This window comes from Canis aureus, chromosome 19, assembly GCF_053574225.1.
Source record: "Canis aureus isolate CA01 chromosome 19, VMU_Caureus_v.1.0, whole genome shotgun sequence".
Lineage (NCBI taxonomy): Eukaryota > Metazoa > Chordata > Mammalia > Carnivora > Canidae > Canis > Canis aureus.
Window position 1 is genome coordinate 28,493,344 of NC_135629.1, and position 478,372 is coordinate 28,971,715.

The 478,372-nt window shown below is 39.5% G+C and overlaps 2 protein-coding genes, 2 long non-coding RNA genes and 3 pseudogenes across 15 annotated transcripts; 3 read left to right on the forward strand and 4 right to left on the reverse strand.

Annotated features, from left to right (window-relative positions):
- Positions 1-94,335: 94,335 nt before the first annotated feature.
- LOC144289806 (uncharacterized) lies at positions 94,336-223,218 on the forward strand. 11 transcript variants are annotated; one of them, XR_013357774.1, is made up of 12 exons: positions 131,729-131,797; positions 144,315-144,558; positions 145,353-145,443; positions 146,761-146,951; positions 158,141-158,299; positions 158,670-158,732; positions 190,824-190,896; positions 192,375-192,544; positions 215,126-215,310; positions 219,718-219,829; positions 221,023-221,090; positions 223,089-223,218. It is a non-coding gene; the product is annotated as an uncharacterized LOC144289806 (long non-coding RNA). The 11 variants fall into 11 exon arrangements; XR_013357776.1 differs by lacking the exon at positions 215,126-215,310 and having other exon boundaries at positions 223,089-223,215; XR_013357777.1 differs by lacking the exons at positions 215,126-215,310; positions 219,718-219,829; positions 221,023-221,090; positions 223,089-223,218 and adding an exon at positions 141,351-141,402 and having other exon boundaries at positions 131,738-131,797; positions 192,375-192,796.
- On the reverse strand, positions 128,091-143,142 carry SNTN (sentan, cilia apical structure protein). Its single transcript, XM_077858231.1, has 4 exons — positions 143,033-143,142; positions 140,866-140,900; positions 134,048-134,187; positions 128,091-129,059 (listed from the first exon to the last, which is right to left on the reverse strand). The coding sequence occupies exons 1-4, from the start codon at positions 143,140-143,142 to the stop codon at positions 128,901-128,903; spliced, it is 444 nt and encodes a 147-aa protein (XP_077714357.1). The 3' UTR covers positions 128,091-128,900.
- On the reverse strand, positions 168,042-459,211 carry SYNPR (synaptoporin). 2 transcript variants are annotated; one of them, XM_077858229.1, is made up of 6 exons: positions 459,028-459,211; positions 458,821-458,886; positions 275,827-275,951; positions 213,618-213,816; positions 175,356-175,547; positions 168,042-169,756 (listed from the first exon to the last, which is right to left on the reverse strand). In XM_077858229.1, exons 1-6 carry the CDS (start codon positions 459,043-459,045, stop codon positions 169,499-169,501), a joined length of 858 nt encoding a protein of 285 aa, XP_077714355.1. In that variant the 5' UTR covers positions 459,046-459,211; the 3' UTR covers positions 168,042-169,498. The 2 variants fall into 2 exon arrangements, with proteins under 2 accessions (XP_077714355.1, XP_077714356.1); XM_077858230.1 differs by lacking the exons at positions 458,821-458,886; positions 459,028-459,211 and adding an exon at positions 311,703-312,149.
- Positions 194,842-194,906, reverse strand: LOC144291282 (U4 spliceosomal RNA; annotated as a pseudogene).
- LOC144291312 (U6 spliceosomal RNA) lies at positions 246,777-246,875 on the forward strand (annotated as a pseudogene).
- Positions 351,479-351,950, reverse strand: LOC144291227 (small ribosomal subunit protein eS25 pseudogene; annotated as a pseudogene).
- A 152-nt stretch (positions 459,212-459,363) lies between the features above and the next one.
- On the forward strand, positions 459,364-477,243 carry LOC144291228 (uncharacterized). Its single transcript, XR_013358550.1, has 5 exons — positions 459,364-459,488; positions 467,249-467,352; positions 469,420-469,530; positions 476,276-476,373; positions 477,150-477,243. It is a non-coding gene; the product is annotated as an uncharacterized LOC144291228 (long non-coding RNA).
- The last annotated feature ends 1,129 nt before the right edge of the window (positions 477,244-478,372 follow it).

Genomic DNA, 478,372 nt, shown 5'->3' on the forward strand with positions numbered 1-478,372 from the left:
TTTTGTAGTGGTCTTTCAAAGTACATGGCTAAAAAGTTGAGGGGTCCATCCTTCCCTTCTAACATTTCCCCATTTCCGGGAAGAGCAAATTCTGCCTGGAAATTTTTCTCACCACAAGGTGGCAGCAGACACTAGGATTTATTCTCCTTAAGCTAAATGGCGTTTTGAGTTTTTCAGAATTTTCTAAGAAAATTCTAGAAAAGTATGTGTGTGAGAGAGAGACAAGGATTACTCTGCTGTTTGTGTTTGTACTCATCAGTAATCTGAAGCATAACTTCTCGAACTTTGATGTGCACACGAATTCCCTGGAGATTTTATTTTATTTTAAAAATATTTTTATTTATTTATTCATGAGAGACACATAGAGAGAGGCAGAGACACAGGCAGAGGGAGAAGCAGGCTCCCCGCAAGGAGCCTGATGTGGGACTCAATCCTGGATCCCGGGATCACGCCCTGGGCCAAGGGCAGATGCTCAACCCCTGAGCCACCCAGGCGTCCCTGGAGATTTTATTAAAATGCAGATTTTGATATAGGAGGTCTGGCATGGGATCCAAGAGTTTGCATTTCTAATAAATTCTGAGGTGATGCTGATGATGCTGGTCCACACCTGGAGTAGTGAGGGTCTTGTATGTTCCATCACTGTGAGAAAGAGCTTAAAAATACTCAAGAATGAAGTGTATTACCTTGAGGAATTAAGACAGTTCTCGTTTTAGCCCTACTGTCGATTCACTTGCCCTCTCTATGCTTGTTTTCTCCTCTGTAAACTAGGGTTACCTAAGCCATTGGAGAGTGAGTGCAGGTGGTCCTTTGAGAAGCAACGTAATGCAGCATACCTGATGTGCCTTAGCCAAAAGGGCCTGTGGGTCTCCCTGGTCTGTTCTTCTTCAGTTGTTGGCATTCCCAGAGTGCAATAAATAATAGGCACTCTGGGATGAATGAATAAATGAATGAGCTTTTTCTTTAACCACAAGCCAATTATTTTCAATCAATCACTGGAATAGTTGTCTTAAATCTGTTGTGTTTTGTCAAATATCTGGATGAATGAGATTTATTCTACATTAAGAAAAGAGAGTTGGTTTTTGCTTATGTATGTATGTGTCTGGTGTTTGTGCATGTCCACGAGTGTGCAAGTCTGTGCGTGCGTGTGTAACAGAACCATTTGCTGCTTCAGCTTCTGTGACAAATTGCAGTTTCTCCAAGGCGTACTTAGAACAGATGATGGAGAGTGGAATAGAAGAGCTAGGGTACAGATAGATGCAGAAATCTGTATCTACCCTACAGATTTAAGCCAAATCAGTTTTTCAGTTCTAGCTCTGCCTCTTTCAGCATGTAGGTTACAAAACCTTCCTGGGCCTCCATTTTCTCATCTGTAAAATAGAAGTAGTAACTGCTGCCTTCCAAGAATGCTTTATTCATTCAGCTATATGACAATTACTTGAATGCCTATGGGTGCTGGTGCTATTCTAGATGCCTGGGATACTGGGATACAACACACACAGAATCTCCGAACTAATAGAACTTATAATTATTTTTGTTTTGTTTTGTTTTCGAACTAATAGAACTTATAGTGCTGTGGGTGAGGCTGGCAACAGAGAAGAAACCAAATAAACTAACTTCAGCTAGTGATAAGTGCCATGAGGATGATAGAACAGGGTGGTAGGACAGTGAGTCTCCACTTCAGATGAGGAGTTGGGGAAGGCAAGCCAGCTAGTGAGTCATTGAGCCTTAGAAAGGGACAAAGAGGGATGCCTGGGTGGCTCAATTGTTGAGCGTCTGCCTTTGGCTCAGGCTGTGATCCCAGGGTCCTGGGATCAAGTACCACATCAGGGTCCCTACAGGGAGCTGCTTCTCCCTCTGCCTATGTCTTTGCCTCTCTCTGTGTCTCTCATGAATTTATTTATTTATTTTTTAAAAGATGTTACTTATTTATTCTTGAGAGACACAGAGAGAGAGGCAGAGACACAGGCAGAGGGGGCAGCAGGCTCCATGCAGGGAGCCCGATGTGAGACTTGATCCCTGGTCTCCAGGATCACACCCTGGGCTGCAGGCAGTGCTAAACCCCTGAGCCACCTGGGCTGCCCTCTCATGAATTTAAAAACAAAAAAGAACTGAACAAGGAAACAGATATAGTTGTATGAAGATCTGATTGTCGGAGGTAAATGAATCGGCAGACACCAAAACCCTGGGGAGGAGGAAGTCTGATGGCTTTGAAAATGTCTAAGGTATAGGGCCTGCAGCAAAGATAGGCAGGGCCAAACCCGCTGGATCCTACAGAACAAAGTAGAAAGTTTGGTCTTGATCTTCAGAGCAATGGAGAAGTATTAAGTGTTTTTTAAAAAATCATTTAAAGAAAAATTTAATTGTGGGAAAATATACATAATATAAAATTCACCATCTTGCCAGTTTTAAGTGTACAGTTCAGTGGCATTACATATATTCACATTGTTGTGCAAAAATTGCCACTATCTATCTCCTGAACTTTTTCATCTTGCAATACAGAAACTCTGAACCATTAAACAATAACTCCTCATTCCTGCCTCCCTGCCTTCCCCCAGCCCCTGGAAATCATCATTCTGCTTTTATGTCTCTATGACCTTGATAAAGGTTTTTAAGGAGCTAATCAATGCATATTTATTCTGTGCAATGGGGATTCAGCCTTGAACAAAACAACTATAATCTCTGCCCTGGAATTACATCCTGGTGGAGGAGATAGATGCCAAACATGTTAACAAATAGATAAAACATTGCCAGCACTGAAAAAGAATGCTCTGAAAAATCTAGGAAAAGATGGTGGAAAGTGAGCAGAAGCAGGCGTTTCTGCCACAGTGATCAAGATGTCTTACCAAAGATTTCTTAAAGAAGTGACACGGACATTGAAAAGGAGGCAAACTAGAATAAATTCTGGGAGGAAAAGTATTCTAGAGGTGGAAAGCTCCCAGAGCAAAGGTTCTCAGATGGGCAGAGACCGGGTCATGCTTGAGGGCAGAAAGGAGACCAGTGTGGTGGGAGCATAGGTGACAAGGGAAGGCAGCATTATGCTTGTGTTTTCAAGAGATTGCTGTGTGCAGCATGGGAAGTGCGTTGGAAAGACAAAGTATGGTTGCCAAAAAGCTGTTAGGCAGGCATTTGATCCAGGCTGGAGATGATGGTGCACAGGAGCAGATTGAGGTAGGAGTGTGTGGATTCAGGAAAGAGCTAGAAGGTACAATGCTGATGTGAATGGAGTCTGGGAATGCGTGAGGAGGGAGTGGGATACATGAACCTGGGCAGTCAGGCTGTTGCAGTGGTTCAAGTGTGAGACTGCAGTGGTTCAATGGAGTAGAGGTTCCCAGAAGCTAGAGAGAAAGGCATCAGGGCAAGAGTCCCTGATAAATCTTTTCAACCATCCTGAATGGGTTTGGGCAGGGCTTGGAGTCACATCCATACTCTCATTCCCTGGACGTCTGCAAATGTTCCTCTGGAAAAAAAACAAAAAGACGGAGCTGGGCAAAATCTAGTCAAAACACCGTCTTTATGGTTCCCAACATAATCCTTCTATTGAACGTGTCTGAGGTTGCATAATCCTATTTAGGTAACCATAACAACAGTCGACTCCTCTTGAGGTAGCAATGGATTGAAACCACTAAGTCAGAGACCGCCACCACGAGTGCCTGCAGGCACCAGGCCGGCAAATGTGAGAAGCTGCAGGATGCAGCAGGAAGGGGTCGGAGCTGTGGCAAACTGTAGGGTGCTGGGCCCGTCAAATGCTACTGAACTCCAAAGTTCTAAGAATCCTTTTGCATTTAGAAATGTTATCTGCAGGTTGTATTTAGCCCGTGGGTCACCTATTTGCTGCCCCCAGATATTTTTCTATGTCAACTCTCCATTCACTCAGCTAGGTCCTTCCCATCAGTGGTCCTAAAGCGGATTTCCATCCCAAATTGTAGCTTAAATGTTTTGGTGTGCATTCTATTAGCTTTTAGCCAATTACTACTATTTTTTTTTTTTACATTTTTATTTATTTATTTATTTATAGAGAGAGACACACACACACAGAGAGGCAGAGGCACAGGCAGAGGGAGAAGCAGGCTCCATGCAGGGAGCCCGATGTGGGACTCGATCCAGGGTCTCCAGGATCATGCCCTGGGCTGAAGGCAGTGCTAAACCGCTGAGCCACCGGGGCTGCCCAATTACTACTATTTTTTAAAGAATATTTTATTTATTCATGAAAGACACAGAGAGAGGCAAAGACACAGACAGAGGGAGAAGCAGGCTCCTTGCAGGGAGCCCGAGGTAGGACTCGAACTCCGAACCCTCTCTAGACCTAGATCACGCCCTTAGCAAAAGGCAGATGCTCCACCCCCGAGCCACCCAGGTGTCCTGAGATTCTGGGCCTTATTCCGAGGCAGGAAGGGTAAATACATGGAACAGGGCTAGACAACATACCTTAGTGACCTGAGGTCATGTTTAAACTGAATCCTTTTGAAAATAGGTGAGTATAGCAAGCTAAGAATTTTTTGAAGAGTTTTCACTAATTCTGGCCACCCCAGATATGAGAGCTTGGGAGGCCTTTGCATGTAGGGGAATATGAAATGGGGACTTCTCCTCCTTGCTCAAGCAAATCTCCTTATTGGAACTTGTGTCCTTTTGAGAGAAGAAGGTGTCACTTTACTGACCAGTTAGCAGGAATTATGTCATGAGGAAGTGGACACAGGATGCCAAGAGACAGAATGTTTTCACAGAGAACACTTATCCAGATAGTTCCACTCTTTAGCAGTCAGCGAAGATGCAGCATGGAGCAAAGTGTCTCTGAAGAGGCAACAGGCTCAAGTATATGATCCCTTTTATTCATTTGCATTTTGTGTTGGCAGCTGCCCCGGGTTGGTGTCTCAAATCATATAGCTTTGAACTGATCATTTGCTTTGCTCTTATTCTCCTTAGCAACTTCTCAGTATTGGTCTTAGAAGTTTTGTCAAGTGCTCTGGGTTGTGCCATGTTGGAAAGTCTACATTTTAATCAAAATGTCCTCTCAGATGCAGTTAATATGAGTATAAATAGGTGTAAGCTCTCTAGGTGGTGATTTGGCAATATTCACTAGCATTTGAAATTACGACGTCAGAACCAGCATTCCACCTCTGGGAACCTATTTTATTGAAATACCCACATAATAATATAGGTTTATTTGTAGTAGCAAAAACTAGTGGCAACCTACATGTTCATCAAGAGAAGATTGAATAAGTCTTTTAAAAAATAAATAAATAAATAAATTCATGAGAGACACAGAGAGAGAGGCAAAGACATAGGCAGAGGGAGAAGCAGCTCCCTGTGGGGACCCTGATGTGGTACTTGATCCCAGGACCCTGGGATCACAACCTGAGCCAAAGGCAGACGCTCAACAATTGAGCCACCCAGGCATCCCTCTTTGTCCCATTCTAAGGCTCAATGACTCACTAGCTGGCTTGCCTTCCCCAACTCCTCATCTGAAGTGGAGACTTACTGTCCTACCACCCTGTTCTATCATCCTCATGGCACTTATCACTAGCTGAAGTTAGTTTATTTGGTTTCTTCTCTGTTGCCAGCCTCACCCACAGCACTATAAGTTCCTATAGACTTCCTACAGACATTGGAGCCATTAAAGACGAAGGACAGATCTATGTGTTCTGATATGTGGGAAAAAATGTCATTTATGGTATGCGTGGAGTGGAGGAGACAGGATGTCCTAAAACTATGAACACAAAAGCAGTCCCTTAAAAAATGCTCTATATTCACATGCAAACAGGCATAGAAGATTCTGGAAGGATATGTACCAAAGATTTAACAGTGGTTATTTGATATTATTATTTGATTGATAGTGGAAGTAGTGGTAAAGTAGCAAAGATAGAAATGAAGAGATCAAAATTTTTTTACCTTATATACTTTACTGTCTGATTTAAAAAAAAAAAATGAGTATGCATTACATCATATCAAACCCCAAAATTAAAAAAAACAGTTACCCAAATATTGAATGCATAATACCAAGACATTGGCCTAAGTGATTTTTTTTTCACTGTTGCATGGATGGATTTCATAAAATAACTCAATAGATGAACTTTACCATTTATTTTAGAATCACTTACTTCGAGCAATGGGTAAAAACCAAACTGTCATTATTGTCCAAAAAAGACATGCAAAATATGCTTAATTTTCTAAGAAAAATGATGGATATCTTTTTTTAAAAAAGATTTTATTCATTTATTCATGAGAGACATACACAGAGAGAGAGAGGCAGAGACACAGGCAGAAGGAGAAGCAGGCTCCATGCAGGGACTCCAGGATCACACCCTGGGCTGAAGGCAGGCGCCTAACCACTGAACCACCCGGGGATCCCCAATGATGGCTATCTTAAAACTGAAAAAAACTCTCTGAGATCATTTCCAATTTCTTAGCTAGACATAATTAAATTTGGTATTTCCAATAAAAATAAATAAGAATATTTGCAAAACAACAACTAACTTCTACAGCTGTGCTGCCCAACATGGTGACTGCCAACCACTTATGGTTATTACCCACTTGAACATGGCTAGTCCGAATTAAGATATGCTATATGTGTTAAACACACACTAGATTTTGAAGATTTCATAACTATAAGGTAATATAAAATACCTTATTAACATTTTAAAATGTTGATTATGTGTTGAAATGATAATACTTTGAATGCATTAATTTAAATAATATGATATTAAAATTAATTTCAACTTCTTTAAAAAATTTTTTTAAATGTGGTTACTAGAGGGGTATCTGGCTGGCTCAGTCAGTAGAGCATGCAACTCTTAATCTCGAGGTTGTAAATTTGAGCTTCACTTTGGATGTAGAGATTACTTAAAAATAAAATCTTTTTTAAAAAATATTTTATTTATTTATTTATGAGAAACAGAGAGAGGCAGAGGGAGAAGCAGGCTCCATGTACGGAGCCCGACATGGGACTCGATCCTGCGTCTCCAGGATCACGCCCTGGGCCGAAGTCAGCGCCAAACCACTGAGCCACCCGGGCTGCCCTAAAAATAAAATCTTAAAAAAATATATAGTTACTAGAAAATATAAAATTATATATTTTATGGTTCTCTAGTTACAGAAATTCTGTAAACAAAATTTTTCTTAAGGTGTGAAATACTTGAAGCCATTGCTTCTGTTTTGTATATACATCTGTCTTTTTGAAATTAAAGTAATAGGTGAATTCCTCACATCAACTCAGCAGGTGGGATATTTAGTAAAATAGGATATAATGAAGTCTAAGATTTTATTTTAGTTTAATTTGTTCTATTTTGATTTTTTGGTGTTTGGGTGAAGATTTTTGTTTTAAATCAAGGATCACAAACTGGAGACTCTTGGTTTCACTTGGCCTATAAGATGTTTTGAATATCAGATTTCGCATAAAAATATTCCTCTTAGGACTCTCACAGTAAACAATAATATCTGACAACTGAGTCTTCATTCTCATGTGGGCTGAGTGTGGATTCCCCCACTTAGATGACAGCAAATTTTCTTTTTAACCACAGTCCCCACTACTCCCAGATGTCTTCTACCCAGCACTTGGCCATTATTTTACAATCTCCATTAAAGAAATTCAACCAGTTTTTTCAAATATCTTCTTGTTCTTGGGTGAGAAGATATAACCTCTCAATTTCCATTATTTGGTGAAGTCATGTCAGCATTTTAACATAGCTTTAAGTACTTTTTCACTTTTTCTCCCTGTGATCCACCATGGGGACTATCATCGTTTTTATCTTTTCTCTTTTGATTTATCGATTTAATCACGCTAAGTGGAGAGTTTATTCTGGTACTATTCTGACCGGAAATGCAAAATAAAATGCCAAATCTACTCATTTAAATAGCAACGTGGTGGATGGATTGGTATATTCTGAAAATTATTCTTTTCTAGAGATTATTGTATGTTCAAAGTATTGAGCTGTTTTTCAGAAAATACCTTTAGTGAAAAGCTAAGTATTCCCAAGTTTCCCAGTACATTAGAGAAAGCTTAAAATCAATTCGTTCTTTAATGTGATAACAGTGAGGCATCATAGAATGTAGAACCCATTGGTGACATGGCTCAAACTGTAGAACTGAATAGAAAATTTGAACTAATGAAATAACACATATTTAGCTGTAAGTTTTCAAATGCATATTGTGTCAGAGAATAATGAAGTCTTGATGAAAAGGTCAATAGGACCTAAACAATCTCCCTCAAATAGCAAAAAAAGAATAATTTTCTTCATTCATTTATTCACTTATTCACTCAACAAATATTTGTTAAATGCCCACTGTGGTCAGATACTGTCCTTGTTGCTGGGGATACAGCAGGGAGCAAACAGATGAAAGTCCTCAATTTCATGAGGCTGGTATTTGAGGGAGGAGGGAAGAAGTAGAAATAAATAAATAATTAATGACATTTCAAGAACTTGGATGTGCCTGTAGGAGTGGCAGATGTTGCTATTTTTTTGTAAGGGTGGCCTGGGAAGACCTCTCTCATACAGAGACATTATATCAGAGTTCCAAGAAAGTGACTAAATGAAACATGTGGATATCCAGGGAGAAGTGCTATTTGAACAGAGTATAGTAAGGGCAAAGGCCCTGAGGCAGCACCTGCTTGCTGTGTTTAAGGAACAGAACAGCTTGTATGGTTGAAACAAAAGGAGTAAGCACAAGAGAGGTAGAATGTGAGCCAGGTAGATCACAGGGGACTTACCTATCAGGTGGGGCCTGAAGGCCAAGCGCATGAACATGGCTTTCACTCTGTGTGCGATGAAAAACTGTTAGGTTTTGAGAAAAGCAGTGATGTCATGTCACTTTTTTCCCCAAGATTTTATTTATTTATTCATGAGAGACACACAGAGAGAGAGGCAGAGACACAGGCAGAGGGAGAAGGAGGCTCCATGTAGGGAGCCTGATGCAGGACTCGAACCCAGGATCCCGGGATCATGACCTGAGCTGAAGGCAGATGCTCAACCTCTGAGTCACCCAGGTGCCCCAGCAGAGATATCACTTGATTGAAGTCTTACCACATCATCACCCCCACTATGGGTAGCTCAATCGTGTCAAACATGCTAATTAATATGTTCTTACATAATATGTTCTGTAACAAATGAACACAAACTTGGTAGTGCCTTCAGACAGCAGAAGTATTTTACCTCACAGCTCTACAGTTAGGAGTCTGACATGTCTCCCTGGGCTAAAATCAAAGCATTGGCATGGCTGCCTTTTCTTTGGAGTCTCTAGAGTACATCTGTTTCCTTAATCTTTCCCAGCATCTAGAAGCTACTCACATTCCTTGGCTTGCCGTTTCCTTCCTCCACCTCAAAAGCCAGCAAAGGTGCATCTCTCTGACCATTCTTCACATCCTCTTCTAACGCTTTTCTTCTACCTCCCTCTTCCATGTTTAAGGACCCTTGTGATTACCTTGGGCTCATCCAGATAACCCAGGATCATGTCCCATCTCAAGACTCTAAACCACCTTTGCAAAGAAAGTCCCACATACCATGTAAGGTAACATATTCAGAAGCCCTGGAGATTAGGAAGTGGGCATCCTTGGGGTGGGGCTGTTATTCTATCTTTGCTAAATAACCACAACCCCCAGCCACCCCAACACACCCACCTAACACCTAACAGTATGCAAATTTCAGCTATGGAGAACAAATCCTGAATAGGATTCTGAAATGCTGTTCCAGAGAGAAATGGATGAGCAGAAATAGAAATTTTCTATTTCTAAATTTCATGGTTCAGAAACGGTCAGATCACTTCCTTTTTTTCTTTAAAGATTTATTTATTTATTGGGGGGGGGCAGAGGAGAAGCAGATTCCACTCTGAGTGGGGAGTCCAACACAGGGCTCCACACCAGGCTCCGCACGGGCTGGATCCCATGACCCTGAGATCATGACCGGAGCCAAAACCAAGAGCTGGACGCTTAACCAACTGAGCGACCCAGGTGCTCATCAGATCACTTCTTTTTTTTTTTTTTTTTTTTAATTTATTTATGATAGTCACAGAGAGAGAGAGAGAGAGGCAGAGACATAGGCAGAGGGAGAAGCAGGCTCCATGCACCGGGAGCCCGATGTGGGATTCGATCCCGGGTCTCCAGGATCGCGCCCTGGGCCAAAGGCAGGCGCTAAACCACTGTGCCACCCAGGGATCCCTCATCAGATCACTTCTTAAATGAAAGGGCTACATTGTGACGTAAAGTACAGTTTTGGAAGCAGAAGAGAATTTGTTGGCACAGGAAAGAGGATGGTGAAAATACCTATGACCAGAAAGAGGCTTGCAACCATCTTTAGAAACGGGTTCACGAAATAACTGAGAGTCAAAAAGAAGCAGCAGGGACGCCTGGGTATCTCAGTGGTTTGAGCACCTGCCTTCAGCCCAGCACGTGATCCTGGAGATCCAGGATCGTGTCCCACACCAGGCTCCCCGCAGGGAGCCTGCTTCTCCCTCTGCCTGTGTCTCTGCCTCTCTCCCTCTGTGTCTCTCATGAATAAATAAATAAAATCTTTAAAAAAACAAAAACAAAAAGAAGCAGCAGCAGCAAGAACATCATTAATTCTCTAGCACTTCAGTGCTAGAAGATGCCATCAGGCAAAAAGTGCGGATGCTGGTAGATGGATGTTGAGCTTAAACACACTGAATGGTAAGAGCTGGCAGGCAGGCTATGGCAGGGCACCGACTGCTTCTTGGCTACATCACTCCTCCCTATTAGATGGGGAGTGGCTGGGCTGAGGGAGAAGAAGCAGGCACCGGCCCTATTCATCACCTGTGTGAGAGCTTATACACCTTCTCTTACTGTGCATGATCATTGCAACATTTGCTACATTTTGTCATATATCGCAAAAAAAATGATTACCTAAAGATTGCTGGCCTACCTTATAAGCACTCAATATTTGCTTGACCAACTAAATCAGAACAGTTTTAATTGGGGATGGAAAAGCAATAGGACCTGAATTTGGGCACTATTTTAATCTTTGATTTTCCAAAGAGGTTTTGGTACTCTAGCCTTACTCCTTCTTAGGTAAACCATCACTTTTACCAACAGGAGAAGGCCCAGCTGAAATGAAGGGGAGCAGGGAACAAATAAAAAAGAGGGAAAGATAGAAAAACAGAGTCAGAGTAGTCCAGCTCAGAGGAGCATGTAATGACTTGTCTCTGAATGTGTTGTGACTTTGAGCATTGAATCATTTCCTGGCACTGCAGAGTTAGACACAAATTGTATGATCACTGTCATTTAGGGAGCCATTTTTACCCAGAATTTTATGCATTGTGTCTAGTAGAACTTATAATGACTTTATGTAAAAAGAAATCTCAAATTTCTTATGAGAGTGAATGGCAAATATTTATTAAAATAATGATCAATGATCCAGATCACTTATCTCTGCTCCCTACTTGGCTGCCCCCGGGAGGCTTCTTATCAAGCCATAGTTGACATCTACCTTATGAGAAGATGAGTTGCTTGCCCAAGTGGTCATGTTGCCAGTAAGATGCAGAACTGGTATCTAAGTCAAAGTCCGCTTGATTCAAAAGTTCATTCCTGATGTGTCCCTCTCATTTCTTCCTAGAGCTATTGCCAGTAGTTTGGTGAGGGCTTTCTCAAAATTTGAAATTCTGAGGACTTTTGCTTTTTCCAGTTTTTACCCCAAGGAACTTTATACTGAATCATAAGCTTATCTTCGTCATTTAAAAATATCCAGCAAGTTTGAGGTCAAGTAGTATCTACACCCAACATGGGGCCTGAACCTACAACCCTGAGATCAAGAGTTGCATGCTCTACTGACTGAGCTCCTCAGTGAGTGGTATTTTAAAGGCAACTAAAGGATGGACAGAATTTGGGAAAGCAAAATGAATTTTAGAAACAGTATATATAATTGTCCAGAGGAGGCATAGAGAAAGTGGAAACAAGTTCAGGATAAAGAGGGGAGAAAGGAGAGATGAACCCAGAGAAGTGAGCAGGGATCCAAGGCCGACTAGAAGACTTTTCCAAAGTTTAGTGTGAACCAAAGATGACTGCCTGATTTCCCTGATGGCTTTCTCTTACTGTGAGTGGCCCCTGCAATATTCTTTGTTTCGTTGGACCTTGCAAAAAACCCAGAATGATGCTATCATGTCATCTTACTTTGAATTCACCTGGAACCAGAACCCAAAAGGCAGGTTCAAGTGCAAGTAATTTATTTGGGATGGTCGTCCGGGGAAACACCAGAGGAAAATGAGGAAATTAGAGGGATGGAAGGCAGGTGGTGAAGAGTGTTAGCACCGAGAGCAGCATGTTAGCACCGAGGGCAGCCGGAGCCCAGTCCTGCTGGGAGACAACAGGGATCCCAGGTAGAAGCACCTTTCCAGTTCCTGACTTACCGACAGTGAAAGAGAGGAAGCCAAGGTATTTAACCACCACGCCCCTGCTGGTCATGAGTTGAGGGATGCCTCCTGGGGCATGAACTCTCTGGCACTCTGGCTTGCCCTGTGTGCAGGCTGAGCTGCCACCCAGGTTGAGCTGCAAATGCTTGCAGTGGCCTTCTGCACGTAGTAGAAGGGAGTACGGATGGGATGGGGGCAGACTCCTGAGCATCTGCTGCACATTCCTAAACATGTTAAAAAGAAAAGTAAGGGCCCCACCCTGTACCTTCATTTAACCTTAATTATCTCCGAAAGATCCCATCCCCAGATACTGTCACATTGGAGGTTAGTTTCATCATATGGAATTGGGCGGACACGATCAGTCCATAGTGTTCTGCCTTAATTCACGGGCCCTGACTTAAATGTGGATCTCGTTCAGATGTGCCCTCACAGACACATCCAGAATAATATTTGGGCAAATGTCTGGTCCCAGTCATGGACATAAAATTATCCCCCAAGGTCTCTGGCTCAGATGCCTTGTGTCTCTGCCAGCATCCACAAAACCACAGCAGGTTGACTTGTTAGCTTGTTAGGGCGGGAAGGGGTTGGATCCTTCACGGTTCTTGATGATCCTACCAAGCCAACTCAACTGATTTTAAGACTTTTATTTTTTATTTTTATTTTTTTATTTTAAGACTTTTAATAAAAAAAGAGCTGCAAATATCTTATTGTGCTTTTCCTTTGTGTGGGTAGAATACGAAAGGGGTTGGGAAACGTTGCAGAAATCCTTATAAAAGTAAAATTCTGTGCTTCCTCCAAGATGTTTTAGCCTTCCCAAATTTTGCCGTTGCAAATGCCAGCCCTCTTCTGAAAAATGCCTCTGAACATACAGGGGTTGCCGTAATCACTGTGTCCGTCTCACCTCATGCTTCTCTGTTACCGTTAATGCAAATCCTCTAATCTACCCATTTGTACTGTCACATAGATCTGCACGTCAGTGGGTAGTAATACATAGGCAAACAGTATTATTACTTGGTAACATAATGGTTTTCTTTTTAAAGATTTTATTTATTTATTCATGAGAGATACACAGAGAGAGAGAGAGAGAGAGGCAGAGACACAGAGAGAGAGAGAGGCAGAGACACAGAGAGAGAGAGAGGCAGAGAGAGAGGCAGAGGGAGAAGCAGGCTCCATGCAGGGAGCCCAACATGGTACTCGATCCCAGGACTCCAGGATCACACCCTGGGCTGCAGGTGGCGCTGAACTGCTGAGCCACCCAGGGATCCCCTCAACACAATGGTTTTAAAATGAAATTATCATTCCCTCCCTTTTTATCTTCCACCATATGTTATTTTTTAAAATTTTATTTATTTATTTGAGAGAGAGAGAGAGAGCATGAGTGAGAGGGATGGGCAGAGGAGAGAGAGAATCAGACTCCCTGCTAACCAGGGCTTGATCCCAGGACCCTGAGGTCATGACCTGAACCGAAGGCAGACACTTAATCAACTGAGCCACCCTGGCACCCCTCACTGTATGTTATTAGTTTAGTACCCACTCATTGGGATACCATTATGTAACAGACACTCTAAAGTCTTTGGGGACATCACGATCCATTTATTTTACAGGTATCTCTTGGGGCACACGGCAAGGCACTGGGACTCTCATGGTGGTGATACATGGTCTTTGCCCTCATGGTGTTTACTGGTTCATAGGGAATTATATTAGTCAAGTGAATACATACAAATATAAAATTGTAGATATAATAAAAGCCAGGAAAGAGAGGTCCATGGGTGTGTGAAAGCACCTAAAGAAGACATTTGACTTGATAAGTCTTCCCTGAGGAAGAGCTACATAAGAAGCAACCTTCAAAATTAATAGAAATTAAATAAATGAAAGGAAAGAGAGAACTTTAGGTAGAAGGAACAGCATATGCAAAGGCCCTGTGGCAAGAGGGCGTATGGTGAGGAGAAGGGACTGAGAGAAAGCCAAAGCAGCAGGAGTTGAAGGGGAAGTGTTGCAAGAGATTAGACTGTGACAGAGGTGGGGGGACAGAGCCTGAAAGGCCTATGAGTCATATTAGGAAGTTTTATTTAGCACCTCTCATAACAAAGCTATTTTCTCCCACTGGGGCAGTGTTCAGGTAGCCTAACTGGTCATTTTAGAAGATTTGGTCTTCCTAAGGTCAGGGTTTCTCAAATGTGATGCAAACCTGCTGTGTGACAGCATTCACCTGGGCCCATTTGCATGGCCCTTCCAGGACTTGAGAGCCAAGAGAACCAGGATGAATGTGAAGCTTAGACTGTGTTGCTGTGTTGAGTAATAAAGTCCGTAAGAGCAATATGTGATTCCCACCAAAGGGTCTTTTTTTTTTTTTTTGCTATTTTTTTTATTTTTATTTTTTTGTATTTTTTTATTGGAGTTCGATTTGCCAACATATAGCATAACACCCAGTGCTCATCCCGTCAAGTGCTCCCCCTTCAGTGCCTCACCAAAGGTCTTATGTAGGTGAATTGGCTCCCAGCTTTAAGAGATTCCAAAACTTATAGGTTGAACATATATCTCCATGATCAGTCATGGTGAATCACAACAGGTAGTATGAAATCATGGTTCAGAGCGTGAACTCTGGAGCCAGACTGCCTGGGTTCAGAACCTGGTTTTGTATGTATTACTTTTGGGAGATGACTTAACCTCTCTGTTCTAATTTCTGTCACCTGTGAAATGGGAGTAAGAACAAAAACTGCCTCATGGGCAGTATTAAGTATGTTAAGTACATAAAGTGCTCAAAAGAGTCCACAGTATCCAGTCACTATTAAAGCAATGTTAGTTCTATTATTATAATGGTGATACGGGCTAGACAAAGCCTGGCCCCAAAGGGCAGCTGTAACCCAGAGGTGGAATCCAAACTCAGAAAGCTTGGAAAGGCTCTGCCAACGAGCTAACATTCCTTCAAGAGGCCTCAAGGGCAAGGGCATTATGTTGAAGGAAACATGACCAGCAAAAACCTAGAAGTTAGGACATCGGCATGTCATAAAACCAAGTACTGGTGTGGCTGGGAGAGTGTGAGGCAGGAAGCAGCCAGAGGTGAGTGGAGGAAAGGGGTCTGTGCATCACAAAATCTACCTTCCAGCGAGCACTTTTCCTGATACACTGTCTCCTTGGCTGGAATTGTCTGGTCTTCTTTGCCTCCCATAATTTAGATTCAGTTTAATGTGCAGTTTGTATGTGGAGATACAGTGCTTCCCCTCCTTAATTTTTCAAACCCATCATTTAGAATACAGTTTTACAAACTTTGAAACAGCTAATAGGAAAATAGATAAAACCCTATTGATAAACCTTATAGATAAAACTTACGAAACTACCTGAATAGATGATAAAGAATTAGAACAAAGAGGGGTTAAGGCACTTGTCCAAACAGCATCTAAAGTCTCACCAAGGTTAGTGGACAGCACTGCTGACCCCAATGCTATCATTAAGTAGTTGCAGCTCCTTTTGCAAGGTTTGGATCTGCAGTGTTGAAGTCTGCAACATGGGGTCATAATTTCCTATTCCCTAATAATTTTATCCAGTTATTAAGGACATCAAATGATATCAGATACTTTGTAAAGCACATTAAGATGCTTTGAAAAAAACAAGAAGTTTCTGTGGCCGAGAGGAATGAGCAAGAAGGAATGGCAAGAGAAGTGGTCACAGAGGGAGGCCTTGTAAAACATGTGGGGGAAATAGCTAGAATTGGATGTATTCTGAGGAAGGTAAAACATTATTTACCATTAGTTGCAACAATGCTGTATAACAAACCACCTCAAAACTCAGTGGCAGGGACTCCAGGGTGGCTCAGTCGGTTAAGCGTCTGCCTTCAGCTCAGGTCATGATTTCAGAGTCCTGGAATCAAACCCTGCATCAGGCTCCCTGTTCAGCAGCGAGTCTGCTTCTCCCTCTCCCTCTGTGCTCATGCTTGCTCTCTCTCTCTTAAAAAAAATAAATAAAATCTTAAAAAACCCCACAACTCAGTGGCATACAACGATAAGCCTTTTTTTCTTGCTCACGAATCTGTGGATGGACTGGTATGTAGCTGCTCTGGCCTGGTTTGGCTCCAGGCTTTGGGTGGGGAGCAGATCTGTTTCTCCTACCTCTCATCCTCCTTTAACACTGAGAACACGCACAACTGCATGAGCACATTTCAAGAACTCTGCTCAAATCTCACTGGTAGAAGCAAGTCACACGTCCACATTCCGGGGTGGATATACAGACACCGCTTTTAATGGAAGGAACTGCAATACCACATGGCAAAGAGCACAAATATAGGGAGGAGTAAAGAACTGAGGACATTAAATCCAGCTCCCAGATCTAAGAAACCATTGGGGAGCTTTGTGAAAAAAGGATATGATTTGTGACATTTTAAAAGAACCTCTTAAAATGCTCTGGGGAGAACAGGCTCTAGGGCACAAAGAATATCCCTTAGGAGGCTATTGCTAAACCTTGATATAGTTAGATTTTAATTTTGCTTTCAGCCTCAGGCACAAAATGCTCTCATGCTTGTTCTTTTTAAAATTTTTTTTAAAGGTTTTATTTTTGAGAGAGAGAGAGAGAGAGAACATGAGTGAGGGAGGGGCAGAGGGAGAAGCAGGCTCCCCGTTGAGCAGGAAGCCTGATGCGAGACTTGATTCCAAGACCCTGAGATCATGACCTGAGCTGAAGGCAGATGCTTAACCAACTGAGCCACCCAGGAGCCCTCTCACCCTTGTTCTTAATTTGATATTTGTTATACACCTAAATAGCAAAAGGCAGCATAGATTGTTCAACTTACGCTTATTGGTTGCTATTGTTGTGTTTTATTTTTGGTGAGGTAGAGAATCATAGACGTTCTAAGCACAGGTTTTGAGGTCTGACATACCTAGATTGTGAATCACAGCTCTCCCAGTTAGTAGCAGCAAGATCTTGGGTAAACTACTTGACTTTTCTACACTTTGGTTTTCTTTTCTATACAGAGATTAATAATAATAACAATACCACCTCACTCAGTGGTTGGTAAGAAGATCCAGTGAGATAATGTATGCAAAGTACCATCTCAGTGCTTGGCCCATAACAAGCAATTAACACAAAGTAGTTGTTACCATAATAAATGTATTTATACTTCAACATTTGGCACTTCTGTCAAATTACAGACAATAAAAAACTATAGGAAAGATGGTCACATTATCATAACTGTATCACAGACCAGTTCCAGAGAGTTTTAGAAACTGTTCAATTATGAAATCGTTTCAGAGCATAGAAATAAATCTGCAGATAAAGGCAAAACAAAATGAGTTAATATCTGTCTCTACAATATTATAGTATAAAAGGGAATATACTTTTCCATTTGAGGCTGAGACTATCATTATTCTTTGTTGAAATTCCTTTCTTGCAGGATATATGCTTGTTTGGTTTGCAAAAGAATGAGCTTCGGAGGGGTGACTGGGCAGGCATCAAACCGAAAAAGAAAAAAGGAAAGGAAGGAAGGAAGGAAGAAAGAAGGAAAGAGGAAAACATGGCTCAAACCAAACTAGTTTCCTGGAGAAATCATATTGAAGCTTGAAGTGATCTGATTATATGGATAAATCAAGGGAAATGAGACAAGGTGCGCTCCGGTTATGTAATCTTCAAATTGCTACCTGTCACTGAGCAACATAAATGGGGTTGCACAAGTAGAATGGGAATGGGAATCAAAGTTACCCTTTTCGGTATGCACTTTCTGTTCCCTGGATGGGAAATCAGCCAAAGAGGGATTTCAACCAATCTTCCTGTCTTCTTCTATTGTAAAGTGTAAAGAATAAGCATTTGCATTTTTAAAAACTTTCACCCATTTATTTTAGAGGGGAGCGGGTGCAGAGGGAAAGAAAGAATCTCAAGCAGGCTCCCCACTGAGTGCAGAGCCCATGTGGGGTTTGATGTGGGGCTCAATCCCAGGACCCTGAGATCAGGACCTGAGCTGAAACCAAGAGCCAGCCACTCAATGGACTGAGCCACCCAGGCACCCCAAGCATTTGCATTTTTAAAACTTTAATAATTGGGGCGCCTGGGTGGCTCAGTGGTTGAGCGTCTGCCTTCAGCTTGGGTAGTGATCGTGGAGTCCTGGGATTGAGTCCTGCATGGGGCTCCCCACAGGGAGCTTGCTTCTCCCTCTGCCTATGTCTCTGTCTTTTGCTGTGTCTCTCATGAATAAATAAATAAAATCTTGAAAAAAATAAAACTTCAATAATTATTTGTTGAAAAGCCTGATACTGTGTAAGGTGCTATGAAGTAAGAAGGACAAGGTTACTGCCTCTGTGGGGTTCCCAGGGCAGAGGGAACCACAAACGGGAAGGTCAGCCTGAGCCAAGGTTGTGCTTTTTGGGTAGGGGAGTCTGTGAGTAGATACTGCTTGCTTACAGCTTGAAAATCCCATATATCTTCAAATCAGGTTATAGTATTAAATCAACTTATCAGGAAGCTTCAGGGTGTGATGAAAGGAAAACAGGTTTTAAAATCAGGAAGACCTGGCTTTAAATCTCATCTCTGTCACTTACTGGTTACATGGGCATGTAACTTCTGTGCCCCAGTTTCCTCATTGCTAGCATGAGGCCAATAACAGCATTTGCTGTATAAGATGCTTATGAAAATTGAAGAGATACAACATCCAGCCTATGATAAGTGTTCAGTAGAGGAGAGCTGTCAAATATGAATCCTTACTGACTTACGATACTGGGAAAACAACACTAGGTGTTACTGCCAGCCATAGCGTTGGTCAGTGCAAGGGCCCTGGGGCAGACTGGCAGGCACCAGAACCAGATTCTGCTTCTTTCTGCAGCGTAAGTTTCCTGTATTATATAATCTAAGCTTCAGTTGCCTCATCTGTGAAATGGGGCAAATATTACCTTCCTCACAGGCTTGTTTGATGTTAAATGAGGTAAAGAACTGACAGCAATACGTGGTATGTAGCAGGTGCTCAATAAATTTTAGCTCTCCTTAATATGAGGTTGGCAGGATGGCATGATGATCTTTCCTTCTGAGAGTCAGTGATTCCACTGCTGGGAAGACATGCACATCTGTGGTGTAGCAGTGCGGTTAACAGCATGGATTTGGTGTTGAAACCTGGATTTATATCTTGTTTCTTTTCCTCAGTCAGTGATCTCTCTCAGCCTCTGTTTCTTTATTTGTAAAATAAGCATACTAACAGTACTGATCACACTTTTTCTTTCTTTTCAGGGATAAATAATGTAATTTGTATTAAACACTTGTATTTAGCTCATAGTACGTGTTTAGTACACATAAGCTATCGGTGTTGCCCTAGAACCCATCGTGTTAGGGACAAGGGCTTCACAGTTTGACATAGAACACCCAAAGGCCAGTGGGCAACCCTTTCCAATGGGTTCTGTTACTCAATATAATCTTTGTTTTCCGTTACTTTACTAATGAGAAAGCTCGAGAAACCAGCATTTCCTAACTTACCTGCATCATGCTAGACATGGAAAGAACATCAGCAACAGAACTTTCCATGCTTTTGTGCAAGGGCAAAGAAATCCAAGCCAGAGACCTGAAGGCCTGGCCAAAGTCTTGGAGCCATTTCATTCTAGAGGTGGAGCTTGGATCCAGTTCTCTTGATGCTTGGCCTGGGGGATCCCTGAAGAGAGCTCCCTCAAACCCAGAGCGACACCACAGAAGCAACCCAGAACAAGAGATGTGCAGTGACTGAATGGAGGAGGGAAGAGGCCCTTATGCTTCCTTTTTTTTTTCTTCTTTTTTAGACTGAGAGAGAAAGGGCGAGAGAAAGCATGCACAGTGGGGGAGGGACATAGCGATAGGGAGAGAGGATCTTAAGCATATGCCATGCCTAGCATGGAGCCCCATGTGAGGCTCGATCTCACAACCCTGAGATCATGACCTGAGTCAAAATCAGAAGTCGATTGCTTAACCAACTGAGTCACCCAGCTGCTGCAACTTTTCATCCATTGTTAGGTGCAAGGTAGGTTAGGCCTGTGATTAATAGCATGAGTGTGAGTTCAGATGGAGTTTTGAGTCACTGTATTTCTGCCTGTGAAAACTTGGCTAAGCTACTTAATCTCTACAAGCCTTGAGTCACTTACTTAATGTTTCTTTTTTATTTTTTTAAAGATTTATTTATTTATTTGAGAGAGAGAGAGAGAGAGCATGTGAGCAGGGGGAGGGGCAGAGGGAACGGGAGAGAAAGAGTATCTAGCAGGCTCCCTGCTGAAGGCAGAGCCTGAGGACCCTGAGATCATGACCTGAGCTGAAACCCAGACTCGGAGCTCAACCAACTGAGCCAGTCAAGGGCTTCAGTTACCTAATCTTTCTAAATCTTAGTAAAATGGAAATAATAATAAAATCACCAATGAGAGGAAGTGCCTAGTAATTAATAAGTGGTCAGAAAATGTTCGATATTGGGATCCCTGGGTGGCGCAGCGGTTTAGTGCCTGTCTTTGGCCCAGGGCGCGATCCTGGAGACCTGGGATCAAATCCCACATCGGGCTCCCGGTGCATGGAGCCTGCTTCTCCCTCTGCCTGTGTCTCTGCCTCTCTCTCTCTCTCTCTCTCTGACTATCATAAATAAATAAAAAAATTATTAAAAAAAGAAAATGTTCGATATTGTTATTGTTTAAATTTGCAAACCTCTGCCTGTGTCTCTGCCTTTCTCTCTCTCTCTCTCTCTCTCTCTGTCTCTCATGAATAAATGAATAAAATCTTTTAAAAAAATTTGCAGGGCAGCCGGCTGGCTCAGGGTTTTAGCGCCGCCTTCAGCCAAGGGCGTGATCCTGGAGACCTGGGATCGAGTCCCAAGTCAGGCTCCCTGCATGGAGCCTGCTTCTCCCTCTGCCTTGTGTCTCTGCCTCTCTTTCTCTTTGTGTGTGTGTGTTTCTCTCATGAATAAATAAATAAAATCTTTAAAAAAATAAAAAAAAATGCAAACCTTTTTGCTTTACACCTGACACATGATGGTATCTATTTAACGATTATTAATATAATTATTATGGTTAATGGGAATCACCCTATAAGAACATCTGTGCTAAGGGAGCACAATGCCTTTTATCTCAAATCCTGCGTTGGATGAGGGCTTTTGAGCTTGTCATGGTGACACTCATTCAAGCATATCTATTACACATTTTCCGACAGTTACTAGAAGACACTGACTCCGGGCACAGTCACTTACAAAACAGTGGCCAAGGATCTGGAGGATGCTGTTTTGGAGGTAATTTATGGGTTGGAGCAGAGGGTATCAGTACCTGGTGTTTTTATGTGTAACTGCATTCACATATAAAGCCATAGGGATAATCAGGTCAATTATACCCACAATTTAAGTTCCAAACATATCTTTTGCTTCAATTATCAGGACATTTCAGATGAAAATGATTGAGGGCCAGGTTGTCTAGGTAATTGCTTCTTTTTTTAGTGTATTCCACCTTATGAAGACAGGCCCAGCCTAATCCTTTGGCAACTTTTGACAAAAGATGCTAAGTTATTTCATTCCATTCTTGGGGTCTTGGCTACACACATTGTCAAGAAACAATACAGCTCTCTCCTGGAATTAATTTGTAATTCAAAGCTCTGGGTGTCATCTTCAGGCTTTATAATGCCCCAGGAATGCACTTATTTTCAGAATAGGTGTCTTCCCATTGTAGATCCCATGGGGATGGTGAGGTAGGAAACTATGGACTTGGTTTCAGGAGGCTTGGATTTAATTCTTAACTTTATGGCTGCAAGTCATTTAACATTTCTGCTTTTCAGTTTTAACTATAAAATTAGGAAAAGAATATCTGCTTTGTCTTCTTTCATATTATAAGGAATGTGAAAGAAGATTTTAACTGTAAAATATCTTGCAAATGGCAGGATTTATATTAATGTCTTCATTTTTTATGCCATATGGAATGGCTGTGGCATTGTTAGGCCATAACATTTTTAGCTAATGGGTTTGGTTTCTAGAAGTATTGAATGCATACAAGTAATTACACAAGGAAACACTGCTGTTGTCAAGCTCCCCCACACACATTTGTCTCATTCTCCTCCCAAGAGCATAATATCACATCTAGGATGGGACTGGAAAGGTCACAGCTTCCTTTACAATGTGCAATTAAACCACCTAATCATGCATATTGCTCCAAATCAACATGTTCAAGATTATAGTATTGGATCCAGCACTGAGCAACTCCAACCATATGGGAATCAGATATCATATCACAATTGTTTCCTTGGCGTTCTCCATGGCAGCTCACCCACCATGTTGACATTTTAGGGTGGAAAACACGTCACAGTCCGATAGGATTTAGCTGTGACTCTAACATGCAATCACGATGACTTACTAGCCAATTAACAGAAGTAATTCATTTCAAATGAAGGACACCCAAATGCCTGCTCTTACAGATTAAATACTTCTGGCCCTGGCCCTATACTTTTTTTGTGGAAGGGAACTGGCTCCTGGGCCATATTTGGAAGGCTCATGAAATGTTCTTTGTGAATTTTACCAAACATGGAATGACATTTTGGTGTTGACATGGTCTGTGTTAACTTACATTTAGATATACTCCTACACACATCCTTCTGACACAGTAGATTGGACCAGATGTGTTATTCAAGTACTCACGACTGGGCAACAATTTTCATTTGTTTGAGCCTTCCTATTGATTCTTCCTGTTTTCTAGAGAAAAGCTGGTTCTCCTCTAGGGAAGAGCTCACCACTGTTTTAGAGCCTATGATAATAACAGTGACAGTAATGACTGTTAAGTGTTGTCATATGGCACGCACATACTTTATACCATGGAATTCCCATGTTAATCCCTGAGCTGGATGCTATTGTGTTCTATGGCATTAATTCATGGATCAATTAACTAGATTATTATGTCTTAATTCATAGGTGAGGAACAGGAAGCTAACAGGATTAAGCAATTTGCCTAAAGGATATGTTATGGAATTGAGGTTCAAACCCATGACCATGTTACTCTAAAACCTGTGTGTTTCCTATCACACCAACAAAGCCATACCAAAGAGTAACCCAACAAAATACAAGTTCCACCAGAGACTCCATGAGGAAAATAAAAGAATCTCTGATCAAATGATTTTGGGGAATGATGGTTACCTATCTCCTCTGAATTCACAATACACAGTGTATTCAATGCCTGTAAGAGTTCTCTAATAGAGAGATGTTTGTTTAATCAGATTTGTTATAATTATTTGTCCATAACACTTTAATTAAAATGTAACACCTGTTAACATTTCATGTAATGCCTAATTAGCTTAGCACAGAGTGGAAAGATTATACTAGATCCCACTGTATGATTGACATTAAATGTGGCATATCTGGGGTCGTTATAATAAGCAAAAATGAAATTTCAAGTGAGGACCTGGCTCATAGTAATCAATATGTCAAGAGTGGATTTACTTTATCTTTAGAGTCACCTAAATTCCAGGATTGGGATTTTTCAAGCTGCATCACCATTGCTACTGTATATATTTAAAGATCCCTGACTCTGGGGCATGGGGTGTTTCAATGTGTAGAAAAAGTGAGACTTCTCATCCTGAACAAACTGAAAATCAATGACTTTTCTTGGACTCATCAGGGCAAACCAGCATTCCAAAATGTAGAGGCACAGGTGAATTTGGAAAAATCATAGCCAATTTCCGCTTACCTGGAGCAGAAGCTGATAGAACCATAACTGGTATAAAGACACAGTAATTTTGATGAATTGCTGGAGGCTGCTTGTGGAGTAGCATAAGAGTGAGCCACTTTTGGGTGCCACAGTATTGTGGGGGCACTTGTTCATAGGCTTTACTAGCAGGAACTCCATTAGGTTCTCACAGTGTAGATCCAAAAAAGATCCAGAAAAGATCCATCCTAGTGCCTTTAGGATAGAAAGGAGAAGAGAATCATGAAATCAACCCAAAGCCTTTTTCATAACAATGGCTTGCTCTCCAGGAGAAAAGACTTTTCCGGAGCCTTATCTCCTCTGATATATATATATATATATAATGTAATTTATATAAATTTATATATAAATATATTTATATATAAATAAATTTATATATAAAAATTTATATGTATACATATATACATACACATTACTATATATATGTAATATATGTAAATATCTATATACAACACACACATGCACCCATGGGCAAGTCTTATTAAAGGTTCAAAAAACCAAAGACCAAGAGACAATATTAAGAAAAGCCACAGGGGGTATAAAACATTTTACCTATAGAGGAAAAAGAATAAGAAATATAATATACTTTTTGTTAGAAATCATGCAAGTCAAAAGAGAATGGAACAAAATATTTAAAATGTTGAAGGGAAAAAATCAACTAAGGAGTCTATATCCAGTGAAATTTTCTCTCAAAAGCAAAGGAGAAATTAAGACTTTCTAAGACAAAATCTGTGGAAATTAATTTCTAGCCTACCTGACCTACAAGAAATATTAAAGGAAGTTCATCAGCAAGAAGGAAAATAATATAGGTCAGAAATATGAATCTCCATAAAGAAAGGAAAAGAATGAGAGAAGAAATAAATGATGGTAAAAATAATTTGTCTGTTTTTGATTGATCTAAGAGATAACTTTATTTATTTTTAAAGATTTTATTTATTCATGAGAGACACAGAGAGAGAGAGAGAGAGGCTGAGACACAGACAGGGGGAGAAGCAGGCTCCATGCAGGGAGCCCAAAGAGGGATTCGATCCCAGGTCTCCAGGATCATGCCCTGGGCTGAAGGTGGCGCTGAACCGCTGAGCCACCTGGGCTCCCCTGTCTTCCTTTCTTAATGGGAAAAAAACCACATTCCCTAAAAGTTATCTGTCAGAAGTGTGTTGTGCCTTATTCTGTCTATGGAAACAGTTAATTAGCATCTTGTGAAAATAAGCCCAGGCTTTGAGGACAAGGAGCATGATGAGACAGTAGGGAGGCAAGAAAGTCAAGTGGAAGGTAGGAAAGAAGGGATTGGGATGTCATTGGGCTATTTTAATGAAAAAAAAATTTTTTTTAAGATTTTATTTATTTGTTCATGAGAGACAGGGAGAGAGAGAGGCAGAGGGAGAAACAGGCTCCATGCAGGGAGCTCCACGTGGGACTCGATCCTGAGACTCAGGATTATACCCTGGACTGAAGGCAGCACTAAATGGCTAAGCCACCCGGACTGCCCTGAAACATTAATGTCTCCATCTCAAGGTATAATATTTCTTTCAAGTTACCCCCAAATTAATGAAAAACCTCAGAATATAGATCTTAACTATATATTGTCATTCCAATAGTAAATTTTTATTTCCTTTTGGGAATTTTATAGCAGGCTAAGGAAGTGATCAGCTAAATCAACATTCTAACAACTTATTGGAAAGATATTTTTGAATTCCAATAAAAGAGAATTTCTAAAAATTTCATACTAGCCCTTGGGGGGAAAAAGATACACCATTTTAATGACAAATCAAAATCTATTTCTACACTTTTATTATTTTTCCTTCTTGATTAAAATAAGTGCAATGAATCAATGTAGGCCACAGATTTTGTATGGAAATAAGTAATATTTACCAGTCAAGTATATTGGCTGAAGGCTAACGATGATCAGATTTTTATGGTGAAGTGGTATTTGGAAATTCTAAGAGGCACAGTTGGTGATGGAATCATCAAAGACTCAACAATTATACTGGAGTAGAGCTTATAATTATGGATCTGAGGATTTTAATTATACGCTCCTATTTTTTAACTCAGCTGTAAAACAAACATTAAAGGGAAGAAAAAGATGAGTCTATTGAGTTAGAAACCAGAATCGGTAAATTTTGCTTTGCAATTTGAGGTGACAATTCTGGTATTAACGGATTGTTTTTAAGTGTAATCACTTTAGGGAATGGGCCCATGTTTGTCTTTTGAATAGAAACTACATTTTCAGTATTTTTAGGTTTCATGTGTGGGGAGAAAATGCATCAAATAGATAAAATGTATGCAACCATTGAAAGGATCATGGTTTTTGTTTTAATTTTTTTTAAGATTTTATTTATTTTTTCATGAGAGACACAGAGAGAGAGGCAGGCAGAGACATAGGCAGACGGAGAAGCAGGCTCCACACAGGGAGCCTGATGTGGGACTTGATTCTGGGTCTCCAGGATCACACCCTGGGCCAAAAGCAGACACTCAACCGCTGAGCCACCCAGGCGTCCTGAAAGGATCATGTTTTGTCATTTCTGTACCTATTCTGCAGATGGAATTAATAACTAGGAGCCCATTTCTTCCTTTCATGAGGCATAATCACTCAGAAAGTATAGTAGGATTCTTGTGGTTGCAACCAGGAGAAATCCTTTTTTTTTTTTTTTAAGATTTTATTTATTTATTCATGAGACACACACACACACACACACACACACACACACAGAATGAGAGAGAGAGAGGCAGAGACACAGGCAGAGATGCAGGCTCCATGCAGGGAGCCCGATGTGAGACTCGATCCTGGGTCTCCAGGATCAGGCTGCAACCAGGAGAAATGTTAACTCTAATGACATTTGTGACTACAATAATCCTAGATCTTTGGTCTTTTCTGTCTTCCATTTGCTAACAAGTTCATGGTAGGAATTTGAGTCCCTACAAGTTAATTGTTTTAATTTTCCTAAAACTCATCTGAAACTGGACTACTGTCCAAACCCAAATGCTCACTATAATGAGACTGTTTATATTGAATCAGCCTATCACAATGTGCCAAATCTTTCTTAACTTGACTCTGTTCCAGACAGAACCTATTTATAATTGGAAAATTTCAAAACCCCTTCTCATTTTGCCCATTGTCAATATTAAAACTGTCCATATTTCCCTAAAAATATTTATAGAAATAGAAATAGTTCAAAATAATTAACCTTGGTGTGGGTTATTGTTTGGCACAGAGATACTTTTTTTTCTTGCCTATTCATAACACTGATCACACTCAGATTTAAAAAGTGCCTCTTTCGTAGAACTATGCATTCCATAAAAGCAGGGATTGGGTTTCCCCTATTCACAACAGTAATCCAATGTCTGTGAAGCATTTAGTAAATATAACTTCAAATCAATGAGAAAAGACATAAAAACATGTTTTCCAGGAAAATAGCTTAAAATATTTTGTACAAAATCGAATTTTTAAACATTTTGAAAACTTAACTTAGTGCAAAGCAGCTAGAATTGTTTTTTTTTTTTTTGGAAGATTTTATTTATTTATTCATGAGACACAGAGAGAGAGAGGTAGAGACAAAGGCAGAGGGAGAAGCAGGCTCCATGCAGGGAGCCCAATATGGGATGCAGGACCCGATCTCAGGACTCCAGGATCACACCCTGAGCTGAAGGCAGACGCTCAACTGCTGAGCCACCCATGCATCCCAGTTAGAATCATTTTGAAATCTCAGTGTATCCACTGTATGAATAGTCCTTGAGGGCTTTTTCTGGGTATACTGTTCTAGGTGCTGAGAATACAACATTAAATAAACATTGAATGAGGCATGTTTACTCATGGAGTTTATAGTCTAGCGAGGAAAACTGATAATAATCCAAATTACAAATAACTAAAATAATGTCAAATAGTAAGGTGTGGGAAAAAAAATAACGTAGGGCAAAGGTGAAGAGAACTGTAAGGAGAAGGGGCGATGGTGTGCATTATTTTGTATAGGGCAGTTAGGTAAGTTCTCTCTGAGCAGATGATATTTACTCAGAGACCTGAATGAACTAAGGGAGGGAACCATGCATATATCTTGGGGTAGAATATTTCAGACTAAGGCAACTGTATGACCAAAGGCCCTGAGGCAGAAACAGGCTTAGAATATGTTTAAAGAACTACAAAATCCCACTTTGACTGAGAAGCAGAGTAAGGACAGTTACAAAGATGATGTTAGAATGTAGCCAGCAACCAGATTACTTCGGTCCTTTTAAACTCAGTAAGGTCTGAAGATCTTACTTTGATTAATGTGGAGTTTCCTTGAAAGTTTTGGGGTAGGGGAATAAATGGTGTTATTTACATTTAAAAGATTGTGCTGGCTTTTGTGAAATGATCAACTGAAAAGAGTCAAGAGTAGAAGCAGGGAGACCATTTAGAGATGACAATAGTCCAGGTGAGAGATGATAGTGGCTTGCTTTACAATTTCAGTAGTGAGAAATTGGATTTTACAGGGTTTTTTTTTCCCCTCTGACATTTTATTATGAAAAATCTCAAACATATAGGAGAGTTGAAAAGCTGGAAAATTGAAAAAGTGAACAGCCATATACCCATCACTAGGTTCTATTGTTAGTATCTTACCGTATCTGCATTATCATACAGCTAGCCATCCTCGTATTTATCCATCAGTCGCTCCTCTTTTCTTTATCCATTTCTTGTTTTTAAAGATTTTATTTATTTATTCATGAGCGACACACACACAGAGAGGCAGAGACATAGGCAGCGGGAGAAGCAGGCTCCCTCTGGGGTACTCGATCCGAGAATCCCGGGATCATGTCCTGAGGCAAAGGAAGATGCTCCACCGCTGAGCCACCCAGGTGCCCTTCTTCAAAGTAAGTTATCCACTTCAAAGTGAGTTACAGACACAATATCCTTCACTACTAAACACTTAGGCAATGTGTATATATTTTAGAAGTGCTGTTGTCAGACTTTGTAGATCAATTGGATGTAGGTTGTTAAGGAAAAAAAAAGGAATCAAGATGTTTTCTAGGCTTTTGGTTGAAGCAAAATCCCATTGAAGAGGAATGGGGTTCAGGAGGAAAACTAAGTGCTTTGCTGTGCACTGTTGAGACTGAGAAGCCAATTTGACATCCAGGAATAGAACGCAACTAAAATATTTGGAGATCGGCAAAGACATGGGCGCTGGTGAATCAGTTTGAACAAGGAGGGCACTGACCTCTGAGCGCAGTCAAAATTCCACGTCTAACCTTGACTCCCCAAAAACTTCACTACTAATAGCCCATTGTTGACTGGAAGCCTTACTGATAACATTCACAGTCGATTAACACATAATCTTTGTGCTATATGTATTATATACTGTATTCTTACAACAAAGTAAACTAGAGAAGAGAAGATGTTAAGAAAAGCATAAGGGAGAGAAAATATGTTTATAATCCTGTACTGTATTTGTTAAAAAAAAAACTGCTTATAAGTGGACCCATGCAGTTCAAGCCCACGTTGTTCAAGGGTCCACTGTATTTCCAGCTCGGGACTCAATGAGATTACCTAGGGAATAAGTGTGGATATACTAGAGAAGAGAAAAAGTTCAAGGCCTGACCTGTGGGTGCCCCAACATTTGGGAGTTAGAAAGAGGAAATAGACTGAGAAAATGAGACTGAGCAAGACTGAGTAAGGTAAAAGGAAAATCAGGAGAGTGGCAGGTCTTCAGGATCATAGGAAAATATATTTCAAGGAGGAGGGATGGAAAGAGTGCTGCCAAGCTATTGAGGTGATGAGGGCTAGGATTACTGATCACGGAAGCTGGCAACCTGTCAATTGTGAGAACTCAGATGGCTAAGTGCCTGGCTCGCACCAGGTGTTCCATGAGTGAATCAATGGAGATCTTTGGTGATCTTGATAAGTGGAATAGTTCAGTGCAATAGTGGGAATCAAAGTCTAATTGGAGAAGCTTCAAGAGAATCAGAGGTAGGTACAGTGAGCAAAGACAATACTCAAAAGAGTTTCTCAAGAAGCAGAGTAGTGTCTGGACAGTGTCTGGACAGCGTCTGGAAGAGGTTGTAAAATCCAGGGAAATTTTTATTTTCAAATAATGAAAAAAATTTTTTTAAATAATGAAAAATATTATAGCATGTTTTATGCATATGGTAATAATCCAGCAGAGAGGGGAATATTAACAGGGTGGGAGATAGTAGCAAAAATCACAGAACGATGTCCTTGTGCAAGCAGTGGTATGATAGTATCCAGTGCAAGGGTAAAGAGCTTGACATTAAAAGCACAGTTTGGGGGCACTTAGGTGGCTCCATTGGTGTCTGACTGCTGATCTCAGCTCAGGTCTTGAGCTCAGGGTCATGAGTTCAAGCCCAGCACTGGGCTCTGCTGCACTGTGTGTGGAGTCTACTTAAAAAAAAAAAAAAAAAAAAAAAAGCACAGTTTGTTCTACAGAAACAGGGAGGAATACAGAGTATAAAGGGACATATGTAGATAGGTTAATAGAAATAGTGGTTGCATGTTCCTTCTCTTGCCCATCCAACAACTATTTATTGAGCATTTCCTTGTGCCAAGCAGTGTTTTAGGAAGTGAGACTTCAGCAGTGAAGAAACAGACAAAAGCTTCTGCCTCCATAGGACTTAAATTCTAGTGAGAGGAACATAGACTATGTATCTGAGTAAATCAGATGCTGCCAAAGAGATGGAGCAAAATAAAGCAGGGAAAAGGTTAAGAAATTCTACAAGAGAATTTTAAATTTGTAATTTAAAAAATGATAATCAATGATTTCAAATTGACTACCCAGTGGATATTTTCTTTTGATTGCTTCTACTTTTCTCAGTGAAATAGAAAATGGGATAAGCAGCAGAGATTGGTGACTGGGAAGAGGCCATCAGGAGTGCTGGAAATTTGAGGAAAGAGGAGCTGTGTACTTGCTTCCTCCAAGAGAGGGAGCCTAATGGTCCAGAGAAATGTGAAAGGTGAAGGGAACGTTTAGAGAAGGAGTGGAGGACATTACAAGACCTTCTTGATGAGAGATTGAATTCTTGAGAACACATTGGGAGGGTTTGAGATACTAGGTGGAATGAGCAATTTTCCCAGTGATAAAGACTGACTTCTCAGGGTGACTAGAGTATGTGAACTATGGTGGGAGGTGTCCTGATGGTAAATGGAGAAGGGTGTGGATAATGTACACTGATCATCACTACTGCCTGAGATTGGTCTCTAGCAGTTTCTATCATTGATGCAGTCACTGCTGCTGAGGAGACAATAGGAGTGTCCATCCTATTGGAAGCAGGAAGAGCTCTTTGTGGTTCTCTTAAAACCCACTGTGATCAGCGTCACAGGGTTCAAGTGGGGCCACCATCCCAGGAACCACCACTACATAGGAATCCATAAGTTGAGTCTATTTTCCAGAAACAAAATGAAGATTCAGCAATGGTTATCCTGTTCAAAGTCAATACCTTTATCGAAGGCACAACAAAGCAAGACAAAACAAATGAAAATGGTCTACTGTTCACATTTGAAAAGTTAATCAGAAATTACCAGCGCTGGGTGACTGCCTGGCTCAGTCGGTGGAGCCTGCAACTCTTAATCCCAGGGTTGTGAGTTCAAGCCCCATTTGGGGGTAGAGATTACTTTATTTATTTATTTATTTATTTATTTATTTATTTATTTATTCTATTTATTTTTTTTATTTTTTTAGAGATTACTTAAAAAAAAAAAAAGGTCAGAGTAAGGACTTGAACGTACATTTCTCCGAAGAAGACACATAAATGGCCAAAAGGTTTGTGAAAAAAATGCTCCATGTCACTAATTATCAGGGAACTGCAAATCAAAACCAAAACAGATATCACCTCACACTTGTCAGGATGGTTACTATACCCCCCTCCAAAAAAAAAAGCACAGTAAGTGCTGGAAGGATGTGGAGAAACTGGAAATCTTTGTGCACTGTTAATCAGAATACACAATAGTGCAGTCACTGTGGAGAAGGTGCAGTCACTGCGCAGTATGAAGGTTCCTCAAAAAGTTAAAAATAGAACTACCATATGACTCAGCAGTTTCACTTTTGGGTATTTAGCTGAAAGATTCACTTTTGAGTTGTCCCCAGGGGCCTGGTCTTCTGCCCTAAACTCGCCTTAAAATCTCATCTCTTTGTAACACCAGAAGAAAGAGAGGAGAGGTTTGAATCATTCAATATGACATTCTTAGAATATTCTAGTGTGTGATGAAATATTTGGTGTAGGCTTCTACTGGTCAAATGAATTTGAGAATTGAGGCAATTATCTGGGTTATTCTAGCTAAAGAACAATTTTACTTCAAATAGTGTCTAATTGGGGAAAAATGATTTTAAGAAAAGCTTTAATTATCTAGAAAAAATCTTTAATTCTTCACATGAAAGGCAGATGTTTGGAGAAAACCACAGTCATATTTTTTAATAAGTATTTTTTTGTGTGTGTGGGATATTTACTTCATCATTGTACAACTTGCACCATCCTCCACAAGATGGCATGCAAGTTTGTAACATACTTTAGCCAGTAGTCCTGCTGTCAGCTGCTACATCATCTTGTAACAAGCAGGGACACTGAATAATCATACAATAAATTATTTTTTTGGCCTCACAAATTGCAGATGTATTCATTCTAGCTATGTTTTCTATAGGTAAATGCAAAGAGATGCATATTCAAGTGTAATTCTTTGAAAGCTGTGTGCATGGATCCACAATTGAAGCCGATTTACACGAGGCAAATGAAGATTTGGCAATGACCAGCCTGTTCGAAGTCCACACTGTATTGAAGATGCAGCAAGACAACAAAACAAACAAAAATGTTCTGCTGTTCATGTTGAAAAGAAATTTTTAGGAGATGAAGACAGGAATTAGAAAAAAAACATTTGTTTTTTTTTGGAGGACTTATTTCATTATTTTTAAATATTCCTGAAAACATTTCTGGGGAAAACTGTCAACTAGCATGGTGGTTCATCCTGAATATGACTGTGGTTCTTTAACTTTGCTGTGATAATAGAATCACCTGGTTTGCTTTTCACAAACCACAGGTGCCAGGGTCTCTCCTCAGACTGACTAAATCAGAATTTCTGAAGGTGGCACTTGATGTGATGAGCCCTGAGTGTAATACTATATGTTGGCAAATAAAACTTAAATAAAGGGCAGCCCCGGGGGCTCAGCGGTTTAGCGCCGCCTTCGGCCCGGGGTGTGATCCTGGAGACCCAGGATTGAGTCCCATGTCGGGTTCCCTGCATGGAGCCTGCTTCTCCCTCTGCCTGTGTCTCTTCTTCTCTCTCTGTTTCTCATGAATAAATAAATAAAATGTTAAAAAAAAACTTAAATAAAACTTAAAGACAAATGAAAAAAATTTTTCTGAAGGTGGAGCCCAGGCATCAGTGCTTTTAAAAAGTTCTACCGACATTTTAGTGGCACTTTGGACACTGGCATTCTGTGACAGCGCTGTGATTGCCTTCTCATTAGCTAGTGGCAGGGGTCACTAATAGAATGTGGCACTTAACCAACTTGAGCTCACAGCCTTCTCAGTGTAATGCCGTCCAGGTACCCTTTACCAATCAATTGAGAGTTGCAATGAAGCCTATTTGCTATCAGAATTATCAAAGAATTTGGGACAGGATTAAATTAAAACTCATCCATCAGGTGGCTGGTTTCTTAATGTGCTAGCTAACACTGCTTTCTGGTGATTCCATAGAAGCAACTGCTTCAATGCTACAATGAGGAGGCTGGAGTGGATAATATCCATGCTTTTCCTGGCTACCTCTGTACCATTTCTGAGTGGTGCTCCCCATGACTGCCAAATTCCCATGTGCCCTGGGTTCCTTCAGCAAGAGGAGGAGCACTGGTCTTGGACTTTTTTTCACTTCATAGGGCAGGAAGTACCTGGAAATTAAGGTCTCCCTAGGGTGGCCTTTCACCAGGGCTGAGAGGTGAGGAGTACAGAAGCCCCGCCTCCTCTTCATTGGGTGGGGACAACTCTGAGGAATGAGGGCCACTACTGGGTCCCTTGCAGAATCAGGCTGAACTCGTTCTGAGGACCTCAGATGTCACACTTTTGCTTGCCTTCCTCCCCTTCTCTGTCCTGATTCTCCCCGCTTCCACCCTAGTTTTCCTGGAGCATTTAATCAGTAAACCACTTGCCCTACAAATTTTCATCTCAGGATTCGTTTCTAAGGGACCCCTCAGATGGATGCCAAAACCTAAGGCCAGTGGGCTGCAGGAACATCTGTATAAACCGGGTTCTAAATCATGCAGAGTTAGCCCCTCTGGAGGGAACTCGTGAGAGACCTTAGACTTGGAATCACTGTGAAATTAACCAAAGAACTTAAAAAAATACAGATGCCCAGGTTAGACCCCCAGGGATTCTGATTTCATTAGTCTGGCATGTGGTATGACCACTGGAACATTTAAAGCTCCCTAAGTGAACCTATTGCACAGCCCAAGGTGGGAAATCACTCTAAAAGAACCAACTTTAGAAGACCTAAAAATCACTCTGGTTAGCTTATGAAAAATTTTATTCCCAGGCCTCTGGACCCATGTATTCTGAATCAAATAGGTCTGCATATCAAATAAATATTTTAGGAAATTTTCATATATATATATAAAACTAGAGATAGCAGTATGATGAGTTCCCATTGAATTGTCAGTTTTAATAACTCATAGATGAAGATTTTTTATATGTATTTGGTCCATGAGCCACATCCTGAAAAACATTGCAAAATCATTTGTAAAGTTAGCTTTTTCAGATGCTGTAATGACTACCGGCCGAACATTAAATACATGGGTAAGTCCAACATCTGGCTTGGTTCAGGATGGCAGATCAGTTTCAACTTGTGTATCCTCTGTGATTGAAGGATGGAAGCTCTAAGGAGTGCTGAGAAGGATTTTGAGGCTGAATCTAGGTTCAGCGAGCTGAGAAGATACAGTGAATGCTTGCACAGAGGTCCCTAACTTCAGCTAGCCATTGGGACAGTGTATTGCATGTGGTTATTAAGACTTTGTTCCAGGAAGAATGAGGACTCTAATAGTCCAGTTTGAGCGTGTAGGTAGCAAGCTATTCTTATTGCTTATAAAGTGAATATAAGAGAGAGCTCTAATACTCTAGAGGAAAGTAAAAGTGATCTCGTGTGAAACTCCAAGGCTTTCAAGGGCAGACATTAGTCCCATGATACTTCTGCTGAAGACAATGCCCATAGTGAGGTGCTATTACTTTCTGCATAGTTCTTGGATGAAAATACAAGGTTACTCTAACATAATTAATGATTAGTCTAGAATGACATCTGTGCTTATAGTTTGAAAATATTTTCTTGAAAATATATCTCTTCTATAAAAAGTCTTGTAGTTGATCACTGGTTAGCCAATACTTGTGCTTTAGGGAAAAAATAAAAACCTAGAATTTTTTTTAAAAGATTTTATTTATTTATTCATGAGAGACACACAGAGAGAGAGAGGCACAGACACAGGCAGAGGGAGAAGCAGGCTCCATGCAGGGAGCCTGACGTGGGACTCGATCCCAGGTCTCCAGGATCACACCCTAGGCTGCAGGCGGCACTAAACTGCTGTGCCACCGGGGCTGCCCAAAACCTAGAATATCTTGTATAGAAAAAATTGAACTCAGATCATATTTCTATACTAATTTCCTTCAAGAAGGCATTATCTTGGGCCAAACTACAAAAGTAGACACTGTGTCTACTGAGCTCAGATTCTGCTGTTAGGAAATCTAGGCTAAAATATTTACATTTTACCACTTTCTGGGGTTGTGACCTTGGGTAAATCTTAACCTCTCTGCGCCTCAGTTTCTTTGGCTGCAATGGAGTCAATAATAACATTTACATCAAGGCTATATGAAGTTTAAATGAAGTAATACATGAAAGGGCCTAGAATAGTTCTTGGCAGGTAGGACTTAATAAATATTAGATCATGTCATTAGTCTTATTCTGTGATGATAAACTCTGTTATTCTCCCCTACCCCCCCCACCCCGCACCTTACTGACTACTCTTTTTTTTTTTTTTTTTTAAAGGTTTTGTGTATTTATTCATGAGAGACACAGAGAGAGAGGCAGAGACACAGGCAGAGGGAGAAGCAGGCCCCATGCAGGGAGCCGGACGCAGGACTTGATCCTGGGTCTCCAAGATCCCACCCTAGGCTGAAGGCGGCGCTAAACCGCTGAGCCACCTGGGCTGCCCTTGACTACTCTTTCTTATTTTCTTTTCTGCTTCATCCTCTTCTGTTGAACCTTCAAATTTCTTAAAAATAAGAAATTCTCAATTTCTCAGAGCTCTATCTTCTCTCTCCTCCCCTCCACTCTTTCCTTTTCCTCTGCAAACAGTTATCACCAAATTGTTGTCACTATGTCCTCACTCTACTGGATTCTTTACCCACAGACCCCCAAATTTAAAAACAAACTTAAATATAATGTGTTAAAAATAGAAATATATACTGCCTTTCTCCCAGGAAGACAATGAGGCAAGCAGCAGAGCCTAATGGTTCTGGAGTCAGCAAGATCTGGGTTTGAGTTTCATTTTATCCAGTTTAATTCTCAAACCATTTCCTTAGCATCTGTAAGCCTCAGCCTCCCTCCCTGTCAGATGGGGCTGAGCAGAGGACATACCTCACAGCATCATTTTAAGGATTAAATGAGATAATTCATGAAAAATGCCAAGCACAGAATCTGGGTCATCACAGTGGTTGTTTTATTAGCACTGATGCTAACAACACAGAAGAATCTAGCTGTGCTCCCCGTGTGGCCATCTTAAAGCACTGAGGTCCTAATTCTTCTCATTGGGTTTGGCCTGCAATTCGGTCTCTGACATTTCCAATTCCCTAGCTTCTCCGAGAACAAATAGTCACGAACAAGCCGTTCAGAGAAGGGAATAAAGTGGATTTTGAAGATAAGTCCATCCAGAAGGACAGAAGCCTCCCCCTGCTACCCATTCTCCCCTGTAAGCTTTCATCACATCTCTGAGCCTGGGAGTGGAGCCACCATTGTTATTCTTATGCTGAGGTATTTCTTTACTAGTCGACAGATAAAACAGGGGAACAATCTAAGTTGCCTGGCCCCACAGAGAGTTAATTTCTCATCCCTTGGACCGCCTTCCTGTTCAGGGGATCGTTCATTTGGGTGGTTTTCCCAGTGATGGCCCTGGCTGCCTAGCAACCAGCAGCTCCAACCTTCCCCAAACAGGCAGGAGTTGTTCATATCAGTACTATCAGTTTTTTTGAAAGACTATTTCATTTTATGAAAAATTAAACCTCATAAAAATACAGCTTCTCAATGTATGCTGATCCCAAACAATTGTTGACAACTGTGTCATACTGAAATTGCATTGGGAACTGTAAATTCTTGAGTGGCTACACATATAAATGTGGGTGTCTTTAAAAAAGATCACATATATTCATGTCTAACCAGACCTAGTGCTTGCAAGCACTCTCAGGCAGTATAACCACCAACCATTCTCTGACCTCCTGCCATGAAACAGGTATCATTATTCCTGCGTTTACCTTAAAACTAAATATGTGATGGATTTTTCTACAGTTCTATGCTACTATTCTACAACAGCACCGTTGAACAGAAAAAGCAGAAATCAATTCTGACTTAGTTAGATGTGTAGAAATGGATGGTATGAATCTAAATTAATCAGAACATGATTCATCAGAAAATTGATAGATTAAAAGGTCACTAATTTTTCCAAATGATTTTTAGGCTGCTTTGCAATCCTTCTGGGTTTAATCTTCTCGATTAAATTATCTCTGGGTCTACACAATTATTAAGTCAATAGGCTCAGTATAATTAACTCCTGATATGAATACCCTCTTGGATTTTTATCCCAGCTTTTTCTAATCATTTGATTTTCACCTAGTCTAGAGACCTTGACCTCACCTGCCTTCATTGGCAAAAAAAAAAAAAAAAAAAAAAAAAAAAAAAAGTCTTAGGGAGGCTGGGCAGAGAGGCACTATATAAAGCACGGCTCTCAGACTGAGAGCGAGCCACTTGAACTTTCTAAGCCTCAGTATTCCTTTCTGTGAAATGGGGATGATATCAGTACCTATGACAGAGTTGTGAGAACTAAAAAAAAAAATGTATTTGAATCATGTAACAGAATAATTAGGAGGTAGTATGAATCAAAGTCAATGAGATGCTAAGACAAACTTCTTTAAAGATTTTATGTATTTATTTGAAAGAGAGACAGAGAACTTGAGCAGGAGGAAGAGAGAATCTGAAGCAGACTCTGCACTGAGAGCAGAGCCCAACTCGGGGCTTGATCCCATGACCATGAGATCATGACCTGAGCTAAAACCAAGTCGGCTGCTCAACCTACTGAGCCACCTAGGTGACCCCTCTAAGGAAAAAAAAAATCTTGATGAAGCATTGCCTGTACTCATGCACATAAAATAAGATGAACAGATGCTCCAGTATTTCAGTTTTTATCTTCTACAGCTCTGCCCTCCAGCCCCCACAAACAAGCATATCTTCAGTACCACCAAACAAAATAATCTCTAAATTTTCATTAAACAGCATGTTTCTCTCCATGTAATTCCTTTTTATTTAATTGTAGCTTAGGCTGAAGTAAGCAAGAAATGTTCAGGTAACATACTGAATGTAAGAGATTCGGAAAATCCATTTTTCATATCAAGGGCAAATTGTCTGGCCTGAAGTCAGTTGGATGGAGTATCATTGCATCAACATCATCATTGGTTAACATTTAATGAGCACCTACCACACAAGGGAAGGGAAGGATGTGGGTGGCCCAGAACACAAGGGGATTCCAGGCCTGCTTCTTGAAGGCGTGCATAATCTCTCTAGGGAACTAGTCGGTGTCTCTGTAATATTTTGCTTTTTCTTTCCTGTCCAATAAACAGCACTTCCTTTCCCCAGAAGGCTCTGGCTTCACAATCAATAATATTGGAACAATTTCTATAGCGGAGGTTTTTGATTTTGAAAGTGAAACTAGAAGGTAAATATGACTACTGGCTTTTCATTTGTACAAAACACCTTGCTTTGTTTCCTGGTTCCCTATTTGAGAATATTACCCCCCCTCCCCCCAATCTGGCCTTTATGTGCAATGCTTCTGGCATTGTCTCTGATAGGAAATCACCTTAACCATGATTGCCCAATTGCTTGCTTGGGTAATAGATGTGGCTCTTCGGGTCCCTCTCTGCATCATCCCCTTTCTACTGAGCCAAAGCACCAGAATGATTTCTGTGGTGGTGTTCGCCACCTGCTGTGAAAGTGGGTTGGGATTTTCATCTGGGCACCTGGGACACAGAATTCATCCACAGTGTAATCCACCAACTTTGAAAAGTTAACGGATGGACATTTTCTCTTATTTCCTCCATATCTGCCAAATGGGTAGCCATTGGGCTCATAGTTATCAGTCCTATTTTTATAATGGTTTTTATGACCACCTTTTTCAGCCACATGGTCTGCATCAAAGCACTTTGTAGGAAGAGGAAATTTCCTAAGTGTTAGCCTCTTCAGTAAAACAGATTCAGGATTCAAAAATGGAACATACTTTCCCTGCCCACACCATAAAGTTAGCAGAAGAACACGCTCCTAAATTGGAACTATCTTTTTGTATTTTAAGGTAGGAAAACTGAAAAATCTTTATCCATTTTCTCTTACTCCCAAATTCCTCTGCTCCCTGTTGAGCTGATCTCATCAATATCGCTGGGGATAATAGACAATGCCCATCACAGTTTTCTTTTTATTTTGGATGGTATACCTCCTGGAAAAATGGTTATGCAAGTTCTTTTCTTTTTTTTTTTTTTTAAAGATTCCATTTATTTATTCATGAGAGACACACAGAGAGAGGCAGAGACACAGGCAGAGGGAGAAAGAGGCTCCATGCAGGGAGCCCCATGTGGGACTCGATCCAGTCGATCCAGTCGATCCAGTCGATCCAGTCAATCCAGTCGATCCAGTCGATCCAGCATCTCCAGGATCTCGCCCTGGGCCGAAGGCAGGCACTAAACCGCTGAGCCACCTAGGGATCCCCGGTTATGCAAGTTCTAAGATAATTATCAATCTTAGGATTTGTTAACAAATGGGAGGAAAGATCAATAGTGGAGTTTAAGAAATTAACATTTTCCCTGACAAGTGAAAACTAAAGCTTTCCCTTTCTTTGTATGTTTGGAATCAGAGCAGCTGATGCTGAATGGAAGCTCTGCTTGCAGAACTAGAATAAATAATTATTTGGCTAAAGTTTCACATAGATTCTTACCAAAGTCCTACAGAGAGCACATCTTTCTTCGATTTTCTTCTTAACACCAGAGTTTCCAGGGTCACTAGTGAGAACAAAAGAAATTTTGGAATGCCTTGCTGATTTTATCTATTCCTTCTCTTCAAAGGAGATCCCGGGGTTGTGGAAATGGTTGTCCAAATCCTGATAGAAGAGTTTTCGGAAAGGCTCATTTCTTCCTTACTTTTTTTAGTCAACTCTCCAGCACTCAGCTAGACCAAACATTAATTTGAAGTCCTCCTGGCTGCAGGATCTTGCTCACATCTTATTCCTTCCATTTTCTTGTACTTGAGACTTTTGAGAGTTGTTAAAGAAACACCTTTATTCTTGAAAGTGGACTGGCTTTTTGATTATTGTCAAAAGCTATCTCGTAAGTAATCATCTTCTTGTAGGAAAAGTTACAAAATAAGAGGAAAATTGAGAACTGGTCTAAGTTTTAGGATAAATAGAAGGAGAATAAGTGATTTTGGTCTCAATGATCAGGACATTTTAAGTTAAAATAGCGAGTTTTTTTTTTTTTTTTTTTTCTGAAAGTGTCACCAACTGTCTTGGTTTGCCCAGGATTGTGAAGTTTCCTGGAATGTGCGTGGGACTTTTGGTGCTAAACCTGACAGTTCTGGGCAAATTGGGATTGTTGGTGACTCCAGGTCACAGTCTATGGATATGGACATTTATCTTTCCGTTTGGGTACATTTGCTTTCCCCATTTCAAGCACTATCCTTCTTCAAACTCACAAGCATCCCTGCTAAAATGAAAGCCCTCTAATCACCTAATCATCCTATATTCCATGTAGCCATTAAGCTGTTTGGAAATGTTCTTACACCTCTTCCTTCAGATTTGTCAATCAGTTGTCAATATAGAAGAGTAGATGTTTGAGCATAGGAACCCACATCCGCTGCTGTTTGCTCTTCCATGCTAAGGAATTCCCTTCCCATTTTTATTATGATGGGGATTAACAGATTTTTCTGAGCTCCTTTCAATTAATTTGACTAATTTGGTTCCTAGCAAAGTGTCAGCTATAAGAATAACTGGTTTGACTGACATTTTAACTAAATGAATCAATTGTTTTAACTGGTAGGTGAGCCCCAGAGATTCTGTTTCTGTGAGTGTGAAGTCCTAGGTGTCTTTCTGCACTGCCTTCTCAGCTTCTCCCTAGTTATTCAAGGGGTTGATCCTGGAGGACTGTTTACTTCTGGGAATCTAAAGATTTTCCTCATCAATGTCAACAATAAGGACCCTGTTCATAGCTGCAAGTAGAGATATAGAACAAATTCCTTTCACTTGACCTTGAACATGGAATATGAAAATCTAGTCTCTGTACCTCATTAGCGAAACTTCAATTGGAAGTGGTTTACTTTTCTTTCTCTTTCTTTTTTTTGCTGAAAAGGAAAGTAAGCAAGGTGTAAACAACCACTTAACATATAAGATTCCAAAGAAAAGACTTTCTTAAAAATGGAAAGGAAAATTGTTTTAATAGTTTCAATAAAATGTACGGAGATTGAAATAGAATTAGGTGCTATTAGTGCAAAATGTTCCTAGTGTCTGATGTGATGGATTATCTCTCACTAACTCCAAGGAAAATTCTGGTGAAAATGATCACCAGCTAGTTTATAAAGTCATATTAGGGGTTGGCAATTTTAAGAAATCGGTTCTTAAAATAGGGAGATAAGAGCACAGTGCTTAAGCATATAGTTTCTAGAGCCAGATAGCCTTGGGATCAAATCCTCTCAGCCATCTTGATACTTACTTCTGAAGGTTACTTTCTTAAAAATCTCAGTGTCCATATCTGGAAAATGGGGACGAAAGTGATACATACTTCTGGGGGCTGCCATGAGGAATAAATGACAAAACATATGAGAACTGCTTAGCATTGTGTCTAAACTATAATCAAGTGCTCAATAAATGGGCTGGCTATTAACATCGTTACCTTAGTTTATTCAGTATTGAAAATGCTGCGTGGAACATTATTTCCTTTTTTATTTTTTTTAGATTTTTAACTTGTTTATTCATGAGAGACACAGAGAAAGAGAGAGGGAGAGAGAGAGAGAGATGCAGAGACACAGGCAGAGGGAGAAGCAGGCTCCATGCAGGGAGCCCGATGTGGGACTTGATCCCGGGACTCCAGGATCAGGCCCTGAATGCTAAACTGCTGAGCTACCCGGGCTGCCCTGGAATATTACTTCTATAGACTCAACTCTGTACCATAAAGCTGACATCACACCAGATGAAGAAATTCCAACTGGGAAAATCATTGGAGCATGCCAGGCAACTGATGAAGATAACTCAGGAGATTTAACTTGTGAACTAGATCCATGGAATGTTTACTTTGCAGTTTGACAAAGGTAGGTGGAGAATTGTTCTCTGCAAGTTATGTCTCCTATTCTATGCTATTATTATCATCTACTTATATTGTCTTCTCTGCAAGACTGAGTTTCTTGAGGGCATATATCAAATTGTCTTCATTTGTAGGACCCCTATAAGAAGCACCGAGTAGATGCTTGATAACTACCTGTTACATAACTGTTGCAAGAGCAACACTGCAAGAGCAACACTGTTCACTTGGGGCTGCTACAGAATGACCACCTTAGCTTTGTCCATGCAGAGCCAACCTCTAAATGTAAGAAATGGAGTTTTGTTCAAGCCCAAGTAAAGTCAGCTGTCCGGGAAACACACTCTTCACAGGGAAGAAAGTGTTTCAGAGAATAAACAGTTTTCACAGGGTTATATACTGTTTTTACACTTTGTGAAAGCTCAGAAAATAATAGATTAGCGTGTAGGCAGGAATCAACAAGTTTTAACGTTAAGGAGTACAGGCAGTAGGAGCGTTGATCAATATCTTAAGGACAAGATGGTTCTCCTTTAGGCTACTCATTTACAAAGCAGGTGCACAGTGTATGCTTGGTGGGCCATAAATCAGGCTTTTGGTTTAAGCAAAGTTCACGTACTTAGAAAGAAATCTAGAGTGGCTGGCTTCCCGTGTGTCTCAGGGCTTTAAAGTTTTTCTTCTTGTCAGCTCTCTACACTGCATGATCTTCTAGCTCATCTTCTCAGATCTAAAGCACTCTTCTTCCTGCTTCAGGTCCAGATTTTTGCAGGAGAGAATTCAATTGGACTTTCTGGAGTCAGTCATTCACTTCTTCTCCAATCAGATTCTGTGGAATGTAAGGCTTCTTGGGGGGCTGCATAGAGAAGAAACGTGGTCATCTTCAGCACATCTGCAGGTTTAAGCCCTTATGGTAGAGGCTGTCAATGTCCCATCTATACATTGTCCGGCCTTACAATTTCAGTGGCCTGATTTCCTTTTTTTTTTTTTTTAAGATTTTATTTATTTATTTATTCATGAGAGAGAGAGAGAGAGAGGCAGAGACACAGGAGGAGGGAGAAGCAGGCTCCATGCAGGGAGCCCGACTCAGGACTTGATCCTGGGACTCCAGGATCACGTCCTGGGCCAAAGGCAGGCGCTAAACCGCTGAGCCACTCAGGGTTCCCCAGTGGCCTGACTTCCAACTGCTAATATCTACATTTTTTGCTTGAGGAGTTATTTGGGGTCTGACACTGCCTCGCACTACCCCCATCCCTTCCCAGTACATTAAAAGTGTTGAGGAGAATGCTGTCCACCCCCACAAACCCCCAACCAATGATTGAAGAGAATTGAGTAGTATGACTACTCCAGCTATTTACCCTGCTGTGAGTAAGTTTTGAGTACATGTTATGCCCTGGCTTCTGGGTTCCCTAGTGATAGAAAGCTCTTGTTGCCCCCACTGGTAACAAGTTTAATAAGCACTTTTTCACCAGCAACATTCCCTTCCCTGTCTTCCTCCCCACCATGCCACGTTGCTCTGGATTATGTCCCCAAAAAACCACTTGCACTCAAATCCTCATCTTGGCTTCTGCTCCTGGGGGAGCCCCAGTCAAGACAGCTGTCATCCTCTTATATATGAATTACCACCCAGACCACTTAACTGGGCTTCTGCCTTCAATCTTACTCCTCCAACAGTCAGCAGAGCCGCTAGAATGAATTAAAAAAAAAAAAAAAAGAAAAGAAAAGAAAAGAAAGAATGTCAGATTGGATCATTTTCCTTTCCCAGCTAACATCCTCCTGTGATTTTTCCTTTGCACTTGGAATGCAATCCAGACTTTTCACCTCATCTCCAAGACCCTGTTTCCTATGGCCCCTTTCTCTCTCTCTCTCTCCAATCCTATCCCGTTCCTTAGCTCCTGTGGTCTATGACACTGCAGCTGAATGACTAAGCGGCCTGCTGCACTCAGGACCTCTGTCCTTGCCCATTTCAGGACTGGCCATTAGACATTATTTTTCATCATATCCATCTTCATTTCCTTAAGACTATATCTGTTTGAATTTTTTTCTTTTCCACTTCTTTAGTATTGTGTCCCAGCTCTGACTAAATTCTGTTAAGGCAAGGACTTCACTGTGGTATGTATAGTACTCAGCACACTTCTTGGCACATAGTTGGCACTCAGTAAATGTTTGTTGAATGAAAGGATGGATGGAATACGTACAAGGAAATACAGTGAGTCATGATCTCATGACAATGTTTTCACTGAATGATGTTTTCTCTGTTGAGAATGCTGTCCCACTCCCCACCATTTTCTTATCCTACATATTCTTTTTTAAAATTAATTAATTAATTTATTTATTTATGATAGTCACAGAGAGAGAGAGAGAGGCAGAGACACAGGCAGAGGGAGAAGCAGGCTCCATGCACCGGGAGCCCGATGTGGGATTTGATCCCGGGTCTCCAGGATTGCGCCCTGGGCCAAAGGCAGGCGCTAAACTGCTGCGCCATCCAGGGATCCCCTTATCCTACATATTCTTAAGGACCTAAAGTAAGGACCTCATTTTCTAGAAAATGTTCCCTGTTCCCCTAAACCAGAAACAGTTTTGTTTTGGCTACCAGCCAACTTAATATGATTAATGAAGGTGTTTTGGTGATAAACAATTACACACTGTACCTACATTTTGAATCAGTTTCTTAATTCTAACGAATTGGGCATAATTTGTACTTTCCCTTTTTCATGCCTATATAATAAAATAATTTTGAAAATGACGGCATGAGTTAGTTTGCATTGAGCTGCACTGTTTTGTTACAGAGCACGTGATGGTGTTTCCTGCTGGCCTCCTTGATGGGGAGACAGCTGGGTTTGCACATGCTCAGTCGTCCTCCATGAAGAGTTGTGAATGTGACCAGAGTGCACAGCAACTCCAGTGACTGCCTGTATCCGTGGCATTAATGACAGCCCCCCTTGCTGTGATCAGTATCTATTTAGGTGAGCTGCACTGGGGTGGGGTGGGGCAGGGTTACGCATTCAAGTGTGTAGAGAGCAGAGTTATTGTTATATTCATAGGCTCACTTGGGTAGGCATGTGGCTGATCATCACCTTCACTCTTATCCAGCCTCATACTCTGGTCCTCAGAAGTGACCTATTGAAAGCAGAGTTTCCCAGATTGGACAGTAAGTTGTTAAGAGTCATAGGGGAAAGGAGAGAAAATGAGTGGGAAAAATCAGAGAGGGTGACAAACCATGAGAGACTCCTAACTCTGGGAAGCGAACAAGGGGTAGTGGAAGGGGAGGTGGGCAGGGGGACGGGGGGACTGGGTGACGGCACTGAGGGTGACACTTGACGGGATGAGCACTGGGTGTTATGCTATATGTTGGCAAATTGAACTGCAATAAAAAAATACAAAAAAAAAAAAAAGAGTCTGTGCTTTAGAGGGGCACCTGGGTGGCTTGGTCGGTTAAGCATCTAACTCTTGATCTAAGCTCAAATCTTTATCTCAGGATTGTGTGTTCAAGCCCCCAGTTGGTTTCCATGATGGGCATGGAACCTACTTAAAGAGACAGAGAGAGAGAGAGAGAGAGAGAGAGAAAGAGAGAGAGAAAGACACTGTGTTTTGGAGTCACAGACCTGATTTGGAATTCTGATTCTATCACTTATTAACTGTGTGATCTAGGGTAACTTACTTAAGTCCTTCAATCTGCAGTTTCTTTCTTTTTTTTTTTTTTTAAGATTTTATTTTTTCATTCATGAAAGACACACAGAGAGAGGCAGAGGGAGAAGCTGGCTCCCTATAGGGAGCCTGAAGCAGAACTCGATCCCAGGACCCTGGGATCATGGCCTGAGCCAAAGGCAGATGCTCAACCACTGAGACACCCAGGTGCACCTAGTTTCTTCCTTTATAAAATGGGATGACAGTAGTCCTTAGGGTAGTCATGAAGAATAAATACGATAATTTCTGTAACATTCTGATCACAGTGCTAAATATGTGGTGTGAGTTCCATAAATGCTATTTACCATAGTGTTATAATCCCTTATCTGAAAGCCTTAGTATTGAACGTTTCAGGATAAAATTTTTTTCTGATTTTAGAAAGGTAGGAATATGATATGTATATGATATATATTCCATTCACTATGCACATATCCCAAATTCAAATCCCTGTGTATCTCTGCAGTGAAATATATGAAAAATCACATCAGATGAGATGAAGAAAGTTCTGACCCTTCAGGTAACGTGTGAACATCAAAAATTTAAGGTCAGATCAGGTTTTGGTGCCAAATATATTATGAGGAAATTCTGAGTTTCAGAGCTTTTGGATTTTGGAATTTGGGTAAGGGATTATGGGATTGTGTTTCTGTCAGTATGGCTATTTTTTAAAAAGATTTACTTATTTATTTTAGAGAGAGTGAGCATGAGTGGGAGGGGCAGAGGGAGAGGAGGTGGGAATCCAAAACACACTCCATGCTGAGTGCAGAGCCAGACATGGGGCTCCAACCCACAACCCTGAAATCACAACCCGAGCTGAAACCTGAGCCCAAACCACCCATGTGCTGCCAGTATGACTACTTTTATTATTTGAAGCTCAGTCTCCAAACCTACAGGTCTGCTACTCTTCTGTCTCCCCTCCCCTCCAATCTTTCAGCTACACATAGGATAGGTGCCTCCCCTTGTTTCCTAAGCTTTATTCTTGACTGCCTAATGAAAAATAAAACCTAGCTTCTGCTAATTACTGCCCACGTGATCTGGTTTGGGCCCCAATTACTCTACCTTTCAAATGGAGATGACAGTTGAACTTACCTGGGACACCGCTACAAAGATCAAATACAACAAATGCAGGGAATTTGCTCTGTGTAAGGGTTGGCATACACTCAGTAATTGTTAGCCTTTCTTCTTCTCCCTCTTCCTCTCCTTTTTCTTCCCCCAGGGGGGATCACAGTTAATGAACCAAACACCTACCACATGCTGCACCCAGTGCTACAGCTCTGGAGGTGGCAGGAGTGTTTGTTATGCCCATTTGCTGTAGGGAGGTTTGTATATTGTCAGGGTGAGAAGACGAATACTTCTAAAACAACAGTAAAGAACATGAGATAGGGATCCCTGGGTGGCGCAGCGGTTTGGCGCCTGCCTTTGGCCCAGGGCGCGATCCTGGAGACGCGGGATCGAATCCCACATCGGGCTCCCAGTGCATGGAGCCTGCTTCTCCCTCTGACTGTGTCTCTGCCTCTCTCTCTCTCTCTGTGACTATCATAAATAAATAAAAATTTAAAAAAAGAACACGAGATAATTAGAAATTAAGTTATATGGGTCTGCTTTAGTTGTTAAGAGGGAAAACATGTAGGATTGAAGGGGAGCTTCCCAAAGGAGTTTTCTCTATGCTAATCTTTGAAGAAGGAGTAGGTTTTAGAGGCTGAAGAATTAAGACTGAGCATTTGAGGTGAGAGATTCTAGTGAAGAAATGCATGAAAACACAGAGGAGGTCCACTGTGACTATGGAATAGTAAGGATTGTCTCTTGGCCACACCATACATTGGACCACACCATGCTCTACATTGGAACAATCTCAGAGAATTAGCTGACTCCCATTCAATATTTCTCCATTAAGGTGATGTATTTGGTAGACTTCCAAATAAGTACCCAGCTGGGTACAGAAAAGAAATATTTCCAGGTAATGAGGAAAATCTTACCAAATTCATAGCAACTTTGGGGAAATGACTTCCCAGATGTCTGCCCTAGGATAGAGCAGTTGCACATGCATTATCCAAACTAGTGGATATTTATGGGGAAAGGACTATTCACCTAAAGTGAATAAATTTTTAATTTTTAAAAAATAAAACAGGTACACACAGGCATGGAGATGACTGCAAAAGTTACAGAAGTTGCAAAACTTTTGTGCCATGATCTTGACGAGATCTTCTGACACAATCCATTATGCTTTGAGCTCAGGGCCAATAGGTTCTGGACAACTCTGAGCAAGTGCCAAATGTTGAAAATTTCATGCAGGTGAGCACCAGTTGCTGTATCTCCAAAGAGTTTGGCCACCAAGATAGAATCATCACATGGCCACAGCTGGAACAGCATTGGTAGATTCAGCAATGGGAGCTCTGACACAGCAGAGAGGAAGGAGTCTGGCCTTCTCTGCTGTCTTGCTGGAAGGCATTTGGGCAAGTCCTTCATTACCTTGCTGCCAGCTGTCATTTTTCTCCTTCTTGTAATGAGCACAAAATAACTTACTTCCTATTTAGCTGGAAAAATGAATCAGAGGCTAAAAATCATGTTGATTTCCTGAGAGATAAGTCTGTGTGACTACACATATGACGATGGCTCATTCTGCTGGCATTGGGGTTTGGTCAGATCAGCCTCTCTCTCCATCCTCTTGGGGTTGTAACCTTTCCATTGGCAAAAGATGGACACAGTAAGCTTTTTTTTCCCCTCCCCCTTCCCAAGATGGGATTCTGTCTTGGAAAAAATGCCTTCTCTAACTTCAGATTTCCATAAGTGTTTATTTCAAGGTATCAATCCCTGTTAGGTGGGCTTAATTGTTCTTTAACCCAAACATCACCAAACACCCCCCTTAGCCAAAAGGTATGGCTGAAAAAGACACTGAGGACCTCTTTCTTTCTTTGGTCCAAATCCTAAATTTTCTTGACAAACTCTACAAGCTAGAAGCTGAGCTTTTGCATATGTTATGAGTTTTGGAAGCTTAGGCACTGAGCCAGCAGATTTCCTGGGTTGACGTTCATTTTAAATGCTATGCCAAACTGCCATTTAAAAAAATGGAGTTTGGATAAAGATGGAAGTTTTGTAAACATAAGACTGAATAACATTTGGGCTGTCACATATGCTTGCTCTATTTCTGAAGAAATCCCTCCACCCATCACCCAACTCTAATAAATTTCTACATTTTCATAATTATCCTTTGGGTCTTAAATGTCACTTATTTCTAGTTTTCTTTTACTACCTACCATAACTGGACGAGTTCTCTTTGCTACAAGCTCACGTTTTAAGTTCTACTTCCCCTATCAAAACACTTACTGCAGTCTGTTATAACTGCCTATTTAATTGTTGGTCTTTTCTCATTAGACTGTAGCTTTATGTGTTTTTGAGTAGTTCATTTTTGTGTGTCAACACCTCCTACAGTGCCCGGTCATAGTGGTTACTCAATATACTTTAATGAATAAATGAAGTGAATGAATGAGCTACTAAATTTAAGAAAATGTAGGTTTTTTTTTCCCCCAAACACCTAGGTACTTGGTTCCATATTGATCCATTCCAATTAATATCAACTGAGATTCTTGCCAGTACTATTGTAGGAAGATGGTCTTCAAATCTCTACTATAAGATCATATATTTTTATTGTTATATCCCTAATGCCTACAATTAGATCTTGCACTTAATTAGGACTCAATAAATATTATTAAAATGGCAAGAGACTTGTCATAATCAGAGTAACTGCATTTATTATGGTGCTTTGTCACTTACAAAGTCCTTTCAAAATATTTCCTCTTTTTAAATATTTTGCCTGAGGTCATATAATTAGTGTGCAACGAAGACAGGATATGACCTATGCTTTTCTTCTGCTATGCCAGGATGCTTTGTCCAAGAATAAGCTGCTCTGGAAGAAGATCAAAGTGTCCCTTTGTTGCATCAAATTGCTTACTTCTGTGTGTGTCTTTGACCAGTCTCAGGCGTATTCTGATGCCATCTTTATTAAAAGACGTGGGCATACACTTGCTTTTTCCAGAATAATTACCTAAAACACGCACATTTTCTTAAAAAATCAGTCCTTTTTTTCCTGACATACTCTTATTCTACAAGGTTGCCAAAGTATTGGTTTATGAAAACCCAGAGGTGGTTGTAGCTGGATATATCTATGAAATGACAGTTTCAGTATTTGATGACCTATATCCTTCTGATACAGGTAAGCTTGGTGAGCTTTCAAAGGATCAGTAAGTGCTTTTTCCTTAGACTCTTCACTTTAGATTTTAGAATGTAAAGATTCATTCTATTGGGAACAGTTTTGTTAAGTTAGGCCAAAGAGGAAGGAAGGAATTAGATAGACTTATTTTGGAAGTTGTCATTAGGTCTGGGAAGTCTTTTTTCACCTTAAGCAATACATAATTCTTAACATAGCTCCGACTAGAGCTCCTTGGAGTTGGGAGTGGCAGGGACATGGAGATCCCAGGCTTATTCATGATACTTAAACAACTTTATGACTAGCGTCTGAGTTCATTCAGGCTGCAATAATAAATAGACTGTGTGGTTTATAAACAGCAGAAATTTCTTTCCCACAGTACTGGAGAACGGAAAGTCCAAGATCAAAGCACTGGCAGATTTCTGTTGAGGGCCTGCTTCCTGGTCCTTAGATGTTTGTCTTCTTACTATAACCCCACATGGCAGAAGGACCAAAGGACACTCTCTTTATAAGGACTCTAATCTCATTCATGAGGGTTTCACCCTTATGACCTAATTACCTCCCACAGGCCCTCACTTCCTAATACCATCACATTGGAGAAATAGGTTTCAATTTATACATTTTAAAAGGACACAAATATTCAGCCCATAGCATTTAGTAATGCCAAACATCTCTTATCTGGAAAGAGCCAGATATTGGGTAACATATAGTTCAAACATATAGGTGATTGGATGCTTTTTTATTATCATTTTATTTGAATTACTTCATATAGTATAGGTGGATCCATTATTAATTCAAACTATGGGACATTTGCCAAATTCCATAACTTATTCCCTTCATGAAAGTACAAAGAGTAGCCACCCCCTCTGCCATTCAGCCTTCTCATAATTATCCCACAATTTGGGGTCAGCTTGTACTAGAATGAGTACACTAGTATGCTGACGTTAAGTCCCCTAGACTGCATGCTCATAAGTCCTTTGGGATTTGTGGATTAAACAGCCATGATTTCCTTAATTACAAAACACTCTGAGGTATGATTTGAATTGTATACTGTGGAGCCAGATCAGGTGCCTAACTAGTGAGTGAGCTTAGCCAACCACCTGACAACTGCCTCTTTCTGGCTATTGTTTTGCAAATGAAAATACAATTAAGTGCCCCAAAGTGTCATTTACATGTTTGACTGCATATTACATTTTAGGAATGAATTTGTTGCTGTAGGGGTATTTGTGAAAATAAAGATTCACAAACGCTTCTAGATACAACTATTATTAGTGCCAAAGTCTATTATATCTGGAAAGTATGATAATAAGTGATCTAGCAGGTAGTCAACATCAAAGATGTCCAAGAAGATGTGGGTGTTTGAGCTTAGAAGAGGAATGTTAATGCTTGGTGAGAGAGAGCCTAGAATAGGGGTGGCATTTGGGTTTTATCTTTTATGCCAGCTCTAATTCATTGGTAGTGATTGCCTGATTATTGAGTTGAGAAGGATTCTGAGGCCGCATCTGGTAACAGTGGGAAAGAGTACTTTGTCATGGATATAGGAGGGTGAAATGATGATATGCATCTATATGTTTTCACCTAAAGGGAACTTAATGCTGAACTTTAAGCAAGAGATCAGGGGCTCATTGAATCCTTTTTGACTCACTGATATAAGAGTTTTCTTGGGGCTAAGTTTCCAAATCTGATTTGTAGACTTCAGTGATCCAACTTGGTGAAGAAGTAATGTGTGAAGGACCAGTGCATAACAATACGCCCAGAAATGTTCTTACTATATTTTCTCTGTTCCTTACTGGTAGAGTTTCACTGTTTCATGCAAAAACCCATTATTTAGCCCAAGTGACCTTTCAGGAAGAATGTTTTGCTTGCAGCCTCTCATCCTGATGGCCAAATGAAATCCACCCCTCTCATCAGACTTGAGCCATTCTCCAAAATGGAGGAAAAAAAATCTCTCACAGTAATAAATCCACATCCTCTCTGGTCCTCACACCCCAACATATTTACAGCAACTGCTCATAAAGGATGCTTGTAACACTCTACACGTGATTTGGTCTATTTTTATAAGCCAGCTAATTAGCACAATTTGAGTCTTTATGGCTGCAATAAAAATCATAGTATGGCAAAGCTATAAATGGCAACTACCCTTGTAGCAGATAAATGGAATTTATTAAAGGAAATATAGAGGCTTTCCCATAAATCACCTGTCTTCATGGAACAGTGCTTCTTAACCTTTCTTGAGGTTGTGGAATACCTTTGAAATGCTGATGAAAGCTAGAGACCCTATTCCTAAGAAAATACACAAAATAATATATAGCAGAATATAAAAATGCCACAGATTCTTTAAAGTTTCTATGGATCCCAGATTAAATTTTCTTGTTTGACAAATGTGGCATAGATTTGTAGGACAGACAATAAACAAGCATTCTTCAAAACATGATTTCTACAAATAATCCATGAAAAAAAGAATTCCATGGTTAAATAAGTTTGGAGAGCAATGCATAGCTGGGGATTAAAAATATGTGATGACATATCAGAAACCCTAAGAAGTCTTGCCATAAAGAACTCTTTATCTTTGTTTAACTTAATGTTTTGCATTTGACGTATTAGTGTCTCAGAGGAGACATTTTGGGAGGTGTTGACAGGCACAACATGATCCAATATCCCCTCAACAGACTTACTAGCTTGTGGCAGAAAACTTAAATCTGTGAACATCCGTTTTCTCATCTGTAAAATGGGGATAGTAATACTAATACTGAATCAGTACCTTGCATAGTGAAGTTGTTTATTATTTTATTTTTATTATGAAAACTTTCCTTATTTACAATTTGCTTGCTTTTATGTCTAATGGTCAAATTCCTTCTTTCTGTCAACTTTCTGATATGCTAGCTTGGGCTTGTTGGTCTGAAGTATAGAATTCCTTTTCTATAATTAACAATATACAAACATCTGTCTGAAATGAATAAAATGTAATAAGTACTTTTTTACTTAACCTTTTATGGTGTGGGAAAACCTTCTTGGGCATGATCTCATTTTATACTCATATATGCACTGTGAAGTAAGAGTTGAAACTGATGCTATTCCTTTTGTATTGATGAGGAAACTAGGTCTCTGAGAAGTTAAGCTAGTTCAAGGCCACAGAGCATATATCAAAGCCAGTTCTTGAACATGGGTTTTCTGAGTTTCTTTCCTTTTTCTCTCCTAGGATATGTGTGTGTGTATGTTTAAAGATTTATTTCTTTATTTTAGAGAGAGAGAGAGAACACGAGCAGTAGGAGGGGTAGAGGGAGGAGAGAGAATCTCAAGCAGACTCTCTGCTGAGTGGAGCACTGAGCCTGATGACAACCTGGGGCTTGATCCCAGAACTCTGAGATCATGACCTGAGCTGAAATCAAGTCAGACAGTTAACTGACCAAGCCAACCAGGTGCCCCTCTTCTAGGGAATATTTTAAAAGCAGAATGTAGGGGATCCCTGGGTGGCTCAGCAGTTTAGCGCCTGCCTTTGGCCCTGGGCATGGTCCTGAGGACCTGGAATCGAGTCCCGCGTCGGGCTCCCTACGTGGAGCCTGTGCCTCTGCCTCTCTCTCTCTGTCTGTCTTTCATGAATAAATGAATAAAATCTTTAAAAAAATAAAGAATAAAAGCAGAATGTAGAATATAATAAGCTGAATCAAGAATGACACCCAACAAATTCTCTAATAGAAGAGATTGAACTCATAAAAAATACAATAAACTCCTTTGTGTATGATATATAATTATACATTTATTTATCACCTGTGTAAGATAAAATCTGACATGCAGTACATTATGTATCTGACTGCTTGCTTTGGCTAGCACCAGAATTCACCTGTGTTCCTTGAGAATGCAGAGTCTGGGAACAAGGATCATTTGGGAGCAAAGAGAATCTCACTATAGTTTCAAAATCGTCCACTAAGCCTGTTCTTGGGGGCACATTTAGCTCGTTTATAGAATAAAACCACCACAACGAAGTGTTTATTTACTCTTCAGTTTTATAGTAACTGTAACTATCACTGCAGAGATTGCCCCTGCCAATGACTTCAGGCCTGTATTTAAAGCTACACACGATTGATTCTCTGTTCTTTTTCTTTTTCTTTTTTTTAAAGATTTTATTTATTTATTCATGAGACACGTATATAGAGAGGCAGAGACATAGGCAGAGGGAGAAGCAGGCTCCCTGTGGGGAGCAAGATGCAGGACTCGAATCCATGACCCCGGGGATCACGATTTGAGCCAAAGGAGGCACTCAACTGTTGAGCCACCCAGGTGCCTCTGATTCTCTGTTCTGGAAACCTCAGGAGATAAGAGATTTCTTATCTCTATGGTGTTAAAGCATATGCAAGGCAACTCCTATCATAGCTCAAATGAGTGACCAATGGAAAAGAGCATGTAAATTGACAAAACATTAGTAGGTGAGGGAATAATGTGGAACTCCAGTCCTTCAGAGAAGTTCATTTTCATTAATAATGTCCTTAGTGCATCATCCTGATGGTTTCTCAAAGGCTCTCTTGAAATTTGATGTCAGATCTAGGATTTTTATTTTTATTTTTATTTTTTTTTAAATTTTTTTTCTTAATTTTTATTTATTTATGATAGTCACACAGAGAGAGAGAGAGAGAGAGAGGCAGAGACACAGGCAGAGGGAGAAGCAGGCTCCATGCACCGGGAACCCGATGTGGGATTCGATCCCGGGTCTCCGGGATCGCGCCCTGGGCCAAAGGCAGGCGCCAAACCGCTGCGCCACCCAGGGATCCCAGATCTAGGATTTTTATAATGGGCAAAAATATATAATAATTTTATTTCCTTTCTCTTCCCTCTTGCCTCTGAATTAGGTCCAAATGTAAAGAAAGTAAGGGTAATGTGGGCAATCATCCATACAATTTAGATCCTGTGAACATCTGAAATTTGACTTCAGGCTTAGAGTCAAGGTCTTGGTCAAGGTCCTATCTTAGCCATGAATTGGGTATGAATCAGGACATGTTTGCCACTATAAACCAAGGAACATTAGATTTGGAAGGGACTGTAGAGATAATACTTGTATTTTCTGTCATCCAGAAGAGGGGGCCTATCCCTTCTACAGCATCTATTGAAAGTGAGTCTTCCAGGCAGGCCTGGCTTGACTACTTTAAGGGATGTATGGAACTAATTGTGTGCTAGAGTCCAATCTTACTGGCTTACAAGAGCCAATTATTAAATTTTCACAAATTTTATGACCTAATTATTAATAATTGTCATTAAAAATAAAATTATATAGAGTTAGTTACATAAACATATCACATTAAAAAACAAAATTAGTAAAAACTCAAAACTCAGCATTTCTTACTTATGTTATTACATTTTACTATTACCTATACCCTTAAGGTTATTTATGTTTATTGAGTCTACATGGTGAAGTTCTGTGTATAGAATGGTAGGCTACTGTACCTCTTTTCTGACTTAATGTCATTATGTTGATAGCTTAAAATTGGCAACGGTGGGAGTATTTACACCATGGAAATAGGCAAACACTGCATATTGGGGCTTGATTTATTATTATTTTTTTATTTTCTAGACTTAAGCAAAGGATAGAGAAAATGTTAATAATACAGATTGAGCTTAAAAGTCTGTTGTGTCTGAAGCTATATCACAAAAATTGTGGAAATATTTTTCTAGCAATCAAAAACCATGATCCAATTCAGCAAAGAAGTCATTCCCATTCATTGATGAACTAGTAAAGATCTGACATTGTTTCACTTTTGCCTTACTTTTTAACATAAAGAAAAACATCAACTACTATTCATTTGTTGATTCAATCATACAGTATGGCTGTGGATAGAGAATTTGGCAAAAATTAATAAAAGCACTTCTTAAGAATCAATGTCTACGTGGAAATTCACAACACAGAGTATTGTGTATTTTATTATTATTTGTAAAATTTATGCTATACATCTTAGTATCAGTAAAATTTATAATAAACTTTAGTATTTATATCGATATATATTCATATGCTGACACTCTCTCTCTCTCTTTTTTTTTTTTTAGAGAGCTGATTTTTAAACATTTGCCAGGGCATCATTTGGTGGAAGCTAAACTACTTCAACCCAGCTATGCATTAGACAATTGTTGCGTGGAAAGACTAGGAAATACAAAATCCATATATTTAGATTTCAGTCCTTTGTTTGCTTCGCCATGCAGTTTTAGACAAGTTCTGAACTTCTCTGTAAATTTCATGCATACCTATTTATATCTTAGTTCTGGAACATAATAGAGTTGAATCTTACAATATATGACCAGACAACTACAAAAAATGGAATGTAAGTTATTATTATAAATAATTATAAACAGGATCCTGGTTGTTTCCTCTCATGGATTTTTGTTACCATTTCAGAAGTACTCAGTATTGATTTCTGACTAATCTTTTGTTGATAAAGCCCATTACCATAATTATTTCCTCCCTTTGTATTCTCTTAATTCTGTGGTGGTCTTCTAGCTCTAGGGAGTTCTAGAGTTAAAGGGGCATTATAATGAGGCTTTATACAGAAGTTAAATAGTTCACAATTTCCCAATTATCTCCTCATTTATAAATTGTAAATCTGGAGCAGAGAGTCTGAGCAACAGCTTCGAGGGTCCCTGAAGGAGAAGACCCAGAGCATTTGTCCCTTTATCAAAGGGATTCCATGACTTTCCAAAGCTAGCGACAACCAGTCTAGATTTTAAAATAGAAACACAAGTATCCAACATTATAGTAGCATAAAGAATAGTTTTACTGTCCTAAATATCTTTTGTGTTCTGTCTATTCATCCTTTCCTTGCCCCTAACCTCTGAGAACCCCTTATCTTTTCACTATCTCCACAGTTTGGACTTTTGACACTTTTAGTGTTTTATGGGAATCAATGTTTGGTGTCAGTTTCTTTTCCATCTACCCAAATTTATCCTGAAATATAACTTCATGCTTTGAAGGTAAAACTCTCAAAATGTACTGAACACATCTATGTTTTTTTAAGCATAATTTAGTACTTTCTTGATGGCTGAGAAGAAAGATTTTTAATTACAGCTGTTGATTTGGAAGAACTGGAAAGAGTCAACCTTTTTATTTACTATAAGAAAATTGGGGCTGGTGATAGTGGTGGGCTGCACAGCTAGCGAGTGGCAGAGATGGTGGCTGAATGCAGACATGCAAACTCCAAAGAGCAGTTCTTTGTTAAGTAGTACAGGCTGTTTTCCTTGAGTGGATTTTGATGACTGAAGTCACCAGAAGTCTGAAAACAGGTTCTGAGACTACAGAGATGAGTGGGTCATCCCTATGTGTACTATTTTCCAAATAGAAGGCTGGTGACCTTCTGTCCCAGAAAGAAGACTTTTAGGTCTTCATAAGGGAGCAACATGATATAGCAGAGAACCCATGAGTGTTGGCCTCAAATAGAAGTAGGTTCAAATTCTGTCTCTGCCACTGTTAGTCAAATGACCTCAGGCAGGTCACATAACCTCTGCATGCCTTCAAGCTCTCAATTGTAGAATGGAGATACAACAACTATGTCACCAAGTTGAGATGAGATTTAACTGCTGATTGTATGTGTGTAAACTACACGATACACACCAATAACTTTGCAGCATTGAGTCGTAGTAATCATAATAATCAATAATAACCACTAACATTTATTCTATACCTACAATGTGCCACAACTTTCCCTTGTTTTTTCTTCTCTTTTTCTTTTCTTTCCCTTTCTTTCTTTCTTTCTTTCTTTCTTTCTTTCTTTCTTTCTTTCTTTCTTTCTTTCTTTCTTTCTCTTTCTTTCTTTCTTTCTTTCTTTCTTTCTTTCTTTCTTTCCTTTCTTTTCTTTCTCTTTCTTTCCTTCCTTTGAACCATTCCTACCTACTAAGGATGAAATTAGGGAAGGGTTAGTGTTTTGAGGCCATATCCATCAGAGGACAAAAATCTTTACAACTCAGTGGCAATTTGCTTTATTTATTTATTTATAATTTTTGTTTTTGTTTTTGGCTATTTGCTTTAAAGGAGAAAATTGGAAAATTAAAACTACTCTGAAAACTAACACTCCTCAGAATTTCAAACATTTAGCCTATAGACCTTCAGAACATTAAGAAATCATTATTGTGGAAGTCCTTTTTCACACTGTTGATTAGCACGAGGATTTGAGTATGCCTTGAGGAGCACATGAGGTGCTTTATCTTAACAAAATTATGGGATGTATAATCTTTAAAGTAAAAATGAATGTTTTCTGATGGTATGTGATGAAGAACTCAATCTCTCATTGACAACAGGGTCTGGAAGGAGGTAGGTAGGCTTAGGCAAAAAAAAAAAAAAAAAAAAACCAAAACAACAATAAGCAAAAAAAACCCTTTTTAGAAATGATTTAGAAGAAAACACAAGAAAATTAAATCATGCAGGGTTGCCAGTCACAAGGGAAAACATATTTCATTTCCAAGAGATTTTGATGAGGAAGTTTGGCAGAATTGCAGAGTTTCATAATTACTCTATTTTAAACTTAGCTAACGATGTTCCAAATAGCTTTTAGTTTTATCAAAAGGTTAATTTTACACCTACAGAAGAATGAGATTCCCACTATATTTCACCCAGGTTTTCAATGTGAAAATGACACCATCTTTGCCCAGGAACGTGTAACAGAGATGATTAGCTTACCCTTAATCTCTTTTGTGTGGCCCTGTGTCAGTTGTGATAACTTCCACTTAATAACGATGCTTTTCTAGAAGCAATAGTTTGGGTTTTTTGCATTCTGTATTTGCCATAATGAAATAGTAACCCTTTTTTTTTTAAGATTTTATTATTTATTCCTGAGACACACACACACAGAGAGAGAGAGAGAGAGAGAGAGGCAGAGAGAGAAACAGGCTCCATGCAGGGAGCCTGATGCGGGACTCGACCCTGGGACTCCAGGATTATGCCCTGCGCCAAAGGCAGGCCTAAACCACTGAGCCACCCAAGGTTCCCTGAAATAGTAACCTCTTTTTACAAATGTGTCTTCTTTGTTCTTGGTATTATGAATTGTGTTCAACTCATTGTCAGAGACATGAGAGGATCAAACAGAGAAAGAAATGGTATGAGACTGAGGTGGTAGGAACAGCCCAGGAGTAAACCTGTTGTATCATTTATCTATCACTATATGTATGCTATGTAATGAAACCCACAAAACATTAGAGTAATACAGTAATAGGCATTTATTTAGCATGAGTCTGAGAGTTGGCTGAGCTTGCTCAAAATTATGGGGATTGGCTGGCTTTTTGCTGGTCTAGCCTGGCTTTGTTTGGGTTGACAATGGTTTGGCTCCTTTATCCCTCCAACAGGTTAGTCTAAGTATGTTCTCAGGTCAGAGGGAGAGGTGCAGTAGAAAGGCAAGCCTAATCACACAAATACTTTTCAGGCCTGTTTGTGTCAGCTATGCCAGTATCCCATTGGACAAAACAAATCACGTGAGAGGACATTAAAGTTCAGGGAAAAGAGCATGGACATGGGAAGGGTAAGGAGAATTTGGGCTTATTAATGCAATCATTCTATCATACCTATCTTCCTTCTAAAAGATTATTTGAGGAAACTACACATGGGAATTATAGCCAAGTGACTAAAAAAATATAGGCTATGGATTCAGCAGACACAGATTTGAATCCTAGCTCTGTGACCTTAGGCATGTTGCTTAACACCACTGGGCTGTAATTCCCTTGTCTGTGAAATGGGGACAGTAACAGTGCATATATCATAAGACTGTTGAGAAGATTCAATAAGATAAAGTCTGTAAATAATAGCTAATTCTTACATAGTGTTAACTATGTATTAGGCACTATTTTACATGCTTTAGATATTTTAACTCATTTAATCCTCACAAGTCTATATGGTAGATAAGTTATTATTCCTTGTTTGTAGATAAAGAATATTAGACCCATGGAGGTTATAGAATTTTCCATGAATTAAAGCTAATAAGTGGCAGTGCTGAGAAGTGGAACCTAGGCAGCCTGGCTTCAGAGTCCATGCTGTGAACCATTATCTGATCCTATTCTTAGCATAATATCTGTTATAAAAAAATAAGCATGCAAAACACATAAGCTAATTGTTATTATTAAAAAGTTATTGCTAAAGCATATCATTTGACTCATGCCGTACCATTTAAAGTGAAAGAGAACTGTCTGTAAATACAGCTTCCATCATATAGAGTTGGGCTTTTCAAACACATTTCATTGTCCAAAATGGATTCAGATGATCCCTTTGAGAAACTATAATATTATTTGGAAGATAAAGACATGGTAAACCTATTAAAGTAGTGTATCTGCATGACGAGAATGAACCTTAATGTATGTTATTAGCAGTTTTTGATGAAGCACCCACCAAACTGTGTGGTACATGCAAAATAATCAGTGGAGACATCCAGTTTATACAAAAGTTCTGGATCCACCCTTTCTCCAGAATGATTGAACTCACCACACAGCCTGACTATGAAACCCTGAAGCAATATAACCCCACTGTGGAAGATGTGGATTGCCGCAGATTTCATCCTCGCATGGCAATAACCGTGGTAAATAAAGAGCCCTGGGTTTTGATATATTAGAGAGGATTTATTAAATTCTAATTCATTACAATTGAAATGGGCAAACAAGGGCAATATGGAATGGTCATGTAATAACAACAACTCTCATGAGATTAAAAAATATATAATAGCAAATATGCATCTACCACTTACCATGTTCCTGTTTCAGGTACATTTTATATATTGATATAGTTCATCTTCACCTTAAATCTTCAAGGTAGGCAATATTGTCATCATTTCCATTAGACAGATGATGAAACTCAGGCATGGAGTGTAGGGTTTGTAGAACTGGACTCGAACCCAGGCTGCCTCTCACTGTGCAATGATAATTCCAATGAATGTGAGGTTAACCAGGTTAGATTCTTTTGACATCTTAATGGGGAAAAGTGTAAATTATTTTAGCAACAACAAAGGATTCTTGAAAGACATCAAAGTGACCAGTGCTGTAATGATGATGTAGTATGTGCTATTAATGATTACAAGATTTTGTCATTGATATAGAGACAGAAGTAGGATTGAAGAATTGTAAGGTGTCCATCCAGTCTGATGACTCGCTGTACATTTCTTCTTATTGTATAGAGCCCCTGGCTTGGTGCTTATGTGGTGATTAGGTTTCCTGAGTGTGTCATTGTGAGGCAAACGCTAGGTCCATTTACATCAACAGAATGACTTTCACGGGGACTGAACTACAGTCATGTGGACAGGATTATGTGGCTTGGTTGTCTCAGGAGGATACCTCTGAGAGTGATCTTTATACCTATGTATCTGTGGCAGTTTTTTCTGTAGACATTTATGAACTCCCAAAATTGTATAGGATGACACCACTTGCAATTATCATTCACTTATTACAGTAATAATAAGAAGAGGGGAAGCAGATAATAAAAAAAACTTCAAGTGACTCTGTTCTTATGCAAAGAATTTGTGATTAATCTAAAGATGAGGCAGGAAACTGCTCATTCCCTCTTTCTTTTTTTCCTTATTTTTTAAGATTTTGCTTATCTGTTTCTTTGAGAGAGTGAGAGAAAGAGAAAGAGAGACAGCACAAGCAGGGGTAGGGGCAGAAGGAGAGGAGAGGCAGAGAATCCCAAACAGATTCTGCGCTGAGCATGGAGCTTAGCATGGGGCTCGATCTTGCAATCTGTGAGATCGTGACCTGAGTTGAAATCAAGAGTCAGATACTTAACTGATTGAGCCAGGGGCCCCTACCCTCTTTCCTTTAAAAGTATTTATTAGATGTTTACTCTGTGTACGACATCCTGGCTTACAAAGAAGTGTAAGACACCATATATGCCTTCAGAGAGCTTAAAGTTTTTAACATGTGAAAAGTTAAACAGCATACAGCAAGTAAATTGATGATATAGATTTAAATGACTTTCAAGTTCAGAAAAGGGAGATAGTTCTTTAGACTCCAAAGTTGGGGAATCCATCGTTTTTTTGTCATCACCAGCATCATCATCACCCACCCTCTGGGAACCTAATAAAGGCCACATACTGTGATAACTCATTTAATCTTCAATGCCATCCCATGAGGTAGTCACTGATACTCGCTTTTACAAGTAGAAGAATATCTTTTCTAAGGCTTAAAAGTTAAGTGACATATTCAAGTTTATCCCACTAAAAGAGGTAGAAGGATTAACTCTGGGGGCTTAATCACTATCATATATCCTAATTTATGTTTCTAATCTATCAGCAAATTCTGTTGTCTCTACTTTTAAAATATATCCAAAATACTTCCACTCTTCAGCCATCTACAGCTAACTCTCTGGTTGTGCCACCGTCATCCCATCACATTCTGTAAGAAAAGAGTTGCTTGAAGTTGTTACCTGGTCTAGTACAGCAGCCTCTTAACAAGAATCTCCACTTGTGGCCTTCACAGTCAACACTCTACATAGTAGCAGGAGTGATTCTCTAAAAGAGACAAGTCAGCCTCTTCCTCAAAGCTCAACAGTGGATTCCCATCACACTTAGCTCAAGCTCCAGTGTCATCTCCAAGGCCTGCAGTGCCCTGTGCGGTCTGCACCCTATCTCTTCTCGTTGAGCTCCTAGTTCTCTCTCTCTCTCTCTTACTTCAATACAGCCACATGGACTTCCCACTGTTTCTTCAACACACCAAGAATGTTTGCCCCTCCGAGCCTTTGCTCAAGGCTATAATGCTTCTCCTCCAGATAGCCACATGCCTCACGTTCTCTCTTTCATTATATTTCTGCCTCAAGGAAACCCACAAAACCCCAAAACCCATCTGTTGTGTGTGATGATGAAATTTTGAAGCTACCACCTGTTCATCCTTAAGAGAGTAAGTAAAATACGGTAGATGAATACCACGGAATGCGGAGGATCAAGAAGAAATAGAAAACTAGTTCTGCACACAGCAACATGGAAAAGGCGAGAAAATATGGTGCTGTGTTGAGAAAAGTAGGAAAGAGGAACACTTTATAACACAATATCATTTATGCAAATCAAAATTCTTGGACCTATGGGGATACATACCTGCTTAAGGACATGGTTCCACATGGGGAGGGAGGAAGGAAATAGAAGGGAGTAAAAGAAGAAAGACTTTCTCTGAACACCCCATTAGAACAGTTCCATCAGCTACTCTTTACCCCCCTAACCCATGGAGTGACAATTTCTGTGTGATAATGTGTAATATATGAATTTGTTGATTTATTTATTGCTCTGCCTCTTCCTTTAGAATTTATTTTTTATTTTTTTTTTAATTTTTATTTATTTATGATAGTCACACACAGGGAGAGAGAGAGGCAGAGACATAGGCAGAGGGAGAAGCAGGCTCCATGCACTGGGAGCCCGACGTGGGATTCGATCCCGGGTCTCCAGGATCGCGCCCTGGGCCAAAGGCAGGCGCCAAACCGCTGCGCCACCCAGGGATCCCTCCTTTAGAATTTAAATTGCTATAGCACAGGGACTCTGTTTGGTTTGGTATCTTCTGTGTCTACATCAGTGTTTAGCACAGAGCCCGTGTCAAATAAATATTCATTGGGATTAATATATCCTCCCAACAATTGTAGGAAAGGAAAGATTGAGATCTCCTTTTTACAGACGAGGAAAACAAAGTTAAGTCATTTGTATCAAACAGAGGATCTGGCAAGTGGAAGGCCCAAGGTTTTAGTAAAGATTTCACAGGATTCTAAGTCCTATGCGGTTTCCATTATATCACGCTTTCCCTAAAATCACATGAAAACACCTCACATATTAAGTAGAACACATAGCTATGTTCAATCTATGGAAGTAGTGTTAGAGAATCATTTCACAAAAATTTAGCTGTGTTGTTACATTACAAAAAACATTTAAAGAAGCTAATACTTGCAAAATATGAGCACCCCAGGGATTCTTCTATGCATGTTATTGAGGAAGCTGTTACTCATCAAAGAGGGAGGCAGATAAACTTTCTGGGCTGACTGGCATTCCATCACTAACATTTTAAAATCCTTGATATTTTGATCTTTTTCCATGTAGATTAGTTTCCTGGTTTATGGTATTTTAATTAAGAAAAAGTTGATAGCAGCCCCTAATTAAGGTCAGAGCATACTTTGAAGTAATCATATTGTTACTAAAAAAATATTGTGCTTGAGAGAATGATGCAGAGGGGGTTCCAACGTTACAAAAGAGGAAGCAGACTCAGAGTCTGTTCACCATTAAGCATAGATTTTTTAAAGGGCTCAAGGGAGGGATCCCTGGGTGGTGCAGCGGTTTGGCGCCTGCCTTTGGCCCAGGGCGCGATCCTGGAGACCCGGGATCAAATCCCACATCGGGCTCCCGGTGGGAAGCATGGAGCCTGCTTCTCCCTCTGCCTATGTCTCTGTCTCTCTCTCTCTCTCTCTGTGTGACTATCATAAATAAATAAAGGGCTCAAGGGATTATGGTTTTTAGATGTATCATTTTTTCAGTTTTGCTTTTCTTACCGTTTATGTAGTTTGTGAGCTGTCTACTGTTCTAATGAACCCGAAGTTCTCCATAATGGCCACACTGAATGTCACTGCCTACCCAGGAATAATAAGCTGACTAACTTACTGATTGACAGCCAGAACCCAGATCTGCAGGAACATTTCTTCAAACTCAAAATTCCAGACTTTTTATTTAATAATTCTAAATGATCTGTCTCTACCCAGATGCTTATTTCTGATTTTGTGTATAAATAGTCACATGATGTGAATGTGATGTTTCTTCTTCCCTCATTGCTGACAGGTCACCGTTGACATCGAAGACAAGGATGATGAAGCACCTGTCTGCGCACCCTCTCTGTATAAGGCAGTCATTTTTGACAATGTTGTTGCTGGCACAAACGTCAATGGCTTCAACCTAAACTGCCACAACAGAGATTCACAGGGTTTTGAAATGCGCTTTCAGATGGTTTCTGGTGGATAATTTTATTATTTATTTTAATCATGAGCTTGAGTAAAATTGACATTAGTTATACCCTCTTCAACATGATATAATCTTACAAATAAGTATGTTTATGAAGTTTAAGCTGTTTCCATACTATGGCATTAGGTTTCCTCAAGGAACTCTTTCCACTTCAACATGTCCAATCTCATTCCTCCTATGGCCAAGCTATCAGTGATTTCAAGGATGCTTGACAATCAAGAATCTTTGGGCCTCACGGGAAATATTGAAGTTATAGGAACGGAGTCTGCTGTCCATGGCACCGGCAGGAAACTGCAGCACCATTCCACGTGATGCTAATACAGATTCACTAGGATAGATGTGTTTGACTGCATTATTTTTGGATTCACATTGATTCATATCAACTTCAGTCATCATCTTGTGACATATGGAAGAAATTTATTGGAGACTAAATCTGTGCTAGAGCATGGGTACATGGTAGTACATGAGACAGATCTGGATCTTCTATTCATGGAACTTGTTCACTAAACTAGTAGTAATGTAAATAACTATAAAAATCACTACAGATGACAAGTTCTATAAAGGAAAACTCTGGATATCATAAAGCAGTGTGACAAGAAGTATCTAAAGTATGAAGGTAGGCCTGCTGTCATGTATCTGAAAAAATGGGAGCATGATCAGTAAACACATTGCCTATTGATTATAGACTACTTCAATGTTTGCTTCTCTTGCTAGATGGTTAAGTTTCATGAAGGTGGGAACTATGTGTATCTTGTTTATGATAGTATCTCTAGGGCCCTCGAGACTTGACTTAAAGCTCAGTAGAGGCTTAGGAGATATTTGTGGTCTGACTAGCCTATTTGATACGAATCTAGACTAAGCTGAATGTGGTAATAAAATTGCTCTAAATGGAAAATAAAGGAAGGAAACTCAGATAGAATAGCTTAATAATAGTATGAAGTTTGCTGAACACATATGGAGATCAGACTCATGATCTTAACTTTTAAGACAATTTTTTCCCTAACCAACTGAATTAATTGCTTACAATATATAATTTAATAAATTTATGATGCTGTATTTATTGATTTCAATGTTACTATAAGCTTTGTATAGATATAGAAATTCAGAGGACAATAGAAGTTCTACTTATTTATACATACTGTGTTTCCAAAGCGATGTAAGATAGCTTGAGGAAACTTTTTTTTTTTTAAGATTTTATTTATTTATTTATGAGAGACAGAGAGAGAGAGGCAGAGACACAGGCAGAGGGAGAAGCAGTCTCCATGCAGGGAGCCCAATACGGGATTCGATCCTGGGACTCCAGGATCATGCCCTGAGCCAAAGGCAGGCGCTAAACCACTGAGCCACCCAGGCGTCCCTTGAGAAAAGTTTTTAACGTATCTTAAAATAATTATAATTTTTGGATTATCCCTTTTAAATGAAATGAGAACCATCATTGAGGATTTGACCCAACTAGAGGTTTGAGTGCTCCAAAATTAATTGTGAAATTAAGTTAAAAAAATTTTAAATTAAATTAAATTCTAATTGTGAAGAATCCTTTTAACTTTGAATCTGGGGCTCACCTGCAGTGGCAGTACCATCTTGTGGTGCCCATAATTGATGATAACATGAAACTTGGCAAAGCCAACAAACTCAGGAAAGGCTATCTATCTATTATAGATATTTATGTGAAGAGGGCCAACGTGTCACCTCCTCCAACCATCAGTTCTGAAGTAAAGTTATAGAATTTAATTTGGGTTTGTGCATGGGGAATATTTTACTGTAAATTTGAGCTTCTTCTAGCAAGGCTAAAAGGCTACTCAGGGCAGCACCTACACCCATATGACTTCCCACTTGGGCGCTACCCCATCCAGCCACCAGGCCATATTTTGGAGTGTGACTCCATAAGTATAAAGTGTGTGGGTGAGAAAGAATTTGTGATAATTGCAGGTGGAACCTAGAGGAGCCTCAAGCAACTGATTATATCTGAATGATCTGAAAGTCCTGCCCATCAGAAAGACCTAGTAGCCAATGAATTCTATCTGTTAAAAATCTCCACAAATGGGCACTTTTAAACATTATTCTCTTGTGATCATATTACTCATAGTAATAGGCACCTACAATGTGCCAGGCACTGTGCTACACAGGTTGTATTTGTCAGCTCATCTAATCTTTGATCTAATCCCTTGAAGTTTAACAGACCCTTTGGTATTTTGTTATTTAAAAAGTAAATATGCAAAAACTCCGAAGAACTCTAGAATGGCTTCTATGTCACCCAGGGATAAAGTCTAATCTGTAGATTTTATGGTTAGTGTATTTCATTATTTCCTATCCTTTGAAATAAAGGCATTTTTTTTTTACAACATGGATGATAAATCTTTCCACCAGAGTATTTGATTTTCAAGAACACACTGTTCTCTCAAGCTGCACAAAAGGTTTTATCCTGTGTAGAGCAGATAATAGAGGCATAGAAGCCTAAAAGAACCTCAGGTGCCACCTAGTTCAACCCCTTGATTTTATAGATGACAAAACGGAGGTCAAAGCAGAGAAATTGTTTTGTTCAAGTTCACAGAGTGGTCAGTGCATACAATTCAAGTCTTTACATCCTTAAATTGGTGGCTTTTCTAGGCTCAGGTGTTCCTCAGTATCACCTATGGTGTTGAAAAACATCTGTGCGTCGTGAATCGATACTTCACTGTGTGTCTAGGACCACGGTTCTATGCTGACGCTATTATGTGCAAACAGATGCTCTCTGAAAACATAAAATAATGCTCTGCTTGCTCTGAAATAATATCTCCCAGCCAGGAAAAGGCCGGACTATTGTGTACACAGCTATCAACACATACAAATCCAGTGACTGGTATATCCTTCTCATCTTTGCCCTGATGACTGTTTTCTTTGTTGGCTCCATTTCTTGGGTATGTTTCCTGCTCTGGAGATATAGAAATACTATAGAATGCTGCTATGAAATGGCCAATGAAGGCCCCAAGCCCAAATCCAAATATGTGGCTTTTCTTTCCAAGCCTCTGATGTAAAGAATGGTAATCAGTTGGGTTTGGTGATCATACTCCGAGGGCTTCTGCCTCAGTTTGCTTTTGAGGGGCACAGGGAAAGGTACTTGGTATGTGAAACTCAATGGTCCTCTTTACCATTGCTCCAAACCTACTCTATCTTGGAAATGGCTGGAGACCTTTCTTTAAAAAACAGCAGGGGCACTTGGGTGGCTCAGTGGTTGAGTGTGTGTCTTTGGCTCAGGTTGTGATCCTGGGGCCCTAGGATTGCATGAGGCTCTCAGAGGGATCCTGCTTCCCCCTCTGCCTGTGTTTCTGCCTCTTTCTTTGTGTCTCTCATGAATAAATAAACAAAATCTTTAAAAAAACAACAAAACCCCCAGCAACAACGTATTCTTGGGTTCTACCTTTGAACATCTGAAACAGATTTTCTGTAAGGTTATATTTTAAACAAATCAGTTTGTAAGCAGATAAGCCAAATAACTCCCTACATTATTTTAATGCAAGCAGTTCACGGGCAGGTGTTTGACAACCACTGGGAACTAGGCTGGAGATAGGTGATAAATCCAGGTACCCTCTCCATACTTGTTTTGAGTCTATGTGAGGCTAAGCAGAGGGGCCAAGGAAATGAATAGGAAAAGGCAGCTGCTTTCATCATGGTCCAAAAATAATTCTTCAGGGTGCAGAATACTATGGCTTCCAAAATAGAGTTGGATATGAATTTGTATTAATGAAGTAGAGATAATTTATGATTTAGTGAGGAGGGTGCTAATGGTTAATGAGACCAGTTTATTATTCCCCATAAAGCATTTAAAAAAAACTGGGAGTGGGAGAGATGTGATAATAGTCATGTGCTGCAAAAAAAAAATGAAATTATTTTCTGCCATGTGTTCGCATAACGAAGCTGATATTTCATCAACTTTTCTTTTGATGCAAAGGAAGAAAGTATATTGCAGGTAAGACACAGATTGCTAATTGTCACATGATTATTACGAATTGTGTGATCTTAAAACACCACTTTAAAAAGTAGTAGATACCTGCTTTTATTCATTTATTTTTTTCAACAGATAACAGAAATCAAAAGGAAAACAATGTTACTGGAAATAGAAATAGAAAACTGGAGGTATTAACAGTAAGTTTAATTTTGAGATCCTACTGCAGTAGAAGAAAGAGGAGTACATTTTCTCCATAATTGTTGCTCAATAGAAAGTTCTTTCATATGAACATATGGTAAATCTGCTCAAGCATCATAGAAAGGAAATAAAGTCATTTCACCTTACCTGCCTCTGTTGAATTCCTGTGCATTACAAAACTGGGACTTCGGATCCAGTCTTAGAATTTGGATTAGGTAAAAATTCGCCTCAAATATTCTATATATATTAGTGAAATCAACTCTAGACAAATGGAAATCCAGCCTTATCCACCATTACTTAACAATAAGATTTGAAAAATAGATTATCTATGCTGTAGAGCTAAGTTCTTGAACCCTGGAGTTTGTTAGCAGATGGTAAAATCTACACTCTGGCATATGTAATCCATCTTGAAATTGGCTGAGGCTTATTCATTAAACGAGCCACATAAACAACGGTAAGGGGTGAGGCTGGTTTCAGGAAGGATAAATGTGGAGTGGAATAAGAAAGATTTTCAATCTTTCTCCTTTTTTCTCTCCGCCTGTTACTGAGAACCTTCCTGTCTGAGTCCTGATTGACCATGTCATCGTTTCATGAGCTGGTTCTCTTTTAATGTTTTTTTTCCCCTATCTCTTCCTTCAGGGAACTGAGGCCAGCTAATCTCCTGCCCTAGTTTGCTAGGGCTGCTATAGCAAAATACCACAGACCAGGCGGCTTAAACAACAGAAATATATTTTCTCCCAGTTGTGAAAGTTAGAAGTCCAAGGTGGAGGTGTTGGCAGGTTTGGTGTCTTCTGAAGTCTCTCTCATTGGCTTCCCCATGGCCACCTTCCCTCCGTGCACATCACATCACATCCTTATCCATCATCAGTGTTGCCTGGGTCCTAATCTCTTGCTCTGATAATGTCACCAGTATTGGATTAAGTCCCACCCATGTGACCTCATTTTACTTTACCCCTTGAAAGGCTCTTATCTCCAAATATAGTTACACTCTGAGGTACTAGGAGTTAGGGCTTCACCATATGGATTTTGGGGAAACACAATGCAGCCCTATAACACCTGCCATCCAGGAGACTTTGCATCAATTAAAAGATCTGAGCCAGGCTTGGTGAGCAGATGGATGTGAGGATGAAGCTAGGAGAAGGTAAGAATAGCTGGAAGTTTCTGGAACCTAGGCTGCAAGCCCTCTCTACACTGGAAGTCATCTGCGTAAAGTATTCGATACATGTTAAAGCAAATTTTATCAAGCAACTTTTATTCATATTTTGTGCTTTTAAAAAATTTTATTTATTTATTTGACAGAGAGAGAGAGAGAGAGGGAGAGAGACAACAAGCAGGCAGAGCAGCAGGCAGAGGGAAAAGAGAAGTAGGTTCCCCGATGAGCAGAGAGCCCGACATGGGGGTTAATTCTAAGACCCTGGGATCAAGGCCTGCGCTGAAGGCAGATGCTTAACTGACTGAGCCACCCAGGTGTCCCCATTTTGTGCTTTTGAAAGTAAACTATTGTGTATAAGACTGATTTTGATGGAGAAGCCATTGATCCAGGTATGAAGCTTAAATATCTTTTGATTAAGTCCATTTTGCACATTGGGTGCTAAACCATGTGAATGAATTACTTATTATGTTTTGCATAATAAGTCATAAAACAAACCATTCAAGAGCCAGGGAGATAAGACCAATAACTGAATCACTTTTTGCTCATTCAGCGTTTGACTGGTATTCATTAGCTTAGGTCTTCTTAATACAGAGGACATAGTTACTGTATATTTAGACCAATGCATTCAGCTTATTTTGAAACTGGATATTTGATGTGTGACTCAACAATTACCTGTCAAGTTCCAACATGCACTATTGAGTGATGACACAGATTTTTTGGGTGGAGGGAGGGGTTTCTCAGGGGAGTGCATTCCAATATAGCTCAATGGCCTTGGCAGAAGAATCACTTTTCATAAATTCATGGATTTTTGAGAGTGGACTCAGCACATTGAAATGTTACATGACACTTAGAGAAGAGAACTATTTTATTTTATTTTATTTTATTTTATTTATTTTATTTATTTTTTTAAGTATTTATTTTAAAATAAAAACAAGTTTAGCCAAATATGTTGGAACACACCAGCATTCATCACAGATCCTGTGGACCCCAGAATGTGATGTATAATAAGCATTGCTTTATTTATAGAGCCTAATCAAAGTAAAAGAAGACATTGATCCCCTACCCTAGTGGTTGGTATTTAGAGCTCCATAGCTGGACAAATCTAGGTCTGTCACTTACAAATGGTGTGGCACTGGCAAGTTACTTAGTATCTCTGTGCCTCAGGTTCTTTATCCTTAAAATGTAGCTCAGAACATGTATCTCACAAGGATGTTGAGTGGATTCAATGACTCAACTGTATGAAAAGAGTCTGCATATAGTAAATACTCAGCTATTATTATTGTTATTATTATTTTGTATTTATTAATTCTATTCTAGTCACCTAAGAAACAACAATTGGTTGACTTCCTACTATATCAGGACCTATTTACCTTGTTTCTTTCCTCTTGTATATTACTCTCATTTTGTTCCTATTTCCATGAAGGGTTGGTTGTTGAAAACTCAGATACTGTGTACGCCACAACCAAATTTAGGGGCAATTAAAAAATAGTTTGACGTGTTCTTTTTTAAACATCTGATTTTAAATCATTACAGACTCACACGAAAATGCAAAAAATAGTACAGAGAGGTACTATGAACCCATTACCTAGCTCCCCCAAAAGGCAACATGTTTCATAATGACAGCACCAAAACTAGGAAAATTGACATTGGTACAATACAATTAAGCAGACTATATAGACTTTACTCAGATTTGACCAGTTTTTGCATGCACTTATTTTCTTATATATATGTGTGTGTGTATAGTTCTATAACATTTGGTCACCTCTATAGCTTCATGTAACCACTACCACAGTCAAGAAAAAGAACTCTTCCTGTACCACGAAAGAGCTCTCATGTGCTAAAGAGGCAATTTTTAATGCATGTGAAATTGCAAGCTGCTTCAAGTTTTGCTTCTAATTTTTCCTTTGGTAACAAAGTAAGATTTGAGAAGACAAGCAACTCATCACTACGCTGGCTATATAGCAAATGCTCAGTAAACACTTCATGGGATGAATAAATGTTTTGCAAGTTCATTATAATTCACTTTCTCTGTGTTTTCTGTTCTTTTCCCCACAGTCTCTGGGAATGTGTATAAATATAACAGCAGAACCGGTGCAAAAAAGTGGAAAAGACCCCCCAGGCACCAGGAAGAGTCCTTGGCAAGCATATACACCTTCCCGGAGGCCCACCTTTCTGAGGAGTCTATATCCTTAAAAATTCCCATGCAAGGATAGAATTTTCCTGTGTCTCTGAATGACAGCTTTTTGGGTCTGTATTTCCCCATCATGGCATTTTTTTTTACTTGGCTATCTAAAATTAAATTGTAGATGCGAGACTCGCTGCTTTGTGTTTATAACTTTCCATAATCTTCTAATTCAGGCTGTTTCGGTCAAGGCAGCAGGAGTGGTCAGCCTACAGTCTCTAGGTTTTGTGGAAAACTAGGGAGTGAACTGATTGATACACGTTCATTGACTTTGTCCAGTGGAACATATGCTTGTTACAGCTGAAGATTTTGCTTGCTCACTGCTATAGCCCCAACACGCTCGGCACACAGTGGGCTCTCCACACATATTTGGTGAATAAATGAATTTGAATATAGGACTTTAGATTTCTTGCCTTTAATTCAAATTGCTTGTTACTCCTCTGACCCACAGAACAGAAATGGGAATTATCTTAGAAAATAATATTTTTGGGTTTTGGTAGTCATAAAAAATGCAGGGATTTTTTCCCCAGCATTTTTAAAAAGCACAGTTGATCTTGCTTTTAATTTTCTCTTTATGGCACCATGGAGAATGACCACCTGAAAACTTTACTTATTAATGACCTGCCAAAGAAATGTCTAATTCCAGTCTTTCCAGATCTATGCACTTAGACCAATAAATTTATAAATAAGTATGAGATCTCTGATGATCTCCCTGCTTGGATGTCAGAAGACACATGATAGCAGGAAAACAGAGGTTTTTGATGGTAGAGGCTAAATTCACGTTTAACTCCAAATAGAATTCAACTTAGGATATGTATATAATTCTAAATATAAATATATTATCCTAAATATATATATTTTATCCTAAATATATATTTTATCCTATATATGTATAGGATAAAATGTATATATATATATACACATACTTTTTTTTTAACGAATCTTATTAAAAGTAAAACACATCATGAGCAATGAACTAACATTTGAGTCAGAGGATAACAGGGGTTTAGGTGATAAGAAATGCCTTGATATTTATCCTCCTTTGCATGTGTGCACAAAGATGATTCCTTTTCAGTCCAGAGGTAGATACTTCCCAACAAGAGAGGGCACCTGAAAATAAACAGGCTCATTTTTAATTTATGCCTAAGCTTGGAGGGGTCCATCCTCAGGAGGCATTACAGTGTGGAGAACATCAGTGAATTTGAAGTCTGGAGCTTGGACAAGTCATGTAGCCTCTCTGAGGTTGAAGTCTCCTCTTCTAGAGAACATATATGATCATTCCTGCCCTATTTCTATCTCATAGCTTTGTTGTGAGCAAGAATATAAAAGTGTGGAGCTTCTGCACTTGGCAGTGCTTTTTGAACTGTGAGCACTAATTAAGTGTAAAATAGGAGTAGTTTCATTAAGTCAAAATTGGACACTGAGAGAGCAGTAGCTTGGAATACGGAGGGGGTCATGCCATGGTTCTAAGCCAACATGCACTAGAATGGTTGGTAATTAGCTCTACGACTTCTGTGAAAGGAGTGTACTGTTTTGTTCCAGATGGCATAATTCCTCACCAGGGGAGAGACCAAAGACTGTCTGGGAAAATGCTCTTCCCTCTCCAGCAAGGCTCTCGCTGGATCAATTATGATTAGATGGATGTAGATATGTGGCTTTCCATCTGCCACCACCTGTGCTTTTAAGGGAAAAAAAATGCATTTATAAACTTCTTTTTCAAAGTCTGGATCGGATCAATTAGTATTAAATCTGCCTTTGCCCAAACCAAGAAAACTTGGTAAGTGGATGTTTGCTTTCCTGTGATTGGTTGTTTGAGGTCTCAGTTCCACGCATGGCCAAGGGCAAACAGATGAGCTAGAGGCAGCAACTGGGGAGGTGGGTAGAATGGGAAATTTGACCTCTCTATTGGGTCATGATCAATTTGCCTCCAAACTCCAGATATTCTTTTCTGTTGTATCAACAGTCTCCAACTTAATAATAATGATGGGATGAGCTTCCTGAGGCTGCCGTTCCAAATTACTGTAAACAGTTCTGAAAACTAGAATTCTCCAGTTAAAGGGCTCTCCAGGGCCACACTGCCTCTGAATGCTCTGGGGAAGAATCCATTCCTTGACTCTTCCAGCTTCTGGGAGCTGTCTTGGCGTTCTTGCGCCTGTGGCTGTGTGCTCATAATCTGCCTCTGCCTTCACATCGTGTCCTCCTCCAGGTGTCTGATCGATTTTCCTCTGCCTCGTTCTTAGAAGGACAATTCTTCCTGGGTAGTCCACGATGCTCTCCTCATCTCAAGATCCTTCACTTAATCATACCTGGAAAGACTTTCTTCAAATAAGATTATCTTCACAGGTTCTGGGGTGAAGAAAACAGACATATCTTTGAGGGGGGCACCATTTTACAAACTACACATGATGTAAAAAGCCTTTAATATGGAATATAAATCAATGCAATTTTTCTGATGAATATATGACCGTTTTAGTTTATTTTAGTTTACTCATTGAGTGCCTACTGTGTGCTGGGAATGTTTTAAGGCTTTTAATCAATAAAAATGCAAATACCTTTGGTCTGGTAATTTCACTGCTTGGAATTTTTCCCTGTATATATTAAAAATAATTTTTTTTAGATGGCTGATGATGGTAGCCTTGTTTGCAAGAGCAAAATAATGGATAAAACCAAAGAGCCCACGAATAAGGGTTTTGTTAGGACATAACATCATGTCCACGTTATTAAAAAGAACTGGTTATTGTAAAGAATTAGGCATATACTGATATGGAAGTGATACATTAAGTGGTAAAGTTTGGTAAACTACATAATTTTTATTAACATAAATAGGTAAAGATAAGCATCTCTACAGATATATGCATGCATAAACTGTGGGGTGTGAGAGATCTCTGGGAACTGGTAATGGGGATTACCTTTTTAGAGAAAGTCTGGAGGAGATAGGGGAATGCAGAGGATGAAGAGAGATCTTACTTTTTTCACAGTTTTATGGCCCATTGAATTTTCTATCTTTGCACATAGCCATTTTCTTTTCTTTTTTTTTTTTAATAATGTAAGTAGGGATTATCTGGTGGTGGGAATGTAGGACATTCATTTCCTTCTTTAATACTTTATTCTGGAATTTTATAAGATTTCTGAGGCTTTTCTTTCAAATCAACTTGAAACTAGGCTCAGCTCTTTCCACTGCTGGGGATATTTTCCTCCTTGATTTGTATAATTATTGTTGCTCTTCTGCCTCTCGTTTTCTCCTCGTGAAATCGATTATTCTCAAGTTAGGTCTCCAGGACTTAGCAGCTAAATCTCTTATCTATTCTCTCAAGTTTTCTACCCTCCTGAATGATTGTTCCGTCTTTTCAGAGAGTTCTTCCTCCTGGTCTTTCGGGTCATGAATTTGAGTTTCAACAGTGATCACCCTCAGTTTTAGCCCACGAACTGATTTTTTTAAGATTATATTTTTAGGGATGCCTGGGTGGCCCAGCGGTTTAGCACATCTGCCTCCAGCCCAGGGCGTGATCCTGGAGACCCGAGATCGAGTCCTATGTTGGGCTCCCTACATGGAGCCTGCTTCCCCCTCTGCTTATGTCTGCCTCTCTCTGTGTCTCTCATGCATAAATAAAAAAAAATATTAAAAAAAAAAAGAGGGGACGCCTGGGTGGCTCAGTGCTTGAGCATCTGCCTTTGGCCTAGGGCGTGATCCTGGAGACCCGAGATCGAGTCCCACGTCGGGCTCCCTGCATGGAGCCTGCTTCTCTCTCTGCCTATGTCTCTGCCTCTCTCTCTCTCTCTCTCTCTCTGTCTCTGTCTTTCATGAATAAATAAATAAAATTTTTTAAAAAAGATTATATTTTTAGTTTCAGGAAGGTGTGTGTGTGTGTGTGCATGTGTGCGCCCGCAGGCGGGCTTAGGGAAGGTGTGCACAGGTGCACATTGCGCACAATTCTAAGCACCTTGGTCGTGCTGGTGTTGGGGTGGCGTCTGTCTCATCGCAGTAGAGGTCTGTCCTGAGTATCTTATTCTTCCTCACACTCCTGGGTCCCTTGGACCCTCGGGCCCCTGGTGCTTCTTGTCCTTTCCCTCTGCCCTGGGGCCGGGGCCGCGGTGCAGGGGCTGCGGGGCCTCCCGGGGCCGGAGGGACAGGGCTGCAGGCCGCCCCTCTCTGGGGACACCGGGGCCTCTGCAGGCCGCCGGGCCCAGATCGAGGAGCCGTAGCCCGCCCGCTCGCTGTGCTGCGCAGCTCTCCGGGCGTCAGGGAGACGGGACATCCCCGCGTGGGGTGGCGTCCTGCTGAGTCCGCGAACCTGGTGTCCAGGCAGGTCTCCCGGGAGCCTGCCTCTCGGCCTGGTGCAGCCCGCCCCTCCGAGGGTCTGCGGTTCTCTGGCGGCTCCGAAGGAAGCCCGTTCTTGGCAGCTTTTCAGTCGCTCTCTCATGCCCGGTCTACAGCCCATCGGAAGCTGCACAGGCCAAGAGCCCAGGCAGCCTGGAGGTGCAGGAGTGGAGCCTCCAGAGCAGAACCGCGGGGGCTGCCCGCCTCCAGCCGGCTGCAGCAGTAGGTGGTGTTCCAAGCTCCTAGTGTTACACAGCCATAGCCCATACCAGAAAGAGGGTGGGATAATATTTTTTTGTATTTCCCTATATGCTTATTTATTTATGCTCAAGATTTTATCTATTTATTTTAGAGAGAGAGAGAGAGAGAGAGCAAGTGAGCCAGGGGAGGGGCAAAGGGAGAGGGAGAGAGAATCTTTTTTTTTTTTTTTTTTTAAGATTTTATTTATTTATTCATGAGAGACACAGAGAGAGCGAGAGGCAGAGACACAGGCAGAGGGAGAAGCAGGCTCCATGCAGGGAGCCCGATGTGGGACTCAATCCTGGGTCTCCAGGATCATGCCCTGGGCTGAAGGTGGAGCTAAATCGCTGGGCCACCTGGGCTGCCCGGGATAGAGAATCTTAAGCCGACTTCCTGCTGAGCGGGAATCCCCTTGGAGCTGGATCTCACCCCCCTGAGATTGTGACCTGAGCTGAAATCGGGAGTCAGAAGCTTAACCCACAGAGCCACCCAGGTGTCCTTACTTCTCTCTATATTTATTTATTTATTTTTAAAGATTTTATTTATTTATTTATTCATGAGAATACACAGGAGAGAGAGGGGCAGAGACACAGGCAGAGGGAGAAGCAGGCTCCATGCAGGGAGCCCAAGGTGGGACTCGATCCTGATGGATCATGCCCTGGGCTGAAGGTGGAGCTAAACCGCTGAGCCACCTGCGCTGCCCCATCTCTATATTTTAAAAAAGTACACAAGTAAGTGTTATTTAAAAATTGAGACTAGGAGTACCTGCTTAAGATTCCTTCTCTCCCTCTGCCTCTGCCCCACCCTGCCTTGCTCACCTGCGTGCACACATGCACTCTCTCTCTAAAAAAAATTGAGACCAAAGAAAATATTGAAAAGGTGAGAAAGAGAGATCTGATACAAAGTTCACGAAGATCAAGTTGTAGAACCTGAGAGTTAAAAAGGATTACTGGACTGTATTTTGCTTGAAGGTAGGAGCTGACCCAACTAGAGTTCCATTACATTGCACCTGGCCCAAGAGAGGGGCCAACAAACACTTATTAAATAAATTGCTCTCAGAATCTTCCAGTCAAATCCTTATCTGGTGGATCAATTGGGAAGAATTTCCCCTAGGACATGTTCAGTGTTGACCATGGGTCTGCTTAAATATCTTCATGAAGGAGAAGTCACTACCTACCGTGCAACTCTTTCCTTTGTGGAACAACAATAATTATTAGAACTATTTTATTGCAGCAAAGAGGAAATCTAGTTGACAGTGGGAAGTCTAAACTAAATAATTCAGAAACATGTTTTTTCCTCATTAAAAAATCCCCTTAGAGGAAACAGGCATATTCTCACTAGCTGATAAAGAAAGTACTATGGACGGCGGTATTTGCATAATTGCTTCCATTCATTATTGTTACCTTATATTTTATCCGCCTCCAAAATTATGCTCCTTCATCTATAATAAATGATTTACTTTCAGTTGGAAAAAGCAAAATGATCCCTTTTGGATCAAAATTACCTAGGAATGTAATTAACTGTATCTCATTGTTGTAGCTCATCGTATAAACTCTCTGTGGATGGCTTTAAATAAGAAAAATTGGCAGTTTCATTGTGTTCTTGATGTATTGCAAACACTGCTTAGTAGGACACATGACTATAGGGCCAGGCTAGAGACTCCATTGGATCTAAAACAAATTTAATTTGTGTTTATTGTAATGAACAATAACATTAGATTTAAACAGCTCCTATTTAGCATTATGCAGTGTCTTAACAGACACCAACCTACCTCATCAGAGGTAAGACTTGAGGACAAATACTGTCAGTTGCGTTCTTTACTCACTCACGCTTTTAGATTTAAGAAGTCAGTTTGGAAGTCTCTACTCCATTTATATAAAATGATTATTAAAACGTCTAATGCATAGTGTTTGAGACAAATCATCAATTATATTTATTATAATTATAACTATTATGACTGGCACTATTTCTAGTCAGTAGTGCTATTGCTGTTACTAGCTGTGTGAGCTTTCTGGCTCACACGATATGCTGGATCCTCAAACTCTTCCCTACCGGCACATTTATTTTCTCCTTCCAAGAAAGAATTCAGCTGTTTTCATCTTGTCTAAGAAATGCAGCCGCTGTGGCAGTAAACCCTTCTTACCTGGCTTCCAAGGTCAAAGCTAATAGAGGCTTAGTGGAGAGGCTTAGGTGGAACCCCAAAGGCTTCATTATTGTAGTACTGGGCTCCCCTGGTTCAGCTGTAGAGACTGAAAGAGCCCATGGGTTGGTGGCACAAACGTAATTAATTGGGTAAAAGCCAAATCCATCAGGCAAGAAGGGCAAACTCAACAATTTCAGGACCGAAATTCTCCTTCACTTATGGCTCCCTCTTCTCTTTTGGGTCCCAACATCTAGCTCTGTACTTGGCACGTAGTGGGCACTTAATAAGTGGATGTGGAATAAACAAAGGAAGGTGAGATTTCATATCAGAAACCAAAGGAATGTTTCCCTTCTCAATCCAGCCCAATGGATAGCTAACTAGATGGCAGGCAGGTTCCATTCCCCGTTTGACTTCTATGCTTTTTGGTTTTCTTCCAGACCCAGTTTATTTTCGAGTATCACCATGATATTGCAATTATAAGCCTTAGCCACCGGTCCCTGTTTATGGTGCAGGATTGCCAAGCACCTGGCACAGATGCTGTGATTCTGCACGTGGACCATGGTGGACTTTGTTAACAGATTGCAGGATGCCTTTCTGCTGAGTGTGGATGTACCCTGTGGTGGACGTGGAAATGTACTCGCCCCTGCCCCCCTCCCCCCCAGATTCCCTTCCAAGGGAGGATTTGCTGTCCAGCTGCAGGGAGTGTGGTGAGCAAACAGTCCAGCTGTTAGCATCTTTGAGGTCAGCCTCAGCAGCAGAGCACCCCTTGCTTGAAAGTCATGCCCTTCCCAGGGCAGCCTTTACTTAGTTGCCATGCCAGGTGGGGGGCTGAGGGAGTGGGTGCTCATAAAGGCCCAGCCATTCCCATAAACTGTCAGATGGCTGTGATGGGAAATACCAGCTGCAGAGCCTTCCATCCTGGTACCCACAGGTTGGTTGAGGTTTCGTCAGGCTTGTTTTGTGCTTTGCCTTCTCCCTCTGCCTCATCCTGCTTCTTCTTCCTACTTGTCATAGGTCTTGATCCCCAATAAACATCTCGTACCCAAAACCCCATCTCAAGATCTGTTTCTAGAGAATCCAACCTGGCAGTCGCTATCAGTATATTGGAGCTGGCATGTGGAATTAAGCTCATTTTCCATGCCTATTTTTTTGTAAGGCCAGTGCTCACTGACAGGTGGTATAATCAAGATACTCAAAGCATTATAATAATTTCTAAAGATAAACAAGCCCACATTCTCCTTCGGCCTGCAGGCTGTGGAGAAGATAGCCGGGTGTCAGTGGGTGATCTGCCTCACTTCAGCAAAAACATGCAGTCTTCAAATCAAGTCAAATAATTTCCTTCATTGTCTGAGACAGGGTTTCTCGACCTTGGCACTACTGACATTCAGAGGCTGAGTGACTCTTGGTTGTAGAGAGCTGTCCTGTGCATTGTAGGATGTTGAGCAGCATCCCTGGACTCAACCACTAAATGCCAGCAGCCCCACCTCCCACCAGTTTTGACCTCTGAAGACAGCTCCCGATGTTGCCAGACATCTCCTCGAGGGCAAAACCTACCTGGTTGAGAACCAGTGGTCTAAGAGTTTGCCTGGGGAGGCAGCCTTCAGGTAGGGAAAGGAAGCTCTTAGCATGTTTTAAAACACCCTCCCCTGCGGGCCTTGATCGCCATTCTGCCATTGGGCAATGGCTCTTTGATGAATCATCATGAAAACAGATGAAAAGTGGACGGCTCCCCTGTTTCCTAGCAAATAAGGCTGAATTCCTGAGAAGGCTTCTGGCATCTGTGCCAAATCTCTCAGGATCAGCCTCCCTCTCCCACACCCTGATCTTTGCAGGCAACGGCCAACCCCCAGGCAGCCCTAAGTGGGTGCTGGTTTCTGTTTACACACCAGGGGAGGCTGCATTCCTCGGCCATTTGGAGCATGGAGGACTGGCTTTCTGTCCCTGGCACTAATCTGAGCACTAAAGGGGCAAAGTCATTTACTTAAAAAGCTAAAGCAATGATGGGTCTCATGGGAATTTCCAAAAATAATTAGCACTTAAATACCATTGAAATATTTCAGATCAGATGTGAGTGTATATATGTGTGCATAGACTTACTTACTTTAAATTTTAATTTTCTCCCTTTTTACACATCTAATGCATCCACTGAAGACTATTCAAAACTGTAGATCAGCCATGAGTAGAGAAAAATAAAACATCATTCATACTTTCTACTCCCTAATGAGAACTATAATATTTCAGAAATTAATCTTCTGGATCTCTTTCTTTTTATTTATTTATTTATTTATTTATTTATTTATTTATTTATTTATTTATGATAGACACACAGAGAGAGAGAGGCAGAGAGAGAAGCAGGCTCCATGCACCGGGAGCCCGACGTGGGTCTCGATCCTGGGTCTCCAGGATCGCACCCTGGGCCAAAGGCAGGCACCAAACCGCTGTGCCACCCAGGGATCCCCTTCTGGATCTCTTTCTTATAACACATGTAAGTGAAATATAAATTTTATAATGTAAATAGGATATTATGATATCATTGCATCAGTCTTTATTCTACTTATAAATACAGGCCGAGCCTGTAAATTTTTGCTTCTGTACTTCCCCTTTCTTTGGTGAGGACTGTTCCTTTACTTACAAGGCACGGTCTGAAGGAGAAAGACTTCTCAGAGCTACCCTAACTCTGATTTTTCAGAGGAACAAGGTTGGGATTGTGAGCTATGCCAGCGGCTCCCAAGCCACCCCTGCCTGCCCACAGATCCCCACGCCTGCACCACCCCCACCAGCCTGGGGAGGTGATGGTTACTCTGACTCACGTTGCAGCCTCATCTAGAGAAATTGAAGGCTGAATCCTGAAGGAAATCTCTGGTGATAATACAGTAGCTGCACAGAGAGCTTCAAAATAACATCTGCGGCGGTAAGTGCATAGCACGTTAATGCCCCTTACATAATGCTTATCCATCTGTAGGATTTACAAGGTAATAGAAAACTTTTCTCACAAAAATCAAACTTTTCCTGACTTTCAAGGTGAAGTTTTTAATAAAGACGCTTTGGGCTGACCTTTGGGAATGCATTTGCACCTAGAGACTTAAAGATGCCTACAGTTTCCAGGAGGCACTGGGGCCATATGGCTCCAGCTAGAGGCCAGCAATAGATTATTATTAATGAGTCCTGTGACCTTGGGCCAGTCACTTCCTCTCTCTGGGCCTCCACTTCTTCCTCTGCATAAATATTCTTCTTCTTCTTTTTTAACTAAATACTTATTTGGCTCTTACTTTGAGCCAAGCATATAGTCTGGTGCTGTGGATACTGCAATAAGATTGCTGTGTTCTGGGCCCTCAAGGGGTTTACAGTCTAGAGCCGAGATGTCCACTGTGATAGCCACAAGCCACATGTGGCTATTGAGCACCTGTAATGTGGCTGGCCAAAACTGAGTTGTGCTGTAAATATAAACTACATACTGGATTTTGAAGACTTAGTATAAAAAAACCCTAAACAAACCCTTAATAACTTTTTAAAAAAAGATTTTATTTATTTATTCATGAGAGACACACAGAGAGAGGCAGAGGGAGAAGTAGCCTCCCCACAAGGAGCCTGATTTGGGACTTGATCCTGGACCCCAGGATCACATCCTGAGCCAAAGGCAGATGCTCAACCACTGAGCCACCCAGGCGTCCCCCCTTAATAACTTTTTATATCAATAAAAATGTTGAAATGATAATATTTTGGATATTGGTTAAATAGACTATATGAGTAAAAGTAATTTCATCTGCATCTTTTCATTTTTAAAAATATGGCTGCAACAATATTTAAGATGACATTTGTGACTTGCATTTTAGTTCTCTTGGGCAGTGTCGATCTAAAGGAGAGACAGGCAAGAGATGCCATGAACACATGCCATCATGCAGGTGTATTGGTGCCAGTGCTTAGGAAGAAGTACAGGTGCTATGAGGGCAGCCAGTGGGGGCAGGTGACCTTGTCATAGGGGTTCCCTGAAGGATGTGAAAGCTTGAGTCAGGTGAAGAGTAAGGAGAGGCCAAAGGAATAACAAACATGAATTGGCAAGTTTGAGGAAGAGAAAGAGGGCTGGCATGGCTGGAGCTGAGAGGTAGGGCTGGTGGAGAGAAGTAGGGGAGGCCCGCTGGCCTATGTGATCCTGAGGACTCGTTAGAGCCGTTGAGCAGAGGGAGAGCATGATCCGTGCCTTAAAAAATCAAGCTGTTCTGGTTGCAGAATCCTTAGGGAACTGGAGAGATCCAGTTATCTCCCTGGTGGTACCTTCAGGTGAGATCTTGCTAACTTCCATCAGAGGCAAGGCGTCATCACCATTGACCTCAGGAATTCACTGGAGTCAGGGAGACAAGAGTCATACCTAGCGCCCTCAGTAATACAAAGGAGGGAGAATTCTAACAAGGGGCCCATAAGAATTTGAAGAAGGGGATTGAGTTGGGCCTGGAAGAAGGAGCAGGATTTCATGAGCAGAGAAGGCAGGGCAGGCCATTCTAGGTAATAAATGAGATGGTGTGAGTTACCATATTCCAGATTCTCTACAGATGCTCCGCAGGCATTGTCTCATTTAAGTAACACCATAGGGTAGGCACCATTATTTTCATTTTACAGAAGACATTGACATTTGGGGGTGAAATAACAGGCCTGGTCTACACATAAATATTCACTGGTTCCAGCTAGAAAACAGTGGGCCAGGAATTGAAGTGTAAGTAGGTCTGATTCCAGAGGCCCCTGCCTTTCATACACGTATCAAAAACAAAGAGTAATAACATGTATTTTTATTGTTTTTTGAATTTTAAGTGGCATTTGAAAATTGAAATTTATCCAATGTTCGACATGTGCCAGCCTGTGTGTGTACAATGGTTATTGGCACAGAGGCTCTGACCAGACTTTCTGGGTTTATTTTATTTTTTATTTATAAGATTCATTTATTTGAAAGGGAGAGTGCAGTGTAAGCATACAAGTAGAAGGCAGATGATGAGGGACTCTCCAGAAGACTCCCCACTGAGCGAGAAGCACGATGTGGTTCTTGATCCCACCACCCTGAGATTGTGACCTGAGCTGAAAGCAAGAGTTGGATGCTTAACTCAAGGGCCCCCAAATTTTCTGGATTTAAATCCGGAGTCTAACAGTTCACCTCTCTTTCTCAGTCTTCCCATCTATAAAATAGGGACGATAATCATGGTTTCTTCTTCAGGGTGGTGGTGAGGATTCAGAAACTTAATTCTTGTAATGATGTTTATTAAATAAAAACTGTCTTACTTAACTTTCACTATGACTCTATTTTGTCCATTTCTCAGATGACTTAAGTCTGTTGTGTAAGGTTACATGGAATTTAAGTGGCAGGGCTGGAATTCAAGCCATGCTCCTTCTGAGTTTTCTGACTCCAGTGCCCTGTGTTGCTTCTTCTGTTTGGGTTATAGCAATGAGGTTTCACATTCCGGGTCTTTTCTCAGTGGGTTGACTTCCATTTCCTTCCAGCAGAATGTTCACATCAAAAGTGCCTCTACTCATCTTTCCTTCTCTGGCCTATGTTTATCCTTTACCTTCCCCAAAAATGGTGGGTGATGCTTTTACAAGCCTAATGTCCTAGCCAAAGCCTTCCACTCTTTACAGTCTCCCTTACCCCCCAGGCTTTCCTTTCTTCTCTTATTCCTGACATTGCCACCTGAGTTTCACTGTCTGGAAAATAGTCCTGCGGAGCAAAGTGGGGACAATTTGAAGCACAAGAGAGACCTAGAATTGGAGCAGTTGCTTAGCTCAAGTCAGTGCTCAGCTACAGCAGACATCAGAAAAGAGAAGATCATTAAGACCAATAAAAAAAATGAGACCTTATTCTGGAAGCAGTTATAACCTTGGTCATCACAGAAAATGTGATGGCTTGGTATGGAGAGTGGCAAGAATAGACTTCCATTCCTTTGCACAATTTAATTGTCTGCTCCAGAGGTCTACAAATCTTTCCTTTAAAGGACCAGAGGGTTAAGTATTTTAGGTTCAGTATTTCCCATAAGAGGCCAAAGGGTTAAATATTTTAGGCTTTCTAGGCCATTGTGATCTTTGTCACAATTCCTCAACTTGGTCATTGTAATTCAAAAGTCATAGGATATACACAAATAAGTCGTTGTGACAGTGTTTCAAAAAACACGTTTTTATGGATACTGGAATTTGAACTTCATATAACTTTCACATGTCATGAAGTAATAGTTTTTGATTTTTTTTAAACCACTTAAAATGTAAAAACCATACTTAGCTCAAGAGCTGGAGTTGGCCGTGTTTGCCAGTCTCTAGTTTACTCTGTGCCAGGTGCAGTGTAAACAAACAGGCACAGCCTTGACCCTCACAGACCTTACAGACAGTTGTTCAGTTTTCTCAAAATGTGTTCCAAGGAACACACTTCAATGTTTCACCAAAAGTGGTGTCTATGCTCCAGAATGTTTGGGAAGTACTGAGATTAAGCAAAATTTATTTACTATAGGATTTCTCAGAGCCTTTAGTACACTAATGTATGCTATGAATTTCCAAGAGGGGAATATGGCAAGGGAAACTTGCAAGGACAGACTTATTTGACAACAGAACCCTTTTATACACAGAACACTTTCCACAATGGACGTTCCATGGAATACACTGGGAGGAAAGCCTCCTCTCTTCTCTGTTTAAATGGGAAGTTAAAGTTATTTGTCCAGACACTCCCCTCTCCCCAGCCTCCCCTGAACTGAAAGATGATCCTGAAATTGATGTCCTCTTCTTTCTAGGGTCATTGTCTCTCTTCCAGGGACCAGAAATTTTAGAATTATATCCACTTTTTTGCCAAATAGGTGGAAACAAAAAAAAAAAAAGAGAGACTTTTTTATTTTCTAAAGCACACTGTTACTTCTCATTTGGTTATGTAAACCCCTGGTTGAATTGCTTGGTAGTGTTCATGTCTGGGTCCTTCCAGTCCCCATGACTCCTCTTGAGCTCACCTCACCATCAGATGCTGGATTTATTTCCAATTTTACTCTCTGCAGTTGTATAATTGCTGCTTTAATAATTAAACTTCAAAACTCATCTGACCCTAAGCTCCTTGGGGCCAGGGCCCATATGCTAAAAGAGGCTGAGATGAGCCTAGGAAAACTCCTACACATTAAACCAAGGTATGAGTTGTTTAAAAGCAAACATGAATACTAGGATTTAGTGAGACAAGTTTCGATTAGAATCAGAGAGCCTTTCAAGAAACTCATATAATATGAATGATCTTTGAGGCCTCAGGTGCTAAGGGACTTAAGAGTAGAGTCATATCCTACATGGGAGTTAGTGTTTAGACTCAGCACATTAGGCAAAAATTGTGTAGAGGCAAAATTACCCTGGAAAATCCTTTAAATCATCAAAAAAGCACAAAAAACCCCCATGACTTTGTGTATATTCTGTAGCCTCTCAGAAAGTCTAAAAAGCTAGAAAGTTATTTTCCTCTCTAGTGTTGTATGAGTTCCATGTTTCTTTTTCTTTTTTTTTTTTTTTTTTTTATCTATTTATGATAGTCACAGACAGAGAGAGAGAGAGGCAGAGACACAGGCAGAGACAGAAGCAGGCTCCATGCACCGGGAGCCCGACATGGGATTTGATCCCGGGTCTCCAGGATCACGCCCTGGGCCAAAGGCAGGTGCCAAACCGCTGCACCACCCAGGGATCCCCCCAGTTCCGTGTTTCTTAGTTTAGTACTAGAAGAGGTAGTTGACTTGCATTTAGGGGCCTTGCTGTGCCAAAACCATCTTGCCCTTATCGGTGTTGAATTGTGAGAGATATGCCCCTCTGATATGGCCCATTTGCCCTGTAATGTCTTATCATAAATGGCTTTAGATAAATTACACTGGAAAGTGTGTTTTTATTTTTCATCTCTCCTCCTTGGAGGATCCCAGATTTCCTTTGAGTTTATGTGCATTTATCACTATCATAATGTCCTTGGCATTGTTGTGACACTACCTTGAGTTCACAGACCCTGGCTGGATGCTCTACCCACCACCCAAGAAAGATCCTGAAAGGGACATGGTAAAACAAACATAAGGATGAGGAGTATTGGTAAGGTCTATTTCAGCTAGAAGGGCAAAAAGAAGGAAATAATCAAGGTGAAATGAAGCAAAATAAATATCTAACTATTCTCATTGACCCTAGCTTTTATCCCTTCCTCCACACATATACACAGAGTAGAGGGAAGGAGAAAGATGTTCTGTTCTCAGAAGATAAATCCACTTCTTGTGGATTTTAACCCCTGGCTTCTGGCTTCAGAGTCCATAACCTCATCTGCACTCTATAGCATGAACACACCCTGCCTCTTGGAATCACCAGAGGGGATGCTTAATTGTGGCTGGAAATATCTTTGGGGCTGTGTCCAAAAGCTCCATCACCAACCTATTATCACCAGCTAATATCTGGAGTGATCTCAGGCATTGTCTCATGGACAAGGCAGTGTTTGAATAGGATTTTTAGAATAAGTAGAAGTTAGGTGTGCTTAAACTGCACTGTAGGTGGGACTTTAAAATACATTTCAAAGAAGAAACATTTTAAAGCAAAGGCATGGCTGGAGAAGTCCTCTAGGTAGGGAACTGCTCTAAATCAACTTTATTTCCCTGAGATTGAAGAGCATAGAAGAACTTTAATCATATTTATTGGGATGAATGGCATTTCTAGGGGAGGGTGGACATTTTTGCGTGGCTAGAGCACAAGGTATATAAAGACGATTCAAGGGAAAGAAGGGTCAGTTCATGGCGGGCCTTGAATGCTGTTTCTGGGAGACAGAATAATGGCCCTCAAAGATATTCACATCCTAATCCCTAGAACCTGTGGATGTGTTAGGTGGCAAAGGGGAATTAACAGATGGAATCAGAGTTACTAATCAACTGACCTAAGAAGGAGATTTTATCCTTAATTATCTAGGTGGACCCATTAAAAACACCCATTCTTATGAGTGGAAAAGAGAGGCCAAAGAGAGAGAGAACCAGAGAGATGGCAGTGTGAGGAAGACTCAGCCTAATGTTGTTGGCTCTAAAGATGGTGAAAGGGGCTACGTGTCAGGGAATGGAGTGACCTCTTGAAGATTGCCCATCTCAAAATGCTTTCTCTCCCAGAGCCTCCAGAAATGCAGCTCTGTGAACACCTTGATTTTAGTCCAATGAGATCCATGTCAGATGCCTAATCTCTAGAACTTTAAGATAATAAATTTGTGCTGGTGTAAGCCACCTAGTTTGTGGTAATTTATTACAACAGTAGTAGGAAATTGATGTCCTTTCTCAAGAAGAGGTTGTATGTCCTGGCAGGTAGAGCCTAGGATAAGCTCCGATTCTTACTATCATAGAATCTACTTTGCCAAGTAGAGCAACTTCACTTATTGGAACTTTCTGTGATGATGAAAATATTCCAAATCTCTGCTAACAGGGAAGCCACCAGCCACATGTATCTGTTGGGCATTTAAATCAAGGCTAGTGTGACTGAGAAACTAAAATTATAATTTAATTTTAACTGATTTAAATTCAAATAACCTCATGTATTTAGTGGCTGCCATACTAGACAGTACAGTCTCAGGGTCTTGATTTCCTCATATAAAAAGGATGTAATAATAGAACTCACAGGGCTGCTATTTATTAATCAATACATGTTAGAGAATATAAAATAATGTTTGGTCTATGTTCAGTAGGAATGAAAGTATTTGCATCCAGCATTTGCATGAGGATGTCTCGGTTTTTGGCAGGCTGGAGTAGGTGCGACTCATCAGAGCAATTTGTCATGATCCTCCATCATCTTACTCTTTAGTAGGCTGAAAAATTTTGGTACTTTATGGACGTTTTTCATACACTTCCCTCTCTAACCTTTTAAATAACACTTGAGCTTCTCTTCTAACCACGTGTAACATTTCCACATTTCTCTAAGCTGGCATCAAGATCCAAGTGAGTTAGTATTTATGTTTGGCTCCCTGTAACAGGAGGCGGGCATCTACGGCTGGTGCACCAGCTCCATGATGTTTATAGCCTTCCAGGCTCTTTGTCTTGTCTGTCCCTTCATATCTCACCCTTCCTTCTCCTACTCCTGAGTTCCTGCTGTGCCTCTGGCCTTATATCCCTATTCCAGGCAGGTGGGAAGAAGATAAGCATTTCATCTTGAGACTTTGCTTTTTTATTTTGAGAGAAAAGCCTTCCTTAGCAGTTTTTATTTCTTTGGCCGAACAACATGTTACATGGATACCACTAGGTGCTAATGATTCTGGGAAAGCTTGCCTTGTACTTTCTAGCCTCTAGAGCAAAGAGAAGATAGCTGGGTTGGATAATCAGTTCATCAACCAACTGGGCAAGGTGTTTAAACAATTAGTTTAAGAATAGCTACCAAATATTTACTATATACCTGAATATGCTGAGGCTAGTTTGCCCATCTCAGAAAGGGAAGGGCAATGCTCACGTGTCTGAGATACATGTGAAAGATTCTTGCAAACTATACAGCAAAGGAAAATGAAGGGATGATCATGATGCTGATCAATGGTCCAAAATTTTCTCTTTTTCTGTGCTTTGGTCCATCCATTATCCTCATGCACTGTGACTGAAACCCCTTTTGCAATGGCCTCATTAATCTATTAACAGCTAGTTTGGTCAGGGGTCAGTATCTTAGTTTGAGTTCTTTAAAAACAGAGCCTACATAGGGATTCTTGTGAAAATGTTCATTGAGGAGGTACCTCAGCCAAGACCTGCAAGGGAGGGAAGGGATGATGAGGAAGGAAAATAGGTGAGTGGAGATGGGTTTATCAGGTGGAGGTTCAGTCTGACTCCAAGAGCAGCTCTGGAGTGTGAGATGCACCTCAGAGTGGCTCCTGCCCAGAGGCCAGGGGGCTGGGCTTTTTCTATTCCTTCATCAATCAGTTGCTGAACACAGGCTGTCCTTGGCTCATAACTCCCAGGCCTCTTTAGATGAAACAGGTCACCTGCCAAAGGCAAGTCTCTGGAGACAGGAACAGGTTGAGCACCAAAAGCCAATCCCTGCAGAAGCAGGCCTGCACAGGAAGATATGGGTAGGGGGTCAATAGCATCTATTACAAATGATCTGGAAATGAAAACATGGTTTAAGGGAGCCAATCTCATCCTCATCCGTCAGAGAGCCATCTTCATCTTTTTCCCTGTGGTTAAAAACAACAACAACTCAAGATTCCATTAATAGAAATTTTGGAACAGGGGTGCCTGCGTGGCTCAGTGGTTGAGCATCTGCCTTTGGCTCAGGTCTTGATTCCAGGGTCTGGGGATTGAGTCCCACATCAGGCTCCCTGTAGTCTCCCTCTGCCTATGTCTCTGCCTTTCTCTCTGTGTCTCTTATGAATAAATAGATAAAATCTTTAAAAAAAAAAGAAATTTTGGAACAAAGTTGAGGAAGACAGTTGAATTATATCAGTAAATATATCATGTGCCCCAGGCAATCATCCTCCCTTCCCACTTTGGCTTTTCCCCTGAACTAAAGGATCATGTGAGACTCAGGGAAACATTTCTTTTTCTACCAATACATTTTTAGAGAATTGTCCGCACTTGGTATTTAAAAGAGCTGGAGAAAATGAGAGTGAAAGTCAGGGAAGGTTTTCCTATAAATACAGTGGATCTGTGAGGAAGGGGGAGCGATGAATTCTTTTCACTGAGAGTATAATTGGAATCGAATACAAAGAACCTCATGATAATATTGGTAGTAGTTAACTCATCTGGAACACTTAGCTAATTCAGGCCTTGGGCAAAGAACTTTACACACTGGTTCTTACTTGATTTTCACAGCTCCACATGGTGGGAAGCATTATTACTCCTATTTTATAAAGAAATTAAAGCTCAGAGAGGTGAAGTTGTCTGCCCCAGGTCACACAGCTGGTAAGAGGCAGAGCTGCAACTTTAATCCATGATCTGAATAATCTTGTAGCAGAAGCATCTGAGAGCCTGAAAATGAGACACGTGTGTGTTTGTGTGTGTGTGTGTGTGTGTGTGTGTCCCCCTGGGGCCCTTGGTTAGTGTTTCTTCACTAAGAAAACAGCCAGGAAATAACAATAGAGAGTAGGACTTTCTTTGTATTTGGTAGGGGGAGGAACATTCGGAATAAGTTTGCAAACAATACTTTAAATACCATCATACTGTTCTTTATTCCACAATTATTTATCAAGTTCTAGTTTCTTGCCAAGCCCTAAATGAAGCACTGGGGATGTGATCATATAATGGTTCCCGCCTTCACGGAGTTTAGAGATTAATTTGGGGAGCTGAACATTAAAAGATTTAACATTTTTTTCTCTCTCCACAAACATATATGTGTATATGATAATTACATAATATATTTTTATATATGATAATATATACATTAAATATATTTATTTAAATATATAAATTTATTTATATATAATAATATAATATTAATATAATAATATATAAATAATATATACATTAAATATATTTATATAAATGTATAAATAAATTATTTATATATACATATACACACATATAAATACATTTGTGATGATGATACAAAAATGAAGCCAGAGTATCAGCGCAAAGATTCCTCACCTGGTGTGGGGCTGGGGATTCCAGGGTGAGCTGCCAAGAGGAAGTAAGCTTAAAACTGTGGCTTGGAGGGTGAGTGAGGAAGGAGAAATGTCAGCGAGAAGGGATAGAGAAGGTTACCAATGCCTGAAATGACTGCCTTGTAGCGTGGGAGCACGATAATTTAAGAGAGGCTTAGACCACCTGAATCCATTCGGAGACGAATAACTCAGATGCTCAGTATGCATATTGACTTTGTAGTCAATAATAACATAAAGACACCACGGACTAAAATATATAGAGAACACCTGCACGTGCCGGACTCCATGCCAAGTACCCTACATAGAGGATTGAAGTCCTGTAATTCTATGAGGTAGATTTTTGTTATCATCTCATTTTATAGATGAAGGAATGAGACACAGAAATGCTTACTAATATATCCAAGGGCACAGAGCCAACAAATAGCAGAGTCATGACTTGAAGCCAGAACCTCAAGGTTTCAAAACCACACTGGGAACCTTGGTTCTGAAACCATTTGGAAATCACTTGACCTGAAAAATCGTTGAAGGCTGTGGGTCATGAAGCCTGAATTTTCCAACCAATGCACCACTTCTGTGTTTCACATCTTAGTAAATGGCACTGCGATCTTCTCATTTGCCCAAACAACTTAGATGTCACCTACAATGTCTCCAATCACTTCTCAACTCAAAGTCAACTCTTGCCATGACCTGGCAGTCTTACCTCCTATATTCACCTGAGGGGTTCTCTTCCTCTCCGTCTTGAACATAGCCAGCGAGTGCAGGCCACCACCATCCTTCCCCAGGATTCCTGTCACAATTTCCTAGAGGATCTTCCTGTCTTTATGTTCAATCCTCCAGTTCACCCGCCCCCCCCCCCCATTTACCCCATTGCCCAAATGGTCTTATTAAAATGGAAAAATCCATTATCCCTAATATATAACACCTGCCAGGTGACAGGGACTCCTTTAAGGATTTTATACATAGTAACTCATTTGATTTCCACAACCTCACTATGATACAGGGCCCCTCTTTTTTTCCCCACGGGGTTGATCTATGCTGGAATTTAGTCAGAAGCTCTGGAGGCAAAGATTTTTCTCTCAAGAGAAAAAGAATTTTAACTTTTTTGAAGACTTGCCTGTAGTTAAGTTCTATGCTGTGCATTTCAGGGGATATAAGCATCAAGTCTAACCTAATTTTGTCTCTTCATTTCTTGTTCCCTAGATGTCCCAGAAAGGAGTTCTTTCCTCTTGATAACAAACTGACAGCTCCAAAGGCTCTTTGTCTTTGCAGATTCAGTGTTCTACCTTCATTTCTCATCATCTGCCTGGTTTTCTTTTTAGGTTTTAAAAGGGGCTGGGTAGAGAAATGCACATTTTGGGGATAGCACTGGAGTGGTTCTCTGGCCTAATATAAATTGAGAGAGGAGTTTTTCCCAAGTAAAATTTCTCTCTCTGTGTCCATACACACATGGGTATATATGTGTGTCTACGGTTGTCTATATGTGTGTACACACACAGATGTATATATGTGCATAGACACACACGAATGTATATACACGTGTAAACATACACATATATGTATATACACACATTCTGACCTTCCACCTCTTCTTAGTTTTCTCCCATATTAGTTCCTTCAACTTATTAAATATTTACTTATTTTTCTTTGTTGGATGTCATTTGTAATTGCCTAGGTATTTCCCTTCATGTATCCTCTTCAGAAATATTAATCTTTACACTTCCCAAGATCAATAGCCTCAGTGTTTGGAGATTTGAAATGAAACATGAGTCTATTGCTCACTCTTTAAAAAAGACTCACCTTCAAGAAAGGTGGAATTTAATTTCATTTGACTGGGCTTGTGGGTTGGAGGATTGTTGGAAATATTTTGGAAATTAGTTTTTGCTGATTTTCTGGGGAGAGAATATGTATTCTCTAGGGCCGTGTGCCGCAGGCAGGAAGCAATGCTTTTTGAAATGAAGACAAGCAGAGCCATTCATCCTGGGCAAATCACAAGCAATCATACAGCTTCCAGGATTCAATTAGATTTGTCACAACTTTAGTCTAGTAGGAGAAGAATTTGTTATCCACTGAAAGCCCTCAAATTCCATTGGGTTTGTTGAGTTCTGAGTATTCCTGAACTTTGGGCTTATAGACTGGTTGACAACCTCCTGTCACATAGTGGTGATCAACTGAACACCCTGGCAAAGGCCTGGGGGTTTTATATCATATCCTTTTGTGATGAAACAGAAGAGCTCTAGACCCAGCTGGCCTGGGTTCAATCCCCAGCTTCCCCATGGGTGGTGTGACCTGATGTGAGTAAGTTAGCCCCTCAAATCCTGGCTGTCTAATGAGGAGGACAAAAGGACCAACTTCATAGAGATGTGGTGAGGATATTAAATGAGGTAGTATATATAAAGCACTTGGAATCGAAGCTGATCTATAGGAAATAATAGATGCTTTATTATTACCCGTGTTACTGTTAGTCCGTAAACACCTGTCTTACATTCTATTGTGTTTTCTGGGCCTCCTCTGGTACCTGGCACTGAGTCAGCACCCAATGCGTATTGATTGAGTGAATGAATAAATAATTTGAGCAGAGGGAACATCATGAGAGAATTAAAAGCCAAATAAGGAAGACCATAGCAACGGTGGAGGACTCCTTGTGAGGCCCAGTAGAAGCATTTCCTCACTCACTAACTCATTCATTCCTCAAAATAATCATGGGAGGAGGGGACAAATCCCATCATTCCCAGTTTTACGAACGAGGAAACGAGGAAACAGAGACTTACTCCCCCAAGGCCACCTCAGAAAGGCCGAAGGATCTTTTCAGCTCTGGTTTGTCTGATTGCCGGGCTGGGCTCCATTTCCAAGACGATCGGTGAGGGAAGATTGAGTCTCAAGTGTAAATAGGCCACATTTATCCTCCAGGTCTCCTTGACCTTCCCTTTCTTTTTGTCATCCTCTTATTTTTTGGGTAAATTCCAGTATAAGATGCCCAGTTTTGTATCCTTCCCTTGCATTATCCCATCTGTATTGGGCTGCAGAGAAATGACATTTTGTAAAAACTGGTGCTGGTTATGGACCAGCAGCACCTGCTTCATATGCAAGAACAAACCATGAGTTGAGATTATGCCTGCAGCACACACGAGGTGCCTGTATTTGAGGCCACAGGTGTGTGTGTGTGTGGGGGGGTGCACACCCTGTCCTGACTCCTGTACACACCATATATCTTATATAATGTTGCAACAACAGGAACAACAATAAAGAGCCAAGGACAAGAATCACGATAGTTATCAATGTATTCAACAATATTTGCTGAGCATCTCCTCTATGCTGGGCACTGTTTATGCTCAGTGTAGTTGCAGAGAGCTGGAAACGGTGCCCAAAGCCAACCACTTGGGCTGTGAAAGCCCAGATCCTTTACTTTTAGCAGGACAAACTCTGAGGTATAATTTGCACCCTGCCCCCCAGTGCTTCCTAAGGAATCAGGCTGAGATGGCACCTTTGCAGGATATTGCACTTCCGTGAGTCTCTCCCCCTTCCCTCTCTCGCTTCCTCTGTTCCTCAGCAGCTTCTCCGGGGAGCACTTCCTTAATAAGTCACTTGCAAGCGATTCCTCGTCGCAGGGTTTTCTTGCGGGGAACTTGACCCAAGACATCGCCAGGGTCTGGCATCATCTCATAGTTGGGTTTACGCTGTTGCTGGTGACAAAAAAATTCTTGAGGCAAGGAAATTGCAAGGGCCAGACTGCCTGCTTGAAGCTGAGGAGAAAATGCACGGTGGTCTTTTCACATCAATAAATTATCCAGTCTCTCCCAAACTGCTGAAGCCAACCATCTTCCAAGCAAAGTGTCAGGGAGAAGCTGCTCATTTTGACCTTGAGTCTGGAGGAGAGCATGACATCCCAGCTTTCTCAGCTTTGCCATAGAGTCATAAAGTCATCAGATGTGGAGGCGTGACTTTTCAAGCAGGAAGGGGCCGAGCTAGGAGCTGCATGGGCTTCCAGGAGTTCCCCCAGAGCCCAGATTTACCCCACAATGTGGAACAGGAGGCCACAGACCTTTCAGGGAGGGAGATGAGCCCGTGAACCCTTCAGAAGAGGGCTATTTCCCTCTGGAGAGGAGGAACTTCAGAAGGATAATGATGATATGATTCCAGGCCTTGCAATGCTTTCTTGCATATCCCTATACTGCCTGAAGGGCTTTTCTTCCTCCCAAAATAGCTTCTCACTCTTGAGCTGGTGAAGTAGATCACAGGCAGGAAGAGAGGGGAAAAGAGCCAAACTTCACTTCTCAATACAGCAACTTAACTAGAGCTAAGATACTCTTGGAATTGAAAATATCACTGGTAACTCCCAGGAACTCATCCTGCCTTAGGTCTTGATCTCTCCTGCCCCAGGGCTTGTTGTTCCATAAATCATCATGTTTTCTAGGAGTTGGCCCCTGGTTACAGGAGGCAGAGTAAGAGTCCCCCAGAGATGTGCACACCCCATCCCCAGAACTCATGAATATGTGAGCTTACATAGCAAAAGAGTCTTTGCTGTTGTGATTAAGTTACGGATGTGAATCAGGGAGATTTTCCTGAATTATCTAAGTGGACTTGATGTAATCACAGGGGTCCTTACAATTGTCAGGGAGAGGTAAAAAGGTCAGAATTGCAGCAGAACAAAGTAGGGTGATAGAGAAGGAGATTGGAGCAGGGTCATTGCTGGGAGCTAAGGGACACAGGCAGCCTCTAGAAGAGCAAAGTCAAGGGACAGACGTACCCCTAGAGCTACAGAGCTGCCAAGGTGCAGCTCTGCTGACACTTTGATTTTAGCCCCAAAAGCCCTTTTTGTACTTCTGACCTCAAAAACTGTAAGTTACAATAATACAGTTGTGTTGTTTTAAGTCACCATGATTGTGATCATTTGTTACAGCAGCCCTAGGGAACGAATCCACTGGCCTCCCGTCCTTCCTGAGTGTGCACACCCTGTTAGAGCCCCACGGCTTACAGTTCTACCGGTACGCTAAGCACTCCTTGGCCATGTCCAGCCCCGATCTCTCCTATGATTGAGGCAGAGCTCCCCAGGAGCTCTGCACCTCCACATTCCCCAGACACATCAAACCGCACAGGCTCTCCACTGTCTGACTGTTTGGCCAGCTTGCTGGTTCAACAAACCACATTTCTAGCAATGTGTGCTGCACGGGATGATTTCAATGGCTATGGGGGATTTGGGGGAGTTCTTTTGGGAAATGACAACCTTATTTGTGTTTCTAAATTTCATGCAAGTTGTAAGTTGTGAATGTCATGGAACTTAATGAGCAGTGGTGGTGGGCTTCTGTGCGATGGTCTCCTCTCCTCTCCTCTCCTCTCTTCTCCTCTCCTCTCCTCTCCTTTTGTTCCCAGGGCACTTGTCTGCTTCTATACAACAGGCTGCTTCCTTTATTTATTTATTTATTTATTTATTTATTTATTTATTTATTTATTTATTTATTTATTTATTTATTTATGATAGTCACAGAGAGAGAGAGAGAGAGAGAGAGAGAGAGGCAGAGACACAGGCAGAGGGAGAAGCAGGCTCCATGCACCGGGAGCCCGACGTGGGATTCGATCCTGGGTCTCCAGGATCGCGCCCTGGGCCAACGGCAGGCGCCAAACCGCTGCGCCACCCAGGGATCCCTAACAGGCTGCTTCCAATAGAAACCTGGGTAGCCTACCTTCTGTCTTTCCTGCATCACCTTTACCCTCCCCTGTTCGGGCTCTGTGATCACTCCCCTGAATTCCTGCAAGTGCCCTGCTCTCCTCTAATCCATCTTCCCTTGCCACCGAAGCCACGCAGACCTGATTTTGTTACTCTTTTCCCTAAAGCTCTCCAAAGCCTTCCTGTTTTCTCCGGACAAAGTCTAAACTCCCTAACGAGTCCTGGATGGTCAGACTCAGATCCCTATCTAATGCACCCTTTAGGTCAGGAACGAATTCCCCCTCCACACATTTCTTCCCTGCCCGACTAGGTAACAGACACCCTTCCGTTGGCCCAGTCCTTTCACCGAGCAGGACTAGCTTCTTGCTGCCTCCTCGCCAGTGCTCGTGCCTTCCCCCTGCTTGGTGTGCGGGTTCTGGCTTTCCTTGCCTACCTAACTGCTACTTCTCCTTCAAGACATTTAGTCTGGGTTTTCTGTGAAGCAAATGCCAACACAGGATTAAGCGTGCAAGGATTTTTTCCTTTTTTTTCTTTTTTTTTCAGAGACTATGTCTGTGTGTAAAGACATTGGGAGGGACCCAGAAGGCTGGGAGAACCATCAACTACCATGCAGAGACAGGCAAGGTTAAACAGAAGCATCCGGATTGCTCTGCAGTCTAAGAAAGGTTCAGCAACACCGTCAGGGAGTCCTTGAGCCAAAGCCGGCTCCCAGGAACAGGCCTGTCCCAGTGTGTTTGACACACTCAATGTCACAGCCCATGGGTGAGGTGTGGTGCTAGTCGAGGCGGTCATGCTAAGATGGAGCCCAGAGCCCCAGCAGCTGGGGGCAGGGGGGGGACCCTCAGCCAGTGATACCCCGGGCAATGGGAGGTCTGCAAGGGGCATCCTCATGGCCACCCAAAGCTCAAGATGAGTCACCTCATTCAAATGCTCTTTCTCTTCCAACCATTTCCTTCTGTGCTCTCAGGCTTGTGGGATTTGCGTCTCTTCTCCTCATAGTTTTCACTACATGATTATTGTTGGCTTCCTTCTTTGTCTTCTACATTAGATAGCAAGATCTTTTAAAGCAAGGACCTCCTCTCAGTTATCTTTCGATTTCTAATTGTACAGGGTGTGGCACATAGTAGAGGCTTAGAAAAAGCATTATGCTCAGAAAGGGAGATGGTGTGAAGGCATCATTCCCACTTCACAGGGAAGGAAACTGAGACCTCCGGGGATGCGTGACTAGGCCAGAGTTAGTCTGGGGAGCACCAGGGATTTGAATGCAGATTGCCTGATTCTACTTCAGGCACAAAGCCTTCAAGGGTGACCTGGAGGCAGACACCAATGGATGGTTTTCTTCACCAGATCCTTCTGCTCTGGGGCCCAGGGAAAAAAACTCATGACTGGAAATATTTGACAAGGAAATCTACTGGTTCAAAAGTGAAGTTGACCTAAGGTTGATCTAGATGTTCTAGACTCAGAATGAAATTTTAAAAATAACATGTAGGATGCTTGGGTGGCTCAGCGGTGGAGCGCCTGCCTTCGGCCCAAGGCAAGGTCCTGGTGCTCTGGGATAGAGTCTTATGTTGGGCTCCCTGCATGGAGCCTGCTTCTCCCTCTCCCTCTGCCTCTGCCTCTCTCTCTGTGTGTGTCTCATGAATACATAAATAAAATAATCTTAAAAAAAAACATGCAAGCTTCTTCTCTTTGTTTCCCTCTGTGTCTCAGAATCCTGAGCTTCCCTCAGAGTTGTAGGAGATGCTGCTGGTGCCTGGTCTCAGCCCTTGACTCTACACATAGAAAGATCCTCAATGTGAGTGTCTGCAGATCTTTGCCTGAGGGCTTTTTCCTGGTGGTGGGAGCTTGCTTGGCCCTGAGCTAACCAACAGCACCATCACACTCAAGGTGTTAGGAGCAGGTCCCAGTGTTGGACAGATAGCTGGTGGGTGAACCCTGTGGCTTCCTCAACCTTAGCTGGGGCAACTGAGGCACACGTCACATTCTCTCATAGCTCCCCAGCAGATTCAAACCCCAGTCCCCCAAAGCGGTATCTGCTTGAGGACACATCCTTTACTGGCTGCCTTCCATTCTGGCTTACTTCCTCACTCCTCTACCCACATTGGTGGGACTATTTCCCAAATAAATGACTTGCCCTCAAATCTTTGTCACGAGGTCTGTTTCTGAGCACAAACCAAGATGAAACCCTAGCTCCACTCTCATCATGTTTCAACCTCCTCTCTCTTTTGTCTGAATCCCCCTTTGAAACTGAAGGCTAGGTGTCCTTATTCCCATTTGTAGGTAAAGAAATCGATGCTCAGACAAGTAAGTAACCTGCCCAACCTGTCCATGCTTCTGAGGGGCTGGGCTGGAATGCAAGTATTGTGCAGTTTTGTGTATATATCATGAATTATCTTTCAAAATATGATTTTTAAACAGTTGTGTAATAATCTATCTTATGAATATATCCTCACTTAGTTAACCATGGCTCTACTGTTTGACCCTTTTGCCTTTCTTTGCTCATCTGTAAAATGGGCATACTAATAGCAATGCTACCGGATAGTTGTAAGAATAAAACAAAACATAATCTCTATAGCTTCTAGCAGAATTTCAGACACATGATAGATACCATAAATGTTAATTCCCCTGTCCACCAAGCAGAATGGTTCATGTCAAGCCTCAATCCCTCCTCACTCTTCCCTTTGCAGGCTCCTGGTCTTCCCCACAGGGCTCAAGATAATTCCATTGCCTGGAGAAGTAGTCTGGGGGTCGCAGATCAGATTTCTAAGCTTTTCCCACTGCTAAGAGCTATTCAGACAGAGAACATGGAGATGAGTAAACAAAATCCCATAGGGTCTCTTCCTGTTGACATGGCAACCTGACTACCAGCTGTCAGGCAAGGTTTCCGGGGCTGCTCATTTAGGGGACTTCACCACAGGTATCTGATTAACAATCCTCAGCTGGGGGAGGGGGAATGGTGGATGTATAAAAGCATTTATTCTAGAAAAAAAAAAAAAAGGCATTTATTCTAGAGTCACCCTGAACCACCCCCCTCAACCTAACCAGACAAGACCCTCTTTGAAGCTTGAATTAGGGTGCACTTTTTATTATCCTCTCCCACCCCTAGCAGCTGCTTAACCCAGAGTTGCAAATAATATCTGTTTGAAGACCTTTTGTCTTCAAGTTTCCGGCTGGCTGACTTTCAAAAGCTTTCCCAGCCCTGGTTTCAGCCCATCCTTTGCAGACACATTCTGCAAGGAGAACTACAGGCAAGAAACAGCCAGTTGTCAAAAACATAAGTGATTGGGAGACAGAAATCACTTCCTTATGAAGCAAGTTACTGCTCTGGGGTCAGAATCAAGTAGTTTGGATCCCATTTACCCTGAACATATGATACAGTAGGGCCTAAGCTGTCTGATGCAATTAGATTCATCCTCCCTTTTGTTTCTTCAGCTCCAGACAAAGGGTATGATTTCTTTCCTGAAGGGCCAGACAAAGCTGTCTCAGGATGGCTTTGTATGGTGGTGTAGGTTGTACACTGCACAAAGCCACCTGACAGAGAGGCCCGATTGGGAGTGAGATCCAGTCTGGGCATCACTCACCACTCTGGCATGTGGTCCCAGAGTGGGAAACTTTCCTAATTAAATAAAAGCCCTGAATAGGCTCCTAGGGCTCTAATGGACTGTATTACTTTATCAAATTCTATCATGGGGGACAATAAAGGAAAGGTGGGTGGGTGGGTGACAAGGGAAGAGATGAGAGTTCACACCTGGACCACACTTTTCCAAAGTGTGGAAATCGATACTTTTCCCATGAAATCCAATTAAGCTTCAAAATGTAACATGGAATTAGACAAATAGGATTTCATAAGTAAGATAGTATACAATTTTTTTAAACGTAATCTCTACTCCAATGTGAGACTCAAACTCACAACCCTGAGATCAAGAGTTACATGCTCTTCTGATTAAGCCAGCCAGGCTCCCTAGTCTGTGATTTTTATAAAGTGATTTTGGGATGTGCTCATTTATTAGGACAACAGGAGTCTAGGTATGAAAGGTGCTTGGACCACTCTGGAAGCCTGGGTAGATGTGTGGTTAGGGGTTGGTTCACTTACCTTGCATTGAGGGAACTCTTCCTTATTCATACTTGTTGCTCTTCCTTTGACCCTTAGAACCAATACTACTGTTAAAAATAAGACAAGCCCCAACTGGAGTTGCTTATGCTAAGCCCCTTGTCACCAAAATGAAGCTTAGCTTAATTATAATTTTGGGTTTCCCAGAGATGGAATCACCTGATCAGCTGTAGTTAGGTAATCTGCCTTGACGGACACTATAAGGAAAGTCACCTTGCAATGACCCATTTGTTTTATTTCCTAGTAAAACTTCCTGTACCTGCTTCCTTCTGTCTGTAAAATCTCCTGCCTTGTGTAGCTCTTGCGAGCTTCTTTCCATCCACTAGAGTGGATGCTGCTAGATTTATGAATTGCCAAATATAGCCATCAGATCTTTAAAATTTACTCAGCTGGATTTTTTTTTTTAAAACACTAACTACTTCACTGTGTGGTCAGACAGTCTGTTGAGATGATAACGTGGGTTTTTTCCTCCAAGCATTTTCCCTCAATCCCCTGTCCTGGAGTGGGCATGGAGGTGGATGGGAAGAGGTGTGGATCCCAAACCGAGAACAGGAGTTGTGAGCAAAGGCCTTTGCCTTCCTGAAGATCCATCAGAGTCACAAAGATGACGACAGTGTCTTCTTCATTCCTGAACTTTCATTACCTGACACCTAATAGGTTGGGCAATTAACTATCCTAGTTTGCTGGGGATTTTCCAAATTGCTGTACTGAAAATCCCACATCCCGAGAAAGTCCTCAACTCAGGCAATCTGGGACTGTTGGTTACCCTACGAGGCTTTGTTAAACAAGTGAATGAATGAATGACTTTTGTTTTCCAAAAGTCTGCCTGCACTGAAGAGATGATGCTGGATTGCTCCAAGGCCCAGGAGAGGGTAGAGCAGGGGTTGGCTAGCTATTGGCTATGTGCCAAATCTGGCCTGCCATCTGCTTTTTCCTTATAACCCGAACATTATGAAAGTCAAATGAAGAATAAAAGCTTGTGACATCTTAAAATTTTATGAAAATGACATTTTAGAGTCCATAAGTAAATGACCATTGGGAAAAAGCCACACTTGTTCATTTATGTATTGTCTGCAGCTTCTTTGGTGCTCCAGCAGGAATGCTGAGTAGTTGTGACAGAGATTATAGAGCCTGCAAAGCCTAAAATATTTGCTATCTGGCCCTTTACAGAAAATGTTTGCAAAGCTCTGTGATAGAAGGAGCCTGCTGGATTCAGAAAGAGATCACACTTTGGAGGAGGAGAAATGGTGGGACGCTCACATTGCAGAGTGACTGTACCCATCAGGCTGGCAAGACACCAAAGGGTGGCTGAAGACACCAGAGTTCTCTGCTTTCCCAAGATCTATGCACCCATAGAAGCTCAGAGAGTGGGGAAGACCACTGCCAGCCTGGACAGTGAGGGGGTTGGTGACAGCCTTGGGGGATGGGAAGTTAGGGGCTCTTTCCTTGTCTTCTGGATACCATAAAATTCTCCTGGATTCTAAAGTGACTCCCAAGAGAGGTAAATGCTCAACAGTGACTAAGATGGCATTTCCACCTAGCTTGGAGGGGATTACATTTGGAAACTGATTTAAATTGAGTTTAATGAAAATGAAGAGATACCAATTTCTTGTACATTTGAGTGTGGGGACTAAGACTCATGATTACATGTTCTGTGGAGGACCCTGTTGCAGGAGTTGCAGCGTTGGGGTGCTCCAGAATCTGAGGACCTTTGTAACCTAATGAGTGCATCTAAGCCAAGGAGGCCTGGACTGTGAGAAACAGGAGCCTGGTGAGAGAGAATAATTTTCAATGTCCACAGGCTTGTCATCCCTCCATTCCTGAGATTGATACAAACCTGGCACATCAGTGCTCAATAAATGCTTACTTCGAGGGATTAGGCAAATGTTTTCTTTCTCTGGGGACAAAGCCCTTCAGAACCCGCTATGATCTGACATGGATCATTTCTTTTTTTTTTTTTTTAAGATTTTATTTATTTATTCATGATAGACATAGAGAGAGAGAGACAGAGACACAGGCAGAGGGAGAAGCAGGCCCCATGCAGGGAGCCTGATGTGGGACTCGATCCCGGGACTCCAGGATCACACCCTGGGCCAAAGGCAGGTGCCAAACCGCTGAGTCACCCAGGGATCCCCAACATGGATCATTTCTAACTCAGGTGAGTTAAACTCACTTAAGTGAGTTGCTACTCTTTCTAGATATTTTGTAGCTAAGCCTTATGTATGGTAGTGGAGAAAGACTATTCTCTCTACTTAAAGGAAATCAAAGATCAGCAAATAAGTTGGAGTAGCAGGTGACCCAGATACCCTTCTAAGACTCTTGAAATCAAAACCTCAGTGATTATGCTAATAGTTACAGTGCACCCATCAGGTATCAGGTTCTAAGGTAAGTACTTTATTTTTGAAATTTAAAAATTCCTGTTAATAAACATATAGAATAATATTAGTTTCAAGTGTACAGTGTAATGATTCAACACTTCCATACACCACCTGGTGCTCATCATGACAAGTGCCCTCCTTAATCCTCATCATCTACTTCACGCAGTCCCCCACCCATCTCCCCTCTGGTTTGTTCTCTGTAGTTAAGAGTCTGTTTCTTGGTTTGCCTCTCTCTCTCTCTCTCTCTCTCTTTTTCCCCTTTGCTCCTTTGTTTTGTTTCTTAAATTCCACATATGAGATCATATAGTGTCTGTCCTTCTCTGACTTATTTCACTTAGCATAATACTCTGTAGCTCCATCTGTGTCCTTACAAATGGCAAGATTTCAGTCTTTTTTATGGTTGAGTGATAATCCACTATATATATAGATATATATAGATATATCTTTATCCCATCACTAATCAATTGATACTTGGGCTATTTCCATAATTTAGCTATTGTAGATAATGTTGTGATACACATCAGGGTGCATATATCCCTTTGAATTAGTATTTTTGTATTCTTTGGGTAATTACCTAGTAGTGCAATTGCTGAATCAAAGGGTAGTTCTATTTTTAACTTTTTGAAAAAACTCTATACTGTTTTCCAAAGTGGCTACAACAGTTTGCATTCCTACCAACAGTGTAAGAGGATCCCCCTTTCTCTGCATCCTTGACAACACCTGTTGTTTCTTGTTTTGTTGATTTTGGACATTCTGACAGGTGTGAGGTGATATTTCATTGTAGTCTGATTTGCATTTCCCTGATGATGAGTGATATTGAGCATCTTTTCATGTGTCTGTTGGCCATTTGTATGTCTTCTTTGAAAAAATGTTCATGTCTTCTGCCCAATTAAAAATGGGATTATTCATTTTTTAGGTGTTGAGTTGTATAAATTCTTTATATATTTGAATACTAATCTCTTATTGAATTATTGAATCTCCCATTTGGTAGATTGTCTGTTTTTTGTTGATTGCTTCCTTCGCTGTGGAAAGGCTCCTTTTTTTTTTTTTTTTTAAAGATTATTTATTTATTTATTTATTTATTTATTTATTTATTTATTCATGAGAGACACAGAGAGAGGCAGAGACACAGGCAGAGGGAGAAGCAGGCGCCCTCCAGGGAGCTGGACACGGGACTCGATCTGGGGACCCTGGGATCACACCCTGAGCCGAAGGCAGATACTTCACCACTGAGCCACCAGGTGTCTCAGCCAAAAGTTTGTTTTTGCTTTTGTTTCCCTTGCCTCAGGAGACAAATCTAGAAAGAAGTTGCTACAGCCAATATCAAAGAAGTTATTGCCTGTGTTTTCCTCTAGGATTTTTACAGTTTCAGGTCTTAAATTTAGGTCTTTAATTCATGTTGAATTTTTGTGTATAGTGTAAGAAAGTGGTTTAGTTTCATTTTCTTGTGTGTTGTTTAGTTTTCCCAACATCATCTGTTGAAGAGATTGTCTTTTCCCATTGGATATGCTTTTCCTGCTTTGTCAAATTTTAATTGACCATAAAATTGTGGGTTCATTTCTGGGTTTTCCATTCTATTCTATTGATCTATATGTCTGTTTTTGTGGCAATATCATATTGTTTTGATTACTACAGCTTTGTAATATAATGTGAAGTCTGGAATTGTGATGCCTCCAGCATTGCTTTTCTTTTTCAAGATTGCTTTGGCTATTTGGGTTTTTTTGTGGTGCCATACAAATTTTAGAATTGTTTGGTCTAGCTCTATGAAAAATATTGTTGGTATTTTGGTATAGATTACACTGAATGTATAAATTGCTTTGGGTAGTATAGACATTTTAACAATATTTGTTAAATGAACAAGGTATACATGAACATGGAATGTCTTTCCATTTCTTTGTGTCATCTTTTATTTCTTTCATCAGTGTTTTATAGTTTTCATAGTACACGTTCTTCACCTATCTGGTTAGGTTTATTTCTAGATGTCTTACTGTTTTTGTGCAATTGTAAATGAGATTGATTCCTTAATTTTTCTTTCTGCTACTTCATTATTAGTGTATAGAGATGCAACAGATTTCTATACATTGATTTTGTATCCTGCTGCTTTACTGAATTTGTTCATCAGTTCTTGGTGGAGTCTTTCAGGTTTTCTATGTAGAGCATCATGTTGCCTGCAGATAGAGAAAGTTTTACTTCTTCCTTGCTGATTTGTATGCCTTTTATTTCTTTCTGTTGTCCAATTGCTGTGGTTAAGACTTCAGTACTGTGTTGAAGAACAGTGGTGAGAGTAGACATCTCTGTTTTGTTTCTGACCATAGAGAAGCTCCCAGCTTTTGTGCATTAAGGATGATGTTAGCTTGGGATTTTCATATGTGGCCTTTATTATGTTTAGATATGCTCCCTCTAAACCCACTTTATTAAGGGTTGTTTTTTAAAAATCATGAATAGATGTTGTACTTTGTCAACTACTTTTTCTGCATCTATTGAAGCTATCATATGGTTCTTATCCTTTCTTTTATTAACGTGGTGTATCACATTGATTGATTTGTGAATATTGAACCACTTTTGCAACCCAGGAATAAATCCCACTTGATTGTGGTGAATGATTTTTATAATGTATTGTTGGATTTGGTTTGCTAGTATTTTGTTGAGGATTTTCACATCCATGTTCATCAGGGATATTGGCCTGTAGTTCTCTTCTGTGGTGTCTTCATCTGGTTTTGGTATCAGGGTAATGCTGGCCTCATAGAATGAATTTGGAAGTTTTCCTTCCTTTTTTATTTTTATTTTTTGGAATAGTTTGAGAAGAATACATATTAACTCTTCTTTAAATGTTTGGTAGAATTACCCTGTGAAGCCATCTGGTCTTGGACTTTTGTTTGTTGGGAGTTTTTTGATTACTGGTTCAATTTCTTTGCTGGTTATTGGTCTCTTCAAGTTTTCTATTTCTTCCTGTTTCAGTTTTGGTAATTTATATGTTTCTAGAAATTTATCCACTTCTATGTTGTCCAATTAGTTAGTATATAGTTTTTCATAATATTCTCTTAATAATTGTTTGCATTTCTGTGCTGTTGGTCATTATTTAAGGTAAGCACTTTGAATGGCTTGTCTGGAACCCTCACAGAACAGCTGCAAGGTAGGTATTCTTACTGGACAGATGGTGAAAATGAAGTTCAGAGAGGTCAAGAAACAAGCATGAAGTCACACAGCTACTGTTTTCATTTCTCAGCCTTCTGAGTCTGAAGTGGAAACAGGGGTGCCTAGGAGGAAATGTTTAACCATTATTTCCCAGAAGAGTACCGAGTTGCCAAGACTAGTATCTTAGCTTTCCTTCCACGTGCTGAATCTCTGAACACTAGTAATTACATGGCCATGACAGACTCATGGCTGGAGGAAACGTATTAAGCTTTTCTCCCAGTTGTTTCCCCAGATATTTGCAGCTGATTTTTTTCATCAATCATCTCAGAAGAAACACAGATAAATCTCTGCTTCATTAGCTTTATCCAAAGCCTGGGGAAGTTTAGCAAGAGAACTGCATTATTTTGAATAATCAGCTTTTCCTACCTCAGCATTTCCCTACATGTAAGAGTACCTGGATTAGAGTCCCAGGGGCTTGTCTGTCTCATGTGGAGTCCAGTTCTGTGATATTTCCGGTGATGTAACGAGGTGTGAACTGAGGATTAATTCTCACTCCTGTTACTAGACCTATTACTGAAGAGACTTCAAGATCCAATTATAAATTGTAATGCGGTAGAAAATATTCCCGATTCTCACAACACCTCGGGGACTTGAGATGATTTACCTGGGAGTTATTTACATTTATTGCTTCTTGTTTTCATAATGCCAAAAAGTTCCAATTTATTATTTAAAGATTCTATTTTTTTTCCTTTTTTACCAAATCCTTGCTCTAATGCTCGAGTGTTATCAGCTTATGGAAATGAGCAGCTTGTTTTCTGTGAGGGAGACAAGAGAGTTTTCTCAGCAAAGGCACATCTCACAAGGGAGTTGGTAAGGGGGATTTTTGGTATCAGAGTCTTTCGGCATTAGTGGAACACTTAAGACCAGACTTTTAAAAAAGTAATATTTTTTTCCTGAGTGTAATAAGCAAAGCAAATCAAACAAATAACTATAGACAACCTGAAAAAATTAAAGTGCATATCATTACACTATACAGTTTTAACAACTGTAAATATATTTGACATATTTATATGTGCAGTGTTTTTAAAGTGCCAAATGTTTTGCATGGATCAACTTTTTAAATCCTGTTAGCCACCTCAGGTAATAGCATTATTATCACCCTCATTTTATAGATGAGAGATAGGGCACAGAGAAGTTAAGTAGTTTGCAGGCGGCTGCCCAGAGGGAGTAAGAGGTAAATGTAGGATTTAGACCCACCCAAGCAGTCTGATGCAAGTTCTCAGACTCTTTAGCAGTACCCAGGATTATATTTCTATGTAGCTCTTCAAAAGATATCATATCAATGGTTCTATATGTATCATCTACATTACTATAGATATATCATCATATATATTACTTACACTATGTATTCAGATTAGTGTTCCTCCATTCTTGCCATATGACATATGTCATAAACGTTTCCTTTTGTCATTTACTTATTTAAAATTAAGTAACATTTTAAGGTATAAGGCCGATTGGTTACATTTGTAGAACACAAAATATTGATTTCTCATTTCACATCATGTTTCAAAATAAATCCAAAATAGATTATAGATTTTTTTAAATTCTAAAAAGAAAAAAATTAAGAAAATAGAAGTAAAGCAGCCTCAACAGAGCTTGAATCAAAATCCAGCCCTTTACCTGCTCTGTGACCTGGGCAAATCGCTTAACTTTTCTGAGTCTCTACTTCTTAATCTGTAAAAATGGAAATGGTACAATTTCTAAATCAGAGAGCTGATAAAGGATTAGTGGAGGATTTAGGGCTGTGCCTGGCATATAATGCACTTTTAATAAATGTTAGATATTTTTATTTTATGTAGGGATAGAAACATCTTGTCCAAAATTTCAGAAGATAAGCAGCCTGGCTTTCTCTCAGCTTATTTTTTTCTTTGTTAAAAAATTACAAATGAAAGTTTTGGAGTATGTGTCTGCATATTTAGAAGAGGCACAAATCTGATTTCCATAACCAGTCTCCATTCTCCACAGAAAAAAGTTGGCATAATTGTTAATCAGAAAGGGTGGGTGAATTCTATTCCAGAACTCCAGGTTAGATTTAGCTTGACCTACCCACCCAAACGATGTCATAGTCGTTTACAATTTATTGGGAAGATATTGACACACATTTTTAATTTATTTGACATCCTGGATGGCAAGTCTGCATGTAAGCCCAGCTCTGCATGTATATGTTTAGGCCTGGATGATTAAGTTGGATGCAGGGTTTCTTTACTTTTACTTTTTTTTTTTTTTAGGATTTATTTATTTATTTATTTATTTATTTGAATGAGAGGGAGAGCGCAAAGCAAGAAAGAAGAGAAAGAAGTAGACTCCCTGTTCAGCAGGGAGCTGGACACGGGGCTCCATCCCAGGACCCTGAGATCATGACCTGAACTGAAGGCAGATCCTCAACTGACTGAGCCACGCAGGTGCCCCCAGACTGCAGCATTTCATCAGAAAGTGTGGAAGAGTATGTGAGGGACTACTGAGGCCGGCGGCTTCCCAAGAAGTTCCAGAGCGACTGTTCTAGCAACTGTGAAGAGCAGTGTCCCAGGGTAAAAAATTACCTTTGAGAAATGCACACTTTGCACAACAGATTCTTCCCCAGTCTGTTGAAATCCTAACAGAGTATTGAAAAAGTCGGAAAGGCATTGTTCAGAACAGAATAATATAAGAACAATCTAAAATTATTTGAATATTAGTGTGACAAGATATATATAAAACAACCCTAAACAAATTGGGATAGGTTTTGTTAAAAGCTGCTATTAGCTCAAACATTTGATTGAAAAAATATATATATATTTTGATTTCTTTGATACATATATATTCTCTCCATATATATGTATATATGGAGAGAAAATATAGGAGGAAGTATAATGTACACACATATGTGTGTATATATTTTTACATATTTATGAACATACATTTTAATTTATATATTAATTAATTTTATTAATATATAAACCACAATATTTATATACTAATATATACATAAATTAATATCATATATAAAAACATATCTCTCATCCTGATGTTTTAGTTGTTGGTTTTAATTTGGCATCCTTGCTTCCTTGTCTTATCTGGGGAGTTGTGTGGGTCCTATAGGAATTTTGTGGTTTTCCCATGCACAGATTTCTGTACAATTTTCACACTCCTAGTGAGTGTGCAATTTCCTGCTTGGGAACGATGCAAGTCCTCCCTGTCACCTTTTCCTGAAGAGGCTTGTTCTTTGGTTATTATGTAATCTGCAGTTTTACAAAATGGTGCTTGTTGCTTCAACAGTTACAAACATCAAGTATAATGGAAGGATATTAGAAAAATAGCTAGGTGAGTAAAAAGACAAAAACTCCCAAAGCAAATACCTAGTTTGTGCATCTGCCCCAGTCTTGTGGGAGCTGTCACCCAGCACCCATTCATCCCAGTGCTTTAGTGATAGAACGCCCCGATCTTTAATTGGGCTCATCAGTTCCTGCAATCTCTATTGCATTACAACATCCTTTGCAATTCAGTGTGGCCATGTGATAAGTTCTGTCTGATGGATGCAAGCAGATGTCTTGAGCATGGCTCCCGGGATAGTCATTCAAGGGAGGGGCATGACTTTCTCCTTCCTGCTGGTGGGAATGAGGATAGGATGGTTGGAGCTCAAGTTACCAACTTGGATGATGAAAAGAACACATGGGGCCAATGGCAGATCAACAAGACAGACTCTGGCTTCCTGATGATTGTAGAGCTGTCGTGTCAGCCCTGGATTTCTCAACAGGGTGCTTTCTAGAAAAATATACAGTGATCTTGTTTAAGTCATCTTTATTTTGGGTTTTCTCTTCTTGTACTTGAACCTAATCCCAACTGATCTGCCCTTCCTCCTATTCTTGTCTTTTCCATCCTTCCTCTCCAATTGAACAGCTCCAAGTTTTTGGACTATTTCGGGGTTTCTCAGGGTCTGTACTCTTGATATTTGGGGCTAGGAAATTCTTTGATTTGTGCACTGTAGGATGTTTAACAGAATCCCTGGACTTTACCCACTAAATATCAGTAGCTCTTTCTCCCCTGAGTTATTTTTTTTTTAAGATTATTTTTTATTTATTCATGAGAGACAGAGACACAGGCAGAGGGAGAAGCAGGCTCCATGCCGGAAGCCTGATGTGGGACTCGATCCCAGGACTCTAGGATCACGCCCTGGGCTGAAGGCAGGCACCAAACCGCTGAGCCACCCAGGGATCCCTCTCTCCTGAGTTATTAACCAAAAATGTCTCTAGACATCACCAAATCTAATCAATTTTGGATGGCTTTCCTTCCTTGTCACTAAAATAAGCTCCTTGAAGACAGGACTCTATCTTATTGTATTTGTGGCACTAGTGCCAGGCAGTAGGACATCTTTCAATATAATCATTTAGTGGGGATCCCTGGGTGGCGCAGCGGTTTAGCGCCTGCCTTTGGCCCGGGGCGCGATCCTGGAGACCCGGGATCGAATCCCACGTCGGGCTCCCGGTGCATGGAGCCTGCTTCTCCCTCTGCCTATGTCTCTGCCTCTCTCTCTCTCTCTCTCTCTCTGTGTGACTATCATAAATAAATAAAAAAACAAAAAAACTTAAAAAAAAATCATTTAGTGAATGTTCATGGAATGAATGGATGGAAGAGGGGGTGTGTCAATCAATGAAAGGTCATCTCTCCAATCACATTTTTGGTCTTTGATATGTTCCTCCTGTACTCTTTAAAATGTTTTTAGGGGATCCCTGAGTGGCTCACCGGTTTAGCGCCTGCCTTCCGCCCAGGGCCTGATCCTGGAGTCCCGGGATCGAGTCCCATATCGCGCTCCCTGCATAGAGCCTGCTTCTCCCTCTGCCTGTGTCTCTGCCTCTCTCTCTGTGTCTCTCATGAATGAATAAATAAAATATTAAAAAAACTAAAATGTTTTTAACTTTGTATTTGGATATAATTTTAACCTTACAGAAATGGTTTCCAGAACAGCACACAGACATAAGACAGAAGTCTTATGTCCCCTATACCCAGATTTGCTAGCTGTTAACATTTTACTGCAATTGCTTTGGTACTTGGTGTATGATATTTTTCAGAACTGTTAGAGAATAAATTGCATATTTTATGCCCCTTTCTCCCTAAATACTTCACTGAATATTCCCTAAAAAGACTATCTCTCCCAAAAACCATAGTGAAGTTAAACTTTCAAGAAATTTGACCTTGGCAGACTTTTGCTTACTCTGTCACCCAAATTCCATTTTGCCAATTGATCCATTTTAATACATTTAATACACTTTAGATTACTCTCCCTCAATATGGAATCCAGGCTAAGATCGGGCATTGCATTTCACCATTCTTTCTTCTCCTTTAACTTGGAATTTTCACAGCCTTTTGTGACATTGAAATTTTTGAAGGATATGGTGTGCCTCCTTTAAAAACAGGATATTCATCATTTTGAGTCAGCCTTGTATTCCTTATGATTGGATTCAGGTTGTGCATTTCTGACCAGAAGACTATGGACGTGATGTTGCGTCCAGTGTCATACCTGGAGGCACATGATGTCCATCTGCCCTTCACTGGTGATATTAATTTTGATCACTAGGTCAAGGTGTTGTTCAGTGTCTTCACTGTATAGTTAGCATATTTATATCTTTCAATCCATCAGCCATCTGTGAAGATTTCCCAACTCCAGCATTTCTTTGTTATTTGTTTGTTAGCGCTGGGAATTCTTCTCTAAGCATTTTCCCTATTGATTACTAATTATCTGTCTATTTGCATTATGTACTCATGCATTTCTACTGCCAGTTGCTTATAACTCATTACTAGCCTTAATTATCTTGGTGCCTAAATTGTCCTAGATTTGGCCATAGCAAGTTCCTGTGTCCTCATGAAATTCCTCCATTATTATGGTGAGCACTTCTTTCTTTCTGGCACAAGAAGATGTTCTAGGCAGGTTCGTCTCCTGCCTTCCTCAGCCCCATCCTGAAATTCTCCTAAGAGCCCTGGTTCCTTTCAGTTTCCCTAGACTCTTAATCTCCAAATCCTAGCAATGCTCTTTACTTCTGAATGGTGACCTTTGGGATGGTTGTCAATGTACTTTCTGTGCTTTTCTGTTTTGCTTGAATTTTAAAAGTAATGAACACACACACACGTTTTCCACAAAAGCCATAAAAATATTAGGAAAGAACCCATAGCCACCATCAACCAGACTGCTGCCTAAGTCAAGCATCCAAATGGCACTCTCCCCCCTCTTCTGGTTCTCTTTCCCTCCTGACAGCACTTCCAAAGACAGGGAGAAACAGTTATTTTGGTTCACATCAGACCTTTAATCTTGGGAGCCATAGACATGAGCCTGGAAGGGAGGCGGGGAGCTAACATACGGCAAAAGTGAAAATGCAAGGTCGGAAAGTTAAATGAAACAGGAGGTGTTTTTCCCTCCCTGCCCCTCAAGTGGGACGTGGAAGGGCTTTTAGGCGTAGGCTGCACACAGATGTGACCTTTCAAAGTAAAGGGCAGCTTCACAGCTACTGTGGGGTTGGCCACCCTCCTGGAGAACAAAGCACAAAAGCTAATGACAGTCCCTTTTGGTCACAGCCATAGGACTTGCAGTGCTTGTTGAACAGAAGTGCTGAGAGTGGGCGTCCTTGTCTGGTCTCCGATGTCGGGAGAAGAGCTTTCAGCTTTCACCATTGAGAATATTAACTGTGGACTTGTCATATACAGCCTTTATGATTTTGAGGTAATTTCCCTCTATTCCTGGTTTGTTGGGAGTTTTTCATCATAAGAGAGTGTTGAATTGTATTTAATGCTTTCTCTGTGTCTATTGAGATGATCATGTGATTTTTAGCCTTCATTCTGTTAATGCGGCGCATCATCACATGAATAGATTTTCATACGCTGAACCATCCTTGTATCCTACGGATAAATCCCACTTGGTTGTAGCGTCTGATCCTCTTAATGGGCTACTGGATTTGGTTTGCTAGTGTTTTGCTAGTGTTTTTATCTCTATATTCATCAGGGAAATGGCCTGCAGTATTCTTTCCTTGTGGTATCTTTGTCTGGCTTTCCTATCAGAGTGATGCTGGCCTCATGATATGGGTTTGCAAAGTTCCCTCATCTTTGGTTTTGAGAAAGGGCATTAATTCTTCTTTGGAGGTTTGGTAGAATTTACGAGTGACAACATTTGGTTTTGGGCTTTTCTTTCCTGGGAGGTTGTCCTATATTTTTATCTGCTAAATCTGGCAACTTAGCACTGCTGGGGGAAGGGGGATTGAAGGATTTCCTGGAGAAGGAGACATCTGTGAAGAGCTACAGACAAATAAATGTGTGTGTCTGGAATGATAGGTAGTAGGTGTGGAGTTCTGAGGGACTTCCCTTCCCCCACCCCCAACATGGCCTCTGGAAGCTTTTTATCTCTCAGTTACCCAGAAAGGGTGAGATTTTGATAATAATCAAAATTACTGAAAATTTTGATTTCAGTAATTTCAGTGATGGATTTCAAAATTCCATCACTGAAGCATTGGTCACGCACCAGATATTATTAGTTTATGACATTCATGTTATTTCTCTCTATCCTCTCTCAACATTTCTCTGAGGCAGGTGTTCCCATTTTCCCAATGAGAAAATCGAGGCTGAGAAAATCAATGTGATTTGCCCTAGGCTAAAAAGGCTGTGATAGACCCAGAATTCACATTCAGGTGGGTTTGATTTCAAAGCCCATAAGCTCAAATGTTGTTTAGATTGCTTCTAGGCCCCACAGAAGGCCTGGGTATTTGAGGGATGGAGCTATAGCAGTTTGCAGTCATGCTTTTGACCCTCCCTGAAGTTTTGAATCTGAACTCTGTGATCCAAGTGCTACTATATTTCTCAGCCCCAGAGGTGCTTCTGAACTGGAGAAGATGCTTCTGGGCCCAGCCTGGTGGGAGTCACGTGGTCTGTCAAGGGCCTGGCCCGGCATGCGAAGGGAGGATAGGCAAATAAGGCTAGTCCTGTTTCTTGGATCTAACAGAGTTCAAGTGAGGCCAAGTCAAGAGTGGCAAGTCAAGATAGAAGGTTTCCTTTAGGTAAATAGAGCAGTAAAAGAGAAGGCTTAGGGCCTGTTCACATGGTGGACAAGGACATGGACTTTGGAGGTTGAGTTCAGCAGGAGTCTTGTATCTACCACTTCCAGCTGCCTCCCCACCCCTGGACAAGTTATTTGAAATCTCTGAGCCTCTGCTTTCTTATAGGCAACATGGTTTAATATAAGTCCTTGCTGTGGTGGTTCTGATGATCTAACGGGATAAAGTTGATAAAGTGGTCAAGTAGTGCTTTGTATATGGTAGCCATCACCACCATTGTTGTCAGTGATGAGGGTCATTACTGCTATTAAAAAGCTGGGCATACTGAGCTACCTTATTCTGGAAACTTGACTCTTTGCGTCGCTTTCTCTCCACATTTATTAATCACTTATAAATTTGTGTCAGACCCTGGGCAAAGAAGAACCCAAAGTTCAGCAAGGGAGACAGATGAAAAAGGCAGGTCACACAGAGTAAATGATAGTACAGGAGGGATGGACTCGGAGCAGTGAAACTCTGGAAGAGCAGAACTGCACATAGTGAAAGCTAGCTGCTATGGGCTGGGGCTAGACGAGTGGCTTACTGGTTCACACCACTGAGAGGGACAGGAGGACCCTGGCTTCATGGATTGCAGCCCTCCAGCAAGGCTGGAGTCAGGTGCTCGTGCCAGGTTGCCATGAATCCATCTCTCTGCGTCTCTCAGCTCTGGCTCCTGTATGCTGCTTTCACTTTCAAGCAACTCTCTCCAGGTTACATCCCACTGGCTTAAGAACTCTTGCTGGAAGAGAAGTCTTTTTTCTAAAGAGTAATGGCAACATTTTCAGCACTGTTTGGCCTGAGTTGGATGCATGCCCATCCCTGAACCATTCATGGTGCTTGTGGGCCTCCCTGCAGATTCTGGGAGTATGCTAATCCTACCTGGTACTGATAGACCATATAGTCCACTTTCCTAGGGGAAACTGAGTTATGGTCATGAAAAGGGGGAATGGACACTAGGTAAGCAAAGACAATGGGTGTATGTTCTGAGAATGGTGGAAAGGATGCCAATGAAAGCTTCTAGAATGAAGGGGCCCCTCTTCATTTTATTTTATTTTTAAAAATATTTTATTTATTTGACACAGAGAGAGAGACAGACAGAGAGAGAGAGACAGCACAAGCAGGGGGAGCGGCAGAGGTAGAAGGAGAAGCAGGCTCTCCACTGAGCTGGGAGCCCAATTCGGGGCTTGATCCCAGGACTCTAGGATCATGACCCAAGCTCAAGGCAGACACTCAGCCAACTGAACCACCCAGGTACCCTGAAGGGGCCTCTGTTTAAACCCACAGAGGCATGAAAGTGTGCCTTGTTTGAAGAGCAACAAACAGAAGGTAGAAGCAAGGAGATGGGAATGGAAAAGGACAGGGATATGTTCAGAGAATTTCATTTTTCCAAATGTCATCACTTATGTTTTCTTGGAGCCTCACTTAGACCACCCGGTGAGGAGGGTCAACTCCAGTTTTCTCACATGCAAATTGCAGATATTTCCATCTGCTTTAGAAGTGGTACTGGCAGTTCCCACTGTCACTAAGTTCAGATGCTGTAGAAACCCTCCCTGGTTTCTCTCGCTCGGGCCCGCCTTTGTAAATGGTCCCTTTGTCAATATCTCCACAATTACCTTCTTGGGGTGTGTTAGGCATGTCATGTGAGGGCCTTGATGAGTACAACAGCACGTACATTCGGGGATAACGTGTAGAGGAACTGGTTCCAAAAAGCAGCTGTTTCTCTGCAGAGACCCCTGCCTCATCTTCTCTCAGCATGGAGAGAGTGGTAGTTAAATAGCGCTTACATGAATCATGCAGCGTGGTGGCCAATAGTCAGCGGAGAAAGAAATGAATTGCAGGCTATTTGTCACCAACAGGCTGTCCAATCAAGCTCCTTCATGATTTGTAATACAAGGTAGGCTTCCACAGGAAACATTTATTTTAGCTTCATCATTCCCTCCTCTTAATGATGTTTACTTTGCAAATGCTTCTCATAATTTCCTTTTTCCCCCCCAACTGCATCCTCCTGTCAGCATCCTCCTTTGTGCCAAGAGTACAAACAGCTCAGAGATTCCAACTTCCTCAGAAGAAATGTGACTCTATCAATTACTCTCTCAAATGGGACTTTCAAATCCCTCTGTAGAACTAAATAAAAACTAAATGAGAAATATCACAGGAAGATGGATGAATGATTCGACCCAAACAGATACTAGAAATTCAAGGTCAAGCTCCTTCTCTAACAGTAGCATTCAGAGGCTGCTGTTTCCTTCCAGGTGTTTTTTTCTTTTATCCCCCCACCATTATATATCCACAGGGTACTAAGGGACTAGACTGGACTCTGCAGTGATGAGCAGGACAGACAGGCCTCTGCCCTCACAGAGTTTATGGCACAGAGGGGCAGCGAGAAAGGTAGGAACAAGCATTACACAAGGATGTTAACAAGGGGACCACAGGCAATCCAGAAGGGAGGGCCAGCAAATGCTGCCCAGGAGAAATAATGTTGGAGAAGTTGAGAAGAGATCAGCCAGGTGAAGGTGGAGGGGTGCACCAGGCAATAGGAACAGCCTTTACAAAGACTTCAAGGTGCGGAGCTGGCTTTCAACATCTTACCGCATTTCCAATAGTGCCTTGTCCAGCTGGCCTGCATTTTAACCTGTCTCTGGCTAGATCCCAGAAGTAGGCTCCAAATCCTTCAGCTCATTTCCAGTTTCTCCTTCTCACTTGTATCAGGTATCCCACCCTCAGGTATATCTTCCATCATATCACAGCTCTGTTCAGACATACCGTGGCTGTCCACATTCTGTCTTTAATCTACCCTTGTGGTGTAGGTCCTACTCCGTGCTCCACGCGCTCTCTGTGCATTTTTCTCTTAGCATCTTCAGGCCTGGCTTCTGGGCCTTTGGTTGAGCTCTTCCCGTCTCCTGCATTGTCCTCCTCCCCTGCAGAGCTGTGTTAGCCAGGGTCCCAGCACAGTCCACACGGTACACTCAAACTGGGTAGCTGAGAAGCATTAAAAAAGAAACTATGCACATAGATGTGCACAGCATTTAGGGAAACCAGCATGAGGTGGTGCAGTACTTACAGCCTTCCATCACCACCTCCAGCCAGAAGGAGCAAGAGATGGAAAAGTGACCAGATACAGAAAAAGCAGCTTTGTGGAGGAGGCTGTCCAGCCCAGGCTTTTCCACCCTCCTATCACCTACAAGGTCACAGGCCTCAGCCAACCAGAAGCCAGAGGCAAAGGCACATGTAGATGCAACCCGTGCAGGTCAGCCTTCTTGGACAAGAGCAGGGTAGAAAAGAGTGCTGAGAAGACCCAGAGGGATAAACAGAGAAGAGGTGCAATTGCAATGCCCTCCCTACTTCCACCACTCATCTCAGCCTTTTCAAAATTAGATCCATGAATCAAGATCCAACACAAATGCCAACTCATGCAAGAATCCTCCCACCTGTGCCGCTCACTGCCCTCCAGCTGGAAGCCTCTTCCTCATCCCTGAACATGTCCACTACCTTCTCAGAACTTCTACCATGGCACTCCTCATTTTGCACCTTACGCCCCCATGACTTCTATGCTCATGCTTAGGTTGGGCTCTCTGAAACCAGATCCTGAAATGATATTTGTGTCAAGTTGACCTCGGGAAGAACTGGTAGGGAGGTGGGAAGAAGGAAGGAAGCCTAGCCAAGCTAGGGTATGACTCAGTGCTGCAGGGGAGGCCCAGGCTCTGTGCACATCTGCCCTTAGAATTGATTCCGTCAGGGGCAAGTAGCGGTCTAGATGGACTCCCACGCCAGTCAGTCACTGGTGAGGGACCTCTAGTTCTCTGAGCTCACAGGCAAAGTGGCTCTGGCACCTGTTGTTAGATGCTGAGAGAGGGATGTGGATGCTGGCTTGTGAATACAGACATTCACTGGGGTCTGGCATGGACAAAAATGATGAAGCAATTAAAAGAGGTGGGGGGCAGCACTGATAGGTCTGTTATTACTCACATCTCTCTCCCTTCTTAGATAGTCAGCTTCTCTAGGGTGAGGACGGGAGTCATCTCTGTAATACCATATGTATCTTTGTAATGTCAACATCAAGCACCAATGTCGGCTCCGTGGGTGTATAACTAATGCAGCTGCACGGCTCTAAGAAGGACCCCCCACTCCGTGTAATCCTCTACTGTCACCATTTTGAAATTCTTACTGATTGTTGAACAGGGAGTCCTGCGTTTCTATTTTGCACTGAGCCCCATGAATTATACTGCTGGTCCTGCCTAGCACAAAATGGACATTTGATAGGTGTTTAGTGAATGCAGGAACGATGCCTGGCATTCATTAGATGGTCAGTAAGTGCAGGCTAAATGGGTGTATCAGAAGGAACTGTTGACTTTATGTCTTCAAGTGCAAAGATGAGGTATGGTGGGGTCTTGCCATCGACCCTGGCTGCTGCTTCCTCCAGTCTTCACACCTCTCTAGGCCCCTGATGAGGTGTGGGTAGGACTTGTTTATTTCAAGTCGCTATTTATTTTTCTCTTCCCATGACACGGAAAATTCTTGGCATCAGGCAGCCTCAGGGTAACACTATTTTTATTTCCCCAGCAGAATAATTAAATTTAGGTTCAGTTGCTCTTCCTTCACAGAGAGACTGTGGGCAAAATAGGATGAAGAGCTGTTGCAAATGGCTGGCTGGGATGGGTTCCAGAGAGACTGGGCACCTTGATCTGGAACACATTTACTGTGGATCCACATGGGGAGGAGAAGCAAAGGCTTTGCTAAGATCAGTCAGCCAGACCTGTCTGCTGTCTAGAGCAACCACAAACATATCTGAGAATTACAGAACTGGGCGGAGCCGGAGGAATGATCATCTAGACAAGGGGTCAGCAAACTATAGTTCACAGCCCAACTCTGGCCCAATGCCTGAATTTGCAAATAAAGTTTTATTGGAACACAGCCACTGCCATTCATTCGCGTATTGTCTATGGCTGCTTTCATGATACAACAGAACTGAACTGTTGTGTTAAAAACTGGGTGGCAAAAAAAACCCACAAAAACTGGGTGGCATGCGAGACGGATAATATTTATTATTTGACCCTTTAAAGACAATGTTTGCTGACCTTTGATCTAGATAAGAAACCCTCAAAGAGTGCTATGTAGACATTAATAGTCCTTCAGAATTATTATAATATTCTGGAGTAAAGTCTCTCTTTTCTGTTTAACTTGAAGCTGAGCTCAATTTTATATTGAAATCTTTCTTTTACTGCCGTAACTCAAAGAAAATGAGTCAACGGAAGGGAGAATTGTTAGAGACCTATTTCTTGTCTCATTGGCCACCATTCTTCTTGAGGCTCAGGCACACAGAATGATAGCCTTTCCCTGCATGTCCCACATGTCCCACACATGTTCCTGCTTTCCCATATGTGCTGCTCCTCTTCTTGGAAGGAAGGGTCTATTTTATCTTCTCTATTTCATGATCTCCAATTGTGAATCATCTCCTAAAGGATTCCATGGAATGCCTAGAATTACCACTCAGCAGATTTCCCAAGACGTCCACAAGTACTTCTTGAAAGCTTATGGTATGCAAAATAGTGTTTTTCAGTGCTAGGAATTAGGGGAGGGGTTTTCTCAGTTTGGATTCCTCCCCAGAGCAGACCCTGAGACAAGGATTCAGGTTCAGGAAGCTTATAGACAGGCAATTCTAGGGAGCAGAACTGAGGAAATTAGGAAAGTGAATTAAGGCAAGGAGCAAGGATGATAAAGATGTGTTAAGGGGTAGCTGACTAAGGGGTAGGTAACTCTGGCTCAATTTTGCTGGGGTCCTTCTGTTGGACTTGTCTCATAATCATAGGGTGAGAAGGCTGGAGGATGTAGCCATGGACTTTGCCCCACCACTGACTGAGTTGCCCCTGGGGTTTGAATTCTCCTGCATGCCCTGGGTTCCTCTGTCTGCTATAGAGCAAGCTCCCAGGGCCCCAGGAAAGAGAGACACGTGTACCTGAGGTAGAAAGTTGTCAGTGGGCTGGAAATAGTCTACTGGGGTTACAGGTGAACTCAGGTGTGCTGAGAAGGTATGGGCTGGGCATCAGCATTCCCTGCTACAGAATGACATTCAAAATATTTAACCTGGGGGCGCCTGGGTGGCTGAGTTAAGTGGCAGATTCTTGATTTTTGGCTCAGGTCATGATCTCAGGGTCCTGGGAACGAGCCCTGAGTACCAGCTCTGTGCTCAGTGGGGAGTCTGCTTCAGGATTCTCTCTCTCCCTCTGCCCCTCCCCCTGCTCTTTCTCTCTCTCTCTCAATTAAATGAATAAGTCTTTAAAAAAATTATTAGCCCATGCAGCATGAGCACAGACCATTCAGAACAGGTGCTAGTTGTGAACATCTGGTGTGGGCATGCCAGCACTCGAGTGCAAACAATCAGCTGTCCCAAGGATGCACACATGAATAAGCATCTTGGTTTTTAGGCTGAGCTGCTCTCCAGGAAAAACTGATGGGATTTCTATGATGACATCCTCTTCCAGAGCTTTTAGCATCAGCCCCAAATCACTCAGAACAGTTGAAATGAAGATCAGAGTTGGTTTTGTTTGTGGCCTCAGGGCATAGACAGAAGCCTCCCGCCTCTCTCAGCCCAATTACCCCTCTCTACCTTAATTTAAAAAGGATTCAAAGAGTCAAGAAAGCCCAGTTCACTCACACATGGTCACCCCAGAGATTACAAATGATTTTCATTCTGCACCTCTCTTCCCATCCTGATCTCAAAGAAGGGGGCTGGTGGAGGGAAATCTAGCAGGAAGGGCTCATGAGCCGGGAGCCACATTACTATGCAATTTAGTGTCTTCACTATTCCACGCATGCATTTCAGAGGGAATCAAAGTGTCAGAGAAATTGAAGATCCTTTAGAAACCTCCTTGTGGTTCTCCTTTCCCCACTTTTAATTTCATTATTGATTTTCATGAAGTCCTCCAGAAGCCCCCAGTACCTACAGCTTCCTTTTTTCAAAAAAAGAGATTTTTAGAAAACAGGGAGTTTACAGGCTGGTAGAGATACAGCATCCTTGCAGCCAGATAAGCCCTTGGCCTGACACTGAGGCCTCTGTCTCTCCTGGTGAAGGGTCCACAAATTTCCCAGGATTAACCTGTCTCACTGCAGGGTTCCAATCTGTTTGAGGTCAAAGTATACCCTTAAAGGTAAAGAAGGACAAAATACTGCAGTGAGGAGCAGATGAAGCTGGTGCAGTTATTTTGAATATAAAGATAAATCATTGAATTTTGAAATGGTTTTATCTAATAAATAAACACGTGCCGTGAAAAAAATGGCTGGGCTGGCTGAGGTCCAAAAATCAGTAAGACACAGAAGGATGACCATGTGGCTCTGCTTCCAGATAATCACAGCTGGCAGTTAGTTCCAGGTGCTGGGCTCCTCTGTCCTCATGGATTGTCCACTCTCTGTGGGCTTCACTGGCCCCTAAACAATGAGCACATATCACTGTGGCTTTGATCTTAAGAATATTCTCCACACTGCTTATTTGCTGGTTCTGAGCTAAAGTAGAGTGAGAGCCATCTTAAACTGACTAAATCTTCATTCTCACCGATTTTTAAAATGAGTACAGTCTTTGTAATAAGACCCAGCTTGCCTATCTAACATTAAACCACATTGTGGTTTTTTTCCCCAATATGACATTGACCCACATCTAAGCAAATATCTTCATGTTCCCCTTTGCACTTCTTCCATTTGAGAAGGACTCATTAATTCATATATTTGTTCATTCAATATTCACCAGTAGCTTCTATATTCTAGGGGCTGTTCTGGGTGTTCAGGATGCTATACAAGATAGTCAGGGCTCCTGCTTTTAAAGATCTGATAGGCCAGTAAATGGCCACTGAATTGTGGTTTTATGTGGCACTTATAAAACATGTATAGGGACACCTGGGTGGCTCAGTGGTGAGCGTCTTCCTTCAGCTCAGGGTATGATTCCGGGGTCCTGGGATTGAGTCCCACATCAGGCTCCCTGCAAGGAGCCTGCTTCTCCCTCTGCCTATGTCTCTGCCTCTCTATCTCTCTGTGTCTCTCATGAATAAATAAATAAAATCTTTGTTGAAAAAGAAAACATGTATAAAGTATATTTACCTGCTGTTAACCTAAAAAGAACATGGAGAAATCATCTGCTGCTTTTCCTCCTCTCTCTCTCTTTTTTTCCCCTCTAGGACATCTTTGGCTTACTGACATTTAGCCCTCTATCTATTGGGCTTTGCCATAGATGGCCAAAGTCAAAAGCTAGCAAAGAGGAGCAAAAGAGACAGATTTTTAAACAATTTTTTTTAATTTTTTATTTATTTATGATAGTCACGCAGAGAGAGAGAGAGAGGCAGAGACACAGGCAGAGGGAGAAGCAGGCTCCATGCACTGGGAGCCTGACGTGGGATTCGATCCCGGGTCTCCAGGATCGCGCCCTGGGCCAAAGGCAGGCGCCAAACCACTGCGCCACCCAGGGATCCCAAGAGACAGATTTTTAAATAATTAAAATTTGTCCATTTGCTCGCTGGCACCTTGTTATAATCTTTTTTAAGAACTCTCGGTTTGCACAAAAGAGTATCAGAATGGGAAGGAACTTTAGGGCACATCTGGCCACAGGGCCCTCCTTTACTAAGTAAGAGAGACTCAGACCCAGAGAGAATCTGGGGCAGCAAGCTGGGAGGGAGACTCGTGGTTGTGACCGTGCATCAGCCTGTCCGCAAAAGCCACTGTGCCACTGTCAGGAAGAAACCCTCCTCTCCTCCCCTGGCCTCCTGCCTGCCATTTGCACTTTATTCAAGGAAGACCATGGGCTACAGTCTGCATGGGTGCAAAAGTTCCGATGCCTCCCTGCAAAGGAAGAATTGCCTAGAAAATTAAACCTAAATGACATGGAGAGGCAAGGAAAAGCATGTCTTATTGTTACTGCTTCTCTGCTTTAGCTCTTGCAGAATCCTTTTGGGTTCTGGAGCTGTGCGCTGCAGCTGTGGCCGCTTCCTCTTCCTCTTCCCTCGGAGGGGAGTTTGCGGTAATTGGGTGTGATCCTCGATAGTGCAGAAGCTCTTCGTTGTTGGTTTTACGTCCACTCACGTTATCATACGGAGGAGCCAGACCACGGCACAAAACAGGCGTGGGCGGAGTTCTGGGTTTTATCTGCCACTTACTGATGCAACCCGAAGTAACTCGCTAGACCTCTTCGGTTTCATTCTCCTGTGTGAGATGGAGGTGACACCACCAGTATCTCACAGCTGTTTTAGGGATTAGGTAAAAGATCATATGACAGTATCTGGGGGCAGTAGATGCTCTATCAGGGGCAGCTCTTAATAGTAATGATGATAACAGTTTGTCTGGAATCACACAAAGTAGAGCAAGATGTGTGTGTAGGGGCTGGCACGTACCTGAAGTACTCGTGTGCTTCTCTGAGTCCCACAGTAATGTCTTTAGGAAACCTGGTCTCATTCTGATCCCAAATTTGTATTTGAAGAAAGCATGAGGCACACTCACAAAAGGTGGAGGACTTTCTCAGAGCCATACAGCTCTTGGTGACGGGGCTTGGACCAGGGCCCAGGTCCTCTCTCTGGCCCACTTTTCTGGGTCGGTGATCTCTCCAGGGTCAGAGCCCTCCCAACTGCACAGTCTGAACACTCACACAAAGTGGGGGAAATCCAGACCACAAAGAGCCTCTCTGTAGGTAGAGTTCCTATTTTGTCAGCAAGCAGGTATGAAAAAACATCAGTATGTTTGCTTTCTTCACACTCAGAGTTGTGGATAATGTATTGAAGACCTTGTAACAAGAATGCACGGTTTTCATCAAGTGGGCTGGAGGGGAAGAAATGCCTAGACCCACTTCATGCGGTGGCCCCTCCAGAATTAGATTATGCACAATTGTACCCCCCAAAGGATCAAAGAGAGATGAGAATCCATGTGGCCTAGACTGGAATTGAAGGAAAGAAGACTGGCACAATAAATATTCCAGGCCTGAAATCTCTGCGAGACAGTCTCGCCCTGTCCATGGGCTGGACCACCTTTCTGGGTTCAGCAGACTGGTCTCCCCAGGAGCACTCATTAGCTCTACTGATGCTGAAGGTCAGCTGATGAGCAGCATTCCTGTTGGTTTTCTTCCAGCCCTTTTCCCCCTTTCTTACAAAGAGACTATTTAAAGCACAATTCCTGATCTCATACTTGGACCCATTTTTAGACACTAGAATAAAGAAAATTAGGGGTTCTAGGACTGGGTATGTTTCTGTCACACTCACCAAATTGCAAGCTCTTGGATAGGAATATTTTATCTCTATTTAATCACAGGAAAACTTCCCAGGGAGGCTCAGGTTAGCTCCTTTTATATAGTGACAATGCAAGAAAGATTTCACTAAGAATAATAAATGAGATTATTCCATCAAGACACTTTTACTGAACCCATACCTGAGAAGCAAATAACATTACCTTCCAGTCCCAGTTACAGATTTTGTATTAGAGATGGTTGTTAATTTCCCGTCAATCATTTCTTTTCCAGCTCCTCCCTTCTTTCTTTCAGAACCTGCCCATATACTTTGTAAAGACTCAGTTCCCACAGTCCCTGCTGAGTGGGTGTGCGATTTGCTTCTCTGAATGCAGACAAGTAGATCAGGAGTCCCTACTAAAATGCAGACAATCAGATTCTCTCTCTTGGGGATAGGAATTGGGTTTCTGAGCTGCCACTGAGTGTCTGTTAAGCATTTAAAGAGAGAGGTGAAATTAGCAATGGGGACATTGTGTTTGTTCTTGTGCCAAGAAGCAGAAAGAACTGGTCAAGAGATAGAGATAAAAAGGAAGGTAGAGATAAGGCTAGAAATGAGAATGAAGGAGTATGGGTAGGAGGGAGGGAAGGAGAGAATGCAGAAAAATGACCACATTGTAGACAGATGCAGAGACCAAGAAATCAATTCATTTAAGAGAAACTAAGCACAAAATATTGGCCTTGGGGCACCTGAGTGGCTCCGTCGGTTAAGTGTCTGCCTTCGGCTCAGGTCATGGTCTCAGGGTCCTGGGATGGAGCCCCACATTGGGCTCCCTGCTCAGTGGGGAGTTTGCTTCTCCTCCCTCTGCAGCTTCCCCCTGCTTGTGCTCTCTCTCTCTCTCAAATAAACAAAAAAAATCTTTAAAAAATTTTTAAAAAATCTTTCTGTTACTGCTTCCAGTATTTTGTGCACATTAATTGAATTCTCTGATCTTTCATTTCATTATATCCCCCTGTGATGCATACAGTCCTTACCTTTTTCCTGTGTGTGTGTGTGTGTGTGTGTGTGTGTGTGTGTGTGTGATATAATGGGTTTTTTTCCTTGCAGCCAAGAAATATCAAGACAGATTTGTATCCATAATCTCACCTACAATGAACAGTAACATTTCAAGATGGCACCTTTGTCTTAAGAGTAGAGCTCACGGTCTAGGACAGGAACCAAGAAGTGAGGGAGGCTTTTGTGATCTATTATTTTAGCATCATGTTCATTGATTTATCTGTCACTAGTGCTTCACGTGCTTTGGCTCTGTTTTCATTCTTTGCATCAAGCTAAAATAGATTCTATAATTGATATCCTCCTCAGAGGAGCGTGACTTTCCATCTGGGATGGATTTTCAAAAATTCTTACTTGGATCCCAGAGGGTTGGAATGGCTCCAAGATTCCTCATAACACCATTGGCCAGCACCTCTTTTCCCCTTCCCTGAAAGGTGTGAATTTGACCTTTTCATTGGTCACCCAGGCTGCCATATTCAGCTACTTGTGACTAGGATACAAAGGGCTTTGAGGGAGAGCAGCCCACAGAGTTCTATTTGAGGGATGCCAAATGCTTCCCCAGGACCCAGCTGGTGCCTCTCTCTCACACCGTGCCTGAAATGTGCACAGTTATTTCTGGTGAATTATACTATTATTGCTCACGATGAATTCTAATATTAAAAAAATTAGCAAATATAAAAAAAAATAGAGTTGCCCACAGAGAGGACAGAAAACTCTCAAATCTGCTGGTTATGTGACTTTGGAAACATCAAAACCTTTGTCCTTCAGTTTCCTCATCTGTAAGAGAATAATACTAATACCTACCTCAGAGAGTTGTTATGGGGGTTAAATGAGTTACTATTTGTAAAGCCCCTAAAAGGGTGCCTGGCACTTAGTATGCGCCCTATTGAACACTTGTAATTCCTATTAAAATGGTGATAGAGGGTAAAGTCTGGAGCTTTTTCTCACAAATATGTAAACCCTTACACTTAGAATGTCTGAGGTTTGGAAAAAGGAAAGGGTCAAGGGGTCAGGTCTTGGTGGATTGGGAACACTGTAGGGTGAGACCAGGGGTGAAGTTCTCCCTCCTGAAAGGGTTTCTTCACATATGTATGTGAGGCTTTTGGTGGTGGGCTGGGAAGAAAAGTCAAGATAAGGAGGAGGGGTTTTGGAAGTTACAATAATTTTACAGTGAGTAAAAGTCTTTGTGAAAGTCTGTCTCAAAGGCTCAGGCATTGACCTGTGTGTGTGTGTGTGTGTGTGTGTGTGTGTGTGTGTGATTTAAACTCAGGAACACAAGCATGAATATAAGCAGATGTGGGTCCCTGAAACATTCTCACTTTTAAAAGATATTCTCAAAAGTTGTTGGTTGGCAACAAAAAGTTGACAGAGATTATAAGGATATTGGGGTGTTTGGTTTTAAGTCACATTTATTCAGGTATAATTCACATACAGCAAAATCTACCCTTTTTATCTAGTGTAAAGTTCTAAGAGTTTGACAAATGTGTGCAGTCATGTAACCACCACCACAATCAAGATATAAAGCATTGCCACCTCCCCCAAAAGTTCCCCTGTGCCCATTTGTGAACAACTTCGCTTCCCACCCACAGTTCTGGTAACCACTGATCTTCCTCCCCCTGGGTAGTTTTGCCTTTTGCAGAATGTCAGTAAAGTTTCTATAACTTTTGAACCCAGGTCAAGTAATAAACTCTTTTAGCATCCTGATGCCCTTATCATAGTTATATCGTATATACAATTGACTAATACATTGTTAAGTGTCTACTTCTCTTCTGCTAGACTTATGCAGGCATGTTCCAGGGTGGAGATTATGGAGATAGTTCTTTACTGTATATTTAGCAGTACCATCAATTAGAGGCTCGACAAATATCAATGAATGAATAAATGAATGAATGAATGAGCAACCTAATGACTATAAGGAAAGTGTTCATGTTCTAAGTCACTACGAAGCAAAAGCAATTTGATATTCAGTGGTATCAAATCTATCTTATTGTAAAGCACCCAGAGACTATATTATTCAAACATTCCTCAAGAGTATGCATATACTTTTCGAGTTATATTGAATCTAAATACTAGCAATCAGAACCACCCCCAGGCAATCCCAGATTCATGAGCAGTATGCTCAATTAATTTAAAATAAAATGAAGAAAAATCTTTAAACGTTTAACACTATTACTATTATTTTGTCTAACTGCATATTTAAAGCTATTTATTTCATGATTTTTACACTCCATATATTTTGCAGCAAATCTGAAATTACAGTGATGCTTAAGAGCAAAATCATGAAATCCTCAAAATCAAGTTTATCTTCAGTGTGCTCGTCGAGTTCAGAAAGGAGGTCTTTGTATTTGGGTTTGGTTTCTTGGCCCTGTGAGAATAAAGAATAAGTGAAAACTAAATTTGGTTTGCCACCTTGGTTTTACAGATAACAAGCAATAAGAAACATGTTATTAACATGTTATTGTAACATAACATGTTCTTAACAATATCATGTCAAGTTGCTACTAGTGCCACTAGTTGAGCACTATGTTAAATCTTTTCATGGGTTATTTTGCTGAATTTCCATGTTGACCTTATTGAATATATTATTATTATCCCCACTTTACAGATGAACACCAAAGATTCAGTGAGAATTAAGTCACTTGCCTCAACCTAGGCAGCTATTGGTATAGAGCCAAATTCATAGTCTTGGCTTCCTGATCCTGGAGCCCACACTCTAAACTACTAAGCTATCTGCCTTTCTAGAAACATAGATACGTTATGTTTTCAGAATTTCAAAATATGGGATGTCTTGGTGGCTCAGCAGTTAAGCATCTGCCTTGGCTCAGGGCGTGATCCTGGGGTCTTGGGATCAAGTCCCGCATTGGGCTCCCTGCAAGGAGCCTGCTTCTCCCTCTGCCTATATCTCTGCCTCTTTCTGTGTCTCTCATGAATAAATAAATGAAATCTTTTTTTAAGAAAAGAGTTTCAAAATATAATCTCTTTCTTTTTTAAAAACATAATCTCTTTGTTATGGGAGAAATTCACTCTGTGTTGCACTGAACAATAAAAATGTCCAGATATGTGAAATAAAAAATGCTAATAGAAAATCTGTGCTTTGGAAAACTGTTCAGCATTTAGTCTGATCATAAATCACACCCAAGTCCATAGTCCTCATAAATAGATTGAAGGAAAACATATGAGTAGTACATACATGGAGAGGCTTTTTAGTTTCCCACCACAGCTTGTGAAATATCTTCCCAAGTGGCATTAAAACATTAAGGTCATTTGGTTCTCTGTTATTCTGAGCTATGTTTGCATTTAGTTCAACCCCAAATGCTCACCCATGTGCTAGCTGTAAAAAGCTATCACAGCAATGACTAAGGCCCTTTAGGAATGATGATACATTCCTCTTACAGGCTAGACCATTCTTGTTTCTCTAGGCTCTTGTTTCTCTCAAGAGGTCCCACCTAACAGTGAGGGTGAAAGAGCTTCCCCTGCCTAACTGCAGGGACAACTAAGTGCTACGTTGAAAGGGTCAGATCCAAGGTAGAGATAGGATTACTTACTGGTGAAAGGGCACACTGCTCAAGGGTCAGAGGTGGGTGTAGATCTCACTTTTTTCTTTTTAAAATATTTATTTATTTATTTATTTACTTACTTACTTACTTATTTATTTATTTATTTATTCTTTTAAGAGAGTGAGCATGAGTGAGGGTAGAAGGAGAGGGAAAGAATTCTAAGCAGACTGCCCACTGAGTGCAGACCCACCTTGGGGCTTGATCCCAGGACCCTGAGATTAAGACCTGAACCAAAGTTGGAGGCTTAATCCACTGAGCCACCCAAGTGTGCTAGATCTCTTTTTTTTTTCTGCATATTGGAAGAGCACCAGAGTTGACCCAGGTCTAGCCTTCTTGGGGACTGACTAGCCATCTTGTCTTAGTTTCTCCTCTCCTCCTCTCCCCCCCTCTCTCCCTCCTCCTTCTCCTTCTCCTTCCCCTTCTCCTTCTCCTTTTCTTCTTCTTCTTCTTCTTCTTCTTCTTCTTCTTCTTCTTCTTCTTCTTCTTTCTTGTTCTTCTTGTTCTTGTTCTTGTTCTTGTTCTTCTTCTTCTTCTTCTTCTTCTTTCTTGTTCTTCTTGTTCTTGTTCTTGTTCTTGTTCTTCTTCTTCTTCTTCTTCTTCTTCTAGATTTATTTATTTATTTATTTGAGAGAGAGAGAGGCAGGAAGAGTGAGTGGGGTAAGGGGTTGAGGCAAGGAATATCCAAGCAGGCTCCTGCTGAGTGGGGAGTTGAACGCAGGGATCCATCTCACAAGCCATGAGATCAGGACCTGAGCTGAATCCAAGTTTCTGATGCTTAACCAACTGAGCCACCCAGGTACCCCTTGTTTTTTTTATATCTTCTTAACAATACATTTAAAAGCTCAGTTTTATTGTATCTGGCTGACTACAGAGGATTAAGATCCCCCAAGTCTTGTTAGCTTATGAGAAAGGAGATGCTCTCCTCAGAATGCAGGCCTCAGCTAAAAGATCCATCTCTGTTTACCAAAGAACCCCACATGGGGATGTAGGAGGAAGCCTGGTTAGTAACTAAGGGGCTGCCATCTTTAGCCATGGCCTTGGATGCCCCTACCTGCCTTAAGGAATCTCACAGAGCTGGGTGCTCCATCCAAGACAGCATTCTGACATTACACATTTGGTCCATGAAGTTAAACTATTGCTATTAAAATTGAGAATGCCCCTGAGTCCCCTGGAGTCTCCTGAAGTGTGGCTTCTGCTTTTGGGTGCCTCTCATAGGAGGCAGGGATGTGTCTGCTGCGGGAGATCCAGGAATTGGCTGCCTTTCTCAAGTGTAGCCTACACTGAGGAACACAAGGCTGAAGGTGTCTTTCTGAATGATTGGCTTTAACTTTTCCCCCCAGCTGTTCTCAGAGCTCTCAGAATTATAACACCACCCCTCCCCTTATCCAAGGTCTCCCAGAGTTTCAATTCCCGGGATCAACTGTGGTCCCCAAGCAACCATTCTCCTTCTGACAAATCATCAGAAGGTCTATAGAAGCCTCATGTGAGGTCACAGGGCCCACCATCACTCACCTCCCTTCACCTCAGTCACGTGGTCACAAGAAGGGTGAGTACCATCCAATAAGGTACTTTGAGGGAAAGACCACATTCATGTAACTTTTATTAGAGTATGTTGTTATAATTGTTCTATTTTATTATTAGTATTGTGACTCTCCTACTGTGCCTACTTTATAAATGAAACTATCATAGTCACTGTGTTCATAGGGAAAAGTGGTCTGTAGAGGGCTCAGTTCTGTCCCTGGCTTCGGCCTCCACAGGGACCTGGAAACTACCCTGCTCATGAGGGGGGAGGTGACTGTACATCAGAGTGACCCTCTGCTAGGTGCTCATTCTCATGTTTGTTGAAAGTTCTCTGAGGATTTGCCCAGCCGCCAGCCAGGAGGCCTTTTTCTCTCTGGATTCTGTCATTCTTTTGGCCTCTGATGTAGGCAAATGTTACAGGATTTACTCACCCACACCTTCCTTAAAGACTCTCTAGAACGTCTTACTGCTTGTCAAATTCTGCCTACTAATTCTGGCTGAAAAAGTCTTTTTTTAAAAAGGAAAATTCAAAGAACAATACAAAGGATTCTTATTCTTCTTGTAATTGAAAATATGTGCCCTTTGACCTATATCACTTTGCTTCCCCCTCCATCCGGGCCCTGGCAACCATCATTCTAGTCTCTGTTTCAGTGAAGTTGGGTTTTTAAAAAATCACTTATTCGTGGATCCAGATCCAAGGTTGATTTCTCACATAGTCTTTTGAAATAATCAGATTCACAGGAAGTTGTCCCCTTGGCCCAGCGTCCCCTGGTGGATGACATCTGATGTAACTGTCCTATATGAAAGCCCACACATTTACATTTTAATAGAATTATAATACTTATCTTTTTAATTTGTCAGAACACACATAGCACCCTAGACACTGCTTCCTTTTTAGTTTTTTCTTTCTCTACCTACCAATAAATATTGGTGGTCTAGACTTTGCACGAGCCCCCCTTTTCTTCTTACACATTTCTCCCATGCCAGCATTTCCCAAAGAATGCTTGTAGACTGTAATGCAGTTTTAGGTGATATAGGAATAAATATTAAATACAAATTAATAGTCATCTATTCTTTTACTACCTTCCATTTTTACCCACTGAATTGACGTTTATAATCATGATAAAGTATTCCTATAAATTTATTTAAGTAGGGAGTTAAAGAAAAAAGTTCTAAGTGAATTATCATACAGGCTATAGGTAGATGTGGGAAAAATATTAGTATTTCAGTGACTGAAGGTTGGGGAATATGCCTGTATGTAATTGAGGTCGGTGACCTAACTCTGACTTCTATATTGCCAGCACAAATCTCTATTCTGATCTCCCAAATCATATGTCCTGTTGCTCTGTTTCTCCTCTGGCATGTTTCAGGGACATCTTAAAATTGACACATTCTCATGGAACTCATCACCTCTCCCCCACCTCACCTCACCTCAAATCTGCTTATACTCCAATCTTTGTCTTCTCTGGGAATAAGGCCACCACCTACTTCTTCCCAGGGTCAGAAACTGGGGCATAAACATTTGCTCTTCTTATTTCAACACTACAGCCAATCAGTTATCAGATCCTGTTCATTCCACCTTCCAGATGTCTCTCCTGTTCACCACCTTCGTCCCAAGCATCATTGTCCTTGGTTTGGATGCTCTGTCACAGACACTCTCTCTTTGTCCGACCCCCACCCCAATTCCTTCTGCAGGTGGTGTAACTTCTTAGTCCTGGACTAAGAGGCCATGCCTGGCTTTCTCCTACCCTCAGGCTGTGCCTCTGTAATTTGGCTTCTCTTTGCCTCCTCAGCCTTATCTCCTAGTGCTTCCTGCTTTTCCTTCTCATCAACTACTTCTTGGCTGTCCCAGGTCATTGACCATCCCTACCAGGCTTTGCATATACCATTCCCTCTGCTTGGAATGCTATCATTCTCAGCCCCCACCCACTTCCCTTGCATTACCAACTCTTGCTCATTCTTCAGATCTCAGCTATACCTTTTTTCCCCCAAGAGTGCTTCTTTGACCGACTACCCCAAGATGGTCCCTCTGTTTTTAAATGCATGCTCTACTGTTTTATGGTTATTTGAATATTTCTAATTACTTTTTCAGCATGTGTCTCTGCTTTGCTGGATTGTTAGCTTGTTCATTGCATTAACTCTAGTGCTCAGCTCACTTCTTGGCATATGGTAGGTATTCATTAGACATTGTTGAATGAAACAACATGATTGTTGGCTCTTTGGGCCCTCCATTATGATGTGGCTCCTATTTCTTCATGCCTGTTAATTCACTTACTTCTGTGAAATTCCTAAATTGTGTTTGCAGCAGATTTTTGGCAGTAGCTTTTCCAAGTTTACCATCGGGGTCAGAAGAGTTTCTGAAAATCAGAGCGATGGTGGCAATGGCTTTTTCCAGGTCTGAGCCCTTCTTGAGAGCTGTGAGGGAAGAAATGACATAGTCTGGGTTAGGAATGACCCTTTCCCAGACATGGGGTTATATTTCCCAAGGGACCCAGGGGGTGCAGGTCATGTCAATGTGGCCCTGTCCTTGGAATTTTTGCCACCTATCTGAGAGTGGAATGAAGGGACATCTGACTCTGGATCTTTAAATAATGGAAACAAAAGCTTCTTCAGGAGCAAAAGAATTATTTGAATTAGGATGAGATTGCCTACCTGTTTGTCATGTGACCTTGGGAAGACACCTCACGTCTCTCAGCATTGGTTTTCTGATCTGTAAAATATTGAAGGGGTACCTACTATGTACTAGGCTCAGACTCTGGCATTGAGGATACCACACTGAATAAGACAAAGTCCTGCTCTTGTGAAGTTTGGGTTCTATGTCAGAGCATCACCTCATGCTAGTGTGATACAGGGGATGGCATCCAAAGCAAGCTCTTTGATATCATGATGGATAAGGGACTCCCTTTGACTTACAGCCTCAGTCATAATGACTTCCCAGCTGGTTTCTCTGGTTTCAACCCCTTGGAAGGGTGGTGCTAACTCCCTTCTTTCCGGTGGGTAGCACCCAGTGAACACAGAACTACACACGGTGCGGTACAAAAAAGTCATTTGTTCTCTGTCCTGTTAGGCCCTTGCAATCCTCTATCATAAAACTTCTCACATATTACAGTCATTGCATTTTTAATGGTCTTTCGTCTCAACTAAAAGGCAAGTTCCAGAGACCAGGGATCATATCTTTATCACTGTATTCCCAGTGACTGGCACAAATTTCTGCTACATAGTAGGTGCTTGTACATGCTTTTTAATGAATGAATAAGAAGAAAATAAAAGAAAAACAAAATCCTATAGCTTTTAGCCCAGGTAATGTGCAACAATTGTTGCTACAAAGAATGATGATCAGAGAGGATGACACAACCCTCACAACAAAAGATAACACAACTTTTGTATTGAGAGTGCACTATACTTCTGGTATTTTCCTAAGGGACTCAGCACCCAGAAGTGACACAACTAGATGTGGCTTCTGCCCTCTTACAATATACTTTGCAATCTAGTGAGATAATAAGCAATAATCAAGAAGAGATGTGTCTATGAATCTGTTTGTTTTAATGTATATTCAATAGTTATTTGTCCATATATATATTACACATACTTATAACTTGTGATGTATGAGGCAAAGAAAGGTGAAGAGACAGAAAAAATTTTTAAAAATACATCTGGGAGGAAAACTACTTAGATAGCTAGTCTTGGAGATCTCTGTGTATAGACAAACATTTAAGCTAAGACCTAATGGATGGGAAGGATCTTGCCATGTGAAAAGTGTTGGGGTGGGGGTGTCAGGCTGGGATTCGGGTTATTCCGGATGTCCCAGGCTTGGGGAGCAGAACGCATGAAGGCGAAGATCAGAGGGAGTCTGGCGGGTTGAGGGAGCTGGAAGGAGACAGGTGTGGCAGGAACCTAGAAGGGTGTTTGATTAGGAAAGGAGGTGAGACTGGACCATGTAGAGCTTACAGCCCCTGAAAAGGAATCAGACTTTTCTTTGCAAATATTTTCTTCCAGTCTGTCAATTGTTGAGTTTTTTAATCCTTTCAATTGAGATCTTTTGTGGAGGAACAGTTTCTAATTTTTATAAAGTCTGATTGCCAATTTTTCCTCCTATGAAAGATTTGTACTATGTAAAACTAGAAGTTTTATAATTTTATGGTCTACATTTAAATCCATGATCCATTTTGAGTTCATTTTTTGTAAAAGGCATGAGACTTAGGTGCAAGTTCATTTTTTCAACCTGTGGATGACCAATTGCTTTTGCACCAGTTGTTGAAAATACCTATCCTTCCTTCGCTAAGTCATTTTTACATCTTTGTCAAAAATGAATTGGGCATATTGTATGTCAATCTCTGGGTTCCCTATTCTGTCAACAACACATTGTTTTGATTCCTGTAGCCATATAGTAAACCCAAACATAGGGGAGAGAGAGTCCCCCACTTTCTTCTTTTTCAAAATTATCTTGTTTATTCTAGGCCATTTCCCTTTCTGTATATATATAGAGAGAAACTTGTAGTAAGCCTTCAGAGAAATTTGAGGAGAATTGATGTATTTGCTATGTTGACTCTTCCAACTCAGGAACAGTATGTATCTTCATCCTCATACCACATTAGAGATGCTGGAATGATGTGACCTTACTGAGGACACACTAATGATAAGTGGCAGAACTTGAATTTGAATCCATGTGGAACACATAAGCCTCATGATGATAGGGATTTCTTTTTCTTTTCTGTTTTCTTTCTTTTTCTTTCTTTCTTTCTTTCTTCTTTCTTTCTTTCTTTCTTTCTTTCTTTCTTTCTTTCTTTCTTTCTTTCTTTCTTTCTTTCTTTCTTTCTTTCTTTCTTTCTTTCTTTCTTTCTTTCTTTTTTTTGCCTGTCTTGTGTTCTGTGGAACCTGCAATATTTAGGATAATGCCTGGCACATAGTAGGTGCTTCACATATATTTGTTGAATGAATGTCTGCTAAACCTGTGTTCTCAACTTCTTACTCCCTGATTTCCTTTCTAGCTTCTTTTTTTAAAAAAGATTTTATTTATTTATTCATGAAACACACACACACACACACACAGAGGCAGAGACACAGGCAGAGGGAGAAGTAGGCTCCATGCAGGGAGCCCAGAGTGGGATCCATCCTGGCACCCCGGGATCATGCCCTGAGCCAAAGGCAGATGCTCAGCCACTGAGCCACCAAGGCATCCCTCCTCTCTAGCTTCTGATCCTCAGTCTCACTGCCTATGGCTCATGCCTGACCTTTCCTACTTCTATCTGCTTGTCTAGTGGCTGGCTCTCCATCTAGCCTAGAGCTCCAGCCTCAGAACATTCCCTGCTTCTTTGGATTTGATTTTTGGCTCTTTATCCCTCTATCCTTGACCACCTTTTCCCTTCATCTCGGCCACATCCATGAAACCCACAGTTAGAATTGAGATTCTCCTCGATTACCCAACACTGTGCTGCTCATCAAAGTCCCAGGAGATAAGTATATTCTTCTAGCTTGAGTCTATCTGCCTTTCCTGGGATGTGTGTATTTGAGGGGGTGGGATGCTATATGGTGGTAACCTTGAATTTAAGTGGCTAAAGAATAAACTCTATTTATTCTGTCTTTATGAAGCAAATTGCTTAGAGGAGGTAATTCCCTAAGAGGTAAATATTCCTTCAGTAATTTTGGCCATTTGATTTATTAAGTAATGACTAGGAGCAATTTGGGAAGGCTTTAGTATGAGCTGCTCTACTGGTAGCGTCTTGCTCTCCAGGCTCCACCTTTGTGGTGAGGAAGGGGTGTATTTGCAAGCTGTGAGTGAGTTTGCAAATAATGACAGACACCTTCCTTGTTTACTCGGTGCCAGATGCCTTTCAAACATAATCTTATTTAATGCTTAGTAAAACCCACAGAGGTAGTACTATTTGTGTCTCAATTTTACATATTGGAAATTGACACATGGAGAGATTGTTTTAAGGTCAAATTGCTCAGAAGTGGCAGATGAAAGAATTGAAAGTCTCTTTGACTACAAAGACTGTAGAAACACCTGCCAGTTTGGAGGATCTCTTTGTAAGGCCATCTGCACAGAGGCAGTGGATTCCAGATATTGTTCAGCTCCAGGAGGAAGTTCAGGTCCATCTGCATTCTAGATGGGGACTCTATTTGGAATGAGTCAACTCCTCTTCCTTCTCCACCATTCTTTTAAACCCAACAGGAATTTCCCCCTTGACTATGACATAGCATATGTTCATAGTAAGAACTGAACTAGAAAATATTACAAATAAAAGATAACAAGATGCTCTGGTTGTCTTACCAATAACTCATGATACTTTGTGAGATGTTTCGGTTTCCTGTTTTTATGGTTGGGTTCTTCCCTTAATAAACTCAGCATGTTGCCTTTTAATTCCTGCCCTGTCTGCTTCACAGAGTTGTGAGCAAATATGTGAAAGCATATTGTAAAAGGCTAAGTCCTAGTAAAAACCCAAGGGTCAATGTTTCTCTTTTTGGCATCTTTTATCAGCTTTCTTGCCTCTGGAAGGGGAGTGTTGGAGAGGGTGCTAAACCAGGCACTTCGTATTGACCTCACCTGCTATTTCCTACTTTACTTTTTATGATTTAACAATACTAAACGTGTGTAGTCTCTTACTCATACTGTTCTGCAACAGATATTTTTGGGGGAAATATTTATTGCTAGGCTCTGTCCTACTTCTGGGGATGGGCCACTGAGCAATATCAAGAGAACAATACCTAATTTCCCGGTGCCTGTGTTCTGGAGGATAATAGTAATGAACAATTACAGAGCAGTATTTGACATTCTAGTCATTCCTCCATAGGATGCACAGGATTCAACTACTTAGCTCTCATACCAGCCTTCAGAGGTGGGTTCCCCCATATCATCGCCACTTTATAGGTAAGGAAACTGAGGCTCATGAAGGTAAGTAGCTTGCTCAAGGTCACACAGGCAGTCTGGTTCTTTACTGCGATGCACACTACCTTTCAATATTGTTTTTCAGGCAGTGTATTTCATAGGACTCTTTCTCAAACCCCCAGATTGGGCAACATGTCCCTCCTTTGTGCTTCTCTAATTCTCTGAACATAAACTTATCATAACCCTCACACTAAAACTGTTCATCTGTCTACATTTCCTTCTGGATCAGAGAGGTCCAAAAGAAAGGTACTGTGAGCCATAATGATAATCTAATCTTTCTGGTAGCCACATTAAAAGAGTGAAAAGAAGCTTACAAAATCATTTCCATAACATATTTTATTTAACCCAATCTATCAAAAATATTATCATTTCAACAGGTGATCAATCTAAATAAATTATTGAGATATGTTACACTTTGTTCTACTAAGTCTCTTAAATCTGACTTACCAATTACACTTACTGCACATTTCAATGCTCAAGATCTACACGTGGCTGGTGGCTGCTATACTGGACAGAGCAGTTCTAGACAGTGTGTTCCTGAGGACAGTTACTACAGTTTATTTATCTTTACTACACTCATTCCCAGGCCCTGGCGTGTTGTGGGCCTCGGTATACGTGTGTTGTACTGAGCTGACCAGAACTTCAGAGCCATCCTCTGCCTTGTTCCCCTCACTTTCCCTGGAAAATGGCACACAGCTCTAAACATTAGATCTAGTGAGTTCCTGGCGTATTAGCATAATAGAAATCCAACTCTCAGTGAAGCAAGGTGTCAGAATTGCCTCATTTTAGAACTTTTCCTAATATTAATTCTTTTTGCAAATGGAGAAATGAAAACCTGCTGGAGAGAAGTGGTTTGTCCCAGTTCACATAGGTAGTAATATGGCAGGACTAAAAACTAGGTCTCTCTAGGTCAGTAGTTTCCCCAAAACGCTAGTGCTTTTCAAAATTCTCTGCTACAAAACTGCTTTGGATACTAGAGGCAAATATGTACTCATCCCCTATTCCTATCCTCAAGAGATCAGGGCATAGGGCCGAGCAGCCAGCAGAGAAAAATGTGGGTTTATGTTGACCTCTAGTCCATGCTCTACCTGTGTCTTATTTCAGTGGATAACATTTAAAACCACTTGCCACTGAATAAAACCTATTCTGGGAAGTTGAGCCATGTTTATCCTGTGCTTTTTTAAGGCATGGGAATAAAGTGGCCCAATGGTCCGATGAAAGGAGTCAGGTCCTAGGAATGGTGTGTGTGTGTGTGTGAGTGTATGTGTGTGTGTGTATGTGTGTTTCAAGGGCAGTAAGAGTGATAGAGTTACAACTTCCCTCAACCTCCGAGAAGGGATAAATTGTATTAGACATGTGGTGGGACAATTATCAAAAGTATCCAAAATCATTTAAATTGTAAAACAGAAATCATAGCTTTCTTATTGTGATAGTATAAAAATAGTAGTTTCATCGAGATGGAGATTTATTTAAATAAAAATACAGAGTCTCCTTTGGAGATATTGGCTAGACACCTAGGAAGAAAGACAATTGCAATATAGTAATATCCATTTATGTTCATTACTCTGTAAACATTTTAAAGCCACAAATTTTGGAATAATGATCCAAGTTTTGAATGACTTTTTTCTTATATTGTTCCTTCCATGTCAATATTGTTATCTCTAAAGATATTTTCCTGATAAAAATTGAATTGAGGGGAAATATTTACATTTTGAGGGTTGGCCACACTGTGTTTTCACTCCATCAACAGAGGCAGTTGGGGGTCGATTACACCCTGAGTCCAATGACCATTTGTGAACTAGATATTGATGGCCTTGCTCTGGACACACTGAGGATTCTGCCCATAGAGAGGCAACTGGACTCATGGGAAGCGGCCTGAATTAGGAGTCAGAGGATCCATGCTCTCATCTTTGCTTGGCCTCTTATGGACCGTCTAGGTTTGGGCAAACTAATTCTTGGACCTCGGTTCTCAAATCTTTAAAAAAGAACATGATGTTATGCTATATGTTGGCAAATTGAACTCCAATAAAAAGAAATTAAAAAAATAAATGATACAATGGAAAAAAAAGAACATGATGAATATTTAAGGATGTATCCACAAGTTCTCTTACATCTCTGGCATTCTTTAATGTCCTCTTATATCTATTCTTTGTGTGCTATCACTGTAGAAGAGAAATACGTACCATTGCAGTCACCCCATGACTTACCTTTTATTGTAGCCAGTTGTTTTGATATCGAAATGCTGCCAACAAAATGAGAGAAACAGAATGATTTTGGAGCTTGGGTATTTATTTCAACATCTCAAGTAAAACAATACAGAGACACCTGGCTGGCTCAGTCTCGTAATGGTCAGACTCTTGTTTTGGGCTCAGGTCATGATCTCAGGGTCTTGAGGTCAAGCTCCATGTTGGGCTCTGTGCTCAGTGGAGGTCAGCTTGGGATTCTCTGTCTCTTTCTCCCTCTGCCCCTCCCCTGCATGCACACATTCTAAATAAATAAATAAAATATTTTTTACAAATAAAGCAATACAAAGATTTAAAAATTAATTTGTTTTCAGTAAACCTTCACTGACCCTGTGGGTGGAAAGTCATCTGTCTTTCAAACTCCTTTTTCTCCTTGCCACATAGTAAAGACATGCTCGAGTATGTCTAGTGCACATATCCTAGTGTTTCTTGCATTTATGTCCCCACAGGGTTAAATTCTCTCCAATGGAAAAGAAGTGGAAAAGTGTGGTCACCTTCCATGTAAGCTCTTCTCTGTTCTTTCCCATTTCCACCTGACTGATGTAGAAATTATCCAGGGCACTTTGGAAACCTCATGTTAAAACCACTATCATCCTGGGTCTCTACATGGCTACATTGAGTAAATCTGCTACAGACCTGAACCCCCACTCCAGACTGTCACACGAAAAAGAAAAAAATAACTCCTTGTTCCATAAAACACTAGGATTTGAAGTTGATTTATTTGTTCTGAATCTAGGTACTATGCTGGGGGTTGGGGATGCCTCAGTGACTGATGGGGACATGTTCGTGCACTCTTGTGGCTTAAGGTCTAGGACTGAAAACAGATATTAAGCAGGTATTTCAATAAAAAGTAATGGCATAACCAGATTTGCATTAGGGGAAATTATTTCACTGATATATCAGGAAGAGAATGGATAAGGGGCCAGATGGGAGGTAGGAAGATGAATCCTACTCCCTTAAAAACTGCAAGTCAAAGTTTGATTGATATTTCAACCCACAATGACTAGAATGGTTTTCAAGAAAGCCAATAAGAACAATAGCACTTGGTCACATCTTTGACAATTCCTTAAAGGAAGCTTCCTGGTTCAAGATCTGGATTTGGCATTAACTAGCCAAGAGTGCATCACTTTGAGGAGCCTCTTTTTTTTTTTTTTTTATTTTTAAAATTAGGGAGCTGGACTCTATGATTTTTTTCTGAGATTTATTTATTATTGTTTGAGAGAGAGTGAGCAAGCAGGGGAGGGGCAGAGGGAGAGAGAGAGAGAGTCCAAAGCAGACTCCACACTGAGCACACACAGCTCGGTCTCACGACCCTAAGATCATGACCCTGAGATCACAACCTGAGCCAAAACCAACAGCTGGACACTTAACCCACTGTACCACTCAAGGTCCCCAAGGACTGTACAGTTTTTTAGAACTTTTATGGTCTTCTTGGTGAGTTCCTCTTGATTTTCTAGAAACTCTGCACTGTTATCTGTTATTATTTCCTTTATACAATGTGCTATCTTTCACTTTGCATACAATGCACCTACAGCATGGCTTGTGTTCTTTCTTTCTTTCTTCTTCCTCTTCTTTTTTTTTTTTTTTGGCTTTTGTTATTTTCTATTGCCACAATCTCCATTAGTCTGTGTGGGCTTTGAGACCAAGAGTTTATGCAATTTATCTCAAAACCTTCCAACCCTCACCTAACAGAGTGCTATCTAGCAGTTGTTAATTGTTCAAGAAAGTATTCTGAACTATAATACATCTCCTAAATAAAACTACACAAGAAAGAATATTTTGAATTTATTAGTTATAATTTGACACATTTGAATGATATGAAACAATTTCCCTCTGCCATGGGTAATCTGAAAGAATTTGTTGTATAGGTAAACTCCTTGCTAATTTTGATTTACAAATGTTTCTCAAGAGGCACTCAAAGATATTTGTGTTAATCAAATCATCTTTTCAGTTTGCAGTAAAATCTGCCCAGTTGTTCCCTTTTTTTCTCCAGTTCAACTTACAGCTGTTTTGGGGTGGGTACTAAGTACCAAACTTAGAATATCTTGACCATCGAGTTGACACGAACTCTTTGGAAACGCACTTGAAAGCTTAAATGAAACTCATTAAAGGAAAGCCACGTGCCACTGACCTTTTAGGCATTTTCCTAGGTGCTAATGTGGATGTTGGGGCTGCAGAAAGACTGGGGTCCCCTTCCAAGTGGAGTGCTTGGTCCCGGCTACTGTGCATACAGCCACACATATCTGGTCGTTTGTTGTGTGTTGGTCTTTCCTAAGCAACAGTCCCTTGCCCACTGTTACTATTGTTGTTCACTCCATGACAACTATATAAGGCTTTATTAGAAGAGCTTTTTGCTAGTGTTACTGGACATTAAACCATTCAGACATTCGACAAATATTTGAGTGCCTGCTATAGGCCAGGTGCTGGTGCTGGTGATACAATAAAGAGCAAAATCAAACACAGGCCCTGATCCAGACAGCTTAGTGGGAAAGACAGATAATCAAGTCATCACACAAAAAATCCCACCCAGGAACAGTACTATGCAAGGGGATGCTATGAAATTGGTGTCAGTCAGGGAGATCAGAGAGGCTTCCCAGAGGAAGTGATGTTTGGTGATGTGTGGGAGTTAAGTACATGAAAGGTCAAAGGTCCACATCGTGGGTAGAAGGAATAGCCTGTAGTAATCTTGGGGGAGGGAGGGAGTATGGTGATCAGGAGGGATTAAAAGAAAGGCCAATGTGTCTAAACCGGAGGCTGAGGAAGAAGAGGAGGCATGGTGGATAAGACCATGAAAAGCTTGTAGGTCACAGTGGGGGATTTTCACCCTACGTCAAAAGAAAAGGAAAGCATTTGTGGATTTTAAGCAAGGAGGGTAATCAAGTTAGATTTACATTTTGGAAATATCACTCTGGCTTCAACGAGAATAATGGTTTGTAGAAGTGGACAGTATAAATACAAGAATACTGGCGGGAAGGCTACTTCTTTTGTGTTAGCTTAGAGGTCTTTCTGTAAAAATCAGGGAATGTGTCAGCTCAGTCAGATAAGTCTGGTTCAGGGAAGACATGACCAGCGATTACTTAGATCACTGGTGAGTTGATGGGTGAGAGGAAATGGATCTCAACAGAAGCTATGAATAGCCATTGTCCAGGCTTTGAGTTGGCTCCAGGACACTGCTATCTTATTACTGCATCACTGGTCACTGTGTACCATATGGCCATGTCACTCTCATTGCTTTATGGGTTTTCTTTTCACTCCTCCCGTACCTGCTGGTGAATTCCCTTAGCATTTTTCATTTAAATTGGAGAGAGAGAATTTGATTGGCTTCACTAATTACTGGTGTCCATACTGGTCAGAGTTTCAATGCCAGCCCACCCTATAGGTTGTCAAATAGCCTGTGCAATTATCTCTTGTAGATCAGATAACCCTGAGCCAACCTCACCGCCCCTGTTCAGACCTGGAGCTGGTTTCCTCACAGAGGGCTCTGGATATGTTTCCCAGAATCTGGAGCTGTAACACAGATTCTAGGTGATTCTGACACGGACTGCATTGGAGAACTGCGGGTAGTGGTGAAAAAGAAGCTCTACAGTGGAAAGGTCTAGGTTGGAATTCTGACTCTTCCACTTACTGGTTGTGTCTGGACTAAGATCCTCAACACTGGTAAGTCTACTTCATCATCTGCAGAATAATACTTTCTTCAGGGAATTATTGTGAAGGCTGAATGAGTTGATTTTGGTGAAGCAGGCAACACAATGTCTGATGCGTAAGGAGCAGCCAACAAATAATAGTCATAGAGAAGATGATGTTAGAGATGACCTCATCATCAGAGTTCTGGCAAGATGCAAACCTAACTCAGATCAGCACCAGAAACACCCATGGAAGGATTACTCTGGGTGGAGTTAAGAAAGTAAGCATACACGTTGAGGCACCCAGAATCTGGCAACAATAAGAGACTGCTGGCACCTGTAGTCCTGAAGGGGCAAGGAGAAGAAATTGTATTATGGAGCCCAGTGACAACAGGATTCTTATAGCCAGGGCCGCTTCACAGCACCGTGGTTGTAGGGAGGCAGCCATGGCTAGAAATCAGGCAAAGCAGGTAAAGAGTGGGGAAGAAGTAGCCCACATGCTGACCTCTAGCCAGTGTAGCAGGGGAGACTCAGAGGTGGAATCTGTAGGAATTAACCTCTTGGGGCATAGAGGAGGGCCGATAATGGAATAGAAATGGGTAAGAAACAGCATGATGATGATGAAAGAGAAGAAGGAGGACATGAAGGGGGAGGAGGAGGTAGAGAGGAACAAGGGGAAGGGGAAGAGGAGGAGGAAAGGATCAAATCATCCATGGCATTCTCAAAAAGACATAGCAGCATCTGTTGACAGGTCAGATGACAATTCATGATTTTTTCCTAAGCCAGTATCTCATAACATCATGGAACATTTATGCTATTTACACACAGGGCCAAACCATCTGGAAAAAAAATATTAAAAAAAATCTCTCAATCAATCTGGCCCTTTGGCAATACGAGGATGGTACATGAGTATTCTGAGGTAGGTATCAGTTTGGGGAAAGGAAAGGTGTGGCTTGCCAGTACGGATCTGACGAATGACCCCACATGGGCTTACCGCGGCACACAAGACCTTGTTCCCAAGGTAGCAACCCTAGGGCTCTTGCTGTCAGCTCAGCAGCCTGAGGGAGTGCTCCGTCAGCAGGGTGTTGATGGTGCTGAGGCTTGGTAAACTATTTGAGTGAGAAAAAAAAATGTCATCAGAGGAGAGGTTTTTGCTCACGTATTTGCTCTCACACCTTGGTTCACTGCCCTGCTTCTCTTTTTCTGGTGCTAGGTTCTGGAACCTCGGCAGCTCCATGATTACATTTTGGGGAGTCTCAGAATCTCTTGAATGATATGATGTAAAAATGTTTAAGTATGTGTGCATTTTCCTAACTGGAAGGACTGCTAGATTTTCTAAGTGTCTTATAACTACCGTGAAAGTCATTGCTGTCGGCAAATGCCATCAGCTTGCTCATGATGTCACCTTTTGGAAAAGAACCACCAGCCTCATCCCAAGAGGAACTGTGTGTGGACTCCTAGTTTCTCATTCAATTGATGTGATTGTGAAAACGTGTGCTTGGAATAACTGGCAGTGTGCTAGGTGTTTAATAAGTACTTTCTTTTCTCCTCAACAGCCACTAGACATAGGAATTCCGATCGTTTACAAGTGATGAAATAGAAGCTTGGAGGTTTTAGATGACTTGTTCAAAATCCTATGGCTAATAAATGAGTGAGGCTACATTTAAACCTAAGGCTGTATAGTTTCAAGCTTAATGCTCTTTTTATTATATCCTGTTGCCTCTCACTGCACTATTTGTTCATTAAAATTAGAGCTGTGGTTCTTGTTTCCTCAACTGACACCCAACTCTCTATAAATTCTATGAGAAATCTTACTATAATGCTCTAGCCCAAATTAGCTTCTTCTTTCTATTTCTCCAAAGCACTTCTTACTTCTATTTTAATACTTCTGATCATCTGCTTTGAATATGTAATTAGTTACGGTTTATCGTTTTCTCCTCACTAGAGGGTGAACATTCTCATCATCAATAGCATTGATTTATAACTGCCTAAGTACAGGACGCTGTGCTATGCACTTCACATGCAATTCTTAGAATGCTCTTTTGGTGGCACTATTATTATCATTTGCATTGTGCAGATGCCTTACACAGATTAGGAGATCAGGGCTTGCCCAAGAGCACACCACAAATACGACTTGGGAGTCAAACAAGGTCTTTCTGACTCCAAAAATCACACTCTCCACCACTATCTCCTCTGCAGGGACTGTATCTTAATTATTTTTGTATCTTCCTCTCAGGGTCTAGCAACCTGCTCAGGAAATGTTTATGAAATTGGACATTTGTTGACTACTATGTGACCCAGAATCTAGGATGTGACAATCGCCAGGGCAAGTCGGGCATATATGTGGTCCTGGGAGATACATAATGTCCAACGCTCCCTCCCTGCTTTGAGAGGATCTGAGGATGAAATGAAATCCCGAAGAAAAAGGTATCATGTCCACTAAGGGAAGAGACGACAGGAATGAAGGATATGTTTTGCCCACAGTAGAACCCCAAAAACTCTTCATTTGAATATAGTACAGTTTATGTATCTGTATATCTGGGTTATTTCCATTTTGGGATCATTATGAATAAAGCTACTATGAGCATTTTTCTATGGATATTTTTGTATACATATGCACTATATCTCTTGGATATATATCTAGGAATAGAGCAGAGCTGCTGGGTCATAGAATAAATTATGTTTAATTTTCTTAGAAACTGCCAAATACTTTTCCAAAAAAGATCGCTTCATTTTACACTTCCACCAATAGTATTTGAGTTCCACTTTTGCTATATCCTCACCAACACTTGGCATTGCCAGTCTTTTTAAAGCTTTATTCACTCTGGTATCACCATGTAGTTTTAATTTGCATTTCCTTGATGAGTAATGATTTTGAGTACCTTTTCATGCTTACTGGCTCTTTGGTTATACTCCTTGAAATACTACTCATCAATAAAAAAGAACAAACTACAAATATGCATGAAAATATGAGTAAACTCCAAAACCACATGTTGAATAAAGAAGCCAGACACAAAAAAGGAATACATATGCTGTATGATTCCATTTATATGAAGTTCAAGAGCAAGGAAAACTTTTCTCGAGTAATGGAAGTTAAAATAGTGCTTCCCCTTTGGAAGAGAGAGTGATTGTGAAGGAGCACGAGGAGACTTTTGTGGATCATGAAAATGTTTTATATTCTTGATTTGGGAGGTGGTCATATGAGTGTATACATGCATGAAAATGTTTAACATCGTTAAGTTTATTAAAACTTCTGTCGAATGAATTCACTTGAAGAATGAAGTTAAGGAAGCTTGGCTCATCTCAGTTTGAAAGGCCACGATTAGGAAGGCACTGCCTGTCTTCTGGCACCAGGCACCCCTGTGATCCCAACAGCTGAAGAAAGATGCTGCTCAGCTCACTGACCTACCAGGGCTGATTTTGTCTTTGAGCACTGTTCTTCCTTCTGCTAGGCCAGAATGAGCCTTAAGAAGTTCTTTCTCCAACTAAATATGTCTTTAATTCTATTCATAAAGATGATCCTTTCCTTTCCAATGGGAACTTTATAGGGATAATTTAGTTTACAGAATTTTTCTTCAATTTTGTTGCTATAAGCTCTGTTGAATAAACTAGAAAGATGGGCTCTGGGCATTGGGCATCAACTTGTATTGATTTTTTTCAAGGCCTAATCTAATTCTGTTACTCTATAGACAGCTCTGTTCTTTTTCTGCAGTAAAAGGAGACCAGATTCTTTCTTTCTTTCTTTTTCTTTCTTTCTTTCTTTCTTTTCTTTCTTTCTTTCTTCTTTCTCTTTTTTTTTTGTAAAGATTTTATTTATTTCATGAGAGACACACAAAGAAAGAGAGAGAGAGAGGCAGAGACACAGGCAGAGGGAGAAGCAGGCTCCATGCAGGGAGCCTCACGTGGGACTCGATCCTGGGACTCCAGGATCACACCCTGAGCTGAAGGCAGATGCTAAACCGCTGAGCCACCCAGGGATCCCCCAGATACTTTCTTTCTTGCTGAGATAGTACCTTATGTAGCCAGGCAATAACAATCTAACTTTTAGATGGTAGTGTCCTTGCAGCCAGTGGCACTGGCCCTCCCCTGACATTTTTTTCCTGATTGATCTTGTTGAAGTGGGATGCTGGTGTGAAGCACAATGAGACTTACATAGATAGCTAAATCCTCTTTTGGTAGCCATGATTGTAGGCAAGGACACAGGGTTGTCATAAAATATAAAGGTTATACTCCACCTCTGTAATCACCATTCAGTGATTCTCTATTATGTTGTGGTTTCGTATAATTGTTTAAAAAATATATTAGAATACACATAACATAAAATATACCATCTTAACCATTTTTTAAGTGTACGGTAGTAGCAGTAAGTATACTCACATTCTTTTCTTGTACAACCATTACCACCATCCATCTCCAGAACTCCTTTCATCTTGCATAGTTACCCATTAAAACAGTAATTGCCTATTTCCCCCTCCCCTCACTGTATACATATGCCATGTTTTGTTTATTCATTCATCCATCCGTGGACACCTGGGTTGCTTCTGCTTTTCGGCTATTGTGAATAATGCTGCTATGAACGTGAGTGTGCAAATACCTGTTTGAGTCTTTGCTTTCAATTCACTTGGGTATATACCCAGAAATTGAATTTTGGAGCATATATTAATTCTATTTTTAATTTTTTGAGGACCTGCCACACTGTTTTCCACAGCAGCTGCACCATTTTACCTTCCCACCAACAGTGCACAAGAGTTTCTATTTCTCCATACCCTTGCCAATGCTTATTTTCTGTTTTTTCCTGTTTTTTTTTTTGTTTTTTTTTTTGTTTTGTTTTTTTTTTTTTTTTTTTTTGGTAGTAGCCATTCTAATGAGGTGGTATCTCATGGCAGGTTTGGTTTGCATACTTGATCTTTGTGGGTCTATGTGGGGATGGGGCACAATCATTTGTAATGGTGTTTACCTAGAGTAGAGCAATTATTTTCTAAAAGTTTTCTGTTTTGGGAGGCTGTCTCATTCCTATCCTTTTGGCTAGAGAGGGTAGGCTTCTGTTGGGGCTTTTTCCGTTTGTGCCCTTTGGTGTTTTGGGTGGGTGGGTGGCTTCCATCTCACCCAGTCTGGTATACATGAAACAAAAAGAAACCTCAGGGAACTAATTGTCCTGTTGTTTGAGTTCTGAGGACCCTTGAATATCTGTCTTCTTTTCTCCATCTCTTAGACTTGTGTTTGTCTTATGTAGAATGTCGAGGGTTTTTAGATGTGCTTAGCAGGAAGATGAGGGAAAATATGTCTACTCTGTCTTCTGGGAAACAGAGTTCCTCTGCAATGTTAGAAATGTTAGCTTATTTAAATACTTGCTGTCTATTCATAAACTTACCCAGAGAGTTAGTGACTTGCTCAAGAGCCAATTTTCTGATCTGATGGAGGACAGTTTCTATGACCTCACCACACTTTTTTGCCACTCACAGTACCCACATTCATGGAACTCCACTGCATTCTTGTCCCTACTCATTGCCTTCACAGGGCTGTTTGTCAGTTTTGGTTCGAGATTGTCTCCTCACTAATTTTAATAGCCTCAGATTCATAGTGAGTGCACGATAGGTGTTTGCTTGTTTGTCATTTCTCTCTCCTCTCTCTCTCTCTCTAATAAGTTTTATGTCTACATTTTACTGCTCTCTTTCTGCATACCCACACTGTTGTGATCTTCTAATGGTCAGCATTGGGATGTCTTGTCTTTATGATCACCTTTTTATGTTACATGTTTCATGCAACATCTGTACTTGTTTGTTTTTTAATGAAACAGTTCTTTTAGATTTGTTATCCAGGAGACAGCAGGCACAGAGCCCAAACCTGTTGACAACACACAAGTTCCCTTGTCAGGCCTTTTTTCTCTCTTTGGCTGGGTGTCAGCAAAACCACTTGGAAAGACTGTGGCTTTGTCATGGGCCCACCCAGTGGAGCTGCCAGCAGATGGCCTGAAGCATTTTACTGCCTGTCTGATATGGTGGAAATTAAATTCCTGAATAAGAATGCTGGACATTTGATTGGTCTGGGCATAAAATTATCCTACAGTGTAATGGGGGGAAAAGCAAGAACCTTCAATTTTCCATTGGTGACTGTCATTATGCAGACTTTTCTGATGCTCATTTGAGAGGAAAGAACTGGTTCTGATGATCGCTGGAGCAATCTGGGGCCTCTCTCATAAATAAAACATGCCCTATAATTGCAGTGACGCAGCCAACACACGCATACATGTAGAATCAATGCTTATTATCCCGTCAATTAACATGGAAAATTAAACAAGATTTTAGGCTTTGTTATTGTTAGCAATCCACTACCGATTAAGAGGGTCTGGAAGTCTTTGGTTAATCCGTGGCTTCTTAATTTAGGATTTTAATACCCACAGGGTGAAGAAATCAGGCGAGAATGCTCAGCTCCACACAATATGCTTAAAGAGATCTGGCTGAAAGACTGAAGGAATTGTTCATCCTGGCAAGAAAGTGCTCGCTTGCATTTTCCCAAAATGGTAGCTTATGTGGGAAAAGGCTTGCTTTCAAAGTCATCTGAAAGTGTTTAACTATGTACCTTCAAACTTTTAATTTATTTTTGAATAAATAACACATTTCCATGCTTTAAACCAAACATATAAAAGGCATATAGTAAAACACCTCCTTCACATTCCTGTGCCCCATCTGCCCAGTTCTTTCTTCCCTCGGTTACAACCACCTTCGTCTAAATTAGTTACAAAACCTGAATTTCCTTTTCTTAAGAAAATCCTATGCATGGTTTTCATATAGAATCAGGATTGTTTTAAATCCTATAGGGGACCAGGCACAGAATGAAGGGAGACATTAATTCCTGACTATAAAACCAGGTCTCTAGTGGACATATGCTAGATTGATGGCTTCCCTCCCTCTCTATCCCATGCATCTCTCAGAGCTGTGTGCCTGCTGCCTGAGGTCTAATGAGCCGCTTTCTGTGCTTCTGAAAGTCGGAGAGGTCATGGCATTGCTTAACTCAATAATTGGGAGTATTGCGAGCCTTCACTATTGTCCTAGGGGAGTTCTTGGCTGTCTCCTCCTCTGACCCGATGATTAGTCCTTTTCCTGCTGCCGGGTTCTGTCTATGCTGGGTCTTGTCTACTCTTATCTATTCCTGCCTTCCCCCAGGGAACTGGACTGCTCAGCTATCACTCAGGTCTTTATTTTCTTGGCTTATATCACCAGCACACGACTTTTCAAACCCAGTGGAAGTGTTTTCTATGCTGGTGTCAGAGTTTGAGACTAATCTGTGCTGAAGAAGTAAAATACAATATGATCGAAGTCTCCACTGGTACTTCGATGTTGAAGAGAATATGGCTTAACCTGAAAGACTTTGATACCCAGAATACTAGCAAGATCTATGTGTTTTTTAGTACTTTTGTTTTACTCTCTTTTGGATTACATTCTCACCATAAGGTGCATATGGGTTTAAAAAGATATTATGTTGATAAAATTGTTCTTTTAAATTTAAAACAGCTGTCAATGTGTCTTCCTACTGGCATGTTGAAATTGGACAGATACAAATAAAGATAACCAAGTTGTAAACAGAAATATCCAATCTTGAGTCCAGCAGAGATATTAATACACCGAAGAATCTATTTGGAGGATTCTAATTTCCCTAACAAAATATATTTTCTCCTGAGCCATGACTTAGGAAAGCAGGCATCAGCACGTTGCCTTGAACTCCTCAGCACCTGTCATGATGATAAATTGTTACATAGCAAGTCTGCTTGAGCAAATCCCACTACCAATTTTAAATTGCTAAGCCCTTTTTGTAAGTTTTAGGGAGCACAGAGTACCTGAAATAACCCCAAATAAAAGTTAGTGGATACCTTAGTTACCTCCACCTGATTATCACTGACACCATCGATCAGCAAAAATTCTTCTTTATACACTTTGAGATTACTTCTTTCCAAATATCTAATTTAGAACAAGTGTTACTTTTGGAAAGAATGCACTGGAACATGTTTTGGAACTATTTTTTCATCATTGCATGAGTTAGAATAGATGCTTGCTTTTTACATATGTCTGTCTATCCATCCAGCCATCCATTCATCTATCCATCATTCATTCATAGAGTCATTTATTGTTTGACATTCAAATGATGTGTATCAGGCAACTGAGCAGGGCTTGGGGCTACATGAGGACACTGTATCAAGGCTTAGAGTCTCCACTCTCATGATGCTTACACTTTAGTGGAAGAGACAGACAATAAACAAGCATGAAAATTATTGATTTGGAAAAAGGAATCTGATACACCATCATGAAGTAGCATGGGGTGACAATATAAGCGGGGGCAACTTTAAGTTGAGGGGATCAGGGATGGCTTCTCTGATGATACTTGAGCTGAGTCCTAAATTAAGAAGGAGCCAGCTGTGGGAGGTGTTGGGGGAAGAGCTTTCCAGGCAGAGGAAACAATATGTGCCAACTTTTGAGGTATGGAAAGGAGGCTGTTTGGGCTGGAGCACAGTGACCAAAAAACTGCCATGTGTGGTAAAAGGGGCTTATTCTGAGGCTTATGGGGAGCGGTGCAAATGTTTCAGATGGGTTAGAACATGGGGGGTGGATTATGGTGAAAAATGGATCAGGGTGGCATGAAAACAGATGGGGAGATAGGTTGGAAACTATTGACCTGTGGTCAAGATCAGAAATAAGCTATTTGTACAGAGATGATGGGTTAAGTGGAGAGGACAGGATATGGGGATGTCCCTCCCGAAGAAGGGGCTAGAAGAACTCAGAAGTCATTAGCTCGACTAAGTAGCTGTGGGATGGTTACAGGTTCTCTGCTATTTCTAGAGGCAGAGAAAACAGCAGGTATAACAGGTTTGGTGAGGTATGGGACATGAAGGGAGAGTAGGCAAGTGGAGGCTGGAAGGCGTCAGGGGCTTTCATCATGAAAGTATGGGAGGCAACAGACTGCAAAACTCTTGGCAGTTTCTTATGATCCATGAATGATGCCTGGCCTGGAGAGTTAGGTTTCAGAATTCATTCACCTGTGCTAGGGTTCAGGGACGCTAGGTAAGACACTAGTCTTTCCTTCCAGGAAATGCTTGTCTGGAGCAGTGGACTGAAGGAAATAAATGATGACAGCAGTGTGCAGATTGTACACAGTTCATTGAAAAGTACAAGCAGCTCTCTCTGCCTGGGGAAGTCCAGGTGGCTTTGTGGAGGAGGTATTCTTTTGGCTGGATTTCAAAAGAGGAGTCAGGGTTAACCAGACAGAGAAAGGCATTCCAAATAAGAGGAAGAGAATTTGCAAAGGCAAAGGCACAGAAATACAAGGTGCTACTAGTGTAAGGCTCATGGATAAACTGTGTGGTTGTATATACATGCATTGGGAAAGTCTCAGGGAAGTGGCTGGAGACAGGCCAAAGCCCAAGAGTAGCCATTAGAAGCTCACATGGCTCCTGGGGGCAGCCAGGCATTGGATTAATGAGTGAAGGAAAATGGAAGGTTGACAATTGGGAATGGTGGGGGACTTCGTCAACCTGGGGAATATAAGTGTCCTCGAAAGGGAGTAGAATCTTCACAGCTCCTGCCGTCTACTCCAGGGTAGAAATGTTGTGAGGGCCTTTTGAATTTATTAATGAAGTCTGAAATGCAAAAATCTCTTGCATGTTGACCATTAATTCAAACTGTAAAGCACTGTGTGGGCCAAATGAAACACTTTTGTGAGCTGGGTGAGACTACGGGCTAATTGCTGGCAACTCATGCACTACTGACAATGGAGTTGCCTTGTTTCCTTTTGTGTCTCCTCAGGTGGACAGTACAGGAGAGGTAAAACCTGATTAAATTCAGTGAACTAAGAGCTACTGGGTTACCAGCTAGCCCTTCTAGGGACATCAGAGTCCAGCAATTTGTTTCCCAGGTGTTAAAGGAATATTTACTGTGTAGCCAGTAGCGTTCTTTCTTACCTCTTGAAAATACGCACAAAATCTGCTGTGATTAGAGCCACATTGCCCAATATTGTGGCTACTAGCTACCCTACAGCTATTCAAATTTCAATTTGTTAACTAAAATTAACAAAAAGTAAAAATTCAGTTCCTTAGTAATACTGGTCATATTTTTCAAGACCTTGATAGCCACAGGTGGCTAGTGGCTACCATATTGGTCATACCAGATGCTGAATGTCTTTATCATCGTGGAAATTTCCACTAGACAGTGGTGCACTAGGTTTTAGGTGACAAATTGACTGTTCTGTGAGGAAACTAACTCCATTCAGAAAAGTGCACTGTAGGAGTATATTTGGTGTAGACACAAAGTATTTTTAAAAATCTATCTTATATGTGTCTTTCTAAAACTAATTTGGTACTGCCTGTGTTATTTCAGATGGGGATGATCTGAAACATTTGAAGGATTAAATAGTTTTCATGTTTCCTTGGCAGTTCTTATCCTGAATGGTTTCATATTTCAGAATTTCCAAACAGTTGTAACAGAGTGCGTCGAGACATTCTCAGACTTGGAGGCCATGGTACCATGTGTATGTTTGCAGCAATGGATAGATTGGTGCTCTTTTTAAAAGTCTCTAAGAATGAGTAAAGACATCCATAGCTATTTATTGAGCAAATGTAAAATGCTTAGTAATCATACACTGTCACCAATGGAAACATTTTAAGTGTTTAGGAGCTTCTCTTCCAGCTTAGAAACACCTAGATGCAGACGGTGGCTTTACCACTCAATACCATTAGCATCAAAGCCCTTGTTTATTTTCCAATATTACAATGTGAGATGAGTACTTTTGTTATTCTCATTTTTTAAAAAAAAGAGAAATCAAGGCATACAGGGGGTTAAGTTTCATTTAGTGTCACACAGCTAATAATTGTGGTGAAGTTGTAGATCGAATTCAGGTAGTCTGACACCAAGGACAATTTTCTTTTCTTTTTTTTTTAAAGATTTTATTAATTTACTTGACAGACTGAAAGAGCAAGTGCAGAAGTATGTGGGGTGGGGAGGGGCAGAGGGAAAAAGAGAAGCAGACTCCTTGCTGACCAGGGAGCCCAGGACCCCAGGACACCAGGATCATGACCTGAGCTGAAGGCCATCCAGGTGCCCCTAAGGCCAATTTTCTTAACCACAGCACTCCCATGCTTCTTCTGATCATTGCCAGTTTATGAACTTCACTGGGCCTTGGTTTCCTCATCTGTAAAACAGGGATAATGTTACCTAGCTCACAGGAGTTCCTGCAAGGGTAAATCACATGACACAGCACCTATCAGCTACTGTTGGATTTATTCACTTTTAAAGAAAGGCATTCCTTAAGAGAGTTTTAAAAACTCAATCTCATCATAAAATAAAGATATTTACACAACAAAGCTATAATGTTTTTCTTTTACCTTATTAGAGTGGTAAAACCCCCAAATTAGATGATATCCTAATGTGACAAGGGTAAGGGGTAAGGCGTACTCCTGAGCACTGCTAGTGGGAATATATTAATATAACCTGTAAGGAAGGAACTGGATATATCTATAAAAATTATATCTTTTGACCCAAGAAACCATTTCCAGGTATTTATCTTTTCAGTAGGTTTGCTAGCATGTTTAAAGATGTGTGTTTAAAAATATTCATTGCTCTGATATTTTTGTAGCAGAATGTGGATCCAATAGTGTATGTGTGTGTTCTTCAGAAAAAGATTGACTTAACTAGGGCTCAGCAGACTTTTTGTATAAAGGAGCAGAGAGCAAATTTTTTAGGTTTTGTGGGCCACGTGGACTCTGTTGTTATAGTGAGAAAGCAGCCTTAGGAGATATGCAAATCAATGGCCATGGCTGTGTGCCAATAAAAAACAGGTGGCTTACTGAATTTGGCTTGTGGGCTATCATTTGCACACTCCTGGCTTAAATAAATTATGGTGTGTCCACAAATGGGAATACCATTCAGTCACTAAAGAGAATATAGGACAATCTCTAAGACCTATGATTAAATGGAAAAATCACAATGTAGCAAGCACTTACAGAGCATCTACCATGTGCTAGGCAATATTCTAAGTGCTTTACCTCATGTGTTAATTCATTAATATTCATAGTTACCCTATAAGGTAGCTGCTACCACTATTACCCTCATTCTAGACAAAGAAGTTAAAGTGGCGCACATTAAGAAACTTACCTTCCCATAACCACTAAGTGTTGGAGCTAGAATTCAAACTACAATTTGAAACTTGAGACCAAACACTCATCCTATCATATGTTGCCTTCTAGAACAGGGTATAACAGTAAAGTGTGCTACCTTTTACATATATCAATAAATGGAATTACATCATCACTTTATTTTTCATTAACATCTCTAAGAAACTTTTTAGACACTTAAAAAAAAGGATTTTATTTATTTATTCATGAGAGACACAGAGAGAGAGAGGGGCACAGACACATGCAGAGGGAGAAGCAGGCTCCATGCAGGGAGCTGGACGTGGGCTGGGTCTCTAGGATCACACCCTGGGCTGAAGGCGGCGCTAAACCGCTGAGCCACCTGGGCTACCCACATTTTTTTTTTTTTTTTTTTTGAGAAAGTGCATACACCTGGGCAGAGAGGGAGAGGTGGAGGGAGAGGCAGAGAGAGAGAGAGAGAGAAAGAATCTAAAGCAGGCTTCATACCCAGCATGAGCCCTACACAGGACTCCCTTTCATGACCCTGAGATCATGACCTGAGCCAAAATCAGGAGTCGGACACTTAACCTACTGAGCCACCAGGAGCCCTTAGACATTTTTCCCTAATGGACTTCCAATGAAAAATTAGCATCTCAGACATAGTCTATCTGTTTAGGTAGTGTGTTATCTGTGTTTCGTACACAAAGAGCAGGACTTTTCTACCCTCCTCCTACCATGAACCGATTTTTAGCCTTTTAGGGTCAATACTGCCCTGTTGAGAATGAGTGGATTATGGGTGTACTTACATATTCATGGGCCATCTCTGGAAAGATCTGTATGAATGTGAGAATGTGAGAACAATGCTTCTGGGGGTATAGTCTGGGAGGGTCAGAAGAGGGAGACCTCTGATTATACAACTTTCTGCAAAAGTGAGAGGAAAATAAAGGCCCCTGAGCAGCCAAATCAAATAACCATGTAATGAAGGAGGGAGCACTTGCTGTGCTCCCCTCATTTGTCCTTGCCTGGCTGTGGTTCAGGAGCATTAATGAAGCCTCTGAGCCCCTGGGAAGTCCTTGCTTGGAGGAGGGCTGCCATTTCTTACTTCTGCGGGGAGGGTTTGTTTGCCTGGCTTCAGTGGTTTAGTTGACAGCTTCTCCTTCCCTTTTTCACACTAGAGGCTTTCAGGGTTCTTTCTTCCTCACAAACAACTCCAAATTGAAAAAAAATAGATTTTTAGTGATTTCTTTAACTTCTCTCCTAGAACCCAGAGATCCCCTTTTACGTCGTTACAATAAAATACAATTCCCATTCATTCTTTATTTCCCAACAAACTAACGCCTCCCTGGACCCCACAGTGAATTGGGGGGTGGGGAGGTGGAGAGGGGAAGGAATGATGGCAGAAAGAACTGGTCAGAACAGGATAAGAATCTTCTAGGTTCTAAGCTTTGCTCATTCACTAAACTACTTTTCTGATCTGATGTTGAAACTTTCTATCATGCAGACATGGGCCCCACAATGATCTGTATCCAACCATTAGTGGTGACCCCTTGGTATATGTGACTCAGTAGAGAGTGGAGACCAGCATTAAAAAACACATGAAGTACAATAGAATGGAACAGACAAGTCCAGTAACAAATGGAGTGTGTCTCATGCGGTAAAGGTAAGACTTGTTTTGTGAAACTCAGAGGTTAGTGGTGTGGGTGCACTGGGGCACATTCCAAATGTATTTACTGTTCAGAGCGTCTGTACTGCAAAGAGATGAGCCCAGTGCAGTGGCCGGGCCTTGTGTGATCGCCTGGAGCTTCTGTATAAATGCTCACCCGCTCCAGGCATCCTTTATCCTGTCACACTTTCTAAAATCCTCCATCGCATACCAATATCTACACTTAGGTTTCTGGAAATTATCATTTCCATTTCACTTTGCAACAATATGTTCAAACAAGTGTGCCCCCTAAATTCCTTGATTCTGAATATGAGAACCAAATATTGGCGGCCTAAAAATTCACATGAATTTATTTCCCCCTTTGTAGGAAGAGGATGAAGAGTAAAGGATCTGTGGCGGAGCGATGACGGAGGGTCAGCGAAGTTAGCAGGTCAGATGGTCAGAAAGGAGCTTGGCCCTGAGGGCAGATTAAAGGAAAAGTCTGCAGCCTGTGACTGACTACTATCCCACTACTATCCCACTTATCTATACTTATCCTGATCTTTCCTTCCCCCAGCTAATGCCATTTTCTGAGTCAAGTCCCAGGAGGTTCTGCTGTGCTCTCCTAAGACTCTCATGTCTCTGGGGTAATTCTTCACGGATCATCTTACCTCTGTCATCTGCCTCCTACAATGGATCACCTTTGTAGTTGTCTTTACTTAGGCATTTGCTGGAAACTGCTGTGTTGGCTTATAGGAACACAAGGCCAAGGGGGTGTGAGAGGGAGGTGGCAGGGACCCTGGATCTTTGATCTACTATCTCCATTGGTTCCTGGTTTAAATTTTCAACTGTGGTTCCTGGCTAAGCACTTCTCTTCTTTGCCAGACAATGACCCTTACTTTGACCCTGGGACATCCTCTTTGTGAAGACATGGTCTTGGTGTCATGCTGTGTGCTGTGCTATGTGTGCAGCCTAGGCCTGGGGGGCTTTCCCTGACCTGCTGTGAACTTTGAAGGAAGCCAAGTCTATCACATTGGGCTTTTTTGGGGCTTGGTCCTGGATCTCCTTCCATACCAGGCTGAAGGGGACAGCTCTGTTGTCAATGGAGATGTGGTCCAATGTGGTCCTTAGTGCTGGGCTGGGGACTAGCCTTAACCTCCAAGTGTTGTGTGATGATCCTGAGGAGACCAGTTAAGGATGCCTAGGAACAGTTGAGAAGAAAACCAGAAAACCGGATTGCACAGAAACCAGCCATGCTAAAGCTCTGCTTCAAGCACACAGTCACTATTTCATGATGGTTATCCAAAGCTTAGAATTCAAATGAGTTAGATAACAATATTCTTTCTCCATCTCTGATGTGTTACATTATCTAGTTTACTTGCTTGAATTCTTGGGATATTTGATGGTGATTGCATTGAATGAGACTGGAAACATAGGAGGAACAGATTTGGGGGAAAGATTATGGTTAACATGTCACATGCTGAGTTTAATGTTTGCCTGGGCCCTTTGGTACAGAAGTCAAGTATAGGAGACCAAGGAGTTGTTTTCTCTTCTTTTCTATAAGATCAGGCAAAGCTCTTGCACCTTGATCACAAATTCACCAGATCTTTCACTGCCCCTAAAGTGGAATTAGCTTGTTTATTACTTATTAGGGGTTTTGGGGGTGCAGAGGAGAAAGGTGGGTAAAATGGATGGTCCCTAGCATAAGGCACAGGTATGGCTTCAGGTGACTCCTGTATCATGACCTGGAGATGGTGCAGTTTGCAAACAAGGCAATGGGGTAATAAGAAAGAGTACATCGATATGAGCTGGTGAAAGCCAAGGTCTGCAGGCCTCACAGTGCAGGGAGCCCTTTCTGTGTGGGCACAATGGGAACTATTTGTAAATATGCTGGAAACTTCCTACAGGAAAGATAACATTCTTTTTCCTCTCTGGCTCATCAATATGTTATATCATCTAGGTTGCATATTTTATGAGAAACCTCTAACATAATAGCTTGTCTAATCTATTACATTGCATTCGTTCAACATTTATTGAGTACCTGGTATATTCCAGGCACTCTTCCAGGTACTGAGAATACAGGTGTGTGCATTTAGCAAAGTCCCAGACCTTTGTGGAGTGGGAGAGAGATGAAGGACAAATAAATAAATGAATACATAATGTAATTTCAGGTCTATCTGCAATCTCTCCCTTTGGACTGTAAGTACATTGAGGGAAGTACTTTGTTTATCCAGCTGTTTCTCCAGCCGTGTGTTGGACTGAACGAATCTTTGGTGCCTTCCAGGAGCCCGTCAGTAAACACTGCATTTTAATTACTAGAGCACTTCAACAAGGAACGTTGTAAATACGGGCTACCTGACTGGGAGCATGGTCAAAGTTGATGTCTCAAAATATGAACGTTGAAAATCTATCAGTTGCCACACATTGGTCCTATAGGCTGGGTCATCTCACTAACAGAAAAATTAGTGCTGTCGATTGGAACACCTATCAGTTTTAATCATCGTTATCAGCTACTCAGCCCTCTGATTAGGCAAGTCTGCTAGGAAATTTACTGACCTGTGGGGGGTGGGTAGAGTGGTAGGCAGAACAGTGACCTCTGCCCCCAAATGCCCAGAACTCGTTCATACCCTAATCCCAGGAACCTAAGGTTACATGGCAAGGGGCACTAAGGTTGCTGATGAAGATAAGATGGCTAATCAGTTGACCTTAAAGTCAGGAGATGATTCTGGCTTATCCAGACTGGCGCAAACTCATCACAAAGATTCTTAAAAATACAAGAGAGAGGCAAAGAGGAAGTTAGCGTGATGCCACGTGAGAAGAACTTGACCTGCTGCTGCTGGCTTTGAGAAGAAAACCAGAAAGAGTCAAGAGCCATGGAATGCAGGTGACTTCTAAGGTAGAAGTGTCAAGGAGATGGATTCCTCCTAGAGCCTCCAGAAAGGATCTAGCTCCACCAGCTCCTTGGTTTTAGCCCAGTGAGACCCCTGTTGGACTTCTATCCTACAGAACTTTAAGATAACACATGTGTGTTGTTTAAGCCAGCAAGTTCATGGTAATTTTGGCAGCCAGAGAAAACTAGTAAAAGTAGATACCACAGTCTCATATTATGTGGATGAGGAGTCTGAGGTCCAGAGATATTGAGGCACTTTTATAGGCTCACACAGTCTGGACCCGATGATGGAATCTAGATGTGAACCCAGTTCTACTACAAGACTATGCTTGCACTCTGCTGCTGGGAAGTTAGACGATCAATTAGCGTTAATAAAGTAAATGACACATCTACTAATGCCTAAAGATGCAACTCAAAGCTTCCAAGACATATGTCTGGACCTAGGGTCTCCTCTGAGTTAACTGTTTGTGTTGAAAAATGCATTCCCCATTAGTGCATGTGGCTCCATGCTAGGTTCTGTGGAAACATATCAATAATAAATGTGAAATTTTAAGAAGGTGTAGGAGCTTCGAGAGAGCAAGATTAACAAAGGATTTGTGAAAAGAATAGCAATGCTTGGGGTGATGTGTAAGCTATAGAATGTATCAAATTCTGGAAGTAATGTGACATTGGAGATCAATCAGAATAGACTGAAGTGTCTGAAGACACCAGAGGAGAAAATATCCAGGAGAAACTTCAGTTCACAGAAAAGAAGGGAAAATAGTTTAAGTATGAAAAACTGTTGAGTTTGCATTTTACTTGTGTGTGTGTGTGTGTTCACCAAAGTGGCATGAAAGCGAGTAATGTGTCACCTGAAATTGTTTCTGGTAAGTAGGGAGATGACTTTAAGGTCATATGAGCCAGTGCATCTAGTTCACTGAACAAGCCCATTAGACTCTCTTAGGGTGCAAGAGGGCAATCAAAATATGAATAAAAGAGCAGTGGTTTGAAGACAAACCCTTTCTCAGCCACCAGGAAACCTATTAGACTTATTACAACCTCCTAAAAGTGTCTTGTTCGATAAACCAGGGCACCTGCGCCTTTAGTGAAAATACTCAACTAGACTTAAAATATTTCTACTTTCAGGACATCTTCTGTTCTCATCTTGGCCTTTTAATGTCCACTGTACATTTTGCGTGGAAGTCATAGCCAGGGCCATTCTTGGAAGTACTTGCTGCCAGCAGGTTTTCTGAGAAGCATTCACCTGAGCCCTAAAACCCAGCAACGCCTCAAGACTCCAAGTCAAGCATGTTAAGAAATCACTTGGTTCAACTGGACCTTTAGTGGTCTTAATGACTTAATTAACTTGTTCAGTGTGCTGAGTCTGATTTTATTCATGTTGACAAATGATTCTGGCCGGAGCTATCCTTCCAATTATTAGGGACTCAGTATTCCTATGGAAGGTCGAGTGAAGCACTTGATGGTCTAGGTCTTTGTTGAATGAGCCCCAATGGGACAGACAAAGCACCTCTGGCTTAAAACGTAGAACAGTGGGGTAGCACTTGTTGGGGTCTAGCAAGGTGGTCTAGAGCAAGGAGTCTTATGTAGAGAGACCTGAATTTGAATTTGGGGTCTGCCCACTTCCAGCTCAGTAACCTTGAGCTACAGGTCGCCCAACCTTTACAATCTCACTTTTCTCACCTGCTTGATGGGCATGAAAATAGCATTGTATCTTGCATTTCCCATGAGAATTAGATAGGCAAACGAGTCTAAAGTATATAGCATAGTTCTCTGTGCAGTTTGGATGATCAGTAGATACCAGCAATTAACTATTTCTATTAGTGATGGTGACAATAAGGATTTTGTCATCATGTCAATCCTCTGAACTTTGGTTTTCTGACCTCGTGTGGGAGTAATACTAGCACCTCTCAGTGTTGTTATGGTTAAATGCAAAGTAGCTGGTGTGTTGTAAGTGCACAGTAAATGTTAGTTGTTACTTAACAGTTGTTATTAAAAATTGTTGTCTTTGGGGAGTTAGGTAATATCATATGGCATATTGAGGTTTAAGTCATATTTATATGCTGGGTAGACTGGAGGGGTTCATGGGAAAAAAATCTCTCAGGATTAAAAGGAGAGGGACTTATTCTAGTCTTTTCCTGACATTAAGTTGGTGAAGCTACTTACTGGAGCCAAACCCCAGGCTGGCAGACACTGTTTATGGCTCACACACACCCTCCTGGAACTCAGCACAGCATACACGCTGAACCAGTGACTCCCACCTGCCAGCACCTGCCACGCTGCCCGAAGCTTTCTCTGCTGTAGCCGCATCCCCTGTGCACAGGGTCATCTAGAAGTGCTGGGGAATCATCACTCTCCCAAAGTCGCTGTTCAGTGACTGACAGGACTTGATGGATAAATCTCACGGTTCCTTTGTCCCTTGGTTATACTAAGTGGGAGTGTGCTGCTCTGCATCTCAGGCTTTCCGGGGGGACTGAGCCCCAGATGCGCACAGCTGTACCCTTCTCCATAATGCAAGATTTATTTGCTCACCTCCCTTCTTTCGTTCAGTTCCCAGTTCCCTACTTGTGGTTGAATTCTGGCCTCAGAGTCTACTTCTCTGGGGGACATGGTGACAAGGCATCCACTTTTTCACTGGGTGAAATGAAATTAGAGTTGTTATGACCTTTGAACATCAAACTGCATATGCTTTGGGTAGGTGAAGACTTCCTATTCTTCTGCCAGCATTGAAGATTTCCGAGCACAGATTCTGTAGACCTAAGAACCAGCCTAACACAGGTAGAGCTTCCCTCCTCATTCAGACTACAATGTTCTCATTCCAGGGCTTCTGGAAACTCATACTGTGTCCATCCTCCTCCAACCCTATTGCTCATTTCAGGTTATCTTGTTTTATTTCCTCCTTAGCATTTACCACTATTTGAATTTCTCTTATTTCTTTATTTGTATATGAGCACTCTGCCTAACACCAGACTATAAAATCCACAAGCACAGAGATAATGTCTCTCTCTGTCAAATCTGATTCCCAGCAACTTAGAGCAGAGCTTGGCATGTGGTAGGTACTCAGTAAATAGCTCATGAATCAATTGATGAATTAATTTATCCAGTCTGAGCATCCCCATTGACAGGGAGTTGCAAAAATAATACATCAGGTCCCAAGAACCCTTTACTCAGCTTCCCCTAATGTTGACATGTCACTACAGCACAATACGAAAGCCAGGAAATTGATCTTTACAAACCGAAAATTGTATCTTGTTATTACTCTGTTTACCTGCTTTGTGGCTTCCTATTTCACTTAGAATAAACTTTGTCTCCTGTGTCCTACAAGGCTCTTTGGGGTCCGGTTCTTCCAAACTCTGAAGTCCCACCTCCCTACCCTTCCTTACATGTCCTGGCCCCCCAGCTTTGCTCTTGTCATTTCTTCAGAGGAGCTGGGTGGTCTCCTCCCTGAGGCCCTCGGGTGTGCTCTCCTCTGCCTGACATGTTCTGCCCACTACCATGCCTCCCCATTCTGTATGTCTCAGCTTAAATGTCACCTTCACCAAGAGGCTTTCTAGGGCAGCCCAGGTGGCTCAGCGGTTTAGCACCGCCTGCAGCACAGGGCCTGATCCTGGAGACCTGGGATTGATTTCCACGTTGGGCTTCCTGCATGGAGCCTGCTTCTCCCTCTGCCTGTTGCTCTGCCTCTCTCTCTCACTCTGTATCTCTCGTGAGTAAATAAAATAAAATAAAAAATCTTAAAAACAATTCTAAAAAAAAAAAGAGGCTTTCTGGGACCATCCTATTTTACTTCTCCCCATTCTTGTGCCTCATTTCTTCCCTTCAGAGCACCAATCAAAACTTATTCTTACACATTTGGCTTATTTACATGTCTGTTATTGGAGTCTTTCAATCTTTAGTGTAAGCTCCAAGATGCCAGGAGCTGTGTTTTGCTCATCTCCGTACAATGAGAAGTTTGACTTATAAAAACTCAGGCTTATAAAGTGTGGAGTAGTTATACCTCAACATTCAGTTAGCCAGCTAACATCTGTAGAGTACCCTAGGGTCCACTGACCTTTCCCACACACGATCAGGTCACTGTCCCGTAAAGTAGGATTATCTGCATCCTTGTTTTACAGACTGACAATAGTAAGATTCATTGGTCACTGCAGAAGGTGACTGTAATGCCCTAATGTTGCTTCCTTTGGCCAGCCTCGAATTTCAGCCCCTGTTGTTCAGGATGGCTCCTGCTGGTGATCTCCTTCATGCATGCTGCTTTCAAGGCTCCCCTTGACCTCTCCTCAAGGTCACAGTCTCTAAGAGATGGGGAGGAAGGATGGTGGTAGCACTCATGCTGCTTCCCCTCCTCCCACTCCACCCATGACCTAATAGTTGTTAAGCCTTGGGCATATTTCTCTGCAGTCACAGCAGCCTGCTCAGCCTGTAGGGAAGTGTAACTTGGAAATGAGGGAAAGTTACCACCTTGTGGGGAGCTCTCAACCAACGGGGGCTGGGGATTGCTAGATGGACTCCAGCTCCTGTCCCTTGATGGGTAATTGCTGTAGCCAGTCTGAATATGACTCAGGAACCCTGCTGGGTTTCCCCCCTCTCTCTCTCCTCCCTTCACCCCCTCACTCTTGCCTCCTGGAATCACCTTACCCTGGAACTCAACAGTGCCTACTGGGTGTCCTAATGCCTTTAAATGCCTTACCTTTTTCATCCTGATAGCATCTTGTGAGGCAGATATTATCATATTATCCCCATTGTAGGGAGGGGACAGATGAATGAGTGAGAAGTTAAGTGTCTTGCCAAAGGCATTCATTGATGTGTCCACATCACCCAGTGAGTGAGGGTAGTCCCTGGGGTGTTAACTTCCCTTCACGTTCAGGCTGCACTTGCCTTCAGCTGTGGCTTCAGAAAGTCTGGGGCTTTGGAGAGGGATCAGGGAAGAAATTCAAGTCAAGAAGTCAAGTAAATGGCAGCACGGGAGATTCTAACCCAGGCAAATGGGATCTCAGGACCCACCTATTCTCCTTGGATGCATTACCTCCTTCCAAGGAAAGGTCAGGAGGATGAAGTCACACCCCAAAATACATCTAGGAGCAGAGAAGCTTCAACTCCCAGTTAAGACCAGTGGGCACAGAGACCTAGCTCTCCTGCTAACTGATTGTCCACTTTTAAAAGGTCAGGTCTTCTACTTTTTTTCTTGAAATCAGAAGGAATAAAACCAGCTTAGTGAAATAACCTATTGTTTTGTAGGAGCAATTTATTGTGAATCTGCAGTGGACCGTGGAAGCTTGTCTCTATTTAGACCAGAGCAGGCAGTGCTTTCGCTTGATCAGAGACCCCAGGTTACTTTGGGCTAAGGCTAGTAATGAGAACTTCTGGCTATAGGGGTTTCTCTGGTTTGGAGAGTCCATGACAGTACATGAAGCAGAGGCCACTATCTCCTCTTGGAGAACAGGGGATCCCTGGGTGGCTCAGCAGTTTGGCGCCTGCCTTTGGCCCAGGGCGTGATCCTGGAGTCCTGGGATCAAGTCCTGAGTCGGCTCCCTGCATGGAGCCTGCTTCTCCCTCCTCCTGTGTCTCTGCCTCTCTCTCTATGTCTATCATCAATCAATCAATCAATCAATCTTAAAAAAAAAAAAAAGTGTCCTCCTGGAGAACACAGAAGGAAGCGGTCACATTCAGCCACTGTTCCCAGGAAATGAGAAGTCTCCCTTCCCATAGCCAACTTGCTGCCTCGCAGATGTCAGCAGTCCAGGCCACTTCCTCTGCCTGGGGAGTCTTTTCTTCTTGTCTTCCTGTAGTCTACACTCTACCCTGCAGCCACTGAGATCTTTCCAAAATGCTGATCTCATTATACCCCACTTCCACTTAAAATCCACTAGTGAGGGGATCCCTGGGTGGCTCAGCAGTTTGGCACCTGCCTTTGGTCCAGGGCACGATCCTAGAGTCCCGGAATTGAGTTCCGCTTCGGGCTCCCGGCGGTGTGGAGCCTGCTTCTCCCTCTACCTGTGTCTCCGCCTCTCTCTCTCTCTCTCTATGTATATCATGAATAAATAAATAAATAAATCTTAAAAAAAAATCCACTAGTGAGTTCCCTTAGCTTCTTTGGGGATAAAGACGGGATTCTCAACCATGATTGCCTAGCAGCACCTCCCTCCACCCACGAGCCCACCAGCAGCCCACCTCTGCAAAGATCCCTTCACTCATTGTACTCAGGCAACCAGACATTTCATCCTGCCTCCCACCTTCTGAGATGCTTTGCAAGGATGCTCTCCCTCTGGGATACTCTTTCTGTCCGTGTGAAACCCAGGGCAGGCATCTAGTCTAAAGCTCTCTGATCTCCCTCTATAACTAGCTCAAGACTCTTGGATAAGTGTTCTCATGGACTCCTCTGTCTCTCTGTGCTGCACCCCATTTAAGTGGAGTGTGACTATTTTAATGTGTACCTCTCCTTTTTTTTAAAAAAATTAATTTGTTATGACAGACACAGAGAAAGAGAGGCAGAGACACAGGCAGAGGGAGAAGCAGGCCCCATGCAGGGAGCCCAAAGTGGGACTTGATCCCAGGTCTCCAGGATCACACCCCAGACCGAAGGTGGTACTAAACCGCTGGGCCACCAGGGCTGCCCAATGTCTATCTCTCCTAATACAAGGTCAGCTTCTCAAGGTGAGGCACATTTCTTTTTTTTTCTTACTCTCACATCCCCAGCGCTTTGCATAGCAGTGGGTGTAGAGGGGGTCCTAAAATGGGAGAACCAATGAAGGAACATCCCTGGGCTTGGAAACAAGGGCAGGGGAAGAGACTGGAAACACTGCACATTTATACCTTGCTCTTTCACTGTTAAAGCTAACCAGGTTCTATTGTAATTCTGCACTATCCAGCCAGCACTGTAAGCAATAACTTTATTAAGGTCAAATAGATATCACAATACAGATTTATCCAACAGGATCCAGAAACTGGTTACAGATATCATCTAAGAAACACGGCTGTTTTGTGTTAAAATGCTTCCAACATCACATCACACAGAGTTTATACATCGATAACAACTTTTATCTGGAAATACAGATGCACGGTTTGCCCTCACTGCTGGGCCTTGATGTTTCAATCAAGTTAAAACAAAGAAGCGAAGATTGGCATTTTCTTGATAATGAATACATTCTGAGGAATATTTCATGAGAACCCTCTTTGGGATCAGAGTCGCTCACGGAAGTCATTTCTAATTTATGGATAACACTCAAATCAGAATCAGTAATTAGTAAGTTAAGCCGTGACTTGAGAATTTTTAAGAATTGGATCAAGGAACATATTAACTTTACAAATAAATAGGATTTAAAATTTTTAGCTGGTAGTGTAGTTTCTACAGAACATCTTTTATAAATTAATATGTTGGCACAATAGCTTCTCGGCTGTGGTGTCTGATATCTGCATCTCTATGATTCTAAGAAAACAACATTCCATAAACACAAACACTTATTGGGCTTATTGTTCATGGTCCATTGGATAAGAGCCACAAAACACCTTAGAAAGTTACAAGAATGTAAATATTTAGCTAAGTAAGTAGAATAAATATTGGGCAGTTGCCATATATAACACTGAATATCGACTAACAGGGAAAAAAATCCCAAACCTTAGTTACAATGCATTCAGAATTGGGTAAAGCCAAAGAGACAAATCTGCAAGTATACAAAGAAATGAATATATTTTTCTTTAAACGTCCATTTAACAAATTCATGGTGCAAACTGGAAAATTTTCATAAATACAGTTCAATTGTTCGTTTTGAGAGAAAATGCTTATTCATGCACTAAATCATATGAGCACTGATTGATTCATCAAGTAAAAAAAAAAAAATACAGAGTAACTGTCTGAAACAAATACCTGGAGACTCACATTCCTACAGGGTCTGAAACCAAACACAATGACACATGCACATGTGATACACCAAATAGTCTTATAGAAATCGTTAAAACATCTTTCGCATCAAAACGCTTAGGGAAACTCAGTGCTATATAATTTACTTTATGCATAATACATACTAGAGACTTTAAGCTACAAAATGCTTTTACTATCTCAACACACCTACAAAACGACCATAAAAGTATCTGTGTATATAACAGGGTACTCTCCAATTAGGCTTCTATGATGAATAATGTATCTCTTCATGTCGTCTCCTCTCTAAGTACCATTTATCATAACCCAGGCCTTTCTGCCTTAATGAGGACTACAGATATCTGATTTACATTCAACACCCTCTGCATTAATAATTGATTGAAACTCTTATAAAACTCTTCTGCTACTAGAATGGAAGGTGGTGAGGCTATCTCCAGAAGACTGCAAATACTACCTGTTAAATCTGATTGGTAAAAGAGGCGGGGCCACTGGACTGTTGACCAAACTCGTCTGAGGACGGCCCCAAGCTCGCCTGCTGGCTATACCCACTGCTTGACCCATAGCTGTCTTGGTTGTACCCGCCTTGGTTATAGCTGCTCGAGTGCTTTTCCATTGGGTCTGAAAGATATCTCTGTCCCGAGGAATGCCAGCCAGTCTCCTTGAAAACAAACCAGATGTTTCCAGCCCAGAGGATAAAGTTCAAGAACCCAAAGACCTGAAGGAGAATCAGAACAAATGAGTTGATAGTCAGAAGCGCAAGAAAAATCTTAATTTCAGAAAAATCCTTCACAATATGTAAGGCTACTTTTCATTCAATATTGAGATCTTTTCCAAGTTTTCATTTGGATCTGTTATTTCATTTAGAATATCTGACTTTTATTGAATGCTTACTCCATGTTGGGCATTGTGTAAAGGGCTTAATGTATATCCATTCATTCAGTCTGAGAAGAAGGTTCTGTTATTATACCCATATTAAAGATGTGAAAACTGAGATTCAGGGCAAGAATCTTGTTTAAGGTCACATGACTTAGTAAGTAGTAGATGAAGGTCAAGATCTGACTGACTCCATAGTCTGAGCCCTTACTTAAATGTTACCGTCTCCCCAAATGAGGTATTCCTCATTATATAAGAGGCCTTTGGGGGTACAGAGTCGAGAACTTTGATTTTAATGATAGTGCATTAATTTATTAGATTACCTTCCCTTTATGGCTAGAGATATGACTCTTCCAGTTCTTGTAATGCTATAAAAATGAATCAACTAAAGATGGAAGTATGGTATAAGCATTTGTACAGGTGGTATCCAGGTGAGCACATGAATGATAGTGTACATACATATTGTGACTTTGAATAGTTGTGCTTTCTGTGCCTCTCACGTTCAGAGATGAATGTTGAAATCACATGATGAATGAAATGCGGGTTTCAGGGAAGATGTTTTCCTAAGAACTGGATGTGCTGTTTTCCTATAGAAATTCCTCTTATTCCCCCAAAGGGTATTGTTTATAAGTCAGAGGATCAGGCATTGACTCCCTAAGCCCTGAGTATTTGATGGAAGCAGAACTGTTTACTGATGCAAGAGGCCCTAAACGGAACAGAGGGCATTGGTTGACCTGGGAATTAACCACAGGCAGTCAATTTTAACAGCTCCCTACTGGGGATAGACAACAGTATGATATAAAGCTGTGATGACAGCTTTATCTTTAGTAAGCACTCCAGCATGACAATCATCAATCAAAATGCGCTTGGGCCACCACCATCACTCTGGAACACAGGGTCCTAGAAGTCCCTTACTGGGCCAAAATTTATCCGTTGGTTGCTGGATGATAGGGTGGTCCTGAGTGCCCTGTGGGTGGGAGTGGGGGTGCTAATGTAGTCAAGATGAGGTGTCTTGAGGCCTTGGAACAGGGGCTTTTTACCAAAGTATTTCAGGATTTAGCAACAGGGGGATCAGGGCACACTAACTGTCAACTTTGGAGTCATCCCATGGGTTTTGAGATCAGAGTGGCTTAAACCCTGCACTTTCTTGCTCTATGATCTTGGACAAGGTAGTTAGCTTCTGGACCTCAGCTTCACCCCCCTCCCCCTATATGGAATGAAGACAATTATTCCTTCCTTGGTGACAGTTTTAAGGATTAAAGAGAACATGTGTAAAGTTGATAGATGGTGCTAGACATATTAGAAAATGCTTACTGACGGTAAGCTATGCTCTGAGTATTTTCCCAAGTATTTCCATGAATTATATTCAATTGGCTCTTTGCAGCATAAACTGACTTAAGACTTTGACAGTAAGGGATGTCAGCAGCCCAAGCAGTATTTAGGCCCTCACCTGATCTAAAAGAGTGGTTTATCCCTTCTTCCCTCTCTCCTATTCCACCCTCTTTTCTTCCTTTAACTTTTTTTTTTAATTTTTTATTTATCTACGATAGTCACAGAGAGAGAGAGAGAGAGAGAGAGAGAGAGAGAGGCAGAGACATAGGCAGAGGGAGAAGCAGGCTCCATGCACCGGAAGCCCGACATGGGATTCGATCCTGGGTCTCCAGGATCGCGCCCTGGGCCAAAGGCAGGCACCAAACCACTGCACCACCCAAGGATCCCCTCTTCCTTTAACTTTAACTGACATTTGTTTAACATTATTTGATGCCATGCTCCGGCTCCTCGCCAAGGAAGATACAAAGCATAAATAAGGTACTCACGGGATTACAGTTGTGTGATCAAAATGAACTAGGTAATTAGTGACTGATAAAACTCCAATATACATGCAGGACCTTTCATCCATGTGTACAGGAACTAGGCTATTTTCCATCGAAGGGGAGGATCTTGATTAAACTGTGTTTTTGTAAGTATATGTCAATATATGAGTAGAAAAAATTATCAAGGAATCTTTTCAGATCTGAAGAGATGGCTCTGCTCAGAGCCCATTTCATGTTTCCTATTCCTTGATTTCTCCCTTTTGTTTGCTGCTACTTGGTTTCTAGTAAGGTATGCTCAAGAAGAACCTAGAAAGCAGAGAACTGCAACTTAAAAGTGAGAACATACATTAGGTGTCCCCACGGGCATGTGTCAGGAGCAGTGATGTCTTATTCCATTATCATCACACTGGGATCACAGACTCCTGGTTGTGACATTTTAGGGGCATATGGGCCCTTTACTCTTTTCTTGCCATTAAAGGGGAGACTGCAAGAAACTGTGCATGGCATGAGGAAGAATGAAGAAATAAGACCTAGATTAGCTGAAAAGAGGTGTCCAGAGTGTCTATAATGAACCCAGAGAAGCAGCAGTAGAAATTATGGATAGAACAGTTATGCTCAGAGAACTTTTGAAAGAAAAGTTGAGAGAAGAAAAAAAAACTATTCTCCCTACCCTTTGGGGTTATGTGACATTTAGGAGAACGGAAGTATTGTAGAGGCAGCTTTTTGTTGACACTTACTGAACATCTGCCCTATGCTGGGCACTAGTCTGGCATTGCTGTCACTACTTGAGAAGTCTTATGCAAATCCCCTCACCACAACCACCTGCATTTGAAATGTCTGGATAGCTCTTTGCCTATTCATGTTAGTATGAAATCATAGATGCCAAAATGCTTTGGAGAAAGTAAACTTGTTACCCAGGTAGAAATATCAGTGCTATTGCTGAACCAGTAACTTGTAGAGGTCACCTCTTGTGGTGTGTCTGGTTCCTTCTCCAAAGCCCACACGTGCCTAGTAGGCAAGTTGGCTTGGTTCTGTGAGACATATTTTTTCTGCACAATTCCCTTAACCCCAGCCAAGGTGAACACCTGGCCCAAGATGAGCTAATGAGATTCTCTGCCAGAAATTTGGGGTTAGACCTGAGTGATTTTAGTTCAAACCAAGATATTTCTTTAAAAGGAAACATAGGGGTGCTTGGGTGGCTCAGTCAGTTGAGCATCCCACTCTTGGTCATGATCTCATTCGGGGTTGTGAGATTGAGCTCAGTGCTCAGCCAGAAATCTGCTTAAGATTCTCTCTCTCTCCCTCTGCACCCCCTGCCCCCAGCTCTCTCAAATAAATAAGTCTTTAAAAAAAAGATAAAAAATATAAACTCAGAAACCGTGGAGTGGCTATCTTCTCTTGTGTAAACGGGAAAAAGAAAAAAAAAAAAAAGCATCTGAAGAGAGTCAGTAATGTAACAGACATTCAAAAAGAGAGAGCTGAGGCAGTTCCTGGCCCCGGGTTCTGCCCTTACAAAACACATTTCTAGTGTCTTTCTAATTACTTTTACTTTTTGTGAAAAGCTAGCTCAATAGGATTTGACGACAAATGAGTTTGTAATGAAAAAAAAATTGCTGTGTTTTGGCAGATTAATATTCTTTTCCTCTGCCTTTGATAATAGAAATTTAGTTTCCTTCGCAAAGCCCAGTTGCAGTCAAGTGGCCTGAGCTCTGTGCTGGAAATTTAAATCAGAAGCAGAGTAATGCAAAGTCAGATACAATATTCCTTGGGATCTGACATTTAGAATCTTGGTCCTGCTCTAGATGCTGCTTTTTTTTTAGAACCTGTTTGTCAGATTTCAGCAATTTTCTGAGCTACTTCATACCTTTCTAAAGTTTTTTTTTTTTTTTTTCCTGATGAGGTTAGTCAGAGTCAGTTTCTGTTACTTGTAACTCAAACATTCCAGCACATACAGGTATTGGTATGGAAGTGGGGTGCAGAGAACAGACGTTAAGGATAAGCAGATTGTTTTGCTTTAGCTATCTTGAATTCAATTTTCTGTCACTAGGAACTGGAGGATCCTTAACTGATGTAGATCCATAATGGCAATAGCAGCAGACCTGTCCTCTCTCATAGAACATGCTATTTGGTTTCCATCCATTTCTCTCTTTGATTTTTTTTTAAATAATTATATATCTTGTTTAAAAATATTATGTATGTACATGTAGAGCTTAGTGGATATTTTCTTTCTTCTCTTTTTTAAAATTTGAGTATAATTGAGACACAACATAGGTGGACCCAGAGGGTATTATGCTAAGTGAAATCAGGCAGAGAAAGGCAAATACCTCTCTTTGATTTTAGGAGACATATCACATTGTTTCTCATTCAAAATTCCCATCGCCTGGTCTAAAACTTGTTAGAGACATCAGAGGTAGAATTAAATAGACTATGTAGGGTGCCATAATGTATGAGAAGATTGATTATTAATTGAACAAACACATCGGGTGATTTTCTCTTTGTTCTCTTAGATTTTTAAAATAAATTTATTTTTTAATTGTTCTCTTAGATTTTGAGATCCAAATTACAATAACCTTCTTTCAGCACTGTCTAGAAACAAACTGTAGAAGTAGGAGATTATATTTCAATGCACACCTCCATGCATTCAGCTGAAGGTATGGTCCTCAATGAGCAAAAATGATAATGAGACCCTTGTACACACTTTTGTTCCATGTTTACTCTCTCACCAAGGCAGGATTCACAGTCATATCATCAGGAAATGATTAGCAACCCTTTCCCTCCTCTTAAATGCCTTCTCAGGAATTTCAGAAATGCCTGTAAATTTCAGAAAGCTGTAGAAACATGAATTAACCTTGAAGTAAAGATAATTATTTTTAGGAATTGCAAAAGAATGTTTTTCCTTCAGCAAACAGTGAAGGGTCTTCTATTCTTCCGTAATGACTGTTTTTTGCTATACCTTCTGTCTTTCTTAGACGCAGTTTCTTTCTTTAAAATAACACAAGAATCCAATTTAGCTGCCCTGCTAGCTGTCAGATTTTCTGTCTTCCTGTGAGAGCTATACATTTGATAATATTTGACTTTGTTCAACTAATATAGTTCAGCTATTCCAAAGTTACCAGGCAATTAAACTAGGAACATGGAGGAGATAAAAAAATTACCATAACTATTACAAGTATTTTTTATACTACGCAATTCTTCCTGTGTCCTACCAGGTCTGCGTGTTTTTTCTCCAATCAACTGGATGTATTCTAGCGATGTGTGGCTTGAACAATGTTTTCTTCCCAGGAAACCTCTCTGCCATCAAATATTCCTTTTAACTTCTGGCAAGCTTCAGCCTTAAAAGTTCAGATTTTATATCTGCTTCTGGCTTAGAATTTTGACTATCATCCAAGAAACAGCTGCCAATACCTGCTGGGTTCTTATTAAGACCCATAATTGGCAGCATTAAAACCTATGGGTTCTGACAATAGAAAACTTGAAGACCAGAGGATCATCTTGGAGTGAAATATCGCCTTTTATAATGGCCTAGTTTTGGAGGCAGAAACCTCCAAGATGACTTCTGAGATATTTTTCCTATTCACTTGAATGGCAAACAAAGATTTGAGAGGTAAAGCATCAAGGAAAACATACCACGGAAGTGTTTAAGCTGGACATTACAGGGCTGTGGACAGCCATGCATTTGTTGGACGGCTGTTTGCAAGCTGACATCAGTAACAAGACTTCCTTGGGATCCGTCGCGACCTTGACATCAGACAGTCCTTTCGCCCAAGCTGATGAACCCACCAACCACAAGAACGAAAAGACTACGGTGACGATGAAGTCCTACAGAAACAAAGATAAAACAGTAAAAGAAGTGTGAATTCTAGAAATGAATTGATTACTTTGAATGACTCTGTGGCTTGCTTTTTTGGAAAATTCCTAGATCTCATAGAACTGGAACCAGGGAGAAGTTGTAAAACAAATAAAAGGAAGTTCTGTGACATTACATTTGTATAAAATAAATAACAGTAATATTTATTGAATGCTTGCTATGTTCCAGGAATGATGCTACATACTTATAACCCTCATCTAATTGTTCCTGCAACACCCCTGTGAGAAAGTTCTTATCATTGTCACAGTCGCAGCTGACAAAATTTGGGACAGGGGATGGTCAAACAGCTTGTCTAGATGCCCACAAATAATCAGCGATGAGTCAGCACTCAAACCTGGCAAGCCTACATCTAAGCCCATGATCTTAACCACCATGTTATGATGACCGCAAACAGAGAGTTGCTGATTGTTAAAGACTTCTGGATAGCAATATTCATTCATTCCCTCATTCATTTCTTTTTTTTCATTTAACAAACCTATGTGTGATCTAGTGTATGCTTGGGACTGTGTTAAGTGGGAGGTAATAACAGCTGTAATGTTTTGAGTGCTTTTTATGGGCAAGAGGTTTTATATAAAATTATCCTTACAAATATTGTGTTAGACAGTATTTTTAATACCCATTTTAAAGATGAGAAAATCGAGACTCAGAGAGTTAAAGTAACATATAGGAAGAGGTGGAGTCAGAATTCAAATCCAGATCTGTTTGACTTAGAAAACCACCTGCTGTGACAGGGGAAAGATGCTTCTTTTTTCCTATGAAACATCTCTCGATGCAAGAGGATGAATATTTTAAGGAAACATTCTGACCTTCTGGGCTACTTCTCATACCCTCCCTCATAACTCAGAGTGGGTGGGGATGGGAGTCACTGTCCAAGTTAAGCAGACCATGTTCTAACATAGGACAGTTTTTCCAGATTTACTGTATTTACACTTGACTACAATAAAAATGTTGCATACTGCCTACCTAGTATATGAAAAACATTGACCTGTAAAGGAAAATAGTGTATTTGCTATACCAATAGAAAGATTTTTATTCTAAATGATAAACCCATCAAGTAAAAAACTTGCCCTGTGTCTCTTTTCTACCCAAAGGCATGGCACATCTGATTTGTTCTGGTTAGTTTTCTCTCATGACGTGACTGAATTACTTTTCTTCAGGATCCCAGGATCGATTCTAAGGAAACAACTCTCACACTGTAAGGATGCTATCATGATGGAATTTGTTAGGCGTGACTTTTGTGGAGAATGTTCTAGACTGTCCACTTCTAAGAATGGTTGAATCTTCTGAGAAATTGTTATCTTTTCATCCAGGGGCTGTTGCAAATCATGTTACTTACCAGTTGAACTTTTTATGTTGGCTCTACAAAATTCAGGGCCAATTTGTTACCCACTCATAGGGTTTTTATGGCATGGCATGACTCTATTCCCAGCCTTGTTTTATATACCATCCTTCTTTTCCCTTCTCATTTTTAATTAATTCCAGTTTGAGTTTCATACATCCTTGGAAGCTATGTTAACTTGCTTTTGGAATGAATGGTGATATAAAGAGGCAAACAAATACAGTATCTACAGCAATCAATAAGAACATTTGGAATCAAGAGACCCAAGTGTTTTGAGTCTGAATTACAAACTGGAGGAATGGTTACAAATAAGTAAGCCAGGTTGACTGTGTCAAATACAAATTTAGGTTCATGTTCAATCTGGTACCTTATTCATTCATGCATGCATTCATTCAAACAGTCATTTTTGAGTAATGTGCCAGGTATCGAGCACAGTCTCCTGAGGGATTAGAGAAATGCAAAATATGGACCCTGCTCTTTTGCTGTTATGTATTTGTTAGGGGTTATCAACACCCTATCATTCCAATTATGAGAGAGTAGCTATCATTATTTATGTTCATCGTACTTAAAAATAGACTTGAGAAGGGGTGTTAGGATGGGGAAATAGGAAAGAGTCATGTGAAGATCTCTCCACTGGAAATTGGAGAAAATAATATCAAAACTTTTAGACTTGTTAATAATAGTAAGAACACCTAACACTTATGGAGCACTTATTATGTGTGAAGTATTATCCCAAGTTTACATGAATTAACTCATTTAATCCTGACCACAGCATTGTGAAACAGGGGCTAATCCTGTCCCCATTTAACAGCTGGGGAAATGGAGGCACTAAAGGGGTTCAGTAAAATTGTTCAGAGTAAGGACTTAGCAAGTGATGGAGCCAGGAATGTAAGCAAGTGATGGAGCAGGAATGTAAGCTGTAAAAAGTTCAAAAGTTGGACTTGAAGTCCTGACTAATTTAGATATGACAAATAGTAATGAGTCATGTTGCATAAATAAACTTCATGACCGAAGTCAAGGATCTGTGGCCTCGAGGGTAAGTAAATATGTTATATTTGAGAAAGCATCCAAATTTTTACCCCTAGTACCATTTCACAAAGAGACATCAGTATATCATACTACGGTATCTCTTGTACTATTAACCACTCAGAGTCTGTCATCAGATTAGACCTGGGGCTGAATCCTGACCCTACTACTCACTAATTGTGTGTTCTTGGGCAATTTCCTAGACTACTTGAAGCTTCAGTTTAGCTCACTGTAAAGTGGGACAGGAATGGTATCTGTCTCATAAGATGGTTGCTGGCAGTGAGAATACATTTTTGTTTGTTTGTTTGCCTATTTCTCCCAGTAAGATGTCAGCTCACTGACAGCAAGGACCTTGCTCATTGCTGGGTCTTGGCACAAGAGTTACCGTCAATGTCTATTGAAAGAATGAAGGAAAGAAGGAAGAGATATACAAAATGGCCCCAATTTTGATAAGATATCTACATTTATGTTTATAACATTGTGTAAGAGTTTACCAAGTGGTGGTCGTAGGATTAGAGATGATTTTTGTTTTATATAGGCTTATGTACTTTTTAAAAAGATTTATTTATTTATTTGAGAGAGAGAGAGAGAGAGAGAGAGAGAGAGCATGAGTGGGAGGGGTTGAGGGAGAGAGAGAGAGAGAATCCCAAGCAGACCCCATGCTAAGCCTGACGTCTGGCTCCATCTCATGACCCTGAGTGAGAGCAGGACCCCAACCGAAACCCGGAGTCAGACACTTCAGCTGCACCACCCAAGTGCCCCTAAGCTTACATATTTTTGAATATACTTTTTTGTTTAAGTTACACCAAATAAAATCAAAGTGGCAATGTGATCAAGACATTGATTGACAGAACTTCAGATGGTTCTTTGTCCTTACAGCAGCATCAGGATTTATAATTAGATCAAATAATAAATGTCATTAGATTTGAGAGTTTCACAGCAAATGGTTTCAGAAAGTAAGTCTCGAACGGTTTTCCACAACTAAGCAAAGTGTGAAGATGAGGAGATTATGTAAGAAGTTCTAGATATAGAATATGTTAGCCTGAACTTTTTAAGATTTTTGGCTTTGGCACTGAGCCTGAGTTAGAGGCCACTTGCTGGGAGTGTGATGTGTGAGTAAATCTTTGACCCATGTTCCTCCCTTCCAATCTCCTGCTGAGGCTCCCATTAGCTAAACCCTGCTAGAGCTCAGTGGGCAGGGCGTCCACCAGGAGCTGTCCCCAACTAGAAGTTGTCTCTGGAGCCTCAACACAGCTGCGGTCACCCGTGTTCACCATGCATTTCCTATATGCCAGGCACTCTGTTAAGCACTTACAGACATCATTAATCCTACAACATAGGTACTTGATGTTAGTCCTACTTTTCTTATGAGAAAACTGAAGCAGAGACGGGGAAAATACCTATAATTAATGCCTGGCTTGATTACTGCAGGTACCATGAACCTCCTAAAAAGCTCGGGGAAAAGATGCTCTTTGGTGTGTTTTATGTACACAATTACCTCAGCTGATGTCCTTTTAGTCATTTTGGTACTACCTAAACAATTTTTATCTTATCCATATACTCTTGTGTTATCGTTTCATATTGCATTTAAAGCGAATTTCCCTTTTTACATAAATAAGGTCATCTTAAATGGAAATTATGTGTGTACTATAATGTCAAACCAATACAACTTGTCATAGATAGAAAGGAATTGCAAACATTAGTGCTCTACGGTGGAAACAAAATACCTTAAACTCTAGCTGGGGATGTTTGCCCAAGGCTTTAGAGCCTAGGATCTTTTTGTTAAAAGGGAGATTAGCAAGCGTCAGAGGGATATTAAGGAAATGCTAGCATGACCTAACTAGAGGACCTGAAGTGAAATAGAATGTAGAATAACTCTCTTGGCATTAATGCCATATTAATGGTCTACCTACTCCATCTTCTGTATCAGGAGAGGTAAATGCCTTGCACTTGAGAGGGAATGCTCTTGTGAAGGTGCAGACAAGGACCTGGTTGTTTATAAATGTTGCTGCCCCACGTCTGTCTAACAGAAATAGCGTGCAGGGAAGAAAGTCCAGAGGAAAATTTGTAAATTTACTGCTAGGTTATTATGTGCATACATTAACCCTTTGAAGCTACCTCCTGCTGGTTTTGCTTGTGTTCTTTATTCTCATACAGTGGGGAGCACTCATTAGAGTGCTTTTATGGTTCAAAAAAAAAAAAAAACCTCTCACACTTGGGGTCTCTGTGGTCCCAATAAAACCCCAAAAAGTAGTCAGAGGAAGTTATTAGCCCCATATTACAGATTTAAAAAAAACAACAACCCATAACTGCGGCTGAGAGGGATAAGTGGATTTGCCTGAGGTTCATTAAGTGTTTTATAAAAGATGCTCTGAGCTATTGGTCTCACTCTGTACCTAAAGAACATTGACACTCTGTATTGAGAGAACACTGCCATGCTACCTGGTAGTGTTTCTGCAGTATGTTTTAAGTGTGTGTTCAGTGATCCAAGAACATAGCCTCCTCAACAGAGGGAGCAGCCCGGCTTAATGGCTGGCTGGGTGGTTTCCACTTCATTAGCTGCCTGTGTGTGGTTGCCCTCACTTCTAATTTATTGTTAGCAAACTTATTTTCATACTAGAATGTAATTTAATATATTAAAGATGCTTGTCATGGATCACCCTGGGGCATAGGAAGGAATCATCTTTGGTGACAGAGAACTGAATCTTTTAGAAGGAGGTAAACCTGTCTCTATCTTCCCCGAAAGTGGCACACTAGATATTGGTAGAAGAGTCAATTCTCCTATTTCTATTTAGTAGCAAATATCTCGGTACTTCAACTCCAATGATAGTATTATCTGTTTTGCCTCCTCCGTGGCTTTGCTATTTATTCTGTGGCTGACACCTATGCCAAGAGCCTATATCAGAAACAGGGCAGTCCAACGAGTCACCCTTACCCCCGGTGTAACTGGATTTGTTTTGCTAAGTCAGATTTCAGGAATCCTGGGAAGAAGCTGTGAATGAGGAAACACAGAATCAAACAGTAAGATAGAGGCTCAGTTTAGGACAGAGCTTGGGATTTGTGCTGGAAGAGAGAAGAGCTAAACAGTGTCTGAGTAGAATAACTTCTTGTCCACTCGCAGGTTTATTTTATTATTTCATTTGAAAGATGAATGATAGTGACCTCTGACTTCTGGAGAATGTCTTCAGTTTTTAACATGATGTAGCAGAAGATCATTTGATGTTCGCAATAATTGCAAGAGGGTGAAGATAATTATATCCATTTTACAGATGCAGGGAAGTTAAGTGATGTGTCCCAGTTGTCACAGCTGGGATTTGAATGCATGGCATTGGGCACCATGTTTAGTGAGTGATTTTTCCATTATGCCCATGCTTTCTCGAGTTTGAGTTACCCATTACTGTGGAACACAGTCACAGAAATAAATAACATTGGGCTCCCTAACGCTGAGAAAGGCATTTTTCTTCACAATTCTCTTTCAATCTGAGGAGTAAATAAGAAAGTCTCAGCTGGGTGCTAATCTGTCGCTAACATCTATTTAACAAATATTTAACACTTATTTATCAAAGAAAATTGGCCCCAGGCTTAGAGCCTTCATGTAAGCAATAGTGCCTGGCTGGAATACAGTACTCTTTACTTTCCATTGATTCATTTCTATGTTTATTTTCTAATTATGACAAATAATGCTAGATTTCTGTATCCGGTAGTGGTACAGGGTTTTCTTCAAAATGACATTGTGTTTAAGTTTAAGCAAATAATTTTAAAAGAACAATAGCAAATAATTCATGGTTTAGGTGACAGAAGCAGGGTAGAGAATGGCTGACGTTGGAAAAGGCCTATAAGGCCCCATCCTGAGGAGGGAATGCTGAAACTAGGTCAGTGCTTTCTAACAGAAGGTGAGCCAGAAATGTGAATCATATATGTAATTTTAAGTTTCTTAGTAGTTCCATAAAAAAAAGCAAAAAAAAATGGTGCAATTAATTATATTAAGACAGTATATGTATTTATATAATAAAATTGGATATATAAAATTATGAATAAGATATTTTACTTTTTTTTTGTATGAAGTCTTTGAAATCTGGTGGGTACTATAGCACAGCTCAATTTGTATCACTCACCTTTCAGCTGTCCAGTAGCCACATTGCTATTGCTACTGTGTTAGCTCAGCTTTAAACCACAGTTAACAAATGGAAGTACAAGTCCATCCACAGTAAGAGTGATGCTCCTTCTCCTGTTTGGGGTCATGGATGTCACATTTTCTCTTGGAACTTGGCCTGAGATGACCCTAGTAGCCATCTCTAGCCTAGTTTTCCCAAGGTCAGCATGCCTCTCATGTCTCTCCTGGCCTATAGGATCCCATATGTGGGTTGATATAGGAGTCCAGTGCATGGCCCCAGTGGTCTGGTAGAGGTCTGAAGGCAGACCAGTGGGACCAAGGAGGCTTGGGCCTTCCATATTGGCAGACCACAGGATGAGATGGACCACAGGGACACTGGGGACTGCATTTTACACTAAATGTAGGGGAAAATCTGACTTGACCCCTCTATTCTCAAGATAGGTGCAGGATGGTGGCTGGTGAAATGGGATGAAATACACAGTTCCACTTTCCAGATGGGATAAATTACTTAACTCCAGCTTGAAAGACACAGAGCCCGGATTTATAGCCAAGGATTTTGGCTCCAGAATCTGGGTTCTTAATCTATTATAAAAAGCTCAATTGCTTTTAAAGGCCCATGACTTTATTGACTCATAATAAAAATTAAGTTGCAATATTAATACTTAAGGCTAGCATTTTGGAGGGTTACTATGTATCAGACACTATGTATCTGATATGATACACTATGTATCAGATACATCATTCCTTTAATTGGCCTAATAGCACTTTGAGACCACTATTATTTACCTCACTTTACGGATGAGAAAATCCAGGTTCGGAAAGATGAAGTGAGTTGCAAGAGTTTTCAGATTCATTAAGTTGCGAAGCTCCATTTGCAAACAAGGTTTGCTGAGCTCCAAAGTTGGTGTCCCTTGCTGGAGGGTGAACTTCATTATATTCCAAAGTAGTTTTAATGGGGGGCCCAATATGTGTCAGGCATGGTCTTAAAAAGTTTTCCATATTGCACCTCAATTTTTCCTTACCTCAGTCCTGCAAAGTAGCTCTTAGTTTTTTTTGTTTTTGTTTTTGTTTTATTAATAGAGGAAAAGTGCTTAGGGTAGCAAGTAGAGGAACTGCATACCAAAGCCAGATCAGTTGGACTCCAAATCCCATTCATTTCTTCATTTGTCCATTGCTCTATCAGTTCCTTTTCCTAATCACTTGCCCAATAGTTATTATTTTCCCACTATAGGATAGGTACTGTTCAATAAATAGAGTAGGGGCAGGAGGGAATCAGTCCTCAAGTGGTTTGCATTTTTCCTTTCTCTTCACTATCTGATTGTTTTATGTTATTACTGTAAGATGCACTATTGTCACACCATCAATTAATCAAAATTTTGCAAAAAGAGAGAGGTAGTGGATGCTGATCATCTGTTCTAGGGGCCGGATAGTAATCAGTCATCTTGTTTCATGTGTGAAGAGTTCTACCTTATGCTTGAGAATCAACGTAAGATTTTATTTCTTTTCCTCTTAAGTTAAATTTGATTGTGATTGGCACACAGCACTTTCTCTTGTTCTTCAGAGAACTTCATCAGTTGACTTGTGGTTGCTCAGCTGTGGAACTGGGGCCGTCTGTTTCTTGTTTTTAACTTTTGTTGTGAAAAGAAGACTTTTTAAAAGATCCTCTGCCTCTCTCCTTTTAGCTTAGTCATACACAATTGATTTCATAATCTTTGTGCAAGAAGGAAGTACTCTTGGCTATTTGACAACCTCAGAATGGACAGTCTTCACTAGCTTGCTGCAGTGTTGTTGTAAATCAATATTAAGAACACCCCTTAAAAAACTGATTTGATATCTAATTGACCCTGCCTAACCTTTTCACCACAAATAGCACAAACCTTTCAAAACAAGTTCATAGTAATATTAGAAGATTAGTAACTGTTCAAAATAAATTAGTAATAATAGTAGCAGTATTGTTTGTAATATTTGCTAACTATTCAACTGCTTGATTCAGTGCTTACTTTGAGCCACACACTGTGCTAAGGCCTTCATATACATTATTCCATTTAATCTTCATTAAGGATTTGTGAGGTAGGTCTCATTATATATAGGGTTTTAGAAAAGAAAGCATCACATAATGGTTAAGTCTATTGTCTTTGGAATCAGTCAGCCTGGGCTCAAATCTCAACTCTTACTAACTAGCTTTGGGACTCAATGAAGCCTCAGTTTTCCTATCTGTAAAAAGGAGCAATAATAACATGTTTTCACAGTGTTTTTGCCAAGGATGCCTGAACTAGTTAATGACACATATTAAGCCTCCAGTGAATTTTCACACACACACACACACACACACGAGGTAGAGGAAAATTCTTTGTATAATTGGATATATAACAGCATAGAAAAGTATATTGGTATTATTCAATGGGTTTTGAGGGTCAAATAAATCAGGTGGGTTCATTAATTTATTCAACAAATCTCCAATAAGAACCGACCTGTGCCTGGTCTTTGGAATACGGTAATTAATAAAAACAGACATGATTCCAGTATTTATCTGTTGGAGGAGAGACTGTGCTCAAATAATCACAGAAGAATAGGTAATTGCAGATGATGATAATGGCTTTTTAGGAAAAGGACTTGGTGTTTTGGAAACAAACAAAAAAATGAGTAGCACTAGTTAGTCTAGGGGAGCAGGGAAAGCTGCATGGATCTGGTTGCGTTCAGAATCCTTTTAGGTTTGTCCCTTGGATGGTTTTCAACACATGTGGAATAATAAAGACATAACAAAATGACTTACCTGGATGGTCTATGAATTGGTGCCTAGAGGGCGTTTTGGTCTGAGAAACCCAAACTTCTACTACCTGCTTATACTACATGCCCAAGAAGTATGCACGTTGACATTGGTCAAGACCAGGAAGATTTATTGAGTCATTCTGCTAGCAGAGAAAGGCTTAAAAGGATGGAAAGAGTGCTTGGTTAAAGGCTTAAGAGGAGGGAAAGAGTGCTTGATTATTGAGAATTTTGGTGGCTTGCATGTCTGCTGAGGCTATTGGCTCTCTGCACTTGCTCAGCTGCAATCCTCTTCCTCTTGGAAAGCCAAACAATCACCAAAGAGGCATCTAAGTGGTGGCAGAAGAGGATTTCTGCCTTTCTGGATCCTCAGGCTCTTAGAAATTCCTAAGTCTAGCTACAGGGTTGTTAACTGTTTCCAGGTGAGTTGCTAACTTATACAGAAAACAGCATTATCTCCAAATGATTGGTTACTGGTTTTGACACATCTACCAGTAAGTACAGAAAACAAGTAAGATGCTCAAGTCTTAGACCAGAGGTGAGTCAATTGTTGAAATCAGTTTGGACGTCTTAAAAATAACTCAAGGGAAAAACAAATCACATTTGCATTGTGAGTCAAGGATGAATCTGGCAATTTGGAGACACTTATTGATCATCTTAGCAATATTTTTTATTTTTATGGTTTTTTTAAGCATTTCCAAAGTATTTTTGGGGCTGCCATTGAATCAGCTAGGTAAAAATGCTAAGATTTAGTCAATTATCCACCAGCTTTGTCTACTTGACATAAAGCATCTGGGCATTGTAAACATATCTGGAAAATGCCAGATGCCAAGCAGTGTATAGATGAAACATCTGGAGGAAGTGTGGCATACAGGAGACGTGGGGGGAGGCTTGGAGTCAAAGGCAGTTAGGTTTGGACTCTAGCTGGGCTAGAATGTCCTCTCACTGTGTGATCAAAACTACTTCACTACACGCCTGGCTGGCTCAGTCGGAAGAGCATGTGACTTTTGATTTCAAGGTTATGAGTTTGAGCCCCACATTGGGGGTAGACATTACTTAGATTAAATAAACAAACTTGAAAAAAAAACCTACTCCATCACAGTTTTTTATATATAAAACTTGGGAGTTGCATACACACACACACACATACACACACACACACGTGGAACCACAGACACACAGAAACACCACACACTTTTTAAAAAACAGATGATACACAACTACCTTTTTCGGAGAGAAAAAGGTACAGTGGCAAGTAATAGAGGGATGGATAGTAAAAATATCAGATATCCAAAGTAATTTCTTCATTTGTCTAAATATTTTTAGGTTCCCCTCCAACCTATATTTAAAAATGGATGCATTTTATAGGAAATCATGTCAAGTAAGCTACTCTGAGAAATTTTGACTCAGAAAATACTGGCAGACCTTTCAGGTGCCACCTTTTGAACCAAGTCAGCTGTTCTCTGGTCTCTGCTCCGTATTTTTTTGCCATCATCTTCCCTGCAAGTGGAAAGAAAGCACATCTTCCTCCTTTAGAATTACATAATATTAGAGTGGGAAGGAACTGTCGAGATAAATCTAGGCTGTCAAATACTCCTTTGAAAACATAATCCTATTATTAACTTACTATTCTACAGCACTGATATCTCCCAGATAAGATTTAGAAGAGTTGCTATGCATGGCTGGAAATAATGCAATAAAAGCAAACCTGATCATGGATTTAAAATTCTCTGGGATTCAGTGTTCACATCTGTAACATGTAAGCCTACCTCAGAGGATTGTTGTGAGGATTAAATTAAATTAAAATATGAAGCATTGAGACTGGAATATTTTAATTGTTGCATTAATGGTTGGGATGATGATGGTGGTGAAGATGATACAATCTTCAAATGACATGGGCTCTTTTTGTCAGTGACACTGGACCATGAATTCAGCTGTAATGACTTATTTTTTTCAATCTGTATATTGATGTTCTTTTGAAAATAGATTCACTCTGCTGAGGTTCAATGCATATGGCTAAAATTTTGCTAATGCAGTCTAAAGTTTGATCCACTGGTTCTTTGTGGGTACAGCTTCAAACCTATTTGGCATCATTGAGGGGTTTTGGCAACAACCAGATGTGAATGCGTGAATATTTCATCTGGTTGCTCTACATGATTGGAAAAGAACTGGAATCATCGTGTTAAGACCTGGAAGGCCACTTGAGGAACTTCTGCCTGGAGAATGAACCACTGCTATGATCAGTGAATGCCTTGATCATCGTTACGTTCTCAGAAACTATATAGTATGTGTTATTTAAATTATTTTCACATGGTTTCATTCACTGGATTGTAGGTTCCTTGGGGACTTAACCACCTGTGTCCCTAATGCCTAGCCAAATGTCTGCTGTACATACGACATCTCAGATATATCCACTGCATGGGAGAAGAAAGGACAGAGAGCTCACATTTGGCATTGTCACTTGGAAATCATCTGGATTTCCAAAATCTGCATGTCTCCTAAGTTATCTCAAAGATATAAGAAATTCATGACACTGGCTGCCTATAAAAAAGAAAATTAAATAGCTGGAAGAAGGGTTTTTGGAGTTTTTATTATTTTACTTATATATATTATCCCTTCCCTCCCATATGCCCTTTTACACATGACTGGATTTAGAAACGTTAGCATAATTTTAGAATAGGCATATTTTACTGGATTTGACCTTTGGCAATTGCGAGAAACTTTCTGTTTAGGGGAATGATTATGATTATATTTCACACTTCCCTCCCACCAATTTTTTTTTTTTTTTTGCAAGTGAGCAAGTGTTAGCATAGCTAGGTTCATGAAAAGAGCTGCTATTTTTTTAAGCATTCCTTATGCCTTCCTAGAATTGAAGACCCATTATTCTGTCACATATCAACCCATCTGTCAGCTCGCAACAGATGGTTAAAATGAAGAACTTCTAAAATACCAAGAAGGAAATTATCCTGCACCATCCACAGCTTAAATTTACTCTGACTTTGGAAAATTCCTTTGCCACTTCGCCACTCATCATACCAAGTGAAAGTGAGGGAAAATATTACATTTGAATTACAAAGTAGAAGCCATTCCTCAGAAAGATGGCTACTGGATTCATAGGCTTTGGCTTTACTCTGTCTCAGTTTAGGGGTTCGAGTCTCAGTTATGCTGCTTCTCAGATGCATAGATGGTTTCCCCCCCCTTTTCAGAGGAGGGCAGGGAGGGGCAGAAGGAGAGGGAGAGAGAATCTTAAGCAGGCTCCATGCCCAATACAGAGCCCAATTCGGGGCTCAATCTCATGACCCTGAGATCATGACCTGAGCCCAAATCATTATTAGTCAGATGCTTAACCAACTTAGCCACCCAGGTCCTCCTTCACAGAATAGCTTTTGATAATTTGACCTGATAGGCCTTTATTCCCTCAATTGAAATAGTAGAGAATTAACAGCCTGTTCTAGAGAGTTATTGGAGGAATGAAAAAACACAAAAGGATAATCTATGGGACAGTGTCTTGTACAACAAGGCACCTGACAAATGATAGATATTACTCTTTTCACCGTTGACTCTCCCCTTTTGTTCTTAACTCATTTCCCATAGATTTATTCTAGATTAAAGATTCCTTTTCTCTGGTAGGCAAGATTTGAGCAGAGGCCTATGGACAGAAAGAAAGCAGATATGAAGCAGTGTCGAAGTGTGACAAGTCGCGTGTGTGAGTGTCTGTCTGCAATGTATGCTGTATATACAGTGTAAGTCATTGAAACACTGCATGACTGGTGTGTGTGTGAGGAGGATGGGCAGGGCGACTATGGAAGTGAAATGTCTACATTCTAGGGGAATACATGTTTTTGTAATTCTGAAGGTACCAGGGACTCCTGCCCAAATCCTCCCAAAGAGAATCTTCATATGTTTTCTTGGTTTTCATTTTCAGTCTGGATGAATAAATATTTGTGATTTTTACCCTGTCTAGGCATAAATATTAATTGAATCATAACTTATGTTTCATGCTTTATTTAGCTGATTCCACTTATTTTTGTCAATTCTATCATATTTCCAACATGTAACTGTTAGAATTTAACATTCACAGTTTTTTTACAGTGGGAGTGTTTGGGAGTAGAGTTTCCCTCTCCCCAGTGTTATTCTTTTATAAGCATTGATGTGTGTGATAAGAAATAATGACAGGCCCGAAAGCTTTGAGGTGGGAGATGTGTTCTAGGGCGGGGTTTCTTAACGTCCTGTGCCACGAATCTCCTAGGATTTTGTGCAGATTCTCACTCAGTAGATCTGGAGTAGGTTTGAGAGTCTGCATTTCTTTCTTTCTTTCTTTCTTTCTTTCTTTCTTTCTTTCTTTCTTTCTTTCTTACTTTTCTTTCTTTCTTTCTTCTTTCTTTCTTTCTTTCTTTTCTTCTTTCTTCTTTCTTTCTTTCTTTCTTTCTTTCTTTCTTTCTTTCTTCTTTCTTTCTTTCTTTCTTTCTTTCTTTCTTTCTTTCTTTCTTTCTTTCTTTCTCTTCTTTTTGATTTATTTATTTATTTTAGGGGGGAGGGACAGAGGGAGAAGGAGGGAGAGAGAACCGCCAGCAGACTCCATGCTGAGTGTGGAGCCTGAAATGGGCTTAATCCCACGACCCTGAGATCATGATCTGAGCCAAAAGCAAGAGTCAGGTGCTTACTTGACTGAGTCACCGACTGAGCCTGAGTCTGCATTTCTAACATACTTCTAAGTGATGCCAGGGCTTCTGGTCCATGAACAAACTGTGAGATACAAGGTCCTAGACTATGAAGAAAATTCCTGCATAAAAACTTCCCAATGTGCTCTGGCTCCACTGCCCTCCACGGCCGTACTCTCAATGAGCTTTCTCATACCGTTTTGCATACGTTGCCATTTGGCCTCAGTTTCATGGAGGTGGGTCTCATTTTCCCAGTTCAATTTTTAAAATATATTTTACTTATTCATGAGAGACACACACACACAGAGAGAGAGAGAGAGAGAGAGAGAGAGAGGCAGAGACACAGGCAGAGGGAGAATCAGGCTCCATGCAGGGAGCAGGGAGCCCAATGTGGGACTCGATCCCGAGACCCCGGGATTAAGCCCTGGGCGGAAGGCAAGTGCTAAACCACTGAGCCACCCAGGGATCCCTTCCCAGTTCAATTTTAAGGTAGCTCTCTTCTTAACTTTCTCTCTTCTAGTATTTGTTGAGTAATTTCTATATACCAGGCACTGCACTAAGTGTTAACTTCATTTAATTCTTAGTGATAAGGTCAGCACTATTATTACCATCAATTAACAAGTGAGGCTACAGAGGTACAGAGAGGTTAAATAAATTGCCCAAGGTCACCCAGCTAGCAAGTGGTGAAACCAGGACACAAACACGGTTTGACTCCAGAGCCTGGACCTCCAGTCATTAATGCTTCACTAAGACTATGCCTCACTGAAGCAGTGTCAAATATATTTTTATAATTGCTGCAGCACCTATTTCAGTGTTATTTATAATAGACATAGCAGAGTAAAAATCTCTTCTACAAATAAAGAAGAAACACAACTATGCTGTTTTCTCTTTCCTTTCTTCTTTTCCTTCTCTTTCTCCTCCTTCTTCTTCTTCAACTAGCTGCTTAATGAAACCTGTGGAACTAGTTTCAGGGGATTAGGACTAACATTATCAGACAAAAGTCCAATAATATGCACTTAGTTAAAATGCATATTATTAGAATCTGGTCTGGAGAAGTTAGCCTATTTGGGCACCATTTGACCTGTGGTATATTAAAATGTTGTAATGAGATCTCATTATATGCCATATTACATCATGTTGATGAGAGGAAGAAACTAGTTATTATAAAAGAAAAGGTCCCATATAAGATATTCTTAGTCACCAAGAGGACCTTGATTCCATACAAATTTGCAAAAATTAGCTGAAGATGTAATAACCTCTTATCAGTTTGCAGAGCTGCCCCTGTTTAGTGCGGCTCATAATATTATTCCTTCTTTTTCAGAAATCATTTTCACTATTACAAAAATGAAGCCAAACAGAAAACATTTTTAAAGAGCACAAAGAAAGCTCTGGAAGTAAGTATGCAATATCCCGGTTCCATTTTTTGAGAACCACCCTCATTCTGTTTACGCACTGCAGCAAACGGTATCTAGCCTACTGGAAAACACCTGGGAAATAAACATTATGCAAGTACTTTATTTTGATGATTTTGAGAGAATGTGAAAGCCAAATTATGGTACCTGTGAAGGTAATTGTGTGTGGCTTAAGTTAAAAAGAAATTTACACTTGCAATCACAATTACCTTTTAAAATGTGTTGGAAATATGAGACTTGATTCATAACAGGTGGGGATGGGGTCTAAAACCATTCTGTAATGAGAAAATCCCCAAGAATTGAAATAATCTTTGATAAACCTTTCAATCTCCCAGAGTGCGCAGTGTTCTTACTTTTGTCTGTGCGTGAGATTGTGGGCTTGTGTTTAGGAGACACACATGAAAAACACGTGTCTTTCAACATTGGGGTTACTTCCGTTCAGGGAGATGCTCTCACTGCGAGAACTCTGAGGGAGCCGAGATAGAACATTCTGTCCTCCTGATGCTTTTTTTTTAATAAAGATTTTTATTTATTTATTCATAAGACACACACAGAGAGAGAGGCAGAGACACAGGCAGAGGGAGAAACAGGCTCCATGCAGGGAGCCTGACATGGGACTCGATCCCGGGTCTCCAGGATCACGCCCTGGGCTGAAGGTGGCGCTAAATCGCTGAGCCACCTTCCCACCTCTCCTGATGCTTTTTGATGGGATGGCAGTAGACAGCCTGCAGGTTGGAAATGTATTTTTCTTTTTCACTACATCTTTCTTATACATGTATGTATGTGTTGTTGGTTTTTTCCTTCTTCTTTTTCTTTCTTTCTTTCTTTCTTTCTTTCTTTCTTTCTTTCTTTCTTTTTTTTTTTTGATAAACACATATATTGAATGATCATATGCTATAAGCACCTACAGTGGACTCTGCTATGTTGCTAGCTTGGAATGGCCATGAGGTCTTTCTGTTGGTTTTGTTTTAGTGACAACTCCCACACCCTCATCTTGCCCAAAAGGTTCAAACGAATGGTTCCCAACCTAGTGTTCCTTTGAAGCAATTTATGAAGAGTCAGTTTTACTAGAGACTGCCTGAGTCTTTTTTCTGGATTAGTACATAGCTTTCTGACCATACTCAGAGCGGTGGTAGAAACAAGCTTCTTGGAGATCGCTTCCCTATCACTTCCCCAACTCTCTGTTTGTCATTCTTTAGAAGGACAGTTGAGCACAGTGGTTAACTGCTACAGTGCTAAAGTCAGTTCTGGATTCTTCAGTGCTCACTCATTATGTGACATTAGCCAAGATCCTTAAACCCTCTTGGCCTTGGTTCCCCCATCTCTAAAATGGGGGATAATACCTATCTTACAGAACTTTTGTGGGGATTAAATGAGATATAACATATGAAATACTCAATGCATATCTGACGTATGGCAAATACTCAATAAACATTAATTGTTGAAATTATTGCCTCCAGATATACTAGACACAAGGAGACTTACGTGTCAAGAATGACTTTCCAAAGCAGATCACTGATGGCAGAAGTAAAGCCTTTCTGGAAGTGAGACTATATGTGCTGGATGACAATCTTCTTGATGAGAATGAGCACAATCCCACTGGCTTTTTAGGACCAGAGACTGCGGAGTGGTAACTAAATCCAAATAGTTTTGACCGTTTAAAAGGCTGGCATTTGCATTAGGTGTATGCTTCAACATTTTGGAGGCAAAGCAGCAGTTGCCCAGCTAACTACCAGCTACCTTTGAAGGCCCTTGTATTACATTGTGTGCCTGGTTTTTGTGGCTATTTCCTTTCCCCTTAATCTGAGATCTACACACTGCCATTTCCCTCCCCACATCCTTACTTAGGATCTGAGTTAATAAAGTATTTTTCTGAGTCATATTTTTAGTTGCTCTGGAGCACTTAATTCTATGAATTTGGGAAAGAAATACAGTCCTTCCCACAGAAACTATTGTGTTTGCTAAATCACCTGAATATCATCAATACATATATATTTTCTGCAAGACAGGTGGGACTTGCTCAAAACTGTGAGTTTTATTCTAAAGAGGTTTTGATGAACTTTGCTCATAAAAAAATAATAAAATAGAAAAGTCTTCTTTTTCTGATATTCACCAAGTTCTTTGTTTCTAAATACAAAATGGATGTGAAGACTAATTTCACTTTAGCCATTAGAGAGCTCCTACCTCAACTGAGTCATCAAATAGCTATTTATAAGCAGGAATAGGAAGACCTTTCAAATGAAAATTCATAATTCATTTTTAATAATTTTTAAATGGAACAGTCCTCCACCCCCATGCCACCCCCTGTCATGCTTGGCATTCAAAAGTAAGGAGAATTACCAGAGCGTTCTTCCTTAAAATGACAGATAACAAGTTTACTGTTTGTTTGTTTATTTTTGTAGCTAGATATGAGGAGCCCATCTCAAAAACAATTTGAAATTACGTATGCACTTAGAGGAGAACTAGGAAAATTCACCAGATCATCTAGGACAATAAAAAACACCAAAAGAAACAAACAAACAAAAAATCAGTTAACATCACTGATCATTCATTTTCCACCATGTCAAGTATCCTTTTAGATACCAGGAATATAGTAGTTGACAAAAGCAGACAAAAATCCTTGCACAATGTACTGTAAGGTGGAGAAACAATGAACAAGGTAAATAACTCATGTACATAGTAGTTTGGGTAGTAGTTAAGCATTATGGAGGAAAAATAATGCAGGAAAGAAGGGTAGGAACTGATATGATGAGGAAGTGGGAGGGCGGCCAGGAAGATCTTATTAAGAAGGTAGGTTTTGAGTAAAGACCTGAGGAAAATAAGGCAACCAGCCGGGTGGATATGTGGGAAGAACCTTCCAGGCAGAGGGAGAAGGGTTCTGAGACTGGAGAGAGCCTGGTGGGATCATCAATTTAGAGAAATGAAGGCTTTAATTAATTTTCTTGAAATGACTCAAATGTGGTTTTATACTTTTTAGGTTAGAGACTCTCTATAGGATGGGATAACAAATGTACAACATTTATTGCTCCAGGGAAATTGGATTTGGAGGAAGGATGTGGGGAGGAGTAGGAGACCATGGTCATGCTTTCGATAAGAGATGACAACAGAGACTGGCTTGGGGAAGTGGCAGTAGATTCAAGCAAGAGATATAAGGAAATAAACTTGATGCCCTTAGTGAGGGATGTGATTTAGAAGTGGAGAGAAAGTGTCGCAGAAAACACATTTCTGGCTGGGAGGACAGTAGTTCCCTTTATCAGGGGACCAACTTTATGATTCTCAGGAAGTTCTGGGGTGCACGTGGGCCAGACTTTGGATGGTTATTTCATCAAGATGTATGTGTGGGTTTTGTGTCCACCACTAAAATTATACTCATGATAAGAAGTACCACTATATTTCTAAATCTTCTCTTCGTCTAGGGGTGGTTAAAGAAAATCTCTCCTTTGTTCATTTCAAAATCCTTTAGATGGGAGACCTTCTCATGGTCAGCACTGCTACCTTAAGTTCTGAGGTTCTCTTTGAGAGCCCTTTCTTTATTTATTCCTAAAATATGCGAGTTTTGAAGGTCATATCTTTTCCTTGCGCTCCCTGTTTCCACATTCTCATGATCTTTGAATTTCAGATCTGTACCCCATCTCCTTGCTACAATCCACAAATGGATGCCCTACACTCCTCAGTTTAACCTGTTTGAAAAGGAACTCCATCTCTGTCTCCTCCTAAACCTATTCTTTCTTCTGCAGCTATCAGCTTTACTAAAGACAAAAATCTGATGTTATACTGGTAGCCTCCTTAAGCTCCTCCTCCCTCCCCCTTCCTTTCTTTGGGGGTAGTGTAAGGTGGTGTTTGCCAGGCCAGGCCCTGGACTGGACAGATCTGGATGCAATTCTAGCTTAGCCATTCATCAGCCATGTTACCTACCTTGGGTCTCACTAGATTAGCAGTAATCGTGCCTTGGATAAACCTCATTGGCTACGATACTGCCATTGTGCAAAGCTGGGTCTCACTTGAAATGGGAATGAAAATTCTTACCTCCTACGTTTTCTGTGAACTTTAAATGAAAACATGCATGCAAAGCCCTTGTTTTCATGCCTGGCACATAGTTAATGCTCAAGAAAGAGTTGAAGTTATGATTAGACTCTTACTGCTTCCTCTGAAGACTATTGCAATTGTCTGCTAATCAGCCCCCCCATCTCTATTGCCAGTATATTATTTGTTAACACAAGTTTTTAAAAACACAAGTTTGCTAATATCTTTCTTTAAAAAAAAAAAAAAAGGTTTTTTTTAGAAAGGGAGGGTAGAGGGGGAGAGAGAGAGAGACTTAAGCAGGCTCTACACCCAACGTGGAGCCTGATGTGGGGCTTGATCTCACAAATTCTGAGATCATGACCTGAGCTCAAATCAAGAGTCAGATGCTTCACCGACTGAGTCACCCAGGCACCCCTGTTAATGTCCTTCTCTAACAGAAAACTTCCAATTGTGTAAATAAGTGTCTTAGAATTCATCCTGCCTTGGGAACTTTTTTTTTTTTTGAAGGAGGAGAGGTCAGAGATCTTTTATAGAATATAAATCTATGCTCCACAATTAGGGTTATTCTACCTTTAATAGCCTCATCTTCTACTAAATCTCTAAGCGTTAAATACTCTCACCCTCACACATGCACACTCACACTCATGCACCTTACCATACATATCCTACTCACATATGCCCATACTCATATGTATCCTCACTCACACCCACATGCATAATCACACACCTTCACTCACACGTGTCCATACACAGCCTCACACACACAAAAGCACACTCCCTCTGCCCTCTTCAGTGTTCTGTTCCTCATTCTGCTTGCCTCCTAATGGAAGAAGCTTCCTACCATATTTGGCCATAGAAACTGAACCTTTGTTTTCACATTAGAACTTCTGCTCCTCAGGGGGAAAAAAAAAAAATTCTGTTTCTGTGGTTGGAATAAATCCCTTGTTCTTCCTTTCTTCTTATATAACAATTTGTTCTTCCTTCTTGGCAGGGCGAAGCAAATAGCTCTAAAGCCAGGACTCTGAAATTCAGCCTCTCTGGACCTCAGAGTTTAGCACAGTGTGTTGCACATAATGACTTCTCAGTAACTGTTTGTTGAATTCAATTAGTATGATTTCAGTCTCTAAGAGCTAAATGTAAACATGCAGACAGCGTTTAAGCATTGCCTTTACCAGCCACCTGTTGCTCCCTGGTTCACAGTTTACCTTACAACCGAGTGTGAGAATCATACTTGCAGAGCCATCTGTCTCACATATTGCCAACAGGCCTGGCTTTGCCCAGTCTCTGCATCAGTACACCTTTCATTTAGCTCTCACCAGTAAGCCTTTTTGGTGAGATTGCCACCTGACAGTTTAGAGCAGAGATTAAAAACTGGTTCAACCAGTTTGATTACCTAACATGGGAGTGGTTAGGGGTAGAGTGAATGAGTAAATGGAGTGTCAATGGGCCAATGGGTAGAGGGTTTCTGAGGCTCACCTTTGTCCTGGTTGGTGTGTGTTTACCAGTGACCGGAAAAAAAGATTTAGAGAGCAGATTTTTCTGTGCATGGAATACTGTGGTCTGGCCTGGCATACTGTTAAGCAGAATGATGGCACAGTTTTAAGAAAATCAGACAGCTGCTTCTTGAAACTTGGAAAGTCATTTCAACTGAGAATTCCCTTCCTAACTTTGGGTGAGGGAAATGGCCAAGAACTTTCTAAAATTAGCACCAGTTCCCTTATCCTTATACAAATTACCATCTGGTGTTTGTTTCGTGTACTCGAAGAAAGCCAGCTGGAATGGAGAATATCAAATACCAGTAACATTTTATTCTGAAAGGTCCACTTGATATCAAACTCCCATATCAAGTAGTGAAACCTCTAAATCTATATAAGGATGATGGATGCTGTTGATCTTGTGGCGAGGAGAATTTTCGTAATCTAGTTTAGGAAGACACAGCACATGAGAGTTTCAGTTGGGGATTTCTCTGCTGTGGTTGTATATCAGGTGGAACGACAGAATGAAGGATGTTATTTTACCTAACGTTAAAGACAGTCTCTTTATTGTGCTTAATATTAGGTCATGACAAAAGCATGACACTGAATTAAAATGAAATAGATATTTATTTTCACTGTAATTAAATTAAAGATCATAAACAAACTCTGAAATAGAATTTAGTACAAATAAGAAGTTAACTCTCTTCCAAAGCCTAGGCCTGGAGAAGTCACAAACTTACACCTGTTATTTACTTCACTCTTGAGCAAGTTTCTACATAAGATCTTCCTGACCTCTCCCTCTCCCCAACAAAGTATGCTGGCAGCTGGAAGTAATTCCACTTACCAAGAAACCTGAAGTCCAGACTTTTTTCTCATGTTTTCAGGGGTTTAATGATTAAAATTCCTTTGAATAAACTGACAACAGTCTGAATAATATTTCTTCTGTAAAGCGTTTCCCTACAGTCCCAGGGAGGTTAGCCTAGCCCTGCTGTCTGTAGCCACAGCATGACAGAGACCTCACCCAGAGCTCGGAGCCAGGGGAACCATATCTGGGAAAGGTTATTGTATTTATGATCTCTAACTAATTCCTGGGCAGGGAGGACTGCTTGGAGACTGAGCAAGGCAAGGCTAGTGGGTGCAGAGATAGAAGTTGGGACAGTGCTACACCTTTGTGATTAAAAAAAGGGGGGAGCAGCAGGGGAATCATGGGAGAAGGACAATTTAGAAAGCTGGAGAGGCCGGTGGGGGAAGGTTTAAGAAGCAGAGGAAGAAGCTGTTGGCCTCACAGCATTTGGCAGAGGGTGGGCATGATATGGAGTCTAGGAATGAAGAGCAAGCCTCTAACAGAGTTTTACTTACTTATTTCTATTAACATTTTATACTGTAACATGCAATATAAACTTTCCAACTCCCTATGAAATCCTTTATATACCTAATACTTAGCTCATGTGTGGTAGTGGATTCCAGAAAGAACTGGCACCTGCTTCATGGTGGCTGCTCAGTAACATGTGGGCTGTAAGTGTGCCTGTTTTGTATAGGATAGGCCAGTGGCAGGGTTTCACCCGTATGCCTGCCTTAATGACTTGAAAGTGCTCACATTCGTTTCAGAAGTATATCTGTTTGGATGATAAATTAGAAGGTCACAGAAAATAGCTCTTATCTGATTGTATTTTCAGGACAGACACATTTTATCCCTAGACTGCCTGTTTACCTACCTCCATTCCAGAGATCATGGAGTTGAGCTCCCAGAGGGATAGGATACCGTCTTCATGAATTCATTCAACAGCATGTCCTAAGTTTTGTATTATATGTGTTAGGTGCTGGGATGTGATGAGAAATAAGACACGATCTCTGCACTCAAAGATCTTAAGCGGGGAGGCTGAGATGTACCCAAACAATTATATGCCTGAGTAAGAGAGCTTGCAACAGGGTTCCTCCACCTTGGCACTATTGACATTTTTAGGCCAGATAATTCTTCATTGTGCTGGGGCATCCTGTGTGCTCCATCCTAGGTCTCTACCACTACATGCCAGTAACACCCCCTCCAGTAGTGACAACCAGAAATGTGTCCAGACATTGCCAGATTTCACCCCTGCCCTGGCTCCCATCCCAGCGTTGAGAAGCTTTCATTAAGTCTAGACCCAAGGCATCAAGGGAGGAGCACCTAACCCAGACTTGGACAGAATCATATTAATTCTTCATCCTTACCATCAAGTTGATGTTCAATAAGTACTTGATTAGTGAATAAAATACATAGTATTATGCTATTCTTCAGGATCATTGGAACAAAGTCTATAGTAAACTAGAGGGAAATTTAAGTATGAGGTCTTAGGCTGAATTTGACAAATGAATTTTACTCTGAATCACTGGCCCCAACATTGTTCCCAGAAATACCATATGTAGCCACAAAGGAATCTGCTTCCTAAATATCACAGCACAGATTTTTCTAGCAGTTATTTTCCTGTTAATAAACACTGATTGTCTAGCACTTTGGCAAATATCAGGTGCCTTAAATGCTAAATAGTCATTATAAAGCCACATAAATATTTTAGATTCATCATCCACAGCAGGGAAAGCAGAGCCCAGATTCTAGGAGGGAAAAGAAAAAAAAAGCCCTGACATTCAACTAATGGCTTCACCAACTGATGTACCCACCCGGGAGCCTGAAACCTGGTCCGTCTCAGAAGTAAATGTTCTTTGCAAAACATAGTTAAATCTATCTCAACTTCAGAGGAGGCATCCTGTCCCCAAGTCAGCTATTGTTTTGATGTAAATGAGGACAAAAAGAAACTCACAGCACAACCCACATATGCCTTTCACACAGCCTCTGCCCTGAACCAGACTGACATGGAATAATGGGAAGGCGGATGGCAAGATAAACCTGATTCACACGTCAGCCTTTCTTAGTAGACCCAGATGAACTGGGTGATGATGGAGCTTTCTAGAACAGGCTGTGTGACTTCAGGCAAGTGACAACTTCTCTGGGCTTCCATCGGTAAGATGGAGGACAGAGGAGTCATGATTTCAAAGTTGCTCACAGCATTCATGGTTACATCTGCAGTTTTACATTCTTAAAAATTCATAGAACTGAAGAGTTCACAGCATTATTATTTTTGGGGTAGAGGAAATGGCATAAAAAAAATCAGTCCCTGGACTAAGCTTAGCCTACACCCAGTGAAATAAAGAAAGAGATAATGGTTAAGAAGAGATCAAAAAGGCTGTTGCCTCTTGACGGGATGAGCACTGGGTGTTATTCTGTATGTTGGCAAATTGAACACCAATAAAAAATAAATTTATTATTAAAAAATAATAAAATAAAATAAGTAGGACATACTGTAAAAAAAAAATCAGTCCCTCAACAGTTCTGATGCTGTACCTTTTTTTTTTTTTTTTTTTAGGATTTTATTTATTTGAAAGAGAGATAGTAAGATGGAGCATGAGTGGGGGACGGGGTGGGGAAAATGAGAAGCAGTGAGAGGGAGAAGCAGGTTCCCTACTGAGCAAGGAGCCTCACACAGGACCCAACCCCAGGGTCCTGGGATCATGACCTGAGCAGAAGGCAGAAGCTTAACCAACTGAGCCACCCACATGCCCCTCTGACGCTCTACCTTATTAGGCTCCCTAAAGTGTGATGACATCTCAGAGTACCATTCTGAGTTTGGCAGCTACATAGAACGAATGGGCCAGTCTGAGCTAATTCCCAGCTGGCTCCTCTCTGGGATGGTTTGTGATGACCATTATGGTGTCCTAATGACTGGAACATGATCCAGCTGGTAGCCCTGGGCTTTAAGTTACTTAATCTTCTGGGAACTCTCTCTTATTTTCTCAAAATAAGTATTCCCAGCAACTGCACATAGAACCACTAATGTTATTTAGAATTTGCAATTAATAGTGAGATTTTTTTTTCTCCTTGATGGATCCGTTGTCCCCCTAACTGCCAAACCGTAATTTCTCTACTGATTCCCCAAAGATTCATTTTATTCGGAGTACTCTTAAAGCAGACACAAAACTCAGCAGAAGAGCTGCTTCTTTGTTTTAATGTTGCTGCTAAGCTTGAAAAAAAAAAAAAATCTCTCCTCCCTCCTTTAATTCCTTCAGGAAATGCTTCATTCTGAATACTTATTAAAAATGGGGAAGCAGTCCTAGGAGGCTTCTGGAGGTCTAAGTTCATAAAGTGAATATGCATAAAGGCAGCAGAATATCAAGTTTTTATAATTACACCTTTTCACGCATACAATTCCTAGAGTGAAATCGGCTTTGATTTGGGTTGATTTAATATAGTCTTTCTAATTTAAATCTATCCCTTCACTTCTACTTAACTGTTGTTCAATTTTAGATGTGAAAAGTGGGTTCCTATTCCCCACTTTCACACACCAATAGGGATTCTGTATTTCTAAACAAGAGTGATGAGATAGCATTTAATTTCTGACCTCTTTCCCTAATTCAAGAGCTTTGGGGAAAGAAAGTATTTCTGTTTCGGAGAGATAAACTGTAGAATGAGAGGACAAAAGAGGATGGAGAGATGTAGGCTTAGGTGACTGTGCCTAGCATAATGCCTTCTCAAAGTCAGCAAGCATGGGTCTTTGTTGCAAGAACAATGCCTAAGATAGGAGAAGAGACTGAATAATCTTGTAGCAAAAGACATAGTTAAGAGCATGTACCAAAAAACCCGTAAAAAACAACCCATAGTTAGAAGTGGAATTTTGATGAAAATAAAGGCCTGTTAGAGCAATCTGTTTCAATAGGTAGAAGGAATCAATGAGGGATTTTGAGTTGAACTACAGCTGAAAGTGCCACTTGCACTGCTATCCCAGGACCTTCAGTTGTATGAGGAACTCTCAGATAGATGTATGATTGGCCTAAACTGAAAGTCAAGTACGTGTGGCGATTGGAGTTCTAGTTAAAAAGCCATGCACACACCAACTGGAGCTTTTGGGAGTCCTTCCCATATTTCTCTTGGCACAGACATTTGCTTTGTGGAGCTAGTGTTGACCACAGTTCCTGACACATAGGAGGAACCCAACTAATGTGTGCTGAATTATAACAGACCCTATTCTTGATGACCAACTTAGAAGGTCATTAATTTCACTTTTAACTCTGACTTTAGGAAACTATGGCTGTGTTAGAAATAGTCTTTGCCCTTCAGATATTTAATATTCAGTGGGGAAATCAGGTAAGACCATGTCTACCTAAAGTACAGGTAGTAATGGTTTTCATACAAAAATTTTTAAAAAATATTTTATTTATTTATTCATGAGAGACAGAGAGAGAGAGAGAGAGAGAAAGAGAGAGAGAGGCAGAGACACAGGCAGAGGGAGAAGCAGGCTCCACGCGGGGAGCCCGATGTGAGACTCAATCCTGGGTCTCCAGGATCAGCCTGGGCGGAAGGCGGCGCTAAACTGCTGAGCCACCCGGGGTTCCCCCCAATTTTTTTTCACACAGAGCTACGGAGGTTTGAGGAGGAATAATTCATATATCTGAAGGAATATGGAAAGTGTGGGAGGTGAAGGTAGATATGAAATATAAAGGAATATTTCATGGAACAGACAGTATTGGAAATGGGTCTTTGGTGATGAGTCTAACTTCGATAGGCTGAGATGGGGGAGGTGAGGATAACATTCCTAGTGGCAGGTAGAGATGCAGTAGCTATGCAGAAATAGTTATATACACAGCAAGTTTAGGGAATTGGTAAGGACTCCACTTTAGCTAAAACAAGGGATTGTAGGAGACGGAAGGAGATGGCTCTGAAGAATAGGGGAAGGGTCATAGTTTTGGACAGCCGCCTTGAATGCTGGAGTGGGGAGTGCATCTTTATTTTCATAAGCCAGAGACCTTTGAAGTGATGGCTAGAAGAATGGAAGACAGAAGGGAGGAGACCCCTTTGTTAAGAGTCTCCACACAGGAGCCTGAGTGGCTCAGTAGGTTGAGCATTGGACTCTTGATTTTCAGCTCAGTCACAATCTCATGGGTCATGGGATTGAGCCCCACATTGGGCTCTGTGCTCAGCAGGGAGTCTGCTTGAAGATTCTCTCCCTCTGCCCCTCCCCCCACTTGTGCACCCCCATGCTTCCTCTCTCTCTCTCTAATAAATAAATAAATCTTTTTTAAAAAGTCTTAGTACATATAACCAATATGAATACATTCTCTCCTTCCCACAGCCCCATACCTAGCCCATTCCTCATAACTGTGCCAATCTTTAAGGCATGAGGGTTTGTTTATAGAATGGGTGCCTGCACAGGTGTGGCTTCTACACAGGGATAGTAATCCCACGTAGTTTGGTCTTGGTTTTTTTCAATCCTAAGTCAACAATTTACAGAGCACGTGGGAAAAACCAAGACAAGGCAAGTTGTGGGAAATAGTTTAAATGGGGGTTTGAAAAAAGCCACCAGATTTATGCAGAGGCTTCAGGAGGTGATGGCAGCAGACAGTACTGGACAAAGACTCTTCCCAATCTTGCTGCTCCCCAACCAGCTGCTGGCTTGTCACCAAGAGAACTTCAGCCATTGGAGAAACCCCAGGATGAAACTTATAAGCCATTCCGTTATTTTAAAAACCTATCACATGGAATTTCTGTATTCTTGTTTACTTCTGTTTGTGGCCTGAGGAACAATTAATGATCTTGAACTTCACTTACTGAGCCCCAGTGAGAAAGGATACTGCCAAAGGACGAGTATAGAGAGCACAGTGATGGGACTAAGCTCACACTGCCATGCAGATTAATGCCCGTCTTGGGGATTTCTCCTTGGTAATTAAAGCCTGCACTTCTGCCTACTTAAATATGGCTTGAATTGAATTTTGATGTCCCCTTAGTATCTCAAGTTTCAAAGCATATGTGCTAGTGGCAGCATCCTTAGGACAAGTTGTGTTATTGTTTTCCTCTCTGGAAAGAAAAATTCTCTGCTGATCCTTTTGGGAGATCTTTTCTCCAACAGTAATAATATTGCAAGATCTAGGGTAGAGTCAAAAGTTGGAAGCCAAATTTTCACTCAGAAAAGAAGAAATTTGCTAAGGATATGCTTTATACAGATTTAAAGAAATTTCTACTTTAAAAGTTAGGAAGAAAATTTTAGGGCTTTTATCTTGAAGAAATGATTTAAAATATGTGTTAAGATTGCAGTGCATGGCTAATTATCATAGCATTGCTCGCGAGAGAGAAAATTCAAAGTCTGATAACAAGAGATAGGATAAATAATTCACTAGTTACCCCTATATAATGAAATATTATGTAGCCATACAAATAGAAACAACTAGAGTTCTTTATAATAATGCATATAAAAGTACTACCAGAGTTATTCCACTTTATTCTTTCCTGGTCCTATGAATAAATATCATTAGGCATCTACCATATGCTTAGCTATTTGTAATTTAAACCTTATAATTACTTTCAATGTATCAGTTCTTATAGCTTTTTTTTTAAAGAAAAGTTACACATTATATATAGGTCAAAGTCACTTCATTTGAGAAGTATCAGAAACCCAAATCAAACCAGCAAGTACAAAGAGAAATTCACAAATTTCAGTTTGTGAAATTTTTGTGAAACTCTTTGACTAGCAAGTCAAAAATGTCCACTATATTATTCCCCACACTTACCTACATCCTTCTTGCTTAAGCCATTTACCCAGTCAAAACATCTTCCCTTCCTTCCAGCTAGTTTCTGTTCTTTGCCAAGTCTCATGGATTTCATAAACCTTCTCTGACCACCCAAGTGAATAGCATGTGCTCTTTCTTGTTGATTCCTATGAGACGTCTCGATTACTGGTAATAATAAAGCATATTTATTTTTATAAGTGCTTTTATCCTGATGTGTCTTTGTCTTGTCCTATGGTGAGGACTTGTGTATTTCATGCTACTGCAGTCCTTGTATGCCTTGCACAGAGTGGGTGCTTAAGAAGCTGATAGATATTCTTGGATTTTCATTTTCCTATATCCAAGTAAAACTGGGGTGGCAGTAAGCACCGTGGTAAAATGCCAGACATTTTAGTCTGCTTTTCTCTAGCCTCCACTGCCATTTTCCTAAGTTATTTTTCCACTGTAATAATTTCATTGTTTTTGGTCTTGTAATTCCTAGGTTGTAAATATCAACATATTTTTCTGCCTATAGGTATGCCTAGTCAATTTAGCCACAGATAAAACTCATTAAAATTAAGGCTTAGTTGTTTATTTCTTTTTTTTAAAAAAGATTTCATTTATTTATTTATTTATTTATTTATTTAATTTAGAGATTGTGAGCAGAGGGAAGGGCAGAGGAAGAGAGGGAATCTCAAGCAGACTCTCAGTTGAGTGTGGAGCCAGACATGGTGCTGGATCTCATGACCCTGAGATCATGTCCTGCGCTGAAATCAAGAGTCAGACACTTAAGTGACTGGGCCGCCCAGGTGCCCCTTAGTTGTTTTTTTCTTGAGACAGCATATGAATTGATTAAATGTTTCTTAGACATTTCAGAACCTCATGGAGGCACATTCAAAGTTACAGGTTTCAGGGCAGCCTGGGTGGCTTAGCAGTTTAGCGCCTGCCTTCAGCCCAGAGCATGATCCTGGAGTCCGGGGATGGAGTCCCAAACTGGGCTCCCTGCATGGAGCCTACTGCTTCCTCTGCCTGTGTCTCTGCCTCTCTCTCTCTGTCTCTCTGTCTCCCATAAATAAATAAATAAAACTAAAAAAAAGTTACAGGTCTCAGATAGGTAGGAGTTAAGTGAATGTGAAATTATATCTTGGCCAACGTCTCAGGTATTTTCAATAATCATATCCTTCATAGGGGATCCAAGGCAGTTTTTAGCCAGAGTCACTTCCTTTGTGTTCCCAGGGCAAATTTTGAAGCATTTCCTTGTTTGGTTCTGTGGCTTTGATTAGGGTCCTACTAATAAGCAATGGAAATGAAGATGTCCAGCTGGGAGAAAGAGTTAAGAGGGATGCAAAAAAATCCATGCTCTGGACTTTGTGCCAATTATTTGAAAGCTTAATGAACCGTGGGTATTGGTGCAAGGCATTCTTAAACTGTTGGGAGCCCCAGTGAATCCAAAGCTGTGTATGTTTGTGAGTGTCTGCTTGTTCTGGAATCAAAGAAATAAACTTAGCAAATAGTAAGGATATTTTTGGCATTGTGGGGGTGGAATGGGGAGGGGAAGATTTCATCACTTTCAAAAAAATGATAGGAGGAGGGTGAAAGTCTGAACTTTATTTCTCAGTTGGATGCCCCCAAACAATCAAATTTCCTCAAGTTTCTTCCTGTTACACAAGTGTGCTCTTCACACTTTCCTGCTATTTTCAGACTTGCCAGCTGATAAGGGATTCAAGCTCCAGTTCTCTGGAGCCTGGTTAGTTTAATGGGGTTGTGTTCTTTCCCCTCTTTGCCCTAAAGTATGAGATCTTAGTGCCAAGTTGGAGGGTGGAAGAACCAAGAGAGGGGAACTGAGTGACAGAAAGGCCAGACAGTGTGAAACCCCATCTTAGGGTTGATTGCATTTTCTGTAATGATAGCAGCTTATGCTGAATTTGGAGGCTCAGGAATAAAACACAATATGAAAGGGGGGTTGATGTTAACAGTGCAATAGGAAGCCTTCCAAAGCATTTGTCAAGATAAGAAAATCAGTGGAGTTTGCACTTATCCACTTGTTTTCAGCCCATTGAGATGTAATAAACACCAGCTACATAGAAAGCACAATATGGACAGTTGGGTAGATAATAATAAAAGGCTGATGAAAATAATGGCTCACATTAATGAGCACCTGCTGTTGTTTTAAGTGCCTTATGTGTCATAACTCATTTACTCTGACCAATGACTTAATAGGTTAGGAACCACTGTTATCTCTATGTCATAGGGGAAGAAACAGAAACACAGAGAGGTTCTGTTAATTTGTCCAAAGTCACACAGATGTACTGACTGGTGGTATTAAGATTTGGGCCCAGGCAGTCTGGGTACAGAACCTCACTTCTTAGCCACTGGCTTCTACTGTTTCCCCTTGACAGATCAAGGGTAATAGATCAGAAGGCAAAGCTACAAAGGTAGGACATTTACACTGTGTGCATGTGTGTGCGTCTCTGCGTGTGTCCACGTGTGTTCATGTGTCCGTGTGTACGTCTGCATGCATGTATATCTGTGTGTGTGTAGTGGTGGTAGCTACAAGAGGAAACACAAGAAGACAGAGGGCATGGGGGTAGCCAACATCCAGTAGTAAGGTCCATAGACCAAGAGAAATGAGCACAGTGAGAAGTAAATTCAGCTAAAAATGAAGAGACTTCTAAGCTGGGGTCAGATAGACCTGAATTATCTCTGGGGCAAGTAACCTGGGGCAAGCCCTTAAACTTCCTCAGCCTCAGTTTCGGCATCTCAAGAATGGAAGTTAAAATACTAAACTCGAAAGGTTAGCTTAAGGGTTTAAAGAGAATATGTAAAGTGCTTGTGTAGGTCTTGGCAGTTGGTAGGTACTCAACAGCTGCTGATGGTTGCTATAATTGGGGTTTCTCAACCTCAGCACTGTTGACATTTTGAGCCCGATAATTCTTTGTTGTGGTGTGTTGTCCTGTGCACTGCGGAATGTTTAGCAGCGTCCCTGGCCTCTGTCCACTGTATTTCCCCCAGTAGTGACCATCAGAAATGTCTACTGATATTGCCAAATGCTCACACCTTCACCCCACTGGTTGAGAATCACTATTCCATTCGAGAAAGGAAGCATGGTTTCTCTTGGGTGTGCTGGGCCACGGAGTAGACACATTTCACATTTCAGGTGTTTTAAATGGAAGAAAGGAACACACAGGAAAGACACATTTGGGGCTTTGCCACATTTCCACCGAGGTCCTAATTTTTCTAACTGAATTACAAGTTCCCTGGAATGAAAGAAACTCTGACAAAAAAGGCCGGGGTTCAGATAGACATGCTAAATGAGCCTTCTGAATATACTGGGTCCAACACAGGATGGGAGGAGCTCTGGGCTCTAGAAGAATCATGCTAATTCTATCAGTAGCTCACTGTCTTTATGAAGGCTATTGGACTACAGCTCCGGTCTTTGTTTAACTAGTTAATTGGAACACAGCACCAAATACAGTGGGAATCAACCTTCATTTAAATTAAGAATTTGCTTATCATAAGAAGCCAGAAACGAGCTGGAAAATCTGATAAAATGTGTAGATGGTGTGCTGAGAACATTTTAAATGGGTTAATTTATTTCCCTGCATCTGTGGTATAATTCTGGAAAGATTTCCTTGTTGATGCAAAATGTGTCGTAGTTTGGATGAAAGTTCATTTAAGGTTGGTTCATATCCTTTTGTAATGTCATCACTTCTTGTCTCAAAGAGTAGGGAAGCAGAAATACACACACACACACACACACACACACACACTCCACATCATAGGCCAGAGTGTCAGATTCTGACTGGTGTGCTTATACGAACAAGATACACATTTTGTGGGCTTCAAATAATATTATATTTTTTAGCATAAATACATTGTTCCTGGGGCAGAACTTCAAACACAATCTCCATTCATCCTCTCACCAACCACCAACCACCAGATACTCTGGAGTTGTCTTTAATACTAGGTGGCCTGTCCACCTCCTTTACATTATCAAAGCCCATCTATGTACCTCTAGTGAGTCATTTCTAGGAAAGTTGTAATTATTAAATAGTTTTCCTCAACCCCAGACTGGATGCTCTAAATTCACCCCTATGTACATGGTGCTTGGCCTGTTGAAGACACTTATTATCTAGGAAAAGGAAGCACACAGGCATGAAATGGAAAACTACATAAGAGGAGAGAAGACAAGGAGGGGAAGGGTTGGGGGGCTGGAGAGAAGGGGAGCAAGAGAGGTTTCTCAGAAATTCCCCAATAGCTTGAGGCTGCAGTTCTGATTTCCATCTCTGACTACAGCTAAGAAAGATGTAGTTGGGAGGAACCAGCATGTGAATCTCAGAGCATCCAGCTCTCTTCCTGCCTCCTATTGTCCTCTTTTGGCGATGCTGTGGCTGGCACTTAAAAATGGGAGCCTTATTTTGTTTTGGGGATTAAAATCCACCTTCCAGTAATCTAATGGGGTGGAGCCACAGGAACAGAAAGGTTAAGTAAGGGGCTCAACCTGGCAATTGTGGTCTTAGAAGCAGCGCTGAGAGGGAGGGCTGCTGATGATTAAAGGAAAATGCCTACAATTTTTCTTTATGTGGCTAAGGTCCTACCCAGTAAAGGGCAGGAGAAAGATTAAAATTAACGGCAATAATAGTGTGGCAGGTAAATACCATAATTTATCATTTACTGTGTGCCTTTCCTTGTGCAAAGCGCCCCATAGGCACTAGCTCCCCTTTCCTTTCAGCAGCCCTGTGACGTGTGTATCATTACGAGCTTTGTGCTGCAGATGAAGTAACAGGTTCAACTGTTAAATGATAGGTCATACAGGGGGATTAAAATCCAGGACTCTAGAGCTTAGCCATTACCCTCAAGATCATTGGACTAAGAGTCTAAATCCTTCTGCCATTAACTTCTCTGACAACAGGTAAGTTTTCTAATCTCCCAGAGACACATTTTCCAACACCTGGTGCTCAGTAGAGGTAGTAAATTGAATCTGTAGAATGGAGCTGATTCTAATTGCTTTACTTCTCTCTCAGGGTTGTTCTGAGGCTAGATGGGACAGTATGAACATAAAACAAACGTGAGCCACGACACCGCTGTGTGCCTCCAAAGGGCAAACACTGCTAGTCCCATAAACTGCCTTTGGTCAACCTTTATGCAAAAATCAGAGGTTGAATAATGCAGCTCTTTCATTTTCCACAAAATCTTAAGGTAGATATCGATTCTCTTAACCTCCTAGAGTAGTTAGTTTAAACCAAACCTCTTGTACCAAGGATTCACCAAAATATGGGATGGTGTGTACTATATACTCATTCTTAGAGCACTCTGTCTGCCCCGTGAGATATTTTTTTAAACCAACTTTACATTAATATGAAAAAACTCTAAAGCTTCACAATGTCACTATTTGACATGAGATCTGAAAATGGCTCAGAATATTCCGACACAGAAATCTAGGCAGGAGATGGGCTTTAAAAGTGTACTCTAAGGAGCATGACAAAATGATCTAACCAGATATGACATTTCAATTCACAATCATGCCACAATTCAGGTGGCCATTTCTGCTTTCTGAGAACTGTTATTTATTCATCTGTACAAGAAGGCACACTACTGTATATCACTATAGTGATGTGCAGTAGCTGGCTGATTCTTCTGGTCTGATTTTCTTGGTCCTGTGTCCTTGAGCATCATCAACAATTATGTTACTTCTAAAGACGTTCATATTTTCATTTTTACTTAAAAGCGTACTGTCTTGTCAAGCATATTCAGTAGAAAAAGATATTTTTAAAAAATTGCTATTGATAAGCACGGCCCCAGTCTGTCTGAAATTGCTCACGACTGCTTGCAAACCTATAGGAATCAGTCCTGGTAATCTCTGATTTACAGTACCCATTGATCCTGGGCATTTTTAAAGCTTGTTTTCTCTCAATGACGTCTTCCATTTGCAACAGAGATAAACAACAGCACAGCAGAACCCTGAGTTATTCTAGCATCATAGATTTATGGCAGTAATTCCAGGACTCCAAATAGATTTTGAAGGCAAATAAAAAATGTCGATGGCACCAAATAAGCAGAAAAGTCTAGGAGTTACAAGGTTTGGTTTCTCTATAATCAGAATAAGACAATATAGGAGCTGTCCAGGTGTATAAACCAACTGGTGTTACCTAACCTCAACCTTCTAACTTTGTAGCACATTGTCAATTAGGAATTTGGATCCTATTGCATGGTGGTTATGAAATTGAGCCCTGGAGTTGGAGACCTGGGTTCAAACTCTCTACCCTCTATCAGTGATGTTACCTGAGAGAGTCGGGTAACCTCTCTGAGTCTCCCTTTCTTCATCTTTACATGTGAATAATAACATAAGTTAGGGTTGTTGTGATGACTAGCTTTATGCATAGTAGATAATCCATACCAATAGATATTATTGTTGTTCTTACTACCAACGTATTACCAACCTCATCACTTTGCTACACATTAATCTTACTTATGTATAATGTGTAATGTCATGTCCTAGAGGATTATAGAATGAGATGGGAAATTGTTAATTTTTAGATGTGAAGTAGCTTAAAAGGATATCTAACTTCTTTAAACTACTTGAATTATTCATATCTGCATAATATGCTAACGTCGTCGTTACATACTAAAACATCGATGTGGAAAATTACAGAATGAAGGAAAAATGTGCATTTTGTTAAAAACAAAGCAACACCAAAAGAGAAGAGATGGTAACAAGAACTGAGATGACCAAGTAATAATCAGTAGCCATCTTTCTGAATAAACAGGACTGACTTAATTAAAATGAGTACCATTATTGTTAAGACAGCATTTGAAAGTCTTTTTAGGTGTGAACCATCCTCTTGAGGTCTTGCTCACAGTGCGGGTTTTCTGTAACCTGCTACCTAACAATTAAGGGTGGGTATAATAGCCCACTTTTTGTCCCCCAATTATGCCCTTGCCGTGGTGGGGTTAGAATTCATATGGTTTGTCATTTGCAGTGTAATGGCATCCGACTGATCCTCCACATTCATTCAGCCTCTGTGACTCTTAGGACTCAGGCTCATTTTTAAATTAACTTTTATCTGCCAAGTAATGAGCACATCAGTTTTTTAATATCACGGAAGTTTCATCTAGGAGCCTTTTCTTTTTTTATTACGAGAATCACTTCCCCTGCCCCTCCCCTTCTTCCATGATGTAATAAAACAGAACCTACCCAGTGTAGTACACAACTCAGGATTTCATTATATCCTGCTTGATGGGAGAGACTATTTACACAGAGATGAAGTGGCATGCCTTCACTAGATTATTTCATATGAGGCAAATGTGGTTTTATATAACAAAATAGGTCTTTTTACATTTTGTGAGCAAACTAGCTGAGTCAAAATCTTCTCACAGGAAGTCTGGATATTTCCTCAGATTTTAGAATTGTGTAACAGTGTCTACACATACTCAGGAATAGGTGAATGCATATTGGTTCTGTGGTACATATATAGCAATTTCTTTTGTGTATCTATCTGCTTATTGTGGGAGGGATAAGCCCAAGGTAGGCTTTCTCTTAAAAGTATTTTAAAACCATTAGGACTATTAGCTCCAATTTGGGAGGGAAAAAGACATTTGTTCAAAGATTCAAGTTCATTACTCCTTTTTTTCCAAGATAACATATTAAAGTACCACAAATTTGAATTTTGGGAGGTACTTTCACACTTAATCACAAGGCTCTGCAAACAGGGCTTTCTTCTAATTACCATTCAAAATGTTTTTATTTTAAAGTTCAAGTCTCCATAATATATTGATTAGATTAGATGTCTGTAAAATTTATTTTACTCCCTTAAAGAATTTTGAAAAATTATATTCATACTTGTGTAGATGACATCTAATTTTGTTTTTATTAAAAAATCTAAATAGTTCAAAGAACATCATTTCTGGCCTACTTATTGGTATTTTAAAACACACCCACTGTATCCATTTTTAGATGAATCCAATGGAGTTATTATTTGATTCTATCTTCCATTAAGAAATTAATGAAAAAGTTCCTCTTGAGCAGTTGGAAATTTTACATGTTCCTTTTGTTCTCTATGAATTTGTACTTCCATTGTACTTCCCTCAAAGAATTATAGCATAAGAAAATACTTTTTATACTGGAAAGCATTTTATTGGTCACCCTACTATATTTCTTTGCCACACAAATATGTACAAAAGTTTAAATAATTTTTTGCCCATGACCCTACTGCTTTAAGTATCAAAAATTTATTTGGGGTTGAGTGATATTATTAATAAATATTATTAGTGCACAATTGTCCCAAACAACATAAATGTGTTATACATTTTAATAATCATTAAAATTAAAAAGTAAAAATTCTATTAGAAATGTCTGGGGCTTATTTTTTCTAAAATTAGTTTGCATATTTTTGGGGGAACAAATATTATTTATTTCTAGAATGGGTCATGATTCAGCATAAATTCTCTTCCCATTTTTCATCTTATAGATGTGTTGAGAAAGCTTACTCGCATAAATGAGTAGATGAGAATGGAGTTTTGTTATAGCAATGTCATTAATTTCTTCAAATTCCTTCTGAGTTATATGTCCTGATCATATAGTGATCTGTTATCAAAAATTATTTTTGATGGTCTATCAGCTGATGAGTAGATTAGAACTTCCAATTTTATTGAAATAAAAAAATTGGGAACCTCCTTATATGCAAAAGAGTACATTACCCCCGCATTAGAATCAGTCATTTTTGTCAACACCAGCACCAATATTTCATTAGCACCAGAAAGGTTTGCCTCCTAGCAATGTACTATGTGGTGATATTTGGGATGAAAGAGAAGGAAGATTTTCTTTTACAAAATAGGAGTAGGTAATTAAGAAAGACAACAAGGTATTTTTACATGCAGAACATTCTCAGATAAATTTTTGTTAAATCTACACATGAAGGTTGAGAAATTTAAGTTTATTTCCTAAACAATTATCCACACTCCGTGCCCCTCTGAGAGTTGTTGTGCCCCCTGTCAGTGTGTGTGTATGTGTGTGTGTGTGTGTGTGTGTGTGTGTGTGTATGTGTCTGCATCTGGATATTCTGGGCTATACTGGTTTCACCCATGTGAGTCCTTGGATCCACGTACAAGAAAGAAGAAAGTAGGAGGAGGGTCAGTGGTGGAAAGAGAGAGAGATTGAGAAAGATTGGTGGGGTTTGGGGGGAGTGCAGAGATGGAAAAATCTATGCCCAGTCTGTCATATACTAATAGAACAATGCATTTCAAATAAGTGCAAGTCACACTGTCTAAATAACCAGTGAGAAAAATGGTTGACTGGCTCCATAATGCTGGAATTATAAATAAATCTGCAGTAAGCTTCACTTTTCCCTTGATCTCATGAGATTTCCAACCATTTATTTCAGAGGGGCTGCTAGCAATCTTGTGATACTTTTCCAATTCAGAGACACAAAAGAATGGCAGACATCATGGTTCTGTTTCAGATCCAAGAGATGTGGATGAAAAAAAAAATGTGATTTAAAAAAAAATACCTGCCCCAAGGGCTTGCCTAACTCCAAAGCGCTTCAAGCTGTGGTAAAGAAATCAGAAGGGATGGAAAGACTTATTTCAAGAAGTAAGCCACTTAAAAAAAAAAAAAAAAAGAAGAAGAAGTAAGCCACTTACAATGAGTGGGCCCCGGTTGTTTTCCCGATACTTGTTCTGGAAGAAAATGTAAACGACGGTGGCGGCCAGGGAGTAGAGGAAGGCGAAGACAGCGACCGTGACGAAGAACTCAGCAGAAGATGAGGAGTCACCAGTCAGTGCCAGCTTCTGCCGCTCCTTCCCCTCGCACGTGGGCACCTCAAAGGTCACCTGCTGCAACCTGAAGTGTCAGAGTGAAGGAGACTTTACAATGCAGATGAGACCAAGTGGAGTGGGGTGGGGGTGTGTGTGGACATGTTTTAAAGCAAAGCAGGGGTGATCAGGGAGTTGGAAGGCATGCTTTCATGACAAGTTCATTAAAGAAATTACAGATTTATGCTGGAAATGTGGAAGTAAACATTGCAGGGAAGCATAATTCCACTGGGTTTCCCAATATCTAGTCACCCTAACAGAGGTGAGGGTGGGGAGGGAGAGAGAACCTGAAATGATGATAAATTACGATATCTGACATCCTCCAGCTCAAACTACCCAGTACTTTCTCATTGTGCTTGGACTCAAACTCCAACTTATTAATGTGACCCACCAGATCTTACATCAGGTCCTTACATGGCTCATTTCTGGCTTACAGTCATTTCATTGACTGTTCTCTTTTCCTGAATCACCCTGTCCGCTGATATTTTCCATGGCTGGCTCCTTGTTGGTATTCAAACGTCATCTCCTGGGAAAGCCTTTTCCTGACTACTAATCCAAAATAGCTCCTTTCTTGTGGACATTTGCTATCCCATTGCCCTGGTTAGCATCATTCATTCATAGCACTCATCACTAGCCACATTATCTTGATGAAGTATTTAATTACTTTTTTTTCCTTCACTGCTCTTTCCATGATAATGGCATCTTGATTTTCTTGTTCTATGTGTATCCTGAATGCCTGACACTTGTTAGACACTCAGTATATAGGAGTTGGATAAATGAACGAACATTCTTGTTTCTGTAAGATGACAGATCAATACTAATTTGATTGAACTTTAGAACTTCTATTTTAGAGAGTAAGTTCTATCAGGAAAGCATTCAGGCTCAATATATTACCTAATAGAGGAAAAATAAGATTTGGGGGATAATACTTTCTGCTCAATAAATGACACCTAAGGGAATGTGTTATATCTAGTATTGTAGCTCATGCTGTGAACTAGGTGGTAAATTATAATTTAATATAGGAGCTAAAATTCTGCTTCATAAGAAATGACTAAATTATTCCTTGAGTATTAGGAAGGCACTCAGAATAGCCCTAGCAGTGATATCAGCAAAGTACCACTTGGAAAATTATCTATGAAGGTAACAATAATAATAAAGCCATTGATGAACCTGGTAGTTTCCCAATTAATATTTAGAAAGTATTTATCATACAAAGCAAAACTTGATCCCTTTAAAACAGATATGTTGTACACATTCTCTTATACTTTAGATAATATAATGACAAAATAGTAATAACAATAGCAACTATCATTCGAGTGTTTCTTGTTTTTTTTAAGAAATTTATTTATTTGAGAGAGAGAGAGAGAGAGAGAGAAAGCAGAAGGAGGAGCAGAGGGAGAGACTCTTCAAGCAGATTCCCAACGGAGCATGGAGCCCAGCATGGGGCTCAATCCCATGACCCATGAGATCATGACCTGAGCCCAAACCAAGAGTCAGATGTTCAATCAACTGAACCACTCAGGTATTCCAACATGGGAGCATTTCTTATATGCCAGATACTGTGTTTTATACTCTTTATTTAATTGAATGCCCATGTCATAGGCACTTTATTGCCCCCACCCCCTTTACAGAATAAGAAATGGGCTTAGAAAGATTCAGTAATTTGTCCTAAGTCACGTGGCTAGTAAATTGGGCAGAGATTTAAATCTGTGTTTGACTCCAGAGCTTGTGTTTTTAATTTCTACATTAACCTGTTTCTGTTAAATGATGAGACTATTAGGTAGTATGAATGCTTTTTAAAGTGAAGGTCATGGGCCACTAGCATTGCAATCACTAGAGGCCTTGTTAAAAACACATTTCAGGGTCTAGTCCTGGACCACCTGAACCAGAATCTCCAGGGACATAGCTTCCTTGACAACCAGTGTGGGAAAGTCTGATCCCTCTGATTCCTTATTTCTCAGAAACCCAGTCTTTTTAATTTATTGCTTGCCTTAAGAGAGAGCTGTTTACACAGTCTACTTGATCTTGCTTGTGTATACTGAGAGTCCTCCTGTTTCTTATCAACCAGAAAGGTGTATGCTTCAGTACAATTTAGGAAAATAGAAGTATTTGTCATGGTTATATTGTAGAGTCCCTTTCCTCCCCTTGCCAAAGATAGTAAAATCAATAATTTGGTCTGTGGGAATGCTGAAAAATGAAATAGCTTTAAAAGGTAATCATGGCAATTTTCTCAAATAGGTGATTTTCAGAAAATATACACATTTTTTTCCCATTGTTTTATAATATGTCATTATTCCACAAATTTTTAGGAATCAGCCAGTAGTTCACACAATGGCTAGATGCTGGGATAGAGTAAGGAACATAGGATGGGCCCTACTCATGTTGAACTTCAAGTTTAGAGGGAAAAGATCGTTTTTCTGAGGGGAGCCCGAGGCTAGCGTGGGGTGAGGCAGTCAAGGTGATTCCCTATGAAGTGACTTTTAAGCTACAGCTTGAAAAATGGGTAAAAATCATCTAGATTGAAAGTTAAGAATGAAAACACAATGAAATATGACTATATATCCACTAGGCTATAATAAAAAAGAGCATAAGATTGGATTAACAAGTGTTGGTGAGATTGGGTAAGAATAATAAAATAAAATTGGAATTTAAGTTCTAATTAGACAGATTGGGACTTCCGTATATTGCTAGTAGAAATGTAAAATGGTGCAGCCACTCTGGAAAAACAGTCTGGCAGTTTTTCAAATGGTTAAACATAGAGTTAGCATATGATCCAGCAATTCTACTTCTAGATACATACCCAAGAGAAATGGTAGCATTTGTCCGCACAAAACCTTGTACAAGAATGTTCATAACAGCAGTATTCATAATAGCCAAAAAGTGAAAACAACTCAAATGTCTATCAACTGATAAATGGATAAATAAAATGTGGTGCATCCATACAATGGAATATTATCTATTAGTGACAGGAATGCAGTGCTGATGCATACTACAACATGAATGAACCTTGAGAATGTTCTACTAAGTGGAAGAAGCCAGTCACAAAGGAACGCACATTGTATGATTCCATTTGTATGAAATGTTCAGAAAAGGCCAATCTATGGAGACAAAGAGTAGGCTGGCACTTGCCTAGGGGTGGTGGTGGTGGTTGTGGTGGGGATAGGAGAATTGGGAATAATGGCTAGCTAAGTGATGCAGGATTTCTTTTTTGAGCAATGAAAATGTTCTAGAATTAACTATGGTGGTGGATGCACAACTCTGAATATTCTGAAAACCAACAGTGTGTACATTTTAAACAAATGAATTGTATAGTATGTGGATTATATCTCAATAAAGCTGTTAAAAAATAGGTAAGAAGGAGCATGTACCAAGATCTTGCATAGGCCAGGAGCACAGCACATGGGAAGAGATGAAATATGTCCTGAAAAGTTGGAACATGGAAGGAAAAGAGAATGAGTGGTTTCAGGTGAGATGAAGAAGTCACCAGGGGACCTCACCATGAGGTATGGTGGGCCAGGTTATTAATTGGAGTCTTTATCTTGAGATGAAGATTGCAAAGATTTTTTTATAATGAACATATAAAACAAAAATAGCAGGCAGGGCCATGTCACCTGCTGCACACTTGCTTTCCACATGCCAGGAACAGTGGTGTTTCCAACACCAGTTCCTTCAGGTGACATGCACAGACTGGGTCGGCAATCTTTGTGTGTGGTGGGGGCAGCAGGGAGCAGAACAATAAAAGAATTGGGTGTTTTCTTTCCCTACGCATTCAGCTTAATATCAACATTTTCCCTACTGCTAACTGATTATGATTATTTACAGTAATTTTAATTGTGGTTATCTGTACAAGGCACACATGCACAAAACTCAACTAAGAAGTCTGCTGTGCTTATTAATGCCAGTGATTTATAGCTTGGTATTTAGTCCACCAGTTACACTGGGGTGAAATCAAGAGAAAGAAGGGAAATTGAAGTGAGTTCTAAGCTAATGCCTATTCTGTGGAAGGGAGTAGGGATCATTTATAAAGAAAGAGCATGTCAGCTCAAAATAGTCTGAAGCATAATAATTCATTTGACTGAACATTTTTAACACTATATGATGATATATATTACTAAACGCATATATTTTAACAGAGGAGTTCTTTTAAGCATCAGCTACATATAATGCATAAATATGTATGGTTTGTTGTGGAGGGAGAGATTTTTATAGTCAGCATGCGTTTAGCAACTGTAATAATTTTGGGAGCAGATATCATTCATTTAGAACCTAAACAAGGAAAAAAAAAAACCCTGCTCTGTACAGATAGAGCATGTCGGTTGACAGAATCTGGATGCCAGTGGGGCCACCTCTGATCTTCTGAGGAACTTGTCAGGGAGCAATTGCTGAGCCTGCAAAAGGGACCAAATCCAATTCTGTTGATTTCAAATGTATAATTCCCTTCTGGGTTGGCCTGACTCAATCAAGAGGTAATTGAATTTCATTGGATTTTACTGCACTGTGTCCACCAAAGAAAAGCCTCCATGTTAGGGTAGTTTTTTTAAAAACATTTTTACCAACAAATAAACACAGTCTTAATAATTTCACTGCTGCCTCAATGACACTAAAAGGGACTGCTAGGCACTCATAGTTTTTAATTCTGTTTGTGGGGACTGGAAAAATATTAAGCAAGTTGGCATTGCTTTATTAATAAAAATGTTTATGATAACAAGCACTGACATTTTTCAGCCTGTAGGGATTATGCTAGCTTCTCTACTGACATATTTCTCACCTAATGCTCTTAACACTTTTCTTAGGTAGGCACTATTGCTAGGACCATTATACATATGGGAAGACTGAGGCTTAGAATGTGCAGTAAGCTTGTCTGAGGTCATGTGGCTCATGGAGGGCAGGGATGAGTCTTGAATGCAAGATTAGGTGGAACCCACACTAGTAACCACTATATGTTTCTGCTCCTCAAGTTACAACATCCTTAGATTTCCAGCTGAATGTCTATAAAAATGACCAAGCCATCTAATCTAATGGTATGCAGATGACTTATACTGAATAGGATTCTAAATCAACATTCCTTGTGCTTCCACCTTGAAGTGTGTGAATACTGCACTGTACATGTGACCCAGCAATGACAGAGCTGAATCCCTGCAGACCAGTCAATAGGAAGTCATTAAAAGCTTCCCATTTTCCAAATTTTGACCTGGGTTATTTTAACATTTGCCTCAGAAGCAAGCAGAGGGCAAATGAACCTGAATGCATCATGTACTGAAACTGTGATATCGTAGTGCCCCTGGTTCTTTATACAAAGTGAGATATTCAGTACAGAAAGGCACAGATTCATGTTTAGGCACTGTACCATTATGGACATCTGGTAATAAGACTTTTGAAATTATTGACAATATCTTTCACCTGCTGTGGAAGAAAATAGGACTAAAGCTCCTAACAGAGCATCTGAGGGTGGCTCAGGGAGAGACAATAATGACATGTCCCAGTGGTGGTGATCCCACAGGAGCAAACATAGAAAGCATTAAGGATGTTGGGGAGCAAACTGCTGTCACTGAATTTCTCACAGCTAGAATTAAAGCAGCTAAGGGAAGATTAGAGGGCAACTGGCAAATTGTGGTGCTAAGCACGTTTCTCTTTACTTGATCATTTTCTGCAGCCCCCGTTTCAATCCTTTTATCAGTTGATAGAGACTTTAATCCTCTTGCTCCATTTTTTCTCTCTTCCTAATATGAAATATTGGCATTTGCCTGGTTGTAGATTGACTTATCTTTTGCTAGCCATATGTGTCTGCATGATAAATGCATTTGTGTGGACAGGTATACACTCACACACCTCTTCTTGCTTAGCCTTTATGATTCACAGCATAAATCACTACAAAATCCTGGGAGTTTAGCAACATCTTCACAAACTAGATCTCATTTTTTCTCCCCAGAAACCTTCTCCATTCTATAGATGAGGAAGTTGGAGCTCAGTCATCTTGAAAGAATCATCAAAGATTACCCAGTTGGCATAGAGAAGAGGCAAACTTGGAAAACAGCTTTAAGGTGTTTTTATTTTTAAACCTATGATGCAAATTCCATCTCTAAGGTTTCCAAACTACTGAATTATCCATGATCCTCAAGTCCTTCAATCATTCAGGAGGGCTATGTTGGAGCCCATGGGCCAGTCATTGGAGAAGCTAAGCAATGAGTTGTGAGGAATGGGAATGGAGATTGTCTAGGAAGTTGAAAAGGACAAGGCCCTCTCTCTGCCATGTCCCTGGTTTTCCTACAGTCCTTGAAGCAGGGCATATGGCAATGCTATATAGGATACTGGTGACAATTCTATACTGGATGGCAATCACTAATGACAATGGCATAGACCAGGCACCATACCCAATGTTTTCACATTTTATCTCACTTGAACCTTCAAACTTGATGAAGTGCATACTATTTCTCTTACTTTAGTGGCAAAGAAAGTGGGAAGAGAGCTTAAGTGACTTGTGGGAGTAAGGGCCTCAAAACAGAGCTTAAATGCCTTCAAAACTTACTCTAAAGCTCTCATATGAAAAAAAATGCAGTGCTATTAATTTTTTAAATCAATCACACATATACTGACTTCTTACATGATTGCTGGCTTTTCTGTTGGCCATTCTGTGGCTGGCTCCCTCTCTTGCCACTTTCAGTTGTGTTTCCACAGAAGAGTGGTCATAGGATGAATGTATGGGGTCTGGGACCTTTTTTTCCCACTGTTCCCTGGGCTCATGGGTGACTTCAAACTGGTTCTAAAGACTCACATATTGATTAGAACAAGGTTTTCCTTTATGCCACCAGCTCATCATGAGGCATATTTCTATGTTATGGTCCACTTCTGGGGAGATGACATCACAAGGGTGCAGGTACAGGATCTATTTGGGGTGGAAAGGGCAGAAGATGGGGACAAGGCAGGGACCGAGAACAGTCTTGGGAAATATGCTGGTTGCAGTGAGAACTGAGAGAAGACCATAGTACTTGGACTTAGGTAGCTAACGTTGGAAACAAGTTTGAAGACTTCAGCTTGCAAAGGAAAAAGGAGAGAGTTTGTTCGAGATACAGGACTCACTGACCAGAAGTATTAGTATATGCAGGATGACTCTGATGACTAAAAGGGTCATTACTAGACTCTATCCAACATCAAAGCAAGCAGAAATATAAAACGATCCAGTTCACAAACATCCTAAGAGTGTCTCAGGTATTCTAATGATGCTGTTTGTTCCCAGGAAGGTCAGTGGACCTGCACTCCTGTCTGCTAGACCTAAGAGCTGATCTCCAGCTTCCTTACCTTCAGGTAAATGGCATTTTTAGGCAGCCAGCATCATTTTCCAGACATCTTTGTCCTAGCCTTAGTCAAATCAAAAGCAGCTTCATCTCTTGTAACAACAACATATATTCACTAAAAATGTTTTCTTAAAAGACAAAAAGAAAGGGAAAGACAAAATGCTGTACTTCTGCTCTTACACACAATTAAGTCATTTCTCCTTGATGTGATTATGTATTAAATGTGTCAAAGTTTATTGTCTTCATAGGAGGAACTTTCCATTACTTTCTGTGCTCTCCATTCTATCATTAGAGAAGATAATTTTTTGAATAAATACTGAGCAGGGGGAACTGAGCAAGACACTGGAAAATGCAATCAAGGTTACTGAAAACAGTACTCTTTTCTACACGATTTGTTGTGCTTGCACACAAAAGGACATGGCTGGAAAGAGACTGCCCCCTTACCCAGCATGTGCCTTTCATCTCCATAGGCCATAAAGAAACATATCCAATGTATTGGAAGTATATTATGCTAAGAAGGATCTTTTCAAATTTCATCCCTGTCCCCTACAAGTTTGTGTTTACACAAATATTTCAAAATAAAAAGATAGACTACGAGGTGATTAAAAAGAAATGCACTGAGGCCCGGGGATGTCTTAGAGTGGAACCCAGAGAAGGAAAACTCTATAAAACACATTATAATGGCTTGCAAAGAGGCACTGCTATTTTCATGAAGCCATGATTTATTAATTTTAGATTCTTCAAATAGAATTTGAATCATAGAGAACTCAGACTGCCTCTACATTGTCAAATTAAAATAGATAATGAGGTCATTATCTGTATTTGCAGAGAAAAGCCTTTTTTCCTATCTTGTTTGTCTTCCTTGAACTGTGGTGCTGGACTCAAGTGAATTATGAAACAAAAAATCATCCCAGAATTTTCTTTTTTAAACTTGAATGTCTAGATAATGGATTATCTGTCCATTTTATTAGAATGATATAGAAAAGTTACATGAATAAAAAATGTAAAGTATTTAACTTGTTAATAAATAAAAAATATTTATTAATAAACATGCAGGTAGCATTGGAGAGGGCAGCAGAAATCTGTCTGGTCTCACATTTTGTTTAAATTTAGGTCAAATTGATTTGATTCATTAGTTTATTTATTTATTTTTTTCATTTATTTATGATAGTCACACACAGAGAGAGAGAGAGGCAGAGACATAGGCAGAGGGAGAAGCAGGCTCCATGCACCGGGAGCCCGACGTGGGATTCGATCCCGGGTCTCCAGGATCGCGCCCTGGGCCAAAGGCAGGCGCCAAACCGCTGCGCCACCCAGGGATCCCTGACTCATTAGTTTAGTCAAAATATGCTATTTTAAAAATGTAGCCAATATAGAAATGTTTATAAGAAAATAGAAGTTTGTTCATAATTCCATCCTCAGTATTAACAACTTACAAAAATGAAAAATCAAACAGGGTTTTCAACTTGCTGTTTATTACTTTATAGTATAACTAAAACACACCTTTTTTAAAAAAGGAAGATATACTTTATTCCTTTTAATAGTCTATAATATATGCACAGCATAGAAAAATTACAGTGCCAGAATGCTCCACATAGTTACATTGTACAGTTTTTTACAGTATTTTTTAAATGGTCCCCCACTGGTGGACATTTTGACTATTTCCAATCTAACTGTTAAAACAATGCCTTGAATATGTATTTTTGGATATTTGTATGATAACTTTCTTTGGATATATTTCTACAATTTATCCTTTCTGGGTAAAGGAGTGTATTGATCAGGGTTCTCTGGAGAAACAAAACTAATAAGATATATATTTTAATGAATACAAGGATTTATTTTAAAGGATTGGCTCATATGATTGTGGGTGCCAGCAAGTCTGAAATGCATAGGGCAAGCTGGTAGGCACAGGATTCAGGCAAGACTTGATGCTACAGTCTTGAGTCCAAAGCCAAGAAAACCAGAGTTTCTGCATTGCAGTCTGGAGATAAAATTCCTTCTTTTACAGGAGATCTCAGCCTTCGCTGATCAGACCTTCAACTAATTGGATGGGATCACTCATATCCTGGAGAATACTGATTTAATTAAAGTCAACAGATTGTAAATGTCAATCACATCTAAAAAAAGACCCTTATAGCACATCTAGACAAGTGTTTGGTCAAAAAACCTGCCACTATAGTCTAGCCAAATAAATACATAAAATTAATCATCATAACAATCAATAAATTGTGGTATATGCATACAGTAGAATAGTACTTAGCAACAAAAAGGAATGGGATGCTGATACATAAAACATGGGTAAATCTCAAGACAATTACGCTGAGTAAAAAAGAAATTAAAAAGTCAAGCTAAAAAAATAAAAAATAAAAATAAAAAGTCAAGCTAGATTAAAAAAAGAATAATTACTACAGTAATTATGAATTAAAGTCTATCATATAAAGTCTAAAAATTCAACTATTCCTTGGTGAAATTAAGCACATCAATGGTTGCCTTGAGATGGGATGAGAAGCAGGAAGGAGAATCATCAAGGGGAAGAGAAAATTTGTGGGCCATGGATACATTTCATATTTTGATCGTGGTGATGGTTACACAGGTATATATATATTTTTCAAAGCTTATCAAATTGTGCACTTTAGATATGTACAGTCAATTATATCTCAATAAATAAATATTTGTTTATACTTAAAAAAAATTAACCATCACAAGGGGTATGCAGTATTTCTAAAGACTTTGATAAGTATTCCCAAAAGACCCTGCTGAAAGGTTGTAGGAATTTGCAATCCCATGAAGAGTGTACTAGGGCTGTCCCTCTTGCATACTGTTTTTCTCTTTTAAAAAAGCTTTTATTATAGAAACCTACACAAAGTAGAGATTATCATATCATCACTTCCCATGTTTCTATTCCCCATGATCAACTGTCGCCAACTCATGGCCAATCTGTTTTCATGTTAACTACCACCTGGTGCCTCCTACCACCACCCCTCACCTGCCAATAGATTATTTGGAAATGAATTCCAGACATCATATAATTTCATCTATAAATATTCAGTATGTATTTTTAAAAGATTAGAATTCTTAAAATACATAGCCACAACACAGTTAAATTCACACCTTAAAAATAGTTAATTTTTTATATCATTAATTATCTGTCAATGTTCAAATTATCCCATATGATTTTAAGTTGGTTTATTTAATCATGACCCGGAGAAGTTAGTACATTGCATTTGGTTGACATGTCCCTCCAGTATCTTAACCTACAGACTCTTCCTCCTTCTTTATTTCCCTTTGCAATATGTGCAATATGAATATGCAGAAGGAATCAGGCCCTGTAGAGCCCCCTCACGTCTGTTAAATATCAGATTCAAGGATAAGGCTGATGCTCCTAAATGCTTTGCACCTGTTCCAGGGTTCCAGGTGGGAGATGAGGCGATAGAGAGGCATGTGAATAAAAGCAGCGATTTCCCAGCATTTTGGAGTTTGGGGATCAGTATAACTTCCAGGAGAAATTTGGTACCAGAGGGAACTATCAATTTTTTATTTAGGTAATTGAAGACATTCAAAATAAAAATTAAAATTAAGAACAGTAATTATCACTGTTACCAAAGTTTCATACAGTAAAAGATATATGAATACCCTGAAAGCAGGAGGGGAAACTTTCAGGACGAGAGCCAGTCATTTCAAATGGAATAGTTCCCAGAGTCTAGAGCCTGTAGAACAGAATCTGGGAACAAAAAAAGTGAGAGGACTTAGACTTGTGGGCCTATCTATGCACCAATTTTCAGGTGACCTTAAGTAGGACTGTTCTCTGGGTCTCAATGTTCTCAAATTTAAAATGAGTGGCTGATTGAAGGGTTAAGAGGTCTACAGATGAATTTCAGGGGTTCACAATAAATCTCAGCTTCATAATCATTTGAAAAATCATCTATCTGGGTCAGGTTTCATAATTGTATCATATTCTTCATAGGTGTCCTAACTCCAAAAAGGTTAAGATTTACTAAACTTGAGGATTTTGGTGACTGAGTGCTACAAGTGGAAATAACATCTGAGTTCTAAAGATTTCATTCAGGCTATTTCATGGACGTACATTTTGCCTGACATAGATTAAATTATTGATGGTCCTTTACCCTACCCATTATTTACCTCATCTAATCTTATATCTCGGGGCAACGTGCAGAAAAATATTAGAATATTAGTCTATTCAATGAGATTTAGTTTTCAATGCACCTATAGCCCTAGCATACCTCCTATTTGTCTCCATTTGAGGCCCACTGGAGCATCACTTTTTCACTTATTTTTTCCCCTAATTGGAAGGCAAGATAAAGTAGCTCCACCAACCACCAACTATGTGATCTTGGACAAATTTTGTGCCCATTTTGAGCCTCAGCTTTCTCATCACCTATATCTCAGGGATTTTGTAAGGCTCAACTAAGATAATGCAATACATTGCATTTACTGTAGTCTGCATATATTTAAGCAACTACAGTCACTATTCTTAGGTGTGCAAAGAATTTCTGAAGTTCAAAATTCAAGGTGTAAATCTAATTATTAAAGTTGATTTTAAAAATTCAAAATGCTTTCAAATTAGATTTCAAAGACCCGGAAACATGGCATGTTTTTTTACTATTTTGCTTTGTCAAAAAGTTACTCTACCAAGCCGTTATTTAGTCATCTGTCATTGCTTGCTGTCATGTCATTCTGTACATAATAACTGGCGTCACTGAATCTTCAGGATAGGGAACCTAGTAGAACCATTGCTGGGTGGGAAATTCAATATATTTACCAGGTTATAATGAAATAAATAGCAATTGCTTATACAGAAGAAAATGCAATCTCCTTTAAAACACCAAAAAGCTATTGCCCTGTCAAGTGGCTATGGAAGTGTACACCTCCAATTCTTCAGTTATTAATACATACCATATGTACCGTAATACCATAAATACACAAATCCTTTTTGGCAAAAAAATGTCTAAGACACAAGTCAATACTGTTCATTTTAGTTAATTAGAAACAGTTTGTTCCATATATTTATCAACTCAAGTTGGAAAAAGTGCCCTTTATTATCAGTAAGTATAATGTCACCCTTGTTTCTGGTACTTTGCCAGCAACCAGGGGATTAATCATACTATTTTCAGGTTGCAATTGGAACATGACAGGTAGGATTTCATTTTTTGCAGTGCAACCAGAAATCTTTTTAAAATATAAATCAGAGCATGTCAATCCCCTGCATTAAATTCTCCTCCAATGCTTCCCCTTGCACTTGAAGCTATAACCAAACTCCTGACTGGGGCCCACAAGGACTGACATTACCAGATCTTGTCCACCTATTTGCTATCACCATACCATCTTGCTTCTTTTTCTTCCTACAGCATTTCCCCTACCCAAGTCTTGGGGCCTTTGAACTAATCTCAAATAGCCCACTGTCAGCTTCATCTCTTCATTCAGGTCTCAGCTCAGATGAAACCACCTCTGAGAGGCCTCCCATGACCACCTAATCTAAAGAGTGTGTTCCATCTATTATTCTCTATCACATTATTCCCTTTAACTGCTCTTATTTATCACTCTTATCATCTAAATGATTGAAGTTATCCTGCTTATTTGTGTCTCTCCCATTAGAGTATAACTAGCAGGAAGGCAAGGATCCTATTAATTTTGTCTACCTCTCTTTAACTTCCAGGTCGTATCTGGTGCGGGGTTAATATTCAACATGTATTTGCTACATAAAAATGAAAAGGAGGGAGGGAAGAAAAAGGATAGAAAAAGAAAGGACAGATTTCATTAACTGAGAACAGATATTTATCTAGAAGCTGACCCTGCTCCTACCTCAAAGAATTGTAGAAAGAGATGCCTCAGCTATTCTACCAGAGGGAACCAGGCACTTGATCAAAGTCACACAGTGAATGAAAGAGTCACAACTCAAGCTTTCTGCTCCTGGATCAGTGGACCTTCTACTATTCTGCAATTCCCATGAGAAAGAGTCTCTCCAGTGGCCCAGAAGATCATGTCTGGAGGTTGGATCTAGAAGTAAAAAATAGAAGCAAACTCACATGCTTCTGGGGCCTGTTGGAGAAGCTCAACAGATTCCTCCCCTCCAGACCTTCTCAGGTCTTTCTCATAGGGCTCGTTATCTAAGGCACACCTGTGCAGCTGTGTGCTGGCTTTGCCTCATTGTCAGGACCGGGCTTCAGCACCATGCTTCCAGCAGATGCCTCATTCATTCATTCATCTACTACAAGCACTGTGCTAGGGATTATGCATATCAGAGTAAACAATAGGAGATGGTTTCTGCTCTCAGGGTATTTGTTCTTAGAAAAAGCAGACAACTGAACAATCTGTTTCTATAAGTAGCAATGAGGGTTAAGACCAGGTACAGGGGCCCTAAGCTAGTCTAGGGGACGGAGAAGGCTTACTGGCAGAGGGACATTTAAATGAGGATGGAGAGGGCATGGTGGCTAAAGAGCTGGAGCTCCAGGCCTGGAGGTGAGAAAGTGTCATTTGAGAAACTGTTTTGAGTCATTAATGATAATAGCCAACAATAACTAGTAGGTATTGATCCCTGTCTCTGTGCTAATCTTATATGCTTTACATGCTGTCTTTCCTTTACTCTTTATCAGAGCTGGGAGAGGTATAATCATTATTATCCCTACCCTACTGATGAGGAGACAGAGGCTGAACATATAGGAAGTCAATCTACCACAATTGGTCTGTCCAGAGGGATTCTCATTGCACAGTAGCATATTCTTCCTTTTGCTTCCCCAACAAATGCTTTTTATGCATCTCTGGCAAAGTAGATGCTTCTTCAGCCTTTCTCAGGGGCTCATCTATGTCAGTTCCATATATGTCTGCAGAAGAAAGGAGCTGTGCAAATTTTTCAGAATGGTTGATCAGGAAAAACTAGATTATTAAAAATTAATTGGCTGAAAATCAATTGGTCAAATAATTAACCTGAAACTGTCATGAGATTTTACCCAAGCTGTTTTGCTACCATGTTTTAAGTTGATGCTCCTCAATTTGAAGGCTGGTAAGAATGAAGATGTGTGTGTGTGTGGTGGTGGTGGAGGGGGGTATGTGGTAGAGAGCTTGGCCCAGGGCAACTAATACAGTGAAAATATTTTCCAAGAGGAAAATCTATCTTTCAGCAAACTGATTATTTGGAAAATTGGCTCTAAGGAAATGATTTTCCTGCATATTTGGTTTTGGTTGGGAATTAACCTTGGACCACTCCCACACTGGTTTTGGAACAGAATTCTTTCGGAATGACTTGGTAACTTTGAAGCCAATGCCATCATCTTCCCCTTGCCTGCAGTGGTGAAGCTAGCATTGAGAATGAGACTTAAGCCAAGCTGTCTGGGAAAAGGAAAGGAAAGTGGCTTCCTTCCCTCATCTGTTGGGAGTCTAGATACATGTTTCTGGTTTCAGATAATCCTCCATTTTGTCAGCTTAACCTCTTCCTGCTTATCCAAGCTAGTCTCCTGAACTTCTGTCTCTGAGAAATCACCCTGGTTCAGACCAATCTTAAATGAAAGGCAGTTCTATGCAAGGTCTAGCAAGGATTTGATTGAAAAGACACCAATATTTCATAGAAGAGTAAAAAAGGTCTTAAACAGAAAAATGGCACTTAATCACTGGGAAAATCCCAAAAGAAATAGAAAACAAAAACTCTTCTATGATTACATTTCCTTATGATTCATGGAATATTTGAAGGGAAGAGAACAGAAGCTCAATCTAGCTAAAAATCAAGGTGTAAACTATGTGAACATAGACTACAAATAAGTCTTGCAAGTAATTTTTATTTAACTTCTTAGAAATAATGTTTCTAAAAATTTTAGATCAGAATTCCTCAAACTGTGGTTCAGAGACCTGTGAGGACTCTGAAGCCCTTGCAGGGAGGCCACCAGAGCAATACTATTTTCAAACCAAAACACTAATATGCTATTTGTCCTTTTACACTCATTCTTTCACAAGCGTGCAGTAGAGTTTTCTAGAAGCAGCAGGTTGTGGGGTGTAGTCTTTGTTCTGATGACTAATGGAATGTCTACTTGCATATTCTAATATTTTACAAATCTCTCAGTTTTTACTTCTAATATAGTAAATAGCCATAGATATAATCCACACAAATAAGAAACTCTTTGTAGTAGTCAATCATTCTTAAGAATGTAGAGGGGTCTTGGGACTTAACATTTGAGAATAACTACTCTAGGTAATGACTTTTCACCCTCCCTAAATTATTTCATTTTCCTTAAGCCCATTTTTAGTAATTCAAGTAATATGGTCATGCATGGCCTAATTCACCATTTTACACAGGCAGTGCTTTCATTTGACAGATGTTTATTGAGTAGCTGTTGCATGCAAGTATCACACTAAACAATAGTTTTCTTATTATCATCAAAGAGTGTGATTCAGCTCCCTGTCCATAGCAAAACCTGAATAAAGGCTCATGTCTGAATTGCAGATGGCGCTACCTAGATATTGTCTAGCCCGCTAACTGTCCATGCATAATCCAGAAAGAAGAAGCCTATATCAGATTGTGAATGTTCCCTGGTCTTTGACATTTCACTTCTCAGGGCCCCTCAGGCTAGAGGCAAGACAAGAGTTGTCAGACTTAAATGTTCTATTGCAATGGTTATCCATTATAAACACTACCTATCTACTATAAACACCTCTCTATCTTTTATCTCATCCCCCAAAGGGAGTCACATACTGTGGTCTACATGTGGGAAGTTCCCCTATGGGAAAGCAAATGTTGTCTGGGTATCCCCATGTAGTGGACATCTGATATTTTTACTTACTTGGCAGCTGTTTTTCCTTTTCTAAACAGTTCCTTGATTTTCAGGTTTGAGCATCAGATCTATACATTATAAGTTGTCATGTTTTATCTCTTGAGCTTAAAAATTAGACAGGCATATTGGACCTTACTCCAGGACAAAGAGGCCAAAACAGAAGAAAATATGTGGAGAAAGAGACAAAGAGATTCTAGTTCCTTATTGTGTTCCTAGCACCTAGCACAGTGTCTGCACATTACATGTGCTCGAAAGCATTTATTGATTCAATTGACTTTAATCTAGCTGCTTTACAAGTGACGAGAGCACTCAGAACAGAGGCCCATTTCATCCTTTATCTTGGACAAGCTTCGGCTGCAAAATATGCCCACTGGCATATCAAAGTTTGATAAAATCCATTTTTTCTTCTCTCTTCTATTTACCCTCCCTCTTTGCTGTTACCTCATACCATTTCTCTAGTTTTTATATTTTCATTCCAAGTACCCTCTCGAGAAGGTAGTTATTTTATATCAGGACACTGGATATGCTGCTTGATTCAAAAACATGCTTTTCTGAAAGTATTTTTAACTTTGCATTTCTATGTTTAGCTTCTCTGGGCTCCTAAATCTTGTGAAAGAAATTTCACATTTGGCCAACCTATGCCAACATTCATAGTCTGGATCTGGAGCCAAGGAACATGAACCAAAGTAGATTAGGAGAATGAGTGAGAAGAGAAAGGGTTTTATAAAAGGGGGTTATAATTAGCAGGATTTAGTACTCAATAGGTTTGGCTCTTTCAATCAAAGAAAAATTAACCTATTCAAAACTCTATTTGTAATCTACACAACTATTTCAGAATCCCACTTATGTAAAGATTCAGTGGATCTGATGACCTGTAAATGATGCAGTCAGTAGAAAGGACTCATGCATCCTAGTGTCCTACAGATTGACTAGGAAAATAGCTTGTAATCCTGTATCTTTGGTTGGTCATTTTATAAGAAACCATGTTAAGAAGAGCTCACTTAACCAATCTCCTTTCCTTTCTCCATGTACAATTAAGGGGGTTTCTTCTGAGAAATTTGAGATAAGATTTATCTCTTATTTACTATCAAGTTGACTCCAAGAGTTAAAAAAAATACTGGCAGGACACTGTCCATTCCTCAAATCTGCTTGCCTATTTGGGTTTCCCTAAATGGCTGGGCAAGATGACAGCCTCACACTCTTACCTTATCAGCTTAGTATCCCTGATCATTAGAGGCCAACTCTCAGCTTCAGTAGAAAAATCCAAATTAGGTCACAAGGCCAAATATCTAAACCAAATACTGAGGCCAAGGGAATGGGTGCTGTAAATGGTCAGGCTGTCCTCAGGTGCTCAGGGTGTGTGTGATGTGTGTGTATGTGTGTGTATATGTGTGCACACATGCATGTGTGTGAGTATGTGCATGCGTATGTGTGAGTGTGTGTGTAAGAGTGTAGGATATAAGAGGAGGTGGCACTCCACACAAACATCACTGAATGGAATCTTCACTGAGAAAAAGGATTCCAGTACTAGAAAACGGAAACAATACAAATATACTGTATAGGTCTGTTCCCTAGAACATCATGCCTGTTTTTTCTTTTTCTAATCTTTATATCTCCCATGCCAAGTATGATACAGAGGCTCAACGCATATTTGTTGAGTGAACAAACATAGAGCTACATGCAGTAATATATATGCCTATCATTATAATAAGGACCACGTATGTGTATACTCTAATGTTGATATTTTGTTGAATTCATGTCCATTATGTTATAGCCTCCTTCCACCTTCCTCTTTCTCCATCTTATCATGCACAGGTTCATTTCTTTTTTGCACTTTTCTACTTAATTAGTCTTAAAGTATTACTCAGGTGCATTTCTTTCATGGAGGCTTCCCCAAGGATTACATGCCTCAGTATTTCCCTCATCTTTGAGTTATCAGTGCCTTGGTTTTCTATGTCTTGCCCTTCATGAATAGAGTGTTTTTAGAACAGAGCTCTTTAATCAGACACTCACATTCAAATCTCCACCATTTACATGCTTTGTCACCTTGGCAAACTTAATTTCCTTGTCTGTAGAGGATGACAGTAATAGTATCTCCCTCACAGGGTTGTTGCAAATACTAAATAATAACCATAAAAGGCTTAGAATTGTGCCTGGTACAGAGTAAGTGCTCAGTGAATATTGACTATGGTTATATCTGATGGAATAAACAGTTGTGCTCCTGTAGCAGACATGGGTGATGTCCTGCACCATGTTTCCTTGGCCCACCTGACTTTAGATAGCTGTTGCAGATGTTGATAAACCTCCCACCTAACCTCTTCTCTCAGTCTGAGGGCCTTCTTTGGCCAAAGAAGGCTTCTCTGCTGCAAGCAGGCACAGTTGGAGATATGTGGGAATTAAACCCTTGGATGCAGCCTTCAATCACTGAGGGATGAAAGTCAGTGGGTAAATGCTATTGCTTCCCTGCCCTCTGGTCTTAGGATTCTTGGGTGTATTCAGCACAGTTTCTCAGAGGATCTCCAGCAGGACTGAGCCTCAGTTCCCCACTGTGACTGGCTAGTGTTTGTCCTCCCTTTCTTCTCCCTCCTTTCCTTCTTTCCATTCCTTCCCTCCTCCCTCCCTCCCTCCCTCCCTCCCTCCCTCCCTCCCTCCCTCCCTCCCTCCTTTCCTTCCTTCCTTCCTTCCTTCCTTCCTTCCTTCCTTCCTTCCTTCCTTCCTTCCTTCCTCTCTCTTTCTGATATTTCTCTCTGCTATCTCACTTTGCCTGTTTCTTCCCTTGGGCCTCCTGGGATCACCTCACACATAAGTTTCCTGTACCAAGTCTTTGTCTTAAGGTCTGTCTTGGGAGAGTCTAAATTAACATAAGTCCCAACAGTCTCAATTATGAAAGTTATTTCTCAGGATATATTTATTTAGGACAGGTCACACCCATTTTTTTGTAGCTCTGGATCATTTGGCATGTTTTGTAACCTGACATCCAAACTGCTTAGTGAATAAATGATATATTTTGAGAAAAAGTTTAGTATTTAAATTCAAGAGAAGGAAGCTCTATCATATTTCTCATCACAGCTGATGAGATTAATTTGCTATTTACATTGCTATTAGGTTCAAATTTGGGATACACATGAAAGCTTGAACTTCTTTTGGGAAATTAAGCCTCGAAATTGTAACTTGTGAAAATGAGGCATAAAGTGGGTTTATTTATAAAAGTGACTTCACACTTCACTTGGTGGATTTTACTTTTTTGAGGAATCACCCATCTATTGAATGATTACTACTAACACACAGAGATGCCAAAATATAAACTACAAGCTACAGGATTGTGTATTTTTTTTTCAATAATACAAAAACTTCACACTTTGTTATTGAAAAAACAGATGTTCTGGTGCAGAAGTGGATAAGAGAGAAAAGGCCTTTGCTTTCTTTCAACTAAACAAATGGATAGAACAAAATCAGGAATCTGGCCAGATGAGGTTTACTCTTTCCAAATACATATAGTTAGACTCATGTTTGTTTTATGATTTACAAGTAAACTGCCATTTCCAAAAATGATTTGACAACTGCAGAATATATAAACAAGATAATATTTTAAAAAGTGAACAATAGAAAGATATACTAATAATGTGTAAGATTAAGATTGAAGACTGTATCAGTTAACTATTGCTAATACCACATAATAAACCACCTCCAAACTCAGTGACTTAAAACCATCACTACCTACTGTTACAATGAGTCTACACATGGCTGCAGCAGCTCTGCTTCATGCATGATCATTCTGGGCCTCAGGGTGAAGGGGAGCACATACTGTTGGGGTGAGGAAATGAACTGTGACCAATAAGTTTGTCCATAGCAGGGAATATTAGTTATCATACTGCTCTTTAATGTCCATTATCACCCTGGCCTCTTTTAATTCAAGATATTCTCATCTTTACACTAATGCTTCTTTCTGCTTAGAATTACTACCCCCTTATGTTTTCCCTTATATCTCACTTTCTATAACGTAAACTCGATATGAGATTTTTTTTTTTCGATATGAGATTTTTTTTGGTCTTTTTTTTTTTTTTCACTGACGGTGGTTTCCTATCTCTTGGATGCCATCGACTGCTTAAGTATTTGGATTTGTGCATCAAGTCTTACAGATTAAAACTCATTATAAGTTCTTAATCCTTTTGTCCATAAAATCTTTTTTTAAAGATTTTATTATTTATTCATGAGAGACACACAGAGACAGGCAGAGACACAGGCAGAGGGAGAAGCAAGCTCCCTGTGGGGAGCCCGATGTGGGACTCGATCCCAGGATCCCAGGGTCATGTCCTGAGCTGAAGGCAGATGCTCAACCACTGAGTCACTCAGGTGTCCCGATAATCTTATTCAGGTGTTTCAAACCATAGTAAGCTTAAGTAGTTGAGCAGGGAGATATTGTTTTGGAAGGACAGTAATCTGGATAAAAGTTATTCACCAGAAGCTCTGTTTCCCTTCACAAGAGACCCTGATTCAACTCTTAAAATATCTTGGGTTTACTGACAACCAAGGCTACATGCTCCAGTGAAATGTCTTAGGATCCTGCAATATAACTTGTTAATTGTGCAAGAGTATTCCATGTGGCAAGAATTACTTGTTTCTTTTAGGAAGCTCAGCTTATCCTAAGGATTGAGCTAGCATCTCATATCTAGATGGCAAATATTTATTCATTATAGAACTGATTTCCACTGTTAGTTTAAATTCAACACACAAAAGTGTTTAAGATTTAAATCTAAGACATTGTCTACAATAAGAAAATGTCCTGACATCTCCTAGTTGAAATCTCCTTTCAACTAGGAGATATTCTTTAGTTTTCTGTCTTTAAGCATTCCTTCATTCATTCAATAAACATTTCTAAGCACACACCATGTGTGAGATACCATGTGTCATACCTCAAAACACAAGGATAAATGTTTCAAGGAAACTTACACATTAGTGGGTAGAGAGCACATAAACAGATAATTACCATGGAGTATGATATCTGCTAGAATGAAGCTGTGTATAGAGTTCTGGTGACTCTTCAGATAAATGCAGCACAAGGTGGAACAAGGGATTCGGGGAGATTTCATAGTAGATATGAAATGTGAGCCAATTCATGAAATACAAATAAGACATTTGCATGGCAGGAAAAAAGTTAGAGTGGGAATAGGAGAGAGGGTAAAAGTTTGAATATGAAGGGTAGTGTGATGGATAGTTATAAAAATGTATGAAAATAGCAAGTTTGGGGAACTATAAGTCATTCCACAAACTTATCATTTCAGAGAGATAATACCTGACCATAGTTTTCAGGGTTAAGCAACAACTTTGAAATATAATTAACTATAATATACCATCATAAAGTTCATCCTTTTAAAGGGTATAGTTCAGTGGTTTTTAATATATTTATAGTGATTAGTATATTCACAAAGCAACCTATAACACTATCTAATTTCAGAATATTTTTATCACCCCAAAAAGAAGCCTTATACACATTAGCAGTCACATTCCATTCCTCCTATCCCTTAACGTCTGGAAATTACTAATTTGCTTTGTTTCTATGAATTTGTGTAATATAGATATTTATGGTATCATACAAAACATGGTATTTTGTGACTGTCCTGTTTCACTTAGTATGTTTTCAAGGTTCATCCAAGTTGTTGAACATGTCACTCCTTTTATATTGCTGAATAATATTCCATTCTATGGATATACCACTTTATTTATCCATTCATTCATCAGTTGGTGGACATTTGGGTTGTTTCCAGTTTTGAGTTATAATGAATAATGCTGCTAGGAACATTTGTATATAGGTTTTTGTGTGTATGTATGTTTTCATTTCTCTTAGGTATACACCTAGGAGTGTAATTGCTGGATCATATGGTTTAACATTAACGTAATCATATGTTTAACATTTGGAGAAACTGCAAAACTGTCTTCCATAGTGGATGAATGACTAATAATTCCACTAGCAATGTAGGAAAGATGGAATTTTTCCACATCCTTGTGAATATTTGTTATTTTCGTTGTCTTTTTTATTTCAGCCATCCTGATGGAGTTGAAGTGATAGCTCATTGTAGTTTTGATTTACATTTCCCAAATGACTAGTGAAGTTGAGCATATTTCAATGTACTTTTTGGCTATCTGCATGTCTTCTTTGGATAAATGTTTATTTAAGTCCTTTAATCATTTTAAAACTGAGATGTCTTCTTGTTGTTGTTAGAGTTCTTTATACAGAGAGAATTTTGTAGAGAGAGAGAGTTCTTTATATATGCTGGATACAGTCCTTTTTTGAATACATAGTTTAGAAGATTTTTTTCCCCATCCTGTGGGTTGTCTTTTCACTTTTATTTATTTTCAAACTTCAAATAAATGTTTTTATTTTTTCAAAATAATAATATTTAAGAGACATACATTTATGCCAAAGATGATAACAGTACTTAGAAAACAATTACGGGACTTTAAGTTTGAACTTCTTTCCTGAAAAAGTTGTGATTCACAGTAAAAAAAAAAAAAATCACTCAATTCTTTATAAGATTATGATACTTTTGACTCAAAAACATGTTGTTCAGTCTGATCGTCTATATAATTCATTAAATATAATAAGAGGTATCAGTTACTATGCTTTGTCAGATAGTATACATATCTAAGCTATTCAAATTTTATTTTTCCACTTTGTTGATAGTATCCCTTAAAACACAGGGTTTTAAAATTTTTTTTGATAAAATTTAATTTATTTTTTTATTGCTTATACTGTCAATGTCATATCTAAGAAACCACTGCTAAGTAAAGTACATAAAGATTGATTCTTGTGGTTTCTTCTAGGAGTTTTGTAGTTTTAGATTTTAAATGGTCTATGATCTATTTTGAGTTAATATTTATATACAATATGCGGGAGCGGTCCAACTTCATTCTTTTGCATGCAGGTATTCAGTTGTCCCTGCATCATTTGTTGATAAGATTATTTTTTTCTCCACTACTATGACTGGCACCCTTGTTGAAAACCAATTGATCATATATGTCAAGGTTTATTTCTGTACTCTCAATTCTATTCCATTGCTCTACATGTTTACCTGTATGCCAATATCAACTACATTTTCTTCTGATTTTTTAAAATAGAGAAATACATTCCACCGCTGCATTTAATAAGCTATTCAAGAGGATAAAAGACCCAAGGGTCAAAAGATTTAATCAGTTATTTTTCTCTCTGAATTTACCAACTGATAATCATTTTCAGAGTCAGTAGAAGGAGTAACAGATCATCATATTCTATTTAAAAAGCTCTTTTATGCTGATGGATCTTTTTCCTTACCCACAAAAATTTCCTGGAAGTCATATTTTTAGAATCACATTATAAATTCCTGCCTTTAGTATACATTTATTGAGCACCTACCCTTTGTAAGGATAGGTAATCTAAATTCTTCAGAAATTAATTTTTAAGGTTTATAGCTATGTCTATAACTGCATATATGGATGTATGTGTAGTGTATTCGTTTTCTACATCAATATTTTAAGCATTTTACGTTAGTTCTGTCATTTACTTGCTGTGCACCCTTGGGCAAGTTTCATAATTTCTTTGACTCCTAGTTTCCTAATACCAAGAGTATACTCTCACTGAGTTCTTATAAATATTAAATGAGAAACACATGTAAAGATTTTAGTAGAGCATGTGATACACTTAAAAAGCATGAACTAATAAACCATCGTTAGGTTTAACATCCTGGACTGGAACAATAAGGAAAGTATTGAGATTCTTCATATTCTCCTAAAACCTACTTTAAAAAAAAAAAAAAAAAAAGCTTTGGCCATTAGTGTTAGTAGGAAATGTTCAAAAGTATCTGTTGACAAAATGTAGTTTTCAGGTGTTAAAGTGAGAAACTGGAAGAGGACAATAAGTAATTCCTAGAGTTCTAGTTCACGAAAAAAAATTGTTAATTTTTCCTCCTAGCAGTAACTTGGTTCCAAACTCACATGAGAAAGTAGGAAAAAAGGATTGACAGAAATTCAGTTACCTTAATTTCTAATGTACTCATTATTTGTGACTTCTTCCAAGGTTGTTCATCTTTCTATTAAAAAATGGCTTTCTAAGCAATTCAATGGGGTAAAAACTCCTAAAATACATGGGCAATATACATGGTGGATAAAATATTTGACAGCACATGTCAAAATGTGTTGTACTTGAATTTCAGCTCTAATCTACTGATAAATTAAAGTGTTGTACTGTCTCATCTTTCCCACTAGTTTTATCCCTTCAAGTAGTTTTCTAATGTGGATACTTTTCAAGGGAAGCTGTAATAGACATTAGCTGTGTTTTGGTAGTCAAGCACTCATTTTTCCTTTTTTGCTAATAGCACCTTGATTTCTTTTCGGGGAGTCACAACATTTGGGAGATTGTCCTTTTATGAAGGGATGTTCCCAAGCAAAGAGGTAAGTGTATGTGATTCAACTTACCAACTAGATTATTTTTCTGGATTTTGGACCTTGAATGACATGATGAAAGGATGAAATGAAGGGCTGAATTGAATCATGCCTATAGCAACACATGAACTGAATTAAAACTATTCCTTAATTTTTACTATATATGTACCTTGAACTGTCCAATTTCCTGTATTTTTAAAGCCCAGTTACTGAGTGTTCCCCTTCTTTATGTGAACTTTCCTATGTCCTTCCAATAAATGATTTCACTTTTTTTACTCAAAGGCAGGTCCTGTAACTTGCAACTTCAAGAACTCTTAGTGATACAGAGTCTGCCTCCAGGCCTGCCCATTCTTGTACCCTCCTAAAGAAGTAGGGCTCTGCAAGTGAGTTTTCCATATGTATCTGTTGACTTCTTTAATCTCCCCTAAAGGCTCACCCTTAAATTCTCTTGAAAGTCTCCTATTGCTTTTAAGTCTCAGACTCTCTTAAGCATTCCAGAACTCTTCTTCAAAGGATTTATTAAGACCTTGTAGGATAGGAGAGAGTAACATTTGATAATGATAGAGAAAATCACAAAATCCTTCTTCCGCTTTCATCTGTTAGTTCTTCAATAAATATCTGTTGAGGAACTGCTCTGCCCTGTCCTAGATGCTAGAAATACAAAAATGACTAGGGCAGAGTCTTGTTCCTTAGACAGCCTGGAGTCTACTAGAGAAGATAAGGCCCACAGAAATAACAATAATGCCACAGAGACTGTGATAAGAGCTATAATTGAGGTACAGATCAAGTGCTCTAGGAGCACAAAAGAGGGAAGATTAATTCAGACTGGAAGGATTGGGGAAGATTTCAGGGGGAGGAGATGAAATTTCAAGCTAACTAATCCTCCTGTAAGTGCCCAGTGGCCAATTATCTCCATGAAATGGGGTTTACAAAATTAAGCCTGACCTGTAAAAGTTAGTTTATTTTCTCCTAGCATGGCATATTACAGTTTCCAAGGTTTATGTCTTCTTGGGCAATGTACTAAATTGCTTAGGATGGGAGTGAGGAAAAAAAGTATGTTGAACCTTGCTGTTCTGTGCTTAATATGTCTGGAGTCTGGTGTTTGCATCTTTTTAGGCAGTGGGACTAAATGACAATGATCATGGCCTAGATTGGGGCCATTGTTTCTTAGCAGGCTTTAAATACCAGCTCCAATGAATTGCTTGGGCTTATTTTCTTTAAATGAAGACCTGCAACTTGTTTTCATCTACCTTGAAAAAGATACTCATTTCATATTCTTTTTTGTCCACATTTTCCTTTTTTTCTGCCCACATAGTGAAGCCAACATTCTTCTTCATTTTAGCAGAGAAAGAGTACTCGGAATTAATCTAGGATGGACAATCAGTCTGACAGAACAGGCTTGAAAAACTTATTACTGTTCGTAGCCATACTTGTAGGGTTTTGCGTGAAATGCTCCTTTTGTGCTGGTAACCTCTAAGATGTGAGGGAGCAGTGTTATTTGGAACACAAAATGTTGTGTACCTAGGTGACAACGAATTCATCTATCCAGCCAGAGAGAATATAATTGAGAGAGGAAAAGCCACTTATTTTTTTAAAGTTCCTTTTTTTTTAAGAGAGTGGTTTAATTTGATCAAATAACCCCTCTGCCTGTCTACAAAACTCACATTCTGGACTGTATTTACATTAGTATTCCATCAGGCAAGAGAAAAGAGAAAGAACGGAAGGTCACTGCTTCTTATTGACCTGGGGAGAAAGACCTTGGAAATCCTTGTTTTATTGAAATCTGTTATGTGTACACATTAGCGAGGAACCTGGGAGGGTTAAAATTCCCAGAAGCTCCTTGGGAATGACATAACATTCCTATAGAAATAGGCAGAAAAAGTAAAGAAGTCTTCATTAGGAAGACTAATGCTGCCCTTATTTTTCCATCATCAGTGTCCTGAATTTTCTGCTTAATTCAGTGACCCTCAGAATGTCCTAAAGATCCTTGTCATACACGAGAAAAGGGTGAACATGGAAGAGGCAGAGGATCTTCAGACCTATGACCCTTCAATTGTTCCCAGTGCTCACTGGGAAAAAGGCTACTTTTAAAGTTTATCTCACAGGGCATAGGAGATTGCTTGGCCCACTCCTAATGAGTGAATTTGGATTTGCTATTATGGGTTGGATTGTGTTCTCCAAAAATATATATGTTGAAGACCTAACCACCAGTACCTCAGAATATGACCTTCTGTGGAAACTAGTTAAGATGAGGTCAGCCTAGATTAGGTTGGGCCCATAATCCAATATGCCTGGTGTCTTCATAAGAAGATGGCCATATGAAAACAGAAATATACAGGAAGAACACTGCAGGATGAGGGATGCAGAGGCTGGAGTGAGGCAGCTGCTGCAAGTCAAGGAATGCCAAAGACTGCCATCAACCACTGGAAACTAGGAAGAGTCAAGGAATGATTCCCCTGCAGTTTTTAGAGGGAGCATGGTGCTGTTAACACTTGGATCTCAGATATGTAGACTTTAGAACTGCAAGATAATAAATTTCTGTTGTTTGAATACACTCAGTTTGTGGGATTTTGTTACAGCAGCTCTGGAAAACTAATGCATTTGCTTATAACTCTCTTATCCCACACTTTGTTGACACTTGTGACACAGATGTGCAGATTCATGGAGCACTGTACACCTGCCTCCTCCTCCTTACCATTAGGCTCAAGGCTCCCTAGAACTATGAGCATCTCCTAAGTTAACCATATGCTTTCCTACCTCCATGAATGTGTTTCCTTTCTGGCACAGCCAGGCCTCAGAATTCCTTGCCTACTCATCATTCAAAGTCAGCTTTGACTCCCCTCTAAAGCAAGTGTGAACTAGTGTGAGAATAACCTTGTCCTCCCAACTGGTGTCTTTGTACCAGCCTCTACTTGCCATTAAGCTAGTTCACTGTATGTCTAATTTCTCTCTGTGTTATAACTTTAAAAGTGGTGACTCTGTTTTATTTTTATTTTTTTGTATCTCTGAAAAGCTTGCTTCTCAAATTATAGTCCTTAAACTAGGAGCATCAGATCACAGAATCTCAGTCCCCATCCCAGACCCCCTGAATCAGAATCTTCATTGTAACAAACTCCAATGAGATTATATGCATGGTAAAATTTGAGAAACATTCCCTAGAGGACCTTGGGATACCAGCTACTGTTAACTGAATGTATGCTTACTTTCTGCTATGTTGCTGAGAATTTTTACTTAAATTATTCCAAATTAGTCATCTGAACAATTCTATTAACAATTCTGAGAGGTAGGTATTATTACTCTCCATTATATACATGAGAAAATTGGCGAGAAGGTGGAATGGAAATTGTGAGGAGACCTCCTACCTCTCCTCCCAGTTGAACACCACTCCTGTGACTTGACCTTCGTTGTGGTTTTTCAGGCAGCAATCCTAACTGCCCTGGGAGTTGCAATTTCTGGGGAAACATCTGAGCATCTGTCATAGAGACAGGCCTCTTTTTGCTATTTCAACACTAGTTGATGAACTCATGTCTCTCCAGACACTATATCAAAAAAGGGTTCCATGGAAACACTAAATTTGGGAAATGCTACAAATTACACAGCCCTCTTGAATATTAATAGAGCAGAGTCACCATTAAAGGTTTTATTACCTGACCTCAGTAAATATACCTACTCAACTGTTTAACTCAGTTCTCCCAAAAGTTTATTTGGCTTCAAATTGAGGTTGTGTAACAGCCATTAACATTCTGTGAAACACACTTTGGTTTAAAATGAGATGTTAATGACAAAGGGAGATCAAGAGGGAGACTCCATGGATTTTTTTTTTTCTTAATTCAGAGAGAGAGAGGGAAGGATGGTTGGGAGAGAGAATATTTCTCTCCTGCTGTTATCTTTCAAGTGGATTTTTTTTTCTCAAAATCAAAATCAGATATTAAGCATGTAGGAAGGGAGCTAGGGACCAGCAAGAGCTTCTGAACCACTGGGAAGGGTGGTTCATTTCTCTATATATTATTTAATATCATAAAGTCTTCCCTAGAATCTCTTCCAGGCTGTAACTCAAGACAAAGACCTTTGATAAAATTAAGTGGGATGTTAACTCTTGGGAAGATAGAGTGCCACATTAAATCATATTAACTTTTAAAAAATGGACACTGAGGTCGTGAGCTTCACACATGGGGGGCGCAATACTGCAAAGTAGCAGGATACAGCCATGCAAAGGAGATTAATTACACATCAGGAGGTTGCTGGGGAGAGGGAGCAGGAAGGCTTATGCACTTGGCTATTAGGGGAAATATCTTTTTCAAGGATGAAGGACTGCATTAGGAGCCTTTTTGCTTTGTCTGGGCTCTTGATAGTTCTGAGGGTAGATTTATTTGGATTTTTGGTGCTGATGGAGAGCAGTTCTCTATCCATAGTGCTGCTCAGAACTCTGGCAAGCAATGCCACCATTCCCTGGAGTTTTTAATCAAGGCCAGGCATCCTTTTAATGCAAATATAGGGCAGCAGTTGATTGCTGCCTGTGTGCTTACAATGGAAATGGTAGGATGGGGTTTTCCAGATTTTTTCATTCTAGAAAGAAAAAGGATTTGAGATCAGTTGTTTGGAAGCAGAAATACCTTCCGGAAGCTCCTTTTTGTGAGGACATGGATGCAATAATAAATGAACGCCAGCAAACAGGAAGTGCTACATGAGTTTTCCAGGAAAGCCCAAACTTTTTTTTTCCCCCATAGTGCTCTGTGATCTCCTTTCCCCAAATTCTTTGCTGCTTCTATTCTGTCTGGCTTTACTCCAGCTGTCCCCTCTTTCTGGAATTCCTTAGCCCCCATTTCTGCCTGTTGAAGTCACCCATTTTTTCAAGGTCCTGTCAAACTTGTCATTTTTTTGAGAAGGATTTCCTGATTTTCCCTGGAGAAACAAATGCTGCTCTTTTGTGGCCTTTATCGGCCTTTCTTATATTTATCACATTTTGATTTCTATCATCATGGTGCCCATGGTTATCTCTGAGGTTCACACTTTGAAGATGGAAACGGATTCTCAATCATGCTTATCCCCACACTGTGTAGAGCACATAGCTGAATGGTGCCTCAACACAGCAAAAGATTGCAACTAGGGGTAGGTGACATCTATCATTCAGCATCCTGATCTGGATGACTGGATGGTGTTCCCCTTACTTCCAGGCGTGTTCTTTCCTCTCTGTTTCCCGATCTGCGCTAGGCCAGGGTTTCCCAGATGTCAGCCGCTCTCTTATCACTATCACAAGTTATGCCACATCTATGAACCCTCATGCTTCTATTTATTTAATATTTTTCTTTATATTGATTCCCTTGTTTCTTATAATAACTCACTTAAGAAGCAGTCCATTTACCTCTAATTGTAAACCTAGTATCAACTTGCCCTCAATAGAAGATAACCACAAGTATGAATACGATGAGAATAAAACCTTATTAAATTCATTCATTAAAAATTCATTCATTCAGCAAATACTTATGGAACATCTATTATGTACCTGGCACTGTACTAGATGCTGGGGATATGGCAATGAATGAGAAGAAGATGGTCCAGTTCTCTTTGGGCTTATGTTCTCTTAGGGAAAACAGAAAATGAAGAGATAAACAATAAACATATAAATGCTATAAAGCAAATGAAGCAGGGCAAAGAGATGGAGAGGAATTAGGGTACTATTTAGATGAAGAGGTCAGGGAGGGGTTCATTGAGGAGATGATGTTTGAGCAGATACTAGGAAGGGCAAATTGTGCAACCATATGGAAGCAGAACTTACGGGGTCCTGAGAATGGAGGAGAGTGTGGCTGGAGAAGACCAAGGGATAGGAAGGGTACTAGTACATGAAATCATAGAAAAAGAGCATGATGAGCCTCTGACAAAAGCAATGACTCTGAATCATATTCTGAAAGAAATGGCACGTCTGGAACATGCTATTACACTCTGGGAAATAACGTCATTGGTTAAGTGAAGATTTGAGGAAATACTCCTTCGGAATTCTAATGAGAATATCCTACTTGGTTCATGACCAAACCCTGGAGTCAAGCAGTGCTGTCTCCAAGAGAAGTTTAGCATTCTGTGGGACCTAAAGGGTAGAATGCCCACCACAATGTTTGGTTCACTCAACTCTGAACTTCTTTGGGACAGTTCCTAGCACATAGTAGACATGCCTTAATCTTTTGTGGAATGAAGGAAATGTATATTGCTTTGATTTCCAGATTGTGTATATTTGTTTGGGACCTGGCTAATCCTGTGCCCCTGATCCTGGTATTCACTCCCACCCTGCCAGAGCAGGCAAGATAGGAACTACCAGCAGTAAAAGTGCCTGCTCTTGCATTCTCCTTTCAAAGCATTGGTTCTTAATTGGGACTGTCCACTAGAACCAGCAAAGGAGCAATATATTGACATGGCCTGAGCTTCACCTGCAGGGATTTGGTCTTAATTATTCTGGGTTAAGGCTCAATTATCTGTGGTTTCAAAAGTTCCAGTGATTCTAACATGCTTTAAGGGAAGCATTTTCACATTCATTGTTATAGAAGGAAAAACCAAGAGTTTCAGGTCTCTGGGATTGCATGAAAACTAGTATTTTGATGTGATGTAGATACATGGGTTAGAAATATACTAGAATTGAGATTCTCTGTGCCAGGCATAGTGTATTAAACAAGACAGTATGGAAAGTGCTATGAAACAAACAAGGATGTTGTCATAGTAAGTGACTGCTGAGGAGGTGTATGTGTGTGGGTAGATAGGGGGGTGGTTGGCATGAATGGGGTAGTGAGGGAGGGCAACCTCATCATAGAGGTCAGGCTCTCTCTAAAAGAGGTTATTTGAACTGAAATGTGAAAGCAAAGCAGAATCAGCCAAGCAAAAACCTAGAAAAAGTTTTCAGATCAGAGGGAATGGCAAGTGCAAAGCCCCAAGGTAGTAGTGTATTGGAGGAATTGTGAGCCAGAGAAGAATGGTGAGAAATGAGTTCAGAGCTATTAATCTGATTAATTCCTTATTTATTTCCTCAGCAAATTAGGTCATTTTTTTTTCTTTATAAAAATTAACCTTCTTCTTAAAGTCTCCATAGTCCTATACTACTCTCCAGATGTGTTCTGCAGAGCTGAAATGTCCTTCATCCTTTCTGGTTTACCATACCATAGTCCACATTCTCTGTGTCCTTCAAGGTCCTATTCAATTGCCACCATCTTCAAAAAGCCCTCCATGATCATTCTTGATGGAACCAATCTCTCTCCTCTCTAAGCCACCACAGCCCATTACCTTCACCTTTTTAATGAATGGCAGTTCTCTGTCTTATGTATCTTTCTCAGCCTATCTTCTTTACCCTACTACCTGCTCCTTGCTAGAATCTAACCCCAGTTCTGATTTATCTGATAGTTCCTTGCTTTTTGCTCACGGCTAGCTCTGCATTATGCAGGGCTCAAACAATGTCTGTGGAAGAGTTACTTATGTGCATTCAATTCCTTTCAACAAGAATAACAGCTATCCAAAAAACCTAAGCACACACACAGTAATTAAAGCAACTAACAAAACTGCATTGGCTCTCTGCCTCTGAGTGTATTGTTGACTTGCAGACAATAGTTTCTGATCATTCACCTTTGAAAGAACATATTGCAATTCAAGCGAAAAATGTCAAAGCAGGTAGTTTTGGCAAAGCCAACTCATTTGTTGACTAAAAATGATCCAAATAGCGAGAAATGAAGACCATGAGAGAATGGAATGCCATCATTTTAACCTACTTAACCAGATACTTGCAAGTAATATAGAGAGAATAGAAGGTAGAAAGATGAGAAAAAGAGAATAAATTAAAAGCAACGTGGATTCACTCGCCATGGTCAGTGGTGTGTGACAATTGTACCATCTGTGGCCAGCCTAACTGCTACACCTGTGGATTCTTCCAAAAAGATTCCCTTTTTTTTTGGGCAGAGACCCTATTATTTGATACTATTTGATTGCCAAAACCAATCTTATTTAATCCTACTGCTGCCCTGAAGAATGGTCAGCATCATCCCATTTTTGCAAATGCTGAAACTGACCTACTGTTCTGGAGGCACCATGGCCTTGTGCATGAGATATGAGCTTTGGGGCTAATAGCCTGGACTCTGTTTCCAGCTTCACCTACTTGCTATGTGATCCTGATCAATATCTAATGATAATACTAATAATAATTTCTTCTTCACAGAGTTGGGAGGGTGGGCCAAATCCACATATGTAAAACACTATAAGGACACTACCACATATACAGTCAGCATTCAGTACATATTAATTCATTAGGTAACTTTCCCAAGGCTGGCAGGTGGTAAGGTAATGATTTGAATTTAAGTGTGTGTAAGGGAAAACACTAAGCAGCAATGGTCTTAGGCTAATGGAGTAAGCAATGCCCTTGGAAGTGGGAAAAATCACCCTAGTTTTGCTCCCATATCACTAAAGTATAACTATTAAATGGTCAGATCATTTCCTTAGTACCCTGTCTTTCTTTCTTGTCCAAGTTAGAACTCTTTGTACTTGCTTTGGTAGCACATACACTAAAATTGGAAGGATACTGAGCGGATTAACATGGCCCCAGTGCAAGGATGACATACAAGTTAGAACCCCTTGTTAAATAAGCATGGCTGCAAACACTATTAAAGCCCTCCATGAACAAGGCTGTATGTGCAAGGTGAAGTGTGACCATTCCTTCCTCTGGATATTTGAAATCAAGAAATCAAAGATTTCAAGGTTTGGCAGGGGAATCATAGACATGTATAGTGTATTACAGATGAGTTCAAACTTGCCAAGCAAAGGATGAAGGTATTTCTTCTGTTAAGCTTCCATTAACCTACACTCCCCTGCTCCATGTATCTCCTACAGAGAAGAGGGATGACTGAAAGGGACAGAATATGAATGATTCTCGGAATTCCCTCTAATCTGGGACTTTGATTTTGACATAATGTACGCCAGGTGGTTCACAAATCTCCCAAGATACTGAAAGACCTGAGATCCCTGCTGTACTTGTGAAATTCGAGGAAGTAGAAGTTGTTTTTGTGATGTTTGTACCTCACCCTATGAAATCATTCCTTTCAGTGCATGTACTTATTGTCACATTTGCCACATTATTTATTTACCTCCCTATTTGTCTTCCTTTCTATGTTATGAGTGCTCAAGGGCATAGAATGTATCCAGCATATGGTAATAATTAGAACCTCCAGCTCAGAAGTCAGGAATACCCAACTGCAGTCCTGAGATGGCCATAACCTCTCCTTTCTGACTTTGTTCAGATAGACTTTCTTTGTTCCTACAATCTCTACGTTTTGGGCACTTTTCACCTGGTTCAGGTTGGTGTCCCAAACTGCAAAATGTATTGTGACTGGGCATATTTCCATTGAGAATTCAAAGTTCTATCAGATGGGGGGACATGCTTCTGTAAGAAGTAAAGAAGTTCTGCTGTAATTGATTAAAATTAAGTTTAGGAAGGTTCTAGGTTATTTGTAGCATTTTTTATCACAAAGAAAAAAGGGTATATTATATCCTTGATTTCTATATGAGGAGAATCAGTTCTGATATCCCTTTTATGCATTTCCAGCACAAATTCACTTAATGTAGGATTTTCGCTGCTTTTTTTTTTTTTTAAGATTTTATTTATTTATTTATTCATGAGAGACACAGAGAAAGAGAGACGCAGAGACACAGGCAGAGGGAGAAGCAGGCTCCATGCAGGGAGCCCAATGTGGGACCCGATCCCGGGTCTCCAGGATCACACCCCGGTTGCAGGCGGCGCTAAACCTCCAGACTCCAGAATCACGCCCTGGGCTGAAGGCAGGCACCTAACTGCTGAGCCACCCAGGGATCACCTCGCTGCTTCTTAAAATATTTCTTCCTCTATGATCTTTTATTGAGTTGTAATTCCTGTGCCAACCACCTTATAAAGCACTTGAAAGCATATTACCTCATTTAACCATCATAGTGATTCTCCAAATGAATGTTAGTATCTCCCCATTATAACAAAAAGGAAACTGGGACTTTGAGGTAAGACTGGTTCTAAAGCTGTCTATCCGTGCTTATCCCCCCTATGCCATAGTGTCCTCATGTTTGTTCAAGGTCTCAGTTTATGGAGACGAGCTCCTCCAGTTCTCTGTTCGGTTTCTAAGATATCTCAGTGTAGAGATCTCAGAATGCTACTTGAGCATTTAGTTTATACACTTGTAGGTAGATCACTCTGAGACCCTCAGGTATTTTCCCTTTGAGTCAGAATGTTAACTTCCCTGAACAAACAGGTCTTGCTTTTATAAACAAATTTTGCAAGGAAGGCTAAATGACATCTCATATACAATACTACTCAAAGGTTTCATGAATTTATATTATATTGTGAAGTAAAAAAAGATATATGAATACATTAATAATTCTAATGAAAACATGAACCACACATAAAACAAGAGAAAAGTTGCTCTTAACACTTGGAAAGGCAAATGCATACCAAACTGATATTAAAAAAAAAGAAAAAAATTGAGAGAAGATAAATAGAATTAAATTAGATGCAGACTAATCATCTGCTCTGACACATTAAACTGCAAAACGGAACACTAGAAGGGAGTTGTAGAAGGAAGGCAGGCCATGGTCTTTGACATTTCTAAAATACATGTAGCCAGAAAAAGACTACCCAGTAAAAAAGACTATCCAGTGTTTGTTGTCTAAGATGAGCAAAGACCGGGAAAGAGCTTCTTTGACATGGTGTGTTCTCTTCTAACCCAAACCAAGACAATGGTATGAGTTAGTTCAATCTTCTGGGTGTTTTCCTGTATACCTAATGATCACTCAAATTTCATGTCTTTAAACAGCAAATCTAACTTCAGAAATTTTTGTTGAAGAAATAATTATTTTTAAAAAGCTATCACAGCTATACATAAGGGAAGTTGATTGCAGCATTGTTTATACTAGTACAATTAATTGTTGGACTAACTGTTGTTTGGAACTCAAATACTTGTTCATAGGGGGCTAGTTAAATCTGTATAAAGTGGGGCCCTATGGTCATGCTGATGTAAAAAAAATAATTTAAATGTCCACAATGCATTAAGCTTAAGATGTTAGAAAACATGTTCAGGTTAACCTTTTTATGTGTGTAAAAATAAAGTAATATCAATATAATATACATATACATACATATTCATACACACAAAATTTGTAAGGTGAAAACACACGTGATATGTCTTTTCATCTGTGTACTTTTCTGGATTACCCAAATTCTCCACAGCACATTTCTGTTGGTTTGATAATAAAAGCAGAAGTCATTACAAAAAAATCTCTAAGATATTGATCATTCACAGTACATATTGTCATGTATTCACTTTCCTAATTCCTTCCTCCAGGCCCGAAGTACACAGATATGCCTCAATTCCTATTAACGGCCAACTCAGGGAAAAGAACCCAACTAAATTATAATTTTTCTATTTAAGAAAAGACTATTTTCATTATTTATGAAGATGACTAAGACACGGAAAAGAAGAGAAAAGAAGGTGATGATATTGATGCCAGTCTTCCAGATAATAATTATAACTATCCCATTTAGTACGGGGGCAACACCTAGGGCCTTCAAAGCTGTCTCTGAAATTATCTAATTAAGCAAAGTGAGGCGGACAATGATAAAAGTGGAAGATTTAATCTGAGAAGCATGAGGGGGGCCTCTGGATACTGATGAGAGGAAATCAACAGAGGGGTAGTAAAGGGAGGGGCCAAATGAGAACTTCAGTGCAAGGAAATATTGTAATAAGCTCATAGAAGTTTTGAAGGCTGAAATAAAAAATCACAAATCAAAAAGAGAAGGAAAAGAATGATAAAATTAGTAGAACTGGATGCCTGGGTGGCTCAATGGTTGAGCATCTGCCTTCGGCTCAGGGTGCGATCCCGGGGTCCTGAGATCGAGTCCACATCAGGCTCCCCACAGGGAGCCTGCTTCTCCCTCTGCCTATGTCTCTGCCTGTGATCTCAGCATTACTGATGATATGTATCTCTGTAACATAGGGAAAACATTAAACATACATCATAGATGCACATTCTTGAGGGAAGCCATAGAGGATGGCCAGCCCTTGCCCTGTGATCAAATGTAAATGCTCTGAGAAAACAATCACATCAGAGGCTATCAAAAGAGTTAGTCTCAGGCATCCTCAAAGCAGAAGGTTATTCATCAGAAACTCAGGGAAAATGCTTTAAAAAAAATTAAAAAGCTTATTTGGAACCTGGTTGGTCCAATTCTCGTGAACACTGGTTTACTTCCTCACCTAATTACTGCCTCCAAATGGCCTCATTCTAGGATATATATTAATTATTCCAACTTAGTAAGATGTGTGAGCTGTTCCTTCGAAGTTCCTTCCAGGTTAGAAAGAGGGGAAGTGGTATTTACAATAAGCCTTGATAAGGGGAAGGAAATCCAGAAGTGGAGGGGGCAGGAACCAAGGCCATTTACATGCTGGAAAGTTGAAAGCCAAAGTAGGTACACTTCAGCAGGTATAAGATGTAGAAATTTTTAGAGTTGTTCCATTTTCCATGACTTTCTATGACTTATTGTGTCTCCTTCAGCAGGTTTAAGGGCGTACAGTGATGCCTGCCCATCCTGTAAATAGGCATCTCAATATCTTTCTTTCTTTCTTTTTTTTTTTTTTCAAAACATTTAGACCTGCTGTTAAAATACAGTTGCCAGTTGCCAAGTGTAAGCTTCCTGGCCCAAAATTCACATACGTCAGAAGGCAGATGAGAAAAAGTACAATGCAGTAAATGTATCTGTGACTTTGATTATATCTGCATATAAATTGCTTTATTGTATTTATTTTGTTGTTGCTTGACTAATCAAAAAGCATCACATTCTTAGCTCTCTGCTTGCAATAGTGCTCACTGGATTTCTGATATCTGACTTGAAACAGTAGTGGTGAGCATGGTGAGAGTGGGGACTGGTCAATTTGCATCATTGCAGTGGACACCAAGCACATTAGGAACATTTTCAGTCATGTTTAGGAGTTAAGTATAAATGGATTCATTTTCATAAGATGCCCTATGGGGCATTCAAAGTTCCTCACTAGTCATAATCATACTCTATTTTATCTGTCTTTTCCTCCCTCTCCCCCTGCCCCCTTCTCTCCTGCTTCCCCTCCTTCTCTCCTTGCTTTATTTACTTATTCCACTTACACACACAACCACTAAAGGTCTTTGATGCTGTGGATCCCTGGGGAGTAAAGATTTCACTTTACTTTGCCACTTGTATTACACTGGGTCTGCCTCTCTCCCATCTATCCATTGGGAGCTGACTCTGAAGTGTAAATTAATTTTGTCATTTGTTTAGACAAAAATGACACTAGAAAATAAAAATCACAAAGCACATTTACAAGAAGTAGAAATTAAAATGACTTCTGTATGCTGTACAGCTTTATATGATCTGATGTGTCATGTCTTTGTCTTCCCAGGTGATTAGAAGTTGGCCACAGGGCAGCCCCGGTGGCGCAGGGGTTTGGCGCTGCCTGCAGCCTGGGGTGTGATCCTGGAGACCGGGGATCGAGTCCCATATCGGGCTCCCTGCATGGAGCCTGCTTCTCCCTCTCCCTCTGCCTGTGTCTCTGCCTCTCTCTCTCTGTGTCTATGAATAAATAAATAAAATCTTAAAAAAAAAAAAAAAAAGAAGTTGGCCACAAACCAAATGAGGGTGTACAGGAGAATTGGTTGCTTTCAGAACCTATGTTTTAGTTTCCTAGGGCTGCGATAACAAATTACCATTAACTGGGTGTCTTAAAACAACTGAAATTTACTCTGTCACAATTCTGAAGGCCAGAAATTAGAAATCGAGGGATCAGCAGGATTGGTTCCTTCTAGAGGCTCTGAGGGAGAATCCATTCTATCCCTCTCCCCTAGCTTCTGGTGGCTGCCAGAAATTTTTAGCATTCCTTGGCTTGTAGAGGCACCATTCCAATCTCTGCTTCTATCTTCACATGACCTTTCCTTGTGTCTCTGTGTGTTCTCTTTTCCTGTATCTTATAAGGACACTCACATTGGATTTAGGGCCCACTCTAAATCCAGAATGATCTCATCTCAAGACATTTAAATATATCAGCAAAGACCATATTTCCAGTTAAGGGCATTTTCACAGGTACTGGGGGGTAGGACTTAGACATATTCAACCTACTACATTTGTCCTTGCTTTCTTCTCTATATACCAATGTTGAATATAAACAAAACAAAACCAAAAGTCCTATAACATACATACAGAATATAGAAGGATACAATGTTTATTTAGTCTTCTTTGTAAGCAAAGATCGGAAACATCCTAAGTGTCCATCAATAGGAGACTTGGCTAAATAAATCTGGTTCATCTACCCCATGGAATAACATGCAGCTGCTAAAAAGAACAAAGTAGGACCTACATGAATTGAGATAGAAATATCTCCAAAACATGCTGCAAAGACAATTAAGCAGATTACAGAACAAAATACATGTCATTAACCAATTTAAAAAAAAAACAAACTATGAACAACAAACTCACACAATTCTCCTTTTGGGGAATTTCTCTGTTTTGATGTCAGTTATGCGATTCTAAGAAGGGGACTGCCAATCAGTCTCTTAATCCCCTTTTTCTGCCATAAAAAATATCCTGATCTAGACAATTACAGTGTCCTATTCTGCTAATCATGGTGATGGGAGGGAGACTGGGGTGAAAATCAAGCTAGCTAGTCAGAAGTCTTCTAAAGATTTTTAAAATTTGGATTTTGAGGAGAAAAAAAATCTCTTGTCTATTAGGCTCTGATTAATTTTTTAAAAAGATTTGATTTATTTATTCGAGAGAAAGAGAGAGAGAGAGGCAGAGACACAGACAGAGGGAGAAGCAGGCTCCATGCAGGGAGCCTGACATGGGACTCAATCCCGGGTCTCCAGGATCACACCCTGGGCTGAAGATGGCGTTAAACTACTGGGCCACCAGGGCTGCCCTCTGATTAATTTTCTATGGCTGCCAGAACAAATTACCACAAGCTTAGTGGCCTAATAGAATACAAAGTTATTATCATTCTTTGGTGAGAAATATGACACAAGTCTCAAGGTGTCAGCAAGCTTGTGTTCCCTTCTGAAGCCGGTACAGGAGAATCCATGTCCTTGCCTCATTCATCTATAGTTTGTTCTACAGGCTGTCTGCTTCCTTGGATCATGGTCCCATTTCTCCATCTTCAAATCCAGCAACAACACTTCAAATCTTTCTTGCATTACATCTCTCCAACCTTGGTACCATTGTTATATCCCCTTCTCTGACTCTAATTCTGTTGCCTACATCTTTCACTCTTAAGGATCCTTGTGATTCCTTTGGGTCTACCCAGATAATCCATATATATATATGGATAACATCCATAGTTTAAGGATGATTAAACAGTTTATTTGATTAACAATTCTAATTCCATCCGCAATCTTAATTCTCCTTTGTCATGCCAGGCAACATATTTGTAGGTTTAGGGGATGACAATGACATTGAGGGTTGGGCATTATTCTGTTCCAAGTTTCAAGTAAATCCAGGTCTGCAGATAGGTATCCTCCCCAATATATGGAGAAAGCCCACGAAAGAGGGAAAACTGAGGCATTGCCAAGAGATAGAGAAATAAGAGAAATTGAAACTACTTGTTGGAGCTTCTGGATCTGGCCATTCCTGAAGTCAATGTACCTCACTTCAGTATGATTGTGTAAGTAAAGAGATTCTTCCCATTTGTTTAGAACATTTTTTAACTGGAGCACCTGGGTGGCTCAGTAGTTGAGTGTCTGCCTTCGGCTCAGGTTGTGATCCTGGAGTCCTGGGATCGAGTCCCACATCAGGCTCCCCACAGGGAGGTTGCTTCTCCCTCTACCTATGTCTCTACCTCTCTGTGTCTCTCATGAGTAAATAAAATCTTAAAAAAAAAAAAAAATTTTTTTGAACTGCGTTTCTCTCATTTACAATTTAAAGAGTCCAAATTACTTATGTGTATGTATATACATCTCATATATGTTTATACACTTCTAGAAAAATCTAGAATCACAGGTAATAGAGTTGGAGTGGCTTGTATGAGGTAGCTTTCATTTTTTATTTAATTGTATTGTGCGACTATTGTAAAATGGCATTTATTACTTGTGTGATTTTAAAAGTGAAGAAAACATAAGAGACTGTTAAATTAAAGGTAAGTTCATCCAGGGCTCCAAGGTCTAGCTTAAGTAGCAGGAACCTCATATGTTTGTCTTTCATTTGCTGCTTTTAAATAGTACATGAGTCCACTGGAGAGCCCATAATTACAAGTTGCTTCGTAGGCCCTGATAATATACTTTATCCTTTAAGAAAGCTATTTAGATGGGACTGCAGATGATAAAAGGCCTACGCTCAAAGAGACAAAGAACTTGCTGGCTCATCTTTGCAGACCCGACATGTCCCTGTCTGGGTCTGCATGGTAGGCCTTGAAAGCACAAGTTTGTCCTAGTTCTCTTTATTGCTTCCTCAGACTATAAATACATGCATTATGGGAATCGAAGTTAAAAGAAAAGGAGCAGAAACAAATGCCTGCATTTCCCTTAGCAAAACAAAGAGACAAAAGCAGCCTTGACTCCAACTGCATTAAAAAAAGGGAACAGAACAGTTTGTTAACATGTTATAATTAAGAACTCTGAAGAATTCTCCTATTGGACTTGGCACAGTGGGATGCAGTATGTTGGATCTGAATTCCCTTGTTTTCTCTTGTGACAAGACCTCATGGATAGAGAACCCACCAACATACATGGGGCAGTTTGATGTTACTTCCCTAAAAGCGACAGTGTGAGTGCCCCAGCCAGGGAGCAGAGGCATCAGGATTCAAATATGGGCCTTTCTGGTGCCTGGATCCATGATTCTCAATACCCAAAGGGCATAAGAATCATTCAGGAACTTTATTAACCACCCAGATTCTCAGATTTCTCCCTCCCTTCTCTCCTCCACAAGGTTTAGAATTTGGAGATCTAGGGCTAGGCCCAATAACAGACATTCCAACAGGCATCATGCATAATCAGGTGCAGGACAAATACTCACATATTCACTCTCTCTCTGTCTCTATCATGCCTCCTGTCCTTTAACTTGATAAAAGTTATCTCAGATTCTGAGAAGCAGAGGTGCAGGATTACATATTTCTTTTTTTTTAATAGTTTTTTTTTTAAGATTTTATTTATTTATTCATGAGAGACAGAGAGAGAGGGAGGAAGAGACACAGGCAGAGGGAGAAGCAGGCTCCATGCAGGCAGCGGATGTGGGACTCGATCCCGGGTCTCCAGGATCAGGCCCTGGGCTGAAGGCGGCGCTAAACCGCTGAGCCACGGGGGCTGCCCGGATTACATATTTCTGACTGGCACTCTATTCTAATATCCCAGAGCATAAGGAACTGAGACTGGGAGGCATTTCAGGGAGTGGCCATTACTGATCAGAAGTTTAAAAAACAAACAAGGAACCTCACAATTGAATACAAAGAAAGTCAACAAAACTTACACTCGTCTATAGAGAAGTAATCAATTTTTAAGATGTTAAATTCCCCAGGCTGTAGGCAATTATTCAAATTTCAAGGAAAGAATCAAACTTTATTGATCAAACCTTTCTAGACGCACATCAAGAAATTGCAGTGGGAGGCATAGTTTCAAAACCTTCTGTTGTCTACTGAAATATCCTTATCCTCACAACATAGCTCATTCATATTTCTGCTTTGTTTAGTTGTAGGCCTGGCAATTACTACTAATTAATACTACCACCTCCTTTAAAGCAGATGTTGAGGGGATCCCTGGGTGGCGCAGCGGTTTGGCGCCTGCCTTTGGCCCAGGGCGCGATCCTGGAGACCCGGGATCGAATCCCACATCGGGCTCCCAGTGCATGGAGCCTGCTTCTCCCTCTGCCTGTGTCTCTGCCTCTCTCTCTCTCTCTCTCTGTGACTATCATAAAAAAAAAAAAATAAAAAAATAAAGCAGATGTTGAAAACAACAGTCAAGTATCTAAGTCTATGGCTGAACTGGACTGGACTCATTATTAAGTACTAAATAATTAAAAGCAGGGCATAATTTTTACTCATTCATTGTTCATTCAAGAGAGTCTGTTGAAATTAAAGAATGGAAAGAATCAGAATGCAGCCAAAGGTGAGGTGGGTTCAGATGTAGACCCTGCCTCAGTTAACTTTCCTACCTCCAGCACATCTGAGTCACTTTACCCAGCTCTGTCCCCCCAATCCCATAGCATTGATCTAATTACTATATAATTTACCTACTTACTATAGCTGTTTATGTCAATCACTTCGTCTTCGAATGGGAGCTCCAGGAAGCTGAGAATTTTGTCAGCTTTGTGCATAGAATAATGCTTAGAACATATTAATGCTCACATTTGAGGGAAGGAAGAAAGGAGGACTTTATAGTGGGAAAGAACAGAAATAAAAGATGCACAGACAATGTAGTAGCCACCAGCCACATGTGGCTATTGGGAATTTGAAAAGTGGCTAGTCTGAACTGATAGGAGGTTTTGATGACTTAAGACAAAAAAAGAATGTAAAAGATTTCATTAGCAATTTTCTATGTTGAGTGTGTGTTGAAATGGGGATCACTGGTCAAACTTCTCTACTTAGTGGGGAAAAAGCAGTGTTCCTCAAAGGACATTCAGGACATGCTGCATGCAAGTGACAAATGTTTCCTTTTTAGGCACACTGCTGAGAAGTAGGAATTGCAAACTTAGGAGGAAGCATGTCTCCTCCATCAGCCACCTTAGGTCATTCCTACTGTCTACTCAGGGTATTGGGGCTCATGTCCCCTCAACAATTCTTCTCACTGATTTCCTCTAAAATTAGGAAGAGGGAAAAGGAGGGAGGAAAGAAACCAGGGTCCAAGTTTGAAGACAGTAATACATGCAAGAATAATCTCTGTGCTGTGAAAATGTCCAAGAAGTATGACAAGTAAGCCTAGAACAACAGACAGAGGTACATTTATTAATGGGTAGAGGTTTCAGCTCAGGAATGAAATCTTTGGGGACATGCAAATATAAAAATCGATAAAAAGGTCTACAAAAGAAGGTCCTTCACAAGACATTAATGTCATCAATTGAACTCATCTCGCTATCAGAATGCTGTTCATTGAAACTTAGAGCCAGTTGGAATTGAGTAATTTGCTTAAAGACACAGCTATTGATAACCAATAAATCTTTCAAGGGGTGAGGAGAGATTAAAATGTTTATCATGCATCTAAACCACATTCCAATGTAAGCATGCTATTGTAGAAATGGCCTTCACTATATGGATTAATTTTTTAAATACATATAAAGTATTTAATGTAGACAACTTTCAAGATACAAATAGCAGATGTTCAAATAACCTCCGCATTCAAATGACTGGTCCTAATCTTTATCCAGCCCTCAATCTTGCTCTAAAAAGCTACCAGTCATTCCTTCCCCGATGGGCCCACTGTCATGGAGAGAATAGGGTCATGTCTGATGCAAGCTTCTCCCATAACACATTTTCTCTTCCTTCCAATGTTGTGTAGAAGTGTGGAAACTGGAAAAAAGAGTTAGTGTTCTGGAGCCAGGTATAGTTGTTGAATCCTCATTTCAAAATTTACTAGTTCTGTGTCCTGAAGCAAGGTATTAGGTTGAACCACATGGAATTGCCGACATTTTTGTGGTTTGATTGGTGAAAATGGCAATTTCATATGGTTCAGTCTGACATGTAAAATTCTGAGCTTCGGGCAGCCTGGGTGGCTCAGCGATTTAAGCGCCCAGGGCGTGATCCTGGAGTCTGGGATCGAGTCCCACATTGGGCTCCCTGCATGGAGCCTGCTTCTCCCTCTGCCTGTGTCTCTGCCTCCCTCCCTCTCTCTCTCTGTGTCATCATAAATAAATAAATAAAATCTTAAAAAAATAAAATAAAATTCTGAGCTTCGGTTTTCTTTCTTAAAAGTGAGACTAATACTGCCTTTAATTGTGAAAATTGCAGGTATGCAAAGCTCTTGGCACAGTCCTTGAACAGAGTGGGAGCTCAGTAAATGGGAACTGTTATCATCAATCACTTAGAGTATGACCCACATAGTCTTTCTTTCTCCTTCCTTCACAGTTGTTACTGTCTTTTATTCACATACAATCACTTTAATAACTTCATTTTTCTCTCTTTCACCTCTTTCTTAACTATCTCAGAAATCTCTCTACACTGCCCTGCTCTCTTTCCATCCCTCCCCCCACACCATGTCCACATGGGCTACAAAGGAACCTCATCACAAATAGTGAATGTAAAAGTATTGGTGGAGGGGACATACTCCCGTCAGTGATAAGACAGTCAAACATTTAGAAATATTATTTATTTAGAAATACTATTAGATGTCATAAAGAACGTTTGTTTAATCTATACAATATGATCCTTCAAAGTTTCCAAAGCAGCTTTTACAATGTCCATAGAAGTCCCTCCTACCCTCTCTTAAATTGATAATTAAAAACTGCTTTTCTTCCAGCATGGATTTCCAGACACATTTTAAATATTATATTCAGTTTTGTAGCAACCTCTTTTAATTAATTATCTGGCATCTGTGATGTTCACTGTAAACAAATCATTTTAGCAGTACAGGAGCTTTAGTAGGCTAGTCTTGGAACCTAACACTCTTTATACTGCAAGAGGAAAATGATGACTTAGAAATGAACTTTGGAAAAGCGATTTATTTGTAAATTTGGAGGAAGTCAGATTGTTAAAATCCTGTAAGAACAAAAGAGGAAGGTAGAGGTGACAGGACTAAAGAAACAATGATGTCTCATTTGCTTTATTTTGTGAATTACAAATCGTAAATTAAAGCAAGTTGGTGCTTAGTATCTCTTTACAGTAAGCTATTTTGGTGCTTAGAAAGTTTTTGGAATGTTTTTTGCAAGATCTCCATAAAATAGTTTCTCTCTATTCTTAGTTGACAAGGGCTCTTCATTTTATAACCTTCTCAAAGCATGTATATACATGGCCAAAACACATGCATTCATATGAGATTTTAAAAGTTACCAAACCATTATTTTGTAAAATTTTTCATTTTAAAAGTGAACTAAAATAACTCATTAAAAGGTCACCCTATTACACATACTGTCTACTTAATGGAAATTTGGGAATATGCATTTTATGTAGGATTATTTTGAGAAAAAAAATCCATTGGATTCACAAATTAATATGGAATATTGTCTAGGAAATGGAACCTGCAATCTACACTATTGCTGGGTATGGCTGAAAGTAATAATCTATTTATATAAATTAATCAAAGTATCATTGATAGTGTTTTCAGACTTATCACCTAATTTCAGTCACTGATTGAAATGTTAAGTAAATAATCCAGGTGGTATGCACATATAGTAAGAACCTCATTGAAATTTTGAGAGAGACCATCTTATATAATGCCTTATATTTCCTAATAGAAATTACTGCTTGTAGTTTCTATTACTTGATGTAGATTCCAAGGGACAGGTTGTACATTTAATTTTTTCTTTGCTTACAAAAGAACATGTAATATCAATGGTGACTAAAGCATTTTACACCCTCAGCATTATTCCATTTGGACTTTACATAACAATTCTTTGTATTATTACCTTTTCTTCTTCACTGTGCTGTGAACTCCTTGAGGACAATGATTTATCTTTTTCATCTTGGTGGTCCTCAATGCGCTGAGACATTTATTTCAATTAGGTTGGTATATTGGAAACAGAGATTCACTTAAACTACATCAAGAAAAAGAGTCTATTTTTGGAAGGACATGTGTGGACAGATCTAGAAGTAAAAATGACAGAGGCAATTCTGGGGATCAATGGCTCACTTCCTATTCCCCTCTTGGGACATGATTCCACACAGTTCTCTATTTCTCTCCGATATTCTCCTTCTAACTGGCTTCCTTTCTGACTCAGAATTCTTTTCCTTACAATTTTGGATCTTAGAGAGCTCTTCATAGCCTCTCTCGCTATGACTTCACTTCATCTGTGATCTTCTGCAACTCCCTCCCTTTTTCCAGCTTCTTAGTGCAAATTCTCCAAATAGGGAATCTGATTGGTCTACCATTGCCCTTTACAACAGGTCATTCAATAATTTGTTTTTTTAAAAAAAACAACCAAACAACTACTGCAACTAATAAGTATCTCAGTTTTACATGTCTAATATAGAACAATTGATGCATGTCCCACCAACCCTCTACCATTATCATTTCAGTCCTTGGGTGCCAAACCTTGACTCCTTCTTTGCTTTACCTTCTACCCATATATCCTTCCCATCAGCCATTTCAATGACCACACCTTTAAATATATCTTAAATCTTTCCAGTTTTCTCCTTCTCAACTGATAAAACTCTAATTTAAGCCACCATCATCTTTTGCTTACATTAACCAATAGTCACTTAACTGTTCTTCTTTTTCCACTGAAAAATATATTTCACACAGCAGCCAAAATAATTCCTGAAATATACAAGGATGTCCATTCTCACCTCTTTTATTCAACATAGTACTGAAAGTCCTAGACAGCAATCAGATAAGGAAACAAAATAAAAGACATCCATATTGGTAAGGAAGAAGTCAAACTTTCACTATTTGCAGATGACATGATGCTATATACAGAAAATGCTGAAGACTACACCAAAAAACTACTAGAGCTGACAAATGAATTCAGTAAGGTCACAGGATACAAGATCAATATACAGAAATCTGTTGCATTTCTACACACTAATAATGAAATAGCAGAAAGAGAAATTAAGACAAAAATTCCATTTACAACTGCAGGAAAAATAATAAGATATCTAGGAATAAACTTAACCAAAGAGGTGAAAGACCTGTACTCTGAAAATGATAGAGCACTAATGAAAGAAACTGAGGATGACTCATACAAATGGAAAGATATTCCATTCTCACAGATTGGAAGAATAAATATTGTTAAAATGTCCATATTGCCTAAAACAATCTTCAGATTTAATGCAATCTCTATCAAAATAACAACAACATTTTTTCACTGAACTCGAACAAGTAATCCTAGAATTTGTATGGAACCACAAAAGACCCCAAGTAGCCAAAGCAATTTTTAAAAAATGGGCAAAACTGGAGGTATCACAATCCAAGATTTCAAGATATACTACAAGGCTATATTAATCAAAACAGTATGGTACTACCACAAAGATAGACACATAGACCAATGACAGAATAGAGAGTCCAGAAGTAAATCCACAATTATATGGTCAATTAATCTTTGACAAAGGAGGCAAGGATATGCAATGGGAAAAAGACAGTCTCTTCAACAAATGATGTTGGGAAAACAGGACGGCAACATGCAAAAGAATGAAACTGGATCACTTTCTTAGACCATACACAACATAAACTCAAAATGGATTAAAGACCTAAATATGAAACCTGAAATCATAAAATTTCTAGAAGAGAGCACACTTAGTAACTTCCCTGACATTTACTGTAGCCACGTTTTTCTAGAAATGTCTCCTGAGGCAAGGGCAATAAAAGCAAAATAAACTATAGGGATTACATCAAAATAAAAAGCTTCTATACAGTGAGGGGAAAAAATCAACAAAACTAAAAGGCAACCTACTGAATAGAAGAAGATATTTGCAAGTGACATGGATATGTCACTTTATTGGATGATAAAGGATTAGTATCCAAAATACATAAAGAACTTATATAACTAAACACCCCAAGAACAAATAATCCAATTAAAAATGGGCAGAAGATTTCTCCAAAGGAGACATCCTTTGGATGTCCAGATGGCCAACACACACATGAAAAGATGCTACACATCATTCATCATCAGGGAAATGCAAACTAAAAGCACAATGAGATATTATCTCACACCTGTCAGAATGGCTAAAAACAAACAAACAAACAAACAAAAAACATGAGAAACAACAAGTGTTAGCGAGGATGTGGAGAAAAAGGAACCCTTGTGCTGTGTTGGTGGAAATGCCAACTGGTGTAGCCATTATGGAAAAAAGTATGGAGACTCCTCAAAAAGTTAAAAATATAACTACCATATGACTCAGTAATTCCACTACTGGGTATTTACCCAAAGAACATGAAAACACTAATTCAAAAAGATATATGGACCCTTATATTTAGTGTAGCATTATTTATAATAGCCAAATTGTGGAAGTAGTTCAAATGTCCATTAATAAATGAATGGGAAAGAAGATGTGGTACATATATAAAATGGAATATTAGCCATAAAAAGAATGAAACCTTGTCCTTTGGAACATGGATGGATCTAGATGGTATAATGCTAAGTGAAATAAGTCAGGGAGAGACAAATACCATATACTTTCACTCATATGTGGAATTTAAGAAACAAAACAAATGGACAATGAGAAAAAAGAGACAAACCAAGAAAAAGACTCTTAACTATAGAGAATAAATTGCTCAGAGGGGAGGTAGGGAATGGATGAAATAGGTGAAGGAGATTAAGAGTACACTTATCATGATGAGCACCGAGTAATGTATAGAATTATTGAATCATTATATTGTGCCCCTGAAACTAATGTAACACTGTGTGTTAACTATACTAGAATTAAAAAAAAATTAAAAAAATTTAAATTCTTAAAATATGTAAATCAGATCAGGTCACTCACCTACTTTTAAGCAAAGGATTCCCATTACAACTAGAATAAAGTGCTTTACATGGCCTATGAGGCTCTGATGTTGCCCCTGCCTGCCTCACTACGTTCCATGCTCTCCTCATCCACTGTGTTCTTGCTGTACTCTTGTATCTACTCCTTTACTGTACCAGGTCCCCTCTTCCTTTTGCACTTGCTTTTTTCTTTGTTTTGTTTTTTTACTTGCTTTTCTGTCTGCAGAAATCTCTTCTCCAGATCTTTGCATGGCTCATTCTTTTTGGGTCATTCTGGTCTTAGCTCAAATATCCCCTCCTAAGAGAAACTTCCTTGCCTTTCCCCTTCCCAGTTATTCTCTATCACATCACTATTTAGTTTTTGTCATTGCACCTATTGTTATCTGATGTGATCTTGGCCTTTGGTTTGTTTGCTTTCTCTCTCTCTCTCTCTCTGTTCTGTCCCCTTACTGCAATGTTAAGCTCCAGGAGAAGAAAGACCCAATCTATCCTGTTATCCACTGGACCTCCAACACCAAAAACCTCCTTGCATGGAGTAGGCATTCAAAAAATGTGCTAAATGAATGAATGAGCCTCTCTTTGTCCCAGCAACCATTCATAGGTTATTGACCAACAAATAATTTGGTGCCTACCCATCATCCAATTAGCTAAAATGGGTGGGGCCTCTAGGGCTCAAACATGGCTACACATGGCCTGGATCTGTAGCAGAGGGCAAGCATCTATACTCATCTGGTTACATGCTTGGCACCCATTTACTGATCAAATGAGCAAATGGACAAGTTCAAAAGTTTAACCAAACCTCTGAAGACTCCTGGTGATGCACAATAAGACTGAAAGAAGAGCTGAGTGTGCTAAGCTTTTTTTCATACTGTCTATGTTTCTCTTCCAGAAAACATTATAAAAAGTGCTAGAGACACACTGTTTATTTGGCTAGCGGCATTTGGTTGAAAATTGAAGTGATTTTTAAAACTACAGAAACATAGTCATCTGGGCACTAGTGATGAGCTTGAGCTAGAAAGTAATTCACATTACATTTTCATTTAGTCTTGCACAACATAAGGCATTTACATTCATTTTCTTCTATGGCACTGTGTGCTCCAATGAGATATTTATGCTTTACTTTTTATCTGCATAAAGGAAACAAACTTTATCATTCTTTAGAAAACATTCACTTTGCAGAGGGACCAAATGCCATCTCTAAAGACCATGGTAATCAGAGTAGTAATTTCAGGTTTAAATGGTAAAGTTCACATCAGTCTAAGATGTGGCTTAACTGACAAAAAAAATCATATGTAATGGTTCATCATCCATAGCATTTATTCTCTCTTAACAATTGCTTGCAGTGACTTGCAAGAAGACAGGAAAAACCAGTCCCTTCCCATTCTGGCAAGCAATAAATGCAACCTAGAAGTAAAAAAAATAATAAATCCTTGAAAATTAACCATGAAGACAAACTCTTTCATATTTTTGTATCAATGAGGGAGGGTTAGCAAACAAGTTCTCTTTGCAACCACTATTGAGCAGACTGTTTTTAATGCCAACATTTTATGATAATTTGTTAAGATGAACACCATGACGTAAATTAATTTGATACATGAATTCTTAAAAAGTTCTATCATGCTGTGTAAATATTAATTTGTTAATTTAGGCAATTTGTTACAGACCTCCTTATCATTAGTAAAGATTAATAGGGTCTTAATTCCAATTATCTGCACTGTGACTTTGTGTGATGGTAATATTAGGTAAGGATTTCAGGGAAATTAGGCAAACTTTAATATAGTTGAAGACTCGCTATGGGTCTTGAATGGGACATATAAACTCTGTGTCTCAGTTTCATCAATGTTGGGTATGTTCTTTAAAAAGATTAAGCTCCATGGAAAGAGAATCTCTTTCCCTTTTTAAATTTCCTTCATTGTGAAGCTTGATGCCTGGTACCATACTGAACATTTGTTGTATCAACTAACAAATCTCATAGGAGTTCACTGAAGAATGCTGATTTAGTAAAGCAACTGGGTCAGGGGCAAGTGGTAAGATACCTTTGCCAGACATCAGGTGTAAAGAAAGAAGGACATAGTGTTCTCCAAAAACTTTTGCCAGAAATACAAATGTCTAATAATTATAATAACAATGTGTTTATCTTCTCCAATGATTAAATAAGTGCATTTATAGTATTCCATATTGAGAAGAATGTGAACAATCAGGTACCTTCATATCCTCCTGGATTTACTTTACACTATATTAATTGTAGCATTATTTATAATTGTGAAGGACTGAAAAGGCCTAAATAAAACTATATTAATTGTAGCATTATTTATAATTGTGAAGAACTGAAACAGCCTAAATATCCATCAATAAGTGATTGGCTTAAAAAAAATAAGTGATTGGCTTAATAAATTTTACTATTATGGTATAATAATGAGGCCAAAAAATATGTTAGACCCATAAGGGCTGACATGCAAAGATATAAACAATTTTTTAAAAAATAAGAATGAATTTGCAAAATGATATTCACATTAGAATTGATCTGTATAAAAAAAAGAATTGATCTGCATAAAAAATGAGTGGACATAAAGAAAAAGTTTGAAATGATATCCACCTGAACTCCTGATAGCAATCACCACTGAGAAATCACATTAAAGGAGATTCCAATATTCTACTTCTTTCACTTCTGTACAGTGAGATTTTTCAGGACAGAAAATAAAATGTGTTCTTTTTTCTAATAAAGTAAAAGATATTTTAAAATGGAGTTATATAAACAAAAGAAAGTGAGATTGTTTTAGATGATGGGATATAAGATAGAGGAAGAAAGAATGGAAAATGAAATCCCTAGTAGGTATGCTAAAATAAAACATTAATGTAGAGGTTGTTCAGGATAATTCTCAGCTAATTTCTAAAGATTCCAAGAGCTAATCAAGTGCATCTCAGAAGAAGTCCCAACTCTGCAACTCTGCAAGTGGTTCTCTGCACTTTCCACTTATTTCTGCTATTTTGGTGCTGGGCTTAAGGAGCATTACAACTACAAATCCTTCATTGTAATCAAAGATGTTCAAGCTCCCTGATTAGTATCTGGAAACTCTCAGCTCACCAACTCCCGCTTCCTTCCAAATCCACCTTTTTGCCAAGGAAATGAGGATCTGCCACAGCATTAAACCCTTTGGAATAACTTTGTTAGAAAACCATGTCATTTATTTGACTCCTTTACACCTCGCCTCCAAGTGACAGCTGCTACTATGGCACAGAATCTTTCAAAATAAAAAGTGAAAAGTTCTACAAACTGTATCAGCAACAGCTCATTTATTTCAGATTCTAGCTAGCTGCAGAAAAGGAAAAAGGGTGATCATTATAGCTCCAGCCTGGAATTGTTGTTTCTTCACAGTTCATTCCTGGACTTGGGAAATCAACTGGAAAGCAAATGCCAGCAATTCTGAGTTGCAAGGAACACAGTGTATCTGAAAACCATTCCCTAAATCCTTCTTGCCTGCCCAGCTTGCCTGTCATCGAGGAACACGCTGTAAGATCTGGGAGGGAGGGGAGGACGCACCAAGATTGTGGAGGTTTGTCAACTTAAGGACATCACTGCTGTTCATCACAGTGCAATGATGAAGAGGTAAGCCAAACTGAGATATTCAAATCCTAGTCTGCCACTTAGCAGCTGTATGGCCTTGGGCAAGTCATTCAACCTCAATGAGCCTGTTTTTGCACCTGTCAAGTGAAGCACAGAGTCACTATCTTATGGGGATGTTTTCTCCTAGGGATGTTAGAGCATAATATATGTGACATGCTTTGCACACTCCCTCTTTTTTTTTTTTAAAGATTTTATTTATTTATTCATGAGAGAGAGAGAGAGAGAGAGAGAGAGAGAGGCAGAGATACAGGCAGAGGGAGAAGCAGGTTCCATGCAGGGAGCCTGACATGGGTCTTGATCTCAGGACTCCAGGATCACACCCTGGGCTGAAGGCAGGCACTAAACCACTGAGCCACCCAGGGATCCCTGCACACTCCCTCCTTTATGGTAAAACTATCTGGCTTTTATTTGATAATAATGATGCTGATCATGATGACAATCATCGTCATCATTACCATCATCATAATCATCATTCCTGTTAGAGTTTGGGGCGGCTGTAAACAATTCTATTGAAACACTCATGGATGTCAAAAGATTTAGACAGGTTTCCAGGTTTGGCATTTACTAGCTGTGTGACTTAAAAAAATCTAAATCTCTGTGCGTTGATCTCTAAAAGGGGAATAAAAATACTCTGGCTCAGCCTTTGTTACAGTGTTGTTTGACAATCCAGGGTATAACGACCATACCAATGATTATACATACACACATGCACACATATATATAAGATAAAAAAATTAACATATCCATCCTACTTCCTAATTTCTACCCTAATTTCTACTTGGTCTAATGGGGAAAGGCAATTAGCACTTCATCCTTTTTTGGTAAGGGGTAGGGAGGGGGACATGCTTAAAAGCACATAATGGGGTGGTAGTAAAATTGCTACAGTTAGTCCATTACTAAATAATTAGAAATTACTATTTGCTTTTCTGTCATTTATAGTTTTCATTCTAAGAGTAATATGTGCTGACAGCAGTAAATTTAGAAATAAGAGAATATAGAAGTATCCATTTGCTTACTCATGGTAACTTTCTTTTTCTATTTTATCATGCTAAGTATAACAAATAAGGCAAGTGTTTAAACAAAAGTGTAATCTCAAATATTTTAAAGAAAAATCTATCAGTGTTAAAACACAAACTATCACGGAACTGCAAATTGAAGCCTTATCTATTTCTCCCTAGGTCACCAATTCTCCACCTACTGTGTGTCTAAGAATCACGGGAGGACTTACTTAGTAGATGCCAATCCTGGGCCCACCTGGCACTAATGCTGAGTAGGTAGATCTGTGGCAAGATCCTGGAATCTCTATTTTTACCAAGTTTTCTACATGATACAGATGCAGATAGGGGGACCCTGAACCTCCCGTCAAGAGAGATTCTAAATTTCAGAGTCATTTCCAGGTCTCTGCATTCCCATAGCTGGATCCTAGAAGGGGAATCAGGAATGTGAGTGCTGGCCTTTCAGCTGTCACTGCTTCACAACCCGGGCCCTGAGGCTTTTACCATCCTATTCTGTAGAGCATCTGGCAAGCAGGCAGCTTGAGGACTTGCCTCCTTTTTGTTTGACCTTGTGGCCCCCAGAAAATTCAATTCATTTTGTGGCTCACAAAATGTCATTCTTTCTGGGATGGGTGGGGTTGGGAAAGGAGATGGAACACAGGTCCCACCACTCAACTGGCAACAGCTTGACCTCATAAAGTATATTGTGTGACTTCTGGTCACCAGTTTGATAGCTCCAGGGGATGCAAAGAATGTTTTAACATTTCTCTGTTTCCAGAAAAGAAGGAAGCAGAGATGGAGGTTACTGGGACCTTGGAACAGACACCTAACATTTTCTTTCTTTCTTTTTTAAAAATATTTTTTAAAAATTTTAAAAATTCTTCTTTCATGAATAAAAGACATACAGAGAGAGGCAGAGCCATATGCAGAGGGAGAAGCAGGATCCTTGCGGGGAGCCTGATGTGGGACTCAATCCCAGAACCCCAAGATCACTCCCTGAGCCAAAGGCAGACACTCAACCACTGAGCAACCCAGGCACCCCAGCACCTAACATTTTCAAGGGACAGGATATACATAGAGATGTGAGTGGGATGTTTCCTTCTGACAGTCCTAGCTATTAGTATAGCCGATTTCCTTTGTTCTTTTCTAGGCAATTTGGTCTCCGTCTCTGTCCTTCTAATTCTAGGAAGGAAAACAGATAAAAGAAAGAACTAGAACTTATTTTTATAACTTTGAAGAAAGCAATGTTTGCATCCTTCTGAGGTGTTGAGCTTCTCTCAGGTAATGAGGTTCTGTTCACCACACTCCCTCATGCCTCCTCTGCAAAATTACACACAGTGAGACCAAGAACTACATAAAAGGCTCACTCAGCATACACTAATTTAATCTCTGCCACTTGTCAACTCCCTCTGGGAGCTCCACAGAAACAAAAGCTTTGATTACATAACCTACAATCATTCTCAGTAAGTGCCCCAATCCTGGTCTTCCAAAGCCTGTACAGATTTTACCTAAATAGGACAAATATCAGTGCAAACCCTCTGAGGTTGAAAGAGACTTATATAAAGTAATTTCATTGAATCTTCTTATTTCCTTCTGCTTTCTCTGAAGCAGCAGTGGTGGGGGCACCATCAGTGCTCCTATCCAAGTTCAAGTACAACTGTTGCCCTAAAAAGATTTCCATCTTCATAGAATTAGGGGTCTAATTCTCTCTTAAGAAAGCTTCAATTCAGTCTTCTCATTTTATAGATAAGGAAACAAGTTCAAATTGGAGCTGTGTGCTGGTCATTGCCTGTTTGTTCTCAGTTCCCTGCTCCTTCCATGTTCTTTTCTGCATTTCCAGGGCTTGATTTCCTTATCAACTGGCTTCGCATTAGGTTCAGCCAATGGGAAGCTCTGGTGGGAGACCAGAGGGTGTCAGCAAGGGAGAAGCCGACTATCTCTCCCCCCCTCTCTCTTGCGGCTTTGGGCAGCATCTCTAGCAGTGGCTGCATCTCTTTCTTGGTTCCTGCTCCTTTCATAGTCCCAGCTTTGGCCACGCAGACCCCATCTTCTACTCTAATAAGACCCTCTTCCCTTTATGCTTCTTGCCTGGGGGTCAATAATTTTTTTTTTTTTTTAGAGATAGAGAGTAAATACTTTAGGTTTTATAGTTTTACCAATAGGCAAAACTGAGGCTATTTTGTAGCTACTTTTATAATATTTAAAATGTAATCATTAAAAAATATAACCCCCTCAAATATATATACCATTCTTAGCTCATGTACCATGTGAAAAAGGCAGTGAGGTGGCTGGATTTGGCTCAAGAGCCTTACTTTGCCAGCTCCTGCTCTACCTTAGGGGCAGTGGTGGTATCCCACAGTTGCTAACCTCTGGATTCCCTCTTGGTCCCCTTTCCTCATCATTGAAGCCCTACCTACCCAGTTCCCTTCTTCAGGATGCAAAATGTTAGAACATCCTTTGCATCCCCTTCTTTGGGGATGAGCTCTATTTTCCTGGCTGGACCTTGACTGATATCAGCAATGACTTGTTTACAACCAGATTTCATAAAGCGGAATTATTGTCTACTTCATAAATTTCTTATGGCTTTCGGAGATGTGGGTGCAAAGTTGTCTCAATGGAATTCTGTAAGTTTCCATTTAAGTTAGGTCAGCTGGCTGCCTATGTGTGTGTTGTTGACTGCACTGGTTGACAACCTCATGCAGTGTTGAAAAATTCTTGGCACCAAAAGGTGCCTATGATAAACTGAAGTTGGTCCCCATGCTGACCAAATAATACTCAGCCTTACTCACAAAAATGATGGAGAAAGCTGGTAAAAGATGACAAACAGGGTTAGGTTGTAGATGAAAATTCCCATAGGAGATGAGCCATGGATGACCATGCGAACAGTGCTATATGCCACACAGCACCCTCTCCACTGCCTCTGTCCCTGTCCAAGCCACTGCCTCCCCTTCCCCTGGATGGCTGCAGTGGTTTCCTAACTGGCCTCCCTGACTTCGCCATTGCCTCATGCCCCCCCAGACTATTTTATAGCCACAAGCAAGATCTTTCAAAAACATAAAGTTGCATGGTTCTGCTGTTCAAAACCTCCGAAAACTTCCCATCTCACCCCATATAAAATCCAAATTGCTCATATTATTTCACAAGATCCTATGTGATCCAGCTTCTGTCTGCTTCTTCAAGTTCATCTCCTACCTCTCTCCTTCCCTCCACCTCATTCCAACCCAAGAAGGTTGGTCTCCTTATTGATCTACTGATTATGGTTTTCTTCTTTTTCTCTATGCCTTACTGGTACTGCCAGGGATCACCTGCCCAGACAATTACAAATCCTTGTCTCAAGGGGTGCTTCCGTGAGAACCCAAACTAAGGAATCCTTTTAAGTCCCCAACACCACCAATGTTTTGGGGGAAGTGTTTTAACATCAGTACTCCCATCTACACAGGTCAGGGGGGGAATTGTGGGGTGAGGGTAGAGTAATTCGTCATTCACTAATTTTTTCACTTAACTCATTCCAAGCCAGTAGCCACTGTACCATATTTTCTGTGATCTCTGCAGACACTCCCTACAAATGACGATTCTTGTCTTCACTGCAGAAATCTCCAAATATGACTGTCCTTATTCTTGGTCTATAGCTATACTCTGGTGCTAGTTCCTTGCATTACATTCTATTAATCAAGGGTGCGTGGGTGGCTCAGTCAGTTAAGCCTTTTTTTAAAAAAAAATTTTAAAGCAGCTGACTCCTGATTTCAGTTCAGGTCATGATCTTAGGGTCCTGGGATTGAGCCCTATATCAGAGGTCCATGCTCAGCAGAAAATCTGCTTGAGGATTTTCTCTCTCTCTTTCCTTCTGCCCCTCCCACCTGCTTGCACATGCTCTCTCTAATAAATAAATAAATCTTAAAAAAAAACCTATTAATCGTATCTACAACAAGGACACTACAATTCCATGAACTCTTCATGTGTGTCAAACTCTGTGTTACATAAATAACTTGTACGACTTAACTGAAAGGTCACAATCATACTAAGAGGCAAGTACTACCTTCTTACAATAAGGAAACCTAGGTCCAGGGAGATTATAACTTGCCCATCTGCTAGGTGTCAGAGCTTGGATTTGAAGCCAGAGTTTTGGCAAAAGATATACCATTAACCTTTTGGCTACACCACCCTCAAATCTCTCCAGCTCTCCCTGCCCCGTAGAACCACTCAGTCTCATCACACGCAAAATCTATTTTAATGCACAACATTATGATGAGATACTGTAGTTATAAAACTTCTGAAACGTTAGCCAAAAAAGAGTGAAACCCTTCGGTAATGAGAAACAATAAACAAATGCTTAAATGTAATTGCAAATGCAGCATTTCCTGAACACAGGAATAAAACACTGCAGCCCTTAACATTTTTATTTTCCCCAAATTGGCCCTTACGGTAAAACAGTTTATCACCACTGCTCTAGGGTATGGATCTTGAGAAAAAAAATACTCTCCCCCCCCAATGAGCTAGCATTACTAGGTAATGACCCAAACTCCACAGATTTCTTGACATCAACCTGCACCTGTCCCCATGTTCCAAACAGGAGTGGTAGGATCAGAGCAAGTGTCTATGATTATAAAGGGGGAGAACAGGTTGTATGTGGTCAGTACCCAGCTGAGCACCCTAGTTTGTCTTTCCCTCAATACAGAAGACCCCTCTTCAAATTCTATTTCAAGAATCCTGAGAATTAGGCTCAGAATCTCATTCCCCTACCCCACTCAGGCCACAACCCCAGGAGGACTGTGCTAGTGCCACCAAGCACTAGCACTTGTCTCAGCTCTTCATCACTTGATTCTTCTTGGTTTCCTCAGTCATTCCTCATGTCCTTCCTTTGTTATAAGCACAGACATCCCCCATAGGTTAGCCCTGTGCTCCTGTTCTTCCATCTCTCTCAGGACCTCTCTTCTTCCAGGACTTCCTTTTCTTTGCATGAAGACAACTCTTTTGAACTCTGTTCAGGCTGTGCCTCTTCTTCTTACATGAGTTTAGCACAAAAATTCCTGATAGAAGACACCTCAAACTCTGCATAATCAAATCCAAATCTATATTCTCTACTTCAAAATGGTTTTCCTTATTATTCTTTTTATCATCTGTAACTCCTTTTCCCTATTCAATCCCCTAGAAATTACAGATCTTCTAAAATCTTGTCAAAAACTGCCTTTCCACTTTTGTCACTTTTCCTTATCATATTTTTTTGCTCTCTCTCACCATGCGTCCAACAGTCTAAACATTGTTTTCTTTAGCTTTTATTCAAATTAGTAGAATATATGAAATCCAAAAGTTTAGAATGAATTTTCTATGTGTTGTTGAACCAATTTCTCCCCACTCAATCAGAGGAATGGTAACTTGCTTCACTGGGCCGGTGTACTGATCACATGATATACATGAATGAGGCTAACACAATGGTTGTTACATAGCAGGCTTGCAATAGGTATTTGCATATTTATTCATTCATCACTAGGGCCCATTAGAGCTAGCCTTCTCCATGAAAATCTTTGCTCCCATAGCCCCCAAACTCCTTAATTTTTGTCCTCCATTTGATATGTATCAAGTATCCATGCAGAGTTAGTTGGCACTCTTTAAGTACACTTTCTCTGGAAATTAAATTCCTTACAATAAAAAACTCTACTTCACACATCTGTGTATAAAGGGCTAAAAATTTTGAATCCAGAACCCTCCAAATTATCAAGCAAGTTTCTTTTTAACCAAATGAGCACATATAGTAGATAAGAAAATGGTTAAATATTACTTGCTCATTTTAATCACGAGTCAAAAGGAAGGTAGAGGACAAATGTTTTATGCCCATAGTAAAAGAATATATTGTTGAATGTAAATCCCTTCTGATATGAGTCAAAAATATGTACATCTGGTGGTATAAAGGAGCTACACACTTTGGCATATGTATCAGAAGCAGCACACGAATATTTTGTAAATTATCTAACATTTTCTAAATTGACTTTATCCCACACCTGATAATCTGATAAGGAAGTTAAGTAAGTTTCCTTTGCTCTGTCATTTACAGACTTGGTATTAGAGTTTATTGTCTTCCTTGTATTTGCAATAAACTGAATAGTTAGAAACTGGTGAATGCTCTTTTATTTCTAAGATTATGATAAAATCATTGGCATTGGCTTGTAAAGTTTCAGGAGAAAATAACCTTTTTCACGATTTATGTCATCAGCCTCTTGCTAACCCAACTTCTTTTCAAACAAATGGCATAAAAATAATCTGTATAAATTCTAGATGTTGTCACTTACTATTGACAGCTTCCTCAAGATGATAATGGTACAACATTTTAAAGCATCCAAATGTATGAATGGAATTGCAACTCTAGTAAAAAAACACTCTAGTTTTTGGAATGGTATGGGTATCTTTTAGATGGACACTAATGGGGCAAAAGTGTAAGACATTCTGTGGGATGAGTGGGCTAATCTGAATTCCTGATAGTAGACTCTAAATGTTGTACAGATGTGGTAATCAGAAAGCCAAAAGCTTTCTTGTTTTCTTCTAGAACTGGTTTTTACAGTACTTATAGGAGGCCCAGGGTTCTAAGGAGATACTAGAGGTGCTGTAGCAGGAGGAGAGTGGGTAGAGGATGTGTGTGGCAGGGAGAAGGTGAAGGAAGACAAGTTCTGTGCTTCCAGCCTCTTTCCTCACCTGCTTCAACTTTCTCAGGGACTCCTGTCTGTTTTATATACAGAGCTTCTAAGCAAGGTAGTGTTTGGAAGACAAGTTTCTGCTACTGAAAAAATAATGGTTGATATCTTTGTTTCAGAACCCAAGTAAAAATATTCCAAATAAGTGGGTCACTGTACTCATAGATGGCAATAAATATTTTTATCCAATTTCTTTGCCTTTTATTGGCTGACAATATGTCTTGGGAAGAAAATTAAGCCCAATACTGGAAACTGTTTGCTTGAAGTGTCTTTTCAAATTGTACACATAACCAATGATGGCATGAAATTAAATATCACCCTGCTCTCCACCAACAAAAACAAAACAAAACAAAACAAAACAAAACAAAATGCAAAACAAAAAAACAGGCACTGTTTTCTTGTCTAACCAGGTCTCTTGATTATTCTCTTCCAGTATGAGAGACAGAGAGACCTGTTTAGTGACCTGTTACTCTTCAGATCTTAATGGACAGACTTTCAAGTCATCTGTTGCTACCACATCTTTTGGTAGGAAATCATTGTAGAAGCAATGCACACCTTACAATTTCATGAATAATGTTATTAAGCATTCTACCCCTGGTACCCAGCCATTGACATTTCTTAACTCCTCTGCTAGATCCCAGCCATTGGTAGTTCTTATCTCCTATCCTCGATCCCACATATTGATCAGTGAATGTGCATTGGCTTGGCCATTCTCCATTAAAGCTAAGGAGTTCATCCAGAACTTCAGAAGTGGCAAGCACCCTTCACCAATCCCTCTAGCTTCATTTCTAGTCATGAAGGTAGCTTTTTTTTTTAAACCAAATTACCAGGTTATGCTTACTATTTCTGACCTTTGCACTCTATTTTTATTTTAGAGAGTATCTACTTGAGCAGAGGCATTTGCAACTTTTATTAATTCTACTCCTAAAAATCATTCAGTATATTGGTATAAATGCCACTTCCCATGATTCTTTGTCTACGAGCTGAGGTACTTTTGTTTTAGACTAGGGAAAGTTCACTAAATCAATATAATAAGGATGTGTTCCATGATATACAGATCCTCTGAGATGCTTAGTGAGGAAAGGTGTCTGCGGTCAAACATATTTGGGAAACATTGTGTTTCTCTTGGTGATTCAAAATGTGCATTAGAAAGGCAGAGTGCTAAGAAGTATTTCTTAAACTTATTTGACTATATAATTTTTAAATTATTCCCCACATCTCCTCTCCCTCCTCCTTTTCTACATTAAACATTAAATATCTAGGACTCCATGGGAGAGATTTTGGCAAACACTGTACTTTCCTATTTAAGAAAAGTTTTCAATTTCTACTTTTCTCTGTAATTCCAGAGCCAGCACCATGTCTGGCACAAGGTGATTACTCAATAAATGTTAAACTGAAGTGAATAAAAGAGTAGATTAATGAGATGCCAAACATTATGCTGGAAGTTGTTTTAAAAAATAATACCAGCTAGGGACGTCTGGGTAGCTCGCTAGGTTAAGCATTAGACTCTTGATTTTGGTTCAGGTGGTGATCTCAGGGCCACGAAATGGAGCCCAACACTGGGCTCCATGTTGGATGTGGAACCTGCTTAAGATTATCTCTCTCCCTTTCTCCCTCCCGCTCCTTTAAAATAAGAAAGAAAAAAATGCCTCTCTGTGAGCATGAGCAGCTATTCCCTACCTGAATGGGTAGGCAAATGCTATGTCAATGCTGAGGTTACTTTCCGTCTTGTTGACACAGTCCACACTCAGCCGCAGGCCTCCAGAATAGCCACCGCATGTTGCAAATGCAAAGATTGCAAAAAGCTGTAGAAAAAAGAAACAAGAAAGAAGGTAGTCATTAGAATCATGCTAATCTAATGAAATATATCAATAGGAGTTTAGCATCTGAATTGAGAGAGGTTATGGTTCTTCTGAAATGTGACATCATATTGGGTTCAGGCTGGGAGATGAAAGCCAGGAGGATGATACGGACTGTTGAGGTGGTATCTGAAAAAAAAGCCTGGTAATCTGGGATAACTCTGAGGAAAACTGAACACAAAGACAAAATATCTATGTTTGATTGTGTAAAGAGCTGTCATACCTCAGAAGGTGGATATGACCTCATATCGAAAGATCTGGAAAGTTACACAACACACTAAGGGATTAATGATGGATGCCTCCAGGTGGGAAGAATTTGAGGTGTCTCCTTGCGTTTTTCTTTTGGTTTATCTGTTTTTTCTGCAATAAACATGTTTTATCTTTTTGGAGTAATATAGTTTTTTTTTTTCTTAAAAAGGCATAGAATTTAAGAGCTAAAGGGCTGAAAGAGAATATATGAGTATCTAAAAGGCAGTACTTCAAAGCATGAGATTTCAGTATATGTCAGCCTCAAAGCCTCCCTGGTTGTTACATCTCTATATCAGTTGCTCTTTGTCAATTATTATAAGATTCAACTAGTTACAAGTTAATTCATAATCTATTCCAGTATAGAACATGGATCTGCGGAAATTGGGTACTGAAAATTAGGAATGGGAAATCAGGGAAGTCTTAAAAAAGGAAGATACATCTGGGAGACCAAGGATGGCCTAAGATGGGAAGCAAATGCTAAACTGTCTGCTAAACTTAGTCAGTTTGGCGAAATTCAAAGTATTTCCTGCTCATTTCCAAAGAAAGTCAATATAGTGCACTTTAACATTAACCCATGCTGTAATAATCCTCTTTATTTTATTTTCATTTTGGAATTCAGCTTCTTGAGGTAGTTTGGGGTCCCATTAGTAACACTAACTCACTTTGCACAGCAAAGCAGAATTATTGTATAAGGGTTAAATGTATGGGTTCCAGAATGTGACCTTAGGAAGTTTCCTTAATTTTTCCCATGTCTTGGTTTCCTTATGAGTAAAACAGCACTCATAATAATTCCTCTGGATTATTTTGTTATTCATAACACAAAGCAGACAGTTGCTGTGGACAAGAAAGCTGCGGGAACTGGCAATGTCATCAAGTCTATTGGTGAAATGAGTGTTATCCATAACACCCGCCACCTCAGTCTTCCTTGGTAGTGCAAAAGTCTCAGAGCTGTTGGTCTCAATTGGCCATCTGACTTCAATAGGAAAAACAGACTGATTAATGACAAAAATAAGTATTTTAAAAATGGAAACAACTTAACCAAAAGATATAGTAGATGTAGTAACTGTGTTTATGTGTGTAAAGCATTTGAACTGATCCTGGCAGAGGGTAAGTACTCAATAAATGTTATTACTCTAAAGAGATGTGGATGGCTCCTTCGTAAGATATTCCAGGCCATAAAATAGGAAATTCAGACTTACTGTTTAGCTAAATTGACATGACCATCAGCCCCAGTGAACCAGCATCCAAACACTCCAGAAAAACCGATCTGTTTTGCTTCACTTTTCTTCCTAGTTTGCTTCATTGATAGCATTTGAGGAGGCGTTCAGAAGCTACTCCAATCCACTCCACAATCTGGGGCTGATGCACATGGAACACCAAGGCTGAAGGGAACCTGATTTTTATCCCGGTGGCGTGCATCTGCTCACTTCTCACGACCAAATGCTCTCTTTCTGTCAGCTCTTAGTATTGGTAGGAATAGGAGGAAATGAGTTTAATTGTTCAACGCTTAAATCTAAGTTGCATTCTATAATACTGGATGTTTTGGCCTTTGTGTCATGTCAAAATACTGCCTTCAGTAAGATTTCTTCCAGAAGGAAGAGTGGAGTAAGGGAGCCCAGAACTCTGTGGTATGGCTATGGAGACAGGCTGTATCCTGTCCATGCTTTCTCATCTGTAAGACAGGAATGTCCTCTGTATCTTCTTGAATCACTGAGAGGATTAAGTGAGATGGAATACATATTTATGGGCAGCCCCTCTCAATTCATGCAGAGATTTATGTTGTAGTTGCACATGTGCACTTCTATGGGCAAGAATCATAAGCGTGTAATTAGCACTTGTACATGTCAAGGTTAGGAGAACTGTCCATTCTTGCCATTATTAAGTGTCTACTATGGGCCAGGTATTGGGCCCAGCACTTAACATATGTGATGTTATTTTCTCTTAACAGTGATGATGTGTGTGTGTGTGTGTGTGTGAAGCTTAGCATTCCCATATTAAAGATGTAGAAGAATAGTAGAAAGGCTCTAAGCAGTTGCATTTTAAAAAATTCCTTAAAACATTAAAATGTAGCTAGTTGGAGTTGAAGGGACATAACGATAAATCCTGCTAATTTCAGTGCTTAATAGCTATAAGGGAAACTAACTCTTAGCTTTTCATCTTACATTAAAGTGCTTTATATACAGTAAGGATTATTAATACTACCATGTAATGAACTTAAGATGGAATGATAATTATTATGTCTTTAACTATTCAAAACGTTAGATGCATAGAAGGAAGGTGTCAAACTATTAAAACCACACACACTGCTACTTTTTCTTTTAACCTCTACTGAGCTCTGAAAATATAAGACATTGTACTTAAGTTAAAAATGATACCTATGGGCTTTCTGGTTAACTTTCTCCCTTCCTCAGTCCTTACTGATTAAAGAGAAATCATACTGTGTGACCGATAACAAATTCACATGGGTTTGGTGAGGATTAAACAGATAATGTCTGTACAACACTGGGAGAGTCAGATCCTGCTGAGTGAATAACATATCACAGGCATGGCTGATTCCATATTTGGGAGAGTGAAATCAACTCCTTCAGACTCTATCAGCCGGGAGCCTAGCTCTGTAATTAGAATACATCAAGACAAAGTAGGAAAAGGGGACCAGAAGCTCTTCGGGGGGTCAAAACTGAAGAGGAACGTAGAGTAGGAGGAAACTTGGAAAATGCTCTCACGGATTCCCCTCCCAGAAGTCTGCCCACCCACTCTCCCTAGGTGGTTGGGCAGAGTGACTGTGGAGCCAAGCAAAACCCGAGTTTGAGTCCAATTCCTAGCTGTCAAGCACTGAGCAAGTTATTTAACTTCTCCAAACCTAAGTTCCTATATCTCCTAAATCAGGACTAATTCACTGGTTCATTCAGCAGATGTTTAATGTTTTGCACTTACTTGGTGCCAGCTGGGAAGGAACAGAAAGATAAAAGAGTAAACACAAAGACAAAGAAGGTCCCTGCTCACTATGGAGCTCAATGCTGGATGGGGGAGACAGAGTCAGAAAGAACATACACACGAAACAATTACAAATTGTTATGTGTTTTGGGGAGGAAGCTCTTCTACACAGGAAGTTACACCTGAGGAAAGTCACATGTAAGCTTAGACCTTGAGGATGAAGGAAAGGAAGCCATGGGGAGTAGAGGGAAGTGCTCTGGGCAGAGGGAACAGCTCAAGTGAAACCCCAAGGGAGGAAAAGTTTGCCAGTGGAAGGTCAGTGTGGCAATTAGATAATGAAAGAGTCTGAGAATAATAGTATTTACCTCATATGATTTTGTGTGCTTTAGCTTGGAGAACATATGTAAAGCATCAGGCTCACAGCCCTCAACAAACATTAAAGTGTCTCCTCCTTCTCCTTCTTCCTTTGCTACCATCACTAGTACTACTATACTATTGAAAAAACGGAGAAGTCCAGAAGAAAATTCACTTGCTCCCACTGAGTTAGAGCAGAGTTGGCACTAGAATCCTGGGATCTGGATTCCCTGAGTCAGCATTCTTCTAATTAGCTCTACAATAGCAGGAAAACAATTTCTAGCCAGCTAGGTGGGAGTTAGATATCAAACATTCCAGTCTTCTTTGACCAAAAAAAATGCACCATCGTGCTTTAGTGGCCTGTGGTTCTCCATGCTTCTCCTGAGTGTCTTAGAGGCACATACAGGCAGCTCACTAGCCAAGCAGAATAGATGCTTTGTGCTCTTTGTCCTCCCTCCCTCCTTCCTTCCTTCCTTCCTTCCTTCCTTCCTTCCTTCCTTCCTTCCTTCTTTCCTTCCTCCCTTCCTTCTTATCACCCTTGATGAGGTGGAGGATTTTAGAAGGGAGGTTCTTGGAAGGCACTGTGAAAAGACAGAAATTTCCATAGCTTGACAATCATTTCTCTGAGAGGCTGTTAAAATTAGCAAGAGGAAGAAGGTTGGTGCATCTTGTAGATGCTTGGCTCTGCAAGGCCAATGTTGGGAGGGAACTGTGTTATATGGCCAAGAAAGAATGAGAACTCGAGGTAGTTCTATAAGTCTGAAGAGAGAAAAGAGCCTGAAGGAACTGGGTATGTGGGGGTATTTGGAAGAGATGAGAGAGGGACTAGAGAGAAAGACCTCCATCTGAGGCTGACTCAGCAAGTACTATAAGCAACTGTCTGAGAGATGTGAAGATATGGAGTCTGTGTGTGCATATGTATGCTTGTGTCATTTTTTCCAAACCCTGGGCTCTGCCCATATATCCTCAGCTAGCATTGCACTCTTTCTGGTAATGCAATCTATTTACTCACCTTTGTAGATACTGGGGTCATAACGCTGGGGCAAAAGTCCATTTAACCCAACCAAGTGAAATTATAAAACCTCTGTGTGGCTATCTTTCCTCAAGTTTCCAGTTTTCAAACAGAGCAGACACCTACCTCATCCTCTAGGACATTTTAAGATAATCAATATCATAACCACTGGTCCCATCATTCACTTCCCTTGAATTCAAGAGACTGAAAATAATCTCCTGTGATGAACTCTCATTTCACTACTGTCTTGGATGATCTACAGTTCTGTTCCTAACAACAAAAAATTATTCTCTAAATGGACAAAATTAACCAGCAGAGATTTCCTTTGCATGCAGACTGTTTAGAAATACATTCAGGTAAAAGAGACAGAAGCATTGTCTTGCATTTTCTGGCTTAATAAGCATCTATAAACCAAAATCAGCAATAGCAGAAACACTTTTGCACACTTAATGATACCAAAGGTTTTTCCCTGGAAAGAGGGCAAGCAGCTCCCTCCTCAGAACTAAGTGAACCACACAAGGAATATCAATGAAAGATGCTATTAATCCTTCTGGTTAATTTGCAAGGCATAGTTGAAAGCAATAGGTTAGAGGAGGACAAGAAATCAGAAGAAATCAGGGTGATTAATAGCTCTCACAGAAACCTGTGGTCTTCAGGAAAGTTAGGGAGGGGACATTTTCCGTGGCCTGATATACAACCTCGGGATACCTTTGAAGAAATAAGTGAGAGTAAGGAGACTAGAATAAAAGGGATTGGAAAATTGAAACCAAGTACCAATACTCATGTTGCCACTGAGCTGTGTGTGCTGACAATCAGATCTCCACAGGATAAAGCATGGATTTCTAGCATTTGATTTGTCAATTTCCATGGTGTGAATATTCCCACTATGGCCAATCCCAAGCTATCCTCCCAATACCTGTAAACTTGATTGGAAGGAGAGCTGTACCATCAGCTGTGCTCTAGCACAGCACTGCTCCCAAGGGACCTTCCTTGATTCTCCCTAGGAGCAAGGGTGTTATTTCATTGACTTACTCTTCTTATTTCTTATTTTCTGTTATTCATATTACTCACCTTGTGCTTACTGCGTTGACTTACTCCTCTTTCATCAGGTACAACTATTCATTCTTTCATTTATTTATCCACCCAATCACTTATTTTTTAAAAGATTTTATTTATTTATTCATGAGAGAGAGAGAGAGAGAGAGAGAGAGGCACAGACACAGGCAGAGGGAGAAGCAGGCTCCATGCAGGGAGCCCGATGTGGGACTCGATCCCGGGTCTTCAGGATCACACCTTGGGCTGAAGGCGGCGCTAAACTGCTGAGCCACCTGAGCTGCCCCCCAATCACTTATTCACTTAGTTATTGTAGCAGAAGCTGTTGATGCCCTGCCTATATCCCAGTAGCTGGCCCTAGAGGCCACCTGCAGCTTCAGGAAGCTAGTCAGGTATATCTACACACCAAAGGCTTCCCCCTCCAAAACTGAGAGCCTCTCTGCTGAGGGCTTTCTCAGGCAGCGGGAATGTGCTCAGCCTGTGACTGGAGCATGGTGGAAGTCCTCTGGAGTGACTTCTCTGCTGGCTTTCAACCAATTTGGGATGGAAATTAGTGGACAAAACCCCAGTGTTCTTGCCACTCTGAGGTGCATTTAGTACAGTTTTTCAGAGACTTCCTTTTGAGATTGAGCCCCTGTTGCCTACAGCAACACCTCTCTGCTCATTAATACCTGTAGTGGGTGTTCCTCCTTTCCCTGTCTCAACTCCTTACTCATCATTGTGCCTCTTCATATCACCCCTCAAGTAAACTTCCTGAGTCAAAGTTCTTGTCTCAGGATCTATTTTGGGGGAATACAACTGAGTTATTAAATCCTGACCAAGGGCCTAATACTATTCAGGCACTGAACTGTGCCCAAGGATTACATTAATAAAACGAATTGTACCTCTTGACACACCTTGTCTCTTGCCTCTCAGCTTCCAGTTTTTCACACTCTCATCTCCCCAGCCCTCTCTAAATAAGCTGAGTTCCTTTGTAATAGGAGGTGTTCTTTGACATTATCCAGAGTAGGCTTCCTGACCTCAGCCCACCCCAGTTCTGGCCCCATTACTCTCTGCCTTTGTTTGTTTGTTTTTACATGAACAGATGTTTCAAAATCATATTTTTGGCATTATTTATTCACTGGTTCATATTTTGTTTGACTATTTCACTGAGGAAAGGTAAGATACTTGTCTATTGCTGGATCCCTACCACCTTGTACAATACTTGGCATGAAGTAGGTACTCCCTAAATATCTGTTGACTAAATAAGAAAATATGTTTCCCTGTTCCACCTCTAGGGAACTTGCTGTCTATTTGAGAATACAGACAAGTTAATGAAAAGGCACCATGACATTGTTTTATTGTGTAACTGAGCATGTTACAGGAAAATATGGTACATATTTTATGGTACATATGGTATATAGTTAGAGAGGAGTGGAAGAGAAATGAGGTATAGCTTTCTGGAGAAGTAGATAACTAAGGAGAAATCAGGAAACTATGCCAGATTTATCCAGGTAAGAGGGAGAAGACGAGTATTCTAGGCAAAGAGCAGCAACAAGTCAAAGGATCTCAAGTGAGCAAATGGGGCACATTTGGGCTGTGCATTTGGCACAGCTGCAAGGTGGGAAGAAGGGAGTGACTGTTCAAGATGAAGGGGGGGATGTTTTAAGTAAATTCTAACAGGGATCCAAAAACTATGGTCCCTGGGTGATATCCAGCCACATCTATTCATGTATGTATATATATATAGCTGCTTTTACTCTACAATGACAGAACTGAATACTGACAATAAAGATCCTGGTCCACAAAACCAAACATATTTACTATTTGACTCTTGTAGAAATAGTCTGTCAATGGGAAGAAACACCAGTTTTGTGAGGGGACTGGATTTCAGCAGTAGGGGGAGGGCATGACAAGTCTGCATTTCAGACAAGCCAGGTGGTTGCCATGCAGAGTGTGGACTGAGAGAGGGAGGGACAGGATGCTGGAAGACCAGCAAGTGTCTTATTTCTCTAAGATCTATAAACTCTGCGCCAACAGTCTCATTTATATCTCTTGCTGTTCCAAAACATCATTTGTGGCTCATAAATTTTACCAAGTGAATGAATATGAATGAATGGGCAAGAGAAGATTAGAGGATGAAGTTCATAGAAAAGCATATTTTGGCACACAAAACAATAATATATATTATGCTGATAACAATAACAATAAAACAATGATAGTTGACTCTTTGTGCCAATCTCTTCATTAAGTACATTCTTTACATTAGCTTATTTAATCTTCTTAACAACCTTTGAAGTAGAAACACAATCCCTTATTTTATAGATGATAAAACTGAAGTAAAACAGCACACCGAGGTCACACAGGTTTTTGATATGTGATGTAGTCATGGTTTGAACTCAGATCTGCCTTTCTCTAAAGTTTATCTTCCTTCTCAACTTTCCCAGGGCTGTGAAAGGGACCTCTCTTGGCTAGCACATGCTACAGAAGGACTAATATGGAGATGTCAATTATGAGCGTAGTAAGGTACTCTCCATCACATCAATGCTCAGAAAGCCAAATGACTGAAGAAAGCATTCATAGGACAAAGCCCTGATCATCCAAATGGATACCAGTGGTAGCTCATGTATTTTGTCTCAGCAACACAAACCTTCATGCCACAGTATCACAGGTCACCAGGGGAAGAGAGTTAGAGTCTAGCATGACAAAAACACTTAGAAAGCTTATTGTGAGTAGGTCATGTCAATTATACCTCAGAAGTCCCTCCTGTCAGCCACAGCAGGGCTGGTGGCTTGCTCACTTTCATACATCTCTATCACTCGACAGTTTATAGGTTAAAGGGACCCAATTCTCCCCCCCCACTTCCCTCTGAAGAACCCCTCTTGTCCATTCTCCTTTTATGATTTGTCTTGGACTGATGAGCCATTTGTCCCAAGAACCCTCGAAGAGCATTTTTGTGAACACAATTGTTTACAGGAGCTGATTATCTCAATAGTAGCCCTGGAAGTGAAGAATACATACTGTCAAGTTAGTTTCTGGTGCAGAATGGGTTTTTGATGAACTGTGGCTTCCCTCATACCCCACTGGCTACCCAGGAGGCCCCCAGCAGATTGATGAACACCTTTAAAACTTAATGTTCCATTTCTACTCATCTTTGTCTAATACTTTCTTTTAGTGTGTCTTCTCTTGCTGATAATTGGATTTTTCCAGGGAAATTGACCAGGCACTTTCTTTACTATCAGTTTATGGTTACTGCAATATTCTGACCCAGAAAACTTCTGTGAATAACCCTGTAAAACATCAGATGGGACCTTCATGTGAAGAATAAAACTGCCAGTTGTCCCTGGAAGACAATATAATTGTATCTTATAGGGAGGCTCTGAAAGCTACTGTCAAAAAAGCCTTCCTGTGTAGAACTGTATGTTTTCTCTTGTTACATAACTATCTGTGTTTTTAACCAGCACCAGTATCTCCTACACTGCATTCCATTTCATGCTACCTATCAAACATTGGCTATTGTGCCTTTCTATCCATTCTGTGATTTGTATGAAATCCTCCCAGGAAAAAGCAGCCTCACGGAATTGGTACTTCACACCGTCACCTGAGAAATTCTGAGCAGGTGCTACAGAAACAGAGCTCCAAATTACTTACAAAGCAAAAGAAGTTTCTGTTTTCATTGTCTTAAATGTGCAGCCTAAAGACTGGATCAATTAGTAAAGTATTTGGTCACTGGTAGCAGAAAGCTTGACTTATAGTGGCTTAAACAAATAAAGGTTTACTTTTCATACATATTGAGAAGTCCAGAATTGATGATATCTGTACAAACATATCTTTGGTTCTTTTTTTTTAAGATTTTATTTATTTATTCATGATAGACATAGAGAGAGGGAGAGAGATTGAGAGAGAGAGAGAGAGAGAGAGGCAGAGACACAGGCAGAGGGAGAAGCAGGCTTCATGCCAGGAGCCTGATGCGGGACTCGATCCCAAGACTCCAGGATCACGCCCTGGACCAAAGGCAGGCGCCGAACCACTGAGCCACCCAGGGATCGCTAATATCTTTGGTTCTTATGATCTTGGCCTCATAGTCACAGAATGGCTGCTGTATCCATGGACATGTTAGCTGCATGAGAGACTGGAACGTGAATATTCAACTTTCCTGGGTTCCAGAGGGAAGATAAGCAAGGGGACAAAAGCTAAGAATGGTTGCTGAGTCAGTCAGTTTTCACTGTCTGCCAAAGAACTTAGGGAGACAGGGGCAGAAGTAAAACAAGTAACCAAAGCATTTTATAAAGGCAAGACAGCATAGGAAAGCCCGTTCGGTAAGTGGTCATTTCCCTTGTCCTAGACAGTGCCTAGAAAGTCCTGTACCTCATATAATAGGCATATATAATAGGTTTAAGTTAACACTTGCCCATAAATTGAAATGTGAATTTCTAATTGAATTTTATTTTCCAGCATAAAGCCTGACAAATCATTGAAGTAAAATGCATGCCTGAAAGAGTAAAAATAAATTGGAAACCATCTTCATGCTTATAAAAATATAGACTAATCAAATAAATTCTGAGATACTCAGTCAATGGAATATTATGCAATAGTTAAAAATAATGAATAGTAGTATAGAAACTTCATCTTTTGTAAAGGAAAAAAGCAAATTGACAAGTATAATATACATGCATATATCAAATAGACTTGTAAAAGTCTAGAGAGGTAGCATCGAAGTATCATCAGTTGTTACCACTGAGGACTGGACTTTGAAGGCAGAAATTCAGTTTTTCATTATTTTTGTATTGTTTTCTTTTTTGAAAAAATATTTATTTATTTTAGAGAGACAGAGTAAGCACACAAGCGGAGAGTGGGGGGCAGAGTAGGAGGGGGAGGGAGAGAATCCCAAGCAGACTCCTCATGAGCATGAGCTAGACATGGGGCTTGATCCCATGACCCTAAGATCATGACCTGAGCTGAAATCAAAAGTCGGACGTTTAACTGACTGAGCTACCTAGGTGGCCCTCATTATTTTTGTATTGTTTCAATTTCTGCCAATAAGCGTGTATAACTTTTGTAACTAAAAAAAAGATTTATTAAAATTGCAAATTTAGACAACCTCTGAGTAACCTGAGCAAAGCAATTTCAGCCTGTCATTAGATGGTAGTGCTGTTTTTAACTTTCATTTGGATGAAAAAATATAAAAAAAACCAAACCACACTCTCTTCCAGAATAATCTTCAATAATACCTTCATATTATTTACATTGGCAGAGGATGTAAATGGAATAACAGTTTTGACCTGCTTAGTTACTAAAATATTTTGACAAAGTCACTCTTTAGATCAAGGTAAAAATATTTCAAAATATGCCACAGGAACATAGGGCTCAAGTATACTGTCCATCATCAATTGAGTTAAAAAGTGCAATGTATCTTTCATCAGATTCAGTGATGGCAATTATTTTTAAAGGAATCAACTCTAATTCTCTCATATCTGTCATAATGGAATAATAAGAAAAAATAAAAATTCAGCAGAGCTTTTCACCCAGAACTGACACCATTTCCCTGACACCTGATTAGAGTCTGGTGAATTAATTTCTTGCTTATTGTAGTGTTTTTGAACTTGACATTTTTATGTGATATAGACTTCCTGAATTTTCTTACCTATCATAACCATCTCTACAGCACTGAAGAGAATCGTTGATGATAGATATATTAACTGCATACTTCTGCTTGACAGGCAAATTAAAGCAAGATAAGCCCAGGGAACATAGCTACCATTCTGTAGTTCAATAATATGTACTGAATATGTTGGCATGAACTATTCTTTGCCAGAAGCCATGCTTTCATGATAATGTAGAATGACTAGATTTTTTTTCTTTTTTTTAATTTTTTTTTTTTTTTTTATTTATGATAGTCACAGAGAGAGAGAGAGAGAGAGGCAGAGACACAGGCAGAGGGAGAAGCAGGCTCCATGCACCGGGAGCCCGACGTGGGATTCGATCCCGGGTCTCCAGGATCGCGCCCTGGGCCAAAGGCAGGCGCTAAACCACTGCGCCACCCAGGGATCCCTAGATTTTTTTTCTTAAACTGAAGATAAGTCACAACCCTTAAACCCCATTTTTTAAAAAAGAGTATACCTTAGATACCATGTCCAGAAAATAAAAGTCAAGTTGGGATTCTGTCCTAGTTGAATTCAATTTATTTGACATTCTCTTCTTTAAAATTTAAACATTTTGTGACCTAGAGTTGTATTTATATCCCTAAAGCAAATTAGAATAACAGATTATTTTGGAGAAAAAAACTGATCCATACCAATTGTCTACATTCAACTAATTCTTTTTACTAGACAGTATGGCTCATAAAAAAAAAAAAAGTTTCTCTCATTCTTTCTCCTTTTCTTAAAAAAAATTGTTGTGTTGTAAATTCAGCTTCACCTTGATAAAAGTACAGAATCCCATGAAAAGAATAATTGTTGTTGATTTTTTTGCTTATATTTTTATATTTTTTGTGCTTTGTGCCTATATTAAATATCAAATACAATTTATGAGAATAAACAGGTATCATATTTGAGCTCATGATTTCAAGATTTGAAGACCTTCCCATGTTCTACTTCCTTTGACTTCACTAGCAAGTTGCATCTCTATACTGTTCATACTTTAAGACATTCATACACTTGTTTTGATCATTCTGATTTTTTGACCATTTGATTTCTGGGTCAAAACTTCTGAACCTCTCAAACATGAAGCATAGTCATCAAATTACCTCTGTCATAACAGACAATTTGCCACTATGTATTATTTTGATTACATAATGGGAGAAAAGCAAACATAAAACAGGAAGCTAAAAGGTAGCATATCGTTCATATTGCAAAAAAAGCAAAATAGTAGCGTCAAAGTCTATTGGAGCAGTTTGAAGTAGATTCTAAAGTAATATTTTCTTATCATAATTCAAATCATAATAAGAACACAACTGTTGCTTCTATTTAGTGAGACTCTATTTGTGTCCAGCAGTATTTTGGGTGCTTTAGAGATATTGTTGTTCTGAAACCTCATCACTGGGTGAATAGGTACCATCATTATCCCCCTTTCAGAGCTGGGTAAACCATGGCTTAGAAGGGTTAAGGGATTTGTCTAAGGCCACTCAGATGGGGAATGATAGTTTGAATCCATGAGTTCATAACTACACTAAAAGAAACAAAATTAAAAATCTAATTGGTCACTGTTAGAGGATATTAGTGAACAAATCCATTACTTTAAAAACTAGTAACTAAAAGGGAAGAATCAATCATTCATCTTACATTTTTTTAAGAATGTTACTTATAAGTGACTACACAGTAGAAGAGAGGAAATTTCCCTTTATAAAATTGTTCCCTAATAATGAAAAAGGATGATAGAATTAGAATATCACCATTTTCCAACTTGTTATGGACTGAATGTTGAAGTTCATATGTCGAAGCCCTAATCTCCAGTGTGGCTGCATTTGAAGATGTCAACTCTAAGGAAGGTTGAGTCCCTGACCTCATAGGATTATTATCCATATAAGAGGAAACATCAAACCTCCCTGGTTCTCTGTGTCTTCTTCCCCCACTACATATTCACCAGAGAAAGGCTATGTGAGCAGTCAATAGGAAGATAAACTCCTATAAGCCAAAATAACAGGCCTCAGAATGAAATTTGCCTTGCCAGCAACTTGACTTTGGACTTGTCAGCCTCCAGAACTGTCAGAAATAAATATGTTATTTAAGCCACCCAGTCTCTGGTACTTTGTTATGGTAGTCTGAGTTAAGACACAACCTTTAGTGAATTAATAAATCTAAGCACAGATGACTGATAACAGATAAAGAGACATAATCAGATATTACATGCCTTAGTCTAATAGAAGAAGACTTCACCAACTGTGAAGTATTCTTGGCAAAAAGAAATCAATCAGTCAATCAATCAAACTCTGAATTTCAGTGAGCCTCTATGCCCAATTTACAAAACAATATAGAAGAGACAGGAACATGTAAAATGACACCATAGGGACTAAATCAGTAAAATCCAGACCCTGAGAAACTCTCCAAGGGAAAATACATTGTTTATTCAGGAACAACAAAAAACGTGCAGTGTGAGAGAAACATTGGAGGGGGGAGATTGAGAGAGAGGAACTTATAGATTAAAAAGGGTTCAGAGAGGGTAGCCCCGGTGGCGCAGCAGTTTAGCGCTGCCTGCAGCCCGGGGTGTGATCCTGGAGACCCGGGATCGAGTCCCACCTGGGTTTCCCTGCATGGAGCCTGCTTCTCCCTCTGCCTGTGTCTCTGCCTCTACATCAACCCAATGATGGATTTTAAAAAAATCCAGATTTCAGGAAACTATAAAAAAACATGAAATCAAACGAGACATTTGGGAACTTATAGATATTTGATGATGTTAAATTATTGCTAATTTTTAAAAAGTGAGATATGGAATTTAGTGTTTTTGTATTCAATACTTTTGAGAGATACACACCAATTTATAAGAAAAATGACAGGATGCCTGGGAAGGAGGTGTAATAATAGGAGCATAAAAAGGAACAACACTGGCTATGAGTTGATTATTGTTGGAGCTAAGTAATGAGTAAACAGAGACTCATTAAATTATTCTGTGTTTTTATGTGTTTGAATAATGTAAAAATTTACATTATTCAAAGTTTTTAACAACTGAGATTTTTAAAAAAGACTTTTACTCATTCATGAGAGACACACAGAGAGAGACAGAGACATAGGCAGAGGAGAAGCAGGCTCTCTGTGGAAAGCCTGATGTGGGATTCTATCCTAGGACCCTGGATCATGACCGGAGCTGAAGGCAGACACTCAACCACTGAGCCACTCAGGTGCCTCAACAACTGAGATATTATAAATGAACCTAGATATGAATGCATATGTTTAGACAAAATTCAGTAGTTTTTTAATTTAATATATATGTAAACAGTTTTCACGTTTTATTTTTAAAAGATATTCAAAATTAATCTTAATCAAAATTCCTGAGAGGACTGCTTTTTAAGGCAAGGAAGTCACACTCTGTTCTATTATGATACTGCAGGACTTAGAAGAAAATATATTCTATTTTTTAACAAAATTTTCTTTCTTAATAATCTTTTATTGATTGTCCTAAGAACCCATTTAGTTCTGCCTCATTATGAAAGAGTAGCTTTTTCTCATTATACTTTAATGAGATGAAAGATTACCATAGCCTAAAGGACTATACATGCCATGTTAAGGACATCATTTCCTAGACAATAAGACAAAAATCCCCACCATCATTCAATAATGTCTTTCTATTGATTAAGTTCAAGAGGTAATAAAATATATCAAATTACTTAATATTTAATATATTGGTTTTAGTTTCTGAGTACTAATGTTAAGTGGAGTTCATATAGACCAAACTGATAAGCGGAGACATAAATATTATCCCATCCACTTCAACACTGCAAAAGAGATTGCAACTAAAAGACAGAGTGAGTGACCTTTCCAAAAAATTTACTTTCTGGCTCCAGATTATACTTATAGCACTTTTCTTTTTTTTAAAGATTTTTATTTATTTATTTGACAGAGACAGAGGGAGCCAGAGAGAAAGACAGAGAGAGAGGATGCTCCAGAGAGCCAGAGAGCACAAATGGGGGAATAGCAGAGGGAGGGGGAGAAGCAGAGTGTCTGCTGAGCTGGAAGCCCAATGCAGGGCTCCATGTGGGGCTCCAGTCCAGGACCCTGGCATCCTGACCTAAGCAGAAGGCAGAGGCTTAATCCGCTGAGCCACCTAGGTGCCCCACTTACAGCACTTTCTAACACATTGAGTAAGGTTAAAATACTATCAGAGAGTCACCTTATTTGTTCAGGGGAATTAGTCACTCAAAAAATAGTGACATAATTTTAAAAGATGGGATTTGCGTGTGGGCTGGAGAACCTTGTAAATTCTTTAATGAATGTAAATAAAGACCAACATGACAAAACTGTCATCGGGGTAAACGTGATGCTTAGCTCATAGCAAGATTTTAATATTAATTTGTTGAGTAAATGAAAATACATCCCAGGGATATATTTTGAGGTTCTCTCTCGAAACAGAGCAGAACCCATAACTTTATTTCCAAGTATTTGGGTGGAAGGGAGGTCCACCAAAAGTGATTTAAATAAGAGTCTAAAAGGAGGTACGTAGAACTGGAAGTTAGAAGAAAAGGTATCCACATAAAATTTGAATTCATGTAAGGGAAAAAGGCAGACACAATAGACAAAAGTAGATAACTAAGAGTTACAATACTTGAATAGCAACATTCCAAGGAGTGAGATCTTCTTGGAAGTTGGAATAAGATGAACGTGTTTTGGGGGATATTTGATAGTGGTCATCTAGGAAAGTCTAGGATGACATGGGGAATATCTGTGGGCTGCTGTTTTACCTCACTTTATCCTTCGGGAAGTTGCTGAAGGCTATGAACTTCCTTTTTAGAAAAATTCTCATCACCACATAAATTTCTTTTTCTTTTTTTTAATTTTTTTTTTTTTAAATTTATGATAGGCACACAGTGAGAGAGAGAGAGGCAGAGACACAGGCAGAGGGAGAAGCAGGCTCCATGCACCGGGAGCCCAACGTGGGTCTCCAGGATCGTGCCCTGGGCCAAAGGCAGGCGCCAAACCACTGCGCCATCCAGGGATCCCCACCACATAAATGAAGCCAGTGATTTCATCTTGTTCCCTCAAATATGAAAGAAAGCAACAAAATCCTTCTGGGAAATCTGCTGTCAAAAAGAAGACCCCAATGACTGCAGTGGCATTGAGTCAATTTCCAGTGGAATAAACTGGTCTCTGAGGAATGGGGTTAATGGCTACCATGGTGGTTGAACTTATGTCTGCAGAGCAGAGGAGCCCAACAGGAATGGTGAGCCTGACCTGCCCTCATTTCTCTGATGGCCCTGGTTGCTGTACACCAGCACATTTCCTCTTATAGGAAACCAAAGGCATGCCCAAGAGGCTGATTCAAGACCATCAAAAACTAAGTGTTTTGGTTTCCTTAGCAGAGATTGGTTGGAAATGCAAATTTAAATGGATGCACAATGAAGTATGCAAAGGATAATTTTCCAGTCTAATGTTTTCATCTCTTCCCAATCGTAATAGATGTGAGAGGATGTCACCATTTGAGAGAGATAAGTCTCAGCTCATTTTATATCAATGCACAATTTAGGAAAGCCATCTTTTATGACCTGTGTTACCAACAACTCTAGAAAGCAGGTTCCCTATGGTCTGGTAATAAAATGTAATGCAGTGACCTAAATTAAAGGTTAATGAGTATAAATCCATACCACTGGATTCGAGGTTTTATTTGATATATGGTTCTGCCTGGAACAATCTATTATCTAATGCAACTTTATCAGAGGTATGTAGACTTTCTCCTTAAAGTTAAAAAAATGAATATCATCTTCTAAATGTAAATATTTACTAACTACCTACTGTATACCAGGTGTGTCGATGTTGGAGATAGATAAATAGATGGATATATATACTGATGCCACCCTCTTGGGGCTAAAACTATGGTGAGAACAGTAAGTAGTAAATGAATAAACAAATACAAAATTGTGACAAAGGAGATGAAGGTACGAGCCAGTACAATGATAGAGAATAACAGTGGGGCCTTCTTAGATAAGGTGGACAGAGATGGCTTCTTTAAGGAGGCAATACTCAGGCCCAAAAAGACTGAAAAGAAGCTAGTGCTGGGAACAAAGAAAAGACTGACAAGAAGCTAGTGCTGGGAACAGAGATGGATAAAAAGACACTCCCAGGCAGAAGATTCTGAGAAGGGCAATAGCTGGGCAGGTTTGAAGAAATGAAAGGAAGCTCTTGTGGCTGCAGTGAGCAAGGAGAGGAATGGAATAAGTTGGAACTTGAAGCAGGACCAGGCAAGCCCTCATAAGGAGTCAAGATTTACATGAAATCTGTTTATTTATTTATTTATTTATGAGTTACATTATAGTAATTATTAATAATAAAATACTTATGATCAAAAGAGCAACTAATACTGAGGAAGCATTTACTACATGTCAGACCTGAGTAGAAGTGCTTTACATGCATTATCTGAAATGATCACCCCAACAGACCTGCAAGATAGGTACTACCTTAGTTCTACATGTATGCAATTGAGAGTCGTAACATGGTAACTTCTCTGAAATCATACAATAAGTAAATGGCAAAGCCAGGAGTTGAACCCTGGACTTTATGAGATTAATTCTTAGCCAAATCTAGAGACATCCTCCTTCTTCTGAATCGCATCCATACCTAGAAGCATTTGAAGACAAGCAGAACCTGTCTTTGGATTAGAACTTGGACCTGAGGTCCTTTTGATCTCATACAGACTTACTACTGTATTTGGCAGATGTTGAAATGGAATCCAAAATCCTAGTAGAACCAGTGGTCTGTGGGGAAAGGATTAGAAGCTGTGTTTTGACACAAGTCCAGAAAAAGGCCAGAACGAAGATATAAAAAGTGACAGACTTGCTCAAGTGAAAGGAGGAAGCTGCTACATTTGTTTGGCTTTTATTGGCTGATATGTTTCTGTTCCTTGGAAAGAACTGATAGACAAATGCCAGAGGAAAGTGGGAAGAGCTGGGTAATGTAAAGCTTGCTTCAGAGGAAGCAGATCTCCTTAATGGTTATGATTATTATGTTGTTCTCATTTCTAATGCTGCAAGTTCAGTGAAGCACTGTAAATGAAACAATAAATTCAGTATGACATTAGGATACTGGACTTAATGGGCATGTAAAGACTGTGTTCCTTTTAGGGGACTCTTAGAACCCATAGGAACAGCCTCATTTGAGATATGCTCAGACTCAGGCTGTGGTACCTCCTTCTGTTCCATCATCAGAGCCAAAGCCCTGAGAGTAATCCTGTATTCTTCTTTCTCTCATTTCATTCACTCAGTCACCCAGCTTTGCTGGTTCTGTATTCTGTACAATAGTCATAGCTCTGTCCCCTTCTCTCTTCACCTGCTACTGTCTTTGCCCAGGTCACTACCATTGATTGCTTGCCTAGAGTTACAGTCAACTATCCATCAGCCGTATCTGCCTCCAGCTTTGTCGCAGGACATCCAGGCTCTACTCTGCTGGAAGAGTGATTTTTCCAGAATGCAAGTTTGACTATGTTAGTTTCACTTTCCCAGTTACCACCATTCAGTGATTCTCCACTGCCTACCAGATAAAGTAACTTCCTTAGCATGGCATTCAGGACCTTATGCCTTTAGATCCTTGCCTTTCCAGCTTCATCTCTCAATGTCTTCAGTGTACAAGGAATTACTTAAAAATGCACCCTCCATCAAAAAATATCTTGGCCATTCCTGTTTATAAGCTCTCATTGATGCTTCTGTAATTTCCTAGACAGTCTTTCTCATCTTTGTCTTTTAGGCTCAATTCAAGTGTTCTTTCTTTGTGAAGCCATTCTTATATTACTTCTTCATAATTCTGTGGTAGACAGAATAATGACTCCCCCCCCCAAAAAAATTCCCATGTACTAATCTCCTGCCATATAATAACCTTTCTTGGTAAAAGGAATTTTACAGATGCAATTAAATTAAGACTCTGAGATGAGATTATCCTGGATTATGTGAGCAGGTCCAATGCATTCACAAAGGTCCTTATAAGAAGGAGGCAGATAGGTCAGAAGGAGAGGTGGTGACAAAAACAGAGGAGGTAGAGGAGAGACTGATTTAAAGATGTCTGAACCAGGTTACTGGTTTTGAAGATGGAAGAAGGAGCCACAAGTCAAGGAATGCAAGCAGCCTCTGGAAATTGGAAAAATAATTCACACACTTTCCTCTCAATCAAAATATACACTGTTGAGGGCAGGAACCATGTCTCATGCACATTTATGTGTATAGCTATAAATAGCTATTCATTCATTCATTCGTTTGCTCATTCACTCACTCAAATATATATTACTTAGTGTACAATATGCACTAGACACTGCTGCTCAGTAAATGCACTGAAGAATATAAATAGAGGCTTTCTGTCTTACAATTTGAGCTTATAATTTGATGGAAGAGATGGAAATTAATTAAATAATCTCCAAAATAATTTGAGTTTACTGAAAGATATGTAAAAGTGGATGATATACTGGTCAGAGTAGGCAGAGGGAATGGAATATGTGAAGGTTCTGAACTAGATGAAGCCATTCAATGAGGGGCGTTCTGGAAAGACATGATCTGGAGAGGCAGACAGGGGCTAGATGCTTCAAGGTCTTCTGGGTCTTGACAAGGATACTGACATTTAACCTAGCAACAACAGGAATTTAATGGAACATTTTAAGCAGGGGAGCTGGATAAACAGACTTGAATTTACAAGAGTGCTCTCATTACTACATAGAGAAGGGCTTGGAGGAAATGTGTGAGAAGAAGAGTGAAGAACAGTAAGACCCTTTTATGGGAAGTTGCAATAGTCCAAGGAAAAGAGAGCAGTAAGAGTAAAGACGGAGAGAAGTAAACAGATTGAGGGATACTTTGGAGGCAATGTTGTCAGGATTTAGAGCTGAGTTGGATGTTACTGGGTGAAGGAGGTGTCAAGGATGACTTTGTTGAATGAGAATGCAGTATTTTCCTATAGCTTGGTAGTATAAATCATTTTGTCAGAATTAAGATGCTATAGAGTCCATGTAAAGAACACTGAATCAGTTCAGACCAGTTTAGGAACCCACAATTCCATTCAGGCCCCTTAAGCATTAAGCTGTGTGAACCTGATAAATCACATAGACTTTCTGCTTCCTCAAATAACAGAAAATTGATCATCACAACGGAGGGTAATCAAATGAAATTAGAGACTTAATTCAATATAAGAAGTTTTTGTTGAATATCTATTTTTGCCTATATCATGTCTTATGAAATCTGGAAAATCCAAAAGGAAGATGTGATGTGTTTCTTTACTTTTGCTGATAACAACTTCGCTGGAGAAGGCAATACTAGTGAAGATGAATATTAGGATTATGCAGGATAAAACATAATTGCTAAGCTAATTTTATAGTGCTGGCTAAATACAAAAATGAGAAATCATTGTGACTATTGCCTTTTGGCACTGTATAGGAAGGAGAACTTGGTCATAGTCCTATATGTGGTTTAGAGTTTAAAAGGCAAAATAAATAAATAAATAAAAATTTCAAAAATGGAGAAAAACATACTGTGAATAAAGAAACAGAAAGAATTAAGGAGTGTTCAGAGTCAGTGAAGTGTTTTATTTCACTGCAATGTGAAAATCCAAACTGGTGAATAGTGGAAGTAAATCTTGACAGGTAAATCTGGGGCCAAATCAGAAAATGAGGTGTGGCAGAGAAGCTTGATACTGATCTAGTAAGATGTTGGCAAGCCATGGAAGTTTCTGAAGAGGAGAGAGAAGACATAGGTAGACAGTAGTTAGGAGAGAGTGTGCCGGATATTTTCGATGGAATAATAAGGAGATCGAGAAATCTGAGTGGTAGGGAGGACAGACTGACAGATACTTCAGAATGATTCTCACAGAATTTGCTGATTTTGCCTATAAAGAAAGTGGAGAAAGGAGAGTGTGAAAGGAATACAAGATTTTCAGTGAAGACCCTGGGAAAATGACAGTTTTACTGTCAGAAATGGGTTAGGAAAAAAGGGAGACAATAGGTAGGCCTGTTTTGAAGAGGCCAAGCTCAGATGAGATTGTGATAACCAAATGAGCATATTCTGCAAGTGAGATAAGAAAACTGGATTCAGGATTTAAGGGACACAGTCATAAAATGATAGCTGAGTATTGGATAGATGGCAAAAATGGCTATAATCCTTTGTATCTACTCCCATACTCCCATTAAGAGGTGGGGTCTCTTTCCCCAAACCTTGAATCTGTGATGACCTTGTGACTTGATCTGAGTAACAGAATGTAATGATAAATGACTTCCTGTGAGATCAAGCCTAAGTCTTAAAAAGGTTTGCAGCTTTCATGCTCACTCTTTAGGAACCTCAAGATTGCCATGAGAACAAGATAGTCTCTGGGGCATGTGAGTGGCTCAGTGGTTGAGCATCTGCCTTTGGCTCAGATCATGATCCCAGATCCTGGGATTGAGTCCTGAAATCAGGCTCCCCATAGGAAGCCTGCTTCTTCCTCTGCCTATGTCTCTGCCTCTCTCTGTGTCTCTCATGAATAAATTTTAAAAAATCTAAACAAACAGACAAAAAACCAAAAAAACCAAGAGAGTCTTCTAAATGATGAGATAGATATGTTGGCCAGTCATACATATTTTCCCAATTGGGAGATAGCTAACCCCTAAAAAGACAGCCACCTTAAAAACCAGAAAATGATCATAAATGCATCATGACTAAGCCCAGTGAAGACCAGCAGACATACTACCCAGCTGAGCTCAGACCAAATTGTTGAACCATAAAATCTTGAGCTATACAAATAGTGTGGTTTCAAACCATTAAATTTTGGGGTATTTTGTTCTGCAACAAAAGCTGACACATAAACTCAGAGAGAGAGAAAGAGAGATGGAGACAAGCAGAGGGCAGAGCTAAGTAAATCACATAAATTCAAGGAAGAAATAGCCTAACTAGATTTTACAAGATTTTATTAAAGCAACAATTCAATTACTTCATCATGAATCAAAAGCAAACAAAGTTTTAGTGCTCCAAATACCCTGATTTTCACACAAAAGATGCATGCATAATTAGGATTAGGAGACAAGGTGAGAAGAAAATTAATTGAGGGTCTTGAAAGAAGAGAATGATTCATAAGAAGTGGGTTGACATTTCTACCATTTAGAGTGAACAAAGGCAAGAGGAACAAGTTAATATCAAATTTATCATGTCAGATGTTATCAGTAATATCCAAGGTATCAGTCAGGAGTAAGCTAATTATATAAGCTTCCATTTGCCAGGCAAGATCCCAGTCAGGCTGTGGAGATTTCCCCTTTCCTGAACAAATGCTTTCTAAATATTCAATGCGTCCCGGATATGGTTTGAGCTCTGTGGGCCTGTGTAGTTTTTCAGGGGACCTTTTCCCACCTTCTTCGGTAATACAAATTAGAATTTGCTCCACTGAGACTTCTGACCCTTTATAAAGTTACAGGAGTTTAATGACTCTCTGATTCTCCAGGTCCTTTTTACTTCTTCCTGTTTTCTAGATGATAAAGTCAGTCTGTTAGACGTTGAAGCACTTGAAGCTCACTTCAATCTTATTTTGACCTAATTTGTTTTAGCAGATGCAAGAAATATCACCAAAGAGCTCATTAGAATGTACCTTCTGTGCTTTTGGTGTTATGCTCATGTAAGTTCTTGGCTGTCCTTAAGTCCCAAGGGGGAATACGGTGACCTGTTAAGAACTTAAGGAAGAAAAATGAAATAATAACAAAGGATAATTCTAAGTGGAAATATCAGTTTAATAGAATGGAGTTACTGGAATTAAAAGCATAACTGATTGAAACTGAAAACTATCCTTGGAAAGTCAGCACTGAGGCATTCACCAGGAAGCTAATTCTTTACCTTGGGAGAAGGAAAACAAGAGGGCTCTGAGCATGCATCACAGCCTCAGATAAATCCTGGACACAAGACTCTGAGGCATGTTAAAGAAGGTATTCTTACCTGGGAGAGTGATGACCCCACATTGGGGAGAAACATGCAAAGAAAGGCCAGGTTTATAGGCAGTCCTACCTTAACACCCAGCTGGGGTGTTCCTGTGAAACAGCCCAAGAGACCACATTGTGAAGGCTGTTCTAGAATCTAGGGGCAGACTTTTGATCTTGGGTTTGTGAGTTAGAGCCCCATGTTGGGTGTAGAGATTCCTAGAATCTATGGGTGAACATGGCTCTGTTGGAGCCCAGTTGTGTTCTCACTGTGCTGAAAGAGTTAATGAGATCCAACTCTGATATGTTTACTCTTTTAACCTATTGTCTCTAACATTTTCATTATTAGATTGTAGTATTGTTTGTGGACTAGTGGTATAATGAGAAGGAGAGATGTTATATCTTTAAGATGTTATATCTGTTATACATTTGTATACTTAGGTGATAGAATTCACTAAGATTAATTTCAATTTTGAGCCAGTAAGAATAAAATTGTTCCTATATTGAAAACAGAGAGTGTTAAAAAAAGATATTATGAGGAGAAAGCTTTAAAAGCCCACTGTAAACCTTAAGTAAAATTGGTTTGGAAAATTCCATAATAGCCTAACAGGTTTACGTGTGTTTTTTAACGTATGTACAACTGTTTTGAAGCTGATGTTCTGTGGCTCATAAATTCTATTTGCTAGTATATTATTTATTCCACCTTCATCCTTAAAACCATCATATTTAGACAACAGCAATAATTTAATCTAAAATAACCTTGACAAGTCCCCACAATGCAGAGTAACGACACCACACAGAGTCATTCACTATCCTGGTGCCCTGACCTTTCTTTTATGAGGGTTTCAGGAATTGTCAAATACGTAGAAGTTCTATAGTAGATTCCATGTTGAATCTGGGGAGAGAAGATCTGTGTTTGACTCTTCACATCACCACTTACCAGTACTAAATCCCTGATCAATTGAAAATGAACTTTTCTTTTCTTTTTTTAAGATTTTATTCGTTCATGAGATACACACACACACACACACACACACAGAGAGAGAGAGAGAGAGAGAGAGAGGCAGAGACACAGGTAGAGGGAGAAGCAGGCTCTATGCAGGGAGCCCGACATGGGACTTGATCCTGGGTCTCCAGGACCACACCCTGGACTGAAGGCAGCGCTAAACCGCTGAGCCACCCAGGCTGCCCGGAAATGAACGATCTTTCTTTCTTTCTTTCTTTCTTTCTTTCTTTCTTTCTTTCTTTCTTTCTTTCTTTTTTTCTTTTCTTTTCTTTCTTTCTCTTTCTTCTTTTTAAATTTTTTTAAATTTTTTTGAAAATGAACTTTCTAAGCCATAGTTTACCTCACTTGATGGAAAACTTAATATACAATTAATCTATTTGCTTCCTGGGGTTATTATTAGTATCACATGGAATGATGATGCATGACACTGTCAAGTATTCAGTCTCATGAACCTGCAATTGTCAAACTTTCTGTGGAAAGATGGAAACGGAGAACCAGATGGTCATCAAGCCTTGACTCCATTTAAATTTTTCAAATAGAAAGATTCTAGATTTTTAAGAAAACCTAGAGAGAAAATCTGAAAATTCACAAGGATGAAAAATAGTTATTTGCACTCCTAAAGCTTTGCTATATGTTTCTTTTAATAAATTTACTGTTTAATTTAATTCATAAAAATATGTGTTTGAAAGAATTAGGTTCCCTCTGCCTGATTTATATTTCTCTATAGTTCTTACCATGATCTAACATTTTGTATTATTTGTTTATTGCCTTATTGCCCCCCCCCCCCCCCATCTCAACCATCTGAGTAACATATAACACTTCTGCATTTCCAATGCCTGGGAAAAGTCCATGCATTTAGTAGAATCTTAAGCAACATGTATTGAATGACTAAATATGAATGAATGAATGAATGAATGAAATGATAAGATACACATGCTAAATTAAGTTAAACATCACTTCTAAAATTTTCAAAGTAGGCTTATATTTGTAGCAACCAAATTTTAATTTCAAAATTATGTCATGATATTATAGATAATTTGAGATTAACTTTGTGAAATTTCATTTTGTTTGACAACCAATAATAACTCTTATGATTTATTTAGTTTAGTACTAGGTACCACATACTTATACATACTATTGAAACCTCACAACAGCCCTCCTTCCTCCATAGTGAAAATTATTTCCTCACTTTGCAGATGAGAAAACTGGGGTTTAAGAAATGTAAATCACTAGATTAAAAGTCACACAGTGGGGAAAGGGAGTCAGAATTTGCACCTAACGTTTGAATAGATCCAAAGTATACATTCCGCACTGAGAGGGATTAATTAAAGGTAAAAATTAAATGTGATTTAATATTTGTTTGATAATGTTTTTATTGCATCTCTCATTGTGGATACTGTAAGAAGAATTTTTCAATTCTAATCTGCTCTTAGTGTAAAAGACATTATACTAAATTTTGGCATTTATTGCTGTTCTGGGAAGTCTACTTTTAATCTAAACATCATTTATAATAAATTCTCCAGATGATTCTGATGTAGATGGAACATGGACCACACTAGAAGAAAAATATTCTGGAGTAAAAGAGACTCAGAATTTCTACAGTCTTTTTTCCCAATGGCTCCAGGTTCTTCTGGCGGGGGGTAGTGGGGAGGTGACCCTTGATGTCATCCATGAGGAAGGTTGAGGTCATCCCTACTGAAGAGGCTGAACAAAGAAAATCTGGGAGCTCAAATAATTGGTCAGTTGGCATCAAAACCAGAGCTGGAAGCCCAATCTTTTAACTTGTTCTACAACTGAGTTTCTAAAACTGAACTGTGCATGTGAATCTGCTAGAAGTCATTAAATGTAGATTCTGATACTCAGTGGATCTGGGGTGGAGCCCAATATTCTGCACATCCAAGAAGCTCCCAGGCAATTCTGCTGGTCTCAGTTAACCCTTGAAATATGCTCAAAGGCTAAGGATTCCACATTCCTAGGCCCACCAAGTTCCATTTCATTCTAATAAAGATCATTGCTGTTCCTACTCGGATACAGATTAAAAGGATCCTCTTTTCCCCCATTTTACTAGCATTTTCCAGGATATGAACCAAATGAGGAGTGTTCTAATCAGCTTTTTCCAGGTTAACATGGTGTCTTACAGCTTAGGCCCAGGTTTCAGAATCACTACTTATAAAGTATATGGCCTTGAACAAGTGACTCAGGCTCTATATCTCTTTTTCCCCATCTTTAAAATAATAATAGCCATCCCTCATTGTGCTGTTATGATTCAGACTCTATGAGGTAGAGAGCACAGTGCTGGGTATGCAGTAAGTGCTGCATAAGTGTCAGCTGTATGATCTCTTAGCATGTTGTCCTGTTGTGTGACCCTCATTCAATATTCCTGAAAGGAATGAAAGGAATCCATGTCCTTCAGGATTTTATGGACTCCAATCTTTCCTTCTTTTAACTCCTTCAAAGAGTTGCTATGAAGATTAAGTGAATTAATATGCATAAAACACTTGGAGTTGTGCCTGTCACATAATTAGTACCCAAGATGGTTTAGCTTTTAGCACTTACTACAATGGTAATTAAATCACTTTTGAAGGATTTTTAAATTGATTCTTCTCCCGTTAGACTGTAAATCTTAGGAGAATAGGGACTACATCTCTTTTAGTCACCTCTGTATCCCTAATTTTTTTTTAAGATTTTAAGTTATCTCTACACCCAGCCTGGGACTTGCACCCTTGACCTCAAGATCAAGAGTTGCATGCTGTACAGCTAAGCCAGCAAAGTGCCTCTGTGTATCCCAAATTTTAACATTGAGCCTGGCACAGCATCACTACTTGATAGATGCAGTAGATTGCATAAATGAAAGAATGTATGAACAAGTGAATGAGTAAAGGAATAAGAAAACATCCTTGTCTTCCAGAAGGGATTCACAGGAAAAAGTTTGAGGAACACTCTTCTAGAGGATAAAGGCAGTGGGAGAGGGGGAAAAGAATTATCTTGGGAAACTTGTCTGGAGTAGTTTGGAGGAAGTGTTTTCCAAATTCCTCAGAGGATGAGGAGTTTATGAATGCCAGGCTGGAGTGAAAAAGTGAGCTGAGGGAAATGAGTCTGGGGAAGGACTGCCAGCAGATAATTGTCTTGGAAAAAAATCTGAGCTAACTGAGGTTTCTGATCAGATGTGCTGGGAGGTGCTTTGAGGTAAATAAAATATGAGAAATGAGAAACCTTTGAATTTCCTACTTTGGGGGCTAACAAGGAACCCAGGGCAGGCATTGAGAGGCTTTCCCTAAGCTTTGGTCCTCAAGGACGAGAAAATCTGCATTTGTCAATTCTCCCAAGGAGCTTCTGGGATCATATAGAGAGCAGAGAAGGTTAAAGTCACACAGTATTAGAATGTGTTGCACCAACATCAAAGGTCATGCCAACCCTCTCCTCCACCCACCACAGTAAATGGGTTATGCCTGGACAGAAGAGGTTGAAAAGGTTCCAAAAGAGTAGAAAAGAAAATTCAGGGGCATTTTTAAAGATGAGATGATCAGAGGGAATTGCTTTACCCATGTTGTGTTTGGCTTTATTATAGTTATTCTTCAGTGATGATACTGTCTCTGCAATTTATTTTTTTATTTTTATTTTTTTATTATTTATTTATTTATTTTTGTTTTTTTTGTTTTTTGTTTTTGAAATTTATAATATGGACACAAATCTCCCTTTGAGATGGAATTGCCCATCAAAGTACTCCCAGACAACTCTAGACACATCCCACAACTGCAGCCATCTTCCTGGTAGACTGGGGAAACACTTTTCCTAACCTCAAGCGCTCATCGGGCATGGAGTGAAAAACGATGGCACAATGACCTCTGTACAAGGAAGGAAATAATGACAGTGACAATAGTGACAATAGATAAGCACAATAGTGACAATAGATAAGCACAATAGTGTCTAGGCCTGCACTGTCTTATGAGGCCTTCCTCTATCTTCTATGACAGCGATCCTTTCTGCAACTCTAGGGAGAGGAAGCATTAATTACCTTTTAGAGATGAAGAGATTGAAGCCCAGAGCAGGCAAATGAATGGTCTAAAGCCATGCATGAGGAAAAATGGCAGAGCCAGGATTTGGATGGTTTTCCCCTCACTCCAAATCAGTTCTCTAAGATAGTGTAGGCAGAGGCAGTTTTCTTATGGGCTTTCTGCCAGAACCGTATACTTAGAAAGTCTTTTATCTTGGCAAATGCACCAAGTGTCTCAATACTTACACCTTTTAACAAGGTTAAGGGCACAGATACAATATGAGCCCTTCTCCTAGGAAAGCCATGAATCTATTCAAGCTCAGAAGCATATGTGATGAGCACCATGGCAAAGTGCCACTTGCCTTTCATGTGTTCTTAGCATCTTTCACTCTTCTAAGATCCATCAAGATACTCCATGCCTCTAGCTTCTAATGAAGCTAGAAAGGAGGTTAAACTCACCCCAATGATTCTTGGGTATACTCAATTAAAACAGCTAGGGACCTATCTCAGGCACCTGGAACATCTGGCCGTAACCCAGAACATGTACATTTCTGGTGTATGCCAAATCCGTGAGTTGGCCTTTCTTCATTTGAAATGATTTTTCAGGTCATTTGTGTAGAAGGACATTAAGCTCTGCTTTTGTCTTTCTTCTGTACCAAATTCACCACAAGGTCTTGAGAAACTCACTTCACCTCTTGGGGCTTCAATTTTCAGACTTAAAGAAATTAAGTTTTAGTATTTTACAGTCATCAGGAAGACGTCAGATGTTTTGAGGGTGTCATCTTTTCCTGCTGGGATGCTGACTCATATGGTAGGTCCATCTGACTTCAAAAGCTGGGCTCTATCTACTCTGTCAGACTGATCTCTAGGGCTTCCTGTGGCTTTTGCAATGTATCACTCTGTATTCCCTGAACTACCAAAGAAATTCTAAGAGTGTAAATGGACTATCCCAAACTTTCCAGCTAATAAATATTAAGTAAGGAGTCAAATCTATAGCCTCCCATCCACTACCACACTGCATTTATTTCCAAAATAGCCTCAAAGAGAAAAAGTGTGCTTTGAATACACTTGCCTTTTTTTCTATTAAATACTATAATTCTTTAAAAAAACACTGGATTTTTAGTTGTGTATGTGAGTGTGAAACCAGGTTCTATTCATCATTAATTGCAAGAATTTAGGTATATAGCAATGTCCGTTTTTCCCCATCTTTTAAAAGTTTATAATATTTTAATGCTGCCTCCTTTGTTGATTGCTGCAAATGAGACAATGTAAGTCAAGTGAATGTGGTAAAGTGTTACACAGAATGGATAATAATAATAAAAAAGACTTAGAGATATCTTATTTGTCCTTGTTAGGCAAGTTATACAGAATGTTTGGGGAAAAACTGCATAAAAACCTTGGGGTTGGGCAGCCCAGGTGGCTCAGCGGTTTGGCGCCGCCTTCAGCCCAGGGCATGATCCTGGTCAGGTCCCACGTTGGGCTCCCTGCGTGGAGCCTGCTTCTCCCTCTGCCTGTGTCTCTGCCTCTCTCTCTCTCTCTCTCTCTCCTCTCTGTGTTTCTCATGAATAAATAAATAAAATCTTTAAAAAACAAAACAAAAAAAACCTTGGGGTTAAACATGAAGCAAAACATTTGAAAATAAGAAAAACAGACATGAAATGGAAGTTTTGGTCACTAATGATCACTAGGTTTCTCACTTAGTGGTTCTAAACCAGGAATTATTAGGCATTGTCTAAAGATAATTTTGGTTGCTGCAATTTGGTGGGGGTAGGGGAGGGGGTGGTTGTTACTGACATCTAGTGGATAGAGGCCAGGCATGGCGCTAAACAATCTGCAATGCATTAAAACAGCCCTCAACAACAGTGAATTTTCTGGGCCAAAATGTTAATAGTGTTGAGGCTGAGAAATCCTGGCTTATTAGAAGTGGCATGAGTTAAGAAATCAGTATATCTTGTTTATTCCTGTGCCTTAGCATTTAGCACTGTACTTGGTATAAAGTGGACTCTATCTGTCTATCTATCTATCTATCTATCTATCTACATTTGTTGAGTAGATGAACAAGGAAATGGAACATCCACAGAGAACCAGATAATGCAAGTTGAATCTAATTTAGATGGCCATGGAAAATCTTAGTTCTTCTCAGTATCCTTTCAGTTTATGCTTCATCTTCTTTATTTTCTTGCCCTGTCAAAGCTTCTTCCCTTTCTTTCCACCCCCAAAACTAGGCAAGAATAAGTATAGCCTATCAAATCTGAGAATGCCTAAGAGCAATAAATAATGCTTATAAGATGCAAGCTTTGCATGAACTCTTCTAGCTACCCTCTTCAAACCATCCATGGCAGCCAGACAGTAATCACATTTGTAAATAAATGGATTCATTCTTATTCCTTCTCTGAGCATGAACAGATAGGACCAAAAGCATATATTTCTTGCAAATGTCTTGCTAAAACAGTTCAATTATGCTTTTAGGGAAACACATACAAGGCCATGAAATAGAAACTAGGTTTAGGTGAGAAAAATGGAAAATAAAAGACATTTAGTTCTGGGAGTGCAAATATTACCTGTTCATCCCTGTATCTCCCATGCCTAGCCTGGTGCCTGGCACATGGCAGGCATCCTTAAATATATGATGAATGAAAGGAGGGCCTAGTGAAGTCAGTGTTCCAACCTTACTCTCAAATCTGCCTCTCAAATAATTTCTTTTAAGTTTTCAATTAAAAAAAAATGTTAAGTCTCAACATCCAATTTCACAGGAAGGCAATTTGAATGCCATAGATTTTGAAAAATTGTATCCACTTTTCTCTGTTATGGAGATCCAAAACCAGATAAAGACATATGGGTTCATCAATGAGAGGCAGATGTCAATATGGTGACTTAAGAAGTCCTTGCAGTAATAATTTGTGTCAGATGCAAACATTCTTAAGGCCGTATTATACCAGAAATAAAATAAGCCTGAAATATTTGTCACATCTTTGCCAGAAAGTCTACACTGAGACAATGTACGGTAATTTGGAAGGATTTAAAGATTCCGTAAGCAAGGCTAAAGAGGTCACTATCAATAGAAGCCTTTTGTCCTTTTGCTCAACACATCAGTCCCCCAGAGGACCATAACGTCATGATTATCCAGTTATATTGGCCAACCCAAAGCTCCACAGTGAACTGTTTGCCCTGTGTTGGGAATAAGCTTTCCAGAAACTGTAGTGGAATGTGTTTCAAGTTGCCTCAGAACAATTTTCCATTAGTACTTTTGGCTAGAATCTGTGTTAAAAAAATGACCACTGTAAAATATATTAATTATGCAGATCCATTAGTCAGCAGAGTGGAAAGACTGAGGTGTTTCCATTTTCAACTCATCCCTAATCTTTAAACATTTAAAGATACACTGATGACCAAGAACCTCTTTTAGAGGATTCAACACTTGGTGTACTCATATCAAGCTAAAAATCTTCACTGATTCTATTTTCTTATGCAAGTACAGAATAGGACCTCTAGCTCTGTTTGTACACCAGCTTAGAATGTTTGATGACAAATTCAAGACTACTCCAACTCTCATTATGTCCTATACCAGCTGGTTTCTCCTTACTTAATAGATTATTTTTAAGCTCTTAATGATCAACATGTTTAAGTAGACATATCCATCGCCAAAGAAAAGACAGAAGGAAACATAGGTAAGATAAAGTGCAATCTCTCCTGCTATTTATTTTGGGTTTGATCACCTCTGTGAAGAAAGCTGTCTCTTGCAGATGGAGACTGAAATATGACACGCTTCATAAAACTGTCTTTAGGTTTAGTTTTAAGGAAGATCCTGTATTTGATGAGCACTGTGGCTGAGCATAACATATTTCGTTATAGTAAAAGTGCTCATTTGATGGCTCTAATATATTTAGAATCCTCATAAATAGTGTTGGAAAAGGCAGATTGATTTAAATGTCTTTATCCTGACTGGCTCTAAATACCACACTTTCTGATTAAACCAGCCAATTATTATTTTTTTAAGAGCAAGAAAAAGAAGTAATAGAGAATCAATAAGTTCCAAGCTTGCCTCCGACAAAAAGGCTATCATTTTGGAAACATTTTATTGTGTGCTATATGCTGAATTCTTTTTAATTAACTGGGTGTCTACACCAGGGTAGGAAGTGGAGAGCTCAAAAGCTATTGCTTATTAGACACAGCAAATCAGACCAAGAAGTCAATGTGGTGGGTCAAACTTTAACTCTTAGTGCTTCCATTTTGTGGTGGGCTGTTCGGTTTCTTTGTTCATTTTTTTAGATCCCTCTGAGTTTTGGTGAAATATAGTAAGGGGGTCCTGAACTGGGTTCTATCTTCTAGTAACATTTCCATCATTCATAATCTGTTCTCTCTCACTGGAGGGAATAAAATGAAACATTTCACAGACTCCCCTCATGACTAATGTGCCTTGCCTCCAGTCCGAAAACTGCCAGTTGAAGAGAAATTCCAAACATATTGATTCTATGTCACTTGCATTTTTCCCCCTATAAGACTCAACTGAATTTTATTGGCTTAAATGGATTTCAAATGGGACGCTCAGTGCTCAGGTGCAAAAGAATACATTTGGGGACTCTGGATTTCAACTTTGTCACGCTCCTCAGCATGTTTATCGGCAGCTGTGTACGTTTTTTAATGACCCAGGTGGTATAGACACTTTGCAATATTCTACCTTAAGTGCCACCTCCGTCCTTTCTAGCTAGCCAAAAGTGAGAGAAAATCATGCTGGAGTCAGTTAAAGGAAGTTGAGAATTCTACAAAGTTCTCTACAAATAAATCAAGTCAGTCACAACTGCTTTTTACATTTGCATCAATGACGAACCAGACTTGAAATTCCGATATTTACAAGTTATCATCCCATCTTTATTTTTACCCTACACTCAAGAGATTGAAAGTCAAAGGGATGGATTTCTTTTAATCAGTTAAAAAAGCTACCTTAATTTAGCCACTTCTGCATATATCTCTCCGTAGGCTGGCTCCCTTTCATCATGTCCACATCTTTCTGGATGCACAAGTTGAGTGGAAATAAAGCATACATTCTCCAGTTTCAAACACATAATTAGCTTGGAGTCACAAAAGCACAGCCTGAGTAGAAGGAGGTTATGTAGGGTCGGAAGGGGGAAAACAGTAATGAAAATACAATGTATTATTGCAAGTCCCGAGAAATCATTCCAGTCTAGGAGTCAATTGAAGATTGCATGAAGTGAAGCCCTGACAGGGGACTCATGAAAAGCATGACTTTAGAATGAGCATATCTGGTTCTGAGTTTCATCACCATCACCAGCATCATTGTTATCATCATCACCATCATCACTGTCTTGCCTCAACAACTTACATATCTCCCCTATGTCCCTCCGGTTTCTTATCTGTAGAACAGGGAGGCTGTGTTAGCTACCTCGTGGAATGGTTGTAAAGGTTAAGCAAGCTGTGTAAAATGCTTGGCACAGTTAAGCATACTATAGGTACTTACTCAGTGGAAACCACTATTGCACTCTTTATTTTGCTAAAAAGAATAAGTGATCTCATTGTGATATAAACATTCATTCCCTGTATTATTTTCCCCCAACATGGCACAGATTTTTATTCCTCAGAATAGATTACAACAGTTTTTTGTTGATGGCATTCTGGACTTATCCGAAGTGATGCTTTTAAAGACTGTGCACACTAACCCTAAGTCAAACTAAGGATGCTGACCTGTTTAAGACATAGATACCCCATTCATTGCCCTTCCGATGTCAATGAGTCTGAACATGTTTAGAGGCTTAACACTTTTGTAAACTGGCAGCCTGGAGGAAAAGACAGATGCTTTTACCCGCAGGGTGCTATCCCTCTCACATCTTCATTAATCTATATTACTGAACAGCTTCAGATGATAATAAACTCCATTTTCAGCTAACAACTTTGTACATAACCTATTCTAAAGCCATAAAAGGAGAAGGATGACAAAAGACATTAGAGATGTGGAGGAAGAGGGGCTGGGTGGGGAGGGAGACGGATGTTCAATGCTCTTGACTTCATTTAGCAGTAAATATCAACAGCCCAAGGATAAAAGTTTTGTTTGTTTTGCAGTGAATGGTTGGCTAAGGAACACTTGGTTCCAGCGATGGTTTATGGCATTGAAAGCTGTTATTAGTAACACTGTGACCACAGTAAGAAGCAGTGGAAGTTCATGTGGATTTGTAGCATTTTTGAGGCTGAACTATTTTTGAGGCTGAAGTAGATTAATCAGAATTTAAAATTCTGTTTGTCAGAGTCACTTCATTCCAGCATGCAAAGGGTGTGTGAGGAGCAGAAGGCCTCAAAGAAAGTAGGAGTGAGGATCAGTGCATTTCCTAGACACTCATTACTAGTTCCATGAATTGTCCTTAGATGATGCAGGATCTAAATAATTGCCATTCTGAAGATTCTATGCCTAATAAGTCCAGGCATGCATGACATTCCCAACTTCACTTTCAAAATCTTTGAAAAAATATATAGCCAGACCTCATCTTGCTTTTTATTCAAAGGTGCCTTTAACTTTCATTACAAATATATTCTAATTCATTTCACTATGAGAAAGTCTGTGCCGATTGGTTGATTGTGTAACATAAAGAGAAAATTAAAGCATCAGTTTGTTTCCGTTGGAGCAATTACTTAATCATCTTATCTCTGTCTAGGGTAATTATATTAACAGAATTTCTCCCAGACTTCTGAGTTAATAACAAAGAATTCAGACCTCCTAATATCTCTGGAAACAAAAGAAAAACGCAGCTAGCCAGGTAATGCATTCAAAAGTCATTACTAGCAGCAGTGACCAGATAGGCATGTTGCACTAGTTTGAACTTAATAACAGCAACTTTTCTCTTGATCAGCTTCGGATATAGAAGCATGAGAGCCAGGGCTGGGCATCTGACAGATGGTGACACAAATACATAGTGCAAAGAAAGAAGAGAAGCAACAGCTACTTGTGATTACATCTTTTCACGGAATGCTAAGGATTTACTTTAATGACATGAATACTTTTCATAAATTCAGTTCATTTAAAGGTGCACAAGTACCCAATCTTACAGGGAAACTCATCTCATTCATTCCATCTTTAGAAGACCTTATGAAATTAGCACACCCCTTTCGGCACTGCATACAATGTTTGGTAGCTATTTATGGAGTTTAAGAAATTATTGTTCTGACACTGACAAAGAAACTTTCATTAAAATGGCAAGCAGGTTGTAACACAATGAATATACTTAGGACATTAAATACTCCAAAGGGGAGAGGTAGAATGACATTACATTTTTATAAAGCCCAAAATAAGTTTGCTTAAATAGTTTCCTTACTATGTTAAAAGAAGCCCGACACATCCTTCAACAACTAAGGTAAGCATCACATTATCACACAGCACAGCCTCTTTGACTTAAAAATATAAATATAAGAAAGCAAAGTAAAAAAAAAAAAGATGTAAGATTTCAAAAATGATATCTGGAGAGAAAAGTATGCAGCCTAAATGTACCTATGCAAATACACATGCACACACACATACACACACATCTCCACAGCCAGCAGTAAATCAAGAGAGATATAAAAACTTACCGGAGCAAATATCACCATACACATTTACAAAAGAATTGATAATCCAACTTCCCTCTCCTGAAAGAAAATAGAGGTTGTCTCATACTAAAAATAAAGCTTCTCTGTCCACAGCACCAGCCACTTGTCCCTCTTTTTATGAAGCAAAGGAGGAGAACAAGAAAATCAATGAGGAGGGAAAGTGAGATGTTATACCAATCAGGTAGCAGCTCCTGCCTTATTTGCAGAGAGATGGCAAAACGGTCATATTATTAGACAGTGACAACCCACAGCCGAAGTACAGCAACCTGATACTTCCCTCTGGTGAAAGGCTGCCTGCCTTGTGGGGAGGTGGTTACCATCATGGTGAGCTCCCACACTTGGCTCTTTGCTCACAACTGCAAGCACGGGGCTGCTGTGCGCAAGCAGGCTGCATCATGAAGAGAGCACCATCTCCCCCTTTACTCCGGGAGCCCCCTCCTCCCTCAACATAGCGCTTAGAAACAAACTGGGAAACAAAAAGGAGCCAGGATTTTGTGGGTTGGGGGTGTGGGTGGGAAGTGGTGGTTTTATAAAATCCTGATGAATAGATTTGCATAGATTAGGTAAATGTTTATATGTTTGTTTAAAAAAATTGCCCTCGTTTTTATGGAAATGCCTGGATGTTATGCATGATACCCACTTGAGAAATTCATGCACCACCCATAAATAATCATTAAGGTGATGGTATGGGAAGACTTTTCTGGCTCTGGCAACTGGGGAAGGGAAGGGACAAATTACAACTTGGTTGCTCATTTGTTGCAGGAGTGTTACCTAAACCTTCTGCAAAATTATAAAACTGAAAAGGCTTCAGAGGTTTAAACATGACCTGGTTTTGCTTTTCCTATGAACGGGCTTCTGCAGGAAGGAGATGAGCTTGGCTAGTTCAAGGGGCCAAAATCATGGCATCCTGAAGCAACATGTTTTGAGGGGACTGGCACTGAATTCATGGAGAGGCTGCCCACAGCTCCCCTGCTCCCCTCACACTGGCTTCCTGAGGGCAATTTCTCTTGGTGGCCTGTACCTCATCATTGGCCCAAGAGACCTCTATGCCTCTTCCCTTTCTGTTCCCCATTTGAGGCCCCACTCAGCATAGAAATAGTGTTAGGCTGGCTCAGGTGTCTCTGTTTCACCTTTTGTGCCACTGGTGATGGCCAGACCCAAACTCACCTTGACTGGCCATGTTTTTTATTGGTAGATATTAATTCAGAATTTGTCCAGAGTCTTTCTCTGGCTCCCACCCCCTCTGTCTCTGTATCTCTCACACGCACAGCACCACCACCACACTGCATCATACATCATTATCACCATTACCTCTTTGACTCCCTTTCATCCTTCTCTATACACAGAGTAACCACTTTGTGGGCAGGGAACGGCAGCTGGCCATGTGGGAGGTTATAGGACCAAACAAACAAACAGATAAGCAAAACATGATGAGGAAGCAACCCGGGGTCTCTTCCTGAACCTCTACTTACCAGCCAAGTGACTTGGGTAGTCTCTTAAGATCTCTGAGCCTCAGGCTGTAAAATAGGCGTGCTAATACCTCACAGTGCTGTCATTAGAGTAATGTGGGGAACTAATGAAAAAGGCTAAGGCAGTGCTTTCCAACCCAAACTACACACAGACAACCTGAAATAAGGATCCTTCAGCTGCCTTTCTCTTCAGCTTTGATCTGCTTGTTCCTTACACACAGACCTTCAGGATACTTAGGAATGCTTCAAATTGTGCACAACTCATGGCCCCTTTGAAATTCTGATAGGAAGCTTACGCCCCCTTACTCTCTCTGCCACCACCCCTCATCTGCCAATTGAAAAATCATTGCATTTCAATGAGGGATGTTACTCAGGGGAGTAAATTAAGCAAGTGAACACAGTTGAAGCAGAACAAAATAGGCTAAGAACCACCAGGCATTTAAGTTCACACCCAGCAAACATTGTTGAATAAATGAATGAAAAATTGAGTGAAGGAATAATGTCCCGTTACTGAAGGCCACAGTTCCTGCCAGGTGGCTGCTTGGTGAGCAGTGTTGGAGTAGAGCTAAGGAAGTCGCTGTTCTGGCCACACATCCAGAGGGGAGAATGCCATTTTTTTCTTATAACATGCACTTTAATATATATATATATATTTTTTTAATTTTTTAATTGGAGTTCAATTTGCCAACATTTAGCATAACACCCAGTGCTCATCCCATCAAGTGCCCCCCTCAGTGCCCATCACCCAGTCACCCCATGCCCCTGCCCACCTCCCCTTCCACCATCCCTTGTTCATTTCCCAGAGTTAGGTGTCTCTCATGTTTTGTCACCCTCACTGATATTTTCACTCATTTTCTCTCCTTTCCCTTTATTCCCTTTCACTAATTTTTATATTCCCCAAATGAGTGAGACCATATAATGTTTGTCCTTTTCCGATTGACTTATTTCACTCAGCATAATACCCTCCAGTTCTAGCCACGTCGAAGCAAATGGTGGGTATTTGTCATTTCTAATGGCTGAGTAATATTCCATTGTATACATAAACCACATCTTCTTTATCCATTCATCTTTTGATGGACACCGAGGCTCCTTCCACAGTTTGGCTATTGTGGACATTGCTGCTAGAAACATCGGGGTGCAAGTGTCCCAGCGTTTCACTGCATCAAGAATGATATTTAATAGTTTCTTCAGGGTGGAGAGTGAGTCAGTCTCATCAATTTTGAATATTAAGAGCCCCATTTCAAGTAAAAGAAAAGTTTTGTCTTCCACATAATAGTGAACATTTCTTGAATATTTGCTGTCAGATGATCTTCTAAGAGATTTCCTTCCTTTCCTTTCCCTTCCTTTCCCTTTCCCTTTTCCTCCCTTTTGTATAAGTGGATTACCTTAAGTGGGCATCACAAAACTAGGAAGAGCTACTATTTTTATTCCAATTTACCAGAGAGGAAATCAAGATGGGGTTAAGTAACCTAATCAAAGGTACACAGTCAATAATTATTAAAGTCAAGACTTGAACCTAGTCAGATGCCAGAGTCCAAGCTGTTAATGACTCCCCTCTAGTAACTACATGACAGTACTTATGCTTTTATTTCTTTAGCCTACAGGATATGAGTATACACATATGGATACACAGACCCTGAAATAATTTCACAGCTCTTCTCACTGTGTAGATTCACAGTATAGAGACCAGGAACTCTGGTGTCGACAGGTCCACTGAACTGACAAGTTCCATGCCTAGGCTCTGCTGATCTTGTATGAACTTGGCCACCTTATTTAATACCCTAGGAGATAGGAGGCATAAGCCTCAGTCTGGGGATTTCTGGTGGTCTGTTTGATGACTCTTTGTGTCCTCTAATATGTCTATGCTTCACTTTTTCTCACAGTTTGAAAGATTTCCGCCAAATGATCTAAAGGCCTTCCTGGATCCACTTTGACTAGATAAGGGTCTAAGACTAAAAATTCAAATTTGATGGTTGAGTTACCTTTTTTTGGCCCCATATTTTGTGTCAAATAAAGTATTAACATTCTCTACATTTTCCTTGCTACCACCTTACCACCAATCATCTCTCACCTGAGCCAATGCAATAGACCCCCAACAGGTCATCCTTTTACTCTTATCCTTATAAATCATTCTCTGTGTATTATCTACATTGAGCTATTGAAAGTATGAATTAAATCATATCACTCATCTGAGAAAAATTTCAAGAGCTGTCCAGTAGGCTCAAAGTAAAACTGAAATTCTTTACTATGGCTGCAAAGCCTTATGTGTCCTGGCTCCTGTATACCTTTTTGCTTGCATCTAATTCCAACCCTCTCTCTCTCTACTCCTCAGCCACACTGGCCTTCTATGCTTTTGCACTTGCTATTCCTTCTGCCTGGAACCTTCTCTACTTAGGTCTTTGCCTACTATCTCTTCCTCTCCCATTTTCTTATTTATACTCTGTTCTTCAGAGGGTCTTTCTTTCCTGACCCTACCCTAAAAAAAACTCTCTTTCTTCCCAACTACACCTTTTCACATATCCTCTTTTTTTTTTTTAATTGTCATTGGTATTGTGTGTGAGATGTGTTTTTTTTGGTACTTCATATTGCCCTTGTTTATTTATTGTTTTAATATCTTTCTTCACTAGGAGACAACCTCTATGGAAGTAGGAAGCTTGTTTTGCTCAACACGATAACTTCGGCGTTTAATAGAGTACTTGGCACATAGCAGGTGCTCAACTGATATGTGTTAGATAAACAAATGTTAAATAAATGAATAAATCAACATGAAAACAAATTAGGCTTAAAAACAGAGGCAAAGAAATCTGAATTTATAAAAGGAGCTTAACCTTGAAATTCAGGGCAGGTGAACAAGGGTGACTGATTCATTCATATTAATGGACACAAACTGTTTTCACTGCTTCATTCAGGGAGTACTCTTCAAAGGTTGCAGATTTCAGCATCATATTGATTAAAGTGGAGGTCATGTCAAAAATAGTGGAGAGCGCCTGTTGTGAACCACACTGATCAAATGTTTTATAGAAACCTGGGTTCCCAGGGTTCAGTTCACTTAGGCCCATAAAGAGAAGCTGCTATTTTGATACTCAACTGTATATTTGTCATTAGAGAGGAAGTAGTCCTGTCAGCTAGCCACTTAGACTGTCCTTACCTTCCAATTTATCAGACAGTTCAGACTGTTGGATACCACTGTCTAACATGCCATTGGAACTGACAAAAATAAAGCCATATGCCATTATTTGACGGTTCTTGTTTGAAATGTGATATTAACATTGTTGCCTCTGCCTTAAAAATAACACTTATCCATTATTAGGCTATTAAAAATAGAAGCACAGTGTTTTCTAAGTTGAGCATTTGTAGAGAAGGTTAAGTAGATTAAAATAATCTGTGAGTCTCTGAAAATCTCATTAGCAATGCTAATTTCCAATATGGTCCAATCTTTAACTCTGATCTTTCAACTGAGCATGGCCTTCAGATAACTTCAAACAAAAATTTTTTTTTCTTTGAACTGGAAAGCTTGTCTCTCCTTTGGTGGACATACCTTCTGGTGCATGTAACAGTTCCTCTTCTATACTGCTTCTATTCCTAAACATCTGGCCTCTCATTAGGAATCCTTTCAGGCCTGCCTGCTCCAGGGTTAGACAGTGGGAGAGCTAGCTTTCTAAGCATTTAGCAAACATGGAGAAGAAAATTCCAGCACTGTGAGGATCACTCCTTTGCTGTGGGGGAAGGGAAGTAATCAAAGACAAGAAGACTACTCTGGCCATTCTAATAAAGGACCAAGGGAGTTAGCGGAGTTTCTTCTATTTTGCTTCCAAAACAATTTCAACTCTTTCAAGCTATAGCAATGAGAGCACTTACAATCAATCCACTTATGGAACAACCTTGGCATCTTTAATGGTGTTTCTCTGCTCTGACTGAGCACAACTCTTACCAGGGGAAAATGCAATTTATTCTAATGTAAACAGGTATACAGTGTCAGGGAAGGACTTTCTAAACCTCTTCCTTTTTTATTTCCCTTGTAAGAGAAAGAGTATTTTTCTCCAACGCTGTGTCTTTTCCTTTTGAAATATCTAATGAGACAAAATAAAATCAATATCACTTGAACATATTTATTTATTAGGTCATTAGCTTTCCTCACTAGAGTTCAAGGCTGGCTAAAAGAAGCTAAACATAGAGAAGTTTGTGGAAACAGGGGAAACTAAGAAATATAGTGGGACAAGATTTGAGGAGTGTTAGGATATTTGGTTGGCAATGTAGTCCCACCTGGGAGATAAAATGGTAGTTAAAATAGCAAATCAAACATGTTTAAGACCCATTTTCTGAAGGCCATGAATCTAAGCTCTTCGAAGGCAGGATAATATCTTACTCATCTCTAAGTCCTCAGCCCATAAGTACACAGAGCAACCAAAGATGATTTGCTTAATGAGGGATGGAGAGAATCATCTAGGGACAGAATAGGTATGGTTAAGAGCACTTCCCTTTAGGAACACATTGTGTTGGTCAGCTTCTGCTTCTCCTAGATCCCCCTTATCCCCCCTACTCTGTGACCCAGAAGGTTGACCTAAATGACCACATTAATGAGCAACATATTCCCATGTCATCCCAATGGGAGGTGCAGCCAATGAGACGTACAGTCAGAAGAGAGAGTGGGAGGAAACTGTGGTCTGGGTATTTATTCTCTTGATCCTTCCCAATGGCCCCTGATTAGTTACGTCCCTCTGGCAAAGGCCACAGGTGCTGTGAAGTTACCTTCTCCATATAGTTTTTCTCTGTGTGTGTCTCTCTCTCCCTGCAGTTGACCCTTCAGGCCTGGGGTGGTAACAGCTCCTCTGTTATTTACTAGGTACAGGACAGGCATCATCCTTTTTTGCTTTATTTAAATCCTTCCCACCTCTTTTTAATTCACCTCTTTTTAAAAATTCCCCCTCAATTAATTTTAGTGCCCCAGAACTTTCTCACTTGGAACCTGAATATACAAACAGGTGGTTTTGAGTTCCAGTTCTGTCCCTTACTGTTCATGTAGTCTTGTCCCATGCCCTCACCTATAGAATTGGGTACTTGTAAACTAATGCTACAGACTACTCACTACATAGCAAACATTGAACACATAACGATAATGATGACGGTTTTAATCTTGATAATGATTATGTTTGGCAGCTTCTGTTTGCTTTGTAGATATGACGCATAGCTCTTTCATTTTTCCTTTACAGAGAAGAACTTACCATATTTTGGAAAGGAAAGGCAAGCCCATGCCCTGTTGAGAAAGACTTAGCAGATTTTTCTCCCTTGAATATAAGAAAATACAGAAATCACATTGAGGCATATGGCTTAAAACAAATATTTGTTGAAATTGGTTTTGAGAGTTGTTTTTCTGAATATTCATAGTATACTAGTCAATCTACTCAGCCTATAGTGCAAGTATGTGGAGAACTGCATCTTTCCAATACTTGATGGAGAACAGTTTATGGATTCTTAGATGTCTGTCCATGATCTCCTGGACCTCAGCAATGATTCTAGATTTATTATGTACTGGGTAATCTTCTGTATTCATTCCTTTTCTAATTAAATTTTCCAAGCCAATGGAGGGGCTTAGTCCCATTAGAAATTCCCTTAATATCCCAGAAAGACTTGATTCTGGAGAGAAGAGGACTTGGGTTTTACGTATCACAACTAAAACCTACTTGGAGATTCATGTTCTCAATATGGAAGAACAATTCTCAAATCCACAGAAACTTGGTCCATTTCCTAAAGTGAGACGGCAATCATTCATTAGCTCAAAATTTTCAGTTCAACAACTATTTATGGAATGTGTGCTATATGCCAGGTATGTGCTAAGTTCTGTAGATTCAGTCACGAAAAAGTTAAACAGCTATTCTACCCAAAATAAACTTTATATCTTTCGCTGGTTTTTCTGCATAAGGCAAGATCCTACTAGGGCCTGGTGTATAAATAATGCTTAATACATACTCGTGGAATTACTGAATGAATAATGCTGAATTTCTATGATGCATTTCTTAATTATAAAGGAAATGCATGAACATATTGCCCTCGTCTCACAATTTTAATCTTTTAAAAGATATTTATTTATTTATTTATTTATTTATTTATTTGAGAGGGTAGGGGGGAGGGAGTGAGCCAGTGAGAGAGAAAATGAGCAAAGGAAGGGGCAGAGGGAGAAGCAGGCTTCCTGCTGAGCAGAGAGTCCCATACAGAATTTAATTTCAGGATCCTGGGATCAAGACCTGAGCTCAAGGGAGCTGCTCAACTGACAGAGCCACCCAGGTGCCCCTAGTCTCACAATTTTTAAAATGTAAAATGTAAAATATGACCATAAAATAAATTTTTGGATGATATTCTTTTTTAAAAATGTATTTATTTATTCTTGAGAGACACACAGAGAGAGGGAGAGACACAGGTAGAGGGAGAAGCAGGCTCCTTGCAGGGAGCCCAATGTGGGACTCGATCCCGGGACTCCAGGATCACGTCCTGGGCCGAAGGCTGCACTAAACTGCTGGGCCACCCAGGGCTCCCTACTTGGATGATATTCTTATATGCACTAGAATATAGATGGCACATTCAAATGACCAAAACATCTCAGTTCACATTATAAGGATAATCTTAAAAAAATTTAGGGGCTCCTGGCTCAGTAGAGCAAAGGACTCTTAATTTCAGGGTCATGAGTTCAAAGTCCACATTGGAGCTTAAAAATAATTTTTTTTAACTTGAGAATAGTTAACATACAATGCTACATTAGTTTCAGGTAACATACAGTGATTCTCTATACGTTATGCTATGCTTACCACAACCGTAGCTACCACTTGTCACTATACAACACTATTACAATACATAAGAATAATTTTTAATATTAAAGCTTTTAAGCTGAATGCTAAGAATGTGGTAGAGATGCTCCCTGGCACCCACTGGAGATGGGAAGATGGTGCAAGGTTCTCCCTCTTCTCTGCTTCAAACCACTCCACTGTGTGCTATTCTATATTCCAGGCCTCTGCACTTGAACAAAAATGTTACATCTTAAACAAGAAAGCATGGAAAACCACTGATCTAATGGAGGAATTTGGCAATTGTCATTTCCTGCAGTGAATCCTTCTGATACAAATAATGATGCTAATCTTTATTCCTGGCTATTAGCCTCAGCTCTGTCCATGTACTATCTCATCTGATTATGATTCAATCCTATGATCCAGAATCTATTGTTATCTTCAGTTTACAAATGAGGAAGCTAAGGTTTAGTGCAGTTCAAGAACTTGCCCTAGTCTGCACAGCTAAAAAGTGTTAGAGCTAAGGTTTAAAGCTGGGTTGTTTGACTCAAAAGTCCTGACTGTAAGTCTCCATAGTACTAGCCTTGTTAATGTGTTTAGCATATACAAGGTGGACAGCTGAACATCGCCTCTCTGACTGAGCTTATATTCACTGGAAAGCAAAAGCAATGATGTATTTGAACTGCATAATTTCTGATGATTACACCTGTTGTTCTGGTGTAGAGGGTTAAAAGTGGTTCCACCATAAACCTCTGGACAGTACAATCATTCTTCCTCCTATCTTGCATAGCTCAATATTGCTTTGTACATAGTAGGTACTAATATATCTTTGCTAAATAATTAAAAAGAAAAAAAATGGATAAACTTGTTTAAGCCCATACTCATAATTCTAGTCAGAAAGAGCAAAGATGCAGCTCCCTGTTTTCTTCCTATCATTTTTTATAATAGAGAAAGCTCTATCAACAAATAGATGGCTTGCAAATTTGACTGTTCCTGACACATATTTCTTAAAGCCTGGTGTGGAACTACAAGATGAATAGTTGTTGCTATGATTAAGGATTAAGACTTTATATCAGAAAGAATCCCTGAGGTCCATTTTTTGCATGAATCTTGTTAGTACTCTAATAAGAGCATGAGACGAAAAACACAAAGACCATTTTCAATAATCTTGCCCAGTACACTGAGAAATGAATAGTAAATTAGATCAAGAGCTGTGTGAGTTTTTCACTGATAATTTCCCTATGAAGTGAGGTATCATAGCCAACTGTGTACATTTGTGTGACTCTTTTAGCCTTTCTAAACTTCAGTTTCTTTACCTGTAAAATGGGAATGATAATGCTGAGTTACATAAATAGCACACAGAAGGAAGACTGCTGGCAATTATAACAACATAAGTGACATGCATTCTCTCTCCCTGCTAATGCAAGAGAGATTTAAGAATCAAATGCTTGCAAAATGGCTTTCTGGTTTTCCTTTCCTTCCCAACAAATTGAATTAAAATCCCTCTGTTAAACCAGTATACCTCCAAAACCCAGACCAAATTATAGCTCTTAATAAATAAAATAGGGCATGGGTAGGAAAGGATGAAAATCTGTCTCCACCCATGTAGTTTACAAAATGTAGAATTTATAACATTTGAGTGTTTTTGTACTAGCTCCAAGGACACCAGTCATGGTCTATCTGGTTATGATTCCATCCAAAAGCATCCTCCCCACTCTGTTCTCACCCTCCAACCCTCAGCCTGATCTTAGGGATGTGTATGTTTATGATGCTGTGTAGCAAGAGAATGGAGCTGGTCAAAGTACTGGGGGCATTATTTTCGTTTGATATGAAATCTTTGAAAAATCTCTTTCTTGGAGCATTATTTAATAAAATATTAAATCTTTGAAAAACCTCTTTCTTTTGCCTGAGTATGTATTAGGCCAGAAGTGTCTCTGGATTCCTTAAAATTTAGACTTTCCCATTTGGTTTAAAGCAAAATAGCTGTTAGCCAATCGGATCTATTTGGCCAATAAAATATCCTGTAATTTCACTGACAACAACAACAACAATAAATTCTTCCTATCTGGAGAATGCTTCTGTATTCTTTGTAATTTTCCTTAATGCCTTGCTTCAGGTTTATAAGAAAAGATGCTGCAGCCTTGACAACCTCACAGGTCAGCTGTGATGCCAACAGAGGATAGTTCCTGTGGAAGCATTCTGAGAAGTGAAATTAGCAGTACTAAATGGAGCTCCTGTTACTTGCCGTGCTCAGTGTCTCCCTCCACAAACATAAGATGCAACTATTCTTCTGATAGTTGATTACTTATTACTGCAGGCCTGCTTAGAACAGTTCAAAATGCCATGTGCACTCACACAGAGAGAAACCAGTTTTCTTCTTCAGCTGTGCATCTATTTTTAAAATAGAATGCTTTACCAATGTCTTCCTTAAAATGTTAGTTCCTTCTCAAACCATCGCCGAGTTGTTAAATGATACAAATTAAGAGAGTGAATCTGAAGAACAGGACATTCTGATATTTCCAGAATGTCACTTATCTCAACTCCAAGAGCAGCTCTTTCCCTCTCATCTCTATGAAAAGTGTGGAGACAGAAACTCCCTGGAAGGGGCTATAACACAGCTTGTTCTGACATTAGTTGTAGGAGAAGAGTCGGCCTGAGATTCTGTGCAGACAAAAAGAAAAAAAAGAAGTCTCTGTTATGACATGACAATGCCCTGCGATATGGACCTTGGGGATTGAAGCCACATAGTGCTATGGTTCTCAAACCTGGCTACATATCTGAATCACGTGGGCAGCTTACAAAAACCATGAATTATCAGTTCCAAACTCAGACTTCCTCAATCATAAGCCGAGAGGGTCCCAACTACCTCTTGCCAGTGTGAGTTTGACAATGCACAGGTGTGAGTCACCTCCATATAGTGCGCGAGGCACTGCAGTCAACAAGGCTTGTCACACAAGATGAGTTCCATATTCAGCAAAGACTCTGAGTAGGAAGAGGAGTCTCACCTAAGTGGAGAAAGGCTGCCTTCTGGCATCTGTTCCATGGGGGTGGAAGTGTGCATAAGGAGCCCTCGTGCCCACCTCTCTTCATACCTCTTTTGTGTTTTGGGTCTTCTCTTTGAGTAAGCACATGTTCATGCACACAAACAAGAGAAAACCAATAGGTAAGTAATAACTGTAATAACCATGGTCGATATCTCTGTGCCAGGCTCTCATCTAAACACTTCATATGAATTAACTCATTTAATCCTTAAAATACAAACTAAAAGCTCAAAGTCCAAAGGCCAACAGATACGCTACCTGAACCATTTCCTAGAATCAGATTGACTTCTACTCTCTCTCGCCTCAACCCAGCCCTTCTTCTCTCTGGACTCCAAACTCTGCTGGCCTATGTAGCACAGGTAGCCTTAAGCAACACTATCTTGGTTGCTCTCTTCTACAAGTATTACTCCTGACACAAGGTTATAAGTGCAAGTAGCTTATTTGGAAGGTGATTCCAGGAAAGGAAGAAGGGAAGCGAAGGTAATGCATTAATGACAGGTAATCATGAGGTGCAGGAAGCCGGTGCTCCTAGCCTCCGACTCCCTCTCCTTATTATAAGCCCCCACAAGCATTAAATATCCTCCCCTGCATTTCCTGCCTATGCTGCTTGAGGGCCTAAAGCCCTCATGTTGAGGGATCTGGTCCCTGCAGGAGGATACTGAGGTCCTGCATGAGAGCACTGAGTACCACACACATGGTAAGACGTTGGCAGTGACTGTTGCAATACCTACAGGTACCCTCAAAAGGCATATATCACAAGTAGAGATGGAAAAAAAGGGAACCATGACTTTTTGTTTGATGAGGGTTCCAAGGACAGATTTTGTTGGTTCTGGCTCTCCTTGGACTGTATGAATTTTTTCTTTGTGTTTGTTTTGTTTTTAATGGGCTTGGTGATTTAGCTAACAGACCAGGCTGCTCTTTCCAGCCGTTTGCTTTAATGTATCTGCCCCTTTGCTTATGCTATTCCCTGCAGTAGAACTCCCTCACTTTTCTTCTTGGATAACCATTACCCTACTTGCCTTTCAAAGGCCAAGGAAATTATCACTGCCATTCTTTTTAGTTTTTTTTTTTTTTCCTTTTCATTTATAGACCTTATTTCCTTCTCCCTGGGTCATTGTTAGCCATCGTCATGTTTGTCTCCCTCATTAACCCAAGAATTTGCAAGTGATATGTGTTTAGTAAATGCCTATTAATTGAATGGATAGACCTTTTCTAAATAAAGAAATTTCGAGCTTACATATGATTTACCTTCAGACTCTGGGGTGTGGCTGTGGCTGTGGCTGTGGAAGGGATATCTTGTTCCCTCCTGTGCATTTTCAAAATTCTGATACTTCATTCAGTGTTATTGATTTCTAGCATTTTCCTGTTTTTCATAAATGCTACATCACCATTTGATCGCAGTGCTGGCTCAAATATGTTTTATTAGTAAGGTGGTACAAGTGAGTTGACAAATCCAGTAGGTCAGTGACCTAACATTTCTCAAGACAGAGAAAGAAAAAGAGAAGTATTATTGACTTTGCTAGGCATTGGCAACAGCTTTATGAATCACCTTCCATTTTCAGAAACAAATGTTCAAATGTTGTTGTTGTTGTTGTTGTTGAAAGGACTTTTTCCCTGCTGGGGATTTGTTATTTGGTTTGTGAACTCCTACTCATCCTTCAAAACCCAACTTATTTGTCTTCCTCTCTGTGAATAGGAAAAGATGGTGACATTTTGGGGTTACTTACTCTTTGACAGGCACTGTATGAAGCACTTATGTTCTTTTTTATTTTTATTTTTATGTTTTTAAGTAATCTCTATACCCAATGTGGGGCTTGAACTCATGACTCTGAGATAAAGTTGCATACTCTTCCAACTGAGCCAGCCACGTGCCCATACTTATGTTCTTTTATTTTATTTTCCCAACAATACTGCAAGGCAGGAATTAGTCCATTTTCAGAAAATAAAAGTGCAACTAAGCAAAAACCTAGCTAATATGTGATGAAATCAATATTTGAAGCCAAGTCTCTCAGCACAGTGCTCACAGCACATACTTTCTGCTTATTCTTAGTGCCAACCACATCTTTTACATAATCAACTATTTTTAGCATATACATCTTCATTCAGGTTTATTGTGAAGGTTTATTAAGACCCTGAATAAGTACATATATTTAGCATTGTGTATGTCTGTGTGTGCATATGTGCATCCTCAGTGCAGAAGAGAATAAATGAAGGTGTGGAATGAATGAACAAAGTCATCTCACATCCTAAAATATAATGTAAAACTAGCCGATGCTTTGAAAAAGCTCAAAGCGTATTTGGCAAATTAAGCTTTGACAAAGTTGGGTTAAGTAATGCTTAATGTCCTGTGCACAGTTGGCTCATCTAGAATTTATTTATTTTATCTATTCAGGTCATTCATATCCTTACCTTCTCAACAGCTGACTATGCACCAAGGCTTTGGACTCCCAATAATCTGGCTCTTGTCTGTCTCTGGATATAGGTAAGAACCAGGAGATAATTAGCCAAAGGACAAATCACCAAGCTCCTAGAGGCTAAAGATTATGCACCTCAGATTATAGGCCCCCTGGCCCTTACTCAGAGCATAATTGCTTTTCTTTTACAAATAATCCTAACAAAGTTGTCTTTTCAAAGAAGACAGCATATTAGAAGAAGCCAAGTAAAATGGAACAAATTGTCAGACACAGGCATGCTTAGAGCCTATGGGAGCAAGAGAGAACACAGAAATAAATAAATGAGAACTTGAAAGTATAGCATTCTCAGAATATTTTATGTAAGGGCAAAGAAACCGCGCTTTACTCCACAGGCTCTGAGAATGTCATTGCATTATGGCAAAAACAGCATGTTAAAAACTGGCAAAATGTATTCTATCAACTCTTTTAAAACACAAGGACATGAACAACTTATACTTTGAAAGAAAAACTTCTATTGAGAATAGTGATAATATTTAAAAAAAAAAAAAAAGCCTAAAATTTTGGCTCTTAAATTAGCAAAATTTCAACAATCAGAAATCATGGTTCTTAAGAAAGAAGTGTTTCCTATGGATTTCAGAGATTGCTAAAGTGTTACAGCCCTGAGAAGGTGCCAGCCCTGGTAATATGCAGAGTGTGCAGAAATGCTAAGAATAATTGGGTATCTCGTGGCTAGATTCCACTTGAGATCCCAGGTTATTAGATATACCATAGAGAACTACTTAGCTTCGGGAATGTGAGGATCTTTCCATTGCTACCCACCTGCAAGCACTACAGGACAGAAGGCTATGCGGGTTTACGATAAGCAAATTGTTGATACAATTCTCTCAGCCTAGTGAGTGATGGAGTTGTTGGTCTTATTCTTACCATGGCTTCCCTTACTGTTTTTTTTTCATATTCAGTCATTGTTTATTGCACTATGTTATAGCTACCTGCATGACACAATAAAGATATAGAGGAAAAAGAAATACCTCAGCCGTAACCTGACAGCACATCAGAGTTGTTTATGTTTTTTTTTGTTTTTTTTTTTTTTTCATTTTCATATGCCTTCCAGTTCTTGTTTACATATGTGGTCACTGATTGCAAAATGGATCCTCTTACTTCTTTTCCTGTATCCACACTCATTCACTGCGACTTTGCAGCTCTTGTGCAGGAAATAGAATTATGTCTGCACTCCTAAAATGTGGGCTCTCCTCATGACTTACTTTGGCCAGTAGAATGTGACAGAAGTAAAGTTGCACCTGTTCTAAATCTAGGTCTTAAAGTGCCTTGCAGTTTCCACTGTCTTAAAACTTTTCCAAGCAAACATGACAATAAGCCTGGGATAGCTTGTTGAATGGCACTGAAAAGATGCATGGTCTAGCCGCCCCCATTGCCCAGCCAACAGCCAGCAGACCACTAAACATGTCAATGAAGTCACCCTAGACTGGTCAGCTTGACAGCTGCCTTCAGGCACAAGAGTAAGCCCAGCTGATCATCAGCGAGTCTGTTTATCCAGAGACTAATAAGAAATAATAAATGCCTATTGTTACAAGGCCTGAGGTTTATGTGGTTTGCTATGCAACCATAGCTGATACAATACTCATGCTTTAGTTGACCTAATGGTAATTATGTTATAAATCATGTTTTTCAAATAGTTATCTAATACGTTATGCAGTGAATATACAATTACTAATTTAAATGTTCTCTCTATTGTCAGATATTTAAATAATCTACAGTTATTTTGGAGAGGCAATGATGCAATGCAATGAGCACAGGCTACTGGCCTTCTAATTTTCTATAATGGCTCATAGAACTCAGGGAAACACTATTACTGGCTTATTATAAAGATATTATAAAGGAGACAAAGGAACAATCATATGAAGAAGTACCTAGGGTAAGATCTGGAAGGAACATCTGTCCTTGTAGAATTGGGGTATGTCCCCCTCCTGGCACATGGATGCATTCACAAACCCAGATGCTCCTTGAGCCCCATCTTTTAGAGGTTTCTACAGAGGTCTCATCATGGAGACGTGATGGACTATTAACTCAATCTCAAGCCACTCTCCCCTGCCTGGAGTTTGGGGAATGGGGCTGAAATTTCCAAGCTTCTAATCAAGGTCTGGTCTTTCTGGCAACCAGCCTCCATCCTGAAGCTGTTGAGGGGTCTGCCAAGAATTGCCTCATTAGAACAAAAGATATCACTCAGGAAATTCCTCCTATTACCCAGAAAATTCCAAGGGATTTAGGAGCTCTCTGTTAAGGCATTCCTATCGCCCTAATTACCCAGGAATTTTAAGATTTTAGGAGCTCTGTACAAGAAACTGGGTATGTGAAGACCAAATATATATATATATATATATATATATATATATATTTCTTGTGATATCACAATATCAGAAGTTAAATATAAATAAGCAGACTGGGGCACTGGGGTGGCTCAGTCAGTGAAGCTGCTGCTTATGGCTTGGGTCATGGTTTCGGGATCCTGAGATTGAGCCCTGCCGCTGCTCAGTGGGAAGTCTGCTTCTTCCTCTCCCTCTCCTCTGCTGCTCCCCCTACTTGTGCTTTCTCACGCTCTCCCAAATAAATAAATAAAACCTTTTAAAAACAAACAAACAAACAAACAACAATGGAGGTGAAGAAACTACTGTCTAGAGGTAATCGTGCTTGTACTTAGTTTCCATTCCTTCAGGTAAGGAATCAGGGTCCTGTAGCAGAGCTGACCTGGACCTTGTAAAGCAGAAATCATCACTCTGCTGCTTATCAAATACCGGTGCATGGCAAGATCTAAGTGAGCTACATAAGAATGATCTAATAAACTTGTTTAACATGCAGATTCTGAAGCCATACAGCCAGAGATTCTGTTTCAGTAGATCTGGAGCTAGACCCAAGAATCTGTTTGCTTTGAGATTTCTCCCAGGAGATTCTGATGCACAGCCAGTTTGAGGAACCACTGCTTTAATTATCCATCCACTTGTCATTTTTCAGGTGGGAGATGAAGATAAAAAAAAAAAAAATTACACAAGTAGCTTAAAGCTCCACAGGGAGTCAATCAATGGCTGAGCTGGGACTAGAGCTCAGGCTTGGGATTTCTGAGACAAAGTTTCACATGATTTACAACTAGGAGAGTTATCCCAAGTTCATCAAAGACAGAAATCCACTGAGACTCTCATTCTAAGTGCTTGCTTTTCTTCCTAAGGCCAGCTTCTGTTTCATTCTAGTCAATACATACTTTATACCCCAGGGAAATGATTAATGTGAATACATATTTTATTCTTCACTGAGAACATGTCCTCTGAACTGTAACCAAAGTAACTGACTTTCTGACAAGTTGAAATATACCGAAAAAGGGTTTATCTTCTATATTAACATACAGCTCAATGTTAGCTTTCCAAAAAAGCAGTAAATCAAGGTAACAGGTTCTTTTAAATTGTGTTGTCTCCTAAGGGTTTTGTAATACATTTTTTTAGATAGAAAACTTACCACTCTATATAACTCATTCTTTCAAACGAATAGCATAAGATTTTTCTGGTCTTTCAAATTCGAGATTTGTGAAGATGCTATTCTCTGTCATGTGATTTCTTTTTCTTTCTTTCTTTTTTTTTTTAAAGATTTTATTTATTTATTTATGAGAAACCCAGAAAGAGAGGCAGAGACACAGGCAGAGGGAGGAGAAGCAAGCTCCATGCAAGAAGCCCGATGTGGGACTCGATCCTGGGTCTCTGGGATCACACCCTGAGCCAAAGGCAGACTCCCAACCACTGAGCCACCAAGGCATCCCTGTCATGTGATTTCTTAAAAAAAAAAAAAAAAAAAAAAACCGGAGCTATCAAGATGGATATACCCAACAAGTGTATTTATTTTGGTAGACTTGGAAGGCTTAATAGGGTTTTAGAGTTATTTAAAAATTATTTTAAATTAATTTGAAAGTTGAATTCAAGAACAAAGCAATAAATTATTTACTGAAACAAAAAGAAAAAATTCCAACCTGAGTCACTTTTCTGTAAAGTCTTGAGTTTCATGTAGCTTAGCAGTAAAGGTAATCCCTGGTATAATGATTAAAAGCTTGATGTTTGAGAAGACAAGGGTTTGAATGCTTCCCACCACAGGCATGTGATTTTGGAAAATAATTCAGGTCTTCTAAACCTTAACATCTTTATTTGTATAACAGGGTAATTGCGGCACATAAGAAGACATTGAATATTCACCACATGCCAAGATATTTAAGGACTTTGTTTCTATTTGTCCATTTATTGCCTATTAACTCCACATTATAAGTACTATTATTGTCCCTACTTTACAGATACAGAAACTAAGTCTCAGAGAGGCTAACTTGCCCAGGACACACAGGTAATATGGGATAAAGCTTGGATTTAAACCAGGCAGGTGATTCCAAAGCCTACAGCACCTAGGTAAAAGTAGATAGATCTTTGTGAGGTGACTATAAGGATTAAATAAAATACTCTCCCTCAAGTGCTTGAAAATAGTGAGAGTTCAGAAATAATGCTCTAATACCATTATGGGCATTGAAGCACCCTGAGTCAAATACTTCCATGAGGAACCCTCTGTTAGGACTATAAGCTACTTATTTGCCTTTCATGATTCCTAGTGGATATACCCCTAATAGTAAATTAACTTTTACCTGCTTCCTTTCATTTGCTTTCAAATAATATCTATTATTATCTAAGAAATTAAGAAAAGTATAGAGAATAAAGTTTCTAAATCCCACCATTCAGATGACCACTCCATTGGTGGAGAGGATATCCTTCCAGTCTTTTCTGTATGCAAATGAATATTTGCTCTTTTTTTAAAAAATGAAATGTGGATTCCTTTATAAACTAGATTTTAATTTTGCCTTTTCTCCCTGTTGATCATATCATAAGCACTTTCCCCATCCCACTAACTATTCTGTGAAAACAGGATGTTTCATTGACAGTGCAAGATTTCATTTTAGAGATGAACTGTGGAGAGAGGTAGACAGATTGTGCCCTTCCTTTCCTCCTCCCTAAGAGGACAGAGCTAATGTGACGGGTATCAGGTGCAGACACTAGTGAGAAGGATTATTGTGCTAAGAATTTACATGTAAAGATCTTCCTTTCTGTTGTTCCCCCTCTATTAATTTGGCTGATGAAGGCAGACAACTGTCATTATACATACACTTTTTCCTTTGTGTTCTCCCTTTTCATTGAATTGAGAGTGGTATAATGAGATTTGGGTTTGGACTTATGAAGAGTGAGAGAAAAAATTCTCCTGTCTAAGCATAATGTCCAGTAAAACTTACTAATATGCCTCCACTCTCCAAAATGCCCCATATTGTCAAAGGGACTATTAACACTGTGTACATTTTTAAAATGTTGGTTACTAGAGTGATTACAAACTTGTCCTGAAACACTAGTATATTAAACTCAGACAACTCAAGCTTGCCTTTACTTATTTACTTATTTATATGGATTCTAGATACTATGTTTTCTTTTTTTACTTGATACAAACACATCTGAGGTAATAATAATATAGCAACTATAATAAAAATGGAGTGATAAGTAATTGTTATTGAGTCCTTCTATGTGCTAAATGTCTACACACTATCTCATTCAATGCCTACATGATTCTATAAAGTGGAGATTGTCCATATTTTGCAAAAGAGGAAGTAAAAGTCATAGGTATATGACTGGTCAAAGGCAACAAGGCCAGTGGGTGGTAGACCAGGATTTCGATGTCAACTCACTTGCCATCCATGAGGCATTTCTCTACACCTTTCCCACCCCAAAAGCTGTTTCCTTTGGTGCTATAGGTGATACATATTTTTTAAATAACTTTTTGTTTCAAAATAGTTTTAGATTTACAGAAAAGTTGCAAGAATATCACAGAGAGTTCCTGTGAACTTAGTTTTCCCTACAGTTGATATTACTGGGATACATTTGTCACAACTGATGAGCCCATACTATTACATTATTACTAGGTTCATACTCTATTCCTGTTTCTTTAGTTGTTAACCTAATGTTCTATATCTGTTCTAGAGCCCTACTCAGAAGACCACATTACATTTAGTCATTGTGACTCCTGAAACAACTTTAGACAGTAATGGTTTTTCATATTTTCTTCATTTTTCATGACTTTTTTGAAGAAAATTGGTTAAGTGCTTTATGGAGAGAATATCCCTGTTTGCATTTTTCTGACTTTTTTTCTTCTCATGGTGAGACAGAGGTTACGGGTGGTAATTTAAAAACAAAACAAAATGAGATTCACTCAATATCCACCACCTAGAATTAAGAAACCTTAATGTTTTCCATATTTGCTTCAGAATTTTTAAAGTAAAAAACATGAGGAAACTGAGGTTCCCTTCCTACCCCTCTCCAATTTCATTTCCTTTTGTTCTCCAAATTTGTATTTTTCTCATCCATGTCTTTACATTCATTTATTACATGTATTTGTCAATAAGTAGCAGGCAGTAATATTTTCAATTTCTATATATGGATCTAAAATAATGAACAATTATTCTGCAACTTGCTTTCTTTAGACACATTTGATTCTTGAGACTGATGTTGATGGATACAGACTTAGTTCATTCATTTTTAAACTCCTCTATGGTGTTTAGTTTTATGAATGAGTTATGCTTACTTATTTTTTTGGATGATGGACAATAAAGTTGTTTTCAATTTTTGTTATTGCAACAATCTACAATGAGCATCTTTGTATTTATTCTTGGTGAAGATGGATGAGTTTCTCAACAATACATATTTAGCAGTGGAATTCTTGGGTCTTAAGCCATGGCCATATTCATATTTTTTCTAGGTCTGACCAAACTCCTCTCCAGTTTACACACCCTCACCCCAGAAATGTGTGCATGTTTCCCTTATGGCACATCACTGTTTCCACTTATTACTTTTAGATTTTCAATAATTTGCCAATCAGATGAAGTTTTTTTTTAACTTAAAAAACTTTACTAAAAAAATACTAAAAATAAATAAACAAATAAAAAACAAACAAATAAATGAATAATACTGAGTCATGACTGACAAATAATAAATTACACATATTTAATGGGAACAATTTGATAAATTTTGAGAGGATCCATGTACCCATGAAACTAACACTACAACCAAGATACTCAAAATTTTCATCATCTCCAATAGTTTCCTCATTCCTCTTTTCAATTCATCTTGTTCAACTTCTGAACACAGGTGTGGTCAACAAAATCCTAAGATGGCTCTGAGGTTTCCCCAACCCCTGGTATACATATCCTATGTAATCCTCTGACCTTGAATGTGAATGGGACCTGTATGTAGGACAAGACAGCACTCCAGTCACTAGGTTACATTGTGTGGCAAAGGTGAAGAGATTTTGCATATGTAATTAAGGTCCCTGATTGGTTGACTCACAGGTCTCTCATCAAGTTGATTAAGTTAGGGATCCCTGGGTGGTGCAGCGGTTTAGCGCCTGCCTTTGGCCCAGGGCACGATCCTGGAGACCCGGGATCGAGTCCCACGTCGGGCTCCCGGTGCATGGAGCCTTCTTCTCCCTCTGCCTGTGTCTCTGCCTCTCCCCCTCTCTCTGTGTGACTATCATAAATAAATTAAAAATTTAAAAAAAAAAGTTGATTAAGTTAATCAAGAGGGAGGTCATCCCAGGTGGGTCTGATCTAATCATGTACGTCCTTTAAAAAAGGTTCTAAAGAAAGAAGCCACAGACAAGCTCTTCTGTTAGCCTTAAAGAACCTAAGGTGGAGACAGCTATGTAGTAGAGAATGATAGGTAACGTAGACTTCAGGGCCTCAATTTTACAGCTCAAGGAGCTGAATTCTGCCAACAGCCAGAGAGCCTGAAAGACTACTCATAGTCTCAGAAGAGTCTGCAGCCGTGATTTCAGACTGAGCAGATAACCCAGTTTCATGCTGCCCCATGGAAATTGTGGGATAATAAATGTGTGTTGTTTCAGGCCTCTGTGCTTGTTATCATTGATCATGCAGCAATATAAAGCTACTATACCAGGCAACAATTCATCTGTTTTCTTTCACCATAGGTTTTCATTTTCTAGTTTTTTTTTTTATTATTATTTATGATAGTCACAGAGAGAGAGAGAGAGAGGCAGAGACACAGCAGAGGGAGAAGCAGGCTCCATGCACCGGGAGCCCGATGTGGGACTCGATCCCGGGTCTCCAGGATTGCGTCCTGGGCCAAAGGCAGGCGCTAAACCACTGCACCACCCAGGGATCCCCTAAAATAAATTGTATCATACAGAAGATACTTTTCTTTTGGTCTGGATTTTTCACTTAGCATAATCATTTTTTAGAGTCAGTCATATTATGTATCAGTACTTAGTTTCTTTCTATTCAGTGTATGGATATACCACATTTTGTCTATACATTCACCTGTTAATGGACAGTTAGGTGGTTTTCAGTTTTTTGGCAATTACAAATAAATCTATAAGTCTGTGTGGACATATATTATCATTTCTCTTATTTTAATTTGAATCTTCCTGAATATTAGTAAGATTGATTACCTTTTCATAGTTTACTGTCTACTTGGGTGCCCTCTCCAATAAATTGCCTTTTAACATCTTCTGCCATTTTTACATTGCATTATTTGTGAGTTTTTTCCACCACTGATTTGTAGTTCTTTATGTATTCTGAATATAAGTTCTTTGCCTATTACTAAGCAAAGGAAATGTCTTTTTGTAGTTGACTATTGTCTTTTAACTTTGTTTAAAATATCCTTTGTCATATAAAAATTTTAATTTTAATAAAGCCTAAGTAATTTATCTTTTACAAAATGTTTGCTTGTTTTAAGACTTGAGGTTATAAAGGTATTTTCCTATTTTTTAAAATCATGGCTTTAGGGTTTTGTTTTTCACACTTATACCTTTACTCCTTTTGGGATTTATTTTTCTATAAAAGGAGGTAGGAACACAGTGAGTTTTTAAAGCCAGTTTTCTTAACTCTACATATCAAATAGTTCATCCTTACTTCACTGATTTTCAGTGTTAGATATAGCAATTCCTCCATATGTAAATCCTCTATTTTTTCAGCTTTCTACTAAGATGCACGGCTATATTTGATTATTACTGAATTTACCATGGTGTTTTGATTATAATAACTTTACAATAAGCCTCTTTAGGATACTTATGATATTTTCTCCTCTTTTGTCTTTCTCTTTCAGAATTATCTTGGCCTTTCTTGGATTTTACTCCTTCAAAGTTAAAAATATATTTACCTTAAAAATTTTGATGCATTTTTAAAATTAGAATTGCACTGAATTTATAGACTAATTGGGGAAAAACTTATGTCTTTACAGTCTCAAGTCTTCTTCCCCATAAGCATACTATATCTAACCAATTTCTCTTGTTTTCTTTTTGATGTCTTAATCACATTCTGCAATTTTTCTTCTAGAAAGATCTTGCACTTTTAGATTTATTCCTAGGTAGTAGATATGGTCTTAAAATTTTATATAAGCTGTCATAGCTATTTCCCCATGAAAGTTTTAATGTGAAAAAATTGGCACCTCAACAAGTAGATACTTTAACAAAGAAAATGAACCTACTCCTAGCATCATTCTCAAACTGATGTTTACAGTGATATTTTCTCCATTCTGTGTTTAGAAAGTAGAGCTCATTGTGATCCCTCACACTAGAGTTTCACATTCCTTCCATTCCTTCCAAATCACCTTCCATAGTCTGTGTCCAAGATATGGATACTCTCTAACCTCCCTGACCCATTTAATGAGGGAAGTTGCACTTAGGCTCCAGATAACAATGTAATCGGGAAATGTGAAGACAGAGGTTGCTGAATCTTTCAATCTTGCAAGAAAAGCTGACAACTCAAATTTTAACATGAAGTTTTCTGACTTTTATACACTGGCAAATAATTTTTAAAAAAATTGAACATGGTATAGGCCAAACTAAGCAGACCTGAGACCTGATGAGTGCTGCCAGTTCTCAACTTCTAGGGTGGCCCTAGCATAAGACTCAGTTTAGCTTCTTTGCCTGCACCACATTTCTCTAGCCTATGAGGGTGAGCAGGGCAGGAACAATGTGCCTGGGACCTATTTTTAGCTCTAAGTACCCAATCTCACAGAGTGTAAACTATAAGAGTTATTAGAGTTTTTTTAATCCTACTTGAGTTTTTTTTTTTTTTTTTTAAGATATATTTATTTGAGAGTGAAAGAGTACGCACAAGCTGGGGAAGAGGCAGAGGGAGAGGGAGAAGCAGACTACCCGCTGAGCAGGGAGTCCCATGCAGGGCTCCATCCCAGGGATAATGACTGGGATAATGACTTGAGCCAAAGGCAGATTCTTAACTGACGGAGCCACCCAGGTCCTCCCTACTACACTTTTTACAGTTATAGCTATTTCGAGGCTAAGACAAGGAAGCAGCTAGCCAATGCGGACACATTCAGCCAGAGGCAAGGCCAGGCCTAGGACTCAGGTGGCAGATTTATACATGTGGCAGATTTACTATTATTTACATTGTCTGATTATTTTACAGAGCTTCAAGGTACAGGCTGTGATCCTTCTCACAACGTGTCAAATAAATAAGACTTTGTTTGACAGGTGGGAAACTATTAAGGTACTGACTCTTTTTAGGATTCATGTAGAGGAACTCTAGATAAAGTGGAAAGAATATTCAGGTACATAAATGTTGCCCTTTAAGAGGAAATTAAAAATGAATACAAACTCTTAAAACTCTATTAAGCCAAACACTCCATTAATTCTCAGTGGCTTATGGGCCTAAAATCTGGGCAGCTATAACCAACCAGACTTTCTAGATTATTGGGTGGAAAGATTAAGCGTAGTGAAAACACTTGAGCCCTAGGCCTGTTTGATATATGTCCTATGTATGGATATGGATTTGTGGCTACATATAAACATGCTCCTATAAAACAGAATGAAATACAATATAATGCCAAGCTTTCTACTACCATATGAACTGAAATGTAATGTTCAATGATTCAACAGAGAAGAGTCTCAGTAAAGTTAAGTGTACATCCCAAACATTTGCCTTTAGATTACTTAAAAGATCAGTGGGTTGAATACATAGACACATCTGTGTCTTGCTTATAACCTTTTATTGCTTTTTGAGAGTTACCTGTGTGGCTTAATGAATCAAACAACTTTAAAAGGCCTTTAAAACCACAAAGCTTCATTTCACAACTGCCATTACAGATTGACCAAAGAGCCTTCAGAGATGAAATTTTCCTTTAATGGAATTGCAAAGTGATTCAAATTATCTATGTTGCAAAGGTCATTGATATTTTAAATTTTTAAAGAGCATTGCCTAGATCCAAAGATTCTTATTATTATTTGTTGATTCGAGGGACACTTGCAGAACATAGACTTAGAAATTCCTGTTTAAAAACTCACACCAGTTATTGGAAAACTATGGCCTGAGGGTCAAATTAAGCCTACCATCTGTTTTTGTGAATAAATCTTTATTGGTACACAGCCACATCTGTTTACATCTTGTCTATGGTTGCTTTTGTGTTAGAAGGGCAAAGCTGAGTAGCAGTGACAGAGACATTATGGCCCACAAAGCCTAACATATTTGCTATCAGCCCTTCACAGAAGATGTTTGTCACATATGGTCTGTCATCTTTTTTAAAAAAAAATATTTCATTTATTTATTAGAGCAAGCAAGAGAGAGTATGGGTGGAGGCAGGCAGGTGGAGAGAGAGAGGCAGGGCTCTCTCCCAATGTAGGGCTCAATCTCAGAAACCTGTCATGACCTGAGCTGAAGGCAGATGCTTAACCAACTGAGCTATGCAGATGCCTCTATCATATTTTTTTCAACAACTCTTTAAAATGTAAAAGAAAACATTCTTAGTTCTCTGGGACAGGACTTGGCTTTCAGGCCATAGTTTTTCAATCTCTGGTCTAGATAATCAACAAAACAATAAAGCAAACTCTGATTTGTAGCATTTGCCTATTTCCATGGTATAAATTCTCTAAGTTTGGCCAATTTCAAGCTACCAACATGCATCGTCAAACCCAGTGTTGAGAAGAAATGTGCAGCATCATGCCATTTTATAGTCCATACAGATATAAATACGAATACAATACAGATGCAGATATGAATCATGGCACATGTGATATCTCAACAACATAGATAACAGAAAGATTAGTAAAATAGAAAGTGGTGAATGTTAAGTGCTTATTCTTTTTTTTAAAAAAAGATTTATTTATTTGAGAGAAAGAGAGAGAGAAAGAGTGATGGGGAGGTGGAGAGAGGCAGAGGCAGAGAGAGAGAGAGAGAGAGAGAGAGAGAAGCAGACTCCCCACTGAGGGTAGAGCCCGATGTGGGGGCTGATCTCATGACCCTGAGATCGTGACCTGAGCCGAAATCAAGGGTTAGACACTTAATTGACTGAGCCACCCAGGTGCCCCATAAGTTTTTATTATTCTTTCTTAATGTAAGTTACTCAAGTGTAAGTTTATAAGATTTGAAGTTGATAACGACCATGTTTAACAACCCGTTCACATCTTTGAAAATTTAACAATTGGCTCCTTGTGACCCAGTGTAAGCTTCCTGCATTACATTACTGGGTTCAGGAAATTTTCACTTCTTGGAGATAAAAGAAAAAAGTATTTTACTATCATACCATAGGTTAGAAAGTGGTAAATTTTGGGGCAACCCGGGTGGCTCAGTGGTTTAGTGCCGCCTTCAGCCCAGGGTGTGATACTGGAGACCCGGGATCGAGTCCCATGTTGGGCTCCCTGCATGGAGCCTGCTTCTCCCTCTGCCTGTCTCTCATGAATAAATAAATAAATAATCTTTAAAAAAAGAAGGTGGTCAATTTTAAAATGTACACATATACTTGAAGGGAAGACTTAATCATGAATATATTGGCCAATTAACTTCAATGTATGTCCAAATGATATTGGTTGTAATTAGGATATATCTAAGCTGAAATGTTAACAGTTTATACAGTCAGCAATTGGATCACATATTGTCCACCCCCAAATAAATTTTCTTTTAACTTCAAGAAAAATAAACTCAGTAGCAGGTGGATTTTACCTTGATTGTTTCAAAATATTTAGTGGATACATTTCCAGTCTTTTCATTAGTGGAGGTTGGTTTTGAAAGTTTCTGTGATAAATGTGAAATCTTCATACTATTTCTGAATTGCAATAATGAAGAGGCAGGGATAGGCTTTTTTTTTTTTTTTTTTGTTGCAGCATTGCTGATATCTCGCTATCATTGTTCCTGTGATGAAGAAGGCACTTGGCCCATTTGTTGTGCAAAGGATTCTTTTACATTTCTTCCAATTCAATAGACCTGAAACCTAGGCTGAGGTGAAACATTTACAGCCTAATAAAAACTCCAAGGAGTAAGGAATTCATCAGATGTGTCTCTATTGTGTGTAGATGTTTTTAAAAAGATATTTAACATTTTATGTTTTTAAGAAAAAAGAAACACAAAACTAATTACTGTCAACTATATTTTAAGTTTTTAGCTATCTAGCCAGCAGAATGCTGTTATTAAATCACTGTATGCCTTCTTTGCTTTTCTTCCCACATAAGAATCATTATTTTATTCACAATATTGGCCCCAAACAGAGGCTGTCAATCAAGATAACCCAAGTTACTGCCTGAAAAAAGAAATAATCAGGAGTTTGCTTTTATTTCAGAGATATATTTTGTTTCTTCTTAAGGTTTCTTATTTTCACCTCCGATTGTTGCTAAGGAAATGCATGGGAAAGGGTTCCTTACTGGATGATACTGCAGCTCCTAGCTTTTAAAAGATCACCTTTTTTTTTTTTTTTTGGTTTGTTTTAATGTTCACCTCCTCCATTATCCTACCATACCCATAGAACCTTAGCATCTGGGCAGCATGGAAAACAGTTGGTGGGGGAACTTTCTTCCCAATCCCTCTACCCCCAAGCAGCAATCACCATTAGCAGCAGCTGCCAGAAACTTACAAGCAACAACAGACAAGAAGACAATAGCTCATAGTGATTTGAATGGGGTAAGGCAAAAGCAGCAAGAGCATTGCTATATAAAGTTCTAGCTTGGCATAACTCTTCTCTGCTGAAGTGATATTGCAGCTATATTTGTTCCAAGGGTCTTGTCTTGATTTTTGTCCTTCTCACTTGTGTAAATGAAGGAAAATAAAATGGCTTTCGTCTAACTAGCAAAACTTAATTTTCTCTCCTGCTTTAGTTGTAGATCAAATAAGCCATTACATAAGCCTTCAGGGACTCCTTAGAATTCTTTCTCAATTATTTACTCATTATTTAAATTAAGACCAAGCAAACCAAAACTTTTCCCTCAACATTCTCCTTGACAGCTACCCTCTGAGCCTTTTGCAAATCATGGCAGAAAGATAAGAGACCATTATAGTTCAAGTCACTTATAGTCAAGACATGGTGAGTCATGAAATATGATAGAAAGTAATGTGTATCAATTAAAGAGAGATTAAAGATACACTCTACTTTGTTGCTTTGTGATAAGAAAATGGTTACTTAATGAGGAAGATTATTTTATGGCTTCTAACAAGTGAGTAAGCCATTGCCATTTTGTGATCATTATCTAATTTAATAATGAAAAGGATAAAGTATAATAATAGTATGCTGATTTGTAGCATTTTCCAATTGCTGTGCTACAAATGAGATAATGACATGAACACTTGAAACCCTAAAAGCACTAATAAATGTAAAGTCTACCTACTAAAAAGATGCAGATAGCAGCAAGTTTGGATATTGGATATTGATTTCTCATTAAAACCATCTACCATGACTCCACCAGAATTATCTATGTAAAACACAAAATTCATTCCATCTTCTCATTGCATGAAAAGCTTCAGTCATACCTGGCAAAGTTTAGATTAAAGTTCAAAATGCTTATAGTATTGCTAACACCAAGCTTCTGCTTAAATCTGTAGACTCAACTTCTACTGCCCAGTTCCTACTTCCCTTACTTCAGCCATATTTAATGACGGTTATTTCTTAAGAAAAACCATTATGGTTTCATGTCTCTAAGCCTTTGCACTATTGCCCCATCCTCCTAAAACACAACTCACCTCTGTACCTCAAGTCTAACATACACCCTCCAAAATGTGTCTCTTAAAAGAAGTCTGTGCATACATCCATTACTTATATTGTATTATGTTCACATATTGACCTTACTATTTCTCACCTACACTATTAGCTCCTCTAGGTCAGTATCCCTGTCTTGACTCATTATCCCCAGTACTAGGTGCAAGAAATATGTTGGATAAAACTGCATTGAATAAATGGATGAATGTACCAAACTTGTTTTTTTTTTCAGGCCCAGCTTCAGAAGATTCTTCTTTTAAAATCAAGAGAACAACATCTCCAGTGTAAAACTCTCCATGGAGCTTCAGACCCTCATATCCAACTGTCTACTTACTGTCTTCTTTCAAATGTTATAGAAACACTCTAATTTCAGAATGTACAAGACTGATGACATTATCCCCATTCATTTGGTCCCCAATCTGATGTTACACCAATGGTCCTCGCATAAGTTGCTCATATCAGAAAAGGTGGAGTCACCACTCATTGCATATCTAACTCATTGTGAAGGCCACTGGTTTTCCTCCTCTCTATCTCTCCTGCCAATGCTACAGCCTGGCAACCTGTCTATCCTTAGACTATTGCAAGTAACCTCCTAATCCACTTTCCTATATTCATTCCACTCCCTGTCCAATCCATTGTCCCCACTATAGTTAACATGGCATTTCAGAATGCAGACCTGACAGTGTTACCACCTGGCTTAAAACTCTTTAATGGCCTCCTATTGATTTTAGGAGTAAGATTAAAATCCTTCATAGAGCTTCTAGACTGCATGATCCTCTCTAACTCTCTAGGACTGCTGCAGCCTTATCTCACTCCATTCTCACCTCTTCTCTTCACTTGAATCTCAGCTTTACAGTTCTTCCAATGTGCCACATTCACTCTGTCTTCAGGGTCTTTGCACACACAGTCCACATCTCCTCGAAGGCTCTGAGGCTTTCTCACATCCCCTACTTTTCTTTAGCCTTCAAATCTCAGCTCCAAAACCATTTCTTCAGGAAGTCTTTCCTGATCTCTCACACTTGATCATGTCATCCTATTATAAGCACCTAGAACTTTCTTTTATTATCAGTTTGTAATTATATATTGTTTCATTATTGTGACCATTTGATTATGACCAGCCTTTCCACTACATAAAACTATTAGTATTGTGTCTGACCTATCCACACTATATGCCCTACTGCCTAGCATGGGGCCAGGCAGTGTATGTGCTCTATAAATATTTGTTGATTGACTGAATGAACAGATCTAAGAGGATAGAGGCCTGCAGAAGAATGCTGCCCACTCTAATTTGTTCATGGTGGACTGAAAGCTCACCTCCTTTTCAATGCTTATGACTTCTGATCTCCGATTATCAAGATTTTAATTTTCTACCCACCCACTTCCACATCTTTAGATTAGCCATTTGCTGTTCTTTATTTCTCATGATCTGCTTGAAACTTGTCTGACTAAGCTTCTGCATTGCATCAGTTGGGGTTCCTGCTTACAAGAAGCAGAATTAAGCAGATAAGTTCATTAAAGGATAGCAGGTAGCCCCACAGAATTATTGGGAGGCTTAAAGAACTGGGCTTAACACCAAATTTCCAGGAATAATGCCCCAGATCATGTTCCAAAACTAGACTGATAAGAAGAAGGTTACTCTAACCCCCCACCCTGCCTCCTCATGGTTACTACTGAACGAGCTACTTTCAACATTGTAGCATCATTACAGACATTACACAAGTGGCAGGCACTCAGCTCTGCCATCACTGTCTTTAGAGCCAGGACCTCCCCTGCTCTCACCAGCTGAACACATTCCACAGTAAGCCTTTTCCCTCAGATGTCTCATTTCTGAATTGAAGTCTAGGGAATGAATCTAATTGGTGGAGAAGGGTCTCATGCCCATTTTCTAGCTGCAAAGGGGGCTGTAATTGAGTTTTTAGGCTCCCACACTGGAAGAGATGGGACTCATCAAGTGGAAAAATCCTAGAAACCTAACAGGGTATTTAAAATGTTAAGCAGCCAAAAATATGACTAATGCCCACTCTATAAATAATGGTCAAAACTTTGCTATCTTGTTCAACTTCTCTTCGGTGGTGAGCCTCAGCCTATTCGCTTTGGCCATCACAACTGAACTGACATCTTTTAAGCAATCTAGCCTATTTTTCTATTTGAGATAGACCAGACTTAAAACCTGAGAGATTTTTAAAAACAACTTTAAGCTACTCTAGAAATCTCTATTTAAGATACTAGAATGCAGGATTTCAAAGCACAAACTCTGAAATCCAAGGATCTGGGTTTGAAACCTGTCTCCATCATTTAATTAAGTGACGTGTCATTTCTACTCAAATTTTATTTACTAAAGCAAGTTACATGGATACACTTACTTTTGGGCAGCATTGCTCAAAAGAAGAGCTAGAATTACATGATAAATAACACAAATGATGGTCTCAACCTTTCTGAATCTGTTTCCTCATTTGTAAAATAAGGAAATAATAGTCTCTCTCCCTCACAGGATTGTTGTGAAGACTGAATAAGACATATATGATAAATGCCCAATACATATCTAAGGAATCATATTTAAACTTTGGGAAACTTAAAAGGCACATTATGGTATGAAGAACAAGTGCATATCAGGAAAACCTCACCACTACGGTCCTCACTTAACTTCTTCATAGAAGCAGCAAGAGGGCAGATCCAAGGATCAATGTCAGCAATAAGTCAAAGATAAGAGCCCACCTGCTGAAACTTGAAAGTGGAAGCCCACATGAATGAATGTGCTATAGTAAGATATGATCTTAAAGCATCAATCTTTGTGCTTTTCTTTCCTTCCTTGATTATGACCCTTCCTCCTGTCAGTCACAGAACATTGCCTCAAGGAGCACTGGTGTGATTACAGCAGAAATATAAAGAGAACAACAAAAAAAAATCGATGTTTAGTTTTTCTGAATTCCAAAATACGTTCTTGAAGCCCACATCAAAAATAATAGCTTCAAAAGCCCCAGCTTTTGATACATAAGGAGTTTTGCTGAGAGAAGAAAAGGCTTTTGAGAATCAAAATGGAAGGCCCTGAGGAATGCATGAGAGATATAGGGTGTATATTATAACCATATGGGAATAAGAGGAATGAAAGCTGTAGATTGATTGATCTTGAGGGAGTCAAGACAAGGGTCATATGACTTTGAGGGGTAGGAAAGTGGAGAGTAAGCAGGCTCAAAAATCCTGGGGAAGGTGGATGAGGTTAGGGAGAAGAGACCTCTCACAAAGAGAAGTGGAAGGCAGAGTCAGCACAGAGGCTACAAAGGATCTCTGTGGGAAGTCAAAGGGAAGCCAAGCCAAAACCTTTGGACTTTCGTTGCCATTCAGATGAGCATTATGTTGCCATTCTGAAAAGACAAGCTGGCCACTTTTCTTTTTCTTTCTTTCTTTCTTTCTTTCTTTCTTTCTTTCTTTCTTTCTTTCTTTCGATTTTATTTATTTATTTGAGAGAATGTGAGAGAGAGAGCACAAGCAGGGAGAGCTGGCCAAGTTGAAGGAGAAGCAGGTCCCTGCTCGGCAGGGGAAGTGGGGGAGCTTGATCCCAGGACCCTGGGATCATAACCTGTGCCAAAGGCAGATGCTTAACCAACTGAGCCACCCAGACACCCCAAGCTGTCCAGTTTTCCAAAGACTCTTGTGAATCAATCAATAGAAAGATGCCCTTAGTATGTCCATTACCTTTGCTGAGCCCCAACCCACATGGACATTCTTACTCTCTTCAAATGAACCTGGGTACTCTAATCTTCTGAAAGACAGGCCATGAATGTCAAAATAGTGGTGTTGAAAAGAGAGCCCTTGCATCTATATTTGGGTGGGAAAATGGAGATATCCATTCTGGGTTACAGTCTAACTCCTGAGTAGCTTTTCTACTCACTCCATTTGTTTTGCTCCCCAGTAAGACTAGACTGCTCAATTCTGGATTTGTCTCACAAGGAGTGATTTCTGCATGTATATTCCTTTTCTTTCTTCAGCAAAGATATCTTTGGGAAATTTTATAAGATTGCAAAGTAGGACATTTCACTTGTAGGTTATTAATGCTTATAAATAAGTAACTGCTAAAACTATGCTGACTATATGTCAAGCCCTAGTAAGCAGTTTAAGTGGACTATCTTACAAGAGTATTTCCTCCATTTTAGAGGTGAGAAAATTGAAGTCAAGAGTACTAAATGTCAAGGATGTAGCCGTAGCTAGAACGATTTGGACAGAGACAGTCTAAGCTTAGCATCCACAGGCCTGACGACTGGACTACAGTGCCCTCTTATTTATTTTTAAGATTTTTAAAATTTATTTGAGAGAGAGAGAGAGAGAAAGAGTGTGGGAGGGAGAGGGAGAGAGAGAATCCTCAAGCATACTCCCTGCTGAGTGCAAAGCCTAAGGCAAGGTTCTACCCCAGGACCCCAAGATCATGACCTGAGCTGAAACCAAGAGCCAGCCGCTAAACCATATCGTACCTCTTTATTTTTTTTTATTTTTTATTTTTTGTACCTCTTTAAAATACAGGAATAAGTTGCTCAGGAAGCAGTTGCTCTTGCTATCCTTCCTTCATTCAAGCAATTTTTTTGGAAGGCTTGCTATAAATTAGTCACTGTGTTAATCACAGGGATAGAGAAATCAATTGGGCACAGCATTACTACTCTTGAGACATTCTGGGTCTATACTGCAATGGTTCATTACTGCCACAGCCCTAAACTGTTCCTGTGATTTCTCCATGGAAAACTGAAATGCAGTGGAAATAACTCTGTGCAAGCTTTACCACTAGGTACATGTGGGACTCTCAGTAAGTAAATAAATCACTCAAACTGCCTGTGCTTTGTGACTTGTTACATATTTCTAGTCCTCCAGTGATAAGATCTTGGGACTAGGACAGGTGCACTGTGAATCCAATGTATCACCTATTCCAAGAAAATTCAGAGGCAAGCTAACATTCCTTGGAGTCTCAATTAATCAACATGGACTGATCTGTGAGAATCCAAATGGCACCAGATCACTTCTACCAGCAGTAAAAATATCTAGGGTGGAACTTATGTTCTGGTCCTAACTTCTAATTGTTGTGGAGTTCAAAGTGGGGCACTAAAGTTAATAGAAAAAAACCCTCCTGCTATCAAGGAACTTGGCAATGACGTGAAGAGACCTCTGTTATTCTAATGAGACCTGCTTGTAAGATTGCTTTGCTCCAAATTCTATACTCGGTAAAGTTTCCTTCTTCTTTCCCACTTTCTGAGTCCTTGTTTCTTTCTGTCTGAATGTCTATTTGTGTGCAGCGCTGTCTTGGTTTCCTCTTCAAGGGGCAGCAATTTCCTCTAGAAGGAGAACCAGAGCCAGGCTGGGCACTGCCTTGTCCTAAGGGAATGAGCTTGGACATATAGCTAAAATCTCTTTCACTCTTAGTTCTGAATTCATCAAATGGAACCACGACACCTGCCTCCTAGAGTTGTTTGGAAGATTGGAAGATTCAAATTAATACATCCCCTGAATCTAGCACAGTGAGGAATAAAAATAAAGCACCTCGTAGAATACGTGGTATAGTAAAGGTATGACGGGATATGTAGCCCATGCTTGTTCTATTATTTGATTTCTTCCTTCTTTTTTCTTTCTTCTTCCAAACCTATGTTTTCTCTACAGCAAAATGAGAAAATCTCACTGAAAACTCAGGGATATTGATCCTGACAAGAGTACACTGGGTATTGGTGGTAAAAAGCTACTCTCTTAACCTATGTACCTCAAGACTCGCACATTATACAAATCTTATTATTGTCTCCGATATTCACTTCCAGCAAGAGCCTGGGCTCTGGAATCAGACTGTCAGTGTCCAAATCCCAGCTTTGCCACCCACTAGTAGGGTGATCCCAGGAAAGAAATTCAACTTCTTAGATCCTGTTTTCTTTCTATAAGGTAGGAAAAATAGAATTACTATTACCTAGTTCATAGTGGTAGTGTGAAGATTGAAAGGGAGGTACCAACCAAGTGCCTGTCGTAGGGTAAATGCCCAATAAGTGCTATTATCTTGATGGCTGTTATTGTTATGGAAACCAGCACATTGAACTGTTCTCCAGTAATACAGAATTAAAGCTACAGTAAATGAAACTTTATAGACTCTATTGCTGAACCTTCCTTTCAAATCCATTTATTCTTTTCTATCCCTTAGCACAAGCCACCCCTATCTCTTACTGAGAATCATGCCTAACTAAATAGCCTAACTGTTCTCCCTGCTGCCAGCCTTGGTCCTCTAAACCACTCTCCACATGGCAGGCTGAAGGATGCTTCCCAGGTTAATCTAATCATCTCACTCTCTTGCTCAACACCCTTAATTGCTCTTAAGAAAAAGTCCTTTAACATCATCCACAGGCCCTGAACTTACCTAGACTCAATATTAAACATATCTACAGCCTCAACACTAATTATAGCCTCCTCTGTCCTGCAGGATCTAGCCACATAGAACTGTTTTCACTTCTTTGAACATATGCTGCACTCTTTGCCTTCAGCACTCTGCTTTTGCTATTCACTCTTGCCTTACCTCTGCATCTGGTACCACCTTCCTATCAATTAATAGGACATTTCTTCTGAGGAGGTTTGCCTAACCCATGTTGCATACTTTCCAAGTGATCTCTCAGCTTCATGAATTTCTTCTGCTAGGCCAACCATTACATTGTTTACTATTTGCCCATTGACTTCTGAAGCCCTCCTATAGATGGTTATACACAGGGCCAGGGCCTATCTTGTTTTTCATTTCTCAGCTGGCAGGGGTAGAGACAAAGAGCACCTGGGCTGCGGTAGTTGAAGTAGGGAGCTAATTATACTGATGAGATAGGGAACTACTTACTACTTACACTGATGGAAATATGTCTTTTTCCTTAGGATTGTCACCAAATAATATGGGTTACTGCCCAATCATCTGTCACGATATGCAACACATGGTAGGTACTCAACTAAATAAATGTCAGTACATTCATCTACACTGCTGGCTTGTAAATTATGATTACAAAGAGTTAGTGCAATGCCTTTCCCTTCTGTAGATTTTTAAATTGTGGCTTGAGAGGGCAGGTTAATCTTGTCTTATCCCCAAGATTTGCATGGCATATGTTAAATATATGGAGCAGATGCTCCATTTAAAAGAATCAAGTGACTTCTTTTTTAATAAAAAGGAAGGACACTTCAATATAAACAATAAGATAAATATCTTCTTAAATATTAATACACCAAGTTGTGGTTTTATTTTATAATAAATTCAATAAAAATTACTTATGAGGTAGGTGATCATACAAGTTACTACAGTACCAGAATCCCTATGGTAGATAAAAACATGTAATTAAAATATCATTATAATGATAGGTTTAGAAAACCTGTGATCTGACCCATTTCTAAGAAAAATAAGAAAAATAGAGCCTAAAACAGTCCAGTGAAATTGTAAGGTAAAGATTTAGGATAACTAGTTTTCTTTTAAATACGGGATCCTGTCTCTATAACTTTTTTTCATGATTTTCCTCAACATATACTAGATACCTCACGTGTGACTATTATCATTGTTATAGTTCTTTATAAAGAAATCTATTTTACTATAATTCTATTCACTGTAATTTCCTTAGTAACAGGCTGCTCTCTTTTTCTTTTAAAAAACTATTAAAATGTCATTCACATCACAGTCTAGATGTGGCTCCAGCTATTCCCAATAGCTATTCAAAAAACATAATCACCATAATTACTGTTGACATCTAATTAACATTCAGCTTCCTTTCTACAGCATCTACAGCTGGACAAACCATCTATTCCAGGATAAAAACTAATGCTCTGTTGCCTTTTCTTAAAAAAATAAAACAAACCAGGATGCTAAACACCTGGGCTCACTGTTTTTGTTCCCCTGTAAATGGTAGTTAGAGATAGGACAGCTACCATGAACACCTTTCTAAATACTGCCAACTGATAAACTGGACCTGGTCATAAGAAATTAAATCTATCCAATGGTTTAGGGGATTGCTGATGTTAATCTGCAATCTAAGAGTTTTATTGATTAAGGATGACTTTCAGAGTTTGCTAATGCATAGTTTTTTGATGAGGTCTTCCTTGATCTGGCTCCTTTCTATATGACTTACTTCAACACTTGCCACCCTTGTCTTTGTTCTCTTTGCATGACAAATCCTGGACTCCTTCCAGCTTCCCAGCATCATGTTCTCTCTTGCCTTTAGGACTTCAGCCATGCCCCCTCTGTCTTCCTTCATCAGTGTGATGGTTACGGATGTAGGCTCTTATACTAGAACATCCACTTATTTCTACTCTCCATACTACGAGCAGTATGACCTTGAGCAAGTCAGCTTAGCTGGTGGTTACCTGTGCTTTCTCATTTGTTAAATATCCACTTAATGGGGTTATTATGAAAATTAAATGTATTAATATATACATTGAGATACATATTTATCTATATCTATGTATAAATGTTTATTCTTATGAACTCTTATCCTGGCCAGATTCCACTGGTCTCTCAATATTTGAGGCCAATTTTTTCTAGAAAGCCTTCCTTCATGATCCAGGACAGTATAGGTCACCATGCTGTGCATTCCCACAGGCCCCTATACTTTTTGCATTACCATAACACTTATATGTCAAGTGTGCCATGCTTTATTCATTTGTACAACAAATATTTCTTGAGCTGATATTTGGTGCCAGGCATGGGGGATATGGCAATGGTCCTTGCTCCAGTAGAACTCATATTCTCATAAGTGTTGGAGGTATGAAATAAGTATGTGCTCAAATTAAGAAAAATGCAAAATTTAAATATTATGAAGAAAATGCAAAGGTATAATAGGCTAAGAGTATTTGAGGGGATGTACTACCTTTGGTTGGGTGGTCTCTGAAATAGTGACATTTGAACTAAGCCTTGTTGATCACAAAGGACTAGTCATACACAGATGAGACAAGAAAGTTCCAAGCCCAGGAAATAGCTAAAGCAAAGCTTGAGGGTGGAACTGACCTAAGCCTTGTGGCCACACTTGACCTTTCTCATACAGTAGACATACAATCTACATCTCTACCTACCTCCTCTACTTCGAGTTATCAGAATGGGAAAGAGTCTCCCCAGCTATGCCCACAGTCACAAGTAGGCTGGACTTTTTTTCCTATTAAGGTTTTGCCATAAAGAAGGGCTAATGAATACAAAATGTTGAAACAAGTTTCTAGAATCCTTCAGGGTTGTTAACATCATGGAAGCTGGATTATAAAGTTTGATTTTATTTTCAAAATGAGAAATGAAATTCATGTTGGATTTCTATTCTGTGATTTTTATCTTCTAGAGCAGTGGTTCTCAACTGGGAGTGATTCTATACATAACCTATCCTCCCATCCCCTGGGAACTTTGACTTTTTTTTTTTTTAAGAGAACACATTAGTAGCATGGGCGGGGGCAGGGGTGTAGAGAGAGAGGGAGAGAAAGAATCTTAAGCAGGTTTCATGCCCACATGGAGCCCAACTCGGGGCTCAATTTCATGAACCTGAGATCATGACCTGAGTCAAAATCAAGAGGATGCTTAACTAACTGAGCCACTCTGGTGCCCCGGAAATTTGACCTTTTCTGATTGTCACAACTTATTGCCTGTGACTGGCTACTGGTGTTTAGAGTGTAAGATGCTGCTAAACATCCCATAACTCACAGGACAGCTCCCACAACAAAGAAGTGTCTAAGCCCAAAACGCCAATGTTTTCTGATCTGGAAAATGGTCTTTTTAAAATCCTTCCTTCCCAGTTCTGACTCCAACTAGAACAGAACAGTAGGGGTTCTTTCCTTTGCAATAGTTTCCTTCCTTTATAAACAGATAGGCTTGAAATTATGAAATTAAGGATGAACAGCAGGGGCCTCTTTGTCTCAAGGGAGCAATGTATGTCTCTGAGAGTCAGTATACTGGAGAATATCTTGTCTCCTTTGCCAAAGGCACTGCTTTCTTCATATCCTACTGGCCAAGAATTTCTCAACTCTTAGAGACTGATCCTACAGAGGGCAAATAAAGCTTATCCTGCACTACAGCTCTTATTCATTGGCAGCAGTTGTTTGGAGCACCATTTGGATGCCCATGATCCAACATTGTCCAAAGCAACGTTCAGTTGACTAGAGATGTGCACCATGAATACAGGATCAGTACCACGTATGTGCTATTCCTTCATGATAGAATGGCTGCTAAGTCTTTTGTTCTGCTATCAACCTAATCCTACAGTTTGCTTTCTACTGTGGGCTAGACGTATGACTTTCTAAAAAGTTCACAGTTAATGATAGTCAAACTATGCACAGACAACCGGGGCAAGTCAGTGTTTAGGTAACTAGGTTTTATTGTGTTTTCTCCCTCAAAGGCCTGACCACCATTGGCCTGTGGTTTGAACAGCACTTCCTAGCCTCACCTTGATACAGTTCTAGTTGGTGGTTAACAGTGGGCATTGCCATCTTTTTTCTTCTTACTTGTAATTGACTATAGCATTGCATGCTCTAAACTAAATGGCTCTCATCAAGCTTTTATTTGATTCATGGCTAGTCTGTTGAGTGCACACCTGTAGGCCACTCATCAGCAAATCCAATTATCTTCTCAGTGCTTCTTTTGCCATTTCACTTGTAGTTCCCCTCATAGATTTCCTCATAATACTTTTATGAGTGCATGAATTCCATCTCTCTATCTCCCTTCCTTTTATGCACCTGCATTATAGTTTTCAAAGCTCTGTAAGTTTTATAAACCTCACCCTCTTACACTGGGGCCTCTTAGCATCATAATTAAACCTTTTGTGTGTATTATATCTAGTTCCTGTACCCCCACCTGGATTCTGCCATTGGTTGCTCTAATGCCAATTTTGCTTTGCTTCTGGACAATCTCAGAGGATCTTCCATCACATATATCAAGCCATTCTGTTTTGATACAGCTCTTATACTCATTGGCCCTAGTTCTTTTCCTTGGTCATACCAAATGAATCTAAACTTACTCTTCATGACATTTCAAGTTGGCATTTCCTCCTTTTGTGTTTATTTTTTTTCATTTAATAAAGTTTTATTTCCTGAAATGTGCAGTTGGTGGGATCTTGTTCATGCATCTTCACTGGCAGCTGGGGCATCTCCACCTTTGGTGCTTCTGGTGTAAATTACTTGAGCTCTGTGCTTTGAAGCCAGTTTAATAAGTCCTTTACTGAGGAGCCCCTGAAGAGCTGCCCTGGCCAAAGAACCTCGAATCTTCAGTCTCTCAGAGACAATAGCTGGAGTCATAAGCTTATAGTTGGGAACCCCCTTACAGAGTTTGTCATATGTCGCTTTGTCGAAGACACCAGATTATTGAACTTGTTTCGAACTTTGCCTTTGGACCACTTCTTCTTTTTGGCCTTGCCCCCAGATTTGTTCACTGGGTCTTTGTCCTTTTTGGCCGACTTTCTGGCATCTTTCTTCTTCTTCTTGTCCTTGGGCGGCATAGCGAAGCTTGGAGAGGAACAGCCACCCCTCTATTTTGTTTTTATTGACTGTTCTGCTTCCACTTGCACTTCCCCTTCCTATAGCATTTTACTTTGGGAAATTACCCAACTATTTTCATTGGAGGGAATTACTTTATTTTGGGGAACTACCTCTCCCCCATTTTGTTCAATTCAATGATCACTTAATCTAGTATTTGCCCATGGTGGTTTTAAAATTCTTTGACACTCTTACTTTTGAATAGTAGAGCTAATTCTCCTCTCCTTAAGTCTGGGCTAAATTTACTTTCTTCAAAGGAACAGAATGTTGCAACAGTGATAGTGTGTGACTTCCCAGGCTAACCCCCCAAAAACATTGTGGCTTCTTCCTTGATCTCTCTCTTGGGAACATCTTGCTGTGGGGAATGCCAAGTACCATGTAATAAGGACACACTAGCAGCCTTATAGGGAAATCTACATGGCAAGAAAATGAGGTATTTTGCCAACAGACAGCTCCAACTTGCCATCCATGTGAGTAAACCATCTTAGAAGTGAATTATCTAGACCTCCAGGTAATTGCAGCCTGCCTGATATCTTGACTGTGGCCTTACATGAAAATCCATAAGTCAGACCCTCCCAGCTAAACTGCTTCTGGATTCCTGACCCAAAGAAACTGTATGGAATAATTAACACTTACTATTATATTAAGCCTTTAATTTTGGGGGCAATTGTTAGGCAGCAATCGATAACTAATATCCTGTAAGAAAACAAGCTATTTTGCTGTGAAAGAGCCCCCACAATCTCATCTGCATGTAAATTTTAACATTCTTTTCTTTATACAACTGCAGGTCAGCTGGGATGGCTCTGTTCTTCTTGGCTGAGTTTATCTATCCCTCTACAGAATGAGTTGAGGGTTGGCTCAGCTATATGGTTCTGCTGCATGTGACTCTCATTTCCACTGAACTACAGAGGTGGTTTAGACATTTTCTTCTCATAGACAGAGGCATCAAAGAACAAGCATAAATATGGGAAGCCTTTTAAGGCCTAGACTAGGAACTAACATGCTTTCACTTCTACCTCATTCAATTGACCAAATCAAGTTTACATAGTTGAATGCAAATTCAAGATACAGAAATATATCCTTTAGTGACAGGAACTATAAAATCTCATGGCAAAGACTATGGAAGTAGAATTCTGTTATTGGGAGGCAGTAAAGCATTGGCATGATAATCTAGTCTACCACAGCCAGATCCTCTACACTGTGTAATAGCAGACACTTTGACCTAATCAGATGGCCCCCTCAGGCTCCGAATCTCAAGTTGAATGATGCAAGGTTGGAGAAGCTTCCATTCATTCTAGCTGTAGGTCCTGGTGAAGCTTTTCCTACCATGAAAGCAGTCATTTCTGCTTATTTCCTAGCCTGGGTCTCCAGGCCTTTCAAACAATCATCATGGGATGTGGTTTTGATTGGCTCATCAGTTAGATGCTATCATCTGATAGGTTCCTCGGAAAGTATACTATAAAGTCGTCAGTATCAAATATAGCTCTTCATGCATGTTGGAAGTAACAGAGAAAAAGAGAGCTTATCTCTTTGTCATAGAGATCATGCTTTTGTTAATAGCATCTAAGATTCCATTTGCTTTACCTACGAACTCAGAATCTTTTTTTAAAGACACTGTTCTTTGACTCATCCTCTATTTATGCAGTCACTTTGTCATTTTCAAGTTGAAGTCCTTCTTGGTCTTGGAGTTGACTTCATTTACAGAAGCTGAAGAAGAACAATCAAACCAGCGGTGAGTCATGCTCCCAGAACCAAATTGGTCACTTGATCATTTTGTAACCCATGTTTAAAACAACAACAACAAAAACCAAACAGCAACAAAAAAAGAAATCCTTTCACCCCTCCTCTTCATCCTGCCCTCTTGGAACAATAAAAAGCGTCCCCCTCCTCTGTCCATCTCCAAGGATAATTGGAGATTCTGTTTTCTATTATGTTTGGAGTATGTTGCACACCCCGGAATAATTTCTTTTCTGAAGCTATCTGAATGCCTGTCTCAATGCCACTTTTTATTTTCTTCAAAGACAACCTTGGGGCACAGAAAAAGAAAGAATTTATTAATTCTAATATCTCTTGAACACTGTTCATGGGACATTATTTTATTTGGGGGAAAGTGATCATCTTCCTCAGAGGAGAAAAGAGTTTTTGTAAAGAAGATAACTGACTTATTCAGTCATACAGCTAGTCAGTGACAGCATGGATTGAAACCTAAATCTGCCTAATTCTCAGTCTTTATTTTACACCATGGTAGATGGCCCAGTATTGACTCAGCTTCTGATATCACAGATCTTCAGAACAAGTAAGACAGTAGGATTTGCTGAAAGCCGTGATTTCATTACTGTGATCTTCTGGGTCTAAGAATTCCTCAAAGGTGCCTCAGAAGCTGCCATAAATGGAGAGTGAGAGGGATTGGAATGAGAGAAAGGAAGGGAGGGAATAAGTGAAATGGAATCCAGGTATGTAGCACTTTGGGCCTTCTATTCTATTCTATTTTAGCCAGAGCATCTCTATTTCTGTTTTATATATCAGAGTCCTGATTAAGATCATTTTAAAGGGTTCCACTGCATTAATGAGTTTAAAAGCTATAAATTTGAAGCAACTCCCTCATTTCCCAGATCTATGATTCTGGAGAGAGTTTAGATGGTTGGCTCCAGGAGCCAGTCAAAAGCAGTGCTAAGACTACTCCCAGATACCTCAGCACCCAATAGGTCACTTTCTCTTCTCTCTCTCCTTTAAAGTCTTCAAGAACTAACCCACCCCACCATATTTTCCTCATCAATATTCCCACTATTTTAGTCCTAGAGAAGCCTGAAATAAATTATATGCAGAAAGTTCTCACAGGCATGAAATATTTAAATTTTACTGTTTACCTTTTTGTCAGTTTTTGGGTATTGATGGTTCCCGGGCTGGAGGAAGATCTTAGCTCCTCCCTCATACATGTTTTCCAACTAACAACTTGATAGCCCAGAGACTTATCCAAAAGTGTTCTTGACATGTTAAGAAAAAAAGATGCTGTCAATCTAGGAACTGAATATGTTGGTTGAAAAAGAGGGGATGCCTGAACTAATATTGTTTCTGAAAGGGATACTGATTTAGGATGTCTCAGGAAGGAGTGATTGAAACCTTCTCCATCCCTAGACAAGGCATATTGACTTACCCACAGAGTTGATTTTATAATTTCTCTCCTCAAGCTTCACTCCCATAAAATTTGTTTCATCAAAAAGAGAGCTCTCAAAGTTTCATTTTTAGGCTAATAGCTTTTCTGAGAAAACAAAACAAAACAAAACCTTGAGGAGCCTTGCAACGTGATGAATTGCTGAATTGAAGAGCATTTAGAGGATCCTTTCACAGAGAGGGCATAAGAGCCCCGAAATTAATTAATTGTGGAGCTGATGTCATACAAAGGACTGTCCAATGTTCAGGTGTGATCACCCCAACAATGTTAGGTATGCAATCAATGCATTAATAGTTGGCCCCTGTCTGGTGAGGAATTCTAGCACAGATGATTGGTTAGGTTTATGTGTTCCCTTCCAGGTAGTAACTATCCTTATTAGTAAGGCTGCTTACTATGGACCAGGAACTGCTCTGAATGCTTTACATGTTTTCAGTCATTTAATCCTCACCAGAGATGAGGAAATAGAGGTAAAGAGAAGTTAATTAAGACACCAAGTTAAACTTTTACATAGATGCATTTCTAGGATTTTAATCATTGATGTTGTAAAACAGAAGAGATGTTCTTCTCAACCATTAGCAAGAACAAACATTTTTTAAATCCCAAGAAATGATTTTGTACCCATATTAAATAAGAAAAAAGAGAAAAAGAAGGAAAAATTATTTAAAGTGCAACCTCTGATGCAGATAAAGTTATAGTGATAAAGCCACATACATTGAAAGAAATAATGTGTATATATAATACATAATAATGATGTATATACATACAATCATTGGTATATGTTAAACATTTAAAGCTTGTTATCTGTTATTGCTAGTTATTGCTATTCTTACTTCACATGTAATAAAGAGACAGTACTCATGAGCTGTGTGAACTCAAGCAGCTTGCTTGGCCTCTCTCTAGTTTTCTGAATCTCATCATCTTCATCTGGCAATAGGTACAATTATGATACATACCACACAGAGTTGTTGTGAGGTTCAGATAAGATAATGTGTATAAAGTGCTTAGCACAATGCCTGTCACACAGTAACCACTCACCATATGAGAGCTGGCCATTTTGTTACTGTTATAATTATTAAATAATTACTCTTTAATTATTATAGTTTTAAAATGTCATAACTATTTTGTTACTACTATAATTATTTGTTACTGTTATAATATATGTACTGCACATATTTTGCCAGCAGCACTGAAAATTTGTGCCACCCTTCTGGAAACACGTCAAGATAAATTCACATACTACGAGTCACAAAGAGGCTTATTTCCACTTCTGAACATTTATTATAAGGAAATAACTCAAAGGATTCAAGAAGCAATGTGCAAATTGCCTTTAGCATTATCTCCAATAATCCTGTGTTTTAGGAAAAGAAGGGTGGCCATCCAACAACTTTGAGTAATGTGGAATAATGATAATAGCCAATAATAATGTGGCTGGAACCAGAAACCAGCACCCCATATGATATTCCCCTCAGAACTATTTAATGAACAGTGGTCAGACCCTGAAATAAGTCTGGTCTAGAGCTTTTTAAACCTATTATTACTCATCATGTGTGGGTTATAATAAATAGCACACTGCTTTTCACATGGTGGTATGGACTAGTAAATCCATATCTTGATGGATGCACCTATTTATACTGAAGATTTTATTAGATAAATTTTGCCCCATAAATACGAGATAGTTGCAAGCTTTTTCTGATGCTACTACTCAGAATTGTTTTAGAGGCTAATATTCGTTTTTGGCTAAAAAATTGTTTAAAGCATGATTATTTAAGGCATTTTTGTTTCTTTCAACATATTTCTATTGTCTCAGCTAAAATTCTGCAGAAGTAATTCTGAACAGAATGAGACTTGGTGTTTCAGCTTTATTTGGTTATATCTTGGCAGTGTGGCTTATAGCAATTTAACATACTTACTGCCCGGGGAAATCTGCGGAGCATTTTCTCTTTGGAAGAGAGCTGAATGGCCTCTTTGATCCAGAAAAGTTGAGAGTGGATTTGCTTTAAAGGTAAGAGATTTTGCCATATTAAAGGAAAAAATGTGCAGATGCAATTGCCCAATTTTTTAAGACAGCAAGAACAAAAGTTAAGTACACATAGAGGCTCATTAATATTGTCCTCGGGGACCAACCAGGAAATGCTCAATATGAACACAGCTTTCCAATGTTTCTAGTAATAATCTCTTGGATAGAGTTAAAACAAGATTTAATTTACATCAAAGTCTGAGAATGAGTAGGGTTAAAGCTAGACTCTAACAGTGAATTTTTTTTAAAAAGAAAGAACGAGCAGAAAATAGAATTATAAAATGAGTTGCATCAGGAAACAGCCTAAGAGAAGTTTAAGAGGCTTGTTCAAGGGATCCCTGGGTGGCGCAGTGGTTTAGCGCCTGCCTTTGGCCCAGGGCAGGATCCTGGAGACCCGGGATCGAATCCCACGTCGGGCTCCTGGTGCATGGAGCCTGCTTCTCCCTCTGCCTATGTCTCTGCCTCTCTCTCTCTCTGTGTGACTATCATAAATAAATAAATAAATAATTTTAAAAAAAGGGGGGGCTAGTTCAAGTTTGCACAACCAGGAAAGGGGAAAAGGTAAGATTGGAATTCAGGTCTGTCCTATTCCAAAGCTCATTTGATTGGAAAAGTCTATCAGCAAAGAGACAAAAACAATACCATTTACTATTCATTAAGTTAGCAAACATGAAATTTGGCTATAGTTCCAAGATGAGTGGGGAAACAGTCACTGTCTAACAGTGAAAGGAGTGAATATGAAATGAGCAGCTACTTTGGAGACCTGTGTACTCTGTGAACCAATAATTGTACTTCTTAGTATTTTATCTTAGAAACACACTCACATACATGCAGGAGATATGACATGAATGAGACTTTATTTTAGCCTTACCTACAATACAAAAAAGAAAGAAATAAAGAAGAAAAGAAACAAAAGAAAAGAGAAAAAGAAAATAATCCCGGTATTCATCAGTAAGGAGATGGGTAAAATATATTTTGATGCATTTGATCCTGTTCAATTTCACACAACTTTTCCAAGGAGTGGTTTAGGTTTGTGTATAACCAACAAATAAAAATCCAAGGCATATTTGTCAGTGATTCATGGTTGAATCCAAGTTGAAGAACAATGCATATAAAATTATATCATTTATGCTAGACTCCCAGCCATATTATTTAGTTTTCCAGGGCATACTCATGTATAGGAGTATAGGAAAGCATAAAAATGTATAGAAAAGGAAAAATAATGCATAGCAGAATCATTATATACTCACTACAGTGCTGGCCTCTAAGGAAGGAGAGCAGATGGGAATTAGGGTATAAGTCAAGAAAAACTAAAATTTACTTATGATATTTTAGTATATTTTTCCCACATAAATGAAAAAATGGAATTTCTGACTCATAAACTCAATCATTAATTACTTCTATAAATAGAAGTTAAGAAAAATAAAAGAAAATGAAAAACAAAATAAAAGAAAATGTTGTTTACTGAGTGAAAGCATCCCCCAATATGAAAATGGAGGCCTAGTTCATCACCACATTCCAGAAAAAGAAGTTACTGTGTGGCTGGATATTATGGCTGAACAATCAGGCACTTGAGGAATAACTGAGGTCCTGGGATGATCTTCATAATACTGCTTTCCATTTGTTCAGCACTTTGCAGTTTTCAAAGTCCTTTCCCCATACATTATCTCCTAGATTCCCACAATAGTCTTATGAGGCTGCAGCGGTATTCCCAAGATGATGCTCAAGAGTCTGGGAAAGATAACACATTTCCAAGATTCCACAAACAGATATATACATACATACAATACCATTTCTTCCAGAATAATGAGTAGCTAGATTTTAGGGGTCCTTTTGTGTATATGGCTATTCCTCTCGTGGCACAAATGGGTATGGAAAGTGACCATTTGAAGAGTTCGTGTACAGTGGAGTAACCTGAGAACCTACTTGATTTTTGCCTCTGAAACCAGAGAGCAGTATCATTTCTGAAAAGTTGATTCTTACTGCCTGGAATTAGGTAATCTAATATTCCACTTTGCATCTACTAATGCAAGACCTTGAGAAGGAGGAATGTGTGGTACCATTTCTGGGACTGATTCTCATGTCTTCTCCATGATATATTGAACATTATTCAAATATTAATTATTAACAGTGCATTTTAGTTAGACAATAAAGTTGCTAGTCCTAATGGAGTTGGAGTTTACTTATAACATGAGTTCACACTTAGAAGTTTCTCTTCACTGTTCATGTCTGAAGAGGCAGCATAGTGTAGGAAAGGGCAAAGGGCATAGTCGTTAAGGGTCAAAGCACTAGAGTCAGGCAGACCTGAATTATTATTTTGCTTCTGCTACTTACAAGCCATGAAACTTTGCATACATAAAATTACTTCTATAAGTTTCAGCTTCCTCATCTGTAAATTGTGGTTAGCCTGGGAGCTAAGAAAGTAGACTCTGAACCGATTTATATTGATTCACATCTCACCTCTGCCACTATCTTCCTATGTAATTGTGGAGAAACTACTTAATCTTTCCTCACCTCACTTTTTTTATCTGCATGAGAGGTAATAGTTGTACCCACCTTAGTATTGTTGTAAGAGTTAGATGAGTTAATATGTATATATATATACATATTAACATATACATATATACATATACATATATGTATATGTATATACACATATATAGTTGTGCCATAAATATATACATATATATTATATGTATACATAATATACATATAATATACATATTATATATACACATATAAAACGTGTGTGTCTCTGGCACATACAGTGTCATAACTGTTAGCAATTATTATTGCCCTTAACTTAGTATGCAGCACATAGTAAGTCCTCAATAAATGACAGTGGATGCTGATGGTGCTATTAATACTATTGGCCTACAGAAAGAATTTTTCAGATTCAGACAAACAGAAGGCCAGATTCCTCTGTCCAGGGAGAGGTGCAAAGTGATACTCAGTGGATGCCTATTACTTGAAGGACTAACAGATACAAATGTCCTCAGGAAGCCAGAACAAATGCCTGTACCAAACATATAGTCACAAAGACACGTTGGTGCAAGTTTCACGGACTTTCCATGTCACAGTTAGACAGAGTCTACAATGGCCTAGGTTGGGGCCCAGGAAGGGATTGAGAAGGGCAGGTCGGAGAGAGGAACTCCACTAAGACTATTTTTAAGCATGGCCAGAGCTCTGAATAGCGATGGAAATAATCCTTTTTTTTTTAAACAATTCTAAGAAGAGTCATCCCCATGTTTTCCCCCATAAATAGGCCAAAACATTATTATTAGAAGTTGGATTGTGATGAATCCAGTAAATCTCACTTTAATAATTAGTTAATCCATTCAAAAAATATTGAGGACTTGCTATGGCTCAGCAATTCTATTCTTTTTTTTTTTGGTATATTTTTTTATTGGAGTTCGATTTGCCAACATATAGTGTAACACCCAGTGCTCATCCTGTCAAGCGTCCCCCTCAGTGCCTGTCACCCAGTCACCCCATCCCCCACCCACATCCCCTTCCACTACCCCTTGTACATTTCCCAGAGTTAGGAGTCTCTCATGTTCCCTCACCCTTACTGATATTTTCCACTCATTTTCTCTCCTTTCCCCTTTAATCCCTTTCACTATTTTTATATTCCCCGAATGAATGAAACCATATAATGTTTGTCCTTCTCCAATTGACCTACTTCACTCAGCGTAATACCCTCCAGTTCTATCCATGTTGAAGCAAATGATGGGTATTTGTTGTTTCTCATGGCTGAGTAATATTCCATTGTATACATAAACCACATCTTCTTTATCCATTTATCTTTCGATGGACACCGAGGCTCCTTCCACAGTTTGGCTATTGTGGACATTGCTGCTATAAACATTGGGGTGCAGGTGTCCCAGCGTTTCACTGCATCTGTATCTTTGGGGTAAATCCCCAGCAGTGCAATTGCTGGGTTGTAGGGCAGTTCTACTTTTAACTCTTTGAGGAACCTCCACACAGTTTTCCAGAGTGGCTGCACCAGTTCACATTCCCACCAACAGTGCAAGAGGGTTCCCCTTTCTCCACATCCTCTCCAACATTTGTTATTTCCTATCTTGTTAATTTTCCCCATTCTCACTGGTGTGAGGTGGTACCTTATCGTGGTTTTGATTTGTATTTCCCTGATGGCTAGGGATGCGGAGCATTTTCTCATGTGCTTGTTGACCATATCTATGTCTTCTTTGGTGAAATTTCTGTTCATGTCTTTTGCCCATTTCATGATTGGATTATTTGTTTCTTTACTGTTGAGTCTAATAAGTTCTTTATAGATCTTGGATACTAGCCCTTTATCTTATAGGTCATTTGCAAATATCTTCTCTCATTCTGTAGGTTTTGTTGACTGTTTCTTTTGCTGTGCAGAAGTTTTTTTATCTTGATTAAGTCCCAATAGTTCATTTTTGCTTTTATTTCTCTTGCCTTCATAGATGTATCTTGCAAGAAGTTGCTGTGGCCAAGTTCAAAAAGGGTGTTGCCTGTGTTCTCCTCTAGGATTTTGATGGAATCTTGTCTCACATTTAGATCTTTCATCCATTTTGAGTTTATCTTTGTGTATGGTGTAAGAGAATGGTCTAGTTTCATTCTTCTGCATGTGGCTGTCCAATTTTCCCAGCACCATTTATTGAAGAGACTGTCCTTTTTCCAGTGGATAGTCCTTTCTGCTTTGTGGCATATTAGTTGAGCATAGAGTTGAGGGCCCATTTCTGGGTTTTCTATTCTGTTCCATTGATCTATGTGTCTGTTTTTGTGCCAGTACCACACTGTCTTGATGATCACAGCTTTGTAATACAACTTGAAATCCGGCATTGTGATGCCCCTGGCTCTGGTTTTCTTTTTCAACATTCCCCTGGCTATTCGGGGTCTTTTCTGATTCCACACAAATCTTAAGATGATTTGTTCCAACTCTCTGAAGAAAGTCCATGGTATTTTGATAGGGATTGCATTGAGCCCAGCACTATTCTTAGTGCTCAGCATACAACCAGGAACGTAGTAGATACGATCCCCAGCTTCCTGGTGCTGACAATCTAAACACAAGAAAGAGGAGACAGGACTCTGGGGGTGTAAGCGAGCTTCAGGGCATAAGGAAATCCAGGAGAGCAGAGAGAACTTCCAAGAAGAAGGAGGTCTTGGCTGAGTAGCTGGGAGAAGTTAGAGGTGAGCATTTTAGGCAGAAGGAACATGACAGAAGACCCTGGGGAAGGCTGCATTAAAGAGTTTCAAAACATACACACGCAAAAATCCCAATCAGGCTGGAGTTGGAGTGTCTCTAGGAATGTGTGAAAGAATGAGGAATCCAAGATCTAGAGTGTTAGAATATTTTGCCCAAGTTCACAGAACAGGATGCATGCCCAAGTTTGACCAAAAGACTGCTCTATTTCCTCTCACATGGAATCGTTGGCATTGTTGGCAATGAGCTGTACGAGCTCAGGAAGCAATTGGCAGTGACACCATATCTTTTTTTAAGGATCAGCACAGATCCCTTTCTTTCAGGCCCACAGACTCTTTTATCTCTAACCTTTCAGTTATTCACATCAAAACCCATCACACTTGAATTTCATAGTCATTCAGTTTTTCTTGGGTTTCCTGCCTTTGATGTATTTAACAGCCACCTGAGCATCATTTGGAGGCTGCATTCTTGCTACTTTGATTTGCTAAATGTACCCTCAAGAGAAAGGCCTGACTGGAAATCTAGCTACTTCTATTCAATCTTTTGATGAAGATTCAAAATTAGGCTGCAAAATATATTTGTTTATCATGATCTTTAGAGAGAGAATTCTTTCCCAGTTGCCAATTTGTGTGCAGGGTGGAAAATGCTGATGTATCACATGCTTTTGTCTTCATGGTGCTAAGACAATATTAAATATCTCATGAAAAAGTGGAATTCATTAGTGTTTGGATGCTTTCATAGGTTCCTAACCAAAAGTGAAATGCTACTTGTGGAAATGCCAGTATAGAGCTCAGAGTGCGCTTTCGATTAACTATAATGATGGTTCTTAATTATTAGCACCTCCTATGTTCCAAAGTGCTTTTATGTGCACATTAATAATTATCCTTACAAGAAAAAATTATCATTACACCAACCCTGCCAACTCAGAATTATCAGCCCCATTTTATATATAAGAACAGTGAGGAAAAGAGGATGGAAGTAACTTGCAAAATAAAAGTGGCAGAGACAGAATTTTCACTTTGGTTGTAAAGAAAAATAGATGTTGGATGTTTTGTTTGGCATCCATATATCTTTTATTTTTATATTGACCACAGCATGTTGATTTTCCTTTGGAGAATCACCCCTATTGCCTTCTTAATGCACATGATTCCAGAGGGGCTGATGGGATGTCAAGCTTCCCACATAACACCCACCTGGTCAATAAAGATACCCTACCCCCAACCATAGTGATTGCTTTAAGAATGGGCACATCACTTAAGTGAGCCAATCAGAGACAAAGAACATTAATCCCACTGAGTTCCCTGGACCCATTGGTAGAGGAGACATTCCTTCTTCTCAGTACTTAACCAGGGATGCTGTAAACCCAGGACTACCAATAGCCATCTTTGGGAAAGCTGCCTGACAATGAAGCCAACCTGATAACATCATTTGGACTCTGTCCCAGTCATGTTGAGCCTAACAATTCCCTCTTCCCCCTCTTTTTTATGTTTAAGGCTCATTTTTGTTATTTGGAACCAAAAGCATTTGTCTAAAAATGGAGCCCAAACACACTCTATCCAGTTAATGAACTACACACTATATATAAAGGGGACTCAATAAAATACATTTTTTATTCCTAATTTCTCTAACAGTAACTCCAAAAAGATCATTGCTCTTACTCTTGCTGATCTTAATTTGATAAAAATAAAAGCCCAGATGCAGCCAAAATTCTAAATCTCCTCATACAAAAGTCCAAAATATCTAATTTTGAAGATCAGGACAATAGTTTTATCAAAATATAGTAAAAATCCATCCCTTTTTCTATTTATGGGAATTTGTGTTTTGTGAGTAGTTACCAATTAATAGTTTTGGTAATCTACTATCAAATTTCTGGGTAAAAATAAAATAATTCCTGGAACCCCATGGGGCTCAGTCTCTGCATAGTCACACTTTAAAGCACCATTCAAAAGCTATACATACAGTTTAAAAAAAAATTCCAAACTTCACTTGAGCTTCTGAAAAATATTAAATGGGGTACAGTTCATGGTGGATGCTGTGATGTGTCACCCAGCTATCCATTCAGGAATAAGGGGCATATTACCTTAGCTATAGATCATGCCACTGGCAGACAGGGCCCGCTATCAGCCTCTTCATAGCTTGCCTTAGTTGAAGAGGGCACCCTTACCCAAAGTCACACCCTCTTCCTGGGACAACCCACAATCAATGACTGAGCATAGGCACAAAGCCCACACCTCTGGTCCTAACTGGGCAGAACTGTGATGGGTCATCCTATCTTTAGGACCTCTACAAAGTTAGCTGAAGCCTTTTCTATGACTATTTTGTAGCTCATCTTCCTCTGTTCAAGCCTGGTTCCTATCCCCAGGTGTTGATCCAAGTCCTCTCTGACAAATGTCCTGGTTACAAGTCTTTGACTCAGAGTCAGCTTCCTGCAAGATCCAACGTTTAACAGATAGCAGTACATCATGAAAGCTTTTCCCCACACCCCACAGCTGCTGCTTCAAAGCCCCCAAATCCCTGAATAGCCCCCACCCCACACACCTCTTCCTGTATTCCTCACTTCCAGCTCTTTGGTAAACTTGGCCTCTTTGACTATGACCCAGTTCCCATCTCCCATCTCCCCCCTTATTCTTCTCTACCATTCTCCAAATTCTGAAACACGTCTAGTAAAGAAGAGTCTGGCCTGATAGAGGAATGAGGAAAGACTTAGAAGGGTACATTCAAAGTTGTTCTAATCACACAATACCACAGTGATGCTAAAGTCCTTTTTACACAACAGCAAACCCAAATATGGAAAGATGTGAGGGCTGCAGGGACTGGTGGTATTTAAAGATCATTAAGCTGAACATGCCAATGGAAAACTCTAAAGGTTAAGCAATGTGAAGTCTATCCATGAGAAAATCACAGATTTGTATCCTCCCTTCTAAATATTTTGGAGTTCTACATAATCATGTGGGGTTTTTTAAGTTTTTTTTTTTTTAAATATAGTGATTGAAACAAAATATAATGCTGTGTATTTGGATATAAGGTAGATTATGGATATGGTGAAAATTGCAAAGGTGATATGCAAATCACTGAATTATAGGTATTCCTTTCTTATGGTGTTGTGGGGATCAGGTCAGAACATTATGCAAGCATAAACACTGTGTTTGAGTGGAAGATAACTGTTTTGCTCTATGGAACATTGCACTAAAAGATAGTACTGAATTAAAGAGATGGCAATTTTCCTAAGAGGACTGCCAGGCCAAATAAAACTTGACCCCAGAGTAACGGGATTCTTGAGGGACAAGGCCATTTGTTTTGAAAAACCCTAATTATCTGGAAAGAAGACCAAAGGCCACTTAGCAGGGTCCCCGCTGTGTTGTTGAGGTTCTCCTATGACCTGAGGCACACCATCAACCACCAAGACAGACAGCATACTTTGTGGCACAGCCTGATGTGCTGACCTACAGCAGCACCACACTGCGTTCTGCATGACCAGCCTCCGGCTCCCACCAGGTTGACCCTGGCTAGCTGCATACCACATCCCTTAAGGCTGATCCCAGGTCAGTCACCCAGAATGGAAGTTCATCAGAACATAGTGATCACAGTCAGATTTGCATGTTAAGGGGAAAAGAGAGAGAGAGAGGGGGCGGGGGGGAAGTAAATATAATCCAACTCTGCTCTTATTCTCATAGAAGATAATTACAGCCAAACAAGAAAATTTAATGTCAAAGTGCCAGACTATATTATAATTAAACAAACACAAAGCAGGTTTCAGGAACTTTGACAATGCCACCTAAACGATTCAAACAAAGCTTGTTAATGAGGATGGCAGACACCTTGCCATTACTCCAGAACTCAGCACTGTCCCGTGCCTTTTAAGATGGCAGGCAGCCATGGAACATGTGGACTCCTACATGGCAGAAGACATTTGTTTCCGTATTTTGGGGATTGAGGCTCCCTCAGCTAAATCAGAAGCTGTGGGTTCAATTAAAACAGGGTTCAAATCTCACTTAACCAATTAGTATAGGCATGCACTGTGCTTCAATTTCCTACTTATAAAAATGGATTAATGACAGTAATGAGAAATATATAAAGCCATACACCATGAAGCCTCACTTGTAGTAAGTACAAATGATATATTTCGTATGGTATATGGTATATTTGTTACCAAGATAATTAGTGCTGACCATACACCTGATATATTTATAGGGGCTTGGTAGGTGTCAGATGAGATGAAATAGAGGTGAATGAACTTCTAGCTACTTTCAATTCCCAAGATATAACTCAGCAATTATCCAGCAAGGTCTTGACAGAGCTAGCATTTAGTCTTGAGTCTTTTGCTTTCATAGTCTGTGAGGTTATGGTTTTTCTCTGTAGAGTGACTTACATATAGCATGTGCTTCAAAAGAGCTGTTGACTAACTCCATGATAGAATAGTAAATGGCACAGCATGTAGGTGAGTTTACCCAAACTCATGATAGGGAGTTTTCTTCTATGTAGTCTCATATAAAGTCTAGACACATACTCCTAAGTTCTCAGCCACTACAATATTTGATAACATTTTCCAGATGATTTTTTTGAAAAACAGAAATTCGTGTTTTCAGGAAGAAGAGCTAAAGGTGCTATTAATGTTAAAGCCACATTATGAGTATATGTGTCTTCAGTCCAAAGGAAAGAGCTGTAAAAGAACTCTCTAGTTTACTGAGTGATTTCAGGTCTATTGTTCTGCTTGTCACAAAAATTCTCAAAGAGTTGAAACCATGATTCTCAAATTGTGGGGCACATTCTTAGAATAACAAGTGGTATTACATAATGTACAATATTAAATGACATTGAATCACACCTTCTAAAACCTATCCCTCTTTTAAATTATTTTTCAGTACTATTTATAATATCCAGGAGAAAGTCTCAGTCTGGTACTAGAATGTCCTTAACAACTCCATAATATTCACTAACAACCTGTCTGCGAGGTGGGAGGAGAAGGGAGGGAAAGTAATTAAGGGGCTGGGGAGAACACATAATTGTCACCTTCAAAGCACTGTGCAGTATTTAGGAAGAATTTTAAAATACAGCGTTCTTTGTTGTATTCAGAGCTATCTACTTAAAGAAGAGTATCAAGTACATACTAAGCAAATAATGGTACAGGAAGTATCAGTATGATACAATAACTGAGAAAGTGGTTTTAGATGATGGAAGTTTACATTCATACTTTGCATCCAGCAGTAAAGCTGTAGGTGTGAGACCTGGGAAAAAGGGTCCTCCCACACCTAAATCTTGTGTTATTTCCACCTCAAGAATGCCTCCTAAATAATTAAAACCAAGGGTAGGGTAAGTCTAAGTAGAGGTTAAGAGCTCTCCTATCTAGTGAGATCTGAGGTTGAGTGCAGCTTCAATGCCACTAGCTATGCTTTATTGACAAGTTACTTAAAATCCCTAACCCCCAATATCTACCTTTTAGAAAAGGAGATAAGCATAGATAGCATCTAACCCAAAGGGTTCTGTGGTGCTTCAATGAGAAAAATCAATATCAAGCATTTAGCACAGTCCCACAGATATAGGAGCTCCATAAATGTCAGCTCAAAATATTGATTACAAAGCTAGAAAAATCACACTTCTTTATTTCAAACTATATACCGAAGCCATAGTAATCAAAACAGTATTGGATGCACATAAAAACAGACACATAGACCCGTAGAACAAAATCAGGATCCAGAAATAAACCCATGCATATACAATCAACTAATCTTTAACAAGAACAACAAGAACACACAATGAGGAATAGTGTTGAGAAAACTGGATATTCACATACAAAAGAATGAAACTGGATTCCTATCTTACAATGCCCACAAAAATTCATTCAAATTGGTTTAAAGACCTAAATATAAGCCTTGAAACTATAAAAATCCCATAAGAAAACATAGGGAAAAAGTTCCTTGATGTTGTTTTCAGCAGTTTTTTTTTGGGATATGATATCAAAAACAGAGGAACAGTAGCAACAAAATAAACAAGTGGGACTACGTTAAACTAAAAGTTGCACAACCAAAGAAATAACAGAATGAAAAAGCAACATAAGGAAAGGGAGAAAATATTTGCAAATCTTATAGATGATAAGGAATTAACATCCAAATCATATAAGGAATTCCTACAACAAAAAGTAAAAAAAAAAAGGGGGGGAGGGGAGAGAGAGAAACTTTACTACAAAATGAGAAAGGACCTGAATAAACGTTTTTCCAAAGAAGACATACAAATGGCCAGCACGTACATGAAAAGGTGCTTATCACTCATCATCAGGGAAACACAATTTAAAACCACAATGAGATATCACTTCACATGTTAGGATGGTTAGTATCAAAAAGGCGAGAGATAAGTGTTGGGTACGGTGTAGAGAAAAGTCAACCCTATATATTATGGGTTGGAAAATAAATTGGTACAGCTGTTATGGAAAACAGTATGGAAGTTCCTCAAGAAATTAAAAATAGAACTACCATATGATCCAACAGTCCCACTTCTGGGTATATATACCCAAAGAAAATGAAATATGTATCTCAAAAAGATCTGCACTCTCATTTTCATTGTAGCATAGTCACAATAGTTAAGATACAGAAACAACCTAGAGGATGTTTCATCAACAGATGAATGGCCAAAGAAAATGTCTCTCTCTCTCTCTCTCTCTCTCTCTCTGTCACACACACACACACACACACACACAAGCACACACTGTGATGTTATTTAGTCATAAAAAAAGGAAAGAAATCCTGCCATTTGCAAAAACATAGGTGAACCCGGAAGATATTATGTTAAGTGAAATAAGCCACACATGGATAGACAAATACTGTATGATCTCATTTATATGTGGAATCCAAAAATATTTGAACTCATAGAACTAGAGAGGAGAATGGCAGTTTCCAGGGCTAGAAGAAAGGGGGATGGGGAGAGGTTTGTCAAAGGGTACAAATTTCGAGGTATAAGACGAATAAGATCTGGTGACCTAGTATACAACATGGTAAACAACAGTTGAAATAATTGTACACTTGAAATTTGCTAAGAAAAGGCAACTTTGTGAGGTAATGGATGTGATGATAATTAACTTGAGTGTGGTAATGATTTCACGATATATTGAATATTAAACCACATTATACACTTAAAAATCACAGGTGCAACCTAAATATATATAATTGTTATTGTTATTTACACTTTAATAGGCTGGGAGAAAATATCGATTGAAAGGCTTTGAATCAGAACTCTGCCAAATGCTTGAACATCCTAGCATTACAATGAGTGGTTGTTCTGACCATCAGAAACTGACTGGTCTATCTTAGAACATATTCTTTTTTGAGGACAAACCCTAACCATGGCTAAGGAATTATAAGGCTTGTTCCTAAGAAGGACTCTGAAATACAGGGAATCTAAAATCACACCTTTTGGTCAGGCAATCATATTGTCATAAATAGCTAGGCTTTGGGGAAAGGGAGAGGTGAGAACTTGATCTTAACTGAATCTCAACAAAGGATGCTCCATTTAGAAGTAGAAGATAATATTTCACAGAATACATACTAATATCCAGAAAATTTTCAGAATGTTTATTAAGCACTTACTCTCTTCTATATTCTCTACTAGGTAATGGGGCTACAGCAATAAATGAGAGAGACTCAGGCCCTGCCTTTGTAGTGGTGCAATCAAATGTTCTAGAACCCTATCCCTGAGGTCACACAGTCTTACTAGCACTTGTTCAGGAGAAAGCATACTTGGAAAGGAACAACCACATAGGCATTAGGTAACTGGATTTGATATCCAGCACTGATTGCCCTCAGATGATTTGATACTTTGGAAAAGAGATTTTGCCTAAATGTCTCCAGTGATACAGCAAAATCATTAGATATTTAATCAGAATTTCCCAAATACCAAGCATTTATGTAACGTAGTTGTTGTCCTATCTATATTCCACTATACTATACATTTTTATTCTTTAAATTGTTTCATGTTTTTATTTTGATAAATTTATTTTTCAAAGGAAATCCTGTATCACTACTATAATTAAAAACTGGTATCTTGGGTAGCCCCAGTGGCTTAGCGGTTTAGCGCCACCTTCAGCCTGGGGTGTGATCTTGAGGACCTGGGATCCAGTCCCAAGAGTCCCACGTCAGGCTCCCTGCATGGAGCCTGCTTCTCCCTCTGACTGTCTCTGCCTCTCTTTCCTTCTGTGTCTCTCATGAATAAATAAATAATATCTTAAAAAAAAAACCCAGTATCTTATGACATAAATGGAAGTCATTTGTAAAAAAACAAACATTTGACCAAAGTTTAGCACAATCTTTTATTTTTTTTTAAGAGATGGAGAAAGAGCATACCAGCAGGAGGAGAGGGGCACAGGGAAAGAGAGAAAATCTCAAGCAAGCTCCATATTGAGTGAGGAGCCCTATGCGGGGCTTGATCTCATGACCCTGAGATCATGATCTGGGCTGAAATCAAGAGTCAGACATTTAACTGACTGAGCTACCCAAGTGTCCCAAGTTTAGCACAATCTATTGCCAGTCATCCATTAAACTACTATAAAGGAGACAGATATGAAGCCAAGATGTGCTTCAGGGAGGAGTGCTGTTTCATATGGTGATTCCATTAGTGCTAATCATGGCCTCTTTCATTCCTTGGCTCATGCTATTCACAAGAGGTGGACGGACTTATTTGCTTGATAAATGTGGGAAGGATAAAGGACAATTTTGGTTCAGAGCCACTCTTTTCTCTTAGGAGCTACTGAGTCTCACACTATGCTGTTTTCCACAATTCAACCCTTGGCCTCCATGTGCTATTCCTTAATATTATCACCAGTTTGTTCAGAATGTGGTAGCATAAGGCATGCTATTCTATAAGACTGAAAGAAAATTGAATGTGAATGCTTCCAGAGAAAGTTGATGAGAAACTATAGAATAAAAAAGTAAGACCAACAACTTCTTAACTCCCTGATAAATCTTTATCTCCCTAAAAGTGGGATGTCCCAATGTTTAGCAACTCCTGGTGTGAAGTTCACAGAACCATCTATAAAATAATTCTTCTACAGAATTAAACCTGAAGACTCTAGTTCTAATTAGCAGTTTATGGAAATATAGGAAATAGAATAACCTCTTAAGTGACGCATAAAAATGCAATCAGTAATCCAGAATGTTGGAAATTCTTCAAAACAAATAAAAAAATGAAAACCTTCCTCTTTTCAAAAAAAAATGGCAGGAAAAGGGGAAGACGTGAAAAAGTAAAAGCCAGTCTGGAAGGGAGACAGAGTAGAAATATTTTTCATTATTCCTCCTATGTACAATGACAAACCCTAATAATTATATATAAAATAAATGTAAAAAGACTCTTGGAAGGAGGAAAGAAAAAGGCAGACTGGCTAGAAACAATGGGACTAAAGAACAACATGGGGGTAAGTTTTCTTTTTTCTTTTTGCTTTTGACTTGTTTATTCCAAACATGTTTATGGGAAGAACCTTATAAAATAAGAGGGATTGTGCCAGCATTACAAATGCCTCTGGGGAAGGCTTAGCAGATGGGATGACAGGTCTGAGCTGCCCTCATCTCTCCTTGCAGTCTTGTCCCTCTCAGTGGAGCCAAGCACACCTTTGCTCAGAAGCCTCCATAGCCCCTCTTCCCATGTGACACACATGTGACATGTTGCTGGCCCCTGTGACCTCACCTTCCACCCCTCCCTTGGCTGGTTGACCTTACCATCCCACCCTACTCCTGGCTGGCCCTTCTGACTTCTTCTCCCACCTCTCCTCTGGTTGACTTCTCCTCAACTGCTCCTCAGACACACCCCCACACACTCACCTCAGGGCCTTTGCAGTAGCTATTCCATCCCTGAAAATGCTTTTCCCTTACCCACAAGGCTCATTACCCTCTGCCTACCCTGATCACCTTCCCTCATGTGTTGTTCAGTACAGTACATAATACCATTTATCCTGTGGTGTGATCCCTGGAGTGTTCTCTTTGCCTCATATATTGTAGATGTGGAGATGAAGAAATAAGCAACTCAAAAACACCAAGGAGTGTAGACAAAAAAAGTCTCAACAAAAGCCTATTGTCTGTAGTCAAAGGAGCAAGAAGAGAGCAGTCTTATAGCATGATGCCCCATATATGTTTTAGCTGGCTTCCTTGGAAACTGGTTTGGCAGGAAAGGGGGTAAATGAATGCTGCATTATTACTGCCAGTTGGGAACAGAAGTCCTGGCCTCCATTGACACCTCAGTAGCAGAAGGGATACTTGTTAGTGTCGGTGGTAGTGGGAGTGGAAAATCCAGCTCCTTCTAGGTCTCTGGTGATAGCACCCTGGTTTGGAGGAAGAGGAATGCCTTGTTACTGCTCTCTCCACTAGCACCATGCGAGTGGGGAGTGGGGAATGAGCTTGTGGCTACTAGGTAATGGAGAAAGTCCTGAGTCTACTAATTTCTTCTGATACCGCTCCAGCAGGAGGTGTGACTCAATACTGCTTGGGGGAGGATGGAAATCATGGCTCCTCCAGTAGTCTTCTCTGACTCTGCAGGTGGGGGTGGGGCTTTGTTATTGCCCAGTAAGCAGGAAAGTCTTGGCTCCTCACTCAGCCTTCTCAGTAATTGCTAGTGGGAACGGGGTTGCTGCAGGTACTTAGGGTTCTTTATGACAGCCTGGTGAATTTGCAAGTCCAGGCCTTCCACTCGACCTTTGCTGGTAGAGGTCGGGGCCACAGCTATCTCAATGTGTTTGATGGTATGGAGTAGCTTTGTACAAAAGTCTTCTGTCTTGCTAGATTAAACAAAGCCTCATGGATTTGTGGGGCTATAATAAAAGAGCTAACATTCATATCATTAGAGTCCCAGAAGGAGAAGAGAAAGTAGAGCTGAAAAAGTACTTGAAAAAAATTATAGCTGAGAATTTTCCAAATTTAGCAAAAGACATAAACCTGGGTGATCAGTACATGGAGATTTATTGCTCTCTTCTCTCTTTTGTATATGCTTGCAAAGTTCCATAATAAGGCGTATCGAAGAGAGAAAGAATTTGAAAGTGAACATCTTTTTCATAGTTTGACTTAATGCAATGACTTTAAACAATTTAAAGCCACATCATGAAATATGGTATTAAATAAACTGTAAGCATCCATCTAATTATAACACTAACATTCTAAATATCTATAATTTACTTACTAAAACACCTATGGAGTTATTCTTTGTTGAAAATATTCCACTATATTGTACAATTTCTCTTTTTAAGATGTCTGATTTCATGCTCTCATAGTAAATGCAATGTAGATCCATAGATCGACTCTAAAGAACCATAACCTGAAATTTTTGCTCTTTACTTTCTGAACCAATACTAGCGAGACTTCTTAATGAAGGGGATCTGTGCCATATTTTGTGTCCATTTATCCTGACAGTCCAGGTTTCCTATATTCCTCTAATTTCTATTATACTCGTTTTATTAAAGATTCAACTTGGCAGTAAGGGGATAAAACCATGAAACATAGAACATTCTGTATAATAATTCTACAATGTTCTGCTATGTTTAAAACCGTGTAATTAATGTTTTTACTTAATAACATAGATTCCAATTTTCTGGAGCATTGTGTCTTCATGAAGCAGGTTTTTTTTTCAAAGCACCTAAAATATATCTCACTTGGTTTGCTTCTTCCTTGCTGTTTGACTCTTAAAAAATGTTTTTTCATCTTTTATGTACACTAAAACAAAGACTTTTACTCAAAGTACGTGATTTCATTAAAGATGATAGGTTGGCATTACTTTACCGAAATTTGCTATTGTCCTGAAGCTATTTTATTATTCCTTTCCAGGCTGTCAGTTTCATTTAAACCCGATAATTATACTTATAAAATAAGACTTCCTTTCTTACCTGAAAGTGACTTCGAAAACAGGAGCAAGTTGCTTTTTAAACTTAGATTTGTAAACTTTGTCTGTTTAAACCCTAGGAACCTACAGAACAACTGGCTTAAAAAGCTGGTAAAAAAAAAAAAAAAAAAAAAAGGACCACATCCTGTTGACCTATTTCAATATAAGACATTTTTCTAGTGCTTTTAAGTAAATTGAATATTTGTCATGTGGTTCTTGTTAAATAGAGGCTTAATTCAATTAACAGCAGATGTATTTTACAAATGCTATCTCTATGACTTAGAATCTACTAGCTCTATCAACATATTTTAATCTTGGTTTTTCTTTTAACCTTTTCATTGACAATGTAAAAACAAAACCATCACCTCAACTTATATATAGCTAAATCAGTTTTACTTGATTCAAAAGAGAAAGATACATTAGTGCAAGGCATGACTTTGTGAAAAACACTATAATGAGAATACAATACTGATGTTTTGATGACTCTTCCTTTAACCATTTGCTATGTACCACAACTGTTTTATGCACTATAAACATAATAGCAAATAAGACAAGTATGGTCTTTTTCTTGGTCCAGCTTACATTGCAGCAGAGAAGAGAATCAACAAACAAGTAAATAAAGAAATAATTTCAGCAGTAACTAGCTGCATAAATCAAACAAAAGGGAAGTGATAGAGAAAGTGATGTATGTAGCTGCTTTGGATGAGATGATTAAGAAAGCTCACACTGATAAGTTGGCACCTGAGCTGTAGTCTGGATGAGCTGAAGACTCGATGGATCATGGAAGATCTGGGGGAGTGGAGAGTGGCAGCCAGGACACTGTTCTGGACTGAGACTTAAGCAAGTGCAAAGGCACTGGGGAAGTTTTGCCAAAGTTTTACAAAAATAGAAAGCAGCTCACATTTGTGGGAAAATGGTTATTAAGGTACAGAGAGGTCTGTAATGAGGTAGAGAGGCAGGTATGTGGTCATATCAAGTAGGACCTTGTAGGCCATGATGAAGAGTTTGTAATTTATCCTAAGTGTAAGGAGAAACCATGAGAGCTTTCACAAGGGATTGATATGAACTGATTGAATTTGTAATGAGATTGTTTTTGCAGCTGTATGGAAAATGGATTTTAGTGGGGCAAGACTGGAAGAAGGTTCAAGTTAGAAGACTATTATAGGAGCCCTCTTCAAAGATGATGATGGCTTGCATGAGAGTAGGGATAGTGAAGATGAAGAGAAGCAGATAGATTTGAGATATGTCAAAAAAAAGTGCTATTAGCAGTACTTGTTGATAAATTGGACAGGTAGGTAAGAGGAGAGAAACCAAGGTTGACTTTACGATTATGGGTTTCTTTAATTGGGTGGTTGGTTGATTGCTATTTACTGACAAGAGAAGACAAGTAGAGGAGCAAGTTTTAAGGTAGAAACCAAGAGTTCCTTTTTGGACACGTTAATTTCCAGATGCCTTTAGACATGCAAATGGACACAGCTAGTGGATCATTGCATATTCAAAGCTGGAGTTTGAAGGGCAAGTCAGGGCTGGAATAGGAATTTTAAACACACTGGCATCTAGTTAATATTTTTTAAAGTAGAATTAAATAAAATCATTAAACTAGCATTAAATATCATTTCAGGGAGGCTGTGTAGAATAGAATTTAACTATAAACCTAAGGCCTCAGCAAACCTGATGCTAGGTTCTTCAATTTTTACAACTATAATCAAAATATCCTATAAATGAACTGGAAACTGAAGGATTTGAAGACTTAGGGCCTAAAAGTGTTTTAACCATACAATAAAAATGGGATAATTTAAATTCCAAATCAACAATTGGAGAATTTTTCTGAGCTTCCAAATGCATTATGTATATATAGGAGTCTTTCTGTAACTCAACATTCTAAATTTTTACAAGGTTCTCTCTCATAAATTCAAAGCTCAATGTGATAGAATATAAAATTCCTCATTCCTTTCCCCAATAAGCTTGAGTAATATCTAAACAATCTCTAATTGCTGAAGAACAGAAGATATTCTTATATTGAACCCCCATCCGCCCTCCCCCGCAAACGCTAAGAGAACCATCCTTAAGTTTTGCCTCTGGTCTAGAAACTTCCAGCTATGCCCACAAATAATATACAAAAGGCCATGTGGTATTGGTCCACTTGAAACATCACAGTGTGAAATGCCTATAGTTAAGTTCCAGTATAATTTTTTTGGATAAGCAAAAGTTTTGTTTTCAGACCTCTAAAGACAGATTATAAAGTTCTATTAAAAGAAGGTATCCAATAGATTCTTTATTGACACACTAGACAGCTTGTCAATATGTTTTTTTTCCTTAAAAACTCACCTAAAGAACAATGAAAGGATTAAAGAAATCCCAGATACAGGCAGAGTCAATCCTTTCAGAACATTCTCAAGGGCCTGGTTTTCTAAATGAAATCTTGCCAAGTATTTAAAAATATCATTGTTCTCATCTTGGGCTAGATTTGAGGAAAGCTTCTCCCATAGGGTAGAGGACTCAGAGGGTAAAAGAGTATTAACACATTCACTTCATGCAGACATCTACAAATGTATCCCTCACTGACACATCTCCTCCATCCATCTAGCCACTGGCTGATTATTCGGCAAAACTATTGACTTGACAAAATAATCTTATTATTTCAAAAATCAGAAAGAATGTAGCTAATTCGAGGATGGAGCCAAACAAACTACCTTTTCATTTTATCCTCTGCTTTAAACAGTAAGATTCAAATGAGCTAATGTGAAAGGTGTTCCTCTAAAATACCCTTGAAGAGTGGTCACTGGGCAAGAAGAGGACTTGAATGAGCTCTGCGTTTCTAAATATTTAGATTCCATAGATGGGGAAGGGAACTCTTAGTCTCCACTAGCCCAAACCAATCTCAGAGTTCTATACAATGATAAATAAGAAGGGAGTCTATAAATGCTTTAAAACAAATAAAACAGCTTTTTATACTATCAATGAGTCTCCTGATTATGATCAAATAACAAATAATGACACTGAAGGCCTTATGAGCAACATCCCCTCTCTCCTTCACCTTCACAACAGTGGGCAGTGATTTATTAAAAACAACAACAAAGACTGTGGGCCGCTGGGGTCGGTGAAGGATCTCGAGAAGGCCGGGTGAAAACTTGCTCTAAAAACCACTGACTGGGTAGCCTTTGGGGAAATCATACCCCGAAACCAGAATGAATGCCAACTCCCTGAAATCCTGGAATGAGACGCCTACCTCCAGGTTGGCTATTCTTCTTGAGAAACCACCTGCTATTGACTGGGCTTACCACAAGGCCAATGTGGCAAAAGCTAGCTTGGTAGATGACTTCAAGACGAAGTTTAATGCCCTGAAGGTTCCTGTGCCAGAGGATAAATACACTGTCCAGGTGGATGCTGAGGATAAAAAAGATGTGAAAAGCTGTGCTAAGTTTTTGTCTCTCTCAAAGGCCAGTATTGAAGAATATGAGAAAGAGCTGGAGAAGAGGAAGAATATATTTCCATTTGATCAGATGACCATTGAGAACCTGAATGAAGTCTTCTCAGAAACAAAATTAGACAAGAATAAGTATCCATATTGGCCTCACAAGCTAATCAAAAATGTATAAACTTGAGTTGGGGAGAAAGCTCTGGCCCTCATATTATAAACATTGGACATTAAAAATAATGATATGGTAAAAAACAAAAAACAAAACAAAAACAAAAACAACAACAAAAAGGCAGGAGAAAGGAAGAGAAGCTCAATCACCAGATTCTAAATTTCAACAGATTGGACTGGTGTATTTGGGGGAAAAAGACAAATCTTAAAATGTTTCAAGAAAAGTAAAGGATCAAGGAGTATTTGGCAATAAGCAAGTAATTGTTTTCATTTCTTGACTGACTTTATACTGTCTTTGTATGTATACACATTCTCTGTGGTCTGTTTCCACTATATAGACTATCTTTCCCATACTTACTTTACCCCCTACTTGGAAGACAGCCCTAGTCAGCTCTGGCTGCCATAACAAAAGAGCACAGACTGAGGATTTTAAAAAAGCAGAAATTTATAATCCATCCTTTGCTTCCTCATCACCTGGTTGTCTTCTGTGAATAGGCACCTTGGTATCTCTTTCTTCTCTCAAAAAGCCACCATTCATATTAGATTTGATCCTCATCCTTATGGCTCATTTTAATTTAATCACCTCTTTTAATATCTTATTTCCAAATATGGTTATATTCTGAGTTCCTGGAGGTTAGGGCATACACATGTTAATTTGGGGGGAGGGATGGGGAGACACAATTCACCCTGTAATACACACCATAAACATGGATGATTTGTTCTTCCCAATCTTGAAAGTAACAGTGAAGATACTAAGACTTCTTTCTCACCTCTAAGAAACCCCCTTGCTCAGGTCTGGTTTGAACATCTGTCAATGAGTGGCCTCATTTTCTCACCGCAATCACTGTATCAAGTCTTAGCAATCCGACTTGCAGCAACACCTTATAAATAAAATAGCTCCTTCCCAAACTGTTGATAATCTCCTTCGACCAAATTCAAGGACCATTTCTACATTCTACTTCCCCTGGTTCAATATGCAGCACTGGACTCCATTCCTGCCACCTCCTTTTGGAAATGCATTCCTTCCTTGGGGACCTGACTTTACACTCCAAAAGACCCCTTGTTATTCCTTCCTGGTTCTCCCCTCTATTTCTGCTTCTGTCCCTAAGGTCCAGTCTCATTCTTCCAGTCTGCTCTGTTATCATTTTCCTTAAGAAAATTGTGCCTTTTCAACTGGTTGAACCATCACTTCCTATATAAGTAGCTGAACTGCCTGTCCTGAATTGTCTCAGAACTTCAGGCTCTTCATGTGCATTTTTTTTTTTCAGCTCAAACTCAGCATATGCAAATCCTCATTCCTCTTTCCTTCAAACTAGTGTCCTTCCCTGTACTCTCTTTGCTTTTGTGTGGGACGTTCCTCAGGCCTGATGCTGCAGTTCTCTCTAGTCATTCATTAATGTATTATGCATGTGGGTATAGAGCCCCTGTTGGGAGGCACGCTATGGTGCTAAACGATGCGGACATCGGGTGAATGGAATAGACACAGTCTTCAGGTTTGCAGTTTGCTCTTGGCCTAGGCAAGCTCTCCCTTCATGTCCCATAGCCATTCATTAGATTCTATAAATCATTCCTTCCAAACATCCCTGGGGCCAATATCCTTTCTCTCTTTTTAAACAATTCCTTGCAGTCAAAACCAGTGACTTACTTTCTTTCCTGATTCTTCCACTCCCCTTCACTCATTTTGCCCATCTCTCCCCATTCCTTCTTCTGTGGCAACCAGAAGAATTGGATTATGGATTTTTTTTCTGCTTTTTGCTTGTTTATTCATTTGTTTTATAGGTTCCACATATAAGTGAAATCATATAGTATTTGTCTTTCTCTATCTGACTTACTTCACTTAATACCCTATACGTGCAACCATGTAGTTGTAAATAGCAAAATTTCATTCTTTTTGATGGTTGAGTAATATTCCATGGTGGAATATTACATATATACAATATGTAAATAAATCACATCTTCATTATTCAAACAACTTCTTCAACATCTTCATTTCCTCAAACAACTTGAATTGTTTCCACATCTTGGCTATTGTAAATAATGCTGCAATAAACACAGGAATGCATACATTTTTTTTGAATTAGTGTTCTTATTTTCTTTGGGAAAACACTCAATAGTGGAATTATTGGATCATGTGGTATTTCTATTTTTTAATTTTTTGAAGGAACTTCCATACTGTTTTTCACAGTAGTACCAGTTTACATTCCCATCAACAGTGTACAAGGGTTCATTTTCACCGCATATTAATATCTTATTTCCTCTTATATCTCATCACATTTGGATTTATGTGATAACCTCCAAATTGACTCTATTCCTTATCTCCACCTTACTGGATCCTCACCACTGGTCTCTCCATAATATCACTACAAAACACTGGCCTTTATATACCAGTGTGGTCACTGTCAGTCCTTGAATAAAAATTTTCAGTGAGTATACTGACCCTCTGAAAATTAAAATCCAAGCCACAGAGCTGGGAATGCTTGAAGAAAATTACAGATTTGAATTCCTGCTTTGTTATTTCAATGCTCAGTGTCTCCAATAAGTCATTTACCCTTTCTGGGCCTTTTCTCAGTTGAATAGTTAAGATTAAAATTGGTAACTAGCTCATAGGTTTGTTATGAAGGACACCATCACTACCACCACTTGATCTATGAGCTAATGCTTATGAAGCATTTCATATGCCAGCCACTTTGATTACTGCTTATTATTCATTTCATCTTCACTCTAGATACTAGGTGTATGACCTTGGGTAATTTTCTTAACCACTCAAAAGCTCAGGTGCTTTAGTTTTCAAAATGGATGTTGTAAGGAGTGACTGTGATAATACATACACATTACAGCACCTGGCACAGAGTGAGCTCTCAATAATGGTACTATAACTTACTCTGCATCACTCATTATAACTCCTGGGTAGAGACCATAAAACTAGTTGTGTTACAAGTGTACCCATCTCCGATTTTCTAACATAGATTGATGCGCTGCCAGGAAAAAGAACTGTATCTTATACTTACTCTGTTTTCCTACCAGAGTCAAACAGCATGGAGAAAACACAATAAACCCTTGCTCAGTGAGTGACAATGAATGACTGATCAGGTAACACTGTTCTCTATGAAGGTACATACTCTTTATTTGAAGCTATGATCCAGAATGTTTCTGAAGGTGGCTTATGTTTTTTGGTTTGTATCATACTCTGCCGTTTTTCTTTCATAGCATTGCGAAGTTACTCTCTTCTAGCCCTATAATTACAGTAACAGAAAGTGCCTAAATTAACCTAAGATCATAAGTATTCTTTTTCTTGACACCCCCTATAAAATTAGCATTTTAGAAGAACAAAACCTATAGGGGAAAACCCCTCAATTTTATCTCAAGAAAGTCATTAAATGATTTAAATTCTACTTGATTTCAATACATAATCAGAGATTATATCTGGGTTAATGAGTATCAGAAGTAAAGCTAATTAAGATTCTGCCTCTTTTGCAGAAAATAAAATGGATTCAGCACAATTCAGTCTTCCAGATCTTTTATTGATATAATTACTAAATGCAAATATTTATGAATTATACAGACAACATTCAGTGTCATTTAAAATAGCAAAGAGCTATTGCTACAACAAAGGAAATCAGGGAAAAGAGCATCAAAAGCATCTCACAGATGCTTTGCTCATCCTGCTTATGTGAAAAATAATTAGAATATCAGAATAAGGAGGTATATCCTTATTAATAGATTCATGACACTGAAGGGGTAAAAGGGTCAAAATGTTTGTAACACTTCTTAGCTGAATAGAAAATGTAGAGAATGTTTTTGCCTATTCATTTGTGCACACAAAATAAAGATATATGTATATACAAAATAAAGATATCTATATCTATATATCTATTCATCTATGTATCTATATCTCCTTTGAATAAACACAGGCCCTTTTCACCCTGGGTAACAGTTTTTCCTCAAATTAATGAAAGGGATATTGATATGTTTCTTTCCTCTTTTAGCATCTTTTTGAGGAAATATACTGTGATGATACTTTTGACAGCAAATTGTAAGGCTGACATACTTTTCCGTAATTCTTCAACTTTATTTCCCCATTAACATTTTAACCAACCAAATTTAAAATAAAAATCCCCATATGAACCTCAGTGTGGACACCTAAAATGAAAAATAGACAATAGCAGAGCTGCTCGTATTGGACCTTACTTTGGGGTGAGAGTGCTGAGCTCTACTCACTCCCTCCCTGACCCAACACCTCCTACTACCAGTCAGGAAGACTCCCTGCAGAGCCCTGGAATCCATGGAACCCTGTTTGAAAACCTTTGGACTAGATGGCTGTAGATCATTCCAAACTCTAAATTCTATTTTTTTCTATGACATTCTGGTAGTTGAACATAATGTTCAAAGATATGGTGTCGTTTATTGGAATCTGTGAGGGGAATTATGAATTATACATTTGAACTCTCGCCCCCTTGCCAATATCCTGTGTTTCAGCTCACATCAGCTACATTGCAAACCACAGCCCTCTGCTGGCACATGTTATTTTGCAGTCAGCTAACTTCCCCTAAATACTTTCTGTAGTTACTAATCTTAAAATATCATTCCCTCTTCATATACTTGTGCAGATGATTTTCAGAACATCTAAAGTAAAGGTTTCATTTATCTGTTTCTAAAGATGTTATTTCACTGAAACTGGCCCTTATTTCAGTTTATTCACGTCATTTGAGATCATAATTCAGTCACCTAATGTATTAATTCATCCTCCAACGAGTGACATTTACAAGTATGATGAAGATAACGTCTTTAAAGTAGAGCATCCCAGGTCTCCTCTCATGTCTACAGAATCATAATTTTCAACAGCAGATACAAGCAGCTCTGCACACCATGCACGCCAGCTGATTTGGAAGTGTGGGAACCATTACTTGAGGTCTTAATACAAGTCATCTGTAGTGGTGAAGGAGTCAGGACCAAGGACAGAGACCATCTGCCCTTGTTTGATTTTAATCCATAATCTATACTTGACAGTTCAATCAATTAAGAATTCACTGACTCTATCCTCTTCTAAATTACTTTTATCCAAACTGAAAACAAGAATTTCTTAAATTTTGGTTTTCCCAAATCCTTCCTTGCATCCAGATTTACCTGTATAAAAGGTTTCTCTAACCCTAATTTTTTTTAAATGGCAGTGAAGTCAGTACTTCTACTGTGACTTCTTCCTTCAGTATGTACTTATAGGCCATCTATTTATTTGATTATATGTCCTGGAATTTGGCACTGGACTGACCTTAAGTTCTTGAATCTATAAGTTGTACTATCTAGTTACCCATCCTCCCTTAATAGAACATCGCCAATATCTATGCAAATTGAAAAGCTCTCTTATACTTTGCATAAGGTCAATTCATCTGGAACACGACAAATAGACTAATCTTGATTTCTGACATCTCACCTTTATGTAGTTTCACTATCCTTAGCAGCGGTGTGCTTTACATTTCTAGACTTATGGTCACTCTGTGACAGAGGAAATGAAGTGTGGGAAAGCCTTTGTAGATGGTAACTACAATATTATTATTAGCCAGCATTACCTGTTAACATTTTCTCATCCATCCAAATCAAAGAACCTGCTTCTTTAGAGATAATAGTGACAATAGTAGTAATAAGGTAGAAGTAATAAATTTCCTTTTAATACTTAATGTTCCTCCTCATTACCGTGCATAGTTTTCATAGTTGGTACAGGCAATGAATCTAGATAGATCTTTATTTTAAAAAAAAAAAAGAGTCTGGGCAGAAGGAAATACCATTATGTGAACCTTATAGTCCTTTTTTTTTTTTTAGTCAAGGACTATATTATCCAAGGCTGTTTCTGAGTATCCAGACAGTATCTGGGACTGAGTAGGGTTCAAATATTGTCTAAATAAGTAAGTAAATAAATGATTACATGAATTTATAACTACTTATATTATTTAATTCCTTCAATAACCCCATGAGTTAGCTATCGTTCTCTTACCTCACAGCTGAGGAAAATGAGGCTCAGAAAAGCTAAGTAACTTGTCAAAGATCACAAAGTCAGTGTAAGAACAACTCAAGCCATATATTTCAACTGCCATAACTACACCTTATCTGTCTCTAAGCCACAGTATCAAGAGAATTGAGCTTGCTTTGTGTTCACTCACCTCCAACTACAGATCTTGGGCAAGTCTCAGAAACTTCGAGTCTCTATATTCTTGTTCAAAGCACTAAATGTTTTTTTCCTGCTTACCTTGAAATGTTGTTTTAACACTCAAAGGAGATAATATGTAGCTAAACATGAGGAATTATTATTATATTTATAGTATTATATTATTTACATTATTATGTTTTATATTAATTATACTAACATTATATTATATAATTATTATCTCTAAAATCTTCCTTAGAATAAGATGCTTTAATATCTAAATGTCAAGGGATTGATATTTCCTACTGTAACACAGATGCTGTGCAAAGGGAAATTTTTGAAACTGCAGCACACAAGAAATAATTATGGAGAATGATGCTGGCCTCCAATAGTTAACATCACTCTGGATGGCATAAAAACTGAAAGTTACATTTGCCACCATGCAGATTAGTAGTAATGTTTATGAATATTATAGGAATTCTGGTGTCATACTATTATCCAGTCTCCATATTCAGGAAATCATTTAGATGATTCTATTGGTGTTGACAGTTGCTTTCCTTAGGAATCATTCAGATAATGGCTTTGGCTTTCTATGAAATTTTATACTATTTATCTAGCAGAGGCTGAAGATACAAAGCAATTTTAGAATAGAGGAACTGAAAGGAACAGATTTCAAAAAGTAGAATCATTATATCTGCATCTCTGGTTAGAGACTGAGAAATGTCTGCTCATTATGTGGATTTCATTATGAATGCCCCCTCCTCATGGAAGCCTTCCTTGACACTCCCACTCCTTTAATGAAGCTACATTAGCAAGCCTACCCCTTGACCTCCCTGAAATCCAGTACTTTCTTCCTATAGCATTCATCATAGTTGCGATTCCAGTGCTACCTTTGTATGATTATTCAGTGTAAGTTCCACCAGACTGTAAGGTCCTTAAAGGTAAATGTGAGTCTATTTTTTTCTCTTCTATTTTCCCATGGCTTAGCATCAAGCTCGGCAACATGGTAGGCTCTTAATTTTTACATATGCCCATCCATGAAGCTAGAATAGAGAGATAACTGCAGGATTTATCTTGGGAAACCTGCTTCCTAATATAGTACCTATCATTTAGTGGTTGTTCAGCTAATATGAGTAAAAAAAAAGTAAAATTCCTTGTTTGGGTCAAAATAGGGTTGGTTATACTGCAGTAACAACCAACCACCAAATCTGATTAGTTTTAAAATAGTAAAGATTTATTTTTCATTCATGTTATATGTCCATCATGTGTTGGGGGCTCTGCTTCTCACACACACACACACACACTTAGGGAAACAGTTCATGGTGGCTTCATCATCTGAAACATCTCTGATTATAGAGGCAGCAGGAAGATGCCAGGGAGGAATTGCCCCAGCCCTTACATATTTCTGTCAGAAGGGGCTTGCAACACTACTCACACTGTGCTGGCCATACTAGCCAATTAACTACACTTAAATTCAAAGGAATAGGGAAAAATTCCTCTTATATTCAATATTAAAGAATTGCATTGCATGAACATTAATAATATCTTATTTACCACCAAAAGAATTGTTGAACACATTCTAATAATATCAGCTATTTTTCTTGACTTGCTATTTAAGGCTGCCAACTTCTTATTTTACAAAACATTATAATGTTTGTATACAATATTTGTGTATGCTCATCTATGTAGGTGTATAGGAAGATACAGCTGGAATTTCAAGTTATTAGTGCCCCATTATAACTATGACTATAACCAAGGCTATACCCATGTGTACTTTGTGTCCTGGTTTACATGCACAAACTGAGCTAACCCTCAGTTAATCCTGTGTGGAGATAATATGAATTGAACTCCTGGTATCCTTACTGCCTTCTCCTGGTAAGACCTCTCTAATTTACCTTTAGGGAGCCATTAGTCCTTCATTATACATTGCCTTGTGGATGTTACTGTAACAGAATCCTGTCTTCCTCTGACCAAGGGATTGGCATACAAATCAGAATAGGTCATTGAGATTCTTGGAGATTTGAAAATCTCCAAGAGATGGAACAGAAAAATTGTTGGAGCTCTATACCCTAGTAGTAACACACTAACATATTTATTAATTTATTCCAATATGTACTTACTGTCCCTATGGGCCCAGGAAGCCTCCTGGCATTTCATCAGCAGACCAGATACACATATCTCCTGCCTTCACAGAGTCCACAGAAAATACAGTGGAAGTGGGGGGGTGCTGTTTTGCATGGGATAGTCAGTAATGCTTCTTCCGACGGCAACTCTGGACATGCATGAAGTGAGGGAGTCAGCCATGTGAATATCAAGGGAATGGCCAAGGGAGATAGAAAGCACCAAGACCCCAAGACAGAGATGGACTTGTCTTGTTCAAGGAATGTCAAGGAAGCTAATGTGCCAAGCAGTGGGTGAAGTGCTACACACTGAGTTTGGAGATGTAGCCAATGTCTGGATAATGTTGGGTCTTATAAGTCAAAATTAAAATACTAGATTTTATTTTTAATGCAATGGAAAGTCATTAGGGAGTTCAATGAGGGTTGAAATATTTTGATTTTATCTTTAAAATAATTACTCTGACTGCTGTATGTGGAATAGAAGTGGGACAGAGGCAAGAAACAAAGCTGGGAGAAGATCAAAGAGAGGTCACATTCACCATCCATTCAAGATAGGATTTCCTGGCTTGTGAATGATGTGTGGCAGGTGGGAAGTGGTCAGAACTAGGATACAGGTTGAAGGCACACTTGAAAGGTTTTACTGATGGACTGGAGGTAAAGTATAAATAGAAGGTGACACAGATGGCTACAAGAAGAGAACAAGATGTCTAGTGGAATTGGGTAAAACTGGGTATATTTATAAAAGTCAGGATTTCCAGGATGTGAAGGGATAGTGTTGTTTTGAATATTAATTTTGAGATGCCTATCATACCTCCAGGTGGAGATGTCACATCAGAACAGTGTTAGGAGCCAGGCTGTATATTTGAGAATCTGATGAGACTAGTCATTAATTCCTAATTCATATATCTCCAGGGCTGCTTGATTCAGATTTTTCCTGCTTCTTTTTATTTTCATTGAACTACGGGTTACCTTATAATCTTCAAATAAATTATATATATTGTGTCCCACATTAAGTTTCTGTTGCTTGCAATCAAAGACCCTGATACATGCTATTAGTATCTCCATTCTACAAATTTTGGAAAGGTTAAGTAACTTGCCTAAAATCACAAAAATAACAAGGGGCAGAGCTGGAACTTGAAGCCAGGTGTGTTCATAAGATACCACCCATCTAAAGTCAGAATATTACATAGCCGCTGCCTCTCTGTTCTCCTTAGCAAAAAGTCTTCAAAGGCCTGGGACCACCTGCACTGTTCAAAGTGACTTCACAGTGGTGCACAGAAGCATGAGAGAGACACAACTTCAAATAGAAAAGGGCATCTCTCTGGGAGAGCCAGCAGTTGCCAGCCTGAAATTTCAAGAGGCATCTTAAAGCAACAAGGAGTTTGCTTTTTCTTCTTTGGCAGTACACTGTTATTTTTCACCAAGTCTGTGTTGCAAAGTGCAATCAACTCAACTCTTGGTTCAGTTCTTCCAACAGGAGAGCAGTTGGGTTGATAAGGAGGGGGAAAGTTATTATTCTATGGCCAGGTATAGAAACTTAATTCACAGCTGAATTCTCAGAGGCTGATGTACTTTCTTATTTGGAGAATCTTATAAAGTTTATCTACATGAATTAAAAAAAACAAGGTGTTGTGGTTTTGTTATTTAAGGGCAGCATCTCATTAGGTTATTACCTAGAAGAAAAAGAGAGATGCTTCTCTTGGTCACTCTTCTTCAGAGTCCAGCACAGTGCCTGGTACTAAGTAAAACTTTCATTTTGAATAAAAAGGAATTTTTAAAATAAAAATATGGAAAATATTTTAATTTCTTAATAAAAAAATAAAGGCTTTAAAAATTCTTAATAGCACAAAAGTTAATAGAAGAACATTAAATAGTATTACAGGAATTTCATTTTAGACTCTTGGGCAAGGAGAGGTGGATTGTAAAGTGATTATACTTGGTGGTTCTAATGTCAAAATGCCTGGGTCACCATCCTAACTCAGCTAGGACAGGCTCCAGGATACAAATAGAGTTTCAAAAGAGGATGGTAAGAGGCCATCTAAAGTAGGAGGGATATCTGGGTCTCAGGTAGAGAACCACCTCCCTGTGGGGCCCCCTGGGGGGCCCACAAAGAGATGGTGTGAGAGCTTAGACAGCAGTGGAGATGAGTGCTGCCTACCCTATAGGCACAACCAGGGGCAGAGCCAGGGTACAGGATCTGGAGTCTGCCAGAGTCAGAAAAGCCAACTTCAATACCAGAGATGTGAGAAACTAGGGCACTAATATTTAGCATTTTAGGCCAAGTCACAAAGATTTATAATAATGATAGTCACTATTTGTAGAACATTTTTTTTTATGTGAAAAGCACTGTTCTAGGTGTTTTTTTTTTCTTTTACATGTTAAATCATTGCAATGTTACAATGACTCTACAGGGGTATAGATAGTATTATTACTTTAATGTTTCAGGTGGGGAATCTGAGCCCTACAGCAGATAAATATCCTGCAGCTGAAGGAAGAAGCAAGATGGGACCACAGATTTTTTAGGTATAGAGCCAGCCCATTTAACTTCTACATTTTAACACCTGACTTCTGCTTTGCTCACATTGACTGATTTCTTGCTTTGTTTTATTTCCCTTTGTTAGGAAAGCCCTTCTTTTTCCATTTTTAAAACCATTATGGGTTTGTACCAGAACAAATATAGTTCATATTCATTAAACATTGAGTACCTACTATGTGCCAAGAACATACACTTGCAGACTAGAAAGATGAGTGAGACCATTTGTCTCTCAGAGTCTCATGAGAGAGGACTAATGACAATGATAAATGCAGTGAGTCCTTTGGGAGCACAGCAAACTGAGGACAGCACTAATCTATTCTGGAGACTGAAGGAAGGTGTCATTGTCTACCGACCTTGAACACACTCTTTGACCTATCTTTCTCAGTTTTATTGCCCTATCTACAAGAAAGATCAGGAGAAAAGAACCCTAATAGGGTTATTCTAAGGATTAAATGAGATGTTTGTAAAGTGTTTAGCATAGACTGTAACATATAGTATTTTATAAATGCCATGCTATTGTAGGCCTTGTGCATTCAACTTTGGAATAAATAAAAGCTTTTTTTAAGAAAGTCTCCATTAATATATTATTAGTTAAGTTTTAAGAAAGTTTTTGATGTCAAATCACATTTTTTCAAATAAATAGTAAAATTTGGAAAATTTTTAATTTGTTCATGTCAGATTTTGAACAGTGTTCCAAAGAGCACCATAGATATTAGCCAAATAGGCCAGGGTAGCTAACACATTCCTGATGCCTTATGATTCTACTGTCATTTGGTTCAACAAGTAATCACCAAGCTTCCACACCAGGCCCTGTGCTACCTGCTAGAAACACAATGAAAATAGTAGTCTTTGTTGGGTTTGTGGAGCTTAGAGACTTCCATAAAAGATAGATATTGAATGAAAAAGTTTCAAGTGTGTAAAGTACTAGGGGAGAAGGATGTGGTATCACAGGAAAATGCCATCTCCTATTCTCTGAGGGTATGGGCTTGAGCTGAGACCAAAGATGAGTAGGGGAGAATTAGGAGTTTCCAGGCTGGGTGGCATGTATAGAAGATCACAGGCAGAGGAGTCACATCATACATGTATTAAAGACTCTAAAAGAAAGATGAATTTTCAAGATACTCATATCATACAATTACCAACATAGGGATACAGCTTTGACAAGTGGTCCTAGGGTATCTGGACAGCACTAAAAAACACATGAAATGAGAAACCTATCTTCAGTAAGGTCAGGGAAGCCTTTCCTGAGGAAGTGGTCTTTTAGTTTAGACATGGTGGATGTGTCAAAAGTAACTAAGTGGAGTGCCAGGGGAAGAGGAGACAGAAACCCAGGCATGAGGAAGAACATCTACAAAGGCCCTACACCAGGGAGGGGCTCTAAGCAAGGGCTGGAGAGACCAGCGCACCTAGTTGAAGATGGAGGATGAAGAGGAAAGCAAGACTCCCTATCAATGTCTTGTAGGATATGTTAAGAATCTTAAGATTTCTGAAAGTAGTAGTGATTTATTCAGGATATTATTCAGGTGGCTAGTAAGATCAAAATTGCATTTTTAAAGAATCACTATAGCTGTTAAGTACAGAATGGATTGGGAAGTGGGCCAGTGAGGATGTGGGACTATAGTGGGGAAGCTGTTGCCAATGGCAGTTGTCCTAGCTCTGGAAATCTGAATGATCTGGAAAGTGGGGGCCTAGGGCCTACAGCAGATGTTGGTTTTGCTGCAGCAGTCTTTGAACTGAGCAAACCTTGGGTGAAATCCTAGGATCTATGATTCTGTGATTTTGGGGAGGTCAGTCTGCATTTGTGAGCTTCTGCTTCCTTATCTGCAAAAGGTAAAGTTGTACGTACTCCTCAGCTTGACTATGAAGACCAAATTAGGTAATGGATAGGAAAGCACTCAACCCATATTGATGGTGTTATTATAAACATGCATGGCAATAGCTTATAAAACAGGCTCCATTCTGTCTGAAGATGCTAATGATCATTCCTGCAATATTTTCTAGATTGAGAAGATAGATATTTGAAAAAGAAGAATAATAAAAGCTAATGCTGACATGATATTTACTATATGCCAGGCATCTTTCTAAATACTTACCCTACATTAATACCTTTAATTCTCACAATAATGTGTGTTATGCACATTATTTGCTTCTAGTTTTCACTCCTCTCTGTAGCCACTCCCTAGTCATGTGACTTTGCAGTTCCTCTCACCAAAAGGCTGGAATATATTTCTCTGTTCTTTGAGTTTGAGTTTGGTCATGTGATTTGCCTTGGTCAACAGAACAAGGCAGAAATAACGGTGTGCCAATTTCAAGCCTCTGTCTTAATTGGCCTCATGTGCTTCCACTTGCCCTTCTTACGATGTTGCCACCACCATGAGAAAAGTATCCTCTGTTATTCTGTTGGCTTGAGGAACATGTGGAGCAAATCTTGCAGTGTGAAGAAGGACCAGCCTTCCCAAATTCACTTTGATCCACTACCTCTAATAGTCTCTTTTTTTTTTTAATTTTTTAAAATTTATTTATGATAGTCACAGAGAGAGAGAGAGAGAGAGAGAGACAGGCAGAGGGAGAAGCAGGCTCCATGTACCGGGAGCCCGAAGTGGGATTCGATCCTGGGTCTCCAGGATCGCGCCCTGGGCCAAAGGCAGGCGCCAAACCACTGCGCCACCCAGGGATCCCAGTCTCTTATTTATACAAGAAATAGTACATAATCATTGTTTGAAACAGCACTCTGTTTTCCTGTATTCACAAACACAAAATATGTATCTTCAAGCTAAGAAAAATGTCTGTGCATGGAATCCTACAACATCACCAACCTCAGCACTAAGCAGCCTGCCTCAGTCACCTAGCTGGGTATATTAATAGCTTGGAGTGATATAAAACTTAAGTTTTATGAGTGGATGGGATTGTTTGCCAAAAGTGGAGCTTTGATGAAGAACACTGGAGTCATCAGTGAGTCAGGCAAAAGTATGACTGCAGATGGCTTGAATCATCCAATTGATCTGTCCATATCGTGATCCACCTATTGGCCGATTCCCAAATCTGTGCTCCAGGGCCGGATGAGCAAAGACTTTATAACCCATCATGAATATCGTAAGCCCAGAATGTATTGCTTAAAACACAGTAGGTTCAAGGCCAAAGTCAGAGGTTCCGTTTTAGCAGGTAGCCCACAGCATTCCTAATTCTAGGCAGCCTCATTAAGTCTCCCCTCACTGTCAGGGAGGATGAATAAGGATGATCCATCTCATTCCTAGGAAGCCATCTCAGCTCCTATGGGTTGATAGCAACTTCTTACTCCTTCAAATTCTCATAACATTCTATTTGTGCCTCTCTTACCAGATTATGTTTCCTGAAGATGAAGAAGACTATGTGGATTTCTATTCATCCACAGCACCCTGTGTACAGTAGGCATTTAATAAATGTTTGTTCTTGGGCAGCCCCGGTGGCGCAGCGGTTTAGCGCCGCCTGCAGCCCGGGGTGTGATCCTGGAGACCCGGGATTGAGTCCCACGTCAGGCTTCCTGCATGGAGCCTGCTTCTCCCTCTGCTTGTGTCTCTGCCTCTCTCTCTCTCTGAATAAATAAATAAATAAATAAATCTTTAAAATAATAATAATAATAAATGTTTGTTCAATGAATATGGGGAGAGGAAGATGTGGTTTAGAAAGAGCACAATGACTCAGGCCTCTCTTGTTCATCACTGTACCATTGGTGTCTAGCACACTGCCTGGTACTTGATCAATGCCTAATAACTGTGCGGTAATGGACAAGCAAATAATCTGCATGGGAGGCAGAGAACCTGTATTGGAGCTGATCTCTAAGCTGCAGTGTCTTAAAAAAAGATTCCTCATTGTTTCTGCAAATCTAAATGCCTACAGCATCTTTGGGTCTTGTCGATCCACTTTCCGTAAGCTTTCCAGCTGCCTTTCCATAAATTTTCTGTATTTCAGTTAGCTGGAGTTGGATTCTATGACTTGCAACCATAGAGCCCTAAATGATAAATCAATCTGTTCTCAAAATGTGGCTCAAGGACTAGTTGCGTCCCTATGCCATGGAGCTTAAAGACTCAGAACCATAGTCCTCACCTTAGACCTTAGGATCAGAATTTCCAGCAGACTTGGCCTATTTGACAAGCTCCTCAGAAGACTCCTTTGCAAGCTTGAAGAAGTGGACAGGGCGGCCTCCAAGGTCCCTTCCAACACTAAAAGTCCACAATTTCAAAGGACACAAACAGCAACCCTTGCCAAAGCCTGCAAGTCTTGATTACTGGCTCTTTGTCACCTCTTTCAGTATATTTTATCCTCTCATCTCTCGACTTCATCCCGCCTTCTTTGGTTTTCTTTTCACAGTCTCAGTTCAGGACCTTCACACTTGCTGTTCCCTTGGCCTGGAACTCCCTTCTCCTTGTCTTCACACTGCCAGCTCCTTTCCTTCAGGTGAGTTCCAGTGTTGCCTTCTCAGAGAGCACATTTCTTATCACCTGTCCACACCACACTGCTTCTCAACCTCCACACTGCCGGTCAGAGCATCTCAGCACTTAACACTGTCTGAATGGGTCATCACTGATTTGTTTGGTTACTGTTTTACCTCTCCTCTACTTGGAACTTAAGTTCTATGACTGCAAGGACAAGCCTTCTCTTGTCTCTGCAGTAGTCCCTTGTGTCCAGAGCTTTCCTTATACAGCAAGTTCTTAGTAAATACTGATGAATAAATGCAATCTATGGATATTTGAATCTTTGAACACTATCCTACATATGATATTACTCCCAAAACCTGCTTTGGATTAATAAAACCAAATGTCACATTTACCTTTAGAAATTTGTCATCCCAGGTAATACTCCCCAGTATATCACCCATCACCCCAAATTTTGATCTCTCTGAAAGCACACACACACACACACACTCACAACAAGCGCCATTGTTTCTGGTTTAAATTTCCTCAGCTAAGGAACACTTGGCCTAAATTCCCTTAAAGCAACAAATAACCAACAATTCTTGAAGCATTCTTCTTGGAGTATTAGAAGGTCAGCTGAAATGCTTCCCTCTCTACAGTGCATTCACATTTGATTTGAAAAGCACAGGTGCCCTCTACTGGAACTATGCAACATTGCAGCTTGAACTCAAACTGTCAAGCCCATTAGGCACGGAGTGTCCTGTTACCCCTAACACCAGATGCAGTAAGCAGATGAAAAGAGCAAGACCCACAACAAATAAATGAGCACTACTCATGGTGCTTATCTGTTCTGAAGATTAAATCCACCAAGACCAATTGAGCGGATCACTCAGAATTCTGGCCTTTGAGACACTGAGCACATTTCTTCCTATAACAACAACAAAGATCAGGGGTATCTGGTCACTTTAGGACAACCTAAGAAACAAGTAGGATCAAACAGAGGGGGAAAATATGCAAGAAGGAAGCACAGTACCAGAAGGAGCACACTCAAGGGAATGAGGTATGACATAATGTATCCTTAGTTGGGGTGTGTGCGTGTGTCAAATTCCTCATTGGCAAAACAAGGAGGGATTAAGAACTGACCTCAGACCTCAAGCACTTTGATGAGAGGTCAAGAAATCACTCAATGATGGGCTCTGAAACAGATCCAAGCTACAGACATGGCTTTGCCCACACACTGCTGGTTAAACTATTAATCACAAGAGGCAACAGCTCTCAAATTGGCAACAGTCTTTGTCTCTTATGCACTTACATGCACATTCCTGATTGTGATGTCAGTACTGAGTGCAAGTGTCACTTCCATTTAGCACACTGATGATTTTCTAACAGCCAGCCTGTTTCATGCATTCATGTGATTGCCTGGCCCCTGCAGGCATTTGACTTTATACTTTTGCCTAATCCCTTTGGGGTGTTCTGCATAATGGTGCATTATCTCTCTCCTCTTCACCCCAATGTGCACATGCATGCATGCATGCACACACTCACCTTTTGCAAGGTGGATTTTCCTTCTCCCTGCATCATGATATACTCTTAAGTTCTCATTTGGGAAAGAAAGAAAGAAAAGAAAGAAAGAAAGAAAAGAAAGGGGAAAGGGAAGGGAAGGGAAGGGAAGGGAAGGGAAGGGAAGGGAAGGGAAGGGAAGGGAAGGGAAGGGAAGGGAAGGGAAGGGAAGGGAAGGGAAGGGAAGGGAAGGGAAGGGAAGGGAAGGGAAGGGAAGGGAAGGGAAGGGAAGGGAAGGGAAGGGAAGGGAAGGGAAGGGAAGGGAAGGGAAGGGAAGGGAAGGGAAGGGAAGGGAAGGGAAGGGAAGGGAAGGGAAGGGAGAAAGATTGCATGAACCAGACAGAGTTCCCTCTCTCCTACTGGAGCATCTCAGCACTTAACACTGAATGGGTCTGTGAGCTTGTAGTAGATCCAGCAAGTGAAATGTTAGGGTGACACAGGTGCTTGTTGTAAGGGGGAAAAAATCTCCATCTCCATTCAGGAGTTAATAATTGTGGTGTGTGTGTGTGTGTGTGTGTGTGTGTGTGTGTGTATGTGTGTGTGGTGCTTAGGTAGGTAGGAGGGGAATAACCTATATATTTTCCCTTCCACTGAATATTTGTAAATAATAACTATAGCTGTAAATGTGGAAGATGTCTTCTGATAATTAAGACTCATTTCCTAAAATGCTATAGATGGTATTTTTTGATACTAAATCAAAAAATCGTGATGGGGCATCCCAGGTGGCTCAGCGGTTTAGCACCACCTTTAGCCCAGGACGTGATCCTGGAGACCCAGGATCGAGTCCCATGTCAGGCTCTCTGTGTGGAGCTTGCTTCTCCCTCTGCCTGTGTCTCTGAGCCCCTCTCTCTCTGCATCTCTCATGAATAAATAAATAAAATCTTTTAAAAAATCATGATGTTTGCTCTTCTTATCAGTTTCAGTATATGCAGTGACTGCAAAAGACCTGCATTTTAGAATCATAAAGCCAGGGTATTAAAAACAGTTTATATATAAGCTAATGAAAGTTTACATGTAATTGGACAAACTCAATGGATTATTCCAATTTTTTTGTTTTACCTTTATGAGAAAACACGAAAATGCAGCAGAATGAAACTAAAAGATAAATAATCAAAATGGAGTCAAAATGGTATCATTTATTACAAGACAGGTACAGGTAAATTTTCCACGCCCTCGCCACCTAGTGGGCAAAGGCAGTTGCTCAAAATGAGGCAGAAGGTCCTTCAGTTCCCAAGCCAACAGTAAAAGGTCTGCCTTGATTTAAGTATTTTGTATGCTTAACAAAAGGTAATAAAAGGTGGATGTGAAATTCAGGCAGAGAAGAAACTGGTCTTCACAAACTCTTTCTAATGGTCCAGAAAGTAGCCTGCCTCCTGCTGAAATTCAAACGTGAAATGCTGGAATTTATCTACAGCAACCAGATGAAAACGGTTTTTCAACCACACATTTGCATTTCATTATTGCCAAATCACTCTGTTAATCTACAACCTACCAGTATGAATAAGAAAAGAGAGAAAAGATGATCATTTATCAGGACAGTTCTTTAAGGAAATGGATTTTTGGGGCCATTTAGAAATCTTATAAATAATTAACATAAGCCAAATGAAGTTGAATACTTACTGTGTCCCCAATTTTGTGTTAATCGCATTATTTCATTTTTTTCTCAATAACTCTGGGATAAATACTTTTTTCTTTTTTAAAAAAAGTTTTTATTTATTTATTCATGAGAGACACAGGGAGAGGTAGAGACATAGGCAGAGGGAGAAGAAGGTTTCCTGTGGGGAGCCTGATGTAGGACTCGATCCCAGGACCCCGGAATCATGACCTGAGCTGAAAGCAGACACTCAACCACTGAGCCACCCAGGTGCCCCTGTGGAATAAATTCTTATTCAAGAGATGAGGAAACTGAGGTCTAGACAGTTTTAACATTATATATGCCTACACAAAAGAATGTTTCCCTCCATAAAATTATTCCCGAAGTAAAAAATAATAGGCTTATATTCATATCATGACACATTCTCTCAAACTGTAGAGTACCCCATCCATCTCCAAGTGCCACTTGGAGGACACAATAACATTTCTGAAGTGACCTTAATCAGTCCTACTTTTGGATGTTTATTAAGGTAAGCTGATAGAATTGGTCAAAAGAGAGGCAGAGAGATTTTGTACATATTTCACTGTATTTTTTGTTAATATGATTTCTCAACTCCAAGGAACAAATATCATTGTAAGTAATCTCTTAAAATCATTTTTAGAAGTAAAACAGTAAGTCAAGGTAGTGAAGTATATAAACATACCTACAAGAAGAATTTTAAAGTTGTCATAATAAAATGAATCTGTATTTGTGACATGGGCAAAATTTCCAGTAACAGGATCATAGAAAGATTTAAGAGTTCTATATTTTTTAAAAAATGAAGATCTCTTAAAGCTCTATTAGGTGATTTAAAGATGGATCTAGCAATGAAAACGAAATTGATGTACAAAAAAAAGCTCAACTGAGATAGTTTCAGGAAATGCTAGAGTAGGCAAGGGGAATATTTCAAAAATAATGTTAGGATATAAATCTTAAAAAACATATGAATTTGTCCCTCCAGATCTACTTTCTACCTTTCTTGTCCGTACCCTTTCCCCAGGAGGTAATGTGCATATACCACACACATGGCCTCCCCTGGCCTCAGGGTTCCTCGGTTTTGTTCCCTATGAAGTCACCCCTCATTGGAAGTCACTACCTTCTCATGACAGTCCCCTCCTTGCAGGTTCCACACGTCAGGTCTTACTTCCTGCACTGTACAGACAGATAGATCCAGGAGTATGCCCCAGGCAACTGCTGCCTCCTGAAGTTCCCCTACATTCAACTACACTTTTATTAATACTCCCTCTATAATGAACCATCCTGTTTGAGTATGTATCTGTTTCTCATTGGGATCTAAATATACTACCTAAGGAATTAAATATTAATATTGTAATATTTAATTATTACAATTGCATATCAGCCATTTCCTCTCTATTTCTAAGACCTCACACATTAAAGAGACCAAAACTTTTTTTTTTTTTTTTTACATTAGGAAACAAGTAGAGTTTCTAAAACTTGCACCTGGGCAGCCCGGGTGGCTGAGCGGTTTAGCGCCTGCCTTCAGCCCAGGGCCTGATCCTGGAGACCCGAGATTGAGTCCCACGTCGGGCTCCCTGCATGGAGCCTGCTTCTCCCTCTGCTTGTGTCTCTGTCTCTCTCTCCCTCTGTGTCTCTCATGAATAAATAAGTAAAATCTTTAAATAAATAAAAATAAATAAAATTTGTACCCAAGGCTTTCTAACTTATGAGTGCAAGTGTTGGCCTCCTTACTAATCGTAGAATAGGTAAAGACATAAGAGATGCTGCTGACAATTGGAAAATTGGGTCAAATGGAAAATGATGTATTCCATTTCTAAAGGGCTGTTGATACTTTGGGTCTCTCTCTCTCTCTTTTTTTTTAATGCCAGGCTTGTTATTATAAGCAGATTCTATTGAACACAAGAGGTTTGGTTATTACCTTTTATCAAAATGTCAGGAGGACAGATTTTTAAATGAGCTAGACAATAGGAGAGAACATTCTTCCCTGTCCACAGAGTCTTTGAAATTGATTGCAAATGAATCGCCTCTGAACAGCATATAAGAGAGGCTGAGAGCTCTCCTAATGATGTACATCTGCGAGGCTTCACTTGGGGTTTGGCTGCATTTACATCACTATAAACTCTGCAATTACAGCTCGAGCCATTTCCGGCATAGACACAGAGAATACGAATTGCAGCAGCAGGTTTCCTGCTTTGGATCTCTGCCAGGAGCCTGAGTCACCGTCCCAGACATCTGTAGCACATTAAACTGTACTCTTGTTATCTCTCAACACTGAACAATGGCCTGAGCCTCTGACAAAACAAATGGCCAAAGCCTTTTCAAGAAACCCTCTAAAGTTAGGCAGTGAATCATGAGCCAGCACAAAACTTTTCAGGTTATTTACACTGTAAAAGAAAACCAAAATATAGCTGAGAGGATTTCTGACAGTTTGAACTTTATTTAACTTTATGGATTTAGATGGTCTTGTATTATAAACTGTTTTTACCCCCCCCACCTCCATCCCATCCAAATTCATATTTTAAATCCTATATCTCCAGTGTGATGGTATTTTGAAGTGGAGTCTTTGGGAGGTAATCAGGTCTTGAAATGTCTTAATGCCCTTATAAAGAGACCCGCAGAAAGCTTTCCCTGAGCTTCTGCATTGGGAGCAAGAAGGTGGCCATCTATAAGCAAGAAGCAGACCCTTACCAGGTGCCTAATCTGTTGGTGACTTGATCTTGGATTTTCTAGTCTCCAAACTGTGAGAAATAGATTTCTGTTATTTATAAACCAGCCAGTCTATGTTATTTCTGTGGGAGCATCCTGGATCGACTATGAACAAAAAAAAAAAGTCAAGATATAGCTGAGATGATTTTTGATAGTCTGAACTTTATTTAATCTTTCATGGACTAAGTAACTGTTGAAAGCTCAACAAAAAAGGGTGATTGTTCCTATTCCTGAAAAGAAGGCATTCAGGTCAGTAGTCCGAGAGAGAGAAAAAGTAACTTCAAGCCATATTCCCATTCTGCCGTCTACTCTCCATCTTCACTGCTGCCTTAGCATCTAAGCCACCATCATCTTGAAGAGAAGATTGAAAACTCTTCATCACTTGTCTTCTGCTTCCTGGTTCTTTGCCACACAGCAGTCACCACGATCTTATAAATAAAAATCCCCGCGTGATTTTTCCTATCTTAAACCATTCAATGGTATCTCACTTCTATAATAACATCTAGGTCCTTCCAATGGCCCAAGACCCCTATGTTCTCTAATCTCTGTCATCCTCTCCAGGTTCAACTCCAATCATTCTCCCTATTGCTTTTTCTTCTCCGGCTACTTTTTATTTCCTTAAAAAGGCCAACCTTGTCCTTCCTCTGGGCCTTTGCACTAACTTCTCCCTATGCCTGTATGCTTTCTGTAGTTTTCCAAAGCTGACTCCTTTGGATCTCAAGCTCACAAATCAGTTCTCAGAGAGGCCTAACCTTATCAATCCTGTTGATTTTATTCATGTGATTATCATTATTTAAAAGCACATGCAAAAGAAAAATAAGGGAATCCTACAAATAACTTTATACTCATAAATTCTACAGCTTAGAAGAAATGGACCAATTCCTCCAAAACAACAAACTACCAAAACTCAATCAACATGAAATAAACAATCTGGATAGTGCTATAACCATTAAAGAAATTGAATTTGTAATTAAAGAGCTTCTGATAAAGACATTTCTAGTCCCAGATGGCTTCACTAGAAATTATACCAAACACTCAAAAAATAATTAACACCAACTTTACACAACCTCTTTCAGAAAATAAAAGAGGAGGGAATATTTTTCAATTCATTTTATGAGGTCAGCATTATTCTGATACAAAAACCAGACAAAGACATTACAGAATAAAAATTATAGACTGATATCTTTCCTGAACTTATGTATAAAATCATCAACAAAACATTAGCAAACTGAGTCCAACAATAAAAAAAAAAAAGAATTATGTACTACGACTAAGTATTAGTCTGGTTGTTATTTGGTCATTGATCATGACCAAGTGTCCAAGTGTTCCCTGGAATTTATTCTAGGTATGCAAATTTGATTCAAACAATGCAACTCACCATGCCAACAAGATAAACAAATAAATAAAATCATATGCACTTGGTGTGGAGCCTGCTTAAGAGTCTCTCTCTCCCTCTACCTCTACCCCTCCCCTGATCTCTAAAAATAAATAAATAAATAAAACTCTAAAGCAAACGAGGATTAAAAAGGAACTTCTCCAACTTGATAAAGAATATCTATAAAAAAAAAGAATATCTATAATAATCACTGCAGTGTGATATGGGAGAAAGACCATTCAACCAGATAGATGGAACAGAATAAAGAAATTGACCCATATCAATAGTCAACTGATCTTTGGAAAAGTAGCAAAGGGAATTCAATGGAAAAAGGATAGTATTTTCAACAAACAGTGCTAGAACAACCAGACCCCACCTGCAAAAAAAAAAAAAAAAAAAAAAAAGAAAAGAAAAAAAAAATCTTAACACAGACCTTACAACTTTCACAAATTTACTTAATATAGGCTATTTACTTAAATATAAAAGCAAAATTATAATACTTTTAAAATATAACATAGGAGAAAATGTTTCTAAGTGACCTTGGATTTAGTAATGACTTTTTAGGTACAATACCAAAACACAATCTAAGAAAGAAAAATGTACATAAGATGGACTTCATTAAGAAAATAATAATAAAACCCACTGAACTGAGTTCAAAAATTTTTAAGCTTAAAATTTTTTTTATCATTATTACTTATAACAACAAATGCTGATGAGAATGTGGAACAACAGGAATTCTCATTGACTGACCAGCAGAATACAAAATGGGACAATCACTCTGGAACACAGTTTGGTATTTTCCTACAAAGCTGAACCTAGTTTCTCTGGAACACAGTTTGGTATTTTCCTACAAAGCTGAACCTAGTTTACCATCCAATCTAGCAACTATGACCTTAGATATTTACTCAAATGAGTTGAAAACTTAGGTTCACCCCAAAACCTGCCCACAAATGTTTATAACAGCCTTATTCATAATTGCCAAAAGCTGGAAGCAACCAAAAGAGCCTTCAGTAGTTAAATGGATAGACAAATTGTGGTGCCTCCAAACAACGTAATATTTTTTCAGCAATAAAAAGAAATGGGCTATCAAGCCACAAAATACATGGAGAAATCTTAAATGTATATTGAGAATTGAAAAGAAGCCAGTCTAAAGAAACTACATATTTTATGATTTGAACTATATGACAGTGTAGAGAAGGCAAAACTGTAGAAACAGTAATAAGATCAGTGGTTGAAAACTGTGAGGTCATAGATCTATTAACTAACCTTATTTTGGTTAGCATTGTACAATATATATGTGTAACAAATCATCACATTGTACACCTTTTACTTACACAAGGTTATGTTAATTATATCTCAAAAAAGTTGTAAAAAAAAAAAAAATCAGTGGTTGCCATGGGCTCCAGTGGGGAGGAAGGTAGGGATGAATAGGTGGAGCACAGGGGATTTTTAAGGTATGAAACTATTTTTGTTTTTGTTTTTGTTTTTTTAAAGATTTTATTCATGAGAGACACAGAGAGAGAGGGGCAGAGACACAGGCAGAGGGACAAGCAGGCTCCATGCAGGGAGCCCAACGTGGGACTCAATCCCAGGACCCCAGGATCACGCCCTGGGCCAAAGGCAGGCGCTAAACCGCTGAGCCACCCAGGGATCCCAACTATTTTGTATGATACTGTAAAAGTCTATACATGATATTATGCATTTGACAAAACCTAGAGAATGTACAGTACAGAGTGAACTGTAATGTAAACTCTAAACTTTAGTTAATAATTCAATTTAGTTAATAATTCAATATTGGTTCATCAATTGTAACATATACCATACCAATGCAAGATATTAATAACAGGGCAAATTACATAGAGGAGAAAGGGTATGTGGGAATTCTCTATATTATCTGGTCAATTTTATCTGTAAACCTAGTATTTCTTTAAAAAATAAAGTCTATTAACTAAAAAAATAATGGTAGAATCTAGGTGGTGGATATATCACACTGAAATGGTTTCAACCTTGATGTACTTTTGAAATATTTTATAATAAAATATTGAGAGAAAAACCTTATGGTCACATAAAACCTATATACAAATGTTCATAGCAGTTTCATTCAGCACAGCTGTTAACATAATGTTCTTCAATGAGTGAATTCTTAGACTATGTTTCATCTATACCATTGACTAACTCACAGCAATAAGAAGGATTGAACTACTGATACTTAAGAACAACCTGGATGAATATGAAGGAAAGCCTGAGTGAAGATTAAAAAGCCAAACCCTGAAGGTTATATACCATGAGATTCCATTATATAACTTTCTTTAAGAGGACAAAATTACAGAAAAAGAGGACACATTACAGGTTGCCAGCAGTTAAGGACAAGGTGGAAGAAGGAAGTGGATATGTTATCAAAGGGCAACACAAATCTTTGTGGTGACGGACTGTTCTCTATCTTGACTATAGTGGATACACAAAACCTACACATGTGATAGAATTGTACAGAAGTAGACATACACTCGCACATGTGCACACACATGCACATGAGTACATACAAGTGAAACTGGGGACAACAGAAGAGACAGGTGGATTGTATCCACATCACTATCCTGGTTATGATATTCTACTATATAATTTTTAAAGATGTTTGTACTGGGAAAAACTGGGGAAAGAGTACATGAGATCTCTATTATTTCTTATAATTGCATGTGAATCTACAATTATCTCAATAAAAATTCAATTTAAAAAGCTAAATGCACTATAAAATTTATTAATCTGCTTACTTCCTTTCTCTTTGCAATAGAATGCAAATATCACCTGAACAGGGACATTGCCTATCTTGTTCACTGCTGAACCCCATCATGATTCCCTGGGGTATAGTAGGTGCTTAATAAAAAATGTGCTCAATAAACTATGATAATAGGTCAGCATGAAATAACTGTCATGACAGAGGTATAATTCTAATCATTCATTAAACAGAAGTTTACTGAGCACTACCTAAGCACCTACAGCATTGACCAGGTAACCAAGATGAAGCCAAGAAAAGTCTTTGTCTTTAAGGAATTTGCAAGCAAAAGCATGAGGCAAGAATTCTAGGACAGGGACTGTTTGATTTGCCTTAAAAAGCATTCACAGTGCTTCTCTCCCCCAAAAGAGAGAAGAGGGTACTCTAACATTCGCCTATATGGCCACTGCTCTTTGTACACTGATGAAGCTGCAATGCAAAGAGAGAGTTGAAGGAGGTGATGTAAGATATAAAATGAGTTGGTATGTGGTGGGACTGCTGGATTCTGAAATTTCCCCGTTCCTGGGAAGCCTTTCTGAACAGAGTAGAGGGGGTGATCACCAGTCTCTGCAATGTCACTGTATGTGTTCACTAGCTGTGTGGCCTTGGGCAAACTAGTCAGAGCTCATGAGCTGTTGTTTTCCTCAGCTATAAATGGAATTAATAACACTACCTCTGTGTGTGTGTAACTCTTAGATTAGAGTCTGGCCCACAGTTCTCTAATGGTTCTTCTACCTCAGGCTGATGGCAGTGATAAGCTGTCTGAAACCTCTGAAAAGTATTCAGAAGGCATTTGACTCCAAAGGCAGCCAGATTTTTCTGCCTAGAAATTTGGTCTATTGTCATCAACTTGATTATTTAAAGATGTACAAAAAAGGAGAAGAGAAATGACTGTGAAAGCCAGACATCTTCCTCCCTTGCTGCCCGATACTTGCTTTGATATTTTTTAAAAATTAACTCAACCATTTTATTTTTTAAGTACATTCTACACCCAACATGGGTATTGAACTCATGATCCCGAGATCAAGAGTCACATGCTCTACCAACTGGGACAGCCAAGCAGCCCACTTACTTCAGTATTCTGAAGGGACTAAACATCTAGACTTCCCACCATTTAGGACTTGACTTCTCAGGAACTCTTCTCACTGGAAGTGACGGGCTAAGAGGCCAAATGGGTCATCCACTAGGGCCAACTGTCAGAAGAGAATCTTCAAAGAGTTTATTGGAATCCAGATTTCTTTTTTAAGAAAGAAGTGGACTTTTATTACTTAGAGCAGTTTCAGGTTTACAAAAAACTTGAACAGGAAGTTCCCACACAGCTCCTCCTCTCTACCGTCTCCCTCCACCATAAAACATATTTCTCCCCATTAGAAACATCTTGCATTGGTGTGGTACATTGTTACAGCTGATAACCAATACTAATACACTATTTTTACTGAAGTCCATTGTTTATACTAGAGTTCACCCTTCCTGCTATACATTTTACAGGTTTTGTCAAATGTATGTCATGTAGACACCATTTTAGTACCACACCGAATAATTTCACTGCTCTCAAAATCTCCTATGCTCCACCTATTCCTCCTTTCCTCCTTCTCCCACATCATTCTGGAAGCCCTGGCAACCACTGATCATTTTATAGTCTCTATAGTTTTGCCTTCCCTACAGTGTCCTATCATTGAAATCATATCGTATATAACTTCTTCAGATTGATTTCTTTTCTTAGCAATATACATTTAAGTTTCCTCCATGTCTTCTGTGGCTTGATAGCTCATTTCTTTTTATTTCTGAGTAAGTTCCATTGCATGGATGTACCACAGTTTGCTTATCCATTCAACTATTGAAGGACATCTTGATTGTTCCCAGTGTTTAGCAATTGTGAATAAATCTGCTATAAACATCTGTGGGCAATTTTTTTTGTGTATACAAGTTTTCAACTCATTCGGGTAAATATCTAGGGCACACTTGTTTCATTGTATAGTAGACCAGGGTTAGCTCTGTAAAAGACTGACAAACTCTCTTCCAGGGTAGAGATTGTAAGTAGAGACTGTCTTCCAGAGTAGCTGTATAATTTTGTATTCCCATTATCAATGAATGAAATTTCCTGTTTCTCCAGGTCCTCACCAGCATTGGATATTGTCAATGTTTTGCATTTTAGCTACTCTAGTAGGTATGTGGTGCTACCTCATTGTTGTTTTAATTTGCAATTCTCTAATTACATCTGATGTTTAGCATCTTTTCATATGTTCATTTTCCCTGCATCTCTTCCTTGGCTAGGTGTCTATATAGCTTTTAATTGGGTTGTTTCCTGTTTTGAGTTTTAGAGTTTTTAAAAACTATATCTTGGATACAAGACCTTTATCAGATATATGTTTTATAAATATTTTCTGCCAGTCTGTGAGTTGCCTTTTCATTTTCTTAACAGTATCTTTCAGAGCATAAGTTTTTCTCCAACTTTTCCATGTTTTTCTTTCATGGTGTTTTCAGAGTTGTATCTAAAAAGCCATCACTATACCCCAGGTCACCTAGAATTTCTCTTTTGTCTTCTTCTAGAAATTATATAATTTTGCATCTTACATTAAGGCCTCTGATCCATTTTGACTTAAATTTTGTACAAGGTATAAGTCAGTGTCTAGGTTCATTTTTTTGCATGTAAATGTTGTTTCTTCAGCACTGTTTGTTGAAAAAACTATCCTTTCTCTACTGGATTGCCTTGAGGCTGGATTTTATAAATAAACTTTTCTAGGTTATAAAATATTACATGTTCCTGGATACTCAGAGGTGACCACTGGTAACATTTTGGTGAATATTTCATAAGTCTTTTATTCCATTTTGTGTGTGTGTGTGTGTGTGTGTTGTGTTTTTGGACTCCTACTGTATATTATCTTCCTCCTACTCAGTACTTTCCTGAGGTAATTAATTTCTAGTTTCATACTAAAGCAGCAATTTATGGTTGTGGCCACTGGAAAATATTATACACACTCTTCTATAATCGAATTTTTTGCCTAACCGAATATGGTGAATTTTTCCACAAAATTTTCTAGGTCATCATTTTTTTGTCACTGCATATTATTCCATGATATATTTAACCAAATTATAATGGTCAAACATTTAGGTTGTTTCAAAAATTCCTACTTATTGTTAAATGAGACATAAGGAAGGAAGTTATCATTGTGGCCTTGAGTGAGGCCCAGAAAGTGGCCTTTAAAGATTAGGAAATGAGGCCCAGATGGAAGGTACAAGGTCAGAAGGGTGAGGGAGTTGTGTGTGACAAGAGAATACTTGGGTTGGAGCACTTGGCTAGCTCTGTCGGTAGAGCATGTGACTCTTGATCTTGGAGTTGTAAGTTCAAGCCCCATGTTGGGCATAGAGATTACTTAAAGAGAGAGAGAGAGAGAGAGAATACTTGGATTAAGGCTACCAATATTGGAAGAACCCTCAGATGAACAGTTTCCCAAAGGTAAGACCACTCCTAGGACTCTGGTTAAAGCAAATTCTAGGAGACTGGAAACCTCATGGACTTCCAGGTGTGGTGGCTTCTATAGGCCCTGTCCTCCTTCATGTCTCATATGTACTTCTTGCTCTGCCTCCATAGCACTGAACCCAATACTGATATGGTCACTGTCTCTCCCTTGAAGTGTACTCCTGAGCATAGGGCTGTGTCTCAGTTGCCTTTATAGCCCAGACGTTGGACAAGGCAAAGCACATATTAGGGGCTCAGTCCCCATCCTGGAATTAAACCATCTTCCAGGAGCAGGTTTTCTAAGCATGTCCTAGGGGAACTAATTTTAGCAGCTACAGCAAGTCAAAGGAAATGCTCATCAGCAAAAGGCAGGGACAGGAGTGATGGTAGGGAAATACCAATTATCAATCAGCCTAGGATTCAAAATCCTCAGAGTTGTGTAGATTCTCTGTAAATGCAAGAGAAGCATTTACCTCTAAGGCAGCCAGCTTGCATTCTGAGTGCCTGGGACTAGTGAAGTGACCTCTAATTACCACCATCTGTCGGTAGACACACGACCAAGACAATTACCTGGATATTTCAAGCTGAACTTCAGCAGAGAAGCTAATGAAAGGTAGCTATGATGATGGCTATTAGGTATATCTGGTCTCTCTCAACTACATCCTTTGCCACAACAGGCAAAGGTCCCTCACTGGTCCCTTCCTTATAGCAACCATGTCTGAGTTATATCCTCTCCTGGTGGGCCATTCTACAGCCACCCTCGGTCCACTTTCTGATTATCAGAGCCCAAACCAGTTCCTGATGGAGGTCTTATAAGCATATGGATATGCCTCTTCCTGCCTGTACAAAGCTTTTACATAGGGGAGGGGGGTTGTATTAGCTATTCTGAATTCCATAGTTAAACTCTTTACAATTATACACTCCTGCCCTGCTTATTAAAACAGCTGTGAGCCAAAAATACTTCATAGTACTTGACTGAAATAGCACAGATTATTCTTAAAAAATAGTAATAATAACCCTGTTTAAACTCAAAGAAGTTTTATACAGTCCACCACCAGGTGTCACCAATTTCTCTATTACTATAGATCATCTTCCTCATTCTTAATATAGTTTGTTTAGAAAATGTCTTAAACATTTCAGCTTTAAAAAAAAAAAAACCCTTTGCAGTAAATGAAAATAAGCATATAAAATTAGATGGAAAAGACAAAACTTAATGACACATTTAATTCTACAATTATCTTTGGACTGTTTACTGCTATGAACAAAACAGGGATAATCTGACAACAAATCAAAAATTCCCCCTTTAAGGGTGAGCCATCACTTTTGTGTTTGCCTTCTCTTGAAATCAAGGCTATTCTCTTTCTTTTCAGATTCAAAGATGACAGAGGAGGCTGGGGGTAGGGGGCAGCCTGTCAAGTTTCTGAAATGTCTAACGAGATAGAGTATAACCAATGAAGAGTTCACCAGATTTGAAAGTATCCTTAATTTGAATTCAGCAAAGCAAGGTTAAGGTAAGTTTAAGGCTTAGGAAAAAAACCTGTTTTTGAAAAAGAGTGAATATTATTTGCCTTTTTTTTTTTAAGGATATGGCAGATTAAGGCAGTGCTTCTCAGTCAGAGATGATTTTTTTTGTCCCCTAGGAGGCATTTGGCCATGTCTGGAAACATTCTTGGTTGTCACAACTGATGTGTGCGGGGTTATACTGATATCTGTGAGTAGAAGCCAAGGATGCTGCTAAACATCCTACTGTGCACCTAGGAGCCTCCACAACAAAGGGCTCTGCAATAAAGACAACATTGAGAAACTCTGCTCTTGGGTAACAGAGACTCCAGAAAGAACCCTGGAATGAGATGGAGTTTAAATCCTCAGTGTATCACCTAATAGCTGAGTGACTTTAGGCAAGTTCCTAAACCTCTCTGGTTTTTTTTTTTTTTAAGATTTTATTTATTTATTCATGAGACATAGAGAGAGGCAGAGACACAGGCGGAGGGAGAGGGAGAAGCAGGCTCCTCGCAGGGAGCCCGATGCAGGACTCAAGCCCTGGACATGGGATCATGACCTGAGCCAAAGGCAGATGCTAAACTGCTGAGCCACCCAGGCGTTCCTCCTTTCTGGGTTTTGATCTCTTATTTATAAAATAGGGATGGTGAATTCTACATCCTGGGGATATGAGAGAAGCCGGGGATGTAATGGCTTAATAAATATTAGTCTTATTTTCATAATTATTATTAAGGTTAAGACCTTAGGGTGTATATATGTCTCTTTTCTCTTCCTTCTCTCTTTACTCCCTTAATAAACACATTGAGGAGGTACTCTTGGAAAAGTACTGAGCTAAAGCCTGTGGATACAATAGAAGAAGGACAGACATATTTTAACCACCAAGGAGTTTGCATTCCAGTGTGAGATAATGAGAAAACATTGGAGTTCAGGAATGAACAGTCAAGAAAGTATTCCTGAGACATCTTTGGTGCAAAAAGGTGGTTTTGTTAAAGCATGGGGACAGGATCCATGGGCAGAAATAGCTGCACTGGGGTTGTGAAGAGTGGCTGATTATATTATATACTTTCAAGTTGGGAGGGGATTAGGGAATAGTTAAGTTTCTAGGGAATGTGGAAGCAAGATTTCCAGGATGTTGAGGGGCTAGCTGTTAGAAAAAGGTCATTATTACTGTCTAATAAAACCTTAGTCATGAGACCCTTCAGATGGATATCAGTGGGCCATAAGCTTGGAAGATAATTGCTAACATGTATCTTGAGGGGGAGGGGAGATAAAGGAAGTTACCAAAGGAACTTTTATATATTAAAGGAGACTTACAGGATCCTGGAGGTTGGGCTAATGTTAAACTAAAGTTGTCTTTTGCCCTTAGCAAAGTATTAACATTGAGGAAGTTGAATTCCTAGAGGAAGGTCACTCCGCCTGTCTCAAGGACTTGTCAACGGGCTGTAAGTTATAAGGGTATGTATTTTTTTTTCTAAATTTATTTTATTTTTGTTCTCCACATCATGAAAGAGTTATTAAATGATCGGTCACTTCAGGAATATAACACAGATGAGGTGTACAAAACCACATGCAGAAGGTGAACCAAACATGAGGGCAGGGGTGGGAGGTGGCCATCAGAGAACACCTTCCTGTGGAAGGGACCTTGGGGTTGAATGTAAAGGATGAGTTAGAGTAGTGAGTAAAGAAGGATGAGGAGGAGAAAGCCAAGTCCAGAGAATCACAAGGCTCAAGTTCCTAAGTTGGGAAGAAGCATGAGATTTCATGAAGCCCAATTAGAAAACTCATCCTTCTTCTTTCCCTCTTCCCACAGGGCATATTCTGAAACTTTTTATTCCAGATCTATAGGCTAGGTGTGCTTTGAAAGGGAACACACCCCAAAGAGGATGAAAGCACGACCTCAGAATGCCTACCAGCTAAAGGTAACTTCAGAATTCACAGAGCACCTACTTTTTTTAATCTCATCAGTGCTTTCTATTCTTCAGATCTTGCCAATTAGAAAGTATATGGCAGGATAGACACACTGGAACCTTTTCTAAACCCTTAGCTTCTAGCACATAGCCTGGACTGAAAAAGCTCACTAGATATTTGTTGGTTTGTTGCTAGAAGCCTGAGATCTAGGACCCAATTCTGCTACTTTCAGTTGTGTGACTAGAAAAATCTCTTCACCTCTCTGAGTTTCAACTTCCTCATAATGAAAGTGAAAGAGTGTAACACCCAAGGCTCTAAGAACAGGTTCATGCCCTGTAAATAATTTTTTTCAAGATCCCCAGGCAAAAAAAGAAAAACATCTGGTGGCTTTATATTTGAGTCCTAGGACCCTTCTAGATTGCTGGCTTATTTCAGCTGTCCTGATGGAATGCAGTGGGTATAAATGTATCTGAGCAGGAGAGGTTTATGGTATGTTATCACTATTTCTATTCTTATTAAATGAGAACAAGAAAAATAGGATAGAAAAAAATCAAACAGTTCATCAGAATGAACTGGAGCATAGATGAGAGAATTCTTAAAGGATTCGTAGAACTGCACTTTGTTCATTTCTGTGATTATGCTTTTTTTATCCAAAAGTCTTTCATTTCAGCAGCCTCAGAATTCTGAGGCCGACTTGGAAATATCTTTAGAAATCTTTTAATCCTAGGATGGCAACAGGTTTCTTTTTCACTAGTAAACTCTGTCCAATTAGTAAGGCTGCCTAGATTGGTGTGTTGAAAAGATCCTATGGCTGCATCCAGATTTATTTATTTATTTATTTATTTATTTATTTATTTATTTATTTATTATCCGGATTTAAAAGACAAATCATGTGGTGATCGATTAACAATGTCTGCCATAGAAACAGCATGGGCTTAATAGTGGTAGTAGTATGTATGTTGTGTATTTCTGACCCTCATCCAGACCAATACTTTCCTTAAAATGATGATGAAGGATCGGAGTTCAGTGATCTATACGTGTATAACCCAAATCTAAAGGATAGGATTAGGGGGCCTCTATTACTATCAATTTTGTCTGAACAGAAAGTTTGATTTTAGAAAATTTCATCTTCATCCATTACATGCTATCCATCATATGCCAGGTATCTGTTATATGCTTCCCTAGTATAATGGACTGTCAAGAGCATGTGTTCCATAGCTGGACTCTCTGGGTTCAAACATCAGCTCAGCAATTATAAGCTATATGACCCTGAACAAGTTACTTAATCTCTCTGTACCTCAGTTTCCTTATTTGTAAAATAGACATAGTAATAATAATAATTCCTCTTTCATGGGATTCATGGAGAGATTAAATGAATTAATACATGTAAATAAAGTATTAAACTGTGACTAGCACATAACAACACTTTAAGTGTTCACCATTTTTTTTATCCCTACTTTGGTTAGGGCATTTATTTAAGGACTGACATGCATACTAGGAGAAAAGTAGTCTCTCTCTTTCTGAGGTCTCAAACAGAAAGTCTCAAGAAGAATCCCAGAAGCTCAGACCTGGTTGTGATCACTGTGGCTGCATATGGTGAAACTGAAGACAAATAAGAAGGGGAAGAAGAGCCAAAATATGGAGATGGAAAGTCAGATCCTAATGACAACATCTGAAATTCTCACATAGATTTAAAGGTGTTTTTTGTTTGTTTGCTTTGCTCAAGTTTGAAGAACATTTTTGACACCCACAATTACAAGATCCTTCACTATCTTTGCAAGGGACTTTTAACTCCCAGGTAGAGGTCTGCTCTTGAAGTTATGTGTTCCAGAAAAATGCACCTGAAGGACCCAGAGGATATTGACCAGTCCCATCAACAAGAATAACTGGGCCCCAGGATTGCTTTTCCAAAGAGGACTTTGCTGGATAAAAGACTCCTGAGGACTAAAATGTACTTTGAAGACCAGAAAGGATCACTGAGTTTCCTGGTAACACTGGGCACAGCTGAGCCTACAACGTGCCAAATCACAGGATTCTCTCAGCCCAGATAGCCCAAATTAGGCTAAAATATCTGCAGAGATGTCTTCAGCCCTGAAACAAGGCATACCATGTCCTCCTGGTATGCCATCTGATTTCAGAAGGCTGGGATGTGGCTTCCCTCCTTTAATAAGGAAAAGGTAAGAAAGGTGGCTGCTTGACCAAGCAAGGACCACCTTTGTGGGGGAAACCCAAAGGTACCTGGACAACTTGTTTCTGGTCAAGAACTTGGTCTTGATCCTGAGAGCTCCAAGTCAAATGAAGAAATCAGTTTCATCCTTGATCTAGCCTCCATTCTAAACACATGAGCTTTACTTCAGAAGATTGCCATTTCTGGCAAAGACAAGTTGGTTCACAGGGTAGCCATATGATTTACTGTATAGAGACACTTTAGTGAGTGAGAATGGACAAAATGAATTGCTCCGGGACCAGGTGTGAGCCAGCGCAACCCCCAAGACATGCAATCGACCCTTACTAGTCATAAAGGGGGTACAGTCTTTTCCTCAAGCAATGTACCACAATACATTTTGGAGATTTGATCTGATTCAAGAAATTATACAGATTAAGATCAAATTTGTTCCATTTTCTCCAAAATTACTACATCATGATGATGGGGCAAAGGTTATCAGGGTTAAAGGATTAGACTATTTTTTATATACTGTATAAACCTATTTTAGATCCTGGGTTCAAATTCTGATCATTAAACATCAGTGCCATTTGGGGCAAGCTATTTCTCTGTGCTTCAGTTTTCTCACCTGTAAAACAGGGCTAAGAAGAGCAGCTACTTCATTGGATTGTTGTGATAATTAAATTAAAATGTAGGTAAGTGACCAGGTTAGTGGCTGACACACAGTAAACTCTCAATTAGTAGTAGCTATTATTTTTAGTATTTAAAATGATAGTGAATTGAGAACTCTGGAGCCAGTTTGCTAAATAGTCAGAAGTCTTTTATTTGTTCACTTAAACAGTCATTGTGTTCTCCCAAGGCTCATTTGTGTAAGGACTCCCCTATTTCAAAAACTGGAATAGCTGAGGTAACCTTCCTGTTGGATTTCTCTTATAGATTATATTCAAATCATTCAAATAAGAAATGTATTGAGCAATTAGTATAGTATAGCTTATTTAATAAATGCTGGAGATACGGCAGTAAATGTGAGAAAACTGCAAATCTGGCCTCTCATGGACATTATAATAAAAAAAGAAAAAAATAAGGCCATATAATTGTTGTGTTTAACCACAAGCCACTAACAAATATGGCAAGTTTATGTAATCATAGTGGATTCAGACACCAGCTCTGGGGAATTCAGTTCTTCAGAGGTCACATCAATCCCCCAGTCCAATGCTTATTTTGCATGAACACAAGCTTCCACAGTTTTCTTGCTAAGCCCTGGAGCCCTGCATTCTTCCCAGGACTGCTGGCTCCTATTCTTAGTCACCAGCAATTTTGCTTTTAGGCTCATTCTCTTGTCCATTTTGAAAACACATGATTGTGAGTCAAAGCCAGAGAGAACAGGCATGTCAGGGGGACTGGGGCCTGGAGCGCCAACCTAATGATTAAGTTCTTAGATTATGCTGGTACATTATGAATTCCTTCTTTTAAATATAGGCCAGTTTCATTTGATATGAAATGAGCTGACTCAGGCTAGTAATGCTAAACAGGTTACCTAATTGTGGTGAAATGTGCAGCCTGAATAAAAGATTCTGGACAGACCCAAAGAGAGAGATGAGGGCTCTGAGCTTCTAGAGCCTGGGGATAAAGGCAAAAGTGAGAAGGAACTCCCATTCAGCTTCTATCACAGTTTTTCTGAGAGTGCGCTATATTTTGTTGTTAGGGCTTACTATTGAGCATCTTGAATGATATAACGAGTCTTGTGACAGATTTGAGATTTGTGGAATATCTTAGAAGTAATGTTAAAACCTAGTGATGGGGCCACTAAAATCTATTTTAGATTCAGCATATGTGATATTCTACATTTGAATAACATTTTACAATTTATGCCCAATTAATTTGTTAACAGTATTTAGTTTGTGCTACTGTTCCCATCTGTGCCTCTCCTGGTCTTTTTCATACACCGCCTTTTTAAAAGCAAATTGCAGGACATATGCATATATACAGAAAAGTGCAAAACAGCTCAGTGAATTTTTACAGAGTGAATGTACCTATCTACTCATTTCCTAGATCAGAACACCAGAAGTCCCATCCTACTCTGCTCCTCCCACCAAAGTTAGCTACTGTCTGGACTTCTATGACCAGAGATTATTTGTTAATTGCATTATAACACTATGTTCTCTTTCGTATCTCGTTTCTTTTGTTCATTTTTTTTTGCATGAAATTCATCAATGTTGTGTGAACTCCTAGTTTGTTCTTTCTTTTTTGCTGCAAGTGGTCCACTGTATAAATACAACACAATGTCATCATACTACTGATGGGCATATGCGGGTTTTTTTTTTAAAGATTCCATCCATTTATTCATGACAGACACAGAGAGAGAGAGAGGGAGAGACATAGGCAGAGGGAAGAGCAGGCTCTCCAAAAGGAGCTTGATGTAGGACTCAGTCCTGGACCCCGGGATCATGCCCTGAGCCCAAGGCAGACGCTCAACCGCTGAGCCACCAAGGCATTCCGCATTTGTGATTTTATAAATAGACTCTTATAGACATAATTATTTGTGTTTTTTGGGAAATATACATATCAGAATAGTTACTTGGATATACAGTTTTTTATATATACATATATATACATATATACAGTTATATGTAATTATATACAGTTATATATCATAATATATAATATACACATATATATGTAATTCCATATGCATAATTACATACACATGATGCTTATACATATATTCAAAATAAACCTACATATATACACACACACACACACACACACACACCTACTTTAGTAGGTACTACTGAACAGTTGTCCAAAGTTACATCAATTTATACTCCTACCAACAGTGTAAACAAGTTTTAGTTCTGTATCCTTGCTATCACTTAGTATTGTCTTTTTCATTTTAGTCATTTTGGCAGTGGCAAAAATCATCTACTTTTTTTTAAGTCATCTATTTTTATAGTGTGTATATTTATCTCTATTCCCCATTTGTCATAGCCACTTATTTTTCCCCTCATAGTTTACATAAATGACTGCAATTTTAACATAACTTGTAATCAACAAGTATCTAGTCAATGTGGGAAAAAAAGCTAAAAAATAAAATGTCAGTGGTTCATTTTATTTCTATAGGGAATTTAGTCTAATGAATTGAGAAACATTGCTATTAGTTTTGGTAAAATTGAGGAGCACAAAAATGAATCTGATAGCCAGTTAAATCCAAGATTCCATATTACATCTCCCAAAACTAGCCCTATATAAACTTAATTAGAAAGAGTACCAGCACAACCCTTCAAGTGTTTCCATGAGTTACTGAGTCCAATTCTTTGAACTTGTGCTTTCCTCTAAAGAACTCAGTCTGTAATAACCACAACTCCCTTTCTTGGTGCTATATCACAGAGAGAGAAACCAATGGATGAAGAAGACAATGCTTGTTTTAAGGCATCACTATGAGAAGGTGGAAGACCAAGGACCAGGATCTAGGCCTTCAGCTTTCCAGTTTTATCATTATAGGATATTACCTTTTAGGACAAAACTGTCCACTCAGTCATCTGGAATAAACAAAGTGCAATCTTTACCAGTGACCCTCTGAAGTTCCTTTTAACCTACAAGAAATAGTGATGACCACTGGAATTTCAGCACAGTCTCATTTGTTATGAAGGAGACCTACACAGTATAGACATAGCTCACCTATTGTCCCTAATATCTGAAAATGAAAGAATAAAATAGATCAATTGCAAGGTAATTTGATCCAAACAACAGTCCCAAATATGTACGCTAAGAGAAAGTTCTAAGTGAGGTCCCATAAATTAGCCTCAGCCTCTATTTTGTAGAGTCATGGGTATGAGCTCACCCTCTGTAGTCCGACAGATGGGTCCAAACTCCTGTGCCACTGCTGGCTTCAGTGGGACCTTTAACATGTCCCTCAACTTTTCTAAGCCTCGTTTTTCTCACTGTTAAAGTAAGACTTCAGTGGAAATTAGAGCTCATGTGAAGCAGAATCATAATTTGAGGTATTAACCAATTCTTTTTTTTATTCTCTTCATTTCATCTTCATGCAGATGGGGAGATATGGGTCACCATTTAACCTGGAGCTAGATTTCTTAAAATTGGACCAATGTATAAAAATGACAACTTCTCAGCTCCTGGTTCCAACTCAGACACACAGGAGTGGTAACAAAATGAATCTTCTTTCATAGATTCAAGACTCTTAGAGCCCTATAGTGCTGTTGGGATAAGATATCCAAAACTTCCCATGGGTCTTGAGAGGGACATGAACATTGGCTGAGAAGGAGAGATTCATGGACCTATACAGGGTCCTGTTGTGGGCATGAGGAGCTAAATGTCAGATGTCAGTTGTGAGTAGTTTCCACTGGCAACTAAGGTAAGGATTGACCTTTACCTCACCAGGTTATCTGAGCCAGGTATCTAATGGGGACCAGTTAAAACTGGTCTCCATTTTACTGTGTGTCAAGGTCTGACTAAATGAATTTACGCTGAATAGAAGAGGCCAGCAGAGGGCCTGCTGGGTCTAGACAGAGAAGTGGAGACCCACTTTCTATGGTCCCCAGATTGGCATCTGTGAAATGTCCTGGGCTTAGTATCTTCCCTGGGTGGAAAGGGAGAATAATTTGGAGAAGGAAGGGGGATTCTGATCATGATCCAATTCCAAACCTGCACTAATACATTTCTAGATCAGACCTTCCTTAGAAGTGTGTAGATAGGGGACTCCTGGGTGGCTCAGCAGTTGAGTGTCTGTCTTTGGCTCAGGGCATGATCCGGGGATTCCGGGATTGAGTCCTGCATCGGGATCCCTGTGAGGAGCCTACTTCTCCCTCTGCCTGTATCTCTGCCTCTCTCTCTGTCTCTCATGAATGAATAAATAAAATCTTTAAAAGAAACAAAAATAAGTGTGTAGATAATATTCTGATCACTGGGGAGATTGTGAGTTCAAATTATTTTGTTAAACTATATAAGTTTCTTGTATACACCAAGTGAGTGATGCTGAGAATTCATACCTATTATATGTGGAAAAATGCCTGGTACGAGTAAATGGTCATTACTATTATCTGGAAGATCTAATTAACATCCTGTCTCTTGTCACCCAAGAATTAAGTTGTAATCACAGTGGCTATTCTGCATGCTATAAATAGCGCCTACTAACACTGTACTAGCAGTGAGATTTTCAGCTTGTAACCTGCTGGAAGGACTTTTTTGGATATTAGGATATAAATGTGGACTACACAGATGGCCTCATTAAAAAAATATGATTTATATGAAGCATTCTTTACCATTATCAACCTGAGTTAATGTAACTCAGACAACTTGAGATGAATGTATCTTGACAGAAACTCACGACACAGGTTTTCTGTGTTCATGAGAAGCCAAGTGCCTCTCACTTGCAATATGTATTGTGCTCTTTCCCGAAATCTATGGAGAACAGCCAGTCACCCATCACCATCTGGCCAGGCTAATTCTGGGTGGCTGCAGCTGCAACCCAGGGTCTGGTAATCATAGCTCCCAGTTGTCTTCATGCTAAATAGTTAGCTCAAGTGGCTGCCCGGCCAGCAGATTTCACTATGTGCAGCTTCCTTCTCTAATAAGAGATCCAGATTCCAAAGCACTAAAGGGCACCTTAACCAGTCAATACTCAATACTGTACAGTTCCTTTCTCTTTGAGCTTTCAAGACCACTTACACCTTGACCACACATTTCACCAAGATAATACTTCTTCTGTGGCAATAATCCCATAGTTGGTCCCTTCTGTTCTGATTTGCCATTCTATAAACTATCTATTTTCTATCCAATGTCAGTTCCAGATTATCATTCAAAAGCTCCAATGATGCCACATCACCTTCTGGATCACAAACGTTTAATATTTCTATGTTGGCTACAGATAAATGCAAACGTCCTAGCTTAGCTTTCAAGGCTCTTATCATATGGTTTTAGTTTTGGGAAGCAATATAATGTAATGGTTGAGGTTACTGATATATTGATTCATAGCTCAAATTTATTATTTCCTTTATACCCTTTATCAGGTTAGTTACTATCAGTTAGTAACTTTATCAGTTTACTCATCTTAAAGTGAGATTAATAACACTTCCACAACTGTGGTAGGGATTAAGTTAGATCAAGGTAATTTGCCTAGTACCTTTGCACTGAAAATACTCATTGGAGGTGACAGTTACAATAATTACTACTAATTTTTCAGTATTATTTGCTTTTTTTGGCCAATATTCTGGCAACAGTGGTCTACATTTTGAAGCAGTACAGTGTAACGTGGTTAAACATTAAGATTTTGCAATCAAACTGTCTGGGCTTCAGGGATGACTGTGCAACTTGTTGTGTGATTTGAACAAGTTACTTCACCTTTCTGGGCCTTGCTATCTTCCTCAGTAAAATGGAAATAATAATACTTGCTTCTTGGGATTCTGTATCAAAAGATAGCATGCATACAAAAAAACTTACCATTCTTGGAACAAAGTAAGTCCTGAACGAAAATCATGCATTATTACCTGCCCTATTTTGAGTTTAATATACTCTCTTTGAATATACATTCCTCTTGTTTGCATGTTTCGCTTTTGGTTTCTACCCCCTCACCCCAATTCTAGAACCACCCTACACACCTTATGTTCCTTTTATAAGTCTCTAAAGGTCCTATAATCTTTAAACCCAGACCAAACACCCAAAATATTTCCTCCTCCAGGAAGCCTTTCCTGATGCCTTGGCAGGAAATAACTTCTCTAAAATAAATTACTTTGGGAGTTTAAAGAAGTAGCTTTCCAGCAGAACTGAGGCATTCTGGACTGTGTATGTTTTATCTCAATAATTAAATGATAAAGTTTGAGAACAGAGATTCAGCCTACTTTTTCTTTCTATTCCTTCCATCGTAGGGCTTCAGCAAATGCTCATGGAACTATGTTTTATCCAGTTCCCACCTATGGGAACTATGTTTTATCCAGTTCCCATCTCTTTTGCCAAAGGACCCAGAGGTTTAGGAACAGAAGCTATGAAGTATAAGAGAAAGAAGGTGTGCTGTCACTTAGAAATTGAGCATCTCTAATATATGAGACAACATGTAGCATTGCATTTGACCCTCTCTTATTTCCCCTGGATCCAGTTTTTAAGAATTTTGCCCTAGGGGATCCCTGGGTGGCTCAGTGGTTTAGCACCTGCCTTTGGCCCAGGATGTGGTCCTGGACTCCTGGGATCTAGTCCCACATCAGGCTCCCTGAATGGGGCCTGCTTCTCCCTCTGCCTGTGTCTCTGCCTCTCTCTCTCTCTGTGTCTCTCATGAATAAACAAGTAAAACCTTTAAAAAGAAAAAAAAAGAATTTTACTTTCAAGAAAAAGCATTGTTGTTGATTCAAAAGCTTTGTTGTTGCTTCAAAAGAAACAAATGACAAAAACTGCCCCGACAAATGCAACACTCTGCAGTTAGGGTCCTGCTACTTTGAATTCTATTGATGTGCTTAAACTAGTTTTTCTCTTTGAGCCTTTCCTGTATCTTGAAAAAGAGGTCTCTTTGAGGTCTTATATTCCACTCCTATCTTTGTAGTGCCTGCTTAAGGAAGTTCTCTTGGATAATTCCCAGTGAACAGCTTCCCCCTCATCCCCTTAAGGGGATGCTTATGGAGGATAAATGTCCTATGGCACAGATGGCCCTTACACTGACTCTGTAGCCTCTGGCAGAAAATACCACTCTTGGTGAGCAAGTAAGTCTTAGATGGGGACTTGTAAATCTCTTTGCATGTGTGTATATTCATCTCAGTGATGAGCTTCTCAAGCAGAGAATGTGTTGGGACCACTTCAAACTGTGTGACCTCAGGAGACTGTTTAGCCTCTCTCAGCTTCTGTTTTCTCATCTGTAAAGTGGAAATAAGACCACCTGCCTGAAAACCTATGGAAAATCAATGAGTTAGACAAAGTGCCTAGCACAGTACCCAGTCCATTTGAGACACTCCAGAGTGTATGCCTATCTTTATATGTGTTCATATCTCTAGCACCCATGTTGTAGAACACTCATGACAAACATTTATGAAAACCCTATACTCCTCCCAGCATTGAATGCAGAGATTGCTGTGTACTTCTCCAACTGGCGTCAGGTCTCATACTATTCCTCCATCAGGAAGCTTTCCTAACATGCTGGCCAAGCAGGGTTTTTGCAAGAAGGCAACATTTCCCCTCATGGACTGTTGTAACAGACCTAATTAGGTTAGTAACAACAGTGGACTCCCCTGGTGACAGGCGAGCTGTAAACACACTGGAGGAACAGCTACAACTTAAACCTTCTCAGAGCTGAGAACTGCTAATTCCCTGCCAGTCACTCTGACATGGCTGCTTTTTAGCTGACCCCTTCAAGGGAAATTTCAGAGGGCTCAATGGGGTGCTTTCTACTGTGGGGTACAAAAAAAACCTTCAGCTGATTTTATTCAAGGGGAGTTTTCTTTGTGTTCAGATTGGCTACCCATGTGGACAGGTGTGTGGAAACACATGAAGAACTCCCATGGATATAACTGAGGCTAGAAATTTAGACTTTTCTCCCTAAAAGAGGAACAGAGAGTTTCTCCTTCTCTAAATAATATTAAAGAATAAGCACCCACTATACGGTAAGCAATGAACTGGGTGTTTGGACTACAGAGAAAATAAAGCACAGCTCTTATTTTTAATAAGTCCCACCAAAACACACAGGGGATTTGAACATACCTACTATTCATTCTTTAGGGGTTCAAAATTAATTTTGCCTTTATCTGTACCCACATATAACTTGACTTTCATAACCGTTGTTAACATTAATCACCTTACTCTATTCCAGAAATAGAAATGGATTCTTATGGAAATATTCGCCTCCACAATTATCAACAAAGCAAGATTAGGGAGAGAATGAAACACATTTTCTTTTTTGAACTATTCTCCAGGACCCACATTTCTACAATAAATATGGTTTACTTTTACACTAAGACCATCAAAAAAAAAGTGCTATTGTATTTAAAGGTCAGAAATGAACTAAGCTTCTTGAAGTCATAATTTGACAAAATGAAAATGCAACAATAAAATACTGATATTTTCCTAAAAATAAGTCCCAAACATATAAGTCTTTTCTTTATTTGAAAGAAGTCTCTGGAGGGTATAAAGTTCAAAAATGCAGCCTAAAAAAAAATAACACCAAAGAACTGAAAATAAAAGCAAAACCAAAACCTCAAAAATGCAGTCTAACTAATTAGGTTATTCTGGGTTAAGCATTCAGTACATGTCTAGCATGCTCCCCCAAGCAATGCTCTTCATTCTCCCTGATTTTTCTGTAATACATGTTTTCTAGCACTATTAATGTTCCTGGCTTTCAAACTTAACAGATTGATTTAATCAAAGGAGGGGGAAAGAGAACAGATTTTGGATTATAATTTCTTTGAAATGGCAAGAATTTCTGGAAAATCGAGTAATGTAATCTTATTTTACAGAGGAGGAAACTAGGAACAAATAAAACTGAGAACAGAATAAAACACACAGCCTCAATTTCATAATAGTTCAAAGCTCCATCTTTAATGATTATCCTGAGCTCTTACTGAAACACGCAAGAGGGAAAAGAAAACCATGGCAAAGAAAGAGAAACATAGAAATTTCGAGGCTTCAGGAGGGAGGCAGTAAGGCTTTGGGCTGGATGTGCAGTAGGTGATCCAATGTCACTGATGGTATCTGAGATGATTCCAGATTCTACATAAATACATTTTTATAAAGAAATATTGGGGTACCTGCGGGAGTCAGTGGTTGAATGTCTGCATTTGGCCCAGGTCATGATCCTGGGGTCGTTGGGATCGAGTCCCACATCAGGCTCTCCACAGGGAGCCTGTTTGTCCCTCTGCCTATGCTTCTGCCTCTGTCTCTCATGAATAAATAAATAAAATCTTTAAAATAAAAAATAGCTAAGGGCAGTTGTGCTCACTTCGCATTGACTCATGAATTCCACTTTAAGGATTTGTAATTAAGAAATAAAAAAATGGGGGCAGCCCCGGTGGCTCAGTGGTTTAATGCCGCCTTCAGCCCAGGGTGTGATCCTGGAGACCCGGGATTGAGTCCGACGTCGGGCTCCCTGCATGGAGCCTGCTTCTCCCTCTGCCTGTGTCTCTGCCTCTCTCTCTCTGTGTGTGTCTCTCATGAATAAATAAATTTAAAAAGTCTTTAAAAGAAAAGAAAAGAAAAGAAATGTGGGACACCTGGGTGGCTCAGCGGTTGGGTATCTACCTCCCACTCCGGACATGATCCTGGAGTCTCAGGATCGGGTCTACATCAGGCTCCCTGCATGGAGCCTGCTTCTCCCTCTGCCTATGTCTCTGCCTTTCTCTCTGTGTCTCTCATGAATAAACAAATAAAATCTAAAAAAAATAAAAAGGGAAAGAAAGAAGAAATGTGCATAAAGACATATATCTTAAAATGTTCCCTATAGCATTGTTTATAAGGTAGCAAATTGAAAAGCAAAATTTCCTTATAATTAGAGACTTATTAAACTATTATACAGCAATGTATGTTTAGCACCCTGCCATTAGAAAAAAGTAATCTTAGAAAAATTCCTAATGATACAGAAAATGTTTCACACTGTAATATGTAAAAATATAAGGTTACAAAACAATATTGATAGCAGACTTCTAATTATGTAGAACATGTATACACAGTATATTCTAAAAATGGGCATTGTTTTTAGGTGGTGTCATTAAGAGTAATGTTTGTTTCTGCTTTTTTGTTTTTCAGTATTTTCCAAATTTTGACAACAAAGGTTGTCATTTTGGTAATCAAGAAAAAGAAAACTATCAGTTAAATAAAAATTATGCCTGTCTGCTTTGTATAATAAAAATTATTTCAGTAAAAGCTAAATTTCTGTAACAGGAGATACATACAACCTAATAACCATTTACCTTCTTCCTAATTCTTCAACAGAATGTTAGACAGTACCCATCAGCAACTGCCAGGTTGAGTACTGCATGACTGTGCACTAGCTGGACCACTGTAAAAAAATGTAAATTACAGAGAAATTTATTTCTTCCTTATTCAGTGGTTGAATTATGTGCTAGTGTTTGAGACATTTTGTAGATAAATAAATGTTTTTCAAACACATTTTTCTTTGTTGACTTCCATATTCTGAAAATAGCTTTTATCTGTGTGGTGACAGAAATAACATGGCATTACACAATTAAATTTTTTTCCAATCCCCAAGTTCATAGTTTGTGAAAATCTGACATATATGATCTCTTGCATCAGACTAAAGTAAGTCTTGACTCTACAAAGGTTTATGTCAGTTCTCTACAAAGAACTTTCCAATGTTACATTGCATGCAGAGAATAAGGGCTTTCTCATTAAAAAAAATACTTCTATATTTATTTCTCACCACACAAGTAAAGAACTACATTCACATAAATATTAAAAAGTCTGTTCATGGGGTCCCTGGGTGGCTCAGTTAACTGTCTGCCTTCTGCTCGGGTCATGATCTCAGGGTCCTAGGATTGACCTCTGTGTCAGGCTCCCTGCTCAATGGAGAACCTGCTTCGCCTTCTTCCTCTGCCAATCCCCACACCTGCTTGTGCTCTCTTTCTCTCTCTTAAATAAATAAAATCTAAAATAAATAAATAAATAAATAAATAAATAAATAAATAAATAAATAAAATGTCTATTCATATCTTACTTTTCACGTGAACTTATATATGAGGATTCTATTAGTTTTGAGAAGATAATGTACAATGTTCAAGAAGACCCAGACTGGAACCATGAAGTCTTCGAGGCAATATCACAAAGTTTCATCTCTAAATGTTTACAAGCTTGGCCCAAATACAACATCAGGTCAGCTTTTCTTCAACTGAAATGGCTTTCTGAGTTAGGAAAATTCATTCATTCATTCATTAAGTATACGGTAATAGTATTTGGAACTCTGCTAGGCCGTGAGTACATATTAATGATTAAAACAAAATTTCTGGCCTTATAAAGGTTCTAAATTTGTGAGAGAGACAGAGAGTTAACATAGAAACAAACCAAGAATCCAATAAAGTCTATTGTGATCATGCTATGAAAGAAATAAGTGTAGTGGGCAGCCCGGGTGGCTCAGCGGTTTAGCGCCTGCCTTTGGCCCAGGGTGTGATCCTGGAGTCCTGGGATCGAGCCCCATGTTGGGCTCCCTGCATGGAGCTTGCTTCTGCCTATGTCTCTGTCTCTGCCTCTCTCTCTCTCTCTCTCTGTCTCTCATGAATAAATAAATAAAATCTTAAAAAAAAGAAAGAAGTGTAGTACTGGTGTAAAATTTATCAAGATGAATAAGCCTCCATGGAGACTGTTACAGAAGCACTTGCAAAGGAAGGATATTTATTTATTTATTTATTTATTTTTATTTTTAAAGATTTTATTTATTTATTCATGATAGACATAGAGAGAGAGAGAGAGAGAGAGAGAGAGAGAGATTGAGAGAGGCAGAGGGAGAAGCAGGCTCCATGCCGGGAGCCCGTAGAGGGACTTGATCCCGGGACTCCAGTACCGCGCCCTGGGCCAAAGGCAGGCGCTAAACCGCTGAGCCACCCAGGGATCCCAAGGAAGGATATTTAATTGGAAATCTGGGGGCCCCTGCCTGACTCAGTCTGCGAAGCATACAACTCCTGATCTCTAGGTTGTCAGTTCAAGCTCCCTGAGGGTGGGTGTAGAGATTACTTAAAAATAAAATCTTAAAAAAAATAATAAATGGAGATCTGCAGGACAGGAAGCAGCAAGGATGCATGGAAAAACAAACATTCCAGGAGCAGGGACAAGAGCGAGAGTCCTAAGGCAGGAAAGCAGTCTGTTCAAAGAATGGAGAGGTTAGTGGCCCTGGAGTGGCCTGAGCTTTGGGAGCTCAGTACCAAAGACTTATACTGGTCCACGCCATGATGGGAAAGGCAGGAATCCAGAGCACAGGTGGAAAGATCAGGCATGAGCAGGATAAGGAACACCGTTCATCGTGTCAAGAAGGAAAGAGAAGAGAATGTTATGTGAACACAGGTAAGTTAGGTAAGCAGGTCTGGCCACAGGACATCAAAGAAAATGCCTTCTCTTTTATCTGGACGTAAAACATGAATGCATCTGCTGACAAGGAAGGGAGAGATGGATGTAGCCAAAGTTGAAGGAGATGTGGTCCAGTCTGAAATAGCCTCTCTGAAGAACAGCAGGGAGAGAGAAAGAGAACTAAGGAAACCGAGATTGCTGGGCAGCACCTAGGTATCAGCTGGTAGGAGGCTGTGGATTTATAGTTTTAATAAGAGCAAATTAAGTCTCTGGCCAGCAGGTTCCAGAGTAGCAAGTACAGTCAATCTTATTTATGTTAAATCATATGTATATATCTTTGGGCACACAGGCAGAGAGAGATGTCTAGGAAAAAATTCATCAACATGTCAAGCACTATCTGCTTATGGAGTGATTTTGATATATACTTGATTCTTTATTGTTTGAATTATTTAATATGACTCACTTCATTGTTAGATTTATTTCATACTTGCACATCATTGGAATTTATCATATTGCCAGTGGTGGGGGGTGTTTAGAGAACTGCAGAATTCTTGATCTGAAAAGGACTGTCTTGCCCTAGTTTCCCCTTTTATTTTTTAATTTAAAAAAATTTTTTTTTTAGTTTCCCCTTTTAAAAATGAGGAAAGCGAGGCCCAGAAAGAGGAGGTTCCTCTTTAAGGGGGCACCTGGATGTCTCAGTTGGTTAAGTGTCTGCCTTTCCCTCAGGTCATGGTCCCAGAAATCCCAGGGTCCTGGGATGGACCCCCAGGTCAGGCTCCCTGCTCAGAGAGGATCCTGCTTCCCCCTTTCCCTCTGCTGTTTCCCTTGCTCATTCTCTCTCTCTCTCCCTCTCTCTCTTTCTGTCAAATAAATAATTTTTTAAAAAAACTAAAAATAAATAAGTAAATAAATAAATAAACAAAAAGCCTTTTAAGGATTTAACTACAGAGTGGGTCCCAGATGTCCTAACTCCTACCCAAGAGTCTTTCCTATGTGAAATTCAGATAGGGTATTAAATTTAAAATAATGTATAAAAGACTGTTTTAAACATGGGTTTTGACAGCACTTTTTGGTAATGATATATCCTGTTTGAGGATGATGTTTCCAAGTATGCATATATGTACATGTATGTGTATATGTTTGTCATATATATGTATACACACGCAACTTTAAATCTAGATTACATATACACATTATCTAGCTTTATCTTAGAGGCTACGTCTCTCTAAAGATACCTCACTGGGCACATCTATGGAGAAGTTGATCAAAGGATTGTGCACCACCATTACCGCATAGACTGCCAGTGGTTGTCAGGGTCACAGATAAAATTTCTCAAATTGACAACTGAGATTCATAAGATACAATTATACCTAATTTCCTTTTATTTTTTTATTTTTTAAAAGATTTATTTATTTATTTATGATAGACATAGAGAGAGAAAGGCAGAGACACAGGAGGAGGGAAAAGCAGGCTCCACGCTGGGAGCCCGACGTGGGACTAGATCCCAGGACTCCAGGATCATGCCCTGGGCCAAAGGCAGGCGGCAAACCGCTGAGCCACCCAGGGATCCCCTACCTCATTTCCTTTTAGAGTGAAATGTTAAGGGGACACCAGAAGTTAATTAAAAACACAAATAAAAAAAAAAACACACACACACACACAAAATGGGGCACCTGAGAGGCTCAGTTGGTTAAGTGTCAGACTCTTGATTTTGGCTCAGGTCATGATCTCGGGGTCCTAAGACTGAGTCCCAGTGCAGGCTCTGCACCGAGCATGGAGTCTGCTTAAGATTCTCTCTCTTTCTCTGCCTCTCCCCACCACCACCCTACCCCACCCGCTCACCCTCATGTGCATTCTCTCTCTCTAAAAACAACAAGGGGCACCTGAGTAGCTCAGTTGGTTTAGCATCTATCTGCCTTCAGCTTGAGTCATGGTCTCAGGGTCCTGGGATTGAGCCCTGTCTCAGGCTCCCTGCTCAACAGGGAATCTGCTTCTCCCTCTTCCTCTGTGCTCTCTCTATGTCACTCTTACTCTCTCTCTTAAAGAAATAAATAAAGTCTTTAAAATACAACAATAACAAAAAAACCCAAAACCCACAAAGAAAGCAGAATTTTAAATAAAATTTAAATTTTAGGGGTGCCTGGGTGGCTCAGTAGGTTAGGCATCTGCCTTTGGCTCAGGTAATGATCCCAGGATCCTGGTATCAGGTCTCATGTCAGGCACTCTGCTGAGCGGGGAGCCTGCTTCTTCCTCTTCCTCTGTCTGCTGCTCTGTTTGTGCTCTCTCTCTCCCTCTTTCTCTCTGTCAAATAAATAAAATCTTTTAAAAAATTTAAATTTTAAACAAAAATACTACCACCTTCTCTTGCCTTCTGTTCATTCATGCACATTAAAATCTACACATCTGCTTTTTGAAAGAATATGGGAAGGACACTCACATTATATGGCATTTATGTGTATTGTGGATAGCCTTGAGCTAGCTAGAGGACTTCAGAGTGTAGGGAACAGCTCATCAGTGGCCCCTCTAATGCACTGGTCTTTACATGTTTATCACTGGCATCCAAAGCAAGATACTCTCATGGTATTAGCACATCCCATGGGTCCCCTTCTTGATTTCTCTTAAGAAAACTGGCCCTCCTGGCAGCCCACTGCCTGTTCTAGAACTGGAACATGGACCAAGACTAAGCCAGACAGTGCCCAAGTGGCATCAATATTGGCTCAGCATTGCACACGTGTGCTCATCAGAGTCTGTGGGCCAGCACAAACCTTCTGCTGAGACTTTAGACTTTAGAACAGGAACAACATTGCTTCTACTAGACTTGGACCCACAAAGACAGAGGCTGGGGTTGCCGTAGCAAGAATCTGTGTAGGAGCCAATACAGGTGAAAGTATAGCTGATGGACAAAAAAGATTATGAGGTTTCTATTTTTTGAGGTCAAACTTAAGTTCATATGGTTCAGTCTAATCAATTTTAATGACCTTGAGTTGAACTTTTGACCTGAAGCCAATTCTAACCATGGACTTGCTGGTCACATAAGACAATAAATTCCCTGTTTTATAAGCAGGTTTGGATGCTGTTACTTTTTTTTAGCTGGATATAACAGTAAGAGTCCACCTTCCTCCTTAAAGCTGAGGTCCTCTGTAAATAAGAGACTGATGGAGAGAGATAAGAGAGAGATAAGAGGGACTCCATCTCAATTCCACCAAAAGGAAAAAGAAGAGGATCTAGGATGGTAGGGTCAAGAAGGAGCTGGAGCTCAGCCTTGGAGGTGGAGGATGGGACGTGTGGAAGAACTCTTCCCTAAACTCAGAGGGGACAGCATCTCTGCTTGAGGAAACATTCACTCAGCAGAGCAGAACTAGGGCTGGGGAGTGGAAACAGAACAAGGCTTTAAGATACAGTTTATCATCCTGTAAATCCTATCTTAGAAATCTGGAAGAAGCCATCGGCTCAAGAAGTCCACTTATCTGTGTCTTCTAGAGTCACTATAGTTTGTAGGCTAGAGCCCTGGAATAGAAAAGATGGCAGAAAGAATCATGTAGGAAAATCTACAAAGGGCTCTCCTTGATTATTCATGCCCATGGAGAAGAGTGGACCACCTAAGATTAAAGTTAAGACTACTTGACCATGGGGATCCCTGGGTGGCTCAGTGGTTTAGCACCTGCCTTTGGCCCAGGGCACAATCCTGGAGTCCCGGGATCGAGTCCCACGTCGGGCTTCCCGGCATGGAGCCTGCCTCTTCCTCTGCCTCTCCCTCTGCCTGTGTCTCTGCCTCTCTCTCTCTCTGTCTATCATAAATAAATAAAATCTTAAAAAAAAAAAAAGACTACCTGACCTTACACAGGAATGTAAACTGTGCCTGGGTCCACCAGCTGTAATGGAAAAGCTTGAATTTACAAGCATTGGATAGAGGACTCAGAGGAGTCTTGCCTTAGCAGTGAGGAGTAAGTAGCCCTAGACCAAATACCTCTCTGGTCCTAACCAACAAATTCTAAGAGCAAGACTCAAAAGGACTCAACTTATTCCAAGTAACTTAACCAATTCCCAGGAGTAAGCTCAATAGTATTTATAGAAAAAAAAAATCCATCATCAAACAAGGTAAAATTCGCAAAATCTAGTATCCAAGCCAAGATTACCAAGCATCCAGAAAGGAAGATACAGACCATGATGAGGAGAAAAATCATTTGAAATTGAGATAAAAGTGATACAGATGTTAGAATTAGCACATGAGGACATTCCAACAGCCATAAGTGTACTGCAGATGTTGAAGAAGTTGAATAGAGACATAGAAGATTTAAAAAAAAAAAATGACCCAAATTGAATTTCTAGAAATGAAAACTACAGTGTCTGAAATGAAAACTATATTTGATAGGATTAATGGCAGATTAGAATTACAGAAGAAAAGACTGGTGAATTTAAAGGCACAACAATAGGGATCCCTGGGTGGCTCAGCGGTTTAGCTCCTGCCTTTGGCCCAGGGTGCAATTTTGGAGTCCCGGGATCGAGTCCTGCATCGGGGTCCTGTTATGGAGCCTGCTTCTCCCTCTGCCTGTGTCTCTGCCTCTCTCTCTCTCTATTTCTATCATGAATAAATAAATAAAATCTTTAAAAAGAGATTAAAAAAAAGAAATAAAAATAAAGACACAATAATAGAAACTACCCAAAATGAAACACAGAATATAGAATTTTATAATGGACAGAGAGCATCAGTGATCTATGGGACCTCTTCAAGTGGCCTAACATAAAGAATTGGAGTCTCTAGAGGAAGGAAAAGCAAAAAAGAAAAATGGAGAATAATTATTGAAAATTTTCCAGATTTTTTTGGAAACTATAAAACCCATGGATCTAGAAGCTTCAGGAATTCCTAAGCACAATAAACATAAAGGAAATTACACTAATGTATGTCACAAATAAATTGCTCAAAATAGGAGACAGAAAAAAGTCTTAAACACGGCCAGGGAGAAAAGACACATTGTGTAGGGAGGATAAGGCCTGTGGAAATTTTCCTGTTCAAAGCAAAACAAGTGAGAAGGCAGTGAAGCAACATCTTTGAAATGCTGAATGCAAAAACCCTTACAACCTAGAATTTCATACACAGCAAAAATGTCTTTCAAAAAAAAAGATGCCATAAAGACTTTTTCAGACAAAATGAAGCTGAAAACATTTATCACCAGCAGACATGTGCCACACACACACACACACACACACACACACACACACACAAATGTTAAAGTATTTCAAACAGAAGAGAAATGATACCAGATGGAAATGTGGATCTATGCACAGGAATGAGAAGCACTAAAATTGGTAGTAACATCATTTATTATAAGTCATGTATACCTCAATAAAGGGTTGGAAAATAAAATATGTGTAGGTAAATAAAATTTGCATAAGGAAATATTTATTTATTTTTTTAAAGATTTTATTTATTCATGATAGTCAGAGAGAGAGAGAGAGAGAGGCAGAGACACAGGCTGAGGGAGAAGCAGGCTCCATGCAGGGAGCCCGATGTGGGATTCGATCCCGGGTCTCCAGGATCGCGATCTGGGCCAAAGGCAGGCACCAAACCGCTGCGCCACCCAGGGATCCCAGGAAATATTTATTGAATAGCTGCTGTGTCTTCAATATTTTCTATGCTAAGGAAAACAACACTGGTTGGATCTATTCCTTGTCCCAGAATGGTTTGCTGACTACAATGATATGAGAGAGACCACAGGGAAAAGCTCCAATAATTAAAAAACAAAAGAATCTCTCAACTTAAATGCCAAAGCAAAATGAAGGACTTGGCTCTACTATTCTTTGTATTTGAGAGATACTCAGATGCACTTTCTTCTTCTTCCTTAATATTCCCTAGTATTATTGAAGATAACCTTCCTTTTCTCTTTGTCCTTCACAGTCCTTTACTTTGGTAAAAATCCTTATTCATTATTTTTCCCTAATGTGAGTGATATTAAAAGCCATGAACTATGTCCTTCTCAAGTCTGATATCAGATCTCTATTAGTCTCTTAATACCAACTGCAATTAGACCAGAGTCTACATTTTCTTTCTTGAAAGTGAACTTTCTAAATAGGTTTCCTCCTGGGAATCTTATCAACACAGGATTTCTCACTTCATCTCAATGTGTGACCTCTTTTAAGACAACTTAATATATGAAAATCAAAATTTAAAGAACTTGTAAATTGAGGGCTGATTGTCTACTTTAGAAAAGATTTTCATGAAGAATTCCTTCAACATAAAAAAAAATATTTGACAGAGAGGCTGAGGTGAGGGGATGGCAAGCAAAGGAAAGGCTGTAAAATTGCCAGCTGGAGGCTGAGGAAGCTGTTAATTAGAGGGTGGAGGAGGATGAAACATTTCTGAAATTATAATGTCAGTCAATGAGAAAATATGAATATATTAGTATACAACCTCTGGGGAAATAAATGTAGAAAGAATAAAAGAATTAAAGTAAACTCGGCACTTTGTTCACATATTAGTAAACCATTTTAAAAGCGAGTTTCCAAAAAGAACATTGGTTTCAACAGAAAGATGTTGTTTAAGAAGGTGGTGAGGGCAATAGGGAAGATAATATAATAGTTATGAACTTGGGATTGGAAGCTAGATTCCCTGACTTTGAATCCTGGCTCACTTGCGTAACTTGTGTGTGACCCCAGGTGTATCACTTGACCTTGGAGCCTCCACCTCCTCAACTGTAAAATGGAGACTGTAATATATAGTACCTCGTCCTTTCTGAGACTGGGAAAACGAAGTTGGATCATGCAATATGCAACAATGGATAAAGCACAAGATTATTTTAAATTGACACACAGGGAAGGGGAGCACAATGAGAAACTCTACTAAAGAGAGATGCTTTCATTTAGCACAGCTCTTTGCACAAAGTATTTAAAATATGGGTTATTATCATTATTATTATTACTGTCCAGAAACTTCCTCCAGTTATTCTGCCTTCAACATGGAGAGTGTAAATTTTACAATTTAAGAGAACAAGCACGATAAAAATAATGACAGTTGAAAAGAAATCAATCCCTCCTTCCCTTCCCTAGATAAACAGAATGAATATGCCTTCCTCAAGTCTAAACTGAGTTGGTGTCAAACCCCTCATTAAAATCACCTGTCTCTCAAGTGAAGTCTTCCATTTGTATGGAATCCATCTGAAATTGGGCAAAGAAAACTCAATCCTTTTCAAGGATGATTGATTTCTTTGCATGCTGAAGTCACAATTAAGTATATTGAGTTCTCTGCTTCTTTGATCTTTATCATTATAATGAACTCCTTGGCAAATTTTAACAGGCCATCTACAAACTAATTTTAAATTGTTTCTCATCACTGGTAAATCTGACAGACAGAAGTTGGGTATGTATAAGTCCCAAGGAACCTGTCCATCTACTCTGTCAGTGAAGAGCCATCAGGCATCAGAAAACACGTCACCTGCCTTAGTGCAGCATCCTATTTATAATGGCAGCCTACTTAATGTTTTGAGAGTGAAGAATACAGGATTGTTTTAAATTCAAACATACTGAAAGGGAGCATATTGAGAAACTTCACTAGAGATGCTTTCTCCCTTGCCCCGAAGACCTGCACCTCAGGGCTCCTGAACTTAAATCGACATTTCAAATCAAGAAGCCTGACATTCAATTGTGAGATGTATAAGACAGCAGTCTTTGCCTCCAAGGATTTACAAAGGAGAGAGAAGGTACAAATGTTACTCTTGTAAGGTACTATAAAAGAAAATGTGCTTTGAGAATCCAAAGGCTCTCAAGATAATGAAGAACATGAAAAGTTGTCTGAGATGAATAAGTGGCATCTGAATGGGCCTTGAATGTTATGTGAGACATTAGCAGGTGGAGCTGCAGAAATCGAGGTGAATAGGGCATTCCAGCTCCAGTGGCTGTTAAGGGAAGATGCTAAATGACCAATCATCTCTGTTTGCCCAGAACCGAGGGGTTTCCCAGGACACATGCCTTTCATTGTTGGAACTGGGAAATATCATGGCAAACCAGGAGGAGTTGTCACTCTAGGATATGCAAGGACTGGAGCTGATTCTGAGAGTATCTAACAGCTCAGTTTGACGAGGGCAGTTTCTGAGAGCTGATGTGTGAGTAACCTGTAGAACAAATACTTAGAATGCTTCTTAAAAATAAAGATGCCACAGGGGGCGCCTGGATGGCTCAGTTGGTTAAGTGTCCCACTCTTGGTTTTGGCTCAGGTGATGATCTCAGGGTCGTGAGATGAAGACCAGCGTTGGGTGTGGATCCTATGGAAGAAAGGAAGGAAGGGAGGGAGGAAGATGGCTTGGCCTTACCCTTGATTTACTAAATCTGAGTTTTCCAGTGGTAGAGCACAGTAGTATGTGCTTTAAACAAGTTCTCCGGGAGATTGTTATCATAATATGATTTGAAAACTAGCAGAGAATGTAGGATTTGTATAGGGGAAAAAATCTAAAACATACCTCATATACTCACAACTTAAATACTCAGCAAGCTTTCAGTTGTTTATAGTATAAAGAATATTCTTTTTTCTGGTTATCCACTGCTGTATAACAAATTGGGCCCAAAATTAGTCACTTAAAACAACAAATATTTACTACTTCGTTAGGTCAGGGACCCAGGAGAATTTAGCTGGATGGCTAAGGGTGTCTCATGATATTGTCGTCAAACTGTCCAGCTATGGCTCAAGTCATCTCCAGGCTCAACTTGGGTTGGAAGATACATTTTCAAGACCAAGGTCATTCATGTGATTGTCTGAAGGCCTCATTTTCTCCCTGGCTATTGGCTAAGGGCTTCAGACTCCTGCCTCCTAAGCCTCTCCATTGGGCAGACTCACTCACTGCAGTGTAGGAGGAAAATACACAAAGAAAGATGTGGCTAACAAGGAGGTGGGGATCACTGGAAACCATCTAGGGGGCTACCTAGTATATTCATTCTCAAACTGGACCCACTATATAGATCTGGAGACTGAGGGTCAGAAAGAATAACTTTCCCCATTATCCTACAGGTAATGTTTTGGCAAGATCTGGACCAAAATCCAGACCTGTCTGATGTTTAACTTGTCCAAAATCTTGTAATAACTGTAGTAGTCTTCTTCACAAAAAGCACTGAATAAATATTATCATATGAAATAATATTTACTATGATGATGATTTGTCTCAAAACTAAACAATACAATTATACATGTAATATTAAATAAATTAATTAATAACATTAAGTAACATAAATATGATTTCTGGAAAAGCTAACCTTTCATCATGAATCCTCTCCTTTTCTTCCAGATAGACACATATGTGATGTTTTTATTGAAAAAAAAAAAAAAAAAGGTGTATGTGGCGGGGAGACTGTGATACTTATACTCCCAAGAGGAAAAAATGTTTAGTATTTTGCATGAGTCATTCATATAATTCTCACTTGTGATATTTTTAAATCACAGAATTCCAGCTTGGAGGTACTGAGAGAAAGACAAATTCTTTAAACAAGAAATGAAAAGTTGTTACATGCCCTGCAATTTAGAGGATCAACTCTCTTGTAAATTATGCCATTTCTGTAGCTTGCTCTTTCCTTTGCTCTTAGTAATGTTTTTTAAAAGATTTATTTATTTATTTAGAAAGAGAGCAAGAGTGTGAGAAGGGGGAGAGGCAGAGGGAAAGAGAGAATCCTCAAGCAGGCTTCATGCTGAACTCGGAGCCTGACGTAGGGCTCAATCTTACCACCCTGAAATCATGACCTGAGCTGAAAACCAAGAGTTGGAAGCTAAACCAACTGAGCCACTCAGGCACCCTTGATTTCTTTTTAAGTAATTCTGATACTGTTTAAAGAGGAAAACCATATCCAAATGACCAGTAAACTTGATTTCTTTTACACACACACACACCCACACACACACACACCGACATATATATTTGTTTTTCTTATTCACCTGATTCTTAGGTTGATTGGAGGTCTTACTGTTTTAGAAGCTGTACTGGCATTGGTGGTAACTTTTTCTCTCTCCCTTTAATTCCCAAATGTTTTCCCCTAGAAGAGAACCCACCTGCAGAAAAGGATCTGCTAGCAGCCATTTATAATACAATATAAAATTAACCCAGCTGTTACTTTTTCCAAGAAAATTTGCCATTTAAATGTTATCACTGACTGCAGAATGAACAGCTTTTTTGAACAGTCCTAGAATAGGAAAAGAGGAGTGAAGAAAAGCCAAAAGCACTCATTGGAGAATTCATGTGATGTTTTAAGGTAAAGATGGATCAGTTCTATAGCCCTTGGCAACAGTGTATTTTTGTTCCTCAACTCCCCAGAATTACCCACTGGGAAGGTTTAATTAATTTCATAGGACCTCCTTGGGACAAGAACCCTATTCCTGCTCCAAAAGCACAGTCTATGGTGGGAAAAACCTGACTAACGCAAAAGGGCAGACAGGAAAATCGTGAGTCTCCCAAAATAGAGGAAGAAATTTCTTTTGTGAAAGCTCAAATAAGTAAAGGAACAATCTGGGAGTTTGAGATGGTTCTAAAGGAGAAAACAATGAAACAAGGGATGTTGATGAGGAATGACATTCCAGGTAGAAAAACCACTAACTCATTCATTCATACATTCACTCATTCAGGAAATATTTCCGAGCCTACAATAAAACAGGCATAACTCTTAAGTAATGGAACTGTAGAGGTGAAGTTGACAGACAAGCTCATCCTCATGGAGCATACATTCCATGTGTAACATTCAATATTAGAGTGAAATTAATTCATTTGACATGAGGTGAACATTTGAATCTTTTTGTACTGCAGAAGACAAGGTAGGAACTTTACAAAATCCAGAAGTGTCAAGAAGTGACACTAATGCGATGAGCATACACCTGCTAGTTATTGCTAACTTTCTACAGAGAATTTTCTAAAATAGTTCAACTCTCCTCATTAAATCATATGTATTTAAGCACAAGCCTCCTACAGTGAATTTGGAAGAATTGTATAAATTACAATATGTCGTTTTCAGAAGATTCACATCATAGCCTCAGGACAGAAAATCTTTTACTTTGGTAAAGGAATACTGTAGGACATTTTGTTTATATACTTCAGTACAAAAATAAAATTCTCAAAATAATGAATGTGGGTATATGCATCAAACTCAATATAAGATAGTCAAACAATCTCCTCAATCCATTTCTTCCATACCAATCCATCTTAAAATAGCTAGAGGGGTGCCTGCGTGGCTCAGTTGGTTAAGTGTCTGCCTTCTGCTCAGATCACAATCCTGGGATCCAGTCCTGGCATGGGGGGGTCCCTGCTTAGGGGGAAGCCTGCTTCTCCTTTTCCCTCTGGCTCCTCTCCCCACTTCCAGCATGCTCCTGCACTCTCTCTCTACCTCTCTCTCTCTCAAACAAACAAATAAAATCTTTAAAATTAAAAAAAAAAAACAAAACTAGATCCTTGTAAAGGAGCTTGTTAAAAGAAAACCATAAAATGGAGTCATTTATGCTAGGTTAAGTCACCAAACCAGTACTTAATACCTAACCTAACTGCATACCAACCTCCCCCCAGAAATGCAGTCTTCCTCAGGAATTTTCTGGTCAGCACTAATGAAGTAAACTTGGTTCCCCCATCCCAGGAATGTGAGGTAAACCCACTGAAGGACCCCTGTCCTTCCCCTAAGGGAAGGTTGACCTTGCCTGAAACGATTCTTTCTTTTCTTTTGCTACTAACTTCCTTGCCCCACTCTTTTCCTATAAAAAAAACCCTTCCATTTTGTACAATTCCTGGGGGCTCCTTTCTACGTGCGAGATGGGATGTGTCCAATTCATGAATCATTGAGTAAAGCCAATTAGATCTTCAAAATGATTCAGTTGAACTTTGTTTTTTAATAAGCCTTAGCCTTTTCTAGATATTATTCCATGGCTTGAGCTGTCTTTTAAGTCAGTCAATACTTACAAACTTATATTGTCTTTTTCAATATAAATATTTAAAAATAACTGTTCAAAATTCACAACATTTTCTGAGGACCCAATCTATATTTAATACTGTGCTAAGCACATCTCATACCTAAAGGTTATCCAAAACATCTAACTATCCAGATCTATTTCTCCAACTTGTCAGTGTAACACTACTGAAAAGAGGCTATGTCTACAAAACACCAGATTAGTAATAGACAATGAAAGGAAGATTAGTATTTCTATTTTTTCAATGAGGGAGCTGACACTCAGAAAGTGACCTGTTTAATGTCATATGGCAGAACAAAGATTCAAGCCTAGATTTTCAAATCTAGTTCTTTTTTCACTAAATCATATTTCACTGCATTTAATAAAAGTATTTCACAGAAACAGAACTTTCTATAGCTTCCTTTGCTAATATGCTTTTTTATAACCACAGTGACATTCCTATATTTGATCAGGTGCCCTAAAGGCAGAGCCTGTGACAAAGATTCAGGTGCTGAATCTTTAGGGGAGTATTCATTAGGAAAAAAAGAGAGAGAAAGGGAAAGAGCTGAGCAAGGACATGGTATCAGGTAGAGGAGAGCAACAGTCTGCCGTCACCAAGGGCTCTGAAGTGTGAATCATAGCAGAGGTGAGCCCTCCTTGAGGCAAGGCGATAGCCCAGACTGTCCCTGGTTATAGGCTTCCTTACAGAGTGTAAGTACCTGGGTATGGTGGCTTCCACTCAGTCAAAGGCAGCTCTGACCTGTTGACAGTCAACATTCACAACAACAGAGGAAGGGAAGGAGGGCTGTGCCCTACCCTGGTAAAGGAGATCAGGGCAGGGGACTAATAGAGTTCACCATAATTACTTTATCCTTAAGCATACCTGAAAATTGTCACCAGGCTGGTGAATACCAGCCCCATGACAGTTTTTTAACCAAGGCATTGGAGTCAGCAGTTCCATGCTGATGCTACCTTAGAATGAAGATAGATAGATAGATAGATAGATAGATAGATAGATAGAGTAGGAGAGCAGGATTTGGCACCTCAAAATATATCTCTTTGGCAAAGTATCATTTTAGACTGCCTATTTAAAAAAAAAAAACCTGCAAACACAGGAGAAGCTCTGAAAACTGAGTAACAGTTATTCTTTTGTAAGAGACACTGACAGAAGAGAAATCACCATTTGTGAGGGAGTAAAAGAAGAGGATGATGAGCCAATCTCTACACTCTTATCAATGCAGAAGGTGGAGACTTAAATCTGCATGACAACCTTATCTGTGTTTTCTGTGCTTTTCCTGCCAACTTCCAATAACTAACTCCCCATCCTCAACATCTTTTTGGCTTTAGTTGAAGACGATATTTAAGGTAATGGCTCAGCCATTTCAAGGAGTTACTCAGCTTTCCTGGGTCTCTCCTATCTATATAGGAGATATACATGTTTTTAACTTTTATCTGTTTTTCTCCTGTTAATCTTGTTTCTTGTCAATTTAGTTCTTAGACCAGCCATAAGAATCTTGATAGGTAGGGTAAAATTTTCGATCCCAACAATAGATACAGGCAATACACCATCTAGAATTCACACTTAAAACTCAGAATTCAAGTAAATTTTAAAAAGGTGCTCTGGGTAACAAGTTTTATAAAATGTCAATTGCCAAAATACAATTTGCAAGTTATCAATTGGAGATAAGTCATATTCCCTCCTTCTTCTGCCCCCTATTTCTGTACCCTCACCCACTCTACTGTGATGAGTTCTTCTAAAACTGGCAGAGAAACTTGGAACACTTAGCAAAAACATATCCAAATCACTCTTGAGCACCACAAGTGAAAAACATATCCCAATTCTGCAATCAAGGACACTCATCATTTGCTGCTAATTTTAATACCAAGCACCTCTAATGATTAATGAATTCAATGATGCTACATACAAAACATGGAAGTACCTCATCCTGCTGCACAGGAGATAAGTCTGAAGATTAGTATCCCCAACATCTAAATGACTGTCACCACCCACAGAGATACCTTATTTGTGCTAGTTTCTCAATTACTGTGAAACTACTACCATCAGTCTCCTGGGAGTTTGTGATTTAGCTTTGATTACCAAATTCCCGGGACTCTGCTTTCTTATAAACTTTGCCTCTTTAATCATACTTAAAAAAAGTTAGTATCATCAGTTAAGTAGAAATAGCAACAATTTTCTCCCCACCCATTGCTCCTTCTTGAAGAATCTCCTTCCCCACAAAATGAGAGAGCCTTATATACTACACAGTCCTGTTCCTCACCCCAAATCTGGCAATAGGACCCCAGGGTGAACCATGTCATAGGTAAGGCTCAGTCAGTCATTCTCCCTCTCTGGAGAATCTGTGCCAAGAGCAACAGCATTGCACTCTTGAATTGTGAGGTTAGAATTAGGCTTGAGGCCGATATTGTCTACTTTCAACACACAAAAAAAGCAAAGCAAGATGTTTATTTACAGTAAAAATCAGAGAAGTAGAGCCAAGACATAAGAGAATCAAGGAATAGATACAACAAGGGCCCAGCAGGATGTTCGGAAAACTCTTCCAGATGATTTTCCAGCTTCGAGATCAGATTTCCCTCTCCCTCTCCCTCATGAAGTCTGACTTAACTTCTTGTCTTTTGATAAATCTTCTTCCTTCCTTCCTTCTTTTTTTCTTTTTTTCCCTCCTTTCTTTCTTTTTCTTTCTTTCTTTCTTTCTTTCTTTCTTTCTTTCTTTCTTTCTTTTTCTTGTTCTTTCTTCTTTCCTTCCTTCTTTCTTTCTTTTCTTTCTTTTTTTTTCTTTCTTTCTTTTTTTTAGATTTATTTACTTGAGAGAGAGAGAAAGTGCATGCATGTGAGCAGAGGCAGAGGTGGGGCAGAGGGAGAGAGGGAAGAAGAGGAAGAGAGAATTCTAAGCAGACTCCAGGCTGAGTGTGGAGCCCAACACAGGACTTGATACCAGGACTCTGAGATCATGACCTGAGCTGAAACCAAGAATCTGATGCTCAACCGAGTCAGCCAGGTGTCTCCTACTTTTTCTTTCTAAGCCAGTTTGAATGGGTTGTTGTTCCTTACAACCAAACGATTTCTGTTTAATGATCTCTGATACACTGAAGAATCAGAATGGAATTTTATTATTATTATTATTATTATTATTATTATTATTATTATTATTAGCTCAGCCAAAGCAAAGGGGTGAATGCAGCAACTATTTGAAGAAAGTCTGTTGTGTATCTTGTCGGAGACTGGCAACTCTCTCCCCAAGATCCACTCTCTCTCTCTCTCTCTTTCTTAGTAACAGTTTTGCTGGATGTGTCAACATGCCCAGCGAAAAACCACATTTCCCAGCTTCTTTTGCATACAAAGGTAGCCAAGTGATAGAATTATAGCCAATGGGTGTTCTACACTCCTCCTTAGAATCTTCCAGAAGGATTAACCCGCATTTGCCAATAGTGGTAAAGTTTTAAATAATGTACTCTCTCTTGCCTTACTTTTCATTTAGTTTTACTTCTCCACTTCCTTACCAGTGTTTCCTGGGATTACCTCCCAAATTAACTATAGGAATCCGAATCTCAGAGTCTGCTTTTGGGGAACCCATATTAGATAGGTGTTAACTTTCATGAGGCCACTCTTGACTAATGAGGGATGGAAGCCAAATGCCAACTGGTTCCTGTTTCATCCTTTTGTCCCCTGAGTGGATAGGTCTGAGATGCATTTCATAAAGGCTGTTCAGGAAGCCCCATCCATTTATGCAAAGACCTCTCAGAAGGAGGATCAACTCTGTAATGTCCCCTTTTATTGTTTTCCCTCTGCTTCCATTTTACATCCCTCATCTCTCATGGCTGCTCCCTGGTATCACTTCCTAATACACAACAGAGATGCCACCTTTGACTTAGGTCTTACTCTTGGAATCAAATGAGGATTCTGCATAACTAGGATACTGGGGCTGTCTCTAAAATTCCATCCTTTCAATGGGTGACTAAACGGGATGGGGTGGTGATCCACATGGCATTGCATATTCCCACTTCCTGTTCTTATGGTTGACATCACAACCACGATACAGCTATACAATTGTTGCTCTCTTTGATCTGATTACCATTCTCTTATTACTCTTACATGTGCACCTGAATATCAGTGGTACTGTTCCGATAGTCACTGTCAAAAAATTGCCAGACTACCTTGCTAATCATAGAATAAATAAATATCTCAGCATGATTTCTTGCTAACTAAACTCTGAAGAAACTGTTTAATTTCTCTGCATCACATAATACTAAGCAATCTTTGTAGCCATGTATCCTCATTAAAAAATCCAACTATTGGGATACCTGGGTCTCATAATCACTTAAGCATCTGACTTGGTTTTGGCTTAAGTAATGATCTCAAAGTCATGAGATCAAGCCCTGTGTCAGGCTCCACACTCAGCATGGAGTCTGCTTGGGATTCTCTCTCCCTCTCCTCCTCCTGCTCATATTCTTTCTTTCTCTTAAACCAATCAATCAATCTTAAAAAGTTCCTATTATTATGAAATAGTCTTGTGCTAACAAACTGGTGCAAACTTTGACAACTGTCCTTTTGCTTCATCTCAGGGGCAAATAGAAAAAAAATAGTTTGTCTAATCTTTTTATTTCAATGTATAAAATGGACAAGTAAATGCATAAAATTCATAAACATATGAAAATATATAAATGCATAAAAAGTATAACCTAAAGAACTGGAAAAATTTGAAAAACCCAGAGTCTAACAAATTTCTGTAAGTTGGTTTGAAAAACTCCTTGCTACCAACACTGTATGATGTGTACTGAACAATAAATGTAAAAATGAAAGTCTAAAGAACAGAGCCACTTCACAATGACTATATTCTGCTACATAATAGTCAGTCCCTATCTAAGTTATGTATTGAAGTTCAGCACACTCTCCTTGTAAACCAGAAAGATGGGCTAAATCTCCCCATTTTGCTTAACAATGTGGTAACCACTAGCTACCAGCTACTTATGTTAAGTACTATCTATTTAAATTTATCTTTTCAGATTTATTTACTTATTTATGAGAGAGAGAGAGAAAGCTAGTGAGGGAGAGGCAGAAAGAGAGGATCTCAAGTAGACTCCCCACACAGGGCTCAATCCCACAACCCATGAGTTCATGACCTGAGCGAAAACCAAGAGTCAGACGTTTAATCAACTGAGCCAACCAAGTACCCCACTACTATTTAAATTTAAATTAACTAAATAAAAATAAAATTAAAAACACAGTTCTTTAGTTTCAAGTACTCAGTAGTCACATGTAGCTAGTGATTACTGCATAGGACAGTGGAGATAAAAACCTTTCCATTGTTGCAGGATGTACTTTTGGACAGTCTTATCCTATATAAATATCCAGAATCTCCTCCCATTAGGGCTCATTTATTCATTGATTCTTTAAACTACAAATAATTAAACCATTCTTTTTATGAATAGAATTATTTGAGATTATACTGGTTGACTGAGAAATTCAGTTCTTCTCAATATCTTATCTAACTTACCCTAATTGCCAATGTTGTTGCAAGGCCCTTCTGGTGCCTTGACCCAGCCCATCCCATAGGTGTTGCCAAAGGTTCTTGGCCTTTTTTTTTTTTAAGACTTTATTTATTTATTCATGAGAGACACACACGGAGACAGGTAGAGAAACAGGCAGGGGGGAGAAGCAGACTCCCCACAGGGAGCCTGATGAGGGACTCTATTCCAGGACCCCGGGATCATGACCCAAGCTGAAGGCTGACGCTTGACCACTGAGCCACCCAGGCATCCCAGGTTCTTGGTCTTTTCCTTTTTTTTTTTTTTAAATCTTTTTTTTTTTTTTTTAACATTTTTATTTATTTATGATAGTCACAGAGAGAGAGAGAGGCAGAGACATAGGCAGAGGGAGAAGCAGGCTCCATGCACCGAGAGCCCGACGTAGGATTTGATCCCGGGTCTCCAGGATCGCGCCCTGGGCCAAAGGCAGGCGCCAAACCGCTGCGCCACCCAGGGATCCCTCTTTTCATAAGAAAGAATTCAAGGTCAGAGACGCAACACAGTGGATGAGCAACACAAGCAAGAAAGTTTATTAAAGCAAGAGTGTAGTCTAGAGATATGAGAGTGAGAGAAGGAGAAAGAGAGAGAGGGAGAAAGAGAGGAGGAGAGAGTGAGCGAAGACACTGAGGGTTGGATTTCTAGCTTTTACTGACAGTTGTTCACTAGAGGGTGGAATATTCATTACTTGGGGTGGGAATACAAGGTTTCCAGCCTTTTCCTCCTAATTTGTCAGGGGTTTCCTGTCATGGCATCTGCCAACTTGAGCCTGACTGGTTTGATCTGGCTTGTTGTAGAGTGCTGCCAAGACAGGCCTCTGTCTTTCCCAATAGATGGCCATGACTTCCTTGCTGCTGCCCTCCTGATATCCTAAGTAGGATTATGTTAAATCATAACTTGCTGCCTGCTCTAACAATATGAGCCACTGCCTCCATTCCATTAGATTTTGGCTGAAGAATAATCCCTATATTTTCATGCTTTTTATACCTAGTAATTTTTTTTAAAAATCTTATCTGAGGAAAGGCAAAAGGGACATATGGACTCACTAAATTCCATCATTTCCAAAACCAAGTTAGGGTTAATTTCTGAACACCAAGTTCTCATTTATCCATCAGAAAAATAGCTCTCGAAAACCTCCTGTGCAAGAAAAGAACAAGGCCAGGTTCTTGGAGGTGCAAAGACAAAGCCTCCAAAGTGTGAGGACATGGTGGTGCACTGGAAACAAGCTGTAGACTATGGGTCATATCAGAATTCAGCCATGCTTTGTGTATTTTGCAAAATATGGCTCTTATAATGTTTAAAAAATGGAAGATACTTCCTCCATTAAAATTTCCCCAAATTAGCACCAAAATCCTTTTTCTGTTTTCTCAAGAAAAGTGGAAATATCTAGACACATTAGGTCTGTGGTCCCACTCAGCAAGAATTGGCTGGTGAAGAGGCAGCTCTTCCTATCACTGGTGTTGCCTCTATGGCTGCCTGCTTCCTGCTTCCTCACACATTACCTGCCTGGTCCCCAGGAGACCTGGTTTGCATTCTGGCCCCAATATTTACCAGTCAAATAGCCATGGGCATTTCCTCTGTTTTTCAAGGACAGACAAATCAATATGGGGGAAGAAACTGAGTGTCTCCCAAAACAAATCAATAAAACAAAAGATAGACAATCTCAAGGATCTTTGCAGTCTTAAAAGCAGATGGGGATCCTTCAAAGGTTGGCAGAGAAATTATTGACAAACTGAAAAGGCAGGAAGTATCCAGTCCTACAGCTCTTTCTAAGTCTATTTCCATCAATTGCCTAGGCAACTGTGGTTCTAATTTATACGAATAAAATAAAGACAAGATCAAACAAAATAAGAGCAATTCAAAGCAAATCAAAAACCATCCTTCAATTTATTGTTTTATTAGGTAGACTACAAAAAAAAAAAAAAACACTTAACAAAAGTTCTTGGCTTTGAACTGCAAAGAGAACTTAGAATTTTGCTCTGCATGCCCATCACAGAATTTACCACCTAATAGAGACTAATAAGTTGGTTTGGTCAAACTACATTGGTGGATTTTTTTTCCCTGACGGATAGAAGTTGTCTGGTTAAGTGATGGGGCTGGGCCTTCAGGTGCAATCTTGGTTCACTTATAGCTATGGAGGGCAGACCTACAGACTAGGATGGTTCTTCCCATAGGGATCTGGTCCCTGGGAGAGAATCAGAACTTTTCCTCCTTTTTTATTGCTAGGTTAAGCACACAGGGTCTTCTTAAGCACAGAAGACCTGGGTTCAAATCTAGCTCTATTATTATTGACTGTACACACTTAAACATTATCTGTTTTTCTAAGACTCAAAATCTTTGCTTAAACATGGGAAAATAGTGATGTATACATTCTAACGGACTGTTAGAATTAAATGGCATAACATGTAGAAAGCACTTAGTGCAGTGCCTAGAGCTCAGTAAGTATACAATGAATGCTAACAGCTGTTATTTTAATTCACAGGGAGGCCAAGGTAGCCCAAAATAGCCATATGTAAGTCACAGGCAGAGTGCATCCATAATGTGGATAATGCTGTTGATAGCAAGTGTGGTCAGGAATGTGATCCAAGAAAGAGGAAATAAATGTCCTTGGCATCAGGCAGCTGCTGAATTTATTTTACTTTATTGATATGGCACTCTACAAACAAGAGCCAGATATGCCCCAGGATTCCTCAGATGGAGCAGTAACACTCTATTCACTCTGCCATTCCCTCAAAAGAATTATTAACATTCTAAGTGTCTCAAACCTGAAGAAGGTATGGCATATATTAATATACATGAGTCACTACATACATATACATGAGCTTCACATTTCAGAAAGGTACTGAATATGGGCCAACACTTATGAGTATAATCTAAAGAAAATAATAATGTTACTTATAATAAATAAATTTAATATTAATAGGATAAATAAAATACAAATGGGATAGTAAATTTGTATTATAAAACTAAGTTATAAAGGATTTATAATAATAGTAATTATCTTTGGCAATCATTCTAAAAATTATATAAATCTATTCTTATATAATGATTTGGAGAAAGGATGGCTTATTATTTGCCTCTCTACCCAAGTCAGAGTATAGCAATCGAAATAATTTCCAAATGGTGGAGTAGTACAATGACCCAGAAAGTTTAAGGCAACAGCTTATATAAAGATCCATGTGAAAAGCACCATGGGTTTGGCACCCTCAGTTATCACTTTACAAATCCATTCTGTTCATTAAAATATTCCCAAAAGAAAGTAAGAATATAAACAACCTTATTAAAAATGTGCAATTTCAATGCATAAAGTACATAATCAAGATTTCACTTTCATCTATAAAACTGGAAAAAATTTAAATGATAATGCCCACATTGGTGCCACCTCATCGGAGGACAATTGTTTCAAATACCTTAAAAACATATAACCTTTTGAACAAGAAATTCTACATCTAGAAATTAAGTAAGTAATAAAAGAAGTATACTAACCAGTTATCTTGAAGCAGAGGTTAGTTTTTGGAGGTGAAACGTATTATAAATACACATTGGAAAAGTACATAAATTAGAAATCAGTAAATAACTTCTAGGACAGGCATACAGTATATAATATATAGCTATAAAAATTATGGGGAAAGACATTCTATCTAGTGGCATGGAAATACATTCATGATATATTAAGGAGAACAAAACAGGTGACAAAACAGTGCCTATTCTAAGAACCTATTTGTTATGGGTTGAATTGTGTCCATTCCCCACATCCCTAACCCAAGATTCATATGTTGGAAGTCTGAAGTCCTGTCTCCTAGCACCTCAGAATATGACCTTATTTGGGAATACGGTGATTGCAGATGTCATTAGTTAAGATAAAGTTATACTGCAGTTGGATGGGCTGTAATGACATTTGACTGGTATCATATAAAAAGGAAGAAATTTGGGCACAGACAATAGGAGAATGCTATGTGAAGACAAAGGCTGAAATTGAGGCAATGTATCATCTACAAGCTATGAAACATCAAAGATTGTTAGCAAACCACCAGAAACTAGGTGAGAGGTATGGAACAGATTGCCATTTAAGGCTCTCAGAAAGACCTACTCTATCCACACCTTTGTCTTGGACCTCTGGCCTCCGGAAATATAAGATAATAAATTTGGCAGGTGTGGTTGTTAAGTAAATGACCAAAGGAGGATTTCAAGCCATGTCTATCTGATCCTTGTCTCTTCTGTGCCTGCCACGATCAAATATACTGGGTATGTGTATTATGGGGCGGATTTCTTTGACATGTTATTTGGAGCCATTTATTCACAAGCAATATATTTATTAATTTTAAATCATAAAAATTACCCAATGTTCTTCTACTGAGAGATAACTGACTTTGATATTTTGAAAAATTTTTATGTTCATGTAACTTTTTTCCTGCGAAAATGATATGTTAGCTTGTCACTTACTTATCATTTTTGTAATGTTGGGCAAGTGACCCTTATAAGGTCACTATAAAGTATTAATGAAATTATGTATATAAGATAGTAGCACTGACATATACAGCTTGACACATACCAAGGGATCATTTCTTTACAGCCATTACAGTGAACTCCCACTATTTATGGGAGCTTTGTCCTTTTTTAAAACAAAGAAGTATGATATTCCTTTTGGAAACAGCTTCACAAATTCATGGTCACCTTGCCAAAGCCTGCTGGTAGCCTGGGTTTCCAATGTATCTGAACACTGATCTAGGACTTGACAGTCCAGTCTAATCATTCTTTCCCTGCCAATCACACCTGCCAAATTTTACTATCCCACTCAAACTCATTTGGGTTATGTGGACCTAATCTTTACGGCCTTCAGTATAAAGAATGCATGCATCCATGTATGAGAGAGAGAGAGAGATGTGAAAGAGAAGGAGGGAGAGAGGCAAAATATCTAGGAAAGTCTAGAAAAAAATTCACCCTTGCGAATTTTCCAATTTATTATTTCTATACATCAGCAATAAAACATATTCTGGGGGAAGGAAGGAAAGAAAATAAGAATGCATTGAATGTTTGCTATGTGTCATCACTCTTTGCAAATGTTATCTCATTTAATGAACACAGTAGTTCTGCCTGCTAGTTATGATTTTCACTGATATAAATATGAAAGGACCAGAGAGGATAAGTAACATGTCCAAGGTCACATAGCTTGTCAGTCATGAACGGACAGTCAAATCCAAGTATTCTTTCCGTTACCAAATGAGGGAAATGTAGCAAATAAAGCCAGACATTAAAAGACACACACATACAAGCCAACAATTTAAAATAATTTTAAAAGGAGAGAAAGTATAATATTTACACGTCAAATTCACCTGCTGTGGCTGGTAAACTTAGTGGTTTCCCCTAGAATAGTTAAATACCACTAACAATTTTACATATACTCTTTTTTTAACCAATGAAGTACATGTCTTTTAAGATAAATTTCAAATTCATATATAATAATTGTGCTTTTGCTTTCAACTGTTTCTTAAATAGAATTTGCAAGGTGGTTCTGGCAACAAAAGTTCTTATATAAATTCTAGTAGAGAATTATGAAACATGCAAATAAGCCTTCCCCCCTTTCCTCAAACAGCTGCAGCTAGAGATGAACATTAAAGGTAACACATCAGACATGGCCCTTACAGGAAAGATGCCTCGGCTACCTGAGCTTTTGTTTTCTGGAGTCAGCAATGGTCAACATTTATTGAGTCTTCTGATAGGAACTTTCATGCATATTGGCTCGTTTTATTCCAAAGTATTGTGTTATGGATATTATCGCTATTCTATAGCTCAAGGAGATGAAGGGATTCATCCAAAGCTTTTCAGGTATTAATTCATTTTTATCATGTAAACATATTTTTGATGTAGGTAAAATCCCTAGAAATTAGAAGTTCAGTAAAATTGATTTGCCCGTGAACATACCCAAATTCTGTTATTGAACCCAAGCTTGTGGCTCTAAAGCCAACACACTCTGTATCATCATCATAATCCCTCCTCATTCACCTATCCCATTTTCCAGTTTAAATATCTCCTGGGAACTTCATTCTTCACTCAGATCATGGGTTTGTGCCTAGTAATTTCCTGGTATCACTCTTTCTTCCAATCTAACCTTTCTGCTTTCTCAATTCTTCTGGATCCCAGCTTCAGGAAGGAGCCCAGGGGGAATGCCAACTATCTATCAGGTGTAGGCAAAACCATCAGGTAAATTAAGGGCATGAGAGCACAGCCAGGCAGTCTCATGGTAGACCAGATGGAAATGTGAGCACTTCTTGTTAAAGCCATAGGGGGTATGTCTTTTTGTTTGGCACATAAATCTTTCAAAACAACAAATCCAAAGAATGGCAGCTCACATACACAGAGACACACAAAAGGCAGACAAAATTCATTTGTTCCTTCTGTATTCATGATGGAATTTGTTTGACTTGAGGAATTTATCAGGCATCTAAAAAATAATTTAGGTGTTTGCATCTTGCTAAATATCCAGATCCATTCTCAATTCTACAGAACCTTCACAAGCATGTTTTCACAACACATTCCTGACCTTGAATTTCTTTATACAATAGATCAGTGAATATAGATTTTGTTAGAAAAGATACACAAGATCAACATAATTTATCAGGGAATAGGAGTATTTTTGAGGAGTCAAAGAGTTCCTGAATGAATTTGGATATTCCTAGTCATTATGGGGGCATTGAAATTTTGTTTGCGTTCTGGCAGCATGAGAGTGAAAAGGGAACAGAATTGGGATTGAGAAGACATGACTTTAAAAGGAGTGATATATATTGTTCCTACCATATTCACTGGAGAAATCATTTAATTTCAAGAGCTGGGAGAAATGAGTTGTCACCATTAACGCAAGGTAACATGGATAAATGATTAAGATGAAAGAGTCTGGCATCCAATTGGCTGGGTTCAAATCCTAGCTCTATCACTTACTAGCGGAATAACTTCAGGCAAGTCGCTTGATCTCTTGAGTCCTCAGTTTCTTCATCTGTCAAAAGGAGTTATTGCTTGGTCCTTCAAAGGTGATGATGAGATTAAATGAAATAATCCATGTACAGCACTTAGTAAAGTGCTTGTCTCTATGTATTAGTATTCATATTACTCGTATATGTTTTATGATCATCTCACAATGTTCTCCCAATGGAGAGATAATAACAGAATGAAAAATGATACGCAATAATAAATTGAGCAAACTTTATACTGTGCTAGAACGTTAAATACATTTGTCGATAACATATCATCATGTTTAACAATCTCTTCCTTAGATACAAGCAGGGAGCCTGAGTATGGACCAGACATTCTGCTGGGAGTTTTGCAAACATTATCTTACTTAACCTTACTGGCAACCAAAAGACATGACTCTTGTGTCCTTTCTTTGATGTCTGAGGACCGCAAGGAGCAGTATGATTGTGTAGTCAGCTCCACTTCAATGGCTGGAAAGAAGAGCAGTTTTCTTGAATAAGGCTCATTCCAAAGCCCATGCTCCCTAAAGCCCCATGCTGCCTTTCTTCATGGTGATTCTGCTTGTCAAACCAACTCCTCTCCTCTCCTCCCTCAAACAGCACCTATCACACCAGGCAAACCAATGACTCTTTCATTAGCATATATTCAGGACAAAAAGTTTAATTGGGGTAAGAATGTTAAACTAAAAAGAAATACACATTAGTGTGTTCCTGTTTTCTATGACATGAATAAACACAGGAAATAATTATTGTAGTAAATAGTCTTCTAACATGAAGGGCCAGAGCTCAATTAACCTACCAATATATGAATACAGATGAAGGGCATGTGGTTTGAAGGAATACATTTTCCTTTGAAAATGGATTATTTAATCACAGGCAAAACCTCATCATTCCTTTCAGGAAGAGGTGATGAACTAGATGGCACAAGCTCATGGGCCCTGTGTGTTGAAGGGCCAAAGGTACACCCCTAAAATAACATCATCAATGTGAATCCACCAAATGATCTCATCACAGAGAATTCCAGGGAGGTTGGTCCTAGATCTCAAAGGTGCAATACCTTCTCCTTGAGAAAACTGCTAGTGCTACCTTAATCAAAGATGTACTTATGAAAAAAAAATCATTTATTCTTCCACCAGACATGTAAACCTCTCGCTGTGCCTAATGTGCTCATGATTGCAAGAAATATCCCTCCCACTCCTCCCCTGAAAGAACAATCTCAGAAGACATGTTTTGAAGCTCCTGATCCTTTTATTCAGGATACGACAGAGCTAGTGGTGGGCATTTGATCCATGGGCAGCCAATGCATAACCTGATGTGGCCTGGGGCTGATAGTTGTGTCCACATTGAAAAAATTATTAGCTGAGCCAGTCACATTCTTTCTCTTAGGATATTATATTAGAATCATGAAAAGATTAGAATCAGGAAAAGAAGAGAAAGGGAACACACAAGGGGAGCGAACAGGACAGTGGTCAGAACACAATAATGGGACTCACTGCTCACTGCTTTGAACCCAAGACATGAGACCTGTGCATTTTTCAGTTCTCACACTTTAATTGCTGTAAGAACTCACCTCCTTTATTGTACAGTGAGTATGCCTACAACTGCCCTCTTTCCTTTTATAGTTGGGTCAACTTATGTGAGTCACTCTCCTCCACAACGAAGAGTAATAGCGAAACAATTATTTCTATAGTTCTCACGATTTGTCTTCACAATGAAGATCATGAAGGGGAAATTACACTACGTCCAATGTGTTCTCAAACATTCGTGTATTCAGTCTTTATTCTCTCCCCTCCTTCTCTTCTTCCTCCTTCTTCCTTCAACTATTACTCACTGAGGACCTATTACCTGATGTTTTGATGGGATTTGTAAGTGTCCCTGGAGTTGTTCTTACTATGTGTCGAGCACTGTGTTAGATACTTAGAATGTACTGATGAATAAGACAAATGATATTTTTGTCTTCATGGAGCATTTAGTATGGCTGTAAAACTAAAATGCAAACAAGTCATTAAAGAATGTGCTCAGGGAGCCATTAGGAAGCTGACTTCTGGCAACACCTGCCTACTCAGAGGTGTCCTTCCAAAATAAGTGACATCTAAGATGACACCTGAAGGGACAAGAGGAATATGCCAGCTAACTGGGGCTGGGTGAGAAGTGAAAGGCAGTATTATATCCAGAGGAAGAAGCATGTGCAAAAGTCCATCAAATCAGCAAGAAACCATCACCAGTCCTCCAAAACATCTAAGAAATGTGAAATGTGTACAGAGCAAGAAACTGGATTTCAGCATGAGAGCTAAAAAGGGTGAGGATGGACCTTCCCCATATTTGATGAGGCATCAGCTTCAACTGGCAGCACCATTTTCTTCTTATGAGTTCCAAAAAGATCAGAGAGACTGAGGCAGAGGCTTAGAGGGTATTGGTGGCTGGGAAGGACTCAGCCACTCTGGAAGCAAAGATAAGGCACTCCCACTTCATGTCTCAAGCTTCACATGAGGGCAATTATCATAAGGTGTCCAGAGTCACTTAGATTAGAAAAAAACATTTCTTTATCATGACTTCATCATGATCACAATTATCTTTACTTTTGGAAGACATTTAAGTTTACAAAGTGTTTTACAAGCTTGATCTCACTTAAAGTTTACAATACTGCAAGGGACACTGTCCCCAATATTTAGGTGAGAAAACTGAGGTTTTCAAAGAAAGGTTAAGCTAACTGAATGAATAAGAATAATTACAAATAATTACAAATATGGCTATATATTAAGTCAAATATATGCCTGTAGAAGTTGAAGACTCAAAGGAAAGTCATGGTTCTCTACACACTTTTTAGAGATTTTTCTTTCTATTAACACATGACCCTTTTTTTCTTGTGTGTATCATGAAGAGGTACAGTTCTGTGTGTCTGGACAGAACTAAGAATAATGCCTCTACTTGAACATGAGGGCTGGATTGCTACCCTGTTCCTATCTGGGAGACCCCCAAGTGCCAGGTGTAGCTGAGTATTAGGGTGTGGTAAGTAAGTTCCTGAGGTTGATCCTGTAAGGACTTTCATCTACAACCTGGATAATTCAGTTGGATACATGCAGCTATTCCAAAATAAGCAATTTCTATAGATTATGATTTGAGAAAAATTAGGAAAAGTCTCTCCCTGCACCACAACAAAAAAACTCCTGAGAACCAAGTGCCTGCAATTCTTTCATGAGACCTCTACCTTTAGGTTCAACAGTGGCCTCTCTGCAATGTTCTTTGAAATGCAGATACTCCAAGGGCAAGTCCCCAGAGTCATTTATGCTATGGAAGAAACTAGCAAAACAAAACAAAACAAAACAACCGTGGATGGTATATAGATAAAGGGGCTCCAAGAAATACATGCAAGGTGAATATAGATTTTCTACTTCAGAATTTTGCCAAAACCCTAACTTCGAAGAGATTGCCAAAATGTTCTAAATTACCTTCTGATGGACTTTTACTTTCTTCTTCTTCATCATTCCCAGAATCACCCAAATAATTATCATCATCATCATCATCATCATCACCAGTACCTTCATAATTTGTTGAGCACTTTTTATAGCCCAGGCACTATGTAAAGAGGTTTACTTTCATTAAGTTACTTAATCATTATGGTAATCCTCTGAAAGAGAAGCCATTATCAATTCAATCTATAGATGCGAAAAATGAAGCCTCGTGAAGTTAAATAACTTGTCCAGGATTACCATGCTAGTGAAGACTAAAATCAGGATTCAAAAACCATAAGTATATGTTTCACTTTGTTTCTGTATTTGTGGGGCCAAACACCAACTGTCTTAATAAATTTGGAAATGCATTAAGTGATGAATCCATTAGCATACTGGGGAGTTAGCTGCTCTTTTATGAAAAATGTATTTATTGATTCATATTCCAATTGCATATGATTTTGTCACTAATTGAGAGGCTAGAAAGTTATAATTAAATCCACATTAATGTAGCTTTTGAAATTACAAAAAAAAAAAAGAAATTACATCAGACCCCAATGACAGATTGCTGTTCATAATTTAAATAACTTGTATGTTAGAATTCTCTGTCTTGTTTATACTTAGAAAAAAAAAGAGTTGTCTGACTCATGCAAACAGATTTTTTTAAGAAAATAGAAAAAAAAGAGCATAAAATGAGATTAAATTATTGGCTTTATAATCATAGTCTTTTTTACATATTTTAAATGAACAAATACTAATTTTTAATTAGAACCTACTCTACTTGGTTAATTAATAAGTAATAGAAAATAAAACAATATAAAAGATAACTGATATGTGTTGTGTTCATCTCTAAAGGCAAATAAATATTCCTTGGCATTTTCAGAAAAGGCTTCAAAAATATATCTTAGTGGGTGAGATAAATACTGCAAAATAGGATAGTATCTGCCTTTTAACGTTTCTTTGAGGCTTAAGGATAAGGTATAGCAGGTGCCTGCCACACTGAAGGAAGCAAAAATGTGTATCATTTAAGAGAAGACAGTTTGGAGTGAGAGTGCTCAAATCTTGGCTTTGCCATTTCCTACAATTTTGTTCTTGATGAGTTAGTTAACATCTCTGAGCTTCACAGTGAAATGGAAATGTTACTCATATAGATTTGACATGATGATGTATTGAAAGCACTGAAATATAGTCCCTCATATGAAACTTGCATGAGAAAGATAGTTCTTCTTACTTTTCTCATTAAGGATTTAAAATGGTGATATATTATATTATATGAATTATGTTATTGCTTTATTTTGTTATTATCAATAACATTATAAATGTTATTAATATCAAGTAAGCAGAATGATGTTTGTTTGGAAAACTTAGTTTAGAACTTAGATTCAAGGATGAAGATTATACAAAGCAGGTACCTTCATTTAAATAAAGTAGTAGCCCTACAACTCATGTGTCAGACACACTGCATCTTTGGGTTAGCTGATCTCCTTTGGGAAGGCAGAAAGGAAAAACAGAATGGAAATGCAAGGTTTAGGTTGCTGCAGAAATGGTATGGTAAAATTTGAGATGGATGTCAAAGAATAGGAATTAGAAGAATCAGGCAATTTGACTTAGCAGTTATTTCCAGAGGGACAGAATCTGGACCTGCAGCATCATGTTATTAGAGGACAATGCCAAATATCATTTACTGAGTTGAAGTCCTTTTGATGATCTTACATCTGCACCAATTCTGGTCCTGGATGATATAAATGTGTTGCCATTCCCACATTCCATTACACATAAATCCAAAATGTATATTCAGTCTTGTAAATGGTAGAAGAAAAAATGTGCTGACAGTATTTTTTAAAAGGAAAAAAAGAAGAAGAGGAAGACTGAAGTCCTCCTACTGGCAAAGAATTGAAATAGCAAAATTAGTGATTGGTGGAAGGTAGGACTCTACCAACTTAGTGTTTCAGAGTAAGTTGAAGAAATAGGGTAAATTTAATTTTTTTTTTTACCATTTCCAAATAATGTTTTAAGAGATTTGCTGGATAGAATACTATCAACAGGGAATAAATGAAACAAACCATTGAAATCGGTGCTATGTCCTAAATTTGGGGTTTGACTCAACAGATAGTGAGAATTCCCTGACCTCATTTAAGTAGAGGCTAAGAACTGGGAGTTTTGCCTCAAAGTCTTTAAGTTGGCTACAACTTTTCCCTGAAGGCTTGACTTTTATACGTTAAACTTCCAATCTACTATATCCATGAGCCTTTCCTAAGCAAAGTGCACATAAATACAATGCATTTCCTCTCTAAGGTTATATAAATCCAAAAGCAGAGGATGTCTTTAGAAGTAATACCACTTCATATGGTCAATCCATAGGAAATCATTCAAAATATGAGTTATTTTTTAAAATTACTCATGTGTCCAACTGTGGACAAATGATATGTCTATGATTCTTCCCGCATACCATAGCTTTTTTTTACCCTCTCCTCTCCTCACTGCATCTCAAATTACACTTTTTGGAAAAAATCAATTTTAACAGTTCAGTAGTATATATTTATGTTTTTCTCTATGCGCAGACAAATCACTCTCTCTTTCTGACACACACACACACACACACACAACCATATTTCCCTTTTTTTGTTTCTTAAAAGATTTTTAAAAAATTATTGATGAGAGAGAGAGAGAGCATATACACATGTGCAAATGTGAGCAGGGGAAGGGGCAGAGGGAGAGGAAGAGAGACGGAAAATCGGACTCCCTGCTGAGCACAGAGCCCTAAGTGAGGCTCCATCTCACAACCCTGAGATCATGACCTGAATCAAAATCAAGAGTCATATGGTTAGCTGGCTGAGCCACCCAGGCACCCCTTTTTCTATTTTTACAAACATGGTTTTACGATCTACATGTCAGTTTGAAATGTGATTGAATAAATTGTTGATTAAAAGAATAAAAGCCACCTTTTTCCATTTAACAATTTACCAAGTATTAGGAATGAAACCCATATTTTTGCACTTGACAGTTTTATCAAAGACAATTACATATACTGACCTCTAGGTCAATACATATTAATTTAACTCATTATTTTTAATGGCAGCATAATATTCCACAACATGTATGAACCATACAGTAACCATTTTCCTATTAATGGACTTACTGTTTCCAGTTCTTTCCTCTACAAATGATGTTGCAGTCAATATCCTTGAACATATATCTTTACATACACTTTTATTTCTACAGCATAAATACAAAAAAACAAAAGGATTATAGTTCAAAGACTTTAAAGAGTACCAATTTAAAGCTGCTCTCATTAGAAAAGGAGAAAGGGGGGTGTTGTGCATGTTATGTCATGATCAATTTACAACTTTTGCTGATCACTTACTGTTAACCAAGCTCTATGGAAGGCACTAGTGGGGAACACAGAGACAAACAGAACAAATTTCCTGCTATCTAAAAGATCACTCTCTCATTGTCACCATTTTCTACAGAAAAGATGCCTCAGAGTGGTTCCTCACACCAATGCATACACGTAACACATTTTCCTTCTCTCTCTCCACTTTATTAAACATTCTCAGTAATGAACCTCTTGTCTCTCTCATTTCTCTACCTTAGCTCTTTTAAAAGGTAGATCAACTAACTTAAATGAATTTTTAAGGGTTTGGTTTTTTTGGGGGTGTGTGTGTGTGTCCCTTATCCCTTATTCAGGTTCTCTTCCATAAATGAGAAGCTAATCACCGATTTGCAAGCAAAAGCTCTTCCACCTTAGAACCTCAGAGACCTAGAAGAAGGAAAAGACTAGAAATATTTTAGGTGTAATAAATGTTCTCTCTCGCACACACACACATACACACACATCAAGAAAAAAACAACTGTAATGCAGTGTGATAAATTCTCATGAGTAAAATGTAATAGAAGCCCAAAGAATGGGCTGAATCATTCCATTTTGGGAAGAGAAAGGGGAAAGGAACAAATGTGAGAGAGAACTTCAGGAAGGTAACATTTAAACTGAAGTTAAAAGACAAACACTTTTTCTAGGCTTATGGCGTGAGTATGAAAAGAAATAGCAAGAGCGTGAAGGTTAAAAGGGCTCTTGAGTTTTGGAGGGAACCTGGATAGCTTATGGTGGTGGTCCTCCAATCTTAAAGTGGATAGGTTATCTAGGGTGCTTGCTTAAAATGCAGATTCCTGGGTATACACCTTCCCAATATTTTGAGTTAATGTCCAGAAGTCTGCATTTTAAACAAATTCGTCCAGGCTTAACTACTTTGAAGTATGTCAGTAGAGGCTGTGTGGTGAGCAGTGGCATGATGTTGTCAGAGGGCTGAAAAGAATACAAATTAATGTGTCAGGTAAGTGACAACCTAAGACAATAAAAGATATCAGAAAATGATGTCAACTCTTTGAATCTTGTTTTGAGAGACAATGGTTTGGCAGTGGAGCTATTACTTTCATCAGAAACCTCTGCTCGGGATCCCTGGGTGGCGCAGCGGTTTGGCGCCTGCCTTTGGCCCAGGGCGTGATCCTGGAGACCCGGGATCGAATCCCGCATCAGGCTCCCGGTGCATGGAGCCTGCTTCTCCCTCTGCCTGTGTCTCTGCCTCATTCTCTCTCTCTCTCTCTGTGACTATCACAAATAAATAAAAACTAAAAAAAAAAAAAAAAAAAAAAAAAACCCTCTGCTCTTCCACAGGGATTGTTTACTGAATGGCTAAATGAATGAATGTGGGCAGAATTCTGAGAAAGCCAACCGGAAGTTTCATGGACTGTGAGCACTGCTTGCTTTGTTTAACCCGGCTGTGAGGAAACCTGTTTTAGGATGACCATCCCAGAACAAGGTGCAAGGCTTCCAAATGTTGTCTTGACATGTGTCAAATTGATATATTCGTGCATTTTTACGCAGGCTCATAAACAAGGCAAAAGTGCTTACCCTGTGGATCATCATGCACCACAAGTCGTGTAGCCAAAGCCAGACATTAGCCCTTTAGAGCTGAGATCTGGGAGGCCAGAGCACGCTCTTATATAATTTCCCAGCTAGTCAGTGGTAGGGCCTGTGATTAATGCTACATGACGGGCTTTGAACTTCCCTGTGCAGATGGGTCCGGCTGCTCCTCAAAGCTCCTAGCAAGAGAGGAATGTGCGATCTGCAGATTTCACTCTGAATAACCATCATCTAAGCCGACAGCACTAGCACTGCTCAATGAACGACTGCTACTGTGCCTCACTCCTTATCAATAGGTTGCCATAGGACTGTCAGAGTGGTTTGCTGTTGTTGTTGTTGTTGTTGTTGAACGGGGACAAAACAGAGGAGTAACAAAATTTCGGAGAGCCCAGTGGCTGAAGAGAGCTAAGCAAAGAAGGCTGGGAGCTGGGGGGAGGCTCTTCTGGAGGAAATCCTGAGAGCCCTCGAGCAGTGGCCGGGGTAGAGGAATGACACCAGGGATGGAAGGCGTCCTGCCCTCTCCACCAACCGCATTCACAGCCTCGCGGCGCCTCGCCGGAGCTCCCGCAGGGCAACTGAGCGCAGCAGCGCTTCCAGCGTCCCGGGCCGGGCGGGCGAAGGAGCGGTCCCCACCAAGAGCAACTTTCAAGCTTGGCCAAGGCAAGGCCCAGCCTTCACAGAGTCCCTTCAATCCACGCCCCTTAGCCACCCTCCCCTCCACCTCCGACCCCCCGCAGAAGCGCAGGTGAGGCCGGGAGCGCAGCGGCGGCCCCTCCATCTGCTGCGCTCCCCACCTCCCCATCTCCCGGGGAGGCTCCAGGCAGCAGCCCCGGCGAGGGCGCCCGCGGGAGGGGAGATGACACCTCGGAGCGCTTGCAAAAGCCCGTCTGCACGGCCGCCGCCGAGCGCGGTGCCCCCGGCCGGTGCCCGCCAGCGCGGCGGGGGGGGGGGGTGCCCAGGACCGGACTGCGCGAGCGCCGCGCGCCCTCCCGACCTCTCCGCACCTGGCTCCGCGCCCCGCCCGCCGCGCGCACTCACCAGTTCCAGGGCTCGCAGGAAGGCAAGGGGCTCCTTGAGCGCCCGGAACGTGCCCGCGGAGGCCAGCTTTGGACGGACGAGAGCGAGAGAGAGAGGGAGAGAGGAGAGGAGAGGAGAGGAGTGAGGAGGGGGCCGCGGCCCTTCCCGCCTCCCGGGGCCGCAGGGCCCCCAGCCCCCGCCGCCCTGTCCAGACCAGGTCCGCCCTACCTGACTCACGGGGTCCATCGCTCGCGCGCGCGCTGACCGCTTCTCCCCTCCGGATGAAGTTCGGGGGGCGCCGCCGAGTCGTCCTCGAGGCCAGAAGCTCGGCGGCGGGCAGCGCCCGGGGGGCGAGGCCCGGGCAGCTCGGGGCCCGCGCGGGCTGGCTGATGCTCGGCTGGCGGTGCGCTCCGCGAAGGCTGCGCGCCCGGGCTGCGAGCGGAGGCGGCGGGGGGGCGGGGAGGGGGCGGGAGGGGGAGCGCCCGGGGAGGGCTGCCATTGGCCAGCTGCAGCGGGGGGGCGCGGGGGCGGGGGGCGGGGGGCGGGCGAGGCCGAGCGCGGGGCTCCGGGCAGGCTCGGCAGCGCGCGCCCGCGCCCTCGGGCTCGGGGAAAACTTGGGGGGCCGAGGGCGGGAAAAGCCGGCTGGCTGCGTGGGCAGCGGGGTTCCAGGGCGCAAGCAGGGGTTGCAGGTAAGAGAAGGGCACCCGCCCCTTACCTGGGGACGTGCGTGAGGTCCGGGGACCTCCGAACACCAAAGCAAGCCTGCTGGCGTCGGGGGCCGCCCTGGGTGCGGCGGGGCAGCGCCGGGGCGGGGGCGCATCCGAGAACCCGGGGCCGCGGCGCCTTCCCCAGCACCAGCGGACCCGCGGGACCCACGGACGCGGCGAGAGCGCGGGACCCGGTCATCTTGAAAGTGGTCCAGGGCCCCAAGGGGGTCATTCTCGGGGCCACTGCGGGAGGTCAGGAAGCAAGTTCTGGTGCCCACGTTAAAGGTAGGAAAGAGACTTCAGGGGGTCCCTGGGTGGCTCAGCGGTTTGGAGCCTGCCTTTGGCCCAGGGTGTGATCCTGGAGACCCGGGATCGAGTCCCGCGTCGGGCTCCCTGCGTGGAGCCTGCTTCTCCTTCTGCCTCTCTCTGTGTATCTCTCATGAATAAATAAATAAAATCTTAAAAAAAAAAAAAAAAGAAAAGAAAAGAAAAGAAAAGAAAAGAAAAGAGACTTCACAGAGGCCGAATTGGCCAAGGTAACACACAGCTCATGAGAGGTCAAAAACGAAGTTTTCCGTGCTTTTCCGCTGAGATCCTTTGCCAAATAACCCCCGAATGAAGCTCCCCGAATTCATCATAAATAGTACTGAGACCTCGCCTGCCAAACTCATACTTTTTTTTTTTTTTTTTTACCTCCCTCGTTCTGCTAATCTTCCTGAAAAGGATAGATCACAACAGCAAAACAATCGAGTTCTTTCTGTGGGTCAGAAATTGTGCTGAGAGCTTTATAAACATTAGTTCACATATTCAACATAACCCCCGTGGGTTAGTATGCTATTATTCTCACTTTAGAGATGAGGACATGGAGGGTCATGGAGGTGAAGTTGGTCTGCTCTAGTTTAAAGAGCTAACAGAGAATGAAGCCCGAGCTGGTTTCAAAGTGTCAGAAAGAGAAGATGAGGAAGGGTGCTCAGCCACTAAATCATGTTGCTGGTGTGCCCCCTTCCTTCTCACTCCCTTTGGACTGGATTCCACATATGAAGTGGTCTCCCAGCAACACAGATACCCCATCTGTTTACTACAAAGATCTGCCAAAAAGGTTTGGAGGTTGTGTGTGGAGGGTGGAGTGGTGATGGTGGGGGGCGACTAATATTTAAGAGCAGGGGATGAAGATGGAAATGAATAGTTAGGAGTTAGCTAAGGGGAGACAGCAGGCCAAACATACAAGAAAGAGCACATCCAGAGTAGATGCCCCCTGTCCATAAATTTTGTTAGAGAAAACTAAAAATTTAGTAAGGACTCCAAAGGGCGAGTTGCACCATCTGCAGTCAGCCAGTTTTGTTCCTCCTGCTCTTCTTCCTACATGCAGATAATGTAAAACAATTGGAAATAGTTGTTTCAAAAATAAGCCATTATGCAACTTAAGGGGAGAAGAGAACTAAGTTATCAAGTACTTAGTATGTGCTCTACAGTTTGTATATTTGTATTTTCTTTTTTCCTTATAGATTTTATTTATTTATTCTTGAGACACACACAGAGAGGCAGAGACATAGGTAGAGGGAGAAGCAGGCTCTCTGTGATGAGCCTGATGCAGGACCCGATCCCGGTGCTCTGGGATCACACCCTGAGCCAAAGGCAGATGCCCAACCACTGAGCCACCCAGGGGTCCCTTGTGTATTTAATCTTATGTGTGGAGTTAGCTAGCCTCCTCAAGACCTGCTGTTTTTTAAATTTGTAGAATGGAGCCAACAATATCTACCTTAGCTGTTTGTTGTGAGGACTCGATGAGATTTTTATAGATAACATATCTAAGGTGGTCTGGCAAAAAACATGTATTAGTTATATTTCTCAATGCCCACATCTCGAAAAAAAAAAAAGCAAAGATAAAAGCTCAGAGGTCTTCAGTGGAGGTGTGGTCAATTGTAGCACTGTCTTGCTACTCTCTCTGCTGTACCCCTCCTCTATATACCCTTGCCTTTTTGAACTCAAGAATTGCCATTTTACTTGCTTCGGCCTGTGAAATGTGGGCAGAGGTGATGTGTGCATTCTGGGCAGGAGTTTTAAGAACGTCTTAGTGACTTACATCTTGTTTATTTTCTTATACCATAACGGAGAGAATGTATGACACCAAGCCTTTTCTGACAGCCTGGGTCCTGGCATAAGATTGATGAAGAGCCCAACATGGCAACTGGACTTCATGAACATGGAGCTGAGCAAGAAATGCATTTTGGGTTGCAAGTTACTAAAAGTTTTAAGTCTTTTTTTACTACAACACAACATAACCTAGGTTGATTCATGAAAAGGTTCACACAGGGGCACGTGCGGGCTCAGTTGGTTAAGCGGCTGCCCTGGATCAGATCATGATCCCCAGGGTACTGGAATCAAGCCCCACATTGGGGTCCCTCCTCAGTGGGTAGTCTGTTTCTCCTTCCCCCTTCTGCCCCTCCACCACTTGTGCATGTGCTCTCTCTCTCTCTCTCTCAAATAAATAAAATCTTTAAAAAAAAAAAAAGGTTCACACAACTAGTACATAATTGCACCATGATTCCCCCTGAACCTGTATGACTTCATTGTCCTTATATCCTTGTTCTTTCCATAATAGTCAACTACCTTATGGCTATAGCATCTCCTGCTTGTGTTTAATAATGATGATAATTATCAAAATAGCCTATATCAATTCAGTTCTTACTGCATGCCAGGTACTGTACTACATGTTTTAAATACATCATTTAAGTGTGACCATAATCACCCCTTTATGGAAAGTGCCTCCAGGCCTAGAAAGGTTAGGTAAGTTGCCCAAAGTTGTTTACACATAAACATTAAATGTCTACACATATCTCTTTAGACAGAGAGAGTGATTTATTTAAAATATTGCCCACTAGCATTTCATTTGAGCTGAGAACTTGGCACAGTTGAAATGTGAGCCTATTCCCCCTAGGTCTTTCTTCACTCAACATTTCTCCTCTCTAATACTGTGGCAGATTTTTCCAGTCCTCCAAACACAATGTGAAGGAAGCCAGAATTATGGCAAATGGCAAATGTGTCATAGCTTAGGCAACAATTGCACATTGTCAATTGCACAGGATGCTTTTCACGTTCCAGAAATGTATGAGCTTCCAACAGCTGCATCACCAAAATAACCCAGAGTTCCATATCACATTTGCAATGTTAAATATTTTGTAGACTTTGAGGTTAGAACCTCTATCCTCAAGCCTGGAAATATCAATGGGTTCCCTAAAGAACTAGGTTGGGAGAGGTAGGGGGGATGATGTAAACATTGTCACAATATTACTCTCCCTGGCTTATGGTGATGCCCGGTCTTCTGCCACAAAATGACCAAAGTAACTTCTTTCTTACTGTAACAGATCAATGCATTGGCTGAATGATCATGTTAACTAGGGTAGGGCATAAGCAATCCATTTCAGTGGCCTGTCTTGACTATATCAATTTCCAAATTATTCTTTTGTTTTTGACCAGGGACTTATAGTTATGAAGACTTCCTTTGACCTCCCAAGGCAATCCATTTACTTCAGTGGTTCTCAGCAAAGGGTAATTTGGGGCCTTCCCTCCCCCAGGAAACATTTGACATTGTTTGGAGACATTTTAAGTTGTCACAACTGGATGGGGGAGGAGGAGTAGAAAGATGTTACTGGCACCCACTGGTGTCTAAAGAATAGAGGCCAAGGATACTGCTCAACATCCTACAATATAGAAGAAAGCTGTACTCAAAAAAGATTTATCCAGAAACTGTCAATAGTGCCAAGGTTGAGAAACCTTGACTTACTCACTGAACAAGTAGGGACTGCATGACTATTATGGGTGAGGACTATTCTGGGCGCTGTAAAGAGCTTGACAAAATCCCACCTTCACAGAGCTTACACTGTAGTGCGATATACTATAAATCTAATATGTTCAAGGTCAATATTTGGTAAAACAGCAAGTAAACAAAATGCAAGTTATAAAAACAGCCATTTTGAATCTTACAGGGAATCAAAATTACAAAAATTAAAGTACCAAACCGCCATAGATGAACTTGCATTATTCAGACAAATTAAATCCTGCTCTCAGGGAATAACATACTTGGGTTTCATCTTCCTATGTCTCTTCCGGCAAAGAGGAGAAAGTAATTTAAAATGTTATCCATAGCAACTTAATACAGGATAAAATACTATCCATATGTTATGATATTTAAAATACTGGAGATAAGTAATGAGTGGAAGTCATTTAAAATGTTATATATTTAACTTTCTGCTTATGCTGCCAACTTGAACTTTCCAAATCTTTCCTTAACTAGTGAGTACAATAGCAAAAGCCAATAGCATGTCTATTTCGTTATTTGTATATTTGGCTTGCATGAGGCCACTGGTACACGGTCCAGGAGTGGTGTGGAAATATTTTCAAGAATTCTAATTTTCCAATAAATGACAGCATTATCTGTCAACCGAAAGATCAAGTAAAACCATCTTTACTTACTTCTGTTTCAGTCTTAAATGGCTGCATGCAAAATACAAGGATGTGTACAAGTTCACTTGATTTAAAACTTCATCACAAAATAAAATATCATAGGTTTCTATGGAAGTTGTAGCATTCAAATAGGATCATTCTTTATTAATAATCATAACTGATACAAAAATTCAAATGTAGATGGCCATTGTAAACTCCCATCACAAAATGCTTTCAGTGTTTCTATTTGCATCTTTGTTTTAAACAAAAGATATCTGTGTAAATATAGCCACACTTGAATACATGCAAATTTAGAGGACCAAAATACATGTCAAAGGATTCACCATTGACCTCAGGGAATAGGAATCATAACAGTAATCATAATAATGACTCCCAGTATTAAGGAGATGCTGGACAGAATGCTAAGTGTACCTATTGGCATAACTCAATATCCTCATCAACCTCATAAGTATGTATCACTGTTTCTTCCCTTGTGTAGACAAGAAAACACAGGCTCAAAGAAATTAAAAATCTCAGCTAAGCTTTTATAGATAGTAAACAGCAGAGTCATGATTTTTCTTCTACCCTTATAACTTTCCAAGAAAAAGATTTTATGCAGTTTCCATTGCAAATTCGAAAATGTCACAAGCTTTAGGCAAAAATATTTTCTTGCTGAAACATAAACAAAATGTCTCCAGAGAAATAAAGCAAAGATAGGCACCACTGTCAACTCCTAGTACAACTTCTACCACTGTTATTCCATGGACATAATTAGATGAAACTCCTCCCCTTCTCAAAGTCTCAATCATTCCAATTATTTTTTGTCTTTCATTAGTTGTGTTATCTAAAATGCTCATTGTTCTTGATGCTCTCCTTGGATCACTCCCATGTTTTCATGGATCACATGGATCACAACAGCTTTATATTAACCTTACATCACCCACTACAATTTCTGAATGAGGTAAATAGAACCCAAAGAATGGATACATCTGGCCTAAAATCTTCCTGCTTGAAAAAAAAGTCTATCATAAGTGAGGATGACACAAATTCAGGATTCAGACTGAGTTTCTCATATCCTGGCTCTCTTACTCCCTCACCGTGTGACCTTGAGCAAGGCACTTAAACTCTTGTCACTCAGTTTCCTTACGGTAAAATGGAGATAATAATCGGACTATCCACATCACTTTGTAAGAAGGACTATATGAGTTAACACAAGTAAAGAGCCCAGAAGAATATTTAGCATTAGAGAATCTAACATAGAAAGTTGGTAAAAGATCAAGATATAAGACCTACAACACTGGTAGTGAGATGGCCTATGACATTAGCATCCCAAGTCATATACCATGACTTACCATGAACACTTAAAATCAATAATTCTATCTCCCTTTTCTCTTTTCAAATTTCTCATTCGTTTTTCCTCCAAATTTTTCTCTTTTTTCCCCTTTTTCCTTAACCTCCAAGATTGTCAGTTGATCTCGGGAGTTTTCCTCCGAGGTTGGTAAGAATATTGGGTTGTCCATAACATTCTTTTTGGGAGGCTGCCTGATATTACGTACACTTTCTAAGACAATACAATTGAACATGAAAGGTTTGCTTAAAATTTCTTTGATGTTTATACGTGGAGCTTTGATAGGGATTGTTATGATTTTCTTAAAAATAGGTTTTTACTTGGGAATATTTGTGATCTCTAATAATTTTATTCTTATTTTGGGGAATAATTACATAATTAAAAAACCCTTACGGATGATGAAGATAGGGAAGATCAGAGGGATTCTTTTATATATTTAATAAACGTATGTCATCCAAATTATACTGCTTGCCTTTCATGTTAGTAAATTCCCCAGCTCTTCTTTAGACCTTATACTTCAAAATGGCTTTTAGATCTACTCTAAAGGAACACAAAGAAAACCTCACCCTATTCAACAATTATAAGAACACATTTACTAATTCTTTAGTAATTTAAATCATTAAGTAAAAAAGCAAACTCAAATTGATTCAAATGAGACATTAGAAAATTGACTGCTTTGTCACTTCATGGTCATATTCTCTGCCAGCCAAGGTTCTTTCACATAGCTTGACAAGTGTGTGTGAGGACACTGCTGGTCCCACTCACATAGAGAAACACAAATCCAATACCTAAAATTAGGTTTTTACTCAATTATACTGCACTGCACTTTTTTACACCTGCTTGGTGAAAAATATTCAGAAGAAAGGTACAATTACATAGGTTCTTTGGCAGAAGTAGAAGACAGGTTAAAATACTCCCCCCCCAAAAAAAAATCACTAAAAGAGAAGGAAGGAAGGAAGGAAGGAAGGAAGGAAGGAAGGAAGGAAGGAAGGAAGGAAGGAAAGAAGGAAGGAGAAACAGAGAGGTAGAGAAAGAAGACAGAAAATGAAAGAATCCTTTCCCCAAATCATGATCAGCTGATACCATCAACAGCTTTGTTATAAGTTACTTCTATTGAGAATTTGCTATGTTCCACACATTGTAATAAGCTCCTTATACCACTACAAATTAGTTATTATTATCCAGATTTTGGAAATAATGAAACTGAATCATTGACAAATTAATGATTTACCCAACTTCATACAGCTAAATGGAAGTGAAGCCATTTGAAGCCAATAATTCTTCAGAGTTTGAACTAATTTTATACATTCTAATTATCCAAAATATAAAATATACATTCCTCAGATCACAAATGGAAATTGAAAATAAGACCTTTCTTCAGTCACCAACCCCAACTATCTAATTAAATATTGGGACCTAATAGAAATGACGAATACCCAGCATTTGCTTCAACATGGATGGAACTGGAGGGTGTTATGCTGAGTGAAGTAAGTCAATCGGAGAAGGACCATTATATGGTCTCATTCATTTGGGGAATATAAAAAATAGTGAAAGGAATTAAAGGGGAAAGGAGAGAAAATGAGTGGGAAATATCAGTGAGGGTGATAGAACATGAGAGACTTCTAACTCTGGGAAACGAACAAGGGGTGGTGAAAGGGAGAAAATGAGTGGGAAATATCAGTGAGGGTGATAGAACATGAGAGACTTCAAACTCTGGGAAATGAACAAGGCGTGGTGGAAAGGGAGGTGGGCAGGGGGATGGGGTGACTGGGTCACAGGCACTGAGGGGTCACTTGATGGGATGAGCACTGGGTGTTATGCTGTATGTTGGCAAATCGAACTCCAAAAAATATATACAAAAAATTAAATTAAAACCTTAAAAATAAAAATAAAAAATAAATATTAGGGACTGATCCACATTCTCTTTTTTTCTTTTTTCTTTTTTTTTTAGCTGTGGTAAGAACACATGTGGATATCTAGCTTTCCCAACACTGTTTGCTGAAGAAACTGGCCCTTTCCCTATTGGGTATTTTTGGTAATCTTGTCAAAGATTAGGTAAATATATGCCTGGGTTTATTTTTGGGCTTTCTATTATGTTCCATTGATCTTGATCCATGTCTTTATGCCAGTACAAACTATTTTAATTATCATGACTTTATAATATATTTTGAGATCAGGAAGTGTGATACCCTCACCTTTGTTCTTTTCTCAAGATTGTTTTGGCTGTTCAAGGTCTTCATCTTTTCATATGAATGTTAGAGTTGTTTTACTATTCCTGTGAAAAATGCTATTGGGATTTTGATAGGATTGCATTGATTATAGATTGCTTTCAGTGCTGTCGATATTTTAACATGATTAAATATTACAATTCATTAATACACATCTTTCCATTTATTTATGTCTTTCTTAATTTTTCAGTGTTTTATAGTTTTCAATGTAAAAATCTTTTACCTCCTTGGTTAACTTTATTCCCAAGTATTCCACACTCTGAATCTTTGTAATCTCCTTTTAGTTTCAGTTTTACTACTAATGATTTTTGCAATATCACTTATTCTTAAGTGAAAGCAATTTTCCCATTTATTTTCAAGAGTTTTAAGGGATTATCTTAAAAGATTTCTTGTTTTACCTTAGTGTCATAGGTGGTTAAATACTAATGAGGTGAGAGGAACATGTTTGATTAAAAAATTAATCAAGCTATTAAGCCATGAAAAGACATGGAGGAAACTTAAGTGCATTTTAAACACAAGAAGTCGATCTGAAAAGGCAGCACACTGTATGATTTCAGCTATATGACCTTCTGGAAAAGGCAAAACTATTGAGACAGTACAAATACTATAGTTCTAGAGGTTATGGTGGAGGGAGGGATGGATAAGTGGCACACAAAGTATTTTTAAGGCAATGAAAATACTATGTAAGATACCATAATGATAGATATGTGCCATTTTACATTTGTCCAAGCATATAATATATATATATTACCAAGAATGACTGTAGTGGAAACTGCATTTGGGGTGATTACTATGTGTCAGTAATATCATCAATTGTAGAAACTGTACTACTCAGGTAGGGGAGTTGATGATGAGGGAGTAGGGGGTATATGGGAAATCTTTATGTCTTCTGCTCAGTTTTGCTGTGAACCTAAAGCTGCCCCCAAAAGAAAATAATCTCACTTCTTAAAAATGATAGATTTAGCAACCCTAGGTTGACATCCTGAAGTTTAAAAAAAAAAAAAAAAAAAGGTCTATCATTACTTAGTGCTATTATTTTCCTATTTTCCGAGCCAGGGACACATCATGTTCAATGATAGAATAAGAAGTAGGACATGTTTATGCAATTCTTTGAGTAGTAAGATGAATGTTAGATTTCTTTTTCCTTAGCATGATCTATAAATTAAGCAAGAGAAATGTAATTTTCTCTGCATGGCCTTATTTCTATATAAAGATTAATTAAAGGTAATTTTTTTGTTTAATGTGTATGTTGTGTGTGTTTGTGTTCATGGGAGTTTATGAAGAGAAAATATAAGCACATTAACACTTTGTTATCCTCCTTATTTTACAAATACTTATAAGATTAATACACATAAAATTTCAGTAATACAGGACTATATAAGGTACAAGTTTTCTCTTTCCCACATCCTATTTCCATTGTCCAGGAGAATATACAATTTTCTGTATAGAAACATAGGTATGTGAGCAGCCTGGGTGGCTCAGCGGTTTAGCACCACCTTCAGCCCTGGGCGTGATCCTGGAGACCTGGGATCGCGTCCCATGTCAGGCTCTCTGCATGGAGCCTGCTTCTCCTTCTGCCTGTGTCTCTGCCTCTCTCTCTGTCTCTGTGTGTGTGTGTGTGTGTGTGTGTGTCTCATGAATGAATAAATAAAATATTTTAAAAAATATATGTATACATGTGAATATATGTATATGCATATGTATATCTAGATTTCAAATATATAATGTACATATATCTATTTCAAGTAGCACTATATGCTATTAATGAGTTAGTATCATTTTTTTTTTAGTATCATTTATATTATTATATGACCTACTTTTTTTCACTTTACATTTTATCAGGGTTACTTTTCCTTGTCTTCACATATTAATTTACTTGCTTTTTTTCTTCTAGGCAGGTGGAATCTATATGTGATGACAGGAGCAGTAGTAGCCACCTTGGAGTCAAAAATTAATGTCACATCTGGAGGGTGATCCCATCATCCGATCTTTTATCTGTTACAAGGTAGTACTTTGTTCATGCCATTATGTTTTGGAGTTTGTTAGATTGCCTTAGACTGTACACTAATAAAATATCCCTCATTTCTCAGTTCGAATAGCATCTACTCTCAGAAGTCTTCCAGATTTCTACCTCCTCTAGTTATATGCCAATCAGAACTGATCACTCTTATCTCAGTGCTCTTTGTACTTTGAAAATGTTTCTTTCAGCTTATAATCCTCTGGTTTTATTATATTTCTTTTAATATAATGTCTGATGTTAACATAGAAGCCCTACCTTATATTTCAGACTAAGTTAGGTGCCCTTGCCATGTACTTTCAAAACACCCTCTACTTCTGTATAATAATTATGATCAAACTTACCTTTTCACTATTTACTTTCCTGCTATACTACATAAGCTCCATATGGATAGAATCTTGGCTGCCTTTCTGGTGACTTATCTCCAACTTCCACAGGAAATTTGGCACATAATAGGCTCATAGCAAATGTTTGTTGGATAAATAAATGATCTCCTTAAAGGTAGGAAATATGGATTACTCATATTTGTAGCTAAGCACAGTGTCTGGCACCTGTTTGGTGGCCTGTAAATGCAGACTGCAACAAACTGGATTTGAATGGGATGTTATTGGAAAAGATGAGATCGGCTTAAAATATTAGCTCTGCAAAGGGAAGCAGATGGGTATTTTTGGTGAAGAAGGTCCTTACAAAAGGCTTATCTGCCAATGTTTCCATCAGCAAATACTTTAAAATTCCTTTATAACTGGGAAATTATCATTGGAAATAACAATAAAAAAAAGAATCAGACAGGAATGGCTGTTACATAAATTCTAAGAGATATCTTCTGTATCTTAAAAGCAGTTGTATGAATATTCATTTCAATGTGAAACCTCACACCCACCTTTGTGTGGTCAGGCATTTGTGAGAAAATTCAACATTGGTTATTTCTTTATTCATAAGCAAATCATATCTTTATATTATTAGGAAAATAGAATTTATACTTCTAAATAGGGAACAGATAAACAGGATACTTAAATGGCTTCTCGGCTATTTATTTTTATTAAAATTACTTGAAAAATATTTTCACTAATATTTTATATTAGCAAAGTTACATAGAAATTGAAAGAAATTTCTAGAGTTGATATGCCAAGTGAAGTAAGTCAAAGTCAAATACCACATGAATTCATTTATATGTGGAATCTAAAGAAATCAGACAAACAAAAGGACCCCAACTTTAAAATACAGAGAACAGATGTGGTTGCCCGAGGGGTGGGGGTGGAGGATGTGCAAAATAGGTAAAGAGAAATAAGAGGTACAAACTTCTAGTTATGGGATAAATAAATATAGCATAGGGTATATAGTCAATAATATTGTAACAACATTGTATGGTGGCAGATGGTGAAAACGTTTTTAAAAACCAAGAAATTTCTAAGTTGACACAGTGAAGAAACTTCAAACAGTAGAATTTTGGGGATGTTTACTTTGAGTGCTAAACAGTTCCATTCAACTCCCCCATATGAAAACAGGTTTGATTTTAAGTTCTCTAAATTTTCAAAATATTTTATATTTTCTGCAAAAATTTTCATATAAATGGAAATGATCATAAACCCATATATGTATTAAGAATAGATTGATTAATATGATCCACAACATGAGAGGAGAATTTCCTTAATATCACCCAGGCCTCTCCTTTTGCTATCTGGATGTCATGCTGTCATTGACTGGTATCTTCTTTCAAAAGGCTCTTTGGTGACTGTCTCCCCTCATTTATGACTTGGCATGTAGAATCATGAAGTAAATTCTATGCTCATTTTACTTGCTTGTTTACATGAAGAATGATTATTCTACAGTGTGAAATAATATTCAAGTAATGAGAAATCTGAATTGTGAAACCATTTCTGGAGGTATTAACTCTTTTAGAATATTTTCACTGAAATTGATGATACTGAACAGATTGTGTGTATGTCTATCTCTCTTTTTTTGATCTCCCATGATTCCTTTAAATTTATTCAGTTGTAAGGGAATTCTCCCAGGCCCCTGAAACAAACCTCAGACATGATTTTGAATTGCTCTCTCGATAAAAAAGTTATAGGTTATTTACAATTTCTTGATTCTGAAATTTGTAATTCCCAGTCTCATATAATAATCTAAGTATCAAAACTGAGTAAAAGTTAAATCTTTCCCTGTGCCCAAGCTGGCATGGTAGAGGATGGTATGGTTTGCTTCTTCTTTCTTTCCTTGGTCTTCCTTTCTCCATTGCTAACAGCTTTTTGACAGAAATGAAGAGGGGTCAGTAGGGCAGGAAATCTCCTGGTTGACTGATAATATTGTAAATTGGCTTCATTCCCTCTCAGCCTGGAAGATTCTCTCTTCAGAAGGACACTTCCAATCCCTACTCTTAGGGACCACTCACCTGACCCTCCTGGACCTGAGGTGTGTGCCTCTGCCTCAGCTGGTAATTCACTCCTTCTGCAGCTTTTTAGGAACCTGGTAGACCCTTTAGGTTAAGAGGGTCTTGTGGGTACTCCTTTACATGTGGTGTAAGGTGCGCTTATGAGTGGTCCACAGGAAAAACTTATGAATCCTTTTCTCCAATTAACTCTGAGAGAGCGGCTCACCCAGAATTTCCACCATTGACTATAACTTCTCTACCATTAGTAAACCCAGATTATTTCTCAGAAAGTAGCCAGTCATCAGCTCACTTTTTACAACTGCTGGGTACACACAACGAGCTCCATGTTCGTGTCTGTAGGTTTTCAGTGAGCTCAGTGCCCATTTATAGCTTCATACATCAGCCCTTAAAGCATCTCAGGAGAACCCAGGGCCATATTACAACTTTTGTGGGCTGTAGGCAATTTATCTTCATGGCCCTTTCTTTACAAAAACATACTAAAATTTATATTTTTTTAACTGTGTTGGCATAATGATGAATGTAATCCAAGCTGGATCATATTCATTTTTTTCTTTGGATTTTAAAGGGAATTGAAACAGCTTCATGAGCCTCTTTCTTCATGGTTCCTAGGTACTATGCCTCCTAGGCTGAGTGGAAAAGCCAGCCCTGAGCAAGCCTTCATAGATTTAATCAATATATTGAACAAGTGAGACTCACAGGGTTGTTGTAACAACACAACTTTATTTTTTATTGCCTCCTATAAACAATGTATTGAGCACCTATCATGCACTAGACACTATAGAGTAGTAAACACAACAGACACCTGATATTTTTGACATCTAAATGTTGTCAGGTGATATAAACGTAATGAAAATAATAACAGCGCAATAGTGTTTAAAAAAAAAAACAGAGAAAGAAAAAGAAACCACAAATTCTTGGACTTATTGATGTGATAAATTCTACTCTTTTCTGGGCCAGGCCCCATCTGAGGAAACATGGGCATGTATTTGACTTGGTAAGAGGTAGGTGTTTCCTTTCCCATTAGTAATTAATATGGCAAAGTCCATGTGAACTTGGATGGGGAACTCTAGTTTGTATCTCTGTTGCATCCGTGAACTTTGGCCAGGTGTGCTAGATTCTGTGTTTCTAGACTCAGTTTCTTCATTAGTAAAAAAAATTTGAGAAGGAGTGGTTTCTAATGCTCCCACTGCTCTATAACAATTAGGGAAGTGAGGTAAAATACATTTTTAAGTATTGATAAGTCTGATTTAAGTCTAATAAGTGGACATGCACCATGACTAAGTATTATTTCTTGAAACAAATGAAATATCTCACTCATTCAGTAACTGTCTATTGAATGTCTACTCAACACAAATACTGTGCTAGAGATTGGGATTACAATAGTGAATTCAGCAGGCATGTTCCCAGCCCACATAGCATGTGGAAGTCTAGTGACCCAATACTTTGTCTTTTTCTCTATTTGCTAGTATATTGAACATTGTGGAAGCAAAGATGTTTATCACTGACTAGACAATAATAGTAGTCCCTACGCTGATTCTTCAGGTTGAAAAGGAAAGGGAATTTTGTTTCATTTTGTTTTAAACAGAATGCCCGAATTTCAGTTAAAGGATGTCATTGGAAACCAAACTGCCACTATACACTGTATCCTTGAAAATGCATTTAAATTATACTTATGAGTTTGAATAGCTCCTATGTCTTCCTTATTTAGGAAGATATCTGTTCGGTCAATGAGCCAGTGATGTGCCTTGTATTCTACTGAATTTTAAATATTTCTTTTTTCTGTTAGAGAGCAAGGGCTTCTCTAACGGACAGAAGTGACTTTCATGTTGAATGTCTAAGTACCACTTACATTACATCATAGAAAAAAACACTGGACTCTATTTAGCATTCAGTTCTGGAGATACAATTAAAAAAAACACATACTCCTGCTATGTGCTGATAGGAGTTGTTTTGGCTTTTAATAAAATTGCTTTTTACTTAGAGCACTTTTCCTCTTAAAAGCTCAAAGAGTCTCACTGCATGCTTAATGGACATGTGCATCTCAATCTGGAATTTTTTTTTTAAAAAGGCTTAAGAGTGACTTTCTCACATATTATTTTGCTTAAATTCAAGCATTTTATTGATCACATATCTGCTAATCTTTCCATATTTCTTGCACAGATTACTGAGCTTCCTCACCTTTTAATCTGTTCACCATCAGATAAAATCTTTAACTTATTTTTTCAATTTATGGAACCCGTGGGTCTTTTATTCTCAAGCAGCAATTCCAAACTATAAATTATGTAGGATGTGGAGTTTTATATGCACTAATCACAAGTAGAGACAGAACAACAAAATCATTGGCATTTGTTTTTGAAGACCAAAAGATAACATGTAAAAGGTGTGTGACTTTGGACAAATTATTTAATCTCTTTGTTTCAGTTGCCTTGTCTATAATATTAGGATGTATTAATAGAAAATACACTTTACGGGGGGTGGGAGTGAATGGGTGACGGGCACTGGGGGTTATTCTGTATGTTAGTAAATTGAACACCAATAAAAAATAAATTAAAAAAAATGAAAAAAAAAAAAGAAAATACACTTTATTTGGTTGTTTGAAGGTGTGGCAGTTTTGAAACATGACCCCCAAATTCTTTGACACTTTTCTCATCAAAAAGCAAAGCTGATGTCCCGTCCTATTTAATTTGGGCTCTAGAATTACTTCATTGGTGGAATATATTGTGTCAGGTTCTGGACCCTTTAAAAACTAGCAGCTTCCACTTACCATCTCTTGAGATGCTTGCTCTAGAAACCCAGCTGCCCAGCCATGTATGAGAAGTCCTAGAAGCTTATGGACAGACTCCATAAAGAAGAGTGAGAGACTTCTTGCTTATGAACTTGGGGCACACAGCTCAGCCAATAACATCTAGGATGCTTCTAAATATCCTACAATGCAAAGGACAGCCTCTTCCTGACCAAACATACACACAATAAAAGATTACCGGGCCCAAAATTTGAACAAGGGCAAAACTCTGGTCTAGAGCTCTGGTTTAACACGTAACAGGGGCTTAATAAATTTTTACTGAATAGTGAATGTGTCTAAAAACATATAACTGAAACAAATTTGATAAAATAATACTAAACCCTGACTACATATGTTACACTCCAATATTTTCTTTTTTATACTTGTGATATTGGTTACAACCACTAAATTTGTTTTCAAAATCATGTAGTTCCATATTTAAAAATGATATTTAGAATGCTATTTTTATGAGTCATCAAGCTGAATTTTAACAGAGAGTCTAAAATTCATTCATCAAAATTATTATTTTAAAGCCTGGTAGGAAGGCATTGCAGTCGTTCAAGTGATACTGCAGTTTTTAAGATATTGAAGAGTTTCTTTTGAGGGGATAGACGTTCGTTCCTTCAGAGTTTGTAGAACAATAATGTTATTCTGTTGTTACCCCTATTGTTTTTTAACTATAAATTTATTATCTCATTGAACAACTGCCTTATTCACCATATTTGCCTCTAAATGGCCGTTAGCAGCTATTAAAATGTAAATCCACCCTCAAATGATAATTGCTTGGCACCTGTTAAAACATTCAAAAGATTTGCTATCAGTTCTAAAAGCAATTCACAAAAATGTCTTACCAAATATTTTTAGTGACTTAGAATAATTGCAAGATGACTTTGAAAGCAGACATTCTTATCTGTTTATTTAACTTCTGGTGATATGTTCAGTGTCTATCACCTGCATGTATGAGCATAGGTTAGGGCATATGAAAATGTATGGCTTTGTCATACATTCTTCATGTCATATGTCTTTGTTCCAATTATCAACACATTTTTAGAAAATTTTTCTGTACCTTTGTGGTGAGAAAAATTGGATGTTCACTTTTACAGAAATGATTGAAGGAGAGGTGTTTTCCTGAAAGGCACATTGCAACACCCTTTGTCACTGAAAAAGAAAGCCAAGTGAGTTTTCTTTGGCAGCTTTATATTATACTCAAAAGATATTTAAAATCCATGTTTTCATCCTTTATCTTGGAGTTATTGAAATAAATGCTACATAAATGGAATTCTAATTCAATGTAATGGATCACAAAACATGGCATAAAGATGAAAGGAACATTTTATTATGCATTATAAATATGTTTTATAACAGTAATATATGCTCTTGGTTTAAAAGAAATCTTTATAAAATGTTACAAAATGAAAAGTCTCTATCTCTAGAGGAAATTAATCATTTCTTCCATATCTTTAAAACATTTAGAATAGACAACATTTTTATGCAAATGGATTCACATTATTCAAATTGTTTTCTCCCTTGCCTTTTTTAATTTAAAATTTATCTTGCAGATCTTTCACATTGGAGCATATTTACTTGCCTCATTATTTTCAATACATATTCCTCCATGGTATGTGAAGTGAAAGACTATCTCATTCCAATAACTCAGGTAAGGAAGACATTTAATTATCTTTATTTCTTTTTAACTCAACTTAATTTTGTCCCAGGATTCAATTCCCTTGGGTGTCCAAAACATAATCTCTGCCAATTCAGGGCTTTTCTGCATGGCATTTATATGAGTTCCATGAGACTTAACATAGAGAAGAGGTTCTGGGACATGGGTGTGGCATCTTGTTGGCTATTGGCTCTCCATGCTGACAGATCCTGAGATATATACTTCCCTTCTGATCCTCAAACACTGCTCCATGTAGATCTCTGATGATCATCTCTGGCTTCCACTCCATTTCCCTTAGGTCCTTTGAATCTCCCTCATGTGTCTCCATCATTCACAGACACAAGGGACTACTGAGCCATGCTGGCATTTGGAAGCTATTTCTATTCTGTTCTTTCAGCACTATGTCAGGATGCTGTCAAAATTGGTGGTCATGGGAGTGGTCGTGGAGATTCCAGTCATATGTAGGCATCTCCCTAAGAAGCAGATTTCCTTTTCTCTTAGACTCAACAAAATGATCTGTAGCTTTAGTCACTTCCCACCTCTGGATTCAACCTTAAATGGAAGGTTCCTTTCTAGTGCACATACATGCTCCCCTTGTAACTCCTTTCCTTCTCCCAACCCAGGAAACTTTTATCTAGGGGGGCAGATAGGTACGTTTCTCTTAGTGCAAAAGCTTCTAAATATCAGGATCTAGGCTTTTGAAACTCAAAAGCCAAATGTCTTCTGTGTATTTGTTCTTTGCTTTCTGCTATGTCACTTGTCCTCTGAAGCAAGGCATTCAGTACGCCAGGTGAAAAAGATACTCAATCAACCCCCCCGCCAAAAAAACAGGTAATATTACAAAATATTATCTCATCACATGTGTCTGTGTCTTACTTATGATCCTTATAGGTAGTAATTTCTGTTGTTTCCATTGGTTGTTGTTGCTGTTGCTATAAGCCACAATAAACATCTTTGCCCATATAGCTTGAAAATTTATGTAATCATATTGAGAACAGAAATGCTAGCTTTAGAATTTCCAGGGAAAAGGGCAAGGGAAAATGTAATTTAAATACTGATGGATATCATAATATTTCCCCTCCAGAAAGGTTATACCACCACAATCTTGTATAGAAGAGCCATTGCTTTAGCCACAAAGGTTTTATCACATATTCAATTTTTTGTCAATCTGATAGCTACAAATATTATTTCCTGGTTTTCTGATTTCCCATGTCTTTAATTCAAAGAGAGATTGAGCATATTTTCACATTGTTTTAGCCTTTTGCGGCGACTGTTTCTTGAAATGCTATTGACGTGAAAAACATTGTGTTAAATAATCCTAAAGTGGTTTAAAAAGAAATTTTTTTCAAGAGTTATTTATTTGTTTATTTTTGTTTTGGGGAGGCAGATTACATAGAATTTAGGGCAACTATTTCCCAGTCTCTACTTAACTTGACAGCAACTAAATAACTATTATATAGGGTTAGGAATGAAACAGAACTGAAAATGAAAAACTGAGTCACCAACACAGAGCTCATAATTAAGCTTTGGCAATGTTATAATATCTCCACACTGCAAATACAAAGCTAGTTCTTATCAAGATGGCATTTGTCCCAAGGATCACATGATATCAGCCATGAGAGCTGACAAAATCAGTAAATCTCTCTTGAGCGTGTGTAATTATGCAAAGATCCCAATAGCTAATTAGTACAATGGATTTTGATCGCCACGCAGTTTGTTGCAGAGCATCCATTTTACATGTCCTAAGTTGTCACTGCTTTAGAGTCTCCACTACAGTATATTTGTTACCATGCTAAGAATTTTAGGAGGAATAATGAGGCCTGATTGCCAACTGAGTGATTAATTCTTCTACACTTTAATTATGGAACATCTAAAGTGCCTGATTTTTCACTCCAGATCTTCTTCATGCCTGTTTCATATATTTTCTATTTCATACTTGTACCTTACCAAAATTAGCATAATATCTTCCAGCTAGAAAGCACCTTACAATATG

Excerpts from the sequence above, each read along its gene's own strand:
- SNTN (XM_077858231.1), bottom strand. The coding sequence starts at position 143,142 with ATGTGTGGCTGTATGCACAGTAGCCGGGACCAAGCACTCCACTTGGAA. Across the intron at positions 134,188-140,865 it reads ACAACTGGCTACAATAAAAG|CTCTCAAGAAGGGCTCAGAC; the intron begins GTAAGTCATGGG and ends CTTCCCTCACAG. Across the intron at positions 129,060-134,047 it reads AATTTAGGAATTTCACAGAA|GGCCAAGAAACCAAACCCAA; the intron begins GTAAGTGAATTA and ends TTATTCTCACAG.
- SYNPR (XM_077858229.1), bottom strand. Across the intron at positions 213,817-275,826 it reads GCATTTGCCTACCCATTCAG|GTTGCAGCAGGTGACCTTTG; the intron begins GTAGGGAATAGC and ends CTGACACTTCAG. Across the intron at positions 169,757-175,355 it reads CCAGCTTAAACACTTCCGTG|GTCTTTGGGTTCTTGAACTT; the intron begins GTATGTTTTCCT and ends ATTCTCCTTCAG.